The sequence below is a fragment of the Malaclemys terrapin genome, chromosome 7, assembly GCF_027887155.1.
Source record: "Malaclemys terrapin pileata isolate rMalTer1 chromosome 7, rMalTer1.hap1, whole genome shotgun sequence".
In the NCBI taxonomy this organism is placed as follows: domain Eukaryota; kingdom Metazoa; phylum Chordata; order Testudines; family Emydidae; genus Malaclemys; species Malaclemys terrapin.
This window is the reverse complement of record NC_071511.1, coordinates 95563590-96136913: the sequence shown is the minus strand read 5'-3', so window position 1 is coordinate 96136913 and position 573324 is coordinate 95563590. Positions and strand designations below refer to the sequence as shown.

The following is a 573324-nucleotide window of genomic DNA, read 5'->3' as shown; positions in this document are numbered from 1 at the left end:
GCGTGCTCGGGAACAGGGTCGGCTCTAGCTTTTTTGCCGCCCTAGGCAAAAAAGCCACCCGCCGCCCCCCCCCCAGCGCGGCAGGGGAGGGCGACGAGCAATCCCCCACTGGCCAGAGCACCTGGGGGAGGGCAGCGAGCCCGCCGCGGCTCTGCTCTCCCTGGCGGCGAGCCCGGCCGAGGCTCTCCGCTCTCCCCGGTTTGCCAATACGGCCGGGAGGAGGGCGGAGAGCCCAGCCAGGGGTCTCCACTCTCCCCAGCGGCCAGAGCGCTGGGGGGAGGGCGGCGAGCCCGCCGCGGCTCTCCGTTCTCCCCAGCGGCCAGAGCGCCGAGGGGAGGGCGGAGAGCCCCCCGCAGCAGGAGCTCCGCAGGAAGGGCTGCGAGCCCAGTCGCGGCCCTGCTCTCGGGCCGGAGCACCCTGCCGCGCCGCCCCAAGCACATGCTTGGTGGGCTGGTGCCTGGAGCCGGCCCTGCTCCGGAATCCCTTGTCCCTCCCTATGCTGCCTCCTGCCTCTTCCCACTCAGCCTGCAATCAGCAGAGCTGTATCCACCTCCATGCTCCCCCTAAATACACAGCTACGATAGCGCTTTGCTAGTGTTCTAGGACTGTGTGACTTGTGTGAAGTGACTCCTGCAGCTGCAGCCCTTTGGCCTTGGTTCCTAACACAGCTGCAGCCTTCCTGGCCACAGAGGTTGCAGAAGGCTTTGGTAGACACTTGCTCTGCAACACTATCCTGCCAGCCTAGTCTGGAGAAAGTTTACCCTACTGAAGACAGTAAAAAAGAAAACTGAGTGCCAGAAATATGCCAAGGTATTGAGTTAAAAGAAAAGTGCAAAGTAAATAGGGTTCCCTTCCTTCTCACTATAGCACCATATCAGGGACTTGGCCATCTCTCCCCTGCTGAGATGATAAAGCCCTGGGGGAATTCCTAGAGAAAAGGGAGGGGGTGAAATAACCATAGGCGTAGTTTGACTTCTATATTGGGGGGCAGCTACAGTCAAGCCAACATGGCTGCACATGGGGGGAGGGGCAAATTCTGTGCCAGCCCATAGGGACACCATTTCATTGGGTGGGGGGGCAACTTTAACTGTGATTCCAGGGGCTATTTAAGCAACTGAAAACTCAATTTTTTTTTTCAGATAGTAACTTAGAAATTATCTGACAGGAGCACTGTATCTAATTCCTATATCAAGAAAGAAAATTAAATAAATATTAGGCCCACTCAGCTCTAATACTAACATGTTCTGACATCAAGTTGTGGCAAGTCACTTAAGGGACACTGGTTAGGTTTAAAATTGTAATGTATATTCTTTCTTAGAGATACTCTTACTAAAATCAGAAGGGACCATCGTGATTATCTAGTCTGACTTTCTGCACTTTGAAGGCCACAGAACCTCACCTACTCACTCCTGTAATAGACCCCCTAACCTCCAGCTGAGTTACCAAAATCCTCCAATCATGGGTTAAAGACTTCAAGTTACAGAGACTCCACCATTTACACTAGTTTAAACCTGCAAGTGACCCATTCCCCATGTTGCAGATGAAGCAAAAAACCACCAGGGTCTCTGCCAATCTGACTGGAGGAAAATTCCTTCCCCACCACTAATATGGTGATCAGTTAGACTCTAAGCATGTGGGCAAAATCCACCAGGAAGATACCTGGGAAAGAATTCTCTGTGATAACTCAGAGCCCTCCTCATCTAGTGTCCCATCTCCAGCAGTTGGGGATTTTTGATACAGGCAGTTACCAATGGGCCACACACCATGCCAGTCCTGTCATATCATCTCCTCCATAAACTTATCAAGCTGTTTATAAACGAGGTCATCCAGATGTTTTCGTATGATATTGTATCATATTCTGGTCCTCCCGTATATTGGCAATACCTCCGAACTTTGTGTCATCTGCAAATGTTATTAGCAATTCCCAATTTTTGTGCCAAGGTCAGTAATAAAAATGTTAAATAATATTGGTCCTAAGACTGATCCCTGAGGAACTCCACTAGTAATCACCGTCTAGCCCAGTGGTTCCCAAACTGGGGTTCATGAACCCCTAGGGGGTTGTGAAATGTTACAGGGGGTTCTGGGGGGGGGGAATTCCCTAATGGTGGACAGAGCTGTCCCCAGGGACCCCAGACAGCAGGAGGCCAGCAGCCCAGAGCCCCTGGACTTCCAAGAGCTAAGCAGATCAAAGCAAGTTTATCTATGACACTGGGGAGATTTAAACTTCAAGACTTCTTATAAGAAATGGAAAGGGAGGTGGATATTTTTTGCTGTTTTTAAAATTAAATAGGCAGCTAGTATTGTTTTTAAAATTATGAAGAACAAGTTTAAGTTTTTGTTGTGACGTGCGTTGTTTGCCTGGACTGCTCAAGACCTGAATGCTTGTGTAGAAGGAACTCTTTGAGTTGGCTTCCTAAATGCCTTCATGCTGTTTCACATCTGATACTCCTTGATGAAACATAGGAGCCTTGTCTTATAACAGGCTTAATTCAAAGTGATGCAAACTATGAAAGTGAGATCTTGGAAGAGTGTTGCCGTTTTCATAATGTAATAAAAATAGTGTAATTATAATTAATAATTAATCATAAATAGTGTGTAATAAACATATCATAAAAACAAATGTTATATTTCCAAGATCACTGCTTTTATAATTTATACTCAGGTAAAGGAGAAAATCCCTGGAAATATTCATTTTTAGGAGGGGGTTCATGAGACTTGACATTTTAGTGAAAGGGGTTCACAGGTTGTTAAAGTTGGGTCTAGCCTGACAGTTCACCTTTCAGTATGACCCATTGTAGTCTCCCCTTCAACCAGTTCCTTATCCACCGTTCAGTTCTCATATTAATCTGCATCTTCTCCAATTTAATAATTTCTCCTGGGGAACTATATCGAATGCCTTACTGACATCTTGGTAGATTAGATTTACTGCATATCCTTTCTCTAAAAATCAATTATCGTCTCAAAAAAAGATATTAGTAACTTTGTTATTGTCTCTTAAATCCAACAATTGAAACAATTGTAGAAAAATCTACACTTACTTTCTATCATTTAGGCTACTTACTTTTTGCAGTTCACCAACTTGGAACAGATCATTTAACTAAGGGGACATCCTAACAGCCCTTTCTTATCTTAATCACCTGTTAATCACTCTATTTATAAACAAAATTCCAACTCCCTGGGGAGAGGGGAGAGGTTTGGGCACCTTGCTTCATTCATGTCAGAGAGCTATCAGACTAGGACAGAGGCTGTCAAACTTTTAGTTGGTGTGACCACATTTTGAGACAATAGCTCAGTTTCTCTCCCCATTCATATTTGCATAGATCTCCTAATCTAAGGGTATGTCTACACTGGCAGAGTTACATTGCTGGCAGTTCCATCACCGCTCAGGCCTTGGCTACACTTGCAGATGTACAGCGCTGTGAGTTAAACCTGACTTCGTGCAGCTGAGTAGGGAAAGCGCTGCAGTCTGTCCACACTGACAGCTGCCCAGCGCACTGTCGTAGCCAGATTTGCGGCAATTGCAGCGCTATTGGGAGTGGTGCATTATGGGCAGCTATCCCACAGAGGACCTTTTCCCATTCTGGTGCTGTGGGTTATGGGAAGGGGGCGTGGGTGCCGGGGATTCTGGGTCCTGTCGCAATGCCCCGTGATGCATCGCTTTGCATCCCAGAAATCCCTTTGTTTCCGTCCACCTTTGGCGCCATCTTTCAACGGTTTCTGTGCAGCGCGATCTGTCTGCGGGAAATGGAGCCCGAACTGCTGAGGCGTATGCTGACGAGTCTCGCCAGCACGTCAAGTTTGGCTGTCGAATTATTCCTTAAGATCCAAAGTGACAGTGAGAGTGAGGAATCCGACGATGCTATCGAGCCGCGTAATGCGTATGACATGAAATTGCTTGTGGCATTCACGGACATGCCCAGCACCGTGGAATGCCGCTTTTGGGCTTGGGAAACAAGCACCGAGTGGTGGGATCACATCATCGTGGAAATCTGGGATGACGAGCAGTGGCTGCAGAACTTTCGGATGAGAAAAGCCACTTTCGTGGGACTGTGTGAGGAGCTTGCCCCCACCCTGCGGCACAAGGACACGAGATTGAGAGGTGTCCTGCCAGTGGAGAAGTGGGTGGCTATTGCAATCTGGAAGCTGGCAACTCCAGACAGCTACCGGTCAGTCGCAAACCAGTTTGGAGTGGGAAAGTCGACCGTTGGAATCATGTTGATGCAAGTTTGCAAGGCCATTAATCGCATCCAACGCAGAAGAACCATAACTCTGGGTAACGTGCAGGAAATAGTGGATGGCTTTGCACAAATGGGGTTCCCTAACTGTGGAGGGGTGATAGATGGGACACACATTCCTATTCTGGCACCACCCCACCTAAGAGCCGAGTACGTTAATCGGAAGGGGTATTTCTCTATGGTGCTTCAGGCACTTGTGGATCACTGTGGGTGTTTCATTGACATTAACACAGGCTGGCCCGGAAAGGTGCATGACGCACGCATCTTTCAGAACACTTGGCTGTTCAGGAAGATGCAGGCCGGGACTTTTTTCCCAGAGCGGAAGATTACGGTAGGGGAAGTTACAATGCCCATTGTGATCCTTGGAGATCCCGCTTACCCATTAATGCCGTGGCTCATGAAACCCTACACAGGGAGCCTTGACAGCAGCAAGGAACGGTTCAACTACAGGCTGAGCTGGTGCCGAATGACTGTGGAGTGTGCCTTTGGCCGTTTAAAGGCCTGCTGGCGATCTCTGTATGGGCAGCTGGACTTGACCGAAAACAGCATCCCCGCGGTTATATCCGCGTGCTGTGCCCTCCATAATATTTGTGAAGGGAAGGGTGAAAGCTTCACTCGGGCATGGACCTCTGAGGTTCAACACCTGGAGGCTGAATTTGCACAGTCAGAGAGCAGGGCTATTACAGGGGCCCAACGCGGGGCTGCAAGGATTAGGGATGCCTTCAGGGAGCAATTTGTGGCTGAAAACCAGCAGTGATATCTGGTGCCCTGCACGGGAGTGAAGTGCAGTAGTTCCAATCTTTAGGAATCAGTGTTTGCTAAGCAGACAAGCAGACTTGCAGTGCCTGTTTATTTCCTGGGCTAAAGAGTCTTTTACTTTATGCAATAATAAAGAATGTTTTCAAAGCCAAAAAATCCATTTATTGAAAAGAAAAAAAATGTATTTATTGAAAAGAAACAAGGGGGTGGAGTGGGGAACGGTACAATCGCAGATTCGCGTATGTCCTGGCTGGTGTGCTGTGCAGTGAGTGCTGCACTTCAGGACAGCTATACTGCATGGTGATGGGGGTTGAGTGCAGAGAGTAAGGGTCATGGTTTTCAGGGCTGGGTGGTGAAGATACTGGTGTTGGAGGCAGCGGGTGGCGTGAAGAACTCGAAAGTTGGGGAAAGTGGGTTGGAGGTGACAGTGGGACACAACGGAAAGAGTTTTGGGACAAGGGCTGTAGGGGGGGCTGGCGTTTGTGGTACTGCTCCTCTTTCTGCCTGGCTATCAGCTCCTGGATAACGTCTGCTTGGCACTCCAGGATGCTTATGAGCCAATCAGTGCTTTGCTGCCGGCTCGCAATGCTTTGCCACCGGTGCACTGTATTTTCCTGGCGGATCCTGCTTTCTCTCTCCCTCCAGTTCTGTGCTTTCTCATTCTCTTTAACAGATTGCTGCATCATTTCTTGCAGCATGTCTTCTTTTTTGCTTTTTCGCAGTCTCTTCCTGAGTCTTTGCAGTCTCTGAGCAGGCGATAAGAGGGACGACTGAGGTCTCAAGGTTGATGCAGCTGTATAGGCAAAATGCAACATTTAACAGAGGCAGCATTGTTTACACCAGACAGAGTAATGATTCCCCCCCGCACTTAGGGAGTAGAAAACACACAGGGTCTACATAATAGCATAATTTTCCCATCCGAAACAGAGCACACATATCCCACGGGAGCCTCAAAATGGTGAGTAAGGGGGACTGATTGTTTCAGGGCTGCACTGTCCTCTGGGTTTCTGTGCCTTGGGGAGAGCCAACAGCTTCAGGGGGCACCTACACTGAACACTGTCCCAACATTTTCCACAGGAGTTCGTCCTGGACGATATCTCGCTGCTGAGGATGACCTGGGAAGCAAGGGAGGGTCTTCTACTGCAATGCGGCTTCCGCCCTGGCCCATATGCAGCTTGCCTGTGTGCAGCAATGGTCCCCCCGCCCCTCGTGGAACAGTGGCACAGACATGTTAGCCTGGCTGGGATAAGGAGCACGGTGGCTCTCCCGATAAACCTGCGCAAGTTCTGGATGAGACATTCGAGGAGATTACCGTGATGTGATAAACCACATCAATGCACTATTCCGCATCTAGGCATGCATGCCTAACCTTCCTCTCCCAAAGAGTCCACACTGAAAAAATTCCTTCCCGAAAAAAAAAACCGCTTACCGGGAACCTGCTCTTCTGTTTGTCCTCCACCAAGTACCGGCTGCTGCAACTGGCTCGAGAAGAGCTCCTGGCTGCATGGCTCCAGGGATTCTGGGGTGTCTCCATCCGGCCCACCACCATCACTCCCGTTTTCCTCCTCCTCCTCCTCTTCCTCCCCGCCCCCACACTGGCTCTGAAGTGTCCATGGTGGTGCTCGGAGTGGAGGTGGGGTTAACCCCAAGTATCGCATCCAGCTCTTTGTAGAATCAGCAGGTCGCGGTGGGAGCACCTGAGCGGCCGTTTGCATCGCGGGCTTTGCGGTAGGCACTCCGCAGCTCCTTCACTTTAATCCTGCACTGCAGGGCATCCCGGTCATGGCCCCTTTCCATCATGTCCTTTGATACCTTCCCAAAGGTATCGTAATTCCTACAGCTGGAGCGCAGCTGGGACTGGACAGCTTCCTCCCCCAAACACTGATGTGGTCCAGCAACTCGCCATTGCTCCATGCTGGGGCTCGCTTGGCGCGTGGAGGCATGGTCACCTGGAAAGATTTGCTGATAGCACTCACCGCCATGCTGGGCTGAGCAAATAGGAAGGGGATTTTTAAAATTCCCGGGGAATGTAAAGGGTGGGTCACATGGTTGGTTACCTGAGGCCAGGGCAGTAGAGTTTGAACTGATGACCAGAGTGGCTAGAACAGGCATTGTGGGATACTGCCGAATAATTCTGGAGGCCATTCACAGCGCATTGGGCGGCCACACTGGCGTCGTAGCACTGCAGCGGCAGCGCAATACTCACTATTCCTCTCGGAGAGGTGGAGTACATGCAGCGCTGCAACCACGGAGATACAGTGCTGCAAATGCCTTGCCAGTGTGGACGGGGAGTGAGTTACAGCGCTGGGGGAGCCTTTACAGCGCTGTAACTCGCAAGTGTAGCCAAGGCCTCAGCACTGAAGGGAAACCGCTGTTGTGTGTTCACACTGTCAGCTGCCTGCGCAATAGCGTGTTCACACTTGCAGCACTTGCATCAGCATTCAGAGCAGTGCACTCTGGGCAGCTATCCCACAGAGCATCTCTTCCTCTTCTGCCGCTAAGAGTTGTGGGAAGGCGGAAGGGATGGCGGGGCAACCAGGGTCCTGTCCCAATGCCCCGTGATGCATTGCTTCACATCCCAGCAATCCCTGTGCTTCCGTCTGCATTTGGCACCATCTTTCAACAGTTTGTGTACTGCGAGCTCTGCCTCTTTGGTCTGTAGGAATGGATCCCGCACTGTTGACCAATATGCTGCTCACTCTCACTAACACGTCACAAGTGGCAGTGGAGTTATTCCTTAAACTACAAAGGCAAGAGGAGTTCGACATTGATCTCACCATGCATAGTAGCTACGACATGAGATTGGTTGTGGCATTCATGGAGTTGCTGACCACAGTGGAATGCCATTTTTGGGCTTGGCAAACAAGCAGTGAGTGGTGGGATCACATCGTCATGCACGTCTGGGATGACAAGTAGTGGCTGCAGAACTTTTGGATGAGGAAAGCCACATTCATGGGACTGTGTGATGAGCTTGCCCCAGCCCTGCAGCACAAGGACACGAGAATGAGAGTTGCTCTGTCATTGGAGAAGCACGTGGCGATTGCACTGTGGAAGCTGGCTACTCCAGACTGCTACCAATCAGTCACTAATCACTTCGGAGTGGGAAAGTTGACCGTTGGACTCGTGTTGATAGAAGTGTGCAGGGCCATTAATCACATCCTTCTCCAAAAGACTGTGACTCTGAGCAACGTGCATGACATTGTGGATGGCTTTGCACAAATGGGCTTCCTTAACTGCAAGGGGGTGATAGATGGCACACATATTCCAATTCTGGCACCGGACCACCTAGCCACTGAGTACATTAATCGGAAGGGGTATTTCTCTATGGTTCTCCAGGTGCTTGTGGATCACCGCGGGCATTTCACAGACCTTAACTCAGGCTGGTCCGGAAAGGTGCATGACGCACACATCTTTCAGAACACTGGCCTGTTCAGGAAGCTGCAAGCAGGGACTTTCTTCTCGGACCAGAAGATCACTGTAGGGGAAGTTGAAATGCCCATTGTGATCCTGGGAGACCCTGGCTATCCCTTACTGCCGTGGCTTATGAAGCCATACACATGGAACCTTGACAGCAGCAAGGAGCGGTTTAACAACAGACTAAGCAAGTGCAGAATGACTGTTGAGTGTGCTTTTGGCCATTTAAAGGCCCACTGGCGCTGCCTATATGGGAGGCTGGACCTGGCCGATGACAATATTCCTGTGCTTATAGCCGCGTGCTGTACGCTCCATAATATCTGTGAAGGGAAGGGTGAAAGCTTCACTCAGGGCTGGACCGCTGAGGCTCAGCACCTGGAGGCTGAATTTGAACAGCCAGAGACCCGGTCTATCAGAGGGGTGCAGTGTGGGGCCATAAGGATCAGGGATGCCTTGAGGCAGCAATTTGAAGCTGAAAGCCACTAATATTTGGTGCTATGCTCGGGAGTGCAGTGCTTGTAATGTTAGGAGACGATTGTGATTGGTGCAGACGATGCACTGTGAAGGTTTAAGAAAACTGCCTGTTGCTTTGCAGGGTTCTGTTTGCTTTCAATTAATGGAATAAAGATTGCTTTCAAACCAACACAATGCTTTTATTAAAAAACACCAACCGGAGGAGAGAGACGAACAAAAAACCACATCAGCACTATGGGGGATAGGGGAAGGGAGGGTCCCAGGAGGGTCCCAGGAGGAGGTGGGGGTCCCAGGACGGTTAAAGATTTGTGTATGTCCGGATATCATATGCAACCTTGTCCTTTGGAGTACAGTGCAGCAGGTACTGTACTTCAGCAGGGCTAGCCTGCAGAGGGACAGGTGTTGAGTGCAGTGGGTACTGGGAGTCTGCAGGGCTGGACTGTGATGGGGGAGGAGTAGAATGCTGGGGGTACAGACTGGAGCCAGGAGGTTGATAAGAGTGTGCTGGCAGTGTCTGGGGGGCGCATGGGAAAGAGTTTTGTGACAGCGGCTGCAGGGGAGGGCGGGCGCGGAGCTGCTCAGTTTGCAGTGCTAGTATCGCCTGGTGCATGTCCGCTTGGTGCTCCATAATCTTTAAGAGCCACTCTGTGGCTTTGTTCTGGTGCACCGCGTTCTCCTTTCAGTCCCTCTTCTTGCTGTCCCACCACTCCTTCAATTCTTTTTTTTTCGGCCACGGAGTGCATCATGACATCACACAGAAAGTCCTCTTTAGTTCTTTGTGGCCGCTTTCTAATTCTGCGCAGCCATTCAGCTGGTGATAACAAAGAGGGAGGATGGGCTTCCAAGGTCATATATGTGAAATCAAAATGCAACATTTTCCCGAAACAGTATTGTTTGCAACACACAGACCACTGATTCAGTGATTTAAAACACAGCTACTATTCACATACCTGTTACTAACTAGCTGACCCCAGACAAGCACACATGAGCCACAAGACCCCCAAAATGGTGAGTAACCACAGGGGCAGGGGAAAGCAGTGTTCCAGGACTGTGCTGTATACAGCACTGTAGCCCCGGCGCAGAAAGCTGTACGCCTCTCATCGGGGTGGTTTTTTTACAGCACTGAACGGCTTGGCAGTATATACACCTTGGGAGTTACACCACAGAAAGCTGCTTTACTGCGTAGAAACTTGCCAGTGTAGACAAGGCCTGATTCACAATCACATAACAGCCACGAGCGAACTACAGTAATTGCTTACATGAAAAAGTAATATAAGATATGTATATATAAAGTATTTTAGCTGTTTCTCTTTTTTAATGAAATTTTGCAGTTGAAATAAGGAGGAAAGGCCAGCATTAGAACATCATATACAACAATTAGGTGGAATGGAGGCTGTGACTCTATCCCCTGGAAAGGGGGCCATATAATCATAGAATATCAGGGTTGGAAGGGACCTCAGTAGGTCATCTAGTCCAACCCCCTGCTCAAAGTAAGACCAATCCCTAACTAAATCCCCAAACGGCCCCCTCATGGATTGAATTCATAAACCTGGGTTTAACAGGCTAATGCTCAAACCACTGAGCTATCCCTCCCCTCAACCAGCATTATGTGACTACTGCTGAAGTTAAAGCACACCCTATCCTTCCTAGAATCAGGATCAACCTCTGTTGTTGTGCACTCAGGCAGCTCCACAGATCTTTTGGGAGTTTTGCCTCACAGAAGCTTTCTCCTGAAATAGGTCTGCATTTCTAACCAAGATTCTGATTCCTGGAGTTTCCAAGCAAATATATTTTACCACAAATTAGTTTCATTATCAGGAAAAATAGTTCACTCAGCTTTATTTAAAGATACATGATCATAAATTACAGTTGAATGCTACAGTATGTGCCAGGAATAGCATCCAACCTTAGTAGGAACTCTAATGGACTTCCCTCCCTCTCCTAGCTTATGAATTTCATTTTTAAAAAACATGGAATGGATTTTCTCCTACAGATCTGGTTGCTCTGTCACTCATTGTATAATGTAATTCTGAAAAGATAAGCGTGTAATGTTCACATGCCCCAAGGAGAGAGACTATGGGGAAAATTCTACCCTCATTTCTGTGTGTGAAATATTCCATTGAAATCCTATCAAATGTGGCCCATTTCCACTAAAGGGCAGTGACTATCTTTTGTAAAAATGACACTATTCTAATTAATAATTTAAATGTTTCAAAATAAATAATGTATACATACTATGCAGTAATAGCAGTTATCTTCTTTTCGTGATTCAACTCTTAAGGAAACACCAGTCTGTTTTAGTAAGAATGAATCCTGACATGATTCTGGAAACTGGGCCAACACATCACTGATTATGCACTTTGGAGGAAAGTGGGGGAAGGTAGAGAAGATTTACAGTTCTTGAATCTCTCTTTATTGTGCTGTGTCCATAAAAGACTGCATATAAGCAAGGTGAAGTTCTTACGGCAGAGTGAAATTCTGCAGTGAAGATTTCAGCCACTGTTGTTTTTGATGGTGAAGTTCTCTTAGAAATTTATTATAATAAACAGTTCTTCTGAGAATAACATCTAGAAATCTTCATACTAAAAGAGCATGCTTTCTTATAGTCTGATGTTGCTTGTGTAACCCTTCTGCCCATCTAAGTTGGCAGCAACAAGGGCCGGGTTCTGTATCTAGGGGTTCCGTTTCAATAACACAATGCAAAACCGGCTCGAGCCCCCACCCAGTGACCTGGGACAATTACATACCACCCCCTGGGCGCCTCTAAGAGGCAATACTTCCCCTCTCGCAAGCACAGAGTCTGAGTGTAACAGAAAATGTTTAATAACATGAGGTAAACAACATCAGCATTATATTGGAAAAACACCAGAACTAGAGTTCTTAGACCAAACCATGAGCGAAGACCCACCCCAGCAAATTGGGCCGTGTCCTCTCCCATTGGTTCTTGAAACCAGCGACCCAAGAATCACCAAAGTCCCAAAAGTCCACCCATCCCAAAGTCTCTTGGGTCCAGCAACCCAAGAATCACAAAAGTCCCAAAAGTCCGACAACCCCCCAAAGTCTCTGTCCATGATCAGTGCAGCCCCAGAGTTCAAAAGGGGGGGGTGAGCAGGGTGTTAAGGGGCACCTTCCGTGATCCGAGGCCAACCAGCTGCTTCTCCGTGGGGTTCCACCGCAGCCTTCACCACGAACTGCTCCATTCCACCCGCAGTCCCACTCCTGCCGTCCCACGAACTGCTCTGGCAGCTGCTCCGCTCCGCTCACCGACCTGTGAGCCGCTCCGCGCCGCTCCGCTCATCGACCTGTGAGCCGCTCCTACAAGGCTCTGCTCTGCTAGCTGCTCCTCCAGCCGCTCCGCTCACCGACCTGTGAGCCGCTCCGCTCACCCCTGCTAAGCTAAGTTAGCTTAGCAATATAGCTTCAGGCTCCCCCACTAGTTAACACAGCCTCAGTGATCTCAGCTCTTAAATAGCTTTAGCTCTTTTGTGATTTCAGCTCTTAGTGATTTCAGCTAGTAGTAGGGGAGCCCCAGTGCAGGTGCACTATTGGCCCAAAGTGAACTCTGCTCAGCAGTCTGTAACTAGATTCCTAAGGGAATCAAAGTTAGCTCTGACATTCAACAGTGGAGAGAGGAGGAGGTGCAATTGGTGTTTCAGGCCCACAAAAGGGACCCACACCACCAGGTACCAATACCTGTCCCCATCCTCTCTCAATTCACTGGGTTTTGTAACCCATGCCCCTTGACAAGCAAATGCTACCTAGGTAATGGTGAATGACTCACTCAGTCCTTCTGTCATACAACAGTTCCACTGGCCTTGATTCACAGAATCAGGGTAACAAAACTTTATTCTTCCTGCCCCAATAACAGAGAAACTGGGGATCCCACACCAGCCAAAGTAACCACTTTGAGTTGCTGTGGTTTCGTGCCAGGCGAGTGGGTGTGCCTATGCAAACAAGATCAGCCCCTGGAGTTCTTTTCCACACTCGCCATAATTCACCACCAGATGTCAGGGTAGAGCTCATCCTGACTCTGCTTACACTTGAAAATACTCAGGGCTTGATAGCCTTTTACACTAAGGCCCCTATATTCCCTGGAGCATTAAGAAGCCTTAAAAGGGGTAGAAATAGGGAATATCCCCTGCACTGGGAACTTCCCCAACTGGCATAGAGATGCATAATGACTTGATGCTGGCCCTGGTCTCCGCTCCTGGTATATGTAGTTATGGCCAGGGTGCACTGGCTTCTCCAAAATACAGGGAGAACAAAGGTGATTTAAGACCACTTGCATCCTCCCTCAATTCCTGCCCCAAGCCCAGGAATGGTGTAACAGAGTACCACTGTATCCAACAAATCTAATACAGATGTTATTTAAAAACATTCAGGAACTAAATGACTCCTCTTCGTTTAATTTTTCAAATTCTTGAGAAATTCTGCATAGAATTCTCAATTATGTTTGTTAAATAAATACATTCACCAGTTTTTGAAGACTGATCAGGTATAACTATTGCATGGTTATTTTCAGAGAGAATAGAGGGGAATCACTATATCACAGGAATATTTCCACTATCAGTAAAACAGGTTTAATATACATGACACTGTTTGAGTATTGCTAAGAGTTTAGTAGTTGCTTCATTTCTGTACACAGTCAGTTTTCTTCCAATACTGAATGTAATTGCAAAGCCTCTGAGAGTCCTGGGTATGAAAAGAATTAGATAAAAACAAATTCTATTTTATTTGGGCTATGTACTGCCCTCAATCAGTGGCAGAACTCCCACTGGTATCAAGGGATTTGCATGTACATATTAAGAAGGTCAAAGTAGTATATGGCTCTATATATTTAAATAACTTGTTTGTTTCTTTGCCATCTAAAAATAAGACACTTCTATCAGTGCAGATATGCAAAAAAGAAATCTCCTCCTTGCTAAACATTCCTAAAACAATAACCAGTAGAATTTGAAACACACATCCAAATAAGCCAATAAAACGACATTTCGGTAAGTGCAATTCTCCCTTTTTTAGCTGCACTTCTGCAGTAATTTAGGGATAGCCTGTGCATTTAGACACAGCCTTCAGTATGGGACAGAGTAAAATGTTCAAAGCACCTTGCTACTTGGGAGCTTCAGTTCCACTGAAAGTCAATGAAGATAAATGGGTGGCACTGAGGCATGGGAGAACCTTATTCCCCACCATTTCCCTGTACAAACCTGCTGGAATGAGATTATTAATTGTAATTCTAAAATGATTTAGAGATTATCTAAACAGTGGGCAGCTGAAACTCAAATTAATTCTGCCTGTCAGGAAATGCTTTGAAGTCTTCATACAAAGAGGAGTGACCCTTTGGATTAGTTTGGTGTTGCTTTGCTGAAATGCAGATGCAGTCAAATTTGTTTGCCTGTTACACAAATTATAGTTAATAAAAGCTCCTCTTGGTGCTCATTGTTTGTAGTATTTTTAGCCCAGGCATACATTTGCAACAAAAGCATCACAGACAAATCCATGGTTCATGCTTTGCTTTTTTATGCTATTTGGAAGTTGTACTTCCGTCATAAAGTGTGATTATGGGCAGAAAAATTACTTTGTAAAAATAGCATCTGCTCACTCAACAAATCAGCTCCCTATTTTCAGAATCTAATTCACTTGCTTCAGTGACAAAAATAATTTGTATTGCCATTTTACTTCTATTAGCAGTATAGAGTCAATGTACCTACATATGAGAAAATGAGCTGGATTCTATTCTGGCTCAAACATCACTAGCAGAATTGTTACCTAAGTTCCAATTGTGGGGAAGGAGTGTCAAATTTTGCTCTCAGTTACCCCTGTTCAATACCACCAAAGACAAAATCAAACACACCAGAAACCAAACATCCTAAGGGTCAGATTTGCAAAAGTGTGCAGCACCCAGCTGCTCCCATTGTAACACTTGTGGCCAGCTTTTTAGAACTTGTCAGCACCCTATATGCTGAACACTTTAGAAAATCTTATTTTGGTGCCTAAATAACTGCTGATCTCATTGAAAATCTGGCCCCAAGTCTGTGTAACTATGGGCAAAGCTGGATTGCACCAGGATAAGGCAGAATCTTTATTATTAGATGTTAGAACAAAAACCAGAAGGAATACAGTCCACTTTTCAGATTCCAACTTGAGTTTACAGTGTTAGAAGTTAGAAAAAAATTTTACTTCAAAATTGAGCCAATTTGATCTGAAAGTCACTGAGAAGTAAGCTACATGGAACCTACACTGCCATTCTTAGAGAGTCAGTTTACAAAGTAGAATCACACTTTGGGACAGATCCTCATCTAGCATAAATTGGAATAGGTCCATTGACATCAATGCAGATACACTGATCATATAATCATAGAATATTAGGGTTGGAAGAGACATCAGGAGGTCATCTAGTCCAATCCCCTGCTCAAAGCAGGACCAACACCAACTAAATCATCCCAGCCAGGGCTTTGTTAAGCCGGGCCTTAAAAACCTCTAAGGATGGAGATTCCACCACCTCCCTAGGTAGCCCATTCCAGTGCTTCACCACCCTCCTAGTGAAATAGTGTTTCCTAATATCCAACCTAGACCTACTCCACTGCAACTTGAGACCATTGTTTCTTGTTCTGTCATCTGCCACCATGGAGAACAGCCTAGCTCCATCCTCTTTGGAACCCCCCTTCAGGTAGTTGAAGGCTGCTATCAAATACCCCCTCACTCTTCTCTTCTGCAGACTAAATAACTCCAGTTCCCTCAGCCTCTCCTTATAAGTCATGTGCCCCAGCCCCTTAATCATTTGTGTTGCCCTCCGCTGGACTCTCTCCAATTTGTCCACATCCCTTCTGTAGTGGGGGGACCAAAACTGGACACAATACTCCAGGTGTGGCCTCACCAGTGCCGAATAGAGGGGAATAATCACTTCTCTCGATCTACTGGCAATGCTCCTACTAATGCAGCCCAATATGCCGTTGGCCTTCTTGGCAACAAGGGCACACTGTTGACTCTTATCCAGCTTCTCGTCCACTGTAATCCCCATGTCCTTTTCTGCAGAACTGCTGCTTAGTGCTGCATGGGATTCTTCCTTCCTAAGTGCAGGACTCTGCACTTGTCCTTGTTGAACCTCATCTGATTTCTTTTGGCCCAATCTTTCAATTTTTCTATGTCATTCTGGACCATATCCCTACCCTACAGTGTATCTACCTCTCCCCGCAGCTTAGTGTCATCTGTGAACTTGCTGAGGGTGCAATTCATTAATAAAAAGATGTTGAACAAAACCAGCCCCAGAACTGACCCTTGGGGCACTCCGCTTGATACCGGCTGCCAACTAGACATCAAGCTGTTGATCACTACCCGTTGAGCCCGACAATCTAGCCAGCTTTCTATCCACCTTATAGTCCATTCATCCAATCCATACGTCTTTAACTTGCTGGCAAGAATACTGTGGGAGACTGTATCAAAAGCTTTGCTAAAGTCAAGATATATCACATCCACCGCTTTCCCCATATTCACAGAGCCAGTTATCTCATCATAAAAGGCAATCAGGTTGGTCAGGCATAACTTGCCCTTGGTGAATCCAGGTTGACTGTTCCTGATCATCTCCAAGTGGTTCAAAATGGATTCCTTGAGGACCTGTTCCATGATTTTGCCGGGGACTGAAGTAGTTCCCTTCTGTAGTTCCCCAGGTTCTCTTTCTTCCCTTTTTTAAATATTGGCACTATATTTGCCTTTTTCCAATCGTCCGGGATCTCCTCCGATCACCACGAATTTTCGAAGATAATGGCCAAGGGCTCTGCAATCACATCAGCCAACTCCCTCAGCATCCTCTGATGCATTGCATCTGGCCCCAGGGACTTGTGCATGTCCAGCTTTTCTAAATAGTCCTTAACCTGTTCTTTCACCACCGAGGGCTGCTCACCTCCTCCCCATTCTGTGTTGCCCAGTGCTAGGATGACCAGATGTCCCGATTTTATAGAGACAGTCCCGATTTTGGGGTCTTTTTCTTATATAGGCTCCTATTACCCCCCATCCCTTGTCCTGATTTTTCACACTTGCTGTCTGGTCACCCTACCCAGTGCAGCAGTCTGGGAGCTGACCTTGTCTGTGAAGACCGAGGCAAAAACAGCATTGAGAACTTCAGCTTTTTCTGTCACAATGTTGCCTCCCCCATTCAGTAAGGGTCCCACACTTTCCCTGACCTTCTTGTTGCTAACATATGTATAGAAACTGTTCTTGTTACTCTTCCCATCCCTTGCTAGCTGCAACTTCAATTGTGCCTTGGCCTTCCTGATTTACACCATGTGATCTGCCCTTCAAGCACAACTCATGAACTGGATCTTTACCTTGTTGACACAGTGGCAGCCATTGATGCAGTGGTATCCTTGAGTTCCCCTTAAGTTTTGCAGCTTTTGTTGATGTGTTTGCTTTACGTTTTATGTTTTTGACAGTAACACCACTTTTATGGTGGTGTTTAATACAACAATGAGTCAAGTATGTGTGAAGCACTACAGTTGTTTTAATTCACAACAGCTCCACTTTAGCTTCCTCTCAGTTTGAACATTATGATGTTGTGGAAGCTACATTATTTAGTGAGCTTACAGCAGAGTCTGCGGCACTCAAGAGAACAATCCAAGCAAGAATCATAGGCCTAGCATTTCCATGAAGTTTCCAGAGCTCAACTAAAAACATTAAAATAAACTGGGCTGTGAGCCAATGGCAATATTTATACAGTCGATAATGGCAGCATGGCCCCACTGAGACTGTCTGATTCAACTGCAGTTGTAATGGTCCTGTTTGTCATTTAAAAAATAGTTCTCAAAAGCAGTTATGAGAACAGTTTTAAAAAATAAGGTTACTATAATAAATATCTGTAAAAGTAGTTCATGTTTCTGGATGCTATGTATGAGTGATTGCTCTAGGATTTCCTTTTGCTTATTATTTTGAGGACTTTTTATATTTCAGGGATAGATTAACCCTTTATGTCACTGTGAACCATGCCTAAAAATGTTATCACCCAACCTGTTCCCCCTCAAAGCAGGAAGTTAAAAAGCACCACCATCTGATGTCATGTTTCCATAGTATATGAAGAACATCAACATATTCATAACCAAATGAATGTTTCAAATATATTTTATCAGTTTACGTCTACCTAGTCATCATTCAAAATCAAGGACAATCTTTTGGGCCCACAAAACCCACGGTGATGAATTCCCTAATTTGGGTACTCTTTAAATGTCAATTCAAATCTCAGAATTAATCTTTAAAGTGAGTTTATAGCTTTATTTATTGTGGAAATATACTTAATTTCTAAATGAAAATGACTGCTAATATCAGACATTTGTCACAGTTTTTCTCATTCTCCACTACAGCCACCCTGTCATAACTATAAAGGGAAGGGTAACAGCTGTCCTGTGTACAGTACTATAAAATCCCTCCTGGCCAGAGACTCCAAAATCCTTTTCCCTGTAAAGGGTTAAGAAGCTCAGATAACCTGGCTGGCATCTGACCTAAAGGACCAATAAGGGGACAAGATACTTTCAAATCTTGGGGGCGGGGGGAAGGCTTTTGTTTGTGTTCTTTGTTTGGGAGTGTGTTTGTTCTCGGGACTGAGAGGGACCAGACATCAATCCAGGTTCTCCACATCTTTCTAAACAAGTCTCTCCTATTTCAAACTTGTAAGTAAATAGCCAGGCAAGGCGTGTTAGTTTTCCTTTGTTTTCTCAACTTGTAAATGTACCTTTTACTAGAGTGTTTATCTTTGCTGTACTTTGAACCTAAGACTAGAGGGGAGTCCTCTGAGCTCTTTAAGTTTGATTACCCTGTAAGGTTAATTTCCATACTGATTTTACAGAGATGATTTTTACCTTTTTCTTTAATTCTTTTTAAGAACCTGATTGATTTTTCCTTGTTTAAGATCCAAGGGGTTTGGATCTTGATTCACCAGGAGTTGGTGGGAGGAAGGAGGGGAATGGTTAATTTCTCCTTGTTTTAGATCCAAGGGGGTTGGATCTTGATTCACCAGGAGTTGGTGGGAGGAAGGAGGGGAATGGTTAATTTCTCCTTGTTTTAGATCCAAGGGGGTTGGATCTTGATTCACCAGGAGTTGGTGGGAGGAAGGAGGGGAATGGTTAATTTCTCCTTGTTTTAAGATCCAAGGGGTTTGGATCTGTATTCACCAGGGAATTGGTGAAGGTTTTTCAAGGCTTCCCAGGAATGGAATCCATTGAAATGGTGGCAGCGGAACCAGAGCTAAGCTGGTAGTTAAGTTTAGAAGTTTTCATGCAGGCCCCTACATTTGTACCCTAAAGTTCAAAGTGGAGATCCAGCCTTGACATGGTGGCAGAGCGGTGGGATCATTTTAAACCCAAAAGCCAGTGAGATTTTTTTTTCCTTCTAGCTGCTTGGAAAGCCGAGCTGGAGGTAGATAGATGCATATCTTATCTCTCCTTGCCTGAAGGCAGAGGTGTTAAGTTTTTTTAACAGGTCCTTTGTTAAGAGAAGTGTTCAAATGAGCAAACTTGACTGGTAAAAGGAATTTACAAGCTGAATTGTTTTTTTTCTTTTTACATCCTCGGGAGTAGCTAGTTAGAAAGTCTCTGTTAACTCAGCAGCAGCCAGAGCTGAGAGCTTCCCAGTTTCAGTCAACTGCAGAGGGGGTGACCCAGCACAAGAAAACAGGAAAATGACTACAAAAGAAGAAAAAGCCAAAGAGGAGGCCCACAAGAGAGCTATGGAGCTGGAAGAAAAAGAGATAGAGCTGAGAGACAGAGAAGAAAAAGCCAAAGAGGGGGCCCACAAGAGAGAGAGGGAGCTAAAAGAAAGAGAAGAAAAAGCCAAAGAGGAGGCCCACAAGAGAGAGATGGAGCTGAAAGAAAAAGAGATGGAGGAGAGAGAAAAAGAAAGGAAGCATGAACTGGAAGTAGCAAAGGCTAAGCAGGATGCACCAGCCAATGCTAACAACCCCCCTCCAGGTACCACTTCCCATCCCAGAAAATTCCCCACCTACAAGGCAGGCGATGATACTGAGGCCTTCTTAGAAAATTTTGAAAGGGCCTGCCTTGGATACAGCATCGCTGCAGACCAGTACATGGTAGAGCTGAGGCCGCAGCTCAGTGGACCCTTAGCAGAGGTGGCGGCTGAAATGCCTAAGGAACACATGAACAGTTATGAACTTTTTAAAAACAAGGCCAGACTCAGAATGGGGCTAACACCCAAGCATGCCCGTCGGCAGTTCAGAGCCCTAAAGTGGAAACCCGATGTGTCATTTACCCGTCATGCCTACCACATTGACAAAAATTATGATGCCTGGGTATCAGGAGCAAATGTTAAATCTCTGGAAGATCTGCTTTCCCTAGTAAAAATGGAGCAGTTTTTAGAGGGTGTTCCTGAGGAAATAGAAAGGTACATCCTAGATAGGAAGCCCAAAACTGTAACTGAGGCGGGGGAGATTGGAGCCAAATGGGTGGAGGTGGCAGAAAAGAAAAAAACTAGTAGCAGTTGGAGCGAATATCAGAAGGGGCAAGCCAAAACAAAACCTTACCACCGGGGACAACCCAAGGCCCCACCCACATCCCAAGGGAAACCCCAGACGCCTTCTCACCCCACCACACCAGTCTCCACCAACCAACATCGTCCCGGTGATACCTTAGCAGGGCGATGTTTTAAATGTAATGAACTGGGACATATAAAGGCTCACTGCCCCAAGAACCCCAACCGATTACAGTTCATTACACCCCAATCACACCAAAGATCCCCAAACCCAGATGCCTCTCTCATACCCTCGGAGCGAAGGGAAACCTTGAGAGTGGGCGGAAAGAAGGTTACCGCTTGGAGGGACACTGGGGCTCAAGTGTCAACTATCCACCAATCCCTAGTGGACCCCAAACTCATCAACCCGGAGGCTACAGTGACAATTCAACCCTTCGTGTCACAGTCTGTAACCTTGCCTACAGCCACGTTGCATGTCCAGTACAAGGGCTGGTCAGGAATGTGGACTTTTGCAGTCTATGACAATTATCCCATTCCCATGCTGCTGGGGGAAGATTTGGCCAACCATGTGAAGCTAGCCAAGAGGGTGGGAATAGTCACCCGCAGCCAGGCTAAGCAAGCTTTCACCCCCATCCCTGTTCCTGAGCCTTCCACCAGGGCCCCGTCTGTGTTACCAGAGACCCAAACAACGGTGGTGGAACCGGATCCCCTGCCAACGACTGCAACAGCCGTAGTGGATCCAATCCCAGAGACCCAGCCAAAGCCAGTCCCAGAACCAGAACTGGCAACGCAACCAGCACCAGAACCATTGCGAGCCCTGAGTCCAGCGCTTGCAAACCCGTCTACAACTCCAATGCCAGAGGGCACCAGCGAGCCTGACCTGGCGGAAGCAGCAGATAACCCTACCCAAGAGGCTCAGCCAGAGCCTGAGATACCACATAGTGCACCAGCGGACAGCAGTTCACAGTCAATGGAAACAGCCCCAGCACCTGCATCGCTTCCAGAGGGACCAAGCCCCAGTCCACAGTCCAAGGAGGAACTGATGTCTCCAGCATCAAGGGAACAGTTCCAGGCCGAGCAGGAAGCAGATGACAACCTTCAGAAAGCTTGGGCGGCGGCGCGGAGCACCCCACCGCCTCTCAGCTCTTCTAACCGATCCCGGTTTGTTGTAGAACAAGGACTTTTATACAAGGAGACTCTTTCTGGTGGGCACCAGGAAGACTGGCATCCTCAAAGACAGTTGGTAGTTCCCACTAAGTATCAGGTAAAGCTCTTGGGCTTAGCCCATGATCATCCCAGTGGCCATTCTGGGGTGAACAGAACCAAAGACCGGTTGGGGAAGTCCTTCCACTGGGAGGGAATGGGCAAGGACGTTGCTAAATATGTCCGGTCTTGTGAGGTGTGCCAACGAGTGGGAAAGCCCCAAGACCAGGTTAAAGCCCCTCTCCAGCCACTACCCATAATTGAGGTCCCATTTCAGCGCGTAGCTGTGGATATTCTGGGTCCTTTCCCAAAGAAGACACCCAGAGGAAAGCAGTACGTACTGACTTTCATGGATTTTGCTACCCGATGGCCGGAAGCAGTACCCTTAAGCAACACCAGGGCTAAAAGTGTGTGCCAGGCATTAACAGACATTTTTGCCAGGATAGGTTGGCCCTCCGACATCCTTACAGATTCGGGAACTAATTTCCTGGCAGGGACCATGGAAAACCTGTGGGAAGCTCATGGGGTGAATCACTTGGTTGCCACCCCTTATCACCATGAAACCAATGGCCTGGTGGAGAGGTTTAATGGAACTTTGGGGGCCATGATACGTAAATTTGTAAATGAACACTCCAATGATTGGGACCTAGTGTTGCAGCAGTTGCTTTTTGCCTACATGGCTGTACCACATCCCAGTTTAGGGTTTTCACCATTTGAACTTGTGTATGGCCGCGAGGTTAAGGGGCCATTACAGTTGGTGAAGCAGCAATGGGAGGGGTTTACGCCTTCTCCAGGAACTAACATTCTAGACTTTGTAAGCAACCTACAAAGCACCCTCCGACACTCTTTAGCCCTTGTTAAAGAAAACCTAAAGAATGCTCAGGAAGAGCAAAAGGCCTGGTATGATAAACATTCCAGAGAACGGTCCTTCAAAGTAGGAGACCAAGTCATGGTCTTAAAGGCGCTCCAGGCCCATAAAATGGAAGCATCGTGGGAAGGACCATTTACGGTCCAGGAGCGCCTAGGAGCTGTTAACTATCTCATAGCCTCCCCCACCTCCAACATAAAGCCTAAGGTATACCATGTTAATTCCCTTAAGCCCTTTTATTCCAGAGAATTAAACGTTTGCCAGTTTACAGCCCAGGAAACAGGTGACGCGGAGTGGCCTGAAGGTGTCTACTACGAAGGAAAAAAGGATGGTGGCGTGGAAGAGGTGAACCTCTCCACGACCCTTGGACGTCTGCAGCGACAGCAGATCAAGGAGCTGTGCACAAGCTTTGCACCAATTTTCTCAGCCACTCCAGGATGGACCGAACGGGCATACCACTCCATTGACACAGGTAATGCTCACCCTATTAGAACCCCACCCTACCGGGAGTCACCTCATGCCAAAACTGCTATACAAAGGGAGATCCAGGACATGCTACAGATGGGTATAATCCGCCCCGCTAAGAGTGCATGGGCATCTCCAGTGGTTCTAGTTCCCAAACCAGATGTGGAAATACGCTTTTGCGTGGACTACCGTAAGCTAAATGCTGTAACTCGTCCTGACAACTATCCAATGCCATGCACAGATGAGCTATTGGAGAAATTGGGACATGCCCAATTCATCTCTACTTTGGACTTAACCAAGTGGTACTGGCAAGTACCACTGGATGAACCCGCTAAGGAAAGGTCAGCCTTCGTCACCCAGGCAGGGGTGTATGAATTCAATGTACTTCCTTTTGGGTTGCGAAATGCACCCGCCACCTTCCAAAGACTTGTAGATGGTCTCCTAGCAGGATTGGGAGAATCTGCAGTTGCCTACCTCGATGATGTGGCCATTTTTTCTGATTCATGGGCAGAGCACCTGGAGCACCTGGAAAAAGTTTTCGAGCGCATCCAGCAGGCAGGACTAACTGTTAAGGCTAAAAAGTGTCAAATAGGCCAAAACAGAGTGACTTACCTGGGGCACCAGGTGGGTCAAGGAACTATAAATCCCCTACAGGCCAAAGTGGATGCTATCCAAAAGTGGACGGTTCCAAAGTCTAAGAAACAGGTCCAATCCTTTTTAGGCTTGGCCGGATATTATAGGCGATTTGTACCCCACTACAGCCAAATCGCCACCCCGCTGACAGACCTAACCAGAAAGAAACAGCCAAATGCAGTTCAGTGGACTGATGAGTGTCAAAAGGCCTTTAACCAGCTTAAGGCAACACTCATGTCTGACCCTGTGCTAAGGGCCCCAGACTTCGATAAACCGTTCCTAGTAACCACAGATGCGGCCGAGCGAGGCGTGGGAGCAGTTTTAATGCAGGAAGGACCGGATCAAGATTTCCATCCTGTCATGTTTCTCAGTAAGAAACTGTCTGAGAGGGAAAGCCATTGGTCAATCAGCGAAAAGGAATGCTATGCCATTGTGTACGCACTGGAAAAGCTACGCCCATATGTTTGGGGACGGCGTTTCCAACTACAAACAGACCATGCTGCGCTACAGTGGCTTCATACCGCCAAGGGAAATAACAAAAAACTTCTTCGGTGGAGTTTAGCTCTCCAAGATTTTGATTTTGAAATACAACACATTTCGGGAGCTTCTAACAAAGTGGCTGATGCACTCTCCTGGGAAAGTTTCCCAGAGTTAACTGGTTAACAATTGTTCTTGGAATAAACATATTGTTAGTTTTTATATAATCAGTAGTATGTCTAAAGGTACATGTGTCTTATTAACTCTGTTTTCTCCTAGAACTCCAGGAAGAAATCACAGCCAGTGTGGAACCGAACGTCCAACACTATCTGTGATTTGGGGGGCGTGTCATAACTATAAAGGGAAGGGTAACAGCTGTCCTGTGTACAGTACTATAAAATCCCTCCTGGCCAGAGACTCCAAAAACCTTTTCCCTGTAAAGGGTTAAGAAGCTCAGGTAACCTGGCTGGCATCTGACCTAAAGGACCAATAAGGGGACAAGATACTTTCAAATCTTGGGGGGGGGGGGGAGGAGGCTTTTGTTTGTGTTCTTTGTTTGGGAGTGTGTTCGTTCTTGGGACTGAGAGGGACCAGACATCAATCCAGGTTCTCCACATCTTTCTAAACAAGTCTCTCCTATTTCAAACTTGTAAGTAAATAGCCAGGCAAGGCGTGTTAGTTTTCCTTTGTTTTCTCAACTTGTAAATGTACCTTTTACTAGAGTGTTTATCTTTGTTTGCTGTACTTTGAACCTAAGACTAGAGGGGAGTCCTCTGAGCTCTTTAAGTTTGATTACCCTGTAAGGTTAATTTCCATACTGATTTTACAGAGATGATTTTTACCTTTTTCTTTAATTAAAAACCTTCTTTTTAAGAACCTGATTGATTTTTCCTTGTTTAAGATCCAAGGGGTTTGGATCTTGATTCACCAGGAGTTGGTGGGAGGAAGGAGGGGAATGGTTAATTTCTCCTTGTTTTAGATCCAAGGGGGTTGGATCTTGATTCACCAGGAGTTGGTGGGAGGAAGGAGGGGAATGGTTAATTTCTCCTTGTTTTAAGATCCAAGGGGTTTGGATCTGTATTCACCAGGGAATTGGTAAAGGTTTTTCAAGGCTTCCCAGGAATGGAATCCATTGAAATGGTGGCAGCCGAACCAGAGCTAAGCTGGTAGTTAAGCTTAGAAGTTTTCATGCAGGCCCCTACATTTGTACCCTAAAGTTCAAAGTGGGGATCCAGCCTTGACACACCCAATGGCTTTTGGAACCATGAAGTCTGAGGCTAAGGGTTCTCCAATTCTGGATGGTATATGACCAATTCATTGCTATTGGGGGAACTATCCAGGCAGCCATCTGTGGTGCTAGGATTGATGCAAACTCCTTGGCTCACAGCTAAGCTAACTCATTCAATGAGCTGGTACAGCAGCCTCCAGCCATAAGAGGGCAAGTTAGTAGAAAAGCTAATTCAGCTATAAACAGATGGCAAGAGCATGACAGAGGAAAAGAGAATGTGCCTCCACATCTTCAACAGTAGCAACAGACTGCTGTCACCCCGATGGATCTAAAAGAGTTAATATTAGAGGAGAAGGGCAGGGGACTTGGCTTCCCCACCTTCAGTAGTGGCAGCAGCAGTGGCAGTCCCAAAGGTGGGTAAGAAGAGAGATCCATCCAGCCATCTCTTACTTTCAACAGTGGCAACAGCAGAAACTCTCTTGAGACCAGTGTAAGAAGAGGCAACATAGGAGGCAGAAAAAAGGAGACCTGGTATACCCCACCTTTACTAGGTGCAGCAGCTCCCCTTAGAGTATGGGAAAGCAGGGACGCACTAAAGGGAGGAAGAGGATGGGAGAACTCTAATAAAGGAAAAGAAAGATGGGAGGCACTCTGGGAAGAGACCATGAAATGAGGTCCTGTCTGCACTAAGATATTTTGCACTGTTGCATAGACAGTGTAGCACCACCAGTGCTAGCAACCATGGGAGCACAATTGTAGACCAGGTTCAAGTGTTCTTACTATTGTGCCATCTAATCCTTATGATCGCAGACCTACCCAGTCTCCACTCTCACCTTCTGCACTGATTCTGAACCCATCAGGTGCTGTCTGTATACTCCAGAGGACGAAGGAATGGTGTCATGGATGCAGCTGACCCCTCACCTGCCTCCCCTCTGCAGAAGAAGGGACAGACTTCTGCTTATGTCCACGGCAAAACTTGCTGCATGGTTCCTTTGCAACATAATCACCAGTATAGCATGTGAAGGATCACACATTTTCAGTCTGTGAAAAGGTGAAAGAAATTTTGTTTCAATTGACATTTCAGTGTACATGTATTTAATTTTCTGAGATCATTAGCATGATATTCTGTGTATTTTCAATGTTACAACATTCATCTACAGTGCTATAGAAGTGTGTACTAGTATCTAAAAAGGTCTAGTGGTGATTTTATGATGTAGACAGCTGTCTACTGTCTGGGGTTACTAACCCTCCAGGATTGTCCTGGAGTCTCCAGGAATTAAAGATTAATCTTCAATTAAATTAGATTATGTCCTGTGATGAAACCTCGAGGAATACATCCAACCAAAATTGGCAACCCTACTACTGTCCTTGTACTGCTACTGTCTCTGCCATGTTTATTCTGTGGCAGATTATTTCAGTCACTAGAGCTTTCAATCTGGCACCTGGCATTAGTACTAAATTCATTAAAAGATTATAAACACATATACACATACACATTTATATAATGAATTTAGCCTACCAAGAATCTCATTAAAAAGTTATTATGATTGTGCATTAACTGCTTTTTCATAGTTTTATTAAGTTGCACTGAAATTAAGGGACTTCAGAAACTAACACCTCCTGAAAGGAATTAATTACAGTTTAAAATTTGGAGAAGATTTTAAAAGTGAATTATGTTGAAAATCTCCAAACTATTGAAGTTTTTATAAGAAAGTAAGGAATGTATAAACATAGATTAATTTGTAGAGCTGCTGTGGTGAAACTTGTTGATGACAACCACACCAATAAAGAAATCCATTAAAGGGGGATAATTCTGCTTTTCAATTCTGTAGTAGAAGTTAAATAACGGGGGAGGCGGAAATAAAACAAGCTATAAGCACAGCAGCAAAGAAGACGGAGTCAGGTGGGTATTCCAACAATGAAAGCAAGATAGCCACAGTTTACATTCTCTTTAAGTTATATTGTATCCTATCAGATTTGTTTTGTATAAGTGGGTAGCATGTGGGCAGAGCTACAGCACATTTCAATGTTAAAGCACAGTAAAAATACATATATGCATTCCCTTGTTTCTTGATACACAGGTAGTTTTGTGCACAATAGACACAATATGGATACATAATAATTTGTTCATGATGAACATTGACAAGAAGCCAGTGGCGTGTCGTCGTTTTTATATTTATTATTTATTTGTTGGGCACCTAACATTGTATGGAACATGGACAAGACAAGACATGGTCTGTGCACCAAAGATCTTACAATCCAAGCAGCAGTATAGTAAAGAGGGACTAAGGTCACAATCCTGCAATTGCATTTGTTCAAGCAGACTCCTGGCCTGCACAGATACCTACCATGCTCTGTTCAGCAAGAAATTATGGGCTTGATGCAGGAATTAATGGGTGAAATTCTATGACCAGGTCAGCCAAAATAATCATAGTCTTCTGGCTTGTTTCTCTTAAATATAAGAAAATACTACAATATTCTGTAACAGTGGTCATTGTTTAGTTTGCAATAGTGTGCTGGAATGTCTGAGACCATACTGTTAGATTTTAAAAGTATTTTTAATATAAGGCAGACTAAAATTTAAGGGTGGCAGAATCTGGCCATTTTCCACATTTTATTTTAATGGGATTACTAGCAGAGCCAGGTAATACTCAGCATGTGTAAGGGTGGCATTATCTAGTCCAAAGTGACCAACAGTTGATCATTTAGAGGAGAGTGAAGGACAGAGAGATATAAAGAGACTGTTCAGTGCAGTGAAACTAAATGAATAAGTAAAATTCCATTTTCATCTACTTTTAAAGCTACTTGTACAGTACTATGCTGAACCCTCATTTAATAATACTGAATGCCAGCCAGATTAGAATTGATCTTGTGTTCAGACCACTGCACTACTGATTGTCAGATAATGAAAATAATACGGGTTATATTTAAAATTAAATAAAATTTAGTGTTATTTTATGACAAAGATTATTCAGAAATTAAACACTGGATATCATCTATCTTTCTATCCAAAGTACTTTCAAGATGCCTATAACCTTGGTATCTAAGCAGTGAGAGAAGTTCGAGCAGCTTAAAATGGAACAGAACAGTCAGACTTTTCAGACAAACATCAAATTGTATTCTCTGCCATCAATAAAAACGGGAATGTATTGTGCTAGGTCTATAACTGTAAAAATTAAAATTACAGTCTCACAAATTAGTTAATGCAAGTGCATGTAGCAGGTAGAAAATATTTCAAATAGACATCTTGGCTGAAATCCTGCCTCCATCAAAGTCACATTCAACTTTAAACAAAATATTAAAATATTGAAGAAGGATTGATTACCATTCTTGCTACCTCAACATTCTTCTTTGCGGACACCAATATAGAGGCCAAAAGATCATCCCCACCCCCACTCTATCCACATGACAAGAGAGCCATCTGTCTGTGGATCTCCCCCACCCCTGTAGGGAGGGGTTTAGCTGCCTTCACAGCATCATGCTTTTGAACCTGTGGAGATATGGATGGCATCTGGGCAGGTCAAGGCAGAAGTAGGCAGCACTAGGTGGAAGAAGAAAGGATGATGCAGTTAGAGTGCTAGCTTGGGAACTGGAAGACATAGGTTCAATTTCCTATTCTGTTACAGACTTTTCTGCACTTTGTTTCTATAAGTCTCAGTTTCCCATCTGTATAATGGGGACACTTCCTTACCTCACAGCAATGTCATGAGGAAAATACATAGAAGATTGTGAGGTGCTCAGATGTTATAGCCACATACATAACTTACATACCTGTGATGTATGTCTCTCACGCACATTCTGGCCCTGCAAAGCTTGGTAAGAAAAGCAGAAGGTTGTGTTTTATTTTTCATGGACTTCTTGTGGTGGGGATTCTCAATGAAGGGGATTTCCTGGGAGCAGGGAGGGATAGGAAGTATGGAACGCTATGCAGTTTTAGGCAAGCCCCTGGCCTGTTCTCTGGGGGAAGGTGGCAAACCCTGACCCCAGGGAGCAAAGGGCGAATCTCCGAAAGTACATTCTTATAAAGAGTTCCTTCCTCTGAGCCTTCACACAAGAGTTTTTTTCATGGGAAGAGGCATCTATCGCAATGTCATTCGAAGAACAGGAGTCTCCATGGTGATCTCAGAAGTATTCAGCACAAGAGCAACGGCAGAAACTGTCCCATGACTCTTGTAGCTGCCAAATCATGATCCAGAAGCATGCACACAAGACTGGATTAGGGTGATGTCTCAGGAAAGTAATGTGTAGAAAGCAGTCTAAGTCCAAAATTTGACCTATTCAAACATTATTATATTCACAAGAGGGAAAATCCTCTGGCTCCTGAATAGCCATAGTTTAAAAGTGTATGATTCTTTTGCCAGAAAAGGTGACAATTACATTAGAACCATAGCCACTGCTTAGATATGATCTTACATTTTTTTCTGTTCTTCCACTTGGAAGGTGTATAAACAAGTAGAGCCACACAATGGACTTCTCCAGCAGGTGGCTGCCTCTGGGGCCTCCCCTAAAGGAGGATCCTAACAGTGGAAAAATAATGCAGCCTGGGACTGTTTGATATTTCTGGAGTAATCTCTGCAGGGCTTTGTGGTGAGACAAGGCACATCCCTCCCTTTCTCAGCCTGGAGGAAACACTGCTGTGAAAACCTTCCAAACAGATCCAGGCGGATCAGTGAGGCCCAAGGTTTGGCTGAGGGAAAAGGACTGAACTTGTAAGAATGTAAAATCTTTTTTCAAGCTTCTTACAGGGTGCTAAAAGCACTGAAGACTACAATACAATATAATTGAGGAGCTATCAACAGGGCTTATGGCATCCTGGAAGAAGCTTTTAAAAAGACCTTCAGTTGGTTCAGCGCTGGTCCACAGCCCAACTTTCCGAAGTATTTCGATTTTCTTTCAAAGAGTTAATGCTATGTGAATGATGAGGCAGGTCCTGCATTGAGTGTAATCCCATTACTTCAGTGGTTTTACAACAGGGATGACTTTGACTCCCCTTGACTTCAATGTGGACAGCATTTCTCCCATTGTGTTTTAGTCAGGAACTAGTAATACTGTACATCTATTTTTTCTCCTGTTCAACCAGCATGAAATATTCATTTTTGCAGATTGCAAATTTGGTCCCTTATGTCTTTGTATTTTATACAGGGGGGTAATTATTTGCAGAATACTGATGTTAGTTTTAATGACTGGAGAATCTCTCCCAAAATCCTGTTAACTCTGCTACTTAACAAAAATCCTCTAACATTTAAGACACACTTATGCAAAATGGCAAAGAAAAAATAAAATAAATACAAATATAATAAAGGTTATGACAACTCTTCAGGGATCTTAATGCCACGTAGAAAATGCACAAGATCAATGTATAGTGTTCAGAGGAAGGATTTTATCACATATAGTATATGCTTTTAATTATCATCATATTGGCAGTCTGGAAGAGTTCAAACATTTTCCATGAACAAACACATTATAGACCATGGATTGTACTTGTTAGTAATTAAATGGCATTTAGCTATAATGCCACTGCTGGGTTGTTTTGGGGTCTGGAAAAGGGCACACCCTCATACTGACAGATGGGACTAATGCAATCCTGGGGGTCTGTTCAACACCATGAGAGGTGCACTGGCAAGGCTTGTGCTGCATGGAGCAGGGGACCTTAAAAGGAATAACCTGCCACAGGAAGGGGTGATGAACAGGGAGAAGGCTGCCTTACCTCAGACAGCCGCACCAGGCTCCCTGAGAGGGAGACAGCAACAAGTCTCACCACTCCAGGAGCTGTATGACCCAGCCTCAGAGCAGTATCCCCCATGAGGAGGGGCTGGAGGTGGACCCCATGAAAACTAAGCCCAAAGGGCTGACACAGGAAGACTGCCTGAGTTCCAGGTCACCCTTGCTTCTTTTCAATTTCCCATGGACTCCTCTCTCCCATAAGGGAAGAAAGAAGGGAGAGGACTTTTCTTTTTTGTTTGCTCCAAGAATTCCTTGGACATCAGCTGGGGGAGAGAAAGTCAATGCAAGGATTCGGAGTGGGGTCTGGAGGGGACTCAAGGGGGCCTCTATCCCCCGCGACTAATGGACTTTACTGACTAATTCTGGTGGTTACCAGCCTCCTGTTAGTCTACTATAAACTATCTCAGGATTGTTCTCTCACATGCAGTTAACTTTAAAACAATAACAATCGAAACACTAAAAACAATAACAATCGAAATAATACAAACAGTTGTGAGGTTCATTTTTTTCCATATTTTCTCACAGAAACTGGTTTGGTCTTGAATAAGTGGGTTTGTCAGCAATGTTGTGTTCTAATTCGCTCGAGTGTGTGGGAACATTTCCTCTACACCATGTATTTCATTCTGAGTTTCACGTTTACAAAAACTCAAGCAAAACAGAGACAAAAAGCACAGAGCTTCAGTTTCACTGAGAAAATTATATATCATCCGCGTCCACCCAAAACTGGGTTCAGGTTCATAGACTTTAGCGAACCATTGACAAACCTGAACTGCATTTCAAGTTTTACACTTCTTCTTAGAGTATGCGCAACATGTCTCAGGTGGCACGTGACTAGGATTTGATCTACTGGTTGGATCATTAGCTTCCCCAGGCCAGGTACTGACAAGGAGCACGATGGGAACGCTGACCCATGTCCTGACATGAATAGTTACCTAATTGCCATTACACCCTCTGTTTGCAGATCCCTCTGTGCTGCCACATATGAGATAAGGATGCATCTACCCTTACCCCAGCAATGTAACTGTCACTCATATCACTTTTGCCAATGTCTGTTAAAAATACATGTAGAACTTTCTCTCCAAAATCATCATACCATTTCCAATAATAAATTAACTATAGATTTTCTTAAGCAAATCATGCTTTTAATATCTGATTATGCCACACATGGAAAACATAGAAAGAGAAGTAGATTAAACTTTGAAACAAACAATATTGCTCTCCAAAAAGAGTCTTGAAAGTAGTACATTTACTTGCAGCAGAGGTTATATTATTTCTCAGAAAGCCAGATGCCAGTCCCACTGAAGTCAACAGTCATTTTGCCTGACTGAAAGCTGCCTCCTCTCCAACCATGCATATGTGGTCTGTCCCTCTTCCCAGGTCCTAGGTTAACTAAAGCCAAATTCTCTTGAAAGATTTTGAGAATACAAAAAGAGGAAACCTGGCACATTTCTTTAACATGCCTCCTTTCCTGATGCATTTCTTTATATAGGACGTGGTCACTTACTCTGAATTAATATATATTCACACAGGGCCTTTGAACATCAGACTGTCTTCTACTACTGGGTTTGTATATCTACTGTTTTCTGTTTTAAAAAACTTTTCTGTCCCTAGCTTTTGTATGTCTGAATTTTTAACACAAAAACCTACAATAGAATCTAAGTAGGAATACTTTGGCTAGATCTGGTAAAGGTAATAGCATTCCATCGGATCAGGTAATCTTATTTTGGGTGAAATGCAGTATGGCCCCAATCCAGCAACACACTTAAGCACATGCTTAACTTTTACAGTATTGCTAATCCCAGGCATTCAAAATCATGAGTTAGACCCCCGCCCCTCCAAAAAAATCATGAGATTGGTTTAAAATAATGAATTATTAAAAATAATAAATGTTGGATTTGTTTTATTTGCCTTCTGGTTTTTGAGCCTTTACAGTTCACATTTTCAAGCTTTTTTTCTTCTCTGCAATCATGAGGAATAGAAACTACATTTTAAAAAACTAAAACTGAGATAGATCCTCATGCAATCTCGAATATTCTCTGGTGTCTACATTTCTAATGCTAAAAATAAAAATTTAAGAATCATAAGTATGTCAATGAAAACTTTAGTTATAACAGTAACGAAACCAGAACAGAGGTAAATTTTGCATAATTTCAGTTTTTCCTGCAAACATGCTGCACAGCTCTGTTCATCACAGAATGAAATTACAGAAGGTGTTTAGGTTACATTTTCAGTATACATTTCCTGTCATATGCAGATATATTTCTATAATTGATATAGGAGTTAAACTACAGTGTATCCAAGCAAGCAAGCAATAGAAAAGCTACCTGTGTAGACAACAAGGTCGGTCCACGTAGTCAGTGGTGTGCATCACCACGCAAGTTTGACTAGGGCCTGATTCTTCTTTCATTTATTCTTACTGGTGGAACTCCACTGAATACAATGCAATCTGCCCAAACCTTTAGTGAGAGGAAATGCCCTGACTGCTTACAGTCAGTGCCACTCCTGTGGTGTAGCAAAGAAAGATCTCAGCAGCCTAGGTCTTTATGCAATCAGGGGGTAAATAGGAAACTTCCAATTGAAAGTTACAGACATCTTTGTGACTTTCCCTATGATGTTAGATGATCCACTATCAAGTCAGCTCAAGGTTTGTTATCTATCCTGTAAGAAGCACAAGGAATTTTTGGATCTCAGTGATTGCACCACCAGAAAGGGTAACCTTTCACCTTTCAGAACTGGTTGTTTTTAAAAGGACTTTCTTTTGTTTATTGAGGATGAGGTAAAACAGACCCTCAGCTGGTTTGAATTTGGCATTTGCTGCATAATTTGTTAAAAGGTCAGCACTGAGTATGTATACTCAGAATCATCAGAGATTTGCAGAAATCTCTGATCTCAAAATTATTTTGCTGTAAACACAATTGCAACACAGTAGTGATGATAAGCTTGTCATTAGAACCCCCCTGAATTTGTGGGTACCATAGTAATAGCTCATGCAGCAACATATATGTGATTATGACTATTGTCCATCTGCCAGACCATATATTATGGGCCTGATCCATTGAAGTGAAGCAGGTCCTATATGCCAGAGTGTATGCAATGAACACAAAAGGGACTGCCAGTTTTTCCAAAAGCAAAATAAAATAGATGACAATTATAACAGTACACAATTATAGCAGTACACATTTCTGGAGAGAGAAATGTAGTCAGTATGAAACTACAGACAGCTTATTGGAATGTTGCTGTAAATTAGTATTGAAAACATATTGTGCTAGTGTGGATATGTAAATATAGTCAGTAGGCAGAGTTAATCCCTTACAAATGTATTAAATGATTTTTTAAAATAATTAACTTGGCGGTGATTCCTGAACTTTTGTGTTTGCTTTCCTCAAATAGACTAGCAAACAAGTTTACTGTAGGAATGTTCACAGCAACAGACATTTTTAAGCAGCAAGTTAAGAATATTTGTTGAGAGCTGTTTTTAGCTCATAAACATGTATAGCTGCACTAGATGCCTAATATTAAGTTATTCTAATCTAATCAGGGAACAGAAATGATACCATGTGATAAATACATCCAATCAGAACTAGTTAACACATCTTAAATTTCAACTACTATATACTTGCACCAAACTGCTTGATCCATTGAAGAGTGGTTATTCAAACAAGGTGTTCGCCAAGCAATTTCAAACAATAAATATATTCAAGGAAATAACCTGTTTGAGAATACATCCAAAACAGAAGTAGATGCAAGCTGTATAATATATTATTCACTAAGAATTATTTGCTCAGATCTAACAATAAAAATTCAAAGGGAGAAATATCAATTCACACCCTCACTATTAACAAATGTACTATACACTAAAAAAATCTGACTTGCTTAAAATAATGCAAAGTTTATTGATTCTCAGGTCTTGAAGAAAGGGAGTGAAAGTCAAAAAGATTCCCTTCCAGGAAGAGAGGCAAAGACAAAGAGCAGAAAACACTGAGACAAACATGTTCATGTCTCCAAGGAGTAGACTGGCCTCATTCCACCTTTTTGTTTTTGGATGGCTGCTACGCTCTGTCCTGCTTTAGCCAATTCATGCAGCAGAAACAGAGTAGAGGGGAAAACAAGTAACCAATATATGTATCATCCATATTTGTAAGTTAAGGAAGGTGCACAGCAAATGCTAAAGGAAAAGCTAATGATCGGAGTTAGCAGTTAAGCCTTAAGAGGTTTTGCAGAACGTAGATTACTGCAATTCTTCATGTTGCCAGGTTACAGTAGCCACCTACCAGTAGTGACAGTGGAGCAGAACACAAAATGAATACAGTGAGATTCAGATTTAGAAATCACTGCTTATAAAGCTCAGTCAGTTTTAAGGATCATTTTCTAGAAAACCAAACACACTTCACATTATTTTTGCACTGGCATATATAGTTCTGCTTAAAAGAATCAGCTGGGCTTCATTTATAAATATCACAATGAAAACAAACTAGAGCCAGCAGCACAGTCAAGCTCATCTCTGCCCATTCTGCAACATGTCTGCTAATGTGCACTTCCATTGCACAGCAAGGTGAAGATTCTCTGAAGAACTGAAAACAATGCCTAAATCAAGCCAGGGATAGCTGATAAACATTTCACAACTCCTCAGTCTACCCCTACAAACCTCACTGAAAACAAGGAAACAAATTATGAATCATTTGCTGTCTAGTCAGAATCTGAATCACAAGCAAAAACAAAATAGTATGGACCTAGAAGCAGTTCGGGCACTCTGATGTGGGACACAGCAGGCTATAGCTTGTTCTGTTGAGCCAGAAAACCAACAATGATGGCAGTGGTAACGAGTAAGTCAAATATTGCAATGATTGAAGCATGGGTGTGCACCTGAAAATCCACAAACCATATTGTTTTTATACAAATTCATTGAAAGAAAGCAGATATAAAACTTAGCATAAGCAAGTCCTGGAAAATGTCATTTGTCTCTCTTCTTTTACAGGGCTGTGATAAAATAAACATTTATAATATTTATATTTGTGGAGAAACAGATTGTTTTGACATGCAATTTGAAATGGAAGGTATATTTTAAAGATCCTCAGGGTAGAAAAAATTTCACTGAGAATCGTGGTACAGTTCTGTGGCAATATTTCTGTAACTAACAGACATGATTTTCTTACTGAAAAATCTACATTTCAGTGTTTCCATGAGCGTCACAATGTGGCTAGAGTATAGATCCAAAAGAAATGCCTTGATGATTGATGGTTGAGTTAAATGAGTAACTTAAAAAAATGGAACTTGGGGCTTCATCATCAATGGTACAATATTGCCTCTGTAATGGATAGCTTTGCCCGCCACAGCACAAAACTTTCTCTTCTCAGTATAAAAATTGGAGACAGGCTAGTGCAGTGGTTCTCAACCAGAAGTCCGACTCCACATACCCTTGGGAGCACACAGGGGTACGTGGAGGGGATACATCAGCTCATCTAGATATTTGCCTAGCTTTACAACGGGCTACATAAAAAGCACTAGTGAAGCCCATACAAACTAAAATTTCATATAGACAATGATTTGTTTGTACTGCTCTATGTACTATACACTGAAATATAAGTACAAGATTTATATTCCAATTGATTTATTTTATAATTATATGGTAAATATGAGAAAGTAAGCCATTTTTCAGTAGTAGTGTGCTGTGACACTTTTGTATTCCTATGTCTGATATTGTAAGCAAGTAGTTTTTATGTGAGGTGAAACTTGGGGGTACACAAGACAAATCAGATTCCTGAAAGGGCTACGTAGTCTGGAAAGGTTGAGAACCACTGGACTAGTGGATCCATGTAGTAGTGAATCCACTGGGCTCACCCCACCATGAATCCTTTCTGAATGGCAGCCTTGTCTGAGCTGCGCTCCACAGCATACAGGGTGGTGCACCCTGTTCAAACTCCACAACTCTTGCCTCCCTCTGAACAGCACAACTCTGTAAGTTCCACTGCAGGCAGGAAACTCCATGCCCATAAGAAGGGGACAGCATTTGATTGATAACAGCATCAGTACCTTATTACAATGTGCATGGCGGATTAGCCATTGGGCCCATGGGGCCCGTGCCCAGCGTCCCCAGCAGAAGCGGTGGGATGGGGGAAGCCCCCGCAGCACCCCCTGACCCTGTCCCCGGCAGAAGCTGTGGGACAGGGGAAACCCCCTTAGCGCCCCCCGATTCTCCCTCGGACCCTATCCCCGGGAGAAGCAGCATGAATTATTTGTATTAACAAAGAGCCAAAAAGATGACAGCCATCAAACTTAAACAACTCCAGTGATTAGGGAGCATATTTGTAAAATTCTGCCACTTTCAGAATTCTCTGACCATCTCATGATAGTCAAGTATATGGAGACTTGACCTAAAAAGAAGAGAATATGTTTGTAAGCTTTAAGTAGATTCTGTTCCAATCAGACTGCTATCTGAGATCTTCATCTTCAAAAGCAGGCTCTCATTCTCTCTCAACTATGAATAAAGGGTTTAAAAATGCCAGCACCACAAAAAAAAAAAAAATTACCTCACCCACCCCGTCTCTCTAATATCCTGGACTAACATGGCTACAACTACACTGCATAACACCACAAATGTCTAAATCAGAGGTCCCCAAACTATGGGGCATGCTCCCCTAGGAGGGCACAGAGGAACATTCGGCATGTGGGGCATGGCTGTGGCCTGAACCAGCCTCCATGGAGGTAGGGGAGAGAGCATTGCCCCAGCCTCGGCTTCCTGTCCATGTCGGGGGCCTGGCTGCCACCCAGCACTCCACTTCCAGCCCTGCACCCAACCCCATGCCCAGGACCACAGCTGCTGGCCCCATGCCTGGGGCTCTGCTCCCAGCCCCAGCACCTGGCCCCACCCCTGTCCCCAGCTGTGGCCCCAGCTTCGGCCCCCTTACCCCTGTCTGTGTCCCTCCCCTCCCAAAGCCGTGGCCCCACTCCTGGCCTCAGTTCCAGGGAGGGTTGCGGACAGGAGTAAGCTGGGGGAGAGGTAAAAATTTGGGGGACCACTGGTCTAAATGGTTTCTGTAATCAACGTTAAACTGTAATATACTGTTCGGCCACTAGCTAACTTCAGCCATACCTAAAGAGACAAGGTAGGTGAGGTAATATCTATTATTGGACCAACTTCTGATGGTAAGAGAGACAAGCTTTCGAGCCAGACAGATCCTTTTGTAATTGTCCTTGCCATAAGATCCTTTTCCATTTTGGTCAGTCGAAGGCTTGGTTTTCCCATGAGTTTATGTCAATATTGTAACTTCATGTTGGCTTTGAGGGTGTCTTTGAAGTGCTTTTTTCCCCCACCCCTCGTTCATTGGCCATGGCTCAGTTGTGAGAACGTGACCTGCTTTGGGAATCAATATTCAGGCATTCGAAGAACATGACCAGCCCAACGGAGTTGGTAGTAGATGATCATAGCTTAAATGCTGCAGGTTTCGGCTTGGGACAGAACACTGATATTGGTGCATTGGTCATCCCACTTGATTTGGAAGATCTTGTGGAGGCACCATTGATGGTATCATTCGATAACCTTGAAGTGTATACTGTACAAGAGATACAAGAGATACTGTACAAGATTTCACCACCATACAAGAGAGCAGGGATAACAACAGCCTGGTACACAAGAAATTTGGTTTGATTCTTATTGTCACAATCTTCAAGGGCACATTTTCTCAAGCATACGAAAACTGCACTGGTGCATTGAAATGCAATAAAAGACATTACCTTACTCTCCTTACCTCTATAATATCCTGGGACGGGCACAGCTACAGCAACACTGCATTCAGCTATACAGAGCAGTACATTGAAGGCTCTTATGGAAGAGGCATCTCTGGAGCATCTCTCTGAGAAGCAGGCTCTGTAGGACGTCTACATCTGTTACAGGAGCCTGATCTGCTAGTAGCAGCCCTGCAACGACTATGTACAACACAGTTTCTTTTGGCCATATTCTGCACAAAGCTGGGATTTCCATTCTAAGGATCTCACAGTTACAATACCTTATAATCTTTAAAGAGAGCAAAGCAAAAAGTGGCACTGTTATGTTCCTTTTCTTTAGATCTGTAGGTAGATGCACACTTTGTAATTCAAACTGAATTATATATAAAAAACAGCACTCCTGAAGGGTGCTCAACAGAACTTTGTTTCTATTTCTACTAGGTTTGGCATAGCCCACAACAATGGTTTCCCACACAGCCTCATCCAAACGTTGTTATGCAGTACATCTCCACAATATGAATTAAGAAAATATTTCCATGAGGACACTAATACAGTCCATGTTGCACTCATCTGATGCCATCACTTTTTGCCTTCTTCTTTACCTTCTCTTTTCTATCATATTCCAGGGTTGGAAAGATTCTCCCTTCTTTTGTTTTAAAGGCACCGATGTAGTGGGCTGACATCATCCTTGGTATTCTTTAGTTCCATGAACTGAATCTTCAGTAGAGAGTGAAAGCCTTCAAAGGAATTATACCAGGAATAAAATTGACCCAATAATTTTGCGATGACCATTTATCTATGGGCATGTCTATATAACGTGTCAGTGTGCAGTAACCTGGGGCTGATAGTGTGTTTTGCATCAATGCGCACTAGGGAACTTTTAGTGTACAGCAGCAGAGTCCATATGGACAATTAATGCATGGCTCACTGGAACACTGAAGATTTACACCCCAGTTTACTGGGGACTAACTCGTTGTATGAACAAACCCTAAGGTCCAGCCCAACAAGAAGCATCTTTACAGTAAGACACTTAAAGAGCTCAATCTGTTTAGTTTATCAGAAAGAAGATCAAGAAATGACTGTACTTTCGGGGGTGGGGGGAATACCTAATGCTAAAAGGATGTTTAAATTACCAGAGGAAGACATAACAAAATCTAATGGCTGGAAACTAAAGTCAGATAAATTGAAATTAAAAATAAGGCAGAAATTTTAACTATGAGGCTATTTAACCATTGTAACAAACTACCCAAGGAAGTGGTGGATTCACCATGTCTTAAAGTCTTCAAATCAAAACTGGATGCTTTTCCTGAAATATATGCTTTAGTGAAACATAAGTTACAGCAGTAACTGAATTAAATTCTATGCACTGTGTTAACAGGAGATAAGATTAGATAATCTAATGAGTCCCTTCTGACCTTAAAATCTATGACTCTTACATGCCAGAAGTAATCTTGAAACTCAGTTATGTACATAGCCATTCTCCCAACCTTGGTTGCCTAGGCAACCCAGGGCTGTGTGAAACTCTCCACTTTTCTTTCTCAAGCAAAGTTCATTGTTCCTCAGTTTTCTAATCTGGTAAATGGGGATAATGCTATTTACCTCACATGGGTATGATAAGTTTAAATGCATTAATGTTTGCAATCTTCTTTGAGATCTTCAAATTAGATGTACAAAGTAAAGTGCAAAACATAGCCATGAAATATGTCTTTCTAAATGTTTGACTTTGATTAGTTCTGTTTTACTATTCTTGCTATATTTATGTTTAATTTTGAAAATTTAAAAGTCTATGTACAATATTAAATGTATTAATACTTATATTATTGTAAGATCTTTAGAGCAAGGACAATTTCTTTCTACATGTTTGTATAGCTCTTAGCACAAAAGGGAAGTAATTTCAATTGGGGGCTTTAGGTATTATTGTAACACTAATTAATAAATAAATAATAATAATGAATGATGATAGGTCCCAATACTGCTCCCACTGAAATAAGATCCTTTCTTTGTTGTAGTTGTAATGTATCTAGATGCTTTAAACAGTCAGCTTTCACTTTTTCTTCTAAAAATGATCAAATCGGGCAACCAAATAAATTTCTAAATTGAACTTTATTGAATATTGTTTATTTTGAACATTCAGTGATGCACTCTATTTAGCAGACATGTGAGACAGGTAAGAGTGTTCTTTAAAAAATGCAGTGTGGCAAAAGCTTTGCATGGTAGAATATTTTGTTTAGAAATGACAGTTGTAGGCATTCTCTCATACTCAGTAATATTTTCCATGTGTGCCTTTTTGTTTTTCAGTGATACAAACATGTGCAATAAAGGCCAAGGATAGAAATTAATCTAACAGATTTTGTAGCAATGCTTTTGATGGTTTCACTCAATTTCATTTTCCAGTGGATACTGGCTTTTTTACTTCTCCAGTCACTTGTAATATGTAAAGCACAATTCCCAAAGGTTTATGAGGTTGTAAGGATCCAGAAAAAGATGACTGTTTCTCCCCACACATGCACATTCCACCCACACCCACTCACCCACCCACCAGCAAAACATAATGCTGTACTATTTTTGGTAACAAGGAAGGGCCTCCCTATGAAAACAGAAAGCAGTGTATTTTCTCAGTTACATCAACTTGCAATCTAATGCTGTGTTGTGCTCAGTGTTTTTGTGGTGATGCAAGTCTTTTTTTTTTTTTTTCCCCTCCCTACAGCTGGTTGGATTTTCCCCATCTTACAGCACCTCGCAGGTCCCTTCTCTGAGCAGTACGTTGCCTGAGTGAGTAGAAACACAGAGATCAGCTGCAGGTTTCTATCTTCAATAACAGATACAGAGGGAAAGGGAAAAGGGTTGGAAAAGGAGAGACAAACATTGACTTGGCCTTATAGAAAGACATCCAGCGACTGAATAAAGAAGCCCTGTTCATGTTTTGGGATATTCTTTCAACTGGCTGGAACCAGAGTGGATCAAAAGAATGGGAAATGCCAGCAGACCCTTTAGAAGAATTGCTTATTTCCTATGCCTTTTATGTATGCTTTTGCTGACTGAAGGGAAGAAATCAGTGAAGCCAAAATGTCCTGCCTGGTGTACTTGTACCAAAGATAATGCTTTATGTGAAAATGCCAGATCTATTCCAACCAGCGTTCCGCCTGATGTTATCTCACTGTAAGGGCTGTAAGCATTTGGTTATTTAATTTATTATTTAAAATGAACTATTATGTTTGGTGTTTTCAGCGCAGACTGAACGGTGCTTGCAGTAGGGAATAAACCTTCCGCATTCACAATCATCAGATAAAATGTTAAAATGTGTGTTACATCTCCTTCTTCTATACGTGTACCTTTTTCTGCCTTTTTCTGTATTATGTGAAAACTGTAACAGATTTGTTTTTATTTTTAATTAATAGTAGCTATGTAAAGAAATTATATTGTGATTCACAGCTCAGTGTTGTAATGATGAATATTTGAGATCACATTAACACAATTTTTTCCCCCTTCTTTCCAGATCCTTTGTGAGATCTGCTTTTACTAAAATCCCAGAAGGGAGTTTTTTGCTCACACCGTCTCTGCAGCTTCTGTGAGAAATATTTATATCATATGATTATTTGTTATGAAACATATCTATCCATAAACAATATAGTAAGGGTCTGAATACTCATTTTATAAGAAATAGCAAGGGTGGATCAATTACACATCAAAATACACAAACAGTTAGACTTTGAAGTAAAGGTAATTTTGAAAGATGGCATATGTTTAATGGGGTGGGGGTGTTAAACTGTATGTACTTATTTGGTGGTTTGGGGGTTTATTAATTATTAATTATTATTATTTGCTGTCAGTGCTAGTTGGAATAGATTAAATTCTGAAGATTGCTTTCTGTGATGACAGATATGCTATCCTCTTATGTATTGTACTCTAATGGACATTACTGAAGGGGTCTGAGCATTACCACAACTATGTCTGTTTCTTTTCTGCAATCTTAGGGCCGAATCCCCATTGATGAGATGTTCAGGATGTCTCAGGATCAGACCCTTAATTTCAATGGGATGAATCCTGAAGTCCTTACTTCAGGCAAAACTACCATTAATTTCAGTAGAAGTGTAGACACTTCAATAGGAGTTTTGCCTAGGTAGGGACTGGATTTGGACCATCATTTGTTATTTTGCATTCTCTAAAGTAGTGAGAGTGATGAAAACTGTAAATTCTTAAGCAGTCATTACAAAATCACACACTATGACAGTGTGTGCACTGAACAGAACACTGGAATATTGTTAGATGTTTAGATTCATTTGTGTGTAAAATTTTACAGATTCTCCAGAGAAATAGCTTTCTAGAAAACTGGAAGAGTGATTATATAATCACTAGCTGTAAAAAGATATAGAAGACGTAAACCTAAACTGTTTGTACTGGGTTTGCTCTCAGTTTGAGATGTATCCAAATTTGTTTCAGAAACCCGACAAGAGACTTTTTTCAGTCTGTTCAAAAATGAAATAGGATACCTGTGTATGACTGATTTCACATGTGCAGTAGATTTGCTACAAAGTGAATTTTTGATGTATTAGAGCACTAAGGCTGTTACATTAAACTGTTGGTGCTAGGGTAGCTAAAGCCATGACTCAAGCTGTGCTTTTCTACCTCAAGTGGAGCTGATAAGGAGGTGCAGGCACACTGTACAATTTTGGATACAGGGTAAATAGGTAAATGTAGTTACTATGGAAACCTGAATACTGTTCCATTGTGCATTATTCTCTACAAGATTTTCCAAAGTGGTCACAGATTGCAAAAGGGACAAAGCCCACATGACTTCTGAGCTGGGCCTTCCAACAGAGAGAAAATGAAGTAGCTGTATTTGTATTATGTTGCTTGTATGTCAGTAAAGTGAAAAGGACATCATAATCCTCCCTCTTGGCTGTGCTATGCCACCTACGCTTAGCAATCCTACATCTAGCATGGGCCATAGAATAGGTTAAGTGGGGTAGACTGAGAGCTTCTTGGAACAGGGGCTGTCTTTTTGCACTGTGTTTGTACTGCACCTAGAACAAAGGGGTCCAGGTCTATGACTAGGTCCTATGGTAATAAATAAATAAATATATACCTCAGGCTGTATTTGCATGATATACCATTCACTTCACTAACACATGTAATTCATGTTGTTGCTAACAAAATGCTGCAACATAATCTCCAAACTTACAAAAGCAGTTTTTGTTCCATTGTGGGTTTTGACAAGTAGTACGCTAAAACAATACAAACTATCCCCAGATTGCTCACTTAAGAAACCAATTTGTGATTTAGAACAAAAAAATCTCAACCCATTCCACAGTTGGGAGAAGAGGGATGAAAGAAAACTTAACTTCATATACACCCTGCTGCTCTGGTTGGATTCGAGCAACTTCTAAAACATAGAACATAGGCAATGCCAATAGACTAGAGGGCTCATAAACTATTTAAAGGGATACTATCCTATTCCTATATACTACAAAGAGGGTAGATAGTGATCAAATAAAAAGTAACCTGAGACAATTATGTTAATAGTAAATAAATAAATATGAATTGCAGGCAAGCTATGATGCAGATCTACCACATGGGTCTGATGGCAAGATTTGATCTCAAGCTTTTGAAACATACATGTGAGGAAATCTTTCCTGTTAAAACCATTCCTATAAATCTATGTCAAACTCTTTAACTGGAGAAAGTATAACCTATAGTAGCAGAGCTAGAAAATAATTTAACTTGAAATTATTTTTTAATGCAGGATTCAAAAGAAGAAATTAACTCATTAAGTTAAATATATTAATTCATGCTTTGTAACGTTGAATCTTTGAGTGCCTTTGGATATTACACTATAAGTCCATGTTCCCTTGAAGTCCAGCTGATTGTAATTCCATTGAGGAAATGTTCATCTTCGTTGACAATCCCCTGGCATATTAGGGGTGTGGCAATCCAAAACCGATTTAAAATTGCCAAATGCAAACTTGTCTATTAATTATAAATAGGACAGAACACTAATCAATTTTATGAAAGATTAAAAGATTTTTATAGGAAAAATTAAATGTAATGGCAGTATATGATAGACAAAAACAAAAAATATATACATATATAATATAATGTATATACAATGAAACCTGCACTATGAACCACCTCCAGTAGGCAAAATCCATTTTAAAATATGGTTCTACTCTGAACACTAAGTTAAAATGGCTTTAAGGGATCCATGCTTATTATATCTCAAATATGCTCATTTCACAAGTTAAAGATTTTTCCTAACTGCCAGCTCTGCAAACTCATCCTGGAATCTGAATATCAAGCTAAGGTCTTCTCCCACATCACCATCAGAAATAAAGGTTCTGCAGGGCAATTCAGGCCCTTTAAGATACCTGTGCACCTCATTGTCTTCTGGGTATGTCTTTAGTAATACTTGTGCAGTCCCATTAGTTTCATGGAGCTTGCATAGGTAACTGATTGGCCTGATAAGCACGTGCTTAAGTCCTACTGTACTCAATGGAGTTACATCAATTCACCTCAGCTGAGGATCTAGTCCTTAGTCTAGAAAGCAAAGCAGTTTTCTGCTCCCTGGGGTCAGTGTTTCTCAACCTATTTACCATTGTGGGCTGCATATGCAGCTCTCTATGTGTTATGTGGGCCACATCCACACAGTACATATATTATCTGTATGGCCCTAAGGATATCACATGGGCCACAGCTGTGTGTTGATTATGCTGCTAGCAACCCATGGGACACAGGTTGAGAACGATTGCACTATACTATGCCATATATGGGCAGTGCACTTTAGCCATATTATCTTGCAACCCTTACACGGACAAAACCTTCAATGTAGTCACTGAGAGTTTGGTCTGCATGGGGACTTCTAGATCATGCTCTAAAAAGTATAAAAATCTAACCGTTTATTTTGTATTTCCTTATGCAGGTTATTTACATCAAACTCTTTTGATGTTATTAGCGATGATGCTTTCATGGGCCTTCCTCATCTAGAATATTTGTGAGTGGACAAAATGTTTCTAGAAATATGGACTAGGTGGGATTTCCAACTTACAGGCACTGCTTTAACCAAAATGAATTTGTGACCCATTACAGGTTCATCGAGAACAACAGCATTAAGTCAATTTCAAGAAATACTTTTCGAGGACTGAAATCTCTAATTCACCTGTAAGTAAAATGTTTTCATGTATTACTTAGTAGTGTGTATTTAATTTAGTAACTGAACCACTGTGTGGTTTAATTTAGCATTTGATATTATATAATCATTGATGTTTGTTGCTTAAACAATGTCAATATTCATATTATGTAGACCAGAAATGGCAAAAAAAAACCAAAAACTCCTCAGCCAGTCCATGTCTATCCCACCCTGTGCAGGGAGAATAATGCAAAAACTGTCCATTTGGCTGCTTCCCCTTCTCTCCCACACACTAATCAGAGGAGCAAGAACAGGATTATGATCTTGCTGTTCAAGAATAGTTTTAGAAAGACAATCAGCTAAACTAAGAAAAGCTCCAATTTCAAGTTAAATCAAGAAACAAAAATACAGAAGTAGAAACTGAAAGCATGTGAGCCCAGCACAGTATTCTAACACCTGTAACATTTAACTGCAAATTTATGTACAGTATTTACAGGGTCTGATTTATCAAAGCTAAGCTACTGTCATGTTTAGTCAAAAGGTGTGTGGCATTTTCAGCCAGTTTTTACAAACTATATGTATTCGTATCAAATTAATTGTTTATAAAAAATTGAATGAACTTCCTTTCAAAATATAGCAGCTACCTTTACTATATAGAAAAATATACCAAAATATTGTAAGAAAATGAGGCTGTGTTATGGAGATTTTGCTGTCTATAAAGTCTAAATAACATTAATTGTCTAAAATGTGTGGGGTGTGCCTAACATATGTCTGAATACCCTACTCTGATCATTTGCATTCACAGGCATATATCTTGGTGTATTTGTCATATGAGGGGGAGTGTATTCTGACCTTTTGTCCTCAATATAATAGCCTCTAAGAGGTGTACAGGGTCATTTGGCTTTTTGTTTCATATATGGTCAGATGCTGGGGAAAGCACAATTTCACCTACATATGGTGAATGCACAAATGTAATTAATTACATTTCACCCAATTCTGCATCATATAACAAATGCATCATAGGATGCTACAGACCAGATCCTTATCTGGTGTAAACTGAGTTCACTGTGACTATTGTGCAAAGTTATTCGCATGCATAAACATTTTTAGGACTGGAACAATAGAGAGAGAGAAACAGAAGATGTGTGGTATATACATAAAAATATGTCTACAGGTATAATTATGGCATAGTTAAAAAAAGACAGAGGATGGGATAAGGTTGTTGATAACGTGAAGGGCCTGTAAACTGAAAACATTTAGGAACATGAATAGCTTTACATGCACAAATTATTTTATTTCTTAAATTATTAAATTATTTATTTTATTAATTTATTTATTATGTGGCTGCTGCTATCAGTGTGCAAGGTGTTTTTCCAGCACAGAGGAAGATACTGTCCCTATTCTGCAAAGCATACAATTTATAAAATAACATCATATCTTAACTGTTGTGCTGGCTTGTAGGGACCCCTCAGTAGTTTTCTAAGGGAAAGCGTATGTAGGAGATGAGAGTATTCTGAGCAGCTATTGTTGTCTGCATGTGGTTGCACACATAATCTTGAGAAATGGGTTTATATATCATGCAGTTTCTTCACATGCAGAGCTAATCTTCAATACGTGAGTTGTATTAATCTAGATGGAATATATGGGCTAAAGGTGTTAACATAACCCAGTCATTGTCAAACATGAAACAGTGTTAAACAAGATTCAGGGTTTGGTATACAGAGACCTCAGCCTGCTTAAAGCCATGGCAAGCGCATCATTAAAAATCCTTTAAACCTTGTATTAAAGATAAAGAAAAGAAGGACAACCAGGTAAAGCATTTGAAATGTAAATATTAAATACGGTTTCCATTTTGGCATTTTTTGTTCCCTTTACTGGAGAGAGTTTTTAGAAGGAAAACCCCCCTTGTCTGATAGTCTCTTAACTGAGATGGGTGAGAGCTGTTGTTGTTTCTATTGTTAAAATCCGATCCTATTTCATCCCAGGGTGTTTGGGATTCAGCTGAAGCTGGTAGAAGTGGCAATGTCATCAGGGTACTTTTTTTTGGCTCCCTCTGATCAGGGTATCTCTCAGGATTAGGTTGAAGAAGGTCTGGGGACCCAGGAGATGGTAGGGGTGCCAGCCATGATGGTGAAGCCTGCTCCAGAAGCCAATTTTTCTCCAAGAAGTCTCATTCTTTAAGGACCCACAACGGGAATTGTGGGTGGATTAGCCCATCTTCCTTTATGATAGTTAATTCATGTAGAACAGCCTCTGCAGAACTAAAACTACTAGAAACATCTAAAGGGGTTTCACCTGAGAGAAAGGATTCATATTTCCCTGGACTTCTGCAGCAATAAAATAAGTTTTATTACTAACTTTGCTCTTTTGGGGGGTCTTTTTGGAAAACATTTTAACTTACAAGCATTTACTGACCTCAAAAAAAAAAAAAAAAAAACAGGATACAACCATGGTCAAAATCAAAATGCAAAATTAAAAATCACGGATCATGAGAGGAAAAGGAAAAAAATAAAAGTTGAAACACAATTAAAACAAGGCACTTGGATAAAGTGTTTGAAACAAAATCAAAATAAAATCCTGAAACATTAATGAGAGTGAAACAGATGCAGTTTCTCATGCTTTGTGCTCCTAATCTTTTTAATGACCTTTTACTTCCCAAACCCAATTATGAAAACATTCAGTTGCTTGCCAAGCAATCCAATTGCCACATTTGTATAACCCTTTGAGATTTGAGTCACAGCACCAATAAATGTCGTATTGATCTCAAGGGCCAAAAGAGTTAAAAGATGTTATAAACTCTTTCACTGCCCAACACTGAAACAGTGTTACAAGGGTTTGGGGAGTGGGAAGGGGTTTCTACAGAGACCCTGGTTTACTTAGTTTCTCTGGCAAACACCCAAAGGCACTCATTCTAAAGCGGGAAATGTATCGATTAAAACACAAGAAAGAACAAGAAACATTTATACTAAAATTAAATTGAGTAATTATGCAAAACAATCAAAAGCTATTAAAGTTTTTCTTCTTTTGGAGGTAAAATATCAGTCTCTTATACCAGCAACCTTTCTGTGATGAAAAGGAAAGGGTTAATTTTACTCTCAGTCCTGATGTGTGAAAGGTATTTACTTCTGTGGAGAAGAGGCAGGATAGAAAGGGTGGGGGAGATATAGCTTTTGTTGATGTCCTTGGAACCAGTGTTCTGTTATGAATGGATACCTTAGACTTGTGTGTCGTCCACAGCAACTGTTGCTGTGGTCCCAGGCTCACATTCTGGTCAAGGACATCATCTGGGTTGGCGCTTTTTTCCATAGACAGGGCAGGGCTGGATAAACCATCATCTCACTGTGCTGATGCGTGCACTATAGTTGATTTCAGGATCCAACGAATAGGTGAGAGAGAGCTTAAACAAGAGCAACACCTGATGACCTTCCTCTCAGAAAGAAAATCCTTCGGTCAGGTCTGCTCCTTCTGTCTTGGGGTCAGGGAAGATGAGATGAGACACGTTGAGTCAAGTCAAGATGAGATTTTTCTAAGTATTTTAAAGACACTCCTCTCCCCAAAAGGGGGTGGAATGTGGGTGACATAGTTTATCCCCTCATTATTTTGTCCACCAATTGGGGCTAATATTTGACACACCAATTTTGGTTCATTAATTTCCAGACCTGCATTTTCTTGTTTGGACTCATTCAGTCTTTCTGTCTGATTTTCTTGCACCAGTTTATAACACTCTTTATTGAAAATAACTTGACCTACTTTTCATGGATAATTCCCAAATAGGCAAAAAGTTATAGGCCCAATTGTCACAACAGAGTTTTGCAGGCAAAATAACTACAGGAGCAGGCCCATAAACTACTGAATGTGACCACTTTAATCCTTGTTTGTACAATCCTTGTCCTTTCCTAGAATGTGTCTATATACACATACTGAGCATAACAAGTAGATTCTCTGAGGCACACTCCACTTGAGGAAGAGCAGAATACTATTGTCATGCAAAATACATCAAAGAGATTCATGGTAATTATGCATTCTGATGAGTTCTATGAAGTGATGGCAGAATATGACCTTTGTTCTGTATACTCCGCCCATTTCCTTTTCACAAGTGAATTTTTCAATACAGTAAAATTACCCAAATATCTGTATTTTTCATTTATGCAAATAACTAATAATTGGAATGTGTCCTCACTGTAGCGTAGTCGCATCTAGTATACCTATTCAAGACAATTCATTTTGCAGAGTGGAATATTTTTTAAAAGCATCGGAGTGGTATAATTGCATTTTTGACTCATTTAATGCCATAACCCTAAATTGCAGAATATTTTAGTGTAGAAAATTAGTTCCATGAATAAGATGTAATTTTGATGGCATTTTTGAAGTTTTTCAGAAAAGCAAAATGTCATTCTGAGGTTTAAAATATGGGCCTTCAAACATAATTACACACGACTGAACATTTACTTCCTCATTAGCATCCATCCTTTCCAACTAAGTGTTTTCTGCACAGGTACTACTAAGAGCACCATCTAGAGGTTACATAATAAAATCTTATGGCATGTTTTCTAATAATGGAAGATATAAAGTGCCAACCTTTCATCCAAGAATCTGTGCAATGTATAAATCTAGATTTTTTTTTCTGTTAATCTGATTTCCATTAAAATGATGAACTTTTGGTAGCTCTGTATCCATTATGGTGCTGTGCTTGGTATAATCCAGTGATCAAAGATTACATAAGGCTGTGATCCTGCATGTTCATATATGTGCTTAACTTTACACGTGTGAGTAGTTCCATTGACTAATATCAAATTACTCAAACGCATAAAGTTAAGCAAATGCATAAATGTCTGGCAAATTTGAGTTTATAAATTAGTTGCAATAAACCAGTTATGGTCTAAATGTAAATGGTTCCACAGAGGGCATATTACTCACACACAAAAACATTAACCTTTAAGCTTTAACCTTAAACATGTGGTTATGGGCTTTGCTCCATCAGAGCTATTGTATCTAAATGCCTCCTTGCCAGATGTGTACAGTTTACAAGTAAAAATAGTTTTTATTTCTAATGCCCAGTGCCACAAATTCCAACTGGAATCTGAAAATCATGCTAGCTTCTTTCCTTTTCATGCATCCTCACCAGTGACAAAGGTTTTGCTGACCAAATTAAGCAATGACTCACAAAGACACCACCACATTCTCTTCTAGTTATGCCCTCAGTGACACTTGTGAAAACCTTGCATCATCCATGGGCTTACACGGGTGTACCTGATGGAAACAATGAATTAACTATTTTAAAGGTATGTTCACATCTTCTATCCAATTTTACCAGTTGAAACTGTTGGGTACTCTCTTAGTTTAAGATAGTTTTCTTGACAATCAAAGCCATAGTATTGTTATTATTTGCTGGTAAGATAATTTTTTATCCCTTACTAACCCAAGCAAGAAAACTTTTAGGCTTAACTCAATATTGACCTCCAATTTCTGTTTTATAAACTTATTGACTCCCAAAAATGTTAGTTACTGGATATTTTCAGAAACCATGAGCCAATGAGAGCTATTTACAGTATCATGGATTCAGTGTTTAAAATAGATTGTAGTTTCTAGAAAGTGGACATGGAGGCAGGACATTGCAATATTATAACAACACACTGGCTATCCAGAAGGGAAGACATTTGTATGTCCAGTCATGGCTAATCATTTTAAAATAATGGTGTTGGCAAAATACCAGAGATGATCACATTTTCTACCACCCTGAGTGAAGTACTGTAAATGCTAAAGAATGTTGAAAAGCAAGAGAGCAATAGGAAGTGTGAATATATCTTAGCAGAAGAAAAAGTCACAAGGTAAATGAGATATTTTTTAAAGTAATTTTGTATAACTAAGGACTGAAGTACATTATTGTTTTTACCATAAAAAAACAATATTGCATTTGTAGAAATGTATTATCTGATGAGTTGATATATCTTCTTTTACAGGAGCCTTGCAAACAATAATCTCCAAACACTTCCAAAAGACATATTCAAAGGGCTGGATTCTTTAACAAATGTGTAAGAAATCAGCAATTTCTTATTTTCAGACACTATGGTTAGAAAAAACAGGCCATTGCCTATTGGTGATGACTGCAAGATATTGTAAAGTACTTGATTTGGAATTTTGGGTATATTAATTTTCACCTCTCTTTTAACTTCTTTAATGATGTAAAATATACAAGATAGATCTAGTAACAGGACACTCCCATGACCCAGTGGACATTCAGGCCAATAGACAGTGGGAGGATCCTATCACATTGGTGGGTGAAGGTGGTAGATGCGAGGGTGGATTTGATTTATGTTTATTACTGTCAATAATTGTATAATTGTATATTGTATAATATTTCCCAGATAATAGTTTATATATAGATAAAATAAAATAAGAATTTTGTATGGTCATAATCCCAACAATATGATACTTATATATGGCCATTGAAATAAGAAAAAGACACATCCTTCATAATGCAAAGAGGACATGATATGAAAGCAGGGAGAATACTTGATGAGAATGAGAACATTTCAGGTTTCCAATATAATCTAACAGGAGGCTATGTTTAAATGCAATGATCATTTAAAAATCTCAGTACAAGTACTTTACACCTGGCTAACTCAAATTGCAACCAAAACAAAATGTAAACTAGATTTAAATTTTAAATTTGTAAACCAAAGTATCTTAAACATTTATAAAAGTACAAGATATATTTTTGAAATATATGTTTGGACCAGATCTTGCAGTCATTCCACTGGAAGAGTCCCATTAGAGACAATGTGCAAAATTCTGGCTCCCCAAGTACACTCACACAGAAGTTAGACTCAATAGATACCTAATGTTCCCTGCACTAGTAAGTCCTGGAGCTGGCCCAATGGCACTCCACGGCTATAGATAGCCAAGTGATCATGCTGCTTCCCTCACCCCTGCATGCCTTCTAGAATCTGACAACAGGCACCATGGGGTTTTGCACTGCTTCTGTTAGCAGCAGTTCTGCAATACCTCAATATAGTTCTTCATCCACATTCTCCAGTCCTCCCTGAGGCCTTCTTCTGGAGTCTGCCAAGTGTATGTAGAATGCCTTCGAACACCGCCAGTCAGCCACTATAGTTCCCCATATACCCAGTGCTCTTCACAGGGCACCCAGTCCTGCAAGGCATTTGACACCTCCTACATAATGTGAGTTGAGGGTCTCAGCGTCTTGTAAGAGGCACTCAGTATCTTCCAAAGGCCATAGTTTAATGCAAAAAGGAGTTCAGGTTATATCCCTTATGACCTAAATGAGCGTGTTTAAATGAGGAAGAAGAGAAGAAAAAGGGGTAAAGCTGAGGAACTGTCCACTGACCACTAAATTAATCTATCATGTCACAGTATTTGTCACCGTGTCATCTATAATGTTCTTGTTCAGAAATGCTAAACAACGAGAAACAAAAAAACCCAAGATTTGGGCCAAAAAATTGGACAGGAATTTAAGTACCTGTAAATTTATGGTTATCAGTATGGCTGGGTAGCACCAATATGGAAGAGCAGATATTTCCACTGATTCCCAACCTAAGTTTGTCTTGATTTCCTTAGTATAATTGAAACTATTTAAGTTTTTGCAAGTAGTTTTAACAAACTGTTGTGTTGTTTTTGGTTGGTTGGGTTTTTTTAATTGGTTCAGGACAAATTAATTCAGGAAAGTCCAGCATTCTCAGAAGAGAAAGCAAGGAAATAGTCATTTTATAAAAGTCCTTGTTATTTTAGTCCTGTGATGTTGTGGAAAACAACATCTAATTCATCATTTTCAGTGTGTGGTTTATGTTTATACAGGGATCTTAGAGGGAACACATTTAATTGTGACTGCAAACTGAAATGGTTAGTGGAATGGCTGGGTAGCACCAATGCAACAGTTGAAGACATTTTTTGCGAAAGTCCACCAGAATATAAGAAGCGTAAAATCAATAGCCTCTCTCCAAAGGAATTTGATTGTATTATTACAGGTAATGTGTTCCAAATTATTTCACCTGATTACTTTAAAATCAAGGCTATATTTTCTAATTAAGGGTCTAATTCTGCAAGCGGTCTGCCTATGGACCTCTCACTGAGTCAACAGGAATTCCTTGCAGATTCAGGCCTGATAAAGGAACCATTTTGTGCATCTATTACTACAGTTTTTAGTCAGACTTTAATGGGAGATTTGCCTGTGTAATAATTGCAGAATCTGGACTATAACTGTAACAGGTAACCTTCTTTTTCAGTTCAGAAAAAATAAGCAGACTTTAAAATTCTGTCTTATTAGCAGGAAAACTAGACTACTTATTAAATGTATTCTTTAAAAATAAATCAGTATCAATTAACATGACATTATTTTAATATGGTGAAAAAATACATGTGGAAAGAAATGCTACCTTTAATTATCAAATGTTATGTGCGCTTTTGCAGAATTTGCTGTTTATGAATCCCTGCCATATCAGTCTCTGTCAGTAGATACTTTCTCCTACATGAACGATGAGCATGTGGTTATTGCCCAACCTTTTACTGGAAAATGCATCTTTCTTGAATGGGACCATGTAGAAGGGTCTTTCAGGAATTATGACAACATTACAGGTATGAATAACACATGCCAAATAACATTACATAACCTGATCTAAAAGGCAGTGCTAACATTGTCCTTTATCTTTATTTTTGTAGGTACTTCAACTGTTGTGTGTAAGCCCATAATTATTGAGACTCAGCTGTATGTCATTGTTGCCCAGCTCTTTGGAGGCTCCCATATTTATAAAAGAGATATTTTTGCTAATAAGTTTATAAAAATTCAAGATATTGAAATTCTTAAAATCCGAAAACCCAATGACATCGAAACTTTCAGGATTGCAGAAGACTGGTATTTTGTTGTTGCAGACAGTTCAAAAGCTGGCTTTACCACGGTTTACAAATGGAATGGAAATGGATTTTACTCCCATCAGTCTCTGCACGCGTGGTACAGAGATACTGATGTGGAGTATCTTGAAATAGCCGGCAAACCTCATTTAATTCTGTCTAGTAGTTCCCAAAGACCTGTAATATACCAATGGAACAAAGGAACAACTGAATTTGTTAAGCGTCTCGAGATCCAAGATATGGAGGATGTGTATGCAGTGAAACACTTCAGAGTGAAAGAGGATGTGTACATTTGTTTAACAAGATTTATTGGTGATTCCAAAGTAATGAAATGGGGAGGTTCAGCATTTCTGGATTTACAAAGAATGCCATCCCGAGGGTCAATGGTATTCCAGCCTCTTCAGATAAACAATTATCAATATGCCATTCTTGGAAGTGATTATTCTTTTACTCAAGTCTATTATTGGGATACTGAAAAAGCAAAATTTGTGAAGTTTCAAGAATTAAACATACAGGCACCAAGATCTTTCACACATGTTTCCATTGATAAACGCGATTTTCTCTTTGCTTCAAGTTTTAAGGGAACTACATTAATTTATAAACATGTCATAGTTGACTTAAGTGCATGACACTCATAATTCTGAGATTACATCAGACTTTCTACCATAAGTGGACAAAATGAACTAAATGCATGATGACTCTTATCCTACTTCCAGATGAATGCCTTTAAAAGTTGAGATTGCTAGAACCAAGTATTACTAGTATCTTCATCTTTAATTGTCAAGTCTAGTGGTGTTGGAAGTTGCATTTTTTAACAAAAAGAAATTAAATTGTTAACTGTTCTTTGCATCCACAATATGTAAATAAGCGTGCAACTGCATCTGTTGCTAAAAGTATTAAGATGTACTTTTCCATTTATTTATTCACCTGTTTGACAACAACTGCCAAATAAAATGTTTACATTTTCTGTCTTTCACATTCCAAATATGATTATTTACAGGTGATAATTTTTATTTGTGTATATATTATACACATATATAATAAACAACAAGGTGTGTTGTACATGGCAGTGTTTTTCTTAGGTGTTTCTTTTAATATTATAAGCCACAACAATAAAGCACAAGTGGTTTATACATGTAATCACAACCACATGATAAAGATACAGCATTACACTGCAACCCTATAACTGGTCCTATGCAGACAGACCCTTGCATTCATGTGGAGCTCCACTTGCTTAAATGGGACTCACACTGATATAAGTATGGATCTAATTTCAGGATGGGGCTTTATATTGTGTACAGTTGGGAATTCTTGATTTTTGAATAATGTATGGAGTAATCAAAAGAATAAGTCTTGTTGTCAAGGCTTATCTGCTCCTCCTGCTGGAGCAGCACAAAACAGGTCGTGTCAGACGTGACAACATTGTTCTGTACAGTAAAAGAAAGCTAGGAGCACATCTTTTTCAGTTAACATCTTTTCTATAGCTGAAGTTCAACACATTATTTGCATGGATTCCTTTGTAATTTTATCACTGTCAAGTCTTTTTAGTGTGTTTGCAATTATTTAATCTTCAGCAAGTTTCTCCAGTCCTCTGAATATGGTTAACTGAAGACATTTTTCTGATATCCTGCACTAGAGGTCAGGAAAAGATATTGTCTAGAATCGGGGAGTTTTAAATATAACAGGACAAACTCAAAGCATGTGTAAGCAGGTGCAATTCCACCTGAGTTACCAATCTGTTCTTAAATTACACCAGCTCTGAATTTGACCTCAAAATCTATTAAAAGATCAGAGATAATGTAATCTTTTGTGTAAATATATCATGTGTCAAATCTGTTTGACACTAATGTCCAGATCCTATTGTTGAAGAGCATTAGAACAACTCAGGAAAGGAATACAAAAATCGCTTTAAGTCACATTAGTGGTCCCCGAATGTTAGGCCAAACTATACCAGGCCAGTTCCTCTTGGGCCATTCCCACAGCAAAGGAGCCATTCTGGCAACTGGAGATCACTGGAGCATAAAGGTGCACCAATCACACCCCTTTTCCCCCAGCTACACCCATTACAGTGGTCTTATTCCATCTAAGGATCCCACCAAACTGAAGAGATCCTCCAGGAACCATATCTGCAAGTTTTAGGGCGGTTTTGCATTGGAAAAGCTGTACAAAACTGCCCTAACAATTTCTGGGCTCTGGCCTTATATATTCCTACCTTAGATGTAAATACTTAATTTTCATTGGTTTTAATCCCATGAAACCCTATTGATTTTGGGTTTTATGAATGGATAATCAGCTGAACATGAGCTCCCCGTACAATGCTGTGGCCAAAAAAGCTAATGTGATCCTGGGATGCATAAGCTGGGGAATCTTGAGTAGGAGTGGAGAGGCTATTTTACCTCTGTATTTGGCACAGGTACGACCACTGCTGGAATACTGTGCACACTTCTGATGCACACAATTCAAGAAAGATGTTGTTAAATTGGAGAGGGTTCAGGGAAGAGCCACAAGAACGATTAAAGGATTAGAAAACATGTCTTGTAGTGATAGACTTAAGGAGCTCAATCTATTTAGCTTAAAAAAGAGAAGATTAAGGGGTGACTTGATTTCAGTCTATAAGTATCTACATGGGGGACAAATATTTAATAATGGACTCTTCAGGTCTAGCAGAGAAAGGTATAACATGATTCAATGCGGAAGTTGAAACTAGACAAATTCAGACTGGAAATAAGACATACATTTTTATTGGGAAGAGTAACCATTGGAACAATTTACAAAAGGTCATAGTGGATTCTCTATCACTGACCATTCTTAAACTAAGATTGGATGATTTTCTAAAATATATTCCCCAGGAATTATTTTGGGGAATTTCTATGGCCTGTGTTATACAGAAAGTCAGACTAGATGATAACAATGGTCCCTTCTAGCCTTAGAATCTATGAATGTAACTGAGGGCAGAAATTGACCCAGTATATTTAATCCCTTATGTATAAACTTAAATATCAATGCTTTTATATTCTTGTTTTCAGGCTCAGACATGCAAAATTTATTTCCTGATTTCTCAGGTGTTGTTTGATACCTTGCAAGAATATGCCCATCATCAGGAATATCTAACATTTTAAAATGTGCTTTCCTGTAATGCTTTCCATGGAATATTCCTGGCATCAAACTGATTCCTGAAAAATGCCAAAGTATTGATATTTTGTTATGTGGAAAGTTTCTCCAAAGAATGATACTGAAATAATTACTTTAACGTATTAGTTTTTCCCCGTTTCATGGACTGCAAAAGGAACAATCTTAGTACAAGTAGCGCCACTTCCAAAGACCTGGCCAAGATTCACCTTGCACACAACTGAGTGAGGCTATTTTGATTTAGCCTTTATGGAAAAAGTTGAATTCTAAGAATGACATTACTAATACTTGACTAGTGCTGACAGGTCAACAACAGTGTCAATTCTAGAAACATTGAGCCAAATTAATCTCTGTCATGACTCCATTGACTTCAGTGGAATTATACCAGTTGCAGATTTAGCCAGTGTATTTTAAGAAGTGCTATTTTATGGAGTGACTTAAAATGAATATATTTCAGGAAGTATAGGTATTAGTTTATATATCCACAGGGAGTCATGTGGCCTTGTATTTTAATTCCCATATTTAAAATATGGGAGCGTATACATTTATGTACTGAATTTGTAACATTTACAATAGGAAGACTCTGACTGGCAAACATGAGTTTCATGATATGAGTGTCTTATTTAAATCACACAAACTAATCCTGAAAGTTGCTCTGCATGGGTGGTCCATTGTGCACACACAGAGAGCCCAAAGGAGCAAGGGTTCACTCACACAGAGCAGCTTGCAGGATTAAAACCTTAGTCACATTCTCTTTCTTTACACCACTAGGAGGATTGACAAATATAGTTGAAAAGCAGCAAAGAATCCTGTGGCACCTTATAGACTAACAGACGTATTGGAGCATGAGCTTTCGTGGGTAAATACCCACTTCGTCAGATGCATGTAGTGGAAATTTCCAGAGGCAGGGATAAATATGCAAGCAAGAGTGAGTCAGGCTAGAGATAATGAGGTTAGTTCAATCAGGGAGTATGAGACCCTCTTCTAGCAGTTGAGGTGTGAACACCAAGGGAGGAGAAACTGCTTCTGTAGTTGGCTAGCCATTCACAGTCTTTGTTTAATCCTGAGCTGATGGTGTCAAATTGATAGTTGAAAAGCAATCTTTAAGAATGAAGAAATACATTCATTTTGAAGAGTAGGTTCTCTGTTATCTTCTACACTTAAACACCAAGTTTTCTACCTTAAACTAAAATATTGTTTGATTTTAAAAGTCAGAAAAATATTCTATCTAAACAATGTTACTTTAACAAGTTATGATATATTCTACTGAATGTGGTGGTAGCTGAATTCAAGTAGAAATGGACATCTATACATCTGCTACTCAGTTTTATTGGCAAATAATGTAACATTATCCACTCAGACATTCCGCATTTCAGGGAATTAAATGGCAAAGCCAGCCAGCTACATTCTCAGTGCTGTAGTGATGTAACTGTATTCTCAAGTTAGCACTTCCTGGAAAAATATGAAGGGCCTCTGGGAATTTACTATTTCCCCTGTGTTTAGAGGAATTAGAGTTTGCAAGAGTACCAACGACACACCTAAATTGCAATACACAGTAATTAGAAAACTAGAGGTAGCGCCTAAGATGGTGTCGGGTACCAATCTAATATGCTGTGTAGTTGTGTTACTGATCTGATAGTCCCTTTAAAAAAAATGTTACTTTTAATCAGGAACTGGTGATCTGGGAGATTTTAGATGATATCTGAGAGTTTCTAGAAGTTAAGACTCAAGCCTAAATTTGTTCTCTTAGGAAAAGCATTTTCTCTAACTAATCTGTGTTAAACTGGATTTCACAGGCCCTCTATTTGGTTTGCTACTGTACAGAGACAGCATTTCATTGCACCACATACAGAATGGGGTACTTTTAGACCAGAACTCAGGACAGTTGAGCAATCCTTAAAGTGCAGCGGAGTAGAGTTTCAGTAGGCAGCTTTCCATGATGTATATTCCCAACTTCAAGAGACAGGGCACGTTAACTGTCCTTGTGAACCCTTGCATGGAATTCCCATTGTGGTCAGTGGGAGTTTGTGCAAAGAGTATGCAGCTGTGTTTATACTATTTCCCTGAGACTTGCTTAAAAAAAAAAAAAAAGTACTTGCTCCTTCTTCCAACATAAGGTGTTATTTTAGGCTGCCTGGTGTGGTCTGTGGTTTAATTGAGCTCCCTAACAGAAATGGCTGACAGACAGTAGGCAAGTACCAAATGTACTTCAGAAGATAAGGAATACTGAAGGTTATTAATGGATGCACCTAGAGATCAATTTTCTTACATAACTGTTGATTATTGATACCGCTGATGTCATTTTCATGTCTAAGACATACAACAACTACTGATGGAATTTTATTGTATACCTACAATTCTTAGTTATCTTTAAATTTTAAAATGATGTACAGTTATAAAGGAATACACAAATAACCTCCTTTGTGTTGGGAGATGTTACACACACAAAATACTTTCAAAATATCTGATTTACATCATGTAAATATTTATCTTTAGGTAATGTAAACTTGTGAGTTTCATGAATTGCACAGGAAATAAGATACAATGTAGTACCCTCTCATTCTAGTAATTTTCAGCTAGAAGACATTCCACTATGCACCATTCCCACAGAAATTCACTGATGAAAGTCTTCTTCCTCTAAGAAAATTAAATGTAAAAATGGAAACAAGAAAGAGACTGTATTTGCGTGTCACTTCTATCTGTATTCTATGACCTTTTAATAAGAATTTTCTTTATTTCCCTTTTTTCTTATTTCTTGCCTTTTTCTTTGAATGGTTGATAACTACCATAAATCCAAGAATATTTGGGGATGGAAAATAATTATCACAGTTAATGTGTAATATGCTTTGATATGTTCCTATTGGAAGTTAAATGTTTAAGTGTGTATTTATGTCCATTACAATTTATTGTATTAGTATTTAATGGAAAATAAAGACTATTTAAACCACATAAATAACAAAAGTCCTTGGACCGTTTTGGACATTACTGAGAACAGCATCATGAACAATCAGAAATGTCCATTTGTATCTAGAATTCTAAAGCCAACACCTGATAGAAAATTAGTCCATTGCTGAAAGTCAAGAAGACTTTTATTCCTCCATTTCAAGGAAAAGCTTTCTTTAGTAGCAATGAACATTACACTTGTTTAATACATTCCCACACTAATAAAATTTCCCTGAAAACCCAAAATATCACCCAGTATATGAGAAATACAGAGGACACTAAGATACACAATCCTGATCTGCTACATCAACACCCATTCCTTGATGTGTCCCTTGTAGGGCATTATACGGTGTACAGTTGGGAATTCCTGATTTTTTAATCAGAAGACACAGAACATAGGAAGAGTTAGGTTTCTATCAGTACCTGGTAAAACCTAAATCAGGAATCCAACAAGGAGAGATGGTCATGGTCCTGTTCCCCAAATCATGATAAGTTAAACAAATAAGGTCATAGTCTAGTGAAAAATTAAATGACTAAGTAGGCTATAGCTGTCATCGACACAGTCTTAAACCTTTGCCATTTTTCTGCGGCAAGGAGACCTGTACAAACAGCACCAACTATTCCTCACCCTCCTTTTTTGGCCACTTGCAGAAGAAAAAGAGAATAATAATTAACAGAGCAAATCCAAAAGACTTGTTAATTCACTCAGTTGTTAATCAGTCTGATCTACCACTTATCTCCTGTTTCTAGTGAGTATCTATGCACACTGCATAGAATGAAGGGGGATTTGATAGCGGCTTTCAACTACCTGACAGGGGGTTCCAAAGAGAATGGATCTAGACTGTTCTCAGTGGTACCAGATGACAGAACAAGGAGTAATGGTCTCAAGTTGCAGTGGGGGAGGTTTAGGTTGGATATTAGGAAAAAACTTTTTCAGTAGGAGGGTGGTGAAGCACTAGAATGGGTTACCTAGGGAGGTGATGGAATCTCCTTCCTTATAGGTTTTTAAGGTCAGGCCTGACAAAGCCCTGGCTGGGATGATTTAGTTGGGGATTGGTCCTGCTTTGAGCAGGTGGTTGGACTAGATGACCTCCTGAGGTCCCTTCCAACCCTGATATTCTATGAAAGTGACATCTCCAAAGTGTATGAAGGGCAGGCAGGACTTGCCTATTCAGTGCAGCAAAGTATACCAGAAGGGTATGATTTGTAAAGCATTCTAACATGCTGCATGATAACTGCCCTGTGTAGACCCTGCTTGCATCCTCTACCTACTTAACATAAGGACTACATTAATGTGAACAGAAACTAGGTACTTTTAAAATACACGAGTTGAGTCTACATGGGGCATTTAGAGTTCAACATCTTACAGCACTTTACAAATCACTCTCCTCTAGCGTGTTGTGCTAGCACCCCGGAGACAAGCACTCAGTCAAGCCTGAACTTCTTTGTCTGCCCATTGTAGGACTACCAGTATCTCAGAAGGATGGTAAACAGCAGCAACTAAGCTAGACATTCTTAAATAAGTTGGCCTGAATAATTTGCATCCAAGAGTTTTAGAAGAGCTGGCTGAGGAGCTTGTTGGACTGTTAATGCTGATTTTCAATAAGTCCCTAGAGTTCCAGGAAGTTCTAGAAGAACACGAATATTGTGCCAAAACTGAAAAAGGGTAAATGGGATGACCCAGGTAATTTAAGCCTTGTCAGTCTGACATCAATCCCAGGCAAGGTAATGGAGTGGCTGATATGATTAATAAAGAATTAAAGGCAGAAAATATAATTTATGCCAATCAACATGGGTTTATGGACAACAGATCCTGTCAAGCTAACTTCATATCTTTTTCTGATGAGATTACAAGTTTGGTTGATAAAAATAATAGTGTTGCTGTAATACACTTGGACTTCTGTAAGGTATTTGACTTGGTATAGCAAAACATTTTGATTAAAACACTAGAATAATATAAAATTAACATAGCACACATTGAATGGATTAAAAGCTGGCTAGTGATAAGTCTCAAAATATAATTGTAAAGAGAAAATCAACAAGCAGTTGTGTTGCTGGAGTTGCTGGGATCGGTTCTTGGCCCTACACCGTTGAACATTTTTATTAATAACCTGGAAGAAAACAAAATCACTGATAAACTTTGCCAATTACACAAACATTGGGACAGTGGTAAATAATGAAGAGAATAGGTCACTGACACAGAGTGATCTGGATTGTTTGGTAAACTAGGTGTAACCAATATTCATTTTAATATAGCTAAACGTAGACATATACATCTAGGAACAAAGAATGCATGCCTTACTTACAGGATGGGGACTCTATCCTGGGAAGCAATGACTGAAAAAAATTGGGGGTTGTGATAAAAACAGGAAATTTCAAGTAGGAATAGGGAGGTTAATTTTACCTCTGTATTTAGCACTGGCTCAACCACTGCTAAAATACTGTACCCAGTTCTAGTGTCCACATTTCAAGAAGGATGTTGATAAATTAGAGAGGGTTCAGAGAAGAGCCATGAAAATGATTAAAGGATTAGAAAACTTGCCTTATAGTGATTGAACTCCTGGAGTTCAATCTATTTAGCTTAACAAAGAGAACATCAAGGAGTGACTTGATTACAGTATCACTACCTACTTGGGGAACAAATACTTGGTAATGTGTTCTTCAGTCTAGCAGCAAAAGAGCTGACATGATCCAATGGCTGGAAATTGAAGCTAGACAAATTCAGAATGGAAATAAGGAGTACATTTTTAATAAGGGTAATTAACCTTTGGAACAACTTACCATGGATCATGGTGGATTCTCCATCACTGGCAATTTTTAAATCAAGATTGGATGTTTTTCTCAAAGATATACTCTACGAATTTTTGGGGGAACTTTTATGGCCCATGTTATATAGGAGGACAGACTAGATGACCCTAATGATCCCTTCTGGCCTTGAATCTATGAAGCTATCAATCTCGGGTGATCAGGAGACATCACTGTGACGCTGTCTAACAGTCTGACCTGAGATTGGCACTTTCATTGCAAGTCAGACCAGACAGTATATAGAATTGTGATAGTGATTTATGTTACTGTTGATTCTAGACTCACTAAACATGTTTTTCTGATCAAGAATCATTGACCTATAACTGTTGCGCTCTTGGGGAGTCCAGTTTCATAAATATTAGCGAGTGTACAGAACCTGACTCTTTACTAAGGGGAGTTCTCTTCATTACTAATCCCGCTTGATTCAAATCACTGGTATTGTGGGCATGTGAGTGTTTTACTTATATTTCATTTATCCAAATTGTTCACAAGTCAGCCCTTTATAGAGGCTGTGTGAATTTTCCTGAAATGAGCTGTATTAATTAGGATTGATTGTGCTATACAACAATATTTTTATATTTGTCTTTTGAGACAAACTAAACAAAACTGAAGAAATTCATTCCTAGTAGTGTAACACCATTGACTTCTCTCAGTTACACCAGAGATGATTTAACCCAACATGAGCAGTACATGACACTATTTTCTCTCCAAGGACAAAGAAATGAATGTGCCATGAAGGTTAAAAGATGTTGCGGTCTCACACACACACACACCTTTCCAATCTTTTTAATGCTCATAAGCCTCTCTTCAGTTATAGCTCCTGTCAGTGTTATTTAAATGCAGTATATTAGTTTAATTTAGGAATTAAGAGATCCTGACTCTACTCTTGCTTCCCGTTTGTAGGGCTGGTTAGGGAAGACACCATATTAACAAGTTGAGTGCAGAAGACAAGAGCACAGAGCAGAAGCAACAGCTATTGACAGCAGCTCTCCCTCCCACAAGCACCTCCTGCCCACCTGCAGGCCCCACCAATCAGTACCTTCCCTTCCCTCCCCTCTAGGGTGACCCATGTGTCCAGTTTTGGACCAGAACACCCGGTCGAAAAGGTATCCTGGCAGCTCCTTGACTGTCTGGTTTGCGACACCACAGTAGCACCGCGTGGCTCCCCAGTCCGGAAGAAGCCAGCATGTCCGGCAGCCAGCTCCTAGCCTTAGAGGCTGCCAGAGGGGGTCTGCGTGCTGCCCCACCCCCCACAGGCGCAGGGGAAGAACTAGTGTGAGCACCACTTGCGAGTGCTCAGCAGACAGCTGTTGAGGGGCAGCATGGCGTGCATCTCTCCCGCTGCCCGGCCCTCTTCTCCTCGTGCGGCTGCTGGGCTCAAGCTGTGGCGCATGCCCTGTGGCGAACCATAGTCTGTTGTCCCATCGCCGGCACCCTGGAGTTTGAGGTATGTGTATCCCCCTCTCCAAGTGCTAGGAATGAGGTTGCATCCCCATCCCCCTCACTGCATCCCATCCCCTCAGTCATTGCATCCCTCCCCCTCCCACACACATACCCGTCATTGCAAGAGTTCTGAAGAAGCTTAAGAATTCATTAAAAACTGCTTATATGCAAGAGGATTAATAATTCTACCTATATTTTAAAAGGTTCACGAGGTGATCTGGGGAATTACAGACCAGTAAGCTTTACAATTATGGCTGAGATTATAATTAAAAATAAAACATATGGAAAAATGACATGATAGAGTCCAACCAGCATAGTTTCTGCAAAGGTAAATAACATCTCACTAAACTCCTAGAATTCTTTGAATGTGCCAATAAAGTAGCGGCTAGAGGAAAATCAATTGGCAAAATACATTTTGACTTTCAAAAGGTCTTTTACAAGAAGCTACTAAGCAAACTAAGTAGTCAGAAGATGAGAGTCAAATTATTGTCCTGAACCAAAAACTAAGAAACAGGAAACAGTTTGGGAATAAAGGGTCAATTTTCATGATGGTAAAAGTTAAAAGACAGGGTGCATCACAGTTGTGTGTTAGGTCCAGCGTTTAATACATTTATTAATGATCTGGAATGGGGACAGAGTAGTGAGGTGGCAAAGTTTCCAGATGACACCAAAATAATTTAGGTTAGTCAAAATCGAGGCTCTTCAGAGGGAATGCCCATTCATCTAGCTTGGTTCAAACATGATGGGAAATGAAATTCAATATTCATAAATGCAAAGTAATCTACATTGGAAGGAAAAATATTAACTATTTATACATTTTACAGAGTTCTAACTTAGCTCTGCTAACTCAAGAAAGGGCATCACTGGGCATCACTGTGGCTAGTTGGACAATGACCTAAGCATAACATGTAGCTGTAATCAAAAAAGCAAACAATATTAAGATGCATAAGGAATGGCTAGAGAATAATACAGCTAATATTATAATGCCTTTATATAAATCATTGGTGTGGCCCCATCTGCAATCCTATGTGCAGTACTGATCACCCCATCTCAATAGAAATATTTCAGAATTAGAGGGGGTTCAGAGAAGGGTGACTAAACTGATTAGGTATATGGGAAAACTTATGTGAAGAGAGGTTGAAAAAACTGGGACTGTTTGCCTTAGAGGGGAGATTAGCAGGGGGACAAAGAAAATAAAATAATGAATAGTGCAGAGAAGTGAGATCCAGAACTTCTATTCTCCCCATCTCATAACACAAGAACAAGGGAGCATTCAATGAAGTAGAAAATGGCAAATTCAAAACTGATAAAAATATTTTGTCACACAATATGTAATTGAACTGTGGAACTCACTGCCAATGGAAGTTCTTCAGACCAAAAACCTTAACAGGATTCAAAGTGGGATTGGACATTTGTATGAATATCAAGAATATCCAGTGTTACCATAATTAATGCTAACAAATTTTGGAAGAGATTTTAAACCTCATTGTTCAGATCTTAAACTACTAAGGATTAGAAGGCTTCTCGCACCTTCCTTTAAAGCACCTTATATATAGTCCATTGTTGAAAATGAGATACAGACTAGATGGACCAGGGGTCTGGTTTTCACATTCCTACATTCAGTCCTGGAGAGACTATTTTTCCAAACTTGGCTCAAGTTGCTACTGTTACTCTCACTGTAAAATAAAATGTACACATGTACCCTATTTATATCTGTCTTTATAAAATATGCACCCACCACACAAGCCTCCAGGAGTATATTCAACTTGAAAAATATAAATGCTGGAGGAATCTGGAAAATGCTGGGAACATATGTTTCAGAGGTGTCAACAATTAGAACATTTTGGCAAGCTTTTCACAAATGCTTGAAAATATAATTACACAAGAACTTCAGCTGGATCCAGTTACACTAGTCCCATGGGAGCAACTGAATTAGATCTCTTTGTGTACTAGTTGCTAAGAGAGTTATTCTTAGATGCTAGAAAGACATGAATGGCTCATCTGTAAAGCAATTTATTGTCAACATTGTAACACCACCATCCTGTGAAGGAGTCATTTTTGAAACAAGACAGGCTTGATCATTTTGAGAAAACATGGAAAAATTTCTAAGAATTATGAAATTCAAACTCCACCCCCAAACACACCATGAGAAAAAGCATCAGTAAACAACAAGTCAGGCTATGATTTAGTCACGGGTATTTTTAGTAAAGTCATGGACAGGTCATGGGCAATAAACAAAAATTCACTGGCCCCTGACCTGTCCATGACTTGTACTATAAAATACCCCAGACTAAATCTTAGTGCTCTGAGGGCTCCAGGGTGCTGCAGATGCTCAGGCAAGGACAGGGGGGTGCTCCAGCGCACCTCTGCTGCTGCTCTGTGGGTGTGATCCTACAGGACATGCCACTGCTGCTCGGGGGGGGCCCTCTGGGGGCCCACTGCTGCTGCTCTGGGGGCAAGAGGGGGTACAGCCCAAGGACCCACTGCTGCTCTGGAACCACTGCTCCAGGGCAGTGCCCAGGAATGCTGCTTCTTTGGCAGCCCTGGGGCCAGTTGCCTGGGGCTGCTCGAGCAGTGGCCAGTGCAGCTGGCCCCAGGGTCACCCAAGCAGTGGCTGGTGTGGTTGGCCCTGGGGTCGGCCACACAGGCAGCTGCAGAAGTCATGGAGATCCCAGAAAGTCATGGAATCCGTGACTTCCATGAAAGACTCACAGCCTTAATAATATGAAATGGAAGGTATCCTAGGTTGCCATGGTGTGCACAAATAAAAGGAGAAAATAAGACAACGTTAAAACAGTAATATACAACAGTTTAGGGAAGTGGTTCTCAACCTTTCCAAGCTACTGTACCCCATTCAGGAGTCTGATTTGTCTTGTGTTACCACATTTCACCTCCCTTAAAAGCTACTTGCTTATAATATCAGACATAAAAATACAAAAAAGTGTCATAGCACACTATTACTGAAAAATTGCTTACATTTTCTTTACCATACTATAAGGAGTTGGACTCACCCCTGCGGCACCTCCTGCTGGTCGCCCTTGGGAAATTAGCTCATTTTCCGGCCAGGAGCACCCTCTGCAGGCTGGTGATCCGCCTTACCTCACCCTGGCCCCCGTGTCCCTCCCAGGACCACAGTGCCCCTTCACTAGGTTTCTGCCCCCCTTGAAGAACCCCTCAGTCTCAGGGTCTCCCCCCCACCCCAGGGGAACCCCCATCCACTAACCCCACCTCACCTCAGTGTATGGTTACTGCCAGTCACCATCTGGCCCCACTCCTTGGGGCAGACTGCAGTACATGCCACTCATCACAGGCAAGGTTGGGTTGTACCTGCTGCCCCTCTCTATAGCTGGGCTGCCCCACTGCAGCCCCCGTACTGGTCTTAGACCCACAGCTAGGCCTGCAGCCTGGGGGTTTTCCAGGCTGGAGCTCCCCAAGCCTTCCCCCAGACCTGCTCCACTCCCAGTACCCTGCTCAGCTCCCTTGCAGCCAGACCCTTCTCTCTCTACAAGCAGAGAGAGAGAGACGGTCTTCTTGAGTCATTGATAAAATTTTAGTTTGTATTGACTTTGCTAGTGCTTTTTACGTAGCCTGTTGAAAAAGTAGGCAAATACCTAGATGAAGGGATGTATCCCCTGGAAGACCTCTAAGTACCCCTTGTTGAGAACCACAGGTTTAGGGTAACTTATTCTGTTTGTTACACATAGCACATATAAATATATTATATTATTGAGGGGAGCCTTTAAACAATATAAACAATTTGAAGATATTAGCTATAAATCTTGTAAACACCAGTACATAAAATTCAAAAAATATTCCCCTTCTAAACCCCACCCCCATTTCTAAAAGAATACACACACTCAGTGGCTCTAGTTCAATTTTTAACCTCTTCCTGGAGTTTATTTTAAATAAAAGCAAAACTAGGCTGTTTTCCCTCTACAGGACCTCTGTAGATGTCCTTACTTCCTCTGCCCCAGACTATTCTGAGTTGGAACTAATAAATCATATCTAGTAGCTGTAAGGATGAGTCAGCAGAAGAGTTCTGCATGTCGATGCAGGGTCCTAGAACCTGACATGTGTTACCTAGATTTCACTAGAAACCAGCCAGGGTTACACTTATATTGGTTTTATTAAATGCTGCTATTGGATCAAACAGAAAAGGGATGCAGCTTATTCATGCACGCACACATTCAATGCATTCATACCCTCATGCACCTACACACTCATACAGGCAGAGAATTACCGGAGACAGCAGAGGAACCCAAGAAGCTGAAGCATAGTAGATCTGGTGTGTCCGCCTGTGGTCACGGGTCCGGGCCGGTGAGCAGGTCAAGAAGAAGAGAGGCTTGTGAGTGTGCTTTCTTCCTTTTATTGGAACTGGGTGGCTCCCGTCACATACAGTGAGTTTTCCTTCTGTGTCCATCACTGAGAATTCCTAGACCTCATTCTTTTCACGCATACCAGTTTCTTCTTTTCTTTACAGCACCCCGTGATTGATGCAATCTTCCCTGAGAAGGCAGACACACCTGGTTCCTGTCTCCGGGCTCTTTTCTCCTTGCAGTTCCTCTCCACCCAGTCCCCCCCACACACTCCCTTGTTCACACTCTCCCTGATCACGTGATGGAATATTGCAAAGCTTGGAGGTTATACAAGTGTTAACTGAAAAGGTTACAAAGCTTGCAAAAGTTAGCATAGCCTTTTAAATTTTGTAACAATGACTAAAAGTTACAAAAGGTTACAGAACTTAATACTAGCAATGACAGAAAAGTTACAAATCTTACAATTGCATTCTACTGGATTGAGCAGAGGCTTTACACAACAACATGTTGTTATTTGCAGTGTTGTTATAGCCAGGTTGATCCCGGGATATTAGAAATACAAAATGGGCAAGTTATTGGAGTTGATCCAATACAAGATATTACCTCATCCTCCTTGTCTCTCACATAATAAGATAACTATACTGTATTCTTTGACCAAATATGAAGAAAAGGCTTGTTCCACAGTTACAAGTTGATATTGCAGAGTTTTTGTGCTATGATTTTGAGAACAGTGGCACTATTAAAGGAACTAAGAAAAACCAAAAAGCTATATGGTGCTGCTTCATAAAAATAAATAACCATTTCTGTGGTAAGCTAATATAATCAGAAAAACACCACAGGAGACCACAAAGCTACTTTGCAGATTCAGCCATCAACTGTAATTAATACATGTTATGGTGTTGTAACATATAACTATATAAAAGTATATCATAAGAGTATAACAAGAACGGATTTTAAGCCTATAGATGCTGGTATTGCTGAAAACATGCAAAAGTAAACCAGTAAATAAAAAGTTAAGCAAGACCGAAGGTCTGAGAAAACACTTGCATCCTTCCCTGTGACTGTACAGGAACAGGGGAGCATGTAGGGCATAGGAGGCTCAGGACTGGCCTTGTGAGAAATGTTAGTACAGTCACTACATGTGAGCAGGCAATGATAATTTCCATGAAGTGCAACCAAATGTTGTAGGCAAGAGGAAGAATGAGAGGGCCAACACAGCATATTACTGATGGGCAACATTTTCTTTGTCCACAGCTCAAAAACAGCCTGCAAAATCAACATAATTCTATTAGAGAAAGCAGCGACGCATGAAGCTAGTAAGATGGGGGAATAGATAAAAAGACAAAAAGTGATCAAGCCAGGAGCAAAACCAAACCAATGTAAATGTATGTAAAAACATGTAAATCTGCTGTATCCCTAATATCACCGTTTATCAGATAACCAATATTGTCTCATTGTTTCCTTGTATTCCCCTATTTGTTTGTATCCATTTGTAGTCTCTTGGCTGATCTTCGTAAGCTCTTTGGGGCAGAAACTCTTTTTGTTCTGTGTTTGCAGAGCACCTAGCACAATGGGGTTCTAATCCATGACAGGGGCTCCTAGGCTCTACAAGTAGCTATCAGTGCCACTACAAGCAAAAAAACAAAAACAAAACAGGGGAAGGGGGGATGGTACCTATAGTGACAGATTTCCACTTCTGATCCAGCGATGCCTCAAAATCATCTTCACTCCTGGCATCTGCTCCTTGCAGAGTCCAGCCTCCTGGACTCAAATTATCTAGTAACAGACAGACAAACCAAATAAAGTGTTTAGTTCTTAGCTACTGTTCCCCCCCCACCCCACCCTCAGTGCAGTATTTGGTAATGACAGCGGTGGAAGTCATCAGAAAGCAGGGAAGAACATGCTTTACTTTTAATTCTTGACAGGGCTTAATTCTCCATACTACAGTTCCCATGAACAATTCAGATAATCTAATGCAGGGCTGACTCTGTGTGTCCACATATGCATGCATGCAACAAAATGATACAACATCCTGAAAAATTAAATAAAAACACAATCTTCTTGAAAATGCAGAGCACTTGACAGCCTTTGCTGTCAAGGAAGCAGAGCAGTTGTGCTCAATTGAAAGAGAAACTGATGCAAGTAGTTGTCTTACATTTATTCTTCAACACTCTCTCTGCAAAAAAACTTGGATAGCATGATGAGTACAAATCACTCCCTTTTATTGCTGCATAAAACTAGAGCAGGACTTGGATGACAAACAAAGTAGAATTAGAGGTGATGAGCAGAAGGACATGCCTTAAATCATCTATTCTAGACATTTTCTCTTGTGCAGTAGTGTGGTGCACAGATTCAGTGCACTCTTATGGGGTGGGACCTCAAAAATTGTAAGTTGAATGCCCAGAAATTAACAATGAACTCCCTTAATGGTGCTTATTAGAGCCTCTTAGAAAATGGGGAGGGGAGTTCCACTGAGAGTGTCATAGGTTTCACCCCCACTCTGGACTTAAGAGTACAGATATGGGGACCTGCATGTGAACCCCTAAAGCAAATTACCAGTTTAGATCTGGTTTTGCTGCCACCGCTCTCAAGTTCTAACTCCTTTCCCGGGTAGCCTTGAGAGACTTCACCACTTTCCTGGTGAACACCAATCCAAACCCTTGGATCTTAACACAAGGAGAATTTAACCATCCCCCCTCCTTTCCCCCCACCAATTCCTGGTGAGTCCAGATCCAATCCCCTTGGATCTTAACACAAGGGGGAAAAAATCAGGTTCTTAAAAATAAGACTTTTAATTAAAGAAAAGAAAGGTAAAAGAAAACCCTCTGGGAGATAGCATACCAGCTGATCTCACAGACAACAGATTCAAAACACAGAGGATGTTCCCCTGGGCAAAAACTTAGTTACACAAAAAATACCCAATTTGATTATTCGCTAATGCACAAGACAAGTTACAAAGAAAATAAACATAAACCTATTTATTCCCTTCACTAATACTCACTACTTGATAAGAGGCTGATTTCTGGAGCTTTCCCACTCCAGTCAAAACTGAAAATTAAACTCTAAATAAAGGAAACTTCCCTCCTTCCTTTTGAAGGATCTTATCCCCCCCCATTGGTTCCTCTGGTCAGGTGTCAGCTAGGCTAGGTGAACTTCTTAACCCTTTACAGGTAAAAGAGGCATTAACCCTTAACTATCTGTTTATGAGAGTTTTGACTTTTTGTTTTAAAAAAAAAAAAAAAAAAAAAAAAACACGCACACCAAACCAAAAAAAACCCCACACACCACACCACCAACTGAACATTTTCACATGCGAAGTTTTTGGTTTTCAGCCAAAGTTTTTGTTTAATCAAACTCAATACATCAAAACACTTTTAATGGAAAATTTTCAACCAACCCTAGCGTTTATGAATGTGCGTTCATGCATATATACAAGTCACAGGATCATCTGGCATCCTGTTCTTCCCATTTGTTATTAATAAAGTTTATTCAAAAAACTGTGAGCTTCGCTGCAGCTTCTTTGGATGATGGCCTAAAGATGCATCAGTAAACGCACCCTTACTCAAGGCGCTATCCAGGTTTGAGGCGTCAAGAGTTTCATGAGACTTCTGGTGTCCATAACACAGAATGCATTCTGAGTTGTCATTAATGAACCAAGTAGCATTAGAATATTTCACAGAGGGAAAATAATTTTAAAAAGTAATTTAAACCTTATTTGTGTGATTAATGTCCCCCACACCCTTTTGGCACATATTTCTGGGCTTCACTCATCATCTCAGCTTTGCAGTTCACTTTTAAAATGAACAACAGCATAGGGCATGGCTACATGTGCAGATGTGGAGCACTTTGAGTTAAACCAGCCTTCGTAGAGTGCAGTAGGGAAAGCACTGCAGTCTGTCCACACTGACAGCGTCAAGCACACTGGCGTGGCCACATTTGCAGCGGCAATGGGAGTGATGCATTATGGGCAGCTATCCAGCATGCAAGTGACTGCAACATGCTTTTAAAATGGAAGGGGTGGGGTGGAGTGTAGTGTAACAGGGAGTGTGTTGTGTATGTGGGGGGAGAGAGTGGTTTTTTGGGGGGCTGAGAGCGTGTCAGCATGCTGTCTTGTAAGTTCAGACAGCAGCAGACCTCCACCTCCCCTGCCCACCACACACACACACACACACACACACACACACACACAGCATTCCTCAGTAACAGCTTGCATGCCGGCTGTCAGAAACGGAGCTTTGAAAGGGCATTTTCCACATTCCTACAGGAGTTCAAAACAATGACAAGAGCGGCCACTTGACTTAAGGGGATTATGGGACCGTTCTGGAGGCCGATCAGAGCACAGTAACGCAATACCGCGTTGTAGCCAAGGCGCAGCAAACGTTATTCCTCTCGCCGAGGTGGAGTACCAGCAGCACTGTAACCGCGGAGTCAGAGCGCTCTACATGCCTTGCCAGTGTGGACGGGTCGTGAGCTAGTGCGCCCAGGGCTCCTTTATTGTGCTGTAACTTGGAAGTGTAGCAAAGCCCCTAGATTCACAGATTCTAAGGCCAGAAGGGACTATTGTAATCATCTAGTCAGGCCTACTATATAGCACTTCCCCAAAATAATTCCTGGAGCATATCTTTTAGAAAAACATCCACTCTTGGTCTAAAAATTGTCAGTGTTGAAGAATCCATGACCTTTGGTAAATTGTTCCAATGGTTAATTACTCTCACTATTAAGAATTAACATCTTATTTCCAGTCTGAATTTTTCTAGCAAAAGGGATATAAAACAAAGTAATCTGCATACTGACAGTACGTTGGTCTTCTCAGTAAAGGACAGAACGCTTGTATTTAACAATTATAATATTTTCATTTAAATATGGTAGAACACAGTAACCAGGGGCTGCTGCCTACTGCAGTTCCTTGAGCTGTCGCTGCAGTCCAGAATCCTGCCTCCCAAGATGGTGAGTCACCTTTGGTCACTGAGCCGCACCTAACATTCTTACACAACAGCTGTTCCTCATGCAGCAATTATTTCACAGTAATAAACAGTAGGCAAATCCTGTCTTCAGAAATGAATGTATGTGCGGCTCCTGAAAATCCTCTGTGATTTAACTAGTCTTAATTTCCATTTTTTATTTGTTACTTCTGTACCTATTCCTAGTTCCTGAGAGCACACGGTGATAACTTTAAACATCTCAGGTATTCAGGACACAGTTCTCAATATACTAGCCATTCACAAGTTGAGAATTCCCACTTATGGATTCCAGATCAGAATCTGCAACTACATACTTTGCCAGTCACGTGGTAACATTTTGCAGAGTCATAATTATAAAGAAAGTCACATGATTACTGTTAGTAGAAAAGATTCTCACACAAAGTTAAGGTTGTGTTGAGATCTGCAGTTTAAACAGGACTAAAATCCCTATGTTTATGAAAGGATAAATCTTCACTAACTTTCACAAAGGAAATTCTCCCTTTTTGAAATTTTGCCTGAACACCAGCACTGCTAATCCCCAGCTTCAAAAATCATGAGTCAGACCCAAAAAGTCATGACAGGGTTTTTTTTAAATTAAGTTGTCTTTTTTGGTCTGCCTTTTGATTTTTGAACTCCCCCTGCCCATCCTCAGTATGTGTTTATATAGTGATTTTGATCTCCCTTGCAGGAACTTCAACCACCACATTTTCCTCTCCCACTGCCCAGCAATTAATTCTGACCCCACCCAACCCCCACCCCTAAGTTCAGTCTCCCCATTAATTCAACCACCAATCCCCAACAGTTCAACACTCCCACCTCCCCATCAGTTCTGCCCCCTTACCCCACCATCCATTCTACTCCACATCAGTCGAGCCTCTTCAGCCCTCACATCAGTTCTCCCCCTCCCAGCCTCACCTGTGCTCCTCCTGAAGCTCTTCACCCCTCTCCCAGTCTTCAGGAGGCTGCTGGAGGATCCCTGCCCCTTTGAGGCTGGAGAGGGACAAGCTCCAAGGAACTGTGTCTCTTCCTTCCCAGACCTGGTATTACAGAGAGAGAGAGAGAGAGAGAGGGGAGGAGCAGCGGCACCCTTCCATTGCTCACAGGAGAAAAGGAAGGAGCAAAGCCCCCTGAATTGCTTGGTTCATTCTGCTACCTCTTCCCCCTTTCCCTCCTGTGAGAATGGAGTCACTCCTGAGGGGGAAGAGAGCTCTGCTGTTGGCCACTCTTCCCCAGGAGGCAGGGCATTGGGGAAAAACAGCCAATCAGAGGGGTTTTCCCCTAGACAGAGCTGAAATTCACCATAAGACTCGAGTTTCTGGCCTCGTGGCTTCAATCTGGGGGGAAAGTCTTCCAACTCTTGCAATTTTGTTGCAAGTCACAATGTTAACACTGGCATGAGGTTTGGTCTTTCCCCAGCTAAAGAGCCACAAAAATCACAAACTCCAAATCTCTCTCTCACACTCTGATATCTCAGAGAGTGGGCATTTTCCCCATTTTGATATTAAACACAAATTATATGCACCTAATTTATCACAATCTATTTGATTGATTTAGATTTAAAGACTTCATAGAGAGTGCACAGAATTCTGAGCGGTGTTCAGTGTGCAAGCATAATGAGATAGTTGTACTACATTGGCTTTCTCAGGCTTTATTCCTTCCTTCCCATGTACCAGTCCTCTCCCATCAAGCACTTTCTGAAAATAGCATTCTCTATATCCATAGACATTACCCTACACATAATCATATTATACTATAATGCCTCCTTGCGACAGGATCCACTCACCACTAGGGGTACTTCCTCCTGGCTACTCCGGGGAATCAGTTCTTTCCAGATCCAATGTCCCCTTCCTCTGATCACTGCACACCCAGTCATCTCTCTCACTCTTGGAGATTCAGGGTGTTCTGTCTTTGTGACTTGGCCCTCTAGCCAGGTCATTATGGTCCTCCACTTCCTGGATAACATTATTTCCTTACAAACAGTCTCAGGCAGTCTTCTCATTCAATGACCTGATGGTGCCACTTCCCCAGGGGCTGATAGGAGAACTTGAGCTCACCCTCTACTCCAAGTTCCAGATCAGGACACTCTAATCAGCAGCCAAGATCTGCACCTTCCTAAACTTTGCTGCCTTTTCTCTGAGCCTTTCCCACACCTTCTGGCTCTCCCCATCTCTGGGTTTGCCAGCCCAAACTCCTTTCTCCTAGTGAGGGACTGTAGACTAAATTTCATAGCCCCAAATATACCTACTTTCCCCCAAGGAAGTGGCTGCAAACTACTTCCTACAACCTCCTTCTAGTGCCAACTTCCTGGCTTTATACCAACCCTACTTGTTCCTCCTCAGCTGGGCTTTTCTCTCAGCCTAAATATCCCCCAGCTTGCAGCCTAATAGGTTAATTGGCTGCTCTGGCCTACATTGATGCCTTCAGGGCAAGAATGGGGAACACACTCCATCAAAATTGTATTATTGGATAATTATTTATTGTAACAGAGAGCCCTTGACATAAACATAAAAGCACAATATTGAGAAGTTACATAATCAAAGAAAGCAGCAACAACATTTCTCCTTGCCTATGTCCCCAGCATATCCACAAAAGTCTATTTGAGCTCTGCCAAGAAAAAACAGCAGAACTGCTCAGAATCATCTGCTGCTTCTGTTTTCCAGTGCACAAGAGGCAGCTGCCCCTGCAGTGGAGTTCCATACTCCAAGTCTCTGACCGCTTAGGATATGTCTATACTGCAAAAAAAGGTGTGTTCTTAACTCAGTTTTGCTAACCTGTGTTAGCTAACTCAGGTTAAAATAACAGTGAAGAGATAGCACCTTGACTCTTCTTAACTCAGGTTAGCAGCTCAAGTTCAAGCCTTTAGGGCAGGCTAGGGTCAAACTCAAGCTGCTAACCTGAGTTAGAAGCTGAGTTGCCATATCTTCACTGCTATTTTAATCTGAGTTAGCTACAGGTTAGCTAACCCAACTTAACACTTTTTTTTTTTTTTTTTTTTTTTTTTGTAGTCAGACATCCCCTTAGGGTGCAACTCTCTCCCTTTCCTAGTCCTTTTCCATTCTGTCCAAGCCCAAATAACATGGGCACATGGAGGGGCTCTGGAGAGGGAGAGTATTGAAGCACAAGTTGTCAGATAGTCAGAGCTTGGATGTCTGCTACAGAAGCAGCTGCTTCATCTGATGAAATTCCTGTGGTGCAACCATGGGGAGTCACAAAATCCCAGTTCCTCAATAGGCACAATTACTTGCTGAATTACTTTATACATGGTTCTCATTTACAGTAAATGATCTGAAAAGGAAGAGTTTTATCCATGTAAAACTTTGAACATTTTAAATATTCTTGATATAAAATTTTAAGCACTTTATGTTTTCAGTATGGGTACCCCCTTTGTCCCCATTCCCTCCACTGTCCACCTCCTTGATATAACTTCATATTCCCACAGCTCCTTTGTACTTGCTAAAGACTGGAAGAAGGAAACCTGCTTGAATGGGCCTCATAATATCTCAGCTCACATGGCTTTAATCATCATCGCTATCCTGATTACAAGCAAATCGCTCTTTCCCCATTAAATGTCTCTTTCCATCCAATCCAATACTTCAGTCTGTCTCTCTGATGTGTCTTCTTGAATGTCTTGTTATCATCTTAAACTGAACATGGCCAAAATTCAACTCCTTATCTTCACTCCCAAACCTTCCCCCCATCTCTTTCATCTTAAAATCACCATTGTGAAAGTAGAATGAATTATATTGTCAAAATAGAATGGATTAAAGAAATGCTGTATGTACCTTTAAGCAGAAATAAGGCATGCTGAAATACAGGTGTCAGGAAAAGGAACATTAAGACATAAACAATGAGTCTGCTTAAGCTAATGGTGAAACATCAGCTGGAGATCTGTAAAAGTTAGTAAAAAAATTGAATATGTATGTCTAGCCTCTGGTAAACTTGTCAGTTCTGCTTTCTTTGTTCTCTTGTTAAGTTTGCGCCCTTTTTATCTGTATAAAATAAGGTAGTGTGGGTCGTGGAGGGTGCTCACATTATCTGAGTGTTATTAGCAGAGTGCTGTGCTAATAAAAGAGTGGTCTGACAAACTGTGAGTCCTGAGTCTAACTTTGACACCATCTTACCCAGCACTCAGATCTGGAATCTCAGGGTTATTTCTGACTCAGCCTCTCCCTTGCCCCAAATGTCCAGACCATATTCAAATCCTGATCAGCATCTTCTCAAAATCTCCAGAATGTTTCCTTTTCTTTCCACCCTCACAGCCAAATCTTATGTTCAGGCCATCATTATATCCTGTCTTCACTACAACTGCACCCTCCTTTCTGATCTCCTAAATCCACACATTGACCCCCATCTGTCTATACAAAATGCAGCTACTAATGTCATGATCCTTACCTCTTGATTTGTTCATGTAACTCTCCTCTTTGAATCCTTCCACTGGATATCCATCCACTATATCTTCAGATTTAAGCTTCCTGACCCAGATTCACAAAGGCACAGTACTTAGGTGTCTAAACCCCAGATTTAGGAGCCTAAGCCCCAGTTTTAGCCTCCACTGTGATCCACAAAATTTCCACTTGGCTCATGCCAAATCCTGTTGATGTTTTAATGACAGGTTTCAGAGTAGCAGCCGTGTTAGTCTGTATCCTCAAAAAGAACAGGAGTACTTGTGGCACCTTAGAGACTAACAAATTTATTAGAGCATAATAAATGCTTATGCTCTAATAAATTTGTTAGTCTCTAAAGTGCCACAAGTACTTCTGTTCTTTTTGATGTTTTAACTCACTTAGCACCTAATTTTCCATTGTAGAAGTTCCGTGTGTGCCTAAATTTCTGCCTCTGGGTGTGCATACAGCTGCCTCACTCTAGGCACTTGGATACCTATCTCCCACCAAGGCCCCAATGTGATCCACAGGAAGATAGGCAGAGGAGCGCCTGTCTTTTCTGCAGGGCCTCATCCCATTAGTGTGCACTTTTATACACACTGGATGATTTGACCCTGGATGAGTAAATAATCATCAAAGAAAACAGGATTTTATAGTTTTATACACACTGGATGATTTGACCCTGGATGAGTAAATAATCATCAAAGAAAACAGGATTTTATAGTTTTATAGCTAATCTCATGATGTTATTGCACTCCAACCACTAGTACAGAGCAGTCATATCACAGCGTACAGTAAGTGAACAAGAACACTCCAAGGTTGCATGAGTTTGGCAACTGAAATGACCCCAGTACAATTAAACCAGGAGAGAGGACAATTGCTGGGTAACACTAAATCCAGATTGCCAAAGTAGAAAAAATTATATGTTGCTTTCCTGGAAAATCCTTAAATAGAGCAAGAGCTAAGATACATTCAGTCAGATTAAATAATCAACAAACAAACACCACCACCAAACAGTAAAACACCTGCCACATTTCATTTACCAGAAAGGAGAATTATCCACATTCTAAGTGTTGCTGTAGCCTATCTGGTTGCTATGCCGAAGTTAACATTCAAAATGTAGAGACCTAAGTAACTAGAAGTAATAACCTTAACAATGTACACTGAATCAAGTGATCCTAGGAGTTTTATACATTTATGAATTCATTGCATTACATGAACACTGTTACAGGGCCTCATGGAAAGCAGGATTTCTATCTGAGCTGTCATCAGTTACTGCCAGTATACTTCTTTTATCCATTGTAGCCGCTGCAGGTCCAGATGTCACACATATCATTTCATCTTATGATGGCAAAGTCCCATTGTCAGCACTAAATTGCTTTTACTTTGGTGTGGTGAGTACCACTTTAATTTATAAAGTTAGCTTTTTTATGTAAATAGAGGCAAGATTGTCTAATTTCTATACATCCTCCACATCTATTTTCCCCCAAAGATGACTGTCAAAAGATCCAGATGATACAGCAGATTTTTCCACCAGTCACAGCTCCAATTTAGACATTGATTTCCCGTTCTAATTCATATAAAGAATAAGAAATTCCAACCTAGCTAATAAGAGAGGTAAGGTGGGTGAGGTAAATATCTTTTATTGGACAACTTCTGTGGGTGAGAGAGACAAGCTTTCAAGCATACATAGAGCTCTTCTTCAGGTCTGGGAAACATATTCAGGCCTGGTCTACACTAAAAAATTAAGTTGGCTTAATTACATCACTCAGGGATGTGAAAAATTCACACCCCTGAATGGCGCAGTTAAGCCAACCAAACCTAACTCCTGTTGCAGACAATGCTAGGCCTCTCAGGGGGGTGGATTATCTATATTGATGGGCGAACCCCTCCCATCAGTGCAGGTAGTATCTACACTGAAACGCTACAGCAACGCAGCTTCAGCGGTGCAGCTGTGCCGCTGTCGCATTTCAAGCCCTCAGAGTGTTGCAGCTAAATACAAGGTTGAATGGATAGTTTAGAATAAGTAAAAAGCAAGAGAGGGTCCTGTGGCACCTTTGAGACTAACAGAAGTATTGGGAGCATAAGGCTTGCATCTGAAGAAGTGAGGTTCTTACCCACGAAAGCTTATGCTCCCAATACTTCTGTTAGTCTCAAAGGTGCCACAGGACCCTCTCTTGCTTTTTACAGATTCAGACTAACACGGCTACCCCTCTGATACTTAGAATAAGTAGTTAACACATATGTTAAGGGACCATTCAAGGTGAAGTGGTCCATTAATACTCCTTTAGTCACAGGGGAGAAAGAAGGAAGGGAGAAAAAAATGACAGCTTGGGGGGTGGTTGTTAGTGGTTTATTGATTGTTGTAATAAGCCATAAATCCAATGTCTCTATTCAGTCCAGGATTTGTAGTGCCTAACAAAGTTATTAATTTAAGTTCCTAGACTCATCTTGGGCTGTAGTCCACGAAAGCTTATGCTCTAATAAATTTGTTAGTCTCTAAGGTGCCACAAGTACTCCTGTTCTTTTTGCGGATACAGACTAACACGGCTGCTACTCTGAACCCTTTTTAAAGTGTTGTGCAGATTTCCTTTGAGAATAAGGACTAAGAGGCATAGCAGGTGCTTAGCACACACAGGCAGCCAAGCTCCCCTCCTTCCCTCCCTCCCACTCACTCCACTCCACTCCCGCCAGCCAGTGGCTCCTGCGGATCAACTCCTCTCCCTCCCTCCCAGCACCTCCTGCACACTGCAGAACAACTGTTCCGTGGTGGTGTGCAGGAGGTGCTGGGAGGGAGAGGGAGGAGTGGGGATGGGGTGCACTCAGGGGAGGGGGCAGAAAGAGGCATCAGGGCGGGGGTGGAGTGGGGGTGGGAATGGGGCCTTGAGGGAAGGGGTGTAGTGGGGCAAGGCCTGGGGCTGAGCAGGGGTTGAACACCCCTGGGGAAAATTAGAAGCCAGCACCTGTGCTAAGAGGTCAGATACAGAGTGATCATTTTGTGAAAACTGTTCACCCTCAGGTAATGTGTTTTTGTCTTTTATTATTTTTCTGTACGTTCATTTAGTGCATTGGATGAGGTATACCACATGTTGTGATAGGCATGTGTAGGACCAATGGATCTCGAAAGGAATGTTGTGGGGGGGGGCGGGTGTTGATAATCATAGTAGTGGAAATACGTCTACAGGTTTTGCATCTGTTGTTCTGTCAGGGTCTGGTGCTGCTTTGAGTTGGTGTGTCCTGGTGTGTGGGGAGCTTGCTTCTGATGCTGATCAATACTGTCTCATTGTTTTCTTTGTAATCCCCCTCTGTCAGTCTGTACCCATCTGTTGTCTCTTGTCTTCTACTAAGGGCTGTGCCTCTGTAGCACTTCGGTATAGACACTCCCTATGTGGATGGGAGTGATTCTCCCGTCAGCATAGGTAATCCACCTCCCCAAGAGGAGGTATTCTTCTGTTGATCTAGTACTGTCTACACTAGGGGTTAGGTAGTCTTAACTATATCGCACAGGGGTGTGGATTTTTCACACCACTGAGCGATCAATGTAGCTGGATTGACCTAACTTTTTAGTGTAGCCCAGGCTTAGGCCGTGTCTGCACTACCACTTATGTCAGCAAAACTTATGTCGTTCAGGGGTGTGAAAAAACACACTCCTGAGTGACATACATTTTGCTGGCATAAATGGTAGTGTGCACAGCGCTATGTCAGCAAGAAAGCTTCTCCCACCGACATAGCTACTGCCACTTGCTGAAGTGGTTTTATTATGTCGACAGGAGAGTTCTCTCCCATCCGCATAGAGCAGCTAAACGAGCGATCTTACAGCAGCACAGCTGCATCAGTACAGCTGTGCCATTGTAAGCTCGCTAGTGTAGACGTGGCCTAAGATTGTAAATCCTTTGAGGCTCAGGCTGCCTTTTTGTTTTGTATTAAAGGCAGTATATAGGGTAAAAAGTACATTAGACTTTTAAAATTTCTTTCAACTTAAATAATCTCAGGTGTTAATGACAAGAGACAAGAAATGTTAAGAAAAAAATTAATTTTAAAGACCCTTTAACATTGGCTATCAGCCTTAATGAAATGTTTCATAATATACATTATCATAGTGATAGTGAAATCTAACTTTATAAAAACATGTATCATTCACTTATACAATTGTGAAGGCACCTCCCAGTATATCTGTGTCTACAATAGAGAACTGAACTGTTTCCAATTAAGCCTGTTAAAATGTACCAGTTTAAGCACAAATAGTTCATTGCGTCAACATTAGCCATACTGAATAAGTTACAAGTTTAGTAACCCTTGCAGTTTTGCCATGCTTCCACATAAATGCTGTTTTATACCACTTTCAATCCTCTCTGGGCACCTATCCCATAATTCATGTTACAGCTCCCAGAAGCAATGGTATGTAGGGGATTCCAAAAGGCCTGGTGCCCAAGACAACTGTGGGAATAGAGGACAAACTCCCACAATCCCATAGAAAAATTCATTTATTGCCTGTGCCACTTTCTGACCATGAAGGTCAGGAGGAATGCTCAGCAAGAAAGTTTTCTGTTGGATAAGGGTAAAATATATGCTGGAATTTTTGAGAAGCCAGTACAAGGAGTCTGAGGTAGTATTATTAGAGAGCCAGGGACTGAGACCAGGAGCTCACCAAGCAGGTAAGCAAACATAGCTACCAAGAAAGCAGATGACTCTACTGTACTTGTGGAGAAGTTTTACTGGGTGAAGTAGCACTGCTGGGTCTGTATCTAGGTGACAGATTGTTGGTGACATTTTGTCCTCAAGACCGATGATGATAAGCAATGGCTGCAGAAATTCTAGATTTGGAAGTAAATTTTCCTGGAACTCATGTTGAGCCTGACCTAAAACTGCAACTACAAACCAACAGAATGAGAGTCCTGCTTCCCATAGAAAAGATGGTGGTGATAGCCCTGTGAAAGATGGCTACCCCCAGTTGCTAATGGCCATATGGAAAGCAGTTTCCTTAAGGAAATCCGAGGTGGCCACTGTTGTGGTGGAGGTTTGCAGGGCACTGTGCTGCAGGACAGATTATCTGATCTACTAAGACCACTTTGCTCTGGAAATTACACAAGTGGTGGAAGTTAGCGTAGGCCCCTGCTAACTTCTGCCAGGGCTTAGTGACTGGAGGTCAGGGAGCTGAAATCTGTGCCCTCTAGCCATGAGTGACCACTAGTAGAGAGTCAACACCAAGATATTTCAGGGGGGTTGTGATCAATGTGCAGAGGGCAATCAGTTCTTAGAACAATAAGTTTCTCTAGTATAGCAAGGCTTTATATACACTTTAACAGCTGCATATAAAGATGATTTGTAATATATATTTCATGCATCTACATGTCTTTCCTGTCTCGGGCACCCTGCCTGCAAATTATATTTGACTGCTGATTACTTTGGGCAGCTGCACTGCCCTAACATTCTGGAAATGCTCCCCTTCTTCAGAGAGGGCTGTGTTTTACAAATAGACTTTGGAAGCTTTTGACATGAGACAAGTCTGGCAGTTTTACTGGGAACTTGACCAGCAGCAAATAGAATGCTTTCTATATCTTGGCATAAACAAACACTGCCCTGAGATGCTCCTATTTAAAATGAACCCAGGAAGATGGGGCAGAGAGAACATTTCCTTGAATCTCCTCCTACAGTGCAGTATTTGGTACTAACTCTGGCACATCTATAAATTTGTCTCAAATGATGGATCTAGCCGTCATAGACAGAATCCTGTGTGACACTCTGTACCTCAGAGGAACACCCTACACCCCCATGTTATCTTTATAAAATGATTGTGTGGTAGCCAATGCAAAGTTTGTCATGTTGGGTGTCTTCGGAAGGCTCATGATGTACTGAGCATGGTTGTTATAGTGATGTTATAGTAATTGTTGTTATAGTAATGTTATAGGTTATAATTTCATGTATGTAGTTATGAGGCTGAAAATGTATCCTCATGGCTTAAAATAAGCCCAGGCAAAAACTCTCCAAGAGCAAAAAGGCAGTTCACACCTCCTCAGGGCAGGTATGGGATGAACCGAGCCCAGCCTCACAGGAACAAAGGACGCTGGCCTAGGCAGCAACAAAAGAATCTGTTAGACTCTCAAGAGACTCACACCCCCTTCCTTTGGTCAGTTTGGAACTGCGATGAGGTAATGCTCACCTGACTCTGAAGGGGGAGGGAGGGCAAAGCCAAAAGGGAAGAAAGGACATGATAAAAGGGAGAGACATTTGCCATGCTCTCTCTCTCTCTTCCACCTACATCTACAGACACCACACCAAGTGACTGAAGCACTGATCAAAGGGGAGAGCCTGGCTGAAGAGCAACCAGCCAGGCTGTGGTGAGAAGCATCTAAGTTTGTAAGGGCATTGAAAGCGTTGGGGGCAAGGGCAAGATCAGCTTAGAATGAGTTTTGCTTTTATTTCATTTGAGCCTGACCTGTTATGCTTTGACTTATAATCACTTAAAATCTATCTTTATAGTTAATAAATCTGTTTGTTTTTTCTATCTGAAGCAGTGCATTTGGTTTGAAGCGTGTGAGAGACTCCCCTGGGGATAACAAGCCTAGTACATATCAATTTCTTTGTTAAATTGACAAAGTCATATAAGCTTGCAGCATCCAGCGGGCATAACTAGACACGCAAGACGGAGGTTCCTAGGTTGTGTCTGGGACTGGGGATATTGGCTAATGTCATTCGCTTGCAAGTAGCTGGGAGCAGCTTACATGCCATAGGCTGTGCGCAAACAGGCCAGGAGCAGGGGCGGCTCCAGGCACCAGCGCACCAAGCGCATGCCTGGGGCGGCAAGCCGTGGGGGGGCGGCCTGCTGGCCTCCGGCGGACCTCTTCGGCGGCATGCCTGGGGGAGGTCCACCGGTCCCGCAGCTTCGGCGGCAGGTACACCAAAGGCGCGGGACCAGTGGACCTCCCGCAGGCATGCCGCCGAATCTGCGTTACCAGCGGACCTTCCGCAGGCATGCCGCTGAAGACTGCCGTGCTTGGGGCGGCAAAATACATAGAGCCGCCCCTGCCCAGGAGTGGGGGTTCTCACAGCAGAGCAGGGTAAGGCTGGCTCCCAGAGTCAAGGATTGGAATGACCTAGCAGATCACCGGTCCAGATAACACCAGAGGGGAACATCACACCCTGCCGCCGAGACTGTCCCTTTTTTTCTGAATAAAACTTTCTTTTAAAAGGATTTTTTCTCCTTTTCCCCTCATTCTTCTTGTATAATGACTCATGGTTATGTAGAAAGGGGGAAACTCCCTCTTTTCTTAGAGCAGGTCCACATTTACAATGGTGCATCGGCAGCTGCTGCACTGCTTAAGTGAAGATTCTCCTGTCAGCACAGGAGCATATCTCCCATCAGCACTGTTAGCTACTGCCTCTCGGGGAGGTGGTTTGTGTCAGTGGGAGAAGCTCTGCCGTTGACATAGCACTGTTTATGTGTGGGGGAGGCAAGGTTGGTATAACTATGTAGTTCAGGGGTGTGGATTTATCACACCTCTGAACGACATAGTTTTATCGATATAGGTCTGTAATGTAGACTTGGCCTTAGTTTTCTGAGACCAGGGGTTTCTTTTCCATTTCAGTGTCTTTCCATTAACTTTAATGGACCTTCATTTATTTTTTCCTGGATTGTATAATTCTAGGTGCTTGGAGCTAGTCTCATTTGATTGCGGAGGCAGCCCCTCCCTGCCTGGCTCATTTGGCCACCTTCCTGTTGTGAGGTGGAGCTTGACTATTGCAGGACAAATGATAAGCGCCGTTTTATATCTACACAAATACATACATTCAAAACCACTGGGTATATAAAGGTCACAATGACCATCAAGTTCAGAACATTACAAGCATTCATACAAAACCTTACTTTACATATTTTTATCCACAATAACATTGTATACAACCAGTTGATCAATTACTTATTCTTTGGGGGTTCAATAGGTGACCAGACAGCAAGTGTTAAAAATCAGGACAGTGGAGTGTGTGGGGGTAATAGGATCCTTAAGACAAAGCCCTGAATATTGGAACATCTGGTGACTTTAGGGTCCAGACCTCCCTCCCCCTCCACCCCTGTTCTCTCCTTGGATTGTCTGGACCCTCGTTGCTCCATTTGACTTTTGATTCTAATGTATTTCACTTCCTGATTCTCATGCTCTAGCACATTGGTGGCAGTTGAATTCACAACACTGCATGAGAATGGTTAAATACCTTCTCCACCACACTAAAAAGTCTTAACTTTTTTTTAATAAAAAAGCCATGAAAACATTTCTATTCACATTAGCTTTGGTAAATTATGGGGCTTGTAGGTGAGATGAGGCACTCCACAGTATCACACCTGGAAAGATGCACACACCTGAGCTGAAGGAAGTACATTTTTATTTAATGAGCATAGTTTGAAATCAGAACTTAAGTAAAACACTTTAGAACAGATTATGATGAGATTCTGGTGTATCAGTACAGCAGAACTCCAATCTAACTGGGACTGGGGCCAGATCGGATAATCAAAAATTCAGATAACAGACAAAGAGCTTTCTTTACTTATCTTTCAGGATTAAGGAAGTGTGAGGTTGCAGCTCCAGTCTAGAGGTCATAGGAGAGATCACCCACTTCTGGACCTGGAGTCAGGCTCAGCTAAGGTTGCTTTCCCCACTCTTCCCATTGGGAGTCATTTAATCTTGCAATCCTGCTCTTCAGCATTAAAGCCCTTGCTTGTTAAGTAAACACTACCATATTTCCTGAATGGCTGCAGTGTTTCCTTTTTGCAGGAGCAGCACCTCTTGAATGTACATAATTAGAAAGCCAGGGCTTCTCTTCCAATCAGGTCTCTCAGAGTCAGCACCACTGGCTTTGGGTCGTTAATTTCAGGCTAACAGATATGCTAGTTGTTTGGTTAATGGAGAGAGCCGGATAATGGAGGCTCAAATAAATGGGATTCTACTGTATATGATGTGTAGAGATCACCATAGTGAGGAAGTCTAATGATACTGGGGTTGAGAGCAGAATAAAATGAGTCACTAGACATATCGGTCTGATCCAAAGCTTGTTGAAGTTAATGAGTGTCTTAACATGCATTTTAAAAGGCTTTAAATTAGAGGTCTGCTCGAGCCTAATTTTGAAGCCTGGACCTAGATCTAAACTGGACCCAAGCTCATCCAACCAAGTCATTTTCGACCTAACCCTTCACCCTGAACCTGAGTCGGTGCCACCACCATCCCCCTGCCTGTTGGTTTAGCGCAGCAGTGGGTGTGTGCATTAGCTACTGCTGGGAATGCTGGAACAATTTTTATAGGTGGGGGGACTGAGAGCCATTGAACCAAATTGTAAGCCCTGTATTATAATGGAAATCACTTCAAGGCAGGTGATGTGGAAGCATCCCCCACACCTCTAGTTCCAGCACCTATGGCTTCTGAAAGTCCTGTGCCTGCTGGCCATTGCCCTCCGCTGTGCTTTATGTGCTGCAGAGTGAGAGGTGCTGTGACTCACCGACACATTTAATTCTGCAGCACACACAGGCAGAAGTAGGAGAGCCGACTCAAGCCCAAGAGAGTTGGGTGGTTTTCCGACCCAAACCTGACACTTGTAGTTGAGCCCCATTGGGTTTGGATTGGGTTGCAGGTTTCTGCTTTGAATCAGGGCCATATAGCTTGATTTTAAGAGATGTCAACCATCTGCAGCTCTCATTAAAATACACTGGGTGCCCATCTCAAAATCAGGCCTATATTGCCTGGAGTTCTGCCAAAGTGGGAATGGAAGATCCCGCTGCTGTAGGGGTGTCTGATGTTGCACTGGGGTTCCCATACTGGTTGGTGCTGAATATGTCCTTTAACAAATTAGCTTAGAGCTTTTCCCACTTGTGCCTTTTTGTGTCATGCTCCATAGATGACAATGTTTTCCCATTTTCCTTGTCCATCAGTTCCCACAGATTGATTTGTAGTGTTTCAACCTATGATTTCTTCTGGTTTCTTGGGTTATTTAGTAGTTCAGGATGTGGCTTTATGTTCTGCTGCTAGATGGGTTGTTCATAAGCTTCCTTGAACATGAGTTGCTCTTTTCCCTCTATTTGGGAAAGGAGAGGGGGGGGGGAGAGGACAGAGGAAAAAAGGTCTGTCCCAAAGGCCCAGATCCACAAAGGTATTTAGGCTTCTAACTTCCATTGAAATCAATGGAAGTTAGGAGCAAATACCTTTGTAGATCTGCATCAAAGTAATTTTTAAACATGTTGTTATTGGGTAGAAATGTGTGTTCACTCCCAATGTTGCCTAATTGCAAGGGCAGTGTCAGGAGAGGAAACTATCTGATGATGCCGGTGGACACCTTTATGCACAAGAACATGTTCAGCCAGATAAAAGCACTTTTGAACGCTGAAAGATGATCGTCACTGCTGAGATGATTGTTCACTGGTATGATTCAATTAGTTTTTAATGAGACAGTGGAAATAAATGCCTGCCATATAAATTGGTGCAGAAACTGGATTAGTTGATGCCTGATAGATGTTGCACAGTGACGGTGGCAGACTGAGAGAGACCAGAAAGTGACAGCTAAACTATTATCTCAGTTAAACATTTGTGCAGACTCTCAGCTGTCATGTTGCTGCCTGGGCCGCTGCCGGCTGCCCCTCAAAAATAAGCTTTGCCTCATTTTTCATAGTTTTGCTTTATGACTTTGAAATGGATGTGATCACCCTAGCGGCCAGCTAAGGCTTTTGCGCCAGCCAACATCACAGATGGCGCTGACCGCACAGTAGCAGTGCTCCAGGGTGAACGTCAGGGAGAGCGGGGGGAGCGCGGCATCGCCTCCTCAGGCAGCTCCCGCCCTTCTTTGGCGGGGGGGGGGGGGAGAGGGCGCCCCCTCCTATTCAATCCACGTTAACTACCGCTAGAGGAACCGCTGCCGCGCAGCCCTCGCCCCTGGCTTCGGGCGGCCCTGCCTCCTGGGGCCCCGCAGCTGACCCCTCAAGCCGTGACGGGGCTGGGGCAAATACAAACCTCCCGCAGGCTGCAGCAGCCCCCAGCTCAGGGGGCGGTACCAGCGCATGCGCAGGAAGCCGGGTGTGAGCCGGCCGGCAGCAGTGCGTAGAGCTAGCGGGAGCTCCCAGCCGGCCCCATGGTGCGGCAGCTGGGTAGCGGCGGCGCTGCTGCTCCCCCCGTGGGAGGACGGGAGCCGGCGCCGCCGCGGAGCGAGGAGGAGGATGCGGCGGGCGCGGGACAGCACCGCCAGTGCCAGGCGGGCGCCATGGAGGCGGCGGGCGCCCAGGAGCCCGGAGGCGGCGGCTGTAGCTGCTGCTCAGCCTCATCCCGGCCGTGCTGCAGGCTCCCGTGGGCACGGAAGACGCCCGGTGAGGAGGGAAGCCCGGCTGGCGGGGGAGGGGAGTTGTGCCCTGCCCTGCGGGGTGGGCTCCCCGCCCCTCGGGGGGACACTGCCAGGCGGAGGAAGCGGATACCAGGGCACATCCGACACGGTGACTGGGCGCAAACGGTGCTCCTCGGCCGCTCCCCCGAGGGCGCCAGGCAGACGGGTGCCCGATCCCTGGCCCCAGGGCCAGCGCGGCCGCTGTCTGCCTCCGCCTTCGCGCGGGCTAACGGCCAGCGAGCCCTTCGCGCTCCGAGCTCGCTCCCCGGCCTCGACACTCGCCCGCAGGCGCGCTGGGAAGCAGCCCAACGTCGGCTTTCCACCGTGTTGGGCAACCACAACCCCCATGACACGCGGCGGTTGAGAATGGGGACACGTAGCCACCCGCTTTTGGACATTTTGGTCTCAGGTCTCCTGTTCCCTTCATGCTCTCTGGTTTGTCCCATTCCCTCGGGTTAAAACAGTCTTAATTCATTAAAGGTACAAGTATAGAGAAGTGAAGTCAGGTTGCTTGGAGCCACCATCTTAGCTATCCTTAGCACTATATAACAAAGGGCTTTAAATTAGGATCCTCTCCTAAGAAGACCCCTCAGCATTCTGCACAGGTACAGAAATATCACTGTCCATTTTACATACTGGGAAACAAGGACACAAAAAGCTTAAGTGACCTCTCCTGCCCAAGGCCACCCAGCAAGTGAGTGTCCAGAAGACTGAGAAAGTCCTGGAATTTCTGGTTCCTAGCTTAGTGTTCATTTAACAAGACTGAACTTGCCTTACCCTTCTGTCAAAGTCTGCTTTTGTTTTACCAAGCACTGAGATTGGCTTCCATAGAGCTTATCTTGTGGGGAAAACCGGTGTAGAGGGCATTTGTTCTTAGATTGTAAACTTTGTGTGCCAGTTTTGAATGCTGAGTAAATTAAAATGACTTAGAGATCAAGGACAATGAACTTTGGCCATGTGAGCAATATTTTCTGAACCATACTCTGCTTATAATGAAGAAGTATGAGGGAAAATCCACATACTTATGAGGCTTCATTGGTAATACCGATATTTTACTTCACTTTATTTTCTCTGATAGTCTGTGAGGTCATTTTTACATTTTATATTTGGTTATTTTGATTAGAGCCCCATGAAATTCTTTATTTTTCTTTTCTTTTTTGGATTTTTTTGTTTCATTTTATTCATATGGGTGGGTCAGGTCCTGCTTCCTTTGGGGATGGGGGTTGGAGATCCTGCACTCACCCTGCTCTCCAGGTTCACCCAGTTTCTCAAGCTGCCCATGGGATCACAGTGCCACTCACTCAAATTCACCCCCCCCCCATCATGATGACCAAAGGGCAGCCTGGTCAAAGCTGAGTTGTGCTACAATCCCATGCCCAGAACAGGGAGCTAGACCCAGCCCTGTGGGGCAGGAGCCATCAGTGTGGGAGAATTTTTCATTTTATTTAATTTTATACATTTTTTGTTTTTCATTTTATTTTGCAATTGTGAAAAACATGGGGCTCTAGCCATGATCCTGTGAAGACTTATGCAAGTGCTTAACTTTAAGAATATGAGTACTGTAGATGGGTGCTTCACTGACTGAGCGGTATTATAAGCAAGGGTCCATATCCCGAGCTTGTCTCCTGGAATTTGGGAAGTCTACAGACACAAACTTATTCCTGCAGCTTTCCTTAGGTCTGCCAGATAACTCCTCTCTCATGAGCATCCTAAGACATGAAGGTTAGGAGCTCTTCTTCTGACCTTCCCTGCCTTCAGGCCTTGGAGAGCATTCTTGGTCAATGTCCTTTACCTTCTCTTGCCACCTCTCAACTGCCCATTCAGTTTTGTTTTGTAACCTAAGCATTATTTTTATTTGTACATATTTTGCAAGTATAACAATTACACATATGAAACTTAGACATATTAAATGTAAATGCTCATAGTTTACAAGAAAACTGAGTGGGGCAGGGGTCAGGAGGTACCTGTCTAGAGCTTAAAACAAGGGCTGGAGATTGTCTAAGGGACTGGGGAGTGGAGCTGATTAGTGAACAGAACTAGGGAAACTAATTCCCTAGAAGCTGCTGTAACACCTGCTCTGTTTAAATCTTTACACATCTAGTAGAGAAAGCTCAGGTGTCATTTAAAGCTTTCTTTGCCCAGTTCTCGGAGCTTTTCAAGCTGCTAGGCAATGATATTTTTGAACTGAAAGCATGTTTGTTTGAGTGGTTGAGTGTCATGGTGGTAGAGGTTAATATTTGCAGACTGCTATTGAGTTGGATAGGAATGTTGCCTTACCATACTTTCTTTTTGGTATGTACTTTGAAAGAAAATAAACTTGAACAACTTTAATTCTCATGTGGGGAGGGAGGGTCTTATTTAATTTTATTAGTATTAGTGTATTGAGAAGCACTGTCTTATTTCGTAAGTTCTTGCTTTGGTAATCTGAGATACCACCGTTTTCAATTCTAGTGTTTTCTGATACCTTTTTATTTTTCTGACAGTCCAGTGTTAGGTCACGATGGAGGAGTGCATTTTTCAGACATGCATAGTACACTGGATAGATTACTAAAGCTAAGAGTTCCCAGAAAATTTTCTTTGAAGAAAACAGATCGTAAGCTTATACCAGATGTGGGAATTCTTGCTTTAATTTGATGGGCTATTCGCTTCAGGGTTCCCATTATTTTGGTTGACTTCTACTTTTTGTAGTAATCAAACATGCTACCGTGCAGGAAATAAGAATTTGATATTCTGTTTTTGTGCTTCACTCCCTGGACCAGCATGGGTTTAGATTTCCTCTTTCAGCTGTAGGTCACTATGAGTCTCTTTACTTTAATTTAATATCTCAGACAACAATTTTGAAGCAAGTGTGTGTGAGAGACAGAGAGAGACTGACTGACTGACTTGCACAATGGGGATAATTACAAATTTTATACTGGTCTTCAGTTGCTAAAAATCCTGGGCTAGTGCCAGAATAGCATAGAGGGATTCATAGATTCTAGGACTAGAAGGGACCTCTAGAGGTCATCGAGTCCAGTCCCCTGCCCGCATGGCAGGACCAAATACTGTCTAGACCATCCCTGGTAGACATTTATCTAACCTACTCTTAAATATCTCCAGAGATGGAGATTCCACAACCTCCCTAGGCAATTTATTCCAGTGTTTAACCACCCTGATAGTTAGGAACTTTTTCCTAATGTCCAACCTAGACCCCCCTTGCTGCAGTTTAAGCCCATTGCTTCTTGTTCTATCCTTAGAGGCTAAGGTGAACAAGTTTTCTCCCTCCTCCTTATGACACCCTTTTAGATACCTGAAAACTGTGATCATGCCCCCTCTGTCTTTTCTTTTCCAAACTAAACAAACCCAATTCTTTCAGCGTTCCTTCATAGGTCATGTTCTCAAGACCTTTAATCATTCTTGTTGCTCTTCTCTGGACCCTTTCCAGTTTCTCCACATCTTTCTTGAAATGCGGTGCCCAGAACTGGACACAATACTCCAGCTGAGGCCTAACCAGAACAGAGTAGAGCGGAAGAATGACTTCTCGTGTCTTGCTCACAACACACCTCTTAATACATCCCAGAATCATGTTTGCTTTTTTGCAATAACATCACACTGTTGACTCATATTTAGCTTGTGGTCCACTATAACCCCTAGATCCCTTTCTGCCGTACTCCTTCCTAGACAGTCTGTTCCCATTCTGTAGGTGTGAAACTGATTTTTTCTTCTTAAGTGGAGCACTTTGCATTTGTGTTTGTTAAACTTCATCCTGTTTAACTCAGCCCATTTCTCCAATCTGTCCAGATCATTTTGAATTACGACCCTGTCCTCCAAAGCAGTTGCAATCCCTCCCAGTTTGGTATCATCCGCAAACTTAATAAGCGTACTTTCTATGCCAATATCTAAGTCGTTGATGAAGATATTGAACAGAGCCGGTCCCAAAACAGATCCCTGCGGAACCCCACTCGTTATGCCTTTCCAGCAGGATTGGGAACCATTAATAACTCTCTGAGTACGGTTATCCAGCCAGTTATGCACCCACCTTATAGTAGCCCCACCTAAATTGTATTTGCCTAGTTTATCGATAAGAATATCATGCGAGACCGTATCAAATGCCTTACTAAAGTCTAGGTATACCACATCCACAGCTTCTCCCTTATCCACAAGACTCGTTATCCTATTGAAGAAAGCTATCAGATTGGTTTGACATGATTTGTTCTTTACAAATCCATGCTGGCTGTTCCCTATCACCTTACCACTTTCCAATGTTTGCAGATGATTTCCTTAATTACTTGCTCCATTATCTTCCCTGGCACAGAAGTTAAACTAACTGGTCTGTAGTTTCCTGGGTTGTTTTTGTTTCCCTTTTTATAGATAAGCACTATATTTGCCCTTTTCCAGTCTTCTGGAATCTCTCCCATCTCCCATGATTTTCCAAAGATAATAGCTAGAGGCTCAGATACCTCCTCCATTAGCTCCTTGAGTATTCTAGGATGCATTTCATCAGGCCCTGGTGACTTGCAGGCATCTAACTTTTCTAAGTGATTTTTAACTTGTTCTTTTTTTATTTTATCTGCTAAACCTACCCCCTTCCCATTAGCATTCACTATGTTAGGCATTCCTTCAGACTTCTCAGTGAAGACCGAAACAAAGAAGTCATTAAGCATCTCTGCCATTTCCAAGTTTCTTGTTACTGTTTCTCCTCTTCACTAAGCAGTGGGCCTACCCTGTCTTTGGTCTTCCTCTTGCTTCTAATGTATTGATAAAAAGTCGTCTTGTTTCCCTTTATTCCTGTAGCTAGTTTGAGCTCATTTTGTGCCTTTGCCTTTCTAATCTTGCCCCTGCATTCCTGTGTTGTTTGCCTATATTCATCCTTTGTAATCTGTCCTAGTTTCCATTTTTTATATGACTCCTTTTTATTTTTTAGATCATGCAAGATCTCGTAGGGGTGGGTGGTTCCGGGGAGCAGTCAGGGAAAAGGGGGCGGTTGGATGGGGTGGAGGTTCTGCGGGCAGGGGGTGGTCAGGGGATGGGGAACGGGGGAGGTTGGATAGGCATGGGAGTCCCGGGGGGCCTGTCAGGGGGCGGGATGTGTGGATGGGGTCAGGGCAGTCAGGGGACAGAGAGTGGGGGGGAGGGGTTGGATAGGGGACGGGGTCCCGGGAGGGGGTGGTCAGGGGACAAGGAGCAGGGAGGGGGTTGGATGGGTTAGGGGTTCTGAGGGGCCAGTCAGAGGGTGGGAAGTGGTAGGGGGCAGGGGACAGGCTGTCTGGGGAGGCACAGCCTTCCCTACCCAGCCCTCCATACTGTTTCACAACCTCGATGTGGCCCTTGGGCCAAAAAGTTTGCCCACCCTGTTTTAGATAGTATAGAGCAGTTTCTTAACCTTTGCGCCATGATCCCAAGGAGGGTCAAAATGGGTTGTGAACAAACTTTCTTAATTAAATATTACAAATTCCTATTTTGATTCTTTGTTGCTTGTTAGCCAACCTTCTGCTGTGTCCTGCCACATTGTTCCTTCTGCTCCATGAGATCTGTAAGCCTCCCTGCCTCCCCCAATGTCTAGGAGGAGACATCTTTAATCACAACTAACTACTTTAGAGAGTGGCTGTTCCATTTATTATCTTAACACCATAACATATTATGCTTTTTGATATCTACAATCATTTTTTCCCTTCTAATGACATTAGAACTCCTTGCTTATATTGTACCCTTGTGAGTCTAACCTTCCTTCAATTAACAGCTCAGTGAGTAGAGTGTTCATCTTTAGGGGGGAGGGATAGCTCAGTGGTTTGAGCATTGGCCTGCTAAACCCAGGGTTGTGAGTTCAATCCTTGAGGGGGCCACTTAGGGATCTGGGGAAAAATCAGTACTTGGTCCTGCTAGTGAAGGGAGGGGGCTGGACTCAATGACCTTTCAAGGTCCCTTCCAGTTCTAGGAGATAGTAGTGGTTTTTTTATTTTGCAAAGAGATCCTGCTTTCTCTGGAGCCATGTTGCAGGTCACCAGCAGTTCATCTCCACCCCTTTTCCCATTTTGTGAATCACTGGGGGACATGGAAGGAGACAGGAAAAGAGAGAAAAATGTCACTGAAGCGTGCCTGAAGTAGCAGGGAGCCTCAAGACCAGCAAAGAAGCAGAGTTAGGGACCTTCTTAAGGGAGGAAACTGGAAGAGGGAATCAAATGAGTTCAAACTGGGATGAAACTCCTCTGTCTATAGAACTGGCAAAGATGCAAGGACTGTTTAACAAGACCATGACAATTGAACACTTGACCTGTTTTAAAATTACTTTAATTAAAAATCTTTCCATTTTGGTATCTGTTACAAGAAAATATTGGTAAACCCCCAAAACTCCAGAAATCCATAGAATAGATTTAAGGGGGTTGTGTTATGATGAAATGTGCATTGCTTTATACTTGTTAAGGATAATGAATGTTTGTTTATGTAGACAATATAAGTTTCATGTTATACTTAGTCATTTCCTTGATTTTAAGTGCTTAGGTTTTTTAGATGATGTGATAGGTAACTGTTGTCAGTTAGCAACCTTAACTGGCTTTTTAAACAAAGGATTTTATCTTTGGAATTTTAATGAAGTAAGGTGGCATATATGCCTTAAGGTTCAATGTTTCATGACTTGGCAGGAACCAGTACACGTTCACAGCCAGTTATATTTTGTAAGCCTCGAACCTGGAGCAGTTGTCAGAAAGAAACTGATCCATGTAATCCAGTGGTCCCCAAACTTTTCACATCATGCCCTCCCCCCAGACAAGGGTTAAGGGGGCCAGGAGCAGGCCCACGGCTGGGGGCCAAGGTGGGGGGCCGGGCTGGGCTGGGGCCGGGAGTGGAGCCAGGGCTGGGGATTGAGGTGAGGGGTGGGGCTGGGAGCGGAGTAGCGGTTAGGGGCTAGTAGTGCAGCTGGGGGCAGGGCTGGGTGGTACTCCCCCCTTTCTTCCCCCCCATGGGGGCTGGCCTGGGCCTTGCCATGCCCCCTGAATGTTCCTCCATGCCCCCCTAGAAGGGTGTGCCCCACAGTTTGGGGACACTGATGCAGTGAATTTCTCAAATTACAATCAAATATTTTGATATTAGCCAAAAGTGTAAACCACCTGAGCTGACAATAAAATATGATTTGTAAGGAGTGTAATGGCATTATGTATTGAATTTCACCTCCTATACATCATATCTAAGAAAATATTAATAAGGGACTATGTGGTGGACACAAATGACTTGGAATATAATTACAATGAATAAAAGTGGTAGTTTTCTCTGTTTCTTTTGCCTTCCCACCACTTGCTGCTTCCCTCATATAACTACATCATTTGGACAATCATATGGTATTTTCAAATACAACTGAAAAACCTACCATTAGCTAAATTACTATTAGTTACTAACTGGAATTTATTATGTGTTGCAGGAACAAAGAAGAAATTCACCTGCCCAGGACTTGGCCTGTTTTATACCATATTGTCTGCCTTCCTTTTCTCAGTGGCTTCTTTATTTCTTAAAAAAATTGAAGATGTACATTCAGTGGAAATCAGTGCATTTCGATGTGTTTTCCAAATGACATTTGTTCTTCCTGGTTTAATATACTACAAGTAGGTATTGTGTCTAAATACAAAATCTTGTGAGGTACCTAATGTTCTGTAGGTAATATTATATCCACAGCTATCATTAACGAAATTGGAGAGTAAATCTGACTGCAAGTATTATTTTAATTCAGGCTTTAATTGAAGAAGTGAAATGTCTCAAGGAACATTTGTAACTTCTCACTAAATAAATGGCATTGTCATTAAGAAAACATTGAGATTCAGAAAACATCTCTGAGGTTTTTAAGGTCAGGCTTGACAAAGTCCTGGCTGGGGTGATTTAGTTGGGGATTGGTCTTGCTTTGAGCAAGGTGTTGGACTAGATGACCTCCTCAGGTCCCTTCCAACCCTGATATTCTATGATTCTATGAAATATTTTGAGCCTCTGAGCAGTAGGAGAAGGGATTATTCCAAAAATACTTCACTGAAACTCTGAGATATCCTTAAAAATAGAAAGTCATTAGTAGGATTTCTCTTTATATTATTTTCTATGGGGTCATTTTGCAAGCAGTACTACAATGCCTAGCACAATGGGATCTTGATTCTGATGGAGGCCTCTGGGTGTTACAGTAATCCAAAAAAATCTCTGTAGAGAGCCAAATTAAGGTATTCTGACAGTTTCATGATGAAAAGTCCCTCATTTGAGGGTATGAATGTAGTGAAATGTAATTAAATGTTTGATTATGAATCATCAGACAATGAGATCAATGTGATTATATCTTTGTTTTTCTTTCATTTTCAGAACAGGTTTCTTGGGACCAAAAGGTAAACGAGTTTTTCTTTTCTTTCGAGGATTTCTTGGCTCTGGTGCAATGATTCTTCTCTACTATGCTTTCCAAGTAATGCCTCTAGCTGATGCCACTGTTATAACTTTCAGCAGTCCAGTTTTTACATCATTGTTAGCCTGGATATTTCTCAAGGAGAAATACAGCCTTTGGGATCTTCTTTTCACTCTCTTTACAATCACTGGAGTGGTGCTTATTGCAAGACCTCCTTTTCTATTTGGATCCAGTTTTACAGGGATTGAAGGAAGCTATACAAATCATCTTAAAGGAACAATAGCTGCTGTTATAAGTGCAGTATCAACAGCTTCAACTTTTGTTATATTAAGAAAGATGGGAAAATCTGTGAATTATTTTTTGTCTATTTGGTATTATGCAGTAATTGGATTAATTGAATGCATTGTAGCACTGTTTGTAATAGATGAATGGACTTTACCATATTGTGGTACAGATAGATTTCTCCTAATATTAATTGGACTGTTAGGGTTGGGGGGTCAGATATTTCTCACAAAAGCATTACAGATAGAGAAGGCTGGTCCTGTTGCCATAATGAAAACAATGGATGTGGTGTTCGCTTTTATCTTACAGATTCTTTTTCTCAATCATCTGCCAACTTGGTGGACGGTGGGTGGTGCCCTTTGTGTAGTAGCCAGTAGCTCTGGAACTGCCATTCGTAAGTGGCAACAAAATTCAAAAAAGACTAAAGAAAATGAAATCTAGCAAATCAGACACTGTTTTGTTACAGAAATAAAGATAAGCATCATAATCTTGAAAAAACATTTTATAGTAAGATATATTTTATTTAAAATATTTCATTTATTTAACTCTATTACCAAATTCTCCCCAAGAAAAGTAGTCAGCTGACTTTCAAGCAGCATAGCAGATGTTTTAACTAGCTGGTTCTGCATATGCTACTCAGTGTCATACTGAGCAAGGCATTGGTGTATTTTCAGAGATCTTGCTGTCTCTCAGTTTCCTGATTGCTATCTTATACAGGCGGTAACTGTCTACAGAAGCTTATATTTTTCTTTCCCACAAACTAGTGTTGTTCTGTAAAAATTTTGGGCCTTATTCTCCATTTCTTACATCTTGTATGGTCACTCATCTTTAAAGTGGGAGTAAAAGTCTATCATTCTAATGTTGTAGTTTGCATTCACATACTACAAGTATAACTGAATAGAATAGGAGCAAGGCAGTGGAGTCTAATTATTTTTTCTTAACTCTACACAGGTTTTTTATTTTTAATCTTACAAGTGTTTAGTGACAGTTTCATGAATACACTTGCTCCAAGAAGTTAGGGCCCCATTCAGCAAAAAGAAACAACAACAAAATAATCCAGCTTCTGTACAACGGACGTGCGAGGCTAACTTTTAATTTAAAGTGACTTTCCCAATAGACCAAGTCACATTGACTTACTACTACTTTAGTTGCTACAATTTCAGTGATGAAAGAAAATGGTTCTTAGTATAGCCCAGTCAAGGCGCCTTCCCCACTCTGAACTTTAGGGTACAGATGTGGGGACCTGCATGAGAACTTCTAAGCTTAACTACCAGCTTAGATCTGGTCCGCTGCCACCATTCCCAATGTGCTAATTCCCTTCCCTGGGTAGCCTTGAGAGACTCTTCACCAATTCCCTGGTGAATACAGATCCAAACCCCTTGGATCTTAAAACAAGGAGAAATTAACCATCCCCCCCTCCTCTCTCCCACCAACTCCTGGTGGATCAAGATCCAACCCCCTTGGATCTAAAAAACAGGGGGAAATCAATCGGGTTCTTAAAAAGAAGGCTTTTAATTAAAGAAAAAGGTAAAAATCATCTCTGTAAAATCAGGATGGAAAATAACTTTACAGGGTAATCAAACTTAAAGAGCCCAGAGGACCCCCCTCTAGCCTTAGGTTCAAAGTTACAGCAAACAGAGGTAAACACCCTAGTAAAAGGTACATTTACAAGTTGTGAAAACAAAGATAAAAACTACCACGCCTTGCCTGGTTGTACTTACAAGTTTGAAATATGAGAGACTTGTTCAGAAAGATTTGGAGAGCCTGGATTGATGTCTGGTCCCTCTTAGTCCCAAGAGTGAACTCTCCCAAAACAAAGAGCATAAACAAAAGCCTTCCCCCCACCAAGATTTGAAAGTATCTTGTCCCCTTATTGGTCCTTTGGGTCAGGTGTTCGCCAGGTTACCTGAGCTTCTTAACCCTTTACAGGTAAAAGGATTTTGGAGTCTCTGGCCAGGAGGGATTTTATTATAGTATTGTACACAGGAGGGCTGTTACCCTTCCCTTTATAATTATGACAAGCCCTTTGTTAATTGACCATTTCTTATGCTACAAAATGTTATGCTGTAGTTGCACTATCCTTAATTCTATGCAAAAAATATATTTTATTTATATTTTTAGGTATTTAATTTAGATTTCTCAAAATGCCGTTCAATTTTTTTAATACTTTGTATACAAAGTATTTTTGTGAAAAAAAAGGTTGCACTTTTCTTGGCTGCAGTTATGTTGTTTAATGTTTTATTGTAAAACCTCCCATTTCTTGTTTCAGTAGCCAATGAAAGGTATTTAGAGATTCCACAAACAGCTCTGGTTAGCCAGCGTCATAGTGGAGAATATACAAAATGTACCCTGCACTCGTCACATGTCATCTTTAATGTTTGAAGACTTTTTGATAGCAATGACTATGGTAATATTAAAATATAGAGTTCAGTTTCCCAGTTGTATGGGCAGGAAGAGAAGATCACTATAATACATAGTGGTTTCCCAAATGGATTGTGATCTACTGGTGGGTCTCAGTCCAATAGACTTTTAAGATGGATTTAATTTTTACTTTGTTGAGACCCTTTACACTGTGCCCTGTGGAGTTTTTCAGTCATTTACATTGTTTCCTCTTTTGTGAAAGAGGAAAATCTTTTATACTCAGAACCCAAGAATACATCCTGTGTGTGGAAACTGACATAAAATAATGGATATAGTCTTATCTTGATGCACAGATATTTATACATGTTCCATCACTTTCATGAGAGAAATTGTTAAACAACTGTTGCATTCCACTCTGCGGTGGTTTGGGTGAAGTGATTCCTGCATGTATAACACTAGTAAAGTGCTTTAGGATGCTTCTAGAAGAAATAAGCCATATTTGTGTAAGATTGCCTCAGAATATATCCTGTGGACTTGAGGCTGCTTTTGTTGACGTCAAGACCAAACTCTAGGGAAAGGAATTAAGGAAACTTTTTTAAAAAGATGAAAATATAACTGATCCAGTTTCAACAATACAGAATCATAAGTATTATGGGGGATTGTCTCTTGTAGAAATTATGTTGAAAATGTTTGAATCACATATTGCCCCTGAATTATTATAAATTGATGTATATGATTTAGTAGCCTGCATTACTGAAGAGAGGTTTTGTTGTCTTATTGTATATGAAGATTTACTTAAATATAGAAAATATGCAGATCTGAAGACAGTTTATTGGTTTAGTAACTTTGGAACAAATCTTTTTCTCAAGTTTCCTTGTTCAAACCTTCACCTTAAGTGTAATTTACTGTCTATGGTAAATGAGATATAGCTAGTCAGTTTTAAAACTGAAATTTTCATTAATCCTTTGTTAGCATCTGTTAGCAAACTGGCCAAGTAATTTTTCTTTGTCCAAAGCTATGTAATTTCTTTGGGGTTCTCCATGACCATTCACACTCATTATTCCCCAACTTTCTCACAATATTGCATGTATAGAAAGAAGGAAAACAATAAACCTGGTTTTGCTGTCTGAACTACACATTTTTTGTTGTCTCAGATGTTTTAGGGCATGATGGTGCAAGGTGTTGAGTATCTGGGTACCTGCATCTCCCAATGAAATCAGTGGGAGTCTCAGGCATTCACTATCTTGCAAGATAGGGCTTATATTGTGTTCCTTTCTTTAAGAATCAAGCTAAGCAAATTTCTTTTATAACACTTTTTGCTCTTTAAAAAGGGCAATGCCTTCATTTGGATTTTAAAAATCTCTTAGATGGTGGTTGCTAAAACAACATGGAGAGGAAGACCTTGATTATAGTGATATTTAGTAGTGCTGATATATTTATTTGTCCTGTTTATAAAGCATGATTTTAGGCATCTACAACTTGCCTTTCCAGATTCATTTTTAATAGTGTAAATAATTTTAAGTATTGTATGGTTTTTGAAGCACCTCAAAATAGATTTTTTTTAAACCCATTTCAGATGCTTTTTTTCTTTATCAAACTATAGCTAAAAAGTTAAATTTTATGGACAGTTTTGAAGAAAATAGTTATGAAATGGCTAAAATAACTGCCTTAAAATGCAGTAGCTGCTGAAAGTGCTTCTCTTTTAATAAGTTATACTGGGCATTCAAATATCTGTTTTTTTCAGGCGCTTACACTGCAGACTTTAAAACTATATCAGGTTGAAATTTAGTTGTCAGGTAATTTTTCGGGCCCAAGTCGTTGTCTCCTCCCCCCCCCCCCCCCCAAAGAGTATTAATCTGGAAGGACATTTTTGAATTATAGAGCAACAAATTTCTCAGGATTTCAGGTGCTATTTTGCCAACCTCTAAATTAGAAATATGGCATTAATGTTTAACATCTTTTAGTGTCCTTTAAAATGTTTTTATTAAATTGGACAAATGTACTGTATTTCTTAGGAATTTTTTCTTAAGGAATATTATGCAATATTACTGCATCAAATTTTTATCATATAAAGGTCTATTGAAATCAATGGGACACTTGTAACCACTGATTTCAGTAGCTCCTAAATAGAAAAAATTATAAACAACTAAAATGTTGCCCTGCACAAAAATGCAGGGTCAAAAGACTAAATTTTTACTGGTGCATTGACCGGAGCACGTGCTATTTTACTAGGCAAAAATCCAATGAAATCAGCTGCCATGACTTCTGTGGGACTTTACAACCTTGGAGCCTTATTTGCCTGAATTATACTCAAGGCTTGTGGCCCAAAAATCTTCATATGGTGACTGTACAGCAGGCCAACATATCCAGGGTTTATTTGGTTGTGAAAAGCCCTAAAGAAAATCCAACTTCTGCACCAGAGTTTTAAGAACATGCATGAGGGAGAAACGGGATATACATGTAACTGAAGTCCCCGCATACTAAACTACCTGTCCACTGTCTCGTTCTCTTTCCTCCTAGTATCCTGGTGCTGGACAGGCTTTGGGAGTTACTGCACCAATAGTGTTTGAGTAACCCCTTGTATAGCACCACTGTTGAGTGATGTGAGTCCAAGCCAATTATGAGCTTTTTGCTGTCAAATCTTAAGTTGAAATCATGTTTTCCCACTTCCAAATGCTCAAATGTTGTTCTGCAATAGATAGAAGCTTCTTCCTCTAATTGCATGTCGTGATGAGATGGGCTTACCACTCTTGATCACCATTTGGTGGGAAGAAATCTCTTGTTGAGCTTTGTTCAGGAGCTGTCTGCTAGGGAAATGTTAATTTCTAGCTAGTCAGTCTCTTCAAAATTTCTCCCTTTGCTGACTGGCATTTAGTCAGCCAGGAGAATCTGTTTCCCAGTTCCAGTTTAGGGACTCCACTAAACGTGCAAGATACATCTCCAGCATTGGTCCCATAAGCACAATTGGATGCAATCATGGACTCTGGAAGGTGGCAGGGTTGGCAATGCTGGCAGCAAGAATGCAACATTGATTTTTGCCATTACATAGCTGCTATCAAGAGAGTTCAGTCTCTTGACTGTCAGCATGTCCAAAGAGGAGTGTGGTGCCTCTGTGGGCTTGCAGTTGGGGAAGTGATTTTGGGGCTCAATGTACCTCATGTACCACATCAGTATACAGGCCATACTGTATTGTCACTCGTACAGTATGTTGGAGTGGGTAATTTTATATACTACATGAGGTACAGTTTCACAAAAAATGGGGTAAAAATCAGATACCCCTAGCACTAATTGAAGAGTCTCTGTATCTATTATGTAGTTAAATGTCTGTGAAATCGTATGTTTTGTAGAAGTTACTGTTTCTGGTGTCTACTGATATATTTTTAAAAGATGATTTTAATTCCTGTATCTCGAAATGTTAAGAATATTTTCATAAGAGGTTTATATTTCATAATTGCTAATAAAATGAATATGAAGAATAAACAAGTTTGGTTTTCATTTGGTTAATAGAACAACTCTAAACATAACCTTTAACAAAGAACAGCTGATCAACCAGAGTCTATGGACCTAATTTTTAAAGGTGTTGAGCACCTACATCTCCAGTTAAAATCAATGGAAACTGTGGGTGCTCAGTATTTGTGAAAATCAAATCTATTTTTTCTGCTTCTGGTTTTCTTTTTAAACTTTGGGAATCAGGGCCTGATTACACTGAGTCCCTTGTAGTCATAGTCCATGCTTCACCTATTCTCAGAATGTAGTGGACAAATATTAGCTAAGCTTCCCTAATTAATTGTGCCAATATATTCAACAACTTGCATGCAACAACCTGACTCTGTTTCTGTGTCCTAACTGTACATCTATACACAAATACCCATTGCTGAAGTCTGTAGCAGAACTGCTGCAGACTATTTTTTATACTGTGGAACCCACTCCCTGAGCAGTGTATACAAATATTACACACAAACTATGTTAACATTAAGATTTTAAAGTCAAATACTCAAAAGTTAGGAAATGCCAGAATTAAGGTTTCCTGTGAAACCTTTGATCTTGGCATTTCTTAACTTTTGAGTGTTTAATCAGGTCATCTTGTGGTATGTATTATAATACAGTCTGTAATTACATGACCACAACTATTTTTCCCCTCACAGGATCCTACCCTCATCTAGTGTGCAGGACCAGTGGTACTGAATTAATGGATAGCTAGTCAATGTGTGACTTTAGGCCTTATCTATTGCACAATATTCAAATCCTGCTCTGAAGGCAGAATTTTTAATTTCTGCATGGGTTTTTCTATGGTGCTATTCACTGTAGTATCAAAGTACTTCACAAACATGAAGGAATTATCTTCACAATATGAGTTAAGGGGATATTATTGTCCTCATTTACAGATGAGGAGCTGAGGCACAGAGATTTAAAATCAAATGGATCAACTAATTTTGGGTGCCCAGTTTCAGATGACTAGAACCTGATTTTTCAAAGTAATTAGCATTATGTAGCACTGTGTTCAAATTGACTTAAGTTGTAGCTGTGAGTGCAAATTAAACCCCAGACTCTCAAGTCAAGCACCCAGAAAATGAGGAACACACAATTAATGACCACCTGTGAAAAATTTGGTTTAAGTGATGTGCCTAGCATCACATAGGAACCGTGTGACACAGGCAGGGATATCAATGCTCCAGAGCAGCAGTCAAGTATCGTAACCATGAGAGCAACCTTTCTCTTTCAGCAGTCCCTTGCCTCATTCACTTCACACTTTCCAGTTTCTGCAACAAATGAGGCAGTGCTCCTACAGACAATAGCCTCTTCAGGACACAACCCTGACTCATCCCCAGAGTAAGCCTATCGTGTACTGGGAGACAGAAGTGATACACAAAAAATGTGATCGTAACTTACACACAAGGGGCAAAATTAAGGTTAAGATCCAGGCTAAAACATTTTAAGTTATGTTAGCTGGCCATGTTTTTGTGTAGGCTCCCCCCAGGCTAAAACACAGACCGCTAACATGGCTTCAGATATGTCGGCCTTCATTTAAACACAATTTAAAGCCCTGTTAATTTTAACACAATTGAAAAACACCCTTTTTGCCTGTTAGGCACTGATAGCAATATCATTTTAACACAAGCAATGTACTTGGGTTAATTTAACTTCACACCACATCAACCTTCATAATCTATCCATTATGAAGTTCATGCTGTTTTATTAAAAATAGCACTTAATATGGTCAGTAAAGTTTAGAACAGCTTTTAAAGGAAAGGAAGTAACTTGCCATGGAAGAGTAGCTCTGCTGGCAATTGATATAATGGAAACTTTACAGATTTAGGTTGAAGTTATTTCTCATAAGAACACCATTACCTTTAAAATGAATACATTTAAATAACTAGATGTTTATAATTATAGCACCAGTTTTCTCTCAATCAGAATTTTACATCTGACCTAATTTGGGGAAGGGCTGAGCCATTTCAGACAAAACAGAAACACTCCTGATGCTTTATCAGTATCCTGGATCAACCCGGAAACCACTTAATATTTTGTGATCCAAGTGTCGCTTTCCATTTCTTATCTTCATGGAAAATTTGGAAGACAAGCCACAGTGTTCAAATGCCAGCCTTGTCCGATACCACACAAAAGCTACTCTAATTTTATTCAGATAACTCCTGAACATGTTAACTTCAGTATAGCGTTCCTGGATTGTGTTTAAAATTGCAGAATTGCACATTAGGCTTGTCTGCACTAGAGCAGTTTAGTGTTGAAACAGTCATTTACAGCTCTCCAGAATGCCTATAATACGTATCACATGCTTAACACAGTGCACAAAAGTTCACACAATGTTATGCACTTGCTTTGGGCAGGGCTAGGCTGTGTTACATCCACTGCTGCATACACCATTGCAGTGATAGCATTGTAGCAGGTACAATGATGCAATTAGCTCTCCCATAATGCTCCAGTACACCCTTCGCTGGCTGTATGCACGGCTGAGAGCAGCCAATGTGGTACTCAATTGGACTTATCAGTGGCCACCACCTGGTACCTTCAGCTAGGCTGCCAATAAAATAAATAAAACCTCACCTACCTGTCTTTCTAATAAAATCTTTATTTCTTACACTGAAAAAATTGCATCCACTTTTTAATCAAAAATGTCATTTTTGTATGTTTTTTCCATGTATTTGTTTTTGCAACATTTGAGAAAATATTTTATTGTAAAATGTTTATTTTGAATCTATATATTGTTTAACTTAAACTTCTATAACAGCATTCTTTTCTTTTTTCCCATTGTTTCTCCTGCAATGTGTTTTGCTTTTGTATGTTCATTAATGGCTATTAGCCAGGATGGGCAGGGATGGTGTCCCTAGCCGCCTTTTGCCAGAAGCTGAGAATGGGCGACAGGGGATGGATCACTTGATGATTATCTGTTCTGTTCATTCCCTCTGGGGCACCTGGCATTGGCCACTGTCGGAAGACAAGATACTGGGCTAGACGGACCATTGGTCTGACCCACTGTGACCGTTCTTATGTTCTTAAAGAAGGTTACAAAATGACAACTGCCTGAGCCTGTGCTTGATAGAATCTGTGCTTGTAATGTATGTCCCTGCCTGGCTGTGGCCTTACCTGGCAGCTATAGAGAAGCATTTCCTGAACTCTGGAGACCTTAAAGAGAAAACAAAGAGAGAGAAGGTTCATTATATAACAGGAAATTATTAATAGTATCAGTTTTGCTACCCAACACTTGCTCCTTTTCCCCCCTTCCCAAAAAATTAACTTAGCATATAGTGTCTTGTTCCTCCCATTCTCTGAGCATGTAGCATAACCCCTATAGTGACCTCTGTTACAGCTATGGCAGGAGGGAACTAATTCTAGGTTGAGGAGTCCTGTGGAGAATCCTGCTTCCTCTTGAACCTGGCCTTGGGGAGACCTTTTTCTGGATCCTATGGAGAAAATATTATCAGGAAAAAGGGAAGTTATTTACATCTCAAACTCCAATTACAAGGTATGGTCTCTATCTGTATTCCACCGTGGCTATGCATGCTCTCCTTGCACCTGAGACTGGAGAATTCTTGCAAGCAGTGTCTTTTGGTCAGCGCCTGCACCCCTTGCTCTCCTCATACTCCATACCAAGGGTATAATGGGCAGGGTGAATTGACTACAATTCCTTCACTATTGCGAATCTAGTCATGATCCAAAGCAGAGAGGAAGGACTGTGGGTAGAGGAGTACAATTGGAATCACACATCTTGAAGAACTCTAATTACAACGTAAAAAAAGTTCCCTTCTTTGAGTTCTGATACCTACGTGTATTCCACTATGGGTCATTAGCAGTATTCAGAGGGGAGGGAGAAGGGCAGAGGGCTCTGTGTGCTGCCCTTGCCTGCAGGGTCTGCCCCTCCCAGCTCCCATTGGCCGGGAACGGGGAACCGCGGCCAATGGAAGTTTCGGGGGTGGTACCCACAGGTGAGAGCAGCGCATGGTGGAGTCACCTGCCCCACCCCACCCCCAGGAGCCACTGCTGGACATGCTGGCCCCTTTCGGGTGCTGTGCGGGGCCAGGGCAGGCACGGAGCCTGCCTTAGCCCTGCTGCTATCCCGGAGCCGCTGGAGGTAAGCAGCGTCGGGCCGGAGCCCACACCCTGAACCCCTCCTGCACCCCAAATCCCTGCCCTGAGCCCTCAAACCCCCTGCCCTGAGCCCCCTCCTGCACCTCACACCCCCTCCTGCACCCCAACCCCTTGCCTTGAGCCCCTTCCTGCACACCGCAACCCCTCTCAGACGCCGCATTCACGCCCGCACCCCAACCCCCCTGCCCCAGCCCTACTTTCATGGCCCTGCATACAATTTCCCCACCCAGGTGTGGCCCTCAAGCCAAAAAGTTTGCCCACCCCTGGTCTAAGCCTTGTTATTTTGCAGTGTGGATGCAGCTCAGTCTGCAGACTCAGCCAGAGGTCTGTGTCATGCAGTATGTATTCAGTGTAGATGCTCAACTGCAGGCTTGGAAATATAGAGTCCACAGCCCTGGGTTTACAATGCAGTGCGGTGTATGCGTATCCATAGAGTCTATGTCAGCTAGATGGCAACCGGTGTATGTTATGGCAAGGATGGTGGGTGACACTAAACTAATGAGAAAAAGCTTTGTCAGCTGAATCACAGCACTGTATATCAGCAACATATGCATCAATATTGCTCCAAATAGGCAGCTAGCTCTTGGTTAAGCAATGGCTTTGTGCAAAACACTCCCACAGTCAAAGCCACAGTCACCAGTCCTGCCTATTAGGCAGAGGAAAACTTAGACCTGCTTTTAATTTCATAGCCCTGCTAGCGCACAGCAATTTGCCAACTATTTAGAGGGCTGTCCGTGGATCTTGAGAGGAAGAAATAGCCCTAAGAAAACATTATATACATTTTCTTTGTAATAAAGACTATGAAATTCTTTAAACTACAGTCCTTTCTTTATATTACAATGCATATACCTCCTTTCTAACAGTAGATGGTGCTAGATCTAACCCTAATGAATCTAAAAAACTGCTCAAGGGTATGAATTTAAACACAAAATTCAGGTCATTCAAAAGTTAAGATTTGCTCATAGTGACTTAGCACTATTGTACATATTGTATGTTATGATCTAAGTTTCAGTTGGCCTAAATTGGTGTCAAAACACTTGTTTTAAATTACTGTATGCAGTATATGCCATTTTTCAGTTAATATGCTTCCAATCTAGATGCATGGAGCCATGTGCTCCTCTCTACTGTTCAAAGCAAAGGATAGCAAACTGCACCTGGAAGCCAGCAGAGACTCCTCTGCATTCTCCCATACTCCTAACAACATCCCACACCCTGACTTAAATTAAAAACCTGTATCCACAGGGTAGGGGCACATTGGCAGTGCCATCTCTGAAATTTGTCCTTTGTCCTAAACAGTCCTTGGGAATATGCTGTGTGCTACTACTTAGGCAAGGGCTATAAGTGTTTCAGATCCTATTTCCTAAGGCTCTCGCTCTAGACGGGTGTGCCAGATGCCTCCAACTGCCAACCATTTCCCTTGGCCCTTACCCATCCTGTCTCCATGACCCACTCCTCCCCACCTGCTGTAGTACCTTCCCCTCCCAGTGATTTATATTCTTCCAAAGCAAAGAAGCTACAGGTTCACTATTAGCAAATTCATCATACTGCCCTCTATTGGCTTATTACTGCTCAGGGATTCATTGCAATGTGTTATGTTCCTAGGCCCTGATTCAGCACAGAGCTTAATCATGCATTATTTCTCTCTTTGCTGAGCCTGGGGAAAGAGGGCCTTAATGGCTGGGTGCTTATGTTGCTTTGTAATTTCTAAACTACACCTCTACCTCGATATAACGCTGTCCTCGGGAGCCAAAAAATCTTACCGCGTTATAGGTGAAACAGTGTTATATTGAACTTGCTTTGATCCACCGGAGTGCGCAGCCCCGCCCCCCTGGAGCACTGCTTTACCACGTTATATCCGAATTCGTGTTATATTGGGTCGCGTTATATCGAGGTAGAGGTGTATTAAACAAGTTGTTTTTTTATTTCAAACTCATATCAACTTAAATGGGCTTCAATCGCATCAGTTTCAAAATCAGCAGAACTTGAAGGATTCTGAACTAGCAGACTAGAAAGTATCTTCCATGCATTTCTGGTATTGACTGAAGTTTAAATATTATCTTGGAAATCAACATGGATCACTTTAAAAGTAAAGAACAGCCTCTCTAAGGAAGGAGGGTTATATTGAAATGAGAGAACTGCAAGGTGGGAGAGGAATTTTTGATGAATGAGCATGAGGGGCCATGGCAAAGACACAACTGCTTATTGGCACCAGCAGGTGTCACTATAATAGAATTTGTTTTGATAGTTGTCTGGGCAATTTACAAACATGAACAGAGAATAAAAGGGAGTTTAGAATTACTTGTAAATTGTATGATTAAAGCACCTTGCTCTGTTGCAAAATACCTAACTACTTTATATTTTTATTTTCAAAATAAAATTACAAGAGGAAATATACATTCCCATTAAGGTACCATAAAACCTATTCAACCACAATCAGGTGCTGATCAGGAACTGAGAGAAAAAGCCTTTTATTAAAAAAAAAAATCATTGTGAAGGTCTACCTATTTATGGAATTTCTTCATTTATTTTATGCAATTTAATTTTAGATTCAGATTTTTAAAAAAACCCTTTTAGGTTAGCTCACAAATCACACTAACAGTAAAAAAAAGATTTATATATTGCTGTTCCAGCTTCAGTATTTTCAGAATCTTGATTGGATTTAGTTTTATGATATTTGATTGCCTTCTACAACAGGGAAGTCCCTAAAGCAGAATATTTTGCACTGAATCACGCTTCTATAATGTACCTATTCAAACAGTGTATTTCTTTTCATGAAACAATATCTTTACTACATGATAATAGGACAGAAAGCATAGAACATATTATGAAAGGTACATTGGAAATATGAGAAAACTGTTAGACAACAGTCATTACCCCTGCCATATGGCACCATAGTCGTCTTTATTATTAAACAAATAAAGCAATAAAGAGAAATTTTATAATCTGGAATAGCATATACAGGAACTCCAAAGAATAAGGTAGTATTTTTTCACTCATCACCTTTGCTTGCCAGTCACATAGTTTTATTTTCCCAGCACTTCATTATCTCCCATCCTGTCCCAGAAAAAGTAGCTATTTGTGTAAGGGCTGGCCTTAAGCACAAGCAAAACAAGTAGCCATTTGAGGCCATGCTTTATTGGGGAGTGGTGGAATGGGGATCTCCAGTGCAAGTTCTAGAATTTATGAGTGAGCCTTATCCCCTCTCTATCAGTGGGACTGGAGGAGGAGGCTACTTACTGCAAATTTCCTTTTCTCTTCCAGTTTAAGACTCTCCAAACTATAACTTAAGATCAGACCTATTTGTCTCAGTTTTACTGGGAAAAAATACCAATGCCTCTGCTTCTTCATTAGCAAACAAACTTTTGAGCACAACTATCTTTCTGCATGCTGCCTGTGTGCCCAGATACAAATTGGGAGAAGCAGGGCTGGCTCTAGGATTTTTGCCACCCAAAGCAAAAACAATTTTGGCCGCCCCCCCCATTCTTTAATTACCCCACCCCCGGCCAGCCTCAATTTTGCCCCTTCCCCAAATCCCCAGCCCTGCCTCCTCCCCCCAGGCTTTCAAGTCTGGGAGGGAGGGGGAGACCCAGAGCCACCGCGGCGCGCGAAACAGGTGATTCGCACGCCGCTGCTCCCCCTCACTCCTAGGCTTGAGAGCCTGGGGGGGGGGGCGAGTATCGGCGGGCAAATCAGCTGTTTCGTGCGCCGTGGCAGCAGCAGCTAGGGCGGCCGGGGCACATTTTTAGGGGCGGCATTCTGGCGCCGTCCGTGCCGCCCCAAGCACCAGCTTGTTTTGCTGGTGCCTAGAGCCGGCCCTGGGGAGAAGGAAAGGAGCAGTTTGTCCTCTTCCTATGTATTATATAGTAAAATTCTTGATAGTGTGCTGCCTTCTCTCAGATTACATCACCTATCCTAAGAATTGGATAGGATAGGAAAACCAGTGTTAAATCCATAATTTTTTTCTTCAATGTGTTATCCCTTAAATTTTGAAAACCTGCTGGCTATGTAATTAATCTTATTGAATATTAAGTTTTAACATGTTAGAAACTAACATTTCTATCAATGTATCAGGAGCTCCCTTGTGTACTGGTTTCCCCAAGTGAGATACACATGGCAATTTGATCCAGTGCTCTAAGTTTTCTAGAGGTCACTATACTGCCTTTCCAAGTTTCATGGTGTGCTCTGACTAGTCTGTGACATGTTTACTATTTGTATTTTGTCTTCCACCTTCTCATTCCTTCTATGAGATTTAGCCAGCTGAATATCAAACTTAGTAAAGATTGCAGAGGAATGTTCTAACTTCATTTTAGTGATAAAAGAGTAGGTCTTCTTCTCATACCTGATTAATTACTTATAATACATATTTGCAAGATACATATTTGGCAAATCGGTATGTGCTGCCAATTCATTTTTGAAGCAATCTCTGATAAGCAATGGTACTTGATGTAATGGGACTTTCTAGTCAGAGGAAAGGGGAATTAGACTGCAGCCTTTCTGGTTCAGAAATAGTTCTGCTTCCTTTAAAGTCATTGGCAGCTTTTAGGTAAATCATAAGATATGTATATTGTTGTGTAGAAGCATATGGGAATCTATTTGGTACATATGCAAATGCCTGCATGTGCAAATTTTAGAATTTGTCCCTGCAAAACCAATTTGTCCCTGTGGCTTTTGCAGGTGCGCACAAGAATTAGAATTGATCAATTGTATGCACAAGGATTTGCATCTGCAAAGTGCATGTGCATATATATGTATATGTGTGTGTATACAATTTTGTAAGTGCAAAGTGGAAGTCACAGGCTAAACATTTAACTCAGCTATGCTCCCCTGCAATGTAAAACGTAGAGAAGATCCAAAAGAGTAAGGCCTGGTCTACACTAGGCGTTTATGTCGAAGTTAGCGCCGTTACATCGAATTAACCCTGCACCCGTCCACACCGCGAAGGTATTTAGTTCGATATAGAGGTCTCTTTAATTCGACTTCTGTACTCCTCCCCGACGAGGGGAGTAGCGCTAAATTCGACATGGCCATGTCGAATTAGGCTAGGTGTGGATGGAAATCGACGCTAATAGCTCCGGGAGCTATCCCACAGTGCACCACTCTGTTGACGCTCTGGACAGCAGTACGAGCTCGGATGCTCTGAACAGCCACACAGGCAAAGCCCCGGGAAAATTAGAATTTGAATTCCTTTTCCTGTCTGGCCAGTTTGAATCTCATTTCCTGTCTGGACATTGTGGCGAGCTCAGCAGCACTGGCAATGATGCAGAGCTCTCCAGCAGTGATGGCCGTGCAATCTCAGAATAGAAAGAGGGCCCCAGCATGGACTGATCGGGAAGTCTTGGATCTCATCGCTGTGTGGGGTGATGAGTCCGTGCTTTCCGAGCTGCGCTCCAAGAAACGGAATGCAAAGATCTACGAGAAGATCTCTAAAGACATGTCAGAGAGAGGATACAGCCGGGATGCAACGCAGTGCCGCGTGAAAATCAAGGAGCTGAGACAAGGCTACCAGAAGACCAAAGAGGCAAACGGACGCTCCGGATCCCATCCCCAGACATCCCGTTTCTACGAGGCACTGCATTCCATCCTAGGTGCGGCCGCCACCACTACCCCACCAGTGACCGTGGACTCTGAGGATGGGATATTGTCCACGGCCGGATCCTCGGACATGTTAGCGGACGGGGAAGATGAGGAAGGAGAAGAGGTGGACGAGGCAGTCGACAGCACTCACAACGCTGATTTCCCCGACAGCCAGGATCTCTTCATCACCCTTACAGAGATCCCCTACGAAGCGTCCCCAGCCGTTACCCCGGACACAGAATCTGGGGAAGGATCAGCCAGTAAGTGTTGTAAACATCTAAACATTTATTTTTAACAGAACAGGAATATTAACAATTAAAAAAATGGGTTTCTCATGATTAGTTTGCCCTAGGCGCTTAACGGTTCAGTCATGGGCAGTGCAACTATTGAAAAAAAAATCTAGCAATGTCCAGTTTTGCATGATTGTCCTGCCCAAGCCGCTCTACTGTTTAGTCACTGCTACAGCAGCTAGAGTAAAATGCGGTCTATATGTCCGGGGATGGAGCAGAAATCCTCCTGTGACATCTCGAGGAAGCTCTCCTGGAGGTAATTGGAAATCCGTTGCATTAGGTTCCTGGGGAGAGCGGCCTTATTGGGTCCTCCGTAGTACGACACGTTGCCGCGCCACGAGACAAGCAAGTACTCGGGAATCATTGCTCTGCACAGCAGGGCGGCATACGGCCCTGGTCTTTGGAGGCTTTCCCGGAGCATTCTCTCTTTCTCGCTGTCAGAGATCCTCATGAGGGTGATGTTGCTCATGGTGACCTGCTTTGAATGAGGTAGGGGAATGTTAGTGTTGGGACTGCTTTACCGTTCCTTTACAGAACTGTAACCGCTGGTTTGCAGCCACGCGGTGGAGGTGGGAGAGGGGCAGCCGAAAGGGATCGTTCCCGGGGACAGCCGCGAGGGTGTGGGACAGGAGCAGAGTTCCTGCTTGCCGGATTGCTGGCAGCAGGGACCGACATTGATTTCAATGTGAAATGAGGCCATTGCTAATATTAAAGTTTTAAGCTGCCACGAGTCTACGGCTTACCATGTCTGCCTGCAACAGAAATTCCGTTGTCCTGACACGCTTCTCAAATGTGCTGTGCAAGACCCCAGGCACTGAATGCGAAGGCCGAGAATTCGACCTTGTGCTGAGTGCGCATGTGATAGGTGCTGTGCATGGTCTTGTTCACAGAGAAAGACTATGTTCTTTGTTCACAACTACATTTATCTTTCTGAGGAATTCACTCCCTTTTTCCCATTCCCACAGCCCCATCTGCGACTGTCTCACAACCTAGCCTGGCATCACACTCCCAGAGGCTAGCGAGGATTAGGCATAGGAAGAAGAGGACACGGGAGGACATGTTCTCAGAGCTTATGGCCTGCTCCCGAGCCCAGGCAGCACAGCAGACCCAGTGGCGGGAGAACTTGTCCCAAATGCAGCAAGCAAACATGGATCGGGAGGAGAGGTGGCGGCAGGAAGACCAGCAGGCGACTCAAACCCTGCTTGGACTACTGAGGGAGCAAACGGACACGCTCCGGCGCCTTGTGGATGTTCTGCAGGAACGGAGGCAGGAGGACAGAGCCCCACTGCAGTCCATCTCTAACCGTCCTCCCCCGCCACAAAGTCCCATACCCCCCTCACCCAAAGTGCACAGAAGGAGAGGCGGCAGAGTCCACGCAAACTCTCACTCCACCCCTGCAGAGAGCTCTAGTAGCAGAAGGCTCTCATTCCCCAAAATTTGACAAGTTCTTTCCTTCCCGCCTGACACAAGCCCCCGTCCAAGTTTCACCTCCCAGTTCCATGTGTAGTTGATAATAAAAAATATGTTTCTGTTAACTAATGTTTCCATCATGTTCTTTTGGAGGAGGGGGGGAAAGGGGGATGGTAATTGGACAGGACAGTCACCTTTGGCAGGGTACATAGGCGGGGGCAGGTACAGCAGCAGGGCACATACACAGTGCAGTGATGCAGTGACTAGTTACCCTGGTTAGTCTGGGAGGTTGTTTTCATGTTATGTGGTGGGGGGTGGGTTGCTCTGTGACTTTGTGGCGGGGGAGGGCAGTTACAGATCTTAAGCGGCGGTCCTTATGCAGGATCACAGAGCCACACAGCAGGAGATCTGTAACCGTCCTCCCCCTGCCACAAAGTCACATAGCCCCCCCATACACACAGTCCCGATCAGGAGGGGTGACAGGCTCCGTTGAAAGAACCAGCCCACCACAGCGGAGCCTGTCAATCCTTGAGTTTAGAAGCTTTCTTTGCGTCACTACACTACACCCGCTCCGCACCACAATCCGCGTCCCAGTTTTAAAAAATTCCCGCGAAAACAGTAGTAAAGAAAACGGTGTTCATTAACAAAGTAGAACTGATTTTATTTCGAAACGTGTGTTGGAAGGGGGGGAGAAGGGGGTATGTAACTGGAGAGGATAGTCAACATTAACTGGGTAAAGAAACGGGGGCAGGTTCGGCTTCTCTGTACACAAACTTTACAGTCACAGGTTACCCTGCTCACTCAGGAACCTAGCTTTCAAAGCCTCCCGGATGCACAGCGCGTCCCGCTGGTCTCTTCTAATCGCCCGGCTGTCTGGCTGTGCGTAATCAGAAGCCAGGCTATTTTCCTCAACCTCCCACCCCGCCATAAAGGTCTCCCCCTTGCTCTCACAGAGATTGTGGAGCACACAGCAAGCTGCTATAACAATGGGGATATTGGTTTCGCTGAGATCACAGCGAGTCAGCAAGCTTCTCCATCTCCCCTTGAGACGGCCAAAAGCACACTCCACCACCATTCTGCACTTGCTCAGCCGGTAGTTGAAGAGTTCTTTTTCACTGTCCAGGGCGCCAGTATAGGGCTTCATGAGCCAGGGCATTAGCGGGTAGGCTGGGTCCCCGAGGATGACTATAGGCATCTCCACATCCCCAACAGTTATTTTGTGGTCCGGGAAGTAAATACCTTGCTGCAGCCGTCTAAACAGACCAGAGTTCCTGAAAACACGAGCGTCATGAACCTTGCCCGGCCATCCCACGTAGATGTTGGTAAAACGTCCCCTGTGGTCCACCAGTGCTTGCAGCACCATGGAAAAGTAGCCCTTTCTGTTAATGTACTGGCTGGCCTGGTGGTCCGGTGCCAGGATAGGGATGTGAGTTCCATCTATGGCCCCACCGCAGTTTGGGAATCCCATCGCTGCGAAGCCATCTATGATCGCCTCCACGTTTCCCAGGGTCACTACCTTTGGCAGCAGTACATCAACGATTGCCTTGGCTACTTGCATCACAACAACCCCCACAGTAGATTTGCCCACCCCAAACTGGTTCGCGACTGACCGGTAGCTGTCTGGCGTTGCAAGCTTCCAGAGGGCTATGGCCACTCGCTTCTGGACAGTCAGGGCTACTCGCATCCGGGTGTCATTGCGCTTCAGGGCAGGGGACAGCAACTCACAAAGTTCCAGGAAAGTTCCCTTCCGCATGCGAAAGTTTCGCAGCCACTGGGATTCATCCCAGACCTGCAGCACTATGCGGTCCCACCACTCAGTGCTTGTTTCCCGTGCCCAGAATCGCCGTTCCACGGCATCAACATGACCCATTGCGACCGTGATGTCCTCGGCGCTGGGTCCCCTGCTTTCTGAGAGGTCTGTGCTACTCTCAGACTTCAGGCCATCACTGCGGTGACGTAGCCTCCTCGCCTGACTTATCTGCATCTGCCTCAGGGAAAGGTGTATGATAAGCTGCGAGGCGTTGAGAGCGGCCACAACTGCAGCGATGGTCGCAGTGTGCTCCATGCTCGCAGTGCTGTGGCGTCCGCGCTGTCACTGACTAGAAAAGTGCGCGAACTGATTTCCCGCCGGCGCTTTCAGGGAGGGAGGGCGGGAGTGATGGACGGATGACGACAGTTACCCAAAAGCACCCTGGACACATTTTTTTTACCCAGAAGGCATTTGCGGCTCCACCCAGAATTCCAATGGGCAGCGGGGACTCCGGGAACTGTGGGATAGCTGCCCACAGTGCACAGCTTCCAATGTCGACGCTTTCCCCGTTAGTGTGGACTCACAAAGTCGAATTACTGTCCTTAGTGTGGACACACACGTTCGACTTTGCAATATCGATTCCAAAAATTCGATTTAAGTAAAATCGAACTACTCTCGTAGTGTAGACAAGGCCTAAGCAAAAGTAGATAGCCCTCTGAGGTTGCGGAAGAGACAGCAGTACTCTGAGCAAGCTAAAGTTGAAGCACCTCTGTGTCAATTTCACTCAGTCAGGGCCAATACACAGCTGCCCTATGCAGCATGTTTCTCTCTGACCTTGATACATATGTACATGTAAGTTAATATAGCTCCTATACTTGCATCCAGGTATGTCTACACTGCAATCAAAAGTGTGATTGCAGCTTGTGTAGCCATACCCGCATTGGTTTTAATCTAGCTGGCCAGACCAAAAGTATCTCTGAAGCATAGGCTGCAAAGCCCACCTGGTCCATTTAATCATAGGATAGGGGAATATTATGTGGCAAAGGAGCCAATGGCAGTACAATTCACAAAGGATTCATGGAGCCAGGGGCATAGAAGGGCTTAGCAATGCTGGAGATTGGTCAGCACATTACAAAGCTGGAACTTCCAGTCCCTGCATATCCCCAAGGTCTACGGTATTTATTTGGAGGCCATATCTCTTCCTTCTCTGTGCCCCCTCCAAAATCATCCCCATAAGGGGTGCATTCACTGGAAACTGGTTTAAAAAGGGAGTAAAAAGGGGAACAGAACACTTTGGCTAACCAAAGGCAAACACAACCCACAAACAAACAGTCAGAAAAAACAGAACAGAACAGAACAGAATTTGGATCATTTCAAATTGGAACAGAAACCAAGAGAATGTACTGTCAGGAACAATCCTGCATTGTTGAAGAGATGGATTAATGACATATGCCTTTTCTCACCTCTAACAACTTCATTCTATAAAAAATTTGTGTAATTTAAGAAAATCTTTGCATAAAGCTGTAGATCAATATTGTGACATGGAAGCTGGTCAGTTACGTTTTTTGAAAACTTCCACGTATAGTTATGTTAATAAATGTTAAAATGATCAGAAATTATTGAGTGGGTCAGGCTGTTTCCAGTTTGGTTGTTAGATTCCTTACTATCAGCCTGTAATGGGGTTGTTTAGCCTTGGTGAGTGATCCAATTTATAATTAGTATATCAGAGTTATAATGTAATGAGATGTTTGAAAGAAAGCACAATGTACAAATATTTTGAAGAAAGGAAATAAGGACACATTACTTTTTGTAAAGCTGAAAGCTGCTCAGCAGATGTGGAAGGAATTACAGTAAAAGGAACCTCAAATGGCATATAAAATAGGAGCTATAGTTTACTTTATTTTTATTATGAAATAGAAAGAGAACACTTTAGTAAGATTCTGTTCCATTTAAAATTATATGGCTATATAGTAATAATGGAACAAACGAAAATTATCCATAATTAGGTTACATTATCTAAAATTCTTTGTACTAATAGGATATTACGAGTAGAACATGACAAGTATTTACAAATGTATTTAGAATAAAGGTTTTACAGTTTCTGCATTGACATTCATTAGCCTAGCTTGCAAAAGACTTACCTCTGAGGTGAGTGGGAGGGAGTATGGGGGACACGTAGAGCGGCTGACATAGGGGAAGAATGGGGGACTCTAGTATGAGAGGGAATGGTGGCATATAAAACCCCTGGGGCGGGGCGGAGATTGTAAGAACCTGGCATGTGGTGGAGCAGGAAATGGGGGAGGGGAGCACAAAGGGGCCCAGGCATGAGAGGGTGGCAGGAGTTGCAGTAAGTCCCTGAAATAGAGGGTGATGGGAGGGGGCACATAGGGAGCTTGTGGGGGGCTGGGAGGGGAGGAATGCAAGGACCCCCTAGTAGGTTCAATGAGCTTGTCTAACAGAAGCTACAGAATGTGCAATTCCCTATTTGTAAAATAATCTCCCCAGAAATTGGATGGATAGTAAATCGCATGATAAAATGGGTTTCATTTTTTCGTATGTGATGATCAGTTCTTGTAAAACTCCACTCTTTTCCAGTTCACTAGTAAAGTGAAACATAGTCATTGCCCTTTTTTTGTAGACTGATTGCCTGGCTAAGTTCATGGAAAGCCCTGGTCATATAAATTCATTTCTGACTACCCATTATGAGTAATTGTACACACTCCCACATTCTCAAATTCTAAACACCTAATCAGCCAACCTGAACTTGGAAAAACAATAGGTTATTGGAATCTAGAGCAAAGAATGAACCAGAAAAAATATGAACACTATTAAACTGTTAAAAGATCTGTTTCACACACTATTTTCTTTTTGTTGAAATCTTTTGTGGAAAAGCTATTTTGGAATTAAAGGAAAGAGTGAAGTGCTATTCATGACCTCCTCCTTTTTGAATAGCCAGCATGTGATGGATAGAGAGCCCAGCAAGTCTGTGGATATCCGCTTTATATCTGCGGACATCTATATCCGTGGACCATGTTTGAGGATCATGGATGTACGCGGATCCAAATTATATTTCTAGAGCCCTGCAAATCTGTGGCTATCCATTTTATATCCACAGACCATGTTTATGGGTCACGGAAACGGTTAATGTAGAGTCAGAAGGGGGCTAATTAACCCGGCAGGCCGCAGCTTTGAGGGGAATCAGGTGGCTAAATAATCCCCTGACTGAGGGAGCCCAGCTAGGGAGGAACAAGCTGGGCATAGTCTATAAAGACAGGAAATTGGCAGCCACGGGGGCTGTTGGGAAAGTCTGCAGTCACTCTCTGAGAGAGGGAATTGGGAGGCTGGCTAATTTAGGTGGCGAGTGCCAGATGGTAAGGAAAGGGCTCAGGGAAGACGGTAAGGTCTAGAAGGGAACAAACTTTTGCTGTTGACTAGCAGGTCCCTGAGCTGGATCCTGGAGTAGAAGCTTCCCCTGAAAGCCACTAAGAATGTGGCACCACTTGGCAGTGAGTGGGAAGACTGCCTAGGATTGCTGAAGGAAGACTTTGAAATCCTGGAAGGGGAAAAAACATACCGTTATCTGGCTGGAGGGTCAAGTCATGAAGCGGCAGCTCCTGGAGCAAGAGAGGGGCTGCGACTGAGAGAAGGACGGAGAGATCTCATGCAACCACAGAAAGGGGTGTTGACAAAGCTAATCCCCAGGACAGCCAGGAGGAGGCACCATCCTAGTGGTGAGTAGAGCACCCCATAACACAGGGAGATCAATTAATCCACTCTACTCTTCATACTTGATCTCCTGTCCATAAATCCTTTGTTGTATATAGACAGCAATCTTACTCTTTTAAATAATAGACATAAATTGTGGAGCACTGAGTACCAAAACCAAATGGGCCAATAATGGGTTTCTCATACACGTCTCTCAAGTAGCAAAGATGTTGTTGAATTAATGTATGAATCAAGTGCTACCAGGAATGCAACTATATATAGTACTCATGACAAATGGTAGACACATAAGAATGCAACAATCGTAAATGAGAGTCAAATGTATGTCATCATTCTACTCACTTGTAAGTCTCAATCGAAGAAGAGCTTTGCTCTTAAACTTGAAATTACAGAACACATTCTTCCAACCCTGATGGGAAAGCTAGGTCCCTCAACATGTCATTTTATAAAGACTTAAGTTTATTTTGCAGGTTCTTTGAATTGTACTAATGTAGAACAGTAGTAGACATCAAAGCAATGGATAACATGAAATCTTTTGCAGTGCCCCCTCAATTCACATGAGTTAGCTAGTGCCAAACAGTGCTGGCTGCAGCAGATAATATTGGCTATTGTGGGATATGCCAATCATATATTGCCTTAATGAAAACAGACACTATTTTACTATTGCCAAATTTTATATTGCCAAATTGCAATAAACTGTCACTTTTAATACATCTTGGAATCTGCATCTGTTTAATAGTTTTAATGAGAAAACCAGAGAACAGTATTAAATTGTCATAAATAAGGTTCACATAAGCTCAGGCTTTTTTACCACTACGTTGTGTAACCAAAAACACCTCAGCCCTTCTAGGATCTTTATACCCAACAGCATCCACTGGCGTGAGGCTACATCTATTTGGAATGAAGGCTCAAAATCCTAGTATTGACCAGGACTAATTTGTCTTTGAGCTTTGTTTGCAGTGTTGTCATAGCTGTGTTGGTCTGAGGAGGATATTAGAGAGACCAGGTGGGTGAGGTAATACCTTTTATTGGACCAACTTAAATAAAAGCTCAAAAGTTTGTCTCTCTTACCAACAGAGGTTGGGCTAATAAAAGATAATAAGATATACTCCTGGAGGAATTCTGTGCCTAAAAATTCTGCTCACAATATTTCAAAATTCTGCATAGTTTATTTGTCAAAATAACACAATATAATCACACCAGTTTCAATTATGTTGATAACTTACTCGTTGACAGGTATTTTGAAATATATCTGTAATAATTCAGACAACAACAAGGATTCAGGAAATCTTTTTGACAAATAAGATTCCTTACTAGGTATATTAATACAGAACTTTGAGTAATAGTTCATTTAAACTACAATACAGAATTGTATTTCCTGCGCCTCTCAGAAGCAGTGCAAAGTCTTGGGAGAGTCTGGGTAATGGAGGAGCTGAGGGAGAGGGAAGTGATTGCTGGGAAGGAGCATGGGAGTGAGCCTGGAGGGTTGTTGGGTGCAGGTGCGATAAGTACAGAACAAGTTTTTTCGGGGGGAGGGATTGTTAGGGAGTTGGGGAGCCTCCCCCATGCAGACACTGGCTGACGCCCTAGCCTCTCCATTCAGTCAGGCATATTTGTCCCCATGTGTCCCTGCACGTGCACACACACCCCGGATGTCCCTGCACCTCCACTTAGCCATGTGTCCCTGCACCCCAACTCAGCCACCTCTCCTCCCCCTTCCCTGTGGCCCTGCACCCCCACTCAGCCACTCCTCTTCCCCATCCCTATGTGTCCCTGCTGGTCATCCTCCTCCCCCTGTCCACATGTATTCCTGTACCCCAACTCCCATTCAGCTCCTGCCTCAGTCTGTCCCCCCTTATACTCCACTCTGTCCGACTCCCCATATCCTGTGCCTCCTCACCTGGCCCTCAGGCAGAGCGCTGTGAGGAAAGCAGACTCTTCCTCCTTCCTTTGTTCTCAAATAGTCTTAGAAGAATCTGAGACTATTAATATGAGCAAGAACTGCAGGATTGATCCTAATGTATGCAAAAAGTTCTCTAATTCAGTCATTACAGCCCTAATTTTAAAAAAGGAAAATGTGGGTTGTAGAGCCCTAACTTCTCTTTATATTTTGATGCTAAATTACTTTTTTACCATTTAATCAAAGTCTTGTCAAATTTTAATTTGGTTATTTAAAACGTTAGAAACTTATTACAGGAAAGTCTTAGTCTTGACCTCAAACGTCTCATTTACAGGCATGTTCTTCAAGGGCAATTTGAGAAGAAGCGCACAGACAAAAGAAGAAAATTTCATAAATACAGAACTTTGTACGCATAACTCTATAACATGGTCTGATCTGGTTGTGGCTGTTAGATTCTACTGTGATATGTAAATTATGAAATAACTCATAAGGGGCTCATCAATTGCAGAACTGAGCTATAAAAGGACAGAGAGGTCCAATCATGCTTCTATTGGAATTTCTGGCAAAACTCCCATTCACTTCAGAGGTCATAGAATGATCCCCAAAAAGACAGATTTTTTAATTAAAACTGTATCTTTTCCTTTGTGCAAAGGAACATCTTTTTCTCATTTTCACAGAACAGAACTCAGTGGATTTCAACTTTCTTTTTGTTGAAAAGACTGTAAATGATCCAAAATAAAGTACAATATTAAAGAACAACAAAAAAAGATTAATTTCGATCAAAACTATATTATTTACAATGTTATTGCCCATCACATTGGCATCCAGGCTTCTCAGAACAATTCAAACAAAAGCAAAATGTCCTAACATTAAAATATGTATGTATCCATTACATAGCAAATATATTCAAAAATTCATGGAAGATGGGAGAGATTCCAGAGAACTGGGAGAGGGCAAATATAGTGCCAATCTATAAAAAGGGGAATAAGGACATCTGGGGAATTACAGACCAGTCAGCTTAACTTCAGTACCCAGAAAGATAGTGGAGCAAATAATCAAGCAATCAATTTTCAAACCCCTAGAAGATAATAAAGTGATAAATAATAGTCAACATGGATTTGTCTAGAACAAATCGCGTCAAACCAACTTAACAGCTTTCTTTGATGGGGGAACAAGCCTGGTGCATATAGGGGAAGTGGTGGATGTGGTATATCTTGACTTTAGTAAGGCTTTTAATACTGTCACACATGACCTTCTCATTAACAAACCAGGAAAATATAGCCTAAATGGAGTTACTATAAGATGGGTGCATAACTGGTTGGAAAACCATTCACAAAGAGTAATTATTGGTGGTTCAGTGCCAAGCTGGAATGTCATATTGAGTGGGGTCCTGCAGGGGTCAATCCAGGGTCTGCTTCTGTTCAATATCTTCATAAATTATTTAGATAATGGCATAAAGAGTACACTAACAAAGTTAGTGGGCAATACCAAGCTGAGAGGAGTTGCAAGTACTTTGGAGGATAGGCTTAAAATTCAAAATTATTTTGAATCTGGAGAAATGGGCTGAAGAAAATAGGATGAAATTCAATACGGACAAATGTAAAACACTCGAATTAGGAAGGAACAATCAGTTGCACAGACACAAGAAGGGGAAATGACTGCCTAGGAAGGAGCATTGCAGAAAGGGATCTAGGAGTTATAGTGGATCATAAGCTAAATAAGAGTCAAGAGTGTAATACTCTTGCAGAAAAAGAAAACATCATTCTGGGATGTATTAGCAGGAGTGTTGTAAGCAAGACGCGAAGTACAGTAACTCCTCACTTAACGTCCTCCCGCTTAATGTTGTTTCGAAGTTATGTCGCTGCTCCATTAGGGAACATGCTCGTTTAAAGTTGTGCAATGCTCCCTTATAACGTTGTTTGGCTGTGTTTACAAGGGAGCATTGCACAAGTTCCTCTTCTCCGCCTCCTCCCCCGCCCTCCCTCCCAGCGCTTCCCCTGCCGCTAAACAGCTGTTTGGCGGCACTTAGGACTTTCTGGGAGGGAGCGAGCGGGGAAGCTGCCCCCACCCTCACCCCCCGCAGGCAGGGCCACCCAGAACGCAGAGCCTTTAGGGGCTGCAGGGCCCTGGCCTGCAGCTCTAAAGCCCCTTTCAGAATGCGGCCCTGCGAGCACGGGCCGGAGGACTCAGGAGGAGCAGGGGCAGCCCCGCAGCCAGCAGCCGGAGAGAAGTGGCACTTTCCCCTTCAAAGCGCCGCTTCTCTCCGGCCAGCTTTGAAGGGGAAAGCGCCGCTTCTCTCTGGCCGCTGGCTGCGTGGCTGCCCCTGCTCCTCCTGAGAAAGCAGGTTCTAGAAGTATAGGCCCACTAGGATGAATGCCCTTCCACCAGTCAAGGAACAAATGCAAGAATGACCCATCAAATTGTAACAGAGGGAGAGAGAGAATCTCTGTCAGAGGAGTCTAAAACCATGTAGAATTTTTTTAATCCACATAATCAACACCTTGAACTGTGCTTGGAAGAAAATAGGCAGCCAGTGCAGAGCATAGAGCTCTGATATTGAGCTAATTTGTTGGTAGCTTTTCAAGGGAAGCCCTGTGCACTGCAATAATTTTCCTCTAAATTAAAGGCCTATCTACATAGAGGTGAGAAGAACAGTCACTAGGCAAAAGTGTAGGTGAAGAAAGACTCTTCAGAAATATCAATCATAAAGAAACAGATCTAAAAATAAAGTTAAAATACTGTTCAACAGGATTAGTCAGGTGAGTCTGAAGACATAATGAGATTATACAAATATAGACACATCTAATTAGATCAGATCAGTCAGACTTTGTAAGACACTCTTTGAACAATATTCACTGCCTGTTGAATTTCCATGTAATTCAATAAACTGGTAATTTGTAACAATATTTTTAGGTACCAAAAAGGAATTTAATTGCAGGGAATGGGATATTTATATGCCATTTGGGGCAAACTTAAATCTGGCACTCGGTGTGGGGAAAATGTATAGTCATTAGATTGGTCTCTCAAGATCAAAGGCTTTAATATATAGCCTAATCATCTTGATCTACAGTGGTAGCCACTCTTTCTTTTAAGTGATCTTTGTTTATAACTCATGGCACAAATTCCCTTGGGAATTAATATACTAAAAGATTTATCTACCATGCACAGATTAAACAAGCTTCTGATTTTAGAGAGAACTACAGATAATCTCGGAAAATTGATGAAGTTCCTTTTATCATTATTAATAATTGTGTAGTAGTAAAGTAAGATGAATTAAAAGTTCATATGCTTAAAATGTTTGTACTAACCCCCACAGCCTCATATTGTAATTTTTGTAAGAACTATTCCTCCAAGATTTTGAAAATATGTATTTTAAACAGTATTTAACTAGGCAAGGAACTTCCTGGAATAGTGTAGAGAAAACATTTGAACAGAAACACAGATAAGTAATAAGATGACAATAATAATTAAACATATTGGCTCAGATCTTCAAAAATAATTCTGAGGATCTGGACCATAGGGTCTGATACTTCTAATTTAATCCTATTTAAATGAGAGAAACTCCATTGAAATCAAAATTAGTATAAACAAGAAGATGTATTAAAGTAATTAACATATTTACAATAAAATTATTATCCTTCTTAGAAATGTTCAATCTTAGTTAGAGTTGAAAACAAGAGTTCTCTTTACAAACTACTCAGGAAACTTCCTGATTGATTCTAAATATCAGAGATTTTACTGATGACTTGACTATATTAGGCTGCTGAGTGATTGTACAGGAGGCATATGACTGTTATAGCCAATAGAATACATTTCCTTGACCTTAAGAATAGCTTGGTGGAAGCTTGAAAGCTTGTCTATCTCATCAACAGAAGTTGGTCTCCTAAAAGATATTACCTCTCCCGTCTTGTCTCTAATAGACAGTAGATACATTTTGTGGTGGTCTTTTTGTCCAGAGATTAAACATTTTTCTGCATTATGATGTCAAAAGAGTATTATTATGTCTCCAAAGTTATTCACATAAGCCCAACAATATAGCAATCAGGCTGGATGGAATCAGACTCACCCTGGTGAAGTGACGTTATATGGTTGTTAACAAAGAGGTACTTACTGTTCTAACTCAGTTGTCTCCATAGACACATGGAGCATTTGTAAGACAGCAGCTTTGGTTAGGACCTTTTATATGATAGAGTCAAAGTCAGAAAAACTCAGACATACTCCAAAATACCAGAAGAGCTCTTGATAGCTGCACCTTTGGGTTTTCTACTTACTTATTGCTACTATAGGGTATTGATTTAAATCAGTGTTTCTCAACTTTTTTGTCCTGATGACCCCCTTTGGACTTAAAAAAAAAATGTGACTAAGACTTGAAAAGACACCTTACCTTAAATATTATTAAGTAAATTATGACTAATACACAGAGCCAGCATTAGTGGGTGGCAAGCAGGGCAATTGTCTGGGGCCCCACACCACAGGGGACCTTGCAAAGCTAAGTTACATGCTTGAGCCTGGGGTGGCAGCGCTCGGGCTGAAGCATATAACTTAACTTTGAGGGGTCCTCTGTGGCATAGGGCGCCGGGCAGTTGCCCTGCTTGCCACCCCCTAATGCTGGCCCTGCACTTGTGACTCCCTAAACTTGTCCTGTGACACCTCCCAGGGGTCGTGAATCCGAGGTTGAGAAACACTGATTTAAACTTCCTTTTAGCAGCTCAAACTATTAGAAACCATTTGATTTGAAATGAATACTTTCAATAAAGCAACAGCCTTCAAACCTGAGACTGTGGATTTTCCTAGCGAACTCTTATAATGGGCAAGAATGTATCCTCCCTGATACAGAGGACCTGTCAATTGTGTATGGAAAGGGGATTGCTCAGCAGGACTTGGTGAGCTATTCCATGTGTGTAGAATCTGTGCTGCAGTAGGAAAGACGACTGGGCAGGTGGAGTGGATTGGGGGCAATTAAGAGGTGGAGTGGATTGGGGACAATTAACTTTGTACCTTGTGTGGCCTTATATACCTTCCCTAGCAAAGATCATTCATCCCCAAGCTCTATTACCTTTTCCACGTGACCCCACTGTGGATTTTGGAAGTCACTGGAAACAACGGGAGTCTCAGCTAGCATGGCTCCAGTGGAATGGTGCTTCCAAGGAACTAGGTAGGGTATACCTTCTTGAGGATCCCCAGGGCTTTGCTGGACTTGTCAACAGACCCCATTTTTTTTTCTCTTGGGAAGAGGGCAACCCCCACCTCCCTGGTAGGATGATATAGGTAGAACTTCCACAAGAAGATCCTTACTGAAATTTCCTTCCCAAAAGCTCTTTCCTATGGCTCTTAATGTGGAAGGAAGTGATCTGACCCAATATTAGTAAAAAGCAAGACTCTTTGAATAATAAATGTAGGTTTTTAAAATTCTAATATTGTGGTAGTGATACTATAGTTGAATTTGAGAGAACCTTTTCAGTCTAAATGTGTGTTCATGTGTTTCTAACTTATTTTATTTTATTTTTTATTTCCGTGTGTGTGTGTGTGTGTGTGTGTGTGTGTGTGTGTTCTTAGCTCATGGGTGCATTTTGGAGGAAAACTTGAAGAAAATACTGACATTTTAAAATTATATTAATATTAAAAATGTGTAATTAAAAATTAGATAGTTTGAAAATATTGTTATAAAATATAATTAAAGACAAAACTTTCATCTACACTGAATTCTGTAGATTTTAGACCAGAGAGGGATAGTATAGACCAAGGCCAGGTTTACACTACAGACCTATATTAGTATAATTATGTTGCACAGGCCTGGTCTACATTACGAGTTTAGGTCGACTTTAGCAGCGTTAAATCGAATTAAGCCTGGACACGTTCACACGATGAAGCCCTTTCTTTCGAATTAAAGGGCCCTTTAAACCGGTTTCTTTACACCACCTTCGACGAGGGGATTAGCGATAAAATCGGCCTTTGCGGGTCGGAATTGGGGTAGTGTGGACGGATTCGACGTTATTGGCCTCCGGGAGCTATTTCACAGTGCTTCATTGTGACCGCTCTGGACAGCACTCTCAACTCAGATGCACTGACCAGGTAGACAGGAAAAGACCCGCGAATGTTTGAATTTCATTTCCTGTTTGCCCAGTGTGGAGAGCACAGGTAACCATGCAGAGCTCATCAGCACAGGTAACCATGATGGAGTCCCAGGATCGCAAAAGAGCTCCAGCATGGACTGAACGGGAGGTATGGGATCTGCTCGCTATATGGGGAGATGAATCAGTGCTAGCTGAACTCCGTAGCAGTAAAAGAAATGGCAAAGTATTAGAAAAGGTCTCCAAGGCCATGAAGGACAGAGGCCATAACAGGGACACACAGCAGTGCCGCGTGAAAATTAAGGAGCTACGGCAAGCCTACCACAAAGCCAGAGAAACAAACGGAAGGTCCGGGGCACAGCCGCAAACTTGCCGCTTCTACGCGGAGCTGCATGCCATTCTAGGGGTTGCAGCCACCACTACCCCAATCGTGTGCTATGACTCCCTCACAGGAGAAACACACAGGGAAGACAGTTCGGGGAACGAGGAAGATGAGGGTGGAGGTAATGTAGGTAGCTCACAGCAGCAAGGAAGCGGAGAAACTGGTTTCCCCAACAGCCAGGATATGTTTGTTACCCTGGACCTGGAACCAGTAACTCCCGAACTCACCCAAGACCCTGAGGGCACACAGGGGACCTCTGGTGAGTGTACCTTTGTAAATATTACACATGGTTTAAAAGCAAGCGTGTTTAATGATTAATGATTAATTTGCCCTGGCAATCGCGGCCAGTACAGCTACTGGAAAAGTCGTGTATGGGGATGAAGCGGAAATCCTCCAGGGACATCTCCAGAAAGCTCTCCTTCATGTACTCCCAAAGCCTTTGCAAAAGGTTTCTGGGGAGGGCTGCCTTATCCCGTCCACCATGGTAGGACACTTTACCACGCCAGGCCAGTAGCATGTAGTCTGGAATCATTGCATAACAAAGCATTGTAGCGTATGGTCCCGGTGTTTGCTGGCATGCAGACAACATCCATTCCTTATCTCTCTTTGTTATCCTCAGGAGAGTGATATCATTCACGGTCACCTGGTTGAAATGGGGTGATTTTATTAAGGGGACATTCAGAGGTGCCCGTTCCTGCTCTTCTGAACAGAAATGTTCCCCGCTGTTAGCCACGCGGTAGGGGGAAGGGTGAAGTGATCATCCCAGAGAATTGGGGGTGTGTGTGTGTGGGGGGGAGTTTAGTTGGGTTTGTGCTGCATGTTAACCCAGAAACTGCAGCCCCTCCTTTTACATTGAAAACCCATTTTAAATGGCCAACCCAATTCATCCTTGATATGGGAAATGAGGGCGCTGCTGTTTGAAACCATTCCCACATGTTAAGAAAGTTAAAAAAGCCAAAAGACTGTGGCTTACCATGGCTGCCTGCAAGCCGAAATCTGTTGCCTGGCACTGCGTGAGTGATCTCTCATACCAAACCGGCAGGCCCTCACTATAAGAGGAAAAATGCGACCTTGTAACGAAAGAGTGTACCCATTGTTCTCTAAAATGTGTCTTTTTTAACCACCTCTCCCTTCTCCTCCACCAGCTGCAAATGTTTCTCCTTCACAGAGCCTACTGAACATTAGAAAGAGAAAACGGAGGACGCGGGACGATATGTTCACGGAGCTCCAGATGTCCTCTCATGCTGATAGAGCACAGCAGAATGTGTGGAGGCAGTCAATGTCAGACATGAGAAAAGCACAATATGAATGAGAGGAGAGGTGGCGGGCTGAATCGCGGGATGAACAGAGCAAGTTGCGGGCTGAAGATGATAGGTGGCATCAGATTGCAGACAGAAGGCAAGAGTTGATGCTCCGTCTGCTGGAGCATCAAACTGATATGCTCCAGCGTATGGTTGAGCTGCAGGAAAGGCAGCAGGAGCAGAGACCGCCGCTACAGCCCCTGTGTAACCAACAGCCCTCCTCCCCAAGTTCCATAGCCTTCTCACCCAGACGCCCAAGAACATGGTGGGGGGGCCTCCGGCCACCCAGTCACTCCACCCCAGATGATTGCTCAAGCATCAGAAGGCTGGCCTTCAATAAGAGTTAAAGTTTTAAAATGCAGTGTGTCCTTTTCCTTCCCTCCTCCCCCACCCATCCCAGGCTACCTTGGCAATTATCCCCCTAGTTGTGTGAGGAATTAATAAAGAATGCATGAATGTGAAATAACAATGACTTTATTGCCTCTGAAAGCGGTGCTCGAAGTGGGGAGGGAGGGTGGGGTGCTTGGTTTACAGGGAAGTAGAGTGAACCGGGTGGGGGGGAGGAGGGTTCATCAAGGAGAAACAAACAGAAGTTTCACACCGTAGCCTGGCCAGTCACAAAACTTGTTTTCAAAGCTTCTCTGATGCGCACCGCGCCCTGCTGTGCTCCTCTAACCGCCCTGGTGTCTGGCTGTGCGTAATCAGCAGCCAGGCGATTTGCTTCAACCTCCCACCCTGCCATAAATGTCTCCCCCTTACTCTCACAGATATTGTGGAGCGCACAGCAAGCAGCAATAACAATGGGGATATTCTTTTCGCTGAGGTCTGAGCGAGTCAGTAAGCTGCGCCAGCGCGCTTTTAAACGTCCAAATGCACATTCCACCACCATTCGGCACTTGCTCAGCCTGTAGTTGAACAGGTCCTGACACCTGTCCAGGCTGCCTGTGTACGGCTTCATGAGCCATGGCATTAAGGGGTAGGCTGGGTCCCCAAGGATCACGATAGGCATTTCAACATCCCCAACGGTTACTTTCTGGTCCGGGAAGAAAGTCCCTTCCTCCAGCTTTTGAAACAGAGCAGAGTGCCTGAAGACGCGAGCATCATGTACCTTTCCTGGCCATCCCACGTTGATGTTGGTGAAACGTCCCTTGTGATCCACCAGGGCTTGCAGCAGCATTGAAAAGTACCCCTTGTGGTTTATGTACTCGGTGGCTTGGTGCTCCGGTGCCAAGATAGGGATATGGGTTCCGTCTATGGCCCCACCACAGTTTGGGAATCCCATTTCAGCAAAACCATCCACTATTGCCTGCACGTTGCCCAAAGTCACTACTCTTGATATCACCAGGTCTTTCATTGCCCTGGCAACTTGGATCACAGCAGCCCCCACAGTAGATTTGCCCACTCCAAATTGATTCCCGACAGACCGGTAGCTGTCTGGCGTTACAAGCTTCCACAGGGCTATCGCCACTCGCTTTTCAACTGTGAGGGCTGCTGTCATCCTGGTATTCTGGCGCTTCAGGGCAGGGGAAAGCAAGTCACAAAGTTCCATGAAAGTGCCCTTACGCATGCGAAAGTTTCACAGCCACTGGGAATCGTCCCACACCTGCAGCACGTTGCGGTCCCACCAGTCTGTGCTTGTTTCCCGTGCCCAGAATCGGCGTTCCACGGCATGAACCTGCCCCAGTAACACCATGATTTCCACATTGCTGGGGCCTGTACCTTGTGAGAGGTCTATGTCCATGTCAATTTCCTCATCACTCTCTTCGCCGCGCTGCAATCGCCTCCTCGGCTGGTCCGGGTTTCACCTTGACATGTCCTGGCTCTGCATATACTCCAGGACAATGCGCGTGGTGTTCATAGTGCTCATAATTGCCGGGAGTAAAACTTAACCAGTTCACCAGGTTGCTATGAGAATTAATTAGTGTTCATTCATCACTTTGCAGTTCATCTTGTACCTAGAACTCCAATTGGAAGATTGCATATGGTGCAAGCTAAAAGGGAAACTATCAACTTGAAACTGATATTTATCTCTGACAATGTACCCATTAAAGCTACAAATAACACCTAAGGTATTAGCACAAATAAGCTTGGAGTTGATAATGTATTTTCTCTAAAATGCTAGCACTTACATGGTAAATTTGAGTTGATTTTCTCCTCTCTCTCTCTCATCAGGCCCACAGAAGCTATGAGCATTGTGTTGGCATTACTTTCAGCCTTGAATCCTAAAGGATCTCAAAAGGCCAAATAAGCAATAAAGGCCACCCTATCTAGTCCTCACATAAAAGGATGATGAGTGTGATGTGGAGGCTTAGAGAAGAAGAAATGGAAGAATTTTCCATCTTGTGAGGGATTCCATGGACCCACATGACAGAAAAGTCTTTCAAAAGACTGTGATCTATGAGTGCAATCCAGCAGAAGATAGTTTTCATAGCTGCAAAATGCTAGATTAGAAGCTGTCAGTCAGAAAGAACTCAGACATCCCCAAAATTATCCCCTCAAAAGTCAACATTTAGAATGCAACACTGAAAGGGATGGGAGCCCCTGAAGCAGATGTATAATTGTGGAGTATCCCCTTCCCAATAACACACTAGTTTTTGATAATTTTCCCAAAACTTAGTTCAACGAAACCTTTTTTTGTAGCCCCATTGATAAGGGGCTAAATATGGAGCCAGACTTCCCAAATGGCAATTGTTCAGAGGAATTACTCTTGTTATACAATGTAGTAACCTCAGTGGACTATGCAGCCAAAGGTGAACTGTCCTGAAAAACTGAGTAATGCAGTGTGGAGGGCAAAGAGATCATCTGAATGAATTAGCCTCTAATTGGCAGCTTTAGAACTTGCCACCAAAGCCCTGCTGGTTATATTTATGCAGAATGTTTTTCCTGGATAAATCTTCACAAGCTCTTGCAGGCAGATCAGAAGGTCATATATACTTCTGTTCATTTCCTAAGTTACTACAAGTGGCTTAAGTGAACCAGCAAAGTTTGTTTTTCTTGATCTGCCAATGACTTACATGCAGCTTTTTAACCAGGAAAATCATGTGGAAAGCATAATTAACCATGGGGTTACATGAAAACTCATTTTTTAGATATCCCTATATATGCTATTCCTTTATATTCAAATTTTATTTTAGTCTGCAACACTTTTCAGGAATGTGATTTCTGGATTAACAAGCACATAAAAATAGCTTGGAGGAAGGAGTCTTAATGCAATAGTTCTGCAACTCCATGGAAAGAAATCATCAAGATGCTAAAAAATTAGAGGATGTGAACCAATCCAGCAGTTGTACCCATCTAATCAATCTAGTATTTCTAATGTGCCTATCACCATGGTATCAGATATGGATGTTTCACAATGTTTGCCATTTTCTACCTATTTAGGTATTTCTATGGTCATAGTATCTGAGAACCTCCAATATTAATGAATTTATTCTCACAATACCCCTGTGAAAAAGAAGTGTTATCCCACATTTACAGATGAGGAATGGGGTTACAGAGAGATTAGTTCCCCAATTCAGTAAGGTACTTAAGAATGTGCTTACCTTTGAAGGATGTGAGTAGTCCCATTGACTTCTCATGTGCTTAAAGTAAGGCACATGTGTAAGTAGCTTGCTGAATCAAGGATTAGATGATTTTCCCAATTTTTTCATTTTATGAAGGTTACAACCTTTTATTACTCTTCAGTACAATAAACATACTCTTGCCAAGTTAATAAAAATCAAGTGCTAATATATTGTGAAGGAAAATGGCAGATACATTTTCCACTGGAATAATTTGATATATGTTTCCTGTATTTATTGAAACAATTGAAAAAGCAGAGAGGCTCCATGAAAAGTTCATCTTTAAAGAGGCTGCTATTGCTTGTATTTGTACTCCCACTGAATGATTTTTACTAAACAATTTCTAGTCCTCTTCTACTGAAATTTGGTGCTTTACAAATTTAAATCTCACTATTTTATTTATTAAGTTTATATTTATATATACTGTTACAATATTTGTAAATTAAATATACTTGTGTACAAATTAAACATAAACAGTGCTGAAACACAATACAAACATTTTCAATTCAAAATGTGAATTGGCTAAGGTGAAAGAACCAACAAAATTTCACCTATGGCAAAAAAGGGCCATTACTAGTAATACTATATAATATGGGTGAAATCCAAACCACATTGAAGGCCATAAGGATTTCACCCAATATGTGGTACATTTCAGTAGAGAATGATTAATATAAAGTATTTTGAATTAGTGTAACTGTTTTAATTTTAACTAAAACATAATTCAGATTAAACTAGACATAACAGTATAAAGTCAAAATCATATTAGGAAGGCTGAGGTGATCTGTTGTGGCTTGCATATTTTAGCGCTTTTCATTCTTTACTCTAATAACCCTGCAGTTTAAGCTTGTTGAAAGAACCAAGCTTAAAATAAGTAGCTAGTAAAGCCATGTAATGTTAAGTGAATATTACAAATATCTGGCTACAGTAGTAGTAAAAAAAAACCCCTATGCTTTCAGAAAATATGTATCTTCCCTAGGTTTTACTTTACTAGACAGCTATGTTTACTGGTTTTAAGTCTGTTATAACACATCTCACAGTAGACTTATTACACTTTGATTCCCAACTATGCTACACTCAGTATAGGTGCCCACACTATCATAGTGTCAGCATTTTATAAAAAGCGATTAAGAGTCCTGTGGCACCTTATAGACTAACAGACGTATTGGAACATAAGCTTTCGTGGGTGAATACCCACTTTGTCAGATAGACTTGATCTGACGAAGTGGGTATTCACCCACGAAAGCTTATGCTCCAATATGTCTGTTAGTCTATAAGGTGCCACAGGACGGTTTGTCGCTTTTTACAGATCCAGACTAACATGGCTACCCCTCTGATACTTGTCACCATTTTATAATACTTGTCCTCTAAGCATGGTATAAAGAGATACAAAATATTTTCTGAAGTAAAGTAAGTGTTTAATATACAATAGTAAATACCTGACCCTCAAGTGTTAGATACTTTTCCCTTAGAAAACAGTATGAATTCCTTATATTAGAAGGGAATGAAATAAATTACATTTTTTACAATCCAAACACTGGGACATTATCTCCACATACCAGTTATGAGAAAAGTCCCAAAATAAAATTGCATGTTGTCTACAGCCAACTTTTGTTTTTTTCAAAATTAGAATACTACTTTTAAAATTAAGTTCTAAAAAGATTGAGAATCTTTTTCTCCTTGTTTGACGCTGCACACAAAGACCAGAAAGTCTTGCATGCAAAGATGCACAGCTGAATTAATTTAAATTGTATTTTTCCATAAAGTACTTGGAAACTGTACAATATTTCCCCCTTTCACAGACTTTAGTTAAGTCTTTCTTCCCATAGATAATGGTTGGCAGCAGTGCACAGTGCAGAGGTTGTGTGCTGCACTTCTGAACAAAGTCCTGAATTGAGCCATTGTTTTCACTGAGATAGCCTGCATTTTTCGCTGGACAGAGAGCAGGGTGTAAAAAAGGCACCTTGTGTGCAACTGTTGGCAAGGCTTGGAAGTGAATTAAAATCTCCACAAGGTCTGGGCAGTACAGCTCTGCTCGGTATTGAGCTCTTTGGAAGCACAGTTAGCTCAGACATTCCAATGCAGTGAGGCAGCAGGAGGGACACAACTCGACTCTACAGTCGAACGGGGAAAAAAGCCAACTCTTTCACAGAGATTAGTCTCTAGACTGAACTTTCATTCACAACGTGTGAGACACACAATGGCTCTGGACCAGCTTCTGCTCTACAAAGATTTGGAGAAGGCTCCGTTATCCAGTGATCTTGAGTCACTGGGTATTACCACTTAAACAGAATGAGTTGCCTGCCAGAGGTAAGCAAAACTAACAGGAAAGGCTGAAAACAAATCAACTGAAGATGCACTTCAACGGAGGTGGTGTAGGAAATTTTGGGGGAAAGTAACTCTCCCCTTTTGAGTTTGGTCTTTACCCAGGTCCCTTCCTCCTTCTAAGCTCCAGTGTTATTTGAGGTTTACAAACCAAATCAAATGTAGAAATAACAGTTGAATGTATTTGCGTGATTATCTTAGCTGAGCAGTTTGGAATCTCAGGCCCCAAATAGTTTGCTGTCGTGTCCTTGACACCCTAAGATCAATATCTTAATTGATTTCAGCAGCGAAGTTCTGAGCTTGAGCCATAATTCAAGAGCAGGCACCGGGATAGTAGCTATAGAACACTGTCCCATTGCTTAAAAAGCAAATGAGTTACAGCTGGGAGGGAGTGGATGCAGAGGTGTTTCTAACAATGTAAACTCTCGCTCAGGGCACGTAGCACTACATACAATGGCGCAAACTCTTTGGATGGGGGTATGTATTTAATATTGCATGTAATAATTTTAACCTGGATGGAAGGGCAATGTACCTAACGCCTCATAGCGGTACATATAACTGGGGAGATGCTCAGGGGGAAGGGTCTGTGTGGAAGGTTCAACCCCATCTTGCCCTGTTGGTTCTGCGGGCGCCCACCCCCCCCTTGTGCTTTTGGGTCGGTGCAAAAACCTTCTTCCCTGCAGCGTGTGTGATTTGTGGGAGAGGAGGATCAGGAACCCGCTGGTGGCGGCGGCACAAACATCCTGGCCCTGCACTGTGACGGGGGGAGGGAGGCTGCGGACCCTTTGGCATTATGACGCTCTGCCCTGCACGGTGTGTGCCCGTGAGGAGATTCCTCTGGGGCGGTGGTGGCGGTGTAACCCCCTGTGCGCTACAGCAGGCAGCACTAGTTCCCGGGGCAGAGCACCCAGCGCGGGGCTGTTTGCCCTGGTGCTAATGACCCAAGGTGCTTCCCTGCTCTGTGGCCCTACCACGCTCACCTCAGGATGCTTGGGGGGAGGGGGGTGGAGAGGGCTGGGCGCGTTTCCCTCTCAGGGGAACCCGGCCGTAGTCCTCCTCTTCCCCCACCTCCGGTCTGAGCGAGCCCCCCGTTCTCCCCGCTGCGCCTCCTTCCGCCCAGCTGGGCGTTGCGAGCCCGGCAGGCCACCTCCCCCTCGGTCAGCGCGCGCTCCCTGCCGCCTGCCCGCTCCGCGGAGCCGTTGAGTTCGGGGACTGCCCTGACCCGGAGCCTGCCCTGCGCAGTCAGCCGGGGCGAGAGCCCTCGGGGCTGCTGCAGTGACCCGCCGCCCGGCCTCAGCTGCGGCAGCAGGAGGAAGAGGCTGGGGAGACGCTGAAAGTTGCCGCCTCCTACTTATCCCCAGCGGGTGAGGCGCTTCCACAGGCTCCTTGCCTGAGTTCGTGGGACTCAAGTGGGTGGGCGGGCCTCCTGGTTGCCCAGGATCACTTCCATAGGTTGCTTTGGGGGTTCGGGTGGTGAGAAAGGGTCCCCCTCCCCCGGTCACCGAGATACGGGGCCATGGGTCCACACCTGCACTCCGGCAGCCTCATGGACTTCAGAGGGGTTGTATTAGGTCTGACATCCTTGCATTGGCTACACTGGCACCCTAGTTTGTCACCCCCTTTGCTCCCCATATATCAGTTCTCCATTAGGCTTGTGAAGATGATGAGCTACGCTAACATGCAGTTTCTATGCATTCGCATTACAATATTTAGTTGTAAAATATCCTCTTTCTCTGCAGAGGATTTGAGGAAATGCGGGGGGGGGGGGGGGGTTGGGTGTGGATTGTAACAAACTTGTTATAAATTACAACTGGGTATAAAGTCCTCACTATCTTCTCCCTGAACTTCTCACTTTATAGCGTGGTTTATATCAGTAACAAGTTTCATATTTCATTGCTTTAAACTTTCTGGCTAATCACATCTCAATGGATTGTTCTAGATGAGCTGCAGCATCTGATCAGCTACAAAGTTGTAGGTTACTGGGGTGAAGTGGTCTCTCCCCAGCATTTCGGTGGTTTACAATAATAAGCGTTCTCAGATGTTATAAAAGTTCGTTCTAAGATGAAACCTGGCAATCAAAGCAGCAAGGTGTAAACAACCCCCCGTTCTGGCCTCGCCTTTGATATGCTTGAAAAAGTTTAGCTTTGTGAGTAACTTTGCATTCCTTACTAGTCCCATTGAAGTGTTTGCAGGATTGGGACCAAACTGTGCAAGACTTGCTAGTCTCATTCCCCAGAGTGTACGGTATACCTGAGAACCAGCAGGGAAGCCTAGAGAGGAGCTATAGGAGTATCAGCAGGCTGAGCTGCTGCGGTCTAAGGATAGTAGGATGATAAGTGAAATGATACAGAAACTCATGAAAGGGTTGGCTGTGGTTCAAGGAGCAGACAAATGTTCAGACTGGTTATTTTGCCGTGCGGTTTGCCCATCCCTAATTGTAATGCACATTTGCAAGGCAGTAGAATTAAAATTGGTATTTTATGTTTATATCAAGATTTTGTTGAATGAATAAAAACATAATTTTTATAAGTATTTCAGGAGTGGGGATGAGTTTTGCCCCATTATAAAAAAAAAAATTCTCAACATCTGAGAACGATTAAAGAAATTAAATTCCAGAATTTATAATTACCTAATAATCATCTTAAATCAGAAGCCCTCCTTTTTATTTTTGAATTATCCTATGAGAAATAGAACTATCTACAAACAGTATATGTATATTTCTAATTAGATGAAAAAAGTGACAAGATGAGCAACACCTAGACAAACAGGGGAGGAAAAAATAACAAACAAAATCAAACTACAAATAACTTTATCACAGGAAACTGAATATATTGTAGAACACCAATCGAAAGCTGTTGAGAGAGACAAACTGGACTGCGAAAGTCATGAGAAACCATGCCCAGTTTGCATAGAAATGAACAGGAGGGGATTGCTAAATTCTTCCATTCTCCTCTTAGTCATCTGAATAAAAGAAACCTCTCATATTTTGCCATGTTAAGACATTGATTCAATACATTATTATGAGTTCATTTTCACTTTCCCGTGTGTTGAGACAGGTTTCTTTGTAGCTAGATTTGCCCTTAGAACCTTCCCCTTTTTGGGTCCAATTCTACAAAGTGCCAGCTACCCTCAACTCTGTAGACTTTTATGTGGTATGTGTTGGGCAATGTATTTTTGTTACATTAAGCAAAATGGAATACTAAATACAGTTTAACCAATATCTTCTATATTTTTGCATAATTTTGTCATTCTGACAATAAATGATACATGAGAAAAGACAGAAAAAACTCTTTCAGTAAAGTAAGGATAAGAAAAACAAATCATCAGATAAAGTATTTCTAATAGATGTATCCATTGAGAGTCACGGAAAGGGTTCAGAAAAGAGCTACAAGAATGATTTAACGTTTGGAAACACAGACTAGAAATAAGGCACAATTTTTTTAACTGTGTGGGAAACTAACTATTGGAATAGTTTACTAAGGGTTGTGGTGGAGTCTCTATCACCAGTCATTTTAAAATCAAGATTGGATATGTTTCTAAAAGATATGCTCTAGTTCAACCATAGCTATTGGACCTGAAACAGGAATTAATTCAGCGAAGTCCGAGGGCAGGCCTTCACTACAGGGGGAGGGGGGGAAGGGTGTCGATTTAAGATACGCAAATTCAGCTACGCGAATAGCGTAGCTGAATTCGACGTATCGGAGCCGACTAACCCCGCTGTGAGGACAGCAGCAAAATCGACCTCCGCGGCTCCCCGTCGACGGCGCTTACTCCTACCTCCGCTGGTGGAGTAAGCGCGTCGATTCGGGGATTGATTGTCGCGTCCTGACGAGCTGCGATAATTCGATCCCTGAGAGATCGATTTCTACCCGCCGATTCAGGCGGGTAGTGTAGACCTAGCCCGAGTCTAACTTCCTGCATAACACAGGACATAAGTCACAATGGTTCCTTCTGGTCTTAAAATCTATATATCTATGAATAACTGCATTAAAATTCTAATTCTTGCTGAGCATTTTTCATTAATTATTAAAATAAAATATATATTTCAACGATCAATAGAAACTTTTTCTACTGGAAGATTACTATTTCAGTGTTGGTTGGTTTTCAATTTGAAATAATCTTATTAGGAACCAGGCTCTTTAAGCAGGAACCATCTTTTTGTTCTGCTTTTGTACAGAATATAGCACAATGAGGTTCTGGTCAATGAATAGGGATCCTAGGCACTATGCTAATACAACTGATTAATCATAATGTCTGCTATATTTTATATACTTTTAAAAAAATCCATAAGTTAAACATAGTGCTTAATTATGCAACTCCAACATGAATAGAACTTATCCTCATAACTAGTCCCTTGCAGTCATTTGGTATTAGTTGTGTGAATAAGGGATGTGGAATTGGGTCCACAGTCTTTAACTATGAAATATAATTAATTTGTTTGCAAGAGATTGCACTTTTAATTGTTTTTTTTTATTATAAAAACTATTAGTATGCAAAAGTATGAGCCATGTTTGTCAGTGGTCAAATTCTGCCCTCAATTACGTTTTTAATCCCCTTTAAATTAGGCCATAAGTGACTGAATACACAAATAAGAGCAGTATGACTTACATTGAATACTGCTTTGTTTGTCTTGGCAGACCTGTGTGGAGATCTGACTGTGGGTGGGGTTTCCAGAATCATGCTTCTGCCAAACGTGGATCATATTGCACTCTTGATTTCTGAGCAAAACTCCTATTTACTTTGAGAGTTGTATGTTGGAGAAGAGGGTCATTGTGTTAGCACTACCTATATATGGGTCTCTTTTCTTTCTTTAGTGACAGAATTCTGATCTCACTTGAAGTAAGTGGAGTTTCTTCAGACTTACACCAGTGTGAGATCAAACTCTGTCCATTAATGGTCTATTATGTTCCATAGCTCTAGCATTTGGGTGCATGACATAATTGAGTGCAACTAGATAGTAAATCAAACCATCCACAATATTCCTTCCTGAACTACCCTAACCAGTCATAAATAATCCACCATAGTCAAACAAATGCTTAACCTGAAAGGTGTCTTTTACTTGTTTCTGAAAACCTGTAAAGGTGACCTCTAACAGATTGCTCAGGGGGGTGAGTTTCAAAACTAAACTTTCTCCTCCAGAATCATCCAGTTTCCAAGTCCCCAAGACTGCACACCTACCAACTATCAGCAACGGTGTCTCAGGTGATCTCAGCTGTTGTGGTGCTTTGTTGGGTCATAAGTGAGCTAGGCATCAAACCTCAGGGCATATATGAATATACCTAGGAAAATCCGTCTGCATCCAAATCTCCTATTCAGACTAGGGAAGTTTTGGGTGTGCGAGAAATGCAGGATTGAGCCTTACATGAAGATTGACATTCTGCAGGCTAGTGTTTCAGCTGTGACATTTTACCCACAGTAGTCTGCGGCACGCCTTAGTAGACTAAATGGGTTCTGGTCTCTGGAATGTCTCTTGCTGTGTATTGCGATCAACAGAAAAGTAATCTTGAGTAATTTGGTAAGAAAATTGCAGTAGAGATCATTTTTTCAAAAAGGTAAAAATGATCCACTTTATTTTTCAATTGACCTGTAAAGTTTTTTTTAATAAATACTTTAAATACCATTTCAATATCTTTTAAAATATTTGAAGGTATTTCGATGTACACTTACAGTTAACTTCTTTGTGTTTCTTTCTGTTAATTCTTAATAACATATTTAAATACTTCTGGTTAAGCAGAAAGGTGAAAATGTTGTGTACCAAAGTAAAGTTACATGAAAGGTATATGTGAAAGGTATTTTTAAATATTTATTTTGGGATAATATTTTAATTCTGTTAGTATGCACAAGTGCTGTATAACTTGCGTCTAATAATAGTATGTTTTGTTCACCAGATGACTCTCCAGTTGCATGTGACCTTGCCTAGTGTTGTAGGACTTTGCTGTCTGTTTTAGACAATGCTCTGATGTGGGACTTTTCCTCCCACAATATTTTTCTCCATCTGTGCTACAGTGTACAGCAAGAATGCCTCTGAAGTGAACTCTGGTATTTCTGAGGTTTGTGCTACAATACATCTTTATTCTAACATTTTTATAACGCATTCCTTTATTTCAAATACAAAACTCAGTTGTTGATTGAAATCAGCCACTTACTTGGCTGATTTCCCCTCATAGCAGTGCAGGTAGTTTCAAGCAGCATTAACACTTGATTGAATTTCCACTTGGAAATCAGTGGGGTGTGAGGGAATCATGCTGTGTAGAGTAACTGCTCTGTGGATCTACTTCATCTACAGCGCCCCCAAATTCGCATGAAGGAACAAGCTTGTGGAGCTCCAGTTGAGAAACTTCCATGATGTCAGCTCTCACCCTTTAATTTCTCTGGCTTGGTTCTGCTTGTTTTGGATCCTGCCTGCTTATGAAAATGAAGGGAAGAAAATTGTTTCATGTTTTTAATATCCAAACTAAAATACTTTAAGAGCATATTTTTCTTCTTTGCTTTCCTTTGCTAGTTTTCATTTTCTCATTTTTTTCAAAGATATATTTATAACTAGATTAAGATAATGAATTCTTTAATTCATGTGAGTATATTAAGATAAATGTATTCTATAGGATGGTTCATTTAGTGGACAGTGATATTTTAGTATTTGTACTTCTAAAACTGTTTAATATTTATACATTTTACTAATAAGGTTCATGTTCTGGTGAATTTTCAAATAAACTAGACACCTGCTGTATGTCTATATATCTCCCTTCTGCTCAGATTTATGTGGGTGGGAACTAACTAAAACAAACATTCCTTGGCCTTGTAAAAGTTGCAGGTCTATGTAATCTCATCTCTTTTAGTGTATGGAACCAAAAGTGGTGCAGGTTTAAGGTGAGCAATAAAAGCAGGGAATCTGCATGTATCCAAGACTCCAATTCTGCAGATTATTGGCCAGCTGAGCCCCTCTGCATTTCCCTCTGGCTCTTGCCAGTCATGCCTATTACTTGATCAGGCCAGTAGTTCACAGATTGCTCATCCAAGGTTGTTCTGTGACATCTTGGGTGGTAAAGGGCTAAAGAGCAAACAAGATTGTTTGAAGTCCTCCCCCCCCCCCCCGTGGTTCTTCCATAATTCTTGGAGCAAATATATTGTTTAAAGTGGCTCCTTTGGAGTTCTGGGAGAGAATCTACTGTGTAGTGCAGCTCCCATCCAAGTCCGTCCCCCTTCCCCTCCGGCAGTCTGTTGGTTGCACAGTTCTTTTGTAGTGGTTATGCAGAAGAGGGAGTACCCTGCATAGCTACCTTCCCTCTGCATGTGGTCATGTCATAGCAGTGTCTGTAGTCTTGCTTCCCTTCACATGAAGCAGCTGGAAGGGGAGGTGAAAATAAGAGCTTTAGAAACTTGTGTATAATTTGTATTAAAAAGTACATACAATGTGAGAACCCCAGTGAGGCCAACTAATCACATATTAAGGGAAAAGCTTTTAGATACACACAATCCATAACATGAGTGGGAAATCTCTCCAATTTCTTGGTGGTTGTTGCACTCTCAGGCAAGGTTTCAGGCAGATGCTTATACCAGGATTGTTTTAGATTTAATGACCTCTCAAAATGTAGGTATTGTAATGGGTTTTGATTGGAGGTTTGTTTCAGTTCTAGTTTCATGTAATAGTGTACTCTGCAATAATTAGGTGATGTTTAAACAAGAAATTCTACTTAAATCTTGTTGGCCATTCAGCACACATACAGCCTGGATATAGAGAAACTTGATCTCTTTCCGAGATCTATGGTCTCACTTGTATAATAAAACCAGTATCCCAGGGCTATGGCTTTTTAAAGAGATTTTCACTCTAATTAGCATGTATCATTTAAATATACAAGGTAGGCTTATAGGGCCTTTATTGTTGTATACATTTATAAAGCACCTGTCACCTTATTAGTGTCTGTCACTGAACAATATATATTTCAAGTTATACGACTCAGACTTAAGTATCTTGTTCCTTTTTTATTATTGCTATACAGCCTCACACTATACAATCAGTCATATACATCTTGTTTTCTTAATTGTTTTTAAAAGGCAGTTAATCATGTGTCAGTAAGTGAGACTTCATCATACCACACAAGTGTATGTGCTTACAAAATACAATTTCTAATATGTGGAAATAACACTCATAAAATTAATTGTAGTATTGGGGTGCAGCTCTTTTGTCTGGCAGAACATTTGGCAGAGTTCCAAAATTTGTATGCATTTCTGTATGCACTGGGTGGCAAAACATTTTGTCTACTTCTTTCCTTTCACAGTCATCTATTCGCACTATGCAGATCTGGCTGTAGGAGGGATTTGCTAATATACATTGCTCAAAAACAAAGTCACTATACGACCAATAACTAATTCAGTATCTGATTCCTCTCTTGTGTTTTTGCTTTGGACTTTTCCCAGTTTCCCTCTTCTGCCCATAATGTCAAATCCTGTTTGTTACATAGAGGTTAGATTCTAAAAAAAAAAAGAGCAACTGATATTGTAGTATTTTGTGGCACATATTGCCTGTTACAACAGAAAATCAGTTGTGTGATTGTACTTTTAATTTCATAGCCATGTAGGGTGACTGAATTACCTTGAAAACCAGTAATGGCTCTGTTTTCAGGGCCTGTTTCAATGTACCTATCAGTATCACAAAAAGTCTTTTGTTCTAATTTTTGAACCCCTGTAGACCAGAGGCAGCTTCTTCAGGTGGCTCAATCAGCTGAGCTGGTGAAATCAACAGAAGGCTGGCTGAATACATATGCAAACCAAAGACTACTTCTCCACCAGGCACATCACACACTAACACCTTGCCCCTTCCCATCCATAAGGCCTCTTCATGAGCCAATGTCTTGCACAATCCTCAAGCTAGCCCTTCCCCAACATAAAATGAAATCTACAGGGGGTTTGGTCAGGAGAGGGAAGGAATGACTTTGCTGAGGAGATGAAGGAAGAATGAGCAAAAATCTGTTCTGTCTTCCCCAGTTGCCAAAACCCATCCTATGTCCACATCCCTGACCCCCACTACAACAGACCCTGCATCTCCCCACTTTAAACATTAGAGCAATTCACTGCCATGCCGGCTATGTTACAAAAACACCTTCCCACATTTTACTTAAGTAATTTGGATCAGATGTTCAGTTACAGATTGTATTACTAAATAGTTAATGGAAAGATGTATCCATTTTACTCATTGGATGCTTTTAAAAACATTAGTTTCCATAGGTACTATATTAATTCATTCATGCTGAGCGGCTACCTAAATTTTGCAATTTCACAATATTGATCTGAAGTAAATGTATAAACTTGTCTTTTAAATAGCATTAAACACAGGGTGAATTATAGCTGTGAAACTGTCTAAATAGATATTTTCTATATCTGCTGCAAATTGCATTGACATTATCCCAGTAATATAACATTGGGTGGTGGTGATTGTAGTGTAATATTTTTTTCACAGTAGCAGAGACATGGTGTGTGTAAAAACTCAGCTTGCTATCCAGCTGACTGTTGGTTCTACATCAGAACAGATTTCAGAGAGGATTCCATTAAAGGGTTTGGATAACTTGTTCTCTGAGACAGATTTAATTGATTTTTCAGATGATAGAAGTTAAATGAGAATGCCCCTTTTTGTCCAAACCATGCCTCCTTTGGTGCTTTGCCATCAGAATTTGATAGACATGAGGACCTGGAGTTTAAGCACATTTGGGAATATGGATGAATCCCAAGATGTATTATTTAATCATTTCAGCGCATGTGATAAATGAAATGGGGGAGGAGGGGCTAGCTCCCTTTTATGGACACCCAGCCAGCCAGTTAGCTACAAAATCCCTCTTCGTAGCTGTTCTCTACTTGCTTTACCTGTAAAGGGTTAAAAAGTCTGACTGCATGCATAGGTAAAAGGAAGTGAGTGGGCACCTGGTCAAAAGAGCTAATGGGAAGGTTAGAACTTTTTAAAATTGAAACAAGACTCCCCTGTGGTTGTTCTTCCAGAGAGCAGGGACAGGGCTGGAACTATGCTGTAAAAAGCTTTGTCAGTTATGAAAAATCATCAAATCATACCTAGAAACTACTTATTTAAAACCCCAGATATGTAAGTAGATCATGAAATGTCTAGAAAGACCCAATTAGGTTTATCTCTTTTATTTTTGTACGGCATGTGGACTTCTGTGCTAACCTCCAAATGCTTTTTGTTTTGCTTGTAACCATTAAGCTGGACATCAGGAAAACCATTCCTGAGGCCTAATTATTATATTTGCTCTTTTTAAATCTAGCAATAGCCTAAATTCCAGATGTATTTTCTTTCTTTCTGTTTTTAATAAAATTTACCTTTTTTAAGAACAGGATTGGTTTTTTTTGTGTGTGTCCTAAGAGGTTGTGCATATGTTGTTTAATTAGCTGGTGGCAACAATTGAGTTCCTTTGTTTTCTTTCTCAGGTCTTCCATGGGGGGGAGATGAAAGGGCTTGAGGGTACATCACAGGGAAGAATTCCCAAGTGTGCCTTCCTGGGCCCAAAGGGTTGTTGTTTTTTTTTTTTTTTTTTTTTTTTTTGCACTTGGGTGGTGGTAGCATCTACTCATCCCAGGTCAGAGAGAAGTTGTAAGCTTGGGAGTTTAATACAAGCCTGGAGTGGCCAGTATTAATTTTTAGAATCCTTGTGGGCCCCCACCTTTTGCACTCGAAGTGCCAGAGTGGGGAATCAGCTTTGACAGCCCACAACAGGGTTTTTACTTACACCATCTGAGAGTGAAGTATGTACAGATTTCATGGCAGAATGCTATTAACATCTAAAATCCAGTTTTGCCATATAGTGACTGTAGCTTGGGTATTTGTTAGTTAATGAATTTAAAATATTTGGTTACTTAGATTAAATTTGCTGTTGCTTATTTGTGGGTAAGTGTATTTTTTTTTTTTTGGTTTATTTCAGAGAGTGAACATTTTTATGGGTCCTGAAATTATTTGCACTGACCTGACAAAATTTTTCTAGCAGTGGCAGTTCTATTGGACTTTAAAGGTACTTTAAAAATAAAGTTTTTAAAAAAATTAAATCACAAATATATATTGAAAAATTTAAACTATATACATTTAAAAATAGTTCTTTCCCCTATGTTGTGGTTCCCTTTCCTGGCAAAACTGGAAGGCCCTTAGAGACTCAAGCTGCTGCTGTCTTAAGGACTTCCTTTTTCTGTGCTCAAAAGGAACTATAGTAGCCCAAGGAAGTTAGAGGAAAATATTGGATTAGGGAAAAGATAATCTGTTTATGCTACTTCATTAAAACAGCTACTGGTCTCTCAGCTCAGTAGTGCCTTTTTTATCTTTTAAGCCAATTTATTCAGACTGAAAAAAAATTGGTTTTCCAGAGGAAAGACCACAGTCTATGTAGGAATAATGTTTTAACTGATCCCCAGCACACTATTAGAAGGAGGTACTCTAGTGAGTGGTATTAACTGGTATTAGGAGCCAGATTCTCCTTAGGGGAAAAAGGATAAAACCTTCTCTTTTTGAGTCCATTTAAAAAACAAAAACAAACAAACAAACAAAAACTTTGCCTGAACGAGTGTCCCTTGTTTTGTTCATTTGTTCAAGTTCATTTAAAAACCAAGCTGAAGGAAACTAATTGAATGTGATTTTTGATTTTTGAAGTACTGACTGTGCAAAGACTTTCTTTTGACCAGGCTCCAGAAATCCTGAATACACCAGGAAAATGGAAGTCAAAGCCTTCAGTTGTTGGTACAGATTGAAATGTTCCAGTGACCATCTATGGTGAACCTTATAATGAAAATGAAATCTAATAAAATCTTTGCCTCCATCCTTATGCTCTATACATCTGCACAACCCTACTCTTTACCCTCCAGCCCTCATTCATACACACCCTTAAAAAGCTCATTTAGGTTACTTTCATCCCTGACTGACAGTAAGTCCAGTCCTGGAAGGGGTGGGGCTGAGGGGGTCAGAGCCAGCCCACCCTGTAAGGTAAGTGCCTCCTCTTTCCTCCCCTCCCCCACCGGGATAGCAGCAGCAGCCCAGGGCTCCAGGAGCTATTTAAAGGGCCCGGGGCTCCCCTGCTTCTACGGCGGGATCCAGCGGCTATTTAAAGGACCAGGGCGGCAGAGGCAGCTGGAGTCAAGGGCCCTTTAAATAGCCCCTGGAGCCCCCCGCTATCCCAGGGCTCTGGGGGCTCTTTAAAGGGCACGGGGCTCCCCTGCTTGTACCACCTCAGGCCTTTAAATAGCCGCTGGAGCCCTGGAGTAGTGGCGGCAGGGCTCCGGTGGCTATTTAAAGGGCCGGGGCGGTAGAAGCAGTGGGAGCCCTGGACTTTTTAAATAGCAGCCAGAGCCCCACAGCCCTACCCCTACAGGCTCCAGACCCTGCTGGGAGCCCCAGGCCCTTTAAATTGGTCCCTGGGGAAGCCGGGCCACCCTGGTACGGCGCACCAGCTCTTGCCGGTACGCTGTACTGGGGCATACCGGCTTTCACCTCTGCTGTCAGTTGTCCTCATTTTCAAACAAGCACCTTCATGCTTCCCCCTCATGTCTGGGAGAAACTCCCTGTAAATATTCACAGAACTAACTCATTATCACTCTTCAAGTCTCTCCCTAAAACTCTCATTTGCTGTGACACCTACACATACCTAACAATGCTTAGGCTACCAGTGTACTGAGACCACATTCTATTGTGCTGACCAATATGTTCTCAATGTTTCCTTGTACTCCCTCATCTATATATAGCCATAGTCTCTTGTCTTTTACTTAGTCCCTGACACAAAGAGCCAATCTGTCTTTCCCCCCCTGTATTTCTACAGTGCCAAGCACAATGGGAGCCTGATCTACAACTGGGTCTCTTAGGTGCTGCGATACTAATAATAATAATGTGGACTTGCAGCATTTTCTTGGAGGACTCTGGGTTGAAAGACAAAATAATAGATTTTATTGCTCCATTAGCAGTTACATCTGTTTTAAAGTTTTAAATACTCTTTATTTTGACATAACACTCCTCAATTAATGTTTAAATCAGGTATAACTTAATACATTTATAATGTAAACTAAGTTTTTTATCATAATTTGTACTTTTACTGTTCAGTACCATTTGTCTGAGGAACTCAAATTACTTAATGTTGTGAGCCTTAACAAATAGTTAAGTTTTATTCTTCCCAGATTTGGAGAAGAAAATTGAAGTACAGAGAGGTTAAGGTATCTTAAGTTGGGCACTCAAGAACTTAGACACAGAGAATTAGAGGGCACTTCTAAAAGTATTGAGCTAAAATGCCTGCATACTGCACTGGACATCTATGGAATGTTCTTTGAAATTGGGGCCCAGTTGACTTATCTAAGGTCACCAACTAAATCAGCAGCACCATGGAATGGTCTCCTGACTACCAGTCTTGCATTATAACCATTAGATAATGCTCACTTCTTTTAGTTAAACAGACTTTTGGCATTATATGATGTAAGGAGGAAACAACAGAATGGTCAAGTATATTCATCAACTCTGTATTATATGATGAACACTTACTATTAGCTTTACAGTCAATAGTATATGGCAAGTCACATCAGGATCATAAGCGAAGGATGAAGGTTTCTGGCAACGGGAATTTGGGCTGGGATTCCCTGGACTGAGAAGTTACTTCCCTACCCTGTTTCTCAACTGTCATAAATCCTCTTTCATCCTTTTGCTAGTTTCTAAGAGTTAACTTTAAGGTCTTTATACATTTTATTATTAAAAAAAGACTGAGGATAAGTAAGTATTTTAGTTGTTTCAGCATCCTCATTAGTCTGGTTTTCCTTCCTTATTATGTAGTGTTCAATACTTTCCCCCCCTTTAGATTCCACAGCTCCCTGAGCCATGAAATGACAAGGCTGTCTGGCTCCTGGCAGAGAGTGGGCAGGCAAGAAGCCCCAGGCGGATTCCCCTCTGCTTCCAATGGGGAACCGGGGGAGAGGGGAGATGAGAAGCCCTAGGGAGCAGAGGGAGGAGGCAGCCCGTCAGGAGCCTGTGGGGCTGCCAGGTTCTTGGCAGGGAGCTGCCAGTTGAGCTGAGACACCGGGCTCTCAGCTCCCCACACTGCCCCTCTCAGGTCAGTGGAAGTGCTCCTGGTAAGGACGCACACCACCAACCAAAAGAGGTTTCTGTGAACATGCACCACTACAGTAATTTAGGTTTGTAGTGTAGACATACCCTCAGAAAAACATCCAATCTTGATTTTAAAATGGTCAGTGATGGGGAATCCACCATGACGACTGATAAATGGTTTTAGTTTCTCTCATCCTTAGTGAACATGGACAACGACAGATCATTGCCTTCTTTATAAACAAGCTTTTACATTTTTGAAGATTTATCAGGTTCCCCCCTCAATCTTCAAAAGTAAACATGGCCAATTCTTTTTATCTTTCCTCATAGGGGAACAGTCTAGAGTAGTGGTCTCCAAAGTGGGGTGCGTGCAGGAGGAGCGCCGCCGGAAGGGGGGGAAGAAGGGGGCCGGAGGAGCGCCACCCTAAGATTGGCCAGAATGCCGCCCCTTACAGTGCGCCACCCCAGACACATGCTTCCTACTCTGATGCTTGGAGCTGGCCCTGCGAGGTATTCTGAGGGAAGAGTGGGAGCTCCACAACACGGAGGGGTTGATAGTAGCGCCCTCACTCGTTCGTTCGCTTTCAGCGTATTGCGACGTATTACAGTTTACATGTGCCCGGTTAAGTGGATTTACAGATTATATTATCTAGTTTTAACGAAACTAACCCTCACAAAATGGACAAGTGGCTTAAAAAGATTCCTGCAAAGAAACCGCGGATTGAAGATAATACTAATAATGCGAGCACAAGTGAACAACAAGAAAATGCCAGAGCTGACCGTTCTCCTACTCCTAGTACGAGCTCTTCGTCAGCCACATTACGAGGTAAAAACAATGACGATCTAATCAGATCTGACAAGAAGTTGGCCAAAAAAATTCAAAATTATCAAGAAGGCTATTTGAAATATGGATTTACATCCACTATTGTTAACGATGAACCTCGCCCTAAGTATATATTGTGCCTTGAGATATTAGCTAATGATAGTATGAAGCCATCACGATTAGTAAGACATTTAAAAGCTAAGCATCCAGAACATGAAGACAAACCTCTACAATTTTTTTCAGCAATGTTTAAAGTCATGCGATACTCAATCCAGTACTTTACAAAAGTTCACTAAACTTAATGATAAATGTTTAGAAGCCTCTTTTAAGGTTTCTTACTTATTAGCAAAAGACAAAAAGCCACATACCATTGGGGAAAGACTTGTTCTTCTTGTCACAGTAAAAATGGATGAAATAATACATGGAAAACAATATGGCGACAAACTAAAATGCATTCCTTTGTCAGCAAATACTGTTGGAAGACGCATAGAAAACATTGCTGAAGATTTGAAGAAACAAGTATTAGAACAAATTACGCAGTGTGGGAGATTTGCTATACAGTTGGATGACAGTACAGATGTTTCTAACATGTCTCAGCTTATCGTATTTGCTAGATTCTTTTTCAATAATGAAATACACAAACTTTCCTTTAGTGGCTCACAAAAAAGTAGATGTACCAGAGAAGATATATTCTCAACAGTAAATTACTTCTTTAATAAAAACAATGTTTTATGGAAAAACTGTGTAAGTGTAACCACTGATGGAGCGGCTGCTTTGACTGAAATAAAGAAAGGATTCCGAGGTAAGGTTACAGAGAGAGCACTACACGTGAAATTCATTCACTGCATTGTTCGTGGGCAAGCTATTGCAGCAAAGAAGTTGGAGCCAGAAGTGCACAAAGTGCTACAGGATGTCATCAATGTGGTTAATTTTATAAAAACAAGATCTTTAAATAGTAGAATCTTTACAATACAAATGCAACACTTTCCGATTAGTTTGCAAGAACAACTGATTGACATCAGGGAAGATGGAAATTTACTAGCTGAATTTCAACAAAAACCTTTGCATAATTGGTGGATAGGATTGAAAAATGAGTATCATGATTTAGTAAGCGCAGCCAACAATGCACTTCTTCCATTTGGATCTACGTATCTTTGTGAGGCATCTTTTTCAGCTATGACAGCCATTAAAACCAACGTGTGAAATAAACTGAACTTAAAACCAGACCTTTGAATTGGTGTATCACAAAGTGTTAAACCAAGATTTTCAAAAATAATGAAGCATATTCAATCACATTGCTCTCACATTAGTGAGAGCAAAAAGGTTTTTTGTACCGTTAAACAATATTAAAACAAAATTTATTTTATTTCATCTCTCATCCTTTTTAATTTTAATTTTTGTTTTATAATGTACATAATAGTACAGTAGTACATGTATATAATTTATACATAAATATACATATAATGGGGGTGCGTGTTCAAAATTTTTTTACTGATAGGGGTGCGCGATCAAAAAAGTTTGGAGACCACTGGTCTAGAGGACTTCTTCAGAACCCTTCCAGCCCTACTTTTCTATTATTCTACCAACGTCTACTGACCATATACAAACTTCAGTTTTTCAGAGGTCTAATTTTTGTTGCTCTCCTCTGGACTCACTGCAGTTTGTCCATATCTTTCTTAAAATGTGGTGACCCAAACCAGGCATAGTACTCCAGCTGAGGCCTCACCAGTATTGAGTAGTGTGGAATAATTACCTCGTGCCTTAAAAAACTCCTTTTAATACATTCCAGAATGACATTTGGGTTTTTCACAACAATATTGCTTTGTTGACTCATGTTTAATTTATGGATGAGGGGAAAGCAGTGGACATGTTATTCCTTGACTTTAGCAAAGCTTTTGATACAGTCTCCCACAGTATTCTTGCCGGCAAGTTAAAGAAGTATGGGCTGGATGAATGGACTATAAGGTGGATAGAAAGCTGGCTAGATCGTCGGGCGCAACAGATAGTGATCAATGGCTCCATGTCTAGTTGGCAGCCGGTATCAAGCGGAGTGCCCCAAGGGTTGGTCTTGGGGCCGGTTTTGTTCATGCCATCCTCCAGATCATTAATGAAGATATTAGAGGGTAGGGAGACGATACAGAGGGACCTAGACAAATTAGAGGATTGGGCCAAAAGAAATCTGATGAGGTTCAACAAGGACAAGTGCAGAGTCCTGCACTTACGATGGAAGAATCCCATGCATTGCTACAGACGACTGAATGGTTAGGCAGCAGTTCTGCAGAAAAGGACCTAGGGGTTACAGTGGACGAGAAGCTGGATATGAGTCAACAGTGTGCCCTTATTGCCAAGAAAGCTAATGACATTTAGGGCTGTATAAGTAGGAACATTGCCAGCAGATTGAGGGAAGTGGTTCCTGTCTTGTCAAGGTAGCAGCTCTCCGTTTTTATAGTTCTGCATTTTTATTTGTGAAGCAGTTAGCTCAATTGCATTCCCCAGAACTGGGTTGTCTGTCCATTACTGCAGTCAGGGCACACCTAATGAAGGTATTGTGCTACTTTGCCAAGTATAGGGTGGGGTTAATGGATGCAGTCATAACCTATTAACTGGAAACCTGAATGCAGTGAGGAATGCAGTTATTAGATATTCTGTGGGTTTTTTTTTTTTTTTGGTACATAAAATGGGTACCAAGTAAATATTTCATGCTCTTTGTGGTTTAGCTGCTGCTGCAGTACTGAAATGCCTTTGGATGTGATCATTTTTAATAGAGAATGCCACAAGAGCTGCAGGGGCAGAAGAGAAGTGCTCATAAGCATCCAAAGATACTTAACAGCAGTGGTGGGCTGATAAGAGCCCTTGTAGTCCTCACAAAATCTGTGGCTAGCTGTTGATGGTGAATGGTGTATGAAGTTCAACCTATGTAGTGGTCTTCTGACACCATTCTCATTCAGTTCCTGGCTTCTTGTCTTCCTCCTACCAATGCCTATATTGGATTCAGGCAAGAAAACAGTAGAGGAATTCCATATCCACCTGTTAGGTTTTTCCTTTCAGAGCATGGATTAGGCAAAACTCAGCTTTTTTTCTTTTTCCTAGGAACATAATAGAACTGTGAGATCAGTTGAGGTGTCCCCCTCAGGAGTGGGAAGTTGATGGGAGACTGCTATGATGTCAGCTGCCGAAGGGAATGGTTTTCTCCTTGCAACCATAGAAGAAAGAGGGGAAAAAATTGAGGAGGAGCAAACTAAATGTAATTTTAAATAATTTTGGAAGGCCTTTTACATTTTCAGATTGTGTGGGGTTTTTTTGTTTTTAAAAAGTTCAGTATGACCTTCATTTTAAAATGTAAGATCATGGAGTAAAAGCTGTATACCTATGCTTTAAAGAGAAAGGGTATCAAAATCAACAATCTTCTAAAAGAAGTCTAAGTGGGTTATGTTAAGCATATCAAAGTCCTGAGCAGATACACTGACACATGTGAGCTATGTAGTCATATTTAGAAACATCCTGCTCTGTTCTTCAGTAATTGATAGTCTCCTTCAAGTAGGCTAACAAATAAAAACAAAATAAACCCTTAAGCAAAATGGAGAGTTCTGCAAAGGCATCCTTTTTTCTGTTTGAGTTCTGTTCTTTGATTTGAAAGCTGACATTGCACACTAAGAAATCTACTAATAGAGACCCTTGGATTTTGTCAATATTTCTATAGCTCATGGATTCATTCAATCAATTTGAATTACATATGTTTATAATGTGAATTTACTTTACAGTTTACAGTGATTCCTATGACAGTTGTACATGTTAAAACCTTGTTTTTGTTTTCCATTTGATCAATTAAAGAAAATTTGGTTAATCAACTCACGCTAAATTAGAAAACACCTCGCAACACAACTAAAATATGCATTTTCAGTCTTACATAGTTTTGCTCCTTGAGTGTTTTAGTTCTAGCAACAGTAGATCTCTCAGAGATGACTTCACATCCTGAATGACTCAGATGTCAGGGTGGGCTTCCTCTCAGAGACTGATGTAATTGACAAGGTCACCATAAGCAAAAAGTGAGCATGGTTTTTGGCTTGCTGACCAAATATTATTGGGGGTAATTTTAAGTGTTGCTGCTGTTAATACCACAGTTTTTGAAAACAGTGAAATTTCATAACGGAAGTGTTATGTGACTGATTGTTTTAAATATGTTAAGGAATTCTTGAAGTTGCAAACATGCACATGCTCTTCAATATTTGGGTTATTAATTTTCCTCTAGGCAAAAATTAGTTTGACCTCTTGTGCTTTTTTTTTTTTTTTTTTTTAACCTGGAATGATGATAAAATGCAGTTTGGATGGCAGATGTTCATAAAAGGGGTAGAAAACAGGTTTCAGAGAATGAATTGTTCCATTTAATATAATTAAGTCAAGATCAGTTTACAAAAAAGATGTATTCTGAGAATGGTAGTGTAGTGGAGCAGTTGATGTTAGCTTTTTCTATTCAGAAGCATTAATTTTGCATCATGTCTTTCCAAAGTACTAAAAATATGCTGGCATTGATTGAGGAATAGTCTATGGAATGCCTTTTCTCAAAATTGAACAATAAATGTTGTTTGAAACATACTGGCTAAGGGCCCAGTATCAGCAGCCTTACTCATGTTTATTAGTACTTGGCTGCTCAAGTAGTCCTGTTTATTTTAATGGGACTTAACTTTTAGAGCAAGGTACTGCACAATATGAATAATTTTTGCAGATTGGGCCCTGTATTATTTTGAGCTATTATGTTGTGTATTCCTTTTATGCTTTCTGCTATCAGATTATATTTGCTTTAGTAATTAGGGATTTTAGATCTGGGTATAAAGGGCCACTTCCTGTTAACAGAGCCTCATTGTGTCTTTGGGTTTGTGTTATTTTGTGAGGGCCTCCTGCTTATTTTGCTGCCCCTAAGAATTCAACTGTCTTCCAAAGCATGCAGATTTTTCATTTCTGGTGCTGGCTTCCTTTTGTAGTGCTGATTCTTTTGAGAAGCGATGTGTTTTGATGATTAAAAAAAGAAATGGAGGGATGCAGCAGTCATGTCCGTTTTCCAATATTTACTCTTTGAATTTTGACAATTAGGATTTTAATTCACATTTCTTAATAGAAGCACAATATTTTGACGTGATAAGCAATATCCAGCCCCTGAGCTCCCAGCCGGGGAGCCTAGTCCCCAGCCCCTCCCCACTGGGCAGCGTGGGGAGCGCAGCTGGCTCTGGTTGGGTGTCGCGGCTGTGAGCTGCTGCTGCTGGTAAGGTCCAGCGGAGGGTCTGGGGGGGGGGGTAGTCAGGGAGAAGGGGGTAGTTGGATGGGGCAGAGGTTCTGGGGGGGGGCGGTTAGGGGATGGGGAACAGGGAGGGTTGGGAGTGGGAGTCCCGGGGAGCCTGACAAGTGGTGGGGATGTGGATAGGTGTCGGGAGGGCAGTCAGGGGATAGGGAGCGGGGGGGTTGGAAAAGGGGATGGGATCCTGGGGGGCAGTTAGGGGCAGGGATGCCGGGAAGGGGTGGTCTGGGGATGAGGAGGAGAGGGCGGTTGGATAGGGGTGGGAGTCCCGGGGGGGGGGCTGTCAGGGGGCGGGTGTGTGGATAGGGGTCAGAGCAGTCAGGGGGGTTGGATAGGGGGCAGTGAGGGAGGTCTTGGTTGGTGTTGAAGCACTGGAATAGATTACCTAGGGAGATGGTGGAATCTCCATCCTTAGAGGTTTTTAAGGCCCGGCTTGACAAAGCCGTGGCTGGGATGATTTAGTTGGTGTTGGTCCTGCTTTGAGCAGGGGATTGGACTAGATGACCTCCTGAGGTCTCTTCCAACCCTAATCTTCTATGGTTCTACGAATGTCTGTTCTCTTAATTTTAGTACTTCCAATATCTGTTCCCTTAAAGTTCAATTTCTTGGCATCTTTTGCCTGACTTAGTGTGCCTGCCCTACATACTTTGAGCCTAAGTTCACACACTTAAAAAAAAAAAAAAAAAAAAGAAGCCTAGAAGAAAAAAAGCCTATATACATGTTATATAGTACATGCTAATGAGGCCATATTAGGCCTTGATAGCTAATAAGCCACTGTAAATGCTGTGTAGGCAGTTGCAATGTAGAAAGTCTAAGTAATATTAGGCCAGACCAGATGTCTGTCTCTCAGCTATGACTTCACAACTTTGTCATAAATCTTTCTGTTGGCCTTAATTGCAACAGCTCAACACTGATCTGTTACTTAAGGAGAGAAAATGGACACATGAATACACACTTTGTAACTGCTGTCATTAACTCTGGGATGGATTTAATTCGAAAGAGCACACCAAACACTAGAGAACGTTCATCTGAACTTTTATTAACCATAATGTAAAAAAACAAATGGAAGCAAACAGCAGTTGAATTTGAGATAATCTCCTTCTGTAAGAGACCGTAATTGTGTGAACCCATACAGAGACAACACCTTAAACTGGGTAAGACTTTGGGCTACCAGGCATCTTTTTGTCATGTAAGAGATGCCAGCAATAACTGGGGGGAAAACAGCATATCTGTTGGTAAACGTCTTACTTCTGTGTAGTTGCTGCAGAAATGGGAGAGGCTTAATAGGATTCCATACAGTAGGCCAATAAGTGACCTGTTGTAAATGGGTGGAAATAGTCCTCATCAACTGTATTGCTTGGCATGTGTGGTCAGTTAGGTCTTGGAGTTTTCTGGTTGGGAGCAGACAAAATGGATGAGTCAGGAATTCCATCCAGGCGAAGAGGAGATGATTCATCAGGTGATGTAGGGGGAAAATGCGGGAGATGGAGATGATAAACCTGAAAAATAATAATAAATTCAGGCAATCTAAATCCATTCCTCATGCATCTATACAGTAGATGCCACTAAAAAAACAACCAACTCAGCATTCACCCTCCATTTGTATTTGAAGCGACCGGGGATCTTCAGAACTACAGAATCTCTGAATTATCAGTGGAAGCAATGGTACAACTACATGTCTGTCTTCAATGCTGTTGTTGCTTTTCTCTATAAAATATTGAAAAGTGTAGATAGTAACTGTAGGTAGATATGTTCTTTTAGAAGTCTAGAGTATTTTTGGGAATTCATTTTGATCCTCAGAAAATAAGACTTGGGTGAGATAAAGCATAAGCACATCTGCAGTCTGAGTATGGAGATAATGATGCACAGTAAAAAAGTATTAGGATTTATGGTGGCATGTGTAGATCTGGTATCAAAATTCAAATGCTCACTGCAAAGTTTGATGTAGTTGGATTGGAAGAAGGATCCATAAGCCTTCATTGCACAAATTCATCTGTCACTACCCTGACTTTAGTTGCTACATTATGTTGGTGATTCCAGTGAAACAAAGGGAGACCTCTAGATTCTGCAAAATCTTTTAACACTGTTGACGTTCCTGTTAGTCAAGATTGTAGTGGTGATTGGCAGGTTAAGTGTATGGCAATGTAATTAGCATGTCCCATAAATCTTCAGACCAGGGCAGTTTTCCTACCTATGTTGAAATGACAGTATCTGGTGAAAGGGAAGACCATCTACAATATATAATGCAATACAATTTTTTTGTCATGGTTTCATTATGAAAAATCAGAGAAAATGTACAGTATAACCCCTTTGAAGCTCTCTTCCTTTTTGGGTGGAGAGGCATCTGAAAAAAATCAAGTGTTTCACTTAGCTGGACATCTTGATATGAAGTTGGACTGGTTGTCTTCACCAACTTAAATCCAAGGGAATTAACAGTACATCCAATAATCTTTACTCAGTTGTGTTAGAAGTTGGAATTTCACGACTGGATTGATTTACATAAAGTCAACACTGCCAGTTCTTTCACCAACTGGGAAAAGGTGTGCAATAGTGAAAAATGTTTGGTCAGCTGTGAAACTGCTGTTGGCATGTGCATTTTCCTGGATCTGTGATTCACGACAGCCATAGAGAATGAAAGGGAGACTAGTAATCTTGGTGGATTTGACTGAGATGGCGGATGATAGAAGGACCTTGTTTGTTTCATCAAACTAGATCAGGGGTGGGCAAACTTTTTGGCCCAAAGGCGGGGTTGCGCAACTGTATGGAGGGCTGGGTAGGGAAGGCTGTGCCTCCCCAAACAGCCTGGCCCCCGCCCCATCCACTCCCTCCCACTTCCCGCCCCCTGACTGCCCCCCTCAGAACTTCCAACCATCCAACCCCTGCTCTTTGTCCCCTGACCGTCCCCTCCCAGGACCCCTGCCCCCTGTCCAACCCCCCTGTCCCCTGACTGCTCTGACCCCTATCCACACACCCGCCCCCTGATAGCCCCCCCCCCCCCCGGGACTCCCACCCCATCCAACCGCCCTCTGCTCCTCATCCCCAGATCACCCCTTCCCGGCATCCCTGCCCCTAACTGCCCCCCAGGATCCCATCCCCTTTTCCAACCCCCCCGCTCCCTGTCCCCTGACTGCCCTCCCAACACCTATCCACATCCCCACCACCTGTCAGGCTCCCCGGGACTCCCACTCCCAACCCTCCCTGTTCCCCATCCCCTGACCGCCCCCCCCCAGAACCTCTGCCCCATCCAACTACCCCCTTCTCCCTGACTGCCCCCCCCCCGGACCCTCCGCTGGACCTTACCGGCAGCAGGAGCTCACAGCCGCGACACCCGACCAGAGCCAGCTGCGCTCCCCACGCTGCCCAGTGGGAGCGGCGGGCCAGAGCGCGGCCTGCGCGGTGGCATGGCTGCGGGGGAGGGGCTGGGGACTAGGCTCCCCGGCTGGGAGCTCAGGGGCTGGGCAGGAAGGTCCTGCGGGCCATAGTTTGCCCATGTCTGAACTAGATAGACTGTGGCAAAATTCAGTATTACACTACCAATTGCAAATTGTCACGTTTAGCATGAAGTTCAACCTTTGAACAAAAAAGGGTATTTGACTTAAGATGCAGATTTTTAAGGGTGTTTAGACCTTGTTGCACCATTGGGATTTAGCTCTTGAAGGCCTAAATCACTTCTGAAAATGAGATTTAGGCTCCAAAAACAGGCATTGCAGCACTGAGCGCAGCAACACCTAAATACCTTTAGAAGTTGGGCCTAAATGATTGCAACTCAGATCTAGAAAGAAATCGACTTCCAATGACTACTGGGTTTGTGAGATATTCAGTTTCAGGTTCTCCTCTCAGTATTGTACTCTTACTGATGGAAAAGGTATGGATGTGGGGGAGCAAATGGGGACCTGTCTGGCACAGGGGGATTTCAATCCTCACCTCCCCAATATCCGTTATGGTGAGGAGAAGGGCTACAGGGGGCTGCAGCATTTAGCCCATCTAATAGTTGATTTTAAATTTTCATTCTATTCTATTATAGCCATTACAAATAATTGTCTAGCCTAATTTATGAAAAGTTGCATAAACATTTTAATTCTTTGAGATTTTGTTATTGAAACAGTCCGATAATACATCTGCATTACTGTTATATTTTATGCCAAATGTTATTTGTCTTCAACTGTTAAGAGGCATTGTTAGTTTTCATTGATACTTAGGAGGCCCACCATTTCCTTTTCACTGTTAGTGTCCTGTTGGTGGTGACATTGCCAGGTGATGGAACTTGCTTCTTATTTCTGAGGCCTTTTTCATATTGGGCATTAAATCTAGATATTTTACTCCAGGAGCACATTGCCAGGGTCATTCCATAACTTTATTATTAAGAAAAGGTCTGTAGTTTCAGCTTTTTCTTGCTAATCTAGATGTGAAAAGCTCTGTATCTCCCCACAAATCCTGTGAACTGTCCACTCCTCCAGATGCCTTTCTTTAATATTGAAAACAGGTCCAACACTGAAGTCTGTACTGAAGTCTTACCCAAGCAAAACTCCTACTGGCTTCAATGGGAGTTTTGAGTAAACAATTCAGACTGGACCCCATCTCACCTTTTGTGGAATTTTCTTAGAGTATGTCTACACTACGAAATTAGGTTGATTTTATAGAAGTTGATCTTTAGAAATCAATTTTATACAGTCGATTGTGTACATCCCCACTAAGCTCATTAAGTCAGCGGAGTGCATCCTCATTACCGTGGCTAGTATTGACTCACAGAGCGGTGCACTATGTGGTTAGCTATCCCACAGTTCCCGCAGTCTCCGCTGCCCATTGGAATTCTGGGTTAAGCTCCCAATGCCTGATGGGGCAAAAACATTGTCGTGGGTGGTTTTGGGTACATATTGTCCATCTTGCCTCCCTCCGTGAAAGCAACAGCAATTGTTTCGCGCCTTTTTTCCTGGGTTACCCTTGCAGACGCCATAGCACGACAAGCATAGAGCCCGCTCAGCTCACCGCTGCTGTTGTGAGCATTGTAAACACCCCGCGCATTATCCTGCAGTATGTGCAGAACCTGCCTAAGAGATGCCAGCACGAGGACGATTTTGAGAGGAGGACATGGACAGAGATGTTCCTGAAAGCACGGGCTGTGGCAATTGGGACATCATAGCAGCAGTGGGGCTGGGTGATACAGTGGAATGCCGATTCTGGGCCCGGCAAACAAGCACAGACTGGTGGGACCGCATAGTGTTACAGGTATGGGATGATTCACAGTGGCTGCGAAACTTTTGCATGCGTAAAGCCACTTTCCTTGAACTTTGAGTTGCTTTCCCCTTCCCTAAAGCGCAGGAATACCAAGATAAGAGCTATCGTGACAGTTGAGAAGTGAGTGGTGACAGCCCTGTGGAAACTTGTAACGCCCGACTGCTACTGGTCAATCGGGAATCAATTTGGAGTGGGCAAATCTACTGCAGGGACTGCTGTGATCCAAGTAGCCAATGCAGTCAGTGACGTTCTGCTATCAAGGGTAGTGACTCTGGGAAATGTGCAGGTCATACTAGATGGCTTTGCTGCAATGGGGTTCCCTAACGGTGGTGGGGCAATAGACGAAACGCATATCCCTATCTTGGCACCGGACCACCTTGCCAACCAGTACGTAAACCCAGGGCCGGCTCCAGGGTTTTGGCCGCCCCAAGCAGCCCAAAAAAAAAAAAAAAAAAGCCGCGATCGCGATCTGCGGTGGCAATTCGGCGGGAGGTCCTTTGCTCCCAGCAGGAGTGAGGGACCGTCCGCCAAATTGCTGCCGAATACCTGGACGCCCCTCTCCGGAGCGGCCGCCCCAAGCACCTGCTTGCCAGGCTGGTGCCTGGAGCCGGCCCTGCATAAACCTCAAGGGGTACTTCTCAATGGTGCTGCAAGCACTGGTGGATCACAAGGGATGATTCACCGACATCAACGTGGGATGGCTGGGAAAGATGCATGACACTCGCATCGTGTTCTCTTCCTCCTCTTCCTTCTCCACAAAATCCTCCTCCCTGTTGCGTGAGACTCCCCCCCCTTGCAGGTGTCCACGGACAGTGGTAGGGTAGTGGTCGGGTCCCCCCCTAAAATGTCATGCAGCTCATCATAGAAGCAGCCTGTACGGGGCTCTGACCCGGAGTGATCGTTTGCCTCCTTTGTCTTTTGGTAGGCTTGCCTGAGCGCCTTAACTTTCACTGGGCACTGCTGTGTGTCCCTTTTGTAGCTTCTCTCCACCATGCCCTGTGCAATTTTGGCATATATTAGCATTTCTTCTTTTTGATCGGAGTTCGGCCTGCACAGATTCTTCTCCCCATGCAGCAATCAGATCCAGTGTCTCCCTTTCGGTCCATGCTGGAGCTTGTTTGCGATTCTGGGGGGACTGCATGGTCACCTGTGCTGCTGAGCTCACCCCGCTGACCAAACAGGAAATGAAATTCAAAATTTCCCGACTTTTCCTGTGTACCTGGCTAGTGCATCGGAGTTCAAAGTGCTGTCCAGAGCGGTCACATTGGAGCACTCTGAGATAGCTCCCAGAAGCCTGTACCGTCGAATTGCGTCTGCACTACCCCAAATTCGACCCAGCAAGGTCGATTTTTAGCGCTACTCCTCTTGCCAGGGAGGAGTACAGAAGTCGATTTTAAGAGCCTTTTAGGTCGATGGAATGGGGTTGGTTGTGTAGACCCATTCATTTTAAAAACAACCTAACGTGGCTAAATTTAACCTAATCTCATAGTTTAGACCAGGGCTCAGGTTGGTAGGGGTGTAAACGTATTTTTACCTAGCTTCTTTTTATAACCGATTTCTAGATTATTATTATTTTTTTAATTTAAATATGAAGTTACTCAATAATAGTCAGTACTAGCTGGCACTTTAAATCTTAAAATACTGTACAAGTAATTAAACTAAGTGAATATAAATGAAAAATGTCCTTTATTAAATTGGTTTCAGTGTCTTCTGGTTTACAACCTAAAACATTTTGTGAATGTGAGTGCTGAAATGTTGCCATGTTATCTTTTAATTATTCATTTATTTTGTTGGCTGACCTTTGGATCCAGGGTGATTCACTTTTTGGTTGGTAACCATTTAAACATGTTGATTTGCAACTAAATATAAACCTTTACACTAAATTTGGCACTTTTCTATACTGATAGAGGGAACATATTTCATTTGAGGCTTAAATGATGTCAGAAATGTACGAGTGTAGTTATTAGTGGATTTCTTTAGCTATTTAGTGGCTTTAGAAAATCTCAGTGTGAGACTATAACCAAGGTGCAGGCTTTTGTAGGTTGTCCCATGTGCTTTTATATTCACAATTTATTTATAAATCATAATGTTTTGAGTGCTTTTTGGCAAAAGAATATTAATTGGGATAATTTAAACATTGTTTGCATATTTGTGGTGTGTGTATATATTTTAAGTTTTCTATACTCCCAGATTTTGACTGCTCAAGTGCAATTATGCAGAAAGGGGGACTTCCCATGCCCTCCTTATTTGCATATCTCTGCAGAGGTGGTCTAGCATCCTGGTGCTTGTTTTCCATAGGTGGAGGAATGCACGCTATACTTTTAAAAAAGGTTTAGCAGTTGCTGCCTCATTGTGCTCTCCTAGTATCCCTGGAGACATTCTACCCACCTCTGTGTTCCTCAGACATAATGCCCTTGGACAGCTGCAGTCTGTGAAGCACTCTCCCATGTGCCTGTGGCTTCAAAAGCTACATGTAATGCCCATGTTCCTGGGTGTGTCATCAGCAGTGGGGATCAAACCTGGGGCCTATGGATCTTAATGCATGAGTCTCCACTGCTTGAACTAAAAAATCCCAGCTCTTAGCTAGGGTTGTAGCAGACTCATCAATCTCTAGGCCTAGCAACTACCAGAGGGGGACAGAGTACTCAACTAAGTGAACATGGATTAACTACAATATATAACCCTAGCCACAGAAATGTTCACCGTTGAAAATGCTGATAGGCTTCCAGAATGTTTCAAAATATTGTTTTATTTTAGTAGCTTCTTACTCTGGCGCACAGGTACTATGTTAATGTCAACGTTTTTACATTTTGAATGGTGTAAATTACCATTTACTGATCAGTTTTATGGTCTTGAGTGAATGCTGTAAAATTAAGTTGCATACCAATGTTGTAAGGTTTTTCTGCCTTAAATAAATTGGTTGTTTTGAAAGAATCAGTTACTGAAGCAATAAAAACATTATTCTCAGTGACTATTCATAGCATTTTCTTTTTATTTCTGGTTTAGCAGCATTACAGGGAATATATTTACGAATATGGTACAGTAAATTTACTTTTTTTAGGTTTGGCTGGAATTTTCTTGTGCAGACAGGAAAGGTGAATTGGTAGTCTGAGGTGTATTGATGGATGAAAGAAATCCTCCAAAAATAGTACAGAAGGATATTAGTAATTCATGTGTATATTTTGATCTCTACAACATCCCTTCTTATATTAGAAGAGATCTCGTGCAGTATGGCACAGGAGTTGGAAGAATATAAACAAGGTATTGAGAGAAAGCAAAACTAAAAAGATTTTTCCCCCCCTATACTTTGAAATTGATTTTAAAAACAGGGTGTTTAAAATAATAAGCCAATCATGTCCTCCACATTAAAAGCCACAGTAGGCCAAAATGTAAGTAGAAAAGTCTATTGACTTGAATCTGAGGGATTTCAGCTGCACCATCCCTTAAAATGGGGGTTTGGCAGCTCATGAAGGTGGGACTGCGGATCCCCATGCCAGTGGCTCCTTGCCTGTACCTGACCAGAAGCCACAGCAGTGGGAGGGTTAGATTTGAAAGCACAGAGTAGTAATCCATAGAGATCAATGCGGAAAGGTTCAGTGGAAATTCCTGTGGGCATTTTCACTGAGTGTGATGTGGGAAAAGTTGCAAAGAAAAGTTTTCATGTTTGTTTAGGGAGATGGGTCAGGGTAGATAAAAATCAGTGATTTTAAAAAATCAGATTTTATTCTATTTTAAATTGGAATTTTTTAAATTAAATGGAATACAGTTTTTTTTTTTTTTTTTTTTTAAATACATTTGAAAATATAACAACCTATGTTCAGGCCTAAATGTACCACTTATTAACATTTAAATTAATTAAAAATACATGTTTGTTGCCAGGTTTTAAAGAACTTCAGTCACTGAACTGGTAGAAGTCACCGGATAGACACTTTGCACTAGAGTTCTTTAAAGCACCTTTTGATAACAGTAACCTCTGTTGCATGTGGAGAGGAGAATATTTTTTTAAATTTCAGTTTAGTCAATTAGCTGAATCGAATGACTAGTTCATTCAGAATTAAGAAAAAGATTAGAAGTTGAAAAAGGAAAGCTTGTTGTCCTCTTCTAATCTATGAGTAAAGACGAAGTATGAGAGAATGAGACCTACTAATTCTAAAATCTGGAAGGACATGGTGACCAGAAACAGTCAGTTTGATTGACTAACTACAAGTCTTCCTTTGGTTAGTAAATCAGTTAGTTTTAAAAGCAAAACATTTTGATAAACCTTTTGGGTTTTTTCTTATGTATCTAGCACATTTAAGGTTGTTTAATTTAAAAAAGAGATTAAAATGTTCTCTGAGCACAATTCACTATTTTCTAAGATTAAAAAATATAAACATTAAGAATCTGAATAAATATAACATAAGCTATATAATAGCTGAAATAATGTGTATAGCTATAGTGTATCCTCCTAGTTAGCAGAAAGAAGTGCTAAATTTAGTGTAAAGGCTTATATTTAGTTGCAAATCAACATGTTTTAATGGTTACCAACCAGTGAGGTTCAACCTTCCTTTTGGTAAATACGTAAATACCAAGGTAAAACAAGGTTGAAACTGATTTAAATCAGTTTCTCCCTTGCTGAATTAAATCATAATTAAAATGGTGTGGTTTAAATCAATCCACCTTGAGGGCAGAGGTGTGGCATGTAACATTATTGCTGAGGCATCCCCCCCACCCCTGGGCAGAATTTTGGGCATTGACGTGTGATTTTTCTGATCCATTCATTCCCCAACTGGCTAAAATGAGGGAGGTGATCTAAGCGGAAGTAACTAATTTAAAATATTTCATTTGGGGAAGATTCTCTAATGGTAAGAAAATTGGTCAAGTGTGTAAGCAGATTTTCAGAATTAAACGAAAGCTTGATTTTACTAAAATGCTGTAACTGCAGGTGGTAATTTAAAAAAATAATTAGTTTTAATAGAGTTAGGTGACAAGAAACAGCTGTTTATTTTAGAATGCTGCTTTTTTTTTTTTTTAAAGAAGCCAGGGGTTCTAAAAGCAATCTTTTCCTTGCTAAATATTTAGCATATCAGGGCTTCTACTCTGTTGCCTTGGACACTAGATCATAATCCCCTCCCTCCCCTTTTTTTTTTTTTTTTTTTTTTTTGATGCCTTATCCTTTTTGGACTGGCTTCTTTCGGTTCTACTTCTGTCTCTCTGGCCATTCCTTAAATGTCTCTTTTTTGTCTGGTCATCATCCTCTGTCTCGCTTGCCACAGGAATCTTTTATTTTCTTTGTCATTCTTTAGATCAGTGGTGCCCAGCCTTATTACACAGGAGGGATACATAAACCTAAGCACAACCTTGTGTGGGCCAAAAGAGATTTAAAGTCACCTGTATTGATTAATATTTTAAGTTCTGCTTATTTGGTACATATTTAGGTTGTTTCTAGGTACAGTACTGTCTTTTTACACACTTGTGTAAACTAAAATCATGTAAACATGATGACAAAACTCTAATGAATCAGCTGTTAGTATATTGCGTTGAAGCAGGCTGCCGGCCTTAGGAAATGCTCTGGTGGGTCATAGATCATAGGTTGAGTACCCCTGCTTTAGGTGATCTTATCTGCTCCACATGGCTTTAGTTAATATCTCTATGCTGATGACTCTTTAATTTGTTTGCTCCTGAGTTTTTTTTCATCCATTCATTTCCACATCGCAGCCTGTCATTCTGACATCTCCTGCTGGATTGCTGCTCAAATTCAGCATTGTCAAAAGTTAACTCCTTATTTTTCCTCACAAACCCTCCCAGTTATTTGTTATTGTTGACAAAGACCACCAACCTCCCTGGAGCTCAGGCTTGTTGTTAATTATTTGTATTACTATAATACCTAGGAGTCCAACTCATGGTTTTAAAGGTGTTAGTTTTGTGGATGTTTGTGGAGTTCCTTCCAAACATGAGGTCCAGCATGAGAGAAAGAACTAAGGAGCTTGTCTGAAAATATAATAAATTGACATAGTCTGGCTTCATGGGGTGATCACAGGTGAGAGTTGACATTGCAGTGGTGAATGAGAGATGATAGATAAGATGGCAATAAGTTGGGAGGGTTTAAAGTGAAGACCAGTAGCTTATGTTTGATGTGATAGAGAAGGGGGATGCAAAAAGAGTGGCGATGTGGTCAGAGACTGGCCAGGAAAATGATCTTTGCAGCAACATTCTGCATTGATATGAGTGTACAAGTTTGCATTTGTCAAGCCCCAAGAGAAGGATATTACAGTAGTAGATATGGTGAGGTGAGTTTTAGCTTTGTGGATGGATAGGAAAGGCCATATTTTAGAGATGTTTTGTGGAAGCAAAGGGGTATGAGTTGATTCAGAACAAAGAGCATGTGCTTGTCTAGCTAAGCATGGGAGGGTTGTATGTTGTATGATATATGTTGCACCAAGGAGAAACTGTGTAACTTGTGCTAGAGATCCTTATCTGGGTTTACTCCTGGTGTTGCCTCACCATGATAAGTATTTTATTGCTTAATATAAAACTTGTTCCAGGTGTTTAACTCTTTCCCTCCTTCAAGGAGAAAGGGTTGGGACTTGGGCAGAGGCAAGTGGCTGGTGACCTGGGATCCCCTTCCTCAACTCATGGAACTCCCCACCTCACACATTTTCTTTCAGTCCCTATTGCAAAAACTCTCATCCAGGCTCTCATAATTTCCCCTTTTAATTCCTCCTCTTTGGCTCCTTGATACTCACATTAACCCCTCCAATCTGTACATAATGTACATACAGTAACTCCTCACTTAACATTGTAGTTATGTTCCTGAAAAATGTGACTTTAAGTGAAACAATGTTAAGCGACTCCAATGTCCCTATAAGAATTAATGTAAATAGTGGGGGTTATGTTCCAGGGCAGCTTCCCCTACTCTGCAAGCACCAGGGGTGGGGGGCTCAATCCTCAGCCTGCCCACTCCACCCCTTCCCCCAAACCCCCACCCTTGACCCGCCTCTTCTCCTCCCCACCTCCTCACCCCTCCCGCCCCTCCCTTCTAAAGTCCGCAAGTCAGTTGATTGCCGCATTCGGGAGGCAGGGGAGGAGGGGGAGCCTGCGCGCCGAGTCCTCGCTCCTCCCCACCCTCCTGCCTGGGGCAACCAGCTGGCTTGCGGCGTTTTGGAGGCAGGAGGGAGGAGCGAGGACTCAGCACGCAGGCTCCCCCTCCCTCCCCCCCGCCTCTTGCCTAGGGAAATCAGCTGGCTTGCAGCATTCAGGAGGCAGGGGAGGGAGGGGGAGCCTGCGTGCTGAGTCCTCGCTCCTCCCTCCTGCCTCCAAAACGCCGCAAGCCAGCTGGTTGCCGCGTGGAGAGGGAGGGGGAAGGTGCTGATCCACAGTGTCCGCCGGTGGGCGGGAGGCGCTGGGGTGGGAGGGAGGCTGCCAGCTGTGGAGAAAGCAGGCATCCAAACAACGTAAGAGTGGAGCATTGCACAACTTTAAATGAGTATGTTCCCTAATTGATCAGCAACGAAACAACGTTAAGCGGGACGACTTTAAGTGAGGAGTTACTGTACTAAAATGCTTGTTCTGACTGTGATGGGTTGGACTCCCCCCTCCTGTCCGGGATGACACCTGATGTACTGGGGTTTAACTGAGCCTCTCCTGCTCAACCAACCTGGGTTCCCTCTCCCTGCTTTGATGAATTAGACTCTCTGGCGTGTACACCCACACGCCCACCCCACTGCAAACACAGACTGAAGTCAGCTCTGTGTGAGAGGGCCACCCCAGCACTCATGTGCCCATCCCTTTTGGGAGACAAACATAAAATAATACTGTCTTGCACTGTATAGAAATATCTGTACAGTGCAAGCTCATAAAATTCACCCTCTTCCTCAACGCGAACAGAGAGATGCACGACTTCTTGCCCTCCCCCCCATTAGAAATTGCATAAACTGGGTTTAATAATAAACAAAACAAATTTTATGAACTATAAAAGGCAGATTTTAAGTGGTTCAAGTGATAGCGAACAGAATAAAGCAGATTACTAAGCAAATGAAACAAAACACGCAAACTAAACTTGACACACTAGATAGGTAGGATATAAATTAGCAAATTCACACCTTGAGTGATAAACAGGTTGGCAGATTCTTAAGGTTGCCTTGGTTTTTCCAGGTTTTCATACCCAGGCTAAGATCTTTAGTCTGTGTGACTATCACTTCTGATAGTTCAGTCTTTGTTCCTCAGGTGTGTTGTTGTAGGGAGAGTGGGGACCCCACATGTTGTCATTGTCCCTCTTTTATATCTTCCCCCCCCCCCCCCTTGCTGGAAAGCTTTTTTTGCTGTGACCTGGGTCAAACAGTTCCCATTGTGTAGAGCTATCTCTGAGCGGTTTCTATTGCACACTGTTCCTGGGGTAATCCTTATGCTTGTGTTCATTTCTTCAATAAGCCACTAACATTGTTTGGCTTCATCTAATGTAGCACATTTGAAATACAGAGACATGGTCAATATTCCCAGCTTCAGATACAAAAATAATACATGCCTGCAAGTTGGATAAACATATTCAGTAAATCATAACCTTTAATGATACCTTACATGAGTCATCTTGCATAAAGTACATCTCAGTTATGTCATGTCCATATCATAAGCATATTTACATAACGACTATGAAGCGTAATGTCACACTGACCATGTCATGTTCAGTTAGATCTTTTCTTTGGCTTTTCCTCCTTCAGTCCTCTGTCCTTGCCCTCAAGTCCCTGCACAACTGTCTTTTTACTTTTCTCTCTCATCTCCTCTGCTGTACCAGTGGTAGCAGCCTTGACAGAAGACACTTGACTAGAAGAAATGAGTTACTTCGTAGTGGCAAGGTTTAAGGGCAATTAAAGAATAGTCATGTAATCTTTAAAAAAAACCTGTTAAGGCATGACCAATCCATATGTGTTGTAACTTGCCCCCCTACTGTGTGTCTATATCTTTAATTTTGATGAAAAGAATCAATTATTTTTCAAAGGACATCAATAATTAAACTTTTCTGAAAATAGTTTTACCAACTTTAGTGATAAGTAATCCCTAAAATAATTCTGAAAGAGATCATATAAAACCATGTGTTTTTCACTTTGTGAAACTGAACATACATAATATAAACAGTTTCACCCTATATAGTCAAATTTTCCCGTTTGTGTTTTTTTCATACAACAGTGTAGAGAAAAACATTTTTTAAAATAAGAAAATGTGATCGTAAAACTGTAAATATTGATGGAGGGAGTTTAAAGGGATGTCTATTCAGCAGAAAGGCCTGTGGCAGTGAGTCTTCAAGGCCGATCAACTGATTTGGGCTTGCAGGGCCCGTACTACGGGGCTGTAGCCCAGGTTCTGAAACCCAAGCCCAGACATCCACACTATTGTGTTTAGCCCTGTAGCGTGAGCCCTGCAAGCCCAAGTTAGTTGACCCGGGCTCTGAGACTTGCTGCTGCTCATTGTGTAGATGTTCCCGAAGACAGAGATGCTTCCTGAAACTATTTTCAACTTATTTTTTTTTCAGTTCATTAGATCTCAAGTTGATGGTGTCCTCTTAACATTCTATGAACAGCTTTACATACTAAACTATTTCTTGTTGTTATGACTATGCCTTTCATACCATGGAATTTAACACATTGTCTTTTTCTTGCAGGAAACTAATTAAAATTGGATGTTATATGGTGAGATGCATCTTTGTGATGGATTATATGTTCAAATATGCTCTTCTTCTACAAACTGTAGCAACAGAGTACCCTGCGTATGACAGAAATGCTGACAGTGGAAAGACTATGTCAACTGGCAATATCACATTAAAAAACTGCTTTAAGAAAATCTGTAGTTCACATCAGTAATCCACAGCTGGTAAAGCTCTGTAGTTCGTAAAGCATATGCTTTTAAAAGTAATAAAGGATTCAACGTGTTTTTACACAGTGTGTCTGCACTGATAATTTAGCACTGAATTTTCATACACTGAAATCATGGTATGATTATCAGTGAGGAAAAACAGAACATTATCTAAAAACTGTGTCAAAATGACCTCTGAGGAAATGGCAGCTTCTGTACTTGTGTCTGTGGCACAGGGTAAAGTGATATCTGCTCAGTCAGCTGGAGATGGAAATAGTGAAAATGCTTTGGACACCAATGTTATAAAAAGACATATTGCTAATCAAGGAAGGGAGACTACACATACTTTCTCGTACTTACACAGACTTAAAGAAGAACATCTTCAGGGCTCGCTGCCCAAAATTTTCTCTTTGGCAAATGGAGAAGAAATGACTGATAACAGGAGTAATGAAAACTTCTGGGAGAAAAACACATGCATCCCTGGTACAGTGGAGTTTCTTAACATGAATTGCAACATTATAAAGAAAAAATGCAAGAGCAGTGTTCCGCATAACCAGTTATGTAAATCATGTGATTCTTTAGCAAAAGAACACACATGCTTGGAAACTGGAATTTCTACTTCACAGGAAAGGACCATGTTTGCTGAAATTCAGTTGAAGATGGATGGACCTTCAGTAGAGATGAAGTCATTAAGAAACCAGTCAGCGGTAAATAAAAGTGGCACCGATGATGCTGATAATGTAGCAGTGTTTCACTTTCGCTATGCTAGTGAAAGAAATATATCAAAAGCTTTGTGCACACTACACAACAGCTTCATTTTGGGTGACTGTTTACAGCATGTAAATGTTGGTAATGAACACACCAGCGATTCAACAGCCTGCACTTGTAAATTAATGGAATTGACAAATAATTGTGACAATAAATATGGACAACAGTTGTGTGATAACTGTGACACTTTAAGGGACAAGTATTTATGTGTCGAAAGAGCAGCACGAAAGGTTAGAGTGGCATGCTCAAGTCACAGCTTCTATGGTGGTAATTTTACTGGAAAAATGTCCTCAAAGCCCTTTCTGAGCCATTTTGAAGATTGCAGTGATAACTGTGAAGAAGGGATGGAGGAGGAGTTTTATAGAAACAAAAAGGAACGTTCCACTTTACTAATCAGACGTTTTTGTAAAAATGATAAGGAGGTTAAAAAATCAGTTTATACTGGAACCAGGGCAATTGTTAGGACTTTACCTTCGGGTCATATTGGAGATGTTGCTTGGGATTATGTGGAGCAGAAGAGAAACAAGAGTGACTTAAAGCATTGTAGGATTATCGCAAAACATCAAACTATTCAAGCCTTAAGTCAGGAATTAAATTCTGATCTTGTGAAATCCATATGGTGTGAGGTAAGCTTTTAATATTTTTTTTCATGCAAACATGTACTGAACTGATGTTTTGATTTAATAAAATTATTACATGGTTTATTGGTTAAGCACTCGAAGAGGATGTCAAACTACATGATTTAAATAACACAACCTTGTAGATAAGACATAATACAACCACTGTGCAAAAACCAAGTTTTTATTATGAATAACATTTAAGATGCATTTTATGATGTCTATTGGTACCAACTAGCATAGCAATATGTTAAGTCTTCCATTCTCTATGTTGAACACTCCTTTTTTAGAAGGGCTCGTCTCATCCTTAAACTCATTTTGTCTAAAAACTGGCACAGGAGTTTCTAATCAGGGGTGGAATAAAAATAAATCATCCATTTTTTATGGACTTTCTAAAAATGAAGCAGAGACCTTCTTAATGTTTCAAAATTAGAATTTTTTTTTTTACTTTACAATTTTCACACTAATACTACAATGTTCCATGGTATGGATTGATATAGAACGATTGTAGTGAAAAAATACAGGTTGCAGTAATAAGTATTTAAAAAAAAAAATCTAGATATTTCATCTGAATTTTCATGTTTGAACATTACTTCTGCACATATAAATAACTATATCTTTATAATGTATATTATGACTGTTGCATACTGTGTATTGATATATGGTTGTCTTAACTTATGTTCTATTGACTAAATATCATTCTAAGCCTTCATCCACAATTATTATGAACTCATTAAAAAGTTGTATAAATGATACGGCACTTCCCAAACAAATAACATTAATTGTGAAGTACTTTTACATCATGCTGTTCAGAGTTCTGCAGTTCCATCGCTATAGAACTGGAAGCAGAAACTATACTTGGTAATGGAATTTATAAAAAGCTTTTTTTCCACAGTTTTGCTAACAAAATGCCATTTTAGAATGGAAGATTAAAGTGCTTTTCTTTGGCATCCGGTTCAGCCAGCATCTAATGTCAGTGTTGTTGGTTATTTGACTTCTTTGCCAACCATATGCTGCCATGACATTTAAAATAATTTAAAAGTCAGTTGTAATATTTTTATATAAAATTAACTCTGATTTTATTAATCATAGCATTACTTTTTAGTTGTGTTGACATCTGTTATTTTCATGCCACTAATATGTGTAAATGATGTAGTATTTTGTGACTGGGCAATCATCTCAAGGGTATAAATACTGATATCAAATCCATTCTCCATTTTTGAGATGGTTCTTGATTTTACAGTTTGACTAGTCAGCTATCATTTTAACATTCCCTTTGAATACCTGTGATTCGGGCAGAATCTTAGTAAACAGTATGACGTAAGAACAGCAATTGTATCTAAATCTTGGAATGCAGCAACCAGTTACATATGGAGTAGTGGTGGAATTGGTACTCCAAAGGATATTGTTGCTATTGTCAGATCACTATATCAAGTCTGAGAAAAGGTCATGTGACTGCCTGTTTAAAGAAAGTGTTTTAATTTCATTTAAAAAACAAACAAAAAAACCCCAAAACAAAAACCTCTATCTATATCCAGAAAAAGTGAAAAAAGTTTTCAAAGGCAACTAAATGGCATTTGTGACTTTGAAAATCTTCTCCAGTGTGTATGAGTAATTCTCCTGTAGTAGTCCATATTACATTTACATATTATTTATTCTCATTCATTATTCAGTCGTATTTTCCTGGTATAATTTACACTTCCTATATATTTTCATTTTACTTTTTCTAAATTATTTAAAGTATTGAAGAAAAAATAAATTTGAAATACAATTACAGAGACTTCTGATTTTGTTTCACATATTATTTGGGAGAGGGTGAGCACTCTTTCTTTTGGTCCCTGATTTAAGTACTTAAGCATGTGAGTACTCCACAGGATTTAAGTGCTTTGCTGAATTGGGGGTGTGGAGCAAGCTGTTCCAGCTCACTACTGTGTAGAGAAATTTTCCTCAATTTCCTGAAGAAGGTTTTTAAAGGAAAGCCAGAAATAAAAATCAATACCTAGAATTTTTTACCTTGTTTGTCTCTCTGCCTGACTCTTTGTTGGATCTCCAAAGTTACTGATTTGTTTACAGTTGAGTTGAGCAATATTCCTGTGTTATGCTTGTATCTTCTTCTTTAATGAATTCTCCTATTCCTATGTTCATGAAGATCTCTAAAAAGCAAATAAGATAAAGAAATCAAGAAAATGTATAAGTAGAACTTTCTACATAAGCTACTGCTTCTTTTTATGCTTAGCTCAAGTTATGAGCGAGATGAAGAAAATGGTATTTCTCAAAGCTTAATTATTTATCCAGTACCTGAATGCTTTGGTCAGTGAAATTGGAACAATTAAAACAAAACAGCTTCTCATATCAGAGATCTCTTGCAAATGTTTCTGATTGTTTTAGAAAAATATATTTGTTTTGGGTTTTTTATTTTTTGGAAGGAGAAATTTGAGATTAAAAATAAGTCAAAATTAATTCCTGGTATTGGTGAATACAGCTCCACTGAGTTGGAGTAAAATCTGCCTTCACAAGGTCTGAATTTGACCCAAAGTCCAATCTAACTAGGATAGAATACAACAAATCTGGAGTAGTGGGTATGGAACCATGGGAGCACAATTTCTGTGACCTAGTATTCCCCAGACCTTGGAACCTTGCAGAAGCTTCTCTACTGGAATTATATGGTGTTGCTCCTCCCACAGTACTTAGTTAGTTTGGGCCCAACTGCTAACTAAGACATAGTCTCCTGTGCCTGGTGGCACATGAAGTGAACCATATTCGCCACTGCTGTCTGTCTGGATCAAGATGTTTGACTCCATCTTAAGTTGTATTCATGATGATAGAATCCTTTTCAATCATCATATAATAGATCATTCTTTGTCCTTCACGCTGCCTTTTCCCTCCACGTGGAATCCAATCTAAGCCATACCTTGTGGTTCTGTCATAGGGTAGCCTAACTACTTGACAAGATCGCCAGAACTGTGTCTGTATAATTTGAGTCTGCAGTCTGCTGACCCATGCAGCACAATACTTCCACATTGGTTACATGATCTCCCTGGTAAATTCCCAAGATTCTTTTCAATGCTGGTGGAATGCATTGAGCTTTCTGCTGTGTACATCCAGTATCTGCCATGTTTGAGTCATATAGCAGTCCTGGGAGAACAATCTCATTTTACTGTATATATGTATCTTCTTCTTCCAGATGTTTGACAAATGAGAAAATGATCCTCTGGCTTCACTGATTCTTGCCTTTGCTACTTTAGTGAGTTGGCCATGAGCAGATATTGTACATCCAAGGTAGAGGAAGTCATCAACTCTTCCGTATTCTTCTTCATCAATCACATATGTGCCTGTATTGACAGCATTCTCTCCTGCCTCCATAGACTTGGTCTTCTATGTACTGACACACAATCCCACTGTAGTAGTTTCTGCTTTTATGCTCATAAAGAGTCTTTTTTTCATTTTGTCCAAGTTGGTATCTAGTATGACAATATCATCTGCAAAATCTAAGTCTCACAGCTTATATCTTGCCTAAATAATACCATTGTTGTTGGCAGCAGCTGTCACTCTACTCATCACAGTCTGTGACAGTGCAGAAGAGAAGTGGGGATAATTATGCAATAGCAATTTTAAAGCATTCCATGTCTACGCTTTCTGTCCAGATGCAACCTGCAGACTAGTCATACAAGGCTTTCATCGAATTCACATCTTTGTTGGAATTCCAGAGTGCCTCAGGATCTTCCAGCAGGCTTCTGTAGACACTATATTAAACACTTCCATAAAAATCAAGGAACTTTAAAAACCATCTTCTGCTGGTATTCTAGCCTTTTCTCAAGTCTTGTCGAGGTGAAAATCTGGTCTGGATACGATCTACTGGATTGATATCCAGTCTGATCTTCCCTGAGTATTTAATCAACAGCAATTTTCACCATATTCAAAATAATGCAAAATGCTTCACCAGGTACAGATAATGTTATCTCTCCAGTTATCACAAATAAGCCGGTTTTCCCCCCTCCCTCCTCCCGTGGGAATTTTGCAGATAACACCTTTTGTCTTATCTTTAGGACAGGTCTAGGATTTTTAAACCATTCTATACAATCTGCAGGTGCAGTTAATCATCACTTCCTCTCCATCTTTTAATGTTTTGGAATCTATCTTATCTTAGTCTGGTGTTTTACCTCTCTCTTCAGTTGATTTATGACTTTAGTTACTTCCTCAAAGGCAATTACTTTTAGTGATATAAGTTGTCTGCTATTTCTTCACATTTCTCTGTGTTTAGTGCTCTGGCTGATTAAGGGCAGCTGGAAATGTTCCATCTAATGTGCTCTCTACCTTTCCTCTGTGGTTAAAATTATACCATCTCAAGTCTTCACAAGGCCACAACGGTTTGAGAATTAAGTCAGTTTTACAGATACTAGTAAAACCTTTTTAGAATCCCCCTCTCTTGTATGCTACCTCAGCTTCTCTTGCTTTATTTTCCATACATTGTCTCCTCTCTTTTTGCTGATCTTTTAACTTTCTTGTCTTTTGTTCGCATATTTTTGTTGTGAAATAGCTCTTTTACTGCTGTTTCCTTCTTTAATACTGGTCTTCAACAAGCCTCCATATATTTGGTTGGAGCCATTATTTTTTCTTAGATCTTGCATCCACACTTGCTTCTTTGAGAAACTGCCATTGTTTGGTTACATCATCCATCAGTGTCTTTTAACTTTTCAAATCGATTTCTAAGTTGTGGTTTTAAATGTGCCTTCACTTCTGGATATACTAACTTTCTAATATCATAGATGCCATTTGCCTTGCATGGCTTTACCTTATTTAGTTTTATTTTTATTATTCTAATAACAAGATGGTGGTCACTTCCAACATCAGCACTCCTATACACTCCAACAGTGTTCTTCTCCAGCTTCTTCTAATGGTAACACACTCAAGCTGTTTCTGGGAGAAGCCATCATTAGATTTCCATATCAATTTGCTTTTCCTTGCATGGAAATAATGTACCCATAATGCAAAGATTGCATGGACCATAGAATTTAACTAAATGTTCTCCATTGTCAATCTGCCCTGGCATGCTATGTCTGCCCATAATGTGTTCATATTCAGTATTCTCATCACCAGCCTGTGTTATCCTCATCGGGATATTTAAAAGTAATGTCATCTTTATTGGTCTGACTATGGACATACTGCAGTTTTTCATGGAAACAGTTTTTGACCTGTTCATCATTGTCACTTGTTGGCATATAACACTGAACAGATGTGACTTTTGTATGGTTCATCACAAAGCAAGCAGTCAGTATTCTTGAGTTTACAGGTTCCCATTCCTTCAGTGTTTTTAGCTTCCTTGCTGAATAATATATCTAAAGCTTCCCAGTGTTTTTTGTCATCCTGTCTTCCAGAATATAAAACAGTCATGCCTTTTGATGATGATTTGCCTTGTCCAGTCCACCTCATCTCATTCAGTCCAAGTATACTCAGGCAAATATTTTCATTTCTCTGATAACTTGAGACCTACCTGCGCTCCAAAGTGATCTAATATTCCAATATCCAATTCTTGTGTTAACCTTAGCTGTGCAGATACCTTGTTTCACTTTCAGAAATTCCTTGCAGCTTTGATTCAACATCATCATAGTGTTGGCGGGTTGGCCAGTACTATCTTGTCTTATGTCCAGCAGATTGTAGCTCTCCACAGTTGATTTGTATTAGCAAGTTTGTGACAGACGCATCTTGTCTCTGGGCTGATTCCATAATAACAGAAAGCATTTTTGTATGGTCAGGTTGTTAGCCTGACTCTCAACCCCCTACTAGAAAGACTGGTGGACTGCCTTTAGTCTGGCTTCTACCCTTCGACCCAACTAGCTTTGGTAACCCTACTGGGAGTTTTGCTTGAAGCAGCATTTAACATCTGGAAACTTCATACTGTTCAGCTATGGAAGGACTCTGCTATTGGCAGCAGAATTCCTGCCTCTGCTTGGTACCCAAAGCCCCCCTCTCGAGGAGAATATTGAAGGAAAACTCCACAGTAATGATCTCATGGAGTTCCTCTACCTCTACTGTGGGTGTCTTTTTATAGGAGGGTACAATTGGCCCCCAATTTGGTGGTTTATTGTGAAGAGATTTTAAAAAGCGCTATAATTCTGAGAAATCTCATTTCTCCACACCTTAAAACAGTATTTTATTTCACAAATGAATATATGCCTTAAAAGAAAAATAACATTTTTTTTTGTTCTGAAGATTGTATCCATTTGACTTCATAAAAATATCTGAGATTCCTTATAGTTAAGGATAGAGTGATTTTTACCTATTTAGAAATCGGAGATCTTCTCTACTAAAACGTCTCACTTGCTGGATGTTAGTACTTTTCCATTTAAAAATATGTAAAATGACCTCACTGTACCATACAGTGTCGCTCTGTGGTAAGGTTCGCTAAGGTGATGTCCCCAGTCATAAATAGTGAAAGTATGCAGATATCTATACTTGTGTATGACTTGGTAGATGGGCCACATTCCAATGAAGGAATGAGTCTGAACCACATATTTACATAACTTGACATCCACTCACTAGATTTGTGTATCGTTTCACTTAACAAACATTAGCTGAGATCAGATCACATTGTCACTTGCTCAATTAAGGAATGGATGTATTTTAAGTTTCTTGTAGGCATTTCTACCTTCAGTTATTAGAGTCCATCTGCTTTTACATGCACACTGCTTTCCCTTACCTTTCCACCACTGCCACAATCAGTGCATATAGTGCAAGATGTTGAACATTTTGGTTGTGCAGATTTAATTTTAATTTATGGTCCCACATCTACAAATTCAAGAAAAGTATCAGCAGTACATAAAATTGTCATACAAAAGTAGTTTAAATACAAACAAAATAAGAAAAAATAAAATGTTCAGTAAAATTGCCAGAATAATTATTGCAAAGTGAGTAGCTTTTTCGCCTTAGGATTGAAGACCGGACACCACAGTGACCTAAATCTGCAAATTTCACTGTTTCAGAACCTGTCAGCTTCCATATGATGGTTTCTTGTATTTTCTTTACTATCCTATTCTGTGATTGACCTATTGCGCATAGTATTCATCAAGCATTCCTAGTATCTTTTTTATAAAAATGTAGTAAAAAGTTGTTCTATAATATTACTCATGGTTTTTTGATTATAGTATCCTTAATAGATGTTTTCATATGCCTGCAAATGAACTGTGTACTAGCCAAGTGTTTAATACATTTACTGAGTTTAAAAAAATTAAAATCAATCTTAGAGGGAAATGATAGCCAATAAATTAATGTGATTTTTTTCCCCCCATACTTTTTCCCTTTGGTTCACTCTGAGTATGCATGTTTTATTAGAACAACTGAGTGAACATTAGTACGGTCTTTTGAGTAAGAAAATGACTTTCTTACTCAAAAGACCATACTAATGTTCACTTATTCACACCAGAGGGATTGCCTTGTCCCGGCAGAATAGCTGTACCACTCAGCATAGTGCTGTTTTGTGGTCTGTGGAACATGTGGGTACCATTGATAAGTACTGTTTCAGTGTTGGTTTGGAAAAGGCATTGTATTGTTGTCTTGCTAAAAATTTTCCTGTTTGCTTGGACTACTGAAGTGTTAATAAGGGATGTAAGAAGGTGAGTTGAGGCTTCAGATGTATAGATAATACGGAAATTATTAGTGTCCTTGTATAGTGTATGGCTGCTCTTTGTATATATTCCATATACAGGTCTGCTTGTCCAACAGATACCTAAATATAAATAGGGGATATCAATGTTCAGTCACCACATATGTTTAGTTCTCCCTTTTTATTTAGTGTATAATCTCTGTAGTGATGAGTAAAATGGAAAGAGGCTCCATTCAGTTATAGTCTACCTATCACAGCATCTTGGATATGAAATATGAAGTCCTGTTATTCTAGACCAGTGGTTTTCAGACTGCAGGTCGTGACTCAGTACTGGGTCATGGAATGTAAGGCATTGGGTTGCGGCCGCTCTGGTCAGCACCGTCGACCGGGCTGTTAAAAGTCCCATTGGTAGTGCTGCCTGGCTAAGGCAAGCTAGTTCCTACCTGTTCTGACACCACGCCGTGCCTCGGAAGCAGCCAGTAGCAGGTCTGGCTCCAGCTGCAGGTCTGGGGCCCGGCCAATGGGAGCTGCGGGGGCGGTGCCTGCGGGCGAGAGCCGCACAAAGCCGCTTGTGTGCCTCAGCCTAGGAGCCAGACCTGCTGCTGATTGCTTCCAGGTTGCAGCATGGTCCGCAGTGCCAGAAAAGGCAGGAAGCCTGCCTTAGCACTCCCATTGCACCGCTGACCGGGAGCCGCCCGAGGTAAGCCCATGCCCCAATCCCCTCCCGGAGCCCCCTCCTGCAACCCAAACTCCTCCTCCCCAGCCCCACCCCAGAGCTTGCATCCCCAGCCCAGAGCCCTGAACCCTCCCGCACCCCTGCCCCAGCCCAAAGTCCCCTCCCACACTCTGAACCCCTCATTCCCGGCCTCACCCCACAGCCCTTATCCCTGCACCCCAACCCTGAGTCCCTCCCACACCCCAACCCCTCATTCCCAGTTCCATTGGGTCACAGGCATCAACAATTTTCTTCAACTGGGTTGCTGAAAAAAAGGTTTGAAAACCACTGTTCTGACAACACTTTTCATAACTTTTGGATGGTGAAATATTGTCAATGAATTTTGTAAAACAAATAGTGCTCTTCCCACACACATTTTCTATGATGCTTGAGCCTACAAGATGCTTTGCATCCTAGCCCCAAGGCAGCAAAGTACATACAGCATTTACCGAATTTTTAAACGCACAAGTACTCCAACTGACTTTCAAGTTAAGCACGGACTTACATGATTTGCTGGTTTGGGGCCAGAATGCTTCTCTCTTTTGGAGGAGCAATTCTTTAAACAACTAGGCACAATGCATTTCCTGAATGCAAAACCTAGAAGGTCCAAAGAGGAAAAGCTAGTGAAAACAGGATGCAAAAATGGCCATTCTAATACCAGCTTGTATGTAAAGGTCTTGCACCTAACTCTGAAGACAGCTAGAGAGGGACATTGATTCAGTATTGCCAACCCCAAGTGTTCAAAAATCCTGAGTCAGGCCCCAGAAATCTTTAAATTGGTTTAAAGATAATGAGGCTTAAAAATAACCTCATATTTTTTTTATTTTACTTTTACTTTTTTAAAAAACCTTTAAGGTACACTCTGTTCAAGTCTTTAAGCTTTTCTTTACAGCCATGAGGGCCAAAAATTTTTTAAATGAAGGCCGAGATTCTCACATATTACATGACTCCAGGACATGGGGCTTTAAGAAATACATCAAATATTTGTGAGAGTTGGCAACATTGCCTGTGGCTATGCTTGGGAAAGGAGTTCTAAAGTTTTCTTGAATCAAGAAAACACTATCCCTGGCTTGATTCAAGAATAGCACTGTGATGGTGCTTAATTCCCATCACTTGTAAGGCAAGGGAGATGAGCTATGCTCTGCACCTAGGAATGTTTAACTGATTGTCTCCTGGCCAGAGAAGGAGCAGCTAGGTGTTATAAGGAGCAGAGAGAGCTCCCTTGGAAGTGGAAGACCCAGGAAAGAGGAGCTAGGTAGAAGAGTTCCCCTCCAGGGTAGAGGTTTGGAGGAAAGGCCAGTAGTTGTGATTGGTCTCTGAGTTTCAGGCGTTAACCTCTGAACCCCCTTTAACCACTTTCTTCAAAGACAAGGTCTGGCTGCATCCTCATTCAGCTTTTTTGCCCAAAGTGGTGTCGCAATTTCACATCAAACAAGATATCTTTCTACCAGTCTTCTGCCCGAAACCGCATAAGTCAGAAGAGGAACAGCGTCTGCATTCTCTGGATGTAAGAAGGGTCCTAGTCTTTTATATTGCCAGGACAAGACCCTTTTACAAATTGATGCAGTTTTTTGTTGTGATAGAAGATAGGATGAAGGGCCTTCTGCTGTCAGCCCAGAGGATCTCCTCCTGGATCACAGACTGTATCTGAGCCTGCTACAAGCAAGCAGGGATCCCGCCACTGGCCATTGTAAAGGCTCATTCCCCAAGAGCATAGGCACCCTAAGTGGCCTTCCTGGCTCATATTCCTATGCAGGGCCATGACTTGGTCATTGGTGCATACGTTTGCATCGAGCTACACCATCACCCAATAGGCCAGAGATGATGACAGCTTTGGCAGAGCTGTGTTGTAAGCCGCATGTCCGTGAACTTTGAGCCCACTTCCAGGGATGCTGCTTGTGAGTCACCTAATATGGAATTGACATAAGCAAGTACTCAAAGAAGAAAAAACAGTTACCTGCCTTTCATAACTGTCCTTTGAGATATGTTGCTCACGTCCATTCCATTACCCACCCTCCATCCCTGCCTTTGGAGTTGACGGCAAGAAGGAACTGAGAGGGTGCCGGGCCGGCAGCACCTCATATACTGGTGCATGACCGTGGCACTCCAGAGTGCACCGGAGCCGGGCTACGGATCCCACTAGGGCAGTGTTTCCCAAACTGTGTTCCGCGGAACACTGGTGTTCCGCCTGATGTGAATAGGTGTTCCGTGAAAGAATCATAATTTTTAAAAAGGGTTTTTAATTTTTTTTTATTTTAAATTTGGCATATTTGAAGTGTAGTTTACAACTCTTTTTGAATGACTATAATTTAACATAAAACTCTTTTTCTGGTTATTGATAGATCTCGTATTGAATATCATGGCGTAAAGAGAACATGGCATGCAAGCATGTTGCCGTCTACCCATTTCGGGCATGTTTCAGTTAGTGATGTCATACCCCTTCCGCTCGACGCTGCACGAACTGCAGTGGTATGCACACACCATTCTCTTTACACCATGTTGAATATAACATATTCACTCAACATGTTGAAACCTGTGGGTCTTTACCGTGTGTGCGGTAAGCACAACTAAACTAGCTTAGCTCAAAACAATATAAATACTTGTGACAAACAAAATTTGACAAAAATCAGTATTTCTAAATATTGTTACTAAACCTAATTACCATGGATTTGTGGCTAAAAAGGAACTTTGAAACGAATAGCAAGCTGTGCTACTAGTATTTGTCCGATATAGATTTAATAATAATATTATGGAAGAGGACCTGCTCTTATTTGAATCTCTGCAAAGCAACACAACTGGAGAAGAAATATTCAACTGCATCAACAATTTTATCAGAAAGCATGAAATTAGTTGGGGAAAATGTATTGATATATGTACTGATGGTGCTCGGGCAATGATCAGGAAGATGAAGAGAGCTGTAACGCGAATCATAAGTGTGGCACCAGAAAGCACTAAGCCATTGTGTTCTACACAAACAAGCACTTGCAGTTAAAAAAATACCAGCATATCTGAAAATTGTGCTTGACGAACAGTACAAATTATCAATTTTGTCAAATCTCGACCACTTCAATCCAGGTTATTTAAAATTTTGTTTGAGGAAATGGATAGTGAGCACAATGTGCTTCTTTTACATACGGAAGTGAGGTGGCTATCCAGAGGAAAAGTGCTTGTGAGGCTTTTGAGCTTTGTAGTGAACTACTGGTATTCTTCACTTCAGATAATTCAGAACGAAAATTTAATGACTGTCTGACAAATTCCTCATAGCTAATGAGACTTGGGTATCTTGCAGATATTTTTGCAAAATTAAATGAAATTAATCTGTTGCTGCAAGGAAAGAATGTGACCATTTTTACTACAATGGATAAAATTTCGTCATTAAAAAAGAAACTGGAATTCTGGGCATCTTCTGTAGAACAGAATAACTTTGCTTCCCTACAGCACATGAATTTCTGACTGAAATAAATTCTACAATCTATGAAGAAGTTTCCAGCACCATTTTAGAGCACTTACATGACTTGCAGACCTCTTTATTAGAATATTTTCCTACAACTACTGATGATAATGCTTGGGTTCGAAATCCGTTTGTAATTACAGCCAAACCAGTCGGCTTTACTGCACACAATTATGAAAGCCTAATTGACTTAATTTCTGACTCTCTGATTTGAAACAAAAGTTTAAGGATCTTCCGCTGAATAATTTTTGGAGCAGCCTAAGAGAAGAGTACCAATGTGGCTAAACGTGCAATTCGAGTGCTCCTTCCTTTTGCTACAAATTATTTGTGTGAGACGGGATTTTCGTATTCTACTGCAACAAAAACCAAATATAGGAATAGATTTGATGCTGCGCCTGACATGAGGATTCAACTTTCCAGCATTATTCCTAATATTAAGCGAATTTGTAATAGAAAAACGCAGAAACACCAATCACATTAAATCCAAATTTGTATTTCTGTTTATAAAAATAGATTTTCCTAGTAAAAATCTAATTTGTTTGGTGTTTGTGTATATATAAAAACAGGTTTTTTTAAGTAGAACACTGTTTTTAATTTTGACTCTTGCACTTGATTTTTGTACTACTTTATATGTGCTTTCCAGTTAGAAATTGTTAGTTTATTTTAAATTTGTACTTTTTCTTTGTTTTATAAAATAAAATATATTTGAGCATAAATAACACACTTATTATTTTGTAGTCGTTTGGTTTTCAAAAAAAAAATTATAAGTGTTCTGTAATAGGCTAAAAAGTGTTCCGTGGCCAAAAAAATTTGGGAAACGCTGCACTAGGGGAAAAAATCTGGCAGCAGAGCACGCAGCACATGCACACCTAACAAAGAATGGACATTGAGCAACAGTTACGAAAGGTAGGTAACTGTTCTATTTACATCACTGTATAATAAAAATGTAATTAAGTTGTCTATGGAATGGTATGCAGTTAAACTGTACTCTAATACAGAGGTTCCCAAACAGTTTTCCCTGAGGGCCATCTGTACAGCTGCAATAGGCGCTGTGGCCCACTATTAACATGTGTCCATCAGGGAGAGGGGTCCCATGGGGGTATGTGCAGCTCCTTGCCTCAGCAGGAAGCAGGGCCCGTGAGAGGGCAAAGGAGCCAGGCAGGTGCCACAGCCAGCCCTTGCCAACACCCTCTGCCTCAGCAGCCTGCTGAGTGCCTTGAGCTGGTCACCTGGCAGCTTTTACTCAGCACCCTAGCATGCCTCACAGGCACCCCATGCCAGGGAGCTCAGGGCCTGCCAGTGCCGGGCAGAGGCAGGTGCTTAGCTGGGCCTGGCCCTTGCCTTGATGGTCCTGATCACTCACTGCTGATCCCCAATCCCTGGAGGGCTGCAGGGCCAATACTCCAGGGGGCTGAACAGCCATGGATCGTGGGGTGCAGCGTCTCACAACGGGAATGGCTATGAACTTTCCAGCCTCCCTGGGAGCTGTTGTTTCTCAGGGGTGGCCCCTTCTTCTGGCCCCGTGCCTCTGCTTCATGCTCTGCCACCTACCAGGGATGCTGGACTCTGGCCCTGAGCCGGGGCCATTGCCAGCTGCCACTCCGCCAACGTGTATGGTTTGGGAGGGGGGAACCCCCTCCCAACTCCGCTGATGGCGGACCATCCCGGATTGTGTTGCAGCCCATCTTTGGGCCACGACCCACAGTTTTCAGAGTAGCAGCCGTGTTAGTCTGTATCCGCAAAAAGAAGAACAGGAGTACTTGTGGCACCTTAGAGACTAACAAATTTATTAGAGCATAAGCTTTCGTGGATGCATCCAGTGAAGTGGGCTGTAGTCCACGAAAGCTTATGCTCTAATAAATTTGTTAGTCTCTAAGGTGCCACAAGTACTCCTGTTCTTCTTTTTGCAGACCCACAGTTTGTGAAACCCCTGCTCTGAGTACCCACCATATCCTTGATCAGAGTGCACAGCTAGAGTAAATAGGATGTACGCTCAGGGGAAGGGGTGCAGGGAGAGGAACAGCTACATACTAAGTCAGACTATGGAGCAGAAGGTGATATGGATTGCTGCAGTCTCCCTATATAAGCTGTGGGAGAGTGGATCCCTGTTGTGACTAGGGAGTCCCCACACACTGCCGTTCTGCTGATCCACAATTTTATCCTTTTGGCTTCATATTGCACAGAGCATTGGAATGTCCCTGAATGGTCCTGCCTTTTGCTTTTCTTTAAACCCCCAGTTGCCCCACACATGCATTTCCACTGTTTTAGGTCTTTTCTGATTGCAGGTGGAGCTGAAGAATTTGGCCCTAAACGACTAAATTTTATGCTAAAACCTGTTTAGCATGAACCCTGTTATAAATATATTGTTTACAGTTATTCTACTTATAGTTGCAGGTTAGGTTTTTTTTTTTCTGTATTTTCACACTTTGAAATAACAATTTCCTTCCTACAGTCTGGAGGAGGGATTTGCATGACAATGTGGTATAAAGCAAATCTGCAAGTGCTGTTTTCCCCCCGCCCTCCCCTCGGGAAATTAATTTTCTTCCCTTCTTCTCCTCTGACCCTTCTATTACCATATACAAATATCTCATACCTGGGAAGGGGTATTTCTAAATTTTAAAAGCAAGTTCTAAATATAAAAGTTTAAAAATACACTGGTCTACAATTTTTGAAAAGTCGTCTGCTTCAGAGATAAAATGTGCTATTTATTATGTATTTTGATATGGTGAATTCAAATATGACAATTAAAACAACTGATTGGCTACTGTTTCTAAGATATTTAAGTTTTTACATTTTATGTCTATGTATATTGTGTAGATAGTAGAGTTTTAATCATAAATTGTAAACCTAGGTCTTTTCATGTGTTTATGGTTGCTTTACACGATAATATTTCACCTGTCCTGTTTATGTAACACTTTAAAAATCAGCAAAAGGGTTATATAAATCAAATTTATTATGAAACAAAAGGCAAAAAACTATTATGTACATAGTTGAGTCCTATTCAGTGTCTATTCGGCGCTTCTTGGCTTGTCTCTTGTATTCATTAAATGGAGCATCTCTTGTCACTGTCCAGCAATAGTCTGCAAGCATTGATGGGCTCCATTTGCCCTGATAGCGTTTCTCCATTGTTGCAATGTCCTGGTGAAATCGCTCGCCGTGCTTGTCGCTCACTGCTCCGCAGTTTGGTGGAAAAAAATCTAGATGAGAGTGCAAAAAATGTATCTTTAGTGGCATGTTGCAACCAAGGCTTTTGTATGCCTTGAGGAGGTTTTCCACCAACAACCTGTAGTTGTCTGCCTTGTTGTTTCCCAGAAAATTTATTGCCACTAACTGGAAGGCTTTCCATGCCGTCTTTTCCTTGCCACGCAGTGCATGGTCAAATGCATCATCTCGAAGAAGTTCACGAATCTGAGGACCAGCAAAGACACCTTCCTTTATCTTAGCTTCACTTAACTTTGGAAATTTTCCACGGAGGTCCTTGAAAGCTGCTTGTGTTTTGTCAATGGCCTTGACAAAGTTCTTCATCAGACCCAGCTTGACGTGTAAGGGTGGTAACAAAATCTTCCTTGATTCAACAAGTGGTGGATGCTGAACGCTTTTCCTCCCAGGATCCAATGACTGTCGGAGTGGCCAATCTTTCTTGATGTAGTGGGAATCTCTTGCACGACTATCCCATTCGGAGACAAAACAGCAGTACTTTGTGTATCCAGTCTGCAGACCAAGCAAGAGAGCAACAACCTTCAAATTGCCACAAAGCTGCCACTGATATTGGTCCTAGTTTATGCACCTCAAAAGTTGTTTCATGTTGTCATAGGTTTCCTTCATATGGACTGCATGACCAACTGGAATTGATGGCAAAACATTGCCATTATGCAGTAAAACAGTTTTAGGACTCATCTTTGATGAATCAATGAACAGTCTCCACTCATCTGGATCGTGAACGATGTTGAGGGCTGCCATCACACCATCGATGTTGTTGCAGGCTACAAGATCACCTTCCATAAAGAAGAATGGGACAAGATCCTTTTGACGGTCACGGAACGTGGAAACCCTAACATCACCTGCCAGGAGATTCCACTGCTGTAGTCTGGAGCCCAACAGCTCTGCCTTACTCTTGGGTAGTTCCAAATCCCTGACCAGGTCATTCAGTTCACCTTGTGTTATGAGGTGTGGTTCAGAGGAGGAGGATGGGAGAAAATGTGGGTCCTGTGACATTGATGGTTCAGGACCAGAAGTTTCATCCTCTTCCTCTTCCTCTTCCTCTTCCTCGTCTGACTCAAGTGAGTGATTCTGGTGCATCAGGAACCGGCAGTCCTTCTCCATGGGGTACTGGGCGTATAGCTGATGGAATGTTTGGATAATGCACAGTCCACTTTTTCTTCTTTGACACACCTTTCCCAACTGGAGGCACCATGCAGAAGTAACAATTGCTGGTATGATCTGTTGGCTCTCTCCAAATCATTGGCACTGCAAAAGGCATAGATTTCCTTTTCCTGTTCAACCACTGGCGAAGATTTGTTGCACAAGTGTTGCAGCATATGTGTGGGGCCCACCTCTTGTCCTGATCTCCAATTCTGCAGCCAAAATAAAGGTGATAGGCTTTCTTAACCATAGTGGTTATACTGCGCTTTTGTGATGCAAAAGTCACTTCACCACAAACATAGCAGAAGTTATCTGCACTGTTCACACAAGTACGAGGCATCTCTGCTTACTTTGGCTAAACAGAAATGTGTCCCTTTGCAAAATCAAACACTGACAAATAAGAAAGTACGACACTGTATGATTTCTAGAGTTGATGTAGGGCAATTTGTTCAGCAGAGTGATGTAAGCTTCGTTATGCTTGCATCATTCATGACTTCTAGGAATAACATGATGCAATTCATATCGTGTATGATGCAATACCAGCTTCAGATTGCATCATTCATTGTTTTGCCTAAAAAGCAAGTACTGTCCAAACCCAGTCATAGATTTATTCATAGATCCAGTCAAAGATGTATTTTAGTCATTTCTGGTTTAAATTGAGATCCCTTCCCTTTATAACTCACTTATCCTCCGCCATTCCCAAGTCAAGGGTCGTATATACTGACCCAATAGCATATCTTGAAAACTAGAGCCAATCAACAATTTTAAGCATCATTTTCGTTCTCAGTGACCCAGAATTAGTAAAGTTTGACTACATCTATTTCAGAAGCATTTTGGCTGTAGAACAGTGATATTGAAGACTAGATAAATTTTTCCTTTTATATTGTCTGAAACTCGGGATGTTATTAATCTTTTTATAAAATTAAGAATCTGAGATCTTCAAGCACATGTCTTAAAACATAGGTTCATGAGCAAACATAATTAACTGGTGGGGGCAGGGAGGGGAGGGAAGTAAAGCTCCAGCAGCAGCAACAGTGAAGCCAAATAGACACAGAATGAGGTTTCTGCTTCAGCAAATGCTGTAAAAATTAAATTGAACTGGTTTAAATGAAACCCTATACTTCTATTTGCTTTGGTTAGGGTTATTCCATTTTTATGGCTTTGCTTTAGATATAGAAATTGTATACTATTTGCATAAAATAGTCAATTCTACCACTATCATATTTGATAGGTTTATCGATAAATTTGTTTGCACTTATATGTGGTAGTGGCTTATTGGCCTTCTTGCTTCAAAAAGATTTTGGGACAAATTTTTAACAAAGAGTTTTAGCTCTGAGCACATTCATGTATTTAGAGCCAATAGTGTGGGAGTCTTGGCAGGAGTAATAAAATATGCCTTCAGTTTTTCCAGCTTTTCTGTCCTTCCTTCTAGTGGTTATTCCTTAATTATAAAGAAGTACAGAGCTCTGTTTTAGAGACTGTCACCTCTCAATATATTAAAAAGTTCATCTTAGGTCTTCATAAATCAGGTTTTTCTAAATTATTTGTCAAACTTTTTAATTTTAAAAACTTCACCTGCCTGTCAAGAGGACAGGATCTGATAAGCTATCCACTCTGTTTAATATTTGTGGATAAAATCTGCTCAAGAGTCAAGAAAATATTGGATTTTGAAAACTGGAGTCACACATGTGAGTTTAGCAAGATCATAATATTTTGCATTTATCTAACCCACTTAATTCCAAGGCATCTCAGAAGTCTGAAGAAATTATACACCTACAAGCCTACTGAAATATTTGGGGTAGATGGCAGTCAATGGGCACACCGCATACTGTTAGGAAATTTTAGGCAAGGACATGTAGGAAAATTCCTGTTCTTAAAAAATGCCATGCTATCATCAGTGTCATTACAGAAAAGAATGGAGGACACCTTGAAAACTGTCTTTCCTAACATTCCATGGTGCTCCATTTCTTTACCTGTGAAAGGGTGAGTTCATCTTACTAGGATATGAACATGTGGCTCCAGAGAGTCTAGTTACTGCAAATATAGACCATTCTCTTCATTCTGTTTCACATTCATTCATGCACATCCATTCTCTTCAACAAGGTGGTTCTCAGTATCAAGATCTCAGGGTCACAGGCACAGCAGGCTCTCAGTGAGCACCCTCCAAATGGTTGTGCTTGTTGATTGGGCAAGGGAACTAGCAGTCTGCTACTTGAGTCTTGCAGCAGTCATATGGCTGCTCAGTGCATACCATGTCTGTAGCTGTGCTTTCCCTGCTCTCGCTTCCAGTCCTTGCTCCAAGCCCTACGCCTGCTCTAGCTCTAGCACCAGCCTGTACCTGCTCCATTTTGGTTTGACTCCTGGTTCTGACTCTGGCTAAATCCCTGACTACGACTTCAGTTTACCCTTTGCCTTAGACTTGACTTTCTGATTCCTGGTTCTGACCCCCTGGCTACATCTGACTATGATTCCTGCTTAGGCTTTGGCTTCTGACTCCAGTTCTGACCTTTGGCTTAGCTCCTTGATCCTGAATCCGGCTTCAGCCTTGAACTACTGCCTGATCCCTGGATCTTCGCTTGCCATTACCTGAACTGTCACTTCAACCACCAGGCAAGGTCCTGCTCCACCCATTAGGTAGGCCACCCATAACCCAGCAATTTATACGAGCTCCAGGAGGACAGAACTGACATTGGAAAAACAAATAATAACTGAGCATATTCCAGCAGTTAGGAACAATCAGGATTAATCACAGTAGTGGTTATTGTATAAGAGTTTAGGAAAGACTCAGAGTATTAACACAGAGTAAAGCTGAACACATGAATACAGCAGTCAGAGACAATCATGATGACTCAGGATGGCATGGCATCACTGAGCATTCATCAAGAATACCGGCAATAAGACAGGTCTGGAAACATAAAAATTCAGTCTCTGGGACTCATAGTTCATTGTTTTCTTAATCTGTATACACCTAATAACTTCACCAGCAACTTGTCTGATTTTAGAAGTCATTCTCTCTATACAAAAAATGTTGTTACATTTTGCATAAAATATTATGTAAGTAGTCACTTTCATAATATTTAAAAAGCACAACAGGACACAATTTTTAAAATTTAAGTCAAAAGTCAACATCTCTCATCTTTTTTGATCCTCTCCTAATCTTGCAATTTTAGTAGTCACAGTCATTCTAGCATTCGTAGAAGGGTCTGGTTGGCTGGTACCTGATAACTCCTATGTATGGATGATATTCTCATCATCATTCAAATTCACACAAATATTGATAAATCCACTAGATTCTTTTCCTCTATGGCAGATGGAATGCCTAATTGATTCAGAGTGATGATAGGATGTCCAGCCCATAGTCATGTAGGTTATGATAGCTAATAACCAGTTTAAAAAACTTTTCTATATCTGTTAAAGATTTCCTTACTGTTTATGCTTGGTCTCCACATTCACTTGCTCTGGATCTAATTGAGCAAACTGATTTTTTTCACAGCAGTAAGTTTTGAAGACCTTGTTTCAGCTTTATTTTTCAATGAGTGCATTGATTGTTTATTGACAACTGAGGAAAAAACCAGTCTATTGGCCTCTATGCCAGGCCCTGGGGCTAGTCATTCTTGACATCTTTTATTCTGAAGCCTCTTTATGCTTCTTCTCTTTGGTGTAAGGGCGAGGTAGGGGAACCCAGGCCTGCACCCACTCTTCTGGGTTCCAGGCCAGTGATCCTGTATGAAGTGGTCGGCAGCAATCTCTCCCAACCCCTTACTGTTTCCATGGCATGCTTTCCTACCATGCCTCACCTGCAGACCATTCCTCAGAGTCATACCCTGTGGTTGTCTTCTCCAAAAGGTCTGGTTTCCCAGGCTGCTTCTCACTTGTCTGTTGCTTTAGACCTCTGCTTCTGTTGGTTCCACAGCCTCTGTGGCAACTGCTCAACTCTGTTACGAACAGGCCTTCTGAGCTACTTCCATATGACAGGAGCTCTCCCCCCAGCCTTCCTCCTGAAGCTGAGGTTATGGTTCAGATGATTAATAACTTGCTCTTTGAGACAGCAGTCTCCCCAGCTCTCTCAAACGTTCTTTATTCCCAAGATTGTTTCCTCTCTCCCAATTTTTCCTAGGTCCTTGTATATCAGGGCTGCCAAAATTTTAAAGGGTCATGTCACGTGATAGTGGGCTGACCCCTATGCACCACTACCCTTAATGGGACAGATCACCCCAGATGATTAACATATTTAATTAGTAAACCCTTGTTGCATTACCAGTTGTATGTAACAGAATGTTCTTCAGTTGCATATATTCATTATTCCTTATTTTTATTTATTTGTATTACCAGAGCACCTGGAAGCCCTGGTCAAGGACTAGGACCACACTGTATGCACTGTACAAACACAGAACAAAAAGATGATCCCTGCCGCAGAGAGCTTACAATCTGAGTTTATCAGTGAAATAATAATGGTGTCTCACTCCAGCACCTATATTTAACAGCTCTAGGTGATTTTGGAAATATTAAAAAACAAACCCCAAAGTATAAGGATAAAAATCCAAAAATATATAAAGACCTTCCCCCACAAACCAATCGAGACTAAAATAGTATTAGCCCAAATAAGGGTCATAATGTGAACCCCTACAGCACAGTTCTCAACTTCCTGCCATTAATAAAAGCTTGAGAAAATAGATGAGTTTTGCAGCATATCCAAAACATATCAGTTCTATTGGACCAAGCTGGGATCCGCTAGTAGAAAATTTATCACCAGCCTTCTCTATTTTAAGTCAAAAGACTTAGTTTGAGTGCCTCTGTTGGTTACAGTTGTTAGTGTCACAAAACAAAATAGGCAATTGTAATTTTGATCTATTGCACGTAGGTAGTGTGTTCATTATTGTATGTAATACCATTAAAGATACATGTGCTATGTAAGCAATTACAGTTGGTGTTGAAACCATAACTTTGAATTTCCTGGCTTTTATTAGGTATACAGTTTCAATTTTAACGTTTCAGTAAAAGTTTTTTGCATATCACTATTTTTTTTCTTTTTTTAAAAAAAGGAAAAAACAAACCAGTTGCACATTTACATAAACACATTTAGTATATTTGCTTCAATGTACACTTGAATATGGGTATAACTCCACGTTCACTTGAAACTCATATTACATTAAAATAAACCCGGTTGTGTATTTCAGTAATCATGGCTCCAGAAATGAAGTATTTCCATATGCAGAAGTCCCATTTAGTAGGATCAGGCCCTATATGTATGAATCTCTCCAGCACAGTATTTATTTATTTTTTTAAAGTGAAAAGTGATGTACTGTGAATATGCAATATGAGACTTTCAAATCCAGTTTTTAAAAACACAATATGTGAAGTCAGTATTTCTCATTGAGGCCTTGCTACATGCCAAGTTTGAACTGAGTACAAAACTGCTTTTGTTATGTGGTGAGAAGAGGATAATCCAACAATCTAGGGTTACCATATTTAACAAATAAAAAAAGAGGACTTTACACGGGCCATGGCCCCGCCCATGTCCCCACCCCAGCCCCGCCCTAACCCACCCCTTCCCCCACCCTAACTCCGCTCCCTCCCACTCCCAGCCACGCGAAAAGGGCTGCCTGAGCGCTACCGGCTTCATGGTTTGCCGGGCAGCCCCCAGACCCTGCACCCCCGGCCGGCGCTTCCCCAGCGCAGCTGGAGCCCGGGAGGGGAAGTGCCCAGCCGGGGGCGCAGGGTCTGGAGGCTGCCCGGCAAACCGTGAAGCCGGTAGCGCTTGGGCTTCGGGCAGTCCCTATGCCTCTGGACCCTGCGCCCCAGGCCAGGCACTTCCCCTCCCGGGCTCCGGCTGCGCAGGGTCCGGAGGCATGGGAGCTGCCCAAAGCCCGTAGCGCTCGGCTCTTAAACAGAGCCGAAGAGTCAGGGGAGGAGCAGAGCCGCCGCGGGAGGGGAAGTGCCCGGCCGGCATTTTCCCGGACATGTTCGGCTTTTTGGCAGTTTCCCCCGGACAGGGGTTTGATTGCCGAAAAGCCGGACATGTCCGGGAAAACCGGACGTATGGTAACTCTAAACAATCTAACTTTTTTTTTTTAAAGGTGAAGCTATTTTACTTGTTTAATTTGGATAACATAAATTACTGGAAGAAAATCTTTTTAAAAATTCACTTTTAAACATGACTGACTACTACTGTATGGCAACAATGGTACTGTAAAACAGCAAATATTTACTCTTTCATAACTGATTTTTACAGAAGCACTAGAAAAAAAAATTCAAGTACTGCTGGTAGGTAGATGGCATTCTGCAGTAAGCTGTCACAATAATTAACATTTAATGTATTTACTATAAGGGTATCTTACAGTTTCATTCATATAAAAATACTGCATGTGTAAAAGGACACACATAATTTCCATATTTATTTCAAATTAAAAACAGTTACTTTGGTGGTAGGGCTGAAAACTGATCAGTTTCCCTCTCTAACATAGGGAGTATGTGCTGCATTTCTATTGTATAACTATTTAACACTTGAGTGCAAATAGTATCACTCCAGTATTTAACTCAAAATCATTTAGAAAGAAAAACTAAGTTTAATATTGCACAAGATTTTAATACCTAAATATAGCAATATGTGACTTTTCTTGGTCGTTAACAGTCCAGAATTATATCCTGGTTTATCAGCAGATTGGAGACAGAATTTAACAATATGATTGCTTCCCTTAAGCAATAAAGTAAATTAAGCTTTCATGTTTAGCAGGCCACTCTGGAGCCTTTCAGATTTACTTCAGTTTGTCCAGTGTGTTTCTGACTCTGGTTTGGAAAGATTGTAAATCCAGCCATTGTCGGTGATTGCTTTATTTCTGAATTTTGAAAACATTTATTTCTCTCAGCACTTTTGCTGTAACCAGCTGTTTCCTGTTTTTTCTCTCTGAGGCCCAGCTGCAGTGGAGATAAAGGCAACGATGGTATGTTGCAGAATGAATATTGCTCACCTTTATAAAAGGATGGAAAGATGAAAGAACAAAAAAGATGGACTTATTACAAGTTAGCACTGTCTCCTGAATTTCCCCATAAGCTGTCATTTTTGCACCTGTGAGGTCTTGGTACTGTTGTTCTCTTGGCTTTCACCCAGTGTTAGATGACAAGGCTGCTTCTACTAAAATAGGATCTCTTCCCATGAGGTGAAATTCAACACTCATCACAAAACCTCAAGTAATGCATCTTTGGGCAGGTCTTCACTACAGGGGGGTGGGGGTCGATTTATGATACCCAAATTCAGCTACGTGAATAGCATAGCTGAATTCGACCTATCGGAGCCGACTTACCCCGCTGTGAGGACGGCGGCAAAATCGACTTTCGCGGCTCCCCATCAACGGCGCTTACTCCCACCTCCGCTGGTGGAGTAAGAGCGTCGATTCGGGGATCGATTGTCGTGTCCAGACGAGATGCGATAATTCGATCCCCGAGAGATTGATTTCTACCCACCGATTCAGGCGGGTAGTGTAGACCTAGCCTCAGTGTAGAGAATTCCACAGGGTTTGGGGGAACTGAATCCTCCAACCTACAGAGATGTTTCAGGGCTACATCACACCTTGGTGTGCCCAAGATGAGGGTTTTTGGGTTGCCTGATCTGTATAAGATCTTCAATGGGAGTACTCACAATGCATGAAGTTAAGCATGTGCATGAGTTTTTGCAGGATTGGGGTCTAAATTTGTATCCATTACCCTTCTTGATCTGCCACTCAATGGTCCCCTTCACAGTGGCCTATTCAGAGCCCCCTTTGCAGTGCACAAGAAGCACTGTGATTTCCGTCTGCTAGATATTCTGTCTCCATCACAGAAGTGAATTGGTGTGGAAACCTTGCATAGACCCTATTTTGTATGTGAAATTGCTCAATAAAGGCTAAAGCCTTCACTGACCATTCCGTAGAACTCTTGACTCCCTAAAAGAGAGAATTTCAAGAGAGGAAAATGTATACATATACACAAAACCTAAGAGATTATTGTGCATTATTTCTGTGATAAGGGCAGGCTGTGTATTGAGTGCTGCACAACGCACAAAAATAAAGACTCTTCCTACCATAAGTTGCTTAAAGCTTAAAAGTTAGATGCAGAGAAAACAAGACACTGGGAAGTCTAGAATATCCATTTACTATAAACATGTTAGCAAACTTCTTTGGATTTTGTAGATTTTGTTTTGTTTTGTTTTTGGACCACCCGAGCTATATTTGAAGTTTGCAAACTCCAATTAGTTTTCAAGCTTTTTATCCTTCACTTAACGAATTTTTTCTTAAGATGCTTCACTAATTAATATTTTTTAAAAGTCCTTTACTAGCTTAAAGGAAGCCTCTACTTCCTATTAAGTAGTACTTTTAGCAGTCCTTTTCCCCCTTCAACCTCAAATGTGAGGCTACCACAACTGGGAGTCCTACCAATATGTATGATGTATTATACTTTTATTAGAATTTGCTCTCTTCCTTTCCATTCCTTTTAAGCAGAACCTAATATGAACTTGATAAGTGAGTCCAGTAGTGTTAGTAGAATGTGTTTAGGGTTAGTGGAGGCAATGTGGCCTACCGGATAGAGCACTGGACAGGGAGTCAGGAGACCTGAATTCTGCTCATGGCTCTGCCAGTGTCTGCTGGGTGACCTTGGCAAGTCACTTCAACAGCCCGTGCCTCAGTTTCCCCATATATAAATGGGGCTCATGATACTGAACACCTTTGTAATGCTTTTTCAGATCTAATGATGAAAAGTGCTATAAAAGAACTAGATATTACTATTATTAGCAGTGATCAGTTGAAAGGTACACTATTCTCGGTAACACAGTTTTAGACTGTGAAACTATTGTTTTCCAGGAACAAGCAGGTGTTTTGACTGAGGTTGAATATCCTTTTCATCATATTGAATAGCTACTGTATCTTACATTTTGTAGTCCTGTTTTGGTTTTAGCTGTATACATTAGATGAAGGTGCTCTTACGTCTACAATGATTTTATGTTTTCTTCCAGGTCATGGATAAAAATGTTAAATAGCATAGGGCCAAGAACCGATTCTGTGGGACCTCACTAGAAACACATCTGCTGAATGATGGTTGTCTATTTACAATTATATTTTAAAACTATCATCTAGCTGTCTTCTAATCCATTTAATGTGCCATGTTAATTTTATATTCTAGTTTTTAATCAAAATGTTGTATGATACCATGTCAAATGCCTTACAGAAGTCTAAGTATATTACATCAATGCTATAATCCAGGGATCAGCAACCTTTCAGAAGTGGTGTGCCAAGTCTTCATTTATACACTCTAATTTAAGGTTTCGCGTGCCACTAATACATTTTAACATTTTTAGAAGATCTCTTTCTATAAGTCTGTAATATATAACTAAACTATTGTATGTAAAGTAAATAAGGTTTTTAAAATGTTTAAGAAGCTTCATTTTTAAAATTAAATTAAAATGCAGAGCCCCCCGCGGACTGGTGGCCAGGATCCGGGCAGTGTGAGTTCCACTGAAAATCAACTCGCGTGCCACAGGTTGCCTACCCCTGCTATAATCTTTATCAACCAAACTTGTAATCTCATAAAAACGTCATCAGTTTGATGGAATCTATTTCCTGTAAACACATGTTGACTGGAATTAATTTATATTTTCCTCCTTTATTGCTTTATTAATCAAGTCCTGTATCAGCCACTCCATTATCTGGCCCAAGATTGATGTCAGACTGACATCTATAATCACCTGGGTAATTCCATTTCCCTTTTTTTCAATATTGGCACAACATTAATTTTCTTCCAGTCTTCAGGAACTTCACCAGTGTTCCAAGACTTATTAAAAATGAACATCAATGAGCCAGCAAGCTCCTCAGCCTGCTCTTTTAAAACTCCTTGTATGCAAGTTATCTGGACTTGCTCATTTTAAAATGTTTAACTTTAGTAGCTGCTGTTTTAATATCTTCCTGAGATCAGTGGAATGGAAAAAGTGCTATATGATTAAATCATTTGTCCCCTCACACCCCAAATATAGAACAGAAATGTATTTAACACTTCTGCCTTTTCTGCATCATTATTGATCATTCTACCATTTCCATCCAGTAATGGACTAATACTGTTGTTAGGATTCTTTTTGTTCCCAACATATTTAAAAATCTCATTGTCCTTAACTCTTCTGCCCATACATTTCTCCTTTGTCCCTTATATTTTTTTCTACAATTCCTAGCTTCTGATTTATATTCATTATTATCAACTTCTCCTTTCTTCCATTGGTGTTTATAGATAATTCACTTCCTCTATATACCAGGTCATTTAAAAAAAAAAAAAAAAAACACTACAACCACCTTCCTTGATGGTAGGTTTTTGGGCATATAGTGAAGTGTTCTTACACAATTGTCATTCATGCTTTTTTCTGATGAAATTCTTCTTCCCAGCTGATATGGCTCCTAACTGTTTTTTCAGCTTTGTGAAATTGGCCCTTTTAAAGCACCAAGTATATATATCACCAGTTTGGACTTCATTTGCTTTGCATATTATAAATGTGATGGAGTCCTGTTCACTTGAACCTAAGCTACTTTATTTTTTTTTTTTTTAGTTCTATGATCAGTTCCTCTTTTATCTGTCAACATAAGGTCTAATATAGAATTCCCCCATGTTTGATACAACACTTTTCAGTTAAAAATTATTTATAATATTTTGAAATGTCAAGGATCTTTTAGGACAGGTAGCATGAAACCTCCAGCATATGTCACTCAAACGGAAGTCCCCCATAATCACACAGCTTTCCCCCCTGCACATTATAGATAGGTGCATACAGAACTGGTCATCCTGTTCCCCAATATGATTTTGGGGGTCTGTAGCGGATACCAACTGATCCCCATCTTATGCTTTATGTGGTGGGATGTTGATCCATAAGCATTTCAGTTATCAGTGACTAAGAAACAGATGCCATTTTTGACATTGTGCCACTCCCTCCCCCTTTTTTGCCCGCTCAATCCTTCCTAAATAGGTTATTACCATTGATTTTTTTCAACAACAGATACGTGTACCTCCTGGGGGTATGCAGAGGTCTTCCAGGGGGTACATCAACTCATATTTGCCTAGTTTTACAACAGCCTACAGAAAAAGCATTAGCAACATTTTCATACAGATAATGACTTATTTATATTGCTCTATATACTATGTGCTGAAATGTAAGTACACTATATTTCAATTGATTTATTTTATAATTGTATGATAAAAATGAGCAAGTTTTAAGCATTTTTCAGTAATAGTGTGCTGACACTTTTGTAATTTTGTCTGATTTTGTAAGCAAGTAGTTTTTAAGTGAGGTGAAACTTGGGGGTATGCAAGACGAATCAGACTCCTGAAAGGGGTACAGTAGTCTGGAAAGATTGAGAGCCACTGGTGTGAATCATTCCACTAAGTTTTAGTAATACCAACTAGACTAGCTAAAATTTATGTTAATAAATGAGCAATTCAAATTCTTGGTTTGTTACTCAGGGTCCGAGTATTGGTATATTAGGCAATTAAAATGTTTCAGATCACTTCTAGAATCTTCTGCCTTCTGTCTTCCTTTGCTTGTGGGACAGGAAGGATCTCAGGGAAGATTGTTGCACACACTTCTTCTTTATCATGTTTGAGTTTCTTGAAATAATCTATTATCTAGACTGTGAGATATCTTGAAGTGCACTGCCAATATGCATCATTACCAATAGTTCCTTGTCCATCGACTTAAGAAGTCTGTCCAGTCTTAGTGACATCCTGTGTCTTGGCTCTGAGAAGGGAGCACGCCATGCTGTTGTCCTCCTGCCCCTTGCAGAATGTTCTTTCTGTTCTTCTAGTATCCTTAATGAGGATAGTCCATCTTCATTGGATGGTTGGAGAACTCTTATAGGCAAGCTTGATTTTTCTTACAGGTTGGGCTGTGCTGCCATCCACAGGTGTGTCCTCCTGCTCCCTTAGACTAGCTGGATCTTGAGAAGTCCCTTCCAGTTTCCACACTGAGAACATGACATTAATTGGAAACTTCTAGCTATGTAGAATTCCTCCTGGTCCTCTTCTCTGTGGTGGCCACAGTCTGCCCATCTTTGTATGTCTCCAGCCAAGTAGATTGCTACTGTGACCTCTTGCATCTGGTGGTTATGAATTGCCAGGTGTCTTTTCTGACACTCACACTCACACTCTCTCTCTCTCTCATTTGCTTGGTGACCAGCTGCTTTCTTCCTTGAACCTGAGGTACTGATGTTTCCCAGATCTGGTTGTCTAGGAACTCCTCAGCTTCTCTGATTCTTCATAGCATCTCTATTTCAATTCAAGAATCTTTTTTCCTTTAGCACAGCCACCAACTTGCACTTCATGCATAGGAAATCCCTTTTGGCTTCAGGTAGGAAAGAGAACATGGCACATCCAAAGCAAGTCACCACCACTATACACTTGCTGGCGTTCTTGAAATTGTATGTATAGCTGACCCTGGAAAGAGAGCCTCTCTCACTCGCTCTCTCTGCCTTTGTTTGAAGCTCTCAAGTTTGCCTAGCTAGCAAGTGATTTTTATTTTATAATAAGTCTTCCTGCTTCTTGCAGCTCAGCTCTGCCTCTCACCACAAGAGCGCGATTAACCACTCAGACTTCAAACAGTAGGGCTGATCAAAGCTCTAAGGGCCAGAGCCTTGCAGCCCTTAGTAAGCCCTTGGCTTCTTACTCAGGGGCCCACGTCCCAGCTATGCAGCTGCAACACAGAGAACACTCAAACAACCTATAGATGGACCAAATGCACCACTCAGAGTTCTGCTACCTCCAAGCACAAAGTCCACAGCTGTGCCCGCTGAAATTGTTAGATACCTATGTTTGCGGCCATGTTCTGCCCTCCATTAAACTTATGCAATCTCATGGCATAAATAGGTTTCCCTGAAGGCAGAATCTTGCTTATTCTTTTTAATCTGAATCAAAGTAGTTATTTACATATGTATGCTATAATTTGCACTGCTATAGAGCTAAGTTTTTTTTCACAGAAGAGCTCTAAAAAATAACTAAGTAGGATCCATCCCAAAAGTTATTCTTAACATGAAAAATTGAAAAGTTGTTCTGTCGTCTTCTTTCATATGGCTTGGATAGGTATCAACGTTTACCAATTTTTATCTAGATTTGACATTGCTGCAGCAGTGAACTGGTGAATGTCCTTCAGGCCCCTGGGAAAAGAACTAAGGGGATGCTCAGATATGATGTGCTTCATTGTTTGTGCCTGGTGACCTCAGGTGACTATTTAAAGAGGGTTTTTCCACATTTCGCATGAGATGTCTTCATGCGATTCAATCTGCACCAGTCTTTCTGACATAAGTCAAAACCTGGGGGTTCCTTGGCAGGCTCAAGGATGAGCTGTTTATTTTGAGCAGTCGAAATGGTCCATGTGGCTCTCCATTGAGCCTCAGTGTTGAAGTTGAATGTAAAGGTTTTGATGCGGTTCCATAGAGGGATGTGGGATTTTAATCTTCTTTAGCGGGTTCTGCAGATCATTGTGCAACGGGATCCTTGTGTTTGCATTGATATGGTTGAGACAGTGAGATGTCTGGGCAGCTCTTCTAATTTGTGAAGGCTGTATGTGCGATAGACTCCAGTTGACTGTTCCCCAGTCCTATCTTAGAGCATCCCTGACGCTATGTGCATGGCGTTTTTGAGTTGAGTATCAACAACATTAGTGCGATTGCTATGGGGCCACACTGGCACACAGTATTCAGTCACGGAATACCCCAAGGCAATTGTTGTGGTTTGTAGGGTCTGTGGACTGGAGCCCCATGATGTTCTGGCCAGTTTTCTGGTAAGTGTGACATGAGACCTGACCTTGTTCTGTCTCTTAGTACTATAGGTTTTAAAGATTTTTTTTTTTAAGATTTTTTTTTAATTGTTTGGCTTACAGCAGAGAGTCCCTCTGCTTATTTTTCTGAGCTACCCATTTGAAGATTCCATGTCCAATGAGCCCCCTCCTCTGAGGGGTAGAGGTGCCCTATATTCATGGGTGCAGGGGCGAGGGGGAGGGTAGAAGGATGCCAAGTACTCATGAAGGCCAAGGGTGGGGTGGCGAAGAGAGAGGTGCCCAGTACTCATGGGGGATAGGGCTGGTACAAGGGGTACCTCGTATTTGTGGGCAGGGAGGGGTACCTAGTACCTATGCGAGGTGAGAGGTTACTCATAGGGTTGCCAACTTTCTAATAGCACAAAACCAAACACCCTTTCCCTGCCCCTGTTCCGAGGCCCTGACCCCACTCACTCCATCCCCTTTCCTTCTGTCACTCGCTCTCCCCCATCCTCTCCCATTCGCTCATTTTCACCACGCTGGGGGAGAGGGGGTGAACGCCAGCTGGGGGTGCAGGCTTCTGGTGGTGCTGACCTTAGGCGGCTCCTGGAAGTGGTGACATCCCTTGGCTCCTAGGCAGAGGGGCCAGGCGCCTCTGCATGTTGCCTCCACTTGCAGATACTGTCCCCGGAGCTTCGGGTGGGGGCAGTGTGTGGAGTCTCTGCCCCTGCACCTAGGATCTGAGGGACATGTCATCACTTCTGGGATCTGTGCGGAGCTGGGTAGGGAGCCTGCCAGCCCCACACCAACTGGACTTTTAACGGCCCAGTCAGCAGTGCTGACTGGAGTCACCAGGGTCTGTTTTTGACCAGGTGTTCTGGTTGAAAACCAGACACCTGACAACCTTAGTTACTCACCACATTGCAGCTGAGGAAGGCTTCCACTCTGCAGCGGGAGTCTCAGCTGCCAGGACCTGGCTCCCTGCCTGCCTTGTTTTGCCCCTCCCCCCTCATTGAGGCAGCAAACAGAGCTGTGCTGAAGGACTGGGGTCAGAAGGGGCTCTGGCAGGGGAGTCAGTAATCCCAGGTTAGTTCAGCCTTTGGTTCCCCGCATAGAGTCCCTGCTTGCTTTCTCAGCAGAGGAGGGTAACTGATGATTGATGGATGTTGCAGCTGCAGCAGTGGGGGAGCAAGTTGTGCGGGGAGGTTGGTCCTGGTAGCCGTGACTGCCTATGCCACTGAAACCCTTGTTGGGTGTGCCCCACAGATTGAAAACCTCTGGCTCACTTGCTTGAATTTGGCCCACGTTGGTTTTGACCAAAAGTTACTACTGTCTGAGTGGCCTGCGTGAAATTAGTAGGTGCTGTCAGGTCAGTTTCTTTTAGAAAGGTGGATATATTAGAAAATACATCATCACAAAGGACACTTATTTCTCACTCTTGATTTCAGTGATTCAGTAACTATTCAATCCAGTTAATTGCATTGTCAACCTCGACTTGGACATCTAATATTGCAATTCCTAAGCTATATGAAACTACCCTCTCACCCACAGAAAAGTTTCCTTCAGGCCACTGCTGAAGCATTTTGGCCGGTTACAGTATACGATTGAGTTGTGATCAGAAGCTGCATGTTCTGTCTGGGTATCTGTTCTGTTGATAATTAAGACTTTAAAGTCTCCAGGACAGTTTACCACCTGGAAACTAGTTGTTTCTAACAAATTTTCAGAGATATGAAGTCAGGGAAAAGGAACAGTTTCTGACAGTTGAGAGATAGCAGAGAGTGGTGGGTTGGAGCATATGTAGTCAACACCTCCACCAACAGCTGGTGATTTATCTTAGTGCTAAGTTGTTGTCTTTGATATTATGTTGCTGTAGCTGATTTGGGGTGGAGGGACATTGTAGGAAGTTTTAGTCCTGCTTGTGGTTTTGGAGTTGTTACTTGCAGTGTCCCAATAAATCCTTTGATTTCTATAAGTGAGTATTACAATATACATATGTAACACATCTGCCAGGTGGAGTCGGCAGCAATAAGGGCTGGGTTCAATATCTAGGGGGCTCTTTTTTTAACAATACAACACAAAACCGGCTTGAGCCCCCACCCCGTAACCTGGGAAAATCACACACCATCCCCTGTGCACCTGAAAGAGGCGATGTTTCCCCACTTGCAATCACAGAGTCTGTGTGTAGAAAAGAAACTTTTTATTAAAAGGGGAAAAGTAACCTGGCATTAACTTGGGAAAATGCCATAAGCAGGGTTCATAAGCATAAGACCATGAGCAAAAACACCTACACCAGAGTATTTTGGGCAATAAATTTTGCCTCAGGTTCTAAAGTTCAACAACCAAAAGTTCCTTTAAAATGCCCTTCCCTTCACCTCACTCCACTCTGTTGTTGTCTTCGGTCAGTGGAGACCAGAGTTCAGAGGTGCTTTTGCGTGAATTCCCTTCCCATCATGGGGGGTGGGGAGAAAAAGGTTTGCTCGTTCTTCCAGCCACTGAGCCAGTTCCTCAGGATGTCTTGAGTTCCCACTACTTAACACAGCCTTCTGTGATTTCAGGTGTTAGTAAGGGAGCCTCATTGCTAGTGCAGGCTGGGCAGTCTCTCTTATCAGAGAGAGGTCTAATACTTAGACCTGGGTTTCAGTGACTTCAGCTCTGTTGATCTGCAACACAAGACTCTCAATTGAGTCTTAATCATCTTAATCAAAATTTTTTTCTCTTACTTAATTGGCCTCTCAGAGTTGGTAAGACAACTCCCACCAGTTCATGTTCTCTGTATGTGTGTATATATATCCCCTCAATATATGTTCCACTCTATATGCATCCGAAGAAGTGGGCAGTAGCCCACGAAAGCTTATGCTCTACTAAATTTGTTAGTCTCTAAGGTGCCACAAGTACTCCTGTTCTTTTAATCATCTCTGTAATTACACAGTGGAGAGGGCAATGGTCAAATGGTGCTGTAGCCCTACCTAAGACACTAAGTACAAACATCTGTCCCCACCCTCTCTCATCTCTTCTGGGCTTTGGCACCCCAACCCCTGTTTAGCAAGGGAAGTTCTGCTGCCCTTGAATCACACAACAAGGATAACAACCCTTTATTACCTCTACACTCAATAACAAAGTGATTTGCAATTCACCACCTGCCAAAAATGATCATTTGGACAAAGCAGCTCCATCAGGCTGCTCACCTAGGCAGAGTGGGTGTGTCTATGCAAATGAGGTCAGCTCCTGAAGTCGTCTTCCCCAGCTCACCACTAGATGTCAGGGGAGAGAGAGTTCATTCAGACCCTGCTTACATATACAATGGCAGAGGATTTGTGTTCTAATGTTCAGTCCTGTATACTTCTTGTTTCCTCTAGATATTGTTTCTATTTGAAATTCTTCAGCTTTCTCACTTAAGTAATTGCAGGAAAGAAAGTCCAATATGGAAATTGATTCAGACTTGAAGCATTTTCTGATTGGAGATTGAACCCACATTTCCATTTTGTGGTGGAGTATTGCCACAGGACATCTCACAATTTGTGTGTGACAAATAAAATAAAATTAGAAAATTGGAAGATAACCAAATTACGGAAACTAATTTATATTTGCTGTGAAGCACACTAAATCTGTTCCTCTACCTTCTGGCCTGTCAAAACATGGAAGCTTGCTTTAGTAATATGTCCATTAACAGATGTGGTTAGCTGTTGGCCTTCCATACTTATTCATTAGTGACATAATTAAGGATGAGGGGGGAGTATAAAAATAATTTTATTTTATTTTTCCTACCTGGCTCAAGTTAAATCTCTGATCTGGTATGGGCCAGATGGCTCTATAGATTGGTAATGGGCCACAGAACCTTGTAGATCACTGGTTCAAATCCTGGCCAGCTTGCTAATAAATGCAAGTTGCTGCCCTATGAACAGCTGTTGATACCATACCTGAAAATGGTTAGAGGTCTTAGTCTACTTCTTATGGACAGATACCAAAGCTCTGGTTGGCAGCCTCAGTGGAAAGGACAACAGTCAAAGAGGAATGGAACTTCAACAGCTCTCTCCTCAAGAGTTGATCCTTCAAGAACAGGAAGGAGACTGTGAAGAAGCTTGCACTTTGGGTAGTTGCTCATACTGTAACTGTTCTGCAATAAAAGTAGCCTGATCTCAAAGTTGACTAACCATAGCTTCCATTAATGTCTGTGGGAGATCTACATGCCTAGCACTTCTGACAGGCCTCTTATATTCAGGTGCCTAAATACATATTTATGTGCCTAATTTTAGGCTTACAGATTTGAAAACTAGGACTTAACTTCCCTTGAAACGTTTCCCTAAAAAAACATATCATCTATATGAATAGACAAGCTTTTACCAGCTATCCACATTTGTATCCACTCAGGCATCATCTATATGAAGTTTTCTTGACATAGTTATATTGGTTCAGAGTGTGGAAAACACCACATCCCTAACTAATGACAGGTTTCAGAATAGCAGCCGTGTTAGTCTGTATCCGCAAAAAGAACAGGAGTACTTGTGGCACCTTAGAGACTAACAAATTTATTAGAGCATAAGCTTTCGTGGACTACAGCCCATACACATGCATCCGAAGAAGTGGGCTGTAGTCCACGAAAGCTTATGCTCTAATAAATTTGTTAGTCTCTAAGGTGCCACAAGTACTCCTGTTCTTTTTACATCCCTAACTGACAGCTGTGCTGGCAAAAACTCTGATGTAGACGGTTATGTCAGCAAAACTGCCTTTAACCAACGTAACTTATTTCGTTTGGGGAACTGATATAAGGTGTACCTAGCAAAAGAACTGCACCTGCATTTCTACTTGAAGGGTTTGCCAGTAAGGCTGTAGTGGCAACCACTTTTTAATGCAGACAAGGCCTAAACTTCAAGTCAGCTTACAGGTTGTTATGTGGCTTCTAAGAACTTGTCTACACTTAGGAGGGTTTTGTGGGCTTAGTTACACTGGCAAAACTTTCTAGTATGGATGCAGTTATACTCATATGGTTGTTCTGTCAACCAGGATAAGGCCTTGTCTACACTTAAGGGGTTTATCGGTATCTATATCAATAAGCCCCCATAGTGGACCCACAGCTCATCCTAACAAAAGAACTTTTTGCCGATACCAGTTTCATGCTTCTAAGGGTACATCTACACTACAGGGGAGAGTCGATTTAAGATACGCAAATTCAGCTACGTGAATAGCGTAGCTGAATTCGACGTATCACAGCCGACTTACCCCGCTGTGAGGACGGCGGCAAAATCGACTTCTGCGGCTTTCTGTCGGCGGCGCTTACTCCCACCTCCGCTGGTGGAGTAAGAGCGCCGATTTGGGGATCGATTGTCGCGTCCGGAGGGGACGGATAAATCGATCCCTGAGAGGTCGATTTCTACCCGCCGATTCAGGCGGGTAGCGTAGACCTAGCCTAACTGTGACATAGTTATGCCACTTAAGTGTAGACCAAGCCTAAGCTATTTTGGTATAAGCACAGTTATACCAGTATAATTGTGTGTAGACTAGGGCTTTTGCTGGTATAGATAGGTTTGTTTAAAAAAAATTACCACCATAGCTATGCCAGTAAAACTTTCAAGTGTAGATGGTCTAAGTGTGAAAATACATGTATTTATTCTAAATCTTAATCACAGCATGTATCTTCATCTCATGCATTCTGTTAACACAGTATTGTAATAGCTAATCTGTCTGCAAATCTTGTAAATTACAAGAAACAGGCAGAGTATCTGAAATCAGGTAGCCCAAGCTTAAGTATATTTTTATTGAAACTGAGATGCTTGTGCCATCTAGTGGATAAAGTTGTTAATGCAATTTTATTGCAAATTTTGCTGTAATTTAATGAATAATTAATATTCACATTTTGGACAACTTGGGTTTCAATGTATCTGTTTTAGGTAGAACTTTGTTTATATTTTTGTAATCAGATGTGAAAAGCATTCTGGAAACAGAGTTTCCGTGTTTGTTCATAGGCAGAGTGTCAGGCCTCTGCCACCAGCTGTACTGTATATCCTGATGATATAATAACTTTGGAAATGAGTTCATTTTCCAGTTTCTGTTGTGATCTTTGACTTTTCTTACATATACAGACTTAACAATTCTGTTATGCTGTGTAGTTTTGTGATACAAAACAGCAAATTACTATTGGGATTTATGAGAATTGCATGATATGCTTAACATGATACCAGAAGTTTAAATATAGTGATTCATTTCATAAATTCCTTAGCCTAACACTTTTAAAATATCAAGTTAGAAAAAATTAATTCTGTTCTTAACAGGACAGAATCAAACAGTGTAAATGCTTAATCTCAAAGCATAAGGACTAACTACTGAATCACTTACACCTATAAAGTAGAATCTCAGTTATGAACACTTCAGGAATGGAGGTTGATTGTAATTCTGAAATGTTCATAACTCTGAACAAAATGTTATGATTGTTCTTTCAAAAGTTTACAAGTGAATGTTGACTTAATACAGCTTTGAAACTTCACTATGCAGATGAAAAATTTTATTTTATTTTTGTAAATTGTTTACATTTAACACAGCGCTATACTGTATTTGCCTTTTTTTGGGTCTCTGCTGCTGCCTGATTGTATATTTCCAGTTCAAAAAGAAGGTTGTGGTTGACTAGTCAGTTTGTAACTCTGGTGTTCGTAACTCAGAGTGTTCGTACATCACAAAAGTCACTAAGCTATGTGGGTGTAGCTGAGCATAGAATTTGGCCTTACATTTCCTTTTTTCCCATCTTTCAGGAAGGTGCACCATGCTGTTTGTTCTATCATTGCTAAACATGTTCTATTACTGTACACTGTAATATGAGGTTCAGATCGGAACATAGGAACAGTCTTTGAATGGAATGCTGCAACTACAGTCAGACATGAACAGCAGGCTACATTTATCCTTTTTTCCCCCTTTATTTGTGTTTAGGCAATGCATTAGAACAGTGGTTTTTTGACCTGTGGTTCGTGGAAACCTGGAGGTCTGCAGACTGTCTGTCTAAGATTTCCAAAGGGGGATCTGCACCTCCATGTGAAATTTTTTAGGGGTCCACAAATGAAAAAAGGTTGAAGACCACTGTATTAGAAACGGAAAGGATTTATTTTGAAGATATTACTGCTCAGCTCTTCCTTTTTAGAATTATAGGATGCAGACACACAAGCAGTCCAGATATTAGTATATAAAATCAGAAAGCAAAGTGGCTGAATGGCTTTATCTGAGTAGTGAATAATTAACTTCAAAGATACTTATAAAGTGTTTCTAGAAGTAATTTGTCTAAAATTGAATTAAAAAATCAATGTTCCCCACTCTCTCCTAGTCACACCATACAGTCTGTTGCTAGGTTTATCATTTTACTATGTGTGAAGCATTATGGTAATTCTTTGGTCTATGTGAAATGAGTTGATGGTGCCAGTTGAGTTATGGTGGACAGGTATTTACCTCATAACACCCATCACCACAATTGGCACTAGTTGTATTTGTTTGTTTTTGAGTTGTATTAATAAAAAAAACCAACACAGCCCAAAAGTCTGTGTGCCTTTGGCAATCTTTATATACTCAACAATACCGTTACTAAATCTCTCTCAATACGTGAGAGAGGCCAAGAATTGACTGGGCATAGACACTGAACTATCCTATAACCCATATAGTCCCAATTCAAGGAGGCACCGCTATTCAAGACAGTACTTAAGCATAGGCTGAATTGCGGCTACATTTAGATTTATAAGGGGCCTGTCAGATGTGCTAAATGCATCTACATGCGCATTTAGAATTTTAACTCTTTGATACAGGGACTCTATATGTTTGGCTAATTTTACTCATAGTATAGCACTGTATATACTATGTATACAGTGCTATGTAAATAATAAATAGTAACAAAGATGTAAACATTCTGGTAAGTCTATGGGGAAACTTCCACTAGTGCCATCTGTGCTGCATCTGCACTGAGGACTTTAGTCTCCTGAGATGTCAACATGGTCTGATTGATCATAGAAATACATTTGTGTAGATAACTAATATAATCCCGTTTACAAAGGAGAATGTTGAGACACAGGGGGTCAAATTCACCCTGGTAACTAACTTGTTGAACTCAGTGGTGTTACATCGGGGATGAATTTGAGCTAGATTGTGAACCCCTTAATCGGACTGGTGAGCAGTTACTCATACAAGTAATTTAATTGAAATCAGTGGGATAACTCATAGGATAACTCAGTCTCTGTGTGATTTGCCCAGTCAGAGATGATTCAGTGTTACAAAAGGAATAAAAACTTGGGATGCTTTGGCTCCTATCCCCTATGTTTGGTGAACTAGACCACAGTTTGTCTGAAAGAGAAAAATCAATTTTATTTAAAAGTATAAGATCAATAATAATGTAAAAAGTCAAGCAATATAACTGACTGAACACAATTTTGTGCTTCATAAGTATTCACAAAACAGACATAGCACAGGCACCAGCAGTGCACCTACTTCCACTCACTGACCTGCCAATCCACTTTTTGGATTAGTGTGCAGTTTATCCTGATTGTCCTTGGCCTATGTGCTGAGACTGCCAAAACAGATGCCAGATGCAGTGCTGATTTTAATGATATGACAACTTCCCCACTAAAATTACATGGGGACCACTATCTCATTTTATACTGGTCATTAAACAGCAATCAGAGGAAAATTTATTTAGTACTGAGCTAGATGTGTGAAAAGGTGATTGCCAACAAGTCTTTCAGCCATCCAGCCTTCTAAACTTGGGGTCTGTTTTTCTTCTAGTATTGGGAATTCGGATGAAGAAATTCAAGGGGATGAGTATCATATTTATCATTTGACAAAATAATCTTAATTATGTAAAGGTCAGAAATTATCCTATTATGATATAGTACTGTTAACATGTTTTATCAAATTAAATTAGGTTTGTAGCTGTTACTTCAAAAGAAAATAATAGCTCTAATATACTGGTGACAAGCAAGTGTGACATGAACTTATCACCATCTTACCATACTTGAAATTCCATAGGAAATATTATACAATCTGCTTTAGTAATAACTAGTTAGCTTTTAAAAGAATATTTTAAAAGAATTATGTATCTTGTCAGTAATTTTGTCCACTACAACTTGAAAAACAAGACTTACTATATGAGCCTCCAAAGTTGAGGGCCATATTATGCTCGCTGATGCTGATTTATTTCTCAGCTTTCAAAGATAAACAAAAACAGAACAACCAACAAGAACAAGAGTTTTTATGGTTGGAGAAGAATGTAGTTGAAGGATTTTGGATCTCAGTGTAACGGAGGCAAAAAAAATCTTTCATCTTATTTCTGAACTAAGCTGCTTTATGTACTTCATGCTTCAACTATTTCAAGATGGAATAGCATGTACGGGCTTTCTTTAACTATTTTGATGCCCTGTTCAAAAAAGTATCACTCAAGTGGCTCTATGCATGTGATTCATGTGGTCCTTTATCTTTTTAAAATGAACACTGCTGCTTTAAAAGGACTTGGTCCTTTGGTGCACTATGGGACTTATTGAGCCAAAAATAGCTTCCATGATTGTTTACCCTTGGAAGCTCAGAGCTTCAAAGGTCAAAACCACTGAGATGTACTGCCTATTCAGAAAAAGAGCTTCCCCTTCAGTAGTAGTCATTGACTGTTGGTTCAGATATTCTAGTCCTCTTGCTGTCCTCTTCCCAGGCGAGGGTCAATAAGTCATTCAGGGTTGTAATACGGGGAGCAGGATTTTCCCAACATGACTAAATATTGGTCACTGAAAGGAGAAATATAAAAAGAGGTCTAGCATGAAGCAGGATGGGTTCCATAATGAGATCCAGGGAAATGAAATGGGCCACTGTAATTCCCCGACATTAACACACTTGTGGAAAATAGTGTGATCAGGATTAATTAGAAGGCACTCATGTCAATGGACAGATGATAGATGAAGCCCCCTGCCCAACTTCCATTGGCGGATTGGAGTAGAAGTTTCTTCCTACCCTCACTCCCAGTTAAGGAAGTAAGGGGAGGGAGGCTGGTCCTTTTCAACCATAGGGAGCCATGCAGAAGAGTTAGTTCAGCCCTATTTATTTATGTACAGGCTATTTGTGGCCTGTAAGTTAGTTACTTCACATCTAGAGCTGCAGGAAATTCCCCAGACTGTAAAATCCAATGGGTTAAGAAGAGCAGGTCTAGTAGAGGGAGTTTCATAGAGTAGAAGATGCACAGCTAATTTTTATGAGCCCCTTTACCCTTTTGCCTGTCTGTGCTTCTGTACAGAATGATGAAGAGTTACTGGGTTTGGTGTGTGTGGTTTTTGTCTCTGTGTGTGTGTGTGTGCGTGCGTGTGTGTGTGGGGGTGCGTTGTTGATGCCCTTCTTTTACAAACCTGAAAAAACAGTCATTCCCTGGGTTGAGTTTGCCAGTTATTGAGCCAACATCTATGGCTGTCCATTGCTTACTTGGGGGAAGACTTTTTGCTGGATAGAACCCTATGTCATGACTGTTATATTAATCTTAACTGAAAAGAAAGATTTACTGCATTCACATTGTTTTGTCACTTAAAATTTTGCCTGTTTTCATCTATATGAAATATATTGTATGAATATGTTGCTAATGGCTAAACTGCAAAGATATTTTGCATAGTATGGAAAAATCTTAATTAGTAGGATAATAAAAACACTGAGAGCTACATTACATTTGTACAAAGTTTTTTGTTTTTTCACTATGCAATATTATGTATTTCAAGCAAGTTTAATTTTGGATGCAGTAGCCCTTAAAAAGACATAATCAAGTTCTGATGGGACCAATATCTAATATATTTAAAATTTTAAATTCTGAGAGACATTGTTGTCTTATTTTATACCCTATTGTGTTTTTTTTTTTAATACAATGATTCTTCAAGCACTGAGCAATTCCTTCAAACCTAATCATGGCACTTACAGTTCTATATGTGAATAAATCACTGAATATGAGATATAATGGTGAATGGTATGACTTGAAAAACTTAAAGTATATAGTGAGATACTGATAGCTAGAAATTCTGGGGTGATGGATCTACATCTCTATTAGGAGTATCAAATTAATTTCCCCCAAAAATGTAAAAATAGGCAACGACAATCGGACTAAATAAGATCAAATAAAATTTGAGACTGCTACCCTCAGTGTACTTATTGGGATGAAATAAGGATCCTATATTTTGACCTTCAAGCAAATGATACTGTACAATACTTTCAATAAACGTAATTTGGCACCCTTTAGGGTCATTATTAACAGCTTCTCACATTGTTTATTTTTTCTTGTTTACATGGATGATAGTGAGGACAAATGCTTTTTTTTTCTTGTGGTGTTTTCTGTACCATTCTCAGGTCTATAGAAGTCATTTTCCTACCAGCAGATTGAAACAGAATAAAATCTTAAATCTTAAGCACTTACTCTGTATCTGAACTTCTTGGACTTGGGCAAGGGAAACCATCTCAGAGCAGCCCCAAGTTTGCAGTTCTTAAATAGTGGCAGTTTTCTTAATGCCAGTCTGCTTAGAAGAACAGCAGTCAGATATACATAAAGTCAAGATTTCTGTTTAAGAAGGAGACAACTTTGACACTCTGTGCCTTTGTGTTATGATAACAGTGTGCACTTGCCTGGGCTAAATTTGTTTTGTAATTATGTGATCCTCACCATTGTAGGAATATAAAACATCCTCGCAGACAGCTGCCATGTTACAATTAGCTTCATATATTTTTGGAGGATTTACTTGAGTGAAAGAAAATCCTGCAGTCCAGTGGCAAATCCAGATCTGCCCGGTAGGTAGCTGCTTCTTCCCAGGTTTGTTTTTTCTCCACAAAAGGTTAAAACTGAAATAATTACAGCTGCAGTTGTTGACCTACGTGATCCAATAACAAAATCCCAAAAGACCTGGGAAAGGAAAGAACTTCTGTAAACAATATTTTAGAAGATAAACATCATTCTAATTCTTTAAAATTAAATTTACCTTTGGTGATTTTAGGAAGAATACTGGCACTCTAATAGCCCTGCTCTAAGATAGTCATCAGACATTAATAAAATACAAACTGTGAATAACGGTAACTGCGGTTTCCTGGTTGTATTATGATACTATTTTTATATAGTGTAAAACTATGGTTAATGATGATTCTTGTATAAATGTTATATAAAAACAACACTGTCCTGTTTGGAAACAAATCTCTCAGCTATGAGAGACAGAAAATACACATTTGATATAATTTTTTATGAAGTGGTAGCTTCTCTAGAATGTATATTATAGGTGAGATTGATTATTATTATGATTATTAAGGTTGCCTGACTCTTCCTATTAGCATTCCTGACACTTCCATCTGTTTTCAGTTGCTTATAACTTTGCTAGACTTCAGTTGTTTGGGCTGAAATTTTCCATGTTGGGTATCTGCTTCAGGCTGATTTTTTTGGGCGGTGGGGGTGCTCAGCTACAACAGTTTAGCCATTTCTGGGATGAGGTTAGTGGAAAATACACTGTTTGTCCCATGTTAAAAGATTCTCCTCAGTTTTTCTTTCAGTAGCTCTTGTGCTTCCATATTTTGGGCCAGGGACTTGAAACTTAGTAGAGTAGTGGCTTTTGCGTTAAGTACTGTTGCTGTCCCAGTGAAAATCTGCCCAAATTTAGCCAAGTTATTTTTTGTTCAAATTGCAATGCACGAATGTTCAGTAGAAACTTACTAGAACTTGGAATCTTTGGAGAATTTAGAGGCCATCTGCAATAAGCATGCTCCAGCATGGGGCTGAGCAGGACTTTCCCTGTGATTGCAGCTCTGGCTGTGTGGGCCAAGTTGGGGCTAGTTGCCAGACCTTGAGAGCAGGGAGCCTGTAATGGAATACTAAACTGTTAAGCCACTAGATGCCATGGGGTGTAAAATGCCTTCTTGGAGCTCACCTTAGCTGTATCTGGAAGAGCATTAAAGGATCTTACGATGAAGACATCTGGTGTGTATCAGCTAGCTCTGTGACCAGTCCATATCTGATAGAGGGGAAAATGACATGGTGTCGGGTGTAAACTAAGAACAGAAATTAAAGAAACACCAACAAAATTTGCAGGATCTCATCAACATGCCACTCCTAGTGCCCCAGATAACTTCAGCTTTGACAGACTTTCACAATGGACAGACTGGAAATAATATTTTTCAAAATTGCATATTGCTACCAAGCTGCACAAAGAAACTGGAGATGGACAGGTGTGATAAATAAGATGGCGGGGGTAGCTCCCTTTTTATGGACACCTAAGTTCTAACTGTGGAAGACAGGAATTTCTTCCTACAGATGAAGCCCTTGGAGGTGGAAGCTAAGGCGAAGCGCTTGGAAGTGGAGGCGAAGAGTTTGGAGGCGGAAATGGCGCTGAAGCGCTTAGAGCTGGAAAGGGCTACGCTGGGTCAGCCAGGAAGCCCTAACAGTCCTCCTAAAGGTACCACTCCCCATTCCAAGAAATTCCCCACATACAGGGTAGGCGATGATACAGAGGCCTTCTTAAAATTTTTTGAAAGGGCCTGCCTTGGGTACAACGTCCCTAGAGACCAGTGTATGGTGGAGGTGAAACCACAACTCTGTGAACCCTTAGCAGAGGTGGGAGCTGAAATGCCTAAAGAACACATGAATGAGTACGAACAAAAGGCCAGAATTAGGATGGGGCTAACACCCAAGCATGCCCGTCAGCAGTTCAGAGCCCTAAGGTGGAAACAAGACGTGGCATTTTCCCGACATACCTACCACATTGTAAAAAATTGGATGCATGGATATCAGGAGCAAATGTTAAGTCTCTGGAAGATCTGTCTCTCTTAATACAAATGGAGAAGTTCTTAAAGCGTGTTCCTAAGAAAATAGAAAGATACAGCCTAAATGGGAAGCCCAAAACTGTAATCGAGGCAGGGAAAATCGGAGCCAAATGGGTGAAGGTGGCGGAGAAGAAGAAAGCTAGTAGCAGTTGGTGGGAATACCAGTAGGGGCAACCCGAGATGACACCCCACCATTGGGGTCAACCCAAGGCCCCACCTCGCAAGGAGGAGCCTTCCACACAGCCAGGAAGACCCCAGATGCCCTCTTGTCCCACCACCCTACTCTCCAACCACACACCTCGCCCCAGCCCACAGTCAGCTGTGCAATGCTTTAAATGTAATGAGCTGGGGCATGTGATGGCCAACTGCCCCAAGAGCACCAAACTCAGGCTATTGCTAGATTTTAAAAGAGCAACTACAAGGATTAAGCACCAAGAATAGCTTTCTTGAGGTCCATTTTAAAGGTTACAAGCAAAACAAAAGCACCAGGGGTTAGCACAAAGAAGTCCACAAGCCATAAAGAAATAAAGAGATAAACCTAATCACATCTTCCTAGACATTTCCTGATCTACTTACATATCTGGGGTTTTAAATGAGTAGTTCCTAGGTATGATACTGATAATTTTTTCATACCTGGCCCAAGCTTCTCACAGCATAGCTCTGCCCTATCCGCCTCTCCCCTGGAAAACAACAAACAACAGACAAAGGGGAGTCTTTGTTTCAGTTTTAAAAAGTTCTAGCCTTCCCATTGGCTCTTTTGGCCAGGTGCCCACTCACTTCCTTTTACCTGCATAGTAGTGAGACTTTTTAACCTGTTACAGGTAGAGCCATTAGAGAACTGCTACTAAGAGGGATTTTATAGTTACCGGCTGGCTGGGTGTCCATAAAAGGGAGCCACCCCCCTCTTTATTTATCATAACAGGTATCTTCTTCAATGTGTGCCAATCAATGCCTACATGAGTTTGCATCCTGTGTGTGTGTGTGTGTGTGTGTGAGAGAGAGAGAGAGAGAGAGAAAACAGCATGTCCCCCTCCCGGTGGGAGAAGTGAAAGCAGCGCAGACCCCAGAACTGCTTCTGCCCTGTTGGCTCTGGCTGCCTTGGGCTGGCAGCCCCAGCCTCTTGCTGTAAGTTGCTGCCCTGCGTGTGGGGACAGGAACAGGGACAGGAAGCCCAGATGTGCCTATCTTTTAAGATGCAATATAGGCACAGTACAGTATTTGCTTTTTTCCCCACGTCTCTGCTGCTGCCTGATTGGCTACTTCAGGTTTCACATGGTGTCCGGTTGACCGGTCAATCTGTAACTCTGGTGTTCATATCTTTGAGGGTCTACTGTACTTTGTACCTCAGAGAAATGAGGTTTATGGAAGAGCATGGTTTCCCCAGAGAATTCAAGAATGAGGGGAAAATGCTGAATGTTAACACTTGAGTGTTAAGGCATTATCATAAAACCTCTGAGGCAATCAGAGAGCTCCCTGGCTAAGAGGGACAGATTCCAGTCTACATGCACAAGGTGTGGAAAGTCATATCCCAAGAGATGATGCATGTCCAACCAGAGAGACACGGTGTAATAAATGCATGAAATGTGGAGGTTTTGCAGCTGTTTGCCACACCAAAGCACTAAGGGAGTTAACTCGTGCTACAGACAATGAAGAGTATTGTTTCTGGGATATACCCTTGTGATGACATAGAACAGTGGTCCCCAACGCAGTGCCCACGGGTGCCATGGTGCCCGCCAGGGCATCTTTGTACCCGTGTACGCCATGGCATCCGCCGGGGCATCTATGTGCGCCCGCGTACTGGCTGGCAGACGAGAATCCACTGAAATGCTGCCGACAAGCAGTGTCATCTGGAGGCGTCGCCGCCGAAAATCAGTGGCATTTAGGCGGCAATGCCTCTGGATGACGCTGCTTGTTGGTGGCGACGCCTATTGACGTTGCCGCTTCTCGGCGGCATTTTGGCAGATGCTCGTCCGCCGGCCACGGTCCGCGGTGGCTCATCGTCTGGCACCTGCCAGACGAAAAAGGTTGGGGACCACTGACATAGAACCTATCTAGAGAATATTCATGGCAAGACTATTGATTTTGAAATTGACTCAGGAGCTGATATAACAGTCATATCAGAAGGGGCTTACAGTCACCTTCAGCCCCTCCCAGAGCTGAAGTCAACTGACACAGCTCTAACTAGCTCTGGCGGTATTCTGAACTGCATGAGACAGTTCACCACAAACACTAAAGCTATGCATTGAGTGCATGTGATCAAAGATCAACAACTTTCTCAGCTGCAGCATGGCAGCCAGGATTGGCCTAGTGAGAAGGGTGGAAGAACTCAACAGAGGATTTGATGATATTGGACTCTTGAAAGGAGATACAATGCAAATCAACTTGAGACATTGCTCGAACCATACAGTGTACAAACACCTTTAGCAGAGAGACCTTAGAGGAGACTAGCTGCGGATCTGTGCAGAGTCAGAGGACATAATTACCTGGTCATTGTGGATTATTTTTCCAAGTGCTGTATATCAAATAGCATACTTGAAAGATGTAACTTGCTGCAGTGTTATCGAGAAACTGAAGTGCACTTTTGCTCACTTCCATTTTCCAGAACTACTAGAGATGGACAACAGACCACAATTCCAGGTTCCAGAGTGTGTACTAGGCGACATCCTTTTAGGTAGGCAGGCAGGCTTGGTGAAGCCTATGTAAGAGAATTTTTGACAGTTGTGGTGTCTCCCTTGGTTCCCCAAGACAGGCTTGATGAAGATGTGATGAAGTGGGACTGTTCTTAATGTTTCCTCTGAATACTGTAGGGGTGCCTCAGTTTCCCCTATGCATTTCTTAGGTCTCTAGGTGGTGGGATAAAGGCCAGTGTGCATAAATGGCCAACACTCTGTCTCCTGGCAACTAATGGCCGGGGCCCTTCCCCCCTGGAAGGGGATAGCTAAAAGTGTTCGAGAACAAAGAGATCAGGTGACCTCCTGGCCTGGAAAAGAGACAAAGGCCAGAGAGGAGGAGCTGGAGAGTTTCAGTTTGGAGCTGGCTGGGGATGGGGGGGGTGAGTACAGACTGGGTTGTCTGGCTCGCTGCCCCCCCCCCCCAAATGGACCCAGCTGAGGGGTCCTGTTCTCTGTACCTACAAGCTCTGTTTTAGATGACAGGAACATGGTCTAATAAACCTCTGGTTGGCTAAGAGTCACGTCTGACTGCGAAGTGGGGGTGCAGGACCCTGTGACTTCCCCAGGACCCCGCCTGGGCGGACTCGCTGTGGGAAGCGCATGGAGGGGCAGATGATGCTGAATGCTCCAAGATCAGATCCAGGAAGGTGAAGCCATGTGAGCTGCTTGCCCTGGAGACAGTCTGCTCACAGAGAGGAGACTTCACCAGAGTCCTGACTGGCTTTGTGGGGAGCAGTTCCAGAGCATTGCCCGGGGACTCCGTGACAACTGATGGCAGAGGTGGGATGTACTGCACCCCGTGAATGGTGCTTCTTGCATTAAGTGACTGGGGAGCAGTAAAACGAAGGGGGATTGACGAGGACCAGGCGTGCTGAAGGCTCAGAGAGGGGCGGTTTCAGGGGGCGAACGAGCTACGCTTAACCCCTGGGAGTGTGTGACCAGCGAGGAGGACTGTTGGAGTAACGGGGTCCCCCTGAGGACTGCAATGAGCAGTCTCGGGCGGAGGAGCCTGCGGCTTGACCCTGGGAGAGAGAAGGACTTTTGCAGTGACAGGGTTCCCCTGGGGATTGCAGCAAGCGGTCCCAGGGGCGGAGGAGTCTGCAGCTCAACCCTGGCAAAGAGGTGGTGACCTCGAGATGGGCTGGCACACTGGGGGTTCTTCCTGGAAACTGTGGGGGTGCGAAGAGTACACAGGCCGGTGAGTCCAAAGCAGCTTGGGAACAGTGAAGTGATGGCCTATCAGTGCACCATTTCCTCAAGAAGGACATTGTAATCCTGTGCAAAAAGAGAGGGTTAAGCATTGGGAAGTTCACCAAGGCACAATTAATCGTGCAGCTGGAGGACGAGGACCATGGGAAATCAGGGTCACAATGCCACCTCTGGAGCACCGAAAAGGTCTCAGGTATTTATTCTCTGCTCTTTGCAGTGTCAAAGAGGTCAATAGCATTGAGATTCGTGTTAGATTCCATGTGACTGAACTCTTTCATAATATACAGGCATTTCATAATGGAGGCATTTTGGTCAGTCATCTGCAGGGATTGTTTGTCCCTCTCAGGCGCAAGAGAGTACAGATGACCAGGAAACAGTGCAGGTCAGAGAATCTCCAAGTTTCTGCTCAAGAGGATCCCACAGCTGGAGAATCATATCTTTTGTTAATATGGTGGTTCTTTGAGTGCTTGTTCATGTCAATTCCAATCAGGTGCATGCATGCCTGGCAGACGGAAGATTTTCCTCCTAGCAGCATCCGTCGGGTTGGCTTGGGCCCCCCCTGGAGTCGCATCTTCATGGCTCTCAATATAGAGCCCTGCCAACCTGCCACCCCCTCAGTTCCTTCTTACCGCCTGTGATAGCTAGCGGGAATGTCCCATAGCTCTTGCCTTGGCATGCGTCATTAGCAGTGTCCATTGTACACAGTTCTTATAATTAGTTAGTGTTCGTGAGTAGTAATTTTAGTATAGATTGTTAGTGCTAGCGTTTCTTTGAAGGGTCCCCCCCCCCGCCAGTGCTGCCAGAGCCAGGGTATGTCGTGGTCCCCGGGTTTTAAAACTTGCGAAGCCTGTGGCAAGTGAATGCCTAAAAGTGACCCGCACACCTCATGTTTAAGGTGCCTAGGGGAGAGTCACCAGAAAGACTGGTGCAAGATCTGTTGAGGGTTTTCACTGGTGCTACAAAAGAAAAGGAGGCCGGAGAGGGGCTGCTCTCCCCCGGCCAAGACCAAAGAGCCGGTCGCTGTGAGACCCAAGACGGACCACACCACCTGTATGGGTCACGTCGACTGCTGCCCCGGTGGGGGGCGCGGTAGAGTCTGGACCCGCCTCATTCTCTGGCCCTGAGTCAAGAGCTGCACTTCCCGTCTTCCCCAGAGGCTTCTGAGGCGGCGCAGGACTTGCTACGCCTCATGGTGCCGTTCTCCCTGCCTAAACGGGATAAGTCGCCAGCACCGGTCGGTCTCTGGGCACCATCAAGGGGGAAACACAAGGACTTTGTGGCAGACTCCAGCCTCATTGCCTCTGACGGCGAAGCAAAATGAGAGATGCTACTTTGTGCTGTTGAAGGGTTGCGAGTACTTGTATACAACCCCACTTTCAATTCCCTGGGGGTGGATGCAGCTAACCAGCATGAACATCAGGGCTACCAGGGGTCCTCTCCTAACAACCAAGAGGCGAAAAGATTAGACCTTTTCGGGAGAAAGGTCTACTCGACCAGCGGGTTGCAGCTCTGCATCGCAAACCAGCAGGCCATTGTGAGCAGATACTGCTTTAACACCTGTAGTGCAGTGGCCAAGTTTGCGGAGCTGCCGCCGCGGGACTCCTACTCTGAATTCTCTGCCCTGGTGGAGGAGGGCAGACTGATCACCCGAGCCTCCCAGAGGCCACTCTGGATGGGGGGGATGCGGCCATGCAGCCTATGGCTATGGGAGTGGCCATGAGGAGGAGCTCCTGGCTGCAAGTCTCTGGTCTGCCTTACGAGGTCCAGCAGATCATCCAGGACCTCCCCTTAGAGGGTTTGGCTCTTTTCTCCGAAAAGACAGATAAAAGACTTCACAGCCTGAAAGACTCCAGAGCCACCCTCAAATCGTTGGGCCTCCATACTCCTGCCACGCAGTGGAAGTATTTTAGGCCGCAACCTCCTCCATGGTTCTACTAGTCTCAGAACTGACAGGACGGTTCACAGAAGAGAAACAAGAGCAGCAGGAAGAGGCCACACCCATCCTTAAGCCAGAACTCTGGCCAGCCCAAGCCTTCATCCGTCCAGCAGGAGGCCTTTTGAAGGTGCGAACAAGGACGGCACACCAGTACGTGAACTGGATCCAACCTGCCTTACCTTCTCGTCCCAACTATCCCCTTTCTACCCTGCGTGGGCCCGTATCACAACGGACCGATGGGTGCACTGCACGGTAGAAAGGGGATACTCACTCCAATTCTCAGCCCTCCCACCCTTCCACCCCTCCTTCCCTGTTCCTCTTCAGGGACCCTTCTCATGAGCAACTCCTCATACAGGAGGTGGACTCGCTCCTCTTGCTGGGGGCAATACATCATTCCTCTATCCTCCCTTCCCTGGATCCAGGCAGCAGGTACACATGTTTCCATACCTTGACGATTCGCTGATGAAGGGCCACTCCAGGGCTCAAGTGGAGGCACAAGTAGACTTCATAAGAACGGCATTTGATGAACTAGGTCTTCTCCTGAATGTGGGGAAATCTACGCTGTCCCCGGTTCAGCAGATTGAATTTATAGGGGCGGTACTGGACTCGACACCGGCCAGGGCATACCTCCCGCAAGTGAGGTTCTGGACCCTGGCCAATATCATTCGAAGTCTTAGGTAGTTCCCCACTACCACAGCAAGGAATTGCCTGAAACTCCTGGGACACATGGCTGCCTGTATCTACGTGTGCAACACGCCAGGGTCAGACTCTGGCCATTCACACTGAGGCCAACCACGATTGATCGGCCAGCTCTGGACAGTTTGGACAGGGTCATAAGTCTTCCTCACCTGGTCCTTGACTCTCTCCTATGATGGCTCGATCTGCAGGTAGTGTGTGCAGCGGTCCCCTTCACTAGCCCTCAGCCATCCCTCTCGCTAGAGACAGACGCGTCAGCCTTGGGCTGGGGAGTACATGTGGGAGACCGCAGGACACAAGGCCTCCAGTTTCAGGTGGAACTTGCTTTCCATATCATCGTCAGAGAGCTGAGAGTGGTCCACCTAGCATGCCAGACTTTCCAAGCCCACTTGGCAGGCAGATGAATATCCGTTATAACAGACAGCACCACAGTGATGTTTTATATCAACAAACGGGGGTGCATGATCCTCTCCCCTATGCCAGGAAGCCCTCAGACTGTGGGATTTTTGTGTGGAGCATTCAGTATACCTGCAAGCATTGTACCTCCCTGGAGTACAGAACGAGTTGGGGGACCATCTCAGCAGGTAGTTCTGCATGACAAGTGGATGTTGCAAACTCCATCTTCCAATGGTGGGGCTTTCCCCAAATAGACCTGTTTGCCATCGTGGACACGTTCCTCCTCCTGTGGGGAGGCCATCTCCTATATGCATTCCTGCCCATCTCCCTCGTTCACAAGGTCCTCCTCAAGATATGGAGGAAAGAAGCTTCGTGGTATTGATAGCTCCAGCCTGGGCCTGCCAGCACTGGTACACATCTCTCCTGGAAATGTCCATGGAAGCCCCAATCACCTTGCTGCTCTTCTCGGACATGATGACTCAGAATCTGGGCCGTCTCCAGCACCCGAACCTCGAGTCGTTGCACCTCATGGCATGAAAGCTCCATGATTGAACCCGATGAAGCTCTCCTGCTCGGACCCAGTTAGACAAGTCCTTCTTGGCAGTAGGAAACCCTCCACCAAGGTTTCCTACTGCCAAAAAGGACTTGTCTAACTGGGTTGTTAGGACTTGTCCACCAGGGCTAACTACCTGGCCAAATGGAAGAGATTTTCAATCTGTTTAGTGCAACACTGTCCATCTCCGATGCTCATCTCCATATCACTTATATTAGACTACCTTCTCCATCTTAAGTAGCAGGGGCTGTCCATGTCGTCAATGAAGGTTCACTTGACCACCATTTTGTCCTTCCATCCAGGTGCAGAGGGCCAGTCTGTCTTTGTCAACTCTATGGTCAGCTGTTTCCTGAAGGTCTCAACAGACTATACCCACATGTCCGACAACCAGTCCCGGCCTGGGACCTTAATCTGGTCCTTTCCAAACTGGTGGGGCCGCCCTTCGAACCGCTGGCAATTTGCTCCCTGCTCTACCTCTCGTACAAGGTGGCGTTTCTGGTAGTGATAACCTCAGCCAGGAGGGTGTCTGAGCTCAAGGCCCTAAATTTAGAGCCTCCTTACACAGTGTTCTTTAAGGACAAGGTTCAGCTCAGGCCGCACCCAGCTTTCTGCACTCCAAAAGGTTATCTCCCAATTTCACATCAACCAGGACATATTCCTCCCAGTGTTCTATCCTAAGCTGCTCCTTAGTAGCAGGAAGCAGAGGCTTCACTCATTGGACGTCCGCAGAGTGCTAGCCTTTTACATCGAAAGAACAAAACCGTTCCGGAAGTCCAATCAACTGTTTGTGGCCATGGCAGACACGATGAAAGGTCTTCCAGTCTCCTCTCAATGAATTTTGTTGTGGATCACGTCCTGCATCTGAGAGTGCTACAGCCTGGCAGAGATGCCTGCACCTCCACTCACAGCGCACTCCACCAGCTCCTTCAGCAGCATTCCTGGCACAGGTTCCCATCCAGGAAGTATGCAGAGCTGTGATGTGGTCCTCAATACATACTTTTATGTTGCATTATGCTATCACTCAGCAGGCCAGAGACAATGCGGCCTTTGGCAGAGCAGTGCTCCGGTCAATGGACATCTGAACTCTGACCTCGCCTCCAGAGCTTAGGTTGGAATTGACATGAACAAGCACTCGAAGAAGAAAAAATGGTTACTCACCATCTTGTAACTGTTCTTTGAGATGTGTTCATATCCATTCCAATACCCACCCACCTACCCTTCTGTCAGAGTAGCTGGCAAGAAGGAACTGAGAGGGTGGCAGGGCTCTATATTGAGCGCCATGAAGGTGCAACTCTAAGGGACGCCCAGGCCAACCCGACGGATGCTGCTAGGGGACAAATCTTCTGGTTGCCATGCACGCGCGTGCACACACCTGATTGGAATGGACATGAGCAACACATCTCAAAGAATAACTGGTATGAGAAGGGGAGTAACCGTTTTTTCCATTGGTCCAAGCAGCAGGTTAACCCTCTGATGCATCATGCACTGGGGCAGGAGACCCCAAATCACAGAGATGCAAAAGCAATCCTTCACCTTTTTCTGGTTATCAAGGAGTCCTTGGAATGGTGGAAAGAAGTGACCTCTCTTCCAAGAATTGGAATAACTGCAAATGCCAGCCTCAGGAGTTGAGGTGGAAGGAACAACCCTGCATGTCCATTAGAAACCGTTGAGAACGGTCCCTATGCATAAATCTGTTGGAACTTCATGCAGAGGCAGTCACATTTTGGTCTTGAAAGAAGAGCAAGTTCAGTGCAGAGTGGGGTTTGATATGAACTGACAGTATAGCAGTGAAGAAGCAGAGACATATGAGGAGCACAGTGGAACACAATTTGCTGACCTTCAGAGTAGCTCATTTGTTTGGATCTCCCAGCACGCAGGCAGACAGGCTGAGCTACTGGAGGCTCCATTGGGGCAAGCAGTCCCTGATTTCAGTGGTCTTCCAGTAAATCTGCCCAAGCTAGGATATCTATTTGATGGAGTTTAGCAAATTCTGTACCTGGTTAAAATAGGCCGGTGCCTTCACACTAAGTGCTTTTTTCATCACCTGGACCGGTCCACTATTATATTCTTATCTTCCCTTCCCTCTGAGCCATCAAGACCTCCAGAAATCTAAGACAGACCAGGCAGAAATATCCAGTTATTTCTGGAAGAGTCACTGAGCTTGAGTTCAATATGTTTAGATTCAGGGCTCAGTGTACCTCTGTTCTCCAGAAATGTTACAGCTGAAGGTCTGCTGTAGGAGAGGAGATCCCTGAAAAGTCAGAGCTTAACCAGAAAAGTAATTAGCTCTCTCTCTAGGCCTTGGAAACCCTTTATGATTTACTACCATACTAAGTAAAGATTGTATCACTGGTATGCTATGGGGAGGTAAAGTCTTTAGCTGTCTAGAGCCTTTCCAGGAAAAGCTGCAGAAAGAGAGGAAGCCTTCATACCTTGAAAAGATAGGAGTCATATTTACAAGCAATAAGGGACTTCTATTAAATTTCTATCCTGTAATATCAAGACTTGTGAGGGTGGTGAAGAATCTGACAGCATCACCATATTGCTCCTGTGTATAGAGTTAATCTGATTCTTCAGATTGTTTTCCTCCCTTTGAGCCCTCAGACACGGTCTTTCCTTTCTTGTTTTCCGTTAAAGTAGCCTTTTGGATGGTTATTATCTCTGCCAGAAAAGTTGAAGAAATTCGCTGCTTTGCTTTCTTTATGATCCTTTTCTGATTTTGCATAAAGATTAGGTGGCCCTTAAGACATTGCTCCATTTTGTTCCCAAAGTTAATTTGGAATTTCAAAGGGAACAGACATTTGAACTTCCCATCTTTGTGCTCCAATCCTTTCTTACCCAGAGAGGCCCTTTGGCACATTCTGAATTTAGTTAAAATGACAAACAAGTTCACTGAAAGAAGAGTATGTTCATGTCCATAGAGACACAATGATCCCGAATACAACTGATGAGGTCATTCTCAAACCAAACACAAAATTTCACAGGACTATGAACATTGTTTTGTCCTCCTTCTGCCCAAATTGAGTCCCCAAAGAGCAAAGGGAATTTCATTGTTTATATGCCAGAAGAGCAATTTAAATTTTGTTTGAACAAATCTGATAGACTTTTTGTTTTGTTGGGACTGCCAAGAACAGATTGGCTGCCTTGAAATCTTTGATTGCAAGGTGGTTCATACTGCACATTAAAGAAGCTTATAAGAATAAAGCAGTTTCTGTACTAGATGGTATCAGGGTTCATTCTAACAGGACAATGGTATGGTCATAGGCACATAGAATGAAGCTTTTATTACTGATCTCTGCAAGTCTGCACTATGGCGCTCACATCATACCTTCAGTTTAGATGCTTTAGTCTAAATTTTCAAAGAATTCATGTTATTTCAGCTGTTAATATACTGCATTATAGTGATGTAGCATCTTGAAGAATACAGAGTATCTTCCCTAAATTTACTTCACATAAATCTGGGTAAAGTTTGGATTTTCTGAGAATATTCAACTAACTATGATCCTTAGTGTATGAGTTTAAATTAATTAAAAATAGGACCTTTTGAATTTATTGTTTTTCTTTCTCATTTTGTGCAAAGCTATTTTGCTAATAAATGGCTGGTTTGTATTCTTCAAATGTTCTGTGTAGTTAAAACTCATTTAAAACCAATGTCAGATGTATAATTGAAAAAATTGCAAGTAAGCACACTTATTAACTGTTGTATTCTAACTTTCATAGAATCATAGAATATCAGGGTTGGAAGGGACCTCAGGAGGTCATCTAGTCCCACCCCCTGCTCAAAGCAGGACCAATCCCAACTAAATCATCCCAGCCAGGGCTTCATCAAGTCTGACCTTTAAAAACCTCTAAGGAAGGAGATTCCATCACCTCCCTAGGTAACCCATTCTAGTGCTTCACCACCCTCCTAGTGAAAAAGTTTTTCCCAATATCCAACCTAAACCTCCCCCACTGCAACTTGAGACCGTTACTCCTTGTTCTGTCATCTGCTACCACTGAGAACAGTCTAGATCCATCCTCTTTGGAACCCCCTTTCAGGTAGTTGAAAGCAGCTATCAACCCCTCCCCCCCTTCTCTTCTTCAGACTAAACAATCCCAGTTCCCTCAGTCTCTCCTCATAGGTCATGTGCTCCAGCCCCCTAATCATTTTTGTTGCCCTCTGCTGAACTCTTTCCAATTTTTCCACATCCTCCTTGTAGCATGGGGCCCAAAACTGCACACAGTATTCCAGATGAGGTCTCACCAACGCTGAATAGAGGGGAATTATCATGTCCCGCGATCTGCTGGCAATGCCCCTACTTATACAGTCCAAAATGCTGTTAGCCTTCTTGGCAACAAGGGCACACTGTCAACTCATATCCAGCTTCTCGTCCACTGTAACTCCTAGGTCCTTTTCTGCAGAACTGCTGCCTAGCCATTCGGTCCCTAGTCTGTAGCAGTGCATGGGATTCTTCCATTCTAAGTGCAGGACTCTGCACTTGTCCTTGTTGAATCACATCAGATTTCTTTTTGCCCAATCCTCTAATTTGTCTAGGTCCCTCTGTATCCTATCCCTACCCTCCAGCGTATCTACCACTCCTCCCAGTTTAGTGTCATCTTAAAACTTGCTGAGGGTGCAGTCCACGCCATCCTCCAGATCATTAATGAAGATATTGAACAGGACTGACCCTTGGGGCACTCCGCTTGATACCGGCTGCCAACTAGACATGGAGCCATTGATCACTACCCGTTGAGCCTGATGATCTAGCAAGGTTTCCATCCTTCTTATAGTCCATTCATCCAGACCATACTTGTTTAACTTGTCAGCAAGAATACTGTGGGAGACCATATCAAAAGCTTTGCTAAAGTCAAGGAATAACATGTCCACTGCTTTCTCTTCATCCACAGAGCCAGTTATCTCATCATAGAGGCCGTTAGGTTAGTCAGGCATGACTTGCCATTGGTGAATCCATGCTGACTGTTCCTGATCACTTTCCTCTCCTCTAAGTGCTTCAGAATTGATTCCTTGAGGACCTGCTCCGTGATTTTTCCAGGGACTGAGGTGAGGCTGACCAACCATTATGTTCACCAGTTTCTTTATTCAAAATGGCTGCTGTTCCTTAATTTGCAATGGGATGGGAGGGAAGCTCCTCATGCCCTCAATAAAGATGGCCACCATTTCACTAAAGCCATCTGTGTGAAAGTGGGGCTACCCTTAGTAATGATGGCCAATGTTTCCCCATTGTTTTCAATAAAATGTAGGTACAGGCTATCTCCATGGAATATGGCTGCCATCTAAATGCTTGGCATGTGCAAGTGAGGGTGTCCTAGCCATGTCCTATTGTTTCCAATGGGACTGAAGCCACACTGTCAAAGGAGAGAGAGAGAGAGCCACCCTCTGTGATTTGTGGTTACAAAACTGGACAGTCAATTGAGGAGCTAATCAATGCTTCAAACCCCATCGTGGTTAGAGGGAGAGTAGCTCTGAGCTCCCATGCTGGGAGCTCAGAGCTCTTTTGTCCAGCCTCTTTCAAATATCTATGTCTTAACAGATGCTCCTCCACTCTGAAGCAAGGTAGAGTGTTTTCACCACATGTCTGGGTCTCTTGATGAGGAATGCAGGCTCCATTGTACTTGAATTAGACATGGTAGAAACAGGCCAGTCATCCCCTCTCTCAAAAATAAGCTCCGTGACCCTCCCTTCAACCTGCTGTCTGCTCTGTCCCTTTCTTCAGACATCACTATTCCATTGTGATTCCCACACACTACATAAGACATTGTATGTGTGTGTGAGAAAGGGAAGACGTGCTTTCCAACACTTCCATGCCCTTCCAGGGCTCTTGTATACTTGCCATATTAGAAATCTTGGAAGTTCCATAAACAAAATCTTTGTTTAAAGGAATTAAGGTTGGTTAAGCAGGTCATCTCCTTAATACTAAGTCTTTAAACCATGGAAATGCCAAGTTGTGGGGTAGCTCTTAATTATATGTTAACACCAACACAGTACATTTCTACTGACAGTGACAGACTCCACATCCTCATAAGCAACTTTGTTCTCCTCCAACAATTAAGGAAACACATGTACCAATCCAGCTATCCTCCACTCTTTCAGGTTTTTACAATGAATCATTAGCTAGAGGAAAGATTTTATAGAATCATAGAAATCTTTGTTCTAGGTTTTATATTACTGTGAATTCCACATTTAATTGAATTTTTTTGAGACATTGTTTATAATGACTCTTTCACAACAAATATAATGGACATTAGACTAGTTTAAAGCTATAAAAGGAAAGTTTCACTGAACAAAATATTCAGCAACATTTACCAATGCAGCTGGGTTTTTTTTTTTCTGTCCACTTGTTATCAGGGAAGCATCACCCTATAGGCAGGTGGTATGGTGTAGAGCAGGGGTTCTCAAACTGGGGGTCACAAGGTTCTTACATGGGGGGTCACGAACTGTCAGCCTCCACCCCATACCCTGCTTTGCCTCCAGCATTTATAATGGTGTTAAATATATAAAAAGTGTTTTTAATTTATAAGAAGGGGTCGCAGTCAGAGGCTTTCTATGTGAAAGGGGTCACCTGTACAAAAGTTTGAGAACCACTGGTGTAGAGGAAGTAAAATAAAATCAATGATCAGAAAGAGAGAAATTATTTTTCTTAAAGAGCTTTTTTCTTAAAATAGTTATTGTGTAACAGCTATTTTCCATTGCTGTTTGTGAAATCAAGGGCTTTATATCAAAATATGGATCCAAAAATAGCTTGTATAGTAGAACCTCATAATTACAAACACCTCGGGAATGGAGGTTGTTTGTAACTCTGAAATGTTCTGTTTTCCCCCTGAAAGTTTACAACTGAACATTGACTTAATACAGCTTTGAAACTTTACTATGCAGGAAAAAATGGTGCTTTTAACCTCTTAATTTAAATGAAACCAGTACAGAAAAAAAATTCTTACCTCATCCAATCTTTTATTTAAAACTTTCTCTTTATTTTTGTAGTAGTTTGAATTTAACACAGTACTGTACTGTATTTGCCTTTTGGGGTGGGAGGGTGCCCTCTGCTGCTGCCTGATTGCATATTTCCGGTTCCAAATGACATGGGTGGTTGACCAGTCAGTTTGTAACTCTGGTGTGTGTAACTCTGAAGTTCTACCGTACAAAAAAAACATGAACATCATGTTATTTTTGTTTCTATTTTGAAATAGTGAGAGATTTTATAGTAATATCAATTGTAATACAACAGAATCTCTCATCTGCCTACTCTATTTTAAATGGCTGTTAGCAACTGTATCACTGAAGTATCTGATGACACATCCCCACTGCTTGAAGGAGGAAAAAGTGATGTTGAATGAGTTGTAGAAAAGCACTGTTCAAGTTAGTTAAAATATCTGTATATATTCCTTTCTTCAACACACACTTTATTATCTTCATGTCAAATACAAGCCTATAATGGATAAAACAAGGGTATACTGTGCAGGCATTGAAGTATAAAGAGAGGTTTAAGACTTATCTTCATATGGAGAGTGAGGTTGAGAGAGAGAAGAATATTCTAACTATACTAACAAATTTGTTCTAAAGTAATAAAGCACACATACTTTTGTAGAATTTATTCTTTAATTTTTTTCTCTTGTTCATAGGTTGTCTGACATAGTGTCAGGAATAAATATTTTTAATTTGGTTAGTAAATAATGGACTGTTTGCTTTGTTCTAAGTCAGAGTATTCCAAAGAGAAAAATATGACTAATGCTTAACGAGTGAATGCATTTGAACTGTGCTTAAATTGCACAAAAATGCATAGTTCTATTCATCCTGTGCCATTCTTTTGCAAAAGACAAGGTGTACATTTGAGTAGTCTATGTAATAGGTTTCTTTCAACAGCATTTCCTGACTGTAATGGATCAGAATCTCTATAGAGCAGGGCTTCTCAAACTGGGGGTCGCGCCCCCTCAGGGGGGTCGCGTGATTATTGCATGGGGGTGGGGGTTGTGAGCTGTCAGCCTCCACCCTAAACCCTGCTTTTCCTCCAGCATTTATAATGGTGTTAAATATATTAAAAAGTGTTTTTAATATATAAGGGGGGTCGCACTCAGAGGCTTGCTATGTGAAAGGGGTCACCAGTACAAAAGTTTGAGAACCACTGTTATAGAGCATTCACAGAGATTTGTAAGGCCACATTGTTATTGACCTATATGTCTGTCAGTATTGAGAGTAGACTTACAAGTTTTCATGAATGTGACATTTGACGCAAGAGTGCTGCAAGCTGTATTATCTTTGCAGATGAGGTAAAATGAGAATGGGAACTGTATATGTAAACATAAAACGTAATGCCTCCCCCCTCAAAAAAAAGTTCTATTAATGCTCATAAAATCACAATTTTAGGGACTGTGATCCTTGTCTCACTGAAAAATAGAAAACGTTTTCTGTGCTTACCTGAAAATCTCCCTCCTCCAAGTACTTAGGTCCTCAGATACAACACCCTTTTAGTGAGTTTGGAACTCTAAAGGAGCAATTTTTTTAAAAAATAAAAGAGAGGACTCCATTTCCTTAGTTTTGTCGTAGGTATGTATTGTTTATTGTTAATTTAAAAACAATTTTTGGAAGCTGAAACAGCTGAACTCCTTAGCTTGGTTATTACATTTTCGGGATGCTCAGTGGTTTAAGCATTGGCCTGCTAAACCCAGGGTTGTGAGTTCAATCCTTTAGGGGTGCATTTAGGGATCTGGGGCAAAATCCAGCACTTGGTCCTGCTAGTGAAGGCAGTGGGCTGGATTCGATGACCTTTCAGGGTCCCTTTGAGTTCTATGAGATAGGTATATATCCATATAGATAGGTAAGAGGAGCAGCTTAACCTATTGCCAGTAATTGACATCTGTCTGTATATGTAGTCTGCATAAAGGCTGAATATCCAATTTTAGGATCTGTGGGCCTTGTTACCTGAAGAAAATAAATTTCCCTAATCGTAAGCTTTGTGGTACAGTCTAATAACAATTAGAAGAATTCCCCTCTGATTCTCAAATACTTTCAGAATGTTCTCCCTAACAAATCTCTGAGGGGAATCAACATCCTGAGTGGAGAAAGAGAAGACGTATAGAGCTCTTACTTTTTGTTCATCTGTGGAGGGCATACTTGGCTGACCTCAAGTGCCAAGTATTCTCTACCTAGCTACTTAAATATATTTTTTAACCTTTGAACAGGGAAACTGGTTTATTTGTTGAAAAAGATTAAAATCTTAATGCCACCATTGTATGTAAATTAGGTTTAAAGATTCGAGATCCCCCTAAACTGGATGCTTTAGTCTCCTCTATTTAGTGAAAAGCTCCTTAGTTGCAGAAAAAAATAAAATCCTGTAAAGTGAACTTAGTTATGAATTGCTCTAATTGCAAAAGCATATCCATCCTCCTTGCTTTGTGTACCAGTTATTCTGACCTCTTTAAAATAAGTCTCTTATTTCAGTGACAAAACATCCCATTAAAGGTGATGGTTGGGCATTAAGACAGAGACTGAGTTCTATGTTTCTTCCTTTTATATTTAACTTTTAGTATAACTCCTTTATGTGAAAGTGTAAATATTTTGCAAGATATAAACATTTATTTCAACCAAAACAACATATCTAAAGAGTATTATATCAAGTTTTAGTGTTTTAGGTATGACTAAACAGAATTCATTCAAATCAGTATTTTCTACCAGGTGTAAGAAAATGCTGTACTTTACATAAGAAGGATAGTTTCACATCTTCTGAGGGGGCAATCAGTTTTGTATTTTACAGGCGCGTATGTCTCTTTTAGCAAAGCAATGGGTTCACAGAGATAGAGGTTTAATAAATTATTCTAGTTTACTTTTAATGATAATTTTGCACTCTTCCTCTTAGAATTTTGACTCACTTAGGAAAAAATAGCATGGTTTAGGCTTTTGTACTCTTAAACTGAAACAATACCTTATCAGGAAAAGATTTCTCTATTTCCCAACTAACACACAGTTCATCGATCCTGTTCAGCTCCAGTATATTTAACTACTTCTGTTGAGACACTCTACTCACAAAAACTCTGAGTGCGAAATAGAACAGGAAGGAATCATGGCGGAGTGAGGGCTTTAAAATGGTCAACTCTCCACCCACTGACAGATATTGCTGCTCCTGGATTTGGACACTGGGCTGAGGTGGAAAGTGACTGTGTTCTGAAAGCATCATTCAAACCTATCTAGGTAATTTTTTGCTGTAAAGTTTTTATGGTGTCCCTTATGCTATTTCTTAGGGAAAGCTTTCTCTTTTTTTAATAAACTGTCTCCCTTTTTAATTGCTAATATAATGAGCCGTGATTTTTCACCTGAGAAAGATTAAATCCTGGGGTGTAAATGATTTCCATTACTCTGTAGCTATAACTTAATGCAATAAGCTTTTTTGGTGTTTCCCACTCCCTTTACTATGCTTTCAAGATAAGAAAGTATGCGTTATAAATATGACTTTTGACCATGTTGTCTCTGCCTACTATTGAGAGGACAAATCATGAATAAAGCTACGTTTTTTCACGGGTATTTTTAGTAAAAGTCATGGATAAGTCACTGGTAGTAAACAAAAATTTACAGTCCATGACCAGTCCATGACTTGTACTATATATCCCTAAATAGAACTTGGGCTGCAGGTGCTCGGGGTGGGGGGCAGGTTGGCAGGGCTGGCAGGCTTCCTACCTAGCTCCACACATCTCCCCTGAAGCGGCTGTCATGTCCCTGCAGTTCCTAGGGGGAAGGAAGGCCAGGGGGACTCTGTGTGCTGCCTCCACCATAAGCGTTGGCTCCACAGTTCCCATTGGTCAGGAACCACAGCCAATGGGAGCTGCGGAGGTGGTGCCTGCAGGCAGGAGCTGCAGGGACATGCCGGCCACTTCCGGGGAGCCTCCCCCCCGAGATAAGTACCGCCCCCACCCTGAGCCCCTTCCCACACTAAAACTGCTGCTGCTGGCCTAGAGGCTGCCCAAGTGCTTCCAGAGCTAGCCGCACTGGCCGCGGCAGAAGTCATGGAGGTAACGGAAAGTCACAAAATCAATGACCTCCATGCCAGACGCTCAGTCTTAATCATGAACAATGGTGCTTGCATCCATATACCTTTTTTTCTGTACTGTTGTTTGTTATTCTGATAGCAGCCTGGTAGTTTGTGACTAGTTATGACTTATCTATCTTCAGCCTTTCTTCTATTTTTTGAAATATTTTATAATAATAATTAATGATGCCTAGGTTGAGGGACAGCCATGGATAACTGAATACATATTTGAAAAAAAATAGCTTCAAACAATTTGGAACCATTAGAACCATGAGAATTTGAAAGTGGAAGGCAGCTTGGGTGAAAGTGATCATGAAATGAAAAAAAAAACAAGGAGTCCTTGTGGCACCTTAGAGACTAACAAATATATTTGGGCATAAGCTTTCGTGGGCTAAAACCCACTTCATCAGATGCATGGAGTGGAAAATATAGTAGAGAGGTATAAATACACAGCATATGAAAAGATGGGAGTTGCCTTACCAAGTGGGGGGGGGGGTCAGTGCTACCGAGCCAATTCAATTAAGGTGGAAGTGGGCTATTCTCAACAGTTGACAAGAAGGGAGGAAAAATTACTTTTGTAAGTGCTAATGAGTTCAGTGTAATCAAGGTGGCCCATTTCAAACAGTTGACAAGAAGGTGTGAGTATCAGCCGGGGCAAAATTAGTTTCTGTCCAGTTCTGGGTGCCACATTTCAGGAAAAATGTGGACAAATTGGAGAGAGTCCAGAGAAGAGCAACAAAAATGATTAAAGGTCTAGAAAACACGATCTATGATGGAAGACTGAAAAATAAAAGGTTGTTACAAGGAGGAGGGAGAAGAATTGTTCATCTTAACCTCTGAGGGTAGGACGAAGCAATGGGCTTAAATTGCAACAAGGGGGTTTTAGGTTGGACATTAGGGAAAACTTCCTGTCAGGGTGGTTAAGCGCTGGAATAAATTGCCTAGAAAGGTTGTGGAATCTCCATCATTGGAGATTTTTAAGAGCAGGTTAGACAAACATCTGTCAGGAATGTCTAGACTTAGTCCTGCCACGAGAGCACAGGTCTGGACTAGATGACCTCTCGAGGTCCCTTCCAGTCCTATGATTCTATTATTAAGTTTTGTGCACATAGCTAGCTAGCTTATGAATTTTGTCCATCTTTTTAGTCTAACCCTCGTCCTCCATATTTTGCTCTTTCATCCCATTATTTATTATTCTCACTTATTGCATGTTGTTTTAAATTAAATTTTGCTTTACATTTATCTTAATATACTGGTTAAACTTAACATGAACAAGGCAAGGCAGTCTTATTCTGGAATAAGAGTATCCACACATGGAGTTATTCAGAAAAAGCTGTTACTGAATAACTCCATGTGTAGAAAAGCCTTTAGATTATTAACTCTTCAGGGAAGAGATTGTGTGTGTACAGTGCTTAATACAATGGGGCCGTGATATATTGGGCCTCTGAGTGCTACTGCAATACAAAAACTTAATAACAATATTGCCCTAATTGCTCAAAAATAAACCTGCTCAAAATTAAAATTAGAAAGTATGACAATCTGTTATGACCTAAACTAACTGTAATTTATTAAAAATAATTTAAATAATTTTTTAAAAACATATGCTGTATCATTGAACCCTCCTCAAATTTCAATGAGCTAAAAGTTGCTACTTTAAGTATATACAGAAACAGGAGGAAAACAACTTCAACTTTTGAAGTCAACTAAAGCTCTATAAATACATTACAATGTCATGTACTGCATTAAATAAGTATATTATTTTCAGAGTTCACAATAGAATGAATGCATTTTCAGTTTCTCTTGCACAGAAAAGCTTTTGCCTTTATTATTTTTGGTTTCAGTTCAGCTACCAGGTGCAGAGAAAATATTTTCCTCATTCGGACTAGTTCAGTCAAAGTTGACAAACTGATTGGGAGCTGAAAAAGCAGGAAAGTTTCTTTTCCTCTTCCAATCTATAACTAAAAACCAGTTGGGACAGCATGAGATCTACTACAGTTCTAAAAACTTGAAGGACAGAGGGCCAGATTTTTAAAGATATTTGGTCAAATAAAGATGCAGACAGGTGCCTAGTGGGATTTTTCAAAAGCACATTAGCAAGTTAGGCTCCTAACTAACTTCCATGGATTTCAATCATGCTAAAAAAACAACAGGTGATTTAAATTAATCTATTCTGGTGGGGACACAGACACACACTATTCTCCACAGAAACTTTTCCAAATGGGTTGACAAAGTGTCTACAAAGCACGGCCATCCTATATCAGCAGAGATTGCAGTGTTCTCACAGTAACAAAGAGCATATTGGCTACTATTCAAAATAAGGATGTGGTGTTCCATGCATGATGGATGAAAAAACTACCTCCTAGGTCTGAAATAGTCCAAATTTGGTGACCTTCTGGGCGCACTACGCAAACATATGTTTGATAGGGAGTTTGGAGGTATGCTTCCAGTAGTGATGAAGGGGCAGAATTGAGTTTTTGTAGGTGGCTATCAAGGTTGCTGTTGAATTGATCATTTTAATGATGCTGAGATTTAATTGTATTGTTAAATGTTGTGTTAGGGCACATGGAGCCTTGGAGAGGTGTCTTTTTAGTTACTGAAATAAAAATAAATACATAAATAAAAATGAAGACCAGATATATTTTTGCATAGGGTGGGAGCAACTGACTTTTACATTAGTATGGTCAACATGCCAGAATACCATATACTGCTTTTCGGTAGACCCATGTTTGATTAATATAGGTGATTGGTGCCTTCCTAATTTTCCCTGGTTTCCTGATTGTAGTGTTTATGCTGCTGGCTTCAGTGCTAACCTCGGGTGGTTCTGAGCTTGTCATATAGTTGTTATGAAATGAAAATTTGATGCCATGGAGCTCTGGCTGTGTGATATTTTTCATTCCCTCTGAATTTCCTTATGGAGCTACCTTCCATTCATACCACTTTTTGGGGGGTACAGTTTTTCCTGTGTTGCTTATCCTTCCTTGTCCTTTAAATCTGTTTGTTATAATAATAATTAATATTTTTACTATTTATGTACTGCTTTTACATGTTCCAAGTGCTATACAAACATTTATTAATGAATCTTCACTACTCTTATATTGAGTATGTAAAATTGTTATCCTCTGTTTAGAAATGGAGACACTGAGGCAAAGATGGAGTGACTTGCCCAAATCCTCACAGATCAGGGCAGAGCCGGGACTTGAGCTCAAAGATCTTAACTTGCAACTCTGTGCTCTTTTCTTCATATCTTGTGAACATCACTTTCCTGTCCTGCTGTATGGGGAGGTGACCTGTGGTGCATATGTAAATGGCCAGCCAGACTACTGCAAATCAATGGGAAATTAAAGAACACCCTAATTCCCACACATAACTCCTTTCCCAACAGCTTGGGAATGTTTGCTATCATGGCTATAGAGAAATATTCATTCTCATCTTTTTATTATATATTGAGGTTACCAACTGCTTATGCCTACATGCTTATGTCCGTACAGAACTTCTGGGTATACCGTAATTTATAGCATCATAAGAGTGGCTTTGAGTTACATATCCCAGATATGGCCCCTTTGTATCTTTTTATTTATTTATTTATTTTCCTTTCTGGTTCAGGATACCAACAACTTTTTGTTTCCTTCAGACCACACTTTCTTTAAAAAAATAAATAAATCAGGGACACTTTTCCTTTTTATACACTGTGTGCTGTGATCAGCCCATGTAAAAGCAGTTGCACTGATCTGGGAATGGTTCAGAATGCCTGCCTGCCTGTGCTGCTTTTTACTGTAACTGTGCTTAGTCACTTTTGATGTAGACAATTGGCTTTTTGCATACATATCACTACATTTTGTTAGTAAATGCACAACTGAAATAACTGCAGAGCCCAGGTTGCTCCTTTGAAGGTTAGTTGTAATATGATCTTTCCCAGATGGTAAAGATTCTAGAACTGATTTTGCTATGCACTTCTTGGGAGAGACAACGCAGAAGGCAAGGGGAGGGGTGAGGTATACATTACCTTTTCACCCTCCATATTCTGGGCTGCTATAAGGAGGTGGTATGTTCCCATGTGTAAACAGGAGCAATCCCCAGGCCTGCTTTCACTGATGATGGCCTTAACAGTGGTGCCTAAAGACTTTGCCTCAGCCCAGTCCCTTGTAGAAGTAAGCACTACATACTTCTACTTCTCCTCCTCCTCTGCTAAGGGCTGTAGGAGGCTGCTGCAGAGGGCTTTTATGACAGCTCCTGCGCTGGAGGAATTCTGCCTTGACCATTTGAGGGAACTCTAAGAACCCTATATGCCTCTAGAGTTCTGCATAGGGTTGCTCCTTCCGTTTTTAAATGGATAGGATTTTGAGAAGTTGTTTGTGAAATATCCACATTCTCCCTAAACAGTGCCCTCCTTTGGAGATCTGAAATACAATTATGGATGGTCAGTAGAAAAGGAGATCTGTAGCCTTTAGCAGTGCAGCCTACAACATCAAAGTGTGCTGGGAGACTGTGCACTTGCAGTAATAAGCTGAAATCATGCTCTTGTGATATAGTTCTGATGGTAGAATTTGGTCCATAATTTGTACATGTACAATTCTGTAAATTTTCTTCAACAGTATAACTGTATTGTACAGTTTAACTGCCTATCTAGAAGTGATGGTTCCGAATTTTGGAGAAGATCATCTATTTTTAAGTTCAGAGTTACCCGTTTGCATTGTATCAGTGACTTTATATTCTGGACTTGTAAATAATTTCTAATTAAAATAAGCAAAAATAGTTCAAGTGCTAAATCTTTTTAAAAGATTTTATTTTGCAAGAATGCATGTGATACCATAAGACTGAAACGGTGCTTTCAGATAAATTTAACATCACATCGTTTAATTTGCAGAAATGTAAACATTAGCAAACATGCGAGCTCCAGTATGTTTCAGCAAAATGATATATTCCAGATTTTCTTTGTGTGTGTTTTAGTTTTTACAATGAATTAAACTGGAGTATAGGAGAAATAGGTTTCACAGGAACTGAAGAAGTGAGGCAGCACCATGTGAAATTCTGCAAAGGGATTAAGATTTGGCACTGCACTTCGTTTCTCTGCAGGCTCTTAGGCATAGTCTCTGTAGACGAGAACAGACTGTCATCTTGTATAGCCGAATGCTGTTTGCTTGTTTTGGATGTTTGTTTTTTTTCCAGTTTCCATACTATTGTGTTGTTTTTATTACAAGTTAGTATGATATGGATATGGATGCTGTGGAGCACAAGAGAAGAAGGTATGGTTTATGTAGTATTGAATATCAAAAAGTTTTTCTTATTTTATGAATTGCAGGATGACCTTTCTTCTGTAGAATCCAGAATGCAAGGTTGCAGCATATTATATTCTTCTTTTGCATCTTGAATCAGTGCATTTTTCACTTTGATATGCTTCTATTTTTCAGTCACTGTTTACTAATCTTTGCAGATATAAAAAACTAATAATACTCTCATAATGTCTGTATTAATTCCTTTTATTTTAAGTTGTGCACACAGAATTGCCTGCAGGTTTCCTAGCTTGTTGCTGGTTAATTCATTTGAAAGGATCTTGCAGTATTTTAGTATTTTAAAGTGATAAAACTCTAATGAAATTCTAACTGCTTGTATTATGTGGTTAGTAGAGTGTTTCATTCTAAATATATAAACATGGTGTAATTGGTCAACTTGCCTTGCCCTGAGTCTTTTTTTGTTTTGGTAAAGAAAATTCTTGCACTTAGCCACAGTTTATAATGTGAGAATTTAAAAAACCTCAACAGATACTTTACTGATATTTAGAACAGTAATGTTAGTTAATTAAGCAATATTATATATACAAATAGAGTTTGGTAATAGATGCATGGTGTTCACTGGAAAATGTATAAAATCCATAAAGTGAATATGTGGAATGTGCATTTGTCTGTATACAGTAAAAGCACATATAAAAAGTACAGGCACAAATTATGGGCCTGATCCTGCACTCATTGTGGTCAGTAGATGAGACTTTAGTAGGAACAGGATTGGGATCTATGCTGGGTCATTAAGTATTTCTTTATGTATGCTAAAAACAGGTTTATGTTTAGATCTTCCAATATATACATGTAAAATTAAAAACATAGTGGCACTTAACTACCCACTAGTTAATCAAAATGAAAGCATGATTTCCTTTTCACTGCTGTGTGTTGCTGTTAAACTCGTTGAATAAAACTTGAAAATTGTGTTATGTTCAGTGTACTTGGCTAACCTCTTAAAGTAATGTATTTCAGGAATTTAAACTATGAACACTACTTTTGACTTGGCCTGGACAATTTGCTTTGGTTAATGAGGAATCATATTATCTATTGTTTTCAATACTGTGATAAAAATTTTAAAAGTGAAGTAGATGGTGATGGCTGTTTCTCATTTTCATTTGTATAGCAATGGGGTCATCCTGCTCTCCATGCTAGAGGCTTCTATTACCGTTTAACTTTAGAGAGGTAGCTTACTAACTGTGCTAAGATCATGTAGGCTGCAGAGGTGCTGGAACTAGGGGTATGGGGTGCTACTGCACCCCTGGCCTAAAGTGATCTCCATTAAATACAGGATTTACAGTTTGGTTCAATCAATGACTCTCAGCAGCCCCACTATACAAATTGCTCCAGCACCCCGGTAGGCTCGGAATGCTATGATAAAACTTGGTGGCCTTGAGAATAGGTCTCAGATATTGACATGTTCCTTAGTGTAACTATGCAGTAAGAAAACTAAAGAGGCAATTAAATAACGAAACAACTCCACACTGGTATTTACATAAATAATGTAGTATAATATTATTTTCGTAGTGGCCAAAGGCATCAGGATCTGGGCCTCCTTGTGCTGTGGGTTGTATGAATGCACAGGAAGAGACAGTTTCTGCTGGAAAGAGCTAACAGTCTAAAAGTAATAAACACAAATGACTTATCCCATGGGATATATGGATACAATTCAATTATCCTAATGATGATTGCCACATATCTGGTTAGTTACGGTGTGTGTGTGTGTGTGTTTGTTTGTTTGTTTTATTAAGGCCAGAGGTGAAGTGAAGAGGAATGACCTTTGAGCATATGCTTTCGTGGGCTACAGCCTACTTCATCGGATGCATGAAGTGGAAAATACAGTAGGAAGATATATACACACACACACACACAGAACAGGAAAAAATGGGTGTTGCCATACCAATTGTAATGAGAGTAATCAATTAAGGTGGGCTGTTATCAGCAGGAGAAAATATATATATATATATATATATATATATATATATATATATACATACACACACACACTCCTATATATCTATATCTTCCTACTGTATTTATACAGTGTGTATATACACACACACATATATATCTCTTCCTACTGTATTTTCCACTGCATGCATCCGATGAAGTGGGTTTTAGCCCACAAAAGTTTATGCTCAAATAAATTTGTTCGTCTCTAAGGTGCCACAAGTACTCCTGTTCTTATTGAAAGATATAAAGGGAAGACATGAAAGTGAAGATGGCAGGAAAGAGACTGTGGGCTAAATCCAGAAAGGGGATTTAGGCTTAGCATTGCAATGCCTAATTTCAGGTGCCCTGCTCTGTAGTAGAATCTACAGCCACAAATTAGGTGCCCAGGATCCCTATACAATTCATGGGAAGAGATGGGTGCCCAAGAATGAGATCTACAAAAGCCAGCACCCTGAGCAGAGAGCTCCCCAAGCTAGCCAGTAAGAAATGCTGAAGAGACGGGTGTGGTCTAAGGCCTGCCCCTCAAAGAGAATTAAGTGCCTAAATCCGGATGCGAGGAAGGTGTTTGCCTCCACTTAGGATTCACAGCCATGATCTCTGCCCTTTTTTACACACCCACCCATCAACCAGTAATGGTGGTGCCCTTCTATCCAACATCCAGTGGTTAGAGCACTCCCCCAGCATGTGGGAGATGCCAGGTTCTTTCTCTGGCCCAATGATTATTTAAGAATTTTATACAAAGTGGAACAGCTTCAGCAGCAGAGACTGAGCCCCACCACAGAATACCCCAGTAGCTAGGGTACTCACCTGGGAGGTGGAAGGCCTGGATTCAAGTCCCTGCTCCTCTCAGGCAGAGTGGGGATTTGAACTTGGGTTCTCCCACATCCTAGACAAGTGCTCTAACCACTGGGCTGTTGGGTAAGGGGATGGGGGCGGCTATGGCTTAAACTTTGCATCTTACATTTTGAAAAACTACTGTACAACTAATTTTCCATCTTTGGTTTATCCTAATTTGTCCCAGGTTATAGATACCTTATATTTTAGAAGATCGTGTACTTGTCCAGTTTTCAGGTGAAGTTTTAAAAACGTGAACCACAGAGACTTGATTTCATAGCAGGTTGTAATATGGTTTTTCATCAGAGCATTGACCTTTGTTTTTTTTCCATGAAAATTCATGTTCTTAGCCTAGAAGGTTTCTATATGTACATAAACCAGCTTGGTGTTTAATGACACTTGTATAATTGACTGAATATAGCATCTTTGTGTTCAGTGGGAATTGATCGGTATTCTATTTATGTAGCCAAGGACTGAAAAATACATGATTTTTCTGTGCAGTCTGTACAGCAGTAAGAAACACTGGAATCTATGGAACGTCTGTACAGTTAAGAGTAGGGTATTCTAGTTTTTGTGGACGTTAATGAGGTGAACCTATAAAAGGGATTCCACTCTAATTCTGCTCAGGTTCAAATACCTCTCTCATCACAGTGTTATCTGAAAGCATAAGGTTGTTTGAGCGTTCCTGTTAATTCCCAGGGTGATGCTACTGGAGCAGAATTAAGGTTGGTTCTGTGATCGGAACAGTGTATTTTCATACTTCAGAGCATTTAGGGCTTTATAAAATGGAACTTTAACTTTGAATTTCCAGGCAACCATTTTGTGTTTTATTTAAAAAAAAAATGCAATTTTGGCAATGATTTTCTGGCCTTTGGTAGGTGACAATACTTTCAACTCTAATTACAGAGTAAACAATTTTTAGCTTGGTATGTACATGTTTTTTTGAAAATTGTCATATCATCCAGTAGCATTTCTCCTCCCTGTTCTCCTGCAGACCTGGTGAGCTCCACAGAAGACCGTTCCTAAACCGTGTAGGAGGAACGGAGGGGGAACTTTTACTTAAGTGGCATTTGGAAGCTTCACAGGCATGCAGCTCTTAATTCTTTACTTTTTCCTCAGTCTCTCCACAAAAAATTCAACAGGAGATTTATAAACATGCATCGTTTTAATGGTTGCATGAGCCATGCATACTTTATCATGTGCATGTAAACCGCTGTTAATATTTAAATAATTATGTACCCTGCTCTCCCAAAACTAGTCAATGGCATATTCCTCACTAGAATCAAGCTTTTAAAAATGTACCCTAAGGTTGATATGTGAAAGTTCAGATAGATCAGTTTGACTTATGATGATGTCACAATGATGTTTATAATAGGAAGCTAGTTTTAACCTTAGTTTTGGGGAGGTTAGCATTTGTCCATAAAGTCATTCATATATCACTTAATATGATATCTTTGCCATTTATAAAAATGGTTGCATTGGAACAGAAGTGTCCATGAATTTTGGTAAAGAAGTTGTTTGTATATACAAAGTTTCAGTTGAAACTAACACTAGAGCAAAATAAATCTCATGGATGCCTAAACTGTAGTCCTTGCGTCTCTAACAGTTCCCAGAGAATAAGGGAAGTTAATTTAAAGTATTTTTGTTCTTCTGGTCCTAAGCCAGATGTTTTAAATTCAGAAAATGAAGCCTCAAGTGACATTCAACTCCAGTGGAAAAAGACAAAAGAACATATACACTTATCCTTTAATATCAGATTGGCTTTAGTAAAAGTTAAATATCACAATTTAAATATTTTAGGGGGGTTTTGCATGAAAGGCACATCTACTTTAAAAATATCTTTTTAACTGCGATTAAGGGAATTGGAATCTTTGACGATTCACTAAATGTTAGGTTGGTTATCTTGTATAGATTGGGGGCACAGACAATGAAACTAATAAATATTCATTTGTTCTCCTCACTATTCTGGATCTTGGAATTGCTTGCCATAGCTCCAGTTGGCGGTAGAGCATGATGTAACATATGAATTGATCAATTTTCATCAAACCTGACAGTGGTTACCATTGTCTCAGCAGAATTGAACACTGGATCTCCAAGTCTTTGTCACTGCCAAACATTTCTGGAATTATAGCTTTATTTTGCATAGAGGGGTAATCATTATTCTCTTCTATTACTACTGATATAGGTTCCTAACCTCTCTTTGCTTTGATTGTCTTAATAGAAATATGGCCATCTGAACACGGTTTGTAGTCTGCAGTCCAAGTTATATGGGTCATTTTTGTACGCAGTACAAAAACATGATATGTGACAGTTGAATATGCCTCCGTCTGCCATTCCTCCAAATAATAGTTGTTTTCTTAAACCAAATGCAGGGCAAGTATGGCATGTGCTATTGGCTAAAAAGACCACAAATTATTCTTCTTTGAGTAGATGCAAATGTGTATTCCAGGTAGGTAGCAGTACCCACTGTCTATGGCCCCTCCCCTAGCTATAGTTCCTCCTCCCAACCCCCTTCAGTTCCTTATTACCGCCTATTGGCGGGAGTTGGAGCTCAGTGTAGTTGTAGTCTCCCAACCTTGCATTGTTCTTTGAGCGATTGCTCATGTCAATTCCATTTAGGTGTGTGCATGCCATGTGCACGGTAGCCGGAAGGTTTTTCCCCTAGCAGTATCTGTTGGGTCAGTCCAGGTGTCCCCTTGGGTCGTGCTTTCTGAATATAGGGCCCTGCCGACCCACTGCCACTTCAGTTCCTTCTTACCGCCTGTGACGGTTAGCCGGAACGCTGGTAGCTCTTGCTTTGCAAACGCAACTTCTCCAGTAGTTTGAACTTTTGTCCTGTAAATCGTTAGATTTAGTATAATGCTAGGATAAGTTTCAAATGGAGGTAACCCCCCTGGTATCGGGGCATGCCTCAATCCCCAGGGTTTAAGTCCTGTGAAGTGTATGGTAAGTCTATGCCAAGAAGTGACCTCCCACACTTCCTGCTTGAAGTGTTTGGGGGAAAGCCATCAGAAAGAATGCTGCAAGATCTGCAGGGGATTTTGTCCGAGGACTCAAAAAAAGAGGGGTCAGCACCTCAAGATCCTGCTAACGGAGGCTGCTCTACATCCCCACTCGGATCCCGGCTCGGAGCTGACACTGAGCACCTCAGCATTGGTGCGCAACACACCAGCACCGACAAGGCATGAGTCGGCGCAGAAGAAGGACTCTGCCAGAGACCCTCGGTACCAGCAGGGGTCCCCACATAGGGGTTCCACACAGGGCAGTGGGCAGTACTGTTCTCAATCCCTGGTGCCGCACAAGAAGAGGAGACCTGAAAGGGGCCGCTCCCCCACGCCCAGACCTGTGCAGAAGGAGCCCACCACTGTGACACCCGCATCGGGCCATGGGAGTTTGGCTCCACCGACTAGGGTCACATCAACTCCTGCCCCAGCATGGGAAAAGTCGAGTCCGGGCCCCCAGCGCTCCCCTCTCCAGGAGGAACGCGATTTCCAGTTGCCTTCCATGCCGGAGGCATTCGAGGCCGCCAAAGACCTCATCGCCCTTATGGTGCTGCCTTTCCCTCCGAGGCGAGACAGGATACTGGGCTCAGTCTCAGTGGCACCCGTGAGACCCTCTGTGCTGTCCAGAGAAAAACCGGCAATGCTACCATATAGGTTGACATCTCCTCGGCACTGGTCACTGATGCAACCCACCAGCGTACCAATAGGGAAACCGCACCAGTCCCCGAGTTCCAGGCACCGCTCCCCGGCATCGTGGGGCACCGCTGCTCTGTGGTCCTCATATAGCGAGTCCTCAGAGTCGGAAGCGGAATCCTTACAGGTCCAGGAGGAGCAGGCGATCCAGGTCCAACAGACGTGGGCAGCAGCAGACTCACCCAGTGCCATGTCCCGGTCAGTGGCAGGCCCTCGCCCAGTGCCCTTTCTCGACCCCCTGGGTGTTCCACCAGGATCAGAGCCAGAGGTCCTACTCTAGGTTGGCATCGATGGCCTCAGCTTCAAATGTGCTTCCGGAACCTCACCATAGGCAGGACCTAGTGTCTGCCACACCAGCACTGGCACTGCAGCACCCATGGCACTGGCACCGACATCAACCTCACCAGAAGACCAGACACTGCGTGATCCCCTCGGTGCTGAGGACCGGGAACAGGACCCACTCCCAGCTAGGGCCTCATCCTCACCTGATAGGACGGTGGCAGGAACATCAACAGCCCCCATCCTGGGAGGACAATAGGGTGCTCCAGCGGCTGCTGGGGCGGGTGGCGCAGAACCTGGGCATCCAGGTGGAGGAGGTCATCGAGATCACAGACCCTATGGTGGACATTCTCGCTCCCTGTGGTCCCTCCTGTATTGCCTTGTCGCTCATCAGAACAATCCAAGATGCCACCAAGATGCTGTGGCAAACCCCCGCTTCTTTACTACCAACGGTGAAGAGGAATGAGCAGAAATATTTCATTCCCTCTAAGGGGTTCGAGCACCTTTTCACACATCCCCCACCGGACTCCCGAGTCATAGCAACGGCTAATGAATGGGAGCACCAAGGCTATCGGACCCTCCCCAAAAAACCAGGAGGCCAAAAAGCTGGACTTCTTTAGGGGAAAAAAAATCTGTTCTATCTCTGTCCTCATTAGGTACAGCTACAACTCCTGCGGAGCGATGGAAAAATTTAGGAAGTTGTTGCCACAAGACTCCAGGGCAGAGTTCTCTTCCTTGTTAGAGGAGGTCAAGCTCATTGCCTGGGCTTTGCTGCAGGGAGCCCTTGATGTTGCAGACTCAGCCACTCTCACTATGGCCTCGGGTAGCCATGAGAAGGAGCTCCTGAATACAGGTCTACTGTTTGAAGTCCAACAAACCATCCAGGACCTCCCTTTTGAGGGCTTGACCCTCTTTTCAGAAAAATGGACTTGCGGCTTCACAGCCTCAAGAATTCTAGGGCCACCCTCAAGTCCCTTGGCCTGCACACTTTGGCTACTCAACGGAGGCATTTCAAGCCGCAGCCCCCACCTCGTTTTTACCACCCTCAAAACAGGCAGGATTTTTCTCGAAGGTGGAATAGAAATAACAGAGAAAACCTCACCCTTTGTCAGCCCAGGGCTCTGATCAGGTAAAACAATCCTCTGGCCAGAAGCAGAACTTTTGAAGGTGTGCCTGGGAGCGACACATCAGTCTGAACTGCGTATCCATCCCACCTCATCTTTTTGTGCCGACTGTCCAAATTCTACCCTGCATGTGCTCGAATTATATTGGATTGCTGGGTACTCTGCATGGTAGAAATGAGATACTCCCTCTAGTTCTCCCTCCCTCCCCATCCCTCTTCAGGGACCCTTCTCACAAGCAACTCCTCATGCAGGAGGTGTACTTGCTCCTAACGCTGGGGACAGTGGAAGAGGTTTCTCAGGAGCTGAAGGCCAAGGGGTTCTATTCACGGTATTTCCGAATACCAAAAGCCAAAGGCAGCCTCAGGCCCATCCTAGACCTGCGAAATCTCAACAAGTTCATGAAGAAACTGAAGTTTCGCATGGTCTCTTTGGCTTCCATTATCCCTTCGTTGGATCCGGGGTTCTGGTATGCCGCCCTCGGTTTGAAGGGTACGTAGTTTCATATTTTGATAACATCATCCAACAGAAGATTCCTCAGGTTTGTGGTGACCTACAATCATTATCAGTTCACTGTCCTCTCATTCGGCCTGTCAGCGGCTCCTCGAGTGTTTACCAAGTGCATGGCAGTCATGGCTGCATTCCTACACAAGTGCCAGGTGCAGGTGTTTCCATACCTTGACTAAAGTCAACCCTATACCCCATTCAGCGGACGGAGTTTATAGGGGTGGTATTGGACTCTACACAGGCGAGGGTGTACCTCCTGGAGTCGCATTTCCAGTCCCTGTGCAACATTATACAAAGTCTCAGGCTGTTCCCTACTGCAACAGCAAGGAATTCTGGGACACATGGCTGCTTGTACCTATGTAGTACAGCATGCCAGACTGAGACTCCGGCCTCTTCAGGCATGGCTGGCTTTGGTGTATTGGCCGATTCGGGACGGTCTAGACAAGATAGTCATTCTTCCTCATCTGGTCCTCAACTCATTCCTGTGGTAGCTCAACCCGCAGGCGGTGATGCCAGTGTTCCTTTCACCAAACCACAGCCATCCCTCTTGCTGGTGATGGACACATCAGCATTGGGGTGGAGTGTGCACCTGGGAGATCTCAGGACTTCACATCATCAGAGAGCTGAGAGCAGATTGTCTGGCATGCCAGACATTCCAAGTTCATCTGGAAGGGAAATATGTATTGGTCATGACGGACAGTACAATGGTGATGTTTTATATAAATGGGGGAGGGAGTGCATGCTCCTCTTCCCTGTGCTAGGAAGCCCTCAGACTTTGCATAGTTCACTCAATACACTTGGAGGTGTCATACCTCCCCGGAGTACAGAATGAGTTGGTGGACTATCTCAGCAGGTACTTTCATGGCCACGAGCAGTCCCTTTGCCCAGATGTTGTGAGTACCATCTTCCAACAGTGGGGGTTTCCTAGATAGACTTATTCGCCACGCGTTGCAACAGGAAGTGCCTGGAATTCTGCTCTATCCTGAATCACAGCCCGGCCTCCATCGTGGACGCTGTCCTCCTTCCCTGGAAGGGACACCTCTTGTACGCATTTCCTCTGATTCCTCTCGTTCACAAGGTGCTCCTCAAGGTCTGAAGGTATGAGGCCTCAGTGATATTAATCTCTCCAGCACTGGTACACATCCCTCCTGCAAATGTCCGTGGAAACCCTGATCACCTTACCACTGCTTCTGGACATAACCCAAGATCACGGCCACCTCCAGCGGCGGGTTGGAAAGGCCGTATATTCAGCACAATGAAGGTGCGATCGCGCAGAGTGCCCGGACCGACCTGAAGGGTACGGCTAGGGGAAAAACCTTCCAGCTGCTGTGCACGCAGTGTGTGCATACCTAATTGGAATGGACATGAGCAACACATTTTGAAGAACAGCAGTTATGAAAGGTGGGCAACTCTTTTTTCATCCTTTCTTAGCCTAGTTAGATAGTTTAAAATAAAAGTTATAGAATATAGTGTTAGCGATAGTTCTCCCCAGTCATGCTCTCACCGACGTTTAAGCATTGCCCTTTGTGTCCAGTGACAATTCCCAAAAGTGATCCCCCACACACTGTGCTTCCTCTGTCTTGGCAAAGCCCACCTTGAATAGCATTGTTTGATCTGTAGATTACTCAGAAAGAGGATGCAGGTGGCGTGGTACCTTTACTTCAAGCAGCATTTGCTTGAACAGGCCATGCAGTCACACCCAGTATTGAGGCTCTCCTTAGGCTCAGAAAGTGCTGCTGCTACTTGTACTGGGGCAGGTGCAGGAGTAGTTCTCTGTCATCAGCACCAAAGAAGAGGTCTCATAAGACCAATTGCGAGTGTTCAGGTCATGGGGTGACTCTTCTGCCTCCTGTAAGAGGAGTGTGGACCAGCATGGGATTCACTCCAGTGTGTGGGATGGTGTGGGTACCTCTGATCCTTCCTCAGAACCGAGTAGGGAGGTCAGAAACCCTGTACTGTCAACTCTGGATCCGGCCTCCAGGTGTCTGTTGAGTTCTACTGACTGGTGATGCTGGTACTGACTATATCTGTGACCTCAGCATACAAAGCTGCAGCAGACCTACTCTGCCTTTCAGTAGTGGCTACTGGGTTCAAGACTTTTCAAGAGTGGCACCTTCAATAGCCTCCCAAATGGAATGTGCTGCTGAATCCTCTGGCCCCTGGGCACCGCACTCAGTACAGGGAACCCCTCAGTACTGCGACCCTCTTTGGCACTGACGCAATTAACACTACAGATGCTTCCATGGTGGCTGTCACCATCCTCAAAGTCAATGCAGTCAGGTGCTCCAGTACCACTGTTTGTGCTGGACTGACCTTGCCTGCAGCACCAGTATATTTGGTACGGGCAATATTGGCTTCATAGAAAGCGCTGATACCATCCTTTTTCTGGGCAACAGATGGGTGGGATTGCCCTTTGGCTTCCTCCGGAGTTGCTCCACCTATGTCACTGAGGCCCAGGGCTCTCGTGCTTCAGAGTCAGGATCATCATCCTCCCACTCCACATCACCTGAGGAGGTCCAGTGGACCTGTAAGTCTACAAGGGTTGGCATGTACCCTGAGGCTGGGATGGAGGCCCTGGCACCCAGCGTCTACTGACCACCAATGCCTTACCCATATGAGTGGGCCCCGAGACTCAGTGGGAAGCTCTTGACTCTCAGAGCCCTCATTCTTCGTCCCAATCAAAGGTGAGATCACTCATTCGATTGATATTCGTTGCTGTGGATCAGCTACAAGCCCAGGCACCCAAGGTTCCCCTTCCTGCAGAGCCTCCAGAGTTTCCTCATCTGGATACATTATCCCAGAAGTAAGACCTGGCTGTGGCTCAACTAAGGGCCTCATCCCTGGATGATGTGGTGCTGCCTGGTTTGTCCTCCCCTTCCATCCCAGAACACTTTGAGATACCAGGACCTTTTACATTGGGTGGCCACATCCATGGGTATTAAGGCAGTGTTTCTCCAGGAGAATACCCATAATACATAAACTAGTGGACATTCTCCAGCACTCTGTCTCTAGGAGGGTGTCCCTCCCAATTAATGATGCACTTCTTGAACCAACAAGAGCCATTTTGGGTACACCGGCCACAGGACTGCCAGTGGCCAAGCGCCTGGAGAAGCGCTGTTTTGTGCCTGTGCAGGATATGAGGTGTTCTTGACTTTAGTAAAGCTTTTGGTACTGTCTCACATGATCTTCTCATAAACAAACTAAAGAAATGCAACCTAGATGGAGCTACTATAAGGGGGATGCAAAGTGGTTGAAAAACCATTCACAGCATAGTTATCAGCAGTTCACAGTCAAGCTGGAAGGGCATAACAAGTGGGGTCCCATAAGTTCTAGATCTGGTTCTGTTCAATATCTTCATCAGTGATTTAGATAATGACATAGAGAGTACACTTATAAAGTTTGTGGATGATACCAAGCTGGGAAGGGTTGCAAGTACTTTGGTGGATAGGATTCAAATTCAAAATGATCTGGACCTACTGGAGAAATGGTCTGAAGTAAATAGGATGAAATTCAATAAGGACAAAGGCAGAGTATTCCACTTAGGAAGGAACTATCAGTTTCACGCATACAACATGGGAAATGACTGCTTAGGAAAGAGTACTGCGGAAAGAGACCTGGAGGTCATAGTGGACCATCAGCTAAATATGAGTCAACAGTGTAATACTGTTGCCAAAAAAAAAAAAAAAAAAAAGCAGCCATCATTCTGGACTGTATTAGCAGGAGTATTGTAAGCAAGATGCAAGAAGTAATTCTACTGCTTTACTCTGTGCTGATTAGGCCTCAACTGGAGTATTGTGTCCTGTTCTGGGTGCCACATTTCAGGAAAGATTGGAGAAAGTCCAGCGAAGAGCAACAAAAATGATTAAAGGTCTCAAAAATATGACCTATGAGGGAAGATTGAAAAAATTGATTTATTTAGTCTGGAAAAGAGGGTACTCCAAGGGGTCTGTGGTCCCCGCTCATCAACTCCTTCCCTCCCCTCCCTCCCAATGCCTCCTGCATGCTAAAAATCCGGCGGCGCAGCGGGTTAAGGCAGGGCTACCTTCCCTGGCTCAGTGCTGCTCCTGGAAGTGGATGGAATGTCCTTGTGGCCGCTGTGGGGAGTAGTGGTAGCAGGTCTCCACGTGCTGCCCCTGCCCTGACTCTACAGCTCCCATTGTCCAGGAAATGCAGCCAATAGGAGCTGCGGGAGGTGGTGCCTGTGGGCAGGGGCAGTGAGCGGAGACCCCCACCCCCCTCTCCTAGGAGCCACTGCCAGAGGGATGTGCCGGTCGCTTTCGGGAGCTGCCCAAGATAAGTGCCACCTGGCTGGAGCCCACACCCTCTCCTGCACCCCTGGCCCAGCCCAGAGCCCGCACCCAAACTCCTTCCCAGAGCCCACACCTCCTCCTGCACCCCAACCCCCTGCTCCAGCCTGGTGAAGGTGAGTTAGGGTGGGAGAGATTGAGCAATGGAGGGAGGAGTGAGCTGGGGGCGTGGGCTCATAGAAGGGGTAGTGGCCTTGGTGGGGGCAGGGCAAGGGCTGAGTGGAGGAGCTTGTGGGTCCCTGAAAATTTTTAAATCAAAATGGGGGTCCTCGTGTTGCTAAAGTTTGAGAACTATTGGTCTGGATAATACTAATGACAGAGCTCGACAGGACGGACCCACACCCATACCCAAGGACAGAGACTGTAAGCAGCTGGACCTTTTGGGTAGAAAGATCAATGCTTCATTGTCATTACAGGATCATGAATCAGCAAGCTTTGCTGTCCAAATATGACTTTCTCAATTGGTCAGCAATGTCCAAGTTTATGGACCCGTTGCCCAAAGCCTCTTGTGGGAAGTTTCAGGCCTTTGTTGCCGAGGGCTGCTTGGTGGCCAAGATGTCACTGCAGTCCACCATTGACTTTGTGGACACTTTGGCCAGTGTGATGGCCTGCAGTTACTATGAGGAGGGCTTTCTAGCTGCAAAACTCTGGCATTGCATTGGATGTCCAGCAAGCTATTGAGGACTTGCCTTTTGATGGCAGAACCTTGTTCTCAGAAAAGACAGATGACACACTGCATTCCTTTAAGGATTCCAGGGCTACCTTCGAGGTGTACATGCCGCCTATGCAAAGACTCCACTACAGGGTGCAGCAGCAGCATCCCTGTGTGCAGCTCTTTCCCCCGAGACAGCGAGACTCTCCCAGGAAAAGGGATAGATCTCACAAGGGGAAACGCTCGAGCTCAGAGGTTGGCTGATTTGCTAGCCCATCTCTGGTGCTTGTTAAGTGCCCATTTTGACTCCTTGGTCCTGTTCCAGTTCTTGTTCTGCCCTCGTCATCCCCCCCCATTCCTTGGGGGATAGGCTGGCCAGTTGTTACAATGCCTGGGTCTTGATCACCTCCGACAACTGGGTCCTAAACACTGTCAGATCGGGCAATGCCATCCAATTCCTCTCCATGCCCCGTTAACACCTCTCCCTCATCCCTCTGCAGGGACTCCTCTCACAAGACACTGCTCATTGAGCAAGTCAGCTCTCTGCTGACATTGGGAGTGGTGGAGGAACACTGGGGGAATGGTTTCAACCTGTGGCAATTCTGCATCAAAGAGGATATCACGCCAGTAGCTGTCCATTTAGCAAGAGTGCAGAATCATCTTGTGGACCATATCAGCAAGATTTTCTCCCTGAGCCATGAATGGTCCCTAAAGGCATATGTCCTTTGGATTGTCTTTGCAATGTAGGGCATCCCCAGGATTGACCTAGTTGCAATGAGGGAAAACAGGAAGTGTTCCTATTCTGCTTTTGGGGGAGAAGAAGGGGACTTAGTTTGGGCTCCCTCTCCAATGCTTTCCACTGCAGCTGGCAGTCAACTCTCCTGTACACCTTTCCTTCTATTCCAATCATTCCCCAAGACATCACCAAACTCAAGGTAGATCAAACCAAGCTTATCCTGATCACTGCAGCGTGGTTGAGACAATGCTGGCTCTTGGACCTCTTTGCTGTGCCAGTTCAGCCTCCCATGTTGCTTTCTCTGTATCCCAGCCTCCTCGCACAGGACTACAGCCATATCCTGCATCTGGTGACCAGCTCCCTGCACCTTATGGTGTGGCTGCTGCATGGCTGAACAAAGAGGAAGAGCGTTGCTTGGAGGCTGTCCAACAGGTCCTACTTAACAGTAGGAAGTCTTTCACTAGGATGGAGTGCTTAGCAAAGTGGAAGAGATTTTTGGTGTGGTCCTTGACCCGCGGGAGCCATCCAGCAGTGCTTCCATCCAGAACATCTTAGAGCAGAGGTGGGCAAACTATGGCCCACGGGCCACATCCAGCCCACGGGACCATCCTGCCCGGTCCCCGAGCTCTTGGCCCAGGAGGCTAGCCCCCGGTCCCTCCCCTGCTGTCCCCCCTCCCCTGCAGCCTCAGCTCGCTCGCTCGCTCCGCCAACAGCGCAATGCTCTGGGCGGCAGGGCTACGAGCTCCTGGGGCAGCGCAGCTGCAGAGCCTGGCCTGACCCGGTGCTCTGTGCTTTGTGGTGGTGGTGGCGGCAGCATGGCCCGGCTCTAGGCGGGCAGTGCGGCTGTAATACCACCAGCCACTGGTGCTCCAGGCAGCGCAGTAAGGGGGCAGGGAGCAGGGAGGGTTGGATAGAGGGCAGGGGAGTTCAGGGGAGTGGGCAGGGGGTGGGGGTGGATAGGGGTTGGGGTGGGCAGGGGAGGAACAGGGGGTTGAATGGGGGCAGGGGTCCTGGGGGGGGCATCAGGAATGAGAGGAGGGGTTGGATGGGGCGGCAGGAGTCCGGGAGCGGACAGGGGGCGGGTGTGTGTGGATGGGGCAGGAGTCCCAGAGGGGCCATCAGGGAATAGGGGAGGTTGAATGGAGCAGGAGTCCCGGGGGGAGATAGGAGGTGGGGGCCAGGCCATGACCCTCCCCCCAACCGTCCCTCCATACAATTTACTAAACCCGATGCAGCCCTCAGGCCAAAAAGTTTGCCCGCCCCTGTCTTACAGTATCTACCACACCTTCAGAAATTTGGCTTCGCACTCAGTATTCTGAGAGTGCATTTGGCAGCAATGTCAAGGGAAATTAGTTTTTTCCAGTGCCATGGTGACAAGATTTCTGAAAGGCCTTCTCCACTAGCATCTTCTGGTTTGAGAGTCGGTCACCTTGTGTGTCCTAAACATGATTTTAGCGGTTCTAATGGGGGGTCTCCATTTGAATCTCTGGTGTCCTGTCCACTTATCCTCTTGACTCAGGAAAAACTGCTTTCTTGATAACCATTATCTCTGCCAGGAAGGTGGGTGAATTGCAGGCCCCGATGCTAGGGCCTCCTTGCACCCAGTTCTCCAAGGACAAGGTAACACTTCAGCCACACCCAAAGTTCTTATCTAAGGTGGTCTCTGTTTCATTTAAACCAGTTTCATTGTTCTTCCCTAAGCCTCATTCCTCCTCCTCGGAGCAGCGCCTCCATATGTTAAACGTTAGGCAGTGTCTAGCCTTTTATCTGAACAGGACTTAACCATTTCATCCTTTGCCTGGATGTTCGTATCATATGCGGACCACATGAAAGGACAAGTGGTCTCTGCACAAATCATCGCTAGATGGATAACATCTTTTATCAGGACTGCATATGAGATAGTGTTGGCTATGCCTCCTCAGGCTCATTCGACGAGAGCACAGGCAACTTCAGTAGTGTTCCTTAATGACATTTCCATATTAAACATTTGCAGGGCAGTCATGTGGTCGTCCATATATAGGTTTACAGACCATTATGCTATCACAGCATCTTCCAGAGCAGATGGTAATGTCAGAAGAGCAGTCCTGCGATCCCTACTTTGATAGACTACAAGTCCTGCCTCCTACAAGGGGTACTGCTTGTGAGTCACCTACCTGCAATACACATCTGCATCTACCCAAAGAAGAAACAGTTACTTATTGTAACTGTGGTTCTTTGAGCTGTGATGCAGATGTGTATTCCACACCCTACCCTCCGTCCCCTCTACATTGGAGTTTTCCCCAGGATGTTCGATGTGAAGGAACAGAGTGGGGTTGTGGCGGTGCTGTCTCGTATAACTACAGACATGAGGCACGAGTGTCGCCCCTTTACAGGTACTGCTAGACAAAAGTCTCCAGCTTCAGCGCATGCATACATCTACCTGGAATACATGTCTGCATCACATCTTGAAGACGCACAATTACAGTAAGTAACCATTCCTTTCTTTAGGAGGCTAGTGTTTTCACTACCTGCTCCCAGCTGCTATCTTTCCAACTGGAACACTCCAATACTCATACTCCTTTTGGGAGTAGATCACAATCTGACACAAATGTTATTGATGTTACAATATAGAAAAACACTAGGCTTATATTGAAGTTTATGTCCCAAGTACTGTACAAACAAACTATTCGCACAGCATACTCCCCTGTATGAGATGGGGACTATTCAGGGCTGGCTCCAGGCACCACCTCAGCAAGCAGGTGGGTGGGATGGCCAACAGAGAGGGGTGGCACGTCTGGCTCTTCGGCGGCAATTCAGTTGCGGGTCCCTCACTCCCTCGTGGAGCAAAGGACCTGCCGCCAAAGAATGAAGCGGCAGAGCTGCCGCCGAAGTGCCGCAGATCGTGATCACAGCTTTTTTTTTTTTTCGCTGCTTGGGGCAGCAAAAACCCTGGAGCCAGCCCTGGGACTATTACTTGTATTTTTGCAGAAATTAAATAATTACTGGCAAATATTGAATTAATCATATACTTAAAGTAAGCATGATCTTAAGTGGTTGACCAGAGTGCTCAATGCCTTGCTAAATCCATCTCTAAATAAAAAGGGCCCTAATAAGATGAAGACATTTAGGCCCACTTTTCAACTGCTTTGAAGGCTGAATATTACAATTGTAAAGATGCTTATGCCAGATATTTATGCTTTAAAAAAGGGGGAAAAACTAATTTGTTGAGGGCTGAGTAAAAATAAATAAATAAATAAATGTGGTACTTAGTGCAGGTTTCAGTATACATAAAGTTATTTTTACAGTTCAGTTAGTATTTGAAACCTGTATTTAATGCTGAACTTGTTCCTTTTCTTAGTTTTGAAAAGTTGAATGTAAAAATAAAAAATACACCCCAAACTCTTAAATAGCATCACAAGCTCATTTGTCACTATAACATGCAGCTTTAAAGGTACTAAATGTAAAACTGGAACTGAAATACCGTGACGCAGTTCCTTTACATATTGAAATCTGGCAACAGTAAACCATTTTAACTTTAAACATGAATTTCACTCTCATAAATTCAAAGGAAAAATGGGATTTTTTTTTGGAGAGGTAAGATTTTTTAAAATTCTTTCTGGTTATTGATAATCCAAAGTGATAAGTGGTAAACTCATGATAATTTTGTCAAAATACAACAGCACTAAAAATTTATCTGAGGCTGTTGATATTGTAATGTTAGTTTGGGCAAAGAATGGTACTTTTTCTATTTCTAGTTAATTAAAAAACCCGTTAGAATGGAAAATGTCTCTTTATAGAACAAATTTATTTTGTTTCATGAAATCATGTTCTGTAGCCTGACCTAAAAGACTATTAAACAATTCAATCATGAAAACTCTGAGAATTTCCTGGCCCCTAAGTACTATCCAAAATGATCTTATAATTATTCATGTGAACCCTGTGAACCCAACAGCTGAAGTCCAAACAAACACATAGGAACAGATTCAGTGTCTCAAAGTATACTGAGAATACTATCACAAAAAGTAGAAAATGAGAACTAGTTTTCCTGTACTAAGCAGATTAGTCCTGGTTACCCATTTATTAGCTATGCACTACAAAGATGATCTGGAAACATTCACATAAGTCTCTTGCATCAGTATTTACAAATTTATCATAAACCAAAATTTGTACAGCATCAACCAACTGTTGTGTGGCTATAGTTGTATAATGTTTTATGTCTCTGACTTTGTACCATATTGATATACAACAATAGGTTTACAGTAGAACCTCAGAGTTACGAAAACCAGAATTATGAACTGAGCAGTCAACCACACACTGCATTTGGAACCAGAAGTACACAATCAGGCAGCAGCAGAACCTCCCTTCCCCCCCACCCCCCCAAAAAGCAAACACAGTATTATATTTTTAGTAGTTTACTATGCAGAAGAAAAATGCTGCTTTCCCTTTGTTTAATGTAAAGTTTCAAAGCTGTATTAAATCAATGTTCAGTTGCAAACTTTTGAAAGAACAGCCATAACGTTTTGTTCAGAGTTATGAACATTTCAGACTTACGAACAACTTTGACTCCCACAAAGACCATAGACTTTATAGGAGTGACCTAGACTCAACTATAGCAAGAGCCTACCTCCCAATGGAAAGATTCCAAGTAATGAGCAACTTGATAAGACAAATCAACCGCAGTCAAGGTCTACGTTCCCTCTACAGTGCGTGGCTGCACAGGAGGCTACCAAGGGCTACGCACTTAATTAGTAGAGCCGTGCAGGCGGGCACACTGCACTCAGGGGCGAGGCCATAGGTAGGCCTGGAAGATGGCAGTGGGGCGAGATGGGGTGTGGTGATGGGGGGAGCTTGCAGCAACTCCCCCAACCTGAGGCAGCTGTGGAGGGCCAGACACCTTATCCCACCCCCTCTCCAGCCCGGGGCTGCTGCAGTGGGGAGAGAGGACTCTCCCCCCGGCCCTCTCTCCTCGCCGCAGCCCAAGGGTGAGCCTGCATCCCAAACCCTTCATTCCCGGCCCCACCCCAGAGCCCACACCCCCAGCTGGAGCCCTCACTCTCCGCCCCACTCCTCTGCCCCAGCCCTGAGCCCCCTCCCACACTCCGAACCCCTTGGCCCCATCCTCGCCACACATCACCTCCATATTGGTGCACATAACAAAATTCATTCCGCACATGAGTGGGAAAAATTAGAGGGAACATTGGTCAAGATCTGCCTTTCCTTACTAGGCCATATGGCCTCCGTTTGCCAGCCTCCACGTATGTTGCTTAAAGGCTTGGCTTCAGTCTGTTTACTCACCAGAGACAACATGAATACTAGGATCACAATCCCTGCCAAGGTCATGGCATCCCTTGTTTGATGGATGAAAGCAGAACAAGTCTTTTTTCCCTCAGACTTGCTTTCCATATTTCCGACTCTGCCTCTACTCACTATCATTGTAGATACCTCAATGAAAACCTCTGCTCAGTAAGCAGTGGCAGGCAAAAGGTGTTGTGTGCCTAAAGAAGAGGATGGGAATATAATGCTGAAAATGATATAGTCTAAAGAGATGACATACCTCATTTGGAGTACTGTGTTCAGTTATGGTGTTTCCATATTGAAAATTTAGGACTAGAAGTGGTGCAGAATCTGGCAATAAAATGGTAAGCGAAGGAGATTGAAAAGACTGAAACTGGTTAGTTTAGACAGAAAGAGACATAATTGAGTTGTATATGAAATAGATTTCATAGAAAAGATAAATAAGGAGCTCTTATTTATCCTTTTCATAATGCAAGAACAAGGGGCATACAATTAAATTGAAAGGCAATACATCTAAAGTTGGTTAAAAGGATTTTTTTATACAATTCATAATCACACTATGGAACAAGATACCACTGAATCCTGCTAAGCTCTTGGACTCAGAAAAGGATTACACATTTACATGGATAATGAAAATATCAAGTTACATAAGAGAGCATAAAAATATTAGGGATGTAAATGCTTATGCTTTAGGAGATAAGCCAACCAGCGCTGGTTCAATCTTGCACGATACTGAGCACTCTGGTCTCAATTCAGCAAAGCACTTAAGCTATTCGGAGTACTCACATGCTTAAAGTTAAGCTCTTGCTCATGCTTAAGTGGTTTGCTGGATTGGGGCCAGTGTTCCAGTACCTTGCAAGATCACTGGAAGATTTTCCTGCCCTAATTGCTTGGACAGGAAAAAATGTCATATGATTCCAAACTGCGCTTTTCACGCACCCTTTGCCTTTTTCATCTTTGGATTTTTTTCTATTTTATTTCCTAATTTCCCATCCCTATAACAATTTCAATATGACTACTCAGTAGAAGAAAGGATGAGCAAAGTGTTCTATTTATTTAGCTGCTGTAGTTGAGAGTAGTAAAGAGTGCCCTGGAAAGATCAGGTATGCAGTCAACTTTTGAAGATTAATAGATATTTGTATTGTCAAATTTCTTAACGCTTGAGATATAGGGTTATTTATCTGTAGAATGTTGTGGATCTTGGCAAATTTGACTGATAAATTCATTCAACAGCTTTTATACATTTGTGTTGACCTTACAAGTTTTACAATGTATGCTGGAAACAAAATCAACTTAACAGTTTGGGTCTGACTACACTGCCCACGTTACAGTGCGGCCGCGCTGTGACATGGGCAGTGTAGTCACACTTCATCGCCGGGGGGGAGAGCTCTCCTGGAGATGATAAATAACCACCCTGAACAAGCCGTGCTCCTGGCGATAAAGCACTGTCTATACTGGCGCTTTTCAGTGCTAAAACTTTTGTCACTCAGGGGTGTGTTTTTTCACACCCCTGAACGACTAAAGTTTTAGTGCTGAAAGTGGCAGTGTAGAGACAGACTCGCTTATGGCCTGATTTTCCAGCTGTGGCTGAGTACCTGTGGTTCCCATTCAAAGCCCTATTGTTTAGCCACCTCTAAAATCAGGTCATTTTCATCTCAGGCCTTATCTACTCTATAGAGTTTTGTCAATGCAAGTTACCCTGATGGTCAAAAATTGGTATAATTACATCACTTGTGCATAGTCACACAACTCTCCTTCTGTTGGCGGAATGCATCCACACTGGTGCTCTAGCATTGACAGAGAGAGCAGTGCATTTGGGTAGCTATCCGACTGGCTACTTGCCACATTCTGTAGGTAGGAGTTGGGGGAAGGCAGAATGGATCACAGTGCACCATTGGTGCAGGCTCAATGTCCCATGATGCAGTATTTTCTGTCCCATCATTCCATGGGCTTCTGACTGTGTTTTGTGGCATGTTTCAATGGCCCCTGTTTACTGTGCACCCACCATCTCTGTCTGACAGGATGGATCATACACTGCTCTCTACTGTTGTGGTCATTGTTATGAGCACATTGTGGCTGGTCATGCAGTATGTCATGAGCACCCAATCTGAACAAGTCACAAGTGCCTGACCTGCTGTGTGCTAGGGAAAGAAACAACACCAGAGCAGCTGCATAGTGTGGACCGTCACTTTCGAGTTTGGGAAACAAGCCCTGAGTGGTGGGACTGCATCATTATGCAGGTCTGGGATGATGTGCAATGGCTGCTAGGGTGACCAGATGTCCCTATTTTATAGGGACAGTCCCGATATTTGGGGCTTTTTCTTATATAGTCGCCTATTACCCCCCCACCCCCGTCCTGATTTTTTACACTTGCTGTCTGGTCACCCTAGTGGCTGCTGAACTTTCAGATGCAGAAAGCCACCTTTCTGGAACTGTGTGTGGAGCTCGCTCAAGCATTCAGCGCAAGGATACCAAAATGAGAGCAGCCCTCTTGGAGGAGAAGCATGTGGCTATCGCTATGTGGAACTGGCAACTCCAGACTGCTACCGGTCAGTCACGAATCAGTTTGGAGTTGGGGCTGTGTTAACGCAAGAGTTCAGGGCCATTAATCGCATCCTGCTATGAAGGACTTGACTCTTAGCAATGTGTGTGAAATAGTGGATGGCTTTGTGGCAATGGTATTCCCTAACTGCGGTGGGGCGATAGATGGCACACACATCCATAGGCACTGACTTGTTTTTGCCCGTGGGTGCTTTTGAAGAGGTGTATGTGTTGCGGGGGGGGGGGGGGACTTTGCCAGTTTTGGGGGGATGTTATTTCATCATATTTATACACTTCTTTCATATTGAATGTGTCTATTATTGGTATCTTTACTATTTTAATAATGATTACATTGTTATGAACTACATAATTACGTTATCATGAATTACTATATATTAAAATAATTTCAATCACCTTCACTAACATCCCAGTTTAAAGACCGTATGTCTCACTGTAGCTTTCTGGATGAAACTGTCAGCAATCTTATTCACATCTAATTCCCTGGTATTGTCTTGATGCACGTTAAGGACAGCTACATTACTCAGTTGCATCTGTCCCATTGATGACTGGAGATAATTTTGAAGTTGTCTGAAGCTGGAGAATGAGTTCAGGATGATACAGGCACAGTGAGAAGGATTCAATTTGCAGTACTCTGGAAACCTCGTACTTCCAGAGTACTGCAAATGACTCCAAGATCTTTTTTGATGGGCAACAGATAGGCACCATCATTTTGTATGTATGGTTGAGATTATATTCTGCCATGTGCATTACTTTGCATTTAACATTGAACATTTAACATCCAATTTGTTGTCAAGTCTCCCCGTTTTGTGAGATCCCTTTGTAACTCTTAGTTAAGTCCAAAACAGACTGCAATCTTGAGTAATTTTGTACCATTTGCAAACTTTGCCACCTCACTGTTTACTCCTTTTTGCAGATCACTTATGAATATGTTGAACCGAACTGATCCCAGTACAAGCCCCTCGGGGACACCACTATTTTACTTCTCTCCATTCTGAAAATGGACCATTTATTCCTTCCCTTTGTTTCCGATCTTTCAACTGGAATGTCTGGGAATGCTTTCAGGATCATCTAACAATCCTTAATTTAATTTAATGACAAGCTTTTTGTTATCTTAATCAACCTGCCTCTGTCTATAAACAAACTCCCTGCCCCAAGGGCAGAAGTTGTTAGTAGCACAGAACTCATCACATTCCACACTCAAGCTCTGTTTCCTGGGTGCTGAGCACCCACTATTTTTTTTTTCTGTGGGTGCTTGAGCCCTGGAGCACCCACAGAGTCAGCGCCTATGCACATATCCCAATTTTGGCCCCAGACCATCTTGCGATGGAGTACATCAATAGAAAGGGGTACTTCTCTATTGCAGGTGCTTGTGGATCACTATGGCCGTTGCATTGACATAAATGTGGGGTGATCCAGGAAGGTGCAAGATGCACGCATCTCCAGGAACACTTTCCTGTACGAAAAGCTGCAAGCAGGGACTTTCTATCCAGACCAGAAGATTCCAGTGGGCGATGTTGAAATACCCATAGTGTTCCTGGGAGACCCAGCATACCCCTTTCTCCCATGGCTTATGAAGCCTTACACAGGAACCTGGACAGCAGCAAGGAGCGCTTCAACAATAGGCTGAGCTGGCGCAAAATGACTGTAGAATGTCCCTTTGGCAGATTAAAAGCATGCTAGTGCTGTGGTATGGCAGGCTAGAGCTAAATGAGGAAAATATTCCCATGGTCATAGAAGCCTGCTGTGTGCTCCATAATATTTGTGAAGCTAAGGGTGAAAAGTTTCCCCCAAGGTGGAATGTGGAGGTGGATTGCCTGGTGGCTGATTTTGAGCAGCCAGATACCAGGGCTATTAGAGGAGTACAACGGGGGGCTATTTGAATCAGGGAAGTTTTGAGGCACCATTTTGACAGAGACCCATTAATGTAAAAAGAACAGGAGTACTTGTGGCACCTTTGCCATGCTTTGTTAACTCGCTGCCTTGCATTTAAAGTTTGATTTCTGACCATTATTTGTACTCAGAAAATGATCAAATTGCCACGGTTTAATTCCAGCAGAAACCACAGTATGTAGGAGACAAATAAAGATTGATTATCTTTCAAAAGGTATGTTTTTATTAAATACCAACTAACAACATACACAAAAGGTTTGGTGGGAAGGGAATAACAATGAAGGGCAGTGTAGGCTCTTACAGCTATGTATAACTCCAGCTATCATTGTGGAAGCTGTCCAAAGGGGTGAAGTGAGACAGGCCGGGAAGTTGCAAGGAATGTGTGGGAGGAAGGGGGGCTGAGCACACATGAATTCTTCTTGCAGCGTGATTAGGGACTTTAACATCTCCATTTGCTTCTCTGGCACTTTTATCATCTGCTCGTGGCCTATTAAAATTTGCTCCTGGCTCTCTTTCTGTCCAACCTGTCTATTTTATAATTTTTTCTTAAAGTCTATCTCCATACCCTGCATTCTTATTTTTTGGCCTCTAAGGATTGGAGCACCTCTCGAAACATGACCTCCTTGCTACTTCTTGGTTACTTCCTTATCTGGTGGAGACGCTCCGCCGGTGAGTAGGGGGTTTCACTGAAGGCCACATCTGCAGAAGCACAAGAAACAATGAACTGAAGTATGATTGTTAGTACATGCACAGCAAAGGGTTTCTTTTTTTTAACAGGATCACTGCAGGCGACTAGGAACAATATTGTAAATTCTGCTACCATTTTCCACAGGTGGGAGTCATTGAAACTGATATCTCACTCCTTGAGGGTAAGCAAGGGTGCATCTGCTGCATGCATGTGGCTTGAGACCAGGTGCCTATGTTGCTCACTCATGTGCCACTTTGGTGCCCACACAAGTGATTGCCAATTGGCGCAGGAAAGTTTCATACAATGGAGATGGATCAAAGCAGCTCTGCCAAGGAACCTTCGGCAGAGGATTGGCAAGTACCTCCAGGAAAGTTTCCTAGAGATCTCTCTGGAGGATTCCCATGAAATCTCGGTGTGCGTTAACTCTCTGTTTCGATGCACTGCTTAGCTGCACAAGGGAATGTGAAGCACATGCAAACACAACTAGTCTTGTACATTTCTATCCCTTCGCCCACTTCTAGAATATACAAAGCAAAAGGCAGCTCTACCTCATATAACCGAACAACAACAACTTAAAAAGTTCACTTACCAAAGCCCTCCTCTCCTGCATTGCTGACCACAGCAATCAGGATGGGCATTGTGGGATACCTCCTGGAGGCTATTTACAGTGACATGACCAAGCGCAGTGTCTACACTGACACTTTGTCAAAATAACTTTACCCCAAAATCTCTATGCCTCTAATCAAGGTGGTTTTATTTGGTCAGCAAAGCAGGAGAGTTTTGTCGGTGGAAGGAGCATTATAGTGTCTGCACCGCCACTGTTTTGTTGATGAAAGCTGACTTTTGTCGATAAACTCTGTAGTGTAGACAAGGCCTCAGTCACACAGTATGTGAGGTGTTATGGAGCCAATGGAATTAATCTAAAGTTGTTAGTGAAGCAGTTTTTATTATAAGCCTATTTTTGATTTCACATCTAACCTTCTGAAAAAAGGTACCTCTTCTTTCCTGTCATTTTTTCATTCTTTCTTTCAGTCAAACAGAGAAATTTTGGGGAACATTAGATGTTAGAGACAAGCCATTTTGGTATTAAAGGGACATGGTTGGTGAGAATGTGGGGCAAAGTTTGTGGAATCTTAATTAGAAATGTCCTCATTTCCAATTTTAAAATAAGGTTTTTTTGTAATGATTTTTATCAATAAATTTATTTGTTGTCTAAAAACTTAGCAGCATTCTTTTAATTTTTGGTATGAAATGGCAACATTTTTGTAGTTTTACAGTTCGTATAAGGTTTGATTTATTTAGGGGAAAAAAAACAAGGAAAAGGAGGTCGGACATAACTTTACAAAGAATATTGTTAATACAGCAATGCAGCACTACTGCCTCCAGCTGTGCTCTGATGAAAGAACTCTGGGAAAATACATGGTCCTTCAGAAAAAGATGTAGAATTTTGAGCAAATGGTACTCTTTCTTTCGTCATTACTGAACATGTTCTCCAAGAGGTGATGTTGAGCTGCTATTTTTTTGGACAAGACATAAAACTGAGATCTTGATTACATCTGGTCATCAGGGTCTCATGGCACTTCTTGAATGTGTAAGGATTACAACCGTGTGGCTTGGTCAATTTCTCATCTCAATAATTACTTTCTTTGTCTAAATTCCCCCTGAAATTTGTTTCCTGTAGCCTTCGCTTCCTGCCCCAAACTACTACCGGGGCATAGTGTTAGACAAATCATGTTCTATCCCAGAGATGACTGAGTTTAGTGGTGAGAGAGGCAATTCTTGACTCTAAGAACTTGTAAATTGCTTCAAGATGAAATGTAAGATGCTATTGTTATGAACTCATCAAAAAAATTCTGATTGAAATTTTTTTTTTATTTGGAAAATGCTGTTTTGTCGAAAACAAACTTCCAATGGGAATATGTTTTTTTTTTTCATGAAATTTTGTGGGGGGTTTTTGGGGGGGGAAGGGACAAAGCATTTAGATAAAGTCAAATAATTTTGTCTCAACATTTTTGGAATTGAATGTTTTGATTTTTCATTTTGAAATTGCTTTTTGTTTTGACATCTTTTATTTTCTATTATAATTTTTAAATGTCAGAACACAACATTTAGATTTTTTATCAAAAAAAATTTGGAAATTTTGTTGGAGATTTTGAAATTCTTTGTTTTAATTCCTTCTTGGAATTAAACTGCAAAATCATGGAATTTCCTGCAAAATAGAAATTCATGGTTCCCGTGCAGCTCTGTTGTTAACCCTTGACAGAATCGTGTTTTGTGAAGTTTTCATGTTCTCAAAAATTATTTTAAATGATTTTTCAAGACATTTTCTAGGGACAACTACTGTCTGAAGGATCCTGGTTATCTCCCATTCTTGCTTGGTTAAAAAAAAAATTGATCAAGTCTATACATAATAGGAATACCACACTAGTGCTGTGCATAGTATTTTACTATACAGAGATTGCCTGTTATAATTTCATGATAGTGTCATATTATAGCAAGATAATATTGTTACCATTCAACCAACCACGTCTAACTTAAGCTCAGTCTATTATGTACATTTTATCAATACTATGTTGCACTTTGGGATATATGTCAAATAATCTACATTTCTGTAAAATTTCAAAGGAATAAACCTTCATGTTTTGGCCATAGCAGTAAGCAAGAACCATATAGTAGTAAGAAACATATTTATGCATGCTTTCAGTTTTACCCTTACGTTTGGGTATGCTGTATCTTTATGATGATGATCAAGTTATAGAGAAAGTGTCCTATATTAGGATACAGAATTAATATGTGACTTATTCTTGTTTCAAAATGTTCTGGACTTTACACAATAAACAGCTGTTAGATATTTGGCAAAATAATTGCATTCCCTAAGGTCCTAAACTAAATACCTGAGATAAAAAGAAAATATGAAAAGAGAAACAGCTAAACCATTTTAATAACATAGGGAGTCACATAGAAGTTTTTAAAAAAGCAAAACAGATATTCTTGAAAACTTCTGTATCCAATATTTGGAATACAGCAATGCTCAGGAAGTCATGTTTTGTTTTGGAGGAACATCAGTCGTATCCCATAGTGCCAAGAACTGCAACAGTATTTAAGCCGCTGCTTCTCTTAATCTGCAAACCTACAATAACCTATCTGGAACAAGGACGGAATCATCCTTATCTTATAATTGACTAAATAGAAAAACAAAATTTAAGAGAAAAATATGCAGTATTTTCAAATGAATTAAATGAATTTGTAATTCTAGTAATGTCAGTTGTTGCTGTAAATAAGTTTTAATGCCGAACGGTTATCAACATTCTGCCTTGCAAATGCCATTTTAAGTTTTTAGAAGCAAGGCTCAGTGGTTTTTTTTTTTTTTTTTTTTTTTTTTAGTAGTGAAGTAATGATTGATTAGATATTTTATTAAGTCATCTTGTTTCCAGTTATTTCCCAAATACAGATTTATTTGTGAGATTATATAGATGGAATTCCTTGCTGAATTTAATCACATTTCCTAATACTAATTTTCATTTTTGTGTCAGAGACCAGTTGCCCTTTGGGAGTTTTTTGTATAATTTTGTATTAGTTTTTCTATATTCTCTTTATTAACCACAAAAGATTCCACTCAGAGTTTAAAAAAAACAAGACAAGACAAAACAAGAAATTCTTTAAAGCAGTAATACGTATTTAAATTCATGGGCACCGAGGGTACAGTAGCATGCAGAAGACAGATGCCCACTTTCAATCCTTTTCCTTTTGGGTATGTCATGTAAAAAAACCACACAGGATTGAGGTAAAATGCTTTTTTTAAAATTAATCCAGAGAAGTATTAATTATGGCACACACAATTTTATCCATCCATATATATGCTCATGACGGTGTTACAGATAAGAATATCCTGCTCAGTACTCATTGCTGTAATCAAATCTGTGCTGAGTTCTGCACTGATAATACAAGTAATCTGGGATAAATTCAGTGTTCCATAGTATAGCAGCACCCTTTGACCCATATCCTGCTCTCGATACTCATGGAAACTGTTATATAGTGGTATGTGAGAGAGGTGAGTCTCAGGAAATAAAAAGCTTTGAAGACACTGAGTTTGATATTGAGATCATGGGGGAAGCCAAGATAGTTTCTAGAGCACTGGGGTAATGTGCTCTTGTCAAACAGTTATTTAGTGCATAGACTGCAACACTCTATAACTGCTGGAGCCTCTTCTAGCCCATCACATTAATTTCCAATTACAGTAGTCAAGCCAAGATAGAGATCATGAATGGTATTGGTTGGCTAAGTTCACATCTGTCAGAATGGACCATAATTTGATAGCTAGATAGAAGAATGTGGTTTTGGTTGCTGTTATTTGCATGTCCAGTAGTAGTGAAGGGCATCTAGACCAGGAGGGCAAACGTTTTTCCCCGAGGGCCACATCTGGGTATGGAAATTGTGTGGTGGGTCATGAATGCTCATGAAATTGGGGGTTGGGATGTGGGAGGGGATGAGGGCTCTGGCTGGGGGAGTGGGCTCTGGGGTGGGGCCAGAAATGAGGAGTTCAAGATGTGGGAGGGGGCTCTGGGCTGGGGCAGGAGGTTAAGGTTCGGAGGGTGGAAGGGGCATCAGGACTGGGAAAAGGGGTTGGGGCATGGGAGGGGGTCAGGGGTGGTGCTTACCTCAAGCAGCTCCCAGAAGCAGCAGCATGTTCCCCCTCTGGTTCCTACATGGAGGCACTGCCAAGCGGCTCTGCGCGTTGCCCCGTCCGCAAGTGTTGCCCCTGTAGCTCCCGTGGTTCCCAGCCAATGGGAGCTGCGGGGGCGGTGCTTGGGGTGAGGGCAGCGTGTGGAGCCCCCTGGCTGTCTCTATGCGTAGGAGCCGGAGCGGGGACATGCCACTACTTCCGGGAGCCTCGCGGAGCCACAGCACACACAGAGCGGGGCAAGACCCTGACCCCACTCCCCGGCTGGAGCGTTGGAGAGGGACAAGCCCCGGACCCAGCTCCCCGGCGGTAACTCGAGAGCCGGATTAAAATGTCTGAAGGGTCAGATGTGGCCCCTGGGCCATAGTTTGCCCATCCCTGATCGAAACTGTGCAACATCTTGACAATGCAAGCACAGATGCCCTCAGCATGATATTTTGATGTTTAAACTGTTTTCCTTTTCCTGCCAACATCCTTTCAATCTTCCATGGCATTACCTTCAGTCAGCTGTTTTTGTGAGTGATGGTCTTGCTTAGGTACTAGTGTGGCTGCAAAATGGTGCTGTATGCATTCAGCGTGAAGGAGGTATAAAGCTGGGTGTATAAATCTGCATATTTCTGGTATTTAACTCCATCATGTCCCTTCTGTGCTCCTTTCTTTAATGGGCCCCTTTTATTGGAGGCAGTCCTCTGATTAAAATAAAAGGGAGCTGTATCTACACTCAATAACAAAGCAACAGGAACCATATCTATCAGAAACATAGAAATTGATTACATAAATAACATGTATAAACATTTTTATAATGGTTCGATCCTACAAATACACATGTGCATAAACCAATGAGCCTACTCATATGAGTAAAGTTATGTATATTTATGTTTGCATGCAGAGATATAAACTCTCTTCAGTCCTCCAGCAATTGTAGGTATTTACTTGTGCCTTAAGTAACCTGAACCATCTAGTCATTATTGTATTCAGAGCCCATACATTTAAATTAGGTCTTTCTTGATCAAGGTAGTTTTATCACAGTTTGGACTTCTATAGAAGCTATGGAATAAAGGAGGTTTGGGTATCTGTGTATAGTTCACTGTTTGAGGTGGAAAAAAAGTGAAGAACTAGAACACTAGTTTGTATGAGATATCACCTGTAATTCTTGGCACATGTTCAAATGTTACAAAATAAATACATGGTTCTTTGCAGATGGCGTTACCAAGTTCTCAAGTAATACTTTGATGGCCTCTCACTATATTTTTGTGTTTTAAGTGCACATAAACTCATCTGGTAAAGAGAAATTTTGCTACAGTAAATTTAAATTTGTGAGCACTTATAAAACAGGTAAATTAGCCTTTTATAGGTAAAAATGAATTGGATTGCAGTTATTTGCGGTTAACTATAATTATGTACATTGTCAATCTGTATTTTTTCATCTGCACAAAGCAGAAGTTACATATTTAGTGCTTTAGCACATCAAAACAGACAGTGTTAGAAAATGTTCTATGAAACGCAGAGTCTTTGGAGACAGCAAGTGCCCTGAAGTCTACTTTATACAATAGGGATTAGCACCATTATTCTATATATATCTCTTCAACAAAACACTGTCGCCTATTTCTGTCAACAAACGGTTTCTTTGCTTTGGCAGCTGTAGGCAACAGAATATGCCTTTATAAATTGCAGAACCCGATTTTTAAAGTATTTTGGGAAGGTAACTGCAGTTTTTAGAAATTGTAATTATTTTCATTAACTAAATATTTTTCAGAACAAGCTAGAAAAACTAACTATGCCTGCTCCTAAAGTATTCTAGAGACCGTAATTTATCAGTAAATGTGGTATACATAAATAAATTGCTATGCTGTACTGTAGTTACACCTGAAGTACTCCTAAATGTTTGTAAGTAACCAACATGAGACATTGTTCCAGTTTAAGCAGGACCAATATACAACAATTAGTGGGAAATTGACACTTTTTAAAATCTAAAATTTGACAAACTCTGAAGTTTATTAGATCTGATCTGAAAAGTTATAAGCATTCTAAAAGCCCTTTTCCACCTTTCTCAGCTACTACAGATAATATATTTTCAAAGTGTTATTTCCAAGTCAATGGGAGAGTTGTATTGAAATTGTCAGTGGTGGATATGTAAAAAGAGATTGCAAAAAGTCAACAATATTAGGTCTGGAGATCTTTCTTAAGACTCTTCCCTGAAAATACAACATGTTGTATTCCCAGCAATGCAGGAACTTGCCGGGTGTGACGTGTATTCAGCATTAATCATAATATTATAGAAATGTAGGGCTGGAAGGGATTTTCAGAGGTAATCTAATCCAGCCCTCTGTGCTGGGGCAAGCCAGCTATACCTAGACTATCCCTGACAGGTGTTTGTCCAACGTGTTCTTAAAACCTCCAGTGATGAAGATTCTACAACCTCCCTTGGAAGACTATTCCCGTGCTAACTATCCTTATAGTTAGAATTTTTCCCCATGATATCTAATCTAAATCTTCCTTGCTGCAGATTATGTCTATTACTTCTTTCCTACCTTCAGTGGCAAGGAGAACAATCAATCACCATCCTCTTTATAACAGACCTTAACACATTTGGAGATTGTTATGAGGTTCCCCTTCAGTCTTGTTTTCTAAAGACAAAAAATGTCCAGGTTTTTTCATCTCTCGTCATAGGACATGTTTTCTTTTATAATTTTTGTATCTGTCCTCTGGACTTTCTCCAATGTGTCATTGCAGCGTTGCACTCCATATGATTTTATGAAAATATGCTAATGAGTGCAAATATAATGTAACTGGAATATGCTTCATGCAAAAGGTCTCTTGTAAGGTATCATTACAAAGCTTCTAATCTACTGAGTGTGTTCATCCTATTTGTATGAATATATCATTCTTGTATCCAAAACTAGGAATATGAAATGTAACTCTGAGGTCCTATTCTAGTTATGTAAAGTGTGGGCCATAAATGGTGGTTTAGAATCTTTGATGGCTCCCATCAAATAGGACAACTGACTGTAGATGGCTCTGTTTACTTGCAAGCCTTCCTGTGAGTCGGGCGGGGAAGAATGAAGGCTTGGGATCTCACAGGACAGGTGACCATGTCACCTGGTACTGGAATCCATCTTAAACCTGGTGCTTTTTCATTTCTAAGGAAGGGTGGGGACCCAAAGAGACAAAAGATTCCCACCTTGTGCCAAAGCTATATAAGGGGTGGAACACAACAAAGGGGCTGCAGTCATGAGAAATCCCCTACCTACCACCTGAGCTGGAACAAGGACTGTACTGGGGGAAGGATTGGGCCCAGACTAGAAAGGAGTCTAGTCTGTGAAAGAAGCTTATTGGAACATCTGTGAGGGTGAGATTTACCTGCATTTAGTTCCCTACTGTATTAGGCTTAGACTTGCGTGTTTTTGTTTTATTTTGCTTGGTAATTTACTTTCTTCTATCTGTTATTACTTGGAACCACTTAAATCCTACTTTTTATACGTAATAAAATCACTTTTTGCTTATTAATTAACCCAGAGCAAGTAATTAATACCTGGGGGAGCAAACAGCTGTGCGTATCTCTCTATCAGTGTTATAGAGGGAAAACAATTTATGAGTTTACTCTGTATAAGCTTTATACAAAGTAAAATAGATTTATTTGGGGTTTGGATCCCATTGGGAACCGGGTGTCTGGGTGCTAGATACAGGAGTACTTCTTAAGCTGTTTTCAGTTAAGTCTGCAGTTTGTGGGGGATGTGGTTCAGACCTGGGTCTATGTTTGTTGCAGGCTAGTATGTGTTGCTCAACAAGACAGGGTACTGAAATCCCAAACTGCCATGGAAAATGGGCTCAGAGGTAGCAGTCCCAAGGTGTCTCTGTGACCCAACCAATCGCAGTCATGTGTTTCTTAAAGTGTGGCACCCAGAACTGGATATGGTACTCCGACTGAGGCTTCACCAGTGCCAAGCAGAGCTGAACAATTACTTCCTGTGTCTTGCATACAACTCCCCTGTTAATATACCCTGGAATTATATTAGCCTTTTTTGCAGTTTTGCATCACATGTTTGACTTGTATTCAATCTGTGAACCACTATAGCCGCCAGATCCTTTTCAGCATTATTACTGCCTAGCAAAGTTATTCCCAGTTTTGTATTTGTGCATTTTATTTTCCCTTCCTAAGTGAAGTACTTTGCATGTGTCGTAACATCTTGTTAATTTCAGACCAATTCTTCAATTGGTTAAAGTCATTTTTAATTCTAATCTGGACCTACAAAGTGCTTGCAAACCCACCCAACTTTGTGTCATCTATGAATTTTGTAAGCATATTCTCCACTCAGCTATCCAAGTCATTAATGAAAATATTGACCAGTACTGGACACAAGACAGGCCACTGTGTGACCCCACTAGATATGTCCTAGTCTGACAGCAAACCATTAATTACTTTTAAATATGTTCTTTCAATCAGTTATGTACCCACATTATAGTAGTTTCGTCTAGACCACATTACTCTAGTTTGCTTGTGATAATGTGTTGTGGGACTTGCTAAGTAAAAGCCTTACTAAAATCAAGATATATCATGTCTACAGTTTCCCCCCATCCTTTAGGCTAGTAACTATGTCAAAGAAGGAAATTAGGTTAGTTTGGCACAAATCCATGCTGGCTAATATAACCCTATTATCATCTAGGTCAGTGGTTCTCAGTCCACAGGCCACTTGCAGCCCAATCAGCATGCAGCTGCAGCCCATGTGACATCCTCTGACCAATACAGGTAGTATATATATTGTGTGGTGCAGCTATAACATGGTGCGCTGCATATGCATTCCACAATGGTAAATAGGTTGAGAATCACTGCTCTAGGTGCTTAGAAATTGATTGTTTAATAATTTGTTCCAGGTAACTTTCCAGGTATTGAAGTTAGGCTGAATGATATATAATTCACCTTTTAAAGATTGGCACTATGTTTACCTTCTCCAGTCTTCTGGGACCACACCTGTTCTCTGTTCTCTGTGAGTTCTCGAAGATAAATGCTAACAGTTCCAAAATTACTTCAAGCTAGTTTCTCAAGTACCTTAGGGTCAATTTACATTTAACTTATCTGAATATTTTTAACCCGTTCTTCCCCTATTTTGGCATGAGTTCCTTCCCTCTTATTGCTAGTATTAATTGTGTTAGGTATCTTGTCACCATTATCCTTTTTTTAGTGAAGACAGAAGCAAAATAGGCATTAAACACATCAGCTTCTTTACGTCATCTGTTATTAGCTCTCCTTCACCGTTATGTAGTGAACCTGTAGTTTCCTTCCATTTTCTCTTGCTCCTAATTTATTTATAGAACCTCTTGTTACCTTTTATGTCCCTTGCTAAGTGTAACTCATTTCGTGCCTCAGCCTTTCTGATTTTGTCCCTGTCTGAATGTAATTAACTAATCGTAACAAAATCCTAGACCTAGTGTAGGATCTAGAATTTTTACAATTAATTTCTCTTAATTTTAAACGGTATATATGTGTTACATATGAATGGTTCTTGATTTACTGAGAGAAGAACATGTTGTATCTTCAGAGCCAAGTCTTGAGAAACACTGCCTATACTTTGGAGAGGTTTCAGTATCTACTGATATGTTTGCTCTTAGAGTAAAGGTTATATAATTTATAATTAGTAAATGCTAGTAACACTTTTTGCTTAAACTATCAATTAAAATAGATTTTAAATGTGACCCTGTCTAATTTTATCTATCTGTGAACTTACGGTGTATATTCACAAAGTAATTGCCCATGCAACACCTATACCATTGGGAATTGAGCATATTATTATAGGCATTACAGTTAGTGACACCTATAGTTACAGTTGTATGGTGCTCTCCATTGTAAGATCATGGTTTTGATTGCTTATAACTTTGGCATACTTAACACTTGGCCTGAAATTTTCCAGGATGGGTATGAGCCTCAAGTTTCTTGTTGGTTTGTTTTGTTCTTTTAATATTTTAGCTAAAAAAGTTTAGCTATTTCTGAGAACAAAATTAGGGAAAATATATTGTTTTGTCCATGCTGGGGAAAAAGTACATGCGTCTGAGAGAGCACACTCTCCTACAGAACCCTTCATTTTTCCTGAGTCTCAACAGTCCATGGCTGTCTAGAAAATAACTGTGATACCCACTTCCAAAGTGTGACTCTCCATCCTTTTCTAGTGGCAAGTGCACAGAGAAGATGACTTGTCTTCTGCTACCATCTGCTCTTAGCTCAAGTGGTAGAGGACAGTAGCGTAGCTGGGGGGGAGCGGGAGAGCGGCCATTCCCCCACCGAGCACAAGTAGCACCTTTTTAATTTTACTCACCTCCGGGTCTTCCGCGGCACTTCTGCAGCAGGACCTTTACTCGCTTCGGGACCTTCACTCACTTCGGGTGTCTTCGGCGGCACTGAAGCTTCATCGCCGAAATGCTGCCGAAGACCTGCAGAGTGAGTGAAGGTCCCGCCGACGAGGTGCCGCCGAAGACCCGGAGCGCTGCCCAGTCAGTAAAAGTGCCGCAGCGGGTGGTGCCTTTTTTTTTTCCCCGCTCCCCCTCTTTCCTCCACCTGGCTATGCCACTGGAGAGGACTGTGTTGGGGATCTTCAGATATGAGGACTGATGATGACCTGGGGAGGGGGCCAGTTTGGTTCAACATAGTGAATTTTTTCTTTTCAATTGTTAACTTTTTTAAAAACTTGGGAAATAACATTTTTTAAAAAGACTACATTAAAGAAATATCAAGGTTGCAAAGTCAAACACTCAGAATTAGGAAACACCAGAATTAAGGTACCCTGTGCAGTCTTTATTTGGCCTTCTTGTGCGTAAGAATTATGGGCAGTCTTTAATTACATGATTACACTATTTTTTCTACAGGATCCCTGCCTTATTCAGTGCACAGGCTGGACCTGGTTTGTGGATAAATCAGAGTTGGGTAGTGAAGAAGACTTCTCTTTAGGACCCCTGCTTCATTTGTTACAGAAGCTAGAAAGTGTGTGGTGAGTGAGGTAGGAACTGCAGGAAAAGAAAGGGTGGTCTCGTGGTTTAGGCAGTTGAATTTCACCCTGGAAAATTGGATTCTATGCCTGCTTCTGCCACAGGATTTCTTTGTGATTTTGGGCAAAACGCATTGTGACGGGTTCAGTCACAGAGATTCCCCCCACCCCCCCGTCACCTGATGTGATGCTGTTGCAAAAAAAGCAAACATGATTCTGGGATGTATTAACAGGTGTGTTGTGAGCAAGACATGAGAAGTCATTCTTCCGCTCTACTCTGCTCTGGTTAGGCCTCAGCTGGAGTATTGTGTCCAGTTCTGGACACTGCATTTCAAGAAAGATGTGGAGAAATTGGAAAGGGTCCAGAGAAGAGTAACAAGAATGATTAAAGGTCTTGAGAACATGACCTATGAAGGAACGCTGAAAGAATTGGGTTTGTTTAGTTTGGAAAAGAAAAGACTGACATGATAGCAGTTTTCAGGTATCTAAAAGGGTGTCATAAGGAGGAGGGAGAAAACTTGTTCACCTTAGCCCCTAAGGATAGAACAAGAAGCAATGGGCTTAAACTGCAGCAAGGGAGGTCTAGGTTGGACATTAGGAAAAAGTTCCTAAATGTCAGAGTGGTTAAACACTGGAATAAATTGCCTAGGGAGGTTGTGGAATCTCCATCTTTGGAGATATTTAAGAGTAGGTTAGATAAATGTCTATCAGGGATGGTCTAGACAGTATTTGGTCCTGCCAATCCTAGAATCTATGAATCTATGTGCTGAAATTACCTCTGAGACAATTTTCCCTGCCAGCTTGGGGCTCCAGAACCCTGCCTTGTTGAGCCAGGCACACTAGCCTGCTGCAACACAGACCCAGGTCTGGTCCACACCCCCAAAGCTGCAGACTTTAACCAAAAACTGCTCAGCAGGTCATCTATCTCCAACATCCAGACACCCACTTCCCAATGGGATCCAAGCCCCAAATAAATCAATTTTACTCTGTATAAAGCTTATATAGGGTAAACTCATAAATTGTCCGCCCTGTATAACACTGATAGAGAGAAATGCACAGCTGTTTGCTCCCCCACGTATTAATCACTTACTCTGGGTTAATTAATAAACAAAAGTGATTTTATTACATATAAAAATAGGATTTAAGTGGCTTTAAGTAATAACAGACAAAACAAAGTAAGTCACCAAGCAAAATAAAGTAAAAACATGCAAGTCTAAGCCTAATACATTAAGAAATTGATTACAGGTCAAATCTCACCCTCAGAGATATTTCAATAAGCTTCTTTCACAGACTAGACTCCTTCCGAGTCTGGGCCCAATCCTTTCCTCTGGTACAGTCCTTGTTAGTTTCTTAGGTGTTAAGCAGGGGCTTTCTCATGACTGGCCCCCTTTGTTCTCCTTTTATAGCTTTGGCACAAGGCGGGAATCTTTTGTCCCCATCCCTTATTCTAAATGGAAAAGTACCAGATTTAAGATGGATTCCAGTATCATGTAACATGGTCACATGTCCTGTGAGACCTCATTCTTTATTACCCATGGGCTGGCCCACATGTACACAGGAGGGCTTGCAGGTAAATAAACCATCTACAACCAATTATCCTAGTCAGTGGGAGCCATCAAGATTCGAAACCACCATTAATGAGTTATACTTCATATTTCTAACTTCAGATACAAGAATGATACATGCATACAAATAGGATGACCACACTCAGTAGATTTTAAGCTTTGTAATGATACCTTACAAGAGATATTTTGCATAAAGCATATTCCAGTTACATCATATTCATAAACATATTTCCATAAAGCATGTGGAGTGCAATGTCACACACACAAACCAACATTTTCACAGCTGGCCACAGTGTGTTCCTCATTTTCTGTATACCTAACTTTTGAGACACCTAGATTGTGCTTTCCAGAAGCTCTAAGCACTCACAGCGACAACTGAGGATAATAAGAGCTGTGCAATAAGCATATAAAGTGCTATACAATGCTATGTACTCCGAAAACCCATTGTTTCTCAAATTAGGTATTCAAAATTCGTTGCTAGTATTGACAAGTTTAGGTTCAATCTGTGTCTCAGTTACCCAGGTGTAAAATGAGGATAATATGACTACTTAACCTGAAAGGGATTTTTTGAAGATAAATTCATTAATGTTTTTAAAGAGCTAAGATATATGAGATCACTATAGAAAAACCTTGAGGAAAGTAATAGTTCTGTTTTCAGTGCAGGGCTTGGATGATATGCAGTAAATAATGCATGGGGCCAACATCAAATTATGAGGATTGAAATAATTACATATCTACAGTAACCATTCAGTGAGCACACTCCATCCTGCGTGCTAAATGAGGCAGAGGTCCTGTGGAAAAAATAGTATTTGATCATGTAATTAAAGATTGTATCATAATGCATATATATGTATATGTATCATAATGCATATGCATATATATATATATGGGGGCTGGATTGAGGTGGCATGGGCAACATTAATTCTGGCATTTCCTAACTTTTGTGAGCTTGACTTTGCAACCTTAACATTCTTTTCATAAGCTTTTTTAAAAAGTAATATGTATAGGCCTATATGGTATAGTATAGAATACAGTGGGGGAGGAACTCCCTTTTCTCCTGAACAGCATGGAGAGAGAGAGATGTCTCCATGGGCTCAGTGTTCAGCATTTCTTGTTACACCATTTTGAAATGTGTGGCATACAATCACCCCGTTTTCCCTGCAGTTGTTTACTGGCAGAAGTACCTCCTCTGAGAGCACCTTTTCTTCCTTGGTAAAAATTAGGACTGTGTTCTTGCTTAGAGTTCATTCTTGCTTTTCTTGAACTAACTAACTAGTTTCATGCCTATATAGTCCAATCTCCTGCTTTGAGAAGGGGGTGGGACTAGATGACCTCCTGAGGTCTCTTCTAACCCTAATCTTCCATGATTCTATGATTGTGTAGAATTCAGAAAACAGTTGTATTCTAAAAAAATAAAATAAAGTGCCACAATTAAAACCTTAATGCTTTACATAGAATGTTAGAAAAAGTTAAGAAACAAGATGAAAAATAATATTAATTATGGAAAAGTGACACGGTCTCATGCCTTTATTTCAGTATACTATTACATTAATGCCACAATCAAATTCTCACTGGAGTTAAGAAATCTATATTTGTTATCTAGTAATAGGCTAAGTTTGATTCATCCTGTTGACATCAAATGCCTAAAGACCTCATTCATTGTTTTCTAATTTTAGAAAGGAAGAGCCCTTAGAGGTCAGTCAGGTTGCCTCAATATTGGGTTATGAGTCACAGATGCTGTATTTCTAATAAAATTAAGAGCTTCAGAAGTGACTCACCTTGGAAAAGATTAAATCCATGGAGATAATTTGTGGGTTTATATTCTGTATTAACAAGTCGGAGAGTTTTCTGTCCGGCAGTAATTGAATTGCATTACTAAATGTGATATTAAATTATCAATTACATAATTTACTATTATTATATCATAGACTAAATAAAATTGAAATTGTTTCCACAAAGTTGTTGTACTGGTAATAAACAAATACTAGGTTTGCGCCACAAGATTAAAATATTTATTTTAATAAACATTGCATTATATTTAAGTCCCAAATGTTATGGCTCCAAATGAACTCCAATGTATTAATTGGGGGCCAAATTCTGCCGCACTAGCTCAAACAAAACATCGGTTGCTTTCAATGAGTGTTTTGCCTGAATGAAGACTGCAGAATTGGTACAAGGTATCAAAAATATCACCACATTAATTTATCTTTTTATGCATCTGTTCAAATTATGTTTAGAGTTTTAAGCATGTTACAACCATGCCTTTAACTATAGGTCTAGTCTAGTTGTACTGTAGTAAAACTGTGTTCATATTGCCATATGGTAAAATAAATGAAAGTAAACCACTAATGGTTCCTGTTTTATCTCCCATTGATATAATATAGAAATGGCAAAATGGAGTGGGGTTTGCCAATGAAGTAAATTGAAGCCTAATGCACACATTTATAGATAGAATTTTTCCGTAATTTCAAGTTAAATTCTAATTTTAAATATGCGTGAGGAGGCATTGGGAGTAAAACACACTACTGAGGGGCAGGGGAAGGGCACTTGACCAAAAGCAAACCTAGAAAAAAACAGTTAAGCAAGTAGTACTGTTTGTGCTACCATTACATTACTGTGCATGTCTTTCACTTGAAAATTACAAAGTGCTTTACGTATTTATATTTATATATCATTATAATTAATTATATGTATATGAAAGTTAAAAGAACAAGTAGAATTCAGCCCAATATATCTGAGAGAAGCAGCCATTTTGTTAATGATAACAAAGTCAATGAATTTTAAAAAAAACAAACAACCCTAAATAGGAAGTGCTTGTGAATAAAGAAGGCAAAGTGGACAAGCATGAACTGATAGCCTTACACCAAAACTTGCAGATAGTTAGAGGAATTTGGTGAGGAAGATCCAGGGATGAGGTCCTTGAACTGAGAAGACTGCCTCCAGTCTAATCAAAATAAACGCTGGTGTTGGAGAACAAGAACAACTTGACTGAACTAACATTGCTCTCTTTAATTGTGATGGGACTGAATGTAGAGTGTTTTCAGTGAGGGATCCTTGACACTGGAATTTGCTTCTGATAGTGTTCCAGAGTCTGGATTTGTTAACCTTCAGGTTGTGCTGCAAGACTCATCTATTTTATATGTTTTAGGAAGGGTAATGAGTAATTGGTTGGTATAACTTTATAGTCTGAGCTGTGGTGGCTTGGGAGAGTCCTTATTTTGGGACCTTGGACCCTATTTTATATTGCTTTTATAAAGATTGTACATTTGCCCCTGGATGGGAAATTTTGTAGTAAAAAGAAATACATATATATGTTGGACTTTGGCCACAACACCATGGCTAACACTCACAGGTCGAATATAAAAGGGATCTTTAATGGAACAAAGTGTCTTAGTTTTGCATCTTATCCGGAAGATGGTATCTCCAGGGCATTGGTTAAATAAAAGTGCCTGAATCACTAGCACCACTCTCGACCACCTAGGGTTTTTTTGGTAGTCTCGTGTCTAAGCAATGAACCAGCCTTATACTGATTAGCTAGGAAGATCTGATGGAATCACAGTACAAAGTTATTGAAGGGCTGAACTAATGGTCTGGGTCCAGATATCACAGTACCTATGCACCTTTACAAGGTGGTCTGCGCTCAGGACTCTCTCATCTGTTCAATTAGTGCTAAGAGTATTATGGAGATCAAGTCATTTGTAGGAGGAAGATACAATGACAGCTAAGTGCTTACCCCTCCCAGGGACTTTCATTGAAGTTAGGTGCATAACTACCATCTATCAGAGGGGTAGCCATGTTAGTCTGGATCTGTAAAAGCAGCAAAGAGTCCTGTGGCACCTTATAGACTAACAGACGTATTGGAGCATGAGCTTTCATGGCTGAATATCCACTTTGTCGGATGCCTCTGGAAATTTCCACTACATGCATCCGACGAAGTGGGTATTCACCCACGAAAGCTCATACTCCAATATGTCTGTTAGTCTATAAGGTGCCAGAGGACTTTTTGCTGTAACTACCATCTGTAACTTTGAAAATCTCCCTTCAAATGCACTTCCATTCTGATTTCAGAATGCAGCAGAATTTGTCTCAGTGTCGTACATAGTGTATGAGGAAAAATCCATTGCATTTATAAAAAATATTCTAGTAACATTAGTACAACCTTGGATGCCGTATTTATGGGAAAAGGTTTGTGTTTGTACATTTTGTTGATACTTTCCCTCACAGTTCATCCTGAGTAGCCTAGCTTCTGCTGCTCTGTATCTAGATTTCCCCTTTCTTTATAATGTGTTCTCTTTGCTTTCATGTCACCATCTCTGGAAATACTGTAGCAGTGAACTTTGCTGTGAGGGTGAAGAGAAAGGAAACCCAAGAGCTAATAAAATATTTTTAAAAAGCAAAGCAAATGCAGTCAGTCTCTCACCTAGTAAAATTCCTTCCTTAATCTACAGGATTAGTAAGATTAACTTGTCGGTTTTTAAACTATTTAAATGTTAAATTCAGAAGTAATTATTTCAGGTAGAGTAGATTTATTGAGTGAAGTGAGAATAATGATTTAACTCCAAAGGTGTAAATTGCTTGCATTACTGTCTATTTTTGGAACAGGCCTTTGTAAGCTATCTCAGTATCCATACTGGTAACTATTTAGATGACCTTTTGCTACATTAACTTTTGGTTCGCTAATTCACATTATTTAATTTCAAAAAGTAAATCTTTAAAATAGATTATTAATATTAATCGGCAATTTAGCCATATAAGAATGTGAAAAATCAAGTGTTTACTTGTATATTACATGAAAGAGATTTCTGGAAGCTTTTTGCTTTGATCATTAGGCTCTTTTAACGTAAACAAAAATTACTTGGTTGCTAAGCCATAGAATTAACTTAGTGTCTGAGCATGTGTATTGGAAAAAGAGAACTAAACCAATATTAGGCAGAGAATCTAGGCATATGCTGGCAGGGCCGGCTCCAAGGTTTTTGCTGCCCCAAGCAGCCCAAAAAAAAAAAAGCCGCGACCGCGATCTGTGGCACTTCCGCCGCGACTCTCCCGCCGCCGCTTCATTCTTCAGCGGCAATTCGGCGGCAGGTCCTTCCCGCTGAGAGGTACCGAGGGACCAGTAGCCGGCCCTGTATGCTGGATGTAGGTAATGAGCATGACACCAGAACATTTTGGAAGATTGTTCTTATTGATTAAAAAAAATCCCTAAACCAAAAAATAACCTCTTAATGAAACTGCTTTTACTGCCATTGAAATCAATAGGACATCATTCATTACCCCAAAAATGTCTAGTCTTCTAATAGTGTCAATAATCATTAATTTAAATGTTGGCTGAGTTTCTCTTCATGGCATATTTTAGTAATATGATGAACAGTAATGTCTGTTTGGATTGGGACACTCTAAAGTAGTTTTTTAAGCACTCTATTAGGAAACAGCCTTATTTAAATAGCTAGTTTAAGATCCACACTCAAAATCTTTGCAAATCAGGTTTGGATTCGTAGAATTTTCCAGCTTAATACATAAATACAATGTTCTAGCTAGTAGAGTGTTTGCTCTTTGAGCCCACTGAATTTTACCAGAAATCATGCTGATGTTTTTTTTGGGAGGTTCAATTTATTGTCCTCAGCAATTGAACTAATACTTCATGCTTTTATGTTCTTCACAGATCTACAATGCAGTGAAGGAGGAAGAGGCAGCAGAAGATACTTTTGAATATTGTCTCCATCCTCTGAGAGAGCTTCCAACACTAAATGCAGATCGCAGATGCAAAAATGTCTCTTTTGTAAAACCATGTGTAGAAAGTGCTTGCTCTGAATACCGTGCCACTTTACAAAGGACGTCACTCTCTAACTTTATCACTGGTGCTCTGCTAGAAGCAACTACATCACTGGGAGCAAGAAGTGGTCTTCTAAACATCTTTGGAGGGTCAACTGGAAGAACGATGCTGAAAGGTAATAAAGGAAAATTTTGTTGTTTTGAAACTTTACACAACAATATTAAGTACAGAAAATCTTTGTATTATAGAATGCTGCATTGTGTACTGTACACCTCTGCCCCGATATGACATAAATTTGGATATAATTCGGTAAAGCAGTGCTCCGGGGGGGGGGGGTGGCGGGGCTGTGCACTCCAGCAGATCAAAGCAAGTTCGATATATAATGTGGTTTCACATATAACACAGTAAGATTTTTTTTTGGCTCCCGAGGACAGCGTTATATCGGGGTAGAGGTGTACTTTATATTCCCCTATGTGGAACTGGCGGAGATAGGTGAAAGTACTGTACGCTTGCGGAGGCTTTCCTGTTCAATTCAGTCTGTGAAGAAGTGGCTATCTGTGTCAGTTTGGTGAGAAGGCAAAAATGCTTATAAACTGAAATATTCCATATTACAAAAGAAACATCAGTATTTGTTTCTCTTTAGAAATGTTCCAGTCACCATCCCAATAATTAAAGTTTATGCCATAGTTGTCAAGAAGACAAATGTTTCTTCGTACTGTAATGTCAGGTATTTAGATAAGAGCTCCTTTTTTATGAATTGAATGGTCTCATTATTTTAGACAAATAACTAGATCTAATAATTTTTGTTTTTGTTATTATTTTACACAGTATTATGCTAGAAGTGTATATGGCCATTATTGACTGTTTTTCAGTGCCCTCATCTCTGTTGTATCTGAGCACCTCAGATACATTAGTGTACACCTATAAGAAAGGGCAGTGTTTTTCTCAATTGGGGGACTGAAGGAATAGAAATTGTTACTTGCCCAGAGTCCCACAGGGGAGTCAGTGACAGAACTGGGAACAGAATCAAGATCTCTTGAGACCCAATCCAATTTCTTAATCAGAAGATCATCCTTCTTCTCTTTACAGACAAATAATGGTACAATTCCTACTCAGAAGAGTTTACAATTCAAGGCCTCACTTCTGCAATCTGATCGGTTTGATTGGATCCTTGAGCCTGTATGAAGTCCCATTAAAGTTAATGAGACTATGCATAAGTACAATTGTCTGCTCATGCAAATCAGATTATAAATTAAAGCCCTAAAATGGGGGGGGGATTAGGAATAGATGGTAAACAGTGTGTGGAATAGGGCTAGCGGAGTGTCTGCAATAGAACTTGCAGTTTAGGTGACTATGCACAAGTCTTGAGAGTTTCATTTATTATTATTATAATAAAAGAAGAGTGCTTATAAACCTTCCTTGAAGAAGTCTGTTTTGAGGAGGGACTTGTAGGAGAAAAGGGAGAAGTTATAATGGGATAGAGACAGAAAGGAAGCCCCAGATATAAGCAGTCTCATGTAAGAAGGCATGAAGCTGAGTGCAAAAGAAGGAAACTAAAGCATTGATTAGTGAATGGATTGGAATGGGATAAGAGGAAGAGCTGGAGAGTGTAAGTGTAATGATAGTACAACAGTAGCAGTGCCATAAATAGGACTAGAAAAACAAAGAATTATATACATTTATTTGAAAGTTTCTTGAAAAGTAGTTACCAGTGTTGTATACATCTAAATATGGAAACCTAGAATCATTTAGTTACTAGTTTGCAGTAATAAAAAATACATTTAAGTTTAAACATTTTTGTTCTGTAGTAGCTATCTAAATCTTGATAACTGCAGGTATTGATCAAAACAGCATTATATAGGGCAAAGATTGAAGGGAGTAGTTAATTGTTATGGAGCAGTTCATTCATTTGTTTAGCAAAACATTCATTTTGTTTGCTTTATCTAGTTCAACAGGGAGTTAACTTTTGAGTTGTCTTTAGGGATTGTGAAGTGCTTTAGGATATGCTGTATAAAAGGTGGTAGGGAAGGATATATTGTATGGCACTGTATTGATAGTACTGTATGTTGACAAATATTCGTATATAATAGAATAGCAGTTAATGAGATATGAGTTAAAGATCCTTTAAAAATTGTCACAATTTTGGATATATGCTCAAGATAGATTTCCGTCTCTGTCAAATGAACCAGAAACTTGTTTGTTACTGAAAGTTAGCAGGTCTTTTGTCAAAATGTTTATATATAACATGGGAAAAATTCTGTCATCCATGTTTAAAACATGCTGTGGTGATTAAAACTTTTTAGGACCTTAATTTTAAACATGTATATATTAGTACATTTAATTGAAAAATACTTTAGCGATTTTGTGTAGGTACTGTATTGTGACAGGCCAGGGAGAGCCGGGTGGCCTATTGGTTGGAATGGGTGACTTCCGGTCTCTTGCTTCCCTGTTTGAGGTGCCTGAGTCTTTGGGGTAGTGGAACCTGGTCCCCGCCACTCCAGCCGGTCCTAGTCCATGGCCTGTGTGAATCAACCCCTGAATTATGGATCTCCTGTGGGGAGTCTACGTCCACTGTCCTGTGCTCCTTCCTACCGCTGTCCCTTCAGTTTGGGGCATAGCCCCTATAATCCAAGTTGCTGTGATGGCTTGTCTCTTGCAGTGCCCCCTTGTGCACCTTGGGTGGTTTCCTGCTGTGGTCCCGGGTTCATTCTGAATGGGGCAGCCGTAAGTTTGGCAGGGTTGGAACCCAACAAGATCTCTGTGCTACAGTTACCGAGTTATCTCTTAGGCCAGGTGCTCCTAAGTCTCCTCCACAATCTCCTTTAGCCAGGGAGATGGTACTTATTTCCTGGTGACTGCTTTCACTGGCAGGCTAGTGATCCTTCCCCTCTGGTAGAGAGGCAGCTATCTCCTGCCTCTTTGACAGTCAGCCCTGAACTGAGTCAGTTTCTCGTTTTCCTCCCCCTCCAGGCCAGGCATTGGCTGCAGCTATGACGAGTCAGGGGGCTAACTGGATCCAAAGGCTCTCTTTAGCCCCTTCCATGCCAGAGAGCAGTTTCTCCACTTCATCACATATACAAATGCTTTCTTAAGCATAAACTGATACTATTCATTCTTTGATGAGAGAATATGGATTGCCTAGGTAATTCTAAGTTTCTTCTATAATATTCATGAGAGCAGGAGTATTATAGAATCATAGGACTAGATGAGACCTCGAGAGGTCTTCTACTCTAGTCCCCTGCATTCATGGCAGGACTAAGTATTATCTAGACTATCGCTTACAGGTGTTTGTCTAACCTTCTCTTAAAAATCTCCAGTGATGGAGATTCTGCCTTCCTAGGCAATTTATTCCTGTGCTTAACTACCCTGATAATTAGGAAGTTTTTCCTAACCTCCAACATAAACTACCCTTGCTGCAATTTAAGCATGTATCTTATTCTAAAATCACCATTTAAAAGTTGAATGGATCAAAACTGACTTTGATGGAGGGATGCATGTTTGTTTAATTCTCAAAATATTGACCATAAACAAGAAGGTTACTAGTTATAAACAGCGGCGGCTCCAGGCACCAGTGCTCCAAGTGTGTGCCTGGGGCGGCAAGCCGCGGGGGGCACTCTGCCGGTCCCTGTGATGGCGGCAGTTAGGCAGCTTTCAGCAGCATGCCTGCGGGATGTCCGCCGGTCCCGTGGATTCAGCGGCGGATATGCCAAAGCCGTGGGACCGGAGGACCTCCCACAGGCACGCCGCCGAATCCGCAGGACCGGGGACCTGCCGCCAAAGGCAGCCATGCTTGGGGTAGCAAAAAATCTAGAGCCGTCCCTGCTTATAAGGACTTTGTTTATAGATACAGTGGAGACGTAAATGTACTACTGGTAAAATGTCATTATTAAACAAGCAGCTATCATGAGAAAGTTAGCTTTATCTACTGGATTTTGAGTGGTAACGTAGAAGAGACCAGGAAGAGTTCCTGACTGCTGGGAGGGAGAGCATGTTGGAATTCTTGCTCGTAGTCCTGCCCCTTTGTTGCCATGGTTCCTTGTGGTACTCTTCCCTGACCTACATTTTTGGTGACCACCAGGAACATTTCATTTACAGCCATGATATAAATCCTGTTTTACTTCCGTCCTAGTGGTCACAGCAATGGCCACTTTCTTATATGTTAGGTGTTACATTTGACGTGCATTTGCAAGGAATGACTTTACTGTCCAACCGAATATTAACCTTCCCATCTAGCAGTGGTAAGCAGTGAAAAGGATGAAACTTCAAGGAATATAGCAACTCACTCCATCTTACCTGTACCGTGGCAGGGAGAGTTTAACCTCTGACACAACCTGTAGACAAGCCCTTACATTACAAAACTACAGACGTTATTAAACTACCTACTCAAGTGGGATAAATACTTGCAAGCTTCTTTTTAACTATAACATGGGATACATTTACCCCATATGAAACAAATTATTTACCCATGCCAGAGCTCTTTCTTCAAGATGATGAAAAGTTTAATTTTTACAATTTGTACACATATGTTACCTTTTAATCAATTATTAAAACAATTTGTAATTCCTAATAGAGACTGAATCCTAAAATATGATTTCCAGTGAAAAGTGCAATTCATTAACTATAGTGGTACAACTGGTGACTAACAGCCTGCTTGTTATGGACACTTATTTGTTGTTCAGGAAAATACAATTAAGCATACAAATTATGCTTTATCTGTTTTATTTTTTCCTTTTTCTACAGGTGCATATCATTCTGTCAGTAATACAGTGATACTACTTTACTAATATGCTAAGCCAAGCACCTGCTGCAACTCCAGATACATGAGACAGGGAATTTAATTCCTGACTCATTTAATCATTGACTAAATCCATAAAATAACTGAAGAATACAGAAATACTTTTTAATAATTTAAGAATCTGGAAATGTCAAATATTTTGGTTGTTTCAGCTGCTCTGTTTTCCCCACTGTGATTCAGCAAGCCATTAGTCAAAGTTTTACCTTAGGGCTTGCTATCTCTGTACATGTGTATAGTATTTTACAATTTGAAAAATAAATTGAGCCAAATATAAAAAGGATAGCAAGATCCATGACTCAGGTGTCTCTGGTGGGAACATTTTGTGTCAGCTATGATTCCAGTAACTGATATTAACTCTTTATAACTCAAAGGAGTCTGATGTTTTGTCTAAATTAGTGAAAATGGCCATAGGTCTGATATTTTATTCACACACAGACTCAGTGACACAACTCTGGCAGCCTGGAATCTTGTGGAACATTATTGTTAAGGAGAGAGGTTCCCAAAGGGTAAGAAAATTCCCATAGTTGACCAGAAAATACCAGATTAGTAAGTTAACATTGACCCAGTTTAGATTTAACAACCATTCAGATGTAAACAGCAGGAATTTCAGGCTTACAATGCAACCATTTCACAGATTCAGGTTTGACAAGAGTTAAGAAATTAAAACTCTGAGGACTTGTGTGTTAATTATCACAATCAACTTTGCTTAAGTGTGGATAGAAGTATGTTATTTTTCCTGACGTTTTTACCACCTCTTTATGGCTGATTCTCTTACTTGACCAATTTTTTAATAAACCCCAAATAATATTTTAATGTCATTCATAATTAGTCCTTAGTAAATTGATAGATGTAGTATTTGTTCACTACATACTACTTGTTTGTCAGGGTTTTCTTTTTCATGAATGCACGTAATGTGAAAATTTGAGGCTTATTGTAGATTTTATTTTGCTGCCCTGCAATTTTACATTTCCATATGGACAAGATGGTGACACATACTGTTTGTGACTGGGCCAGATATTTAGAGGAATTTAGGTGTCTAAAGATGCAGTTAGGTACTTAATGCGATTTTCAAAGCACCTAAGTGCCTAATATCTATTGAAATCAATATGAGTTAGGTGTGTGGGGCTTTTGTTTCACCCCTATATTTACAGAGAAAGCTGTGTCAGAGTGGGATAATTAACCCCCAGGAAAGGTCAGTGACAGTATCACCTTTGCCACCATTTCACAGGACCTCTGCTGGGAGAAATTACAGCTGGGGTTCTATAGGAGCCTCTCCCAGTGGTGGCTGGTCAGGAGAGATGAATTAGCATGTCTCCTGGGTGCCATTTTTCAGTCTGCACAAGGTGTTGCCAAGGCTCAGGCAGAGCAGGTGCTATATTTTTGTAGCTGAGTCCGCTGCTGCTTCAGGTACGTTTTCTGTTGGTGTGATCCTGTAGCCTTTGTTTCCATCAGCAAAAGGTAGCTTAACCCAGGACATGAATCTGGCCATATTAAGATTTACTGTTGTTAGCTGTGAAATAAAGGATGTGCTGAGTATGAGCGTGTGGACCATGGCTAAGAGATCTATAGTGTGTGCAAATGCTGAAGTTAATTTTAAAATGAAAGTTTGTACATTTTATGAAGTTTAATTAGTCTGAAAAAATGAAATTTTTAGTGCATCTATTTAATCCTTTAGTGTGTGTTTAAATTGTTTATTATTTTAAAAGCCTAAAAACTCATTTGCATGAGCCTTGTAAAAGTAATATCCATGGGAACATTTATAGTGAAGAATGGAACTTGCTTGGTATGTTTATGTTAGCTTGTCAGTCAGAAGCAAAAAAAAAACCCAAGGACCTCAAGACATTGAGTCATCACTAAAGATTCCCTTGAAGCTTTGTTTCCAGCAAACAAATGAGAAAGAAATCAACACTACATTTACAGTAAAATGCAATTTTATTTATCATCAGATAAAATATGTGGGATACTAATATGTGCTTTTGGTTAAATTCTAAGATACCCTATACAGTTTTCTTATTAAAACAAAAGAAATTCTGAATTTTCTTTAGCCTTTCAAACAGAATTTGGTTTCAAAATATATCTAATGTTGTTTTACCAATTGTCCTGTGATCACTCAAAATGTTTTCTATGATGGTCTATTTTATATTTTCTATTGATAGAGAAATAATGAACAAAAATTCATATTTTTGTCAATTTTTCATTAACATAATTTTATCTCTCCTTTATCTCCATGATGAATCTTGCATTATAGTATTTAATATTAATTCCTCAGGGATATAAATTTAATAGCCGGCAATTGTAGCATTGAAACAACACCAGATTTACATGTTTCAGGTCTAAGAAAACAAAACATAGTGTTGTTATTGCCAGGCTTTATTTCCAGTTCCATACCAAAAAAGTCAAGTTTTTTCAAACAAAAAGTGTATGCAGCATATAACCAAATCACGCTTAAGTGTAGTATTTTAGTTCCAGGTCTAACCAAGTAGTTTTCTTGAGCTTCCAGGGGAAATTGAGAGAGGTTTCTCATGGTGGCTTTCCTTCCTTAAGTCTTCTTTACCCTAGCTAACTTTCTATACCTGATTTTCCATTTGTGTAGTTCTGCTGCGTGTAGCAATGGAAAAAGTTGGCGTGTAGACAAAGCTCAGCTTAGGGTAAGATGAAACAGAGATAAAAATGCCATTATAGCTATGACCAATGGACATGACCAGGATGGCGCCGGGCCCAGAGTCAGAAGGGGCCCCAGCCAGCCTGATCCCCCGGCTGGCTGAGTCGGCCAGGAAAGCTGCCCCCACCCCTGCTCTGCCCCGCCTCTTCCCACCCCTGCTCCATCCCAGCCCCACCCCCACTCCGCGCCTTCCACCCCAACCCTCCTCCCCTGAGCTACGCATCCTGGGGGACTGCAGCAGGTGTCGGGCCTGCCCTGCACTCACCGGACTGCAGGAAGTGGAGCGACCGGCCCCAACCCGCTCTGCTCTGCCGGCTCGTACTGGGGGGCAGTTTCCCCCTGCCTCCCAAGCCTGGGAAGGAGATGGAGCGGTGGAGAAGGGGCATGGGATGGGGGAGAGAAGGAGGCAGGGGAAGCGGGGCAGGGGGAAAGAGGCAGTGGGGAAGGAAGGGGATGGGATGGGATGGGGAGATGCAGTGGTGGAGAAGGGGCATGGGATGGGGAAGAGAAGGGGACAGGGGAAGCAGAGGTGGGGGGAAGCTGGAGACCAGTATGTGGCATCCTCTTGGCAAAAGCTGGGGCTCCCCTGTTAAGCAGGCCCATCGAACCCTCACCCTGACAAGCCCCACCTCCCCGGCATCTGTACCACCCCGATGAGCCCCAAACACCTTCACCTGAATCCCCTGCAGAGTCAGGGGATTCAGGTGATGCATTGCTCCTGCACCTGGAACCCCACAATGAGCTCCTGTGCATCCAGACCTCCCACTGAGCCACCCCCACCCAGACTGCCCCACAGAGAACTCTCTTGCCCCCACCTGGATCCCCCCCCCCCCGCTAAATCCTTCTGCACTTGGATCCTGCTGCCGGGCTGAGCCTGCTCACCCACACTTGGTGCGCCTGGCACAGGGGGCAGGGCCCCAGGGTGTTTCTGGGGCAGACCTGGCCCTTGCACTGTGTCATGGTCGGGTGCCGCCTCACTGCCTAGTCCCTGCCCCAGGGTGGGGTGGGGTGGGGGGAGGCTGCAGGGTAATCTCCAACCTCCATGCAACCAGTGGCCTGTGCTCCCCACTGCCGTGTTGGAGCCTCCACATTTATTTATTGACAAATAAAATTTGCAGAATTTTAAAATATTGTGCACAGAATTTTTAGGTGCAGAATCCCCTCAGAAATATGGGGTGCTGTGCAGCTGTGATGGTGGGTCTGTGAGGAAGGTGGTGGGCAGTGGGGAGGTCTGTTGGCGGAGGGGTGCTGGGCGAGCGGTGTGGTATGCAGGGTGCTATGCAGTTGTGGTGGGAGGCCAGCAGGGGAGATCTCTGGGAGGGGTGGGGGCTGGGCATAGAGCTCTGTGGTGGAGGTCTCTGGGCGAGGGGGCTCTGGGCATAAGGATGGGGCACTGGGCAGGGGGCCGGTGTGGTGTAGGCCTGCCCTCAAGGGGAAGGGACATGCTGGCAGTACAGGGCTGGGCAGGCCAGCAGGTTTGTAAACAGTGCCCTCCTGCTGGGCTGCGCAGAGCAGAGCTGCTCCCGTTGCGCTGTACCTCATTGCCCCCAGCCCGCCCTTCACTCTGGAGACTGGCCATCCCACTCCCCTGCACCTTGCCCCATGGGGGGCCCACAAATATGTTTGGCGCCGGGCCCACAAAAGTTAATCCGGCCCCGCCAGTGGAGAGTTATGATATATGTGTAATTTGTTAATTTAGATGCAGTCCAAGAGATGGCTATCTCTTTATAAGCCCCTCAATTAGTGGGTGTGTGTATATTTATTTATTTATTTATTTATTTATTTACAGTGAATCAGGCTTGCTGAAAGATTCAGAAAGGTTTCACCCACACACACACTTTTCCAAGCTATACAAATAACTGCCTTGGATCCTAGCTTTCTCTCTAGCTATTTGTCCCAATATCTAAGTTGATGCCATATCACTTTATTGGTAAAACTGGGATGGGGTACATACTAGGTGTTTCAGGCAGGAAGTCTTGTAATTTAAAAAAAAAACCCTAACCTACAGGTTTTGTAGTGCTTAGAATAAAATTTCCTAAAGCAAAATTAATTTCGTTTATTATTTTTACAGGATGACTGGTCCCTTTTAAGGGAGAATGGGTTCAATCCACTTGTGACTAATCAGCTGCCTGATAGAAGGCATTAAGTGTGAAAACCCAGGCAGGTTAAGAGACAGAGGAAGCAGAGGTGGGAAAGAGAAGCAGGGAGCTGGTGAGAGTTCCCTGGAGTGAGCTGTATGAGAGTTTCACGCACAAACACCCGCAAAAAGCACAAGTTAGGAGCTGCTGTGGGGTGGGGGAAGAGCTGGCACAGAGAACAGAAGAGAGTTGGTGGGACAAGACTGACCAGAGCTGCGGACCGCTACCTAGCAGAAAGCTCTGAGTAAAGGGGAAGATCTTGCTCAGCCAGGAGCAGTCTGAACCCAAGAGATGAGGGTGATTCTGGAGGAATATGAGGGATAGGACTCAGGCAAAGGAGGCATGTGGAATGGAACAATGGGATGCCTCCTCACAGAAGTCTTGAGGGAAGGGGTATAGCAGAAGACTTGTAAGGTGCTTGGAGAATGGCCAGCATGATAGAGGCCTTGGAATAGGGGCACAGGTTGTATGGAACAAGGATTGTTGCCCGTTAGGTAGGTGAGGTGGAGGCGGGGGGAGCCTGGGATAGGGACAACAGAACTAATGAACACCTTTTTAACTAGTTTTACTTTGGGTTTTTTGAACTGTTTCACTTTGAGGGACCTGTGAATGATGCACTTATATTAATCAGGTGATGTTCAGAAACAGGGTTTACATGAGACTCTAAGAGGGACATTATTTCTTTTCTGGGTGGGTGAGATGGCTGCTGCTCTGATATGTGGCAAAAAAAAAAAAAAAAAAAGGGTAACTCCAGTCAACTATGGGGACTGAAGAAGGAGTAGCTGAGACAGGACTTGTGTGTATTGCCGTTTTTTGCTGCTTGAGGGCTCTATGCTGGGGTGGGCCCTGTAACAATTACCTTTTGCCTACTTAAACAGCACTGATAAAAATAAATTTCACTTGTGCACAGTGCTGTGGGTAAACAAACTTATTTCCTATATAAGACACATAAATACAAAAATCTAACATGATTAAAACCGATTTTGTTTATAATTGTGTTATCGAAATCAAAGGCTCATTTGAGTCCCAGTATTTCAACTTTTATCTGAGGAGGTGGGTAACCTGACCTTTCAGCAAGCGAGCCAAATGCGTGTCTTCTTCATGGCTTACACGAAGCATGTCAGTTATGCATTTTGCCACAGTTTGTAGCTTTAAATGGAGCAGCTGCTGCCTGACAGTTAGTGTGGACAAGTGCTGTGTGCTATCTTTTTGTGGTATTGAAGTACCTGTTCTTCTGGCATTTTAGAAAGAAACTAAGATTCAATAAAAGATACTTTAGCTGGTAAGATTTACATTTTTATGGGCTATAAAAGAAGGACTTAATGTCTTTATAAAGCAAGACAAGTTTTGTAGAGATAGAAGTAATGAGTTGCTTTTTAATCTAGTCAACTCATCAATGTCTGCTATTTAATAACACGGCTTTGAGGACACTTACACTGTTGCTAAGTGGAAAATAAAGCAGAGACACAATTTAAACAATGTTAAATGCAAAGTCCTCTCAGACTTGTAAATATGTATTTTGTAGTTTAATTTATGTTTGAAATGAAAAGGAATAGAAATCTTCCTAGGGTCTGTAGGTATAATTTGTGTTGATTTTCTTCTCATTGCAACTAATTTAGGTTGATGGTGAAATATATTTGTGGGACATGCTTTTATTTTCTTACTTTATAATGGTAAGATTACAGAAAACAGCTGAAATATTTATATTTGCTCCAATCAACTTTTGAAGAAAACTAAACAGGTGGTTGTGTCTTATACAGTACAACCTCAGACTTATGAACACCTTAGGAATGGAAGTTGTTCGTAACTCTGAACAAAACATTATGGTTGTTCTTTCAAAAGTTTACAAGTGAACAGTGACTCAATACAGCTTTGAAACTTTACTATGCAGAAGAAAAATACTGCTTTTAAATATCTTAATGTAAATGAAACAAGCAAAGAAAAAGTTTCCTTACCTTGTCAATTCTTTGTTAAAAACTTTCTCTTTATTTTTTAGTAGTTTGTTTAGCACAGTACCGTATTATATATATATATATTGCTGCCTGATTGATTGTGTACTTCTGATTCCAAATGTGTGGTTGACTGGTCAGTTCGTAACTCTGGTATTGGTAGCTCTGAGGTTCTACTGTACTTCATAAATAATACAGATAAGATGTCATGATTTAGCAAAATTTTTGGAGTGTGCAAATTAATTTCTGCTTTGGTTCTTATACGTGGCCAGGTTTCGATCTTTTGAAATTATACATATGATTTGCTGCAAATTTGTTCTTTGTAGCTGCAATAGTGTTGTCAATAATTTTCCCTTTTCCTATGTAAAGTACCTGAGTGCATAATGTTACTAATTTCATATATAATTGTGGAGTAACTCTTCTCCTACATTATTAAAAGTGAAAATACTGGTACTTTTGTAATTTAAACATATTTAATAAGATTCTTTGAAACAGGAATCAGGGGTATATTTTATATGATAATGATTATGCTCCCCAAAATTGACTGTTAGTTAAAGGATATATCAAACATGCACCATTCAAGGAGATGATATGCTATTGCAATAGGAAAATTATAGTTGCTATCAGTAGCTACATTTTCACTTTAACGATTTACAGTGTACAACATAAAAGCCCTGATTTGAGTCATGTCTGCATTAATAGCAACATAATAGGATTTACTAATAAAAATGTAAAGTATTCCTGGGCTTGCGATTAAGCGATTCTGAGAATATGCCATGATTCAATTTTAAATTCCACATTGTTTTTTTTCAGCTTACTTGCTTTCAAGAAGAGAAAGTATGTTGCTTTTATTGCCTACCACTTTAGTTGATTTTTTCTGCACAACTCAGGAGGCACCCATCTTCCATTGCACAGATATAAAGTACATGATACCACTACTTGAATAACAAAAACAATATTCACATTAATTACATGACAGAGCTGTGTTAGATTACAGAAATTGTGCAAGGATCTGAGATGTGCAGTATACAAACAGCAGAATTTGATTCTAGATCTCTAACTCTGACAATATGAAAGTTTCAGTTATTTTAGAAGTATAAATAAAAGTTGAGAAGAATACTTTAAGTTAACAAAAAGAATTTTAAAGTTACAAAGCTCAACTCAGCCCTCGGATACGTAGAAGTATCTTCCATTGACTTCAATAGTCTAATTTGGTATCATTATACTAGCTTTTTTTATAAAATGAAGGGAGGTGTGAACACTTTTTGTTAATCAATTATTTTTATTAATAAAAATTTGCGATTACTTTAACTACAGATTCTCTAATGTTTGTACACTATTTTCTGTGGAAACAGTTGCATGTATAAAAATGCGTTCTAAATTTTAATAATTACAGAATAAATGAGACATCAATGTGTTTTCTCACATCCAAATTGTGAATGTTGTGGTGTTCTATTTGTATAAATATCTAAGCCTAAACATGGATTTTCAGTTCTTTTGTAATTATTTTAAGTGCTTCAGAAGTTTTTTTTTTAATTAATTAGAAGAATATTGCGGGTTGCACAGTTTAAGGCTCAGTTCCAGTCTGAAACTATTGGATTTCTGTATACCTGATTTCATATGAATTGGAATGTAAAGATTTTAATACAGATTCTTTTTCTTTCTTTTCAAATTTAAGAAGTAGATCTGCTTCTGGAAGGGGTTTAGACCTGATGCAGTAGCTCTTTCCCCTTTCTTAATTTATTTTTTCTGTGGGACTACTGAGTGCAAAATAGCTGCTCTCTGACCTTCCACATTCCTCCAAGAAAAAAGAAGGAATTTTTAAAATTGAATTACTTGTTAATTTGTATAGAATATTTGGGAGCGAGGACGCTGGAGGATATTGCAAACATTTGCGCACTAGCCATTTTCAATTAAATTCAGTGAATAATCTGTGTGCATGCTCACAAATTCCAGTTTCAATGTGAAGAATCAAAGAAGTGAAAAATTGCTTTATTTTAGTTTAAATCTGTCTTCTGTATGATCAGTCCTGTTACAGGACTTCTGTACATTCCTTCTTCCCAAAATGTCATTAAGCAGTGGGGGGAAATTGTAATAATAGAAGCAAGGAAAGTTTGGAACTTTTGTGTGTGTATGTGTGTGTTACTATTACTTCTAGAGAAGACATGGTCTAAACTTATTCAGTGGCCTTTTAAACAGGGATTTTACGTAATATTCTTTGTGAAACTTGAGAGGGTACCTAAGTAGGGCTGTCATATGGGCAAATGTTTCAAAGGTTACTTAGATAACTTCTTCACGTAAATAATTTTTCTCCTAGTCATTTTTCAAAAGGAACAGAATTTGGCTTTGTGAGAGTCTGTAATTAATTTTACAACTTTACAACTAATGCACAAGAGTAGCATTGAACTACATGCTTTGTCATGCAAGCTGTTGCCCTGTAGAAGTTTTGTGGGGAGTTTCTGGCGGAGTATGGCTATTGCCGTTCTCTGCAATCTCCTGCCCATTTATGGAGCCGGAATCCAAACAGAGAGACTTCTGCAAGTCAAAGCGAATTATAGAATCGTAGAAATGTAGGCCTGGAAGGGACCTCAAAAAGTCATCAAGTTCAGCTTGCTGCTCTGAGCCAGGACCAAGTAGACCATTCCTGACAGATGTTTGTCCAGTGTGTTCTTAAAAACCTCCAGTGATGGAAATTCCACAGCCTCCCTTGGAAACCTAGTCCAGAACTTAATTATCCATACAGTTAGGAAGTTTTTCCTTAGTATGTAACCTAAATCTCTCTTTCTGCAGTTTAAGCCAATTACTTTGTGTCCAATCTTCAGTGGAATGGAGAGCAATCAATTATTAGCTGAGACCTCACCAGTGCCAAGTAGAGCAGGACAATTACCTCTGATAGCGTACATACAACACTCCTGTTAATAAACCCCAGAATTATATTAGTGTTTTTTGCAGCTGCATTACACTGTTGACTCCTATTCAGTTTTTGATCCACTGTAGCCCTCGGATCATTTCCAGCAGTACTACTGCCTAGCCAGTTATTCTCCATTTTGTAGTTGTGCATTTGATTTGTCCTTCCTAAGTGAAGTACTTTTTGTTGTATTTACTGAATTTCATCTTGCTGAATTCAGACCAATTTTCTAATTTGTCAAGGTCTTTTTGAATTTTAATCCTGTCCTCCAAAGTGCTTGCAACCCCTCCCCACTTGGTGTTATCCAAAAAATGTTAAATATACTTTCCATTCAGTTGTCCAAGTCATTAATGAAAATATTGACTAGTACAAGACTCGGGACTGACTGCTGTAGCACCCCACTAGATAAAACCTCCCAATCTGGCAGGGAACCATTGATAACTGCTCTTTGAGTATGGTCTTTCAAACAATTTGCACCTACTGTGATGTTGCACTCCATATGATTTTATGAAAATATGCTAATGAGTGTGAATATAATGTAACTGGAATATGCTTCATGCAAAAGATCTCTTGTAAGGTATCATTACAAAGCTTATAATCTATTGAGTGGTCATCCAGTTTGTAAAAATGTATCATTCTTGTATCTGAAACTAGAAATATGAAATATAACTCTGAGGTCCTATTGTAATTATGCAAAGTGTGGGCCATTAATGGTGGTTTGGAATCTGGATGGCTCCCATCAACTAGTACAATTGGTTGTAAATAGCTCTGATTACTTGCAACCCTTCCTGTGAGTCAGGCCAGGAAGAATGAAGGCTTGGAGTCTCCCAGGACATGTAACAATGTCACCTGGTACTGGAATCCATCTTAAACCTGGTGCATTTCCATTTATAAGGAGGGGTGGGGACTCAGAGAGACAAAAGATTCCCATCTTGTCCCAAAGCTATGTAAGGGGGTGGAACAGAACAAAGGTGCTGCAGTCATGAGAAATCCCCTACCCATCACCTGAGCTGGAACAAGGACTGTACCAGGGGAAAGGATTGGCCCAGACTAGAAAGGAGTCTAGTCTGTGAAAGAAGCTTATTGGAATCTCTGAGGGTGAGATTTTATCTATAATCAGTTTCTTAATGTATTAGGCTTAGACTTGCGTGTTTTGTTTCATTTGGTAACTTACTTTGTTCTGTCTGTTATTACTTGGAACCACTTAAATCCTTCTTGTTATACTAAATAAAATCACTTGTTTATTAATTAACCCAGAGTAAGTAATTAATACCTGGGGTAGCAAACAGTTGTGCATCTCTCTCTATCAGTGTTATAGAGGGTGGACAACTTATGAGTTTACCCTGTATAAGCTTTATACAGAGTAAAATGGATTTATTTGGGGTTTGGATTCCATTGGGAGCTGGGTGTCTGGGTGCTAGAGACAGGAGCACTTGCTAAGCCGTTTTTAGTTAAGTCTGCAGCTATGGGGACATGGTTCAGACCCTGGGTCTGTGTTGCAGCAGATTAGTGTGTCTGGCTCAACAAGACAGGGTTCTGGCATCCCAAGCTGGCAGGGAAAATGGGCTCAGAGGTAGTCTCCGCATATCAGGTGACAGTCCCAAGGGGGTCTCTGTGATTGAACCCCTCACTCCTACTTTATGGTAATTTCATCTAGACCACATATCCCTAGTTTGCTTCTGAGAATATCATGTTGGACTGTGCCAAAAACCTTACTGAAATCAAGATAACATTTCTATTGTTTTCTTCCTATCTAATAGGCCAGTAACCTTGTCAAAGAAGGAAATTACATTGCTTTGGCATGATTTCTTCTTGACAAATCTATGCTGGCTATTCCGTCTAACCCTAGTATCTTCTAGGTGCTTACAAATTAATTATTTAATAATTTGTTCCAGTACCTTTCCGTGTATCAAAGTTAGGCTGACTGGGTTATAAGTAAGACTAATATTTTGTCACAGATATTTTTAGTAAAAGTCACGGACAGGTCATGGGCAAAAAGAAAAATTAACGGAAGCCATGACCTGTCCGTGACTTTTACTAAAAATATCCATGACAAAATGGGGATCTGTGGGTCCCGACACCACCTGCAGTGGGGCAGCTGCGCAGGGGTTAGGAGCCGCCTGCAGTGGGGCAGCTGTGCAGGGGCTAGGAGCTGCCTGCAGCAGCTAGGGGCTGTGGGATACCCTGCCAACTGCAGCGTCAGGGGTCCACCACTGCCTGTAAGGGCCAGAAGCTCGGGGGTTCCCCTGCCACCCCCAGTGGGCCGGGAGCTCGGGGGTTCCCCCGCCAGGCCAGCAGCTCTGGGGCCCCCACCTCATGGGAGTACAGGGGTTCTCCCATCACCCCCGGTGGCCTGGAGCTCAGGGGATCCCCACCATCGCGTCCCATGACCTCAGGGGTTCTCCTGGCGCCCATGGCAGCCGGCAGGCATGAGGGTTCCCCGGCTTCCCGCAGAAGCCAGGAGCTACAGGGGCCACCAGAGGCAGCGTGGGTACCCCACAGTTCCCTGCCCCCGCAGGCAGTGGGGGACCCTGCAGCTCCAGACCACTGCAGGCTGAAGTCACGGAGGTCACTGGAAATCACGGATTCCGTAACTTCCGCAACCTCTGTGATTTAATCGTAGCCTTGGTTATCAGTAAGGCTAAGTTTTAGTCACAGGTATTTTTAGTAAAAGTCATGGACAGGTTACAGGCCGTAAATAAAAATTCACAGCCCATGACCTGTCCCTGACTTGTACTGTATACCCCGACTAAGTTGGGGGAAGGTGGCTGGGAGCAGATTTCAGGGGGTCCTCCAAGCAGGGCCAGCGTTAGACTCACTGGGGCCCAGGGCAGAAAGCCAAAGCCCCGCCACATGGGGATGAAGCCAAAGCCTGAGCAACTTAGCTTCTCTGGGGCCCAGTCATTTGCCCTGCCTGCTGCCCCCCTAATACCACCCCAGGCTTTTATATGCAGAAAACCAGGTATTGTGCACAGGTGGGCCATGGAGTTTTTATATCCTGGGGGGCTCAGAAAGAAAAAGGTTGAGAATCCCTGTCTTAGATTTTCTTCCCATGGGACCTCACCTACCAATTCTCTGAGTTTGTTAAAGTCTGCTTTTGTGAAGACCATTGTCCTTATTCTGCTGCTCTCACTTCTTCCTTTCCTTGGAATCATGAAATTATCATTTCATGATCACTTTCACCCAAATTGCTTTCCATCTTTAGATTCACTACCAATTCCTCCAGTTTGGTCAGAATCAAGTCTAAAAGGGCTGGAAGAGACCTCAAGAGGTCATCTAGTCCAGTTCCCTGCACTCATGGCAGGACGAAGTATTATCTAGACCATCCCTGACAGGTATTTGTCTAACCTGCTCTTAAAAATCTCCAATGATGGAGATTCCACAACCTCCCTAGGCAGTTTATTCCAGTGCTTAACCACCCTCACAGTTAGGAAGTTTTTCCTAATGTCCAACCTAAACCTCCCTGCAATTTAAGCCCATTGCTTTTCGTTCTGTCCTCAGCAGTTAAAAAGTGCTAACGAGGCCAATGCAATCAAGGTGGCCCATTTCCAACAGTTGACAAGAAGGTGTGAGTATCAGCAGAGGGAAAATTACTTTTCATAGTGACCCATCCATTCCCAGTCTTTATTCAGGCCTAATTTGACGGTGTCCAGTTTGCAAATTAATTCCAGTTCTACAGTTTCTTGTTGGAGTCTGTTTTTGAAGTTTTTTGTTGTAATTCTTATGCCCCAAAAAATTTGTTAGTCTCTAAGGTACCTCATTGTTTTAACTTGTCTAAGTAATTTCTAACTTGTTCTTTCCCTATTTTAGCCTCTGATCCTACTTCATTTTCACTAGCATTCACTATGTTAGACGTCCAACATTAAGCACCTCTGCCATTTCCACCTTTTCTGTTAATGTTCTCCTTCCCCCCCATTGAATAACGGGCCTATCCTGTCCTTGGTCTTACTCTTGCTTTTAATGTATTTTTAGAATGTTTTCTTGTTACCCTTTATGTCTCTAGCTAGTTTGATCTCATTTTGTGCCTTGGCCTTTCTAATTTTGTCCCTACATACTTGTGTTATTTGTTTATATTTATCTTTTATAATTTGACCTAGTTTCCACTTTTTGTAGGACTCTTTTTTTGATTTTTAGATCATTGAAGATCGCCTGGTTAAGCCAGTGTGTTCTCTTGCCATACTTCCTATCTTTCCTACATAGTGGGATAGTTTGCTCTTGTGCCCTTAATAATGTCTCTTTGAAAAACTTCAAACTGTCTTCAATTGTTCTTCCCCTTAGGCTTGCTTCCCATGGGATCTTACCTACCAACTCCCTCAGTTTGCTAAAGTCTGCCTTCTTGAAATCCATTGCCTTTATTTTGCTGTTCTCCCTCCTTAGTATCATGAACTCTACCATTTCACGATCACTTTCACCCAAGCTGTCTTCCACTTTCAAATTCTCAATCAGTTCCTCCCTATTTATCAAAAACAAATTTAGAACAGTGTCTCCCAAGCAGCTTTCTCCACCTTCTGAAATAAAAAATGGTCTCCAATACATTCCAAGAACTTACTGGATAATTTTCCCAACAGATGACTGAGTAGTTGAAGTCCCCCATCACCACAAAGCCCTGTGCTTTGGATGATTTTGTTAATTGCTTAAAAAAAGCCTTATCCACTACTCCTTCCTGGTTAGGTGGTCTGCAGTAGATCCCTCCCATGACATTACCCTTGTTTTTTACCCTTTTTATCCTTACCCAGAGACTTTCAACAAGTCTGTCTCCTATTTCCATCTCAACCTCAGTCCAAGTGTATACATTTTTAATATATACGGCAACACCTCCTCCCTTTTTTCCCTGCCTGTCCTTCCTGAGCAAGCCGTATCCTTCTATACCAACATTACAGTCATGTGTATTATCCCACTAAGTCTCTGTGATGCCAACTATATCATAGTTGTGTTTATTTACTAGCATTTCAAGTTCTTCCTGCTTATTCCCCATAATTCTTGCATTAGTATACAGACATCTAAGATACTGATTTGATTCCCCACTCCCAGTTCTGTCTTGTCTTGGCCTTATCCCTGCTATACCAGCCCATGCTCTCCCCAAATTCCAACCCTTCTCCCAGGCCTCCATATTTTTGACTTACCTGTGGGCTTTGGTCACCTGCCCTCTTCGAACCTAGTTTAAAGCCCTCCTCACTAGGTTAGCTAGGTTTAAAGCTCTCCTCACTGGGTTGTGGAGTCTGTGCATGAAGATGCTTTTCCCCTTCTTGGTTGAGTAGACCTACCTCGTCTCTGGGGGGTAAGATGCCAAGAATCCAGTTTTCTCTCTGTCCATTCCTAACCATCCTGAACCCCTGAGTTTCATGCCTCCAGGGAGGAAATCAGCCTCCATACACTATATGTCTGGAGGGCTCTCACCTTTTACCTTGACAGGACTATAACCTTCAGGACTTCTTCCAGACTATTTGTACCTTTTGCAGAGAGGATGAAGGGGCAGTCCATTTCCATGCAAAGACTGTCAAAGTGGGTCTTATAGAGTGATGGCACACTCCAGTAGGGCTCAGTCCACATCTGTAGACCTCTCGAAGGAAGTTCCCATAGGCCTTCCCTAGTTTCCCACTCTGACCAACTTTGTGTTTTCCCTTGTGGTCCTCCAGCTGTCAGCCCTGTTGGATCACTAAGGTGGCTTAGTCACACAAGTCCATTCCTGCCAAAGTTAACAAAATCTAAAGGAATAAAAATAATCTTCCAGCTCTTTTCTGACCACATATGTCTTTCCATGTTTGATCAAGGTGTGCCCTCAATGGGCTACATAATATCTTTGCTCTGACTCTTGATCTTCTTCTAGCCCTCACCTGGGTTCAGCAATCTGTTACAGAATGCAAGATTGTCACTTAAGATAGATGCATATTCTTTTCAAGAAACCAATGTTCAGTTGTGACAATTGACTTTGAATTTCAACAGACTAATTAGAGGCCAATTTATTTGTGGTATAACAGATAACCAGGTCAAACCAGGGGTATTACAAGAAATTGAGATGCCTTTGCAAAGAACTATGGGTGTTTACAGGGTTAATGAAAACTCTACTTCCCATATGGAAGTGTTAGCAAGTGGTGAACTAACTGAAGTGAATCTCCTAAATAATTCATACTGAGGAAGTGTTATCCCAATTTTAGAGATGAAAAATTGAGGCATAGAAGAACTAAGTGATTTGCCCAAGGTCACAAAGGAAATCTATGGCCAGCAACTGAACCCAGATCTCTAATCCAGGTCCTTAACTGGAAGGCTCTCCTTCCTTTCCAGTAAAGAACTCCATTTCTTATTATGTTCCAGGATGGATCTCTTAATAAATTTGCAAGTCAAGTTTCTACAACATATTGGCTTGTAACTCTGGAACAAAAAGTGAATTTTGAAACTGTTACTGGATCTGAATGCAAGGGCATACAAAACAGTTAGTCACTGGTTCCAATTCTACCAACTTTGGTCACCTATGAGTACATGGGGCCTGCGGTATATCTGAAGCAAGTAACAACTCTGTAAAGTGATTCACGTACCACGTTGGTCCAATTCATTTAATTGTTAATAAGTTAGTCCTTTACTTTTAGCAATTGTAGTGTTTAATTTGTAGTGTACCCTATGGCTTATTTTTAAAGTTGTGTTTTTTACAAAGTGAAATTTACTCCTCTGTGGAGGATTGGCACAAGGCCTATATCCACCACTTAAATTGTACGTAAGCCCTGTTGGGCCTCAAAATAGGGCTTAAGTGGGATCTACGTGTTGCACCCTCTGCAAAGGGGTAAATTTCACCCTTAATCTACAGTTACTTCATTTTGCAGAATTTATGAAAATTTACCAGCCAATGGGAAAAGTATATTTGTTCACTCTTTACTATGAGAGCTAATAAGAGTACTAATGATATTTCTTCTTCGAGTGATTGCTCAGGTGTATTCCACTATAGGTGTGCATCCAGCCCAACAAGAAAAACTAGTTACTGTTTCAGAATAGAACTTTTTCAAGACTGTAGTTAGTGGTGTTATACTGTATATTCAGTATCAGGCAGACATTTAAACTAAATGAAATAATGGCTATTTGCAGAATAGTATCCACAAACACTCAGGTGAAATATCAGAATTTTACAAAATCTCATTTTTGGATGTGGACAGGGGGGAGAGATTATTTTTTCTAGTTTAATATGTTAAGACTTTTTTCTGGAAGAGACTTTTTAAAAAGATATACAACATAGTTTTATTTAATGTACATTCGAAATAATTAATGTGTTACTTTTACGTTTAGAGAAATTGTTTTGACCAGAAACATATTTCCAGAGAAGGATACACTTTTTAACACAGGCCATATTCTGCCCTTATATATTTTTATTTATGGGTATGGTTCCCATCCCAATACAAGAAAAGTATTTGATTCCATGAGTGTGCTGTCTTTCTCTTAGATTGATAGTTTTAAGTAGTTGGTTCTAGATCCCCGTCTATCTCGCCCACCCCTCTAATACCTGTGAGTATTTGTTTGTAGGAACTAAAATTTGGTGAGTGAAATCCTGACCCCACTGAAGTCAATGGTAAAACTTCCCCAGGATTTCACCCATTATGTTTTGTTATTTTGGTTGTTAAAAGGTTAAAAATTTCAGCCTATTCCATCCTCCTGTATCATTTGAGGATTGATTTTATTGCATCTAAACATCCTTAATAGGTGTGGGACTAATCTATCCTAAACTGTCTCACATTCTGATGATTTTTTACATCTTCTCTTTGTTACTTGTTTCATTGCCTCATAGTTATTAAACTTAAAGGGTCAGATTTTCAGGCAATATACTTTGGCATAACTCCATTGAAGGTTATACTATACAGAAACCATGCACTTGACATGTTTTGTGTGTGTGTGTGTGTGTGTGTGTATCTATATACTTCTGAGAGAGAATAACCTTAGCTACCGTCATTGTTCAGTCACACTATTCTTATCGGTATGCAGGTTTTACTGAATTATGTTTGTGTGTCTTTGTATAAATTGAGCCCCTGCATCCTGTAATTGAGCCCCTGGCATCGCTTTGTGATTCCAGCGAGCTTGCTAAGAATAACTGGCCAGTAGCAATACTTTTTAAAAAGAAATATTGGCATGATATAATACTTATATAATATAACAAACATGAGCTACTGTGATAGGAAGTTGTAAAATGATATGTTAATCTTTAAGAAAATAACATACAGCTTTCCTGTAGCTTTCTAGAGCTCCTTTCATCCCAGTCCTATAGGAAAAATCACCTTGAGAAGGAAAGACTGCTATTATTATTATTATTTATTTAGGATGTTGACTGCTAATTGATGTAACTAGATATTGGCATAAAATCCACCTATTAAAATTTACAAGCATGCTTTAAAATATTTTAAAACCAAGGAACTTGGCTGTTCCCTGAGAACAAATCCCCTTTCATTTGCAGTGTCACTATGTACTCGATAAATTTAGCTAGTGGTGTTGTTCAATACCAAAATGTTCTGGCATGCTGAAAACTTGGTTCAGGTTGCAATTCAGGAAGAACCCAGGGTCAGGGGTGACTAGGAGCCTTACTGAGCTGTGTGGGAGAGTGGGCTCTGCCTCCCCTAATACACTGATCAGTGCACAAAAATGAAGATATTCCAGACATGTGGCCTGTTTTTTTTTTTTTTTTTTTTTTGCATTGATTTCTTTGGGTCATGAATGCTATGTGGTATATATGTGAGCTACTCTCCAATTGGCCTAATCCACCCGTATTGGCAAATACTCCTGTCCTGTCACTCACAGCTTTCCAGCTCACTTTGCATGGGTCTTCTGACTACTTGCATGGTGACATTGCAGAATACCTATTTAGGTTTAAGGAAAAAGCAAAGTTAAAACACCCTTCTCTAAATTGTGGGTATTTACTGGCTCATTTTATAACCTTTCCATGACTTGAGAGCAGTCCCAGAGTTTAGTCCATGATTTGTAGAAGAAATAACAAAACCTGCTTCCATCTCCAGAGAAGTGATGTTCACCTCATCTCCATCTCCTTTTTCACTCTTTTCACCAGACCTCTCCTTCCCAGACTGTAACATTCCAAAATCATTGTATCAGTGGTTAGAAAAAGTATTTTGAGTCACAATGTATTTTCACACTGATTCCAAATATAGACATCTGTGAACACACATGACTTAACTAAATGAGACTATTCAGGTGTAACTCTGAATCCCCTTTCTGGTAGCTGTTAAATGTGTCTGCATTGCTACTAGCCTTGAAGATCCTTGGCAATTAGTTCAAGCTACTGAATATGGTTTCTGTGACTAAATATAAAATAAGTGTATAAATTACCTTCATTTCTTTTAATCTAAATCATATAAATTGTATCTGTGATTATCTTGGAATAACGGAGGAAGATTCTAATATTAATATGTCTAAATTTAATTCTGTAGTTTTGTGGAGTCTATATATAACAGAAGCAAGATGATATTGCAAAGGCAGAAGCTGAATCTGAAGTACCATGTTGTGTTCCTAAATGAGGCTGCAGTCATTCCTCTAGTTTTAAGTTATCTGTAAGATGTGTTCATCAAATCTAGATCTGCCACTTGTCTTTTTGATCACTCTCCAATGAATATTCTTTTAGCATGTAATAAAAATATTCATATGCCAATCTCTTTAATAGCAAATAATTTATTAATTAAGGCACCTGTGCCAAAAAGGCTTGTTGTTCCTCAGTTAAAAACCTCTGTTTCTTCACTGTTTTAAAAGCTAACAAATTATTTCTAATTCATCACTTTTCTCTTTTTTTCACCTTCATTTCACTGGCATCTTGTTAAACATGTGTCCTCAATTCATTTATTGAATCTTGTATGTGAGAGTCTTTTCATAATATACTCTATTTGCTGTGAAACATTTCCCCTCGCCATAGTAAAATTGGAATGCCAGAACAGAATTTTGCATTGCATCCTAAGAAATATTTCTTTTCAGCAGCATATAGTTAATTATTCATATGAACCATGTATTCATTTCTAAAATGTTTTATAATCCATTACGGTATATAGCAACACTTTAAAATTCTAAACTGTTGGAGATTGTTCTTACTCTTGTACATTACTGGTATTCAGACTGAGTAATAATTATATCAAACATCTCAGGCATAAATAACATAAAATCACTATCAGAACTGTTTAAAAAAAAATCCTTCTGAGACTCGTTAGCTGACACCTTAGTATACTGAGTTTAACATTCCTGTTGTGCTATTTGAAAGCCATGCAGCTTTAAATGTATATCATCCCTTTAAATATAGATACATTTCTTGCTTTTTATTCTAATCTGAGACACAGAAATTCTTTATGCAACAAAATAAAATGTAGTTGATGCTTCTAGAAATGTCTCTATTTTAACAATTGTCCTCATCACAGAATAAATGGAGTGTCCAGTAAAGTCAGTAACTAAAAGCATACTAAAAGGAAACATGGAGAGGAAAATTAATCCTGTCAGCCATTTATGAACAAATCAGGGGGGCAGCAAGTTGTCTTTATATCAAACAGAGAAGAATGTAGAATACTGAACATAGTTCCTAGGCAGAACACACACTGCAATATAGAGAATGACAACACATCATTCAATTTTATTTTCTCCAGATGGTTGTATCTCAGGTATGTTTTTTTTTATAAATATTTTCTTCAGATGTATTTGTACAGAGGACAGATCCCAAAACAGATAGGTGGTGTCATTTTACACTACCCAGAGCATTGTAGGAAGCAGGATAGAATGATGCAGAGACGTCTGAGTTCATCAAACCTTTTTAAACTGCCCTAAACTCTTTTAGATTACTTCATTTTTGAGTTATAGAGCTCAAATCAGGAACATTTAATCAAGTAGTGTGGTTTTTATCAGATGCAGCTTGGATTGATTCATTCCCTGTTCCAATAATCAGCAAGGGGGAAAATTGAAATATCTCTTGCAGCAATTTTACCTGAGGGAAGTCATACCAGTTCAGAATGAGGTTGCTATTGCCACCTGCAGGCTGGCTACCCCGCACTGCTACAAGTGCATAGCTAACCAGTTTAGTGTTGGCAAGTCAGCTGTTGGTGCTGTGGTAGTAGAATTTTGACTGCTGCTGTACATTGAGCAAATGTTTTCAGAGAACTATCCACAATGACTCCAAGATCTCTTTCTGAGTGATGACAGTAATTTAGACCCCACCTTTTAGTATGTGTAGTTGGAATTATGTTTTCCAGTGTGCATTACTTTGCATTTATCAACATTGAATTTTATCTGCAATTCTGTTGCTCAGTCACCCAGTTTTGTGAGATCACTTTGTAACTCTTCGCAGTCAGTTTTGGACTTAACTATTCTGAGTAATTTTGTATCATCTGTGGATGGTGGACATTTGCAGTATGCTTGAAATAATAGCTGGCTTTGAAAGAATTGGCTTTCCAAACTGTGCTGGGGCCTGCCATAAGGAGCACATGAATGTGTCAACCGCAAAGGATACTACTTGAACATTATACGGGCCTTTGTTGACCACAAAAGCAGAACACCAACGTGGAATTGCCAGCAAGTTACATGATGCCAGATTGCTGATGATACCTTATTTTCTCCTCCAAATACCCCATTGATAACTGTGTTATCTGTGTCCACTGTTACTTTACCCTCTGCTTACCCTCTACTATCCTGGCTCATTATGATACCCTAGCCAAAGAGCACTTGGCAGAAGAAAGTTTAATTACACACGTAGCAGTTTCAAGATAGTTGGAATGTGCATTTGGCAGATTGAAGGCAAGATGGCAAAATCTTTTGGATTCCAGTGTCGCCAAAGTCGTCTGTATTATGAAGGCATAAGAATATAAGAATGGCCATACTGGGTCAGACCATTGGTCCATCTAGCTCAGTATCCTGTCTTCTGACAATGGCCAATGCCAGATGCTTCAAAGGGAACAACTAGAACAGGGCAATTTATCAAGTGATTTATCCCCTGTCATCCAGTCCCATTGTCTGGCAGTCAGAGGCTTAGGGACACCAAGAGCATGCGGTTGCATTCCTGACCATCTTGGCCAATTACCATTGATGAACCTATCCTCCAAGAGTTTATCTTATTCTTGTTTTGAACCCAGATGTTGGCCTTCACAACATCTCCTGGCAATGAATTGCACAGGTTAACTGTGCATTGTGTGAAGAAGTTTTAAACTTGCTGCTTACTAATTTCATTGGGTGACACTTGCGTCTCGTGTTATGTGAAGGGATAAATAACACTTCCATATTCATTTTTTCCAAACCATTCATGATTTTATAGACCTCTATCATATCCCCCTTTTCCTCTTTTCTTTCTCTTTTCCAAGCTGAATGTCCCAGTCTTTTTAATCTCTCATATGGAAGATGTTCCAGACCACTAATCATTTTTGTTGCCCTTCTCTGTATCGTTTCCATTTCTAATATATCTTTTTTGAGATGGAGCAACCAGAACTGCACACAGTATTCAAGGTGTGGGCGTACTGTGGATTTACATAGTGGCACTGTGATATTTATCTATCTGTTTCATAATGTTTCCTAACATTGTTAACGTTTTTGACTGCTGCTGTCCATTGAGCAAATGTTTTCAGAGAACTATCCACAATGACTTCAAGATCTCTTTCTGAGTGGTGACAGCTAATTTAGACCCCACCATTTAGTATGTGTAGTTGGAATTATGATTTCCAGGGTGCATTACTTTGCATTTATCAACTTTGAATTTCATCTGCAATTCTGTTGCTCAGTCACCCAGTTTTGTGAGATTCCTTTGTAACTCTTCGCAGTCAGCTTTGGACTTAACTATCCTGAGTAATTTTGTACCATCTGCAAACTTTGCCACCTCACTATTTACCCCCTTTTCCAGCTCATTTATGAATGTATTGAACAGCACTGGTCCCAGAACAGATACCTGGCAGACACAGCTGTTTACGTCTCTCCATTCTGAAGACTGACCATTTATTCTTACCCTTTGCTTCCTGTCTTTTAACCAGGTACTAATGCATGAGAGGACTTCCGTCTTATCCCGTGACTGCTGTGTTTGTTTAAGAGCCTTTGGTGAGGGACTTTGTCAAAGGATTTCTGAAAGTCCAAGTATACTATATCCACTGGATCACCTTTGCCACATGTTTGTTGAACCTCTGAGAATTCTAATAGCCATCTTGACTTTTCCCCAACAAATCATGTTCATCTGTGTGTCTGATAATTCTTTTCTTTACTATAGTTTCAACCAGTTTGCCTGGTACTGCAGTTAGGTTTATTAGCCTGTAATTGCCAGGATTACCTCTGGAGCCTTTTTTTAAAATTGGCATTACATTAGCTATCCTCCAGTCATCTGGTACAAGAGCTGATTTAAGTGATAGATTACATACCCACAGTTTGTAGTTCTGCAATTTCATATTTGAATTCCTTCAAAACTCTTTGGTGAATACCATCTGGTGCTGGTGAAATCTTACTGTTTAATTTATCTATTTGTTCCCAAATCTCCTCTATTGACATCTCAATCTGGGGTAGTTCCTCAGATTTGTGGCCTAAAAAGAATGGTTCAGATTTGGAAATCTCCCTCACATCCTCTGCAGAGAAGACCGATAGAAAGAATTCATTTAGCTTCTCCGCAATGGCCTTGTCTTCCTTGAGTGTTCCTTTAGCATCTCGATTGTTCAGTGGCCCTTCTAATTGTTTGGCAGACTTCCTGGTTCTGATGTACTTTAAAAAATTAACAGCAATTTATTTTATCTTTGCTAGTTACTCTTCAAATTCTTTTTTTGACTTACCTAACTACAGTTGGCTTGACATATTTATGCTCCTATTTTCCTCAGTAGGATTTGACTTCCAATTTTTAAAGGATGACTTTTTGCCTCCAACCACCTCTTTTGTTTGGCCATGGTGGCATTTTTTGACCCTCTTATTTTATTTTTTTTAATTTGGAGTATATATTTAATTTGAGTCTCTATTATGGTGTTTTAAAAAAGTTTCCAAGCAGGCATTTCACTCTTGTGACTGTTCTTTTTAATTTCCATCTAATTAGCTTCCTCATTGTGGTGGGCTTCTTTGGTATTCTCCCCCCCCCCCATATTATTATGGAGGATATGCCTCTCCACTTGTGGATTTCAGGACTAGCTGCTCCAAGAAACGGTCATTTATGGTGTCTAGAAACTTTATCTCTGCATCCTGTCCTCAGGTGACATACCCAGTCAGTATGAGGATAATTGAAATACCCCATTATTATTGAATTTTCTATTTTATAGCCTCTCTAATCTCCCTGAGCATTTCACAGTCACTGTCACCACCCTGGTTAGGTGGTGGTAATATATTCCTACTGCTATATACTTATTATTAAAGCATGACATTTCTAACCATAGTAATTCTGTGGTACAGTTTGATTAATTTAAGATTTTTACTATATTTAACTCTATGCTTTCTTTCACATCTAGTGCCACTCCCACACCAGCACAACCTACTCTGTCATTCTTATATATTTTGTACCCTGGTATTACTGTGTCCCACTGATTGCCATCATTCCACCAAGTTTCTGTGTTGCTTATTATATCAATATCCTCATTTAATACTACATACTCAAGTTCACACCTCTTAGAATTTAGATTTCTAGTGTGTGTATACAAGCACTTAAAAATTTGGCCCTTTTTAGTTATCTGCCTTCATGGAATATAATTGAATGGGACTCTTTTTTTTCATTTTACTGTTTCTCTTCAGTTTCTATCTTTTCTTTATCAATTTCTATTCTCTCCTCTTTACTAAGATATAGAAAATCCCCATTAATAGCTTCTCCCTGTAAACAAGCAGCAATTAAAGTTAAAAAATGCAAAAAAGTGCAAAACTGTGCCATTAGATAAAGTGCAAGCTGTACAGTCTCACTGGTAGTGGAACTGGATACCCGAAATGTACCTGTTCTCCTTTCCCTGCATGTACAGGTTTTACTCCATTGCACAGGGATAGTATGAACGGGAAACATCTGCCCATTCCAGTTCATGAAGTGTCTCCGAGCCCATCTACCCCTCAAGTGTCAGTGGCTGCAATAGATGCATGACGTGATAGTATGGAGGATAGTTTGTGGGTACTGGTGATGTTACTAAAGCTGGTGCCAGTGCAGAAGCTGAGGGCTGAAGTCTGCTGGCTATCAGGGTGAATAGCCACTCAGACAGCTCCTTTTGCTGCTCTTGGTCCTGCTCCTTCATCCTTCAGTCATGATTTAGGTACTGCCCAACCATTCTCTTTTCCCTCTCCATGTCCTCCTCCTTACCTCTCTGATAGTCCAGGTGCTTGTCTGACTTGCACCCAAAGTCATTTGCATTTCATACAGTGGGTCATTCCTGAGTCTTTTCCTCCCCCCGCCCAAAGAGGCCTAGGCCTCTGCCTTGGTCCAGCAGAGGTGGAATGCCCTTCCAAGGAAACGAAAGGGCGTATTATTTTTTGTCTACGGAAGGAAACAAACAAACAAAAAAATCCTCCCTCTTACGTTTTGTGTCACAGCAAAGCCACAGGTTAATACCGTTATCAACGTGGTATGCCTTTGTTTCATTTATGTACATTGGCCTGTTCAGAAACGGCTGCTAGCCAGGTTGCCAGACCACAGACACACTATGGTAAGAATTTCAGATTTAATTAATTAAAAAAAATACTTTTTTGGGACCTGATTTGGCCAGGGGGTGTTAGGGCAATCCAACTAGGGCTCTGACACCAATATTGGTTTTAATTTTATTTCAGGATGGAGAAACCCTAGAGGATGGAGCTCCATGACTAGGGAGCAACTTTTCCAGGCTTGTGGTGGAATTCCACCTATCATTGCAAAGGAGATTTTTTTCATTGCCTCTTGACTGAACAGCATATCAAGGAATAGAGAGGGCTTGTAAACTAAAGGGGCAGCTTTGGGAAGCTCACCGTCCGGAAAGCTCATCGACCATCTTGAGTTTCTCCTGTATGAAAAATTCTCAAGCATCACCAGTCACGAGTGGAGGAAAATTTGGGTATATATTGTTGCTGAACTAAGATACAAAAACTTGTTAACAACAGAACCGCTTTTCATGCCTTTTACTCCCAATCAGGCAACATGCCACACATAGAGAACATCAGGAAACTAAATATTGCCATCACCAAGGGATTTTTATTACTTAATACAACCACTGGGATTTATAATCCAGGCTGTCTGTCACAATGCTCTAATGTTAGTAATATTATAACTCTATCACAATCTACTGGTGTGAGAGAGTTACAAAGACAGTGGTGTGTGCTGAAATATGCACTCATGCTTGCTAACCCTCTAATCCCAGTTTTGTTTTGTTTTTAAAAATCAGTTTAAATTTAATAAGAATGAATTGCTAATTGTATGTTTAAATTACTTTTTGCTGCTTGGAATCCGTGGTGGAGGAAAGGTGGTCAGAGTAATGGCGTGGTTTCCACCCTGGACTGAAGCTAAAAGCGATCCCATTGTACGTAATGTCCTCCATTGTACGTAATGTCCTTGTATTGGTCATAACCTGGAAAACTTCCCACTTATGCTGCTATTTCCCTCATAACAACAACAAATTTGGTGGCTGCCTGAGGAGCTTGTGGTTCCAGCCCCTGGTCCTGCTTGTGCTCCAGGGCCACTTCCTCTCCAGGCTGTTCCCCCAAGCCCATCCCTAAACAGATCCTTGGAATATGATCCCAGGATGTACCATAGCTTATCCAGCTGCATGACCAGCTCCAGGGCCTGTTTAATCACTGGGCTGTATTCCCGCACCTCCACCCTCTCTGCCACCAGAGTCTGTTCTAGTGTCATCCCCATCCTGGTACTGCCAGCCTCAAAAGATCAAAACTCCTGAGTCAGAACCCCTTGAGATAAAAAATGATTGAGATTGACCCAAAAGTCATGAGACTTGTAAAAAAATGATATTGTGTCTTTTGGTGTGACTATTGATTTTTGAACTCCCCATGCCCATCCCCAGTGTGTGTGTGAGACAATTGGTGTCCTCTCCCCCAAATTTATTGAGTAAAGTGATTTTTGGCCCCTGCTTCAGGAGTGTGACACCCATGTCTGCCCATCCCCTGCCCAGCTATTAATTTTGCCCCAGCCCCCAAATCAATCCTATTCCCCAGTCCCCACATCATTTCTGCCTCTCTCAGTTCAACCCTCCCCTCATCGGTTTAGTGCCAATCTGTTCAGCCCCTTCATCGGTTTAGCTGGTCCCCTCATCAGTTCAGCCCTTCCCCCACATCTATTCACACACACCCACATCCTCCTCTGCTTCTTCTCGGATACTTCATCCCCTTGTCCCAGGCCTGTAGGGAGTGGGGCTGCTACAGCAGGATCCTCTTTCTCTCCCCATTTCTGTCTGTGGCAGCAAGCGCTTTTCATCCCCTCTGTCCCTTTCCATGCTGGGTGTTGCAATGGGAGAGGCGGAGAAGCAAAAGATCCATCCCATTGTTCAGAGGAGGGAGAAGAGCCACCTTGAGCTGCTGGGCTCTTTCTGCTCCCTTCTCCCCTCCTGTGAGAATGTCTTCCGGTTGCGGAAGGGGAAGGAGAGGGAAAGAGCTCTGCCTACAACAAAGTGGTGGTGCTGCTCTAGGAGGAAGGGAAGTGGGGGCAGGCAGCCAATCAGAATGGGTTTCCCCCAGGACTCCGATTTGCTACAGAGCTAGAGTTTCAGTCCCAGCCAAAATTCCGTCACTTGCAAAACATCACAAGAGTTGGCAATACTGATATCCTCTCTGCTTCCTGTCTAAAAAACATACCATCTCTGTCACGCAGGACTGTGGGCTCCTTGCCTGGGTCGTGGTGAGTACCTTGGGTGGTTGAATTCCTTGTAGAAGGAGCAGCTAGGTGGGGTGTTGCTGGACTTCTTTATCTTGCAGTAGACACACTTTAATTTTTTCATGTGCTCCCCACATTGGATGGCCATCTGCTTGATCCCCACCTCTGCCAGCCTCTTTGACATGTTTTCATACCAATGCAGACTTTGGATGCTTCTCCCAAAATCATGCTCCTTACTGTACACTTGCACTAGAGGTTAACCAGCACCATGGTATTCTCCTCTGGCCAGCTAGTAGCACGCTGGGACATCATCTTCTACAGCTGTTTGGCTGAGGTCAGCTGAGTACTGCAGAATTAGAGCAGGCTTCATGGAGTGAACTATTAAATGACAACCGGGTGTATATAAAGTGACGGATACATCTGGTGTATAGGAGGCAAATGGTAAGTGAGTTGGTAAAAGGATGGGAACATATAGGCCTCAGAAGTTGTGGGATGGCACTGGAGGATTATCAAAACTTGAGCTCCACTACCTGGGGTTTAGTTGCATCCTCACTGCAAAGTATGTGGGTCAGAGCCTGCTTTAAACTCAGGCTCTGTCTAACCCATATTCCCAGCCATGCAATCAAGCCTGGGTTCAAAGCATATATAATCTTGTGCATAAGGGTTTTGTTTGGGGATGGTCGGGGGATTGGGCTAAAACCTGGATAGGAGCTCTAGGTAAGCCTGGAGTGTAGACATACCCAAAGTGATTTAGGAGCACAAATGCCATTGAATTCAGATTACAGAGTCTGATGGAGGTGTTTGGCTTGGTTGAAGCATTTCAGCTTTCTTCACTTATGGAAGGTGGTGTTGCAAAGGCTATTTGTGTTTGAGTGTGTGGTCTCACAGTATGTTAATGAGACCTTGGACCTGTGTTTTTATAATAGATGAGCATTTTAAATATGAAGCTTATTAGTAGAAAAAAATCTTTATGTAAAATCTGAAATTATACTAACAATTAGGAAACAAAGTACAAAACAGCTATGTAACAATTTAAGACTATAAAATGGAAAGTGTACAGAACTAGCAGCATGTAAATAAAAAATCTGATTTAAATTAAACTGATACAAATTAAAAAAAGATCATTTAAATTTTTAAAACTGATTTCTTTTCTTTTAAATCATGACTTTTACCACCCTACCTACAATTGGGGTTTAAAGTATATTGTATAAAATAAAGCTTTTTTATAACTATCAAACTTTTTATAAAATTTGTTGAAAAGCATATGAACCGCTAGGATGAGACTGAAAATGCCAAATGTCAATCTGGAATTCTGATTTTTGAATCATCAAACTGGCAAGGGACATTAAAAAATTTCCCCTGTGGTATAGTATTGCACAATTGGTCCAATACAGACATGTTATGCCCTCTTCTGATTATTTTTGGAGAAAGCTTACCAAAGTGCATAGACCATTGTTCATTTGCATTATAGCCATTGCTATAGCACCACTGAAAAATGTATTGATAGCCTCATAACTATGGTTATTAGGGGGCAGAATAATACTTTCCTTTGGTATTAATACAGAAATAGAGTCTTCATCTTTGTTTACTTCTAACACTGCTTGTAAATGTAAGGGAATGGATATTTTTCAGCTTGTGCATAGGTTCTCTCTCATGAGAGTATTCATGCACACCTTTTATGGTCAAAACAGAATGCTTTCCCATGCCCATATGTGTTTTCTTTGTAAATCTGATGCACTTTGACCTATCCAAATCCTGATATCTGGGTCATTTTTGCAGTCAGTTTTAAGTCAGAAGCAGTATAGGCAGGTTGTCTTACAAGTAATAAAGTTACTTTATTCTTATATATCAAACCCTTTTTATGGACATTGGTCAAAAATATTACAATAACTGATGTAAGGAAGAGAGCAGTGTTCAAAGACTCTGATATTTAAAATTAAGCCATTGCCTATCCTTAAAATACACACTGATTTTTAAAATGTATAATTTTTTGTGACTTGCTGTCATGGTTACTAGCATTCCATATTTTGCTTTCTGCTGACATCGAATATGCTGGTCAAAGCATAAGCCAATATTGTTTGGCCCACAACGAGAACCTAATTCAATAAAATATCAATTTGGTGGCTGCCCTTTGCAAGCTCCTCAAATCAGATTCTGTTTGAGAGCAAAGCATCATAAATGTACATCAGTATACATCTGCAGTGGTTTTGCTTGTGATGTGAGGTTCAGTAGATTAACATCATAAATACTGATTGCTTTACTTGTTCACTCTTCACTTGTTTTGTTTTGCTTTGTAATTGTATTTAAACAAACTATTGATCTGAAGGACAGTGTAAATTTGCAAATTTGATCTAACTGTGAAGTATTGCAAATACACAATGCGTCAGATCAAAATTGAAGAACAATTTGAAGTGTTGAGAACAATGGCTGATCTAAGTGACATGAGATTTTTGTGTATCTAAATGTAAGATACTAAAGCACAGATAACAGCCAGCAACAATATTAAGAAGACTGCCGCTGTGGAAGCAATAGTTGTAATGGTACATAAATTGAATGAAGTTGCATTATATTGCCACTTATGAAAAAGTTACTGCCATTCTTGAGTGTGTTACGTATAGATGTTGTGACAGACCCAGACCAGTGGGGTACAGGAGTCTGGTAGAGGGCAAATATACTGGTCACTGGATGAGTAGTTTTCTGTTCCCTGAGTGACCAGAGCAGGGGCTGCACTAGAGTAATCGGGAACCTGCTAGAACCAGTTAAGGCAGGCAGGCTAATTAGGACACCTGGAGCCAATTAAGAAGAAGCTGCTAGAATCAATTAAGGCAGGCTAATCAGGGCACCTGGGTTTTAAAAGGAGCTCACTTCAGTTTGTGGTGCGAGTGTGAGGAGCTGAGAGTGTGTGCTGCTGGAGGACTGAGGAGCACAAGCGTTATCAGACACCAGGAGGAAGGTCCTGTGGTGAGAATAAGGTGTTTGGAGGAGGCCATGGGGAAGTAGCCCAGGGAGTTGTAGCTGTCCTGCAGCTGTTACAGGAGGTACTATAGATAGCTGCAGTCCACAGGGCCCTGGGCTGGAACCTGGAGTAGAAGGCAGGCCCAGGTTCCCCACAAACCTCCCAATTGACCTGGACTGTGGGTTCTTCCAGAGGGGAAGGTCTCTGGGCTGTTCCCCAACCCACACGGTGAATCTCTGAGGCAAGAAAATCTGCCAATAAGCGCAGGACCCACCAAGATAGAGGAGGAACTTTGTCACAACGTGCAGTGTTTCCTGTGAAACTGTGGAGAGGATTACTAGAACCTCAGCTCTATTGATTATCTGCACTTGATTTAAAGTTCAGGATCCATTGATTAAATTACCATATATACTTGTTCATAAGCCTATTTTTTTTTAGTAAATAAGGGAAGCACCACAGAAGGGTGTCGGCTTATGAACGGGTATAGAGAGGGAGAGGTGGGACATAGCCCTTCCCCCCAACAGAGAGAGCAAGGAGAGGCAGCAGAGACAGAAGGGGAGAGGCGGGGCCAGAGTCTCTCCGCTTCTGGCCACACTGCTTTCCCCCCAGCCTCCGAAGCAGCTGCAGCTCCAGGGCTGGCAGGCTGCAGCTGTGCTGCTCGGCCCCACCCCCTAGAGCAGACTGTGGCTGCGCCGCCCGGGCGCCTGAGCATGCTGCAGTCACTAGTTTTAGAAAAAGAAACCGGTGTGTCCCAAGGAGAGAGAATATTCTAAGCCTCTGAATCTTTGATTATTTTAGTAAAATGTAGTTTTGGAAAGAAGGTGGTATCTATCCGTTTCAGTTGTGTATGCAATGGAGTTTAGTCTGAACCTGCTGGTGGTGAAGTCTGTGGCAAACTTCCCATTGACTTCAGTGAGGGCAGGATTAGGCCCTTTGATATTTTTATCTACAACAAGTTTTTTATATACAAAATTGATTAACAGTGGATTCAAGTTCATTTTAAAAAAGTGCAAAATGTTTTAAATTATATGTAAAATGAACAGGAAAGTAACATACGCTTATTGATTTGATTACTATGGTACTTGATGATTTAACACCCTAGAGACCGCAAAAACCACTTTCCTGGTTATGCCATTCTTTATTTGAAGTCCATGTTTGTTTAGCAATTACAAGTTACGTATAAAACTTACTTTTCTGAATGCTTTCTGTATTTTTAGTATTTGCCATGAATAGTCTGGACAACATTCTTATAATATTCCTGTTAATGTACATTGTTAGGAAGCTGCTTTTCCCTGGCTCTTAACAAAACTAAGTATGGAGAAAATATTTCTCCCAGAAACAAAAACAACCTTGCAATAAAAAAAGACCCAGAGTGTAATCTAGCCCTGTTTGAAGTCAATGGCAAAACTTCCATTGACTGCACTGAGGCCAGGATTTCACCACAGTTTGCTGATACCATTTCATTGTAACATAATGTTTGTTTTTCATGTTTCAGAGTAACAGCCGTGTTAGTCTGTATCCGCAAAAAGAAGAACAGGAGTACTTGTGGCACCTTAGAGACTAACAAATTTATTAGAGCATAAGCTTTCGTGGACTACAGCCCACTTCTTCGGATGCATCCGAAGAAGTGGGCTGTAGTCCACGAAAGCTTATGCTCTAATAAATTTGTTAGTCTCTAAGGTGCCACAAGTACTCCTGTTCTTTTTGTTTTTCATGGATCTCTGGGCTGAAATTTAAAGCACATACAAATCTGGGTGAAATGTTTGGGTGTAGCTTGTTAAAATTTTTTTTGTTATTGCATTCTTTTTACCATGACTATTGTGTGATGCTGGAGTAGATGGGGCATTAGTGTGAGATGTTGAGGATAGGTGTTTAGTCATTTTATCTGCTGTATGTGTTACCTTTTGATAACAGTTGAGAAACAGAGCTTTATGGATTTTATATCATATCATTCAGAATAGCCCAATTTAGTGGAAGCAAAGTCTGTTATTAAAAAAGACAACTCTGCTTGAGGATTTCAAGACGAGATGCTATACTAAATGAAATAACTACTTTCATTACCAAATCTATTTGCAATCTACATGTTTTGTTTTAGAACACACAATTTGTCACAATCCAAAAATCTTTCACAAGCAGGCTTCTGGAGAGTGCACACTTTTTTTTTAGTTATTGTACATTTAGTATTGTTTTTTCTTCCTTTGCATTACTGTTTTTTAGTATATCTGAGGTACTATTTTGCTTAAAATAGATGTTGATATCAAAAACAACTAGACAATAAAGGCAAGACATTAACTGCACGTTCTCATTTATAAACTCATCAAACCCTGTTGAAAGGCAATTTTCATCTTGGCATGAGGTTCACTGTTTCTAAGTTGTACTTCTTTTATTAGTACAGTTGCTTTACTGTGAGCATCCTGCTTCATTATGATTCTGCATTTCATTTTTTTGATGTATCAAATTTGAGTTCTTGAATTTGAGTTTGGACAATAAGGGCTCCATACTGCAGTCCTTACTTGGTTAAATTTTACGTTGGAAGCAGTGTGATTTTTGTCTGAGTAAGAACAGCAAGGTTGAATACTAAAATGGTAACCAGGATTAATGCTGTTGACATCTGTGTGCCCAAAGTTTGGGCTATTTATTTTCTTTATATCTTTCTACAAATTCTATATATTTAAAAAAAAATATTTTTCAAAGTCAATCCTGAAACTTTATTCACAAAAAAAGTTGATGCCAGCAGTCCTGAAGTTATATAACCAACCAAAGAATAACAAGTTTCTGTCTGTCTGAATTATAAAAGCAATTCTATAACTAAACAGATGTTAATTTCAAGTTTAGAAAAATATCATATAATAAACAGTGAGATAATTGATCTTATGTTTGGTAGACAGTAATCAAAGAGGTTCTATAGATACTGTCATTAGTACAATATGCAGGGATAGAATAGTGATACAAATGGTAACAGATTGTTAACACAGGCATTCATTTGACTTCTTTTCCACATTTTTTTTTTAAATTTTTGAAAAATACCTTGGCAGTGTCCTTATAAGTAAATTCCCTAGTTTTCATATTTAGAAAATCCCAAATAAATTGCATGCAAGTACTTCAACCACAAAAATGATAGAGCCCAACAAGAGAAACAAGGTCAACTAAAACAGAGGCTTTCAACACTTCATTGTGCTCTTTATATGGTGTTCTTTCCCTCCCTCCATCTCTCATGGTGTATTCCTTCTGCGGAATTTCTCTCATATACTGCATATGTACAAAATGTGTTGAAATTTAAAATAAGGTAATTAAGATTGCCTGCTTGTTGAGTTTCTGTGAAAATAGTCTGTTAGAAATACACTAGCTCTTTTATAGATCAGTGCAGGCCAGCTTGCAGCATGGTTCAGAAAAGTCAGAGATGCACTGTTTCTAGGGTGAATTTTCTTTTTCAGTTAAGAACACTTTTCTGTGTTTGAGTCTCCAAGGGCAGACTTAACTATATTTCTCACATTCTTAACTAGATAATTCCTTTAATAGGAAAGAAAAATAGTAGAAAGGTTTGTTCTTCTTCAGGTATATGTCTCTGTGGGTGCTCCACCATAGGATGTGAATCTGCCAGTGTGCTCTCGATCGGAGAATGAAAGTAGCCTCAGTGGGCCCACGCCAGCACATAGCAGAGCCTTGTGCATCCAAATGAGGGCATATAGGGAGGCATGGTCCCGCCCACTACTCAGTTCCTTCTCAATCACCTGCAGCTCGAGATGGAGCAACTACATGTACTGTTCTCAGCTTCCCACCGTTCCTTACATAGCAATTTTTTCTGAGTCTTTTTCTTATACTTTGTTGTTAGTTATTTTATTTCTTCTTTAGTTCTAGTTTTGTTTGGAAGGGGGATTACCCTCAGGGGTGAAAGTAACTTAAAGGACTTACCGGTACTCCGGAGTCCTTAGGAGGGGCGGGGTCTCAACCAGAAGAGGCATGGCCTCTACCGGAAGAGGCGGGGCCTTTAAATCCCCGGGCCCTTTAAATCACCATTGGAGGGAGCCCTGGCCTCTGGCGGAGCTTTAAAGGGCCCGGGGATCCGCTGCAGTAGTGGCAGCTGGGAGCCCCGGCCCTTTAAATCACTGCCAGAGCCCCACCGCCGCTACCCCAGGGCTCCAGCAGCAGGGCTCGGGTGGCAATTTAAAGGGCTCTGGAGGGTACCGGCAGTGGGAGTCCCGAGCCCTTTAAATTGCCACTTGAGCCACGCTGCCAGAGTCCCGGGGTAGCAGCGGCAGCCGGGGACTCGGGCGGTGATTTAAAGGGCATGGGGCTCCAGTCGCTGCTTGGGGCTCCAGGCCCTTTAAATTGCTGCCAGGGGAAGCCAGTCCGCCCCGGGACGGTGCACCGGCTCTTGCCGGTACACCGTACCAGGGCGTACCGGCTTACTTTCACCTCTGATTACCCTCCTCCCCTTGTTAGGACCCCTGGTTTTGGTCCTTTAGTACTCTGTTATGCCGAAGACCCTGGGGTTTAAGCCCTGCCAGACCTGACACAGGTCCTTTCCCCATAATGACAGGCATTCTAGCTGTCTCTGTTGCCTCGGAGTGCCCACCTCTAAGTGTAAGGTCTGTATGGGATTTGAAGGCAGGTCTCAGAAAGGCAGAGAGGCTAGACTGAAGCTCCTTCTAATTGAGCATTCAGTAGCCCCAGCAATGGCTGCTCTTCCATCCCCTCATACATCGGCCTTACCATCCCGAGCTTCCCTAGTGACAGCAGTGTAGGAGCTGGATTTTATAATGTACTATGAGAATTAATATATGATTTGATTTCATCCTGTCAGCCACCCTTTTTGAATAGCAGAAAGGAATGACAAACCAGAACAATCCTCATGACTAATTATGGTCATCCTTTTGTTTTAGAATAAGTTATAAAGCTACTATGGTTTCCTATATGTATTACAAATTAGGAAGTAAGAGACAGGATTCTCTATTGTGTCTATGTTAAGTAGCTTAGAGGAACATAGAAGGCCTGGGTCTCAATGTAAATTGGCTTGGTTATTGATTGTAAAACTTAGCAAGGTTTAAGTTGCAATGCCCTTTTGCTCAATATAAAATACTACTGTTTGTATTCTCAATCTGTTTGTGTGAATGAGGAATGTATGCATTAGAAAAAGATAAGGTATGAAGGCCATTGTTATAGCCAGAGTCAAGGAAGAAGGAGTGAAGAAACTTAAAGGACATCAAAGAATCATCAACACACATCCATAAGGAAGGGCAGATTGACAACCCTGAGGTAAAGGCTGGCACCCCTAAAGACAATTGATTAAATCGGAACAAAGAACAGGATGACCCTCTCGGAGGTGTATTGGAATGTTTACACCAATTAAGAAGTAACCGGTCACAAAGTGACACAGCAGAATCCATAGGCTTCAACAGAGAAGAAATCCTATAAGAACAGGGTGCTTTGCCATAGGACTTTGGGTTCATCTTGCCACACTCCAGGAGCATCGGATCGCGACCGATAGAACCCCGCTCCCCTCTGCGACCAATCTGGCTGGCCACTAGATTGATCCAGACTCTGGACTGGTAACTATAAACATCACTGCAGGACTGTGTGTGTGTGTGTATGTCTAAAAAGCATATGCTAACTGTGGTATTCTCAATAAACACTGCGTATTTACCTTCCTCTATAAAGATCCCATGTGCTTTGTATGAGCATAACAGCAGCCCCTTTGGAAGCTAGGACTTCTAAAAAGAAGATGCCTCTTTCTCCTTCCAGTTAACCTAAGAAGAGGGGTAGGTCACCCCATAAATGCCACTCTAAGGAGGCCACATGTCCTTCAAGGGGTACAGCTGAATCTCCATCTGATCCCAGAACTGAGCCACTGGTACCACACAAGAAGCAGTGTGTGAACAAATTGTCTAGCAGGCATCAGCCTGCCTTGGTACCAACTGACAGGCACCAAGAGATGCATGGGCCTCCTTCACATGCCCCAGTACAGTTATCTCCATTTCACCAGGCCTTTAAGGTTAGAGAAGCAGACACTGCACTCACCATCTCAGCACTGCCAACCCTACTCAATCTTTTCATTACCATAGCCCTCCAGCACCCTCCATATTTCTTTCCTTGGAGATCCTGGACTCTCCCCTGCTTCACTCCTCTACCAGGGCCCCTTCTCTGGTACCGCCTAGATGGATTGAACCTTGGTCGTACCTCCAGCCTTCAGTATGGGTACTTATCTTTGAAGCTCCCCCCCTTCAGCCCAAGGAACGATTCTTCTTCAGGTCTTGGTATATTGCTCTTTTTCTGTGCCTTACCACTGTACCCTGCTGAGCCAGTACTCTGAAGGAGCTCTTTTGGACCCCACCAGATGTCCTAGAGCTGGGGGCTATAACTATCCATGGGGACCCTTTCCCTAACTGCCTCCTCAGTGGGCTTACTGGAATCCCTGGGGTCATCTTGATGAACAATTTTATAGGGTTCCATCCAGAAAGATACCCCAGTACCCACTCATATTGTATCATTCACAGGCACTGACTGACCAATCTTTGGTACCATAGGATCTCCATCCAGTACTGTATGATCTCCCTCTGGTACCTTATGCCTCCTCTGCATCAGGAGACACCCCGGTATAGCAGGACCGACAGATGGAGGGAAACTCACCCTATCAGCTAAATTATTCTCATCCCCAAATGAGGTGGTAATGCCTCCATCACTTTCTTCAGGCCTTTTAAGACTGCATGAAATGCCCGGTGGAATCCCTCCAGATCCTGTTAGAGGAGGTCCAGGAGTCTCAACACTCCTTGGTAGGCATTTTAAATATTTCCCCCCACTCCCCCAGGGAAAGATTGCCCTCCCAATAAATGAGGCTCTGTTATCGCCCGCCTGTACAGTCTGACAGACACTTGCCACTATCCAGCCCACTTATAAGTGGGCAAATAAAAAATATTATATTCCAACCAAAGGAATGGAACATTTCTTTCCTCACACTGCTCCCAATTCCTTGGTGGTGGGCGCAGCTAATGAAAGGAATAGACGGGCCCATTCTAGACCTTCTTATGATAAGTAGACAAACTTTTAGACCTCTTGGATGGGAAAAGCTATTCCTTGACAACTCTCCAAGTTTGCCTGGCAATCTGCCAACCCCTGTTGGCAAAATATGACTTTAATACATATTTCAGGTTCACTTTTTTTATTGAACATCTGCCACAGGACCAGAGGGAACAATTTTGGCCCCTCATTTTGGAGGGTTAAAACCTCCCTCCAAGCTCCCCTAGATACTGCGGACATGGCTACTAGAGGCCTACCCATGGATGTGGTTATGTGAAAAGCATCCTGGCTCCAGTCTTCCAGCCTCCTGAAAAAGATGCAGAATACAGTTGAAGACCTTCCTTTTGAAGGACCCAGGCTCTTTAGCTCTGATACGTACTCCTTCCTCCATCCTCTGAAGGACTTGAGAGTTATCTTATGATCACTGGGAATTTATGTTCCTGCAACAAAAAGATATTTTAATAGGTGTCAAACATCACAGCGAACTAGGCCTTTTCAGTATGACCTGCAACAAGGGTTTCCCAGACCTTCAGCCTTTCAGAGGAGATCTAGACCTCAGAAAAGGGGATTGCCCCCTTCTACAGCAACACCTCCCTCTAAGGGTATGTATACACAGAAAAGAAAAACCCATGGGTGGCCCATGCCAGCTGACTCAGGCTTGCAGCGCTAGGGCAGTGGGGCTGTTTCATTGCTTTGTAGACTTCCAGGCTCAGGCTGGAGCCTGGGCTCTGGGACACAGCAATGAAACAGCTGCACAGACTGAGTCGGCTGGCATGGGCCAGCTGCGGGCTTTTCTTTGCTGAGTAGACATACCCTAAGAAACAGTTCTGACATCTTGGTCGAAGACCTCAAGCAATCTACTTTCCTGGATCCTGTGCTGAACAATTCCATCCATCCCCCCTTTGGAGATCGGCAATCTCATTTCCTCACAGACTATTTTGGACAGATGGATTTTGGAGGTGATTGATGTGGGATACTCCATATGCTTCCACAGTATTTTCCACCCTGAGGAAACCTTCCTTTGAACTGATAGCTTTCCTGTTCTCTCCTCCACCTCTATCTCAAGACTTGGTTCCTTATACATCGCTTCAGCTAGACGAATGGGAGCGCTCACCTGCCAAATACCACCTTTTATAAAAACAGAGTTACACCTTGTCCCATCCTCGCTTCCTCCCAAAGGTCTCTTCAGAATCTCTCATTAATCAAGTGATTTGGCTGCCAGTGTTCTACCCAAAACCTCATGCCTCCAGAGAGGAGACCAGCCTACATATGCCAGATGTCAGAAGGGCCCTCTCCTTCTGCCATGACAGAACTAAGATCTTCTGGGCCTCTCCAAGGCTCTTTGTATCATTTGCTGAGAGAATGAAGAGTCAACTTATTTCCACTCAAGACTGTCAAGGTGGGTTTAGGGTTTCATCTGAACTTGCTATGAATCCAGTGGGATGCAGCTGCCTCAGAGTTACAGCACAATCCACAAGAGCTCAGTCCATATTTATGGCTCCACTGAAGGACATTCTCATAAGACATTTGTAGGACTGCAAAATGATCTTTGATCCATACCTTTTCCAGGCATTATGCCATCTTAACTGCTTCCAGAGATACTACATTTGGTGTCTCAGTCCTCCAAACTGGACTTGCAAACTCTGCACCCACCTTTTTGCTGAGTTACTGCTTGGGACTTTCCTATGGTGGAGCACCCATAGGGCCATATACTTGAAGAGATATTACTTACCTTCAGTGTCTTGAGTTCTTTGAGATGTTTTATCCCTATGGGTTCTATACCCACCTTCCTTCCTCTTGGCTGTGAGGGCTCTGCTTCATTTTTGAGAAGGAACTGAGTGGTGGCAGGACTGCACGTCCCTATATGCCCTCATTTGGAGACAAGAATTGCTTTTGGTGCAGGCACAGGCCTGTAGACACTGCTTTTCATTCTCCAACTGAGAGTGCACAGGCATACAAGCATACTATGTTGGAACACTCCTAGGGACAAAACATCTCAAAGAACTCAAGTTCAGTGTAAAGTACGTAACCTCTCCTCATGTCTATCAGCATAAGATTAGGATGACCAATGAGTCCTCTAAAGCTAGGAAGAAGTTATGAAGCAGTCACCAACAGTTAAAAAGATTCTCATATACAATTAGTACCTTCACTCTTCAGAGGAATATTTTGGGTTAAATATTGAGACCTGTCTTCAACCAGTCAGTATCATGAGCTTACAACTCCATGTAAGAGGTACACCTGCATTTCCTGTATCTGTACCCACAACTCATTCTCAGCTCCCTTTTTTTTTACTTCAAATTAGTCTTTTCTACCAACATAACCAGCCCTTTTCTTCACACCCTGATCTCTGCCCACTTGAAAAAGGAAGATAATTAGCTCCTTTTTTCTTCTCTGTATAATATTGGTAACAATAATAATTAATAAATGACTGCACTTTCCATGTTCAAAGTACTATATAAACATTAACTAATCAATCCTTGCAACGTCCCTCTGATGTAAAACTAACATATATTTAATTTTAGCATGTTTATATCCTAAAAAGGCCGACTGCAATTAGTCTGGATAAGCATTTGAAAGCTTACTCTAACTGAATCTCAGAACCTTTCATAATTGTTCAGCACAATGGATAGATGATCCTGATGCAAAGAGTGAACGGGATATGTTGTCCAGGCTTGCTGGAAGAAAGGTAGCAGTGCTTTATGGGTTGGGGGTGGAGGGGATAAGAGGAAGTCAGAAGCTGCATCAAAAAGAGGTGAGGGTCAGCATGGTTACACTGGCTCATGCCCTGGGAATGTAAATGGGAAGGGTTAAAATGGGCATGCCAGGATGTTAGAAGGCCATTTTTCCACTCAGCACGCAAAGCAGCACCCAGCCTCCCTCCCCTGAAGGTTGTGAATACCAGGTTTGGTTAGGACCTGCTGTGGGCATTTTGCTAGTCGCTCCTTTTTAGGGGGTCTGGGAAGGAATTTTTCCCTCACCACCATTTTGACCTAGGTCAGAGGTGGGCAAACTACGGCCCACGGGGCCCTCCTGCCCGGCCCCTGAACTCCCAGCCAGGGAGGCTAGCCCCCAGCTCCTTCCCCACTGTCCCCCCTACCCTGCAGACATGCCACCATGTGGGCAGCATTCTGAATGGAGGAGCTGCACGCTCCTGCAGAGCAGCGCGGCAGCGTGTCTGGCTCTGGCTGGGTGGCGCGGCTGCCAGACCTGCTGCTCTGAGTGGCATGATAAGGGGGCCGGGGCCAGGGGGTTGGATAAGGGGCGGAGGTTCGGGGGGGCGGTCAGGGAATGGGGAATGGGGGGGTTGGATAGGCGTGGGGTCCTGGGGGGCCTGTCAGGGGGTGGGGTGTGGTCAGGGAGCGGGGGGGGGGGTTGGATAAGCGTGGGAGTCGGGGTGGGGGTGTGGATAGGGGTTGAGGGGCAGTCAGGGGACTGGGAGCAGGGGGGTTGGATAGGGGGTGGGGTCCTGGGGGGGCGGTTAGGGGACAAGGAGCAGGGAGGATTGGATGGGTCGGGTGTTCTGAGGGTGGCAGTCAGGGGGCAGGAAGTGGGAGGGGGTGGATGGGGGCGGGGGCGAGGCTGTTTGGGGAGGCACAGCCTTCGCTACCTGGTCTTCCATACAGTTTTGCAACCCCAATGTGGCCCTCAGGCCAAAAAGTTTGCCCACCCCTGGCCTAGGTGGAGGGCTTTTTTCGTCTTCACCACAATGGTTTCAGGGAGGGCTTATAATGGTGAGGAGGAAAGAAGGTTGGGCTATATGCCATAACTTATTTGGTAAGTGTGGGGCGGATGTCCAGTGCAGATATTCCGTAGGAAAAGCATTCAGTGATCAGATAAATGGCTCAGTAAAGGACTTTAAAAGGAGGTTTGGTTAAAGGAATGGAGCATGGGGTGGGGGAAGTGGGGGAACGACGTTCAGGGCTCCTATGATTGGTATGGCAGGGAGCTGAGCCCCCTTTCTTATAGTCCACCTTAACCTTCCTCTGGCAGGGGTGGGGGGTTGGTAAGATCCAAGCCAGGGGTTGGATGGAAAATGAAGGGGGGCTGGCAGAAGCCCCCAGGTAGTTACTGAATGAACATGGAGTTGCCTGCACTGTACACTTTTATCTGCTGTTGTCCCAGACTTCTAATAATAAAGTTGCAGCGTGATTAAATCCATATCAAGTGTCTCCTGTCTTCCTTGCGGTATAGCCAGACAACCAAGTATGGGATGAGAAGGGGATGCTTTCTCAAAACTTAATGGTAACTAAAACCAGAAGTTCTGTAGTTTAAGACTTCCATAATTGTATACTTTGACATTTAATGACTTTTTGGCTACCTAGATGTTGATGATGACCTTTGCTTAGATGAGTGCATATCGTTCATAATAAGGGAATGAATTGGGATCAGTCATTAACTTGATTGATTAGACCGCACAAGCAATACTTTCCATTTGTGTAAAATCAGAATTTGTTCCTATGAAAAGATGTTTTAAGTAAAAAATATGTCCAGAAACACCACTGTTTGTAAATTATAAATCTATTGTGAAGCTCCTTTATGTGAAAAGAACTTATGCTCTAATAAATTTGTTAGTCTCTAAGGTGCCACAAGTACTCCTATTCTTTTTGCGGATACAGACTAACACGACTGCTACTCTGAAACCTGTCTTTATAGTGACAGATACAATACATACCCTTCCAAATATATGCATGTTTTCTTCGGAGGAAAGAAAGCTGTATTTTATCTTTGGACATTTTCTTGTATGAAAAAGTACAATGAATGCAAATGAATAATAACGTCTAAGCAGTGTTAGTAGTAAGAGGAAAAAGGGAGAAAAAAATATCACATAGGTATTGATTTATTGCTATACATTATTCATATTGCAATGTTGCCCAGAGGCCCCAATCAATGACCAGGGCCCCTTTGTGCTCGGTGCTGTACAGACAAGCAAAATAAAGGCAGTCCCTGCTCTACAGAACACCTTATTTATGATCATGACAAGATTTAACATGTGAATGAAACAGACAGAGGAGAAGGGTTGTGGAACACAGTAACAATAAAAGCAGGCAAATTTTGCCTAAATCAATAGTCTCAGTGATCCCCAAAGTCTCCACCCGCCTAATTAACTCTAGAAGGTAGTGTTTTGTAAATATATATGAGAAGAGTCACCACTAGAACAACTTATTAGGTTATTTAAATATAAAATGTGAAATCCTGTGGTGTTGTTTAAGTAAATAAACAATGTAAGAGAACTAAAAAATTCAGTCTTAGTATGTTTTTGCACAATCAAGTGTAATAGATGAAGGAAAGATGCAACATAATAATTTTTTTGTTTTATTTTAGAACGTCAACCGTGCACATCTATGGCTGGTTCAAATGTGCTCCCCTCCAGTGTAGCTGGTATCAGTAAAGAGCTAGTAGAACTTCAGCACCTCATTCAATTCCCAGAGGAGGTTGCTAGTATTCTGACTGAACAGGAACAGAATCTCTACCGAAAGATCTTGCCCATTGACTACCTCTGCTTCTTAACCAGGGATTTGAGTAATGCTGAATGTCAGAGCAAACTTCCATGCATTAAAGCTTCCATATCTGCGACTATTCTTTCCTCCCAAAATGGTGAACACAATGTTATTGAAGATCTCGTGACAAGATTTAATGAGGTAAGCCAAGATATTTTAATTACTTCATAAGTGGTTTGATACAATTTATGGGCCAGTTTTTCCCTTTTATCTAATGGATACCCTAACAATAATTTTTAAAAATGAATGATGAAATTTTTAAAGCTGATCAGGGAGCCACACAACTTCTATTGATATTAAGGGGAGTTATGTGACTAACTTACTTAGTCAGCTTTGAAAATCTCAACCCAGGCTTTTCTCCCAAATTGGAAATGTAAACAAGAAAAAAAACGTTAAATCAAGACTTGTTCTCCTGTAATGTATTTATTTTGGCATGTATTCTCAATCACATTATTACTCTGCTCAGAAGCTGGAGGGTATTTTTTTGTGGACAAAGAATGGTCTTCTTAGTAGTCAGGATGGAAGGATTATGAACTAGGAGTTTTTGGACTCCACTAACTACTTACATAATGATGTAACTGTAATCTGGAGAAAGTTAATCCCTTTGTGTGTCTTTGATATTATTATACAAGAAGTGTGACTTAGCTGGGTACTTTTCCATGAACCATATCTTGAGGTCCTTAGTATGTTTTTTTTTTTTTTTTCCCTCAGTTTTTAGTCTGGTAAACTCCCATTGACTTTAATGGAAATTTGACTAAGGGAAAACTTAGTAAAAACCTCAGGATTCACCTAAATTTATGAAAGCCAAAAATACAGTTTTACCTCAAGCCTACCCTTTGCTCAGTCTGTTCTGCCTAACCATAGGATGTATTTTGTATTCTTAAATGAGATCCTAAAATTCAGTGAGAGCACAGAAATGTGTGTGTAGATCAGGCCATGTATTTAACCCCTAATGAACTGTCTGGGTCCCAGGTAAATAAGAACTGAGAACTAACTGTTCTCTTCCAAAATATTTTTATTCCTAGCAGGTCACAAGATACAGGTACTTAAAATCCTGTAATTCTTTTGGTTTTCCCTAATTCAGTTCTAAGATAAGAACATCTAGTGATAGAAAACTGGTAAATACTGTCTTGAGAATGCTACAGAAAGCTGTAGAATACAGCTTTTAAATTATGTAAATGACCTCTAGTTACAGCAGTTTCTGAAATATTAGTCCCAGTTCTCCAGTATGTTGGGGCTGCTTTGTGTTTCTCGGTAGTGAGAAGAAGCCTTAAAGCCATCAGCTCCGACCTGTGGAGGATTCTCCCTGCCTAGGATACCTATTTTATGGCCACCTGCATGAGGAATGTAGTTGGGAAGAAAGGGGAGTGACCAGAGCTCTCTTGTGTCCTGGCAATCTGCAGCTGCCCAAGTGGCCCCCTGGGGCATTTTGTAGTTAACTGGTGCAAACTAGGAAAGCCTTCATGTTGTTGTAACTTGCAGTTTGGGACAGGGGTTGGGTGAAATATTTTGGCCAAAACATTTTTTTGTTGAAAAAAATATAGAACGCCAAAATGGTTTGCAAACTTGTCTATTTCCCTGAATTGTTCAGTTTGGGGGGAGTAAGGAAGACCTGAAAAAGTCAAAACATTTCATTTTGACATTTTCAAAATGAAACATTTTGATTTTTCATTTTGAAACATCTTTTTGTTTGCTTTAAATTTTCTTTAGTTTTTTTTATCCAACTTGAAACTAAATTTTTACATTTTTTCCCCCCCCCCCCAATTCATGGAATAGTCTGTAAAACTTCAATTCTGGGTTGACGCAAAACTAATATTTCCCCCCCAATTTTTTTGAAAATTGCCAGACAACTGAAAAAAAAATCTGTTATTCGCACTGCTCTATGTGAGACCACAACAGCCCCAGGATTGGGGAGGACACCACTGATTTAAAAGCAATGATCATTTGAATTCTGATCTTGTGATTTGTCGAGGATAGCTAGGAGTATTTTATGTCCAGTGTGAAGCTGAAAATTAAAGCTATCATTGGCAAAAGTACATTACTATATTTTCTAACCCTAGTGGGTTGTGATCTATCAGACTTTGCAACTGTCACTATTCCTTCAACCTAACTGTACTTTTTTTTGGCACTACTCCAAGATTAATTCCTCAGAGCAGCAGTTCTCAAACTGTGGGTTCTAACTCCATTTTAATGGGGTCACCAGGGCTGGCGTTAGACTTGCTAGGGCCAAAGCTCTACCACCCAGGGCCAATGCCAAAGCCCTGGCGGGGCTCAAGTTACAGGCCTCCCATCTGGGGCTGAATCCCTTGAGCTTTGGCTCCCCACCCAGGAAGGAGACTCGGGCAGGCTCAGGCTTCAGTCCCCCCTCCTGGGGCAGTGTAGTAATTTTTGTTGCCAGAAGGGGGTCATGGTGCAATGAAGTTTGAGAACCCCTGCCTCAGAGCATTGTAATTTTAACTTAATCGTTAATACAATGTATTACTTCTAAGTGGTGTTTGCAATAGATTTTTTTAACTGAAAAAACGTTGTGTTTAGAGTTGCTGTGTAATATTCACTGCCCCAATAAATCAGTATCTTAGCATCTGCTTTATTTTATAGCACAGTTGAATATATATCAGTGTCATATCCTACCAACAAGAGTGGACTTTCTAAATGGCTTTGTTTTCAAATGTGCAAGAAAATTCCTGCACAGAGAGTCATACTTTTGTTGGCAGAAGACAATGAGTGCTTGCTGATTTTCTGGCATTGCCCACAAGAATACTGGAGTGTATTTATACTCTGGGAGCCAAAATGAATTTCAAAATGACAGGCTTTTGCTACATAATGGGAGAAGATTATTTCATATTTTCCTTCTTTTCAACAGAAATTATTGCATGCGAATTATCTTTCATCTAGTGATGTGCTTTGTGGGTTTTTTTTATAAACGTAACTGTAAAGTTATCCTATTTAGTAGTTGTTGTTTCATGATAAAAAGGAAATTCAGCCAAATCTTAACACACTTAAAGGAGTTTTCACCGAATAAGGACTGCAGGATTGGTATTAAGTAACTTCTGCAAAAAATGTGCCTGTTAGGCTTAATCAAATAGGGACAAATCCTGCTCCCATTGAAATAAATGTTATTACTATTATTTAATATTTATATTACAACAACACCCAGATGCCTCATTCATGATCCAGGCCCCAAATTTCCATTGACTTCATGGTGCAGGATCAAGATCAAGCCGTAGAGAGTAGAAACATTGTGTTTCCTTTGTATATGAATTACATTAAGTGCAGTTGCTATTATGAAACTTCTGCTTACTGTATATTTAAATGACATCACTAGAGGATATAGACAACACAATATGGTAATATTCTGATAGCTTTTATTTGCTTTAATTTTTTTAAATCACTCCAGTTACCACTGGTTCACGCTTCAGACTTGAATTGCAATATTTGGGCTTAGAAGGGAGGAAAAGCATGTTAATAGCTCATAAGAGGCAATATAAGGGATATGAAAAGGGGAAAGAATCCATGATGTATGGTCAACACCTTATGGAATGGGAATGATTTATGAAGGGTGATCCAGAGGAAGGGCTGTCTTATGCACCATGTATAATTTCTGTTTAATTTATAGCACTTAAATGTATTGGATCTGCTTGTGTGGTAGTATACATTTATTTTGCATTTGCTTTTGTTATGAGATGATAGCATGGAATGCCTGTCATATAGGCTTTTGAAAATGCAAGAAAAGGTTTAAAAAAAAAAAGCTAAATTAAATGTAGTGAATAGTCAGCCTCCCTCTTAACATAACACATAAGGAGAAATGTGTTAGTTTTGCTCCTAGTCAGAAGAGATTTGAGGTAGAATGTATTTAATTCAATTGGAAGTGTCTGAGGCCTTTTCATAAAGAAAAGGTGATCAGCATCAAAATGTGAGTGGTTAGGAGAGATCCTTGCGAGCAACAATATCATTCACAAGACGTGAACCACTTCTGATTGGAGTAGAGCAGCATGTGGATTCCTGACTTCTGAGGGCAATTGTAGGGATAAATTAAATTACTCAGATTTTTTTCAGCAATGTCTACAAAAGTGAGAACACTTGGATATCTGTTTTCCCAGGGATCATGAAATGGTGCGTTTTAACTCTGAACAGCATAGGGATTATGCATGAGGGGGAACCTGATGCTATTTCAATGCAGTTAGATCATGCACAGATATAATAAAAGATCTTGTGATGGTCAAATCTTAAAAAACAACTTATGAATATAATTGCTATAGTGTCAGCATTTCTTTGTTGCTTCAGTAGGCTCACTTATATTCATGACTAGAACAAATACCTCTACTGCAGTTAGAAGACACCTTTGTCTGTCAAAGATGGTTATTTAAGATTATTGTGGGTTTTTTCCCCAGAGATTTAGGGAAAGCTTTTTGAGAAAACAGTAGCATTAAGATTAGAGAGAAACTAACTCTATCTATAACATTTTAATAAAAAGAAAAATAGAATAATAAAAGTGCCTTCAATACAGACTTCAGTTCTAGCATAGAGGTGCTAGAGCAAGATAGCATAGATTGAAATTACTGGCCAGAACTTCACAGATAATAGAATGAATACATGACTAGCAAATTATTTTCTTGATGAGCTGAGCCTGGATAAGGGAAGCCTACATCTGTTTAAAGGAAGCATGACCATTTGGGTATTGGAGGTATGTGATTCAGGGAGTATATATCATTACACTGGAGAGACTTCCTTGCCGGAGATTTGTAACCCACTGGTCAGTGTGCCTTACATGTCTTGCTCTGTGCCTGATCCACAGATGAGTCTGTTTACAGGCCACAACTATAAAGAGCCTGCTTCCTTAGCTCAAGTCGCTTTTATATCTAGAAGTCCCCAGTTCAGTCCCTGGTGTCAGCCATGATGGCAGCTGTCCTAGGTTCATCCAATCACCTTTTTCAAAAATGTATGTGGGGAAAAAAGGCTAATAGTGAATAATCTGTGACTATAAAGAGTAACAGAACCATTCTCAGAAATGGCCAGGTACCCGGATCTGTATTCCATCTTTTTCACTGTACTTTAGAACATTGGGTAGTATGTACAGTTCTAGATCTAAAGGGCCTAACCAAATCCACAAGGAAATACAGGTTTCAAATATAATATACGTATCATCTCGTAAACCTGCTGTTTCTCTCAGGAATTTATTATCTCTGATGGACCTTCCAGGTGAATATGTAAGTAATAGTATGGCCCAATCTCATAAGATCTCTAGTGTTTGTGTAGCCTCTGCAACATTTTTTTCAGCTTTCTGATAAGATCAAATTCACTGGAGTTAATATAGAAAGGAAAAGCAGTGGTGAACATTACTACTAGAGTACAGATTACTAATAATGCTAATATAGAAAGACAGGATATCACATTGAAGAAATAGTTGATAAAACTGACATTAAAATGGAAAAAAGAATGGAGAAAAAAAACCAGACTTGTCAATATGGGGGCTAGATATGTACTGGACTTTAAAAAGAAAAATTCAAAATGTTGGAGAATGAGGGAAGGCAAAACATTTGAGATTAATTTCCAGTGAGTGAAGACAATATGGATCTGTTCAGATTCATAGGAAAGCTATCTGATCTTCTAGATCTCTAAGATTAAAATGATCCATTGTATACTCAGTGATGCCATAAAACTTCTGTGATGAGATATTGTAGTGCAGAGGAAAACAGAAGATTACAGTATGATAGTTATCCTGGCTGATAAAAGAGAAACAGAAGTGAGAGAGAATGGTGGCTTTAAGACATGGAGGTATTAAAATCCTAATTTTTCCAGAATTGACACAGCAGATGAAAAGGAAAGTCGCAGATCAAGCAGTCCTTGTGAAGGAGTAAAATCTGTTGTCCTTGTAACCAGTGAGGTTACAGGTCACACATGGAGAACAGACCCATCTGTTCTCGGACACCCTATCATCAGCTGCTTTGTTGCTGTAAATCTGATAAGAAGAGCAGATTGAAAACAAAGCAAGAAATTCCATCAAAGTCAGGAAAAAAAAAAGACAAAACCATAAAGCCATGATAAATGACATAAATGTCTACCTGGGGATTTTAAAGCGGATCAAACTAAGTTTAACTGGTTTGAAAATGGTCACATACAATGGCGCAATCACTGTGTGCTGACTGCACATTTGCTCTAAACTCTAGAGTCCTTTGGCCAAGTAAACTAGGTTTGCTGCAGATTGAACTAGTACCGTCTATTATTCTTGTGAACGTAGTTGCTGTGCACCACTTGTGACATGCTTCCATCAGCTGTCCCATCGTGCTTTGCAGATTAACCATTATTGACTTGTTCGTTCACCTGTATGCCCTTCCATGCTCTGGTATCAAGTTCCCAGGAGGTCTCCTTCTTTCTTTAAAAGATGGTGGGGAGCCAGAATGTGCCCATTTGCTGCTGGAGCCAAGTGTTTCAGCATTCTTGCAATACAACTGTATCTAGAGTGATAGCACTCTAGAAGCCCCATAACATGTCTTGCGCAGCTGCTTGGAGCTGTGCTGAGACCATGGATCTCATTACCATCTGGGAACAAGCATCAGGATAGAAAGCTCTTGTGGCCAACCACTGGAACGAAGACTTTTTTGTGGATATTGCCCAGCAGATACCTGAAAGGAGCCATGACTGGGATACTGACCAGTGACATATAAAGAGCAAGTAGCTCAGAAGTACATTGAAATGAGCAACAAAAGAATGCAATCGAGCAGAGAACATGTGACCTGTCCATTTGATGATGAACTGGACAGGATTCTACACCATATGGAGCTTGCTGGCTGCACGTTTCCCTCCCTTTCCTTCCACTGAGGACAACTGACAAGGCCCACAGGAGGATGCTGGGGATAAGCTGTCCCCTGAGAGGTAGGATCTTTTTGGGACTTAGGACCCTGACTTTGGCCAGCTGGAAAACCAGTTGCAGTCATGTCCTGCTGCAATATGCCCTGAATCTTGCCCTGCATCAGCGTAGCCAAAATCAAGAGTCAGACAATCTAAAGGGGCTGTAGAGGCTATTACTATCTGGCTGGGCCTTTGACATAACCTCATAGTCCCCCTCCCCAATCACTTTGACATCATACAAGCACCACAAACGAAACTGTATAATTTAAAGCAGCAACATAATTTTAACCCACCCGCTCTCCCAACCTATTAAGGTACAGCAGCAAATACCATAAACAGCAGAGAGAAATCCCAGGACACCAGTGTCTCCTCACACACAAAAATGCTATCATGGCCTGGCTGGAATATGAATAAGCACCTGTTTTTTTTTTTTTCCATGTTCCCACACTACACCCCTACAACATTCAGTTTGTCAAGGACAGGGCCTCTGGCTACTGATTGGAGGCTGGCCAACGTGAGATGGTGAAAAAGGAAGACATGGGACAAGACATTTGTAGAACTCAGAAGACCGCACTGGCTGAATGGTAGAGGCAGTACATGATGACCCAGAGGGAGAAATAAATGCAGTGGTCAAGGAAAGCATCATCAAGGCTAAAGAGGCAAAAAAGGCCGGGAGATGCAGAGGCCACTCGTGTATGCTGTTCTCAGATAGAATGCTCTCCTACAAAACACGCTTCTGCAAGATCAGCAAGCCTTGCAGTCCCATAAACTGGGACCAAGCCATGTCTTTCAGCCCCTGGACATTACTGGTTACTCAGACCAGCAGTAACTCCTCCCCACCATATCCACAAAGCACTTGTTCCAGAGGCCATTCCCCTCTCAGGTCCATTATCTGCCCACCTAGAACACTGGCTCCTTGGCACCTGATACTTTTGAACTCTGCAATGCACCTGAAAATTTTGAGCCATAGCACTCAACCCCTGAACCACACGTAAAAGAAGAGACAGAGGGAAGAGAGATGTGCTTGTAACTTTAAGGATGCCCCCAACCCCTCCAACTCTTATTTTTGCACTGTTTGCATTGTTGTACTTTCAGTCTGGTTTTCACTGTTTTATTTAAAGGTTCACTGTTCGTTGGTTACTCAGACTATTTTGATAAATGTATTTTCAAATAAAAAGGTAGTTATTTATCTAGTGTTCACTTAGAATTTTATTTTGGCTTTGTTACTGTTTAAAAAAACTGTATAAAATAAATCTCATGACTCATCCATACGTCACACACAATCTTTTAAATAAAGCTAAAATAATACATACGGTTTTATGAAAGTATATCGGCAACCTCCCACTGCCACTACCAATAAACGATACTGTACTGCTAACAATCTATCCCAACCTCCCCTCCCCCATGGATTACAGCTGGATTTACGGTTACACATGTTCAGGTATGAGACTCAAAAATATGAATAGGCATTCCCTGGGTGTTAGTGTTCTCTGTGGGACATAATGCTGGCTGCTCGAACCATCAAGCAAGTCTCTTCACCTCATCCTTCTACCCATCATTGAGGCTTTCCCCCTTGTTCTCACCAGTGTTATGCATAACACAGCATGCTACTATAATGGTCAGGAATTTTTTTCTGCTGCTTCCAGACGGTTCCATAAGCAATGCCTGCTGCTTTTCAAATGTCAAAATGCACACTTGACCACCATTCTGTAACTACTCAAGTGATAGTTAAAAAGTTCCTTCCTTCTGACCAAGCAACCTGTGAATGGCTTCATTAATCAGGGCATCAGAGGATAAAACAAGGTCTCCTAGAATAGCTGGACCAACCTTAACACCATTAGTGTCCAAAGTGGTTATTGGAGCAAAGAGCACAATGGAGAAATACCCCTTTCTATTTATAAACTGTACTCTGGCACGGAGGGGGGCAGAAATGCTAGGGATATGGATTCCATCAACTGCCTAATACAGTTTGGGAAGCCCATGAGTGCAAAGTCATCAATCATCTCCTGATTCACCACCACGCTGAACTGATTGGCTATAGACCAGTAACATTCTGGGGTGGCCAGCTTCCAGACGACAAAGATTATCCACGTCTCTACAATGATAGGGCACTGTATGTTTTTATGCTGTCACTGAAGGTCCAGAGTCAGTTCCTTGCATATTTTTTTTTATTTAAAGGAGCCCTTCCCATTCTGAAATTCTCTCACCTCTGCTGGTCATTCCCAGGTCTGCAGAATTATCCTCTCTCATCAATCCATGCTGGTTTGCTAGGCCCAGAAACTGTGCTGTGTAGCTGATCCAGGAATTAAGTCCTCTAGTTCCAACAGGTTGGCTTCCTTGTCCTGGTGCAACAGCTCTGCAGTGTTCTGCTGCTGCTGCCTGTGATGGAGTATGTAAACCTTACTGCGGGACAGAAGGGATTTAGGAGCAATTCTGGGCCCAGGTGACTTTGCACCACCACACTTGCAGAGCCTGCCCCAGCTGAAGGAGGAGCTGAAAAGAAGGGGAGGGGACAGACAGCAGATGAGGAGAGACATGTATCTTGGGAGCTCCTGCATAACGGTACAGGAGGAGTCCTGGCTGCAAGATGCAGGTACTGCAGGCTCTAGAGGGGGGATTAGCCTTTCCCTAGGAGTAGGGAACCCTTTACTTTAACTGCTGGTGGATCATTGATAAGGCTTTTGACCACTCCTTAGACTGGGAAAGTAATTGGTAGGAAGTGGTCCAGGGAAGCAACTCAAGCACTCTGGAGTGTTTGTGATCACTGCCTCTGATAGGCACCTGGGTCAGAGCCTGATGGAGAGGGAGGGACCAGGCTCCCCTACCAACCACCCTTTCATGAAGGGGGCACAACCTGCCACCTCACCCCCTGTGGAGATAAGGGCAGGGAGACAGAGACATTGTAAGCTCTGAGTCAAGGATGCTCCCCACACAGGTGCCCAGAGGTGGGCTGAAGACTCTTTGTTTTGTGGGGACATTGGACTATATACATTTTGTTGGACTCTGAGACCCCATAAAGGGGCAAACTCAATTGGTGACCTGGCCAGAGGGCCAAGTCGCTACCCACTGGAAGACAGACTACCACCAGAGTGTCTGAGTGATTGCTAGCAAAGGATGCCAGAGATGGGGGATGAGCTGAGACACAGTGACCTACCTGCTAGTCAGCACCACTGAACAGCCTAGCCTGGTCACACTGCCATTGAATGTTCTCATGCACCTCACCATCTGCTTTGTGGGTGCAGCAGGCGAAGTCCAACACAGAATGCTATAATACAGCCCAAGCATTCATGCTTGCCACCATTGTGGCATGGTGCATTTCTGGTTCCATGGTGATAGGAATTTGAAAATTGCACTAACATGCTCAGAAAGGAAGCATGATGCTGAGATAGCGGAAACATGGGATTGAGAGGGGGGGGGGAAACAGCTAGCACACTAAAAATAGCAGTGCACACATGTCCACATGGGCTTCAGAGCAGGCTGGCAATGCGCATATGTACTGAGAAATCAGTGGGTTGTACAGCCTCTCCACTGTGATAACAAAAGACCAGAATCTGTTGTCAGTAACGCTGATACAAATCCAGAGTATTTCTGGTATAACAGACTAATTTGATGACTCCAAGATATATTGACTAGGGATTTATTGATTGTTAAATCTATTAAGACTTCAATTATGATCACAGTAAAAAAAATAATTAAAGGAATGTATTGACGAGATCACCTCTTTCATTACAAATTAAGTACTGTACAGCTGTATGTATAACACATAATATCAAATATACAGTAGTTAAGCAGTCCTTCAGATTTTCATAGTTCTCCAGTAGATGTGTCAGTGTTCCCTTTCATCTGGGTTACATTATAGGTACCTTTGCCTTCAGTTGAATTAAATAAGTGTGACACTTATATAACTTAAAAACTTCATGAAAATGTATTAGCTGCTAGGTTAAATCTTTAGTTACGTGTCTCACCTACCATTCGATAGTCCTCCGTGCCAAAGAGCTAAGCATATTCATTCTATGTAAGGAGATCATATTTTAGATTAAAAATAAGGAGAGGTGTGTGTGTGTGTCTTACAGGCTGCAGCAACTCTGAGAATAATAAAATGGCAGCTGTCTCAACTCAGACTGAGGACCAGATTCTCAGCTGCTGTAAATGGGCATAGCTCCTTGACTTAATGGAACTACGCTGATTAACACCTGCTGAGTGTCTGCCTAGAATTAGTAAAAATGTAAGAGTGTAGGACCCAGAGAACAAAAGTATGATACAGTGGTATGTTCTATAGTTGTAATGGATTCCAGGTTCCTATAATCACCCAGATTTCACCCATTCCTCAATTTCTCCAAAAATAAAACATTCCTGAAATTTCACATTGTCTCATTCCAGGTTTGAATTTTTCTAGGAAACTTTGGGGAAAAATCATAAGGAGTTTTAAAGTTAGGCTGCCAAATTCTGTGTTATACTGTGACCCATTTTAGCCACCCTGGAAATGCAAAAAGGGCCATAAAGCCAGTGGATCCAGGTACTCTGACACATACACTGGGGACTGCAAGCAGATGGTGTATAGTGGAGGGAAGGCAGCATGGCCAAAGTGCCACTGAATTCTAGCCATTCTCAGCAGCCAAAACCATTTCTTGGAGCCATAGGTAACTTGAAACTTCCCTATTCTGGACCTAGCCCCTGACAAAATTTAAGGGAGGCACAAAGATAAATTTGTGTATACCACACTGCCTCTAGGTATCTGCATCTAAGAACAAAAGTGAGGGAGTTGTGTACTGGATTTGGGAATTGGCTTCCATCTCTGGCCGAAGACTGATAAGGTTCTCACACTTATGCCTTTTTTCCTTCAGTTAACTATCTCCTAAACCTTACATTCTCCCCCCATATTATTTTTCTAATATACATGTGACAAGTTAAAAAAAAATCCAATATTTTGATGACGCTGCTGAATTCTTACCTAGTTTGCTATGATAGTCAATAATTTAGCATCACCATCTTAATAGCACATACTGAAACATGAATTTGGGTTATTCAGCTGAATATCCACCTCCAACAATAATCTACCAGTTTCTGGTCCTTTGGGGGGGGATGACTTCTTCCTTCTGTCTGGAGTGAGGGGCAAGCAGAGACAGTGAAATTTTTTTTGCTTCCTTTCTGTGAAGGCTAGGGGAAGGGATCAGATTAGGAAATGGAGAGATCTTTAGTAGTGAGGAAAGGTTGAAAAAAAAAAAAAACACAAACAGGAAGCCATTGGGCAGGGATCTTCACTTTCTCTTTATGAACATGAGAGGGAACAGAGAAGATCCATTAAGGGCAGATTGTGCAGGGGAAGTCAGCAAGGTGTACGTATGGGAATCTTCACACCCCACCCCTATGTTACAAAGAAAGGAGCTGGAGAGGGTCATGGTGGGGGGGGAGGGAGAAGAAAGAAAGAGTGCACAAGGACTGAGGGATCTTCAGTACTTTTCTTCCCAGGAAGATTTCTTCAGGGACATGCTTCTCTCCTTCGCACTCAGGCAAAGTAGGAGCAATGAGCTCTCTGTCCTCTTCTCTTGGTCAGGAGAGAGAGAGAGAGGTGAAAATCTCCTTATTCCTTGATGCACCCCATTCTTGTTCTCACTTGTGTATGTATACCTCTGTGTGTGTGCAGGGGGTGAGGATGGTGATTTGGAATTCTTCACCCACTGCATACTTAAGTCAATAAAGAAAGTGATTTAATGCATGGTAATCTATTTTCAGTTATTTATAATTTATTTCTCAACCTAAACTTGTAATGTATTCCACATTGTGGTGCAAGTAAAGTGTGACATCTTAAAACAAAACTCAATTCAGGTAACCCAGAAACATTTACACTGAATGTAACTAAAGTTATGGGAGGAGAGCAAGGATGAAAAGTTTCAATATAAAAAAGGTGACTTTTTGAAAAATTAAAAATGCCTGAAAACAAGTGAGGAATGAGAGTACCTCCTGAACTATATCTCTTGTATGGCACTGCTACTTTGATACTATAATCATGCATTAGGTTTGTCACTAATATTCTGATTTCTAACAAAAGAATAATTATTTGTCAAATTTAAATAACTGATCATTTTAATGACATAATGTTTCAGGTTTCTCATTATCATTCAAAACAAAATTTAAAAATCATCAAGAGATACATGACCTGAAACTATCTAACAGGGGTTGCACTCACCTCTTGCAAGCACCCCCTGGCCGAGCGTGTGTGCATGCACTCTCTACCTGTTTGTGATGGGTCTTCACGGACTCAGCCCTTTGGCCAAGTCACATACAGTCGGTCTGTGATAAAAGCAAAGCAAACCCTTTCGGGATAGAAGTCCAACAGGGGCCTCGACCAGTGCCCTCTGTAATATCTCTCGGTTTGTCCCTGCTTTGGACTAGAGCAGTGCCCCAGGGCTCCTTCCCTGAAGGCAATGTCTTCACCCTCTCAGGGCCTTTCTGGCCCCAGCTCTTCAGCTGGGCCACTAAGTTCATTCCCCTTCTAGGGAACCTCAAAGTCCAGGCCCACCCTCTACTACAGGTCCCAGCCTAGGGACCCTATAGATAGCAGCCATCCCTTTAAATAAACTGTGTTGCTGCTATATTCCCTGGGTCAGTTCCCCATGGCTGCCGCACAGTCTTCACCCTTAACTCAGGGCCTTGTCCTGGTGGAGTCCCAGTAGCCAACCCAGAGCCCCATCCACTCTCCACCAGCTCTAACAAGAAACTGAACTCACTCTGCCCCTGCAGCTCTTCTTATACTAGCCTGCTGGGCCCTGATTGGCTGTTTGGGAAGCAGCCTCTCTAGGCAACTCAGAGGACCTCTCTACTGCCCTTTTCTGGGGCAGGGTGTGGCCAGGCCACAAGGTCTCCATCAGGGGACCTCAGGGCCTAGTCCACCCCATCACACTGTGTAAATAAACATTGCTCCATCTTCGGTCAGCATTTTTTCACAATGCCTAAATGGGTTTGCATAATACTTTTTAAAAGTATATGTTGTACAAATATCAAACTGTTTTCAGTCCCTGTCATAGTGTTTAATCAGGGAAGGGAGTTTGTTCGTAATTCTGAAACATTCATAACCTTAAACAAAAACATTATGGTTGTTCTTTCAAAAGTTTACAACTGAACATTGACTTAATACAGCTTGGAAACTTCACTATGCAGAAGAAAAATGCTGCTTTTAACCATCTTAATTTAAACAAAACAAGCACAGAAACAGTTTTCTTAACTTGTCAAATCTTTTTAACCCCCCCCCCTTTTTTTTAAGTAGTTTACATTTAACATAGTACTGAACTGTAATTACTTCCCCTCCCCACCCTCTCTGATGCCTGATTGCATACTTCCAGTTCCAAATGAACTGGTTGGCCAGTCAGTTTGTAACTCTGGTATTTGTAACTCTGAGGTTCAACTGTATATGTCACTGGAGTTGTATGAAACAGCCTAAGCATATTGGTGAATCTGGTCCATCAAATTTCTCTCAGCAGTATTTTGACTTCAGAGAGAAGTGATAAAATTGCAGTTGCTGGATATGAAGAATGACTTTGTTTGATTTCATTCTGTGTACTATAAATCCTGCTTTTCAAATAGTGGAATGAAATTTTTCTCTCTTGTCACTATATAGTGCATGATATCTTGATGAAGATTCTTATTTTACATGCCTATGGTTTTAATGTGTAGCTCAGTTTTATATTAATAATTAAACAATTTTGTTGCATACAGGATTATAGATCGTGACATTTATCCTTTGCAAAATTCACCTCTAGTCTTGGTTGGAGAGATTTAAAATATACTTAATTACTCTGTCAGTATAAAAATGTGTGTTTTCTACTCCAGTAAAATTACTATTAATTCAGCTGCATTTTATTACAGAAGCATATGCACCATTTATTTTTCTATACTAGGTTGTAGAAGAGGCATGTGCTATAATTTTATCCTGTGATAAACCTGTAAATTTGTTCATCCTTTCATTTACTAGCAGTATATACTATACTTCAGTGATACACACAACAGCACATATACTAATTTAACTTTTAAAAATATATTATTGCTCCATGTGGTGTAAAAAGGTTAAAAATTCTTCAATTAAAGAAAAGAGAGCAGGGTAATGTCTTCTGCAGCACATCACTCTTTGAAACATGCCCCACAAAGACACTGAACTGCTGAAGAAGTCTTGCAAACATTTTAGGTGGGACAGAATGTGGTTCAGTGGACAGGGAGTCAGAAGAACAAGGTTCTATTCCCAATTCTGTCAGTATGGCCTTAAGCAAGCCACTTCATCTCTCTGTGCCTTCATCCATTTACAATGCAAGCTCTTTGGGGCATGTACACTTAGGCCTTGTCTACACTACGAGAGTAGTTCGAATTTACTTGCATCGAATTTTTGGAATCGATATTGCAAAGTCGAACGTGTGTGTCCACACTAAGGACAGTAATTCGACTTTGTGAGTCCACACTAACGGTGAAAGCGTCGACATTCGAAGCGGTGCACTGTGGTCAGCTATCCCACAGTTCCCGCAGTCCCCTCTGCCCATTGGAATTCTGGGTGTAGCCGGCAATGCCTTCTGGGTAACAAAATGTGTCGAGGGTGCTTTTGGGTAACTGTCGTCATCCGTCCATCACTCCTGCCCTCCCTCCCTGAAAGCGCCGGCGGGAAATCAGTTCGCGCACTTTTCCAGTCATTGACAGCGCGGATGCCACAGCACTGCGAGCATGGAGCACGCTGCGACCATCGCTGCAGTTGTGGCCGCTCTCAACGCCTCGCAGCTTATCATACAGGTTTCCCTGAGGCAGATGCAGAAAAGTCAGGCGAGGAGGCTATGGCACCGCGGTGATGTCCTGAAGTCTGAGAGTAGCACAGACCTCTCAGAAAGCAGGGGACCCAGCGCCGAGGACATCACGATGGCAATGGGTCATGTTGATGCCGTGGAACGGCGATTCTGGGCACGGGAAACAAGCACTGAGTGGTGGGACCGCATAGTGCTGCAGGTCTGGGATGAATCCCAGTGGCTGCGAAACTTTTGCATGTGGAAGGGAACTTTCCTGGAACTTTGTGAGTTGCTGTCCCCTGCCCTGAAGCGCAATGACACCCGGTTGCGAGCTGCACTGAGTGTACAGAAGCGAGTGGCCATAGCCCTCTGGAAGCTTGCAACGCCAGACAGCTACCGGTCAGTCGTGAACCAGTTTGGGGTGGGCAAATCTACCGTGGGGGTTGTTGTGATGCAAGTAGCGAAGGCAATCGTTGATGTACTGCTGCCAAAGGTAGTGACCCTGGGAAACGTGGAGGCGATCATAGATGGCTTCGCAGCGATGGGATTCCCAAACTGCGGTGGGGCCATAGATGGAACTCACATCCCTATTCTGGCACCGGACCACCAGGCCACCCAGTACATTAACTGAAAGGGCTATTTTTCCATGGTGCTGCAAGCACTGGTGGACCACAGGGGACGTTTTACCAACATCTACGTGGGATGGCCGGGCAAGGTTCATGACGCTCGTGTTTTCAGGAACTCTGGTCTGTTTAGACGGCTGCAACAAGGTATTTACTTCCCGGACCGCAAAATAACTGTTGGGGATGTGGAGATGCCTATAGTCATCCTCGGGGACCCAGCCTACCCGCTAATGCCCTGGCTCATGAAGCCCTATACTGGCGCCCTGGACACTGAAAAAGAACTCTTCAACTACCGGCTGAGCAAGTGCAGAATGGTGGTGGAGTGTGCTTTTGGCCGTCTCAAGGGGAGATGGAGAAGCTTACTGACTCGCTGTGATCTCAGCGAAACCAATATCCCCAGCGAAACCAATATCCCCATTGTTATAGCAGCTTGCTGTGTGCTCCACAATCTCTGTGAGAGCAAGGGGGAGACCTTTATGGCGGGGTGGGAGGTTGAGGAAAATAGCCTGGCTGCTGATTATGCACAGCCAGACAGCCGGGCGATTAGAAGAGACCAGCGGGAAGCGCTGTGCATCCGGGAGGCTTTGAAAGCAAAGTTCCTGAGTGAGCAGGGTAACCTGTGACTTTAAAGTTTGTGTACAGAGAAGCTGAACCTGCCCCCGTTTCTTTACCCAGTTAATGTTGACTATCCTATCCAGTTACATACCCCCTTCACCCCCCTTCCAACACACGTTTCGAAATAAAAATAGTTCTACTTTGTTAATGCACACCGTTTTCTTTAATACTGTTTTCGCGGGAATTTTTTAAAACTGGGATGCAGACTGGGGTGCGGAGCGGGTGTAGTGTAGTGACGCGAATGAAGCTTCTAAACTCAAGGATTGACGGGCTCCGCTGCGGTGGGATGGTTGTTTCAACGGAGCCTGTCACCCCTCCTGATCGGGACTGTGTGTATGGGGGGGCTATGTGACTTTGTGGCAGGGGGAGGACGGTTACAGATCCCCTGCTGCGTGGCTCTGTGATCCTGCATAAGGACCGCCGCTTAAGATCTGTAACTGCCCTCCCCCGCCACAAAGTCACAGAGCAACCCACCCCCCACCACATAACATGAAAACAACCTCCCAGACTAACCAGGGTAACTAGTCACTGCATCACTGCACTGTGTATGTGCCCTGCTGCTGTACCTGCCCCCGCCTATGTACCCTGCCAAAGGTGACTGTCCTGTCCAATTACCAACCCCCTTTCCCCTCCTCCTCCAAAAGAACATGATTGAAACAGTAGTTAACAGAAACGTATTTTTTATTATCAACTACACATGGAACTGGGAGGTGAAACTTGGACGGGGGCTTGTGTCAGGCGGGAAGGAAAGAACTTTTCAAATTTTGGGGAATGAGAGCCTTCTGCTACTAGAGCTCTCTGCAGGGGTGGAGTGAGAGTTAGCAGGGACTCTGCCGCCTCTCCTTCTTTGGACTTTGGGTGAGGGGGGTCTGGGAGTTTGTGGCGTGGGAGGGCGGTTAGAGATAGACTGCAGCGGGGCTCTGTCCTCCTGCTTCCGGTCCTGCAGAACATCCACAGGGTGCCGGAGCGTGTCCGTTTGCTCCCTCATTAGTCCAAGCAGCGTTTGAGTCGCCTGCTGGTCTTCCTGCCGCCACCTCTCCTCCCGATCCATGTTTGCTTGGTGCATTTGGGTCAATTTCTCCCACCACTGGGTCTGCTGTGCTGCCTGGGCTTGGGAACAGGCCATAAGTTCAGAGAACATGTCCTCCCGTGTCCTCTTCTTCCTACGCCTAATCCGCGCTAGCCTCTGGGAGTGTGATGCCAGGCTAGCTTCTGAGACAGTCGCAGATGGGGCTGTGGAAATGGGAAAAAGGGAGTGAATTCCTCAGAAAGATAAATGTAGTTGTGAACAAAGAACATAGTCTTTCTCTGTGAACAAGACCATGCACAGCACCTATCACATGCGCACTCAGCACAAGGTCGAATTCTCGGCCTTCGCATTCAGTGCCTGGGGTCTTGCACAGCACATTTGAGAAGCGGGGCAGCACAACGGAATTTCTGTTGCAGGCAGACATGGTAAGCCGTAGACTTGTGGCAGTTTAAAACTTTTATATTACCACTGGCCTCATTTCACATTTAAAGCAATGTCAGTCCCTGCTGCCAGCAATCCGGCAAGCGGGAACTCTGCCCCTGTCCCACCCCCTCGTGGCTGTCCCCAGGAACGATCCCTTTCGGCTGCCCCTCTCCCGCCTCCACCGCGTGGCTGCAAACCAGCGGTTACAGTTCTGTAAAGGAACGAGCAAGCAGTCCCAACACTAACATTCCCCTACCTAATTCAAAGCAGGTCACCATGGGCGACATCACCCTGATGAGGATCTCTGAGAGCGAGAGAGAGAGAATGCTCCAGGAAAGCCTCCAAAGACCAGGGCCGTATGCCGCCCTGCTGTGCAGAGCAATGATTCCCGAGTACTTGATAGTCTCGTGGCGCGGCAACGTGTCATACTTCGGAGGACCCAATAAGGCCGCTCTCCCCAGGAACCTCATGCAACGGCTTTCCAATTACCTCCAGGAGAGCTTCATCGAGATGTCCCAGGAGGATTACTGCTCTATCCCCGCACATATAGACCGTATTTTACTGTAGCTGCAGTAGCAGGGAATAAACAGTAGAGCGGCTTGTGCTGGACAATCACGGAAAACGGGACATTGCTAGATTTTTTTTCAAAACTTGCACTGCCCATGACTAAACCGTTAAGCGCCTAGGGCACAGTAATCATGAACAACCCATTCTTTTAATTGTTAATATTCCTGTTCTGTTAAAAATAAATGTTTAGATGTTTACAACACTTACTGGCTGATCCTTCCCCAGATTCTGTGTCCAGGTTAACGGCTGGGGACGCTTCGTAGGGGATCTCTGTAAGGGTGATGAAGAGATCCTGGCTGTCGGGGAAATCAGCGTTGTGAGCGCTGCCGACTGCCTCGCCCTCCTCATCTCCTTCATCATCTTCCCCGTCCCCTAACATGTCCGAGGAACCGGCCGTGGAGAGTATCCCATCCTCAGAGTCCACGGTCAGTGGTGGGGTAGTGGTGGCGGCCGCACCGAGGATGGAATGCAGTGCCTCGTAGAAACGGGATGTCTGGGGATATGATCCGGAGCGTCCGTTTGCCTCTTTGGTCTTCTGGTAGTCTTGTCTCAGCTCCTTGATTTTCACGCGGCACTGTGTTGCATCCCGGCTGTATCCTCTCTCTGACATGTCTTTTGAGATCTTCTCATAGATCTTTGCATTCCGTTTCTTGGAGCGCAGCTCAGAAAGCACGGACTCATCGCCCCACACAGCGATGAGATCCAAGACTTCCCGATCAGTCCATGCTGGGGCCCTCTTTCTATTCACCGACTGCACGGCCATCACTGCTGGAGAGCTCTGCATCGTTGCCAGTGCTGCTGTGATCGCCACGATGTCCAGACAGGAAATGAGATTCAAACTGGCCAGACAGGAAAAGGAATTCAAATTCAAATTTTCCCGGGGCTTTTCCTGTGTGGCTGGTCAGAGCATCCGAGCTCGTACTGCTGTCCAGAGCGTCAACAGAGTGGTGCACTGTGGGATAGCTCCCGGAGCTATTAGCGTCGATTTCCATCCACACCTAGCCTAATTCGACATGGCCATGTCGAATTTAGCGCTACTCCCCTCGTCGGGGAGGAGTACAGAAGTCGAATTAAAGAGACCTCTATGTCGAACTAAATAGCATCGCAGTGTGGACGGGTGCAGGGTTAATTCGATGTAATGGCGCTAACTTCGACATAAACGCCTAGTGTAGACCAGGCCTTACACTATATACCTTGCTTTGTACAGTGCAATTCCTTGAGCCTCTAGATTTTACTCTAATACAAATAATATATAATAACTTCTTCAGGTGCCAAATGTACCCATATGTGGCAGTATCACAGGGCAACAACTCACCCCTGCAGCACCTCCTGTCATCATCCTGGGGAATTAGCTCTTTGACCCAGGAGCACCCTGTGCAGGCCAGTGTCCCGCTTCGTCCCAAGTCTCTCCTGGACCCCAGTGCCCCTTTCAGGCCAGGGTGCTGCCCCTGGCAGTACCCCACTGGCTCTCCACACCCTAGGGACCCCTCCACCCCCCTATCCCCACCTCACCTCAGTCTTTGGCTATTGCCAGTCACCATCTAGCCCCCATTCACTGGGGCAGACTGCAGTATAATTGCCACTCATCAGCAAGGAGGATTTGGACCTGCTGCCTCTGCCTACCCTTGGGCTGCCTTCTGCAACCCCAGTACCCTTCTTGGCCTTTAACAAGGCCTGCAGCCTGGGGGTTTCCAGGCTGGAGCTCCCCAGCTCCTCTGGCTTTCCCCCAGCCCTGTCCCACTCTAGGTTCCTTTGTCAGCTCCCAGGCAGCCAGGCCCTTCTCCCTCAAGAGCTAGAGGAAGAGTGTCTCTGAGCCCCTCTGGCTCACAGCCCCTTTATAAGGGCTAACTGAGGTCTGTTTGGGCCGTGGCCGCAGCTGTGCCTGCTTGCCCCCAGCCAAAGCCCTTTCCTGGGCTGTTTTAAACCCCTTGGGGCAGTAGCTGGTGACCACCCCGCTACAGGCAGGCAGCTGCATGTACTCTGCATTTCGGTTTTCTCACCAATGAATGGCTCTGACTCCATGAACTGTTGTCATAATTTTCATTGCTATTCAAACAAATCAGAGATGAAGTGTATTATTAGGAGATAGGTATTTATGATATTCTTTTTAAATGTATGTTCACTCTGGCTAAGAAATTGAATGAATTTATTCAAATCAGGCTGGCATGAAATTTGAAAAATTGTAGTAGGTGTATAACTATATCATGCTTGTAATAGTTCAACATGATTAATATGTACATTTTTGGAGGATTCTTCTGATTTCATGGTCCTGTGAAATATTTCTTCTCTTCAGGTGCCAGTACATTCACTTTCAGGCAAAAACGAACATGTCTTTTACTGATGTCTCTGTGTTAGGTTAATATGTATCTACTTTTTAATTCTTCATATAGCAAAAATCTTGTCATATGTCAGATGAGAGAAAAATAATTTGATCCAATAACTTCTTAATATTGGAGACAAATTTGATATCCATCTTGGAGGCGAGGGGGACATAGCCATTCATCTATATCAGGTACTTATGATGCTCCCAGAATCAAAATGTCTGAGTGCCTCAAAGTCTTTTATGTATGTATCCTTACAACACCTGTGTGAGATAGGGAAATGTGAGTATTGATATCTGCTGTAGGTCAGTGAGCAGAATTACAAGAGGGGGGGGAATGAATTAATGCTCTCCCCAGTGGCAGTTTCAATTCCTTTTGTCTTTTATTGATTCACTCAGGATTCCAAACAAAAAGCAAGGTAATCAAAATAGTAGGTCCTAATTGCCAGAGTCCTTTCCAGGTAAGCTAGAGGGGAAAGAACATGCATGCCCTTCTCATTCAATAGTTACCCCCACAGACACTTTCCCTCTACCCAGTTACCCATATGTCGGGCAGATCTGGGTTAACTTTCATATAAAGGCAGTTGTGAAGCACCTTTTTATAATCCCACTTTATAGAGAGGGAACTAAAAGATGAAATGATCAACTAGAGGTCACACAGTCTGTGATAGAGCAGGGAATTGAACACAGGTCTCCCAACTCCTGTATTAGTGCCCTAAACACTGGACATTTCCCCAGTGATTACTCATGCACGTGCTCACTAGCTGACACTCTATTTCTCATACAGGCACTTATTTTTTCAATCATGAAACTTATTCATCCCTAGTTTCCATGAGCATCTGCTTATGCGTTGGGTTTTTAACATTTTTTTTTTTACACATTTGTAATTTGATGTACAAATGATCAGATAAAAAGTTAAGGAAACGTGACGTTGCTCCACAAATGTGTCAAATGATACTCACTGTGAACGAAGATACTGTACTGAACCATGTGAAGGGTATACCATGCTATTAGTCCTTTACTAGTTTATAGAGCTAGATACGTTATCAAGTATAAATAAATAAAACAACCTGTAGACAGATTTCATGGAAACTGACTCCATAAATATTTCAATAAGTATTACAAACCTTTGCTGGCTTCATATATTTCCTTAAAGTTATAACTTATATTTTTGTAACATGTATTGTGTTGAAAATGTATAATTTATATTGGTCAGAGCAGGATACCACTCAACTTGACCATGAACCACTTTCTGGCTATGGTCAGATGCATTATTATTTTGAAGTCTGAATTTTAAAGACCTACACAGGAATTCATACAAAATTGCAGAACACGTACACTGGTGCAATATTACACTGGGCCAGATTGTGAGCAGGTGTTGTGCCTGTGCGCATTTACACCTGCTGTGTATCAGATCTATATATTTTGAAGGCATCTTAATATTGTGGTTATTTATTAAAAATATACATTTGTTTTCAGTCATTATTTTGTTTCCAACCTTTGGCAAATATTTTCACTGTAGGTGCATAGGTGTGCCTTAGGAATCTCTTGCTCTAAAACTTAACTTTACATTTAGTCCAGCATATTGCAATTCTGCGAGTGGAAACAGTCTGGCAGTCACCCTTTATTACGCATAGGATAATAAATAATGATAAATAAATTGCTAGTTTATAAACAACCATAAGGGTTCTGGTACTATTTATTTAATGGGCATTGGGCTTCTGTGGTGATAGAATGTAGGTTGAAACACTGATTCCTAATGTACATTTGGAAGTCAAATTTATGAAAGTGACATTGCTCAATTTTCCTAGGTTCTCCCAGCCAAAACTATGGGCTACAAAAAATTACACTGAAAGAAAATTAAATCTCAAAAGCTAGAGAATGTGAAAAATCAGGTTGCCTTGATTTGACCTCTTGTGTATATACATTTAGATAGTTTAGTGTCACATAGGAAGTCTATGGCAGAACCAGAAATAGCACCCAGCTCTTCTGGGTCCTAATGTGCCTTAAACACAAGAGAACGTTCTATTTATTCTGGAACATTCTGCCTCATTCACACTGCATTCTATGCCACTGCCTAAGGCAGAGGTCCTGTGGAACAAACAGTATGTAATTAAAGACTGTATCAATCCATGTAATGCGACATAACCTGAGAGCCCCTGAGAGAGTCCTTTTCCTGTGTTTGCTCAATCCTTTGTATTATATCAGTGAAGGCAGTTGGTTATCAGCTGTGCACCACTTGTTGATAGAAAATTGGGGGCCCTTTCCAGTGCAGGGTCCACATCATACGGATATATAGATCTGCCCTTAGATCATCCATCCAAAAATGCCTTTACGCAGTAGGTGGCGGTTGTCAGGAATGTAGGAGTTGTATTATTATACATACTTATCTCATAGAACTGGAAGGGACCCCGAAAGGTCATCGAGTCCAGCCCTCTGCCTTCACTAGCAGGTCCAAGTACTATTGTTAGTAGAACCATAAATGAAAAATTGCCAATTATATAGAGTTGTGGGTTTTGGCAGGAGGGAGGGGAGTGGTGGTGGCAGGGGGAGGGGATTGTCTTGTTTTCTAAGTAATAGAACACCATAATTTTTTCAGAAAGGTAACAAAGTCTCAATCATAGCTCTGTTTAAAGTGGGGGGGTTTTGTGAATCTAGTTATAGGAGTTTTTCAAGCTATTTATTTACATATCTTTTAAAAAATAAAAATACAAAGGGAATTATGAAAATTGGAGTAGAAAGCACCAGGGCAGCCCTGCAATTTTAAGTCTTGAAAATGGGCAGCTTTGTTCATTCAGAATGGAGAGGGGTAACAAGTGGCGTCCCCCAAGGGTCAGTCCTAGGACCAATCCTATTCAACTTATTCATAAATGATCTGGAGAAAGGGGTAAAAAGTGAGGTGGCAAAGTTTGCAGATGATACTATACTGCCCAAGATAGTTAAGACCAAAGCAGACTGTGAAGAACTTCAAAAAGATCTCACAAAACCAAATGATTGGGCAACAAAATGGCAAATGAAATTTAATGTGGATAAATGTAAAGTAATGCACATTGGAAGAAATAACCCCAACTATACATACAATATGATGGGGGCTAATTTAGCTACAGCGAATCAGGAAAAAGATCTTGGAGTCATCGTGGATAGTTCTCTGAAGACGTCCACGCAATGTGCAGCGGTGGTCAAAAAAGCAAACAAGATGTTAGGAATCATTAAAAAGGGGATAGAAAATAAGACAGAGAGTATCTTATTGCCCTTATATAAATCCATGGTATGCTCAAATCTTAAATACTGCGTACAGATGTAGTCTCCTCATCTCAAAAAAGATATACTGGCATTAGAAAAGGTTCAGAGAAGGGCAACCAAAATGATTAGGGGTTTGGAATGGGTCCCATATGAGGAGAGATTAAAGAGGCTAGGACTTTTCAGCTTGGAAAAGAGGAGACTAAGGGGGGATATGATAGAGGTATATAAAATCATGAGTGATGTAGAGAAAGTAAATAAGGAAAAGTTATTTACTTGTTCCCATAATACAAGAACTAGGGGCCACCAAATGAAATTAATGGGCAGCAGGTTTAAAACAAAAGGAAGTTCTTCTTCACACAGCGCACAGTCAACTTGTGGACTCCTTGCCTGAGGAGGTTGTGAAGGCTAGGACTATAACAGCGTTTAAAAGAGGACTGGATAAATTCATGGAGGTTAAGTCCATAAATGGATATTAGCCAGGATGGGTAAGGAAGGGTGTCCCTAGCCTCTGTTTGTCAGAGGGTGGAGATGGATGGCAGGAGAGAGATCACTTGATCATTGCCTGTTGGGTTCACTCCCTCTGAGGCACCTGGCATTGGCCACTGTCGGTAGACAGGATACTGGGCTAGATGGACCTTTGGTCTGACCCAGTACGGCCATTCTTATGTTCTTATTGTAAATAAGGGTCTTTGGTTACCAAAGCATGTTCCATGATAGATTTATTTCTGGCTTCACCTACATTTGTCTATACAACTGTTGCAGAAACTTTGGCTTAAAAAAGGTGAAACACTGAATGATTCTCATTGACTTCAAATATTCACAGTATATTTGTGGTCAAATGCTGACATAATTTTACCTTTCTAAATAATATTAAACTTTAAAACTATTTGAAAAATAGCCATTTGTATAAGGAAAGCTACATCAGCAAAATAAGATAAGCATAACAACCTAATAAAAAGTATTTGAAAAAACAAGGAGATTTTAGTGTAATTTAAAATCATCCAATAAAAATATATATATTGGTCAAAATAAATGCAGAAAATACTAAAACAAGAGATAATCTTACGGTTACCACACAAATCTTTATTCCGCTTACAGCACAAACAATTAAAGTTTCAAAGAACCCCAAACCATATAGCTCTTTGTGTACTGCTGTTCTTTAGTTCATTGCTAAGCTGCTATTTAAATTGCCAGGACAATGGACAAAGATCCTGTTGTGCTCAGAATCAAATTTAAAGAGGGCTCTTGTAACTCTGTGAAAAATTCCAGCTGAGGCTTTGTATTGTTTCCGGTATGGCTGAAATTTGGCACAAAGCTGTAATGCAAAGCCACGTGAACATATTATGTATATCTTAACTAATTATCTATTTGGTTTCATTTTGTATAATTATAACCTAATATTAAATTTATGTGGAGAGATATTGAGTGGCCCATTAATTTCTACCCACCTGAATGAAAGGTCAGTGCTAATAATCAACTTGAGTGGCTTGTGTTTCAATTTATGACTTACGTGTATCTAGCTGTTATTATTATAGTGATCCAACAAACGTATGTTTTCTCATCCTTTTTCAACTAATCAGTACAGTGACAATCTAATTATAGAGTTGGTTTGGTGATTCCTGTTGTGGATTGAAGGGGTATTATAATGAGGGTTATGTAAACAGAACTACGTGTGAGCGGAAATAAAATTGATATCATACGTAAGACGTGCATATGGAGGGCCATGTGCCCTGAACGTAAAGCCGTGACTCACACAGGAACTTGGAGGAAGAAGTCTCAGTGTTAGTTAGCTCTGAGTACCCTTGTTGAACCCTTAGAGCTTGATTCTGATCTTAAGCATGTGTATCATCAACAGTGGAATAACCTGTGCATGTTTGAGGGCTATCACAAGTGCCACAGATTCTGCAGCCTCCAAAGAGACATTAGGCCAGTTATATGCGGTTAACATACCTATGCTTTAAGATCTCCTAAATGGGGTGTATGATTTGACCCAAATTAGGAGGGGCTAGCTCTATACACTTAGTTCACATATTTCTATCTAAAATACACATTTCAGGAGGGCATTTCAGGAGCCTTACTGATTCCATACACATTTTAATTAATAATATATCTAAACTGCCTCTGAAGTGCAGTTAATGAATGGCTAGCTGTCAGTCTACATGTGATTTTATACAAATTTCAGCTAATTCAGAGATCAAAAATTCAGCATGATGCATTCCCCGAAAAACCTAGGGCCAGATTTTTAAAGTTATTTAGGTGCTTAACTCACATTGCTTTCACACCAGAGACTGCAGTAAAGTGCCTTGGGGCCTAGCTCCCTTCCTCTGCTGCCATCTCTATTACAGGGCCCCTCCCTCTCAGGGATCGCTTTGCTATACATAGCCCAGGCTGAGGCTTCCATGGGAAAGATAGACCTACTTGCCCCATATGGATCCCAGGCAGTAGTGAGGGGTAGAACATCTGGGGAGCCCATCCTTGAGCCAGTATCTTCCTTGAGAGACCTAGAAGGGATCCATGTAGAGAAGGGGAGACTCATAAACCCAGCTTCAATGAGGACAGGAGGATCACTAGCCACTTCAATCTTTCCAGAGCAATCTGTGAGCTCAAGTTCACTTGTGTGTCTGAAGCAGGATTATGGGGACAAACTCCCAAAAGGGAAATAAATAAATAGTAAAATCAGTGCTGTTTCCCCAGCTCACATTCATGGAGTGCAACAGGACAGATAATCCTTGATACTCAGTTCCCCATATCACCTTCACAGGGTGCAGCATGGGAAATAATCCTCATCACTTGGTTCGCCTCCTCAACTTCATGGAATGCAGCAGGATATATTAATGCAGAAAAGACCCGGGCATAGACATATGCTGATTCCTTCAGGTGTGCATACACACACCTTACAAAAACAATTACAAGGATAATTCTTCCTCCTTTGGGGAGGAAGCCTGACAGTCCAAATTAGAGTTGGAGAATCAAATAGTAAAATATATGTTTTTTAAAAAAGTAGGATTCAAATCTGTTGCATGCTTATATATGGGGCTTTGGTTCTTAGGAACAGATGCTTGGACAAATCAGTTCCCAAGCTCTCTTAGTGGTACAATAGGAAGCTTTATGGGGAACTGAGGTTATTCACAGTAATCAGAAAAGTCAATTTATAATTCTGGCTCCGGCCAGACACTACTGGAAGGAATACAGATGTATTGAAGTAGTCCCTAAAGTATAACAGGAGAAAATACCTCTTTGCAAGTAGTAGCTAGAACAAGTGCGGAGTCAGTAACTACCCTGTATTGTCTCAGAGCTATCTGCAGGTCTGGAATTAGAGCCCTGACTTGTTCCAGGCTCTTTCAATTTCAGAGCAAAAGAGCTTTGATCAGATGAGGTCACTGGACATTGTCCAGTGGAGATAACTTAAGGAACTGTGCAAGAAACAGGGAAATAGCTTTGTCTCATTCCCAGTTTCAGCAACCAATGGAGAGGCTACAGCATGAATGAAATCATCCATCATATTTTTCAGACTGGAGTGTTATAATGCCCCCCCTCCCCCAATCAGCTTTCTAGCCTCAGAGAATTAGGAAAAACAGAGCAGAGCCCAGTCTAAAACATCTAAATAAGTTCCTAAAGGAGGCTTATCTTCAAAGCATTCCCATTTTACCATCCTCAGACAATTTTTATGTTTTGCAGATGGATGGCAGCCTTTTTCTTTTCCTAACTTTGATCATAACCATTTGATCTTTCATGTGCTCCCAAGGTCTCTCTCACCAGCATCATGGTAGCAATAACATCGACTTTAGGGAAGACAGAGATTCACTTATCTCTTCTAAGATGATTTTTCTGATTAGGGTTCTGTTCAGAGAGAAAGCTGAAGCAAATGTACAGAGTGATATGGTTCCTGGAGTATCAGGACAAATACATGGTGCCAGGGAAATGCATCATATGCTTTGGCTGTGGATGAATACTATCAGGTACGAGGTCTTCTCCCAGAAGACTGTTACTAGAAGATGAAGATGACCATAATGGAAAATAAGTGCTGTCACAGAAACAAAAATCCAATTTTTACTGGAACCCATTGGGAATTCTGATCTTATACACAGGTATGATTCAGTGACCCAGAATTCATATGATACCTATCTAATAATTCCAGGTATTCCCATCATCATATCTCATCCTTTGGCAATGATCTGTCTCTAATTTTATATTATCTGCTCCCACAAATGGTGAATGCAGAAAATCAGATTTGGTTTTGTTTTGTTTTTTTATTTTAAGGGATTTTCCCAATTCAGTTCAGGGATTGTGTACCAGAAAGAAAGACCACAACATCCATGAGCTGGAACACAATGATTCATTGAGGTCTTGGAGCACTTTTCCTTCCATAGATAAGACTTGTTCTAGTCATGGCAGTTAGTGTCTAATAGGGTTTTCATAATAACTGGGAAGAACATAACCAGCCCCACCCTAGAGAGAGTGAGTCTCGGAGCAGAGTTACCTTTCTCTATATGTACTGCCTGACAAGATGGAGAAGAACACCAAGATATACATGGTAGAAGTCAGATTAGCAGTGTGGCTCCTTCACCTAGAAATATATCCCTCATCATAAATCAATTTGAGGATTGGTGATTGACTTCTTTGAATATGGAAACATAAATAAGGTGCCCTGTGGTTTCTCTACATGTCAGGACTGAGAATGTGAAGCAGTGAATGACCTTTCTCAAACCTGGGCAAGGTCCCTGCTATATGTCCTGCTCTGCAGGACAATACAAAAGATAAGAACACAAGAACAACAGTTACCCACCCAGGTTATGCTATGCAGGATGAAGAGACTATGGTTTTCAGGCCTGATTGGATCTTCAGATGTCTGTATCTCACAGAGGATGTATGATATAAAATAAAATAAAAAATACTCCACCTGGGACCAGAAAAATTTAAAATTAATACTTTGATGAAGTGATTCTTGTTCACATGGGTCCCAAAGGAGAAGTCAACAAATAGAAATTATTCTATGGGATGGTGCAAAATAACTTAATTACCATGTTAAATCAATGAAACATAGCCTTGAGTTCCTCCAGGAGGGCTTTATTGTGCATGTATAAGAGTGTCCAAGAAAAAAGGCCAGGTCTGTGTAATATAATATTCCCAGCCTGTCCAAGAAAAGAAACTTTTGTATACATCCCAACATTTATATGCTCCTTAGGGCATAAACTTTATTTCAGTCTCACAAGGTTAAGTATGACTTGGAACCTGATTTTGCTCCTTACAATACTACCCCAGACTGAATGCCTGTAGGAGGTACCATTATACTTGCTGTGCATTGGGTATGCCTCCTGATGGCTATTATCGCCAGTCAGATGAATTTTTATTTTAAGGAGTTTCCTCTAATGAGACCCAATATCATACCTTTAATTCAGACAGGTAGTTCTCTCAACTGTCATAGCATTCATTTCCTAAGTAAATTCAAGATATATTCCTTCTTCAGTTAAACATCAAAGTCCAGTCTTTAGGAGCGCTGATAATCCTGTATTGAGATCTTTTGGACAGCCAAATGGGCATCAGTACATAGGTTCACCAGATTCTGCACATTGGTCACCTACCTTGGTCATTGTCATATCCTGTCTTTTGGCAGAAGTTTTCTCTGTGCCTTACGGTCCAGGAGAAGATGGAGGAGTCAACATTTAAAAGATGATCCTGCTTCTACCTTAGTCACACTGCTATGAAAATCACATTGTAACAGATTTGTGGTCCTTCGTACAAAGAATAGGAAAATTTGTCCATGCTTACCTGAAAATTTCCTTTTTTTCAAGTAATAAGGTCACAGATCCAGGCCACCTTGGAAACAAATGGATCATTCAGAATAGAAATGGATGGACATTGATATTAAAGGATTTAGATTTTTTGTCATTAGATAGAATTTATTATGCTCTGTAGTTGGAGAAATTGCTGTGCTTTTTCCCAAAGTATATTTAACATAATCTGTAATTTAGGAAAGTAAATGTGAATTATCCTAGTCATGTGGAAGTTATCTCAGATGCAGGGAACTTCAGGAGGTGAGGCATTCCCCTGCTGCCAGTGACTAACAAGTTCTGGTCCTGCCCCCAAGATGTAAACAAACTGAAATATCCATTCTGACAGATCTGTGTGCCTTATTACTCAAAGGAAGGAAATTTTCAGATGATCAGAGACAGATTTTCCTATTCTTATTTGTTTGTTACATTGTGGTTTTAAACAGTTATTGAAAGAAGAGAATGTAATGGATATTGCTTTTAAATAATCTGAACAAAGATTGTGGCATATTATGGAAAGGACAATGTGGCACGTATCTCAGTGAAATGAAAGACATGTTGCACTTCAATTTAGCAACTGAGGCGATCCAGATGCCATCTCACAGCCAAAATTCTAACTGGTCATATGCTTTACACTATATTAAATTACTTATTACAGGATGCACCATGAAATGTTGTAACTCTAATTACATAATTTTGCAATACATATTAGGTACTATACAAAATTTGTAATTGCAACAGGATATGAAATTGGAGCATTAATTTTGTACATTCTGCTTTTTGGTCAAACAAATGTTAGCTATACTGTTTGCAGTATTGCTCAAGCATTGTAATGTTTTCATTGCTGTTTCGATCTGTTTTGTCTGGTTAAAGAATAACTAGAATATCCATTTCCGACTGAACCACTAGAAAGAGGCACATGTTAGACCAAAAAATGGGCCTAATCCACAGCCCACTGAAGTCAATAGAAGTTTTTCCATTGACTTCAGTGAGCTTTGGATCAGGCCCCATGTGCATAAATAAGTCTAATATGTAAAGTCCCTAAAGGTCTGGATTATGGCCCTAGATACCTACAAGATCTGCAGTACAGAAATATACTAGACAATAGTGATAATCAGTAGCAAACATCAGTATATATCAGCAGTTGTGCTGTTCATGTAGTACATAGAAATGCACATACTTTTATTAATTCAAATTTTCCTTTTCTTTTTTTCCCTGAAGAGGAAAACTGAGGCCTTAATCTTGTAGCATTTTTATAAATACATGCAGTAGGTGAGAATCTCGCCCCTGATTACTCTGGGAAAAAGGACACCAGTGGTGTAATTGGGTGCTAACAGTTTCAGATCCATCTGAGAGAGAATTCCTCATGCACAGGAATTGTGGAAGAAACCTGATGTTGGAGGCAAGCTGGGGATGGGGTTTGTGGCAGGAAGTGTTCCAAGAGCAGAGCAGCAGCACCTAGCACTGCAGAGATTCTGGGCAGTGCTGCTGCCCTTAGGCAGGCATGAAAAGGCTGTTGTAAATTAGACAGCCTTCAAGGGCTGTCTAAATTATGCCGCTCCTGGAGCAGCCCAGAATCAAGTGTGGCTTAAAACCATCTCAGCCCTCTCTCCATCTGTGAGTTCTATGCTGCACCTCTTAGAGGCACAGCATAGCATTTCACCCTCTGTATACAGCCCTTTTTGAAAATATACTTACTTGAGTGTGTATTTATTTGAAATATAGAACTGTTTCTGCCTCTTGAGTAAATTAGGGCTTCTCTACAACATGCATTAGCCTGCATCAGAGGGGTGTAGATTCTTGTGCACACTTGTGTGTCATGCACTAACTTACCCATGTGGGACCCTGCTGGCACACACTAAAAGTTCCCTAGTGCACGTTAATATAGTTTGAAATGGGACTACGTAAACATGCACCAGGGAAACTCTTAGTGTGTGCCAGCAGGGGTCCACATGGACTAGTTAGCGTGCAACATGCTACTATGCATTGGAGTTTATACATCTCTGTTGTGGACTAATGCACTGCATAGACAAGCCCTTAGATGCCGTTATAAAACACTGGCAATATATAGGATAATTTTTTGCACCCCATTGTCTTACTTTCCCCTTATTAATTTATTTAAAGAAAGAAACTTAAATGTAAAAATACATTTGAATAATGCTGAAAATGTGACACAAGCCAATAACAAAGCTAGTTTTCTTTCTTTCTTTCTTTCTTTCTTTCTTTCTCAGTTGAATTTAGGGCAAAGCCATAACTTTGCATTTCCTGAATTTTGCTGGTTTCTGTTAACCCTAATATTACTTAAACACAGTCTTTCATTAATAGTATAGTATGTTAATACATTTCAACATTAAGAAAACAGTGGAACTTGACTTTGTTGCGCTTGATTAAATTGGGCATCAGAAAGATTGAAAAGCAAGAGAATAATCTTATTCTTGTTCTTGCTTTTACTGTATTTGCTGTTCTCATGACCCAGAATGAGGAATAGAGAATACTGTGTCTGTATAGGCTCAGGAAAATATAGTGATGTATATAACCCCTATGTGTTTTCATAAATTGTTTTCAATTCAACCAATTTTCAGTTAATTTCACATGTTTCACATGGTTTGTGTCTTTAAGTATATCAGTAGGACATTAAATACAAATTTCTTTCTTTGGGGGAAGCTATGGTCTCAAATGTTATGTGAAGCTCTCATCACTCTGGTAATGGCTATAAACACATAAATCATTCAAGACCAAAAGAAGAATGGAACTCAATGTCAGTGAACAGATCACATTTATTATTTTATGATTAAAAGTATTTCTACAGTGATAAAAATCAACCCCTAGGGAATCAGATTGAAAAAGGAACAGTTGGTTTAAATTAGGTTTCCATGTGAAATATATCTATTTTTTGTGGATGTTGTGGGAAAGTAAACTGAAAATTTTCAGAGTGGTAAATATCTATGCCTGATCAGATTTTAAGTATGAACAGAATCATATAGTTAGTTGATTTCTGATGCTGACATAAATTACCAAACAGAACTTGACAATAAGATCAGATTTGGAAAGTGATATTTTCTGCTTCATTTCTTATATAACAAATAGCTATAGTAGTTAATTATTAAATGTTTAGAATATATTGCAGTGAACAAATTTGCACATCAAGAAAACATATATACAAATGCCAGCACAGTCAACTCAAGCAAAAAATATTCTCTAATGTATAAACTGCTGCTTCTGACCTGTTGCCCAAGTTGAATAAAATGGGTTATCTTATCTAAGGCTAAAATTTTCAAAGCCAAGTAGGAGATTTGGGTGCCAGTTCCCATTGATTTTAATGGGAATTGGCCTTGCAAATCCTTTAGGCAGCTTTGAAAATCTTAGCCCTAGTCTATGACACAATGTCTGTTATTGTTCAGCATTTTTGGTTTAAAATAAATAACTGTAAAAAGCATTTTGAGATTCAAATACTTTGCATATATGTGTGTATGATATGTATATACATACAGTATTTATAATATATGTGGTGAATGTTTTTGTGTGATTTTATTGTGTGTGGGTATATATATAATTTAGTGAAATCTCTTATTTTCTCCCCGATAGAGACAATTTATGATTAATATGTATTCATTCTATTGCATTAAATGTGTCTGAATGTTCCAAATAACATAGCCATGGCTGATTTCTTGTACTGTACATTTTGTTTTATTAGGTGAGCTCTTGGGTTACATGGTTGATCCTTACTGCCGGTTCTATGGAGGAGAAACGAGAAGTCTTCTCATATTTAGTACATGTGGCAAAATGCTGCTGGAACATGGGAAACTACAATGCTGTAATGGAATTCTTGGCAGGGCTTAGGTACTGGCAACTCATTTTTACATAAGGAAGTTTCAGAGATAGAGATTAAACTACAGCTTCTATTAAGCACAACTCCTCTCTGAAGGACAATGTGTGGCACTGAATCAATCACTCTGTTGAACAGTATTCTGTTGCTAAATCACATCATTTCATCTTTTGAATTTCTCATAATTATTCTGGAAAAATTAAACATGGTGAAAGACAGACATTTTCTCAGAATGCTCTGGAGACATCGTCATCTATCCTGGTACATGCTAAATATGTTAAATTGAAAACATGGAGATACATTTTTCAAATAGATGATTTGAATGAGAAAAGAAGAGTGTAAAAGCAGTTCTAGTTTAACTATCTGTAACTCACTACAACTACTATAGTTTTAGGGTTGGAGTTTCAATAACAAAGGTAGTGAAACTATAAATGTTAAAGTAATATGATTATAAGGCAAAAAAGAAATGTCAAATAAAGCTCCTCCTTGGGTCACTCCATTTTACCTACGCTAACTGCTGCTGGGTTCTCAGAACAGTAGGGGATCTTACATACAGTATATAATGAATTATTTTGTAGTAGGAAGAGATAAGTCTGAAGTTCCAGCCTCTTAACTCTAACTTTCCTTGTATTTTGTGTTTGCATAGCAAACCTTTAATGTGTTTTTACTGCAGCTTTTTGTGGTTTAATAAGCACACTCATTGTGCTGTTAGTTTACATTTTTAATATATGAAACACATTCAAAGCACTCACAAACATAAGAGGCCTTGTCCTGCAAAACACATCCACGGCCTCCCAGGCCATGTAAGCCTGAGAAGGCTGTGAATGGTTGTTCTACGACAAGCCAGCCTATTCAGAGAGAAGTCAAAACTGTAATAAGAGTTTAATTCTGCCTCTTGTGAGTGCACTGCATGAGGGAAGGGGAGGAAAGGAAGGGTACTGCCAGAGCTTTATGCAGTGGACAAGGAGATAGTGGGGAGTGGGATATCTTGTATTAGCTTCCCTGTAGCGCTGCTGGTGTGCAAGGTGCGGAGGGGTGGAATTGCCAGGGCTCTGCCCAAACATGCTCCGCTTGTGCAGTCCTAAAACCATTTTTTGTTTGGATATAAACATTCCTTTATACTATATCCTATGTAATAATACAGCAGAGGAAATGTTATCTCTGATTTTCTCCCACTACTCTTTATTTTTAAGACAGTGTAACAAGATAAGTGTAAAAGATTCCTCTTTACCTTCCCAAGCTGTTGTGCCTAACTCTCTTAGGCTCTGTTGAAAATCCCAGCTGTAGCTCCAGCAATATCTAGATCTCATTACTCAGCTTTGCATGTTCATTTTGGTGTTCAATTATTCAAAAGGAAAAAATTGCTCTGTTAGCCTGAGTTTTTCTAGGAATACCCAATTGAATTTGTCTCATTCATTTACAGGGGTCGGCAACGTGTCCGTACATGGACACAAGTGTCTGTGGTAAAAATTTTGAGGTCCATGGGAGCGCTCACTTCAGGTGGCTCTCTGCAAGCGGTTCCCTGTCCTGGCTGTTGCTGCCAGAGATGTGGCCAGACACCTGGCGGCTCTGCAGGCACACTGCCTCTGTTCCCCCTATCCAAGCGCTAATAGCCTATTAGCCAGAAACCACAGTCAATGGGAGCTGCGGGGGGCGGCGTCTGCAGACTGAGGCAGCGTGCCTGCAGAGCTGCCTGGCCGCACGCGCCTCTGCCAGCAACAGCAGGGATGGGGAGCTGCTTGCTGGGGGTGGGGGTGGGGGTGAGCCACCCGAGGTGAGCCTCCCTGCAAGTGACTCCCTGTCCCTGCTGTTGCTGCGGAGGCGCGGCCAGGCGGCTCTGCACGCTGCCTCTGGCCCCCCCAGCGCTGCCTCTGAGGCTTCCAGCCCATTGGTCGGGAACCATGGCCATTAGGAACTGCGGGGGCAGCACCTTCAGACAGAGCAGCGTGCAGAGCCACCTGGCTGCGCCTCTGTGTAGGAGCCGGAAGGGGGACATACCCCTGCTTCTGGGAGCTGCTTGAGGTAAGCGCTGCACGGAGCCTGTATACACACATGCCCATGCCCCACCCCCCTGACCCAGCCCTGATTCCCCCTCCTGCCCTTCAAACACCTTGGTCCCTGCCTGGAGCACCCTCCTACACCCCAAACTCCTCACCCCCAGTGCAACCCCAGAGCCTGCACCCCCAACCGGAGCCCTCACACCATCCCCTATATCCAACCCCCTGCTCCAGCCCAGAGCCCCCTTCGGCATCCTGAACCCCTTATTTCTGGCCCCACCCTGGAACCCGCACCCCCAACCCAAAGCCCGTACCACTTCCCACACTCCAACCCCCTTCCTCAGCTTGGAGCCTCCTCTTGCCCCCCGCCAATGTCTGTCACTAAGTCCAATAATTTTGTCAAGTGTCCGTCGCGCAACATGGTGGTGCTGACCCCTGTTTCGGAATAATTCTAATGAAAGTAAGACTAATTTTTTTTAATATAAGAGATCGACTTCTGGGGTTGAACTTTAATGTAAACTATGTTTTTTTTTAATTTTCTTACAAATGTTTTGTTGTCTATTTGCAATAGGTCTAGAAAAGTTTTAAAAATGTGGCAGTTCATGGATCAATCTGATATTGAAACCATGCGAAGTCTGAAGGATGCTATGGCACAACATGAATCATCCTCTGAATATCGGAAAGTGGTAAATCGTGCTCTGAATATTCCAGGCTGTAAAGTAGTTCCTTTCTGTGGTGTATTTTTAAAGGAGCTTTGTGAAGTTCTAGATGGAGCAGCAAGCCTCATCAGACTTTGCCCACAGTATAATTCCCAGGATGAAACATTGGAGGTAAATTATTATGAGATAGCATTGATGTTCTAAATGTTTACATGCCCATATCCTGTATACAGTGAAAATGGCTCCCTACCAAATTGTAGATGATAGTGAAATTATTATTTGACAGTTATTGAAGATGACAGTTGATTGAACCCCCTCTGTTCAATGCAGTTGATGAAACTTTTTGTGGCTTTCTCTAAACCAAAGTGTAATGCATGGTATCAAATGGAAGGATCTCAATCCAGTTATACAATAACAACTCGTATTCATTTTTTAAAAATTAACTTAAAGTGGATTGTTTACATATTGGAATGACAAATATTTTGCAACTACAGTTGCAATGAACAATGAATGTTTATGCCCAAGAACCTCATTCTGGAAGATGCTAAGCACTTCCTTTGAAGGATAGTGCTCTTAACTTCCACTTAATTCAATAGGAATAGCAGTAAATAAGAGTTCAGAACCTCAGTGTTTCAGACCCTTAATATATGAAAAGAAGCAATTCTTCGAGTATGTGTCAATGTGGATCCTGAGGTAGGTGCTCAGGCATGCGAGTCTGGAATCTTTTGAATAGCAACATCCGGCAGGGCCATGGATGCAGCTCTGTGCTACTTCGTGCTCTCGTGTAAAGACATAAAGGGTGGAGAGGCCCTGACCTTCTCTCAATTCTTTCTTAATGTCTGTGGCAGTGAGACAGACCTGGAATTTGTCTGACCTGCTTCTGGTTTCAGAACCCTTTTCCAGTGAAGAAACCCTTCTGCACTTCTCCTTTTAATTAGATCCTTCATCTTAGACTTTTTTGTTGGGTATTCATAAAAAAAAGAAAGAGAGCAAGCAATTAGGACAGACATGGGGGAGACCCCTCTACCCCCATACAGCAGAGTGAGGTGCTTCATGCTAATCTCTAGCTATGGCAGGCTCAAAACCCACTATGTTTAATGTGTGTCCTTCCTGTTATGGTTTCATGCCTCTCATAGATGGACATAGCAGATTCATAGTTCCAAGGCCAGAAGGGACCATTGTGATCATCTAGTTTGACCTCCTGTATAACACAGGCTATAGAACTTTATCAAAATAATTCCATTTGAAATAGAACAGATCTTTTTTTAAAAATCTAAATATAATTTAAAAATTGCCAGTGATAGAGACTCTATCCAAACCTTTGATAAATTGTTCCAGTGGTTAATTACCCTCACTGTTAAAAAATTATATGCCTCATTTCCAGCCTAAATTTGTCTAGCCTCAACTTCCAGTCTGTTCTGCCTTGGTGAAGGTTACATCACCAACAAGTGTTCCATCTGCCACTCCTTTTCAACCCACACCTGGAAATCCCAAGACATGAGGCTCAAACTGCCCCTCTTGGACCTATACATGAAGATAGCTTCAGATTCAGGAGCACCAGATCCAAGGAGATTGTGTTCACTGATCACCCTGTCTATATCAGGCACCACATCTCTGGCTCCAGTAGGGAAAAGAAGGCAAAAAAGGTGCCAATACCATTGTCACTAGTGGCAACATCACCAGCAGCAACTTTACCACTGACTGCATTGACATCGTCTTCAGGACAGAGAGACCTGGCACTGCCTTCTGAGATGGAGAGACACTCCACCACCAAGTGCAAACACAGCAATCAGCTGGTATCAAAGTCAGTTTCTGCAGAGAGAAACAAGGACTAGAGAGAAGCCCTTGAAATCCTCAGCATCGGTAAGGCATAGTATCATGGCACCAGTGAGACCAAGAGACCAGATGGTTGCACTTGTACCGACATTGATACAGCAAACTGCTCCAGTACTGATCCTGGAACCAGAACCCTTCTTGGTATCAAGACATTCCTTCAAAAAGCCCCACTCACGACTCCTCTTGGTGCCAAAACAAGCCTAGACACCAATACTGATCTTGGCACCAGCTCCACAAACATCAGTGCCAGAAACCATGTGTATTGGCACTGTAATTTCCAGAGAGCTATTTCTTCTCATCATCACCAGGCCATTCCTTCTCCCCCACCTCAGCCAGGAACCGCTGCCCAAGAGGAAAGGACAGTACCTGCAAGGGTACTCCGAAGGTATGTGGTACAGAGCCCCTGTGCAGGACTGGGAATGGTTGGGACACCCACAGTTTAGCCAGGACCAGTACAACTTGCTGTACTGGCTTTATTGAGGCCCTGCCTTCCCACAGGTCCCGTAGCAGGGCCTCTTCCCAGGGCTCAGGAAAGAGGAGATGGTCTCAGTCACCATCAGCAATGCTTGCTTCAGCGCCCTCGCCAGTACTGCATGGACCTTCCAAAGACATGGTGGAGTTAATATGAGAGACACTCCAGCTGCCCTTCCTACCTAAAGAATTCTCCTCATCCCTGGCTGAATCAGCCATCATAGCCCCAACACTGGCGGTCAATGACTTCCAGGCTTTCCTTTCCAGGGATGGCTGACACATTGGACATGGAAATGATGGTGCTCCAGGAAGACAATCATAAATTATTTGACAACCTCAGCACGTCCATGCCCACAAGAATTGCCCTCCCAATCAATGAGGGCATTTTAGACCCAGTAAAGGGTTTGGGGCACATCCCTGCCTCACTCCCTTCTGTCTTGGAAACGGCTGGAAAAACAGTACCAACTCCCACCCAGAAGTTTTGATTACTTTAATGCTCACCTGACACTGGGGTTGTTCATCGTCTCTGCAGTTCAGGAGAGGAGTAGATCCACCAACAGGACTTCAGAGACAAGGACCCCAAAAAGCTGGACATTTGTGGAAGGAAAGCATCTCTCCAATTCTGCATTACAACCAATATAGTGCTGTTTGCAAAATACAACTTTCTGATATGGGAGAGGGTGGCTTCCTTCCTATCTCAACTCCCACAGGGAAGAACTGAGACATGATCAATGAGGGGCAGATGATAGCCAAGACAGCAGTACAAGTGGCAGTGGATGAATCCAATACAGCTGCTTAATCTATCTCCACAGCAGTCATAAGGCACCAAGTCTCCTGGGTTCAGTTATCCAGGAATATCAAGGGAAGTCCAGGCTACAACTGAGGACTTACCCTTTGAAGATATGCATTTAAATAGCCCATGAATGGAAGAGGCGCTGCACTGTCTCAAGGATTCCAAACCAACACTCAGCTCTTTGGACATTTATACCCCAGTACCATACTGCAAACCCTTTCAGTACCAGCCTTTCAGAAACCGAGAATGTCATCTTTCTCTCATAGCTGCCAGCCTGAGTATTCATCCAAAAAGTGACTCCACTATTCATGGAGGCACCCCTCCTCCCCCTTCTCTGTTGCAAATCAATCTCTCTCTCTCTCTCTCTCTCTCTCTCTCTTCCCCCCTCCCCATCCCCCCAAGGCAGCAGGTTTGATGAGATGATCGAGAACCATTCCAAAACCACTCCAGAGCTGATTTTCAGATATCACTTCTCCACCTTTACTGGACACTTTCCTCCAACAGTGGTACTGGGGCCCTTTTTTACATCTTCCCACCAGTCCTAGCAATCGCCAGGGTGATTGCCAAAGTTAGACAAAATTGGACATGATTCATCTTGGTAGTTAGCTCCCGACTGGCCAAAATAGTTCTTGTTGGCAGTCTTTCTGCAACACCAACCTGACTTCCAGACCACCCACATCTATTGTACAAGATATATGTCAAGTACTCCATCTGAACCCAAAGTTGCTGATGCTGAAGGCTTGGATATTGGCTGGCTGAACATCATGGAAAAGCACTGCTCCTTGCATAATCAGGAGATCCTGGCATCAGGCAGGAAACTATCCATAAGGAAAACTTACTCTTCTAAATGGAAAAGGTTCTTGATGTGAGCAACCCAACGTGGCCTGGACCCAATGTAGGTCCCAATACTGAAGATTCTGGTCTACTTGCTGCAATGAAAACATTCTTGGATTTTAGTTCAATTAAGATCCATGTGGTGACAATTTCAGCATATCCTCCACCAATTCAGTCTCTTTCAATCTTCTCTCATATGTCAGTATCCAGATTCCTTAAGTGCCTTATGCATGCTCACTCATTGGTTAGAGACCCTGAATGGGACTTCAGTGTTGTCCTTCACAGGCTTATAGAGTTCCCCTTTGAGTCCCTTTCCAACATCTATCCAACATGCTCTCGAAAACAGTATTCCTGGTTGTCATCACTTCAACCAGAAGAGTCAGTGAGATCCATCAGCCCATAGCAGAACCTCTGTCTACCTGGTTTCATAGTGACAAAGTGGTCCTGAGACCTTATGCAAAACTCCTTCCCAAGGTGGTTTTAGAAATGCATTTGAATCAATCAGTGAACTAACGTGTTCTTCCCATAGCCATGTTCCAGGCAAGAGGAGAAGAAACTCCATACCTTGGTTTATCCAGGGTTCTTTGAAACTATATTGACAGGATCAAATCTTTCAGACTGTCCCCACGATTATATGAGGCTATAGCTGGCCACTCTAAAGGGCAAACCATTTCATCCCTAAAATTTCAAAATGTATTACACTGTGCTACCAGATGGCTGATGTTCCTCTCCCACTGACAGTTTAGGGACCATTCTACCAGAACTCAAGTGGCATCCTCAGCATGGTTCTGCAATGTGTCAGTATCTGAAATCTGCCAGGCTGCTATGTAGAACAACATGCTCACGTTTGTCAAGCATTATGCACTGGACTTATTGCAACTTTTGTGGTGGGGTGTACTCCCATTTGTCTTCAACAGTTGCAGCTGATTCTCCTCATGTCCACCATCCTGAAGAGGCTACTACTTGACAGTCATCTACAGTGGTGGCTTACACATACCTGAAGAAGGAAAAAGTTACCCTACAGTAAAAGTGATTCCTCGAGATGATGTTAGCAGTGTAGATCCCATGACCTGCCCTTTGCTCCATCCACAATTTGAGTCTTCAGCTAACACAAGCTTCAAATTGCAAGGGACCTGAGGGAGGGTCAGTTCTTGGATCCTTTGTCCTCTTCCATGGGAGCACAAGAAGGCACAGGGCACATACATGGCCGTAATAGACATTGCTATTTTAAAAAAAATCCAATCTCTCGCACATGTGGTACAGCCATATCTACAGTGGAATCCACGCTGACTACAACATCTTGAAAAATTAGTCATTGTAAGGTAAATAACTGTTCGTTCCATTTTTTTTCCTTTCAAATAATCCCTCAAGTGTAGAGATTAAAGCTGAGATTTTCAAAGAGTCTAAAGAAATTAATATTATTTGTTTGTTTATATTATTGTAATGCCTAGAAGTCCTAGTAATAGACCAGAATTAGGTGTCCAACTCCCACTGAAAGTCAATGGTTGATCTGTGCCTCACACGCTAAGGCCCCTTTGAAAATCGCAAGTTAAACTCTATTTCTGTCAGTTTACTTAGATATGCACTATTCAAACTGTTCATTGTATTAACTATTTGGGCTTTTTTAGTTTGTTTCAGATTATAATGGGCAAGATAATTTCTTGCAACGAGTAGGCCAAGATGGTTTAAATAATACGGAAAAAGAATCAACAGCAAACAGTATCTTTCAAACTATTCGGAGTTGTAACCGCAGTTTGGAATCTGAAGAAGTTGAAGACAATTTTAGTGAAGGAGGCAATTCAAGAAAAAACTCTTTGAAGGATAGAAACCGATACCAGTAGGTTTTACATTGTATAGGTTACTGTGCTATTTTTCTATGCGTTTCAAGATTTTTCATGTTTAATTTACTGTTGTCTGAGTCTCAGTTATGGTAACAACATGAAACTTTAAGCATCCTTGAATTTTGCCCCTTCCAATTTCAGCTGTTTTCCCAGAGTTATGCTTGATATCAGGATGCTCATATGCTTGGAATCTCTCAATAGTTTTATCTTCTTTTGTGATGTAATTACTTCCAGGCAAATCCCTTTCATCTTGTCTAGAGAGCTTTAGAAACCCACAGTTACATTATGATTTTGATCAGTTGTGCCAGGAATAGCACCATAGCATCTCTGTTATCAAAGCTCAGAACATTATATCCTGTGGGTTAGAACAGCATTCTGCCCTTAATATAAAGATTATTTATTATTGTTTGTAAGCCTGCTACTTTTTAAGGATATGTTCATTTGAGGGTCATAATTATCTCAGGAAGAATCTTTGAAAGCTATAAACACTTTGAATTTTCACACTGGATCAGTCCAGTTACTTAGCATAGGTGTTTCTTTAATTATGACACATGAAAAAGCTTGGCGTTCAGCAACCTCAGATTCCCAATTCCCACTTGTACAGCGAGAGGTCCAGTAGTAGATCAGTATCATACCAGTATACAGTACAGTATTGGTCACATGGGAATAATGGTAAATCCAAAGCCTACTAAATCATTTGATCTTCCAAAGTGTTGCTTTGTTTTTCTAGTTGTCTTTCTTATTGAATTTAAAGAGGAAAAAATTCTAAGGGGAATGAAATTGGTTTTATATATCTAGCTTCTAATTTGAGATCAGTCTCCCACAGTGCATTTCTAACTAACCACAGCTATACAGCATAGAAACAGGAGAAAAATGCAGTTGGGTGAGATGATGGTTCTATGTCCATCACAGTCTTTCCCAAGGACAAGTATAGTTCTGTTATAAAGAGAGGAACTTTTGTTTTTACAAAGAGCTTTAGTCGAATCTAATAAATTTAAAATATCACAGTAGCAGATAGTTAACAGGAAGCATGCTCCCTACCTCTGTAGGGGTATTAGATAAAGTAGTCTGAGCCGCATGACAGATAGGAAAATACCCACATGTTTAGAGGTATCCAAACTGGTTGAGGCACCTATATATAAAATCCAGTAAGTGAGCATCTGAGAAGGAACTACGAGCTTCCTGTGTTTATTTCATTTACATGCAATTGTAAATTTCATTTTAAAGAAATAATCTTTGTTTCCTGAAATAATGTTTTCTAATAGAATTATTAACATCTGGCCTTAGTTCCTTCTGAGCAGCGAAGCAGCAGCTGATGCCAAGAAAGGCTGTCCTACTTCACTGTCCATTTACGTCATCCCTTGATTGCAGAAGAGTGCTGTAGAAAGCCCATAGTCTTTAGAATTTCTTACAACTTACATGCTTCCTTCCAGAAATTATTTTTCTTAAGTAACATCTAACATTTTAAAACTAACAGAGAGTCCTGGGCACCTTTAAGACTAACAGATGTATTGGAGCATAAGCTTTCGTGGGTGAATACCGCATGCGTCTGACGAAGTGGGCATTCACCCACGAAAGCTTATGCTCCAATACATCTGTTAGTTTTAAAGGTGCCACAGAAGTCTCTGCTGCTTTTTACAGATCCAGACTAACATGGCTACCCCTCTGATATTAAAACTAGTATTTAATTCACAGCTCAGATTTAAAAGAAACTTGGGAAACCAACATTTCACTTATTGAAGCAAAGCAAAATGCTTGTAGTAATGGTAAAACAATATATGGGAAGGTAACGTCTCCTGTAAATGTTTAATCATTGCTTTTGAGCATATGTTTTATATCTATATACATAAATGAAATTAAATGAATTCATCCTTCTTTGAGCAGTACCAGTCTGTCCTGTCTGCATCCCTAAAGACTTCATCCCTCTGTAGCCAGGCCCTCCCGGCTGACAGTAGTCAGAGCTTGAAGTCTCCTTTCCCTTCCCACTGTCCTGTTTTCTCCTTCTTGTGCACATTGAGAACTCTGGGAGGGACAGGAGCTTGCTGCAGAGGAGGATGAGGCAATACCATGTTGCTCTTTTTGTGTGTAGAGGCTGGAAAAGCAGGTTTGTTTTAAAATATTGTGCACCGCTGACAGCTTTTCCAGTGAGATGGGAGTAGTATTTTGCATGTAGTATGTGAGCAGAGGTGAAAGTAAGCCGGTACGGCTGGAGCCCCAGGCTCTTTAAATTGCCGCCAGAGCCCCACTGCTGGAGCCCTGGGTTAGCGGCAGCAGGGGCTCTGGGGGTTATTTAAAGGGCCGAGGCTCCCGCTGCCTCTACTGCCCTGGGCCCTTTAAATAGCCGCCGGAGCCCCACCACCGCTCTGGGGGCTATTTAAAGGGCCCAGGACTCCCCTGCTTCTACTGCCCAGACCCTTTAAATAGCCCCCGGAGCCCCACCGCCACTCCAGCAGGCTCTGGGGGCTATTTAAAGGGCCCAGGGCGGTAGAGGCAGGGGAGCCCCAGGCCCTTTAAATAGCCCCCCGAGCCCTGCTGCCGGAGCCCTGGGGTAGCAGCAGCAGCTGGGGGCTCCGGCAGTGGTTTAAAGGGCCCAGGATGGTAGCAGCAGCTGAGCCCTGGGCGCTTTAAACTGCTGCCGAAGCCCTCGGCAGCCGCTGCTACCCCAGCGGGAGAGGGGGAGGGCACTTACCAGTACAGGGCGGGCCAGGGCTGGCTCTGACCCCCCTCCCCACCCCTTCCGCCCGAGGCCCCGCCCCTTCCGGGGCCCAGAGCCCCCGCCCTTTCCAGGGTCCAGAGCTGGCCCCAACCCAGCCCCATACTGGTAAGTCTCTGTTTCTACTTTCACCCCTGTATGTGAGGTCATTAACTTATGCTCTTCTGTATATGTTAATATTTGGTTACTTAGTAAAGTTTAAAAGCATTTTAATTATAGTTATTTATTTAAACTAAAGACCGTTTAGTAGTAGAAATCTTGATTTTTGTAAGGGTGATATATGAAACTTTAATATTTTGGAGTCCTTGTGGCACCTTAGAGATTAACAAATTTATTTGGGCATAAGCTTTCGTGGGCTAAAACCCACTTCATCAGATGCATGGAGTGAAAAATACAGTAAGCAGAATATATACGATAGCACATGAAATGATGGGAGTTGCCTTACCAAGTGGGATCAGTGCTAATGAGCCAATTTGATTAAGATGGAAGTGGCCTTTTCTCAACAGTTGACAGCAACGGGTGAATACCAAGGGAGGGAAAATTACTTTTGTAGTGCTCACGAGGCCAATGCAATCAAGGTGGACGTCGCCCGTTTCCAACAGATGACAAGAAGGTGTGAGTATCATCAGAGGGAAAATTACTTTTTGTAGTGGGTAATTTTCCCTCTACTGATACTCACATCTTCTTGTCAATTGTTGAGAATAGGCCACTTCCTATTCTCTGGGGTCATTAGCACTGACCCCCCCACTTGGTAAGGCAACTCCCATCGTTTCATGTACTATCATATATATTCTGCTTACTGTATTTTTCACTCCATGCATCTAATGAAGTGGGTTTCAGCCCACGAAAGCTTATGCCCAAATAAATTTGTTAGTCTCTAAGGTGCCACAAGGACTCCTCATTGTTTTTTCTGATACAGACTAACACAGCTACCACTCTGAAACCTCTAATATTTTTATGTTTGGGGGAAATATCACATAATTTGCTTCAGTGTTATCATTCAATGAAAGTGAAGATCTTCCATTAATTGATTTTTCCTGAATTAAATATAGAACTGAGGCCATGAGTCCACAAAAATAGATAACTTAGCTTGATCTGAAGAATATAAGGGGCATCTAACAAAGTCAGGGAATATGTTTATCAATTTTCCTACTCTTACTAGTTGATAGGATGTTTAGCAGTGACTTGGCTATTCACCTGGAATTTCCTGACATGCCAAGTATATGTCAACGATTCATTTTTATCAGGGCTTCCTCTTTTCAGGGATAAAGCAATTTGGGTAGGAAGACAGAAAATTGCCAAAGCAAGTACATTTACTTGTCATCTCCCATTCCTATGACAAAGAGGATAGGGTTATTTTTCTAATTTAAAATGCTTATATATTTCAAATTATTTCAAACTTGTGACATTTAAATATTCTCAAAATCAAGGTATACCAGAGTAAATTGAGATAGAAGCTCCCCCTAATTTTCCTGTGGTTTAATGTTTTCATACACAACAGCATATAAGAGTGGGAATCTATAAAAGATGGGTGTCATTGGAGAAGGGAAAATTACATAATCTACTTGTAATTTGATGTCCTTGAAAGTGATATGGCTGTGAGAGTCACATTCACCTATCCACTCCAAAGAAAGAACTGGAATTTTATTTTGATTCGTTAGAAATCGTAGAAATTCGTTAGAAATGTTGATTGTGGGTGGAAAAGAACTGACCCACAGAAGCTTGCCTATAGTATGTGTACTTTTTCAAGGTTTGTTCATCAACTTTACGCAGAAGTTCTAAATTTTGCCACATAACCCTTTTAATGATTGATCCCACTTTGGAGACACAAGCCATATTGTATATATATGAATCAACACTTTTAAAGCACAGTAATTTCTCTTTAGAATAAGCATGAAAATCCACAGGATTTGTTTATATATTGCATCCCTTGCTATTTCCTTCCTAAAACTACATTCTGTTCTAACATTTCCTTTTATCTGTTTCCTTCATTCCTAATGCATCTCAGTACAACACATGCAAAGAAAGCCTCTGAGTCAAACCGAGTTCTGTAAGTTTGTTCTCAGCACTTCCTAAGCTATATTGCTTGTGCTATCCTGCCAGAAATTAGTTGTGCATTTTTTGTGTGGCTGCTTCATATAAATCTGAATTCTTTCTGTGCTGTAAGATGTTGCTTAGGGCACGAGCAAGGCTCTGCCATCCCTGTCTATCCTGGGCCGCTCTTTGCAAGTCCTCTCTGTTGTTAAATGCTGTAAATATTTATGTGTAGGGTTGGCTGCTTTTTTCAATTTGAAAAAGTTATTCTTGTGTGGTCATGACAAATACTTTAATGTTTAGATATGGGGTGAGATGCATTGAAGTCAACAGCAATGTATACTGAGCTGAGGATTGGGTGTATGATTGTTCTTTTTACATCAGTACAGCAGTACATGTATGTTTTAATTTGGTAGAAGAAGCTCCTGTAGGGAGGAGATTTTGGATAAGTGAATTCTGTTCTCATAAACCATATTCGTTAATTTAAATTTTTCTGCTTCAAAGCAGCTGTTTCTAAGAACAGTAAAGGTATTCACTATATTTTGATTGGTAGCTATAAACATTGTGATTGATATGTTACTTATGTAACGTTTTACATGTTCAAAATAGAAATATTCACTAATTAATTCTCACAACACTCTTCTGAGCAAGGTATGTGTTGTTGTTGTCACTATTTTATAGATGATAACATTAAGGGTATGTCTATGCTATGAGCAAGGGGTGTGATTCCCACCTCACGCATGCATACTCATGCTAGCTTTCATTGAGTCAGCACACTAAAAATAATGATGTAGCCAGGGTGGTGCATGTAGCGGCAAGTAGTGTCATGGACTAGCCGTGCTGAGTACAAACCCTCCTGAACCCTGTGGTACTTGGAATGGCTTGCCCCAAACCTGTGCTACCCCAGCTACACTACCATTTTCAGTTTGCTAGCTTGATGGGAGCTAGTGTAAGTATGTCTGAGTGAGCTGGGAATCACACCTGTAGCCCCTAAATGTAGATGTAGCCTAATACAGAGAGAGTAAGTAACTTGCTCAAGGCCACAGAGTGAATCTCTGAAGAGCAGAAATATAATGCAGGAATTAGCCCTCAATCCACTAGGTTGGGCTGCCAATGTCCGCAAATGAGATTTGGACATATTGTAGCCAAAGCTATTGTATGGTTTGCATTTAGAACCTGGAATCACTTTGGTTTTAGATCCCCTGTGGAAGTTGTTCACTATTAATAACTTTTTATATGTGCATTTATATTTTTGTACATGTGATGTTTGGGGCGGAAACCTGAAAAAATTGTCATCATACATTTTTTCTCTGTCTCTAATACAGTGATATCAATCCTAACAATATCTGTTAATTAATTAGTTTGTTCAAAATTACAATAGTATATAGGTACATTCTATATGATGCAATACTGTCAAAGTCTTTAAGCATAGATGTCCTCGTACCTCTAAACAGTATGATGTTAATCTTCTGCTGAATTTAAACTATAATGGTACAGGTTTTAAAAATAGTATTGTAGCTAAACATGCATAGAGTAAATGAAAACATGTATATCAGATGGTCCACTATGTATTCAGTATATATCCAAATACTGGATAACGTAAGTGTTGTATCCTACTTCACATACAGGTTTATAATTGGAGATCTCTCAGATTCAGAAAGTGACATATCTGAGCAGTCAAAAGAGTGGGACACAAATACAACTGAAGAGCAGCAAAAGGCATACAGTCATGGAATAGAACTCATTCCCTGGTATGTGTTATCAATCAGAGCTGATGTCCATCAGTTCATGCTACAAGGGGCAACTGTCATACATTATGACCAGGAGATGCATCTCTCAGCACGCTGTTTTCTTCAGCTTCAACCTGACAATAGTACTTTGACATGGATAAAACCCACCACAGTTTGCCCTGCAAATACTAAAGTAAAACTGGGTGTGCTAGGTAGCACTGCTGAGCTTGGTAAATTTCAGTTTCTTGGCAGTACTGGATTGAATGGACTGGTGGACGGTTTCTTGGATTTGTTTTCAGCAAAGGCTGTGTACATGGGGCACCCTGGCATTGATATGCACACTGTGTGTGTTCAAAATAAACTTTGTAGTATGTCCCTTGAAGAGAATGGAGTAACACTACTATATGGACTTCAAACTACTGATAATAAGTTGCTGCACTTTGTGGCTCCAAAATATACTGCCAAAATGCTGTATGATGGATTGCTGGAATTAACAAAAGCTGTAAGAAAAATGAGGAAATTTCCTGATCAGAGATTGCAGTGGCTACGGAAACAGTATGTCTGCCTTTATCAGGTAAGGTACATTGTAATCATCTAGTATATGAATAAGTGAAAGTTTCTAAGATACCAACAATATACATATTCATATTTGTTTTAGGCAGGTTAAGGTTAAAAATACAAGACCTGATTCTCCACCATTACATTAATTTTACATCAGCATAACTCCACTGAAGTCAGCAGATTGACACGAGCGTAAAACTAGTGAATCTGGCCTTTAATATTGCATTTAATCAAAGGCTATTTGATACACTAAAATCAAGTATTAAACAGATCTTTTGTAATTAGGCAGATCTTAATATATCAAAAAATAAAAAGTGAAACTGGTATGCTAATTGGGCCTTTGAAGTTAGCATTTGATTAAACAGGAAGCAATGCCCATAACTACACAGGAGCTCAAATCTTGAGCAGTGGAAGGTGGGATAAAAAAACAAAACAAAAAGCAAAACATTTTGCCAATAATAACAACAAAACAAACAGCAGTACTTTAACTATAAGTAAAACTGGCCTTGCTTTTGATGTTCAGTCTTTCACTGATTTATAATGGGTATCTTCACTACTATTTCAGAAAATGTTTGAGTCTTTCTGCAGTACTGTACCTAGTCCTTTTTTTGTAATGCTGAGAATTTTTGTAGGAGGATGGCAGGTTTGAAGGCCCAACTTTGGCTCAGGCTGTTGAACTGTTTGGAGGCAGACGCTGGAGTGCAAGGAACACAAGCACAGGGGCCCTGACCAGAAGCACTGAGAAACCCAGTGTGCAGAGAAACAACACTCTGGGAATAAGCACAGCCAAGAAAAAGAAGAAAGTACTCATGAGGGTAGAATATTTTGTTATTAATGTACAAATCTTGTGATCTAGCCAATTTAAGCTATTTATAATACAGTTTTTGTATAGCTAACCATGTTTTTTGAACCAGAGAAAAGATCAGTATATAATAATACAATTGTTATAACTTTGAAACTATGTTCATTGAAATGGCAGTTCCCTGGCATATTATTTATTTAGAAGTGGCTTATTTTTTCTCACACCCAGGGAGGCCCAGGATTTTGGGGGACAGCATGTAGAACAATGGGGTGCAGACTGATTGAGACCTTTATATGGTACCTCCCCTCTGAGCTGTTCCAGTAATCGATCAGCTGAGCACAGGAGTTGCCCAGGCCACATGTTCTTTTTCCTGGACATACATCCTTTTCACAAGTGGCCAAGAGAGGGGTCATGTAGGAACTGGTATGGCGGCTCTACGCTACCCAAAGATTCCTTTAGTCAGGGGGATTCCTCAAGGGGCCAGATGCACCTGCTCTAGGACTGTTTTATGTGAGTGGAATAGCACAAAGACAACCGGAACACTCCAGAAAATCAAGGCTATTGTCTCGTTCTGTGTGATGTCACACTGAGGTGACAGCCAAAGTTTCCACACTCCTTTGTGTAACTTTCATGAGATTTAAATTACCTCTTTTCTATCTAGAGTGATGGTGGCAACTATTAGCATTTACAGCAGTCTTCTTTAGTGTTTAATGTAGAATAGCTGGTTCGTGTCCAGTTTTTGTCATTCATAAAAATAATATAGGATAAAATAAATAACAATTTAAAGATGATTATGACAATGTTCACTGTTTCCAGGGTGAAAGTGGAGATGCTACTGATGATGAGATGGCAACTCGTAAGACAAAAAGTTATAAAGAATATCGTAATAGAAGTGGTTCTGATCCTCAAGACATTGATGAACAAGAAGAATCAGGTAGATATAATAGGTCCAGGAGTTAGATCCCTTTTAATGTTTTGTTTTGAATAATTTTGACATAGCTAATGATGGGTGAAATGTTACAGTGGGCAAAAGTTTCAATAGGCTTTATTCTATACAAAAATAATAATAGTTATTTGTTTGTTAATAGGAAGTTACTGCTCTGACACACACATTTGTGGTGTGATAGTGTTGTCAGGATGGTATTTTCTGCAAATGCTGTACACTTTTTACAATAATTGGTACTGTTCTTTTTTGAATACTTGCTCATGTCAATTCCATTCTAGGTGTGTGTGCGCACCCACACGTGCAGTCATCGGAGATTTTTGCCTTAGCGGTATTCGTAGGGGGTCGGCTGTGGCACCACGCTCATGCATCGGTATACTAGGTGCCACAGCCCTATGCCCTCTCAGTTCCTTCTTACCGGGGCTGTAGTGGCTAGTCAGAGCGCCTTTCCCTTGCCTAGCAAGGGTTAGTGGTTCTTTCTCCTTGGACTTCAAGCCTTAGAACCTTGTAAATAGTTTGTTTACAGTAGTTAGTAAGTAGTTAAGTAGTATAGTTAGAGAGAGAGTGTCCCAGTGGGGACTTTGCCCCAGGCGGGGCATGCCCCAATCTCTTAAGCCCTGCTCTGTCTGCAACAGGCGTATGCCTGTTAGTGACCCCCATAGCAGCTGCCCGAAGTGCTTGAGGAAATCACATGTGAAGGACAAGTGTCGCATCTGTAAGAACTTTCGTCCCAGAACTCAGAAAGAGCAAGACATCCATTTGAGGGCCCTCCTCATGGAGGCTGCTCTCCGCCTGGCTTCTGAGCCTTCCTGGCTGGACTCTACTCCTAGCACTCTGACCTTGGTGTGCCGTACACACCTGGCACCGGGCTTTGCCTGGCACCACTCCCCATTGCTGGTGCCTAAGAAGAAGTCGAAGAAATGCAGCTCCTCAGCATCAAGCAAGAAGGGCCAAGGGGCATCGGGCAAAGGACCCAGTTCCGGCCGCCAGCCCAGACCAGAGCCACGTGGGGATGCCTCCCTGATGGGGCACCCTAGCCCCCCCCCAAGGGATCCACCACTGACTCCCAGGAATGGTAGGGGACTCAAACTCATGGCAGGGCTGACGCCTTCCCAGGCTCTCCCGGCGCCTAGAGAGCAAAGGCCTCTACCAGAGCTACAGGCACTGTGTGCATCACAGGACACAGCAAGGGCTCCCTACATGGGCAAGTCAGCCATAAAGGCCCCACAAAGGGCAAGCGAATGTTGCCAGTCTCCGGAGCTGAGACAACACTTTCTGTCTCCTCGCACCAGGTCTCTGTCTTCTGCAGGATGCCCTAGATCGCTGGCACTGCGATCGCGGTTTCCGCCCTCTCAACACGGGTTACCCAGAGGCATCAATCATCCTCCCACCAGCTGTCTCCTCTGCGCAGATCCTGTCTCCTAGACCATGGAAAAATCTGTGATGCGGTACTGATCCCCTTGCCCCCGGCACCGATCCACCTACTCAAGACACCGGTCTCCTGCGGCAACAGTTAGCTATCAGATGCAAGCTTTGACAGTCCCTCCATGGTCACTGGAATGTGATTCCCCCGGCACAGAAAGGGAATTCAGTCTTTCACCAAGGCAACACCGGCATGACTGAGCACCTGAGGCTGCGTCAATCTCTGCAATGCCATCTTGGCAGCAAGGCCAGTGGCCAGCACAGTGACCCTAGTAGAGCATGTGGGGCATGCCTGTGATGCTAGTGCCTCCTTCGCTCCATTTTTCAGCCGCTGCCTCAGAGCAGCAACCAACAGCACCAGCGGCACCAAGCTCAGTGTGCAAGGTGCACTCAGAGGCTGGGGTAGAGGAGCAAGTGCTCACCCCGAAACCCTCTCCTTCCATGGGGGGATAATGCCCCAGGGCCTCCCCCAGTGACCCAGTTGTTCTCGTCCCCAGATGAGGTGATGATGGGGCCCTCTCATGCCAACCCACCAGACGATTTTAAAGAACACCAGGCCCTGCTTCGTAGGTGGCCACAAACTTGGGTTTGGAAGTGGAGGAGGTGGTCAAACAGGTGGACACTCTGTTTAATGTACTCTCAGCATTTACCCCCACCAATATCGCACTGCCGGTACACAATAAGGTCTTAAAAATAGCCAAAGCCCTCTGGCAATCTCCATCTTCCAGCTCTACCTCCTTCAAGAAAGCAGAGAAAAAATATTTCGTCCCAGCCATGGGTTTTGAATATTTGTATACCCACCCACCTCCAGGCTCATTGGTCATCTCTACAACCAACGAGGAGGACAGATGGGGCAAACCAGTTCGACCCCCAGAAATAAGGAGGCCAAGAAGCTGGACCTTTTTGGAAGGAAGGTATATTCAACAGCCAGTCTTCAGTTCCAGGGGGCTAACCACCAGGCTCTCTTGGGGAGGTACAACTTTAACTTATGGAACTCCCTCTGTAAGTTCAAGGAATCCCTGCCTCAGAACTCAGCCCAGGAATTTGTGGCCCTGGTGGAGGAGGGTACGGCAGCGGCCATGCCCCAGTCAACTCTCCAGATCCACCTTATTATTTCCTCAACCGTCTTCATCCCTACCATTTGGTGTGGTCGTGAGTCACCTCGGACCGTTGGGTGCTAGAGATTGTAAGGGCTACACCCTGCAATTTTCACCCCCCCCCCAATCCTTCCCCATCCCTCTTCAGGGAACCTTCTCACAAGCACCTTCTCGTTCAAGAGGTCGAAAACCTCATGCAGCTGGGGGCGGTGGAAGAGGTCTCTCGGGACATGAGATGAAAAGGGTTCTACTCCCGTTATTTCCTAATCCCAAAAGCAAAAAGGGGGCTGGGACCCATTCTGGACCTGCGGAGTCTCAACAAGTCTCTCAAGAAGTTGAAGTTTTGCATGGTCTCCCTGGCTTCCATCTGCCCCTCCCTGGATCTGGGAGACTGGTACGCCACTCTCAATCTGAAGGACGCTTATTTCCATATCTCCATCTTCCAAGGTCATCGACGATTCCTCCATTTTATAGTGAGTGGATGCCATTTCCAGTTCATGGCGCTGCCCTTTGGTCTCTTGTCTGCCCCAAGGGTATTCACAAAATATATGACACCAGTGGCCGCTTACCTGAGGGGGTTGAGGGGTTCTGGTCTACCTGTATCTCAACGATTGGCCATCAAAGACAGATCTCAGGAGCAGGTGCAGATGAGTCTCAATCTGGTACGTTCCACCTGCCGCGAACTGGGCCTGTTGATAAACGAAAAGAAATCGGCCTCAAGGCCGGTGCAATGGATAGAGTTCATTGGGGCGGTTCTCGACTCCACACGAGCCAGAACCTTCCTTTCGGAGGTGCGTTTTCAGGCCATGTTGGACCTGATCTCCCATGTGAAAAACTACCCACTACCACTGCTCACACCTGTCTGCGATTCTTAGGCCACATGGTTGCATGTATGTACGTGGTCTGGCATGCCTGGCTCCATTTCCGCCCACTGCAAGCATGGTTGGCGTTGGTCTACATCCCCAACAGGAACGATCTAGACCGGGTAGTCAGGGTGCCAGTTCACATCCAGTCATCCCTGAATTGGTGGTTGAGCCCTGAGTTGGTGTTGGAGGGAGTTCCCTTTGTGGCCCCGGCCCCATCACTGACCCTGGTTTCCAGTGCCTCGGACCTGGGCTGGGGAGCCCACCTGGGTGAGCTCAGCCCGCAAGGCTGCTGGTTGTGAGACAATCTGGCCCTCCACAGAAATATCAGGGAGCTCAAAGCTGTTCCCCTGGCCTGCCAAGCTTTCCTGCCCCACCTGAAAGGCAAGGTGGTGCAGGTCCTGATGGACAGTACCGCTGCAATGTATTACATCAACAGGCAAGGTGTAGTCAGGTCGTTGGCCCTTTGCCAAGAAACTCTCTGCCTGTGGGACTTCTTTGTGCAGCATGCCATCCATCTGGGTAGTCGCATGTTTGCCCGAGGCGAGGAACATGTTAGCAGATTGCCTCAGCAGGATCTTCTCATCTCACTACAAGTGATCACTCCATCCAGAGGTGGTATAATCTTCCAGAGGCGGAGGAATCCCCACGTGGACTTGTTCGTGTCCCATCAGAACGGGAAACGCTGTGTGTTCTGCTCAAGCTGGGGAATGGACAGGGGCTCCCTGTCAGACACCTTTTTGCTCCCGTGGTTGGGGGTTCTGATGTATGCCTTCCCACCAGTGCTGTTAATCCACAGAGTCCTCATGAAGATCAAACAGGACAGGGTAAAGGTGATCCTGATAGCCCCTGTGTGGCCTCGACAGCACTGGTTCGGCACGCTGCTGGACCTTTCAGTGGCAGCCCCGCTGTAGCTGCCTCTCTGGCAAGACCTGCTGTCCCAGAACCATGGCAGTCTTTTGCACCCAAACCCGGCAGCGCTGCACCTGACAGCATGGCTACTGCATGGTTAAATGCGGAAGAACGGGAAATCTTGGCCAATGTCCAACAGGTCTTGTTGGGTAGCAGAAAGTCCTCCACCAGAAGAACCTACCTGGCCAAGTGGAAAAGGTTCATGTGCTGGACCTTGGACCACAGTATCCAGGCCGAGCAGGCCTCACTGCAGGCAATCCTGGGCTATCTTCTGCACCTCAAGCTCCAAGGGTTGTCCCTTATCATCAAAGTCCACTTGGCAGCTATTTTGGCCTTCTACCCTCCGCTCCAGGGCAGGTCAGTCTTTGCTCATGGCATGATGGTCTGGTTTTTGAAAGGTCTGGAGCATCCTTACCTGCACATCCTCCCTGGGACCTGAATCTTGTGCTGTCACAGCTCATGGGTCCCCCTTCAAGCCTCTGGATTCCTGCTCTACTTCTCTCCTTGAAGTTTCATTCCTGGTTGCGATAACGTCTTCCCGCAGGGTCTCTGAGATCAGGGTGCTTACTTTGGAACTGCTGCATATGGTGTTCGACAAGGACAAGGTCCAGCTGCGGCTGCATCCAGCATTCCTGCCCAAGGCAGTTTCACAGTTTCATACCGGCCAGTACATATACTTACCTGTCTTCTTTCCGAAGCCTCATAAATCAGAAGAGGAGCGTAAATTGCACACCCTGGACGTCAGGAGGGTGCTTGCCTTCTACATTGTCAGGACTAAGCCGGTCGCAAGTCAATGCAGTTGTTCGTTGTGGTGGCAGATAGATGAAAGGTCGCCCAGTGTCTGCTCAGAGGATTTCATACTGGATCACAGCCTGCATACATTACTGCTGTAAGGTGGCGAAAGTGCCTTCACTGCCGACTGTGACTGCCCACTCAACTAGGGTGCAGGCTTCATTGGCGGCCTTCCTAGCCCAGGTGCCTATTCAAGATATCTGTAGGGCCGCTACCTGATCGTCTATCCACATGTTTACAATTCATTATGCATTTACCCAGCAAGCCCGAGACGATGCTGGCTTCGGTAGAGCAGTGTTGCAAGATGCACAACCGTGAACTCCGAGCCCACCTCCATGGATACTGCTTGTGAGTCATCTAGAATGGAATTGACATGAGCAAGCACTTGAAGAAGAAAAAATGGTTACCTACCTTTCATAACTGTTGTTCTTCAAAATGTGCTATTCATGTCCATTCCATTACCCACCCTCCTACCCCTCTGTTGGAGTAACCAGCAAAAAGGAATTGAGAGGGTGAAGGGCAGACGGTGCCTAACATACCGACGCATGAGTGCGGCACTTGAAAGGGCGCCAGAGACGAATCTACAGATACCACTAAGGCAAAAATCTCTGATGACCGCACCCCTGGGTGCGCACACACCTAGAATGGAATCGACATGAGCAACACATCTCGAAGAACAACAGTTACAAAAAGCAGGTAACGGGTTTTTTTCTGTGATTGCTTTTTCAATGAATTTTAAATAATAAATACTATAATTATTAATTGTTTAGTGCTAACAAGACCTAATATTCATAAAATACTGTTCATTATATGTTTTTGAATGGTACAAAACAAATTTAGAAACTCTTTGGGGTTTTACTCAGTTTTATTCAGTGATAGTATATGAGTGTTGTGTAGAAATGATGCTAGTGATGCAAAATTTTGTTTTCTTTCATAGATCAGAATATTGTGATTAACGCCTCTGCCTTTAACACTCTGCCATCTAGAAGAGCTCATTCTCTGACTGCATCTGGATCTCCTAGCTTAGCACCTGGGGCATCTGCACCAATCAGACCAGTCTCCTCTCCTGTAATGTCATCTTCAAGCAAGAGTCAGGCTAGGTAGGGACAAAATCAGTACTTTTAAAAAATCTAATTATTAACATTATAAGTTATGACTGAAGTGCTGTCTTAGATATACATAAGTATGGAGCTTACCTTTTCCAGTTCTTGGATAGTCCAGAGATCATCTGCACAGATTTTGGTCACAGATGCTCCATGTGTGTAACTGTCATTAACTGAAGTATTTCAGCTGTGTAAACTGAGTTGCATAGGTGCTTTGCACAAGTTAGTTCAACCTCAAGGAGCATAAACCTGCACTAGAATTTCTGGTGGAAGTTGCCCTGTTTTGCCAGGAAATAATAGGGATATTTTTGGGAACCTTCCCTTTCCCACACACTTCCCTCCTCTTTTTACCTGCAGTACTTTTCAGTTCTATATTCAGTGCAGAAGGTCATGTTTTTGACTGTGCAGTGCCATGGTGTGCTACCATGCGTTAATTCATTATTATTATTTATGATTTATTTTATTATACCATAGGTGTGCATGGCACTTTACAGACATACAAGATGACAAAGTCCCTGCCATGGGGACCTTCCAGTCTAAATGAGACAGATAACACAATGAATAGTGCGAGTAGGGACGATAAGGAAGGAGGGAAAGACAACAGTAAACAGCATGAAAAGATCATTGCTGATATCTGTAGTGCAAAACTGGCTGCTTTTGCCTTGAAAGTCACTTTCTAAGACTTTTTTGTTTTCTTTACATACCGTGTGTGTGCAGTTCTGCACTCCATCATGTAGGACCAATGGGTGTATACATCACAATAAGATTTATCTCTACTATATGGCTTTCATGTTATATTTTTCAAAAAGACTATAACAAATTGAGTTCACAGTACATTGAAAAAGCATCACAAATTGATGCCACAGCAGTTGCTTCCCAATTTTGAAAATCTACATTATGTTTAATTTCATTTGCCAAAATAGTTGATGTTTCCAATATGTAGAGCACCTAGAACTTTGTAATATTTCAGTGTGCCATTAATTTGCCACAGGCAAGAAAAATCTGTTGACTGTATTGTAGCATTCCACAATTCCATACTCATTTTGGGTTAAATCCTGAGGACCCATAACTCCCGCTGACTTTAGTGAGAGGTATGGGTACTCAAGTATGTGTTCATACTTCTCAAGATTTTGGATGACTGTGCTGTGCCTCTAAAGCTATGTCTACACAGCTGTGTAAGTCAATGATTAGCGAGACTCAAGTCAGCTGACCCATGTCAGGGAACCCTGGGCTTGAGCATCTACATTGCATTTTAACCCTAGGTTAAGAATTTCCTGACCCATGATCGAATCTAGGGTTCTGGCATCCACACTGCAGTGCACAGACCCAAGTCAAAGTAAACATATCCCAAAGTGCTTACTGCCCCTGCCCCTACCCTCCCACTGATACTCTAGCGCTAAGAACATGATGCACTGTGGGAAAACTCTACTGCCCACCCTGTTTCCTAACTGGCAGTACTATTGATGGGACTCAGATGCCCATAATGTGCGCACGAGTACATAAATTGCATAACTAGCTCCTGTGGTGGCTGTCTCAGGAGAATGACTGCAGTTTGAGAAGGGTTTACACTGAACTACCATCTAATCTGAGAGTTGGCTCTCCGCCTCTAGACCGAGTCACATTGATGGGAAAATGCCCATGTGCACCTGTTCTCAGGATAATTAAGACATCAGTGTCCAGGGCTGTCAAACTATTAAAATGAAACTTTGTAATTTAAAGTTTTTTAAATGGGATGTTCCATGATGATGTTTTTGTCTGGGGTTTTTTATTTATTTATTTATTTGTTTTTGTCTGTTTGTTTTGAAGTTTGACATAAAAATGTAGGTTTCAGAGGAAAAATATACACACACCCCAGCTGCTGGCTGCAGAGCAGTGAAGTGCATCCTCAGGGCTTGGGTGCAGTGTGCTCCACCACCCCATGCGGATCCCTTACCTTTGTTCAGGGTCAAATGCTGGCGTCCTGGTTTCAGTCCTTGCCCAGATACAAGTCTTATAGCCTTCAATAAAAATATTCACATGAATAAGGCAAGCAGGATTTGATCCTGTGTATTATCTCTGTGGGGTTGAGAACCATCTCCAATAGCTCACTCTCCTTGGCTAAAGAGAACCTTGCATTTCTCTGAGTAGTATTCTTACTTTACTTTTTGCTGTCCAGTATTCTTAGTACTTGGCCAGAGCGCTTGGGGGGGAGGGTTGGTTGGGTTGGAGGGTTGATTCAAAAGTATTAAACAGAAAATTAGCTTGGATATAAAAGCTGGGTTGTTTTTTATTTCAAATAAAGTATCAAAGCCACAGTGACCCAAGTGGATATGGAAAAGTCATGTAACTGAGTCACTCAGCCCGATTTCCTAGTCCCCCTCCTATCTGCTTCATGAGTGCCAAAATCCTGGCTCTGTGTGGACCATGGCAAGTATATTTTAAACCTTAAAATTAATCCATCTCAGAGCAGGATTAGCTGCCACTGAAACATCAGATGTTACTACCCAGCTGGCAAAATGCCATCAACATCCTTTTAATTTCTTTTTCTCATTTAAACTGGATTCCTTTTTTGCTTCAGTCAAAGATAGTATGTCTTGAGGATCCTTTATCCCTGCCCCTGCCACACTGAGGGAGGCAGGGATAAAGGATCCCTAGGAGATTGCAGAAAACTTTTGGGGCTGGCTCCCACTCGCTGTCCTCACAATGCACGCTTCCCATGTGCCCCTGCACACACAGCCCCAGGGTGGGCAGGAGGGCCCTAGAAGCAAGGGTCAGAAACTAGAGCAGGCACCAAGTGGCTGCCTTGCACGGAGGTGGAGCAGCAGACCCCTTACATCCTGATGGCTGGAAGTCGCCTGCTGCCTGTCAGCTTTGCTCCCTGCTTTGGGCAAGCTCCACACAGCAGCGAGGAGGAGCTGGAGCCACCGCTGCAGGAGGCTGTGGGGAAGTCTTGGGGCTGGCTCCCACTCACCACCCTGACAGCACATGCAGCCGAGGTGCCCCTGCACACACAGAACCAGGGGAGTGAGGCCAGAGAGCAGAGCAGGGACCAAACGGCTGCCCTGCAGGGAGGGGAGAAAGCTGGGGTGTCTGGGGTCATCCCTCCTTTGGCCATGCTGAGCAGGAATCTCTGCTGCTTCCCCTCCCTGCAGGGCAGCTGCTTGGCCCCCACTCCTGGGCCCCCCTGGGGCTGCATGTGCAGGGTCGCCCTGTGTGCACTGTAGGCAGCAAGTGGGAGCCAGCCCCAAAACTTTGCCGCAGTGAAGAGGAGCTGGAGCTGCCACCATGTGAGGGCTGCGGGGAAGTTTTGGGGCTGGCTCCCACTTACCGCCCTGACAGCGCACACAACCCAGGTGCCCCTGCACATGTAGCCCAAGGGAGGGTGGGGGATGCCCAGAAGCAAGGGCCAGAGAGCAGAGCAAAGACCAAGTGGTTGCCCTGCTGGGATGGGGAGTGGTAGAGCTCCAAGCTCAGCCCGGCTGCAGAAGGGATGATCCCCACCATCCTGGTGGCTGGGAGCCGCTTCCTGCCTGTCACCTTTGTGCCCTGTTCTGGGCAAGCTCCGCACAGGAATAGGGAGTGCGCTCAATCAGGCAGTAATGGAACTTCCAGACGCTGTGCTGGCTGCTTGCAGCGCTTCTTCTCTGAGAGCAGGAACTCTTGGGATACATCTGGAGGACTTCCAGGACCGTTTGCTTACAGAAAAGCAGTAGGGCTCAGATCCTAGGTCCCAGCTTAACATGGGCTCAGACCCTGCAGCGTCCTGGGGTCCTCGGTCTGAGACCTAAGTTAGCATATTTGCTGTGTGGATGCATGGGGAGTTTTGCTTGACTCTGGACTCAGACCCAGGCTTAACTTGCTGGCAGACATACTCTGAGGCTCAGCACAAAACTCACAGCTCAAAAGGGGGTTGTTATGGTGGCTTTAGGTCCTCCTGATCCTGGTCTGCTGCAGGAGCTATAGAGACCTCCATTGTAGCTTAGACAGCCCTGGGGTCCTGTCTAAGTTATGGCAGCTTTTCCCTTGGCTGCTCTGTGGGTTGCAAAGCAATCTAGACTCTCCACAGTGCTGTTTGCTAGAGCTCTGCCCTGACACACAGACACCTCCCCTGCCATGCCCGTCCCCAGCATGCTATTTATTCCCGAGGTTATGAGGGGGTCCTTGGGAGGGAGCCTTCTGTCTATTTTATGCAGTATCCGCATTAGGGATATCTCCCCACAGGCCGAACAAGGGCTTTTAGGACTCCTTTACTCTGTTCTGGCTCTTTTGCCTACCATAAAAGGACCAGAGCAGGAGTGAGGATCTTACTTTTGTCCTTTAGCACCCTTACTAGTTCTGAAATGTTTTCCAGCTTCCATATACATGGATGCATTTCACATGCTAAGGGAAATAGACATATGCAGTATACATCATTATACAATATGACTAGAAATGACAAAATCACAATAAGATGTAGCCAAGAAGATTGTATCCAGCTTCATTTGGGGTTTTTCTTCTGAAGTACAGTAAATATGTTATGCTCACAGTTACTATGAGCCTAAAAATTTTGCTGCCAGCACCACACATGATGTGGAAACTAGGACAGATTAAAAAGGATGAATATAGGCAAACAACACAGGAATGCAGGGGCAAGATTAGAAAGGCAAAGGCACAAAATGAGCTCAAACTAGCTACAGGAATAAAGGGAAACAAGAAGACTTTTTATCAATACATTAGAAGCAAGAGGAAGACCAAAGACAGAGTAGGCCCACTGCTTAGTGAAGAGGGAGAAACAGTAACAGGAAACTTGGAAATGGCAGAGATGCTTAATGACTTCTTTGTTTCGGTCTTCACCAAGAAGTCTGAAGGAATGCCTAACATAGTGAATGCTAATGGGAAGGGGGTAGGTTTAGCAGATAAAATAAAAAAAGAACAAGTTAAAAATCACTTAGAATGCCTGCAAGTCACCAGGGCCTGATGAAATGCATCCTAGAATACTCAAGGAGCTAATGGAGGAGGTATCTGAGCCTCTAGCTATTATCTTTGGAAAAATCATGGGAGACGGGAGAGATTCCAGAAGACTGGAAAAGGGTAAATATAGTGCCCATCTATAAAAAGGGAAATAAAAACAACCCAGGAAACTACAGACCAGTTAGTTTAACTTCTGTGCCAGGGAAGATAATGGAGCAAGTAATTAAGGAAGTCATCTGCAAACACTTGGAAGGTGGTAAGGTGATAGGGAACAGCCAGCATGGATTTGTAAAGAACAAATCATGTCAAACCAATTTGATAGCTTTCTTTGATAGGATAACGAGCCTTGTGGATAAGGGAGAAGCTGTGGATGTGGTATACCTAGACTTTAGTAAGGCATTTGATATGGTCTCGCATGATATTCTTATCGATAAACTAGGCAAATACAATTTAGATGGGGCTACTATAAGGTGGGTGCATAACTGGCTGGATAACCGTACTCAGAGAGTTGTTATTAATGGTTCCCAATCCTGCTGGAAAGGCGTAACGAGTGGGGTTCCGCAGGGGTCTGTTTTGGGACCGGCTCTCTTCAATATCTACATCAACAACTTAGATATTGGCATAGAAAGTACGCTTATTAAGTTTGTGGATGATACCAAACTGGGAGGGATTGCAACTGCTTTGGAGGACAGGGTCGTAATTCAAAATGATCTGGACAAATTGGAGAAATGGTCTGAGTTAAACAGGATGAAGTTTAACAAATGCAAAGTGCTCCACTTAGGAAGAAAAAATCAGTTTCACACATACAAAATGGGAAGAGACTGTCTAGGAAGGAGTACGGCAGAAAGGGATCTAGGGTTTATAGTGGACCACAAGCTAAATATGAGTCAACAGTGTGATGCTGTTGCAAAAAAAGCAAACATGATTCTGGGATGTATTAACAGGTGTGTTGTGAGTAGGGTGACCAGACGTCCCGATTTTATCGGGACTGTCCCGATATTTCCTTGTCTGTCCTGTCGGCAGCCCAGCCCCCTTCGTTCCCCTGCGGGACCCGAGCGGGACGGGGGGGGCTGGGGCCTGCTGCCCCCACTCCGGGGCCGCCGCAGGATAGCACCAGCTGGGCAGCAGCCCAGACGCGACTGGCCAGGGGCTGGGTGCAGCGTGCACGCTGCTGGGTCCCCGCAGCAGGCCCCGGCTCGGGAGGTTCGGGGGCGCCAGAGCCGCAGCCGCCAAGCGCCATGGCCGCTTCCTCCCCCGCGGCAGTGGGAGCTGCAGGAGCGGCTGCTCCCAAGTCCCACTGCCCGGGGGGGAGAACAGCCGCCGCCTGGCCCCGCGGGCCGCCCCCCTCCTCTCCCTACCACCCAATTGAGTCCTGCCTGCTCGGGACCAGGCCGGACTCTTACTTACCCCGGCCCCGCGCTTCCCCTGAGTCTCCTGGGCCTCCCTCCAGCACTTGCCGAGGAAGGGTTTTTGTTTTTTTTTTGGCCCCGCCACGCGCCCCCCCCCCCCCCCCCCGTGTTACCCTTCCACCCTTCCCCCCGCGTCCCGATACTTGACTTGGGTGATCTGGTCACCCTAGTTGTGAGCAAGACATGAGAAGTCATTCTTCCACTTTACTCTGCTCTGGTTAGGCCTCAGCTAGAGTATTGTGTCCAGTTCTGGGCACCGCATTTCAAGAAAGATGTGGAGAAATTGGAAAGGGTCCAGAGAAGAGCAACAAGAATGATTAAAGGTCTTGAGAACATGACCTATGAAGGAACACTGAAAGAATTGGGTTTGTTTAGTTTGGAAAAGAGAAGACTGAGAGAGGACATGATAGCAGTTTTCAGGTATCTAAAAGGGTGTCATAAGGAGGAGGGAGAAAACTTGTTCACCTTAGCCTCTAAGGATTGAACAAGAAGCAATGGGCTTAAACTGCAGCAAGGGAGGTCTAGGTTGGACATTAGGAAAAAGTTCCTAACTGTCAGGGTGGTTAAACACTGGAATAAATTGCCTAGGGAGGTTGTGGAATCTCCGTCTCTGGAGATATTTAAGAGTAGGTTAGATAAATGTCTATCAGCGATGGTCTAGACAGTATTTGGTCCTGCCATGCGGGCAGGGGACTGGACTTGATGACCTCTCGAGGTCCCTTCCAGTCCTTGAATCTATGAATCTATGAAGATATCCAAATTTATAAGATGGAGGATACAGACCTCTAATTTTACATTTATTTCTGTTCAGTATTTAACATTAGCATCACAAATAACAGTACCTAATCAATTGGTTATTTTGATGTCTTCGTTCAGGCTTAAAGTTCAAAATAGTTTAGTTTAAAATAGTTTTGTTTAAAACAAAAGGAAATAGTGTAAGGAGGACCTGCTATTAAGTATTATTGTTCTACAGTTTCTCCATCATAGGTACTTTCCAAGAAAGTATTATGAGAGAAATGGCTATTTAGGGCCCCAGTCCCTTGGAGTGCTGAGCAGCCTTAATTCCCATTGATGTTCCATTCTAGATTACATATTTCATTCTACGTTCTGGAGCCTGGAGACTTTTTCTATGTTATTCTTAGTTATTTTCATTGTCTCGCAAAAATGTAATGAGAGATCTTAATCAACACATTACATGCCATGATGTACTTGGCATAGTAATGCCAAACAAAATGAAAATTACTAACCAAAGCAGGTGGGTAGGTTTTTTGGAGGCATATTAGGCCAAATTCTGCTTTCACTTGCACCTGTGCAACGCCCCTTAACTCAGCTTGGGTAAATTAAGGGGAATCTGAGCAAATATATTTTATACCCTCATAGCAAAAGTCTTTTAGGGCTTGATTCTGCAAGGTCCTGAGTGCCCTCAGTTCCTATGGACATCTGCAATTCTGTGATGGGCTAGATAGTTTCAAAGCTATAAACTGGGAAATTTTGGAGTGTTGAGTCAGATACAAATAGCCATGAAATGGGCCAAATTAAGATTGTGTGTTGGTAGGTACAACATCATTGATTTCATTGGAGTTGCACCTGCTTGGACCATGGCTGACTGTTCTCTCTTGTCCCTAGGGCATATATTGTGAGCCAGAAACTTAGAACATAGAGAAATAAAATAAAAATAATCCAGTATAAGTTATTAGTTCTTCTTCATCTTCCGCTTATCCCATCAGCTGGGCTCAGGTCATCATGCCAGCATCAGTCACCTTCATCTGTCTGAGATGGCACTACAGTTCACCTGCTTACCATGTTTGGTGCAATCCATCTACGCTTCCTCAGTTTTCCTCAGGGTCTGTTTCCTACCACCTTCTTCTGCCATGCTATTTTCACCAGGTCCCCTTCATTCATCCTCTGCATGTGTCCAAACCAGTGAAGTTGTGCTTCCTGGATTTTGTCAGCCACATCATGAACATTGACTTCCATCCTAACACTTTCATTTCAGAATCTCTCTATTCATGTAATTCATCTTATGGCATGAAGATATCTCATCTCAAACACTTGTAGGCATTTTGAACCTGCCATTTCTTTGTAGCACATGCTTCTCACCAAGCAGCATTGTGGGGTACACCATTGTTCTGTTTAGTTGTGCTTTCAGTCTCAGTGGCATATGCTTATCATACACTGCCCCTGAGGTGTTATTCCACATTCTTCCAGAACTCCCCAGTCTCGACTGTATATCATGTTCAAGCTTGCCATCTTCCATGACTCAGCCACCAAAGTACTTGAACTGGTCAGTCTGGTTTAGTTTCACTCCATTAATCTCTGTGTTCAGTTTCCCTGTGGCACTCAGATGACCACAATCTTAGTCATGCTCATTTTCATCCTATGCCAGTTTAGTTGGTCAGACTACTGGCTTACTATTTCCTGTAGATCTTCTTTTGAGGATGCCCTTATTACTGTGTCGTCTACATATAGCAACTTCTCACCTTTTCCAATTGGGATCTTCCTGCTGACATAGTCCAGCAATATGATAAACAACAGCAGACATAGGGATGACCCCTGGTGCAGTACGATTTGCACTTCAGAAGGACTTGTCATTCCAAAACATATTTACATCACTGCTTTAGATGATCTATATAGGGCATTCACCATAGTTATTAAATCCTCAGACACTCCATGTTTCTTCAGCCCTGGTGAGAACATCCTTTTATCCACTTTATTGTATGCTTTTTCTAGGTTTATAAAAGCCCAGAAGTTCTCTAGTACAAGTTAATATTATTATTTATACTACAACACAAACTACAAACTTGTAATCTCATCAAAAAGAAATATCTAGTTAGTTTGACAACCTATATTTTCCATAGCACATGTTAATTGGCATTAATTATATTATCCTCTTAATTTTTATTCATCAAGACCAATATCAACCATTCCATAATTTTGCCCAGGATTGATGTCAAGGTGACAGGCCTATATTTATCCAGGTAACCCTGTTTACTTTTAAAATATTGGAACAACATTAATTTTCTGCCAATCCTCTGGAACTTCCCCAGTGTTCCAAGACTTATTGAAAATCATCAGTAACTGTTCAGAGAACTTCTTGAACAGCTCTTTAAAAACTCGTGGATTTAAGTTATGTGGACCAGCTGAGTTAAAAATATCTAACTTTAGTAGTTGCTGTTCAACATCCTCTTGAGTTGAAATGGAAAGTATTTCATCATCATCATATGATATCAATACATCATGTAAATTTTTCACAAATACAGAACAGAAATATTTATTGAACACCTCTGCCTTTTTTAACACTTTTGACCACAGATTTCTCCTTATGTCCTTTTACTTCCTTAATACAAATTAGAAGTTAGGAGTTGAAGAAAACTGATAAAGTGCTAACAGCGTCTCCTTTTTTCCATTTGTTATATATTGGGGTGTTTTATTATTATTATTATTTTTATTATTATTATTGTATAGCTGTTTTCAAATCCCCTCTGAGCCAGGTTGTTTTTAACCAATGTAGCCGCCTTTCTCAATTGTTAGACTCTGGGTTTTAGGCATCTAGTAACATGTTCTTAAACAGTTCTCAATTGTCTTTCACATTTTTCTGTTTAAATTCTTTCTCACAGCCTATTTGGTTCATAATTGTTTTCAGCTTGTGAAATTGGCCTTTTTAAAGCACCAGGTATATATATTGTTGGTTTTGTTTCTGTTTGGACTTAATAAAAAGTAATCAAGTCACGATCACTTACACCTAAGCAACCACTTATTTTTAGTACTGTGAACATTCCTCAAATCACACTAAGGAGGTTCTACTCTGCTTTCCCTTCCCTTAATCCATGTGGGTGAAGGAGGAAAGCCTGTGATACCTTGTTCTGTTGCGGTACCAAGGCCCAGACGTTTCACGAGCTTGATGCACCTTAAAGCAGGACATGATAAAGTTAGCTGGCTATTGTAAGATTTGGCGCCTGCAGCCAAGCGTCATAAAAACAGTCTCCAATTTGTTCCATCTTCATCACGCCAGTGCAACCCAAGAACTGAATGTTTGTTTGAATGGTCAGAAGGTGAAGCATGAAGTAGAACCGGTCTATCTAGGTGTGACCTTAGACCACACACTGCGTTACCATGCCCACCTGAAGAAGACAGCAGCTAAAGTTAAGACGCGCAACAATCTTCTTAGCAAACTGGCAGGTTCCTGGGGTGCTCGTGCTCCAACTTTGCAGACGTCAGCTCTTGCTACCTCATATTCGGTGGCGGAGTACTGAGCACCTGTTTGGAGTTGATCATCACACACTAAACTGGTGGATACACAGTTATATATGGAAAAGTGGGGCCACCATGGCTTAGTTTCTCTCTGTGCCACTGCTGATATTCCTGGCTGTTTCTTCGGAAGCCCAGGTTGCTTCTGGGGACTGGCTCCATCCCTGTTCCCTCCATTCCATGTAACCGGGGAAATACGGGGAGGGAGGCTAAAGTCTGTGTCACCTGCTGGAATCGGCAGGCAGGGAGCCCCCCTACTGGGCATCTCTCTGCCTCACCGATGTGCCCAGCTGTTTGAGATGTCCAAATGTGACACTTATTTCCTGCATATAATCCAGAAAGAATAATTTATTTATTATGCTAGCATTATACCTTAAGGAATTCTGTAAGTTTCCAGCATGCTTCCCATTTTAATTGTCTTGCTGGTAAAATACTAAAAGCAAACTTCTTGTGATCCTCCTAAACAGCAGGACATATTTCTTTTAGGCTTCACGCTATAGCAATAGTAGGATTATTTTGTTAAGTGAAAAAAAATAAAACTCGGTTTGTGCCTATTTAAATTAGATTCTTCTATGCACAGAAAGTTTTCAATAGAATTTCTTTATTTGCTTTGGCAAAGTTTGCAGTGGTCTTTAGGGGAACGAGTGGCCAGTATGAAATACAGAATCAAAGTACAAACTCTGATTGCATCCACTAAGAAGTATTGTTTTGTTTCCTTCTTTCAAATATTAATAATAAATATATTAAAGAAAACTTAGAATAGACCTTTAGTGCAATGCTGCCTAATATTTCACAATCTGTGGAAGTTAAATATAAGAAAATAATAATAATCTCATTTTGTTTTAGTACTTGGAGCAGCAGTAGCTGGCATGGCCGAGTCAAAGGAGGATTGAAGGGGTTTCAGACCTTTATGGTTTCCGATAGTAATATGAGTTTTGTTGAGTTTGTAGAGCTCTTCAAGTCTTTCAGGTAAAATCTATTTGACTAATCACATTCATCACATCAAAGTTAGTAAAATAAAAATCTATTTTAAGAAAAAAAGCACAAAGTGAATATACTTCCTGTATCCTAGTGTTCGAAGCCGCAAGGATCTTAAAGACCTCTTTGATGTCTATGCTGTACCCTGCAATCGATCAGGTTCTGATTCTACTCCACTTTATACTAATCTGAAAATTGATGAGAACACCAGTGGACTCCAACCTGATTTAGGTTTGTTAAATTTAATTTCAGCAAGAAAATAACACTTTAGAGAACTGAACTATTTTAATTATTGGCATTGTAAAAAAATCATGTTGAAGTGGGGGGCAGAATCAGGCTTACAATTGACAGTGAGTTAGAACCTTAACTAAAAGGTCACTACCACAGCTCCATAATAACAGTTCATCACATTCCATCCATACACAACTGGCTTAACTAATTTTAAGAGGTTTAAGAAGTTTAACACATTCAGAAAGTTTTATTTCACATAAGATTTATCAAAAGTGCATTTTTTATATATATATATATATATATATATATATATATACACACACACACACACACGCGCACACACACGCGCACACACACACACCTCTCTACCCTGATATAACGCTGTCCTTGCAAGCCAAAAAATCTTACCGCATTATAGGTGAAACCACGTTATATTGAACTTGCTCTGATCCGTCGGCGTGCACAGCCCTGCCCCCCTGGAGCGCTGCTTTACCACATTACATCCGAATTTATGTTATATTGGGTAGAGGTGTGTGTGTGTGTGTATGTGTATATATATATATATATATATATATATATATATATATATATATATATAATGTGTGTGTGTGTGTGTATGGAATACATGTCTCAGAATGAAAACTTCATGTATGGTCAAGTCAGTAATATAGAGCCAAATCCTGAAGAACTCACTCAACTCTCAATAAAGAAAGAGTCCCACTGATGTAAATAGGAATCTTGCCTGACTAAGTCTTGGCTAAGAATTTCAGGATTTGATCTATAGTTATTGAAAATTGATTTTTTTCAGTGAATACAACTTTAATTCCTTTGAATAATTCAGTGTGGTATGAATAATAGAATAGTACTCGCCTAATTTATCTCCAGGTGATAAAATGAAACTCCTCAAATATTTATGTTCATATTTATCTTTTAGATTTATTGACCAGGAATGTATCAGATCTGGGTTTGTTCATTAATAGTAGACAGCAACTATCAGAAAACCAGAGACAGATATCTGATGCCATTGCTGCTGCTAGCATTGTAACTAATGGTACTGGAGTAGAAAGCACATCACTGGGAATATTTGGAGTGGGCATCCAGCAACTCAATGACTTCTTAGTGAATTGCCAAGGTGAACACAGCACCTACGATGAAATCCTCAGTATTATCCAGGTCTGTAATATAAACATTTTGCAATGCATCTATTCATTCTATAGGGGTTTTTGTTTCCTCCATTTTTTTTTCCTGCATGTGTTCTTTCTCTGGCCAGTCTCCAGAACTGTATCACCTATATGGAGATTGGATTTCCTCCTGTGGATCCACTGCCAATTCTGTTCCCTCAGTTTGCATGAAACTTCTCTAAACACAGTGTACCCAATAGTCCTATTCCATGAGATCAATGTTTCATTTCTATAATGTGTCGTACCTCCATTGAATATGGACAGAATGATCCAAGTTGAGTTTTGTATCCATTGTGTTATAAAAATTGAATGTCTAGCTACCATAATGTAAATTTTGAGTCCTTTTTATTTTTGTCTAATGTAATCCAAAATTAAGTCCGTACTCTACAGGGTTTAACAAAACTGTCAAAACATTTTGAACAGTTCAGATGTTAGGCAAGTATGTGCAATATACGGTACATTTACAGCAAGGTTAAAAAATCAGGATGTCTAGTGAACTTCAGAATGACACTTCATTATTCTATATGTTTTTTATACAAGTTGATGTGTTGTTGAACACTGGTAAATAAATACAAATAGTTATTTCCTTTTAGATGATGGCACTGAGTATTATATATAAGAATAAGAACATGCATGATTTTAAATAATAATCTAGATCAACATTCTACATTTGTAAGCTCTGCAATATTATTAATTTTATATATTTAGTGACTTTGCTAATTCCTATAACTATTATTAATATAGTGAAGACATTTCTGAATGATATTCAGATTGCATACAGTTTTCAAATACCAGCTCATTAGTTTGATGTACAAATTACACTGTAAAAAATGAATTAAAGCCTTTTACCTAAAGCATGTGATACATATTTCTTTTGATCAAAATGATGTTATTCTCTTACTGTTTCTTACAGAAATTTGAACCCAGCGTCCACATGTGCCAGCAGGGGCTACTGTCATTTGAAGGATTTGCAAGGTAATTAGCCACTATGACATTAACATACACGTGATGTTATTTGTGCGCATTTTGCTAAATATTCATCACAAACTATTATTTCTGCACCTTTAGGTTTTTGATGGACAAAGACAATTTTGCCTCAAAAAATGACGAGTCACAAGAGAATATTGAAGAGTTACAACTACCACTGTCATATTATTACATTGAGTCTTCACACAATACATACCTCACAGGTCATCAGCTTAAAGGAGAATCATCAGTAGAGCTTTACAGCCAGGTATACAGAATTATATCATTGCATAGTTTTCAGCATGAACTTGTTTGTTTAACTAAGAAGTCACAGAAACATGGCCTTTTTGCTTTGAAAACCCAAATGTTCTGAGCCCCTGCTTGTAAAATGTAGGAAAACATGATGTGTGGGAAAGCTGCCTTTGTGCACAGTTGTGTTCAAAAGCTTTTACTAAGGCAAAAAATGGGTTTAGTTTGAGATTCATAGCATTTAGACACTAGTCATTCTGACCTAACTTACTAAAATTAGACTTTCCCACAGGAAAGACTGATCTAATATGTTAGTTCGTTTAAATGTCAAAGACACCATTCAGATATTGTACATTGTACTGAAAAGACAAATTTCTAATGAAAACATCACTCCTGACAATATACTTCTAGGAATATTATACTATTTATCTGACCCTGTGTCTAACTGGTGATGAACCTGGAAAGACTGATTTCTCTCTATGGGTTTTGGGTCTATATTTTTGATATGTGTATTCAACAAATGTTACAGAAAACATCAAATTTCCTGTGATTGGGATTTTTATTATTCACCATGCTAAAGAGAAATCCATTCAAGTGTGACAGGCTCACACAAGGTCCTCTTTGCTACTTCAGCCCTTTGTTTATGTGTTTGGAAGTGGGGAGGTGGACTGTGTGTGAGAAAGCCATGAGTAAAGTGGCTGCATAGTGGTGCTGTAGAGTAGGTTTCTGTGACAGCCTCACACAGGATGGCAGTGTTGGGGGAGGTGGGGTAGGGATCCATTGTCTGTAACACCCGAAGTGATGTGAAAGAGCTGCAGGCACTCTTTCAGCAGCGTGTAGGCTAAAATAATGGTCCATAAGGTGAGATGGGAACACTATTGCAGCCCTGTTCTCCTGGGTGGGGTGAGGGTTCCCTCTCCACTGACATAATGCACTTCCATTGTCTAAGGCTCTGAGCAGGACAAGTGAATTTCACCCTAATCATATATGTACTTTACCTGAAGTTCTACTGATTCCAGAAAGCTTTACTTCCAATAAAAAGTTGTAGCCCAGAAGGCTCTCTTGCAGTGGCCCTCCTCCATCCTGGAGAAAATATCTGTTTAAATACCCACTTGTTTCTGCAGGCAGGAAGATGTAAATATTTCTCTCCCAGTGTAAGCTCCTGGCCCTTGAACGGACACTTTTTGCAACTGTGATAGGGTGTCTTGCCTTTATGGGCTGGAGAGTTTGGGGCTATCCAATCCTGATAAGAGACAAACCTGGGTTGGATCAGGTGATTCCTTATAAAGGGCAGCAGATGGCTACAGTGAAGGGGAAGCTCAGGGAACTGCAGGAAGAAATGAAGGCAGTCAGGCTTCTGCAGTGACGACCTTGATACCAGGGGGTTTGGAAGCCAGAGACACATAATTCCAGCAAAGTAGGGCCTGGGGGTGGCCTGCTAAAGCAGGAAAAGCTCTAGGCAAGAAGGCCTGGTAATAGGGTGAATTGGAGACTGCTGTGAGTGAGCAGGCTCCAGCAGAAAGACCTGGGACATGGTGTTTCCCTACTGAGGGTATGTCTACCCAGCAGAAAAAGAACCACAGCAATAAGTCTTGGAGCCCCAATCAACTGAAACGCAGTGAGGGGAAGGGTCTCAGACCCTAGGCTCCAGCCTGAGCGCAAATGTCTACATTGCTATTTTTAGCCCCATAACACAAGGCTGACTCAGTTAACCTGGGCTCTGAAACTTGCTGCTGTGGTTTTTTGTTTTGTTTTGTGTGTAGTTGTAGCCCTAGACTACAGGCAGGAAAAGCCCGGGAGTGACCTAACGAGGGTAAAACTGATGCACTGTGTTTTCAGACTGAGTTTTATTTTGGAGATTTATTTATGTGAATAAACTCAAACCCCCTTAGAAAGGTGATGAATGGACAAGAAAGCCCTAAGTAGAGTTCGTTTAAGAAGACTTTTGAGGGAGAAATTGTTAGCAGAGCATCACAGAGGTACCCTGGGGCTAGGGTTGCCAACTTTCTAATTTCAGAAAACCGAACACCCTTGCCCCGCCCCTTCCCTGAGACCCCACCCCCGGTCACTTCATCCCCCCTCCTCCAACGCTCACTCGCTCATTTTCACCAGGCTGGGGCAAGGGATTGGGGTGCAGGAGGGGGTGAGGGCTCCGGCTGGGGGTGTGGGCTCTAGGGTGGGGCTGGGGGTGAGGGGTTTGGAATGCAGGAGGGGGCTCCAGACTGGGGCCAAGGGATTCAGAGTGTGCTCTGAGCTGTGGCAGGGGGTTGGGGCGCGGGAGGAGGTTCGGGGTGTGGGCTCCGGGAAACTCTGCCTGGTGGGTTTGCAGGGGCTCCGGCAGGTGCTTTTGTTAGGCGGCCCCTTAAATAACAGACGCACCAGTGCTGCCCTGGCTTTTCCTGGATCTCAGAGGCTGTTCTATTTGCCATGAATCCTGGACACACAGCTCGGCCAGCACACCGAGGACAAAAGTTTTTCCTGTTCTCTGGAATGCGGGGCGGGGGAATGCTGCCCCTGGCTCGTTGCACCCCCAGCATAGCCCAAATCACAGCAGCTCTAGAAAGAGTGCTGCTGCAGGCCCCTTCCGTCTCCCCCTGCCATTTGCAGTGACCCCCTCCCCCCCCAGCCTGGCCGTTGGCTGGGGCCTCCATGCCCAACTGCTGCCCGACTCTGCTGGGACCCGTTCCCGGGGAGAGCAGCCCAACTTTAGCCCCATGCTTCTGCACAGCCCATTCACCCTGGGAGGAGACTGACCAGCCGGGTGCAGCTGGTTGCATGGTCCCAAGACAAGCCCAGTGCAGCAGCCCCCGTGGAGCGGGCTACTGGGCCTGGGGCAGGCGGTGGCAGCTTGCCCTGGCCCCCTTCCCTGCCACCGGCTGCAGGCCCTGGGGAGCTGGGCCTACTCCGCTCCCACCAACCGGGGAGCAAGCCGGGCAGGGAGAGGGCTGAAGGTACTTCCTAAAGGCCACAATGCCCGCTCTGCAGGGAGCCCCTGGCCATCAGGGTGGCTGCTGCCCAGGGTTAACCCTGCTGGCCTCAGCCTGCAGCCAGGTGCCTTTCCCAGGCCTTCCTCTGGGATCTGCCCTCTGCCCACTAGGGCTCGCACCGCCCATGAGCTCCACAGAAAGAGCTACTGCAGGCCCCCTCCTCACCTGCTGCCGCTGTTTGGACTTTTAATGGCCCGGTCAGCAGAGCTGATTGAAGCCGCCAGGGTCCCTTTTCGACTGGGCATTCCTTTTCGACTGGGCATTCCTATCCGGGGCATGAGGGGCTGCATGGGAGGCAGCTGATCCCACTCAGCAACCAAATTCCCATTCTCTCTGCCTCCAGCAGCAATTCTGGTAGCTCCTGAAATTTCTTTCTATTTCTAATAGGAACCTTTCTTTTTAATTCTTGCTTTCTAATATTCTTCATTTTCCTGCTCTCTCTCTCTCTCTCTCTCTCTCTCTCTGTGTGGGATCCAATTGTTTGGGATAGTAGCTTTCATGGTTTCCTTTCACACCACAATAAAGTAGCTTTCATGGGCAGCAACTTCCCCCAGCGGCCATTTAGCATTGCAACCCCTTTTCTCTCTTTGTTTTTGTACAGTTGCTGTTCACATGGGATCTGTTATTCATTTGTGTTACAGGTTCTCTTGCAAGGCTGTAGGAGTGTGGAATTAGACTGCTGGGATGGTGATGATGGGATGCCTATCATTTATCATGGACATACTCTCACTACTAAGATCCCTTTTAAGGTATATTGACAATTTCTTGCAGAAAATATAAATTAATCAAGAAAGAAGTTTAATAACTTGTTCACTTGTATGAAGATACCAGTTTATGAAGCAACAGTTATCCTTCTAGAAGAAAACAAGTCACCAAGGGTTTGTGTACACTGCAATTAGACACCCATGGCTGGCTTGTGCCAGCTGATGTGGGCTTGTGGGGCTCATGCTAAAGGGGCTGTTTAACTGCGGTGTAGACATTCAGGTTTGGGTTACAGCCTGAGCTCTGGGACCCTCCCACTCGCAGGGTCCTAGGGCTTAGGCCTCAGCGTGTGGATATGTCTACATTGCACATGGGAGCGTTCTTCCCAACTCGGGTAGACAGGCACATGCTAGCAATGTTCAAGCTAGCACACTACAAATAGAAGAGTAGCTAGGGGTAGCACAGGCAGCAGCTTGAGCTAGCCACCTGAGTACAAACATGCCTGGACCCTCAGGTACGTACTCGGATGACTAGGCCAAGCTGCAGCCCATGCAACCTTAGCTACACTGCTATTTTTACTGTGTGTTAGCTCAAGCAGAACTAGCGTGTGTCTGTCTGCCCGTGCTGGAAAGCACAGTCTCAGATGCAGTGCAGACAACCCTAAATGGAATAGCAACAGACAATATAAAGTCATATTTTGAATCATGGAATCAAAACTCGGAAATAATCAACTATAAATATTTTATGCTTTTCAAATTAGAGAATTCTAATTCTTGTAACAGTTACATTTTCGTTCTTATAGGATGTAGTTGAAGCTATTGATCGCAGTGCCTTTATCACCTCTGATATGCCAATCATCATATCTATAGAGAACCACTGTTCATTGCCTCAGCAACGCAAGATGGCTGAAATTTTTAAGGTTAGTCATAGTATATTATATTATTCTAAGTGCATGGCTGGGGATTTTGTTTTTCATGATAATGAAAATCTCACATATTCTCAATATTTCAGAATGTATTTGGAGATAAGCTGGTAACTAAGTTTTTATTTGAGAGTGACTTCTCTGATGATCCAATGCTCCCTTCACCGGACCAACTGAGAAGAAAAGTGCTGCTGAAAAACAAAAAACTCAAAGCCCATCAAACTCCAGTGGATATTTTAAAACAAAAGGTAAATTATTTCCCTAACAAACATTCTGAGATTTAAGTTGTGGTTTGGAAACAAACAATAGTAGTTAAAGTTTTGCCAATGTAACATGGACAACAGAACCAGTCTAATGCACACTGGGAAACCCATTGTGGATTATATATCAATGTAATATAAATATATATAATTACAAAAATACTTGGTTTATTTTCATGTTTTTTAGTTTTAATTATGATACGTAGTAAGCATAATGTAGTATATTTGGTAAAAGTAGTGTAGTCTTACCAAACACTTAGCTAATAAATGGTTGCTCAGAAATGGGGAGAGACCACCTCAAGGTTTTTGTGTGTGTGCATTTTGTTTTGTAATATTTTGTTGTCTTTTTGGATTTAGCAAAGTTCTGCTGTATTTTTACCATATTCAAGCCAAGTGCTTTAAACAAATATTTTTTTTCTCTTGTTACCAATTGATTTTATTTCATGGCAGAATTTTACCATTTTTATTATACTGTATTTCCATATGATAGGTAGAAAATTTTCCTGAAATATGTAGTCGTTCTTAATACTTATATATATATATATCCTTTGGTGACATCTCCTCCATCTTTTAATTTTTGCAATGACTCTAATGCTCTTACAGAAGTTGGAGTTTTCTCTTTACAAGGAAATCGAGTGCCATGTGGGCAACAACAATGCAAGCTTCCTTTACATTACAATCCCTTTTATTTTAATCTATACAGCTCAGCCCGTCTTCATTTTTCCCACAGGGACTGAACAATAACTGTGTTCCAGTTACCAACGGCTTGGAATTAATGGCAAACATCCCATGTAGTGAAATGGATTATTTAGTAGGAACTGGACTTTTTCAAAAGTGTGATCTTATCTATAGATCCACAATGACTCCCTTTTCACTTTGGGTAAATGTAAGCCCAGTAAATAATCCAAAAAGCTGGACAATTATATCTGATTCACAGTCAGATCTTCCTTGAAATTCTAGTTTATTAACAACTCCTGTAATGCAGGTATCAATGTTACATGGATTTTCAGAGATTACAGTAGGAGATTTAAACCCATTCATGGAATCATAGTTAACAGTAAATAAACTATTTTGGGAGATGGGAGGAATTTTGGGGTTTCTGTACACAGGAAAGTTTCACCAGTCAACCACTATAGTTAAACCATTAACTCCCTGTATGTTTTTGGATTTTTTTGTTTTGTCTAAACAGATTCCAAAGTGCCATAAACTAAACCATAAACTCTTATATTGGACTAACAATGGGCACTTGGGGATTTATACCTGTGTAACTACAGATGTTTAAATTCACTCTTCACTTTTTACTGGTATAACTTTCCCATGTAGACAAGCCTTTAGAATAGCTATTTTTCCTCCTATAAAAACAGGACTCTGAACAGATACATATGAATAAGAATATTATAAATAGAACTTTTTTGCTGTTTCAATATTTGAGAACTTTAAAAATTATTTTAATGCTGTAGGCTCACCAGCTGGCATACATGCAAGCCCAGGCCAGTAATGGTGGCAATGCTGGTAACCCCACCACTAATAATGAAGAGGAGGAGGATGAAGAGGATGAATATGACTATGACTATGAATCTCTCTCTGATGGTAAAGAAATATATATTTCAATGCTATATTTAGAGAATTCTTGGTTTATAAAGTTTCTCCATACTTATGACTGACTTTAACTGTTTAAATTTGCTTCAGTTAGAATAGATCAAACAAGATGTAGTGAGACATTTGCATGAGAAAATTAGGTTGTTCCACATTTTATGTATTTGTTACTATCTAATCTAGTATCCCTTATAATGAGTGATAACATATTCATTCTAAATTACATCAAAATAAGTGTATATAAATGAATTACAAAGAATTGTATTTTACATAAACCCTGTTTTCTTTGTGGGTTTTAACACCTCAGAGATCATGCATTCTTCATATTAATTCCTTTTCCCTAAGGGCTGAAGAGTGGCCTGGCTTGTGCAGTGGTATAAGGAGGTAAGGGGGCATAAGGCATTCCCTTACCGTCTTGCCGTACGCTTCATAGATAGCAGCACAGGAGGGGAAGCAGGCTTTGCAGAGCCACTACAACCCGTGGCCTACACAAACGGGCAGGGAGTGGGCAGGTCCATGGCTCCATCTCCCAAGAGCTTCTGATAGCATAGATGTACCTGGGTGTCTGGTGGCCTGCGTTGCACTGGGTATAGGCCTGGCAAAGTTTGCTCCCTTACTAGAGCAGTGGGGAAATTGTGAAGGAGATTTTGACTCTGTTCTTCCTGGACTGCTCATGGGGCAGGGCCAAATCACAGAGGCACTTGTTTAGGTCAGATCTTATAGTTACAATGTAGCCCTAAGTGTCCATATATGTTTGCAAGCATGCCATTGCTGTCGTTAATAAGTTAAACTAATGATTTTTGTGCTAAGAATTAAATCATGTTGCCAACATTCAAACAATTTTTCAGGGACAGTATTCAGAACAGGTGCAGAACATCCTTCTACTGAGCGCAGCATATACACTTGCAGTCTGGGGCCTGGACATGTTCCTGAAGTCATCAGTGAAGTTACACTAGGAATGAATTGGCCCAAGACATTCAAAAGTGATGTTAGTTTCATAACTGATAACTGTCAGAAAATGTGTCATGTCAAGATGCATCACAACTGGTAGCCAAATTCATACCACCCAGAGACATGGCAAAAGAATAAAATATTTCATTTATTAAAACCTAAGGCCAGATAGTGCCTGACCTTTACACAGGTGACCAAGTTTATGAAAGGCACAAAGCTCAGCACTTCCTGTAGTGCCAGACTTGTGTTTAAGTGGCACAGCGAAACCTTTCACAAATGAAATTTATTTTGTTTCTCTGTTGGTGATGATGAAATTAACAAAATAAAATTTAATAAGGAGACTTAATGACTGCTTTGGATTTTCCTAAGATAAATATGAAAGTGGGTCAGATTTTGGTGCCTGCTCCATCGGCTTTGTGCTGTTCCAGCAGCACAAGATAGCTGGAAAGACTGCTTAATTATCTACCTGAAGATTCTCCCTCTGTAGAAGAATCTTCAGGTGGCATAGATGAAAATATGCTCTTCAAGTGCAGATGTTTCTTACATATTGGCCAGGAAGAAATTGCAAGTTGCCCACTGTAAGTTGTACTTGAAACATATTCCATTAGGAGAAGGCTGGAAAAATCTGAAATCAACAAACAATTGTGCACAGTGCAGTACAAAAAGTAACCTGTGGCATGCTTTACTGCTTTAATAAAATGGTTACAGTGTTTGTTTTAACTATTATAATATTTGGCAGAACTAATCTAAATAATAATCATCTGAAAACTTTAGATTTCAGTTTTATTTTCCTTTAGCAATGCTGTAGTTTTGCATAATGCTCATAGTTTTAAAATTGACACTTAATTTTCATTTTTTCTGGCTGTATTTCTTAATTTCCTTTACTCTTATCCCCTTTCTGACTCTGTTTTCCTGTAGCTGATGTCCTTAATGCTTCTCCTGCTCCTAACAGCCAGGAAGGTAAAAGCCATTTGGTTGAGCATTTTAACTGCATGAATTTCAGCACTGTGTCTCCAACTTGTTAAAAGTATATAGTGTAAATATATGGTACACCTCTACCCAGATATAATGCGACCCGATATAACACAAATTCGGATATAACGCGGTAAAGCAGTGCTCCAGGGGTGCCAGACTGCGCACTCCGGTGGATCAAAGCAAGTTCTATGTAACGCAGTTTCACCTATAATACGGTAAGGTTTTTTGGCTCCCAAGGACAGCGTTATATCGAGGTAGAGGTGTACCTCCTTTGTATTAATTGAAAATGCATTCAAATGGTGTCATTATGCCTTATTTACTGGTCAGGTATCATTGGAAAGCTGCATATGAAACACTGTTTATTCATAAAGATACTGTGGTCCAAAAATTATATTTAATAAGCTACTGAGACCCTTAGAAGGTTTATTTATTTACACACACACACACACACACACACACACACACACACACACACACACACACAGTATAGAGAGCCAGAGTAAACAAAAAATGTTTCCCGTTGTGGCAGTTCTTCCATTCTTAAAAATCACTCTGATTTGGGGAGCCAATCAGGGTAAGTCTCTAGCACGTACATGAGGCATTCTTTTTAATGGAGGAGAATGCCTCAAGCATATAGGAAGTGTGTGTATGTGAGTGGGGGCAGCATGAATCGAAGTCTGAAATGTGAAGATACCTTTTAAAATTACTGATTACTGACTAAACTGTATTAACTAATAAACTTCTGCAATTCTTGAATATTCAAGAATAACACCTCTTAAATACTTTCGGTGGCAAGCCTTTGTTTCTTGATTTGCCAGAGAGGATGTGGAAATATTTTAACTCATATTTATTAAATGATTTTCTGGTTTTAATATCTACTGAACAAAAAAGACAGTGTAGAAGGTTTCATAGAAGAACCACATGCTAACAAGAATCAATCCTTATTCTTAAAAAAGAATATTACCAATGAAGGAGAAATGCTTTAACCAGTAAATAAGTTATTTTTGCCAGTTGGTTATTCAGACATGTAACTAGGTCCTTTATCCAAAACAACTTGTAGTTGAAATAAAATTTGCAGTTAATTCTTGGCCTGCATATTGTTTATCTAAAATCAATTAATTTCTAGATAACATTCTGGAAGACCGACCTGAGACTAAATCATCCAGTGATAAACTGCAATTTGAATATAATGAAGAAACTGCCAAGAGAATAAAGAAAACTGATTGCATTACTTATAACAATAAAGGAAAGGTAGTACTTTTTTTTTCTCTCCCCCAAACCTTTTGACATGGATCCAGCTTCAAAAGGATTTGATTTGCTCAGGTGACTGAACCAACACATGGCAAACGCACTTTAATGTAGACAAATAACTGGAAGCAGGGAACCATCCTAGGGAAGATAAGGTATATGCAACAAGCATCCAGGTCAATAAAAGGATTCAGAGGTTATTGTGGACACAACATTGAACTCATTAAACCAATATGCAACAGCAATAAAAATAAGCAAAGAAGTTTGTAGGCTGTGAGCCAGTGCCTACTGAAGTCAATGGGAGTCTTTCCACTGGCTTTAATGGACATCAGATCAAGTCCCTAACATTACTAGCAGAGAAAAATAGTATAAAACAAAAGAGTTGACTTTAATGGAAGGTTGTTGTTAAATTCCATCTGGATAATCTACACAGTCTTGGTTGGTTGTACTGTAGGTGGGAATATATTATTTATCAACTCATTAGCATGTGGTGGCAAAGTGACCTAATAAAGAACTCTAAAATATTAAAAAGATTGCTAAAGTTGATAAAAGGTAAGGGTTTCAAAAACATAATCTAAACAGCAGTGGCCGAGTTCTGTTCTCAGTGAGGCTGTCCCCTGTTACATCCCTGCCCACTGCAGGAGACAGCCATGCTGCACCAGAGGAAGAGTGGAGTCACGAAGCATACTGTGACTCAGTCACAGTGGTTCCTTGGTCAGCTCCTGGCCAACACTGCTATTATGAATTGAGAGTAAATTCTTAGTCAGGCTCATATCTAGCAATGAAGTACAGTGTCCATTCACAATTATAGTAATTCACTCTTGTTTCAAATTCTGTTGATGCAGTTTAAGCTTCCCTGCCCTTGCTCTTTATAAAAGACTATCCATCTCACTATCAGAATTATACAAGTCTTGATTTTCTGTGATTATGCTCCATATGTATAGTGCTATAACTGATGTTTATGAAAGTAAGTTGAGTTTTTATATGAAAAGCAATTGTTGTTGATAAATACCATATGGTTTTGCAGAGTACTTAACTGCAGCTTATAAAGCTTATGCTTTATCTTCATGACTTTCGTAATTCCATGGAACACACACTGTTTCTCAGATTTGAAGATTACTTTTTTTCCCAACCCAAGCAATTTACCAGATATTATTGTACTTCACTGTGAACTCATTTTTGACACACACTCCTCATGATATATGCAAAATGCTGGGCTCATCAGAAAATTTTTCCAGGCTTGGGTGCACTGTATACTGACTCCATCTTTACTGTTTCCATTTAGTTCAATGGGAGCTCTGTGCACAGAACAAAGACAAAATATGGCCCACTGTCCACAATGCATTTAAGAAAACCAATACCTTTATCACTATAGTTATTTAAAATGATAGTTTTCGTAGTAGAGTTTAAAAGAAAAATCTCTTTTAGACTTTTTCCTGAAAGGTATATCTTATACTGTTTTAAATCAAGATAATATACATTTATTTAGAACAGATCTGTGCAATCTTTTTTATTAAAGATCCAGGTTTATGAGAGTTTTGTGTTGTTAATCAGTAATAATTAGATCATAATGTATTTTATACATATATTAATACTATGAGATACATAGAGAAATCCACACTTAGTATATTCCTGCAAGGTATTGAATATCATGAATTTCTATGTGCATCTTTCTCTTTCAATCTAAAGTGAAAACAACACCAATTAATAACTTTTTTCAAAAATTGATTTTAAAAAATAAACACTGGGAAACAAACCTGACAAAATTACAAAATTTCAAGTCCATTTAAAAAAAAAGTGCACCAGTATATTGGCTGCATATAAACTGGCTCAACATAAGAAATGTCAATTTCTGCATTAATTTGTCACATTAACAATCCAACTTCTACCATTTTGCTTGCTTATGTGACAATACTCTTTGTAAAACAATGCCTCAGATAGGTGATTAAAACTGACTCCCTTTACCTCAAAGCAACCCCATGGGTGCTTACTAGAAGAAAAATGGTGCTGATGCATGTATATGTGCCTTGTCTTTTTTTACAAGCAAAAATGAATTTTATTCATAAGATTGCATGTATTTTTTCTCACTATTTCAGCTGGTTCATCCCATTTGTAACAGCCCCTTTGACCCATTTTCTTTTTGGGCGATTTTGCTAAAATCTCCAGACATCTATCCTTGCATATTCACTGTCCCTGGCAGCTGTATTCTATCCCGCAGTTTCCCACCCTTCTTGTTTTCCATCAAGAGCATGTGAAAAAATATCTGCACTAGTATTTCAAATAAACAAACAAACAAAACAAAACAAAAATATATGAATTTGAAATAATTTTTCACTCATTTAAAGATGACCTTCTATGGAATTTTCTTCCAGCTGTTGTACTGTCTTTCTCTCTCAGGTTTTTTCCAGTTGTGACAAAGTCTCACAGCTGTTGGTTGATGAGATTCAGATTGTAACAGATAATGTAGGTCTCTCCTTAATGATTATCATACATTCAGCCATTGTTAATGTGAGCTATTCCCATGCACACAGGGAGTCTCATCTACCAGATTATTGCTGGAAGTTCAACTTGAACATCAACCTTCCCCTCCTCTCAACTATGCACATATTATCTGGTACAACTTTTTCAGTTAACTGGCAGAATTGCATTTTGCTTTTAGTAAAATTTACAAAAAGTAAAATGAGAAACTGGTTTTTAAAGTCATTTTGTCTTTATGAACAGAAAGTATCACACACCTCTGCTTTACACTGAGTGAAGCTCCCTATCTATGGATTAACATGTATAAAAAGGGGTTAAAAATAAAGTGTAGGATGGAAAGCCTCCCTTCAGGGTCTTGACTGGTGATTCCTTAATATATAAAGGAATACTGTTATTCTTTGTCGTGTTGAGCAGGGATTGCAAGGCTGCTGCACTCCCAGGACCGGCTCCAGGTTTTCCGCCGCCCCAAGCATCAAAAAAAAAAAAAAAAAGTCACGGCAGCACGATCATGCCGCTCCACTCTTCAGCGGCAATTCAGTGGCAAGTCCTTTGTTCTGAGAAGGAGTGAGGAACCCGCCGCAGAATTGCCGCCAAAGACCCAGACATGCCGCCCCAATAGCAGCCGGAGTGCCGCCCCTTGGTATTGGCCGCCCCAAGCACCTGCTTCTTTAGCTGGTGCCTGGAGCCGACCCTGTGCACTCCACAAGTGTAATCAGAGGCTACGTGGGGGCACAAGTAAGTAAAGTACTAGTGGCCATATTTTCACGAGCTGAACTCCCATTTATTTGGTCACTTAAATAAATTACCAGACCAGGTGTTGCATTCTTTGGGATATCTGGTCTAGGTATGAACCCTCATACTGACCGGTAATAAGTCTCAACCCCTCCATATGCTTGGTTTCCTGCTTTCAAGAGTGCAGGATAAAAAAAATAGTGTAGAGAATGACATGGAGGGTGTGGGTGGAGACTGAGTGTATTTGAGGAGACATGGGCTTAAGACATAGTCGTCAGAATCCTAGAAATGTAGTGCTGGAAGGGATCTTGAGAAATTATCAAATCCAGCCCCCAGTGCTAAGGTAGTTTCTCTAACCTTTTCTTAAAGACCTCCAATGATGGAGACTCTACAACCTCCACTGGAAGCCTATTCCAGAGCTTAACTACCCTTATAGTTAGAAAGTTTTTCCTAATATCTAACCTAAATCTCCCTTGCTACATAGCCTACCTTCATTGGACTTGAAGAACAATTGATCACAGTGCTCTTTATAACAGCCCTTAACATATTTGAAGACTGTTATCAGGTCCCCCTGGAGTTTTCTTTTCTCAAGAGTATATATGCCCATTTTTTTAACCTTTCCTCATAGGTCAGGTTTTCTAAACCCTTTGTCATTTTTGTTGCTCTTCTCTGAACTCTCTCCAATTTGTCCACATCTTTCCTGAAGTCTGGCACCCAGAATTGAACACAATATTCCAGCTTAGGCTTCACTAGTGCCGAGTAGAGTGGGATAATCACCTCCCATGTCTTACATAGGACGCTGCAGTTAATACAACCCAGAATGTTAGCCTTTTTCTCAAGTACATCACAGTGACTCCTATTCGGTTTTTGATCCAGTATAACCACCACGTCCTTTTCAGCAGCACCAGAAGCTAGCCATTTATCCCCCATTTTGTAGTTGTGTATTTGTTATTTCCTTCCTAAGTGTAGTACTTTGCACTTGTCTTCACTGAATATCATCTTGTTGAATGCAAGTGAGTTGCTGAGATCTCACTCCTGCTATTAGTCGGAAGTAACTTAGGGCTGGATTTTTAAAGTTATCTAGGTGTATTTTGAGTACTACTGCAATACAAATGATACTAATATATGGTAATGAATGGGAAAAATAGATGCATGCATAAATCCATTTTGTGAGGATACAGAATCATGTGTGCTGAATGTGATAAAGCCATATCGAGGGTATATATGAGGTATGCTAGAATACCTTCATTTTCAAACCCTTTGTATATACATCACTTGAATTGTCACTTAGGTTTATGACATGGAACTGGGTGAAGAATTTTATCTTCCACAAAATAAGAAGGAAAGTAGACAGATAGCACCAGAGCTCTCAGATCTTGTCATCTATTGCCAAGCTGTGAAATTCCCTGGTAAGTATGCTTATTGCTTTACATTTTCTAAATATTTGGAACATAACAGTGATCTAATTGTAACTGCAGAATTCAAACTGTAATATGTGGGGAACATGCCTTTTTGTGGTTATGGATTCTGTATGTTGGCTGATGATTCTATGTGCTGCGTTTGTCATGGAGGAAAAAAGCACTCCAATCTTTAAACTGTAGTAAAGTGGCTAATTCCTATCTGAATGATAACTAAGAACAAGCTATTTCATAAGGATTTTCATTGGAATTTTACCTAAGGAGCTGCTGTGCCAGGTCTGAAGAAGAATTTCCAGCCTCTGGGAGGCAGAGTAGGTCAGGACTCTTTAAGAATAAGTTCCAACTTAGCTTGTCTCACCACTGCCAGAAGCCTTCCCTCTCACCTGCACCCCTGACATTATTATTTACATCCCCGGTGACCCAGTAATTGAGCTAGACATCAGCTGAGGAATGGAGAGAGAGAGAGAGAGGTCATATTGGGGATGAGGCTAAAAGGGAAACTGGCATCGAGCCAGGTGTAGAGAACATCTGGAGAGCAGGCCAGCAGCCCAGGTAAGGTGGATGGGTGGCAGGAAGAAAATGGCCCATTATAGGCATGTAGCAACGATCCGCAGGAGGATAGAGATGTAGGAAGGGCTTCATTCTGTAGTGGTGGAGAGATAAGGATTGGAAAACAGTAGGAGGTGGAGGAACTGAAATTGAGATTACTTGTTTTTATTTGCTCAGAACAGAACACTGAGGATGAGCATATTTTGGCTAATATACTGTACATTCTGTATACTAACTCATGGTTTAAATTGCTAATTTACTTTTCATTATTGATAGTTTGTTGAAATGAGAATTCACTTCTTTAGTAGAACAGTTCTCTACAGAAATATTGGCAACTATTGCACATTAGGATTTAATACAAAAAGAAATATAATCTGAAATTAATTTACACAAAGTCAAGGGAAACAAATTGAAAAATCAGAGAAAAACATTTCTCTAATCTCTTAGTTTTATGAATGTTAGGTGTAACTTGTAACAACGGCAAGTTAAAAAATAAGATTGGTGATTTTTAATTTAGCTGTCCCCTTAATATAATCTGCAGTGAAGTAATTCCAGTTGTCTTTCAAGTCAAACATTATTCTCTTCTGAGCAAAGAGTAGTATTTTCCATCTTTCATACAGTTTCAATTACTCAAAACATTTTAATACACAAATTTCTGACTTTCTAAAATGTTCCTAAAATTCAATTAGAAAATAAATACTCGCTTGCCATAATTAAATTTCTCCTTTGTTTTAATTCAAAACATAATTAGAACAAATAAGAAAATCAGTTTCTTTCACAGGGAGGACACTTTTATAGGCATAGCTAGACCCCATAAAGACTATTTTCCCAAGTTAACGTTTATATGCCCCCTCCTTTGGGAAAAATCCTGCCCTTCTCTTAGTGGGCATAGAGTCCCTGACCATTGTGCAACTGATGTGATTCCACTGTGCAGCAAGGGGGCAGAAAGCTGGAAACACTTCACAGGTCTTAGGGGATGTTGGGGTTGGAGCAGGGGACAAGGCTGGTGGATCCATAATTATGTGGATCTACTGACTAGTTTCTTCCGGAGAGGGGAATGGACGCAAAAGTTGGGAAGGGGTGGGGGTAATGTAGTCCTGAAGTAGCAGGAGTGGCTGCAAGGTGGCTCTGCTGTTGCTATATAGTCTAAAGAGAAGATTTCTTTCCTCTGGCCCCTTTTACTTGTTTTGTGTTTTGCACTTATGATTTGGCTCTTTCTGAGGAAGCCAATCTTAGATCATAAGGCCAGAAGGTTCCACTGTGATCATCTCTCATCTGACCTCCTGTATAACACAGGCCAGATGATTTCCTTGAATTATTTCTTGTTTAAACTAGAGTTTATCTTTTAGAAAAAAGTCCAATTTTGATTATAACATTTTCAGCGAAGGAGAATCCACAACAACCCTTAGGAAATTGTTCCAACCCCGTAGGTAATTTTGGTTAATTACACTCTCTGTTAAAAAATTGCAACTTATTTCTAGTCCGAATTTGTCCAGCATCAACTTCCAGCCATGTTGTTTCTTTGTCTGATAGGCTGAAGAGCCCTTTATTATCAAGTTTCTGTTCTGTAGGTATTTCTAAATTGTGATCAAGTCATCCCTTAACCTTCTGTTCATTAAACTACATAGATTGAGCTCCTTGAGTCTTTCACTATAAGGCATGTTTTAATTCTTTAATCATTTTTGTAGCTCTTCCCTGACTCATCTCCAATTTATCAACTTCCTTCTTGAATTGTGGACACCAGACCTGGTGACCATATGACCAAGTGAAAGCTAGGGAAATTACTCCAAATGTGAATGTGAAGACCTAGGCTAACACTTGAACACTGCCTGATGCAGTGCCCCAGTCAACAACCTGTACTCCCAAGGAACAGATAGTAACTATAGTTTTGGAGCAATCAGCTCTGATGACCAGAACTGGACACAGTATTCCAGTATTGGTTGCATCAAAGCCAAATAGAGCAGTAATATAACCTCCCTACTTTTACTTGATAGTCCACTGTTTACACATCCTAAAACAAACATGTTTTCTTCCTTCTCATTGATAAAAATGTTAAACAGGATAGGGCCAAGAATTGATTCCTGTGGGACCCCATGTTAACCATGTAACAAGTCACCCCAGTTTTACAGATACTTTGTGCTGCTAGAGCAGTGCAAATGAGCTATATCAAGATCCAGGATCTGGCCAAATACATTTTGAAAGGCCAGAAGTCTGCTATGAGTTATCAGTTGCTCCATCTTCTTCCTAAATAATCTGAAGTTTTATTTTGCAACTGATTCTTATTCTAATATAGGTAGCTATGTTTAACACAGATAATTCTCCCAGTGATACTAGCCAATACACAGGATATTAGAGTTGAAGTACTTGTTGTTATAGCACTTTCCTATTACAAAAATATTATCTTTATTTCCTTCATTGAGTCCCTTTGTTAATAGTGGGTAGAACTGGCCAAAACTAGAGATTTCCAGTTTGTGGGAAATTTTTGATATTTTGAAATCTGCTGCAAACTGGACATCTTTAAAAAAAAAATAATAATAATTTTAAAACACCAAAACATGGTGTTTCCTAAACAAGGAATGATCCCTGGGACTGCTGCAGCTGCTGAGTGAAACTGACATTCTTGTCAGTTTCATTGCTGCCAGTGAACAGCCCTTGGAGTCCCATGGTCTGTGGTTCCTGGGCAGCCCCAACCTGAACTGTCCCAGGCCAGGGGACCCAGGACTTCTAGCCTTTGGGGCCAGGTGGCTCCCCATGCAGCCCAATTCCGAAGCAGGCAGCACAGGGAGCCAGCTAGCCTGGAAATCTGAAAACACTGGGCACTTCCAGGATTTCCTGGGTCAAGCTGAGGTTCTCATGTTTCCCAGTCTCCCTGCTGGGGAGCTGGGAGCCAAACAGTGGAACTCAGGCTCCCAGCTCTGTCAGGAAGCCTGGAAGCCCTGGTCTGGAGGGGCTGCCCGAGAGCTGTGGACCTTGGAAGCCATGAGTGGCTCCACTGAAATCATGTGCTTAACTTCATTCCGTATGTGCAAAAGTGTTTGAAGGATTGAGACCTCACTGCTAATCTGCAATAGGTTGAGTTCAGTGGGGCAGAATCCAACTTCTACTAAGCTTCAAATTAGTAGTTAAAATGTTAATTTGCAATGTAAATTCAGTATTTTCTTCTATTGTAACTTAAGTTTTCAATTTACATTTTTTTGCACAATATTTTTTCAATTTTTAATGAAAAATTAAGAAAAATGTAAGTTACAAATATGTCGTGGCGTTCCAATAGCATTCTTCACATAGCTTTCGTGTGTTGAGCGGATGTCAAAAGAACTCCTTGATGTATTTTTACTTTGTATTTCAGTTAGATCTGATCAAAATCCACTGAAATCAATGGAAAGGAATTTAAATCAGTGGAAATGGAATCCACTGATTTCAGTGAACTTTAGATCATGTCCTCAATGATTGTTTTGTTTTGAATATATGTATATGGAATAATAATATTTATTATAGTGCTTTTCATCTGAGTATCTCAAAACAGTCAATCATTAAGTGATTAAAAGATTTTCCACTTACAAATATTTTCCATGGTTGAAATATGAATTATAAATACTAGTTTTAATATAATATAAGATGGACTGGAAAAGACTTATGGATCAACTAGTATATTACCCTACGATTCTTTGGGATTGTCCTTATAGCAAATGTAGTCATTTTTGCCAGGTTCATTTGAACACATAGTGTCATTGCCTACAGTGTGTCAGTACCATGATATGCTATACTTGTATGTTTTGATTTACCTGAAAAACTAGTTGGATATGTGATGGGTAGCATTAGTTTTTAGCTCTGAGTTTATTGTGACTGTTCGGTGTAGAATTTGTTTTGAGAGTCATTGGGACTATTCTGTAACTTAAATCACTTCCTGCCCTCCAGCCAAAAATAAATCTCAGGCAACAGTTATGTCACAAAGATTTTTTTTCCTGTGTTGATGATTGTAAATATAGTTAGACTCAGTTACTGGGAATAATATGCTAGTTGTCCTGTGTGCTACTTTAGTATTAGTGCCTCAAAGAATAACGTGGAAAATGATGGAAAATGTCATGCCCTTTTGGTCATGTTTTTTGGCTTATTTATTTTACTTTTATGGGAACAGGCCTGTCAACGCTAAACCCATCTGGCTCTAGCAGAGGAAAGGAAAGAAAAAGCAGGAAGTCCATTTTTGGCAACAATCCGGGCAGACTAAGCCCTGGGGAGCCAGCAACACTTGCCAAAGCATCTGGAAAAGGTAAAGTCAGGATCTTCTTTCACCAATCACGTGGAATGACTCTGTAGTCCAACACATACACAAGTTCAAGTTGTTAAAGATCAAACAATTTACTGTGTGCATGCTGCTCTTGAATTTTGGAATCACTTTTCATTAACAGTGCAGCTATTACAATAACTTCTTTATAAAGAATCAACTGTAAAGTATGGAATGTTAGTATAGGATTAATATGCTGGAGGCATAAAGTCAGTCAGTTAAAAATTACTGATGAGAATGATTGATTCACAACTAAAATATTTGCATCTTATAGCTTGAACATGAATCTTAGGATTAAGTTTATATCTTAAAAGATATGGGAGGAGATTTTCACAGGTGAAAATGACAGTTAAACAGCTAACTGCCATTTTATGTCTTGACAAGCTTCACCATAGTCTTTGGGCAAAATCCTGCACTTAGTCTTTGTGCAAACTTCAGTGGGGCTGCAAGGGATATAAATCAGCAGAGAATTTGGCTGTCTATCTTTTACTGCAGGCTGTATAGTTAAGTTTGAAAGTTACATAGTAGTCTTAAAGAAATTTTATATGCTTTCCATTTAAACAATCTCTGTATTCCAAGCAGCGTACTAGCAATATTATAAAGGTTTCCAGCAATGAATTAAGAGTCAGGACTCATTTCAAATTGATAAGATATGCTCACATATTAAATATATACTCATTTAATTCAAGGGAATGATATTCAAATATTTATTTATAGAAATATCTATTAATACATGTCTAGTTATAGTATCAATTAGTATTTAACCATTATGTAGTCAGTCTCTCACTAATTGCTCTTACTGCATATGAAGAAAGAAACGTGATACCTATATGAACAGTGTGGTTTCTAGAGATCATTTGTTTTTACCCAATCCAAAATACATAAATATACTTCACTGGAAAAAACTGATGCTTGAGGTCTGAGGATCTGCAGCTATAATTTGAGATTAATGTTTATTTTACAGGTCCTTTTGAGGGTGCCCGGCAAACCTGGGAAGAATTTTGTTCTCCTCCTTTCAACCCTACAACTTCTCTCAGTGCTATCATAAGGACACCTAAATGTTATCATATCTCTTCACTGAATGAGAATGCTGCCAAACGTCTGTGCAGACGGTATTCTCAGAAACTGATTGAGCATACCACCTGTCAGCTATTGAGAACATATCCTGCTGCCACACGCATTGACTCTTCAAACCCCCATCCCCTTATATTCTGGCTCCATGGAATACAGCTTGTGGCAGTTAACTATCAAACTGATGGTATGGGTAGAATAATTCCTCTAGTAATATATATTTATGTACATTTAAAATATTATAAAAGAAGTGATTCATTAATTATGAAACTGTATTTACCATAATATTTCTTTACCTTACCATCATCTGTATTTGTGGATTTATTAAACAGATGTTGGGTTATTTGGCAAAGATACTGTACTTGAAAAAGATTTCAACCAACTACAAAAAGAAAAAGATATACAGTAAACTACATTGTGGCAGATGTGAAGTTTTAAGTGAATATATACCTGGGTGGTAACTCATAAAGAATAGGGACCAGATTGTTTCCATTAGTACAGCCTGCATAAGAAGTGTTGCATAAGGGCACCACTCCAGAAATAGCCTTGGGAGAAATTGTGACTCTAACAGGCACAATTCATCCAGTGCTCCCCTCTCGTTCCCAGGGAGGTAATTTATGTCAGGTCTTGAAAGGGTGCATCTTCCTTCCCAACACATGCCCAACCAACCAACCTTCCTCACCCACTTGCTTGCTGCAGAGAACATCACACCTTGCACTGTACCCAGAAGGGAGACAAATGATTTGGGTAAAATTCCATGTGGCCATTTGAGATGTGTCGGAGGGCTTTTCCTGGCTTTATTCCCTTGTGCAACTATATTAAGGCTAAAAGCAATCTAGCCCTACGTGAATTAGTGCTTCCAGAATACTGGAATTCTGTGCCTAATTTGGTAGGTCTTTTGCATCACTGATGACATGGAAGTGCCTAGAGCACTTCACCCACATATACCATAATTGGCTGGAATCCAGCACTTTTACACTGCCAGACCCATAATATCATTTATGATAACTTTTTAAGAATACAAAGGCACTGAATTCCCTTATCCTAGAAGTGACTCTGCTGGAACAAAGTCTGGGTACTGATGCAGTGTTGGTTACGATCTTTGGGCTATATTCTATCCCTATTTATGCTCCCTTACCTTTTGGGTTTTCATAAAAAGTTGCTCCATTCAGTTGTCTTCAAATTACACAATCCGTTTTTTTCATCCTAGATTTTGGGGCAAATCTCAGGAAACTTGCTAGATATTGTTCGTGGGTGTGGCCAAGTCATAAATAGAACAAAAACTAGAAAATGGGTAAAACTAGAAAATCCTTATTTTTTAAAGTATAAACTATTTGGGCAAATAGGCTATGTAAGTTAAAGCTGTCCCCAGAAATTTAATATTAGTTTTATACTGTCAATTCAATTTTAACAGTAATTTTTTAAAAACCCACATTTTGCTGTCTTTCTATTGAATCTTCACTATTTTTCAGTTGTGATTGCTTTACTTTTGCAGATCTCCCTCTGCATCTTAATGCAGCGATGTTTGAGGCGAATGGTGGCTGTGGGTGTGTTTTGAAACCCCCTGTTCTGTGGGACAAGAACTGTCCAATGTACCAGCAATTTTCTCCATTAGACCGAGATCTGTATAATATAGAGCCAGCTATATATTCTTTAACAGTAAGTACATTTGAAGGGTATGCTAAATATTAAAAATATTATTTAATTTTTAAAAGCTAAATATTCAAACTGGATGTCGTGTAACTTCAGTCCTAAAAGGATCCCATCAACTTTACAGTCACACTTTTATATTATGTGATGACTCACCGGTGCAGCACATCCTGCTGGTCGTCCTGGGAATTAGCTCTTCCAGCCCGGAGTGCCCTCTGCAGGCCAGTGTCTCGCCTGCCGCTGGCCCCCGCATCCCTCCCGGTGCCCCTTTACATCAGGGTTTTGCCCACCACAGTACCCCCTCACTCTGGGTCTGCCCTCCCAGGGAAACACCCAACCCCCTAAGCCCACCTTGCCTCAGTGGCTACTGCCAGTCTCCATTTAGCCCCCGCTCACTGGGGCAGACGGCAGTCTGTAAACCACTCATCATCCGCAAGGGGGGTTGGACCAGCTGCCTCTGCCTATTCCTGGGCTGCCCCTCTGCCGCCCTAGTACCCTTTTGTGGGCCCTTAACTCAGCCTGCAGCCTGAGGCTTTGCTAGGCTGGAGCTCCCCAGCTCCCTCTGCCCTTCCCCGGCACAGCTCCACCCTAGGTACCCTCCTTAGTTTCCCAGACAGCCAGGTCCTTCTCTCTCTGACAGCTAGAGAGACTGTCTCAGTCCTTCTGGCCCACCGCCCTCTTAAAAGGGCCAGCAGGGCCCTGATTGCACTGGCTACAGCTGTGGCTGGTTTTCCAATCAGCCTAGCTTTTCTCCAGCCACAGCCCTCTCCAGGGCTGCTTTAACCCTTCAGGGCCAGAGCGGGGTGACCACCTCGCTACATATTATTATATTCTATAATAGTAACATAAGAATGGCCATATTGGGTCAGACCAAAGGTCCATCTAGCCCAGTATCCTGTCTTCTGACAGTGGCCAATGCCAGGTGCCCCAGAGGGAATGAACAGAACAGGTAATCATCAAGTGATCCATCCCCTGTCGCTCATTCCTGGCTTCTGGCAAACAGGACATCATCCTTGCCCACCCTAGCTAATAGCCATTGATGGACCTATCCTCCATGAACTTACCTAGTTCTTTTTTGAACTCTGTTATAGTCTTGGCCTTCACAACATGCTCTGGCAAAGAGTTCCACAGACTTACTGTACGTTCTGTGAAAAAATACTTCCTTTTGTTTGTTTTAAACCTTCAGCCTAATAATTTCATTTGGTGACCCCAGTTCTTGTGTTATGAGAAGGAGTAAATAACACTTCCTTATTTACTTTCTTCACACCAGTCATGATTTTATAGATGTCAATCATATCCCCCCTTAGTCGTCTCTTTTCCAAGGTGAAAAGTCCAGTTTTCTTATCTGTCCACATACAGCAGCCGTTCCATACCCCTAATCATTTTTGTTGCCCTTTTCTGAACCTTTTCCAATTCCAATATATCTTTTTTGAGATGGGGCGACCACATCTGCACGTATGGATTATATAGAGGCAATATGATATTTTCTATCTTATTATCAATCCCTTTCTTAATGATTCCCAACATTCTGTTTTCTTTTTTGACTGCCGCTGCACATTGAGTGGATGTTTTCAGAGAACTCTCCACAATGACGCCAAGATCTCTTTCTTGAGTGGTAACAGCTAATTTAGACCCCATCATTTTATATGTATAGTTGGGATTATGTTTTCCAATGTGCATTTCTTTGCATTTATCAACCTTGAATTTCATCTGCCATTTTGTTTCCCAGTCACCCAGTTTTGTGAGATGCTTTTGTAGGTCTTCGCAGTCTGCCTGGGACTTAACTATCCTGAGTAGTTTTGTATCATCTGCAAATTTTGCCACCTCACTGTTTACCCCTTTTTCCAGATCATTTATGAATACGTTGAATAGGACTGGTCCCAGTACAGACCCTTAGGGGACACCACTATTTACCTCTCCCCATTCTGAAAACTGATCATTTATTCCTTCTCTTTGTTTCCTATCCTTTAACTAGTTACCGATCCATGAGAGGACCTTCCCCCTTATCCCATGACAGCTTATCTGGGGACCTTGTCAAAGGCTTTCTGAAAATCTAAGTACACTATATCCACTGGATTCCCCCTGGTCCACATGCTTGTTGACCCCCTCAAAGAATTCTAGTAGATTGCTGAGGCATGATTTCCCTTTACAAAAAACATGTTGACCCTTCCCCAACAAATTATGTTCATCTATGTGTCTGATAAGTTTGTTCTTTACTATAGTTTCAAAGAGTTTGCCCGGTACTGAAGTCAGGCTTACCAGCCTGTAATTGCTGGGATCACCTCTGGAGCCCTTTTTAAAAATTGTCATCACATTAGCTAGCCTCCAGTCATTTGGTACAGAATAATGACTTGTAATAACTAAGATCAGTATAATTAAAAGAAGTTACTCGGGGAGGGGGGAAATTCTCTAGTTTGTTTGTGCATTGACAGCACTGTGTTTATAGAGGCTTTCATTGTTTCCCCTTGTTGACGTGAGTGCTTACCCCTAGGGTGCCTCTCCATACCGAGACATGGCGATGCATGGGACTGCACCTTTCACACCCCTCTGGTGGCCACCTTCTCGGCTCTGATGACCAGTGTAATCTCTGGACTCTCTCACTGGGTCTTCTGTGGCTCAGCCCTTCACCCAAGTCACACAACAGTTCAGCTCCCCTTCTGGGATTCAGTCCTGTTCCAGCCTTCAGCTGAAAAGCAGTTTTTTCACACCACCTGGGCTTAACTCTAAACAAAAAGGTCCTTCGCCCTCCTGTGCTCCTCCCTCCATCAGGATAGTGTTGGGAGTCCAAATACGACTTAAAGTAGCCTTCTGCCCTTCTGCTTGTATCTCATTTCCTGGTATTCACAGACCCTAGATGGGGGTTCCTCTCCACTCTAGGGCCCCACCGTAGGAAGTAGCCCTGCTCCTGTAGCTATGCTTTCCGGTCAGAGACAATCCCAAATACTGGACCTTCTTTGAGGCCCTTCAGAGGGACAGGGAACTCTCCCTAGCTTCTCTCTCCTGGGTCCCTCTCCATCAACTGAACTCCCTCAGCTCCTTATACAGCCTAGCTCTGCCTCCCAGGGGTCTCTGGTAATCGTGCTTCTTGCAGCTTCCCAGTCCCAGCCAGCTCCATTTTCAACCAGTCCTTACTCAACCTGCTCTGTTACTCTTTGGGAACAGCAACCCCAGGACAATTATGGAATCATAGAAATGTAGGGCTGAAAAGGGCATCGAAGTCAACAAGTCCAGTCCCTAGTGCTGAGGCAGGACCAAGTAAACCTGGATCATCCCTGAAAGGTGTTTGTCCAACCTGTTCTTAAAAACCTCCAATGATGAGGATTCCATAGCCTCCCTTGGAAGCTTATTTCAGAACTTAACTACTCTTAAAGTTAGTAAGTTTTTCCTAATATCTAACCTAAATCTCCCTTGTTGCCGATGAAGCCTGTTGTTTCTTGTCCTACCTCCAGTGGACATGGAGAACAATTGATCACAGTCCTCTTTATAACAGCCCTTAACACATTTGAAGACTGATCAGGTCACCCCCTCAGTCTTCTTTCTCCAAGATTAAACATGCCCAGGTTTTTAACTTTCTGCATAGGTCAAGTTTTCTAAATCTTTTATCATTTTTGTTGCTCTTCTCTGGACTATTTCCAATTTTTCCACATCTTTCTTCAAGTGTGACACCCATACCTGGATACAGTACTACAGCTGAGGCCTCACCAGTGCCCAGGAGAGTGGATAATCACCTCCTATGTCTTATACTCCTGTTAACACACCCCACATTAGTGACTGCTATTCAGTTTGAGATCCACTAAAACACCCAGATCCTTCTCAGCAGTGCTACCTCCTAGCCAGTTATTCCCCATGTTGGTGCTGTGCCTTTGATTTTTCCTTCCTAAGTGAGATACTTTGTACTTGTCTTTACTGAATGTCATCTTGTTGAATTCAGACCAGCTCTCCAATTTGTCACTGTCTTTTTGAATTATAATCGTGGCCTCCAAAGTGCTTCCAACCCCTGCCTGTTTGGTGTCATCTGCAAATTTTATACGCATCCTCTTCACTCCATTAACTAAGTCATTAATGAAAATATTGAATAGTACCAGACCCAGGACTGACCCCTGGAGGACCCCACTAGATACACCCTCTCCGTTTGACAGTGAACCATTGATAACTACTCTGAATACACTCTTTCAACCAGCTGTGCGCCCATCTTATAATCATTTCATCTAGACCACATTTCCCTAGTTTGCTTATGAGACTGTCATGTGGGACTTTGTCAAAAGCCTTACTACAATCAAGATATATCCACTAGGCCAATATTCCTGTCAAAGAAGGAAATTAGGTTGTTTTGGCATGCTTTCTTCTTGACAAATCCATGCTGGTTATTCCATATAACCCTATTATCCTCTAGATAATGCTTACAAATTGATTGTTTAATAATTTGTTACAGTATCAATACAGTATGTATTGAAGTTAGGCTGACTGCACCATAAGTCCCTGGGTCCTCTTTCTTCCCCTTTTCAAAGATAAATACTGTGTTTGCCCTTTTCCAGTCCTCTGGGATCTCACTCATCTTCCATGAGTTTCTCAAAGATAATCACTAACGGTTCCAGGATTGCTGCAGCTACTTCCTCAAGTACCCTAGGATGAATTTCTTCAGGCCTTGCCACCTTGAATACATCTAACTTATCTAAATATTCTTTAACGTGTTCTTTCCCTATTTTGGCTTGCGTTTCTTCCCCCTTGTTGTTAATATTAATTGTGTTTAGTATCTGATCACCACCGTTTTAGTGAAGACTGAACAAAACAGGCGTTTAACTCTTCAGCCTTCTTGATGTCATCTATTATTAGCTCTCCTTCCTTGCTAAGTAGAGGACATACACTTTCCTTAATCTTTCTCTTGCTTCTAATATATTGAAATAACCAGTATTTATTGCCTTTTATATCCCTTGCTAAATGTATCTTATTTTGTGCCTTAGCCTTTCTGATTTTATCCCTGCATGCTTGTGCTATTCTTTTGTACTCATCCTTAGCAATTTATACATTTTTCCACTTTTTGTAGAATTCATTTTTGATTTTCAGGTCATTGAAGAGCTCCTGAGGGAGCCATATTGTCCTCTTACTATTCTTCCTATCCTTTCTTTCACATACGGGTAGTTTGCAGTTGTGCTTTTAATACTGTCTCCTTGAGAAATTGCCAGCTCTTCTGAACTCCTATATCCCTTAGATCAGTGGTTCTCAACTAGGGGTCCGAGGCCCCCTAGAGGGCCACAAGCAAGTTTCAGGGGGTCCTCCAGTGTTAGACTCGCTAGGGCCCAAGGCAGAAAGCCAAAGCCCCACCATGCAGGACTGCAGCCCAGGGCCCTGAGCCCCACCATCTGGGGCTGAAGCCGAAGCCTGAGGAACTTAGCTTCACAGCGCCCCCTGTGGTGTGAAGCCCTGGGCACTTGCCCTGCTTGCTACCCCTTAACACTGGCCCTGGGTTTTATATGCAGAAAAACAGTTGTTGTGGCACAGCTGGACTGTGCAGTTTTTATAGCATGTTGGGGGGGCCTTAGAAAGAAAAATTTTGAGTACTGCTGCCTTAGATGAGTTCCCAGGGGACATGGGACCTACCAGATTTCTGAGTTTTAGTCTGCTTTTTTGAAGTCTATTGTCCTTGTTCTGCTGCTTTCACTACTTCCTTTCATTAGAATCACAAAATTTATCATTTCATGATCCCTCTCACCCAAGTTGCCTTCAACCTTCAGATTCTCAACCAGTTCCTCCCCTATTGGTCAGAATCAAGTCCAAAATGGCTGTCCTCCTGGTTACTGCCTCCATTTTCTGAAACAAAAAGTTGTCCTAATACAGTCCAAAAACTTAATTGTTATTGGAAATTTTGTGTTTTGACATATTACTTTTCCAACAAATGTCTGGGTAGTTAGCCCCACATTACTACTTGGTCTCGTGTTTTGGATATATCTGTTTATTCCAGAAATGCCTCGTTTACCTCTGTGACGGGGTTCCCTCTCCACTCTTGGCACCTCCTGCTGGTCGCTCTGGGGATTCGCTCCGTCTCATGCTGTGCCCTCCTCAGCAGTCTCTCCACCCGTCATCTTCTCTGTATGCAGTCTCTCTCACTCTCAGTGCTGCAACTTCTGGTCCGTGGCTTGGCCCTCCGACCAGGTCACTGAGTCCCTCCCTTTCCGGGGAAATCACAGTTTTTCTGGACCAGCTGTCCGGCGGACATCTCTGACACCCTGAACTGTAGCTGGTAAGGGAACCCAGGCCTACTCTCTACACTGGGTTCCAACTCAGAGACCCTATAACATGCAGCCTGGGCCTGTACTGCCTTTGACCTTGCTGCTGTTTCCCTGGGCTTTTTCCTACCTAACTGGCTCCCCTTAACCTGGATTTGTCAACTTCTCTACTCCCTCCTCTCAGGGAGTTGGTGCAGCCTGCCTTCCTCCAGCCTCAAATACTCTTGTCCCCCTTTCCAGGGAGTGACTGCCCTTGCCTAGCCGCAGCCCTCCTCTCTAGCCAGCTACCTGCCTTTCTACAGGTCCCGTCCTGTTCCTGCCCAGATGAGCCCATTCCTCCTCCATTAGCTCCCTGCCTTGCAGCCTAATTAGTAGCTTGGGCCCATCTGGCCCCACCCAGCTCTTGCCAGGCCAATGTGGTTGCACGCCCAATCACAACCTCCTGTTCCTGATCTGGTGGTCTACAATGGACACTACCATGACATCTCCCCTATTTTTCCCCTTTTATCTTTACCCATAGATTTTCAAGTGGTTTATCTCTCACCTCCTTCTGGACCTCAGAACAAATGGATATGTTTTTTTTATGTATATTGCAACACCGCCTCCCTTTTTATCCTGACTGCCAAGCGAACAAGCGATATCCCTCTATACCAATACTGAAGTCATGAGACTTATCCCACCAGGTCAATTAAATCAGAATTTAGCTTATATACTAATACTTCTAGTTCTTCCCGTTTGTTCCCCATACTCCTTGCATTTGTGTATAGAGATGTAGGATGTTGAGCAGATTCCCCTACTGATTTCTCTCATGTTGCTCCTATGACCTTACTGTAATTTTCCATCTCTCCCCCTCCCTGCCCCCCCCCCCACATCTAGCCCTCTGCTGATCTGCCTGGACACCTGGCCCCTGGCTCCAGGGTCCCAATACTCCTCCATGGTTCCTATACCCAGGCACAGGCAACTGGGCAACAAAATAGCAGATTAAATTCAGTGTTGATAAATGCAAAATAATATACATTAGAAAACATAATCCCAACTATGCATACAAAATGATGGGGTCTAAACTGTCTGATACCATTCAAGACACAGATCTTTGGGTCATCGTGGATAGTTGTCTGACATCTGCTCAACGTGCAGTGGCAGTCAAAAAAGCTAACAGAATGTTAGAAACCATTAGGAAAGGGATAGATAATAAGACAAAATATATCATAATTCCACTATGTATGCCCACATCTTGAATGCTGCATGCAGTTCTGGTGGCCCCATCTCAAAAAAGATACATTAAAATTACAGCTGCCAAGCAATTAAAAAAATTAATCGTGCGATTAATCACAGTGTTCAATAATAATAGAATACCGTTTATTTAATTATTTTGGGATGTTTTCTACATTTTCAAATATATTGATTTCAATTACAACACAGAATACAAAGTGTACAGTATTCACTTTATATTTACTTTTTGATTACAAGTATTTGCACTGTAAAAAACAAAAGAGCTTGTATTTTTCAGTTCACCTAATACAAGTACTGTAGTGCAATCTCTTTATCATGAAAGTTGAACTTGAATTAGGTACAAAAAAACTGCATTCAAAAATAAAACAATATAAAATTTTAGAGCCTGCAAGTCCACTCAGTCCTACTTCTTGTTCAGCCAGTCGCTCAGACAAACAAGTTTGTTTACATTTGGAGGAGATAATGCTGCCCACTTCTTGTTCACAATGTCACCTGAAAGTGAGAACAGGCGTTCTCCTGGCACTGTTGTAGCCAGTGTCGCAAGATATTTACGTGCCAGATGCTCTAAAGATTCACATGTCCCTTCATGCTTCAACCACCATTCCAGGGGACATGCGTCCATGCTGATGATGGGTTCTGCTCGATAACAATCCAAAGCAGTGCAGACTAATGCATGCTCATTTTCATTAGCTGAATCAGATGCCATCAGCAGAAGGTTGCTTTTCTTTTTTGGTGGTTCGGGTTCTATAGTTTCCACATCGGAGTGTTGCTCTTTTAAGACTTCTGAAAACATGCTCCACATCTCAGATTTTGGAAGACATTTCAGATTCTTAAACCTTGGGTCGAGTGCTGTAGCTATCTTTAGAAATCTCACATTGATACCTTCTTTGTGTTTTGTGAAATCTGCAGTGAAAGTGTTCTTAAAATGAACAACACGTGCTAGGTCATCACTATAACTGCTATAACATGAAATATATGGCAGAATGCAGGTGAAATAGAGCAGGGGACATACAATTCTCCCCCCAAGAAGTTCAGTCACAAATTTAATTAACACATTTTTTTTTAACGAGTATCATCAGCATGAAAACATGTCCTGGAATGGTGGCCGAAGCATGAAGAAACAAATGTTTCTCATATCTGGCACATAAATACCTTGCAGTGCCAGCTACAAAAGTGCCATGCAAATATCTGTTCTCACTTTCTGGTGACATTGCAAATAAGAAGAGGGCAGCATTATCTCCTATAAATGTTAACAAACTTGTTTGTCTTAGCGATTGGCTGAACAAGAAGTAGAACTGAGTGGACTTGTAGGCTCTGAAGTTTTGTTTGTGAGTGCAGTTCTGTAACAAACAAAACATCTACATTTGTAAGTTTCACTTTCATGATAAAGAGATTGAACTATAGTACTTGTATGAGGTGAATTGAAAAATACTATTTCTTTTGTTTATCATTTTTATAGTGCAAATATTTGTAATAAAAAATAATATACACTTTGATTTCAATTACAACACAGAATATAATATTTATGAAAATGTAGAAAAACATCCAAAATATTTAATAAATTTCAATTGGTGTTCTATTGTTTAACAGTGTGATTAAAACTGCAATTAATCATGATTAATTTTTTTGAGTTAATCGCGTGAGTTAACTGCCTAATTAAAATTAAAATTAGAAAAAGTAGAGAAAGGCAACAAAAATTATTAGGGATATGGAACAGCTTCCATACGAGGAGAGATTAAAAAGAGTGAGACAGTTAAGCTGACAAATGAAATGACTAAGAGAGGATATGATAGAGGCTTATGGTTGTTAGTCAAAATAGTCAGGGATGCAACCCCATGTTCTGAGTGTCCCTAAACATCTGACTGCCAGAAGCTGGATGACCTCAGGGGATGGATCACTCAAGAATTGCTCTGTTCTGTTCATTCCCTCTGAAATATGGTGAGACCAGCCACAGTCAGAAGACAGGATACTGGGTAAGATGGACCATTGGTCTGACCCACTATCGCCATTCATATGTTCTTAAGTTCCAATAACTCCCCCATTTTCCTGTCCCGTCACAGGCCTTTATAGCCCCATGTGTAGCCTGCCTCCTTTTAATCGGTTCAGTTCAGCCTACCTGCTCTGACACTGGGGAGCTGTGCCTGGTTTACTCACAGGGCCCACCTACTCTGTGACACCACTGTAGTGTCAGTTAGTGAGGCCCTGATCCTGAAAACATTACACTGGGGCTACTCACTTGAATAATGTTACACATATGCTTAGGTATTTTCAGGGCTTCATTTCTCCCTTACTGATGTTTATAAAAGTCTTTTCAGTAGTAAATCTTTTTTAAAATAATATAATATAATGAGGACACATTATTTAAAGGATGTTCTGTCAGAAATGTGGATGTTTTAAATTAGTCCCTTTGTGGAGATATTTGAGAAAATGTATATGAGATTAACAGGAATCAAATGTATCCTAATTCTGAGCATTTAGGGTCAAATTATCTCATTTATCAGAGTAGCTCCATTGAAGTCAGTGGAGTTACTCTGATAACAGAGAGAAAAAATTGACCCTTATTATCTAGATTCCAAGTACAAGTACATTTTTTTTGGATTAACCTTCAAATACTTTGAATTGTTACATTCATGATCTATGTTCTATTTTTCAAATGAAAGATACACTAGCAATTGTATTTGTTTTAAGCTGCTCTGTTTCTGAAATTACTATCTTGGCAATTCAGAATACTGAATCAGGGTTGTAATTAGATCAGCATGTTAACAAATTGTTCTTTGGAGTATGATAAATTTTATTTAACTTGAAAATGCAACATAAAAAAACCCAACCCACTAATTGGTTACTTTGTGTTCTCCTCTGCTTCAGATTGTGTCTGGACAAAATGTTTGTCCTAGCAACAGCACAGGAAGTCCATGCATTGAAGTTGATGTACTTGGCATGTCTTTGGATAGCTGCCATTTCCGCACAAAACCCATTCATCGCAATACTCTCAACCCCATGTGGAATGAACAGTTTCTCTACCGGGTTCACTTTGAGGATCTGGTCTTTCTTAGATTTGCAGTTGTTGAAAACAACAGCTCAGCTATAACTGCTCAAAGAATCATTCCACTAAAGGCTCTAAAAAGAGGTAAAATACAATTTGCACTAACTTTATACATAGTGCCTAGATCCTGAATTATGACTGAGAGTGCTCAGCATCACTTAGTGTGATGTATTTAGTTCTGGGGCCATCTGTCTCAGATGTCAATTAGAGCATTTTCAGTGCTCGAGTTATGCTGTGCTGGCTACCCTTTGCCCCCAGAGGCCATTCCAGGAACTTGTGATAGCTAGGGCAGAAAGATGTCCCACCCATGCCCCCTTTTCCATGGCTATGCTCGTTGCACCAATGGCTGGAAAAGGTGGGGAACAAAGTGTAGGGGTGCTACAGTAACTGTCACCTAGGATTTCCTCTACACCAGGAAATCCTCAAGAGAGGTGGTCAAGTTGGTCTCAGGGCTATCTTATGCCACTGTGGTAATACAGAGTAGTCTTAACATACTGGATGGTCTGGTCCATTACATTCATTGCCCAGGATAAAAATAAATATTTTTATGCTGTTTAATACTTCTAATTTATTTTTTTGCTTTCATGAATGAATGTATTTTGTTCACAAAAGGAAGAATGACTTTGGTGGGAGTTAAGGGTATTCAGTCTCCTGAGGTACGCAACACTTCATAGGATCATGCCCTTCCTGTTGCGCAAAAAGGAATTTAAATTCAAATCATTACAGTGCTTTAATAGTTCAGGCACAGCAAAATCTTAGATGCTCAAGTTTTCAACTTTATAAATCATGTATTCCACTTTAACATAATATGCTTGACAAGTTTTCTCTGCCCCAATGACATATTGTTTTAGGGTATAGACATCTCCAGCTACGAAACCAACACAATGAAGCCTTAGAAATCTCAAGCTTATTCATAAACAGTCGGAGGATGGAAGAAAATCCCTCTGGGAATGTTGTGCCTACTTCTTTGGTAATTTGCTTTATGTGAATATCAAATATATTTGTTCATGTGTTTCAAATGACTAATAAACTGTTACAATACATCGGAGAGAAAAGCTGGGTGAGATAATATCTTTTATTGAACCACCTTCTGTTGATGGAGACAAGCTTTCGAGCTACACAACTTGTATCTGTCTCTTCCATCAACAGAAGGTGGTCCAATAAAAGATATTATCTCACTCACCTTATCTCTCTCAGATCTTGGGACCAACCAGCTACAACACTGCATATTACAATACATAGACACTTAGGACCACTTTTTTAAACACTCGGGGCTTGTCTACACAAATATTTAGTTCTCGGCAAGCTGGAGTGTGAATCTACCCCGCACTAGCCTGCTGTGGACTAACTGTCTCTGTGGATCCTGCGGACATGCTTTAACCGTTAGTTAATGAGCTTTGATCTAGATCACATTAATAAACTGGTCATGTGTGTCAGCAGGGTAGATTCACACTCCAGACTGCCATGAACTAAATGTTCATGTAGACAAGCCTTGAGTGTTGCAGTGTTTAACTTCTAGGCACCCCACCACACAGTGAAATCCTCAGAACCAAGTTAAGTGCCATATACAATCCATAGGGAGAGTTAGCTGCCTACCAATGGGATTCACAGAAGCCGGCAAGCTGAGTGGGGAGCCACCTAAGCCAGTCATTACGAAATGCTGAGAAAAGGATGTGGCTTGAGCCCAGCCCCTCATAGGTAGTTAGGTGCCAAACTCCAGGCTGGAGGGAGGTGCCTGTCTGCTCTCAGGATTCACAGCCACGAACCCTCTCCTGGACTTAGGGCTGACCTGGCTGAAGCACCTTTCTCACAAAAAACAAAAGGGGAGAGAGAGACATTCCAGCCCATGATAGGCAATGGGGGGGGGGGGCTCTTTACAAAAACCCTGCTCTGTCTGACTTGGAGCAGGGACTTGAACTTGTCTCCCATATCCCAGGTAACCACTAGGCTATAGAGTCAATTTCTGCCTCTCTATCCCAGTGAATATTAATTGTTTATACAGAATGGAGTAGCTTCAACAGGAAAAATGGAGAGTGACACACACACCCGCCCCCCGGTGGTTTGGGCACTCACTTGGGATGTCAGAGACCTGGGCTCAGGTCCCTGCTCTAAATCAAACAGAGTGGGGATTTGAAAACACATCTTCCACAGCCATGGTCAGTGCCATAGCTATTGGGTATTCTGGAGGGGAAACACATTCCAGCCAGCCCCAAAAACTCCTAAACTGGTTATCCCAAACTGTTTTTGTGTGTGGTCCAGTCTGGTAGGCATACTCCAAGACAGCCTGCTGGATCAGAGCCCATTGGGGAGACAGTAAATAGTAAATTTGCACACACACAAAAAAAGGCAGTTTTGGGCCACTGACACTATTCACAAATTCAGGTAGAATTCAGCAAATAATTTTGGCCCAAAAATTGATTTTCTTTTAAACAGTCAAAATGATTTGGTTTTATCCTTTTGAAACACTGTTTTATGTAGAAATTTAGCTATATTTATTAAAACAATTAGATATCAATTACTCATTCAGCTCTAGTCAGGATTTAGGTTTTGTGCTTGTTCTAGGAAACTTCACCAGCAGAAACTCAGGCACCTGCAGGGTTAAGTGGCAGTTGAACAGGGCGTTTGGAGATCTCCTGGCACCCAAATGTTGGACTTTGCCACCTAAAGTGGCAGTTAGCTGTGCCAAGGTGATTCTGAAAAACACAGTAGGTGTCTATCTGCATCTTTAGGTGCCTAAATACCTTTGAAAATCTGGCCTTCGGGGCATATCCATAGATTTCTCCTTATGTTATATCTTTAAGTATCAATAATTTTAAGGCTATATACAGTTAAATGCCAAAAAGTTTAATCAGCTATATCAGTGATACTCAGACTTCAGTGGTTCAGGAGCCAAATTAGCGAGCAACATTACCCAAAAGAGCCACAGTAGTGTGAATTCATGGTCTCATTTACATTATTTACATTTATTCATAGTTAAACGGGAAATATTTAGTTTTATAATATATATAATGCTCAGAGCAAATAAGGTAATAACTTTAATCGGTTAATAACATAGTAAAAGCATCCTGCTTGGTTAATACCTTAGATTGGTTAATCATTAAATCACACCGTGTTTTAATATCATGTGCTGAAAAGAGCTGCAGGAGACGCATTAAAGAGCCACTTGTGACTCAGGGGTCTCAGTCTGAATATCACTGAGCTAGATCCTGGAGTCTGGTTGAGTCATATTCAGTGTTGGTCATAGGGGTGGGAGCAAAGTTGTCTGTCCAGTGTCTGTTTCCTTATACATGTATCATTAGCAGTTCAGTTGAGACCAAAAGTGATGTAAGTCAGAGACAATTGCTTCTGTCTCTGACACAATGAGATGGCTCTTTGCAGTGTTATAGCTGTGTTGGTCCCAGAATATTAGAGAGACAAGGTGCATGAAAAAAATGGGAAGCTGATAGACCTCTGTAATAGGAAAAGGGGCCTCAACAGGGGTATAATCTATATAAAGCAGCTCAGAGTGCTGGACTTCTTATTTTTTTATTTATTTGAAAATGTATTATTAATCCCATTGCTGATGCCTAATTATAATATGTCAAACAAAACGTATCTCCTGGCTATCCCATGTGGAACAGGCATCAGCAGAACAAAGGCTAATTAATAACCCACCAAGAGGATGTATATTATATATACATACTCATGGATTTTAAGGCTAGAAGGGGCCATTGTAATCAACTTGTCTGACCTTATTCATAAACCATAAAACTACACCCAGTAATTACTGCATTGAGCCTAATAACTTGTGGTTAACAGACATCCAGTAATGGAGAATCTAGCAGATCAAGGTGTTCCAATAGTTAATTACTCTGACTGTTAAACATTTGTGCCTGATTTCCAGTTTGAATTTTCCTAACTTCAACTTCCAGCCATCAGATCTTGTTATACCTCTGTCTGCTAGCTTGAAGAGGGTGTAGGTACTTATAGATTGTCTATGCATTTTCTGTGAGACCTATAAATAATATGCCTATATATCTGAAAAAATATTAACTGTCTTTTGAACAGTTGTTTAGCACAGAAGAGAAGAGAACTTCAACATTGTACAGGGTCACAATACATGGAATTCCAGGCCCTGAACCCTTTACTGTTTTTACTATAAGTGAAGGGACTACAGCAGCACAGCTTCTTCATCAAGTAAGTATGTTCACTTGCCCTATATAGAAGGTCACAAGAATCCATAGTAACCAGCTATGTGCTGGGCAGTATCTGACATTCCTACTTTTATTTGGAATCATTACATTTAATAAAATGGATGCATTAACAAATATATTTTTACCACTTTAAAGAGGAAGAGATTATTTTGTAAATCTTTTTGCTAAGGAATTAATTGAACAGCTAAGATATCAGTGAAGTTTTCCAAATCTTGATTTAGGTAATAATTCTTAATATATGAAATGCAATTCAGTAACAAAAATATATATAAAATTTAGTTTTCTTTTTGCAGTCCTGCTGTTTGAATTAATCAATATGACAAAAAATAATTAGCTAAAATTACAGGAGTCTACATTTTGTTACAAGAAGGAGCTGTATATGGTTAATTATTTAATGATAAATCAAAGTCCACATGACATACAGTTCTCATAACAAATCATTACTTTAATATTTTATCATATCCTAAGTTTCTTTTTGGTTTTATATATATTCAATGTCGCAGCTCCTCTAGTGGTTTTAATGACCATTGCGAAGTTCATTAGAAGAATTCCTCATTGCCATACTACGTTGGGCTGTGAATTAAACAAAGGGAGAGTTGGATTTGGTCAGTACTTAGAAGGAAAACAGGGTTCTTTGGTGACTGGTGATTCTGTAGTTGGTACTCTTCTTGAATCAGTGCTGAACCAAACCTGCAGCCTGGTGTAGAGTGTAGTTTGCTGTTGGAGATGCTGTCTTTCAGATAAAATGCAAAACCGAGGTCAGGATCACCTGTAGTTATTAAATAACATGATGCTTTACCTACTATTAGAGGTGTTCTTGCTATATTACTATTTGGTACCTACTTAAATTTAGTTGAATTTGGCTTTATAGAAGACATATATGTAATTTGGGGTCTTTGAAAATTAATATTTTATTAATAAAAACATTTAAAATAACCAGAATTTTAGGAATTTAATATAAACTTTTCCAAATCACCTTGAACTGATCTTAGCATGCAGTTTTAAAAGACCCTTGTTACTCTGGTTTGTTGTTGCACAAAGCTGCCTAAAGCTGATTACTGTAGAGGAATCTTATATGAAAATGAAGCCCACATCAAGGGTGATGACATTGCAGTGTTAGGACATGGCAGAATGACTCAAATCCCAGTCTAAGGGAAGAAAGTGCAGTGTCCTGAAACTGCCACAATACCTGTGCAATTATACCTACCTATCTCATAGAACTGGAAGGGACCTTGAAAGGTCATCAAGTCCAGCCCCCTGCCTTCACTAGCAGGACCAAGTACTGATTTTTGCCCCAGATCCCTAAGTGGCCCCCTCAAGGATTGAACTCACAACCCTGGGTTTAGCAGGCCAATGCTCAAACCACTGAGCAATTATGAACCAACTGAATGCTGTTGTCAACATAAGACCAATTTTTCTGCAACTCTCTGATGATCATTATAATTAGGAATCAGCTAAAATGAGGAATAATCTGAATCTTTGTGCTAAATTCAGACTGAGCCATGGTTTGAAAAGTTTTGGTTACCATACTTCCAGGATCCACCAGGAGCAGACAGGCCGAATACCACAAGACAGATGGTTCTTGAGGTATTTCTGATCTAGCCAGAAAAAATTTAATGAGAATGTCCAATCTACCCTTCAAATCCCTTCCTCACAGCATTTTCTGTCAGGGGTACTGTAGGCTATTAACTGTGATCGGGCCAGTTTGAGATAATACTGTATACTGTGAATCACTTCTGAGCAACAGCTGAACATGAAGTTAAAGCTGGATAATGACAACGTTTTTTCTCTCGTGCTGAAGATCTGTTTGGACACCATATTACCTATCACTATTTTAATGTCTGGGCACACAAAGATGAGAAAGCTTTTTGAACAGTGGGTTAGGCTGGTTGCCCTTGCATGTACACTTTTCTGTTTAATTCTTTGAATATTCTAGAAATACAGAGTAAATGTTAAAGGATTTAGTTCATGAGTAGAAAAACCTAAAACTGATTAACTCAACAGGGGTTGTTATTTCAGCAGTGGGAAAATACTGTACTGTCCTGAGTTTATGAATAAATTGACCAACCAAACTGGACAGACATAAATTCAAATAGTATTGCCTTGTCTGGAATAGTTGAACTGTTTGGGTAATCTAAAGATTAGTTATGAGTAGCAGATCAGAAATACTTGTCTACGCCACCAGAATTAAATAATTGATCATAGCTTTTCGTATACACATTCATTCATAGCTACTAAACAAGCACTGTTTATGTCTAGCATTCTAATAGTTGTATATATGTTGTGGTTCTTTCTCAGATTTTGGCTACCACAAAAAGCACCGAATCACGTGCTCCAGATTATATTCTGATGGAGGAAAAATGTTTTATATCTAAAGAAAAGACTGAGTGCAGGAAACCACCATTCCAGAGAGTGATTGGCCCTGAGGAAGGGCTAGTACAGCTTTTGAACAGCTGGTTCCCAGAAGAAGGATATGTTGGAAGGATTATCTTTAAAACCCAAGAGGAAGTAAGTTTGTTCTGGAAAAACTGTCATTTACATACATAGCTAAAAATAATGATCACAAGAGGGACAATACGAGCATCACATTTGGTTTGCTAACTGGAAGTTAAATCTTATTGACACACACAGCATTAACAGAGGACAGCTGAGCATTGTCAAGTTTTATGCACTTATCATTTAGTATACCTGTGCAAAGACAGATACACTTTCACACAGCCCTGTTGATCGCTGAAATGCATCATCGTTATTTAGTATTTGTATAAATCAGAATCAGGCCATTATTGTACTAGGCACTGTACAAAAAAAATACAGTCCCTGCTCCCAAGGAGTTTAGATTTTTAATAGTGATTAGATATGAAAGCATGTCAAATGTAAGGTTATAGCTGTTGGAACACTAGATAGTAATTATTAGCAAGAGTATACTACGGAGACAGCAAGGCTTTTTCTTATTTAAATTGATAATTACCTTTAGATAAAGAACCTCAGCAACTGAGAGGATGGGGAAGGTGTTGTCAGTGACAAAATGGGGGAAGAGGCAGGGTTCTAGAAGGAAGTCGGTTTTAGCTGCTGTCAGTCAGGACATCCATGAGATGTCCTCAAATCCAGGGATTCGGGTGCAGGGAGAAGAGTCAGAAGTAGAAAGGTACCTAATGAAATGACCTGGTTTTCAGGAGTGCTGGCACTTAAAACTCTGTTCAGCACTCAGTGACAATTATTTAGTTTGAACATATGTGTGTGTGTGTACATATCCATTTGTATATTTAGAGAAACACGTATACACAACATTTATGAAAGTTTATTTAACTCTTGGGATGTTTGAGAATGAAAAGTTCTGTCAGTGCAAATTTTATTTGATAAATTTGCAGAGAAATATTTTTTATCCCTTTATTATTCCTACAGTTCTTCTGTTGCAGCTTGAGTTTTGTAAAATCTTTATTGCACATCTTTTTTCCTAGCCTCCAATCCAGTCTTATTTTGGTGCATTTACTTCATCGTCCACAAAGCAAAAGGTTACCAGGTCTGCATTTGCTTGGGGGAAACAAGTGTATGCTTATTCAGTTGAAAGTATTATTTTGAGTTTTGTGTAAGGAGCTAGGTACACTGAATTAATGCGCGAGCCCTTTGCTTCGGAAAACACAGGTCAAAATTCATCTTAAATCAAAACTAAAAACTAGTGTGAAGGTTTAGTTTTAGTCTTCATGGGACACTAGTCACCATCAAAACCCCTTTACAATTTGGCACAAATCCAGAGGTGGCAGTCTGTTCTAGGCAGTGGAAGTGCATTAACATTCCCATTAGGTGACATAAGACCCTTTTAAAAATCCAACCTTTAGGTCACTTTTCTCACCTAAATACATTTTTTGTTTTCTCTTTACATTTTTCCACAGAATTTGAATGGGAGAAACATTTTTCAAGAAGAGAAAGAAGATGCAAACATTAGCTCTGAAGATGATAGTTTCTTTGTTCAAGTGCATGATGTTTCCCCAGAGCAGCCTCGCACTGTCATCAAAGCTCCCCGCTTTAGCACAGCACAGGATGTAATACAACAGGTAGAAAGCCTTTCTTTCAGTGTTTTCCTGTTTCCACTCAGTAAGTTCCCTATTCATTTGTTAGAGGTGGGCTCATACAAGAAATGTTAACTGAGTTTTGTTCTCAGTTAATGGGACAGCAAAGAAGCTCTTTGCTTCTGCCAATTTGGACTAAGCATCTACTCAGTAAACATAGAGGGGTATTATGTCTTTACTTTGCCCCTTATTTTTTTTTTTTAAACAGACTCTTTGCAAAGCCAAGTATTCCTACAGCATTCTGAGTAATCCCAACCCAAATGACTATGTGCTCTTGGAGGAGGTGACGAAAGAGCTAGCGAACAAAAAGTCAACATCTAAGCCATCACAGAGAATTCTCTCTGACCAAGAGTGTGTGTTTCAGGCTCAGAGCAAGTGGAAGGGAGCAGGGAAGTTTATCCTTAAACTTAAAGAACAGGTTCACGTAAGTGATTGAAAACGCTTTTGTTGGTTTTAAAAATGTTTGATCAAATATTTGGCATGGCAAATGAAAACATATTCCTTGACAAGAACATATATAAGAATGGCTATACTGGGTCAGACCAAAGGTCCATTTAGCTCAGTATCCTGTCTTCTGACAGTGGCCACTGCCAGGTGCCCCAGAGGGAATGAAAAGAACAGGTAATCATCAAGTGATTTGTTGCTCATTCCCAGCTTCTGGCAAACAGAGGGTAGGGACTCTACCCTTGCCCATCCTGGCTAATAGCCATTGATAGACATATCCTTCATGAATTTATCTAGTTCTTTTTTAAACTCTGTTATAGTCTTGGCCTTCACAACATCCTCTGGCAAGGAGTTACACAGGTTGACTGTGTGTTGTGTTAAAAAATACTTCCTTTTGTTTGTTTTAACCTGTTGCCTATTAAGTTCATTTGGTGGCCCCTAGTTCTTCTTTTATGAGGAGTAAATAACACTTCCTTATTTAGTTTCTCCACACCAGTCATGATTTTATAGACGTCAATCATATCCCCCCCCCCCAGTCGTCTCTTTTCCAAAATGAAAAGTCCTAGTCTTCTTATCTCTCCACATATGGCAGCCATTCCATACCCCTAATCATTTTTGTTGCCCTTTTCCGAACCTTTTCCAAGTCTAATATATCTTTTTGAGATGGGGCGACCACATCTGCAAGCAGTATTCAAGATGTGGGCATACCATGGATTTATACAGAGGCAATATGATATTTTCTGTCTTATTATCCATCCCTTTCTTAATGATTCCCAACATTCTGTTTTCTTTTTTGACTGCCGCTGCACATTGAGTGGATGTTTTCAGAGAACTGTCCACAATGACTCCAAGATCTCTTTCTTGAGTGGTAACAGCTAATTTAGACCCCATCATTTTATATGTATAGTTGGGATTATGTTTTCCAATGTGCATTTCTTTGCATTTCTCAACCTTGAATTTCATCTGCCATTTGTTGCCAAGTCACCCATTTTTGTGAGATCCTTGTGTAGCTCTTCGCAGTCTGCCTGGGACTTAACTATCTTGAGTAGTTTTGTATCATCTGCAGATTTTACCCCCTTTTCCAGATCATTTATGAATATGTTGAATAGGACCCCTGGGGGACACCACTATTTACTGCTCTCCATTCTGAAAACTGACCATTTATTCCTATCCTTTAACCAGTTACCAATCTATGAGAGAACCTTCCCTCTGATCCCATGACTGCTTATTTTGCTTAAAAGCCTTTTGTGAGGGATCTTGTCAAAGGCTTTCTGAAAATCTAAATCCACTGGATCCCCCTTGTCCACATGCTTGTTGACCCCCTCAAAGAATTCTAGTAGATTGGTGAGGCATGATTTCCCTTTACAAAAATCAGGTTGACTATTCCCCAACAAATTATGTTCATCTATGTGTCTGACAATTTTGTTCTTTACTATAGTTTCAATCAGTTTGCCTGGTAGTGGTCAGGCTTACTGGCCTGTAATTGCAGGGGTCATCTGTGGAACTCTTTTTAAAAATTGGCATCACATTAGCTATCCTCCAGTCATTTGGTACAGAAGCTAATTTAAACAATAGGTTACAGATGACAGTTAGTAGTCCTGCAATTTCACATTTGAATTCCTTCAGAATGCCATCTGGTCCCGGTGACTTATTACTATTTAGTTTATCAATTTGTTCCAAAACCTCCTCTAATGAAACCTCAATCTGGGACAATTCCTCAAATTTGTCACCTAAAAAGAATGGCTCAGGTTTGGGAATCTCCTTCACATCCTCAACCATGAAGACCAATGGAAAGAATTAATTTCATTTTTCTGCAATGGCCTTATCCTCCTTGATTGCTCTTTTAGCATCTAGATCGTCCAGTGGCCCACTGGTTGTTTAGCAGGCTTCCGGCATCTGATGTACTTAAAAAAAAATTTATTACTTTTTGAGTCTTTGGCTAGCTGTTCTTCAAATTCTTTTTTGGCCTTCCTAATTATATTTTTACACTTCATTTGCCAGAGTTTATGCTCCTTTCTATTTTCTCCATTAGCATTTAACTTCTACTTTTTAAAGGATGCCTTTTTGCCTCTCACTGCTTCTTTTGGTGGCTCTTTTTTTTTTATTCTGTTTTTTAATTTGGGGTATACATTTAAATTGAGCCTCTATTATGGTGTCTTTAACGTTTCCATGCAGCTTGCAAGGATTTTACTTTTGGTGCTGTATCTTTTAATTTCTGTTTAACTAACCTCCTTTTTGTGTAGTTCCCCTTTCTGAACTTAAATGCTTTCCCCACCACTGGGATGTTAAATTTAATTATATTATGGTCACTATTACCACGCGGTCCAGCTATATTCACCTCTCGGACCTGATCCTGTGTTCCACTTAGGACTAAATCACAAATTGCTTCTCTGACAAGGGGCTAGAGAGTGTTTTTTTTTTTAATTTTAAAATGAAAGTGCTAAGTTGATTCCACTTCATTTTTGTACCAAGTATGGTCAAATAAGAAGAACCCACCACACACACAAACTCCAAAATGCCAGATCTCTGACAATTCTCAACTAGAGACAAGGTGGGTGAGAATGGATGCACTGCAAGAGTCAGAGGAACATTTATTTATTTCATCTAATAGATACCTGTTGTGGATTCCAGGTGCAGTCCACACCAGTGAGGGTTGTCACTACTTGTCTTGCAACTCTGGGCATCTTACAATACTTTGCTCCTGTAGCTCCCAGCCTGGGATACTCACAACCAGCCTACAAGCATGCAGGTCACACCCTGAAGTCTGTGTGTGCTAGACAGCCCTGGTACAGCAGCTCTGATCCCACCAGCCTGTCTACAACCCCATGCTCGTTTCCATCTGCCTCGGTTACAAACAGCAAGGTGACCCCTGAATTTCTCCAAAACCATGCGCTCTGCAATGTCCAGTCCATTCCTGGACAGTTCAGAGAAGTAATATGGTTTCTTTGTTCAAGACACACAAGCATACCACATTATTAACTTGCGTAAATACACCCCTCTAAACAGCGCAGTAAGTTGGTTTACAGTAAAAAATAAAAACCTCTGTTCTGTTAATAAATTTAAGTGATGCCAAGTAAAAGGAATAAAGTTAGAGTTGCAAGCAAATAAAAGTGAAAACATCTATCTAAAACTTAATCTAGCAAGGTACAGGCTTTGTTCAAGATGGTTCCTCTTACCAATCTTCCTTCTTCTCAGCCATGGCTGACTTACCCTCAATCAGGACCTTCCAGAGAAGCACAAGGGACTGGCTTTCCTTATCTTCCTGGATTGAAAGATCTTTGCCTAAGCAGGTTTCTTACCTATATTCAGTTTCCGGAGACTTCATCCACAGTTTGGCTGAAAAACCCATCTTTCTCAGCTTGCTAGAGCTCTGTTCCCTTGTGTCTGTCTAGTGAAGGATGCCAAAAATGGCTTCTTTCTTTGCTTATATCTTCCAAAGCTCAGTAACTTAGTTTCAGAAGGCAGGATGACCTCATGCTATTCTTCCCTTCTCATGGGCTTCCCATCCTGCTGCATGTAAATGAACCTTCCATTCTTTTGATTCCACATACAATCATAATTCACATAGAAGACAGGTAAGTAACTGCCTTTTCTCCTGTCTCGGAGGGAATCTGTTTCTCCTCGTTGGCCACAGATTTTAAAATGTAGTAATATTACGTAAGTATCCATATTTCCTCAGATAGTATTAATACATACATTTCACAATAATATTGTCACATTAGTTTTCTGCACACTTTTAGAATACAGTAATATTGTATACAATCAGTTGATTCATTTGCTTATCACTTGAGGTTCAGTCCCTGCCCTTCTGCTCCCCCTCCACCATCCCCACCTTTATAGACCAGTAAACCATTGCAATGTATTCTTCTGAAGGTTACCCCACAAAGTAGTTTATTCTAGCTGTAAGGAAGGCAACATGAAGTCTGGTGGTGAAGTACACTACATTCTGTTTCTCCCCTCATTTGTTAGCTTAATAGCTTTGTTTACCTAATATGTAAAAATGGATCTGCATTGTCTTCATCTGAAGATTGGGCTGGACAGAGACTATAACAACACCTAAAGCAGACCTATTTAACCAACGCCGCCTGACATGCTGGGTTTAAGCACACTTTAGTCATAATTCTAGCATACATTCATAACTCTTAATACCCACTGTGTATATACAACACAAGAATATTAATGATGAGTTATTAGTTTTCAGATGATACCTCAAAGGCATATTTTGTGCAAAGATTATTACAGTAGTGTGTAGGGCGTGAATACAGGGGTGCTTAGTATTTTTGGTTTTTCAACTGAAAAATTCCCAGGTTTTACAAAAGCTACTTAATCAGTTTTTAAGCTATTTTCACCCAAAGTCTGAACTGCTTAAGTACATGAAAATACTGATTATATGAAGAAAATTCACTACATTACATCAGGTAAATGTTTATTGTTAATAAATTAGTCTAAGTAATGCAACATAGTGGAAGTTACACACACATGGTCGCACATGTACACTGGTGCTCAGCTCCTAAAACAAAGCACTGGAACTCCGCAGACCCTGAACCAGGGGAGATGGTGGCTTGGTAACCCAGGTTAGTGCTGACCACTCCCCAAGGGGGGGGAGAGGGACAGGTTACTAAATTGCTTTCTCGCCTTCCAGAGTGGGAAGCTAATTCAGAAGTAATCTTACTTTTCTCTATACGCTGCCTTTTTTCCCCCCGTCCTCCTATCCCCCTGTATTACCCAGAAAACTGTGAAGTAAATTTTTTGCACCAATTTTCGTAATAAACACCTAGAAAATTTTAAACAAAGTTAAAACCCATCAGTTACATTAAGAAAAACCTTTCGGCAGGCAGCCTTGGCCCTACTTCACATCATACAACTCCTGCTACAATACCTAGAAATCTTAACCTTTCCGGACTATCTGTCTTAGTTCTCCAATTCTAATTCTTGTAACTCTGCATCCCCATCTCCCTGCTGTATTACCATGGGCTAAGTACAATTTCAAATAATAGGTGTACAGATCTCTGTGAACTGCTGTCATTTTGTTGCCTTTATTCCCAGCCAGCGGAAAAGTAGCTGTGCTGCTGTGGCTGGAGTTCTTTACGCTTGTGAAGTAGCAGGGAGAAACTGCATATTAAATGCAGAATTGAACCACTTAATACTTCTACCAATTGGCGTTATATCTATGGCAGGGGAGAATATAGTTCCTTTTCCCCAAAAGAGAAGTTGCTTCTTTAGCATTGCATTTATAGGAAGTACATTGTGAATACAATTTATCTACTTATTCATGACAGACACACTATAGATATCTAGGCAGCAGACTTGCTAAGGCTTAAAGCCATATTTAGTAACTTTCTAGTTCTGCAGTTTTAAAATAATTTTTGATGTGAGATAGTCAGGACACTTCTTTTATGAACCTGACACAGGGAAGATTTGAAAAATGCTGCTACTTGCTCTCACATGAAAGCCAAACCATATTTCAAACCTCAATGTATCAGTGAGCTGACACGTTCTTGTAATTTAACTGTTTCTGATGTCTGTGGGGGGTTTTTTGTTTGTTTTACAGGCAGCACGAGATGATAAAAGAAAAGGCATTTCATTTGCCAGTGAACTTAAGAAATTAACCAAGTCAAGTAAACAGTATCGTGGCTTCACATCATCACCTTTGCAGAGCTCACCAGACAATACCCAGACTAAAGAGGAAAAATCTGCAGGCAGTTTGACATTTAGTGACAATATGGAATAACATCCATAAATGCCAGCAGTATGTTCTATGCAGGTATGACATGTGTGCTCCTTGTTTCTAAACCAGACATACTCTGTTGATTTTTCAAGGTACAATTTATCATTTTTTTTTTCAAAAGTGTGCTTGGTAAACCATAGTGAAGTACAACAAGCAGCCAGAATAGTTCATGAAAACGCTCTACACTTTTAGGTTATAACTCTGTACTGGCACAAACCTGTACACAGGCAGTCCAATGAAAGCCTAAAGATAAATGCAAATCTAAATGCTGTGAAAATTGCTAGGAACATAGGAGTTTTACTTTTCCTACTATGCCTGCATCGTCCTAGGGTCCATCACAGCAGGTAACCTGACAATGGCCAGTCCTTTTAAAAGACTCTTAGAATGTAACTTGGCTTCAACATACACTGTGACAGTGAGTTCCACCAGTAATGCAGTGTGCTAACTAGTACTTCCACACAGGCTCTTAATTAAGAGATGCCATTATTTTGTGTTATGGGACAGCTGAACTTTACTAAACATTAATTTATATGCATTTAATAATATTCAGTTTAAAAAATATGATCTCTTACTCCTCTCTGCATACATAAACTCTTTTTAAATCTCTGTATAGAAATACTTGTGGCAGAGTGTCTAAGAATTTTATTTTGTCCCTTTCTCAATCTTTTAAATTTCTTCTAGCTTGCTTGAGCTAAAGTGACAAAACCAAATGCAGAATCCAAGGTGACAGTGTACCATTTATGTATATGACAGATGATAGGTCCAGACACATTACTATTAGCACTGGGCCTACACTAACTCCAAAAGATGGTTTCTGAAAGGTCCCAGCTACTTAACATGGAAGAAAATCTTGCCCAAACAATTCTTAATAATCCCATATCACATGGAGCAGTGATACATTTCTGTATTTCCTTTCCACTCATTCTCAATGATCAAGATACTATTTATATCTACTGTGTCACTTCATCAGAATTCAAGTAATAAGGCTGCCAATAATATTTTGTTACAGAATTCCTTAAAAATGTATTTCATGGTATGCAGGCACCCATTTATACTCTTGTATTTGAATTTAAATGCTATCATCATCTCCTCCCCTTTCCAGGTGACTTTAAAGGCCTTAAAATGGCAAAGGCAAAAAGCTCTTCTGAGGCTGACAAAAACACAGGGAGATAGAGGAAATATGACAATCTTTCTCCACATAGCCTTGCATTTACTTGGTAACTGGAACCAACATCACGGATTCCTGATTTAAGATATCTTTCTGCATTCTCCATGAAGGAAACTGCTGAGGCCTAAACTATTCAGCACTAGCTTGGCCTATTCCAGACTGTGCTTCTTGGTGACAGATACAGATCTAGTAATGCTGAGTGGGATGTTACAGTTTCTAATGTTTGGAAAGACGCTTGCCAGCATTTGAAAGAGAGATTCCTTTCTTCCCAAATATCTTCACATCTGCAAAATCTGGAGAGGAAGATTAAGCAGACTTCTTAAATTGTACTTTGTAAACAGAAACATGTCTTTTTTAATAAACAAAAGATATAACTAATTGCTTTAAGGGAAGAGAATTAGAACTAGACTGTTCTGTGTATTGTATGAAAATAATGCACCTTTAATGGTTCCTGTTAAACACTGTTAGGTGATTGTAAAAAGATTTACATAGACTTTAACTTTCTTGGCACCACAGTTTTAATTTTGGTGATAAACCATAAATAACTATGGTAAACGTTTTGAGTATATCTACTTTCACAAAATAATCATGTACAAACAGCTAAATACACCTAATTGATAGTGATATTTTTGACAAGGAACAACATTTTCTTCGTTCAAATTCTAGTTTTCCAGGCTTGTGTTTCAGGTAAGAATGATTATTTATTTTCATGTTCCAAGGTATGTGTCACTGTGTAATATATTTATCATACCGTACTTTTTAAAAACTGCAGCTTCATCTTTTTTGGTTTTGGGGAAAAAATAATAATTATTTTCTGTTGAAAAGAAACATTCAGAAAATCACTATTTGAAGCATACAATTGCTTAAAGTTTCAATTGTGAAATCTCAACATTAGTGTGTGTTAGAGAATGGAAAATATTATAGGCATCTAAATATTTTTTATAAATGAGAAAATAATTTCTGCTTATATCCAGAGTGTGTAAAGAACCCAGGCTACTCCATTTATTTTCCAATATAAACCTTGACTTGTTTATGTAGAAGCACTGCTGTAAAGTTTTGTGTATGTCTGAAATCATGATTTTTTTAAGAAGTTAGTTATAACTGTATCATATTCTTCAGTGTTAGTAAAAAGCAGTTCATACTGACTTATACAAAGTAAGAGCACAACTGAAACTGCTGAGGTCAATCATTCTTCTAATGTCCATACATAAGAACCTTGTCTAAACTGTTCAGCACAAGCTTTGGCTACACTTCAGACCATATGACTGATGCAGGGATTGCTGTAAATGAATAAATCAAGAAATGGCAAATCGGTTAACTAAGTTCATAGGACAGTAAGAGAAGCAAGGCTCCATTAAACAATCTGAAGTTGAATGAACTGTAGGGAGACGATTCAAGCAGTCTGATTTGCTAATATAAAGGGTATTAATTCTCTGTGCTGGAGGGTCTATATCCCCGGAAATGCCCTCCTAGCCCAAAAAGCTGCTGTTTCTAAAGAGGAGAATACAGAAAGAAGTTAGAAAGCAACTATCACCTTGTTGTGTGCAGGAAGTGCCCTCTTCAGGCTGATTCCAACATCAGAAAAAAAATTAAATTACACATTCAAAAAACTCCCTTACTGAGGCATACCTAGTACTCATTACTGAACCCATGAACTTATTTTGAAATTCACCTATTTTAAAAATAGTAACCATATCAGCTGTCCATTCTGAAGTCTGAGAAATTAGCAATATTTTCAAGCAGGGCCATGTCACTTGTCTAAACATGGTTTTTAGAGTTACATTGGAGAAGATTACACACAATATTTTGAAAAGTGAGTACAGGACCCTAAGCTGCTTAGGCTCTTATGAAAATCCCACTAGTCACCTATCTGCATCTTTTTTGAAAATGGGCCTTAGGCCTCTCAATTACTTCAGCTTTCAGGGTAAAATTTTCAGGACTGTTTATGGTGAACAAAAATAGCTGCTCGAAAGTCCCTATGCTGCTCTTTGATCTAGTCCTTCCATATCTAATTCTAAAGTAACCAGTCCCACTGTGAGAGATACAGGAAATTCAGTCTCCATGGCACATAATGCAGAACTGATAGTACATGGTGTTTTATATGCACATTTCAAGCAATATTTGCATTGATAGTGTATAACTACTGTATATCTTTCATATGTCCTTTGGCTAAAGCTTAGATGAAGATCTGATCCCTTTTTTGTTTAGTTCTTTTTAAATATATCCCCTGCATTGATTGTTAAATCCACTTAGATGCATGAAAATATTTTTTTAATAAAAAATTTACCCTTCATTTGATAAATGGATTCTCCCTATTTCCAGTAGCACTGAAAGTAAGATGGTTGGTTCCTGCCAAATTTGGGCACCAGTATCAGCACAGATGTGGGAGAAGCTTTTGTAAATCTACTACAGATCCAGCAGAAGGAGAACTCTTGTGTAGGAATGCCACAAACACTGTAATTTCTCATTGCTACTAGACTTGAAAGAAAATTTAGATAAGGTCATCCTCGATTATAACATATAAATCTGGCAGCCATTTAAAAAGCAACAGATTAGCACTGTGTAACTGCAGGATGTAGTTTATCCATAAGGACATTTTCTCTTTGATAGTTATTTTAGCCTTGCCCCATTGTCATGAATACTTACCAGCTGCAGGACAATATCTACTTAAAAGCATAGTGGTAATGAGAAAACCTAGCATTTTGCATGTTCAGTTTAAAAAAAAAAAATCATTTTACAGAGGTGGGCATGGTAGAATTTTCCAAAATGATTATATTGAATTAGGGTGGGTTTTTTCCATTAATGTACATCGATTTATTTAAGTTTTAAAAAATAGGGAAGATTAATCAACTAATGCAAAAAGTAACGTGTTGTTAATTGCATTCATGTTGTTTTGGTCACAGACAAAAGTAGAGGAAGCGCATAAGCTTTCCATTTTCATTAGCCTAAAAATCCCCCAAAATGAAATTATATAGAGCTATTACTCTTATGTTAAACAGCTTTAACACACCATAAACAGATTTAACATCAAGATGTTTGGTTAATAAGAAAATGTGTCCTGTTTACCCACAGGTTTCCTTTCTTCAAGAATACAAGTCCACAGATCTATATTAATGGGAGATGGACAGCTGTGGGTCTGCCTCCCTGGCAGTTCAGGCTGAAGGCCATCATACAGATCTGATCTGTGGACCTGGATTTGATAGAGAAACATTTTTATTACAAACTATTCATAGGAAATAATTTACCACAGCACAGTATGTAATATAAACCTTCCCGAAACCTACAAATGATAGCAGGACTCACCCTGGGCAGTCCACTTCCTATTACTTGTTTTGTAAAGAAAACATTTTATTCTACACTTAACCATTTTTTTTTAACCCTTCCTACCTATGTCTGTATTTGTTTCTATGTATAGTGGAAGCTGGTAACAATGCTTGTATGGGATTGATGTTGGAAGCCATAGGTCTTGGCTGTGTTGCAACACTACTCAGTTTTCAGGAACTGGATTGTTGTAGTGGCTGGTGTTCTGTCAAGTTTTAAGAAGATTAAAAAAAACAAAACCTTAAAAGATATAGAAGTATTAAGTCACATTTTAAAAACATACATCACATTTGTTTTTAGTTTTATTATTACTAATATTACTTGGTGGAATGTCTCAATAACCATCTCCTGAAAATAACAATTAGCCTCTAGAGACCACTATCAAGTTACCAAGAATAAGATTTTAACAGAGAAGTATCTCAACATTAAGATCACATTCTCTTTAAACTCAGTTTGACTTTATAAAAGAGAACCTGTCAGTGGCTTTTTACTTCAAAATTGAGTCTTCAGCTTCTAGCTCTCAGAATGCAATTTAGTTTCAGCAGATGATTAATAATCACTTTGTTGTTGCTAGCCTATTAGCTGTAATGATGGTGGAGTATTTTCTATTTGTGATCAACATTTCATAACTGCTGCAGTGCTACACAGCTGACAGAAGTAACAAACACAAAAGCAGTAAATATTTCTCTCTCACACATATATTGGCTATTTCAAACTGATGTATTAGTTGTGCAATTGTCTTCATTTTGCTGCTTTAAAGTGTGTCAAAATGTTTTGTCGGTGTTCTATCGGTATGTGCCAGTTTTTATAAATTTTACATAATTTAAAAACTATGTATTTTAAAACTGACTTTCCACCTGGACTACTTTTTCTCTGACTTGAAAAGTAAACTTATATTTGTATATGTTGGACAAATAAATGGTTTGCGAAGTGGACCTTTAATTCTTCTTTCCTGAACTGCCAAAACTGTTGGCAATGGGGACACTTTCTAAAGTTTTCAAAACTTAAATCACATCTCTTACCCCCACCCCTGAGTCATTTAAGAACAGAAGTATTCAAATACTATGGAGATGGGGGATCATATAAATTACTATGAGACCTAGAAGACTACGTGGGATACTATTTGTACAAAGCCACAAGCATTCTATAGGTCCTTTTTACAGTTCAGGTAGTAAATATACTAATTTATAGGGACTCACCAGTACCTACTTCGAAAGTGAGATTTTTGTGCATTTATGTCTTACTTCTTAGGACTATTTAACCTATTTTGATTGAAAATTGATAGCATGGTGGTATTATTAAATTAGATATTTAAAACAGATTTCACAGTAATTACGGTAGCACCTAAAGGTCTGATCTGTTCTATAACAAAGGAAACATTTTCTAAGTGTTGAAGGTTACCAGCCATGTGAAAAAAGCCCCTGAGGGCAGGGATCATCTTTTTTTGTTGTTGTGTGTGTGTGCAGTGCCTAGCACAATGGGGTCCTGGTCCATTCCTAGGACTCCCGGGTGCTACGATAATACAAACAACCACCACCTTGCACAACTGAAGCCTCCGTTGCATTGCATAGCATACCACACATCAAATCAGTTCTACACAAAGTCATATGTAAAATGAATGTCAGAACTCTCCCTTTTAAATAATTTCATGCAATTTATCTGCAAAGCTGACATGAAAACGGCATTAAAAACACAACTTAAGCTAACCAACCAAAGGCCGGGGACGAGTACTCATAGGACACACACACAAAAAAGTGTACATCTTTACCCTGAATCTCTTTAACAGTGCTGGTTCACTGAAGATATTGCAGAATGTCTCATTCTGTGACATCCAAAATACCATGAGCAGCACTGGAATTTAGTATATTATGATGCCCAATTCTGAAATACCTTCAATGGACCAGTAAGTACCAAGAGGATTTCACTGAAAAAGTCATTTAAAAGAGAGAGATTAATGGATAGGGCAAGTTAGACAAGAGAAACAGTTCAAGTTATTGCTCTTGGGATGCAGAATTCCCAGATGTCTTAAAATAAGCATCAGAGAACGCAAACCTATGTGAATACTTCCTAAAATATCCATTCAGTTAGTTGTAAACAAACATAAACCCAATGAATCTCTTGCAAAATATATATTTATGTAAACAAAAAATATTGCAATAATATACATCTCAAGCAATATTGAAGTCACCTGCCTTCAGACTTTTATACTTCCAGAAGTTACTTTTGTTACAGTTCAGTATGGTTCCTGTGAGAATGCAGCCTACTTAGTTAACCAATAGGTTCTGGTTAACTGCAAAACACTGCTATTACTTTGTGTGCATAAGCGATGGATCATACATTTTTATCTTTCCATAGCAGGACTTTATCTGAATTCCTGTAAAGATGACGGGCAACAATTTCTTTCTGCTATTCCCACACACACACCCCAATTAAGAAGTCAATTATACTGGGTTGTAATACTTATGATAGGGATGATTCCTTTAAGTGTTTAGCAAAATCCAAGGGTCGGTGAACAGCAGCATCATTGAGATGTGTCTGAATCAATTCCTTTAAATCTTCATTTAGAAATGAATCCCCTTGTAAAAATTTATCCTGGAAAGAATCAAAATGTTATATATTTTACATCATTTATACAACTATCTAAATATGGTCAACATATGGGTTTCCATTAGTGTCTCAAAGTAGTAGTGATAATTTTACTACTTTATTTTTCCTTCCCTAGACCACCTTCTGAAGGTGAGGACAGCAAATGTTCACTGATCCCTATTCACCTAGCAGGGAGAGCTTGTCAGTCTGAGCAGGGGAGATCAGAGAAAGCACTTACTTTCTAGACATGCTTTCTTCTTCTTTGTAACTAAGCTAAGGGTAGCTTGCCACATCAAACTATTTTCCTCTACATTTTTAATAACTCTCTTAAGAATACTACAGTGTGAAACACTGACTACCTCTCAAAAAAACTGTCCTCTAGCCTCTAAGGAGAGGCACAGAAGGCAAAAGGAGCCTACATATCCACTCATGGTTTCTGTCAAAGGGCCTGGACAGAAGTGCTCTGTCCCACTGAAGTATGTTGCAAAGGCCTACGGCAGGCAGACTCCAGAGGAGAAGCAAGTGGGCCAGGGTATGGCAAAACTGAGATACTGTCAGAGTTTGTTAGAGAAGCAATAAACAAGACCCCAAATTAAATTTAAGAGACCTAAGTCACTTTAACATAAAACAACGTAGCGTTACTGATTTTTTTTGTTAGCTATATTCAAAGGTATTACATGCTAGGTATTCTCACTCAAGTACTAGACATTTCTACTTCCATCTGCCAATCCCAGTGCTGCTCTGCCAGACATGCAGCTAATGTGATAATCCAGGGGAACAGGCAAGTTTACAAGCTATTTTCATAGGAGTCAGTTACTTATTTAATAAGGAAATTCTGTGCTGTCAGGACTTTGCTGACATTAGTAGATTATCAGTAGGAGACTCCATTGCAATTCATAGGTTACCACACTTTCAAAAGAGAAAGTGGGGATAAAGTCTCACTTTATAAAGGGAAGAGCACGCGTGTGACATGCAATAGGAGCTGTCAGTTGGAGAATGTTTCATAGTAAAGCTCTGTGACATGTTAACCTTTTTTTTCTCCCATAAAAGCTCTATGTTCCCCTCTTATATTTACACTTTTCAGTTACACACTGGCACTGATTATGCTGAATCAGGCCTCTGGGAACTTGGCCATCCTGCTGATTCCAGACTCTGAGACAAGAAAGGGCTTTTATACAAAGGCAATAGAAGCAAACTTGCACTGAGCACAAGACAGCGTGACAGCTCAGAAAAATAACAGACATTACATTCATATTATTACACATGCTCGTACTATGGGAGATGGAACTATTCATACAATTTCTCTTCTTTCACAGTCAACAGTCAACAATATCTCACACCAGTAAAGAGAACTTAGCTGGGAAAGCACTCTGGTCATAGAGTCAAAAACCCTTGGTGCTGAGCAGTGAGTTAGGAGTTCTAGTATCTATTTGGGTGTTTAAGAAAGGATGTTGAAAGAGACAGTACCTTTTTTCTAGGCGTAACAGATGCTACAGGAGGATTAAAAGTCATTCCTTTCATATTATATGTCTCAAAAAGTTCTGTGCCAGACCTAGAATACAAGATCAGTTTTACACAATTAAAAGAAACAGTATAAAGTATATGTCCATAAAACAAGTCTCACTTCAGTACTCTATGAACTCAAAGTAACCTGCTCCTCAAATCACTACTTCAGTCATGCAAGGGAAGAATAACCGGTAATACAGAATATCAACTGGAAAAATTATATGAATCAGAAATGTTGAGGTAGGACAAACAGACAAATTAAAAGCATGTAAAGAGGCTTTAAATTATTATATTGAGATTAACTACATAGCTGCGGCATGAACAAAGATGGAAATGAGGGAGATTAGAGTCCAGCTCACAGAGACAATTGCGGTGCATGCCTGACAAAGTTCCACACAGTCGTCTATCCTTACACTAATTTCCATCAGTACATACTCCAGAACCGTGCACCGCAATTGGTTTTCATTGAACTGTGACAGCCCAGCAACGCTACTCCTTATTAAGGTCCCTAGGCTGCTACTGAGCAACACAAAGTGCTTTTGCTCCTCTGAGGGCAGAGAATGCTGCATTTGCAGGACTTTTATCCTCTGCATGGCCAGGAAACAAGCCCTTAGAAAAAGCAGCCAGCTTCTGGTACTTATAAAAGAACCATCATACTTTCGTTCTTCAAAAAGTAATTTTCTTGCAGCATATGGAAAATTACTCACTGGGGAAACTTACAATACAGAACAAACAGCTTCTACTTTGCCAATGAACTATTTTTCAAAACATATGCATCGTATATCCCACCTTCGGCTCAGATCCGGTCTGAGAGCTTCTGAACCTTCAGCTGGAGCTCCAGCAATAAGGTGATCTGCAAATTTCTGCACTGTTGGATGATAGTGTCTCTGAAAGGAAGGAAGGGGATTGGTGAGGGATAGGATAGCATGTACTTATGTACTTCACCAATAATAATAATACTGTATTTATACACTGAATAGAAAACTTTCAGCAAACTTCTCTTCTGTTTCAGGATGAGACTAAGGATTAGCCAGTGTTCTGAGGGTTACACACGCTATGTTTACAACTCATAAAACCACTCAAATAGTTTGGATGCAGTGTCCATGACAGTTTCATTATAGTTAATCTTAACTCTTTTTCTTCCAGTAGATCGTTCTAGCCAGGGTTATAGACAAACATCTTCCATTATCTATTTGCAAAGATAGGCCTTAAATAATTTCTGGAATGAGAAGGCTGTATTAAAAGCATACTGATAAAACACAAGGGCTATAAAGGTTTCCATTAGGCTAATAGCTCCACTGAAACAATTTATCAAACAAACAGGTTAATGTTAAGATTTCCCTTCCTGCCATCTTTGTCCCTGCCTCAGATGGGTAGTTAATCTCACTATAATAATTTAAAGCCACTTCACTTGTTTTTAATTTGTCTAGTTGGTGGAGTTTTTAATTTGTCTAGTTGGTCTAACACTCAACTCCATATCATTTCTCTGTTTATCTGCAACACAATAACTTTGCAATGCCACATTCCAATCAATTTCAAAATTAACAGAAATGTTCTGGGCACTGGTGGGTACAAACCTATTGATTCTGATGCAAATTAGAAGACAGGAAAAGATTGAATCACAGGAAAATCAATACCACCAGACTGCCTGGTGCTGCAGGCAGAGGAATCTCTCTGCCACACCCCCTGCTGCTGCTTATACATATCAAAGGCAGCACATTAACCTGCTGTGCGAGGAGCTTGGATCCTACCAGAAAGAAGAAAGCCTTTCAGGGAGGATTTTGAGAGGAGTGCGGAGGAGAGAATCCAGGACTGCAAGGATGAGGTAGTGGGGGAGCAGAGACCCAGAGAGAACTGAGGGGTGGCAGGTGAAAAGTGGTGGAGATGAGGGAAGCAGGGATGAGAGGAAGGGGAGATATTGGGTGGATTGGCAGGGAAGCAGGGATCCATAGAGGGGGGAGCATAGAAGACAGGGAAAGGAAAGTGGCACTGGAGGAAGGGGAGAGGAAGGGACCATGTCATGGTGAATAAGTGGGGAATGAGGGTGTGCACAGAGCCCCTGCCGTGGTACAAGGGGAGTGGGATATGGAACACACACAGAGCCCATGGCCTGTGAAAGAGGTGTGGATGGGGGCACACAGAGCTCTTGTCATGAGGGAAAGGTTGGCGGGGAGTTGCAGGGAGGCCCTGAAACAGGGTGCCACACAGGGAGATTGTAGGGAAGAATGACGAAATGCAAGTAGACCTGGTGGGTGCAACGTGCTTGGCCTACACTAGCCACAAAGCATGAGACTCCCTAGCATAAATACACAGGGTGTACAGAGAACACAAGATTTCATCAGTCACCATCACAACAACCTACCTGGAAATACTGTTGTAACAAACTGAAAGTATTGTGCTAGCAGAAGTTAGACAAGGGTATGTCATTCATCTAGAGTCCACAGTCTAGAAATTACAGCATTGATCTGAGCTCTGTATTTAGTTAAGCATATAAACGTTTAGCAAGCTCCCCACAATTACCCAAATAGGAACTCACCCGTAGCGCATGTAATTCCCACAGAGCTGTGTTCTGAGCATTGCAACACTCTGGCTCATCCAGTTCTGGGAGATAAAGTCCACTACCTTGAGCCTCATTGTCTAGCAGGAGGTCTGTTTTTGGGAATGTCTATCACACCATCACACAGAAAAATTGATTATCTCACATAAAGAAGTTTAATGCATATAACATGGTAATACAAGTTCAAGAGTGTAATCAAATATTCAGCACTATTCAGACTCAGCAGTACTTAAGGAAATCCTGCTTTCATGTTTAAAATATGTCAAAATATTCTGTAGTAAAATAAAAAAATTTAAATACTACATAACAATTCATGGACTAGTAAATTCTGCAGCCCAGCGTCTCCCCCAATTCTGGGGGAGACACTGCTAGCAGAAAGGAGATAATCAAGTAAGAAATTTTCCATTCCAGCAAGTGACTAAGAACTTACTTGCATCAATATTCTGTTGGTTGCCAAGATCCCAACACTGGAATTTGGAAGGACATGGAGAGCAAGCGTGGAAAGTCGCTTTATGAAAGCCAGGGCTCGTTGCTGGGAAACCTGTTTCCTACGTTTGGTAAGCATTACATCCAGGCACTGAAGCACTATCACCATGTCATCATTCGTAGCACCTCAAAAAACAGAATATGTAAAAACTCATTTAAAGGCAACAAGAGACCTTCCACACGAGAAAGAAAATACTCTGTGAAGGATGTTGTTTAGAAATTAGAGCCCTAGATCTATTTATTCATTCTACTATTGATGTACTAAAGCATAAATAATAGTTCAACAAACAGTGGTTATTAACATGGTAGACAAAAACACGCATCTACTTTTATAAAACTATTCCTGCTCTGAGCAGACTCAATATATCTGTGCTTCTTTTAACAATACATTTATTCAAACAAGGATGTTTAAATTCACAAAGATTCTTTTGGTCCTAATTACACTGATCAGTCTATCAATTATTTATATTTATAAAAGTGTGCTCATCCAATATTTTGGATGCATATACAATAAAAACAATGTATAACATATAGTTAATTCATGAGCTCCTCCTATACAAGTTAATGAAACCCATTTTAACGAAATGAATCCTTATTTTAATAAGCATCTTTTCATAAAGTGTTAAAGCACATATTAAGAGCAATTAATGTTGAAAATATAAAACTTGCAAAAGATCAATAGAGATTTCAATTGCCTTTGCAAAGAATCAAGTAATATGGAGTCAAAAGACTTCTATGAGGACAGGCTAGATCGGGGATGGGCCACTGGAAGCCCAGGGGCAGCATCCGGACCGCCAGATCATTTTATTTGGCCCACCACAGCCCAGCTCAGGGCAAGCAATCCAGCAATGCCAGGGGCAGGAAAGGGTGGGAGGGCCCCGCCTGCATACATTCACATCATATGATGCTATAGCAAGAGCCAATAGACAGAAGCAGGAAGTCATGCCTAGCCCAAGCTCCACAGGACAGTAGCTGTTGCTATGGGATGAGTGCGAGGCAGATGTGCTCTCCAACCCCTCCCCATGGCGGTAGGGCGTGACATTCCCCCGGTCACACCCATTGGCCCACCAGAGGGTTTTAGTGGATTTTGTGGCCCTGTGCTACCTTAAAGTTACAAGTGCCTGGGTTAGATACTGATCCAAAGTCACTCACTAGACCCTAATGAAATCTGACACTATTTGAAATTGGTACTAAGTAATGCCATAATAGATATACTAACTTGAGAGAAGAACCAAGCAGTTAAAAGAAATTTGTTATCTGTTTCTGTAAAAGGATGGCAAAGGCATCTTAAAATTAGAATTTTTAAGAGTATCATACAAATAAAATCAACAGTCTATGCATTCAGATGTTAAAATAAGACACTGAAGTTACCTGCATGTAGCCTAAATAGTGTCCTGTAAAGGTGACTGTAGAACTTCGAAGGGTCAATGTTAAGAACATCACCTATTTAAAAAATAATCCCAAATAGGTTAGTGAAGCAAACCTACTTATCAGCTAAAATCAAATTATGAAGTTTATATTTTAGAGAACTTACCTTGGCCAGACAGAATATGAAAAGCAGTGAGAACGCAATGAAGGCTCTCCCGATAGCTTAGATCCTGGGAATACAAAAGAATAGCTGATACACAATAGATAAAGCTTTATTTTTAAAAAACATCTCAAGAAATTACCTCATTAGGAAAAAGCTCAACTTACCCCAGATGCAATGAGAGAATGTAGAACAACCAACAGGTCATCAAAAAATTCTACATTTATGAGATGAGCAAACCTAGAATCAAGGAGATTTTTATTTTTCTGTAACTACAGACAATTTTCTCTGCAAGCTCATTCAAAGCATTCTGTGACCTGCCAAAGACTACATTCTCTACTTCCATCAAATGCCCTCTTAAATCTACTCTATATTCGCACAGCTTGATAATGCAATCCCTAGAGGCATATCTCAACTTTTCATTAACGCTACTGCACAGAGCAAAGAATGACTTTCAATTTCTTTATTAACACACCAGAATAAATAATGCAGTCACCTAATGATTTAAAGGATATTTGTCATGTAAACCCCATACTGACAATTAGATACTACAATGAAAGACGTTAGAAATGCTCAAATATACAAACAGATGCATTTTGGTGTGCTTTATTTATCTATCCCTCATGCAGTTGAACTGCTCATACAAAAGATTCTTAAAATGTCTTTTTACTGACTCATATTTTTTCTAAAATACATAGAAAAAAATATTGACTCATAGCTCTTACTTTGCAAGACCTTCCAGTACCGCAGGCAAAAGAGGGGATTTCTGTACTTTCTTCAGTATTCTGAAGTAAGTTAAAAATACAATATTCAGAGTCTCTGTGTGCTGTGGCAAAAAGTACATAAAATCATATCAGTATGCAAAGAAAACAGGTATTGCTGATTCATTTAAACTGAACTCAAAGCTTTCTTTTTCCTCTTACTTTTTTGAATTTTGAACTCACTAGCTCCCAAAATCCTAATATTTACAAATATAGCTGTCCAAAAATTCCTATCACAGAGGATACAGACACACTATTGAGTCAGCAGGTGGATTTTAGATTCTGTAGTAAACTAAAATTAATGGCAATATTTCTAAATTTGACCAAGATAAATCATGCTTTATTTGACACAACATCTCATTCCAAGAAAGAATGGAGAAGACCTGCTTAAATATAAATAAAAGGAAATAAATGCCAACAAACTGATACTGAACAGATGCACATATTTAAATGGAAGCTATTTTAAACAGGCAGTGTCAGGCTACCAGTGTGCCTGTCATCCTGGGGTAAGGACTACTACACAATTGAAACTGAAAACTGACATCATAATAAACATTGATAGGGCTTCTAGCAGCAGAATTTTTCTGACACACATAAAGGAACCCTATTACAGATTCAAGTAATTCCAGTCTGCTGTAGACTGTAACCTAGTCAGTCAGTTACAAATTACAGGTATCCTTTTCCTTTCTTTGTGCTCCACCTGTGTTTTTATAATTTCAGTGTCCTCAACATAGCTAGGTCTGTTAGTTGCAAAAAAATGAACCCTCCCCAGCTCCTACCTCATGACATACAATACCCTTTCTGCCAGAGAAGAGGTCTTCCATGGCCCGTATCACTACCCTCTTAGTGCACGATCATTACCTACTGAGCTAATCTGACAAAGAAAAGACAACAAACTGGACCACAAAATAGACTTCAGACAACTAGTTTTAATTGCTTGCAAGAACACATGCAAAAGCAGAAAAAGAATTTCTCCAATTCCCTACCAGTTTCAGTTTTTTTTCTTTACTCTCTGAGGCTTCTGCTTCCAGGAGTTCTCGTTCCAGCTTCTCTTCTGCTTTCTTCCACTGAAAATATATTCATTTTAAAGACATTAAATATTCTGGCAAATTAAAAAATTCCACATCTCACTAAGCCTGGAGCCCCAGGGTCCACAGGTATCTGGAATAACCATGTTCAATGCTCTGCTGATCCTTTGTGAGTTCCGTGGTGGAATGAAGTTGTCTTAATGATGGCAGAAGGGCAACTAGAGGGAAACTCGTTTTCTAAACATCCCCTTCCCACCAACTAATAAACAGAACTGAGTCATTATTAGAAGTTTTGCTAATAATTATAATAAATACAGGGAAAAGGACAGAATTAGGAATTAATTAGGAATCAAAAATTCCTTGATGTGCCACAAAATGCTCTATACATAGTGCTAATGTAGCACATTTACCAGCGCCAAAGGATAACGAAGGTAACAGAGGAATCAATTTCAACTATACCTTTCTTTGCATCCTTGAAAGATTTTTCCTTTTCTCCTTACAGGACATGAACTTTTTCTTTGCAGTAATGTCTTCTGTGTCTTTTTTTACTTCTACTTCTTTAATTCGTAGATGAAGGAATATCTTTAGCACCTAAAATTGAGAAAGAAACCATAACATATTTAGTGCCTGAAGTTTAACAAAGTCATGTGCAGCAAATTTACAACAGCAGATTATCAACATCAGGAACTTCAAGATTGGGTGTGTCTGACTGAGCTTTTGCCATGTAATACTGGAGAATCTTCATACAGTTTTATATAGTTAATTAGAAAACATACACAATGCGTTTTCATAAAATATTAATTTACAGCAGTTTTCCTTTAAGTGACTGTGATTATAAACTCTGGCTCCTGCAACATATTTAGTCACCTTAACCTATTTTCTTGGTTTAAATCCAGTGACTAGAACCCATAACCTGAGCATGCCTTAATTTGTTAGTCAATCAGACTACACCCCTTGTAGGCACAACTGTAAACTATCCCCATGCAATGGAAAGATAGGAAGTAGAGTAAGAGTCCAATATGGCTTCATCAGAAGCTATTTAATTACCTGAAAATAAAAAAAGAAGCCTACAAAAAGAGGAAACATGAATAACCAAGGAGTACAAAAGAGCAGCACAAGCAGGAAGAGACCAAATCAGAAAAGCTCAGGCACAAAATTAGTTGCACCTAGCAAAAAGCAACAAGAGGAAGTTCTTTAAATGCATCAGGTTTGTCAATCAAACAGACTACACCCCTTGTATCCTTTTTAAGGGAAGTCAAGAAGCCCTAAACTTGTTCTATGCTCAGGAAAAGTGAAGAAATACTGGATGGCTTTGCTAAGTATAGTCTTTCGCTGTTTTTGCCATTGTCAAAAGAAAATTCAAAAAGTACAACAAAAAGAAACTTACCTCAGGTCTAACATCATAATTTCTGCTCTTTACAAGGCCAGAAATCACCTTAACGACACCCAGAGAAACAGAGCCCAGTTTGTCTTGTTTAAAGAGCTTCTTTACAGCTTCACAACACATTTCAGAAATCTGTAAAGTTAATTGAAATGTTTATTCTCAGAAAATGATATAAAATAGAGACAAGTTCATGTTAATAGTTACTCAACCAAGTTTCTATGTCAAAATTTACAATGGTGTGAATATCCACTTTCAATAAAAAAGTCATCAAGTACAGAGAGAAAGCCTGTAAAACAAAGTGTTGAAAAGAGAGGCATGCTACGGTTGCTTTGTAATTAACTTTCAAAAATCAGAAATATTTTTCATATAAGAGAACGCCTCTTAAAATCAAACAATTAGAAAGATACCCACCAATTTTGATGTGTCATTCATGAGAGGTACAATCAGGACAATGATGTTATTGTGGAAATTGAAGTGAGGCAGCACCACAAGAAGCTCACACAGACACTTGACTGCAATCTCTGCCAGACCTTTATATGCTTTTAACGAGATCACGTTACTTTTCTTCAGCTTCCTCTGCTTCCAGTCTGAATAAAATATTATTTTTGTTATTACTATGTAAAACTTAGCTACTGCATTATTTTTGAGTATTTTTCTGGCGGCTTTCCTGATGTTTTAGTAAAATAAATCTTAAGTACAGCTTTCTATGAAATAACAATCAGAAAATGTTAGGTGCAGAAAGCAATATTAATTCCAAGGATAAACACTTATCCTGCAAACACTTATACAGGCAAGTAACTTTGTGCACATAACTAGGCCCTTTCAGTTCAACGGGACTATGCATGTGTAATTGATGGCAGAATCAGGACCTTGTATCTAGGAATGTACTTAACTAAGAAATGAGGGAAATCCACACTATACCTTTAACTGTTTGTTCTAGATTTTCCAGGTAAAACTTGTACTGGCTCACAAGGCCTTCTTCAAACTCCCTTAGTTTCTGAGTTTCTTTTCTAACCTGTAAATATAATACAGATGAGTTATTTTTAAAGACCTAAGTATTTCAGTTAACTAATACTGCCAATATAAGATTTGGTGTTTTGTTTTGTTTTTTCTTGTTTTGGGGATTGGTTTTGTATTTTTTTTTTAATCCAATGAAGTTTAGTTTTTACCAAAGCTTTCCCAGGTATATATTAAAATTAACTTTTCTGTACAAGTCTTGGCGCTTTGAGATTTTTTTCTGCCCACTAGATCTATTTCACTAACAGGTATTTAAGTGGGATTTGGGAATAGGACTGCCTTTATGTAAAACAAGTTTAAAGCCAGAATCCTGAGTTGTGCCACCTCAATTGGTAAACACCTTCTAAACCAACATTTTACAAAAAATCCAGGAGAATAAGGTATTCTGCCTTTATTTAGCAGAGAATGAAACATACATGCAGAGATCTGATCCAATGTAAGGGCATCTACACAGGGACATCCAGGAAAATTAATCTGAATTAAGTAAAGTTGAATTTGAAGTGGATCAGTAAAACTGCATTAAACCCCATGTGAACACTCTTATTCAACATTAAAGTGGCTTAATTCGGTTTAGCTTAAATCACTTTCAAAATAAGTTAAAATAAATCAAATTAAGGCCATTTTAATCCTAAATCAAAAGCATCCACACAGGGATTTTAATGCAGTTTAACTAATTCATTTCAAATTCACACCTTTAGTTAATTCAGATTAACTTTCCTGTATGTCCCCATATATACAAGCCCTAAAACACAAATAATAGTATTCTTTATGATAGCATTTAATGGCTTTTCTTTTGGTTCAATTCCCTTGCCTGACACTAAGTACTGTTTCGTTTCTAGGTTACTGCTACTGAAAATTACCTATATATTACATACTCCTTAACGCAAAACCTTTTTGGTGACTCTGAATTTACAAGTGTTTAAAACTAAGTATAAAAAAAATAAATCTATCAAACATTTTACAAATGATACTTCGATTTTCTCTCATTTATTTTATTTCTTTCAATTTATCACCAACACTTTAAACTAAAGCTGTAAATGCTTATTGCTAATTAAATAAAACCGCCGTCTAGGAGGGAAGCCCCTACCAGCCCTGTCAACATTCCCTCCAGCCACCTCCCCCAGTGCCCCCGGATCACCCCCCCAGAGCACCCAGGGCCCTCCGTCCAAGTTTTAGTTAGGGGTATATAGTAAAAGTCATGGACACGTCACGGGCCATGAATTTCATGACTTTTACTAAAAATACCCGTGACTAAAACATAGACATACGTTAACACATAGGTCCCCAAACAAGGAGGGTGCAGGGCCGGGCCAGCCCCCATGAGAGGCGGGGGGTGGGGGGGGCCACCCACTCCTGCTCTGCCCTCCGCTCCGCTCCAGCTCTGGCTCCCGGCTGCGGCTCCTCTCCCTGGCTCCAGCCCCAGCCTCGGCCCCCAGTCATGGTTTCTGCTCCTGTCCCCAGCCCTGCCCCCAGCTGCAGCTCCGCTCCAAGCCCCAGATCCACCCCCAGATGCAGCTCCAACCTCAACCCTCTTACCCCTGTCTCCACCCCCCCCACCCGCCCCCTGGAGCTGGGGCCCTGCTCCCAGCCAGAGTGCAGACAGGGATAAGGGGGAGGCACAACCCTGAAAAGTTTGGGGACCACTGCATTAACAGGCGAAGAGCCTCTATGGGTATGTCTACGCTGTAATGTAAACCCAGGATTAGCAAGACTTGACTCAGCTAACCAGCGTTACGGAACCCTGGGCTTGAGCAGCTACATTGTATTTTAACCCAATGTTAAGACTTTCCTAGCCCATGCTCAAAGTAACCATATCTCAGAGTCCCTAGTGCCCTCCCCCTGATCTCCAAATGTGGCTGCTCTAGCCTAGGACCACTGTGCAAAAACTTTACTGCCTGCCCTGCACATTACAGGAAGTTTGAAGCAGCCTGCTTGGCAAAAGGCTTGATCAGTTTGTTCTCCATTGCAAACCCAAGAGGTTCTCAGATACTGCATTTGCTGATTGGTGATAGAAGAGAACAGGTTAACGATGACCTGAGTTGCTGCCACTCACAAAAGGGGCCTCCATTTTCAATAAAGTGGATTGCAGATTGTTGGGACAGAGAGGAATACAGAAGTTGTCCCATGGAATTGTGAGATGACTCCCTGGAAATCAGTCAAGCGGCGCTCTGTCCACAGTGTAAAGCAGGGGTAGGTAACCTTTCAGAAGTGGTGTGCCGAGTCTTCATTTATTCACTTTAATTTAAGGTTTCACGTGCCAGTAATACATGTTAACGTTTTTTAGAAGGTCTCTCTCTATAAGTCTGGGGTGTGTGTGGAGGTGCAGGGCAGAAGGCTGGGTGTTGGGGGAAGTGCAGGGCAGAAGGCTGGGTGTTGGGGGGACTCGAGGTCAGGGCAGAGGGGAATTTGGAGGTGCAGGGCAGAAGGCTGGGTGTTGGGAGGAGGTCAGGGCAGAGGGCTGGAGTGTGTGTGGAGATGCAGGGCAGCAGGCTGTGTGTTGGGGGCGACTCGAGGTCAGGGCAGAGGGCTGGGGGTGTGGAGGTGCAGGCCAGAAGGCTGGGTGTTGGGGGCGACTCGAGGTCAGGGCAGAGGGCTGGGGGTGTGGAGGGTGCAGGGCAGAAGGCTGGGTGTTGAGGGGAGGTCAGGGCAGAGGGCTGGGGTGCATGTGGGGGTGCAAGGCAGAAGGCTGGGTGTTGGGGGGAGGTCAGGGCAGAAGGCTGGGTGTTGGGGGCGACTCAAGGTCAGGGCAGAGGGCTAGGGGATGTGTGGGGTTCAGGGCAGAGAGATGGGTGTGTGTTGGGGTGGGGGGGGTGCAGGGCAGAAGGCTGGGGTGCTCGGATCGTGGGGGTGCTCCCAGCCCCCTGCACTGAGCGGCTCAGGGTAGGAGGCTGGGAGGGATATGCCCTGTTCCACCCCCTTCCCCCAGGCTCTGTCCCTACCTCTTTCTGCCTGCTCTACACTGCTCGGCTCTGCTCCGCTCCCCGTCCCCCTCGCAAGGGCCATCCAGGGAGAAGGACGGACTGGAATGCACCACACTGGGGGAAGAATGCACCACACGGGGGAGGCGGGAAGCTTGGCTGCCGCAGGACCAAGCCTCTGCCTCCTGCCCCCGCAGGGGAGAGCGGTGGGCGGGGAGGGCTGTGCGGGGCGGGGGGCTGGGACCTTCCCCCCCACCACTCTCCCCTGTGGACGCAGGAGGCAGAAGCTTGGTCCTGCGGCAGCCAAGCTTCCTCCCCCCCACCGCTTCTTCCCCCAGCGTGGCGCTTTCCGGCCACTCCGCCCCTCCTTCTCCTCCTCTCAGTGGGCAGGCAGCATGCCGCTCAAAATCGGCTCGCGTGCCGTAGGTTGCCGACCCCTGCTGTAAAGCAATAACACAAACTCGGACCCTCCAGCCCTGCAGGGTCCTAGGACCCTGGGTCCAAGCCCTGTGTTAGTTCAATTGAAGTATAGACACAAGGGGGTTAGGCTTGAGCTACAGCTCAAGCATGGGCTTATGCTGAAGTGTAAACATATCCCATAAGTACTTCATGTTAAAATAGGATTTGTTAAATTTGTTCAAAAACTAGATTTCTGTTAAACACCTGTTTTAGATCAGGAACAGCCTATTAAAAACAACAAACTCTATTTTATTGAAACCTGCAGTTTCACCTTGGTATGTTTTTCTGCTTCAGTCAGAGGCCGAATTTTGTAAGAAGGAGTAATATCTTTGAATAGTTCCATCAGAGAAACCATCACCAGCTTCCGAACAATCACAGCCACATTGGGGTCTTGTTCCATTAGCATGGCACGCAACTCTTTCAGCTTCTTTATCTGTTCAAGAAAACATGGTGCAGGATAAATAAAGGTTATATACAAAATAACACCAATTCATGGAGAGTCCAACTACTGGTGGGTATGGGTAATATCAAACACAGTCATGCAGATTTCCTTTGTCTGCAGAACAACTGCCAACAACCATGGCCCCCCTTTGCTGTCCTGTCTCTGCTGATTTTGGCTTTTCCATGGATGCATAACATGTTGCATACTTTGCCATTCCTTGATTACTTCAGATTTTTGTAATTAATTGATTTACTGTACCACACACACAAAAATTAACACTACTCACGCTGTTTTCTGGGTCAGACAGAATGGCAGCTGCTAAGGCTGCAATGTGTATCTTCTTCTCCTGCAGCTTCCTTCTCCTTTGAATTAGCAGTTCATCTGTAGTGAGCACCGGCTGGGGTTCTTCACTAGATTCTAATATAATAAAGTTTATTAGTTAACTCCAATTCTATTCATTTTATTTCAAATTGTTACTTAGCAGATACAATATCATAATGTTAAGTTCAGCAGTATAGGACTCAAAAGCAGCCCAAGAGGTTTTTCAGGGCCATGTGATAACTTATGCAGATTACAGGACCCACTTCACCTCTTCCAACCCAAAATAAACAAACCAAGGAATGATGTCAAACTTGGTAGGTTAGGTCTGGGGTTGAGATACAATTTTTCTGTTAAATTTCCAGTGAATTGGACAAGGGCATTTTGAGTACCTTAAGCAATTGAAGTGTTCGCAAGATTAAATAAATAAAAAAGGACGGTGATAAAACATAGCTGTACAGACTCTCATCAACCTGAGCTCTCAAGCACTGAACCAAAGACTAATTAATAAAATCAATTTTAAAAGTGATTATGATTTTAATTAACAACAACCAAATGGCTTGTTGGCGCCAATGAACTTAAAAAGGATGACAACAACTGGAGATCTGAACTTTCATTTAATTTTTTTTTTTTTTAAATTACCTCGAAGTGTAAACCCATCACTATGGTGGCTTCTCAATAGAAAAAGGAAACAGTTTCCACCAAAACTGAAGACAGGTTGTTTCTAAATTAAAGTTTTTAATAACAAAAAAGGTGTTCTCAACCGTAAAACTTCTAATGCTTTTTTTTGGGCTGAATTTTGTAACCTGAAAACCAAGAGTAGGAGACATTAAAAATTAAGATTATTCGAGCCAGCTATTTTAATAGGGGCAAAAGGGGTGGTGCCTCCCTGCTCCCCCTCACCCTAGCCCCACAAGCATACACCAGTGGACTTTTTAAGGTGCTCACTTCCAATGGATCCAAGGGCTTGCAAGGTGTGTGCGTGTGGGTGTGTATATGGAGGGGAGATATGTAGGCTGAGGAGAGTATAGAGCTTGTGGGACTGAGAGAAAGGGGTCATAAAGGGTATCAGCAGAGCAAGCTGGGTGATCTGATGGCAGAGAAGAAAGGAACAGAAGAGTGAACGAAAGTGGAGAAGGGGAACAGCAGAACAGGGTACATTCCACACATCCTTGTAAACATTAAGAGTCTCAGCATTACCCCCTCTCCCACTCAGCTCTGGCAAGGCTAAACAGGCCCAATCAGTATCTGTAGAACTTAAAATGTTGTTGCCCTCTGAACTCTTGCAACTTTAGTAGGCTCATTGGGAGCCCATCCTAATTTCCACAAGGCTTACCAGGGTAGCCAGGGTCCCTCACAACCACCCACTAGGAGATCCAATTAGACTCAGCAGCATAAAGCATAAATAGTGTCACCAACCTCCCAACTCCATTTAGGTTTTTAGGCAGCCAATGAGTCAATTTTAGGTAGTCAGGTAGCACCTAAGGCTTGCTGGGGGAACTGGGGGTGGTTTGGCCTGGCCCAGTCTTGCAGTATGGTGGGGGTTTGGGCCTCCTTCACCTGGGGCCCCCCCACACAAGCCTCCTATCACTTGAGTGGAGGTGTTGGAAGGCAACTTCAAAATGAATTTTCTAATGTTCATCAGGAGGCTGCTGCACTTAGGATTTCTATTACTGTGCATCTCCAAACACTGTGGGCCCCAGGAAATCCACAGGAAGAGAAGGAGGAATGCTTCCTGGTGTGCTGCCCCCTACAATCCTCCTACTCTACCTACTTCTCCCTAGGAAGGGATACCCTTAGAAGGTGTACAGGAAAGGGTATGTCTGCGCATCAAGTGGGGTATAATTCTCAGTTGAAGAAGGCATATTTGTGTTAGTTACTGAGCTGGCATGTTAAAAATAGAGTGCAGTTGTGGCAGCACGAGTGGCAGGAGGGGCTCAGTACCCGAGTACATGCCTGTCCAAGACACGATGTAAGTACTTGGAATGGCTAGCCTCTCCCACCGCCCTGGCTACACTCTATTTTTAGCATGCCAGCTCGATCCAAGCTAACATGGGTATGTCTCCTCAAGCCAGAAGTTATACTCCCAGGCTGATAGGCAGACACACTCTAAACTACAGGCAATGCAGAATTTTCAAAATGCCTTTAAAAACGTAAGATACCTCCAAAATGTATACATACAGTTTAGCAGTTGGTAAGACACAATACTCCCGCAGCTGAGTTTCTAACTCTTGTAAAAAGGAGCAGAGTGTATGTCTGCTTTGAATTGAAAGTGGTTTTCTCCATGTATACCGTAACATACAAACCCAATGCATAAACCAAATATTGGCAGTTTGACTGGAGAGAGAATTTGCAACAGAGTACTTTGATGTAAATTTATCACAACCTAATTCATACTACACCTCTATCTCGATATAACGCTGTCCTCGGGAGCCAAAAAAATCTTACCGCGTTATAGGTGAAACCGCGTTATCTCGAACTTGCTTTGATCCACCGGAGTTCGCAGCTCCGTCCCCTCTCCTCCTCCCGCCCCCAGAGCACTGCTTTATCGCATTATATCCAAATTCGTGTTATATCGGTCGTGTTATATCAGGGTAGAGGTGTATATCATTACAACCACTTTACTTGCATTTCCTGATGACTGTTTAATTTACTCAAATGTGTGTTTTGGCTTTTGCTGCCCTGACTAAAACTGGCCAAAAAACTCAGGATTTCTGGTTCGCAGGAAATTTTGCTATTTCGAAATCTGGTTTTGTTCTGATGTCAACAAATTGCCATTTTCCCAATCAGCTCTAGACACGACTAAGACAGAGTTAGGGCTGTGCTTATCATTTGAGTGAGACTCTATGGCTTACTGTGGAAGTGCAAACTGAATTCCAAGTTTTCTGGGTTTCTCACATTTGATTGTTCAAGCTAAAAAAAAATCTTGAAAGGTAATATATACTCAAAACACTGATACATGCTTCATTTTAAGATTTTTTTGTTTTGGAATAACCACCATGAATCAGGCAAGCCAGAGATTCCTGAACTAAGAATGAGGCTTCTTCCCTCACTGGTGAAAAAGGCATAACAGTTCCAAATGGCTTAGCCTAAGCATCAATTCTGGAGACATCAACATATCAAAATGATATTAAATGAAGTAATTCTGAAATCAGCAACAGAATTTTTTTCCTGCAAGTCCTGGAATTCTAGCAGGTGAGCATGAAGCAAGACAGGACTCATTGCCAAATTCTGAAAGTAAAATGACGCTTGACCGAATTGAGCTGTCTGTTCCAAAACCACGTAAGCAGAACACATTCTGTGGTAAATGACTTTATTAAACAGAAAAATCACTTTCAGTTGTCTAAGTGTAACAGGCTGTTTTATTACCTTCTACCACCTCCATTTCTTCTGTATCTTCCTCCTCTTCATTCTGTGCAACATTGATGACTGCAAGAACAGAATGTATATTACAAACCTAATACTAGACACTCAGGTTTAAAAAAATTAATAAAATACAATCTTGCTGGCTGCTGTTATGTTGAATCCAGCACCTGTTTCTTACCTGGCTTTTCCATTGTTTGTGGAATAATGCCACTTTTATCTTTGATAGGAAGCAGGTGAATAAGTTCTTTTTCTGGCTCAGTCTGCATGCACCTTGGCATTTTCTCATATCTGTCAATCACGCTTTCCTGTTTTCGTTTCTTAGCATGAACAGGTTCACTGTATAGTGCAAGACAGACTATTCAATTCATCAACAAATTAGATATTAACTGTAAATTCAAAGTATACTGTCAAAATTAACTTCCTACACCTAAAAAAAATTAAATAAAATAAAGTCATGCAGTACATCATGAACCAGAACATCTGAGTGAGTTTCAGTGTCAGTTTCAGTTGCCTCTCCAGTTATACACTGTTCTATGAATAAAAATGAACAAAAAATCCACCCTCCCATTCATCTCCAAAGTTTAGTAAACTTAGATATGAAATCATGGTGGCTTAGGCCTTGTCTTCACTTACCGGAGGGTCCGGCGGCACGCAATCGATGTTCTGGGATCGATTTATCGCGTCTGGTTAAGACGCGATAAATCGATCCCGGAAGTGCTCACAGTCGGCGCCGGTACTCCAGCTCGCCGAGAGGAGTACGCGGCATCGACTGGGGGAGACTTCCTGCCGCGTCTGGACCGCGGTAAGTTCGGACTAAGGTACTTCGAATTCAGCTACGTTATTAACGTAGCTGAATTTGCGTACCTTAGTCCGAAGTGGGGACTTAGTGGGGACCAGGCCTCAGTTAACCTAGTAAAAGAATGCACTATAAAACTCATAACCAAACACTTTACTTGAAAGTTACAAGTAAAAGTTAGTCATGTTATTTTGTGAATGTCAGCATTATTACACTAGCCCCTAAGCTGGTCTCTAAGGGTTGGTAATCGAAATCCATTTAAAAAAAACAAACAAAAACATTTAATTAAGTGGTGCAACCCCTTAGCATTGACAAGTTTTTATCTGTTTAGCTGCTGACAATCTAAACCAAAACAAACATTCTTAAGCCAATATAAATGGGTTCATACTGGGGGGGTTCCACATACAACTGCAAAAACTTATGTGTAAGTAAGTCTTAATAGAGGAATGAAATTCCCATTAGATGAACTGTGAAAACCTAATTAGTGTGGCTACTATCAGTCAAGATGCCTTGGGCCAAACGTAGTAGGCTGTGCAAAAGAGAGCAGTAGAAAGAGGCCTCACTGTCATAAGATCTGCCATAGCAAACAGACCAGTGTCCTAGTTTTAGTCTGATGTGCCATCTCCTTTTACAGGCTGTCATAACTTAGTTTGTTTTCATTAAGTTCAGACTCTTAACCTGTATATGTTTATATGTAACTACACAAATCTTTGTTTTGTAAATAATAGGTAACGATTATATGGTCCGGCAGGTGGACTAGGCATTGCAATGCCTAATTTTTAGGCACTGAGAAAATCAATGGAACAGCAGCAGGATCCACAAAGCCTGAGATGGTGGCCTAGGGAATGCATGGGAAGAAATAGGTGCCTGAGAATTCAAACCACAAAAGCCAGCAAGCTAGGCGGGGAGTTGCCTAAACTAACCAATGGGAGATGCCAGCGAGAGGGGTATGTCCTCAGCCCTGCCCCTCTCACAGTTAGGCACCTAAGTCAGGACTGCAGGGAGATGCCTATATGTGTTTGCAATGCACAGCGAGGAACCCCTCTTCTGAAGTCAGGCAGCTTAGGCACCTAAGCTGTTTCTTGTGGGAAGTGCCTAACTCCATGCCTAACAATCAGAGGAGGTGACGCCACTGTTACCTACCTTATAACTTTAGCCTAGTGGTTAGAGCACTCTCCTGGGATGTGGGACACCTGGATTCAACTACCTCCTCTGCTTGATGATAAGGAAGAATTTGAAAAGGAGTCTCCCACCTCTTTGGAGAGTGTTCTATCTCTCTATGGGATATTCTGATGTGGGGCTCCCTCACTCTCTCCTGTTGAAGCTGTTCCACTTTCAATAAATAATTTCATGAGAGCAGGGGGACTGGACCTTGCAACTCCCATCTCCCAGACTCTCTCACTCTTTTTCTCTGGCCCAAGTCCTTTAATTAATCATTGGGCTAAAAACTTATAAGGGAGGCACAACCACCTCCAGCTCTGTCCAGATTTTGAATGGGGCCTGATCCAGTAGATATGCTCAGAGCACTGAACTAAGCGCTGTAGTTAAAACAGGCACCATTCCCCCAGTTTATGGATCACACTGGTGCTTAGGCAAGAGATGGACACCGTAGCACCAAGAGTGGGGCGGCAAAAGACACGCCCAGAAGCAGAAATTAAAGCTCCTAGAGAACTTTTACAGCAAAACTTTAGGCACTGATGTAGGTGCCTACAGGGTTACATGGCAGCTGAGTGAGGATTTTGTGGGTTGTAGTGGAGTTTACAACTGGAACTTAGGTGCCTAAAGTCCCTCTGTGGATCTTGGCCATAGTGGCTACAATGCAGATGTTTCTGTGAACTTTTCACAATTGATAAGAATAAAAGGCAGAAGAATAGGGGATTTTTTTAAAATTGGAAAATGCTACATTGTGTGCTTTAGAAGACAATATGAAAGTAACAAAAATTTGCCACAGTAGCTAATTTTCAAATGTTTATCTCAACAATTTAAAAATGTCTTTTTAAAATGAAAAGAAACTAGGTCAAACTAAAAGATCTATAGTTTGCACAATTTCATTCAATAAATACACATGTTTAGAGTTTTCTATTTTAGCTGTTCTGTAACAAAGCTGGAAACCAAGCTGTGTTTTAAAAATAAAATTGTATCTTAGCTAACGACTTGTAGACCAGCTACAGCATTTTACATAGCATGACATAATGCAGGAGAGCTGTAACTCTGTACGTCAAAAATTATTGTTTAGTACGTTTCAGACACTGGTCTACATTACTGATTAATAGTTTATAAAACTTAACAAAATCATTTGAATTAGGGTTAGCATAAATAAGTGTTGGAAGCAGAAAGTTACTTCCTCCTTTTAAAAAGCCAAAATTAATTCCAAATCACTATTTTTTTAAAAAAAAGAAAGTCCTCTGAGCTGATACTTTCTATGTCAAGTGAAGCAATTTTTTTTTATAACCCATTAAACAGAAAAGTTTAGTTTATACTGGAAATTAGAACAAACTATTAACTTCACAGCTCCCATGGTCATGGCATTTCCTACCTGTTGCCAAAGGATATTGTTAAGAAATAAAGAAAAGACACTATAATTCTGCTCCTCTGTACGACTGAGAATCCTGCAGCGACTATATTTCAGGAAATGGAAAATTAGGCTATAATTCTATTTCTCTGGTGATATCACCTTCCAAAACTTTCACTCACCCATCTGCTCTCCCCCACACAGATGTTGCAGATACTTTTTTTCCCTCCCTTCATATCTGCATATGAAGTTTATTATCATTGCATTTAAGGCACGATATTTTTCAAACTATTCTGATAATTGGCTTAACACTGCAGGGAAAGTCTTTGTATCCAGTTCAATTGGGAACCAACCTGAATGTTCATAGGACAGTGGCTGCAAGTCCAGGGAAACATGTGACTAGTTTGGTTCCTTCTCCCTAGCTGCTACCACTGAGTGTAGGAACCAAAAAACATCTTGAGCTTTGGGGATTCCATCTACCTCACATTAGGGAGCTGAGACAGGAGTGAAAATTGTGCAGACAAGGTATCTTAGGAGAAAGTAATTTCCCAGCATTAGAGGGTTGCTACAGTAGTGTTGATGATTGTGTTAATAGAAAAATGTGTGACTAGAACAAGTAAAGTCTAAAATTGGAAGCATTATTAACCTCACTACAGTTTATGGACTGTAAGGGTACATGAGAATACTTACCTAGAAGAAAGGTCTCTTGTTACAAATGATGCTTTTTGAGCTAAATCTTCCATTAATTTCATGTCATCTTCATCCATCATATCCAGTGGAAGAGCTTCCTCTTCCTCCTCTTCCTCCTTTCTTTCAGCTGTATCAGAGGACAATGGACAGACTTGTGAGCCACTGCACTTGAAAATACTTGAAACTTGAAAATACACCTTTCCTGTATTTGTCAATCTTCTCAGCTCCACACTCCAACCCCAATCCTACAAACACACATGCTGAACTTTATTCCTGTGACTAGACCCATTCACAATAGGACTATTCCTACGAGTAAAGTCACTCACATTCATAAGTATTTGCAAAATCAGGGCCTTAAGTCTTCCTGGCTCCACAACCATTATCTAGATAATAAAAAAGGACCTCATCAATGTCAGTAGGCCAAATAAACTTGACTTTGAAGAATAGTCCCATCTAAAAGGATTTAGTTTGGGGCAGTCATGCCCAAATAATTCTTTCCTTCATATTTCTAGTGTTGGAAAGGTGTTTTTGTTCTCCTTTTAAAGAAAAAGAAGATAAAAACTAGTACATGTGCATTCTGCATCATACCACGTGCAAGCTCCATCATCAAGGAATCTATATGAACATTTTTGACATGCTTAATTGATATGTGGGCTTGTTCTAAAAAGACAGAATAGTTAGGAATTCAGGTTCAAAATAGCTTTTGAGTCTGAGTCTATAGGAATGTACAAACTTGACAGTTGGAAAAACAACAGGCTCAGGATCTAGTTTGGAACAGGAGACAAGAAAGTGAGCAGTGCAGTTACCAAATATAATACTGAACATAAATTGGTCCAGAGAATAATCTATGCAGGCACTCTTGAGGATAAAAGAAAATTCAGAGACGTCAGGAATAAAAAGAAGTGATTGTGTGAATACTAAGCGTAAGTTTGTCTTTACAATGGGAAACTCTGATGTCATACTTTTCCTGTAGTTCATTTTGTAAAGCACTGTATACTGTTTACTCTTGCATAAAAAATAATGTAAGCATTATTACAATTTTCTCACTACACTCCATGCATGTAACCCTTTGATGCAGTAGCAAAGAACTGACTGATAATAATCTACAAAAAGGAAAATCAAGACTCAAGCATCTGTACATATTCTCTAATGGCAGTATCAGAATAAAGAACAAATTTGTAACTACTGGGTTCAGTTCTGGTTTTACTAGATGTAAATTACAACGTCATGCTTACCTCTCATCCCTCGTCTATGCAAAATAGATCAGAACCGTTGCTAAATTCACTACCTGACACAAGCAAACACTCACCTGCATGTTTTTTCTTGAATTCCTCCAATGGAACAGATGTTCTGGATGTAACATCTTTGACAGCTTGCCTAAGTTTTCTTTGCTCTTTTCGATATTTCTTAGCAATGCTCTGCTGCTTAAACTGTTTATTCTTTAACTTGTTGTCAAGTTTTACTTTACTAGTTTTCAGCAACTTGCGAAAGCTTGGAACTCGTTTTTTATTTTTTCTCTGGAAACCAACAGAAAACTTCAGTTAACTGAAGATTCATGTTTATTTTTGTAAAAAAAGCACTAAATTTAAGTGAAAGATTTAAACCAGACATGCTAACACTCACTAACACCCATGCTGGATAACAAATTTCTTGTGAACAGATTTCTGTGTTTAGGTTTAAAGTATACCCAATTCCTAATTAGTGAAATTAATTGTATTAAGCAGAATAACCTGGAAACAAATGGGCCAAAGATTTTACAGAAACATTTCTGAACAATCCTAGTTCTATAAATATCCAGCACAGAAAGCAATGCAATTTAAATACAGTCCTATAGCACATATTTAGTCTCCCCTTGTTTAGGAAGCATTATTAGGAAAGTGGTGATGGGACAGCTCCAGCAACACTTGACAGTCAGACTACCTCTGCCCCCATTATTCTGGTTCCCAACATGGATACAGAAAAGTGATCATAATGAGATTTCTTTGATCTGTTCCTAGGATAAGCTGTACAGCAGGGGTCGGCAACCTTCAGCACGCTGCTCGCCAGGGTAAGCCCCCTGGGGGGACCAGGCCGGTTTGTTTACCTGCCATGTCCGCAGGTTCAGCCGATCGTGGCTCCTACTGGCCGCGGTTTGCCGCGCCAGGCCAATGGGGGCAGGAGGAAGAGGCGGCCAGCACATCCCTCGGCCTACGGTGCTTCTCGCAGCCTCCACTGGCCTGGGACGGCGAACCACAGCCAGTGGGAGCCGCGATTGGCTGAACCTGCGGACACAGCAGGTAAACAAACCGGCCCCGCCCTGGCGAGCCACGAGCCAAAGGTTGCCGATCCCTGCCGTACAGCATGTAGCACTAACGATGGAGACCTAGTTCATGACTAGGGCTCCCAAGTGCCATGGGAGTACAAATAATGTCCCTGTTAATTTTATTATCAGCTATCTTTGAAGCCAATTTCCATAAGATATCGCGGATCTGCTTCTGAGATATCTGTAGCAGTGATGAAGTGAACATTTCAAAAGGTGCCGGCCTTGCTCCCAAGGAGGTATAAGAAGGCAAAGGAGTAACTGGACAGCGCTGCCTCTTCACAAGGGCTTTCCACAGAATTCACAGTCCTCGTCTATCGCCTCACCCTTCCTCTCAGCACCGGGCCTGCGGTGCTGTGTGCGCGCCCCGGTGCTGCTGATGGGGACAAGGCGGCGCGGGGACAGGGAGCTTTGGCTGGCATCAGTCTCTCTGCGCTCCACTCCCGGGCCCGCCTTGGAGAGGCTGCGCGGGCCTCGGCGGCCCGGCCCCCCCCTTCACAGCGCCTTGTGCCCCCCGGCTCCGAGCTCCCCACAGCCACAGCCCCTCCGCCGGCTCTCCCCCACAGGGCCCCGCTTCCCCCACGACGCCGAGCCCTTACCCTAGCCCCACACCCCCTCACAGGACTCTCCCACCGCCAGCCGCCCTCCCCTGGCCCGACTCTCCACCCCAGGGCCCCGTGGCCCGGCCCGGCCCTGCCCCTCACAGCGCCGTGCCCCCCCATAGCACTTCTCACTGCCCCAGCCCCCCACTGCCCCGCAGACAGAGCCCGACCCAGGGCCCCTCACCGGCTTCATTGCGGCGGCTCTAGGGGTCCCGGACACACGTGGCCGCAGACCGCTGCGCAGGCCCGGAAGCGCGGGGCGGGGCTGAGCTGCCTCACAGCGGCCTCTGGCGGCTGAAAGCGAGCACGGAGCCCGGACGGCGACCGCTCAGGGTGGGTTTGGCCGCGCGCCACCTAGCCCTGGGCTGTGTGTGCCCCCGCCCCAGCTCGGCCTCGCCCCAGCCCTAGAGTCGCCCTGCTCCATTCCACCCCCGGTGGGGCTGCAGCAGCCTGCGTTAAAGGGCCCGGGGCCCCGCCTGCACCCCGACACGTGAAGCAACAGCTGCAGGAGTAGCCCTTGAAATACTAGTCCAGACACTGCGTGAGGTGCTGTTTTGCTGAACATGTGAAAACCACTCTCAGGCTTGTCTCTCCATGGACTTATTCCTGGTTAGCTGCATATGTGGAGACTACCTGGACGCAAGAGAGTTAATCAAGAACAACTCCATATAAAGACAAGTCATTGCTGGGTTCCAGGTGTCCGGTTTTTGACCAACCAGAAAAATATTTACTGGTGCTAGAGAACCTGCCACTCTCACCCAGGGATGCTGAAACAATTTGTATAGTGGGGGGTGCTAAAGCCATTGAACCAAAGTGTAAACCCTGTGTATAATAGAAACCATATCACACCAGCACCTATGCCCTCACCCTACTAAGTCATGCCCTAAACCAAAATGACAAGGTGAAACAGAAATCAACATCCCTAACCAGTAACTCTCTGACAAGATTTAAAAGCACCCACTTCTGTATAGTAGCTAGATCACCTACTTACACTCCTGTTAACACAGCATGAAACAAACTTCTTTTGAAAGCTGTTTCACATGAATTTGAAACAAGTCATAGTGGCCCAGTTGGGCAACTTTCAAAACTGGCTGAAGTTAGAATGATCTGTCCCCAACATAAAGCATCAATGAAACAGTTTAGCTAAGACTATTTCATTTGTTTTCCTACATGGGTTGTTTGGATGTCCCTGAAAAGGTTTGTTACATTTCTGTGAAATTGTGTTGTTCTAGTTTGTTTTGCACCAGCAACACTAGTTTTATGGAGTACCATTCTTTAGCCTCCATTAAGTCTGACTCTTCTACCCTCCACAATCCATATGCTTATTACCACAGCAACTAGGCTTCCTGTGAGGAAGGCCGAACCCTTTAGCTTCCCCAGACTGGTACAATATCATTCCCCATTACTGATGGCCTAGCTAATATAGGTTGGCACTTGGTACCATGTACATTGTTCCTCTAATTAAGAAGAGCTGAGAGAAAGCCAACAGGACTTGGCTCTTCCAAACAGTTGGATGAATGCCTTTGCTGTTCCTAAGACAGAAGTGAACTGACAACTAATACCCTAAAGTCCTAAGGTAAAGCAGCAAATACTGAAATCATTTATTATTCTATACACACGCCACCACACCACATCATGGGATTATTTGCATAACTGTCACAGGTATACTCACTGATATTTGGCAAATTAAGGACCAAGGTCTGGCAGAAGCAGAGATAGTTTCCAGCTCATATCCTTTTTGAAAATTAAGCTACAAATTGAGGGAACTAACAAATTGTAATGTAATACTTTACATGTTGATCACAAGAAGTCTGGACAGAATTTCAAGAGCTTATCGTCTGAATGCATGTTTAGGGACATGAGGTTTTGACATCAGTGAAGCAAGAGAAACAGTAGAGCATTTTGTCTATCAGCAACTTACAATTGGAGGCTGAGCACAGACTAACTCCCCACCCTCCTGTCTTCTGAAACACCAAAAAAATGTGTTATATGAAGCACTCTCATATCCTCATTCTATAGTAAATACTTATATGGCTCCCATCAGCACCATGTCGGAGCACCTAACAGTCTTTAATGTATTTGTCCTCACTACAGGTCCCCAAGTCCTAGGCAGCTACCCTAACCACTGGACCATCCTACTTCCCCCCCACACACCCTTTTTTAATTTAAATAATGCACAAGCATTGGTGCGAGTTGTAACGCAGAACCATTTTTTTGTTTTGGATTTTCATTGAGCATAGTTATTTAGTAGGTGCTTCATGAAAGCATCTCTAAGGATAGGACAAGAAGCAATGAGCTTAAATTGCAGCAAAGGAGGTTTAGGTTGGACATTAGGAAAACCTTCCTCTCAGAGTGGTAAAGCACCGGAATAAATTGCCTAGGGAGGTTGTGGAATCTCAAACATTGGAGATTTTTTAAGAGCGGGTTAGACAAATACCTGTCAGGAATGGTCTAGAATAGATAATACTTAGTCCTGCCATGAGTGCAGGGAACTGGACTAGATGACCTCTCAAGGTCCCTTTCAGTCCTATGATTCTATGAAAGCAATAGTAACCATTTCCAACGTGTGCTGGTTCTGGACCAATCCTTTCATTATATCCTTGATGATTAGACTGATCCTTTATTAGCATCTAACTTCAGCAGAAGAAAACCTAAAACTAGGGTGACCAGATAGCAAGTGTGAAAAATCAGGACACCTTTTTACAAGGGGGTGAGGGGACCATATAGTTGTGTATATAAGACAGACTAATATCAGGACATCTGGTCACCCTACCTGAAGCACATATGATATTACTGCTCACAATTCAGGTGTCTCCTATACCCAAATTACTATCCAATTAATGTTAACCACTTTATTGCCTGAATTGTAATACTGTCCTCTTCTGATCTATTGCCAGAGGAAAGGTCACCATCATACCTCTTCTGTCCAAATTTTCACTATTTCCCTGACGTAGAACAAGGTTTGGTGATGATAGACTGATTTCCACCTCCTCCTCACACTATCAGAAAAGCAACCCCTTGTCAGAACAAATTCAACATGTGCCTTCGGATCAACAATGAAATAAGGAGTGACTCACTGAATACAAGTCAGTTTTTCCATCCCCTTGACTGTCCCTGGCAACACAGCTAACATGCCCATCTATTATCAAGATGGCAAAATTCCCACCTTGACTCTTGCTCCATCAGTAACCCAAGGACAAGGACCCACATGGGGACATTCCCCACATCCCCAGCCTAGCTCACCAGCAAACCAGCACACTCAGATCAATATCAACTCATTTGTATTACAGTAGTACCCAAAAGGCCCCACTATGCTGGGCACTGTACATACGTTAAATGGGATAGATCAGCAATTTTGTGAATCTATCAGCAACGCAGTACATCAAGCTCATCAATAAATACATTATTTCAATTTTGCTTACTACAAGAAAATCCTTTAGGTACAACTCTATCAGACTGAAAAGTTTTGCAAGAAGTTTTTTAGGCAAGAGTTTTCTCCTGTATTAAAGAAGATGCCCCAAAAGGGAAAAGAGACTCAAGTACTTGTTCTGCTTATGAGTTTTATTTACACAGGATTGTTACTAGTGGTCTTAAATGAAGGCTAGATCCCTTCTATTTACAATTTTATATACATGTTTGTACTTGAAAAGTAAGAAAACTGTACAACAGAACTCCAAAACAAAATACAAATAAATTGGATCCAATTAAAGTAGTGAATACACATAAGAAAAAATCTCAGACATTTTAACTTTAAATTGTATGTTATGAGTAGTATATTTAAATGTAGTTTTAAACCAGATAGCGACATAAAAAGTTTCACCACACTAATTCAAATTTTTAACCAGAACAAGTTATGCAGACTCTGCTTTTAACACTGGACAACTGAAAAAACCTCCCAAATTTAAAAATATGTAATGATAAATCTGACTTCATTTCTACACAGAGGGACCAATTACAAAAATCACAGGAAAGCAATTTATTTACATTAAATACTATCAAAAATGGACTCAGAAAGAGCAAGTGTTAGCTACTTGCAGTATTATGCGTTTTCAATTTCTAATCCCTAAGATCGAACATTGTGTTTTACATATTTTAGAAACTAGGAAATATCTGCTTGTGTGACATGTACCATATGATCTTACTTCTCATACAATTAAAATAAAAAGAAAAGTATTGCCAAACAATATGCTTTTTGGATTTTTTAGTATTGCACACCATAAAAGTAAGTTTCAAAAACTATTCCATCTGCATTTTTTTTCAGCATTTGCTTGTGGACTGAAATTTTTAGTATCAATGCTCCTGAAAACATGCAGAGACTGTCGTCAGAAGATTGTTTTTAGTGTTTACCATCAAGCATAAAAATGAACCAATTTCTTTTATTAGTAATGGTTAAGCAAGATAAACTGTTGGTGGCAAATAACTGTTAAAGGAAAATTAAGTGGATATTCCATGAAGTAGGCCGCACACCCAACACTTCAAAAAACAAATGATTGAAGCCATCTGTTACCCATGCTAACTAGATTAAGAATTGTAGCAGCGGTATACCTACCCATGCTACCATTATACTTTAATTTGCAGTGTACAAACACCTTTATAATACACTACAGATAATGGGCCTGATATTACCAGCATTTAAGTCAACTGGACTTTTGCTACTGATTTCATTTGTAGCAGGACTGGGCACAATATTTCCACGGTTCCTGAGTTAAATTTGCCTAAGCTGAAGAATGAAGCTACAATTTAAGCGAACTAAATAAGACATACCCCAATGCTTTATATTATCTGGTACAAACATACCTAAACAAACTCATTTGGTCCACAATATTTCTTACTAGTTAATTGTGGAGGTAATATTTGTACCAGAGTGTTTGGTTCAGATAGCAGTTCTTGGGCCTTATTTAATATTTAACATTTTTATCACTCCCCCAAAAAAGTGCCTTTGTGGTATTTGTAAAAAAATGTATGCCTAAATTTTTGTAAGTACCAACAAAAGTTATTACAAATGTTTATTGCATTAAGCAGATTCTTTTTAAATATTAAATATGTATTACCCACTTCTCAGTTTCACAAGTTTTAGTATTTTGCTCTCTGTGAAAACAATTCTTCCCACAAAAAGCTACTTAATACTGGCAATCAGGTGAAGATTTCATGAATTTCTGCCACTGTATTCAGTCAAATACTGTCTCTCTTCGTGTTTCTTAAGCTTTTCTCTATAGTGGTTTTCATGTAAAATGATGTAATAATTCCTTTTTAATCAAGTGGTTTTCTACAATGTCAATAGACCTTTACATTATGGAGATTAGCTTTTCAGTGCTGGGCTATGGTTCTTGTCACCTTCTTTGTTGTCCTTCATTAGTGAGGCAAACACCTATAAATTAGTGTTAAAAAGGCAGATTAAAATGACATGCAGGTTTAAAAAAATAATATTTAATTAACATTTATCGTAACATAGGCTACCCTTATAAAGAGACCATAATACAGATGTTTTTCTCAACAAGGATTATTTACATTTATCATAAACCTGAGGTTCCCTACATTTCCCCTAATGTCTAATCTTTAGGCCGAGTGTTATAACTGCCAACCCCACAAGAAGAGACTGACTGAAAGGGACTAGAAGCCAGATACACTAATCCTTACTGGCAACAATCAAGGCACTTCCCCTTTCCCTCCATCCTAGGGAGTACTCCCACAGCTCCAGCTTCCTCCAGAAGCAAACAGAGCTGAGCTCAGACATTTGACATGGCAAAGCACTACCAAAGTAGCCCAGCCCACATGATGGCTTCACTTAATAAAGTACCGTATATACTTGTTCATAAGCCGAATTTTTTTTAGTAAAAAAGGGAAGCACCAGAGAAGGGTGTCGGCTTATGAACAGGTAGAGAGAGGGAGAGGTGGGACACAGCCCCCATCAGAGGGAGCAAGGAGAGGCAGCACAGCCAGCAGAGCCAAAAGGGAAGAGGCGGGGCCAGAGTCTCTCCGCTTCTGGCCACACTGCTCTCCCCCCAGCCTCCGAAGCAGCTGCAGCCCTGGGGCTGGCAGGCTGCAGCCGTGCCGCTCGGCCCCACCCCCCAGAGCAGGCTGTGGCCACGCTGCAGCCACATCACCCAGCCCAGCCCACTGGAACATGCTGCGGCCGCGCTGCCTGGTCTGGCCTGCCGGAGCGGGCTGCAGCTGCGCTGCCCAGCGTGCTGGAGAAGCTCCAGCCAGGCCAGAGACATCCTCCCCTGGCCCTCCACAGATAAGGTGGGAAGGGATGGGAATGGGAGAGTGTGGGGGTCCCAGGCTAGGGGTGGGGTCATGTTAGGGGGTAGTCACAGGGGTTACTCCCCTGACCCCAAGCTTCTCCCCGCAAAAAACATTTCCCCACCAGTTGCTGTCCCAGCCTGTCAGGGTAAGCAGCTGGCGCACTGGGACACTTTGTTTACTTAGGTTTACCTCCGTGTCTGCAGACGCTCGAGGTAAACAAACCATCTCGACCCACCACCAGAATATTATCCTGATAGCCCGGGAGCCAAAGTTTGCTGACTCCTGAATTATAGGGTCGGCTTATGAATGGGTCATAAAAATTTTCCATTTTTACTTATCCATCTTGGGGGGGGGGAGGGAGTCGGCTTATAAACGAACCAGCTTATGATTGAGTATATACACAGTACCTGTTCTTCATTGCTCAGTGTGCAAAAGGGCCTGATACAGCAAAAAATGTGTTTGGCATCTCTTTCATCCCAACCATGGGTTTTGTACTCTTGTAGTCTGATATAGACTTCAGCAGCAATAGTGCAAATATTTGCTGAATATTGGATTTTAAATATTTTTCCTAAAACTTCTAAAGAAAAAAATTTGGGCACATATAGAAAAATGTGACCAGCTCCTGAGGTGCTAAAGCCCAGGAGAGATTCAAATGCCACAACAATTCAAAGCTGTACTAAATAGAAGCAAGCTATTTTGCTGAAAAAATGCCCTATAAAATTTACTTTAAATCCTATATCTTAGTCAATTTTTCAGTTAGGACATATTTCATATAATAAGATTTAATGTTTATCAATAAATATTTGTTTTCTGGACTCATAACTCAACTATGGCATTTTCCCCTACTGTTTCTGCACTGGACTGAAAGTTGGTCTTATACAGAGTCCTAAGGATGCCTGAATCTATTCATTTTAGGGCAACCATTTTATTATGGTTCTCTTCAAAGCTCAATGACCATGGAGCAGGCAAAAAAAAAACAACTTCTCATAACTCTTGTTCTTCAAGATGGGTTGTTCACGTCCATTCCAATTAAGTATGCGCACGCTGCATGCACGGCAGCCGGAAAGTTTTTCCCTTAGCAGTATCCATCACATCAGCTCAGGCGCACCCTGGGATTGCACCTTTATGGCACTGGATATAGGACCCTGCCGACCCGCCACCCCCCCCCAGTTCCTTCTTGCCGGCTGCTCTCACAGAGGGGTAGGAGGGTGGGAATTGGAATAGACATGAACACCACATCTCGAAGAACAACAACAGTTATGAGAAGGTAGGTAACCGTTTTTTCTTCGAGTGCTTATTCATGTCAGTTCCAATTAGGCGATTACCAAGGCTAAGTTTGGAGGCGGGGTCGGAGCTCAGAGGTTTGCTGACTGTAGCACTGCTCTACCGAAGACTGCATCATCTCTGGCCTGCTGGATGATAGCGTAATGTGAGGTAAAAGTGTGTATTGATGACCAAATTGCCACTCTGCATATTTCCTGGATTGGAACATGCTCCAGGAATGCAGCTGACGAAGCCTGTGCCCTCATGGAGCACGCTGTAAGCGGAGGGGCAGGTACCTTTGTAAGGTTGTAGCATGCCCCGATGCAGGACGTGATCCATGACGAAATCCTTTTCATTCTGTACACTATTATGACAAACAGCTAAATGGACTTCCGGAACAGTTTTGTTTGCTCAGTGTAAAAGGCCCAGAGAACGTCCGAGTGACATTTTTGTTCCCTGCTGCTGGAGTGCAGATTAGGGTGAAAAACTGGTAGAAAGATGTCCTGGTTGACGTGAAACTGGGAGCCAACCGTAGGAAGGAAAGCTGGATGCAGCCTGAACTGAACTTTGTCCTTATAGAACACAGTGTAAGAGGGCTCTGATATTAAGGCCTGGAGCTCAGATACCTCCTGGCTGACGTGATTGCCACCAGAAACACCACCTTGTATGAGACGTACAAGCAGAGTACATGTTGCCAGCGGTTCGAAAGATGGCCCTATTAGTCTGGAAAGGACCAGGTTGAAGTCCCATGCCGGGAACGGCTGTCGGATGTGCAGGTATAGCTGTCCAAGCCTTTCCGGAAATGACTGACCATTGGGTTGGCAAAGACCAACCAACCACCTGCACCTGGATGGAAGGCAGAAATGGCAGCCAAGTGAACCTTTATTCATGACATGGACAACCTCTGCTGCTTGAGATGGAGAAGGTAGTCCAGTATGAGGGGTATGGACAGCGTTGTGCTGACCAGATTGAAAAATCTCCTCCACTTGGCCAGGTAGGTAGCCCTTGTGGAAGGTTTCCTACTGCCAAGGAGGACTTGTCTGACCGGGTCCAAACAAGTGAGGTCCATTGGGTTCAGCCATGGAGCTTCCACACTGTGAGGTGCAGCGATTCAAGGTTCAGGTGCTGGAGATGGCCGTGATCCCGAGTTATCAAGTCCAGGAAGAGTGGCAAGGTGATTGGGGCTTCCATTGACATTTCCAGAAGAGACGTGTACCAGTGCTGACGGGGCCAAGCTGGAGCTACCAATGTCATTGAGGCCTCATCACTCTGAACTTTGAGGAGCACCTTGTGAACAAGAGAAATGGGAGGGAACTCATAAGAGGTGTCCCTTCCAGGGAAAGAGAAACGCATCTGTGATAGAGCCCTGGCTGTGATTCAGGAAGGAGCAAAAGTGTTGGTACTTCCTGTTCCATCGTGTGGCAAACCCCCACTGTTGGAAGACAGAAACCGCAAAATTCAGGCACAAGGATCACTTGTGGCCATGGAACGACATGCTGAGATAATCCGACAATCTGTTCTGTACTCCAGGGAGGTACAATGCTTCCAGGTGTACCGAGTGAGCTATGCAGAAGTCACACAGTTTGAGGGCTTCTTGGCACAGGGGAGAGGAGTGTGCACCCCGTCTGTTTATATAAAACATTGCCGTCGTGTTGTCTGTCATAACCAATACACATTTCCCCTCCAGATGAACTTGAAAGGTCTGGCATGCTAGGCTGACTACTCTCAACTCTCTGACGTTGATATGGAGGGAGAGCTCCGCCTGTGACCAGAGATCTTGGGTCCTGAGGTCTCCCAGGTGCGCCCCACCTCCCACCCCAATGCAGATGCTTCCATCACCAGCAAAAGGGATGGTTAAGGTCTGGCGAAAGGGACCCCCACGTTCACCATCTGTGGGTCGAGCCACCACAGGAGGGAGTCGAGGACCAGATGAGGTAAAGTGACTCTCTCATCCAGACCATCCCAAGCCGGGCAATACACCGAAGCTAGCCACGCCTGAAGAGGCCGGAGTCTGAGTCTGGCATGCTGTACTACATAGGTGCAAGCGGCCACGTGTCCTAGAAGCTTCAGGCAATTCCTTGCTGTGGTGGTAGGAAACTGAGGTTTCGAATGATGTTGCCCATGGACTGGAACTGCCATTCCAGGAGGTATGCCCTGGCCTGTGTGGAGTCTAGTACCGCCCCTATATACTCTATCCTCTGAACTGGGGACAGAGTTGACTTTTGCACATTGAGAAGCCCAGTTCATCAAAAGTTGCTCTTATGAAGCCAATTTGTGCCTCCACTTGCATTCTGGAGCGGCCCTTAATTAGCCAGTTGTTGAGGTATGGAAAAACCTGTACTTGTCGCCTGCGCAGGAATGCAACTATGACTGCCATGCACTTGGTAAACATTCGAGGAGCCACTGACAGGACGAACAGGAGGACCGAGAACCAGTAGTGATTGTGGTTCACTACGAACCTGAGATACCGCCTGTGGGACGATGTGATCGCAATGTGAAAGTAAGTGTCCTTCAAATCGAGGGCAGCATACCAGTCCCCTGGATCCAAGAAAGGGATAATGGAGGCCAAAGACCATGCAGCTCCTGAGAAACCTCTTCCACCAAGAGCTTCCTGAAGTGAGGCTCAGGCAACCAGCTTTCCTTCCTCCACTTGGGAGGAGAATTCTGCCCTGGAGTCCTCCAGCAACAACTCCATGAATTTGGCAGTTGTAATTGCCAGGTGATTAGAGATCCAGAGTTGTAGCCCCCCGGTGGCATATATTTTTCTCCCGATTTTTTGGGAAGGGCCCTGGTAGCCTTGGTGCTCCCACTCATTTGCCACTAGGGAGTCTGGCGGCAGGTGGGTATAGTGGTGCTTAAACTCTTTCCTCTTGGTAGTAAAGAGGCTGGAGTCTGCCACAATGTCTTAGTGGTCTCTTGTCTGGTCCCCATCAGAGGCAGGGTAAAATGGGAGGGACCAGAAAGGGCAAGGATGTCCACCATCAGGTCAGAGGACTCAACCACCTCCTCAACCTGGTTGCGCAGGTTTTGCACTACCCTGCGCATGAGTTGCTGGAGCACCCTACTGTCCTCTAGGGCTGGGGCGGTTGATGTGCCCGCCACGGCCTCGTCAGGCGAGGAAGAGGACGACGAGACCCTAGGCAGAAGTGGGTTGTGCTCGCTACCCTTGACATCGAGGGGATCTCACTATCTGGCCGGTGCCAGCGCTATCAGTGCCACAGCGAGCACGGCCGACGTCCATGTCGGTACTGGAGGTATCAGTGCCGGCAGTACAGCGACCGTCTGGGAGGCCGAGGGCACATATGACATCGACTCCACAGAAGCCGACCTAGAATAGGACAGGTGGCTCTCGCCCTGGCGGAAAGCCCAGGGGGTCCAAAAGAGCCACGGGGCTGCCACTGACCCAGCCATGGTCCCAGCTAGAGATGGTGTCTTGTCTGCAGGACCTTAAACTCCTGCTCCTTCTGGATCTGATGCGGTAGGACTCCGCTTCCAACTCAGAGGACTCTGTATAAGAGGACATGGAGGAGTGGATCCCATTAGTGCCAGAGAGCAGCGTCTAGGGCTATGGGACCAATGCAGCTCTCATACCCATGTGCTCAGCGACAGCACCGGTCACCGGTGCCGAGGGGATGGCGACCAGGGCAGCGTCAGCACCAGTTTGCCCCTGGACGGCACTGGGGGCCTCACGGGTGCTGCTGAGACTGACACGGGAATCCTGTCCCATCTTGGGGAAGAGGGGGGCGGGAGGGGAGAAAGAGGGGAGGCGATGCCATGAGGGCAATCAGGTCTTCAGCCAGTTCAAATGCCTCCAGTGTGGAGGGCATCTGCAAGTCAAGGCTCTCCCGGATTGGGGAGTGGAGGGGGTCTGGACTCAACTGGTCCCAGGGAGGCGGGGCAGGAATGAACACGACCCTCTATGCAGAGGCCAAGCTCGCGTGGCCTGACACAGGTCTCACAGTGGGCTCCTATAGCGCTGCTCTGGGCATGGGGGAGCATCCCCTCTCTGGTCTTCTCTTCTTGTGGGGGACCGGAGAAAGAGAGGTGCCGCCCACTGCCCTGCGTGGAGCTCCTATGGGGCAACACCTGCCGGTGCCAAGAGTCTCTACTAGAGTCCTTTCTCAGCGCCGACTCGTGTCCTGACTGTGCCGGGGCGCCACGCACTGGTGCCGAGGCGCTTGGCATCGGCCCCACCGAGTCAGGGTCCAAATGGAGACACAAAGCAGCCTCTATCAGAAGTACTTGAGGCACTGCTCCCTCTCTTTTTGGGTGCTCGGCCGAAAACCCCTGCAGATCTTGCAGCACTCCTTGAGGTGGCCTTCACCCAGACACTTCAGGCAAGAATTGAGAGGGTCACTTTTTGACATATGCTTGCCACAGTCTATGCAGGGTTTAAACCCCAGGGACTGAGGCATGCCATGGTACTGGAGAAAAAAAAAAAGGGGGGGGGAAAGGGTGCACCCCCAACTAAATCCTATCTAAATCTAAACTAATACAACTATACAGAATAGACAAACTATTTACACGAAGAAGTCAAGAAACTAGGGGAGTTGCACTTACAGAGCAAGAGCCACGAGCATTCCAGCCAACCGTCACTGGTGATAAGAAGGAACTGAGGGGGTGGCAGGTTGGCAGGGTCCTATATCCAGCGTCATAAAGGTGTGACCCCAAGGGGCACCTGAGCGGACCCAATGGATACTGCTAGGGGAAAAACTTTCCGGCTGCCATGCACACGGTGTGCGCAGACCTAATTGGACTGGACGTGAACCAGCACTCTAAGAAGAACTTTCATTCCTGCATTTATTTTCCAATGAAGGAAGTAGTAAGCCATCACCTCCATGAATGACACTGGATCTGCTCTTTATAAGTAGGATGCACTTCACATGAAGAAAGCAATCCAAACATATGCTTTTGATCCAGTATTTCTTCTTTAAAAAACAAAACAAAACAAAAAACACAACACCAGATTTCCAGCAGAAAATAGGATCTATAATGGGGGAATTACCCTACATGTTTTGAAATTATACAGGCCACTGTCTATTTTGAGAAATGTATATTAACAACTTTTAGTCACATTATTATTTTCACTCACCTGGGCCCATTTTTTGTTACTATTCTGCATCTGAATAGCTGCAATGCAACTAAAAAGCTTTTCTGATGTGATGTCTTCGGGCAGTTTTGTTAGAAACTGTGCTATATGAATGAAGTCCATCTGTAGGAGGATATCTTCATATAATCGAAGGATTCCTAATCCTGTTCTAAACAAAAACTCTTCTCCATCTCTACAAAAGACATCCCAGACTCGACAGGCCAGATCAAGTGGTAGTGACTTGCTGTAGAGAGTGAAGATCCTATTATGTATAAAAAGGTAACCGGTTAGTGCTACTGTTTTACTTCAGAAACATGATTGGATCCCATACCCCTCCCTAGGTTACTGAAAGCTATCAAATGACAAATTAGCACTGACATGTTCAAGAGCTAAATGTTTTCTAGTTTTATCCTTTGCCAAATAGTTGCAATTTTAAAAGCTAGCAGAGTTTTAGATAGTCCCCTAGAATGTAAATTCCCAATCTGAGATTCTCTGCTATTTCCTTCCCATGCTACAGGGAATACTTCATTTGAGAGCCTTCTTTTTTCCCTCCTCCACAGAGCAATTCAGATATTTCCCACCCACCGCAATTCAAAGGTCTCCAAAGAGACAATGTGGAGTAGGGATATACAACACTCTGAACAGGGCTTTTTCCTTGAATTTTGTTTTGGTTTAGGCTTCAGTAGCATTTTTGTCGAATTGACTGGAAAAGGCTTGAGGCATCATATGGACATGGTCACAAAACAAATGTTAGTTGTTCTGAAAGGCAAATATGACATTCAAACTTTAGGTTGGTTAGCAGTTTCTGAACAATTTCATTTTTTAGGGACAGACCAACGTTTTGGTATTTTGGGGAAATGATGGCATGACATTTACTCGAATGACAAGACATTAGACATTGGCAACATATACAATTCATGACATACATTCAGGATCACTTCATTTCTAAATCCAGTCATTTCTGGGATGAAGCACACCACCTCACAAAACACTTTAGAGTCGTAAAAGGAGAATATTGGAATCAATTAAGAACTTGGGGAAACTTGATTAGGGAAATTTTTTTTTTTTTTTTTTTTTTTTTAACATTTGTGTTTATATTGGTGGCAATCCAAAACTACTTTGAAGATGTGTAGATGTAGCAAATTTTAATTATTTTTTTTCCAATAAAGTTTAATATAATTGATACAATAGCACTACCAATTAATATGTCTTGTAGTTACCGATCATGGATCAACTCAATTAAAAAAGTGTTTTTAAAATGTTAATCTGTTAAATGTATATATAAATATGTATTGTGGTACTTTGCCCATGTTTTTAAAGAGTACTAACTATTTTCCATTCTTCCTTTATCTTTCTCTCTCCTCATTTTTAGTGTATTCCTCCAATTTGAACATTAAGAACTTTTACATGTTTGTTACTTCTAAGTCTATACTTTCACTTCAATTCTTATTCTTTTATTCTGCCTCTACCTTAGTTTTCCCTTCAGGCTCTCCTCTTATTCTTTTACTCAGTATCCCTTTACTGCTCCCTCTACCACTACGACTGGACCAAAATGTCACTCCCTTGAGCCTCCTCTTTCTGCCAAGGTTACAACTAAGCATCTCAACTATGTGGTAATGGAGCAAGGTCAAAAGGCCTACTAAATTCTTTTAATCTTGTTTTCTATATGAACGTATGTGTTATTTCTACATCCAGTTCAAAAATATATACTGATGTTGGAACTATGTGCTCCTGTCAGGGCTGCCATGGGATATGCAGCTGTGCAAAGTAATTCTCCAGGAGTTCGTGAGACCCAGAAAGTTTGGAGGTAGTTTTAGTCCCACAAAAACTCCTGACCTATACTGTACTTCTGCTGGGGAAAAAAAGTGACGCAAAAATGGAGGGGGGGGGGGGGGAAATCACAGGCAGTTGCTAAATCAGATTTGCTGTGGCCATTAACTTACCAATCTATCAAGTATATGTCTGGAGTAAGACTATATGATTTGAAGTGAAGAAATAGTTTTGGGAGATTTTCTTCAAAGAATACTTCAAATGCTGCAAAATATTTCAGCATCTGTAGGGAGAAGAATCACAAAAATTGAAGATCTTCAAACCTTAAAACTCATCCATAGTACAACAAATTCTGTTTTTTATTTCTCTAGAAATGTATGTCTTTAGGTAATTAATCACACTCACTTGATTGTCTAATTCTAACCATCATTAGAAACTGTTTGCTATCCAAACGAATGAAGGATTAAAATGTTACTAATAGTAAGAATACGTTCTGAATCAAAGAACAAAATCAAGGTCTAATACTTTACAATCGGTTAGCATACCATGCTGTGATCCACACGAAAAAAGGCCAGCTGGCATGGCTTGTTTAGGAGGTTTGCAAAGGCAATGAAAGCATCTGCCTCTTCCAGATTGAGAATGAGTACTGCGGCAATGAAGGACATCCCTTGAACCTTCAATGGGGAAGTGCAATTAGCACACAAAGAATAAATAGCACAGTATCTTATATGTTTGTAAATGCAAATATTTATAATCTGCAATGTGTCATTAACCAGTTATACAAAATTTTGAGATGTATACAAGATAATATGGTTAAGTAAAGGCAAAATATTAAATCAGTAATTTACAAAATTCTTTACAACATGTAGCTAAAAACAGCGATAACATGGCTCCAAGAAAATCATATTTATTATGCAGAAGAAAGTTGGGGATGTTTGTCACTGAGGTTCCAGGAAGGTCTTGGGTGATCAAAGGTGCTCTGGGATTTGGAATGCCCCCTCTCTTTAAGGAAGACAACAGGCTGGATGCAGAGCTCATTAGCTCAGCAAAGACAGAGTTTGTCCCCAAATTCATTGTTCAGATGTGGAAAAACTGCTACAGGGAAAAGAATCACATGGAAAAGGGTTCAGGCACAGCCAACTACATTGGAACAGAGACAACATTCCAGTTACACAGTAGAGTCAACTGGAACATTTCCGTTAGCCAATGCCATTTGTTCTCATGCCCCCAGCTCACACTCCTTAAGTGCATATATAAATAGTTAGCTACATTTAAATTTTTACACCTCTGCTGCCTGGAAATCTAGGAGCAGAGAAGTCAAAGTGCCTATCCATTTCTCCCACTGTTTCTACCTGCTGACATGTTTCACCTCCATCTCATCTAGATGACAATAATGTTTGGAGACTTTTAAAAAGAGCATTTTAACAGCAACAATCTACTTTCTTTACAGAACTTCCCTACCTGTAATAGCTGACCATAACATCAAGTAGGTTTTCAGAGACATATGCATCATATGTTCATTAAGATGGGAATTACTTTTAAAACTGCTGGTAGCACAGCACAATAAAAGTTCAGAGAACTAGAAGCTTTGATATACTGCAACTTAAATATCTGCATTATTAAAAATATATCAGTGCATAGAGCAAATACTTACATATCCCACATCAGGTCTGTAACACGTATATGCTCCTAAGACACTATGCAAGAGATCATGATATGGACCTCCCTTGGGGAGAGAAAAAAAAAAAGTGAATACTTTTGTAAAGCTTTCCTCAACCTAGGTAACTAAACCAATTAAATCAATTATTATTTTAAGACTCAAAGGTGAGCCCCTAAATTACTATGCTATTAGTAACCACTGAATCCCCAACTTCACCATACACATTAATTTTGCGTCAGGATCTACAATTATAAAAAGCAATTCTTAATACAGTGTTACTGCCAAGAATACCACCACTGCTACATTAAAAAAAAAAAAAAAAAAATGGTGTCTTGAGTTCAAGGGCTATAAAATCTCATCTTAACTTTTCAGTTATTTTGAATGGACAAACACACAATCAAATATACTTCATTCAAATGACACCACAAGCTCTTCAACTCTTGACATACAGTACAAAATGTGAATTCACAACGCTATGGCCTCTTCATGAAACAGATTCTAAACCTCTCACCTTCTGAAAAATATAGAAGGACGGAAATGTGCGTGATATATCCAGCTTAATTAGTTCCAGGCTGGCCTCACGGTCAGCAACAGACACACCTGCATCTGCAAGTAAACAAAAAAAGTCATTTACGAAAATGGATAAAATATGCAGCTACTTCTATAGACATTTCTTTATTAGTCAATATGAAGTCACATGCATACACAGAAAGAACTTCAGGAAATTGTCTGTCTAAAACAGGAGAAAAAAAGAATTAATTCTTGTTCTCTGAATGTACTTCCTCCACAAAGCCATACTGTAAGAATTGCATACCTAGGAACATACTCAGAGAACTTTTTTGAAAGAGAGGCTATTTAGCTTACAATAATTGGAGTTCTTTTAGATGCCTTTGTCCACCTGGATCTCGCTGTAAGTGTATGTGCACCCTATGCATGCAAACCTAGAATATTTTAGCCTGCAATGTCTGTTGGAGGCTGCGCATGCCTCCTTGCACACCTTAACTTCCCCCCACCTCCAAGACAGGAACCTCTCTAAGGCATGCTACAGACGTTGCTTGAGCCCTTGTAAAGTGCACCCTAACTGTAGAGGGATGGAAATGCTCATTCATAGTATAAAAGATCTTATCAGTTCCATTAAAATCAGGCCCATGGAATACCCAATTGGTGCTGCAGGCAGAGGAAGCTCTTTGGCACCCTAACCCTTCCATGCCACCGGTCTCGGAGATCACTGCCTCACCTCTGTGTCCACAAACTATATAAGTATAAGATCAGTGAAAAAAAGAAAAAAAAGAAAAAAAAAATCAGGCTTTTCTTGTTTCTCCAATTTCTCACCAAAAAAATCAGAAGGTTTCTGCCCACTGATACCTGGAACATGTCCTGATTTTTTTAATTGATCAGGACAACACAAGATAAAAGATTCATTACAGTAAGTTCTTGCTGCCTTGATCCCCTCCTGCTCCTGGACCTCCCCACCACCCAATTTGCAGCGTCCATATTGTATTATGCCTCTTAACTGCCAACTCCTGTTGAAAATCAGTTCTAGGGTCACATGGTTAGAGTCACACAACTCCTATAGTGAGGGTCTGAAGGCAATGTCATGAAGGAGAACCAGAGTTAACAGCCACTTTACTAATCCAGAATTGTCACTCTAGTAATTCAAGAATTGCCAACTAACTTTTTCAACTGGTTAGCAGCAAACACTAAGAACTGTTTAGCATCAAGATACCACACGGCAATCTGCTTAAAAACAGGTTTAAGGAACTGCACTGCTGTGAAAACAGGAGTTTCAATCAATCAAGTAGAATGGAAAATATTAATTTCTGTAACTCATTCCAAGTTGGCTCTTAACAGTTTTTTGTTTTTTTTAATCTTACTGGACTACAAAAAAGTCACGTCATGAAATCTCATTTTCTCTTATTAAATGTGTATAAAATTCAGAGTAAGTAAAAACTTCAGTTTCCATTAATAAATGCTCGTCAGTAAAATAAATACTATAACAGCCAGTAGGCGGTAGCTGTACCTGCCAACATTGAAAAGCTAGAAAGTTATTTGAGGAGAAAAAGAGAGAAAACTTGAAAATACATGAGATTAGAAAAGCTTTTGGAAAGATGTGAAAAAAGAAGAATATTTTGCTAAAAGAATTAAGGCCAATCTAAATACATAAAGTAAAATCTCTGGTATTTTCTGGACTTCTCTACATAATCATCAACTAACGGATCTTCCTGCTCTTGAAAATATTGGGGGGGGGGGAGGAGAAACATACTTCAAGTCTATTTGGTTTGGACTTCCCTTGGACATTTATAAGAAAAGCAACATAAATGCAACATGAATACGTTAAGCCGGAGCTAGAGCCCCATTTTTCCTTTTTAAGGGTGTCAAAATAAGCAAGTGATCATTCTGCTTGAAAGGTGATACTATAATAATAATAAAAATTAAAATCAAACTGGTGGTGGTAATACAGTACAAAAGCAAAAAGGATATTAAAGTAATTTAAACATGTATGCCAAAGATAATCAAGCTTAGTGTCATGCTCATATACACAAAGATTTTTAAAAACAGTTTGCCTCAGATTAGTCACAGATGTGGACTGAGGAAACCCTGAGTAATTTACTGGCAAAGAAACTTTTTGTCCACATTTCTGCTTAGACCATCCAAATATTTTTCACTTTCACATGACTGCTGTATTTTTGAGCTGCTGTGTTTTGAAAAAACAAAGTGATTGTTATGGCCGTAAATATTTTATTAGCCTCTACAAAAATAGTACCCCCACTTAGAGTACAACAACAAAACAAAAATAATTAAATGAAATGACATTTTAGAGGAAAAATCTCAGTAGTAGCAGCACAATAAATTAATACTTATGACAAGGATTTTTTCAACAATAAAAGTAAGCCATCCCCGCAATATGCAACTGAAGAAATGGGACAAAACTGGAAAATGCAGAGGATTTAAAATTACACAGATGTATGTATATAAACAAATGTTAATATCCCCATTTTACAGATCTGAGAGGGGCAAGAGGGTCTTGCAGTTAGAAACCAGACTGGGATGAAGACCTCAGGCAAATCACAATCTCTTCATATCTGTTTCCCATCTGTAAAATGGTTGCTAATACTTTCCCGTCTCAGGGCTGTTGTATGGACACATTCATTTATGTTTGTGAGGCATTTAGATAATGTTTTCACCTCTCTTAGCCAGAAGGCAGAGAAGCGATAATGAGATAACGAGAACCATACAAGCAAGGCTAGGAAATGGCAGAGATTGTACTAGAATTTAGGATCTTCCAGCTCTTTTTGTGCTTGATCTCCTAGATTTCTGGAAAGACACGATGTCACTGGTCCTGGATTTTCAAAGACTCAAAGGAAAAACATTCACTTAAAAATTAATTCTGACATTAAGAAACTGCTCCCACCAACATGTCTTTTTGCAGGTACCTCTCTTGGCATGGGGAGCGCTAGAGGGCATTCACTCTGTGACCTGCTACAAGAAAAAAGCATCAAGGACAAACCACCTGAACACACTGAAGGTTTTAATTCTCATCTGAATTGAACCTCTGAGCCTTCAGACATTTGCCCATCTGTATGTCAAACCATACAAAAAGCCCTGCAAATCATGTTTGGTATTATCATTGTAAGAACACACCTTCTATATCATTCTCTGAATTTGTCTCACTGAAGCTTTTCCATCGTTCCTTGGCTCTGGATAAGAAGATTTCATAGAGCTCTGCAAAACAACAGAGCAAAACCATAGCCAACACACACAACCATAATGAAATGTATTCAAAACAGAGCTCTTCAGCTCTGGTCTCAACTGTCCCCCGCCCCCACCCCCAAAAAATCTATGGTCTAGGATCTTAAAATGAGAAAATCCATTAGATGAGGTTACTAAAATTTCACTGCATTATACTTTTACACATATAGAGTTCCAGAAATATCTACTATATTATGCTTTGTTCAGTGATGAATATTCAAATCACAAAAGAGGGTGTAGAAACAAATCCTTGTTTTCATTACACGTTTATTGAAACAAGCCCACTTGTAAAAGCAGACGAGTACTGTGTCCAGTTCTGGGAAAGATGTGGACAAACTGTAGAGAGTCCAGAGGATAGCAACAAAAATGATAAAAGGTTTAGTAAACCTGGTCTCTGAGGAAAGGTTTAAAAACTGGGCATGTTTAGTCTTGAGAAAAGACAACTGTGGGAGGGGGTCAATAAGTCTTCAAATATGTTAAAAGCGGTTATAACGAGGATGGTGATCAATTGTTCTCTGTTCCATGTCTTGTATTATCCTACTCCCTTAGTCTCATCAAATTTACATGTCTTATCTAAGGCTCAAGAATTACTATCACTTACGATTTTTAGAATGAAAAGCTAGTAAATTTACTTTGAAGTTTCCATTAAAAATTGGTATTTATTATAAAGAACTTGTGAAGGTGCAACCAACCAATGTTTGGCTGTACATTGCTTTTTACCCCCGCAGACGTGTTTTGACCTACCCAAACTGCTCCTTTTACAGTGTTTGGAATTGGGAGATTTATTTTTTATTTGCAATTTAAAAATCAAACAAAAACATTGAGCCATCTTTCCTAAGCATTGGCTTTGGCATGGTATACCAGAGCTTTTCCTCTATGTAGTGGTTTCAACAGAATTTAGAAGAGGTCTTCTACCTGTCTTTTAGCTATATAAAAAGAGTTTATTTGCTGGGTTTTATTTGCTATTCACCAACAGTTCATGGCACTTGACCCATGAGAGCATTTTATTAAAAAAACCACCACAGGCAGAATACTCGTTAATAGTATGTACAATATATAAGGAATAGAATAGCACTTAGTTGGTCATTATGCTCTTGCAAACACTCAGGTATTTCAGTTTGATAGCCTGGGTTAAATGCCTGATGCACTGAAATAGTTTTGAAGCAGGTCAATATTTAAAACTTGTGCAATGCATAAAAATGTATAAAAATTGCATGAATGAAGTTAGCACCAAGTTTTAAACACGTAACTCAGCCTTTTTATTCTTTTCTAAATGAGCGGGAGGTCACTAGAGCATATTATAACCACACTCATTTAAGTATATATATTATTCAAGCATTCTTCCTGCATCTGCCCCAAAAAAAAAAAAAAAAAAAAAAAAAAAAAAAAAAAAAATCGAATACCTAAATTCAGTTCTCAACTTAGAATTTTAATTACTCTAATCCACAAGTGAAAAAAACTTTCCTTTATGTATCTTTGGGGGGAAATGTGTCTTTATACTCAAAAGATGTGCTCCAGAATAAAAAATTGTGCACTTTTTATATATTAGTTTCATAGCAATGAAGAGGTGTTTAGAATGGAAACAAAAAGTCCTCATAGCTCACAAAGGACTGTGCTTATAAAGCTGTGAAATATTATTTCTATAACAAGTGAACACATCCTAAAGATGTCAGTAGTTTTCTTCGAACCTGACTTTTTTCTTCATTTTAAAAACTATTAAAAACTCACTCTATTCATACCTTTTTAAAAGAAAAAGCCTCATATAAGCTGACAACCATTCAATGGCAAAGTGCAAGATTTCTGATTTACCTGATCTGTAAAAGGGATCATCCCCCCATATCAGAGACAGCAAACAGAGGAAAGCAAGGGGGGGGAGAATCGGTACTAGTTTGGATAAACAAAGTAAAGAATTTTGCATAAAAGGGTACGTATACATGACCCGCACCATGAGTAATATTTAATTCATTTCCTATAGCTAGACTCCAGACCTTCCCACGAACACTTGGGGGTAACCCCTGCCACCACAATTCTCGAACTCTTCGGGTAGTACGCCTAGGGGGGAAAAGAAAAAGGAAATTTAGCAATTCCTGTTTCCTGACCTCACTGAGAAGTTTAGCAATAACATGACAAGCTACTACCCATGTCAAAATTCAAAGCTCTCTGCTTATGCTCTTGGACTGAAAAGGGTTAAGATCACAATGCCTAGCAACCTACTGTAAGGAACATCTCATGTTGCTATAATAATTCCTCATTACATCTGAAGCACTATTGATGGGATATAAACCTTCTTTGGCTAGTAGGATCAGTTCAGCATATGGTCAGGAATATGGAGGAAGAACATGAAGTGGGTAGTTCCTCTGTGTTCGAAGAGGGGGGAAAAATAAACCACATTTGTATTAGATTTACACTAGAAAAACCGTGTTTACTCACATGCCTTCCCAGTTAGGTAATATTTCATTGATCCAAATCACCATAGCACTAGCAATATTCTCCTCTTGCTTGAATCGTTCTTTCATTATTCTTTTCCTTTTATGTGCTTCTTTAATTTCTGTTAAATAGACAACAACTTTTTAATGCATGATACTATAGGAGCACTGAGCTGGATAGTTAAATATTCTGATAGTTTTGACCTTTTCCAGAGACTCAGAGTTAGACATATGAAAAATACATTTGCATATGAACTGCTTTAGAGATTGAAAGCAGGGATTATCAAATTAGTTCTTTAAATAAACTCATTTCCCTAGAAGACAAGTCATGTACAAATACATAGGTCTTCTTACATGCCTCATTGTTAGCTTAAAATGTAGTCCTGCTTTAAAAAGTGACTATAAAAATAACAATGCAGTGTTCTATGTTTACTGTAGCTAAATGATTTCCATGTCAAATGTACTCAGTTTATCATAAATATTTTTCTCCAAAACCAACCATACAAATCAATCTTGGGGCCTGAGAGTCAAGCTGGCTTCTATCCTTTTCATACATCACTCCCAAAAGGGTCAAATTGGGAAGCAGGGAGAGGGTTTATATGCTCTTGTGACACAAAGCAATCCAGTCTTTCCATCATCTAATGCCATGTTTCTTCCTCCATTATAGTCTGTTTCCATGACAGCAGCATCTTTCTCAATGGTTTTCTTATGTCATCTATTGCCTTCCTCTTTTCTGTCTTCCCTCAGGTGGTATCCAACCCAGGGCTTGTCTAGGAATACAGTTTTTTGATATCTGTACAATAGGTCTAAAACTACTACAACCTTCTTTCTCAAATCATTGTTTCTACAATCTGCTGGCCAGTCCCTTGTGCCATACATCAGTGTTGGTTACTTTATCCCACCAGCAGACACCAAGTATTCTTCACAAGCATTTCTGATGGAATGGATTAAGTTTCCTGTTGTAAGTTTCTGGCATTTGCTAAGTTTCAGAAGCAGATAATGTGAGTGTCACAATGGCACCACAGAACTTTATCTTGGCTCTTGGGTGAATCTCGTTGCTTTTCCGGACAGCTGCTAGCATCGAAAAAGGCTCCACTGTGCTTCCAAGATATACTGCTAACTCCTCCTTCAATGATCATGACTTTCATTTTCTTCCAGATAATTCTTAATTCTACTTTGGTGGCCTCACACTTGTCATTGGTACTGATCTTTTTCATAGCATCATCAATCATCATCATCATGTGTCCAATAGAAATCATCATCTGCAAAGGTGAGATCCTGAAGTTTTCCTCTATTTCATATAATTGTTTCTTCCTTTCATGATGCTTTTCACATCACGTAATCTATCACAACGCAGGAGAGGAAAAGTGATAAAATGCACCCCTGTTGCGCTCCAGTGACTATATCAAATCAGACAGTCTCTCTATTGTGTCCTTACACAGCACTTTGAACATTCATACAGCATCCTGGCCCATGTCACGATCTTTCTAAAAAGCCCATATTGTCGCAAGACCTTCCATAGCAACTCTCTATAAGTGCAGTCCAAAGTTTTGGTGAAATCTATAAAGTTCAAGATTAATCTTCTCCTGTAAGCAAGGCCTCTCTCAATCAATCATCTCAGGGTGAAGATGTAGTCTGTACACAATCTTTCTGGTCTAAAGCCTACTTGCTCAGGATGCAGGTTTTCATTTATGAACAGTTTTCCTCTCCCAATAATACACTACAGAACACTTTTCTGGTATGGAAATTAGCATTATTCCTCGCCAGATGTTGCTTATCAGTGGTTTTCCTTTTTGGGGGGGGGGGGGAGGGAAGGAAATTTACAGATCACACCTTTCTTTCCTCCTCTGGGTAGAATTCTCGCCCTTAAACTGTATCACAAAGTTTATGTTTTTCCATGAACTACCACCTGCTCCCCAGCTTTACACATTTCAGCAGTGATCTTATCTTGACCTGGCACTTTGCCATTTTTAGCTGCTTAATTGCTTCCTCTCTTTCTGCTTCTGAAATTTCTAGCATTGAGCTATTAAAATTCTTCACCTTCTTCACATCCATCAATTAGAATTGTTGGCCCTGACTGGTTGAGTACTTCATTAAAATATTCTATTGTTCCTTTTGTTCTACTTTCATTAAAAATCTTCCATCTTTTGCTTTTATGATACCACCACTGATGCTTCTTTGATTTTATTTTTTGTCAAGCTATTCTCTCATCTTTCCAATACAACTTCTTTATCTTTCTCGACATACCCCTGTTGCAGCATGCATTGTTGTTCCTGCTATTATATCACTCGTGCTTGTCTCTTTTAAAAGAGGAACAGACAGAAACAGAAAGCTGAGAATCTGCAGCAAACGATGGCAGCTTCGAAGAGGTAGAAGTAAAACATTCTACCATGTACCAGCCTAGTCTAAAAGTTTTGGAGGAAAAAAAATATTCCTTCACCTGCATGTGCATCCCACAATCTTTAATTTTGTAAATAACCGTATTTGTTTCATTATTCTCCACTGGAACCTAGAAAACAACTCTGTTGATAAGATTATTTTGACTCTGCTGAGCTAATGAGAGGAAGAGCACAGTAATAGCTCATTTTTGTCACTAAGTTAGTAGACGTTCCTCAATAGGCACAAGGACAGATCTGTCCAGTAAGAAGGTACTATTTGTAGTCACTTTTCAAAGCAGACACTCCCTTCCAGCATGTGTATTGTGTGGGATTCCATATAAACAAATCAAATGGCTGCTCTTTAACACATTAATATTTTGCTTTCATTCTTGAATATGGAAGAGGTTCCTTGGTACAAGTTAGCATATTAAAAAAAAAAAAAAAAAAAAAAAAAAGGTATTTTGTTTTAAGGTAATAGAATATAGTCTCTCTTTACAGGATATGATTAAGGAGCAGAGGTAGAAACATTGCTACTGCCTGTTTAGCCATCATGCACATTGCCAATCAGCAATTCACAATCCCAAGAGAACTTTGTCCAACTGTCTTCAGGAAGCAACTGGCTGTTAGTCCAGTGGCGGCATAAATACTCCTGAAAGAATAGTGCCCAACATCTACTGCTGGTTTTCAAAATTTAAGAACTTTCGAGGTATGGAATTTCTCCGCAAGTCATACGAGTGGCAATCTATTTTTAGATTACTGCACAGTACTGTATAATTTGATAAAGTGTTTGCATTAAAATAATCTCAGAAGAAAACTCCTGAAAATGGTCTACTGAACACACACACACACACACACAAGCTCTCTTCTTACAGCAAAGTCTCTGACAAACCAGGAAATTATCTGTTTTAGAAGATGTTAAGCTTATCAGAATTGTAATTAATCTTCAGAGAAACCCCACAAGGTTAAAAGTCATCTACTCAAAGATTATAGGTTACCACCAAATTTCCAAGTTAATTAAATAGAGCCAGTGGTTTGGACCAACAGAAATCTAATTAGAATTAATACAAACTAGAAGCACTCCTTTAGCACGGCTGTATACAAAATGTCTAGTAAAGTGAGTCCTAAACCATGTTCTACCAATAGCGTGTTTTTTACCTCTACTGTAGCTGTATGTCCTGAGTAGGGTGACCAGATGTCCCTTTTTAAAGGGACAGTCCCATTTTTTGGGACTTTTTCTTATATAGGTGCCTATTACCCCCCACTCCGTCCCGTTTTTTCATAGGTGCTATCTGGTAACCCTAGTCCTGAACATCTGACTTTACAGTACTTCTTACACACTGGAGAATTCCATCAATCCCAGTGTAACTACAGTAAATTATACAAGAGCATTAACAACAATAGTGAAGTTTAAAATACAAACATCTGCATTCTAAACCCATTTTCAGTTATTCAGTTTTCTGAAACTTTCACCTATCGGGATTCAGGTTAACAGGCTGTCTGCCTGCCAGGAAGAGGACTTCGGTTTTGCTTAAACATTTTTTCAATTCAATTATTTTTTGATTGTACAAAGATCAAAATTATTTTCCTATGATAAAAAAGATCCACTATTCTCCTCTGTTTAAAAAAAAAAAGCGAGAGAAAGTTCTAGCACTGAAATGGCTAATGGTAAAATACTGAAGTTTGGCCTTGCACTGAGATGCATTGTAGCATTGAAGGAAATAGTATTCTGTTGAAAACTGATCTGGATTTTCAACTGTGTTAAAGCCATTGATAATCTGGCATATTCAGTTGAAGTGTCACGGTTTGTTTTAACCACTTTTTACTGAAGCTGAAGGTAAGCTATGCAGCACACCTTACCTAGCATACACTAGGCCACATGCACTAAAACGGTATGCAAGAAACATTGCATTTTATAAAGCGTGCATCAGGCCATGCACAGTTAATAAAAACAAGGTCTGCAGGAGTCCTCATCTCATGTAGTGCATCTTTTGCAAGAGGTATAGTGAATGGGGCAGAGTTCTGCAGTCCCTTGCCTTAATCACTGTGCATCTTTTGGATACGCAAGCTATAGAGACCTACCCTCTGTCTCCATACATCTTGTAGGGTAACACTTTGCAGGTCTTAATGAACATGAGAGGGGGGCTCCTTACTATAGGATAGGACAGGGCATCCTAATAGTGTCTAGCGCCTTTTTTTTAAATTAATTAATTTATTATTATTAAAGAAAAGTTCTAGGAAATTAAAAGCTACATTAAAAACTTACATGGTTAAGCACTGACAAGTCAGAACTGCCAAAGTTAAGTACACACAAGTTTAACTCGACCCTTTGCGTACACATTGTGAACACGAATATTTTATTTTGTACAGCCTTTTAAAGTACATTTTGTTTGGTACACAGGCTCTTACGTTAGTCAATGTGCATTTTCTATACAAATTACTCTCATCAATTGACACTCAATAGTACAAGATGCTACACTTGTATTTGTTTGTAGGAAAAATATATAACCATATTTCACCACCTGGGAAATAGTAAGCCATCATAAACTTAGGGCTTGATTCTGCAAACACTGCATTCACATAGAACTAGAAAGGAATTACTGGGACAGGAGGTTCCACGTAATTCTTACTGAGAGTTTTCAGTGCTACTGCAAAGGAAGTTATACGTAGTAATAATTTTGGTTTATTGTGACCAGGCCTGCCGACCGGGGGTTGGGGGAGAGGGAGGGCAAAGGGGGCAATTGCCCAGACAGGCCACAGGGCGGTACTGGTGGTGGCGAAGGCAGCCAGGTGGGCACGTGGAAGCCCTGGCCATGCCAGAAGAGCACGCCCAGCAGCAGCTTGCTGGGCATCAGCCATCGCAAGCGCAGCACCACACGTGCACACACAAAATTCAGTGAATGCCATTGTCCCTTCACATATTTGTATCTTAAAAAAATATCTAGCAATATTCAGGATGGCATCTTTGGCTATGACATTTTCAGGCAGTTCAGTACATCACAATCAATAAGACTGGTCTCTGTCCAAAGATACAAAGCCCCACATTCAGCACATGCATATAAATGACTTTTCCTGTCAAAATTGGATAAAGTCCAATATTTTTCCTAGCAATGAAAATGTGTGTTGTATGCTTTTGTCAACTTCCTTTTCCATAGTAATTGTACTGTATGTGATCCTTCATATCCCATAAAGAATTAAATTTCAGGTAGTTGAAGGCTGCTATCAAATCTCCCCTCATTCTTCTCTTCTGCAGATTAAATAAGCCCAATTTCCTCAGCATCTCCTCATAAGTCACATGCCCCAGCCCCCTAATCATTTTTGTTGCCCTCCAATTTCATTCCATAATGTATTTAATTTAAATACACAATTCAAAATAACAAATTCTACATCTTACATTTAGACTCAAAATTTGTTTAATATTGGTACTGTAACTGGGAAAAAAAGTTAACTATATCAAGCAACACCACAACTTACATTTAGTGGGTTCTAATGTGTTATCAATAGGATAAAAAGTAGTGTTGTAAACCTCAGCCATCACTTTCCAGGAGGCCCACTGACTGTTCTGCCCTGGGGCCCGGAATTGCTGTCAACAGGCCTGATGGTGACAATTTCCATACCTACCTATATGACTAATTTAAAGGCAGCTCAAAGGCTTTTAGATCCTATCTTGTGGTTTACATATTTAGAATAATAAAGTTTTGTTTAAATGATCCATTGTGAACAATAACATCAAAAATAAAAGGGGGGTGCAAAAGTGAAGTCTTTGATATGCACATGGACAAGCTGGGGGTTTGTATGCACAAGATCTTTGAAGTTCCTTGGCGTCCACAGGAGTTCATGTGCCCTTTTGAAGATCTGGCCCTAAGTAATAGCAATTGGTGACACCAGGGTAGCTGGAAAGATTTAAGCACCTTGTAAGTTTCCAGCTGATCATACTGCACAAAAAGTTAAATCAAGTTTCCATGCAAGCATTGGAGACTATATTCAATGTAAGAATCCATTTATTCACAACAGTGATGAAATTAAGAAGGCTACAAGTTGAGACTGGTGGTCTGGTTTAAACTGTGAGTGTGCCTGTGAGTTTTGGAGCACAACATGTATAGTATTAGCCCAGAAATGTAGTCTAATGTAAATACTGGCCTAAAAGCTAAAAATGTCCTTATTCTCTCATTTTTGCTATAGAAGATAGCTAACTATAACCATTGTAATACAGTTCTAACATACCTCGTTTTTTTGCCTCTGCCACCATTTCATCATATTCTTGTCTGTGACGTAAAGCCTCCTCTATGGATTTGGCAGGAAGATTTCTGAAAACAAGTCATTTCTGAATTCAATATATGGATGACATTCTGGACCATTTCAAGACAGACTGACTAGTTTCTCTCTCCTTTTTAAGGTGAATTTAGTGATTATATTATGTATCTGAATATCAATAATGGAAAATGAAGTCCACTATGGTGAAACATTTGTATATAAATCTACCAGACAAGTATTTTTGCATATATTGGCTCTTATCATGCTCCTCACTGTTAGTAAAGAGAGTCTAAGTGACTCGCTTAAGATGAAACAGACTGTGGAAGAGCCAGGAACAGAATCCAGATCTCTCAAGTGCCAATCCAATTCCATAATCATAAAATCAGCCTTCTTCTCAACCCAGCTGCTGAAGAACAACCTCCAAGGTAGAGAAGCTCTATGTTCTCTGCTAAAATCGGTAATAAGTTTGCCAAACACTACCACTTGCAATGGCATTTTGTGTGATGTACACAAAAATATACACTAAGAACAAGATTATTATTACAATGCAATAATCCAGAACTTCCATTAAGACATAATGTTGTATATTACTGTAAAACTTGATACTTCACTATGAACTACAGGCCCTACATAAGTCAACATATTTTAAGTCTTGCCAATAAGCTGTTTTTATCATCACATGTACAAGCAATACCTGTTAAAGCATAGAGTGGAAAAGATGTTTTCATAGCCTGCCAGAATGGCTTTCATGAATCTGCAGAACTAATTTCACTGAGGCATGCTTGAAAGTCAGGGATTCTTTTACTAGAAAAAAACACTTTTGCTCAACTAGAACAAAGTTATTTTAACTTAGTGAAATCTCACAGTTCTCATGGAACCTTTACGGTCATACAAGAAGCCTTGTATGATGTTAAAATATTCATTCTACACTTCCTGTTTCATGGTTCAGTTTCATTAAGATGTATGAACCTTGAGGATTTTTATTCACAGATTGAGAGAAAATATTAGAAGTTTACTGTCCTACACCACTGATTGAGCTTGCATACCTCTGGGAAAACTAAAATATTCTAATAAATGGTGGTAAAAATTTCCCAAAGAGATTTAATATGAAAATGCATAAATGCATGTTAGAATTTTTTTCACTGATACTGAAAGTTAAATCAGCCAAGTGATGGATTAATGGAGTCTTGATGAGACATAAGAAAATTCCCGCAACTAGAAGAATTCAGAACAAAAAAAAAAAAAATCAGACGACTATATATTGCTCCCTTAACTATCTTCTCAAATGTCTACTTCTCATTGTATTCACTATTTCAAAGTTAGTGCTCGCTCAGTGGCTTGTATAATGTGGTGTCACATGGTAACAGCACAGTAGTTTAGAAACAACCTCTGGTTTCCTAGTCTTTTGAAAACATTTTAGGAATGATCTCAGCCTCCATAGAGGGAGGCAGAGGGTTCATCATATTTTAGCACACCCAAATGACTGAAAAACAATATTATAGTCTGAAGACAGCCTTAAGATAAATGCTGAGCACGAGTAAATGTATTGGGTAAGACACTAGATATAAAGGTTAACGTGGTATCTTGCATTCCCTGCTTCAGGAAGGTGATAGTGGCCTTTTGCTGGGCAAGAAGCAGCATGGGTTTGATTATCTCTCGATTCCTTTATTGTCAGTGATAATCAAAAACTCAGACTTCAAAGCTCTGAGTGGAGGATGGGATAGGGAATTCAGTAACCAAACTGTTAATAGCTCAACCTCAATTTCATTTTGGCTATCCTTTATCAACAGAATAAATATAACTTTTAATGTGACTTTTTAATAGGATTTGCTATAATGAATAGAAAGATTAAACTTATACATGCTCCAAAAATACAATCAACTCATGTATCTACAAATAAGCATTTATATGTGGGTATATATTAACAAGTAAAGATTGTTGACTGGGGATAAAATTCACTTACATGAAACATTAGTATTGCTTTTATACATTGAATCACCAACTTTTACACTTCATGCAACTGTATAAGAATTTAATATATTGTAACAGGTGAAGGAGGGATATCTTATAGAAATTCTCTTAGTCTGTAAAGGTGGTGGAAAAGAAAATAAATTGCATGAGGTGTTTTACCAGAAGCAAGTTCCCAAGGCGCTTGCAGGCTAGAAAGTAGGTAGGAGCAAGTTCACCCTGCCACAGTCAGAACCCAACATATTTAGGTGGTGAGCAATTATCTTGTATTTCCTGGCAACAGCATCTTTTTACCATATGCCAGAGTTACATTTTTTTATACCCAAAATTAGGCTTCCATGGTGACTGGTCTCAGATTATGCTCAACAGACAACCACTGGTGCTAACACCCTCTTGGTGGTCTAGCAAATTAAATATTTTAGGAAGCAAGCAGTGGAGAAATGGGGTTTTAGGAGAGGTCCTTAAGAGAATCTCTTATAAAGGAATCTGCAGAATGAAGAGTTCTGAGAATCAGTGTCATAGGCAACTACGTGACAGCACTACAGGAGGAGTATATAGGGTAAAATTCTAGCTCCATTGAAGTCAATGGAGCAAAACTCTCATTGACTTTAATGAGGTCAGTATTTCACCATATTATTTAGTTAAGGTCTCAGATTGAGTAATTTATAAGGAAATTGTTCCAGTTTGACCAGTATAGTACTTTGAGAAAGAAAATTGTAAACAGGACATCCAAGTTATTTAACCTTTGCTAGGTTGGGAGGTATGTGAGCATGTATACTACTATACTTACGATGGTCGATCCTCCAAAATAAGAGCAGTAGTTGAAAGTGGTTCAAATTCAAAAGTTTTACGTCTTGTTGCCTGGGGTGCAGGTTTACATGTTCTTCCTGTTCGTGCTTCATATTCCTAAGTAATGTTATTAAAAGAAAGCATTAAAAACCCCAAAATTTCAAGCTTCCTTATAACTACAGGACATGTTTACAAAATGAATCAATGAGGAACTAACACATTCCAGCTTTAAATGATTTACATCAACCAGGAGATGCTGCTATTTCATGACCATTAGGGAATGAAAACTAATGAGAAGGTTACATTTCACAAATCAATATATCTGGTTACAGTGGATCAATGATTACATTCTAAATATAAATTCGTATTTGTGTGCAATTGACAAACTATAAAAACAAGTTTAAATGTGCTTTACAATGTTAATTGCAGTATAAAAATTCTATTGGAGCAGTCATATGTAGAATTACAAAAAGTATTAATTAAGAGGAGTCTTCTAGTCCCCTTCCTCATTTTTATTTTTCAAAATTTTCCTTTTTCCCCTTAATGGCTGCTGCTGTCTGTATTATGTTGCTCTTATTTCTGATTTCCACCTTTCCCCAACATCTTTCTGAATACCAATGGAGGATGTGTTCTTGTTCAGATTTAACTATACAACACATAGTAGTACTGTAAGCAAGGTCTTATTTTTATCATTCCATCTGTTATAGATGTATATGTTTTAACTTGTATCCTTATGAGTGAGAATGAAGTGATTTCCTAATTAGCCAATGTATATTTAAGGGCGGGAGGGGAGACATTTAAGATACCCCACTGCAACCTCAGATACCCACCCTTAATTGACTTCCAAGTTACCCCATGACTCATTCTTACATACAGATTACAATTCAAGATTTTTCCTATGTGAAATAATTCAGCTAAAACCCAAATGACATTTTTATTTTAAACATTCTCTTTATGCAAAAAACTAAATGCTGGCTTCTCCTCTTTAATTCAATTTCTTTCACATGCTGCAGTTTAACAAAAACAGAATATATAAGGGCGAGTGTTTGTTTTTAAAGAGGAGAGTAGAACGTTAAGTACATTGGAACCAACTGTTAAAATAGGCCTGTTCTTAAGATGAGCCAAGAATCTTGTCCAAACTCTCATGAATAAGTTTAAAAAATTAAGTTTATCCCTGTACATATTTCAGCACTGTCCACTTTCAGAAGTAAAAAGAAGAAATGTTTTACACTGAATTTCCTGAAACAAAAAGAATCTGTTTCCTACAAAAATATATTACCCATCATAAATATTTTATTTAGAAATAAATAGCAAAATGGTAAGTGATAAGCTGCTGATTAGGTAGCTGTATCTGCCTGATCAAGTACAGCAGTCTGTTCCAGAAATTGTTTCCACTTGAATTTCACACACTATGTGTAAGATTTTTGTTTACACCTTTTCACTACTAAGTATTTATATGCAGGAATAAAGGAGGTTATTGACTTGTCCTATATATTCCATTCATACAGGACATTTATTCTAAAAGGTTATGAAAAGTGAAAACAACTTTAAAAGTTATCTGTATAACAACTTAAGTCTTACAAAAAGTGACCATGCAACCTCAAAACTGTAAGGAGCTACCTGAAACCTTTGGATAATTGTTTGAGATAGAGCAAAAATATTGTTCACCATGGAGTTGCGTAACTCCCACTCGTGGTTGACAGTAAAGTGTCTGCTAAGGGAGTCTGCTGGTATGTTCTGGCTCCCTGGAAGATAAACTGTCAACAAGGTGATTTGATTGGTCATGCATCAATTCCATAGACTGACCACTTCTCCGCACAGGGGGATGGTAAAAGATGACATAATTTGTGACATTATGAAGGTATGGTGATCTTCAATGAACAGAAGAAAGGTCTTGCAAGCCTTTAGGACTGCCCACAATTCCAAAATATTGATGCACATTTTGGACTCTCAAAATATCTAAGTGCCCTGTGCTGTGTGGCTGTTGCCCATGTGAGCTCCCCAACCTAAGGGAGACACATCTGTGATAATTTTTTTCCAGTGAGGGAGAAAGAAAAGGAACGTCCAAGCATACCTGGTGGGGGTTCTTCCATCATAGCAAAGATTACATAACTATGGCAGGAACAGTTACTATGGCATTCTTACAGTGTTGATTTCAAGAGTACACTGTTTGAAGCCACACCTGCAGGCTATGAAAATGTAGTCTGGCAAATGGCTTTACATAACTGCACAAAGCCATATGATGCAGGAGAGAAAAAACTCTGTGCTTGAAGATGGTCTATGGAGGTCGTTCATTGCCTGGAATCTGTCCATCAGCAGATGAGCCCCTGCGTGACAGAATTTAGGAACACTCTGATGAAGTCTAAGTCTACATTGGAGTGAGAACAGATTTTTCCTCGAGTTCACACTGACCGCCCCTTCCCCTCTCTGAGGAAGGAAGATGTTGAAACACTGACAAAATTGACTTTTAGGCTTCTTGACATGTCTTGGCAACAAGAAGCCAGTCGTTGAGATGGGAAGACACTGTGCCTGATACAGGCAGAAAATACCTTGGTCGAATGGGAGCGCTCTGTACTAAAAGTGGGTTGGAGCCCATCATGAATCTCAGAAAATGTCTGAGTAGGGTTTGAACATCTACATGAAAGTATGCATCTACATAGAGAGCTTTTCTAAGCTCATTTTCTAAGGATGGGATTATAGATGCCAGTGTAACCATGCAAAACTTGAGTTTGTGAATAAAACGGTTGAGATGGCAGAGATTGAGAATAGGTCTCCAGGTGCCCTTCTTCAGTACTAGGAAGTTGAGTAAAACCCCTTTCCCTTGTACTTAAGAGGTACCTGCTCTATTGTGCCTCAATGCAAGAGGAATTCTACTTCTTGTTTGATAATTTCTTCATGAGAATGGCCCTTAAAATTTCTGCGTGCGTGGTCTTATTGGTTTCTGGGCTACTACTATACATGTGCTCCAAAACTCACAGGCACACTCACAGTTTAAACCAGACCAGTCAACTTTTAGCCTTCTTAATTTCATCACTGTTGTGAATAAATGGATTCTTACATTGAATATAGTCATCCATTCTCATGAGGAAATGATGTTTCATACCCTCTTGTCTTGTACTCTTTTCCACATCTAGAGTGCAACAACAACAGATGACCCCCAAAAGATGTTTGGGAATGAGCAGGTGGTGGTCTTATTGGTTTGCAGCTTTTGTATTCCGCTCAAAATGACACTTAGGTAGGGGTTGGGGCTGGGATGATGCTGCTGCTGCAGAAGGTGCAGGGAAAAGAGACTTCTGAACTCTTTGCCTCTTATGGAATGGCTCATGAGGTCTCTGGTGGCCTAGGCTTGTATGACTGCCTACTGAATTTCCTCCTTGGGACAGGTATATTTACTCCCAGAGTTCAGGATGGTCCTGAAGTCCTTCAGGGTATGTAAAGACTCATCTGTCTTTTGGTTAAAAAGATGAGTTTCTTCAAAGGGCAGAAGAGTGGTCCTACCAACCATCTTGCCTTTTTTCGATGAGAGCCTGAAACTGAGCTCTGTCCTGAAGGGGAAGCATGTCTACGAAGTCTGAAAATTTGGAATAGTTCAGGTAATCATACTTAGCCATCAGTGCTTGGTAGTTGGCTATCCTGAACTGAAGACTGGTAAAAGAGAAAAATCTTCCTTCCTAATAAAGTTGCTTGCCTTCTTTGTCAACTGGAGTAGATATAAGGTGTTGCTATCTTGAACTCTCTGTGGCAGCCTGAACCACCTAAGAATTAGGAGAAGGATGAGAAAAGAAAAATTCTACCCTGTGACTGGGACAAAACATTCTTCTGCCCTCTTATGGATGGGGGGGAGTGGCAGTGGCTGGGGTATGCCAGACTGTTATTTTTGGCTCCCTGACGGCTTTGTTAATAGGAAGCGCTCTTCTTCTGGAACCAGAAGACTGAAAGAGGTCCAATAGCTTACGTTGAGTATCCTGAACTTCCTCAAGTGAAATCTGTAACTCTTCTGCAATTTGGCATAACAGATCCTGGAACTTCTTATTGTCATTGGGGGATATGTAGACATTAGAGCCACAGCTTAATTTAGAGAAGACGACTACAATCTTGTCAATATCAGAGGAACCGCTGGATCTGGCACATAATCTTTATCTTCAATGGGTTCAGGAGGAAGCTCTGGTTGACCTCTCGTTAGGGAGGGGAGGTTGTTTAGACTCCTTAGAAGATTGAACCAAGCTTATGGGATGGTACAGGTACCAAGGTCTCCAGTCTGGCCAGTAAGATGGGTCAAATGGAAGTTGCAGCGTCCCCATAACATGGGATAACAAAACACTGCAAGATGGATGTTGAGGTACAAGAGGTCCTAAATTGGTCCAGGTCCCTTGTCCAGAAAGATATGCCTCAGAGAACGAAACATCAGTTCATCAGATGATTACGGGTCTCCTGAGGAAGAAAAAGCTGATGATAGATCCAATGATAATACCAACAGTCCTGCTAGAGAAAAAAATCACAAGCAGAGAATGGAATGGGACTCCTCCCATCAGTTGCAATCTCCTGCTGGAGTCAGGACCTCCTTCATGAGGGAAGGACCTGATTGAGGAGACTGAGAATTTGTGAAAGCAAAAAATGTCCTCATGTGAATAAGACTCAGCTCTCCCCACAGCGTAAGGGATCCTGTCTGCTCAAACTGATGGAGCCACAGTAGTTAGTGTGTGCCATAGTCGTGCAAGATGAAGTTGGTACAGTTTGTGGCTGAGGCTCTCAATGGTTGCTGCTAATTGATACAATCAGATCCAGAGTTTGGCTGGATGGTACTGGAGGCACTGTTGTCAACAGATCGCAATCCAATACCAACAGAGCCCTGGATTTGTAGGCTCTCTTGTCATGCCCCTGAGATGTTCTAAGTTCTCTTGGACTGAGCCTGAAGACTTTCAATTTAGGCAGGGTTGTATCTGACTTCTTCTAAGTGGATTTGGAAGAGGATTTATTCTCATGTTTATGAGAATGCTCCCAGCCTTCCCAACAAGACACCAGTGAGGGATCTGTAGGGGTAGACTCCCTCACTCCTGAGTCAGACCTCATGGTAGGAGAGGTACTCTTTGCTGAGTCATGCCTTGTATTGGAGCAGATCCCATCAGGTGCTCAAGGAGAAGTTTTTACCTTTCATGGGTACAACTGGGGAACAAGCAGCAGATAGATACTGCACCTTGCCATAACACAGGCTTCCCCAAGGCAGTGCAGGCAGCGTTGATGGTCATTGCTGACTGAGAAGAAGTGCAGGTAAGAAACTCAAAATCTTGAAGCCTGGAGTCCTGAGCATAGTCTAGGACCTGCAGTGGGGTAGCTGACTATAAAAGTAAAACTAGAATTTTAGAGTTTTATCTGGTAAAAACTTTTCACAAATATGTATTTACAGATAAACATAAGATAACAAAGTTCTGGGCACTGGAGGTTCCAACCTGAGTCATACAGTAGTGAGAAGGAACTAGAGAGGCAGTTTGTCTGCCCCACCCTTTTTCTTCTCAGTTGGAGGCACAAGGAGAGCAAGGGGTGCAGACCAACAGACACGGTTTTCAAAATTCTCCAGCTATGGGCACATGAAGTGCATGCCCCACAGTAGAATGCACATAGAGACCAGTACTCTTAGATTAAATATAATAGGCTTGATTCTTTAATTCCTTTATCTAGAAATTCAGACACCTTAAAGAATGCTCTACCCACACTTTACAGAATGATATTTTAAAATAGCCCAGTTAGATGGGTTTAAAAAAAAAAAAAAGTTTGAGATAAAGTTCTATGTTCACAGTCTTGGCTACAAATTCCTGGATGCAGCTCTCTCTTATTATATTGTCTTTAAACTTATAGAAATAATAGATTAAAAGTCTGGACTTCTGGCAGTTGACAACTTAATGTATAAAACTAACCCAAAACATCAATGGAAAAGGAGTAATAAGTACTCTACTCTGTTTGAAACAAATGGTCTGAGGTCTCAAAGACCCATATCCTAGAGGAAGGATGCAATTTTGTCCCTGGAGAAGGAAGCAAATAAATGGCTACATGAAAAAAGAAGCCCAGTGGGACTCCAATAGCTTAGATACTGTAGCAGGCATGTTGGGTGGCCAAATGGCCTTTTTCCAGTCCCTGAAGCATTCTAAATTACTCACTTTCAGTTAGCAGTTCAAGAAGTTTTTAAATGACACACTGGGAATCCAGGGGAAAGCCATTTTTCATGGATTCACTCAAAGGGGATCCATAGTTGGTCTGAGTTGCATGATAAAAATAGTAGTGTACTCAACAAAAAGAAAAATAGATTAAATCATCCTGCATCTCAGACAACAATTAAGTTCTTAGCTTTGATTTGCGTGATTAAAAGACAGAGGTACCAATTAAATTATATGAAACGTTTTGGTTCCAAGGACCCTGTGTCTCTAGTTTTACCAAAACAATGTTGCCATACTCTTAAATACAGGAAAGATATAATGATTGAAAAAAACATTGATAGTTTCCCTACTCCTAATGTGGTCAACTAAAGCCAAAAATATTATAACCAATATTAACAATTGTTATAGTTAAAAGTCCCAAGCACACAATTTTCTTGAATCCCCCCCTCCCACCTTTAGAGTCTGATAACTTTAAATTTAGGTCATACTTGTGGGGCACACCAGGCCTCGTTTATGTTCATTATCAAAGAAGCCACCACCTTCAGGCTTCAGAATGTAAGCTAAGAGCTTTTTTGGGGGGGTTGGGTAGGTGGGTGGGGTATCTGAAATATCCTTGGTCAAGGAAGCTAAATTGCCCATAAAATTGCCCATACGGTGGCACCATCTTATGTCCTAGTTCAAAAGGCCTCAGCTAAAGCATTAGTGCAGGGGTCCCCAACACTGTGCCCACGGGCGCCATGGCACCCACCGGGGCATCTAAGTGGGCCCGCGTACTGGCCAGCAGATGAGCATCTGCCGAAATGCTGTCGAGAAACAGCGTCATCCAGAGGTGTTGCCACCGAAATGCTGCCGATATTCGTCGGTGACACCTCTGGATGCTGCGCTTGTTGGCAGCATTTCGGCGGCGATGCCTATTGACATTGCTGCTTGTCGGCGGCATTTCGGCAGATGCTCAGCCGCTGCCACAGTCCTCCGTGGCTTGTCGTTTGGGGACCACTGCATTAGTGAAACAGTCTGGTAGAAAGGACAGTTGTAAGGCCCCATCTGACCACAATACTAGACATGATTGAAAAAGAAAAGGAGCATCAGAACTGCTTGCATACCTTTATGTTTAGGGTCCTGATAGAAGTCATACACCAGCTTCACTGACAGTTCAGACCTGAGAAGAGTTGAGCCCTGAAGAGGGTGTACAGTTTTGGTATTTTCTGATTCATTCTTGGTACACTCTCACATTAAAAACAGAAGTGTGCAACAATAATCAGTTGAGCAAAGCTAATTAAGAAGTGCAGCAAATCAAAAATCAGGAGGGATGGACTACAGACCTTTCATCCCAAATTTTCAGGCATAATTCAACTGTTGCCACTCCCTATCACAAGAAACAAGCCTACAAAGCCATGCAGAGAAATGTAAGAAAAAAGATTCTTCAAAAGGACTTTTCACGGACAGAAGCAATGGCTGAAGTTGGTTATCAGACCACTAATCTTGTGGAAATAAGCACGTTTCTAAGAATAGTTGTCAGCAGGAAATTTTAATTGTACAAACTCAGTAGGATACCACAGAGCATTAATAGAGAGATTCAAAACTGAGACCAGAATAGTTTCCAAACTAAGATACTCTATTATAGTTGGAGCCGACTTCAGCCTTGAAAAAAGTTTTAACATAGTAGTTTTCTGTACCAGAACCTTCCTATGGAAAAAGATTCCTGCATAAGAACTTTCATGTTTCTGGAAAAATAAGATATTTTTTCATGAGATCCAAGAAATTGTATTGAGTATTCATGAAACCCACTAGTTAATAACATTCTAGAAAAATATGGATATTAGTAACCATTTTCACCATATACACTGTGCACTACTACAATTGTCAAAGATTCCCAATATTCTTAAATCTGTACCTAACATGCGATCTTTCACAAATTCACAGCTGTGCATTAAGAAACTTACTACTTAATATTAAGTGAAATGTGCAGTTATAAAATACTAGTTTGTGATTGGGTACATTTATGTATTATTTTTTATTTTGACAAAAAGGAAAAAAAAGTTACTGGGAATGGCAAATGTTTGAATAAATGTCAACCAAAACTTCAGATCCAAAATTGTACTGAACTGCTTGATTTTTAGTGTGAACAGCTGTTAGATATTAACTTGTTGCTAGAACTAAGTTCTGGAACTCATTCACCAGGACTTCAAAAGTTGATGCCTCTGTGCTTAAGCAACTAAACTGCAAGTAAATCTATTGCAAGCTTTAATCCAGAATTATACAAGTCCAGGTGGGATCAACATCTTATATCCAACAATGGTAACAGTTTAAAAGTTTGTCTGCAAAATCCTTTATTATTCAAAACACCAACAGATACTTGGCAGGACAGTAAAAAGTAAGTTATAGTTACTTACACAGTAGTGACTGTATATCTTCAAGATGGGTGGTCCACACTGATTTCACTGTTGGCGCAAACATACACATCATCGGATTCTTTTGAAAAGCTGTGTCCACTGGGGCCACAACTGCACCTTGCTCACCCTCTTGCTTCAGTTAGCGGGGGAGTGGGGGAGGGGGAATAAAAAGAACAGGGCAGCTCCCACCTAAGCTCAATTCCTTCACTCAGTACAAGGACTCCTATCAGCAGGGCCGGAGGAAAGGATGTGGAATCTGTGTGGACACCACATCTTTAAGAACTACAGTTACTTACCATACAGTAAGTTATTTGTTCTTCAAGTGACCATCCACACAGATTCTACTCTTGGTGATTAGCAAGCAGTCATCCTAATCCCAGGAGGAAGGGGAATGGAGGCCTACTTGAAGAATGATTGCAGAATGGCCCTACAGATGTTTGTGTAAGACAGGGGTGGGCAAACTACGGCCCATGGGCCGAATCTGGCCCCTCAGGGCTTTGGCTCCAGCCTGTAGGATTGCCGCTTCAGGAAACAGCCAGCACCATGTCCCTGCGGCCCCGGAGACAGGCATGGACAGCTGTACCATCAGTTTGAACTCTAGGGCAGGGGGTTGCAACCTTTTTCTTTCTGAGGCCCCCCTCAACATGCTATAAAGACTCCAAGGCCCAGCAGGGGAGGGGGAAAGACTCGGGGATCCAGGCTGGAGGTGGGCCCTCGGGCATAAGCATACTTTGACTTCTATTTTGGGGGGGCAAGGGCCAGTAAGGCTTGGGCCAGTTCCGCATGGCAGGGTCCAGGGAGGCAGTGCCACCTCCACCCCAACTCACCTCAGCAGACCACCCAGCCTGACTGGGTTGTGTGTGGGGGAGGAGGGAAGAAGGGGAGGTAACTCAGGGTGTAGGCTGGAGAGTAGCTAGGGACTGTGTGCAGGCAGGGGGTAGCTCAGGATGCAGGCGGGGGGGATAGCTCAGGGTGCAGGCAGGAGGTAGTTAGGGGCTGTGCGCCAGGAGGGCTCACCTATGGTAACTGCTCTCCCTGCCTCAGCAGCTCTTACCAGTTGCTTGAGCTGAGGAGTAACCACAACCCCAGGCACCAGCAGCAGGAAATGGAACGACGCGACTACCTGCTCCATGGCTTCCCGCCTCTGACCTGGCCAAGGAGCGGGGGCAGGGAGAGGAGGAAGTGAGGGTGTTTGGAGCTGCCCTCAGGACTGCTCTGCCACTGCAGGAATGGGGGCAACCAGCACTTGGGCCTTCATCCCCACGGCTCGGGGGCGGGGGGCGCACCGAGGCTCAGGCTCTGGGTTCCAGCCGCAGGGTCCCACAGCCCCCATGAAAGGGCTTGAGGCCCCCCAGGGGGATGCAGACCCCCGGTTGAGAACCACTGCTTTAGGGGAAGGGAATACAAATGTCTGACCAGAAGGAACTGTAACTATGCTACTTAGAAATATTGACTTCTCCAAATTCCAACCATAACTAAGGTAACCCCAAGCTGCTTAGCTTGGGTTAGCCTTAAAGGGCCTAGAACGCTTGCAAATTACAGTAGCTTCTATTACTGTCTTAAGTTTCAAAAGGAAACACATTTGTGAGAGTATGTTTATGGACTTTAACCGCATAAAGAACTTTTTTAGTTAATAAATTTCTCGTTAGTTTATTACAGGATTGGCTACAAGCATTGTCTTTGGTGAGAGATCTAAGGTACAATTGACCTGGAGTAAGTGACTGGTTCTTTAGGACTGGAAGTAACCTGAATAATTGTGATTTTTGGTTTAAGGGACCATCTATCACAAAAAGGCAGGCTTGCCTGCATGGCAAGACTATCCCCTTTGGCACTGTGGTCTCCTGTGACTCCATGTTAAGGTTGTTATAGGTTGAGGAACTCACACTTGAAACTTGATCGGTGAAATATAATTCTAGACACAACCAATTTGGTGGTTTTGCCCTGTTCCTTAACAGTCTTCACTAAGGTTGGCACTCACAGTTCAGAGCCATTCTCGACACCTTTACAACCGTGTCACTTAAAAGATTGAGGAAAAAGCTCAGCCAGCACAGTCGTCTACTGGCTGAATTTGCACTATACCTGTGATTGTCTCGCAGAACTCAAGTCTTTCTCATCCTAGGTCAAAGGAATCGAGTGTCATAGCACGAATTGATAGAATGGCAAACTCTGAGGGCTCTTAACAAAAAGACAGATTTTTTCTCCCGCAGTATATTAGTCCTCATGAAAAGGCACTTCACTGGAACTCAGTTTCTGTTCCTATTGTCGCAGACTTCTTGTGCAACCAGCGCGCACTATTTAATTTCTCCTTGCTTTCTGTTCCTCATCTACTTCCCCCCTACAAAGTAGTATTTCAGGGACAAGTTTATTAATGCTTGAGGTGTTTAGATACAACAGTGATTTGTGCCTTCGAAAACCCTACAAATAAAAATTAAATATGTCCAGTTTCTTCCCGCCAAGTGCAGACTGGGTTAAAACTCATTTAACAGCAACTACATGGAGAACTGCAGCAAAGCTAACACGTGGAAATTTTGAAGTGCAGCACAGTAGCCTTTCTAGTGGACAGCAAAGTTTCCCTTGAGTAGATGTTGGTGGTCATGGGGTGCTGGACAACAGGCTTTACTGTTAACTATTAAAAGTTAACATTTGTGCAAACCTTTGAATAGGTAAAATACTATTACGAGTGATAGAATTTTTATTAAATACTTGATGTACTAAGCCACTTTGAAGGACAAAAAGGACGTTATTTTCTTTCCTCTACTGAGTCTGTTGCAGAATCAAAAGTTCATTGTTTTAAAAAAATTACACTTTTATCTTTTAATAGCTGTGCCTGCTACACTTCGATGGGGCTGCCTGTACCAAGCCTGAATTAAGTGGGGAAGGTTGAGTGCAAATCTACCCTTCTAGCCTCCTAAAAATACCCTCACTGGTTACAGAAATTGAACCAGGCTACCATTCCAGTACAAATGGCTGCTCAGTAGAAAGCACTGCCAACTCCTCATGCTGCATGAAAGTTCCTGGTGAAAGCCAGTTTCTAGAAGCCAGAACCCTAAAAAGTTTGATGCTGGCAGTAAGAAAACACTTTAAAAATGGAAGAGCAGTTTAGTGAAGTTTGGCCAGTGGAAACATGGAATCATTGTCAAAACCAGTGTCAAAATACCCCAAAAGGGTGATCTTACTAACAACTAGAGAGGAGTTACACTACTTTCTCTTGTAGGGAAAAGCCTTCTGATGTGTGATGCTAAACAAGATGAAAGGAGCAGAGGAGGCAAAGCTTAGAGAAGAACAGACTGGATTCAGGCACAAGAGATTGTGCAGATCAGATATTCACACTAAGTACCATTATAAAAGAATGTATAGAATAGCAACCTTTCCTCATTATCAATTTCATTAATTTTCAAAAGGCATTTTGACAACCTGCTCTGACATAATATTGAGGAATAGTCTTCAGCCCTACGGAATCCCAGCTAAACATCATCAAGGCCATGTACAGAGATGTGAGATGCTTTGTAGAAGTGAACCACCAGACAACATAATGGTTCAATGCGGACACTGGCATGAAACAGGGCTACAGTTTATCTCCACTGTTGTTTGACATTGCCACAGACTGGATAATGAAGTGCATAAACTACACAAATACTGGTATAGGATGGACAGATGGAAAACGCCTAGAAGACCTAGACTTTGCAGATGATATTGTGCTACTGAACGATACCCCAAAAAATTTACAAAGACTACCTGGCCACAAAAAAACAAACAAACAAAAAAAAAAAAAAACACACCCAACCACATGCCAAGCAGGGCTCAAAATTAGTTATGCTAAAACAAACATGCTTGAAACCCACACATCATCAAGCAGTAACATCACATTAGAAGGCAAAAATCAAGAAATTAGAGCCATTCACCCACCTGGGCAGCACCATATTGGCCAACTGAAGACAAGAAGGAAGTGACACCAAGAAAAGGAAAGGCATCCAGAATATTTACTAATCAGAATATGGAAACCAAAGATGTATGACACGAGAATAAAAGTGAGAATTTTCAATTCAAATGTAATTTCAGTGTTACCATATGGCTGCGAGAGCTGGAGAGCTACCAAATCATTAGGAAAAAAGGAAGCCTTAGAAAATAAGCGCCTGCGAAAGATTCTGAGCATTGGTTGGAAAAACTTCATTATCAAAGAAGAGATTCAAGAAAATCACTAACCAGCAGCTTGTTTCCATCAGAATCTGAAGGAAGCAATGTACATATTTAGGGCATATACTCCAGATGCCAATACAGAGACTCCCACATGAAGCAATCAAGTGAACACCAAATAGTGTCAGAAAATGAAGGTGCCCAAAAGAAGCCTTAAGAATCAGCCTTCACAGCGAGGGTAGAACAGTCTATCAACACCATAGAGCAGCAGGAAATGGCAGAGGAATGAAAGATATATTTTTGCCCTATGCGCCAACAGTGGCGAGGGATGGATGTAAGAATTTTTACTAATATTTGGGGAAGGAACAAAGGGCAATTATCTTCAGGGAGACTGTCAGAATTCTGAGAAATCCATAATAAAACTCCAAATTATTTCATCTCCAAAAATTCCACATCAACTCACGTGTCCACCTAAATAAAAATGAAATATGATAAAATATAAGTAGGCAGGTGAACACCAGCAGACAGAGTCTGAACTAGATGCTATTTCCCCCTTTATTCCACAAGATGTAAATTTACCTGACCCAGTGTTGCTAGCCCATTCACGGTTAGCAGCAGAAATACAGGAGAGTAGTTGTAAGAAAGAACGCCTCTGAAGTGATAGGGACCCTGCCAAAGTCCCACCCCTCCCCCTTTCTCCATGAATAAGAACAGGTAGACTTAATAGCACAGTTTAAGAGAAATTTTAAAAAATAAACAAGTGTTTGGTCTTCAGTAGTGCCAGAGAGTTTAGAGAACCTATAAATGTCTGCAAAAAGAACAGGAGTACTTGTGGCACCTTAGAGACTAACAAATTTATAAATCTAATAAATTTGTTAGTCTCTAAGGTGCCACAAGTACTCCTGTTCTTTTTGCGGATACAGACTAACTACTCTGAAACCTACAAATGTCTGCAAGTTCTTGGAAGGCATTTATGAAACTGTGTAAGATCTCATTATCAGAATTTAAAGATTATTAATTCAATATAAAAATCCAAACTTAGGTCCATAATATTGGAAACTGACAGTCATTATGCTGCTAAAACAGCTGTCTAATTCACCAATTTTCATTGAAAACAGTGACATGCATCTTGTTGCCATAAAGTTTGTTCCATCTTGAGTCCAAGAAAAGCTGGCAGTAGTTTTACCGTAATATTAAGTTAACCACTAAAATACTATTTTGTATTAAATGATCTGAGTGACAGTGGATTAGAACTACAGTAACTCCTCACTTAAAGTGATCCCAGTTAACATTGTTTTGTTAGGTTGCTGATCTATTAGAGAACATACTCATTTAAAGTCATGCAACGTTACGTTATAAGGTTATTTGGCTCGCCCCGCTCCACCCGCCTGGCACTCCTGCCGGGGAGCGGGGTCAGCTCGCAGGGGCTTATCCCACTCTGCCCGCCCGGCATTCCAGCCAGGGAGTGGGCAAGCCCTCGACCCCCAGCAGGAGCGCCGGCCGGGCAGAGTGGGGCAAGCCCCCGCACCCCAACCCCACTATGCCCTGCCTCAACCAAGCTTCACAATCATTGGTGAGTACAGTATTAATTTGTTTAAAATTATTTTAAAAACTCATACTGTGTATGTATAATGACTTTTTCTAGCAAAAAACATTTCCCTGGAACCTAACTCCCCCACCCCCCATTTACATTAATTCTTATGCATAGATTGGAGTTGCTTAACATTGTTTTGCTTAAAGTAGCATTTTTCAGGAACATAACTACAACGTTAAGAGAGGAGTTACTGTATGTGGTCTAGCACTCCCACAGGTATGACATCAAAATTTAAACTGTTACAATATAAACTTTTACATTAAGGTTTATTTATTTATTTTACCAAAAGTCAGATCCATTTTATAATCACTATAATATGGTATCCCTGTGCTTAAACTTCAGGGGAAGGGTAGTTCCTAACTGTGTGGGGAAGTCAACTCTGAAACCAGAGCGCGATTCCATCTGACAGATTGCATCTTTAGATGTAGCCATAAGGCTGGGTCAGAAGTGGTCATGACCTTTACCCTAGGACAGTGGTTCCCAAACTTTAACAGCCCGTGAACCCCTTTCACTAAATTGTGAAATCTCGTGAACCACCTCCTAAAAATGAATATTTTCAGGGATTTAACTTTAAATTTCCTCAGTGTGATGGATGCCCCGCTCTTCCTGGGGCTCGGGCTGCCAGCCCTGCGTGGGGAGCACTGGGGTTCGGACTGCCGGCTCCCCTGCTGACGGGGGCAGGGCTCGGGCTGCCAGCCCCAACTGCCTGGCCCCACTCTTCCCGGGGCTTGAGCTGCCAGCTCTGTGTGAGGAGCGCTGGGGTTCGGACTGCTGGCTCCCCCGCTGATGGGGGCAGGGCTCAGGCTGCCAGCCCCAACGGCCCAGCCCCGCTCTCCCTGGGGCTCGGGGTGTCTGCCCTGCAACCAGGCCCCACCTGCTGTCTCTAATGCCCGGGGTCCTCTGTCCGCCATTAGTGAAATTTTTCTGATGAACCCCCTGTAATGTTCTGCGAACCCCCAGGGGTATATATATATATATATATACACACACACACACACACACACACACACACACACACTATATAACCAAGTTGAACAATGCTAACCAAGCAAATTAAGCCATTTAGAATGATATTAGGCTGCTGTGCGGCCACGCAGCTTAGGGGAACTTAGGACCACTGTCACCTTCAAGTCTGACCTCTTGCATAAGAGGCCAGAGAGCGACCCCAAATTATTCCTAGAGTATATATCTTTTATCATCGAATCTTGATTTAAAAAAATGGTCAATGATGGAGAATCCACCACAACCCTTGGTAAGCTGTTCCAATGATTAATTACCTTCATGGTTAAAAATTTACACTTTATTTCCAATCTGAATTTGTCTAGCTTCAACTTCCAGCCATTGGATCAGCTTTTTCTGCTAGACTGAAGAGCCCATTATTAAATATTTGTTTCCCATGCTGATACTTATAGATGTAATCAAGTCACTCCTTAATCTTCTCTTCATTAAGCTAAATAGATTGAAAGCCCTGAGTCTATCACAATAAGCCATGTTTTTTAATCCTTTAATCATTCTCATGGCTTTTCTCTGAAGCATCTCCCATTTATCAATATCCTTCTTGAACTATGGGCACCAGAACTGGACACAGCATTCCAGCAGCGGTTACACCAGTGCCAAATACAGAGGTAAAATAATCTCTCAGCTGCTACTCAGGATTCCCCTATTTATACATCCAAGGATTGCATTAGCCCTTTTGGCCACAGCATTGCACAGAGAGCTCATGTTCAAATGATTATCCATCACTACTCCCTAATCTTTTTCAGAGTCACTGCTTCTCCGGACAGAGTCCCGCTTCCTGTAACTATGGCCTATATTCTTTCTTCCTAGATGTGTTTCCCTGAACCAGAAGATGTGTTGCGAAACACTGGCTCCCAGGTCAGAAGAACCAAGCATACGGCCAAAAGCTTGAGTACATTAAAGCTCAACTTCTACTTTTCTAGGGTCCAAAAGCCTTGAACTGCATGAACTCTAGGTAGGCTCCTCCCCAGCCCAGGAGACATGTATCTAAAGTGTAAGGACATGAGGAGAAAGAAGAGGTAGACACTATAAAATGGGGGGGTGGAGTTCCCATCAGGCCAGGGGAACAAATGGGCTCTTCCCAAGAGAAGAGCAATTTCCATCTGACCACATGAAAGGAAAGGACTGAAAGGGACATGCATGTTCTACTCCTGAGGGAATTCTGCACCAAAAAATTAAAAACTCTGCGCACATTTTAAAATCCTGCAAACTTCTGCATATTTTATTTATCAAAATAACACACTATAATCACACCATTTTCAATTATTTTGGTAATTTAGTTAAGAAAACTTGTCAGCAAATAATTGAAAATGGTGTGATTATAGTGTTATTATGATAAATAAAATATGCAGAAGTTTGCAGGATTTAAAATTTTTTAATTTGGGGGGTAGAAATTCTTCCAGAGTACCAGGGTTCTTTCTGTGTGGCATAATCTGGGTACAGGCATCTCAGTAGAGGGTGCGGGGGGGAGGGCAGCGCATTGGGAGGTTCTGGGTGCAGGGGGAATGGGACTCTGCAGGGGAGTCCAAGTGAAGGTGGTTAGGGCTCAGCGGGGAGGGCTGGGATGGGGGGGGGGCTCAGCTGGGGGTATGGGATCAGGGTGCAGCTGGCTGGGACTCAGTGGGGTGAGGGTCCGAATGCGGGGGTCTGGGTACTGGGGGAGGGGGCTCCTGATGCATGGGGCGAGGCTCAGTGGGGTGGGTTCTGGGTGTTGGAGGTTACAGGCAGTGGTGATGCTTGGGTGGGTAGGTCCAGATGCATGGGGGTTGGATAGACAGGGGGAGCAGCTCCCCCTTCAGTGACCCCTTTTCCCCATGGCTGAGGAGCGACAGGGCCAGGAAGTGGGGGAGAGGTCACTGTAGGGGAAGCTGCTCCCTGTGCACCCAACCCCGTGCATCTGGACCCACGCACCCAACCTCCCTCCTCCCTGCATCCAGAACCCCCACCTCACCGAGCCTCACCTCCTGCACCCAGACACCCCCCCGCCATGGTACAGAGCTTCCTGCAGTCAGGGAAGGTTTTGGGGGTTGATCTGACCCAGCCCCAGCTGATCCATGCAGGAGAGGGGGAAGGGAGAACTCAGTCTCCCTCAACCTCCTTCCCCCCAGGGCTAACATCCCTGGGCAGCCAGAGCGGCCCCAGACCTACACCCCCACCCCCTATCCAGTGGCTTACCTCTTCCCTGGCTGCCGGAAAAGACACACCTGCGCTGCCGGGGAGGGGTGAGTGAGCACTGATGCAGCTTCTCTTTGCTTCCCCACAGAAACCATTTTTCTGCAGGAAGCAAAGAGAATCTTCAAGGGGACGTGTTTCTGCATGCATGCAGTGCTGCAGAATTTCCTCAGTAGTAATGTACCATTGCCCATAGGAGCAAGTTCACATAGGCCACAAAACCTCCCAAGATAGGCAAAGTCATGCTGACTGGCTGAAATACGTGGAAACACCTTAAACCGGGGACGATTAAAGTGTGAGAAGTGTGTCATGAGAAAGGAAAGCTTTGGCAATCCATGCACAAGTGATGTCATTCCTGGGAGGAAGACAGGTCAGAGAGACCTTCCCTTGGTTGATTAAGTACCTATTGTGGGCTTTGTAAATCAGAACCCTGTCATAGAGAAGCCAGTTTGGTGCAGATGAAGAGGTTTTTCAGATGGGATACACTTGTAATCACTATCTCAGCACAAGCTTGTAAACAGAACTGACAAGATGAAGTCACTATGGACTAACTAGGCTCCAAAAGAGTAGGTACTATATTGCAAAGAAAAATCCCCAAGGGCAAATGAGGCTAATGCAAGCGGACCAACAGCCATGAAAACATGGAGGAATTCCCTTACGTCCACTGAACAGCATGAATAGTAGATCTGGGACTCTCTTGACAAAAAGTTTGTTTGTGGGACCATCTGAGACAGCTAAGATATAGGAAGGGGTTAAAGTCCCCATGGTGCATAGGTCAACCAGAAGATGAGTGTAGAAAACATTGAGATAATTCTTCTGGGAAAGATTACATCATGGCTCTCTTGCAGAGGACTTCTGGACACTGTGACCGAAGAATGAGGTAATCTGAGATCAAAAAGGACAAGTGGCAGCTGGGAAACTGAAGAATAAGTAAAAAAAAAACACAACAACAAAACTGTTTATCACCAACTCCCTTACGTAGGTATGCAAGGTGGCTCAACTGATATCCAATCAGTCCACCCAAAAAGGCAGTAAAACCCAGAAGCATAAAGTGTGTCGGGAGGGGGAGGGGGTAGAAAAAGATGGCAAGGCCTCCAGATCTGCGGCAATAATGGCAGCATCAGAGGTTGCTTTACACAAGTGGATGATGAGCCAGGAAGAACCCATAAAAGATTGTGCCTTGTGACGATGTTTGAGGAGAAGGAACTTAAGGAAGATACTACATTCAGTTGTAGAGCAAAAGATACAAAGGCCCCAGTGCGTGGTATCCCAAAGGTGAATGCCCTACCTTCCTCTCAGTGGAATCCAGTGGAGAAACCATCAAGTCAGGGGGACAAAGTGGATTTTGACAGAGGCAAGTTAACATTGTCATTCATCCTAGGGACAGAGAATATTCTTGTGCTTTAATTATTGTGAGGGTCTCTTGAAGAAAGTCTCCTCAGGCTGAGCCTTTCGAACTTTCACCACCAACATGGCAAGACTGGAGAATGGACTCTTGCTCCATGTGAGTGGCAGTCTGTGTCCTGATTCATCTTCAAGCTGGTGTACTTTAGATCCTCATCAACCAAAACTGTGATCACAAGAGAGGAGATTAGTTTGGAGAAACCCCACTAAAGCCAGGAAAATTCATGCAAAAATCAGAGCAGAACCTAGAGCACTCATTTCTGTAAAATTGGTTTGAGAGAAGTCAGGGTGGGAAGGAAGATTCCCCCAGGAAGAATTTCTGCCCTTGCATGATTTGAGGGCTCCAAAAATCAAGGATTAAATCCTGGCAAAGCTGCTTAGGAGTTCAGATACCACTGGGTGTGACAGGTGCCATTGCATCACGAACAGCTGGACAAAAGATGCTTGCAGCAAGCACACAAACAAAAAATTATGCAATAAGAGACAGCAGCCAGAGACTTTTATAGAAAGACCATAACTCTATTTTGCACCTTGCTTCCTGGTAGGTGAAACCAAACACATAGCAAAAAACTGTAGTGTTGAAACTCTTCATTTGACTAACCTACTATATATCTTCTGCTATTTAAATCCAATTTAACTGGTACCTTAGTAAGGAAGCAGTGGTAATTTTATATCAATTCTTAAATTACATTAGTGAGGTCAATGAGTGTGACATTTACTTGTTGCTAATGGTATCTAATGACTGGATGATTTAGTGCCATAACTACTCATGCTACCATGAAAATGTGATGTTCATTCTACTTTAATGATTGCTAAACAATCCCATGCATGGCATAGAATGTGACTAGAAAAAATATATTAAATTCCATACCCCTGTGTTTAACAGATTGAGAGTAGATACTGATGTAACACTGCCAGAACTGTCATCCTAATGAGAAAAACAGAGGTAAAGCCTTAGTAAAAAGTTGTAAAGTCAATCAAATATTGCAATATGCATGTTAAAACTCATTTTTGCACAACTTTCTGTATTCCTAAAGTACTTTTTACTTTGAGGCAAGGATGCTATCTGTCCTACCATGGGCTTGCCTTACCTTTCACAAATATACCAGGGTGTAGCACATGTGAGGTCTCACCTATACAAAATGTGAGTCTTTAACGTGTTGCAATGAGGGTCATAGAGCTTTCATTCTGAGACAGGTCTTCCTTCTCCTTTCATACTCCTCCTTCACTCCAGCCCAGTTTACACATTTCTTCTTTTCTGGGACCAAAACCTCAAGCACTTCATAGCGTAAACTCTGTGGCCAAGGGTGCAGATTGTCTGATCCACAATTATAAACACTCCCTCCATTACTGGAAGCTGGGGATATACACATCTGCTAAACTATTAGCCTCTCATGAAGCAGAAACACACATGTACAATGTCACACCAATTTTGTGCCTCATTGTAAAAGACAACATGGAGACAAAAGATTAAGACGAGATTGACAAAAAATGATGATCTCGGCTCTTTGAGCTGTGGCGCAAACCTAATATCTGTTCTTATCAGTATTAAAGAGCTGAGCTAATTGATGCCACTCTAAAGAGGTTTCTCTACTAGAAATGTTAGTAATTAACTGCAGGTAACAATCAAGCTAACTTAAGTTTGAAATGACATATTAAAGCTTCCCTTATCATATTTCCCCCCCTTTTTGATACTATGGCATTAGGCTGCCCATACATCTACAAAATCTACCTCTTTGGAATTAGCATCAGTAAAATCCATCATGTTCAAGAAAAGTACCTTTCACAAAGAACAAGCATGTCACCTGAATGACAGACTTAGGCTCTGACAGCCTATGATGAGGCTATGAATGAATTCAAATCTAGATTGCTGGCAATGGGGAGGGGGTGGGAAGTCAAACTCAGTTGTTACTTACACTGAGTAATACAAGTTTCAGTTACAAGTCTATCAAAATAAACCGATATTAAGCAAAAAAATCCAACCACAAATCTCTAAAAAGCTGACACTAAACAAATAGCAAAATAAGGGTAATTTCTATCCCAAAATATACCCATCTTCACAACATTTTTCACATAAAACATTTTACAGATACATTGCCAAATCCAACAACTTAACTCTTCAGCCCTTGAACCTAAAAGTTAACTTCAGAATAAGTGCTCAATGATCAAGTTGATTGTTAACATACTGTAAACTCAGGGGTTTGCATTACTGTTTCTACTGTCCCCTCAAGAGATCTTTTAATAGAGATTTATAGGAACGCAGGAATTGCCATAGTAGGTCAGATCCAGGGTCCATCTACTCCAGTACCTGATAATTCGGAGAAAAGAGCAAAAACCCTACAATAGTCAGAGATTGACTAACAGCCCTGAAGCATGAGGTTTAATACACTCCTTCCAAAAATTTTTGCCATAAATTGTAACTGGATATTCTTTATATCCTTGTGTGTCCATATAAATATCCAGTCCCTTTTCAAATCTTAAATTCTTGACCTCAGTGACTTCCTGTGGCAGTATTAATTACACAGATTAATTACATGTGTGAAAATATTTCCTTCCATTACTTTTTAATTTCCCACCTTTTAATTTCACTAAATTACACATTTGTTCTCATATGATGAGACAGGGAGAAAAGTACTGACCTACCTTTTGAATAAAAGTTGTACAATGTCCCCTCTTATTTGCTTAAGATAAACAACTTCAGCATTTTCAATCTCTTTATATGAGAGGTTTTCTATGCCCCTGATAAAGTACCCTATTTACCAATCAGTTTGTATAAAAAATTGCTCAATTTAATTTGTAACTGTATATACACACTCACTGTTACATGCTACTTAACAGAACTCTTCCTTTAAAACTATTTCTCCCCACAATATCTATAATTACCAATGTTTCAAAATGAGTCATCTGCATGTGGCAAATCATCATCGCTCTAGACTGAGATAGACAGAATGAACTGTGAGGCAGCTTCAGTAGATATGAAGGTACTTAGAATTACTGGTCATCCATCCAAAGGTCACAAAACCATAGAAGAGGGTAGAATGAACTCAGAACAGAAGACCAAGGCCATCCATGTTGAAATCTTTGAACTAGCAGAACAAACAGCCATTAAAACCTCCTGCAAATGTTTTGGAGGATCCTTCTTTGATGGATCTGCTCTCTTTTGGAACCAACGCATACTGTTGAAACTCTAGGATCTTTAAAGATTTCCAGACATGGAAGCTACTCTCAGTAGAAAATAAGAAAGGCTCTGTTTCAAAATAAATAAATAAATAAAAAATCTATTTCCTCCTGCCCTGCCCTTAAAAAAATGGCCTGCAATGGCACAGACAAAGCACTCAGTCAGAAAACTGGATCCATAAAACCAGTTGGACTCCCCTAGATCTGATGAAATCTTAACTTTCTTGTGTTACCTACCTTTAGAGAAGCTGGATTGGGCAAACAACTACATTAAAAAGGTGATCAAGAATGAGCACAGAGACTCAACCTTTCCCTTATAGTATTATTTCTTTAGAGCCTCAGAGATGGAGAAGTTTTCCTGTATATCACATTCTCAACAGTTGAAATCTACATATTTTATAGCAGTCAGCAAGAGGTATTATCCCCCATCAACTTCAATACCTTTCTGGTAACGCTGATATGTCCAGTCAGATGTGAGGTATTAAGCCAAGGAGATGAGATCCATGTCATTAATTACTCAGACCCAGTGACTGACAGCACCTTTAGAATCAGCACAGTTTGTGTGACCCTTAGAGGGCTCTACTAGAGAAACGCACAAGGCACACTTCTCAGGCAAACATCCAAACATTTGTCATGGGTGTCAGACACAATAATCTTACTATGACAGGAATTAGACAAAGTTTTCTAACTTTAGGCTCCTAAATTAATATGTAGGAATCTAAAGAAGTGATTTTGAAAAAAGTGTTGTGGGATGCTTATTCAGCCTATAAAAGCCTAGGCACCAAGGGCTAAGTCGGGAGGACCGGACGATCTACATCCGAGAATATTGAAGGAATTGGCGCGGGAAATAGCAGGCCCGTTAGCAATAATATTTAATGAATCTGTAAACTCGGGGGTGGTCCCGTTAGACTGGAGAATAGCTAATGTGGTTCCTATTTTCAAGAAAGGGAAAAAAAGTGATCCGGGTAACTACAGGCCTGTTAGTCTAACATCTGTAGTGTGCAAGGTGTTAGAGAAAATTCTGAAAGAGAAACTAGTGGAGGACCTGGAGGGTAGTGGCAATTGCGATAAATTACAACATGGTTTTACGAAGGGCAGATCGTGCCAAACGAATCTGATCTCCTTCTTTGAGAAAGTAACGGACTTATTAGATAAGGGAAATGCGGTGGACCTAATATACCTGGATTTCAGTAAAGCGTTTGATACTGTACCCCATGAGGAATTATTGGTTAAACTGAAAAACATGGGGATCGATATGAAAATCCAGAAGTGGATAAGGAATTGGTTACTGGGGAGAATGCAGCGGGTTGTATTAAAGGGTGAACTGTCAGGTTGGAGGGAGGTTACTAGTGGAGTGCCTCAAGGTTCGGTTTTGGGACCCATTTTATTTAATCTATTTATAACTGACCTCGGAACCGATTGCAGGAGTGGGCTGATAAAATTTGCGGATGATACGAAGGTGGGAGGCGTTGTAAATTCGGAGGAGGACAGGGATATCCTGCAGGGAGACTTGAATGAGCTTGTGAATTGGAGTATCAGAAATAAGATGAAATTTAATAGTGAAAAGTGTAAGGTGATGCATTTGGGGATGACTAATAACAATTTTAGTTACAAGATGGGGACGCATTGGTTAGAAGTTACGGAAGAGGAGAAGGACCTAGGGGTTCTTGTAGACCGCAGGATGACTATGAGTCGACAATGTGACGTGGCGGTGAAAAAAGCCAATGCTGTCTTGGGATGCATTAGGCGAGGTATATCTAGTAGGGATAAGGAGGTCCTGCTTCCGTTGTACAAGGCGCTGGTGAGACCTCATTTGGAGTACTGTGTGCAGTTCTGGTCTCCCATGTTTAAAAAAGATGAACTCAAACTGGAACGGGTGCAGAGAAGGGCCACTAGGATGATCAGAGGAATGGAAAAGCTGTCGTACGAAAGGAGACTAGAGGAGCTTGGGTTGTTTAGTCTGACAAAGCGAAGGCTGAGAGGGGATATGATTGCTATCTTTAAATATATTAGAGGGATTAATACAAGGGAGGGAGAAGAATTATTCCAGCTTAGTACTAACGTGGATACCAGAACGAATGGATATAAACTGGCCGTGGGGAAGTTCAGACTTGAAATTAGACGAAGGTTTCTGACCGTCAGAGGGGTGAAATATTGGAACGGCCTTCCGAGGGAAACGGTGGGGGCGACGGACCTGTCTGGTTTTAAGATAAAGTTAGATAAGTTTATGGAGGGAATGGTTTAATGGTAAAACATAGTAGTCAAGGAAAGCCAAGCAATGGTGGGTAAATAGTATAATGGCTAACGGGGTCGGGCTGGAGACTCTTGCCTATATGCTCGGGGTCTTACTGATCGCCACATTTGGGGTCGGGAAGGAATTTTCCTCCAGGGCAGATTGGCTGAGCCTCTGGAGGTTTTTCACCTTCCTCCGCAGCATGGGGCAGGGATCTCTAGCAGGAGGGTCTCTGCCGATTGAAGTCACTAAAAACAGGATTGGGGACTTCAACAGCAGAGTCCAGGGAAGGGGTAGGGACGTTTTTATGGCCTGCAGCATGCAGGGGGTCAGACCAGATGATCATAATGGTCCCTTCTGACCTTAAAGTCTATGAGTCTATGATTTGAAAATGATGGCTGTACTTAAAAAACAAAACAAACCCCTTCCCCTCCCCCCCCCCACTAAATATTTGTTTGTCTGCCATAACAATGGGGGGAGGGGGAGGTGACAGCAGGGAAAGGGGAGAAGAGACCCTCAAAAGAAAAATTATTTTACAGGCAAAATGAATGACGACACAAAAAATTAAAGATACCACAAGATCTATAAACCCCCTGAAAAATTACTAGCAAAGTATTAAAGAATCCTAGTTTCACCCCATGCAAAGTGAGAGTTGAGGTTGCACAGTTGATACTAACTGGCAGAAAGTGGGGAACTGGGTGAGAAGGGGCACCAATGTCTTGGGCTTTAATTCTGATTTACCTTCTAAAGAGACAAGGTGGGTGAGGTCACTAATATCCTGGGACTGACACAGCTACCGCTACACTACATAGTTGGTGTGACAGGTTCAGTCACCGAGACCCCCTTGGGACTGTCACCTGATGTGCTGAAGTTCCCTCTGAGCCAGTCTTCCCTGCTAGCTTTGGACTCCAGAACCCTGCCTTGTTGAACCAGACATACTAGCCTGCTGCAACACAGACCCAGGTCTGGTCCACGCCTCCAAAACTGCAGGCTTAACTGAAAACAGCTTAGCAGGTTACCTGCCTCCAGCACCCAGACACCCAACTCCCAATGGGATCCAAACACCAAATAAATCTGTTTTACTCTGTATAAAGCTTGTATAGGGTAAACTCAAATTGTTTCCCTCTATAACACAGAGAGAGGGATGCACAGCTGTTTGCTCCCCCCAGGTATTAATCACTTACTCTGGGTTCATTAATAAACAAAAGTGATTTTAAGTATAAAAAGTAGGATTTAAGTGGTTTCAAGTAATAACAGACAGAACAAAGTAAGTCACCAAGCAAAATATGCAAGTCTAAGCCTAATACATTAAGAAACTGATTACATGTAAAATCTCACCCTCAGAAATGTTCCAATAAACTTCTTTCCCAGACTAAACTCCTTCCTAGTCTGGGCCCAATCCTCTCCTCAGTACAGTCCTTGTTAGTTCCAGCAGACATCTTAGGTAGCAAGCAGGCATGGTCTCATGACCGGCAGCCCTTTTGTCCTGTTCCACCCCCTGTTATAGCTTTGGCATAAGGCAGGAATCTTTTGTCTCTGAGTCCCCACCCCTCCTTCTAAATGGAAAAGTACCAGATTTAAGATGGATTCCAGTATCATGTGACATGGTCACATGTCACTGTAAGACCTCATGCTTCACAACTCATGGGCTGGCCCACACATACACAGGAAGGCTTGCAGGTAAATAAACCTTTTATAACCAATTGTCCTAGTCAATGGGAGCCATCAAGATTCTAAACCACCATTAATGGCTCACACTTTGCATAATCACACTAGGACCTCAGAGTTATACTTCATATTTCTATTTTCAGGTACAAGAATTAAACATCCATACAAATAGGATGAAAAAATTCAGTAAGTTATAACCTTTGTAATGATACCTTACAAGAGACCCCCCTGCATAAGGCATATTCCAGTTACATCATACTCACATTCACAAGCATATTTCTGCAAAAAGAACAGGAGTACTTGTGGCACCTTAGAGACTAACAAATTTATTTGAGCATAAGCTTTCGTGGGCTACAGCCCATTTCTTCGGATGCACAGAATGGAACATATATTGAGGAGATATATATACACATACAGAGAGCATGAAAAGGTGGGAGTTGTCTTACCAACTCTGAGAGACCAATTAAGTAAGAGGGGAAAAAAAACTTTTGAAGTGATAATCAAGATAGCCCAGTACAGACAGTTTGATAAGAAGTGTGAGAATACTTACATGGGGAGATAGATTCAATGTTTGTAATGGCTCAGCCATTCCCAGTCTCTATTCAAGACTAAGTTGATAGTATCTAGTTTGCATATCAATTCAAGCTCAGCAGTTTCTCGTTGGAGTCTGTTTTTGAAGCTTTTCTGTTGCAAAATTGCCACCCGCAGGTCTGTCATTGAATGACCAGACAGGTTAAAGTGTTCTCCTACTGGTTTTTGAATGTTATGATTCCTGATGTCAGATTTGTGTCCATTAATTCTTTTGCGTAGAGACTGTCCGGTTTGGCCAATGTACATGGCAGAGGGGCATTGCTTCTTATCAAACTGTCTGTACTGGGCTATCACTTCAAAAGTTTTTTTTCCCCCCTCTTACTTAATTGGCCTCTCAGAGTTGGTAAGACAACTCCCACCTTTTCATGGTGTGTGTGTGTGTGTGTGTGTGTGTGTGTGTGTGTGTGTGAGAGAGCGCGCGCGCGCAATAAAAACTAGCAGGATCTTATTAAAGGGGACAAGATAAAGATGCCACATTTATTATGATAATAATTTGATTTATGACCAATAACTAAGAATTTTTTCACTTGACCAGAGCTCGGACCACACATTATACCCAATACCTACACACACACACCCATCAGATGTTCTGCAGCTGCTGCATAGTTACCAGTCTTGCTTGAGTCTGTGGCTTGAGTTTGCAGCTTGGGTTCGTAGCTTGTGGCGGCTAACTGGCCAGGAAAGCTGGGCACAAGGACGAGCTGGGTCTCTGTTGGGCATGCACCGATGTCCTTCCATGTTGGCAGCAGAATGTTACCCTCCTCCATAGTTTTCCATCACACCCATCCTTTTTGTAGGCTTTACTTTGAATCCAGAGTCTATAGGTCTTGCTGTGTCACGCTGCCTTCAGGTTTGGTGATTGATCACCCGTCAATTGCAGACAGGACTTTCAGCCTCGGAGGGGCTTTGATCCTTCTTCTATTGTATCTTTTCTTTTTAGGGTGGATTCTTCTTACTTTGTTAGGGCTCTTGTCTGCATCTTCAGCCGTTGGTGTTTGAACTCTATTTAATCAGGACAGGCTGAGGCTGGAGGTTGATTCCATCATCCATACATACCTCATTCACACATTTAAACTAAACTAATAAGATTACAGCCCGGTTTGCAAAAATGAAGGTTGCAGCAAGCCCTTACAAAATGGAGTAAGCGTTTTAAACTGGGGTTTGAATTACAATATGGCAAACAGTGAACAGAAGTTACAATATAGACAAGTATAATGGATGGCAAACAGTGAACAGAAGTTACACTGTAGGCAAGTGTAATAAATGGTGAACAGAAATTACAATACTGAAACAGTGCAAGTCTCAGTGATTTAAGCAGGAATTGGATTGATAGTGAAACTTACAAAGGCAGCTGACTGAACAGCTATGGCTCTTAACAAGCATCTTAACTGTTAATTAGCCAGTTATTGGGGTAACCAGTTTTATGAATGAATATTGTTTCATTCATAAAACTTTACTTACGAAGTTACATTAATAAAGTAAACAATTAAAAACAATTTCATTCATGAGTCCTGTGCGTGTGTGTGCATGTGCGCACTCCTGTTCTTTTTGCGGCTACAAACTAACACGGCTGCTACTCTGAAGCATATTTCCATAATACATAGGGAGTGCAACATCACAGTTAGTTTCTAGGCTGTCTGGGAACAAATGATACAGTTTTAAAATTTTAGTTGAGGTGCACAACTCCACAAAGAGGGAATCTGAAGCAGTACCCAAGGATTTTGTTGAATGGTTACATGTGTTTGTTACCTTATGATTCCACTGGAACAACAATGAAGCTTCACTGTAGAAGTGGGAGTTACTGAAATCAACAACTAAATCTTAAACTGAAGGAGTTTCTCCCATCAGTTTCTCACTAGGAACATGTAACATTTTAGTATCAGTTATCTAAACTGTATTCTTAAATTTATTCACCTAAATTTGGGTTATTGCTGATTATGCACCATATGTATCTTATGACTTTATCCACTAATACAAAATTCGTTTTTAATCTTAGCACTGTACCCAGATGTACAGACTCTTTTCTTAACCGGTCTACTATATAATTTTTTAACATTAGCTTTAATAAAAATTTTAAATCAGTTGTGTGTCCTTTTTGCAGGGAGTACATAATACCCATGCTCTATGGTCTGCCCTATGGTCCATCAAGAAACTGACTCATGTTTAAGATGTTAAGTACTTCTGTTAGTCTCAAAGGTGCCACAGGACCCTCTGTTGCTGTTTAAGACGTTGGTTTTCATCTATATAAATTCCTAAATAGCTAGGAGTCCTGCCTACCTTAGATAGTGATTGCTTCTCTTCCTGTGGGCTGTATGAGATGCTGAGGTCCTTAGCTAACAGCCCCCTTCTCTTATTTATTTAAACAGGAATGGTCTTACAGCAGAGTGTTTCTGGTGAGTAGTTGCAACACTAGAACTTACTCCCACTTCCCTTGGACCTATCTGTAAAAGCCCGGATTCATTGATTTTCAGGGCACACTGCAAAACTATTTTCCTCTGGAAGGGGGGAGGAGGGAAGAGGCGAAGGGTGTCAGGGGGCCTGAACTGAAGCCATGTATGGATTTAGAGGGGTGAGTTATTGTGGTGGGTTGAGAGGCTCAATGTACATGGATACTGATCCAGCCTATTTTGTGTCTTTTATTACACACACACACACACACACACACACACACCGCAACCAAACCTGGCCCTACTAAAGTTTTTGTGAGCCTATCTTAGAGGGTTCTACTAGAGAAACACACAAGGTATTCTTCTCAGGCAAACATCCAAACATTTGTTATGGGTGTGAGACACAGGAATCTTACTATCGACTTCAATGGAGTTAGGACTTCATTAGAGTTCAGGTAGGCACTTCAGCATAGACAACTTTTGCCAATTGAAACCCTCTCACATTATGCTTTTGATTATGACCTCTAGGGTTCAATATCCATTTTCAGAGACCTAATGACAATCCTAACTTTTTTCAGATATCAGTTGTAGGACAATGACAAAAATAGTCTACAAGTGCTATTTGGTGTTTGTCAGATTGGTTGCTTAATGCTAGCACCCTTGGTCATGTAGATGTGAGTGTAAATAATGGTTGCTTCTCTTTTCTGCACTGTTTTAGAACTGATTTCCTATTCTGCTTTTTAGAGTGTCTGAGACTTAGAATTTAAAAAAGAAATCTGCTTTTTTATTCTAAGGCTCCTAAAAAGGCTTTACCTGGCTAAAGGAGGAGATAATGCAAGCTACATTAGAATATGAAGATGTACATCTGTGAGAGACAGAAAGACATGAGAAAAATGAAAAAGATACCATCTCTGTCTTGTAGCCCAAGTAGGGCTCAGGAATCACTTTAAGCTTTACTTTTATGGTAAAATGATTGTATTGGTCTTCAAAGAAACATTTTCATTAATAAAAAAACAAGAACTGAATTTAGATGCTTCAATCAGTATTTCACTTGACTATGTCACTTACACCACAAAAACAGATTTAAATATCTCACGTCTAATGAATAAGGTATTTTCAAAAAAATGGAAGCAAATTAGTTTTACTTAAACAGATCTGCCACTTTAATCAGTACCAATTGAAATACATTGTATGCATCATGTGCTGCAAATAAATTTCAGCTTCAACCTTATTTCATGTAAAAACAATCACATTTTATTTCAAAGTGTAAAACAATGATTTTTAAAGTGAGAAGGAAAGCATAGTTTACTAGTCAGGATTTCTGTTAATCCATATATTCCCCTATTTAAGTTGGCAATTACACTTCCTGTCACAGTTCATCAGAATAAAAACCTTCAGTACACCAAATACATTTTTGGCACTTTTAATCCTAAAAGGTTGCTATTTTTCCCTTTATTAAACGGGGGAGGAAGGAAGCACAGCTGGTGGGAGACGTCCAGCAAAATAAAATAAATAAACAAACAAATAAAAAACTAAAAAAAAACCTACCACATCTGGCTTGTGCAGTTTTAAATCCAATGAGAACTGAGACAGCCAACAGCTGCAAGCTGAGAGAATTAGCCTGCCAAGAACTTTCAACCTTTGATCCATTTACAGCTGCAAAATCTAACCAGAAGAATGTGGGTATCTATAACTGAATGAGCGGTAATCTTTTGGAAAAGATAATATACAATTTGCTGCACAAAAGTATAAATAAAATAAAATCAATAGACTTACTCTTGAAACTATTTCCTTGCAGTACTTTCTGCATGTGTATACGGTAATTTTTCAAATCTCAGTAGTTCTCTGAAGACAATACCCATTATAGAGTCACATTTCTGGGACCTGTGGCTTCAGGGAGTTCTCAAACCAAGTTTCCAGATTTTCTGGAGGACCTTTTTTTGAGACAGCCTGCTAGTATTACTACCTATTCCATTTTTTGTGCAAGAACAGTTTGCACTAAAATCTAGTAGTTAGACCAGATGACTAGGAGTCCAACTCTTGAATGGAAATCCTATCATTGACTTGCTTTGTGACCTCGAGCACATCCTTTAGGGTTGCCACCTTTGATGGACCAAAGATGATCCTGCGCCTGTAACACAGGAAGGCTGACAGTGTAGACTAATCACCCTTACAAATTTCCTGAGACAACTACCTCAAAAAAAAAAAAAAAAAAAAGGGGGGGGGGGCAGAGGGAAGGGGCACAGAGGGTGATCTTGGGAAAACCTGGGTAGGTGGGCAACCCTATTTAATTGAGATCACTTTCTCCATATGTAGAAACAGGAATACCTACCTACTGTACAAGCATAGTGTGAAGATAAATCTTCAGGTTCTGAACCCTTGCAGTGCTATGGTTATTTAAAGAGGCCACAGTGTTGACTTAGTACAGCTGAACACAAAAAACCCCAAACACACATTTGTTTTAGGCCCAAATTATAGTTGAAATATCGAAATGTCACGGAATAAGGAACTCCTTACAAATCAGAATTTTTTTTGTATCGACAAATCTCATTTCAACATTTTCAAAGTATTTGACATTCCCTGAAACAACGTTAATGTTTTAACATACTTGAAACAGAAACTGCATCTGCCTACAGTGCCATGGTCCCTCATGGAAGCTGTAGTTTGGGTGCATCATTCCCTTATTCTTTCCTATGGGTTGACCTCCCTGGCAGGACTATACATCACTTGATATACTGTAGTCCTATTATTCCCATGATGTGGCTCAGTCAGAAGTGAGACAACAGTGCAAGGTATAGTGCAGCCAAGAAGCCAAGACCACAGGAGAGAATGGGGACATGAAGCACTTGAACTACCATTCATTCCCATGAGATACTATGGTATAGAGACAGATGCAGTATGATGTTGAGCTAACTCAAAATTAAGTGCTTGGGGTCAGTCAACATGCCACACACAAAAAGTAATTCCGATTTGGGTCCAACCGACCAAAAGCAAAATATTTCATTTGAATTTTTCCCCACAGAAAGTTTTGATTTTGTAGAAGCTACGTTAAAAGTCATTTAGACTGAAGATCCCCAACCAATTCCACTGAGTTGAATGGTTACCTCAATAACAAAGACAGCAAACAAATGGCATATTCTAAATTACACAGCAATATTGGAAGGATAAATTTAGATATATTTTACATGCCTTTAAAAGAAAAAAATCAAATGACCCTTTTGAGAACACAAACTCTTTAATTATTTATTTTTGCTTAACTTTCTCAATAATTACGATACCAGTTATTTGTTTTATATCTGGTATTGCAATTAAGTTCCACTTGGGGGATCACCACTTCACTAACCTCATTTGTGTTATTGGTCACTGGGATTTTTTCTATTCAATGCAGTTTTGTACTCTTAAATCTTCTCTCTTTAGTGAGAGAAAGTTAGTTATAATCCAGAGATTATCAAAAGTCCTTTTTCAGATCTGTAGTCTCCTTTAGCTAAATAGGCAGAGCTTTTCTCTAGGTTTCAAGCCCTCTGACCTCTAGAATATAGAAATATGAAAGGAGAATCTCAGCTTTCATTTATGAATTAGTATATTTAATCTCTCTTGGCAAAAGTGGTTTTGGGGTATGTAAACAGATAAACCAATTACTAGGATTGCGATTGGATTTTTCCTAAAGACCATACAGTTCATTCATGTCTTACAAACCCCGCATCACCCCACTGTTTCTTTGGAATCCTTGAAAGCCACATGAACCTCAATTTTAGAGATGACCTTAGATTAGCACCCAGCTATGGGAGGCCATGGTTTTAAGGGCAGGTCTACACTTAAAATTCTGCAACAATGCAGCTGCATCGCTGTAGCACTTAAGTGAAGATGCTCCCACACCAATATGAGAGCTTCTCCTGTCAGTGTAGTTACTCCACCTCCCCAAGAGGTGGTAGCTATGTTGACAGAAGTTCTCCTGTCGACATGGCACTGTTACATTGGGGGTTAGACTAGTATAACTACATCGCTAAAGGATGTGGATTTTTTTAAACCCCTAAGTGGCATAGTTATACCGATATAGATCAGTAGTGGTGACCTGGCCTTGGATTGATAAGACTTCCTACCAATGACACAAAGACTGATGTAAGCATGCTCCCTCTGGTGGCCTGCCTCAGCCAAGACAATGCCACTGTTGAACACCCAGCCTGACCTGTAGGCACTTTAGGAAGGCATATTTCATAAACTCTCATTGAACTTTTCAAACAAGTAGTACTACATGGCCACAAGCATTTTGTGTAAGTGGTCCATAGGTGTTCCCACAGGCATTGGCTTCCAACTTTTACCAGGGGTGCCCAATCCCCTCTCAGCTCCAGGCCCCACACCCACTCCACCTCTTCTCCCAAGGCCCCACCCCCACCTCTTCCTGCTCAGTTCCGCCCTCTCACCCCAGCACGTCCCGTCCCCATTTCTCCCCTTCCCTCCCAGCACCTCCTGCATGCCACGGAACAGCTGATCTATGGCAGGGGGAGGTGCTGGCAGGGATCTTACCTTTATAGGTGTCTAAAGCCCTTAGAACAGGTTTGGAACTACTAATACATGTAACCAAACTAAGAACAGCAGCAATGAAAGAAGGGCTTTAGCACACAAACCTCAACTCAGAGTCTACACACTTCCATATGTTCCCCCCAGTTCTCTACTTCCTGTTATCATCAAGTTTGACAAAGTATTATTGTGGGCAACACAATTTAGACCAGGTACTAAAGGCAAAATTTTAATTTATCTTTAGTAAAACGCACCTTCATCCATTAGAATCTTTGCTGGATTAACAAAGTGAACCAAAATTTTCCAAGAGACAGGACTGAGTTTTCACAGAAGCTGCTTGCTTAGAGGGAGTGGTACCACTTCTGGAAAAAGGATCCACTATCCATGTGGATTTTCAAGGCACAGAGTTAGGAAATGTCTCAAGTGTGGAATCTCAGGTCAGGTTCTGACTCCCATAATTCACATCAGCCAAATGTGTTCTCATCTTGTATAGTCTCATGCTGTGGCTGGAATGCTGACAGTGCACTCTGAAGCCATTAAAACACTGAAGATAGATGGTTGTGTTGTCTTATCTAAGATATTACCTAAATACTATACAATATCGAGATGAACAGAAAAGAGGATGCATTCATCAATTTAAAGTTACTTATAGAAGTCTCATTTTGAATGGAACAAAAATTAAGCAGATATTCACTATTGGGGGGGAGGAGGAGGAGGGGAGAGGAGAAAAAGGAAGTAAATTTGCTGATCTGATGAACTATGATTTGTCCCACGAGCAAGTTCCTTCACTTCAAGAAAAGAGGAACTGATGACTGAAAACAGTCTAGTCCACCACCTCTATTCCGAAGAAGATAGACCAGAAACCTCTGGATTCTTAGCATATAGTATTTAATGGAGACAAAGAGACAAGAATGTTAATCAGCAGCTACTTTTAGAGAACACTTCTTTTCACAATTAAGGAAGCCACCATTAACATTCAAATTAAGAGGAAAAACTACATTTGAAGATGCACACCTTTTAACATACAACTTTTATTGCTTAATCTAAGGAAGTGACATCTTAAAAATAGAGTTTGTTTTGTCATTTATCCCAGCAAGTCTTGTTTAAATACTGTTGCGATTTCAGAACAAGTGACTTTTTTTTGCAGCCTTGCTTGCTCCTTCCCCACCCATATTTTTCAGCCCATAGCAAAACACTACAGGATTCTGTGACTGATATTTCCCATCCCACTAGGAGTTCTTCAAGCTCCAGAAAAACCTTCCCATTTTTCACTTCACTGCTTCACAAAGGGCTCCTATTGCAGAAAAATCTTTTTTTTTTTTTTAAAGGAAAAAAAAAGAGGATGACAGAACATAGCTCCCTCCAGAGCTTGTCAAGCCTGTCAATTGCAACTGTTAGCAGAGGAGCATGGAGAAAGAGAGAAGCCAGAGAGAAGAGAAGTCACAGAAAGAGGGGGTGGGAAATCTTTCCCCTCAGGTCACTCGGGTCTGGTCTACACCTAGAAATTAGCTATATCATTATATATAGCTAGGTTGCTAGATCATTCAGGGCTGTGAAAAATTTCACACCATATGCAATGCAGTTAGGTCAACCAATCCCCCACTGTAGAAGCAGCTAGGTCAATAGAAGAATTCTTCCACTGACCTAGCTACTGCCTCTCAGAGAGGTGGATTACCTGCATTAATGAGAAGACCCCATCCGTGAATGTGGGAAGTATCTACACTACAGCAGCATAGCTGCAGAGCCTTAGCTGTGCGCTTGTAGCAAAAACAAGGCTTCCGGTTACTGCCTCCACCAGCACAAGAGAAAGGAACTCAAATTCACTAGGTCGGCACACCATACTGCCTTGGAACTGCAAGGACACACTCATGTGTTTAGTATTTTCGAACATTAATATTGTATTACTACCGATTATTCACTTTAATAAAACAGTGGCATTATTATGTACTAGCAGAAGAATAGTACACTAAAAACATACAGGGATGAACATAAGACAATAAGGCATTATAACTGATAGAAGCAGCACGATTGATCCCCTTTGAATGAATTTTTTGGCCATCTCTCCCTAGAACTCAAATGCCTTCAGAAAACACAAGCTTCTGGACTTAGACCAAAAAGAGATATAGGATGGATTTTATTTCTACCAAGGTATCCACTGAGGAGGTCAAACTAAAAGTTTGCCTGTAGGAAAGCCACAAAATTTCTTTGTAGAGACTCTTACAATTTTTGATAAATGAGTGAATTAAATGAGGAATCTGTAGTTGCCTTTTTTTAATATGGAAGTCTTGTATACAAAGAAAAATTATTTATCTTCCATAATCCTAGAGTTGAATAAAACTGGTTTTCTTCAATTAACTGGAGCATCAAAGAATCAAAAACATTTAATAAAAATCCCATTAACTCTCCACCCAGTCTGAAGTAAGAATTCCAGGGAATATATAAAAGTTCTAATGTGATTATTCATCCATGTAAAACAAATGGCATAGTTTAACTGAAGGCCGTGTCTGTTTGGTAACTAAACTTTTTCAAGGAGACTAAAATGAAGTTATATTCAGGACTAGAAGGGAAAATGCAAACAAAAAATATTTTATAATCACAGTGTCTGACTGGGTCACCAAAAAACAGCAACTAAAATGACAAATTCAATTTGGCAGGCAGAGGTGTGGCTATGACAAAGAAAAAATATGTTAAAGAAGGATGGGACATAAAACTTTTTTTAAAAAAGGTTATTTCTGGTTTTACTACAAAAAACTACCTTTACATGTATAAAAATCTAGGCTACCAGTCATTTATAATTAAAATGAAACAGATTCCATATTTCCATGTATTTATTCTATGCAGAATGGTCTATTTTATAAACTGTGCTTGAGTGAGTTATACACCTTTATAAAAGGTAATAGGCAGGGGCCTACTTCAGAAAAATTAAAGGTGGGGCGGGTAAAGTTGTGTTGGCATATAAAACATTATATGTAATTTTGCGAGGGGCAAGAAGTGGAAAACATCATTGAGCACATAGAGTTTAAGAAGTCTGGGAAGTGGCAAATTCCCCTAGCCCCCTTGCTCGTTAGCAAGCTAGGCTCCTGGTAATAGGTATCAGCTCGAAAGAAATGGAGTACGATATTGAACATCCTCTATTTACCATGGACCAAGAGATCATTTTCTAAACTTTATTAGCCCAAATGCTGAGAAATAATGAGAAACTGGTCTTTATTGATACTGACATCTAAGGAACTTGCAAGTACAGTCTGGGAGTTTGGGGGGGGGGAGGGGGCAAACTCATCACGCTAGAGGTGAGAGGGTAGAAGAGAAAGACACTGCCAAAAGAAACACTCTTAGGCTACGTCTTCACTACCCGCCTGAATCGGGGTAGAAATCGATCTCTCAGGGATCGAATTATCACGTCTCGTCGGGACGTGACAATCGATCCCCGAATCGACGCTTGTACTCCACCAGCGCAGGTAGGAGTAAGCGCTGTCGACGGGGGAGCCGCGGCTGTCGATTTGCCGCCGTCCTCACAGCGGGGTAAGTCAGTTCGGATACGTCGAATTCAGCTACGCTATTTGCGTAGCTGTATTTGCGTATCTTAAATCTATTTCCCCCCCTTCCCAGTGAAGACGTACCCTTACAGAATGCTCTCTCAATATTTGATTCAGACAAGAACATACAAATACATTGACTGGGAGATTAATTTTTCTCAGCTTGATTCTTCCAAGCTGGTACACTAGCTGCCAGCTGCACATCATAAGCCAACAGACTCCACATCCCAGAGAGATATTTTTACCCCTCAAGGAGAACAGTTTTTTCATTGCCTCCGTTAGTGGGATTTCCACTGAGGATCAGCAGCTTTAAAATCTCAATTGGGGCTTCAAAGAAACAGTGCATCACCTGGCCAGCCTGGTCACATCCCTTCCCCCAAACAAACAAAACGAAACAAAACCACAAGGCAACACTAGCGCTGTACTAGCCAGTTCTGCTTTGCCAGTGTCTCGTCTCTTGCCACAGAAGTTCCAGATGCTTTGACCACTACAGACTCCCCTCTGGGCAGACTTTTCACATTGAGTATCTTGAGCCCCACAAGAAGCCAACTTCATCTAGGACTGAATCTAACCGATCTGTGCATTGTCTGTAGACAATGACTGTGTATCCACACTAGAGAAAAAAACTAACGTTTGTTTTTAATCATGTGTTCGCTAACAGATAAGATTCTAGTCACAAGGCAGTGTGTGGGTTCTCACAGGTGTTAACGGGTTGAGGTAAACCACTAGGGTATTTGTAAAACCACAAACGCTCTTTTCCACATTAGGATTTTACCATATATTAGCTAACACGATAAAATAAAACCCACACCTTTTCTCCTCATGAAGACCAGGCCTGAGTGGACATTTCTAACCTGATTTGGAGTGGTATACCATGTTTTGTCTTAATATATCCAGTCACCAAGCTCTCTCTCCCACAATCTTGTAAGCAAACTAATGTTGTATTTTAAGTCATTTAGAATGTGGGGAAAGTTTGTAAATACTGAAAGACCATTAGTTCTTTAAATCAGAATATATTTTAGTACTGTTAAAACAACTGGATGCATATGAATTGTTTTCATACTTTTTTTTCCCTACTGCTCTCCGAAATATGGAAGACAACTTTGTTTATTGAATTAAGTTCCACTGAGTGAGCTGAGGTATCCATTCTCTGCTTGGAAAGTTACTTGAGAAACAAGGAAAAATGTAACTATTTTTCTTTCAATAAAAGGCAAAACTCAAAAAGATTCTTCTGACTGTCAAGCTGGGTGCCATGATGGGGACATCAACTAAAAATTCAACTCATTCTTAAAAGAACCAAAGAAGAAATTACTGAAGTTTCATACCTATGTGAGATGGTTACTCACCTGCTGAATTATTTTGGAATCTTTTTGGAAGTTTTCTCTAGGAGGGACTTTTCCAAATAACTTCCAGCCAGGAGCACTGTGGAGACCAGGTTTGAGTTCCTTTGTCCTTTTGGTGAAAAAGTTTCTGGAGGGGGAGAAGAAAAAAAAAAAAAAAAAAAAAAAAAAAAGAGAACATACTTTTAAATTACAGTATTAAAGTTTGTCTCAATTTTAGATTTGTTTTAGCCCAATACATCTTTGTAGAGACTTAATGTTCAGCAGAGCAAATACTTGTTTGTATTCTACCTTTATTTTCTCTTGTTCTTTACAAAAATGTGAATAATGTATAAAATAAGAATTGTCACGCGCTATTGAAATAAATGTCCAATTGTTTTCAATAATTACTGTTGAGATGATACACTCTGGATAGTTTTCTTTTTAATATTAGTGTTTTACAGTTGTAACTCAACAGGAATAAATGACTATAGCATTAAATATCAAAGCATCTGCAGAATATTGGAGGACTCACCTCCTATTTTTTAAGCGTTCAGAATATTGTGTACCTAGCTTATGACTTTGCAGTGATAGTATGTTTAAAAAATAATATTTAATCATTGAGCCAAGGATGGTGAATTTAAATCTTTGTGGTAAATAAATCAGCTGGAAAGTGATTTAAAAAAAAGTTTTCCTAGTCCAAAATACTAGAGACATTGGTACTATAATATACATCATTCCACTGATTAAACATAAACCCAGGACAACATTTCTAAAAAAATATGTTGTGATATAGATCACCAAAAGTTTTAATTTCAGAATATTTGTGGTGGAACTTGTCTCCAAGTATTAGGGTGACCAGATGTCCCAATTTTATAGGGACTGTCCCGATTTTTGGGGCTCTCTTTTATATAGGCACCTATTACCCCACCACCCCGGTCCCGATTTTTTACACTTGCTATCTGGTCACCCTACCAAGTATTAAATTTCAGCCTGTAACAACTCAGCACTCATGTATAGGGGATATAACTTGTTCAGGAAGGACAGGCAGGGTAAAAAGTAGGGTTACCATATTTCAACAATCAAAAAAGAGGACGGGAGGAGCCCTGCCCTAGCCCCGCCCCCATCCTGCCCTAGCCCCGCCCCTTCCACTTCCCACTCCCTCAGAACCCCCAACCCTCCCCCCCACTCCTTGTCCCCGTGATTGCTCCCTCCTGGGACCCCTGCCCCCAACTGCCCCCCAGGACTCCACCCCCTACCTAAGCCTTCCTGCTCCTTGTCCCCTGACTACCCCCTCCTGAATCCTTCCCCACATCCTAACTGGCCCCCTAGGATCCTACCCCCTACCTGTCCCCTGACTGCCCCAACCTTTATCCACACCCCCACCCCCTGACAGCCCCCCCCAGAACTCCTGACCCATCTAAACCCCTCTGCTCCCTGTCCCCTGACTGCCCCCTCCTGGGACCCCTGCTCCTAACTGCCCTCCAGAACCCCACCCCTACCTAAGCCTCCCTGTTCCTTGTCCCCTAACTGCCCCCTCCTGAGACCCCCCCACCTGTACCCTGACTGCCCAAAACCTTACACCCCCAACCCCCAGACAGCCCCCCCCCCGAACTCCTGACCCATCCAACCCTCCCCCTGCTCCTTGTCTCTTGACTACCTCCCCTCAGAACCTCCCTGCCGCTTCTCTGACCCCCGGCCCCCTTACCGTGCTGCAGAGCAGCACGCTCAGCAGCAGGGGGAGGGGAGCAGGGTCGGAGCTCCAGACTGCCGGAGGCCCGAGGTGAACGGCCGGCCGGCGATCTGCGAATGCGGGGGGGGGGGGGGGGGGGCCAGGAGGGAGAGAGAGGAGGGGAGTGGTGTCAAGTTGCAGGGGAAAGGAGGGGGGGGAAGTGGAGGAAGGGCTCAGGCTGCCGGAGCCCCGTGCGAGTGGCACGATCCGGCCAGCTGCCCTGTAAGCCGCGCGCACTCTGCATGGGAGGGAAATCCGGACATTGACAAATTCCCCCCGGACGCTATTTTTAACTCAAAAAAGCAGGACATGTCTGGGGGAATCCGGACGAATGGTAACCCTATAAAAAGGGAAGAGGTCCTGCATTATACATCAAAAATACACACTTGTTCTGAGGTCCACAAGGAGATGATTGGCAGACCAGTTGAAAGTCTATGGGTAAAGATAAAGAGTCGGGGGGGGGGGGGGGGCGGAAAACAGGAGTGATGCCATGGTAAGGTCTACTATACCCCACCATATCAAGAAGAAGGAGGAGGAGGAGGTGGCATTTCTAGAACAAATAAAAGATACATTCAAAACACTAGACCTAGTAATAATGTGGGACTAACTACCCAGACGTCTGCTGGAAATCTAATATGGAAAATCACAATATTTCTAATAAGTTTTTGGAATGTATAAGGGACAACTTTTTATTTCAGAAAGTGGAGACAGTCATTTTCAACTAGTTTCTACCTAAGAGGGAGAAATTGGTAAGGAAACTGAAGGTTGAAGGCAACTTGGGTGATCATAAAATGGAAGGAGTGTAAGCAACAAAATCAAGACAATGGATTTCAAAAAAAGCAGACAAACTCAGAACTGATAGGGATAAGGTCCCATGGAAGGGCAATCTAAGGGAAAAAGGAGTTCAGGAGAGCTGGCAGTTTCTTAAGGAGGCAATATTTAAAGGCACAATAACTGCAGGCAATCCCAATGTGAAGGAAAGATGAGAAGAATAGTAAGAGCCCAACTATGGCTCCATCAGGAGCTCTTTAATGACCTGAATATCAAAAAGGAAGCCTACAAGAAAGTGGAAACAGACAAATTGCTAAGGAGGAGTACAAAAGACAAAAATAAAAAAAATAAAAAGTAGCCTCATATTACTAAATAAGATACAAAAATATAGATGCCTAGTGATATCCAATATAATTAATGTTACAAAGCAGTTCTGATTTCAGCACCCATTTTCACATTCCGATTTTCTGAAACATACACAATTGTTAAGCTAGGAATGTGAATCTGTCCATAGATAAGTGTCTTTTGGAAAATCTCTGCAGTTATAGAGTATATGTGAGATGGGGAAACTTGTACATTCTTCTCCCATTGTGATATATTCCAACTTTTGTATCAATCATCCATAAATAAATAAAATAAATCAGGGCTACAAACAGCTCAGCTTGGGAAATTAAAAATAAAGCTGTGACTGGAAAAAACCTCACTCACTTAGCATATGCCCAATAAGCACATCCTAGGTACTACTGTAATACAAATGAATAATGTTTAAAATTTTTCAGCAGAGCCCAGTGAAACCAATTCACTGATGTCTCTACACACTTGTCTTGCCTGATCAAAGGATTGTGAAGTGACAAGCACTCCCACTAGAATTTGCACAAACTGAAACAGTAGAGGTTTCATTGAAACATAGCACATATTAAAACCACCAAAATCTGCATAGGCTTAGCATCAGAAACAGAAGAGAAATTCATGTTTGAAAAGAATAGCCAAGCCAATCCTGTAATTTTAGAAGGTCGCCGTGTTTGTGACAGTCTTCATTAAGTTATAAAAATTAGAAAAAATAGTTTCCAGAATTTCCATTGTGAAGTTAATGACAGCATAATGCAGACTGCCAAAAAAAGAGTCTTTAAGCAAAAGTGTCATCAGCAATACTCCCTGATTCACTCAAAATTACCTCACTATGGTATGAGCTGCCCAGTGTAGTAGAGACTCACACATTTAACACAGTTTAATTGCACTGTTAAACAACAGAATACCATTTATTTAAGTATTTTTGGATGTTTTCTCCATTTTCAACTATACTGATTTAAATTACAACACAGAATACAAAGTGTACAATGCTCACTTTATATTTATTTGTATTACAAATATTTGCACAGTAAAAAAAAAAAATAGGATTTTGCAATTCACCTAATACAATTACTGTAGTGCAGTCTCTATCATGAAAGTTGAACTTACAAATGTAGAATTATATACAGAAAATAACTGCATTCAAAAATAAAACAATGCAAAACTTTAGAGCCTACAAGTTCACTTAATCCTATTTCTTGTTCAGTCAATCGCTCAAACAAAATTGTCTACATTTGCAGGACATAATGCTGCCCGCTTCTTGTTCACTATGTCACCTGAAAATGAGAACAGGTGTTCTCATGGCACTGTTGTAACCGGTGTCACAAGATATTTGTGTGTCAGATGCGCTAAAGATTCATTCGTCCCTTCATGCTTCAACCACCATTCCAGAAAACATGCGTCCATGCCGATAATGGGTTCTACTCAATAACAATCCAAAGCACAGCTGACAGATGCATATTCATTTTCATCATCTGAGTCAGATGCCACCACCAAAAGGTTGATTTTCTTTTTTGGCGGTTCGGGTTCTGTAATTTCTGCAACGAGGTGTTGTTCTTTTAAGACTCCTGAAAGCATGCTCCACACCTCATCCTGATCAGATTTTGGAAGGCACTTCAGATTCTTAAACCTTGGGTTGAGTGCTGTAGTTATCTTTAGAAATCTCACACTAGTACCTTTTGTGTTTTGTAAAATTTGCAGCGAAAGTGTTCTTAAAATGAACATATGCTGAGTTATCATCTGAGACTATTATAAAATGAAATATATGGCAACGTGTGGGTAAAATAGAGCCGAAGACATTCAATTCCTTAGGGGAGAATTGTATCACAAATTTAATTAACACATTTTTTTTTAAACGAGCATCATCAGAATGGAAGCATGTCCTCTGGAATGGTGGCCAAAGAATGAAGGGGCATACAAATGTTTAGCATAACTGGCACATAAATACCTTGCAATGCTGGCTACAAAAGTCCTATGTGAACGCCTATTCTCACTTTCTGGTGACATTGTAAAGAAGACGTGGACAGCATTATCTCTCGTAAATGTAAACAAGCTTGTTTGTCTTAACGATTGGCTGAAAAAAAGAAGTAGGACTGAGTGGATTTGTAGGCTCTACAGTTTTGCACTGTTTGTTTTTGAGTGCAGTTATGTAACATACAAATGTAGATTTTTCCCCCTAAGTTGCACTTTCATGATAAAGAGATTTCACTACAGTACTTGTATGAGATGAATTGAAAATACTATTTCTATCATTATTACAGTGCAAATATTTGTAATCAAAACTATAAAGTAAACACTGTACACTTTGTATTTTGTGCTGTAATTGAAATCAATATAGTAGAAAATGTAGAAAACATCCACAAATATTTAATAAATTTCAGTTGATATTCTATTGTTTAACAGTGAGATAAAAATAATTGCGATTTAAAAAAATTAATCACGATTAATCATAGTTTTAGAGTTAATCATGTGAGTTAACTGTGATTAAATCGACAGCCCTAATTTTAATCTAAAGCATCAAGTAAGTTTTAGAAAGCTTCAACTTGGTTTACATCAATGATTTAAAGAAAGTGATTTGAATCATGATCATTTAGGTTGCTCCACTCTGCTAAATTCTAAAGTGTGTACCTTGGATCTTAAATGAGGAAGTTCTCATGGTTGATTTTAAAAATAAGCTTGTAAAGTTTCTAACTGACTAAGCAATGTTCAGAGGCGTTTTAAAATTAAGATAAAACTTTGAAATGGATCACTGCTTTGCAGTGCTAGTTGAGCTATAACTTATTTTTAATGCATCTACGTGTTGAACACAACAAGAATCACTACAAGAGCAGTCAGTTTTCCTTATCTGAACAACTATGGACCACTAATTTTGCATGTTTACACAAAAAGTGAATACATTATATGTGGCAGAAATTCAACTGAAGTTAAGATTAGAGAAATCCTCATCTTGTAAGTACACCTCTACCCCGATGTAACACGACCCGATATAACACAAATTCGGATATAATGCAGTAAAGCAGCGCTCCGGGGGGCGGGAGGGACTGCACGCTCCAGCGGATCAAAGCAAGTTCAATATAATGCAGTTTCACCTATAACGCGGTAAGATTTTTTGGCTCCCGAGGACAACGTTATATCGGGGTAGAGGTGTACCATAACTCAAACAGATGAAGATACTATCTAATTATTCCATTTTGTATTTTTATATCCATTAAATTTTGTAACCCCTAATGTCGACATGCATTAACTGTATATTTTTACTAGCAAAAACTGTCTCTCAAATGTACAGATAAAAATACAACTTGAGTCAGATAAGGAACCATTTATCAAGACTAAAGCATGCCCTGTTTTATGCAGATTTATGTTCTTGCCTAGCTTGCAGTAGTCAGTCATTCACAAACTCAGTCGCCAATATTTCCAGGACTATGGCTTATTAGGGGATAGGAGTTTCCCCTAATGTTATACTACTTCCAGGCAAAGTAAGTTCCAAGTTTTGAATCATTTTGGTCCTTAAGTTACATTTTCAAAATGAAGTAGAGTACACTTCAACTATGTCTTCCATGTAAACACCCACCCACACCCTTCCACCCCCAACCACCCAACAAGACAACTTCAGATCATGCAGGCCTGCAATTTATTTTCCTTCACAACCTCACAAGACTTTTAGAGCCCAATACAAAAAGAGTTAATTTATTATTGGGAGCAACACAGCAGCTTAAAATGAAGAGAGAAAAATACAGCATGTTGAGAACAAATTCTATTACATCCTTGTTGTCTCACACACAAAGTATTATGATAATGGAATATAGGAAAAAATAGAGTAAAAGTAAAAGCAACAAAATATTTGCATGTGGCCGAAGTTAACAACACATTTTTAAGAGGTGAGTCTCACTGTTGAACAATTTATAAGCATACCAAATGTAACTCAACACAATCTATAAATAATGAATCACTAAAGAAATAAGATCTTCCAGATAAGCATCTACTAGCCTTCCAGGTTGACAAAGGATTCAAGGTCTTTAAATTTAAAAAAAAAAAATGTTTTAAAGTTATGAATCAATTTTGTAAGCTTTCACACAGAGGCAGAGGGTGTGTCCTTGGATTGTATTTTGTGCAGAAATCAAGCTTTGGATCAGGGATTGGAATGTCATTGCCTGTCAAGTATTGCAGATTTGCATTATGTGGCATAATCCAAGAGTTATTTTGTTGCTTATACAACCCCATATACTTTCTCAAATTACTAATTATGTGCAGGATCAGAGAGAGTGCATGAGGGGATATCATAATATGTCCAGTTCTGGGCACCATACCTTAAGAAATATCTGGCTAAATTGGAGGGAGTCCAGAGAAGAGCAACAAAAATGATTTCAAAAAAATTTAGAAAACCTGACCTATGAGGAACGGTTAAAAAACTGGGCATGTTTAGTCTTGAGAAAAGATGAGTAAGTGGTGAGGGGTAGATCATATTCTCCAGGTCCATTGAAGGTAGGACAAGAAGTACTAGGCTTAGTCTGCAGCAAGGGAGATTTAGTTTAGAGGTTAGAAAAAGGTTTCTAATTATACGGGCAGTTAAGCTCTGGAATAGGCTTCCAAGAAAATGCTGTGGAATCCCCATCATTGCAGGTTTTTCAGAACAGGCTGAAGAAACACCTGTCAGGCATGATCCAGGTTTACTTTGTCCTGCCTCAGAACAGGGGGCAGGATCAAATGACTTCTCGAGGTCCCTTCCAGCCCTACTTTTCTAGGATTCTATAACAGTGCACTCAAGTCTCATACACAAAGGGATAAGTATTAGGAATTCCATAATTGCGTATTTTAATACCCTAAATATACTTTAAATCTAGGAATAAGTAACTGACTTCAATCTTTATAATAATAGCCATTAAAAAAGTTATACAGTCAACATTGACCTCCATGTAACATACTAAGATAAGACACTTGAAAAATCAGTGTGCTTTAAGACCAACTCAGAACACGATGTCCAATCCATGTTTATTTTCACTGGACTCAATGTAATCAGAAAACATTACAAAGGTAAGTTTCTGGTTCATGATTTAGTTATTAGCTTTAATTTTAAAAATGGAGAAAACAGAATAAGGAAATTCTTATTCTTTGTGTTGCCAAACTAGTAGAGCTATGGTTCATAACGAGATGTTGAACACAGAAGGGATGAAAAAAAAAAAAACTAAGCACAATAATGATTTCCAAGTTTTAACATATTTTAAGTAGAAAAGTTATGAAGATATACAAACTGGAAGAATGACTAATCTAGATGTATACAGCATATTCCAAATATTTTTGCTACTCAGTTTGCAAAGTGAGACTTCATCTCTGTGTACTCAGACATTTCCCATCACTATACAGAAACAAAAACAACAAGGAGTCTTTAAGGTGCCACCAGACTCCTTGTTTTTTTGTAGATACAGACTAACACGGCTACCCCCTGATACTATACAGAAACAAGATTTGAAATTTAGACCAATCAGAACAAAGGTATTCCAGCCTTGCCAATATTAATACAATTCAACAGTTATTTCCCAAACCACCACATTCTCCATCAAAGGAATCCAGTGTACTATAAAATTGCTCAGAAAAAGGAGGTACTACTTGAAATGGGCATGTAGAAAGAAAACTGGGAATTGCTATCTTTCCAGTTGTTTCTTAAAAGGCTGTCAAATCTTATAGTTTCAGAGATTAAGGATAATCAGAAGAGAAAGCTATAACAAAATACATTCCATACAGGCAGCTAAATTTACATTACAGATGCAAGAGTCAGGAAATGAAAGGTAACGTTTAATCATATATTTCCAGAGAATCCCTGCCTCGGTCAATCAACAGGCTGGTGCAGTCAATGAGGCAGCCACAATTTATTTCTTATTGTCAATATACAATGAATGGACCTGTGCCTTATCCATTATACACTGAAGGCCAAAATTTGGCAATTCTGAGTAAATCTATTGTCTTCCTTACATTAATCCAGGGTAGGCAACCTTTCAGAAGTGGTATGCCGAATCTTCATTTATTCACTCTAATTTAAGGTTTCACGTGCCAGTAATACATTTTAATGTTTTTAGGTGGTGTCATTCTATAAGTCTATAATATATAACTAAACTATTGTTGTGTGTAAAGTAAAGTAAATAAGGTTTTTAAAATGTTTAAGAAGCTTCATTTAAAATTAAATTAAAATGCAGAGCCCCCCGGACTGGTGGCCAGTGTGAATGCCATTGAAAATCAGCTCGCATGCCATAGGTTGCCTACTCCTCCACTAATCTAACTAATCAATCATGTTATTTACATATGACCCCCTCCATAATGAAGTACAGAGATGGAATGGTGTGCAGTGCATTAAGAAAAGGTACATAGTGAGACCTATCTTGCATGTGTGTTCCTCATTCTGGACAACAGTAGATTATTTTGGGCTTGCTTGGGTTTTTAAACTATCACAGTAAATTTATTACATTTCATTACATGCCTTTGGTTTGCTTGCTGTACTTCATTCAACCAGTGCAGTTAGCTATTTCATTATTATAATGTATATAGCCAAGAAGAATTACAAGGTGTATGTGAAAACAATCTTGGCTTTTCCCACATTTGAAGTGTTTCACTTTGCTACCTTAAAGACAGACTGTAAAAAAGTATTTCTTTTAAAGGAGTGTGTGCCCTTTTTTCTTTTTCTTTATGATATATAAAGATGACCTGACTATCCTGCTGCTCTTTTCTTCCTCTCCACAATTTTTCTTGATGTTCCTAATATTTCTCAGGTCAGAAACATGCATGTCTGGTCTTCCCAGTTTTGCTGGATAACTTTATGGGAAGGAGGGGGGTGAGTCTCAGATTTTTATTATGAATCCACACCTTAATTAACAGATGATGGATGATGAATCTTCAACTCAAGTCCTCCTCTTTGGAAAATTCTCACTGAACATCAGCATTAGAAACAGATGTTAATGTATACCAAAAGCTAAAATTTATTTTCCCTTTCAACTGGTCAGCTCTCATTTCTTGAAACATCAGTTTCACTTGTTCTCTTGCTTATCCACCGTCTTTTAGGATGTACAAGACCTGTATTTCTAATGTTAAACAGAAATTGCAAAATTCTTAAATACTGAAGTTTTCTTTATACATCACAAAACAAGAAACGAAACAATTTTTCCCCTCCCTTTGCAGGTCAAGTTTAAGTTACAGAAGATTTTGTATAACATTCCTTAAGTTGGTCGGTGTTTTTTGTTGTTCCTCCCCCACCACCAAGAAATCAATAAAACAAAAATTCCATCAACAGAACAGCATGTCTTGCATATGATGCACACTTAATGCTTGGATCTTACTGAATGAAGCAATTTTTAGTAAGACAACCAGTTAAGCAAAGCCTCAGCTGCTGTCAGACTTGCCTGGAACCTAGATGAACTGGTAGGGGAAGAGTTGACAGGTGGTAGAATGAGTCTGAGATGTCACTGAAGGATGCAGTGTCAGGCCCTGCCTCCTGATAGTCAGACCTAATAGATGGAATGGAGGGCAAAGCCTGACGTAGGGTCGGGACTGAGCAGAGGATAGCACTGGAACCTAGAACCAGGGACAGGCCGGGGATCGGAACCAAAATCAGAGTTTGTAGACAAGCCAAAACAGTACTGTAGCTGGAATCCAGGTGCAGGCCAGAGGTCAAAGCCAGGTGGTTAGAGTCCAAGGGGGTCAGGAAGCAGAGGCAAGGCTGGAGTAAAGCAAGGACAAGACTAGAACAGGGCTCAGGCAAGGCTGGGGCAGGAACAAGATCAGGAGCAGGCTGGGAGTATAGTCTCTGATCTGCTGCATTGCAGCGTGAAGGTTCCTGGCTGGTAGTGCTGTTGTGTTGGGGAAATACCTGAGCCTAGGGGTCATCTGACCCAGACTCCACTGAGAGTTAGACAGCGGTCACATGCCTGAAGGCTGATACCATTCACAAAGAGCCTGCAGTGTAAGGTAGTTCAGCTGGGTTGTTGCAGAATGCCTGAGTGACAAGTTTCAGAGTAACAAATGCCTGAGTGGTGACTCACAACAGGTCTGTTGGAGGGGCACCTCTTGAGTTTCTGCACCTAACAGCCCCTGTTGGCAGGGCAGCTGAGCGAGCAGCCCTGGTTTGGCTGCGCGTTTGGCTCAAAGACAGAAGCATTGTGATATTGCACTTGGATGACTAATTGAACCAAAATGGCTGTAGCTCTCAAGTTGCTAGTCTACATCAGACTGAAGTCATGAAAACTGAACCAGTTATGACCTGCTCAGGGCTTGTCAACACAGTGCATTAGTGTACACCAGCTGGGGTGTAATTTCTAGTGTATACCAGCATGTCGCACTTCAACTGCCCGTATGGGCTCTGCTGGCATGCATTAACAGTTCCTTTTTGTGCTTTTATGGAATTTTTAGTGCATGCTAGTAGGGTCCACATGGGCAGTGAGCAACACATGTAAAGCACACTGGAATTTATACCACAGCTAATGCACACTAACACTGTGTAGATAAGCCCTCAAGGTTACTCTGTTGTAACAACACATAGAACTAATGAAAAAAAGTATTACAAGCACCTATGGGTAGATAGTGTTTTATCAGTTTGAACCAATCTCTTAGTGGCAAGTACAACAGATTCCAATACTCTATCAACAAACTAGTAACCTTAAACTCAACCATACCAAGGAACATTAGGGTTAAAAACGTTAAGAATTTAATAAAGTACAGAAAAGAAAAATAAAGGGAAGGAAAATAAATCAAATATCCTCACCATTCACACATGTGTACAACAGAGTTCTGGCTGTAGACTTAAACATGGAGATACTATACAGCAACTGCATAACTAAGTTAACATTTAATGATTTGACAGAAACACCTGGTGATCAGATGGGAAGAAAACATATTTGAAATGGGCACTATTAAACTCAAAATACTGACAGAGAACACATCACCAAAAGCAAAGGCAAAAAAAGCCTAAAAATAAAAATAAAGAAACAGATTTTTTAAAAAGTAGTTTTTCAATTTATTACAGGTTGTTTTTTCTTCTTTGAGCTACAAAGTGGCTGCAGTAAATGTATTAAATGCAATTCTAGTAACTTGTTCACATAAGTTGTTAGAACTAGATAGACAGTCTCAGAAGGGCCAAGAAATAATGGCAGAATAAGTTGATGTTCTGCGTTTACTGTACATGACGTACCAAAAAAGCCTTCAAATTATTTTTGATTGCAACTTTAAAATATGCACGCTTTTTTCATCTTCTTAGCACACTTTTAGCCCAGCTACACTCTAGGGGGAAAACATTATTTGACGTTAACTACAATGATCACTGCCACAAAATTTGAGTCCAGCAGCTTTTTACCTTGATTCTCCAGGCAATTTGAATTCAGGCCAAATATTTGTAATGTAAGTGGACAGGTGGGTATGAGAATGGCTTTGTTGTTCATAAATCAATATCCGATATGCAGAGAAACGTATGAGCAACTGTTACATTAAAAATTTCTAACCAGACAGCTGAAGCTGCAAAGGAACTAGAATGAGCAGAAGCTAAAAAATAAGCATAATTTAAAAACTAGCAGTAGTATTTAGATCAGCTACATATAGAAGAAAATTTTTCTGACAACTGACCTCTTTGCAGTTCCCCATCTGCTTATTAAGATCAACAGTAAGAGCAAGATGTGATGATAATCAGCTTTTGAGGTACAGCCTGCTGCTTGAGCCAGTGGAACATGTTTACAATGGAGTAAAGGACATGTGGGCTTAGGTGACTTTTCCACTAGTGATCCCCTTCTCTGCCCTGTGTCCCCACCCAAACTAGCCTGGCACCATCTGCTACCCCACTCTAGGAAACATTACTTCAAAGTGTTTTCTTTGAAGGTACAACAATGATTCCACAGCACTGTTTTATTCCAGTAATAATTGCAGAAGGTTCTTTGAGGGGGCGGTGGGGAAATGGAAGGGGGAAGTGTTCTTCTTTGGTTTGAGAGAAATTGGAGGGGAGGAAGAAGAGAAAATTGCCACTACCTCTGGTGACCCATCTGCCAACTACTGGTGAAGTTCACAAGACTGCTTATGAACCAGTCACAAAAGATACATAAAAATAGAACAAGACACACTGTAAGTAACTGCCATAGTAACTGTTTATTAAAAACCAAACTGTTCAGTTTACACCAGCAAGGACAACTCTTCACTAAGGTGAATTTTGGGAACAAGAAACTGAACCATGTTCCATTAGACTTATTTTATTTCTGCAAAATTAACATTAAACATGCTATTCAAAATAGCAACAATGTAAAGAGGGGGGAAATGAAAAGATGCAGGACAAAAAACATTTCACAGTTCTTAAGCTATAAACTTGAGAATAAAATGGCAATCAAGTATCTTAACAATTGTCAGGTGGCTATAAAGTGAGGTCATAAAATTGTTCTTGGGAAAGGAATAATAGCTATGTGCATAACAAATACATGTTCTTGCATATATATTATATAGTTGTAAAACTTAAAAACTTCTATACCCTAGAAAAGCCATCACAAAACAATGGTTCCCAACCTTCTTGCTGGAGCCCTGGTACAGTTACTGCTGCCTGATCTCCATCTGTTTCCTTCTCTTGCCCTTTTACAGTTCATTCTTTGACTTTCTGTTTGTTTGTTTGTTTGGGGGAGTGGGAGGAAGAGAGACTGAGAAAAGGGGAAAGCAGAAGCATTATTTGTTTTCATTCCACTTCAGTTTTCCCTACTCACTGGGAAGCTTCATGCTGCTAGAGCAGGGGGTTCCACTAGCATTGCTCAAAAATGATCTGAACAATGAGACAAGAGACACACTTGGGCTAGTAGGCTGCTGTCTCAGGCCACATCTACAGTATGGGAACTCTACCAGCATAGCTACAGTGCCATAGCTATGCTGGCATAACCTAACAGCGTAGACACAGCCTACGCTAACGGAAGGAGTTTTTCTATTGCTGTAGGAACACCACTTCCCCAAGCAACAGTAACTAGGTTGACAAACATTCTTCTATCAATCTAGCTACAACTTGGGGGTCTCTACACTGAGGGTCAGAAAACTATAGTCTCTCAGTGTTGCAGATTCTTCACACACCCAACCGACACAGCTATGTCAACCTAAATTTAAAGCATAGACCAGGCCTCAGACTACAATTATGTACCACAAGAGCTACTGCCAGATTTACGTACATTAAGGCTCAGTCTACAATTAAATTTAAGTCGACATAACTGTGTCACCAAGGGGTAGGAAAAATCCACACCAAGCACTGCAGTTATGCCAACTCAACTCCCAGTGCAGATGCAACTAGGTCAACGTAAGAGTATTTCCATCGACCTAACTACCATTGCTTGGGGAGCTGGTGTTCCTACAGCAACGGAAATACCCCTTCTGTCGCTGTACGCTGCATCTACACTACAGTATTATACAGATGTAACTATATAGCAGGACAGTGCCTGTTAAGTAGACAAGGTCTAAGAGAAGGCAGGTAGCTTTCAAGAAGCTTTGGCCATAGCATCAGACACACACATTCAAGGTGGAGGTAGGTGGATCAGGGGACATGCAATTTTCCCTGCCCCACTGATCATCAGTCCTAACAAACCCCTCAATTACTATGTTTGTCCTACAGGAGGCCCACACCGCTGGCTGGGGAAAAATGGAAATAAAGATAGAACAAGAAAGATGGTGAAAACTTATTTTCAAGAAAAAATTAGCACTATAGCAAATAGATTTGACAGTACTTGGCAGAGATTGGGACTTTGGTTTCAAGACTAACAATGATCAGATGATCAAATTTCTCCCTCATATGGGCATTGGGTTTGATATTTAAGGTTTCAGTTTAAGTTAATATTGTCACAGTCTAAGTCAGGGGTAGGCAATCTATGGCACGGGTACCGAAGGAGGCACGCGAGCTGATTTTCAGTGGTACTCACACTGCCTGGGTCCTGGCCACTGGTCCGGGGGCTCTGCATTTTATTTAATTTTAAATGAAGCTTCTTAAACATTTTAAAAACCTTATTTATTTTACATACAACAATAGTTTAGTTATATATTATAGAAAGAGATCTTCTAAGAACGTTAAAATGTATTACTGGCACGCGAAACCTTAAATTAGAGTGAATGACCGAAGACTCGGCACACCACTTCTGAAAGGTTGCCGACCCCTGGTCTACGTTCTGACTATTGAAATTAAGGAAGTGATTCTGTGATTAAACACAGAGTTGTGTTCAGCTTACAAACAGAAAGTAGTCACACTTACAAGGCAGTCTGAGTTCTAGCATGCCTTCCTTATTGAATGTTTACCAAAAAGCCTGAAGGAAACACTTATTTCTGGCCTATTACTCTAGTCAGCTGCCTCTTTTGCATTTAAATGCCTTCTACCAAAAACAAAACAAAAGGCAGCTATGTTTTAGACTCATATTAAATAAAACAGAGGATGGCATAATCAGGGTAAAGTAGGAAAATGAAAAAGTCCAAGTTTTAATACAAATCTACAGTGGAAGAACAGAGAAGTGATTCTCCCTTCTATAAAAAGCACCTTCAGTGGAAATCAAGGCATGCATAATTGGGATTGTTTGCAAGTACAGCAACTTAAAGGTTTGGTACCAGCATCATTTATGACTTTGTGCTAATTGTAATACAATGATCTATTCAGAAGATTCACAAGAGATTCCATTGTCACTACTGAGGATTCACTCATAGGGCAACTTTAACAGTCCCAGCTGCAATATTTAAACGCTTAAAAAATGTGGGGGGGGGGAGATTTGGGGAGGGAAGGGTTTCTAGCCTCTAAAGTTGCAAAGATAACCTACAACACACAAAAGGAGCATACGGGCTTGTCTTACACAGAGCAGCAAGGGGTCTGCTTTCTAAAACACATTAACTGGTCTGGGCAAACCCTGCTTGTTCAAGCTAAAAGTTCCCTAATGTGCTTTAACATAGTGGTGTTGAGCACTACGTTAAAGCACACTAGGAAACTTGATGCTATGTGGTAAGGTCCGCCCAGACCAGTTAGTACACTTTAGAAATCATACCCCCATAGTGCAAATTGCTGCTTCATGTAGGCAAATTGTAAAATTATTGTTGTGTTGTCCTCTCAGAAAATCTGCAGGCAGACCACTCCAATGTCTTTAGTAGGGCTTCTCCAAACTGCAGCAAAATGGAAACGTAGGTCTATACTAGAAAAGGTTTGCCAGTATAGCTATAACATCTACTCTAGGAGAGTTTGCTGGATCAGGAAAAGAATGTTTTTGCCAGTATAGTACACAGGTTCCTCAAGTAAAATAAGCTGTAATGGCAAAAAACACTTAAGCCAGTACATAACCGCATCTGCCTCAGGATGGTTTGCCAGAAAAGAAGTATTGGAAGGAATAAAAGTCATCTTCCCCACACCCAACATTAGTATACTGGCGAAAGTTTGTAGCACAGACCTGGATTTAGCCTTGTCAGTCTTCACTGTTTCCCAGCAGACTACTCAGTGTTACTCGGCTACTACTTTGGAAAGCAATAAACAACAAGAACTGGAGTTATTAATTTGGAGTACTCAAAAAAATGAGGCAGGGCAGCATAGAGTACTGGAGACAAAAAAATGACACAAAAGCAAAGAAGGGACAGAGCAGAGCACCACACACTCCTATCGCAGTAGACAGGAAACTGGTAGACACCTCCCTCAATCCATCCATGAAGCAGTCAGGAGGCTCTTTAGAAATGATGACAAACTCCAAATTTATCAGGCAGATACTAGCTTGAAGATAACTCCAAAGCAGAATCCAGAGATAGCATCCAGTAGGAATCCAAGCACCTTCCCCTTTCCCAGCAGCTGCAGCAAGGGAAAGTCTGCTTCTCACTTGGGCCATTGTCTCTGCAGAGTGAAACTCATCTTTCATATCAATCTTCGGCTAGTGGGTTTACTCTATCTGATTTCTTGTAAGTTTTCCAAACCTTGTGCGTGAGAAGACTGTATTAGTTAACTGGATGTGAGAGATTGTATATACTTATACCTGAGACTGATTTTGGAGAAAAGAAAGATATAAAGGGGGCGGGGAAAGGGCGGAAGAAAATGAAGACAATATAGGGAAAGAGAACAATATAGAGAAGAGTGAGAGTGTAGGTAAATAACCATGATCTATCACAGGATAGGCTGTGTCCATTGAGGCACATTAACCCTGCATTATACAGGAGAGACCCCAGAATTAAACAGCTCTGCCTTTCAAAGTTCTTTCCTTCAAATTTACTCCAAACAGGCTTAGCATTCAAGCTAATTGGTGGCTTGTACAATTTTCATGCTCTGCTTATGAATGAAAAGCTGCCGTTTCTTTATCACATGTTCAATTAAGTCCCATAGCTCTTTGATTGAAAGTTACTGAGGAGCAGAAAACTATGATAACAGTCATAGTATTTTGACAGCAATTTTCAAAACCAGAAAAGTTTATTTTATTCCAAAATATTCTCCAGAGACCTGTGGCTATTAAGTTAACATGTATCACGCTGCTGCTGTAACTACCTTCACATCTGCTGCAGTCTTCAGTTTTGAAGTCAACACACTCATAGTCTGGAGTTCCAAAACTGTCTTAAAGGGCATATCTATACTTACAGCATTGCAACAGCTGCTGTAGTGCTTAGTGAAGACACTACCTATGTTAAAGAGAGCTTCTCCAGTCCGTGTTGGTACCCCACCCGGTAGCTATGTCCACCAAGTCAGTGTAACTATGTTGCCCAGGGGTCTGGATTTTCCACATCCCACAGCAAGGTACTTTTAACTGAAATATGTCTGTAGTGTACAGGAGGACTCAGTGTTCTTAGATTCCCTCCCAAGTGCACAGCCAGCCTCTCTCTGGCTGGCAGGGATAGTGGATACTCAAGTTCTGCACACAATCCTATGGAAGTTAATGCTAACGTTAAGTATCAGAGGGGGAGCCGTGTTAGTCTGCATCTGTAAAAAGCAACAGAGGGTCCTGTGGCACCTTTAAGACTAACAGATGTATTGGAGCATAAGCTTTCGTGGGTGAATGCCCACTTCGTCAGATGCATGCTAACGTTATCAGTGTTACTGAACATTACTCTTGGCATTTAAATGGTCTTTATGCTTAAAAGCTGAGTGGGGCACTTGGGGGTGGGGGAGTCAGGTCACAGTTCCCAGTGCTAGTTTCAGGAAGCCTTAGGCTACGTCCTCAGTACCGGGGGTGGGGGGGTGGGGTGGGGTTAAGATTTAAGATACGCAAATTCGACGCATCAGAGCCGACTTACCCCGCTGTGAGGACGGCGGCAAATCAACCTCCGCGGCTCCCCATCGACGGCCCTTCCTCCTACCTCCACTGGTGGAGTACAAGCGTCGATTCAGGGATCGATTGTCGCGTCCCGACAAGACGCGATAATTTGATCCCCGAGAGATCGATACCCCCCCCCCCCCCCCCCGATTCAGGCAGGTAGTATAGACCTGCCCTTAGTGAAATAGGTAGGACAGCACAGCATCAAGTCACCTTGGGAGGATCTCTGCACAGACTAACGCTATTTTTGAAGTTTATTTCACCCAACATCAGCTCACTGCTGTCCCTGTTCTCCCAGGCACGGGGGCAGTGTCCTTTCCTTCCCCCTCCCCAGCTAGGAAGGTCAGTATCGCTCCCGACCCAGTAACACGATCTCACCTTGTAATGAAGTCGGCGATGCCGCTGCTGCTGCCAGGGATAGCGATTCTCTTGGTTTTGTCCGTCGGCTCCTGGGGAGGGGCCGGGGCGGTGGCCGGTGTCCCCCCATGCGGCAGATGCTCCGGGGCGCTTCGGCGCCGGTTCACTTCGTAGGTGTTGCGGGAATTCAGGTTAATGTCTATGAAGCCCAGAGGCGCCGGGCAAAGGGTTCCCGCCGCAGCAGCCCCGTCGCTGCAGTCCCGGGGAGTCCGAACGCCGGCGGCGGCTTCTGACGGGCTTTCAGTCCCAGCTCCGCTGCGGGGCGGCGGGGGGCTACCGACCGCCGCGCCACCCTCCGGATCGGGCCCCAAGCAACAACTTCTCAGAGGCTCTTCGAGGGCGGCCCCCGCCGGCGGGCTGGCCCGGCCCGCGCCGTCCCCCGGCTCCGGCTGGGGATCGGGGAGGAAGTGAGGGAAGCCCCCATTGGGCAGTCTCATTTCCTCCTCCTGGGGCCCCGGGTCAGTCCGCACGGCCCAAGCAGGCGGCTCCTCCGGCTGCAGCAGGAAGCCGGCGTCCCCATTGGTCATTCTCCCGTGGGGGCCCAGGACACAGGCGGCCCCGTTGGGGGGTCTCTCCGGGCAGCACTTGCAGCCCAGCCCCGCAGGCGCGGTGGGGCCGACCTTCCCGGCCAGGTACCGCTGCAGCAACAGCTCCTCCTGCCCCGAGCCCCCGCTCAGGCTCCGGCTTCCATCCCGCTCCCCGTCCTCCTCCTCCGCCTCCTCCTCCGCCGCCGCCGCCTCATCTTGCCGGCCCGCGGGAAACAAGGCTGCGCTGCCCTGAGCTCCGGCATCGTCCGGCCCAACCATTTGCCGCCCCGTAGCCCCCGGGATGCCAGTGGCGCAGCTGGGGGCGGAGGGGGCGCACGAGCCCCCCCGGCGCAGCGGACCAAGGGGGGCGGGCGCGCGCTACTCTTCACACCGCGAGCCGCGGCTACCGCTAGCTCCGCTCACCGCATCGGACGGCGGCCTGGGGCAGCCCGGCTCACGCAAGCGCACAACAGCGGCAGCCCCCAGCCAAAGGCGGTTCCACCATAGAGAAGCAGCGTAGACCTACCCGCTCAACCCTGGAATATCCGGTATCATAGAGATGCCACCTAGATAGGATCCTCCCCATAGGAGGGGAATCTCGGATTTCCTTTACCATACAAGACCTCCTTACGCTCAGTTCCCCTTACCGTATTCTATCTAACACTCTCTCATTCACATGAGAAAAGACTGTTTCCATGACGATATTCATCAAAACCCAGACACTACCAGGTACCATATTCCATCTGAAACCACCGCCTCTAAAATCAGATCCCAGTAGCCACAGGTGTAATTACTAATGGGTAACAGCAGCATCACCCAAAGGCATGAGCTAGACTACAGACTTCACTGGTGTCGGACTGAACCATTTAGTTCCACTATGCTGATACCCCTTCATTTCATACTATACAAGTAGAAAGGTGGATAAGTAGAAGCTGGTGAGAAGGGGGTATGGTGTAGTTAATATCTAGTGCAGCCTAGGACTGAGGGTTGCTCAGTTAAAGCTAATGATAACATTACCTCCTGCATAAGACAGGCCTTGGGGGCAGCTTCATACTTGTGAAGTGGTGCAATAAATTCAGAAATTCCATCTAAACACACACAGCTCAGGAGCCTAATCTTGGTTCCCAGACAGCAACCACATTAGATGTGACCACTTCTTTTTGACGCCTTCTAAACCAATGGTGCCCAACCTTTTCAGCCCCTTTATTGCAAAGAGGGGAAGAGACAACAATATTTAGGGGAAGGTTCTTCTCCCTTTGCACCATATGGATGGCACAGAGGGATCAGAAACCACAGTAAATCCCATGCTGAGGATTTCCCTAATGTGGGGAGAGACATCAATGGTCTTTGGTGTCAGCACAGCCAGCTGCTATGCCCCCTCTCTGAACAGTCACCACACAGTGCAGTGCTACTACAGGTCTGTCGCATCTTACACGCATTTAACATGTGCAATTTCAACTTTACGCGGTAGGGGGGGTGGGGAAGAGAAAAACAACAATTTTAATACTATACCTGTAGTGCGGGCAATTTCGCCTGCCATTGAACTCAATGGGGTTTTGGCTATATGCAGTTTTCGCTTTACGCGCTAACCGCAGAACGGAACCCCCACATAAGATGAGACAGACCTGTATTCCCCAATGCTTTCTGGTCCCTTGTGGGATCACAGCCAATCAATGCAAGTTAGAGCAGCCCTCTGCCTGCCAAATCCCACACTGGGGCAGAGAATTAGGTAGGTATAACTGATTGTTGGTTCTCACCTTATCTTTTCCCCACCCCCTTCCTGGGTGGATCAGGTTGATGGAGGGGAGGGGGACAGAGAAGAGAGGGGAAACCATTCTTTGCTAGGTGCTTCCTCGTAGGCTCAAGCAGAGCCAGTGGAACATGTATCCAGTCCTCCTTGGAGAGAGCCAGATTAAGACAAATTGAGGCCTCTGAGATACTACAAGATGAGCCCTCCCCCCAAATATCTGTGCCCCCATGCTGTTTCCTCACCACCACCAGATGTGGCAGAATGCCCAACATGCTGCAGGAACAGCAGCAGCAGTACCGGATCCCTTTCTCCCTCTCCTATGAATAGCTGCTAAGGGGACAGAGCCACTGAAGCAGTGGGGGTGCTCCCCACTTCTTACTCCAGAATCTGAGGTGTTTTTGCCTGTAGGGGTAGGCCAACCCTTCTGTGCACTTCTGTGACAGAGTCCTCTGTTGGAATGGTGTTGGCAGGGCTCCCCAGAGCAGTTGGGGTCTTATTAAGAAGAGATTGAAATGAATGGGGTACACTTCTCAAGGCTGTCTA

At 41.7% G+C, this 573324-nt stretch overlaps 5 protein-coding genes across 10 annotated transcripts; 3 read left to right on the top strand and 2 right to left on the bottom strand.

The window, feature by feature from the left end:
• Positions 1–41370: 41370 nt before the first annotated feature.
• LGI1 (leucine rich glioma inactivated 1) lies at positions 41371–55627 on the top strand. 2 transcript variants are annotated; one of them, XM_054034797.1, is made up of 8 exons: positions 41371–41827; positions 42165–42236; positions 45585–45656; positions 45752–45823; positions 51752–51823; positions 53607–53776; positions 54219–54383; positions 54468–55627. In XM_054034797.1, exons 1-8 carry the CDS (start codon positions 41637–41639, stop codon positions 55283–55285), a joined length of 1632 nt encoding a protein of 543 aa, XP_053890772.1. In that variant the 5' UTR covers positions 41371–41636; the 3' UTR covers positions 55286–55627. The 2 variants fall into 2 exon arrangements, with proteins under 2 accessions (XP_053890772.1, XP_053890773.1); XM_054034798.1 differs by having other exon boundaries at positions 41748–41836.
• A 34082-nt stretch (positions 55628–89709) lies between these two features.
• SLC35G1 (solute carrier family 35 member G1) lies at positions 89710–102802 on the top strand. Its single transcript, XM_054035963.1, has 3 exons — positions 89710–89967; positions 97372–97552; positions 98286–102802. The coding sequence occupies exons 1-3, from the start codon at positions 89736–89738 to the stop codon at positions 99043–99045; spliced, it is 1173 nt and encodes a 390-aa protein (XP_053891938.1). The 5' UTR covers positions 89710–89735; the 3' UTR covers positions 99046–102802.
• A 33960-nt stretch (positions 102803–136762) lies between these two features.
• Positions 136763–455801, top strand: PLCE1 (phospholipase C epsilon 1). 4 transcript variants are annotated; one of them, XM_054033535.1, is made up of 34 exons: positions 136763–136838; positions 171898–173482; positions 284252–284537; positions 331829–332145; positions 365899–366044; positions 368599–368857; positions 374249–374457; positions 379183–379224; positions 380837–381512; positions 382132–382314; positions 383118–383235; positions 389268–389430; positions 400866–400988; positions 401092–401228; positions 402163–402401; positions 403323–403384; positions 403478–403643; positions 407253–407360; positions 408116–408232; positions 408325–408483; positions 409956–410085; positions 413144–413268; positions 417767–417884; positions 422578–422709; positions 423689–423982; positions 425291–425454; positions 435768–436029; positions 436797–436915; positions 439993–440121; positions 442437–442646; positions 444029–444190; positions 444414–444629; positions 450201–450413; positions 451480–455801. In XM_054033535.1, the coding sequence occupies exons 2-33, from the start codon at positions 172277–172279 to the stop codon at positions 450378–450380; spliced, it is 6957 nt and encodes a 2318-aa protein (XP_053889510.1). In that variant the 5' UTR covers positions 136763–136838; positions 171898–172276; the 3' UTR covers positions 450381–450413; positions 451480–455801. The 4 variants fall into 4 exon arrangements, with proteins under 4 accessions (XP_053889510.1, XP_053889509.1, XP_053889511.1 ...); XM_054033534.1 differs by lacking the exon at positions 136763–136838 and adding an exon at positions 138172–138217; XM_054033536.1 differs by lacking the exons at positions 136763–136838; positions 379183–379224 and adding an exon at positions 138172–138217.
• A 1179-nt stretch (positions 455802–456980) lies between these two features.
• Positions 456981–482407, bottom strand: NOC3L (NOC3 like DNA replication regulator). The gene is made up of 21 exons (XM_054033538.1): positions 482306–482407; positions 480530–480737; positions 479221–479347; positions 475401–475558; positions 475226–475285; positions 471825–471955; positions 471368–471529; positions 467624–467717; positions 467114–467289; positions 466706–466834; positions 465778–465909; positions 465277–465357; positions 464255–464355; positions 463697–463769; positions 463536–463599; positions 463373–463444; positions 461946–462127; positions 461495–461623; positions 459748–459845; positions 458920–459004; positions 456981–457458 (listed from the first exon to the last, which is right to left on the bottom strand). The coding sequence occupies exons 1-21, from the start codon at positions 482312–482314 to the stop codon at positions 457327–457329; spliced, it is 2403 nt and encodes an 800-aa protein (XP_053889513.1). The 5' UTR covers positions 482315–482407; the 3' UTR covers positions 456981–457326.
• A 3257-nt stretch (positions 482408–485664) lies between these two features.
• Positions 485665–571500, bottom strand: TBC1D12 (TBC1 domain family member 12). Of its 2 annotated transcripts, XM_054033540.1 has the most exons (14): positions 570466–571500; positions 552031–552154; positions 533446–533502; positions 513713–513828; positions 510925–511007; positions 504330–504447; positions 503845–503951; positions 501792–501872; positions 498661–498755; positions 498144–498215; positions 497035–497163; positions 496663–496772; positions 494723–494981; positions 485665–487489 (listed from the first exon to the last, which is right to left on the bottom strand). In XM_054033540.1, exons 1-14 carry the CDS (start codon positions 571308–571310, stop codon positions 487421–487423), a joined length of 2265 nt encoding a protein of 754 aa, XP_053889515.1. In that variant the 5' UTR covers positions 571311–571500; the 3' UTR covers positions 485665–487420. The 2 variants fall into 2 exon arrangements, with proteins under 2 accessions (XP_053889515.1, XP_053889514.1); XM_054033539.1 differs by lacking the exon at positions 533446–533502.
• Positions 571501–573324: the final 1824 nt, after the last annotated feature.

Bases quoted from the DNA above. Each gene is read 5' to 3' on its own strand.
- LGI1 (XM_054034797.1), top strand. From the start codon at position 41,637: ATGGGAAATGCCAGCAGACCCTTTAGAAGAATTGCTTATTTCCTATGC. The intron at 42,237-45,584 runs GTGAGAAATATT...TTCCTTATGCAG, and splicing joins ACACCGTCTCTGCAGCTTCT to GTTATTTACATCAAACTCTT. The intron at 53,777-54,218 runs GTAATGTGTTCC...GCGCTTTTGCAG, and splicing joins ATTTGATTGTATTATTACAG to AATTTGCTGTTTATGAATCC.
- SLC35G1 (XM_054035963.1), top strand. From the start codon at position 89,736: ATGGTGCGGCAGCTGGGTAGCGGCGGCGCTGCTGCTCCCCCCGTGGGA. The intron at 89,968-97,371 runs GTGAGGAGGGAA...TATGTGTTGCAG, and splicing joins GTGGGCACGGAAGACGCCCG to GAACAAAGAAGAAATTCACC. The intron at 97,553-98,285 runs GTAGGTATTGTG...TTTCATTTTCAG, and splicing joins CCTGGTTTAATATACTACAA to AACAGGTTTCTTGGGACCAA.
- PLCE1 (XM_054033535.1), top strand. From the start codon at position 172,277: ATGACCTCTGAGGAAATGGCAGCTTCTGTACTTGTGTCTGTGGCACAG. The intron at 417,885-422,577 runs GTAAGTATGCTT...TTATGGGAACAG, and splicing joins CCAAGCTGTGAAATTCCCTG to GCCTGTCAACGCTAAACCCA. The intron at 440,122-442,436 runs GTAAGTATGTTC...GTTCTTTCTCAG, and splicing joins CAGCACAGCTTCTTCATCAA to ATTTTGGCTACCACAAAAAG.
- NOC3L (XM_054033538.1), bottom strand. The intron at 467,290-467,623 runs GTATAGTGTGGA...TATTTTATTCAG, and splicing joins TCTAGAACAAACAGTTAAAG to ACTGGAAGCAGAGGAAGCTG. The intron at 459,005-459,747 runs GTGGGATATACG...CTTGTATTCTAG, and splicing joins AGACCGGATCTGAGCCGAAG to GTCTGGCACAGAACTTTTTG.
- TBC1D12 (XM_054033540.1), bottom strand. From the start codon at position 571,310: ATGGTTGGGCCGGACGATGCCGGAGCTCAGGGCAGCGCAGCCTTGTTT. The intron at 552,155-570,465 runs GTGAGATCGTGT...CTCCCCCTCCAG, and splicing joins ATCGCCGACTTCATTACAAG to AAACTTTTTCACCAAAAGGA. The intron at 511,008-513,712 runs GTAAGTATAGTA...ACTTGTTTTCAG, and splicing joins ATTTTGGAGGATCGACCATC to AAATCTTCCTGCCAAATCCA.